We start from the raw sequence: 576716 nt of genomic DNA on the forward strand, positions 1-576716 counted from the left end.
ATGAGGTCTCACATCCTCCAATAGTAAATTTAGACCTAATTTTTGACGAGGATTTATTGCAATATCAACACCACTATGTCAACAAAACAATGAACACTATCGTTGATCTTTTTTCATGGAGCTTACAACACCCAAAATATTTGTCAAAATTTCAATGTTACTATTGTAGATATATCAACAAATTTGTCGTGGGATATCTACCTCAACTGGCAAGCATTATAAGAATCCTCATCGAAATGCTATGCTCTTTGCCATTGAAATTGTGACAAATACAAGTCAAAATTCACATCGCACGTATAGCATCCTCGTCGACTTTGCCCTCAAAATTGCAACCAATATGCGTCGAAACTCACATCGCACATATAGCATCGTTGTCGAAATAAGATGCTCTTTGTCGTCAAAATTGTGACGACTACATGTCGAAACTAACGTTGCACGTATAGCATCCTCGTTGAAATGCTATGCGCTTTTCTATTGAAATGGTGACAAATATGTGTCAAAACTCATGTCACACTGATAACATCGTTGTCAAAATGTTGTGGTCCCTTTCATCGAAATTGCGACGTCCGATTCTTTTTTTTTATATAAATATATAATATTATTGATTAAAATATGTAATGCTATCGCGCATGACTATTGCAGAGTCCTTCAAGCTCTGCAATCGTGGCCTCCGTAGGCAAGTCTAGAGTGTTTGCACAAGAAGGACAAGCTCCTTCTACTATCATGCATGACTACTGCAGAGTCCTTCAAGGTCTCCAATGGCGGCCTCTGTAGGCAAGTGTAGAGTGTTTGCCACTTTTTTCAACACTACCAGCGTTTTTAATAAAAACCCCTCGATAGGGAAGATCTCTCTAGTTTTTTGGTTGCAGGACTTGCAAATTACAGAGATAAGGGAGGCAATGGCGCAAATGATGGGAATCAGTTGTAAGTGCCTACAAGAAGTGGAGTTGAGGGAATTGTTGGGAGAGTAGTTGCCGCGCATCTTCAACAAAGCCAATGAAAGGGAGAAGGTGACCATGATTGCACTTCTAGGGGTAGATTACTAGTTTGGCCATCATGTTCATGATGGAAATCTTATTCATGACCTTTTCCTACCCATAATTCAAGTTTATAGGCCACCAACACTTGTCAACGGTATGGTCAGAAAAATGCTCATGGATGAACTCCTTCACCAAGCGACTGTGGCCTTAGACCTGATGGATGTTAATCTCTAGGGTGGGTTGCTAAAGGCATTGTTTGCTCCAAAAGATAAGGAAAAGAAAAAGATTATGAAAAAAGCCTAGATGATCTTCAAGAATTGTGTTGCTCAAGATAATGATATGGAAAAAAATTTCTCATTTTGTCAAGTTAATGACAAGTCTTTTTCAGAGGATGTTGTAGCTAGGTTGGCCTTAATTGGCGAGGGTATTGGATACCTTTATCATTGAGGATGTATTTTCAGTTTAGTATTGGAGGATCTTCTCCGTAACATAGGTATCTATTTTTTGGTGACCAATATAATGAGTGTTGTCCCCTAGGCAGAGAAAACAAAGAATGGCATGCATTAATGCCCACATATGACTGAGTAGGTCGATACTAGTGAAAATGTACATATATGCTTAGCATGATATTAGATGATCTGAAAGGAAAACAATTTAAGATAATTTGCATGGATTTTTGAATCAATGATAATTTAAAAGAACAAAATGAAAATAATGTAGACTTTAAATCCATCGAATGACATCTTATTTAGCTACAACAATCAACTGTACTAGCTAATTGGTTAGCAAGTAATATACATTTTCTCAGAAGTCTCCTTGAAGCATGTAAGCATTTTCACTAAATCCTCAATAGTCAACTGCCCAACATAGATCTTCTAAACTTGATCAACATAGGGAATTATCAATCTCCTGAAATGGCTCCTGTTCGAAATTCTAGATCTCCCGTTCATGGCGCTCTTGCTGCTTCAGCGCCTAGTAATGAGGAGGTCTCTACTCCTGCCAGTTGTTCGAGCGGAGGAGCTGATTTCTGTGGGTGGTCTGCGGATGCGATTAGGGCTCTGTTTTCCCTTCACTCAGCTTCTTCTACAAGTGGGGATAGGGCTTCTGCCCTTTATTTGGTTCCTGGGTCTCTTGCTCCTCGTTCAGGGTTTCTTTGTTCAGGGGGAAGGACTTTCATAGATGTGGCTACCTTTGAAGCCGGTTTACATGGAGCTATCCCTAATGTTGTTTCATCTTAACCCTCTCATGTGACGCATGTAAGTGCTTTAAAGCCTATTAAGGTTTCTCTTGACCCAAAATCAGTTGAAGATATTTTCCATACGACAGAAGAGCTTTCTTCTTTTGCTGCCATTTTTCGCTTCCGAGATTATTGGCCCTCTCTTGCTGATCTACATGACTGGATCTCCAAGAACTGGGTGCCACTTATAGACAATAACATCCACATCTTCCCATGTGCGAAACACTTCTTTATAGCTAAGTTTGAAAGTACTAATGATAGGAAGATTATTTTGTGTCATAATAGTTTTTCCTAGGAGGGCAGATTTCCACTTATGGCCAAACCGTGGCATATGGATTTCAATCCACTTTCAAAGTCCTTTAACAAGTTCCCTATCTTGGTCTGACTTCTGAATCTCCCGATACATCTTTGGCATGATTCAGTTTTTGAAACTATTGGGAATGCTATTGATGATTTCTTATATGTGGATTCTGACACATCAGATATTTTCCACTCGACCTGTGCACGTTTTCTTGTTGAGTTGGATGTTTCTAAGGGCCTCCTTGAGGCAATTTGCTTGGATTCCCCAAGGTGTTCTTGGACACAAATGCTAGATTTCGAAGGTATCCCCTTTTGTTGCAGGAATTGCCACTTGACTGGTTACATTGCTACTAGGTGTGTTGCTAGGAAGTCTAAATCAAGGTGACCACCTTCTTGGTGGTCAAGGGCCTCTTCTGAGCACTATACGGTGAAACAATCCTTGGATACTTCTATGGATTCTGTGGCTGAGGTCTCTCATGGTGTTCATTTGGAACCGGTGGTAGAGGAGGTGGTCTCTACCCTTGTTTTGGATGCTCTTCCTAAGAGCCAATTGTTGTCTGATTCTCATAGGGAGATTGGTGCGGCTTCGGCGCCCCTCAGGTTCCACTGTTCTATTTCCTCTGAGGCTTGGGTTGTTGAGGTTGCGAAGATTGAGGATGGGTGGATAGCGGTTAAGAGTAAGAGATCTAAGCCTTCTGCTCCCCCTTTAGATATGAACCTTTGGTCGTGTAAGGGAAACTTCAAATCAAAAGGAAAATCTTAAGTTCCCCTATTTTGACTGGTATTTTTGTGGTGGTAAGTGGGTTGTGGCACTGGCTCACTGGTTACTGGTCTGGGAGGTTTTTCTGATTGCTTTGCTTTCCAGTCTATTTACTTTCCAGGTTCCAGTGTATTTTTTGGTTGCTTTTTCTGGACACATCTATTGGTTTCAGGTCCCTATAAAACTTGGTTTAGATGTTCGGCTGGTTTCAGGTCCTTTTAAAACCTGGTAGGGCTTCATGGTATATCTTTCTTTTTGATGTAAAGGGTTTCTGGGCCCCTTCAAAACCTGTTTTTACCTTAATCTAAAAACATAGATCTTCTAAAAATAAGAATTTGACTCTTCATCAATATCAACAGCAAATACTTTAGATGGTGACTGCTCTACAACACCAACTCTTAATAACCGAGGGTTCACACGAACCATTGCAAAATGTAACTGTTTCATTTCTTCCACAAGATCTCAAGACTCCAATTGGCCAACATTAAATTGAAGCACCTAAAAAAAATCACAGTCCTATAGCAAAGCAAGATATGTTCATTCATTCTAAATATATCAAGGAGATAAAAATATGACCAACCTTAAGCAAGCTTGCAGTGGTATCTAAAGAAAGATTGACTATAGGTCCAAAATGTTGGGCTAAATTTCCTAGTGCATCATTTGATGCTTCAAATAACGTCTCTCTCTCAAAAACTTCAGACATGCATGTAGTCAATGACAAGAAAAAGTATGCACTAGTGACCAAAACATTTGTACAATCATTATTTTCACTAGAAAGGTAAAGAGCCCTTAAAAGACATACAAATAGTCAATGTCATGAAATAGTATGCATTAATGATTGTGAAATAGTATGCATTAATGAAAAAAATATTTGTTGGGTCACCTTTTTCTCACTAGAAAGGTAAACCACCTTTAAATAAAAATTTATTTTAAACAAATAAAATCCATGTCACTAAAAAAATCATACAACATTGCTCATTGTAACCAATTTGAAAGGGATAAACATCATTCAAAACCTTTACCTGAAATAAGGTATCTCTATGAGTGCTCAAATTGTCATTTAACCATGTTTCCAAATTCAAATACTCCCTTTTGGATGCAAAAGTTGCAAGTTCAATTGCAAAAGAAAAGGGTGTCATGTCCAACACAAGAGACAATGACTGAAAATTGCAAGTTATGTGTTTAATAATGATGATAATAACCTAAATATTAAACCAAAAGCAACTCTAAGATAATAAAATGTAAATTACAAGGGCCCTCTCCAGTTGTTTCTTTGAAATTTATTGGAGGGTAAGGAAAACATGGGGTTCCCCAACTGTCCCCAGTACATGATCCTTGAGCAACGACATGGCTAATGTTTTGTAATACTGACTTTTACCCAAAATTACCAGCAATTGTAGCACTTGGTTCTTTCTTTATGGAACATTAGTGAGACATGATATGAATAAATAGGTTGTGTTAAAATGTGGGCAAACAATATAGCTTCATTCCTACATACACAACAATAAAAATATGCACACATAATTGTGTTGTAATGAATTCATTGTCTTACCTTTATCTCTTGGCATGCATTTGCAATTTTTGAGATATTACTAGGATCTTTTGAATGGATGCCCATCATACTCCACAGGACAATTTGAGGATTAATATGCCACAGTTGGTTAAGTATAATGTTGCTACTAAGATTTCCCCCAAGACATAAGAAAAAAATAGTAGAAAATATATCATGCTGAAGCATGTTGGAGTTGGTCTGCACAAGTGGTGTTGCATTCTAATTAGTCAACATAAATTAAGTGTCACAAACATAGAAAAGAAATGAAACAAAAGTGCCACAGGAAACTAACTTTGACTTGGGCAACAACGACGAGCAAAGTCTCTAGACAATGATTAATAAGATACTCAAATATCGAGTGCACAATAGCCCCATGCCCCATCTCGGCCAAATGGCATAGTACCTCTACTAGATCAATATACAACCATGCCTGATTCATATTACCAAATGGAAGTTTATTTCCATGTGAACCTTGTAAGGGTGCCTGTCAAAATGAGATTTTTTTAATTAATCAAAAATCAAAAAATAACATAACAGCTAAGAAGGTTGTGTCAAATGTGATGGGATAAAATGTTAAATCATTAAAGCTTTCATAGTGGAGAGTTCTATTCAAATCCCCAAAAAATGCAAATGTGTTTATTTGGAATAAAAGATTAATTTTAAACCAGGTAAACCACTGCATCCAATTCTGAGTATGGTGTGCTCCAATTGGCAATGCTTCGTGCAAGTCATGGAGTAATTAATTGAAGAGATGAATCCACTCTTAACATTGAAAGGTAAAGGGCACTCCACCATTAGAATATCAATCAAAAAAATAGATGAAATTGTAAGCTAAGTCATCACCTATAGCCTTCTTGAATTTGTAAATATTAGAATTTCAGTTGATGCGAATACAAAAAATCTCAAGAAGAAAAATAGCTGACCTTCGTCATTCTTCCATACACTTCCACAAAATGTCTGAAGAGGAAGTGAATCCTATAGGCAATTAAAATCCAAAACCAATTATGTTTAGTTCATCATTTATGGCTAGCAAACCTCTTTTTTTCCTTACTTAGGGAGGATTACAGAAATGCACAAAATATATAAGCATGCAAATAGGATATGGTGATATAGAACTCTGCTATATTTACTTGGCAAAATTTTGCATAGGTTGACATCAGCATTGAGAATGACTATTGATTTGGTATATAAAACCTTCATGATCTAAAGCCTCCATTACTTTAACCCAACTAATGTCTGGGGCCTATAGTAACAACTAGTATCAACTTCGTCCAAAGCTCCTTAAAGCATGACACAAATAAAATATATAGCTTTGCAACAAGTTAAGTAAATCGTAGAAGACTCGCCAATTCCTTAATTCAGCTAATGTAGATACAACAAATCTGAAGAAGAACGATAGCTGATCTTCATCATTCTTCTATACACTTCCACAAAATGTCTAAACAGGAAGTGGATCCTATAGGCAATTAAAATCCAAAGCCAATTATATTCAGTTCTTCATTTATGGTTAGCAAACCCTTTTTTTCCCTACTTAGGGATCATTACAAAAATGCACAAAATATATAAGCATGCAAATAGGATCTACTGATATAGAACTCTGCCATGTTTACCTGGAAAATTTTTGCATAGGTCAACATCAACATTGAGAATGTATGTTGATCTGATATATAAAACCTTTCATGATCTAAAGCCTCCATTACTTTAACCCAACTAATGTCTGGGGCTTGCAGTAACAACCAGTATGAACTTCGTCCAAAGCTCCTTAAAGCATGATACAAATAAAATATATAACTTTGCAACAAGTTAAGTAAATCATAGAAGACTCACCAATTCCTTAATAGAATCTAAAAGAAAGTCTATATTCCAGGAGGTTAACCATGAACAGTCAGTTGTGGGACTACTAAAAAGTGAAGAATAAAATGTTCCATGCATGCAATGAGAATCAACAAGCCCTGTGTGAGTGTGAACAACAGTACTGATTATCTTGGAAACAGTCTGCTATGTAAGTGGGCAAAACAATGACAAAACATCTTTGCAATGTGCAACATTGATTGTACAACCATATCCAGGTTCCTCCATTAATCTTGCAACATCAATAGCCTCTTCCAACTATGTCAAAAAATATCCAATACTTGCAAATTGTATGCACAAGATTGAAAACTCCTGTAGTGACCAAATAGTATAGAATTGAAGTAGTGTGCATCTAAAACTAGCATATAACTCGAATGATTTACAACTTTCAACCTTTATCATTGCACTCTATAAAAAAATATTCATAAGAAGAAGAAAAATATAAGGGTAATGGTGGAACTTTGAACCTTATGCCATAGGACCTTGGGGTACCAAAATAATGTTTTTTGTTGGCACAGTCCCACAACTCAATGAAGCTTGTGCCTATTCTCATGTACTTTCCTTTAGAGCCCTACAGAGTTTCTTCCACCCTGGTGAAGTAGATCTGGTTGTTGAACCAATAAAATGAAGTACAATTAGAATTGGGAAAAATCAAGCAGGATTTCTCTGAAACAATTTAACTAAATACCTTCACAAATATAAGAGGAATCTTGAAGGTAGTTACCACTAAATTGCAGCCTAATGGGATGCCAATTCTTCTAAGAAGAAAAGTCAATTATTTCCTAATAAAAAGAAAAGAGCAAGAATTGTGTGAGAAAGAAATCATTAATCTTATATCCAAAAATCTAAATCAGACAATGCAACAGTCCATTTTCTTGCCATGCCATGTATGTGCCTAAATTTGATGAGAATGGTAATGAACTAGAAGAAAAGAGTTTAATGGTTAATTATAAGCTGCGAAGTGTGTGTGTGTGTAGAAGATAATCAACGTCCTCTGCCTAATAAGGCATAGATGATTATATATAGCTGGCCTTAGAAATTTGATTTCTATTTAGTTTAGTTTGAGCTTCACTTGGTTTCGAGAATAGTTTAGTATTCTCTACTTAACAAGGCCAACAATGTGAAGGTGGAAGCTCATTTGGCCCCTCTCTCCCCCCCCCTCCGCTCTAAATTCCCCATTAACATCTAATAACATTTATTCATTCATTCAACCATTTTTGAAATATAACATTCAATCATTATAATCACATGATAACATTCATTAACACATAAAATTCATTAACATCTAATAACATTCATTCATTTAACCATTTTTAAAATATAACATTTAAGCATTATAATCACATGATAACATTCATTAACACATAAAATTCATTAACATCTAATAACATTCATTCATTCAACCATTTTTGAAAATATGACATTAAATCATTATAATCACATGATAACATTCATTACCACATAAAATTCATTACATCTAATAGCATTCATTCATTCAACCATTTTTGAAATATAACATTCAATCATTATAATCACATGATAACATTCATTAACACACCATTGTGTCTTCCCCTACCTCTGAGAAAAAGAAGGGCTCTGTTAGCAAAACCTATTCTAGGAAGAGTAAGGGTGAGGAAGGGGTTAGTGGGAGAAGGAGTCTGAAGCAAGAAACCCCTCAAAAAAACATGTAGGAGATCATTGAGTCTGAGAACTCAAGTAATAATGATGAAAAAAATATGGAGGAGGAGGAGAATACAGATGTGGGTGTTTTAGTTCTAACTTGGAAAGTTACCTGGGTAGTAAGGGTAAGACTAGCAAGGATGAGGCAGATGAAAGCAAGGATAAAAACACAGGGTCGAATAATGTTGGAGAAGAGGAAATCAATTAGAGCAAGCATCCCCAAGGAGTGAGAGATGAAAAAGAAGTAATGGTGAAGGAAAAGGAGGACCTCACTAGCAAGGATGTTGTGAATGTAGAGGAAGATACAAGGAAAGAGAAGGAGGAGTCTACGGATAAGGAAGAAATGAAGAAGGAGAAGAGTGAATCTACTAGTAAGGACACTATGCTTTCTTTCTTGCATACTGCAAAGCTTAAGGCTAATTCCTCTCTTCAAGCTAACTCCTAGATTTATAATGAGTTAATGAATTTGAAAAGAAAAATGGGAAAGATGTAGCAAGACCAGGAAGTTGACCATGCAAAGATCAGTCAGATGGAAGTTTAGGTTTGTAATATACCGGATAAATTAAAGGAATATGAACACAAACTTTGCCTATTAATCAAATAAAGTGGAAACAAGATGGAGCAGGTTACTTCTAGCATTTGTGCAGCTGCAACAAGCTTAGGGGAGAAAACTAATGAAGAAATCATGTCTCCAAGAGGTCCAAGTAAAAGAACCAAGCAAAGCTCAAGAAACAAGGCAGCTGATGTAACTAGGGGGTCTGTTGTTGGTACCATCCAAAGTACTGTGGAGGCAGGCAAAGAGGTGGTGAAAATGATTAAAGAGTTGCAGTAGCAGCTAGTGGTGTCCCTAGTATCTAGTCTCTGTTTTGGTAGTGGTCTTGGTAACTGGTTGTTGGTCTAGGTTTTTTATCTGGTTTTTATTCTAGTGTTTTAAAAACTAGGTTACAGGTCCTTGTCAAACCTAGTTTCATTTTATGGTCCTATTTTGTGGTTTCAGGTCCCTATAAAACCTGATTTTATAACTTTTGAATTGCAGGATTCAGGTCCTTGTAAAACCTGGTTGTGATTATTGGTTTATCTTTTGCTTTTCTATTAAAGGTTTTGGGTTTATTTTTTACCTTAATCTAAAAAATTCATTAACATCTAATAACATTCATTAACACATAGCATTCAAGAATATTTCATTAACACATAAAATTCATTAGCACCATTTCCTTTTGGGCTTCTTAATGTTCTTTTTTTAAAAGTATCTTGTAAGATGGATATCAATGTCCTTATCATTCCCCTTGTCATTCCCCTCATCTACTGATTCTAATGCCACCGCATGTCTCCTCCTCATCTGTTCAAGAATAGGTGGCCACTACGGCAAAGGGGAGTCTATTGTAAAAACAACTGCATCATGAGTTAAATTCAAACCATTTATAGTAGTGAATTACATGTATTTAATTAAGTAAAATAACTATAAATCAAAAAAATTATTTAAATGAACAAAACATAGATTTTCTTTACCTGAATGTGCCACATGATCTACATGGTGATAAGACTGAACATCCTCTGGCACTCGTTCAGCCTGACATTTTGTATCCTCTAAAATATACACAAAAAAAGTTACATCAAGTTCAATTAAGATGTTAAATTGTATTAATAATTACATAATTATTTTTAAAAAGAAAATGAACACCTCCATCAACACTATGATGCACATCAGGGGCTTCATCATGTGACATATAATAAGAATCTGTGTTCCAATTAGGAGGCTGCATTGCAATGTCATGCACACATTATTATCAAATAGATTGTTTCTCAAGTGTTCAATTTCTAATATAATTTATTTTTTGCACATTTACCTATTCACATGATGTAGGGGGCTCTTGGGTTGGGCCAATGGAAGCTTGGCGTAGGTGTTCAACCACAGCTTGATAGCCTTCCTTGAAAGCAATTTTTTGGTGTTCTCTCGTGGCCTCTAAATTAAATTCAAAGCCCTGCATTTTTTGATTAAAAAAAATTATTTCCATTTTATAAATAAGTTTTTTTTAGGAATTTTTTTATTCCTACTTACAATTCGTGCTTTAATTTTTGAATATCCACCAGAGCCAAGTCTGTGCTACCCAATTTTTTCCAGCTTGGCCTTTGTTTCCTTTGACATATCTTGCAACCTATGAAAAGTTTGAAATATGTTAGATGATATAGATATAAAGATACCTAATTAGTGCATTATTACATTGTACTAGTAGTTAATACTATTGCATACCTTCTTGTCTCATTTGCAGGTGTAACTCCTCTTTTAACATCCATTTTTCTCTTTGCATCCAAAATGAAGTCATTCCAATCCCTCACTGAAATAAAGGGAGGACGCTCATACTTTGGATTGTGGATGAGACTCTTTCTATAGGAGTCCCTCACAGTGCTCAGATGTTATGCATCTTTTTTCAAAATTTTCTTCTCCTTAATTTTTTTTACCAAACTCATGCTTAAATCTGCAATAAACTGATCTTTTAATTTTTTATCTTGCAAGTTCCACCTTTTAAGAAAAAACACAAAAATGTTAGATAGAAAAATTAACTAAAGTTGTGTGCCTTGAATATAATAAAAGAAAACTTGTGTACCTTATATGTATGGTGGGCCCGAATATCTTCAATGCATGGTCATAAAGCATCTTATAAAAGAAATTATTTCCTGCAAAAAATATCATGGGATCATCAATCCAAAACTTGTTATGAATAGGTAAATGCATATTACAATATAAAAAATATTAATTTAAAAGTACCAGGAAGCTTAGGACATTTCAAAGGCATCAATTCATCGTCGTCAATCAACAATGATGTTTGCATAGCTCCCGTGCTAAAAACACGAGTAGATCCAAGAAATGATAGTGAATTATCACCAATTTACATGTACTATGATCTATATTTGGTGTTGCAGACCTCGGAAATGAATGTACTACTAGATGCACCCATGATTAAAGTACAAATTATCAAATCATAATTAACACAAAACCAAATATAGCAAAACAAGGATTTACCAGGCATAGACCATGAAGGCGTCAATGCTTGCATGGCCCTTGTTGTTGACATTGTAGTCGGCAATCTCTGATGGACCTCTATCGACCTCCTAGGAGTCTCCTGCACTTGATGACCTAGTGAGCAATACATTGTTAGCAAAGACATTCTGATATAATAAAAGTAAGAATTAACTTAAGAAGTTTTTGAATGTTCGATGAAAGAAAAAATTCCTTGTAACTTGTCAACTTAAGGATTATTTTACATGAGGCAATTGGAGCTCTACTAGTACCGACCTCACAGTGATGTCCTAGACGAGGCACATGAGTTTGCAAAAAATCTTGTAACAAGAACCCATACATATTTTAGTTCACAACATAAAATTAACCTTTTTTGAACTTTTTTTATAATTAAAGATTCATTACTGCTTACTTCAAAACGACATGCTATGGCCATCAATTCCTATTACCTCTTTAGCACCTCCTCTGTTGGATATGGATCTTCAAAAATGCTCATAATTTCTAAAGTAATTTCTTTTAGTTTTTTCCTCATCATATATGTTAAACTTGGCACCTCTACAATATCATCATCAAAAGGGGTAGGTGCCTTTGTTGTTGCAAGTGCTTTCGTCTATCCTAAACATCAAATTATGATAGAAATATCAGAAAAATTTCATTAAAACTCCAAAACCCTAAATAAAATAACATAATAATATAACATTTTTCAACTATCTAATTTGTACAATTTCAATAAGGCTTACCGTCACTGAGGAATGGGTGGGAGCTGGAGCATCCTTATGGCCTCTATCTTGTGGGGGATCCATATTGTCTTGTGACAAAGATTAAATATAAAAACTTCAGCGATCATAAAAAATGCTCATTATTTCTATATTGATTTTTTTTTTTTTTTTTTTTTCATCTTGTAATTTAAATTAGGGACATTTGTGATATCCACATTAGAAGGGTTAGTAGCTGCCTCTATTCTTGCAGGTGCTCTTCCCCAATCCTAAACATCAAATTGTGACAGAAATATCAGTAACACTTTCATAAAAACTCCAAAATCATAGCTAAGGATGTTGATTAATATTTTTTATTATTTTTTCAATTTTTTGTTTGTGTATCAGCTTATTTTTTATCAAGCTTAATTCAATACCTAATCAATTTGAAACTTTGATACAATATTGATTAACAATAAGCTTTATCACTATTCAAGTCAGAAGTTTATCATTTGCAATATGTCATTTTCATATGATTTATGATCTTCTTGTTCATGTTTAAAGACTGTCATCTCTATTATGCATCTAAATAGTTATCATATATTATTATTACAAACATACAACAATCTGAAACTGAAAACAATACATTACATTAGCAAACTTTATCACTATTCTTGTTTAAAAAAAACTTTTCATGACTCCTAATTTCATATTTTCTATATAGTAGTTAACATTTTGAGGCTGTCAATTGTCCTCTATCAATCAGATGGATAATTGACTAAAATGGCATGTTCTATTTTCTCACACTATGAAAGGTTCAAAGAATGAAATGATTTGTTCGCGTAATAATTTAGTTTTGCAATTCTATGTTATATGGCAAGAAAGTTCTATTTGCATTACTATGGTGTTCATTTGACAAGAGAGTTCTAGGAAAGGGTTGTTATTACAACAAATTATCAACTAAGGGGATGAAATTATTATTTATATAATAAAAGTTTGAAAACATTTATGGATGATTCAAACACTAGTGGTTTCTCATCCTACTGGGCTTTAACATTTCAAGTTTAAACTGGTTCTTTGCCAATTATGATCTTCTTGTTCATGTTTAAAGTCATCCTTCTCTGTTATGCATTTAAATAGTTATCATAAATTATTGTTACAAACATAAATCAATTCGAAACTAAAAATAATACATTACATTAGCAAACTTTATCACTATTCTTATTTTAAAAAACTTTCATGACTCATAATTTCAAATTTTCTATGAATATAAAAGTATAATTAAAAATTAAGTTTGATAACCAAGTACCCCCATACCCTATTTTGAAAAATAGTCATACCGATACTGGTATAGGTACCCTAAGTACCCAAAGTACCCCCATCCCCATGCAACCTTGATAATAATATAACATTCTTCAACTATCTAATTTGTACAATTTCAATAAGGTTTACCATGGTTGAAGAATGGGTAAGAGGAGCATCCTCATGGCCTCTATCCCATGTTTGATCCATATCGTCCTGTGACAAAGATTAAATATAAAAACTTTAGCCCAGTGATCTTAGCAAAAAAAAACTTATTAATAAAATGGTATATAGTACTTACCACCCTCATGATAGTAACTTTGTTTGTATCTATGCAATTTACATGGTAATCTATTAGTAAATCTTCCCCTGCACTTATTGATTTTATCACACATACAAAAACTTGATTCCCCTCATGCGCCTCAAAAATGTAATTGGGTTGCTTATTAGTTGAGGAAGGTCACATACTATTTATAAAACCTGCAATATTACCTGTTGCTTTTGGTCTCCCATAAATGTACATAGAAAATCTTTTACTTTGATCATTTTCTTTCCATTGTATATAATTTGTGGATAGTGCATACCTACACATACTTTTTTTTTATTGAACAATCCACATCCAATCATTGTAATTGTAACAAGGACCGACATACTTCATCAATTCAACAACTTTGTTGTAACATACCTTTATCCCATCCATGGAAAATAGGCCCAAACCATGTAATGAGGATGGAACTATGCGATATATGCACTCATCAACACAAAAATTAGTGTTAATTGAAGGTAGCTCATTAGGTGCCCATCCTTTCTCAATATGTGTGTACGGAAAGGGCACCTTGATGTTGCCTTTTCTCTTATCATCATAATAACATGACCCTCCTTTAGCAAAAAAAAGTTGCATGCATTTATTTTAAAAAAATTCTAATCTTTTGACCTCTAGTTGATCTCCCCATTTTAGCTATAGTACATGTAGAACTTTCATCTACCATTCCCTCATCATTTCCCTCATTCGATGTAGATAGATCTAACAAGTACCTATTTGGTGGTCCCTACAATCCATCAAATGAGATATTGTCACTTCCCTACTTCAACTACTAGAGAATTTTGATAATAATTAAATAATATACATAGAATAATCAAGTCGTGACCCATGCGTATGGTTCTTCTTTGTCTATACATGAGAGATATATTATGTATTAAGTTGAAAGTGATTATATAATTACATGTCTATATGGTTCTTCTTTGTCTATTTAAAAAAGAAGAATAGAAGAAAATTGTGTCTATTTATTGACTTATAGCTACTGATCCATGTCACTATGCACAATCCTTGCCAAAGGGGTTAAATTTCCTGCATATGTTAATCAATTATCTTAAGTTAGCTACAAATAACTTAGAAGACAACATGAACATTTCGCTCAATTTATTTCAAGACATCTGCGTGTGAAGTGATCAAAGCTTACTAGGAGTCATGTATATCTTAAAAAAATTGGATGTGTTATACTTAATGTTTATATCTGCACATATGGCTTTGAAAGAAAAATTTGGTGCATGTTGTACTTAACAATCAGAGCTTATTAGGAGTCATGTATATCTTTAAAAAATTGGACATGTTCTACTTAATGTTTATATTTGCACATATGGTTTTGAAAAAATAAAATTGGTGTATGTTGTACTTAGCAATCAAAGCTTAGTAGGAGTCATTGATCACATACCTTGTACATTTCAATCATTTAATTGATCATCTTCTTCATCTATCTCATCATCATCGCCATCGCCATCATCATCATCATCATCATCATCATCATCACCACCACTATCATCACCATCATCATCACAATCATCATCATCATTGACACCATCATCATCACCACTGTCATCACTGTCATCATCGCAATCATTATCATCATTGACACCATCATCATCATCACCACCACCACCACCACCACCATCATCATCATCATCATCACGAGCATTGTCATCATCACCACCATCATCTTGATCTTAATCATCTTCTTCTTCCATAACATTATACTTTATCAGCCTTCCTCTTCATTCATATCTAATAAAAAATGACCAACCCTGTTTATGTGGAACCTCTGAGTAAAACACTTTATCACATTGGCTTGGAATAACATAGGGCTCATTGCCAACTGGTTCAAACAACCTTGTATTAATCATTGTAAATCCATTATCATGTTGAATAACAGTTCTATCTGGATCATTTTGATTCAGTCGTAGCCTATACGATTTGACGACAAATAGAACTACTTTGAAGGAGTTAAATTTGCACTCAATAATATCATCCAAGGTGCCATAGTATTGATTTTGAGATTTTTGAGGATGTATGCCATTTCTAGATGATATATTAGTGACCTCAAAAATAGTTGTTATCCCAGAATCACAAGTTTTCTTAGTCTCATCCAGGTTTTTTATGCAAAATTTGTGTCTATGATAGTACATAGCTTTGTGGTGCTTGACTTAAAATGTTTGAAGCATGTGACAATTATTTGCATCATGAGTTGATATGAAACATATGAGTGATGATGATTAATAAATTTGTATATACCTGTCCACCTCTTAAACTCTTCACTAGATCAACTACCATCGATGTAACATTGGAATCTCCATTATGATGAGCTTCTGTAACCAATGAATCAACACCTTTCCATGTTAGTGAGAAACCATTTTGTTGACATCGTTCAATCCATATCGTCATCCAATCAAGATTGTTGACAATATACAAATATATTGCATCCCACTCTCGACCAACTATATTAAAAAAATACCAATTATAAATAACTTATATTGAATATTTATAAGAATTAATTAACGACAATAACATCTTATATTCCTCAATCTACCTTTTCCCATCAAGTACTCCCCTTCAAATTTGTTAATGGATTTTGGATCCTAAATGCGATCTACATGGATCTTTGCTACAAACTTAAGAAGACATTCACTAATGTACACCATAGTCTGGTATACCATATATCCCTCCACCATAGAACCCTTAGGATGTTCTCTCTTTCAAACCAAGCCTTTCAAAAATTTCAAGTGCCTCTCAAGTATCCACATTGACCTAGTTGGTGAAGGTCCACACAATTCAATCTCCTCAACTTGATGTATAAGGTAGTGTTCCTGTGCATTGAAAAAAGTTGGTGGTAGACACTTTTGCATTTCACACATAAGATGAAAAAAATTTCTCTTCCAATATTTTATATCTTCTTTATTGATTTCTTTTGATGACAACCACCTCATCTATTTTCCAAGATCATATATAACTTGTTTGACACTGTTCTTGAACTGGTGTGGGAGAGATAGAGGTAGAATATACTGAAATATTTGTAAAATGAGATTATTAATATTTTATAAAAGAATGCAATGAAAACTACATGCAATATACAAATATATAATGAATACAAAATAACATGAATTACCTTAATAAATGTATGCCAATCATGTGTTTTCATCCCTAGCGCAAATTCACTTTTCTTTGATATGAGATTGTTTATGTTTGCACCAAATCTTGTTGGAAATCGTATTTTTAATGACTTATTTTATAGCATTGCTCTATTGCTCCAACAATAACCAACTAAGGGCACTTGTATCAATCTGGTCTCAATTGTTATTTGATCAAATGAAATTTTTCATTGCATGGTTGGATTCTTCAATGTCACTACAAATTTTGACAATTTTGTCTTTGTTACGCTTCCATCCAAGATTTTTCATAATGTTTCTGTTAAATTATTTCTGTAATGTCCCCATTTTAGCAGTTGACCAAGTGTGTGTGCGTTAGCCTTGTTCTACATGGTCCCGAGGGCTAACGAAGGGTTTAATGGGATCTTGGAGTGTTTTGGCCTAGTCATTTCCATTTTGGGCCAAAATGAAGTTGATTTACTCAGTTTCAGGCATACTTACTATTTTTAGTAAGTCGGCAAGACACAGTGCAGGTCAATTTTGGTGATTGGATTCGATACTCCTCGGTGAGAGCTTTCCGATGAGCTATCACTCGCATTATTCGGAGTCCGATTGCTAATACATTTTAATGCCTGAAGTTTTATTAAAGTAACGTCTAATTTAATTGTAAAATATTAAAGTGTTACTTTAATATTTATTTTATGGTGATGTGTACCCAAGGGAGACATAAGGGGTATTTTAATATATGTTTTATATTACACATCTTTTATCCCACATTGCCCATATGAGTTGAGGGGACCCGTGGGAATAGAATAAAAGGAAGCATTTGTGACTTCATTAGACAGGTTGAATATGAGAAGAAATTGGTGTGTGAGTTGCAGCTCCGTTCTTGGCATTTGAGGACGTCTATCCTCTCTTGTAACATTCTAGACGTCATTCCCTTGGGGTTTGGCCTTTGGAATTCTTTCTTATTGGCTTCATTATCAGGCAGTTTAGTTGCATTTCCGGCTACAGGCAGATTTGATATTTTGCTCATATCTTCTTCACTACTTGTCCGACGCTTATGCCGCTTGGAGGGAATGGTATTATGAAGGTAGTGGACTGATTGGAGGACAAAGTATTGTAGCAGCAAGTTCGTAAGCATGGGCTGGAGTATTATGACAATATTGCTGAAGTAATTAGTGAGTTGATAAATCTGCCATGTATTTGGTTTTATGAATTCTGAAAATAACATTTTATTAGCAGCAGTTCATTTCCACTTTGCATATTATTGTAGTTTTTTTCTTGTTTATGTTGTATGATACCAATTCCATGCATGAAACACAACAAACAAATAAACGTTTGATTTTCGGAGTTATAAGGGGTTTTAAGAAGTTGAATGCAAACTGTTTGACATAATTCCTTTCAGCAATTTGGTTTAGTTTTTTGGGACATCCAAGGGTGCCCATTACAGTGGTATCAGAGCTATAAGTCCTGCCATCCTGTGGAGGTCTTATAGGGAATTTGGAACAGCCGGATAGAGGGAAAAAGTAAGTAAAAAAAAACACAGGCTAAGCATTTATGTTTGAGCATGCGACAGGGGTCTTATAATTTCCGCGATACCAGAGCAAGACAAAATAGGATTTCAGACTTGCAAAGCAAACAGTCTAGTACATCCGTGCAAGGGGACATTGAATTCAACCATACAGACACAGAGGAGATATTCTGTGATCAGGACAATAATATGGGTGATCGAGATGACAGGAATACAGGATTAGGCGGAGGCAGAAATGCTGGTCCAGATCAAGGGGAGGTACTGTTCCGACAATTACTGGATACATTAGAGCAGGGGCAGCGTATGCAGCAGGAGTAGAATAGGCGAATGGACATGATGTTGCAGCTCATGGCTAGACAGATGGGTGTCAATATTAATCCAGGTGATGCCAACAACAGAAACAATAACAACGAGGGAAACAATAACAACGGGGGAAACAATAACCATGAAGGCCAAGGCAACAACAATGGTCTTGAGAATAACATTAATGGTAATAATGGACACGGCAACAATGGGAATGAGGCTGATAACTTTAGACACGTTGCACGCCCAGCACGGACTGTGAGCTCGAGACCTCTTCTACCTACTTTTCCACCCAGAGATCCGGTTCATCCAGTAAACGAACCGCAGATTACCGAGTTACAGGATCAGTTCAGGAGGGACTGGGAGGCTAGTGGACCAGATTTTTAGGCGGATATTTCTGTTAGAGATTATATGGACTTGAGGATGAGACACATGCCTAAAGCAGGAGGGAGGAATCAAAACTTTGAGCTGAGGAAGAAAGTTGGAAAACTTTCTTTACCTTATTATGATGCTTCAGGGAAGATGACTACACGAGCTTGGGTGCAGAAGGTAGATACATACTTGAAGCTTAATCCTATGCCTGAGGAGGAGGCTATCAAGTATGCGGCTATGCACTTGGATGGCGTTGCACATGAATGGTGGCATCATGGCATGGTGACTTTGGGGCATAATCAGATTACATCCTATGAGGAATTCACCAAAACATTGATTGGGAGATTTGACACTAAGGATCCCGAGTTACATTTCAAGGAGCTAGCATAGTTAAAACAGTCAAGTTCTGTGGATGCTTACATTGCCGAGTTTCAGCGCTTGTCTGTACTTGTTACTGATATCTCTCCTAGGAGATTGGTGGTGTTATTTTGTGATGGTCTTGCTGATCCATTACGAGGTTGGGTGAAGGGACATGATCCACTCACGTTAGCTGAAGCAACTAAAAAGGCACGAGATTTAGCCCCTTCGGTATACAAAGGAAAAAACCATTCAACAGATTCTTCCTACCGCAAGGACAAAGACAAAAAATCATTTCAGAAAGAGTATAGCAAACCCAAAGAAGGATCAAAAGGACTAGACAATGAAACCTTGAATGAACTTCAAAAGAAGAAGCTGTGCTTCCATTGTAGAGAGCCTTGGGACTTATCTCATAAATGTTCTCTCAAGGCTAAGGAAAATCAAATGGAGTATTTTTCAGCAGAAGAGTCAGAGTCAGAAGGGGAGGATCAGCACTCCGATTCAGATGAGGGTAACACTATAGAGGAGAGCAACATTCCTAAGGATGATAGATCGTTGGCACGCTTGACAGGGGCCCAAAAGGCAATCACATTTAAGGTCAGGGGTACTATCCAGGGGCAGAAAGTGATATCTCTTATTGACACTGGGGCTACACATAACTTCATAGATGCACAGTTGGTAGCCAGGAGAGGGTTACAGACAGAGGAGCATGATGGGTTTAGAGTCATGGTGGCTAACGGTGATAAGTTATTATGCACTCGAAAGATATCTAATCTTCGCATCAGGTTTGGAGATGGCTACGAGTTGGAAGATGAGTTCTATGTTGTGGACATGGGAGATTATGATGTCATCCTCGGCATGACATGGATGGCTTCACTAGTTGAGTTCACACTCAATCTAGCGAAATTGGAGATGAGATTCCAGCATGAGGGGAGAACTGTGGTACTTAGAGGGCTTTCAGATGGAGGTTGCAGAATAGTGTCCTTGAGGAGAATGCAGAGACTTTTTCGTCATGATGACATAGAGTGGGCGGCAGAGTGCCACATTATGCCAACTTCACCAGAGCCACAAGAAAAGAGTCATCCACTAGATGTCCAGAAGATACTTGATAGAAACGCTAAAGTATTTAGCGATATTCCTCATGGGGTTCCTCCTAACAGAGGGATGGAACATGTTATTGAGCTCGAGGAGGGAGCCAAACCAGTTATGATTACTCCCTATCGTCATCCTAAGAAACACAAGGATGAGATAGAGAAGGTGATTAAGGATTTGTTGGAGATGGGGCATATCAGGCCCAGTAAGAGCCCTTTTGCTTCAGCAGTAGTATTGGTAAAGAAGAAGGATGGGACAATGCGCATGTGCATCGATTACAGGGCACTAAATAAGAAAACAATTAAAAACAGGTATCCCATTCCTAGGATTGATGAGCTGATTGATGAGTTGCATGGGGCATGCTTCTTCACCAAATTGATTTGCGATCCGGATACCATCAGATCAGGATGAGAGCAAAGGACATTGAGAAAATAGCCTTCCGATGTCACTATGGCCACTTTGAGTTCATGGTTATGCCATTTGGTCTAACCAATGCACCTGCTACATTTCAAAGTTGTATGAACCAGGTATTCAGGAAGCAGCTGAGGAGATTTGTCTTGATCTTCTTTGATGACATCTTGGTCTTCAGTAAGACCTGGGAGGAGCACTTACATCATCTGGAGGAGGTGTTATCTATTCTGGAGAGAGAGTCATTGTATGCCAAGGAATCTAAATGTGAGTTTGGCATGACTGAGCTCCTTTACCTGGGGCATATCATTAGTGCAGATGGCGTTCGGGTTGATCCCGAAAAGATTAGAGCTATTGTAGAGTGGCCTACTCCCACAAACCTTACACAGCTTAAGGGATTCTTTGGTTTATGTGGTTTTTATAGAAGGTTTGTTAAGGGATTCTCACAGATTGCTACACCCTTGACAGATCTTACCAGGAAAGGAGCCTTCGTGTGGACAGGGGCAGCACAGAGGTGTTTTGAGCATTTCAAGCAGGTAATGTCTTTATGTCCAGTTCTAGCTCTACCGGATTTCACAAAGCCTTTTGAGCTTCATTGTGATGCATCAGGTGATGGGATTGGAGCAGTATTGATGCAGGAGAAGCATCCCATTGCATTCGAGAGTAGGAAGCTTCGAGGAGTTGAGAAAAGTTATTCTGTCTATGACCGGGAGATGTTGGCCATAATGCATGCATTGGCCAAATTTCGATCATATTTGGTAGGTGGACGTTTTTTGATCAAGACTGATCACAACAGTATTAAATACTTCATGAGCCAGCGTGATCTTAATGACCGGCAACAAAAATGGGTGACTAAATTGCAGGCTTATGACTTTGACATAAAGTTTGTCAAAGGTAAGAAAAATGTGGTGGCTGATGCCTTATCTCAGAGACCTCACGTATGTGCTCTGGCAGAGATTTCAGGAGATTGGAGAGATCAGATTATAGCAGAGTATGTCGGAGATGCTTGGGCTTCTGGATTGATTTCAGGTACCATACAGGATGATCGCTATGAGGTGATAGATGGATTGATCAGAGTTCAGGACATGGTTTATTTGATTCCGTCATCACATTTGAGAGAGGCGATATTGAAGGCATTTCATGATGCACCCACAGCAGGACATCCGGGGGTCTTCAAGACCTACAGGCAGATCCGAGAGCGGTTTTCATGGAAAGGGCTCAAGGATGATGTTCAGAGGTATGTCAGGGAGTGTATGGTTTGTCAACAGAATAAGGGAGAACACACATTTCCTGCAGGTTTATTACAGCCCTTGCCCATTCCTGATAGGAAATGGGAAAGTATTTCGATGGACTTCATCACCGGTTTACCACGAGTGTAGGGAAGGGATTGCATCTATGTGGTGGTGGACCGCTTGACGAAGTTTGCTCACTTCTTTGCTATTTCGTCCACTTACACAGCAGCACAGGTGGCAGATCTTTTCTTTAAAGAGATATTCAGGTTACACGGGCTGCCCAGATTCATTGTCAGCGACCAGGATAGTAAGTTTATGAGTGTTTTTTGGCAAGAGTTGTTTAGGTTGTGTGGTACAGATCTTACACCTAGCACTAGTTATCATCCGCAAACAGATGGGCAAACAGAGATTGTGAATAAATGGGCGAAAGGATATTTGAGGAACTATGTAACTACACAACAAAAGGCTTGGATCAGATGGTTGCATATGGGAGAGTATTGTTATAACACCACTTATCATATGTCCATCAAGATGACTCCTTTCATGGCACTCTATGGTTATGAAGCACCTAGCTTCATGGATTTAGTTTTGGGGGACAGTAGAGTGCCCAAAGCCAAAAACTTATTGCAGGATAGTCAGGACATCCTAAAAGTGCTCAAAGAGAATATACAACAGGCCCAAAATCAACAGAAATTGTATGCTGATCAGTACCGGATAGAGCGTAGCTTCGAGGTAGGGGATATGGTTTACTTGAGGCTACAACCATATAGACAGTCATCGCTCAAGAAGAGCGGAGCTGAAAAGTTGAAACCTAGATTTTATGGTCCCTACAGGGTGATTCGCAAAGTGGGCAAAGTCGCCTATGAGCTTGAGCTTCCAGAGGGCAATCGAGTGCACAATGTGTTTCATGTGTCTAGGCTTAAGAAAGCCATTGGTCAGAGTGTAGTGCCTTCTGCAGATTTACCCCCTTTGGATGAGGAGGGGAAGCTTGTGTTAGTACCTGAGGCTATTGTGGATACCAGAGAGAGGAAGCTTAGAAACAGGATAGTGAAGGAGTATTTGGTCAAATGGAAAGACCTGCTGGAGGAAGATTCTACATGGGAGAGTGAGCAGGTTATTCAGCAGGCTGGACTGAGATTGCTTGAGGACAAGCAATTTCAAGGGGGGCGGACTGTAATGTCCCCATTTTAGCAGTTGACCAAGTGTGTGCGCGTTAGCCTTGTTCTACATGGTCCTGAGGGCTAACGAAGGGTTTAATGGGATCTTGGAGTGTTTTGGCCTAGTCATTTCCAGTTTGGGCCAAAACGAAGTTGATTTACTCAGTTTCAGGCATACTTACTATTTTTAGTAAGTCGGCAGGACACAGTGCAGGTCAATTTTGGTGATTGGATTCGATACTCCTCGGTGAGAGCTTTCCGATGAGCTATCACTCGCATTATTCGGAGTCCAATTGCTAATACATTTTAATGCCCGAAGTTTTATTAAAGTAACGTCTAATTTAATTGTAAAATATTAAAGTGTTACTTTAATATTTATTTTATGGTGATGTGTACCCAAGGGAGACATAAGGGGTATTTTAATATATGTTTTATATTACACATCTTTTATCCCACATTGCCCATATGAGTTGAGGGGACCCGTGGGAATAGAATAAAAGGAAGCATTTGTGACTTCATTAGACAGGTTGAATATGAGAAGAAATTGGTGTGTGAGTTGCAGCTCCGTTCTTGGCATTTGAGGACGTCTATCCTCTCTTGTAACATTCTAGACGTCATTCCCTTGGGGTTTGGCATTTGGAATTCTTTCTTATTGGCTTCATTATCAGGCAGTTTAGTTGCATTTCCGGCTACAGGCAGATTTGATATTTTGCTCATATCTTCTTCACTACTTGTCCGACGCTTATGCCGCTTGGAGGGAATGGTATTATGAAGGTAGTGGACTGATTGGAGGACAAAGTATTGTAGCAGCAAGTTCGTAAGCATGGGCTGGAGTATTATGACAATATTGCTGAAGTAATTAGTGAGTTGATAAATCTACCATGTATTTAGTTTTATGAATTCTGAAAATAACATTTTATTAGCAGCAGTTCATTTCCACTTTGCATATTATTGTAGTTTCTTTCTTGTTTATGTTGTATGATACCAATTCCATGCATGAAACACAACAAACAAATAAACGTTTGATTTTTGGAGTTATAAGGGGTTTTAAGAAGTTGAATGCAAACTGTTTGACATAATTCCTTTCAGCAATTTGGTTTAGTTTTTTGGGACATCCAAGGATGCCCATTACAATTTCCAATATGTACCTAATCAAACAAATGCACATTTGGGAGTTGCTCGTAGTATGACAACCTACTAAATTACGTAGGATAACTTTTTACTCCTTTTGGAAGTTGGTCATTAATGCCTTGACAACCTTTAGGAGCATTAATTACATCATTAGTAAAAAAAATCAAAATATGAATTTCAAACAAAAAATCATCAGATGGAATGGCATTACCTCTGCAATTTGTTTAATTGTATTCCAACTTCCATAGGCAAGGTGTCATTCTCCATGTCTTTGATATAGTCTCATCTTGCCCATTGACAAGGGGTTTTTCGATAATTTGGTACTATGATTTCTCTGGAGAAAGTTTCTATTCTCATCAAACACCTACTTTCCTAAACTTTTTGAATGATGAGATTTTATCTTTAGGTCACAAACTAGACATACAAATTTTCCCTTTGTCTCAAGACTGACAAGATCATGTATAATTGGATTAAATATGTTAACTTTGCGTTAGCACTATGACATACCAAAAAAGAGGTGTTAAGAAGAGAACATACCACAAAAATGTGTTAGCCCAAGGGCATCATGTATTGTCCATACAAGCATTGCATGGAATTGAAATTGTCTTTGTCCTATTGATCTAGAGACGTCATACATAGTGATCCCATTCCATAACACCATCAACTCAACGACAAGGGGCTCAATATATACATTGATATCTTTAACTTGGTACTTACCTAGTTGAATGAACAAAAACATTACATAATTATTATGACCATTTTGATGGATTATTTATAATAAAGTAATTTAGATGACTACTAAATGAAAAATACCTGGAATAATTAGTGCCAACATTATGTGCTCCCTTTTTATGGTCATCCAAAGAGGAACGTTATTGTTGATAACAAAAATAGGCTACACTGAGTAAGTATATCTCATCTCTCCAAATGAATTAACATCGTCCACTACCAATGAAAACTTATGATTATGAGGTTGTTCCTTAAAGTGTGGCCATTTTTCCTCTGTTTCCTTAAATGTTGAACCATCTGCAGGCATTTGCATAATGTCATCTCGACTTCTATTGTGTGCATGGTAGTCCATAAAATGTGCCAAGCTATTGCACCTGAATAAGTGTTACAGATGTGGAATAATGGGAATAACTCAAAGAACCTTGCGAGACATATTTTTTATTATTCGATCTAATCGATATCTACTGATATGACAAACAGAGCATTGTGTTGTAAATTCATGTTTTTTATGATATATAATATGATCATTCGGACATGCATGTATTGTTTGATACTCCATTCCAATCTCTTACATAATGGCAATTAATTCTCAATACAAGCAAGGTAGAATGTTTGATGGTGGTAACAAACACTCACCTATCAACCTATGACAAAAAATATAATTTATTAATATAAAGAATATTAATTGTTGCACAATTCACCCAATGTTAATTGTAAAATTACAACTAAAAAAATAAAAAAAGATAACATACCTCAATATACGTGTCATTTTTACATTGGATAAACCATTCATAACCTTCAAGTTAACCAACAACAATACAATGGCAAGAAGAGTTGTTTGGGAGCCTTCGTATAAGGGCTCGTGTGCCTTCTCAAGTATAGGTACATCAAGGTCTACGTCAATATCATCATCATCATCTTGATCATCGTGATCTTCTTCATCACTGTGATCTTCTTCAATTGGATCATTACCTTGTACTTCTATATTTACACCTCCATGTTCCCTCATTTCGAAATCCACATTCTCTAAATTGTCATGGTCCGTAACATGAAACTTAGGGTGGTTGGCCTATATCAAAATGATGACCTTATATTAACCATGACCATGATGTCACCATCAAATCATGTCTTATGGATTTTATAAATTATTAAAATACATGCCAATGGATGAAATTTGTTTCCCCTTCAATGTGACCATGTTACCTACAATGTTCCTTAGTTGTTTTGATTAGATATCTTCGAGTCTTTAAGCCCTTACAATTTTTGCAAGGACAATAACATTTTCCATCACCTTTTCTTTTTAAGTTAGACCACAGTCTAGCAATTGTCTCCCTATTTTTTTGTGCATTGATATCATCAGACATGGTCTTTCTTGAATGGAAAGACTCATCAATGGAAGAAGGATGGTTTGTTTGCAACCTGCAGATTATATATCAAGTGTATTAAAAGAACATCCAACATTAATAATCAAGATGCCTTTTGGTAGGGTGATATTTGGATTGAAAAAAAATATAAATCTATTAACATTTAACACTCATTAATATTCACATTTTAAACTAATCATATATTATCTAACCTTGCATTATTTCTCCTCGATTATTTTACAAGACCAATCAGGAATATCTTTACATCACTAGTAATAATATAATCATTGATTATGGTAGGGACTGGTATCAATCATAAATACATGAAACAAATAGATAAACAAGCCCTTAGATGAACACACCCACCACCTTTAAGAGGAAATAGTTCTTCCAAGGAGCCCCAAATTTTGAAAAATAGTCTGGTCTTTATTAAGTGCCGCCTAAAACTCAAAGCCTTCGCCTTGTAGTTGCAAAGCTTTTACTGAGAATGTAGGTGTACTAATTTTGTGAAAACATATGGCACGTGAAATGCTAATTTAATTTTGTTTATATTTTTAGGCATGTGGGTTTATAATTAATTCTATAGACAAGGGAAGTGCAAAGTGAAGGAATCCTACTTTTGCAAAATGTTGAAGAATAATCTCTTTAGTCTTTCGGCTGTGGCTGCCAAGCTGGTGTAGGAATAATCTCAATTGGAATAGTGTTATAGAAGTATCAAAGAGAAATCAATTTCCCTACCAAACAAAAAATTATGATTGCCAACATTAAAGAAAAAGGCATCCCCTTTCCACCTACATGACTTGTTTATTAAAATCTATAGACAGTTGTAAAGAGTAGCTTCTTAAATCTATTAGACAATAGGATTCATAATTGTATCAAATTTTTTTCCTTCGCCTATGACCATTCCTTGTACATAAGTGGCAGTTGTAATCTATTTATTTTTGTGCATGGGGCTCTCTACCTGCAACTTGGGTTGTATCACTAATAGTTTGAAAGAGCAAGAAATCTGCTCATTTTGTTTGGATACCTTTTGCGAGATAAATTGTACATAGAGAGATATCAAATTAGTTTCTAATTGCATTGTAACTTAAACAAAAGCATAGGCATTTAAGAAGGAAACAATCCAATGCCAAGAAGTATCTAAGTGTTAGGTATCTTGACTAAACTCATCTCAACTAAGTTTGAATTTATGGTGGATTAAGCATATGTAATTTATTTTCACTTTTATTTAGTTTATTTGTTTAACAAGCAATCAGCTTAAATTATTTTGATTCTACCATCCATATATGAGCAAGACTCTACAAAAACATTGAGGTGTGGAAGTGAATTATATATCTAAATAACATGCTATCATATGGACTAAATCTTTTACTATTTCTTCATTTATGCTTCGAGTCAGTAGATTTTCCTCTGGAAGCCACAGTTGAGAAATAAAAAGTACTTCAATCAACCTTTGTTTTTGGTAAATTTATTTAGGAAGTTCTTGATTTAATCAACATTTCCATTCTAAGTTAAAGTTACCAGTTTGTTTTCAAACTGTGTGCGATCGATGTGCCCTATATAATCCACTCTAATGACTTTTGAATATTCAACATTATACCCATTGACAAGCTTTAACTTGTCAAATCTTAAGACTAATAAATTTCTCATAGACAAGAAAACCTAATTCTATCCTTTCAACCTTCCTTGGTTATTTTGGTTTGTAATTTGGTGGAAACATGGTGCAATAATGGATTATGAAGACTATCTAGCAAGGTTTCGATAGCACTTTGTCTGATATTGAACAAGAGGAAAATACATGTCAATTAAAGGTATTCTATTTTAAGGTGTGCTAAAATGAATCATGGATGTAAAGTGTAAAGCAATGATACCGGTTTTCCTTTTGTATTCAATTAGTATTGGCAAAAGAGAATTCCAGACAAGTCCTTCTGAAGTAAACAGAAGAAAAACAGTAGTGTGGAATTCAAATTTTTCTTTGTAAGTGACTATTTCTGCAACTATAATTTTTACTCTCTTATTTCTACTAATGATTTCAATTTGTTTCAGCCTTACACTAAATCTTCAAGACAATCTAATGGTGTCACTTCTTGAAAGCAATGGTGACACCATTTCTCAAACAAGTTTATTTTTAAAGAACTTTGTGAGTTTCGTCTTGATATATAGGATTGAGAATATGTTCAAGATATTTGGCTCATCAAGTTAAAATATGAACTCATCTATAGAGATTGTAACCCCAATTATTGTTGAGAAGGTCTCCTTGGAATAACTATTTCCTCCTAAAGGTGGTGGGTGTGTTCATCTAAGGTTGAGCTCTAGGAAGATGTTCAATAATTTCTCACATTCTTTGTAAGCAAGGGAACTCTTCAACATAACCTTCATCGATAGCTCTAGCTATTCCTTTGACTCAGATGATATTCAGAACATTAGTTCTGAGGAAGGAGGGCTTACCTTCGTGGGTAAAAAAGCTTCGCCAAATGTTAAGAAGTCTCCCTCCCCCATCATCCCTAGAAGAATTAGCCCTAGAGATCATGGTTAGAAGAAGACTGAGAAGGAGGAACGGGACACCTACGATGAAGAGGAGGCGATGGAGTCTGAAGAGGAGGAAAAGGAAAGACAGGAGGAAAAAATGGATTCCTAGAGTGGGAAGAAACGCAAGAGGGTGGGCACGGAGGATGAGAGGTTGCAGCAGGACCTAGACTCTTCCCCGATCCCTCTCTCCCTTGTCCATCCCTAGGCCCATATGGAGGTGCAAACTCAAGATAGTTTTGGAGCTGAGAGTGGGGAGGTGTTCGCCAAAGATAGGAGGAAAGCATGGAGAAATTTTAATGTAAGGACCTTGAAAATGGGTATTTTCACAGAAGTGATGAACCCCCAAATCCTGGTGGACAATCAGGAGGAACCGTGTCTTGAAGAGCTCATTAACCCTGCTATAGTGGCTATCTCTAATAGTGCCAGGGAAACGGGGATGAACCTCTTGAACAATGCCTGCAATAGCATGGTTGATAATTTTAGGTCAATCAAGTGGCTTTTTCACGAGCTAGAGGAGGTTAAGGAGAAGGTGTTTCAAATGGAAGGAGCTAGGAATCTTAAGGGCCTAGAGAAAGGGATAGACTATGACGATAGGCATAACTTGGCAGAAAGGAGGATCCACAATCTAGAAAATTATAATCACAATCTGTCGAGCCAGACACTGCTCAACTCGATCAATAACAAAATTTTATCTTTAACTGAGTGGCTTAAAGATAGAGGCATGCAAGGGGATGTGGAAGGAAAAGACAGGGGTAAAGCCAAATCTGATGAAGACAATACCACTGGCATCACCTTTTCTGCTGTTGGTCTAACATTTTGTGTGATAGAAGTCTTTTGTCCAATTGTAGAAAAGTCAGATTTTTCTTTCTAAGTAAAACATAGGGTTTCTGGATAATCCATCCGTTGGCTAGCCTTTGAAAAAACCTTGTGAAAACCCTACATTCTTTCTATTCATAAATTGTCAGGCGCAAAATTTTGGAATTTTCAAATAAGATGAATATTCTGTCGCCTTTTATCTTCTGTGCCCCCGAGATACCTTTCCTCTCATATTTCCCCATCCATCCAATCTAAGTAGATCTACCGTTGTCATTACCTCGCTATGCAAACATGGGCATTTTTTATGTATGGCGAGGTAGCAAGTGCTAAATAGTTTATAAAATAGGACCGCAAAATGAAGATACGATGGTCAGAGCTTTGTTTTCTGACTGATTTATTATTCAGGTACACATTGAAATTATCATCAAAACAGGAAAGGGGACCCAGCAGAAGTAGTATGAAGTCAGAGCCGGAATGATGATTTTTTCAATGCTTCGCTACCTTGCTATCGAAAAAATTTGACACTTCGCCGTTAGCGAAGTAACGAGGCCCCGTGAAATCAAGAGCCGGTGACATTGCAATTTGTCAGTACCATGACTAAACCAGGTGGCATGACAAGTAATAAATGCCATTGTCAGAAGTAGTTTAATAGCAGAAATAATTATCTCATGGCCCCTTGCATTTCACAGTGCCAAAATTCATTAAAGTGTTGGAGCTCGCTACCTCGTTATCGAAAAAATTTGACATCTCGCCGTTAGCGAAGTAGCGACGCCCCATGAAATTGAAGAGCCGGTGGGACCTTTGGTGACGTGGGATGATAATTAGGACTAAAGTAAAATCTTAAAAGGTGCCAACTGTGCAGAATTCCGTATTTCATCAATGCCCTTCTGATAAAATGTACAAAGAGATCCTGAGCATCAGATTGGAATGGAATCAATAGTCCTCACTACCTCGCTTTGAAAAGTTGCATGCTCTTTAAGCTATGCGACGTAGCGAGTATGAATCAAAAGACTACGTGTAGTTTCCTCACCTTTGATTAAACCTATGATCAATGACTGTTGTCTTCTCGCTATGAAGAGTTGCGAGGGAGATATGTATAGCGACATAGCGAATAGGGCCCACCACCTTCTTTCTAAGCAAGCCCAATAACATATCATCTGTCAATTTTGGATCAGATCGATGGTTGTCGCTGCTTCGCTATGGCAAGGTGCTCGTTTTTTATGCATAACGAAGTAGCGACATGCTGACATGTGTCCTTAGTTGTCAGTGGGTCCAAATATAAGCGCCATCAAGGAAAGAGCTATGTACATGGTAAGTTTTCATTGGGTGAATTGACTAACATGTCAAGTGCAACGCCTAGTTGTTCTCTTTGTATCACATGATCGTAGGATTATTGAAGATCGACGGTGCAGTTTTAAACACAGAATGTGGTGCCACTCTCTATATTAATTAGACATGAAAGCATCGCGTGTGAAAAAATAGAGTATAACACAGAAGATTTCATCAGTTCATCTTACGCGAGCAAATATTTTGAGCCACTCTTGTGCAAAAGCAATTAATGAAGGAAAGCATGCCGAAGTCTGGCAGAATTTGTAAATTTGTCTATTTGTGGAAAGATTGCAGAAATACAGAGGAAAACAAAGACAGAATTCAAGTAAGTAGTACTGCCATAATCTTCGTAGGTTTTTCTAGTTCTAAAAAATAGTCCAAGATGCCTCCAAAGAAGGGATTTTCAGGTCAAATAAACTATTTGGATAGAAATGTGCATGATGACTTGCTTGAGTTGCTCCCTGAGTCTACTGTAGAGACAGTGCAAGTTAAAAGGTTAACCTCTTTGAACCCTAGGCTAAGGATAGCTGATGGATAGTATGATAAGGGTAATTGGGTCCAGGATGCTCAAACTTCTTAATCTGGTTTGAGTTTGTTCAAAAAATGGTTTGCAGAAAGGAGTTTATATGCCCCTCATGCCAATATATGGAATTTTGATCTGGGAAAGCTAGTTGTTCCCAGTGTGTTTATGGATTATGACCTTCTTGAAGCCGTAGCAAAAAGTTATGATCAAGCCACTAAGGTAGTGAGAAGAATGGATGGTGAGGTTTTAATTACCATCAGTCCAGAAGAAATTAGGGAAGTTTTCAGTCTGGGACCTCTCACTAGGTATCATGTGCCCATTGATTTGATAGAATTAGAAAAAGAATATATGTCCAAAAGGGATGTAGTTAGACAAGGTGCACTGAAGGCCCACATAGGCAGAATTGGAAACCTACCAGCAATAACATCATCTTCTAAAGAACCTTTCAAGAAATCATGCTTTAATGCCAGGGCAGTAGAGATATACAGGACCTTGTGCAGAGTCTTCGGAGAGGGTGAAGAAGATTTTATTCCTGTGAGCTTCATGTATATGATCACCCAAATCTCCTCTTTCAGTGTAGAAATAATTTTTGATTTTGCATCTTACCTAGCTAATGAGATTCACAATGGATTGGTGGGGATTTCAAAGGGCAAGGTGGAAAAGGTTTGGGGTCAGTACTTCCTATTGATGCATATATTTATTTTTAAAGGGGTTACATATTTCAGTAAAGAAATGGTTTTAAATAGGGAACAAGAGGGGGAAGCACTACCAGTTCAATTATGGAGTGCAGACATGACTGGGGAAGCAGAAAATGCTAGTTTTGTTAGATTTGATAGGCACTTTGCTTCTAAACTAAGATACCTTATATTGAGTGACAATCCCAGAATTCCTAAGGCACTAATGCACCTTGTTAGGCCTATGGACAGACCCCATAGGCTAAAAGTTTCACATAATTGGGGAGATATCATCCCATATCTGGTCTCAACTGTCATTAGGGTTTATGGATTCAAAGGGACACCCCATGTACTACCCTATCAGGTGCCTTTAAAGGTAGGGGTAGCTGAATTTTTATGGCAATTGGGAGGAGTGGAGGAGACCTTTTTGCACAAAAGGGGAACAGGATCAATTTTTCCTACTTGCACTGTGGCTCACCAGTTTGTAATAACTAAAGAGGGGTGGATCTTCCTCTACAAATTTTTGGATCAGTATAAGATGGCAGTATCTCACTCTCATTTTTGTGACATAGAAGATTTCTTCAATTCTGCTCTTAGACATAGGATCAAGTTGCGTCCATGTTAGCATGAATTCTATTTCCCTGAAGATGTAATAAGAAATGAATATTCTCTCCAGGAGCAAGAAACAAAGAAAGAGAAATGGAGAGTCTATTCAAAAGTTTTGGAGTTTATTAATTGTTTTGACAAGGATTACAGTCCTCTTAGTAATGTTGCAACTAATGCAGATAGAATAAATAAGTTCATGAATACATTCCCCGAAATAATGGAGGTAATGAATGAGAAGAAACAACATTTTATTGATTCTTTCCTAGATAAAGCCAGGGAAGTCATGAGAAAATTGGGTTTCACCCCTAACGTAGGGGCAGGTCCACTGGTTGTGTGAAAGAGGATAGGATATACTGTTATTCGGGATCAGATGCCCACTGTAAACAAAGGAAAGCAGGTAATTGAATCTACTAGTACTATTTTTGAAGAAAGACCCCCTGAACCTTCTCCTAAAAGAATAAAAATAATAAGGGAAGAGGAATCCCATGACGAAGGTTACTCACCTTCCCAAACTCCAATCAGAATTGAGGAGGAGAAGCTCACCAATGAGCAAATTGAACAAATGGGGTCACAAGGAGGAGTTTTTGTTACTCAAGAAGAAATTGATGAAGGGAACCCCCAGGAGCCTCCTGTGCCAAGTTTTGAATTAACTGTAGCAGATTTCAGAGGAAGGGAATTAGACCCTATTTTGGAACAAGCCAGTCAGCAATTTTTGTCTGATAATAGTTTTGTAAAATCTAGGGCTTTCCATCAATTTGCATGGACGGAAAACATGCGCATTTTTGAGAAAAGATGTAGGAATATGAAAACAGAGCATCCAGAAATGGATGAAGCCTCTATTCAAAATCAAATAAAGGAACAAATGATACAAGAGTTCCAGAATATAACCCTTGAAGAGAGTAGACAGATGGTGAAAGATGCAAATATTTTATTATTACCCAATTGGGATATTGCTGATGCCTTAATTTTTAATTTTGTGTCAAATAATTTAGGATTATAGGATCCAGATAAAGAGGAATTCTTGGGAACAACATTCAGTAATGACCAAGCTGCCCTTGTTATGTGGTCATTAAGAAGAGGATCTAGGACTACTCCATTACAGCCTGATGATTCAGGACTAACAGGGAGTATCATTGTGAGGAGGGTCGCTGATACTTCACATGTACAGGCAGCCCACATGAATGTGGACTATTCTAAATTTGCCTTGGCCACTGAAGAAAAAGAAGAAAAGGAAATGACTAATCTGTAGAGTAAGTATGAAATAGTGGTGGATGCCTACAATAAAGAAGTAAAAAAGAGAATTAAGCTGGAAAACAAGATGTCTCAATTGGAGAAGATACTTGGGAAAAGAAAGGTGGGAGAATCCAGTACACTTAGAATTGCATACCCTTCATAGTCATTTTTTGGATCAACCCCTATTATTGAAATACCTGACACCCCTGAAAGGCCCCAATTCTATACTGTAGAGGACTTTGAAGAAGAAAAAACAAAATTACATGAGTTGCAGATAGAATTAAGAAATCAACATGAAGAAAAATTAAAGCAGGGTGTGATATATTTGAGGGATAAAATACAATGGTCAACTTTTTATGATCAGTTGATAAGAATTGCAACCCTCATGGATGAGTTGAACAGAGATAAGGATAAACTGACTCCTCTTGCACAGAAATGGAGGGAGAGAAATAATGATATTACAATCATATGTATATCTGCAATCCAAATGCCTTATCATCAAGTTGAGAAAATCTTTGATTTATTAAATAAGCTAGAGAATTTTGATGATGAAAGAGATTCTTTACAGAAAAGATTAACACTCTGTTTTTCCCAATATATTGCTGAAAAATTCACTTTATTTCCTTGTGCTTTAGAATCTGTTGATACAATAAAGGAAAAGGAAAAGTGGAAAAGGGAGTTGGACGAGTTATTTAATGAAAGAATAATAAACATCATGAGTGAAACTAGCCACTGGTTCTGGGCAAAGACAAATGAAGAGCTAGTAAAAATACAATTATTTTATACTGCTATGAGAAAAGAATTTGATGATTTAGAAGAAAGTGCAAATTTTTTAATAAAGATACAAAGAGAAGCTCTAAGTTTTGATTGTCCAAATGATGATGCTTTTAATAAATGGAAAAATCAGTTTATAGAACAGATGTCAGGAGAAGATGAGGAGGAAGATGCAAAAGTAACAGTTACCCTCATAGTTAGTAATGAAGACATGGAAGATCCCCATGTTAAAGTAAGTTTGCAGGTAACTGGAGATGATACATCACTTTCAGACCTCATGGCTATGTACTCCGAGGATGAAGAATGATTGTAAAATCAAATCATATTTTCTTGTCTCAACAACTGAGAAGCATAACAGAAAGGGACCCACCAAGGAATGTTTGATGTAATAAGCCTTTCTGTTATTTGTTCTTGTCTTTTTGACAGAAGTGTATGTGAGTGCCTTTTTAAAAGGACACCTGTCATTTGTCTTTAGCCTGAAGCTTGTTGCATCTCACACTATTTAAGTGAGATCCCAAGGCTAAAGAATGGTCCGAATTCTATTGTTCTCAGTATTATGCTTAGTCTATTTTTGGTCCAAATTTTGAAAGCAAGTTTAAGATGTATTTTCTCTGTCAATTCTCTAAGAATATATAAATATAGAATGAGTTGTGCTTCTTCCTGAAGGTCATTCTGAGTCTATTGTAAAGGATATACCATTTTCAAAGAAGATGAATACAAATTATGAACTGTCCCCATATTATTCTTTCTGAATCTTGTCTCCTTTCAATTACCTGGTTGTCTTGATATTGTATAAGCAAAGGCTTGTGCAATTGAATGCAATTTAGTTAGGTTGTATATCTATTTATCATTGTTGTAATTCAATGGATTAAATAAAAGCTTTGATGAATGTGATAAGATTTCTTTAGTAGTGGAAAGGATTTTTGAATGATGAATTCTGATAAGAATTACTGATAGAATTTGTCGTAAAGCAACAAACTAGATCTGAGAACTTGCTATAGACTCTGAACCCCAATGGATTAGGCACTGATCAGATTGATTGAGCTGAAGGAGAGATATATCATAAATGGTTATCAAAATGCTGCATTAAATCAAACTTTACTTTTATTTCCTGTAAATCTTCAAAGTTGGCCAGCACTTGTCTGCATGGAATTTTTTAGCTTCATTTAGCCACTATTGTTAAAAACATCTGCAGATCTATAGAAGAATTCTTGGCCATATTTGTTTTATGGGATGTGTTTACCAAGTTAGTAAGAATTATGTATATGTTTGAGGATCTTGAAATGAGAATCAGAATGAAACTAAGAATAATCCTCATACAGTTGTTCCATTTTTGAATCATCCCTGGGTATACCCACCCTAGTTTTGCAGAGTCAAAAGAGTAGAAAACCATCTGTGGTTTTGTTGAAGTTGGGTCCAAATACCTTACATATGCAATTGTTAATAAGAATAGGATAGTCTTTAGATTGCGTATGTACTGTCATTCTGGTATTAAGTATTTTGTCGCTTAGTAGTTTTAGTACATTTTAAAACACCAACAAAATGGTGACTCTGCTGGGGAATTGTCCAACACATCTGTGAAAAGTATTGCAGTTTCGTTGGTCCTGCTATGTACGTGTGTGTCATGTGATCTATGTTTTGCCCGTGGTTATAAGGGAATCTTTTAGTGTCAAACCTTGAGAATTTTAAAGAAGATAGAGCCCAAGTACCATTGCTACACACTGACGTATCCAGCCTATCCAAGTGTCTTATCTAACAAGCAAGAGTTGCAATCTTACGACATCAGTGATTGGTCTGTCTGTGCCATATATTTTTGTCTCTACTTGTGTATTATTTTCCTTCAGTCAGCAAAAGTGTCATTATATATTTTCCCTAAATAGGGTGGCGACTTAGTCAAGGTTTTGAAGCTAGTGCTTATTATAACAAAAGGTGAACATGGCTGACAAGAGAAAAAACACAAGAGCTTACATGAGAGCCAATCCCAATGTATCAATGTATACTGATCTACCCCAAGGTGGTAGGAAGAACCAAAATAAGAAAAAGACAGATCCAAATCCCACTTGGAAACCCAGAGGTAATGCATCCGTCAATTCCCATTATCAACCAGTAATAGGAAGAGAGTCTTCTTCGCTTAGCTTTGAATCTGAAACTACAAGACTCTTAGGAGGCATTTTCAGTACCACATTACCAGATGAGAGATTTTTTCAAGACAAAGATGTGTCTACTATGGGAATTGCTTCATTAAGACCAGATCCTGTAGTAGATATAAATTATAGGCTAGGATTTAGGAGTTTATCTGATAATCCTTTTAATCCCAGAGTAGCCCCATATGTAGAACCAAACCTTATAGATCTGGATGACCCTGCTGATTCTGAGGCAACTTCTACAGATCCTAAAGAAGTGCACTCAGAAATAGAATTTTTGAAGAAATGGATTGCTGAGGAAGAAGCTAAACGCATTCATCTTGAAAAAGAGAAGGAGCAAGCCACCTTGGATGCCATAATAGAAAGAGATGCTCTGCTAAGAAGGATGGCTGCTTTGAAAGAGCAAAATAAAAAGTTAGAAGAGAATACCACAACTCTCCATAAGGATGTTTTTAGAGATGTTGATAATCTGAGAGCTAAAGTTCAAGAACAGGAGAAATGCCTAAATCAAAGGCAAGAACCAGTTATTGCTCAAGTCCAAGCCTATAAACCTATTCAACTGGATCCTGTAGAGCCCACTGCAAAAGCTCCAGATAAAGGGAAAGGCAAGGCTATAGGAATCCAAATAAATGAGACTCAAGCTATACCAAGCAAACCTATACAACCCTCCATGTCGAAATTAGATCTAGATCTTGAGAAGGCTCGAAAAGAGAGGGAAGATCTTGCAAAAGAACTTGAGAAGATTGAGAATGAAGCTCAAGCTGCAGAAACTAGAAGGAAAATCCAATTCATAAAGTCTAATTCTGCATTGGCTTCATGGCCCAATTTGTCTATCCCACCTACAAATCTTGCACCAGTTAGTGGTCCCATAATTTCAACTCAGGGAGTACCCCAATCTGCTCCTAACTCATCTTCCACTATTGGCACCCAAGTCCCATTTGTCCCACCACAACAGTCCTAAGCTGCTCCCCTGAGTCAAGTTAATATAGCTAGTACTTCAAATGTTCCTGGTTTCTAGAAGAAACCTATATACCTGGAAAAGTATAGACAAATATCATTTGCTGGTATTCCTAGTGCCCCACATCCCATATCATTTGATTTAAGAGATAAAGTGGTTAAGTTTTCTAGGAATAATGTTGTTACTGGTGAAGAACATTTGAGGATTTTCATTGATATGTTGAATGATTATGAAGTTGAACATGAAGACATGGTAATGAAATTGTTTGTGCATTCACTAACAGAGGATGCAAGGGATTGGTTTAGGAGGTTGCCTGATGACAGTATTACCTCATGGAGTGATTTGGAGAAATTGTTCAAGGAGCAATATGGGGACAACACTAATGCAGGATTCATGTTGAACGAGTTCAACAATATCAAGAAGAATCCAAATGAGTCCACATTTGATTTCAATGTGAGATTTCAGAAAGGTATGTACAGACTTTTTCAAGTTATGAGGTTAAATGAAGACGTCTGTCTCACAACCTATTTCAATGCTTTTGATAGCAAAATGGCTTATCAATTGAGGGATAAGGATCCTAAAAATTTAAGAGATGCCTATAAAATTGCAGTAAATATAGAGAATAATAGGAAGGCATCTAGAAAACTAGGTAGGAGAGATGATCCTAAGCTTTTTAATCCTAAGAACAATAATAAAAGGGAGGGTGACAAAACTCCTATAGGAAAGAAGCCCGAAGAACCTACTATAGGCCAGGTTTTAGAAATGCTCAAGAAGATGAATCCCACTAATTTCAATAAGCCAAATGTTGCTGAAAGACCCCCTGTGAATAACAACAATTTCAATAGGCAGCCTAGAATGCAAAATTACCCTTACACCACTCAGTGGAAAGATGGTAAACCAGTTCCCAACCAGACCCAAAATGTGAAGGATAAGGGTACTCAAGACCCGCTGCAAAGGAACACTGTAAATATGAATGATGATGTACCATGGTGCATTATATGCCAATCACCTCATTCTGCTGATTATTGTGTTGTTGCTCAATCATTTGCCCAAGCTCAAGGAGTGCAACCTGAAGAAGAAACTGAAGACATAACCCATGATGATATAAGTTGCAATATGGTGAATATGTGTGATGACTTGATAGATTCTGATTTAGAAGAGCCTAAAAATGATATTACTAGTCAGAGAATTTCTTACCAGCTACATCATCAACAAGTGCTTTTAGATGATGAAGGGTATGATACAGATAAGGTATGCAGTACATTTTCTGATGTAGGTCTCACAAGTTTAAGAATGCCCTCCAAGGAGGAAATTGATAGAATTACAGCAGAATGATTTCACAAGTCCATAGTAATTATAATTTGAGAAATAGAGCAATAAATAATGATGCAGGAAGGCCATCTAGTGTATTCATCAAAGACATCACTCATAAGATGAATGATCAAAATAAGAAAGTCAATGTAGATGTGCCTAAGATCAAGGAAAACAAGGGTAAGAAATGGGAACCAAAGAAGAAGGTTCAATTTCAGATAAGTGAAGCAACAAAATTAGTTGTGCAACCAAAGAAATCAGAACCTGATGCTATCAAGCAAAATGTGGTACCTACTGCTCAAAAGATTCTGACTCCAGGTACTATTGTAAAACCTACTATGATTGAACTTGTTGATATGATATCCATGTTATCTCAAATTACTGTAAAAGTGCCCTTGTCTGAACTTTTTAGAATTGAAGAGCATAAGAATAAGGCTTTGTCATAGTTGGGTGGAATAGCAAACAATAATATTATTGTAGATCAAACTATGTCCCAACAGACCCCATTAGTAATAGAGGACAGTGGTATCATATTCCAGATTCGTCAAATGTTTCTAGATGATTCCTCAATGGCATTCATAGAAGATATTGATCCTTTTTTTCTCAGTCTAATCATAAAGGGGAAGACCTTAAAAAATTGCATGATAGATTCAGGAGCTTTCAACACTATAATGCCTTTCAAAGTAATGGAAGCCTTAGGATTGAAGGTGGATACCAAGCAGGGCAGATGCAGAGGGATGAATGCTAGGGAAGTCCCAGCCATAGGCACCATAAATGCCTTACCATTCAAACTGGTTGCATATCCTGAAGTAGAATTAACCATGTTTGTCCTTGTGGTAGATATACCTCCACACTACAGAATGTTACTCTCCAGAAAATGGAGTGCTACCATGGGGGGAAGCTGGCAATGTGATCTTACTTATGCCACTTTTCATATAGGGGACAAAGTTGTTAGGGTAAATAGGGAACCAAGGGTTAACCACATTTTAGGTGAAGAAATTGACAAAAATACCACTTGTTTCCTAGATACTGGGATTAATGCTTTTAGGGCTGAATTAATTATTCAGAAAGTTGAAAACTTACCTGCTATCATTGAAAATGAAGTTGAATGTTGCATGAATTCACCAAAATTATGGACAATGTTCTTTGATGGGGCTAGTTCTAAAAAGGGTGCAGGGGCAAGTGTAGTTTTTGTGTCCCCTAAAAATAACACTTTTAGGTATTCATTCACCTTGAAGTTTACCTGCACTAATAATATTGCAGAATATGAAGCATTGTTGCTAGGGCTCAAAGTTGCCATACATCATAAAATTAAGAAATTATGTGTCATAGGGGATTCTGAACTAATTATCTCTCAGATCAAAGGAACCTACTCATCCAAGAATAGGAGATTGAAACAATATAGAAATGCAGTCTGGGATTAGATAGAATTCTTTGATGCATTTGGGATCTCATGGAGAGATAGGACCCAAAACAAGATGGCTGATTTGTTGGCAAATGTAGCAATCAAGCCAAAAGAGATATCATTTGCAGGAATCTCCCAGATTGAGGTGCAAAACAGACCTTCCATACCTGACAACATTGAAAATTGGCAGGTTTTTGAAGATGAAAAAGATATTACAAATTTTTTGTTAAATGAAGACAAGTACCACAGTCAGGAGATGGATTGTAGTGGACTGATTGAAACCATAAATGGGAAGGAAACCATTTTTGGTCAAGAGATAATGCAATTGAAAACAAATAAGATGTCGAAGGGGTTAGTAGTCTTGGAAAATATTTTTGATAACCAAGACAGAGTAAAATCAGGTGTAAACAACCTCAGACCTCAAGAGTTAGAAGAAATAAACTTGGATACTGATGAAGTTCCTAAAAAGGTTTATATTGGCCAAAATCTCCTTATTAAAATCAGGAAAACATTGATTGACCTACTTAGAAAATACAAACATGTTTTTGCTTGGTCATATGATGACCTTAAGGCTTATAGGGAGGATCTTTTCTAGCATGTCATACCATTAAAGGAAAATGTAAGGCCTTTCAGGCAAAAACAAAGACCAATCAATCCTACCCTTGCCCCAAAAATGCAAGAAGAACTGACAAAACTAAGAGATGGTGGGATAATCAAACCAATCAGGCATTCCACCTGGGTTTCAAACTTGGTTCCTGTTAGGAAGAAGAATGGAGATATTAGGCTTTGTGTTGATTTTAGAAATTTAAACATTGCATCTCTGAAAGACAATTATGACTTACCTAATATGGAAGCCATGTTACAGCAAGTGACTGGCTCTAAATTAATGTCAATGATGGATGGTTTTTCTGGATATAATCAAGTTCTAGTAAAAGAAAGTGAACAATTCAAGACAACCTTTACAACCCCATGGGGAACATATGTTTATGTAAGGATGCCTTTTGGCTTGATTAATGCAGGAGCTACCTTCCAAAGAGTCATGGATGTAGCATTTCATGAGTATATTGACAAATTTATGGTTGTGTACCAGGATGATCTTATAGTGTATTCTAATAAGGCTGAAGATCACTGCAAACATTTGGAAAAAATCTTTATAAAAGCCCTGGAATATGGAGTATCTTTAAACCCAAAGAAATGCACATTCGAGGTCACAGAAGGAAAATTATTAGGACACATAGTGTCTAAGGATGGGGTAAAAATAGATCCTGAAAGGGTAGCAGCTATTGATAAAGTCCCCAAACCAAAAAATGTGATAGGAGTTCAGTCCTTTTTTGGCCAAGTCAATTTTCTGAGGAGATTTGTTACCAATTTTGCTGAAATTAGTAGACCCATCTCAAAGATGCTCAAGAATGGAGCCGTTATAGATTGGAATGGTGAACCTTCACAAGCATTCTAGGATATAAAAATTGCAATAAAGAATGCTCCAGTGCCGAGGACCCCAGATTATGCAAAACCCATGCATATTTTCTCTTTTGCATCATTCCATACTGTAGTTGTAATCTTATTATAGAAAAATCAAGAAGGATATGAGCAGCCTATTGCCTTTTTCAGTAAGTCACTACAGCCTGCTGAACTTAAGTATGAAATAAATGAAAAGAAAGCATATGCTTTGGTAAAGGCTGTAAAAGCTTTCAGATGTTACTTGGTAGGTGCTACTGTTATCGCTTTTGTACCTAGTGTTGCAGTCAAAGATATATTCTCTCAACAAGAAGTATCAGGCAGGAGGCGTAGATGGATCAATAGAATCCAAAAATTTAACATTGATATACAAATAACAAAGTTAGTAAGAGGTCAAGGTTTGGCCAAACCCTTGGCTAAAACTAATCTAGAGGCTAATCAGATAAATCTGGTAAATGATGATCTTAGAGCTGACTTGTGTGACATGGACCAATGTGATTGGTATACCAATGTCATATATTACTTGCAACATATGGAAGCTCCTCCCCATCTACCTGAAAATGAAAAGAGGAATACTAAATTGCAAGCCATCAGGTATGTAATTGTCCAAAGAAACCTATGGTGGAGAAATTTTGAGGAAGTATTATTGAAATGTGTTGATAAGGAAAAGGCAAAAGAGGTTTTGAAAGAAATGCATGCTGGAGTGTGTGGGGGGCACTATATGGCCAAAACTACTGCACATAAGATAATGAGGGTTGGGTTCTGGTGGCCTTCTCTTTTTAAGGATGCTCAAGTTATGGTTACGAAATGTGATCCTTGTTAGAGGTTTGCTGGAAAGCTAAAGTTCTCAGGTAATACTCCATTAAAGCCAGTGGAGATTCAAGCACCTTTTCAACAATGGGGTCTGGACTTCATAGGAGAGATTTTCCCCAAGTCTAGCACTGGCTATTCTTGGATTCTAGTTGCCACTGACTACTTTACAAAATGGGTAGAGGCTATCCCCACAAGAAATGCAACAAGTAAAGTGGTAAATATTTTCCTATTGAATAATATTATTTCTAGATTTGGATGTCCATAGAGAATTGTAACAGATAATGCTATGTGCTTCAGATCTGAGGAGTTCATCAAGTTTTGTGATAAATATGGAATGACAAGGTCATCATCTGCTCCATATCATCCACAAGGGAATGGACAAGCTGAGTCCACAAATAAGAGCCTGTTGAAGGTCATTAAGAGAACCTTGGATGATAATAAAAAGGCATGAGATTCTAAGTTACAGTTGGCAATTTGGGCTGACAAAGTAACTGTAAAGAAAGCAATTGATGTAGCTCCATTTGATTTAGTGTATGGGATTCAAGCCAAAATGCCTCAGAACAACTTGATGGGACTATACAATTACATCCAGTTATATGATGAAGATACTACAGGTGAAATGCAAGAAAGAATGGATGAATTGGTAGGACTAACCGAAACCAGAAGAGAAGCATCTTAAAAGAATTGTAAGCAAAAAATTTGAAAATGGAGATTTAGTCTTAATGTGGAATGCCAGAATTGAAGATAAAGGAAAACATGGCAAATTTGATCCTATTTGGTTAGGCCCATATCTCATTGAAAATACGTGGGGTGAAGATTCTTATATACTCAAAAATGTATTTGGCAATATTCTTAAATTGCTAGTTCATGGACAGTTCTTGAAGAGGTATTTTTCTTGAAAAATACTTGTTTTCTTCCATGAATAGTAGTTTAGGGTTTCCTGTTGTTTTGTACATTTTGTATTTTCTGTAAGTCCTTGTAAATGTCCCTGTGCAGTTTGGTTGTTTGTTTATGTGTTTTGTTTTGTGCTCTCTGAAGAAGTTGTCATTTTTGCACCAAGTATGTGGTCTGCTCTCCCATAGATTCTGAATTCTTGCATAGACTCAAGTAGTCTATCATCCCCAGACAGAGCCACTATTGGTTTGAGTTTTTGTGTGATAGAAGTCTTTTTTCCAATTGTAGAAAAGTCAAATTTTTCTTTCTAAGTGAAACATAGGGTTTCTGGATAATCCATCTGTTGGTTGGCCTTTGAAAAAACCTTGTAAAAACCCTACATTCTTTCTATTCGTAAATTGTCAGGCGCAAAATTTTTGAATTTTCAAATAAGACGAATATTCTGTCACCTTTTATCTTCTGTGCCCCCGAGATACCTTTCCTCTCATATTTCCCCAGTCGTCCGATCTAAGTAGATCTACCGTTGTCGTTACCTCGCTATGCAAACATGGGCATTTTTTATGTATGGTGAGGTAGCGAGTGCTGAATAGTTTATAAAATGGGATCGCAAAATGAAGATACGGCAGTCGGAGCTTTTTTTTCTGACTGATTTATTATTCAGGTACACATTGAAATTACCGTCAAAACAGGAAAGGGGACCCAGCAGAAGCAGTCTAAAGTCAGAGCTGGAATGATGATTTTTCCGATGCTTCGCTACCTCGCTATCGAAAAAATTTGACACTTTGTCGTTAGCGAAGTAGCGAGGCCCCGTGAAATCAAGAGCCGGTGACATTGCAATTTGCCAGTACCATGACTAAACCAGGTGGCATGACAAGTAATAAATGTCGTTGTCAGAAGCAGTTTAATAGCAAAAATAATTATCTGATGGACCCTTGCATTTCACGGTGCCAAAATTCATTAAAGTGCTGGAGCTCGCTACCTCGCTATCGAAAAAATTTGACATCTCACCGTTAGTGAAGTAGCGAGGCCCTGCGAAATTGAAGAGCCAGTAGGACCTTTGGTGACGTGGGATGATAATTAGGACTAAAGTAAAATCTTAAAAGGTGCCAATTGTGAAGAATTTCGTATTTCATCAATGCCCTTCTGATCAAATGTACAAAGAGATCCTGAGCATCAGATTGGAATGGAATCAACAGTCCTCGCTACCTCGCTTTGAAAAGTTGCATGCTCTTTAAGCTATGCGACGTAGCGAGTATGAATCAAAAGACTACGTGCAGTTTCCTCACCTTTGATTAAACCTATGATCAACAGTCATTGTCTTCTCACTATGAAGAGTTGCGAGGGAGATATGTATAGCGACATAGCGAATAGGGCCCACCGCCTTCTTTCTGAGAAAGCCCAGTAACATATCATCTGCCGATTTTGGATCAGATTGATGGTTGTCGCTGCTTCGCTAGGGCAAGGTGCTCATTATTTATGCATAATGAAGTAGCGACATGCTGACACGTATCCTCAGTTGTCAATGGATCTGGATATAAGCACCATCAAGGAAAGATCTATGTACGTGGTAAGTTTTCATTGGGTGAATTGACTAACATGTCAAGTGCAATGCCTAGTTGTTCTCTCTGTATCACATGATCATAGGATTCTTGAAGATTGACGGCACAGTTTTAAACACAGAATGTGGTGCCACTCTCTATATTAATTAGACATGAAAGCATCGCACATGAAAAAATAGAGTATAACACAAAAGATTTCATCAGTTCATCTTACACGAGCAAAGATTTTGAACCACTCTTGTGCAAAAGCAATTACTGAAGGAAAGTGTGCCGAAGTCTGGCATAATTTGTAAAATTGTTTGTTCACCAAAAGATTGTAGAAATACAAAGGAAAACAAAGATAGAATTCAAGTAAGTAGTACTACCATAATCTTCGTAGGTTTTTCCAGTTCTAAAAAATAGTCCAAGATGCCTCCAAAGAAGGGATTTTCAGGTCAAATAAACTATTTGGATAGAAATGTGCATGATGACTTGCTTGAGTTGCTCCCTGAGTCTACTGTAGAGACAGTGGAAGTTAAAAGGTTAACCTCTTTGAACCCTAGGCTAAGGATAGCTGATGGATTGTATGATAAGGGTAATTGGGTCCAAGATGCTCAAACTTCTTAAACTGGTTTGAGTTTGTTCAAAAAATGGTTTGCAGAAAGGAAATTATATGCCCCTCATGCCAATATATGGAATTTTGATCTGGGAAAGCTAGTTGTTCCCAGTGTGTTTATGGATTATGACCTTCTTGAAGCCGTAGCAAAAAGTTATGATCAAGCCACTAAGGTAGTGAGAAGAATGGATGGTGAGGTTTTAATTACCATCAGTCTAGAAGAAATTAGGGAAGTTTTCAGTCTGGGACCTCTCACTAGGTATCATGTGCCCATTGATTTGATAGAGTTAGAAAAAGAATATATGTCCAAAAGGGATGTAGTTAGACAAGGTGCACTAAAGGCCCACATAGGAAGAATTGGAAACCTACCAGCAATAACATCATCTTCTAAAGAACCTTTCAAGAAATCATGCTTTAATGCCAGGGCAGTAGAGATATACAGGACCTTGTGTAGAGTCTTCGGAGAGGGTGAAGAAGATTTTATTCCTATGAGCTTCATGTATATGATCACCCAAATCTCCTCTTTTGGTGTAGAAATAATTTTTGATTTTGCATCTTACCTGGCTAATGAGATTCACAATGGATTGGTGGGGATTGCAAAGGGCAAGGTGGAAAAGGTTTGGGGTCAGTACTTCCTATTGATGCATATGTTTCTTTTTAAAGGGGTTACATATTTCGGTAAAGAAATGGTTTTAAATAGGGAACAAGAGGGGCAAGCACTACCAGTTCAATTATGGAGTGCAGACATGACTAGGGAAGCAGAAAATGCTAGTTTTGTTAGATTTGATAGGCACTTTCCTTCTAAACTAAGATGCCTTATATTGAGTGACAATCCCAGAATTCCTAAGGCCCTAATGCACCTTGTTAGGCCTATGGACAGACCCCATAGTCTAAAAGTTTCACATAATTGGGGAGATATCATCCCATATCTGGTCTCAACTGTCATTAGGGTTTATGGATTCAAAGGGACACCCCATGTACTACCCTATCAGGTGCCTTTAAAGGTAGGGGTAGCTGAATTTTTATGGCAAATGGGAGGAGTGGAGGAGACCTTTTTGCACAAAAGGGGAACAGGATAAATTTTTCCTACTTGCACTGTGGCTCACCAGTTTGTAATAACTAAAGAGGGGTGGATCTTCCTCTACAAATTTTTGGATCAGTATAAGATGGCAGTATCTCACTCTCATTTTTGTGACACAGAAGATTTCTTCAATTCTGCTCTTAGACATAGGATCAAGCTGCGTCCATGTCAGCATGAATTCTATTTCCCTGAAGATGTAATAAGAAATGAATATTCTCTCCAGGAGCAAGAAACAAAGAAAGAGAAATGGAGAGTCTATTCAAAAGTTTTGGATTTTATTAATTGTTTTGACAAGGATTACAGTCCTCTTAGTAATGATTCAACTAATGCAGATAGAATAAATAAGCTCACGAATACATTCCCCAAAATAATGGAGGTAATGAATGAGAAGAAACAACATTTTATTGATTCTTTCCCAGATAAAGCCAGGGAAGTCATGAGAAAATTGAGTTTCACCCCTAACATAGGGGCAGGTCCACTGGTTGTGCGAAAGAGGACAGGATATACTGTTATTCAGGATCAGATGCCCACTGTAAACAAAGGAAAGCAGGTAATTGAATCTACTAGTACTATTTTTGAACAAAGACCCCCGAACCTTCTCCTAAAAGAAGAAAAATAATAAGGGAAGAGGAATCCCATGACGAAGGTTACTCACCTTCCCAAACTCCAATCAGAATTGAGGAGGAGCAGCTCACCAATGGGCAAATTGAACAAATGGGGTCACAAGGAGGAGTTTTTGTTACTCAAGCAGAAATTGATGAAGGGAACCCCCAAGAGCCTCATGTGCTGAGTTTTGAATTAACTGTAGCAGATTTCAGAGGAAGGGAATTAGACCCTGTTTTGGAACAAGCCAGTCAGTAATTTTTGTCTGATAACAGTTTTGTAAAATCTAGGGCTTTCCATCAGTTTGCATGGAGGGCAAACATGCACATTTTTGAGAAAAGATGTAGGAATATGAAAACAGAGCATCTAGAAATGGATGAAGCCTCTATTCAAAATCAAATAAAGGAACAAATGATACAAGAGTTCCAGAATATAACCCTTGAAGAGGGTAGACAGATGGTGAAAGATGCAAATATTTTATTATTGCCCAATTGGGATATTGCTGATGCCTTAATTTTTAATTCTGTGTCAAATAATTTAGGATTACAAGATCCAGATAAAGAGGAATTCTTGGGAACAACATTTAGTAATGACTAAGCTTCCCTTGTTATGTGGTCATTAAGAAGAGGATCCAGGACTACTCCATTACAGCCTAATGATTTAGGACTAACAGGGAGTATCATTATTGTTGGGCGTTCATTTTGCATGAGGTCAACGGCAGGAATCCATAGTGTAATTCCTCTCTTGAAAAGCAAATCTTTTTAAGGATTCACTCCAAGGTTCAATGTTTGTCTTGCGATGTACCAAAATCTGCTCAGTAGAAGATAAATGTGAATGTTCACGAGGAGGCCTTTGATAGTTCCAAAACTCTTTTACCTTGGAATCAAGTAAAATCTGTTCGCTGTCTCAAAACATCACACCAAAAGAACAATGTTTTTGTATTTTCTATTTTTTTCAATGAATGCAACTCTAGCAATGCAGCTAGTAGGAGGTCCTATTCTAATAGGGGCATTAGCAAAGCAAATAATGAAACTAAAAGCAAATAACATGAAATCAAATAACTTGAAATTGAAATTCCTAAACGGACATAAGCTACAGAACACAACACGTTGCGAGTTAAACCTTCGAAGAAATCGGTAGGAAACCAATGAAAATAGGAGCAGCGCTTCCTAGAATCCACTGATGCAATCATCGGTGAGAATCTGTAACAAATTGAATGATGTTTCACTCTTCATCAAATCATAAGGCCATGGAAAGTGCGCTCATGCGAGACAAAAATCTATGTAGACACAATCGGGTGATCTCTTCTCAAGCTCGTTACGTCAACGGAATTCATATATCTGTAGCAAACACCAGAACTAAAAGATCGCACAACCAGAAACAATGCAATAAACCTTTGGCTCAATCACAGTCTCATGAATAAAATCCACAAAACAATGACACATTTAGGCAAGAATAACTACACTCCAAATGCGACCACCAAAAGCATAACTTTATTGCATAATAACGGCGACCCTTTTTTTACATTTTACAATGGGGTATTTATAAGAAATCATCTCCTCAATTTGTGTTGAGAGTGAGAGATATCTTAATGCAATAAAAATGCCTTTAAAACATTAAAACAAACTAAATATATACAAACTGGTAATCTAACTGGTGCTTGGAGGAACTCCATTCATATTTTATTCATTAATTGGATGCATGAGCCCTTTACATGTTAAAAATAATGAAAGCATGAGAGAGAAAATAGGAGGAAGCCATCAGTCGAAGTAGAAGTGCATGAAGACACCAAAAATAGAAGTTGGCCCTTCACTTGATGTGTGTCAGAGTTATCTTGCCATCAAAATGTGTTTCCAATGCATGGAAAGTGCTATTTTTGGAACTGGCAGTTGACTATCGGCCCACTTCTGAATTGCGGAGCCTCATGAAAATGCGGACCTACGGACCTACAGACCTGCGAAGCTGTGGAGCTGCGGACCTGCGAAGCTGCGGACCTGCGGAGCTGCGGACTTGCGGAGCTGCGAACCTCGACTGAGTCAAAAACCTCAAAAACTTTCTAAGTGTCAAAATTGAAATTATGGCATCTGGGTTTTGTTCATCTTCATCCTAAAGATATATTTGGATATTTGCTCTTGAATTTCTCTATAATATCAGTAATTTTAGCGGCATCGGGAAGATCCAAAGCCTCGTACTTATCTTTGACCTTCTGTCTGTAGTTGTCTACCTCAATCCGAGTTTCTGCAAAATCCCCAAGTTTGGTATCCAACTCTAACAATGCTTCTTCTATCCTGAAGGCTTGTCTGATATCTTCATCACTGGATGCTTCCTCTAAAGTTTTTTTGAAGTTTTCCACAACTACCTCAACTGGTAAAAGCTTCTCCCATTCTTCATCTTCAAAAATATCCAAGCATGCATCACTATATAGCTTTTCTGTTTCCAAAATTTGCTCTCGAGCTTGGTCCTTGAGCCTATGTATCTCATCATGCAATGTTTCCATCACTTTATTTCCCTCTGCAATCTTTTCTATCCAATCATCTATCATGTCTAGTTCTTCGCCAGTATATACATCAATCAAAATGCGGTACCTTTGTCCTTTTATGGCCTGTAGAATTTGCAAATCCTTGCCCCAAACTCGTACCTCATCCATAATGCTGAAGTCCTACCTCAAAATTGCCACAATATTATCAACATTGTCTTGTGTAGCATGCAATAATTTCAGACTTCTTGTAATTATAGTGATACCCCTATCCTCAAGGTTGTCTCACCAATTCTGACAAGCTCTCAAAAATGGATTGAGTCGTATACCTTCCCCTTCTTTCAAAATGGTAGTCAAAGTCCCCTCAGGGCATTCAGAGTCAAGAGGACCAATAACTTCAGCTAGATATCCTTTCAAGATCTCAACTTGCCTTTGAAGTGCTCTGATTTCAATCTCATCACGTTCCATGTGGTTAAGAACCTCTTTGACTCCCATAGTCATCATTTGTCGAGAAGTAGGTTTCCCTAATGTGATATCCTTTACCTCATAGTCCTGAAGGCTAACAACTTCTCCATCTGTACCTTTCAGGGGATGAGCCACTTGTGCAAATAGGTCCTAATTTTGAGTAGTGGTAATGAATGCAAATGGTGTTGCATCCTGTAATGGAGAGTCATGCTTGCTCAAAATCTCTGCAATGTCACAGATATCATCCTCTGAAGCAAGGAATTGATGCTTAGCACTTCTCATTATTTCCTTCCGGAACCATCTTGGGATATGTCTTTCTCCAACCTTAGCTCTAGATGATGAAGGGATGTGTTCAGCTACCTCCTTCCCTTTGTTATTTTTGCTTGGAGTTTCTTGTTGTGAGGGTTCTTCTTCTGTAGTCTCAGTTTCTGTAGATCCCGTAGTTTGATCCTTAACTTCTTGAGAAGGCTGTTGTATACATTCCATTACTTGTGCCTCTTTTGATGGCTCACTAGTAACCCTTGGTTCTGGTTCTCCTTGTAATGATGATTCCTTCTGAACATGTTCTTCTAAACTCGGAGGTGGAGGTGTCATTAAAACCCTATCTACCATCATAGACTGAGGTGAAGATGGGGGCGTTGGATGAGGACCTTGTGTCTCAGATGGCATCTGCATCCCATCTTGCTGTTGAGATTCACCTATAGGAGTATCTCTAATCTTATCTCCAACCAATTCTATACCCACTGGCATGAAATCAAAATCTAGAATGGAGAGAATATTATCACCTAGCTCTCCTTGCTCATTCACCCATCGTTGTACTTCATCTTCTGACGAAGAGAGCTCTACTATTTCAGCTTGGGTGGGTGGTGGGATATTTGTGACATTCTTCTTTCTTTCCAATTCTCTACCTTTGGCAAGTCGGGTTCTCCCTTGTAGAGGCACTTGTTCTTCCTCCCCATCTAACTCTGTTTCATCCTCATCTGATTCCTTGGGAATAGTTTCAGGAACAGAGGGATTAGGCACTAATCTTTTATGAACTCTCTGCCTCTTGTTCATTCTAACCTTAACCCTCCTTTGCTTCTGTGGAACCATAGGAGAAGCGAGCTCTTGATGCATCGGAGGAATGGATGTCTCTAGAATCTCTCCCTCCCCTTGCTGGCTTGAAAAAATAGGAGGCAATGGAAAATCAACCTGGAAATGAGAAATCCCAGAGTCATGAGGGTCCTGGGGAGTAGATTCATGTTGCTGCAAAGGGGCCTGTTCTTCAACATGCTTTGTCTAGATCCTCTGAGGAGAGGCTCTCTTCCTCTTTTCTTTCTTCTTCTCTGGTGGATGGTAATATCCCACTGGACGATCAAGCTGGTAAACTATTTCTAGCCTGATAGGAGACTGGAGCGCAAAGATAGGAATTGTGACTTTCCTCCCCTTTGCCTTTTCTGGGCGAGCATGTATATGGAATATCATTGTATCCGAAATTGGATCAAGCAGAAAGGGTTTCTTGATCCAACTCTTTGTCATTCTGATGACATGTCTTGCTTGATGATTAATATCATCCCCTTCCTCTCTATCAATTTCTGCATTCAGAATGGGCCTCTCGCCAACTTTATCTGTATTAAATAAGGGATCTAATAACTCCTACGAATCTTGTATCCTTATCTCATTCGGGATGGTCAAATGGAGAGCCTTCTCTGCTAAATACAAAGTCATTCTACAATAGTCCCTAATATAGACATCATAGTCGTTTGTGGCATTCATCCAATGATCTTCAATAGCGTCCTCGTGGTAGAATTCTTTTCCTGCCAAATTTTCCACTTTACCAACACTATCAAAGAACGGTCGGGGAGAGTTATATTCCTGAAGCAGATAGTTCTCCCATTCCCATTCGAAGGTCGGGATATCTTACTTTCTCTTTACTTGGTATGCCCCTATTACAAAAGGCCAATCCCAACAAGGCCTTCGTTGTTTCTTGATCCTCTCATAGGCTGACTCAATCTGCCGAGAAATTTCCATCAGAACCAACTTATCACTTGGGTACCTTGGGAGCTTCTTTGGATGGATAGATGCACCACCGACTCGAATATATGTGAATGTCCAAAACTGGATAAAATATGCATCGAGAGCTATGATTTGTGCCTTGGCCTCATCAGACAATCTCTTTCCATAGTCGCCTTTGATGAATCGAATGATGGCGAAGATAAAGGCATCATTCACAATCCGGTACTCTTTGCTTTGCGGCGAGAGCTTTTTCTTAACTAGCTGAGGATAAACTATATAAGGCCATGCGTTAGGATCCTGCATACTGCCCTTTTTGTACAACTCGGGATAGTCGGTGGTGCTTGCTGCAAGTAGATAAATCACATAAGAAGTCATATAGAACTTCTTCTTGTCCTTTACTGTCCGCAACTGATTACACAAGTTCTCACTAAGTGTGGTAGCCCAATCTAGTGGCATCTTTGCGTGTTTGATGGTTTCAATGAAGTTAACCATGAATGGAGCGAGATGACCTGCTTCCGACAGTCCCATAACTCTGCTCAAGAGAATTATTGAATATCCAATGTCATCCCTCATATATCCTCGAGGCATATCTACTTTGTTGATTTTCTTTCCTCGAGATGGCTTCTCAATGAAGTATGAGGAATATATAATGTCCATGGCCTCCTAGTGATGATCCTTATGCCATCTCTCAGCTACTTCATATGAAAGCCCGATAAACTGATCAGCTCTGGGTAAGTTAAAGATTCTCTCAATATTATCAGGTCGTAGATCCAAGACTACTTCCCCAGTGACACTCTTTACCACCCTTTCCTCAGGAACCAAATGTCGGGATAAGGTCATGATCAATTCAACTGACTGAATAGCCTCAGGATGTGTTGCTGCATTTACCAATCCAGACCATATTAAGGCAGATCTCAAAGAAGATCTTTTAGTTGGGTTGTTACAAACCCTCAAAAATTCTCCCAAGTCCGTGTGTCCAAGTTCTGTGTCTTTGATCTCAAAGTGTTCATTGTGTAATCGTGACTTCGGGGTTACGCCTTGAAACTTGTATACGACTGGCTTTGCTATTGATCCAGATGTGGATGCCATTTGATTGTATTACCTGCACGTCACAAAAAAAAAAAAATTTAATTACTGGATACATAAAACACATTAAAAAAAATGATACTCAAAAACCAATTTTATTTTACTTGTGATTTTTTTTTTTTTTTTAATTTTTAAATTTTTTTTTGACAAAATAAAAAAATTAAAAATAATTTTTTTTTAAAAAGTGAGGGCGGTGGCCGCGGCCGCGCGTACCACACAAAAGGGATGCTGCAGCGGAGCGCCACGCACGCACAGCTAGGAGGCTTGCGCAGCGCCGCGCGCGCTTGTGGCCTTTAAAGGCATGCGCCCCCATGAGAGCGCCGAGGCAGCGCGGCACGCGCATGGCCTTAAAGGTGCGCGCAGTGCACTGCGCGCATGCGACGTGCCCAAAAGGGCGCCGCGGCGGCGCAGCATGCGCGTGGCCTTAAAGGTGCACGCACGTGGTGCGCCCAAGAGGGCACCGTGGCGATGTGGCGTGCGCGCGGCCTTAAAGGCATGTGCAGTGCAGTGCGCGCACGCGGCGCACCCAAAAGGGCGGTGCAGTGGTGCGACGCGCGCGCGGCCTACCCAAAAGAGCGCCATGGCACGCGGCACGTGCGCGGCCTTAAGGGTGTGCACGAAGCAAAAATGGAGAGAGAGAAGGCGGGGGGAAGAATTTTCCTCACCTTCCTCCCTTAGCCAAACAAGATAGTGGAAAAAATGAAAAGAGTGGTAGGAAGGAGGGGGTTTTATAACCCCTCCCCTTGCTTGCTCTTACAAAGCGTGCGTGCCTTGGTATGCGTGCTCGCGCGAGATTTTTTTTTTTTTTTGGCTTTTTAAAATTTTTTTAATTTTTTTAAATTTTTTAAATTTATTTTTGACTCAAATAATCTAACTAATAAACTAATTTTCTTCTCCTGATTCTCGAAATGAGAGTCAGGAGTCGAAAAAAAGTTAGGGGGTCCCCATTCTAGACTCGGAATGGGGCGTGTGTTGTGAATACCACAACAATTATGAGGAGGGTCGCTGATAGTTTACATGTACAGGCAGCCCACATGAATGTGGACTATTCTAAATTTGCCTTGGCCACTGTAGAAAAAGAAGAAAAGGAAATGACTAATCTACAAAGTAAGTATGAAATAGTGGTGGATGCCTACAATAAATAAGTAAAAAAGAGAATTGAGCTGGAAAACAAGATGTCTCAATTGGAGAAGATACTTGGGAAAAGAAAGGTGGGAGAATCTAGTACACTTAGAATTGCATACCCTTCACAGTCATTTGTTGGATCAACCCCTATTATTGAAATACCTGACACCCCTGAAAGGCCCCAATTCTATATTGCAGAGGACTTTGAAGAAGAAAAAACAAAATTACATGAGTTGCAGATAGAATTAAGAAATCAACATGAAGAAAAATTAAAGCAAGGTGTGATATATTTGAGGGATAAAATACAATGGTCAACTTTTTATGATCAGTTGATAAGAATTGCAACCCTCATGGATGAGTTGAATAGAGATCAGGATAAACTGACTCATCTTGCACAGAAATGGAGGGAGAGAAATAATGATATTACAATCATATGTATATCTGCAATCCAAATGCCTTATCATCAAGTTGAGAAAATCTTTGATTTATTAAATAAGCTAGAGAATTTTGATGATGAAAGAGATTCTTTAAAGAAAAGATTAACACTCTGTTTTTTCCAATATATTGCTGAAAAATTCACTTTATTTCCTTGTGCTTTAGAATCTGTTGATACAATAAAGGAAAAGGAAAAGTGGAAAAGGGAGTTGGACGAGTTATTTAATGAAAGAATAATAAACATCATGAGTGAAACTAGCCACTGGTTCTGGGCAAAGACAAATGAAGAGCTAGTAAAAATACAATTATTTTATACTGCTATGAGAAAAGAATTTGATGATTTAGAAGAAAGTGCAAATTCTTTAATAAAGATACAAAGAGAAGCTCTAAGTTTTGATTGGCCAAATGATGATGCTTTTAATAAATGGAAAAATCAATTTATAGAACAAATGTCAGGAGAAGATGAGGAGGAAGATGCAAAAGTAACAGTTACCCTCGTAGTTAGTAATGAAGACATGGAAGATCCCCATGTTAAAGTAAGTTTGTAGGTAACTGGAGATGATACATCACTTTCAAACCTCATGGCTATGTACTCCGAGGATGAAGAATGATTGTAAAATCAAATCATATTTTCTTGTCTCAACAACTGAGAAGCATAACAGAAAGGGACCCACCAAGGAATGTTTGATGTAATAAGCCTTTCTGTTATTTGTTCTTGTCTTTTTGACAGAAGTGTATGTGAGTGCCTTTTTAAAAGGACACCTATCATTTGTCTTTAGCCTGAAGCTTGTTGCATCTCACACTATTTAAGTGAGATCCCAAGGCTAAAGAATGGTCTGAATTCTATTGTTCTAAGTATTATGCTTAGTCTGTTTTTGGTCCAAATTTTGAAAGCAAGTTTAAGATGTATTTTCTCTGTCAATTCTCTAAGAATATATAAATATAGAATGAGTCGTGCTTCTTCCTGAAGGTCATTCTGAGTCTATTGTAAAGGATATACCATTTTCAAAGAAGATGAATACAAATTATGAATTGTCCCCATATTATTCTTTCTGAATCTTGTCTCCTTTCAATTACCTGGTTGTCTTGATATTGTATAAGCAAAGGCTTGTGCAATTGAATGCAATTTAGTTAGGTTGTATATCTATTTATCATTGTTGTAATTCAATGGATTAAATAAAAGCTTTGATGAATGTGATAAGATTTCTTTAGTAGTGGAAAGGATTTTTGAATGATGATTTCTGATAAGAATTACTGATAGAATTTGTTGTAAAGCAACAAACTAGATCTGAGAACTTGCTATAGACTCTGACCCCCAATGGATTAGGCACTGATCAGATTGATTCAGCTGAAGGAGAGATATATCATAAATGGTTATCAAAATGCTGCATTAAATCAAACTTTACTTTTATTTCCTGTAGATCTTCAAAGTTGGCCAGCACTTGTCTGCATGGAATGTTTTAGCTTCATTTAGCCACTATTGTTAAAAACATCTACAGATCTATAGAAGAATTGTTGGCCATATCTGTTTTATGGGATGTGTTTACCAAGTTAGTAAGAATTATGTATATGTTTGAGGATCTTGAAATGAGAATCAGAATGAAACTAAGAATAATCCTCATACAGTTGTTCCATTTTTGAATCATCCCTAGGTATACCCACCCTGGTTTTGCAAAGCCAAAAGAGTAGAAAACCATCTGTGGTTTTGTTGAAGTTGGGTCCAAATACCTTACATATGCAATTGTTAATAAGAATAGGCTAGTCTTTAGATTGTGTATGTACTATCATTCTAGTATTAAGTATTTTGTCGCTTAGTAGTTTTAGTACATTTTAAAACACCAACATCTACTATGGACCAGGAAGATCTCAGAACTCATCAGTAGGAGGCTGAGGAGAACAAGATGGCTCAGGAGGCTGGACAGGTCATGCAGGAGTTGGAAAGAAAGATCTAGGAGTAGTTCCTGTTATTTTCCTTTTTAGCTAGCTTTTCGTTCAGGCTTTTGGTTGTTCTATTTTGTCTTTTTGGTTTGGCCTTTTCTTTGGCCTTTGTTTATTTGGCTGGGCCTTGTGCTACTTCAAACTTTAGACTTGTTTCTTTTGTGGCTGGGCTTCCAACACTTATTTTCAACCTAATTTATATTAACTCTCGAGTTTCAGGATCTCTGTAAAACCTGTTTATCTAATCAAAAAAATAATCTTACATAGTTGCTCACAACATACTTTTATCCTATTTTGTTGCTATTAATATGTACAGGCAACATTTCAAGGTCTCAACCTACCTTTTCAAATTTCTATTTTCAATAAAAAGAGGTATTGTGGAGCAAGGCTAACTCAATGGAGGAACGTACTTCCTTTGTGAGCTTTTCATGGATCAGTTAGGACTCAAATCTAAGTATAAATTTTTTAGATGATCTTACAAGTTAAATCATGTTTCTTACACGTAGGAGAAACAAAGAGGGTTCATTGATATAACTCTTGATGCCAAGTGGTTTGAACCAATGTTAGATTCAATTGAAGATCAAGATGTTGCTCAAAGAGCACAAGATTTCAACCTTGGATGGTAAATACATTCAAAGAAAGAGGACTAATGATTTATTTTTGTAAGAATTTGCCTTGCAAAATTCACCTAGGAACTAAGAACTCAAACACGAGCACAACTATAGACCAGAAAGAGAGTATGATTAGAATGATGATATATTCATTCAATATGCCTTGAGAGTACACTATGAGTGCCTATATATAAAGGCCTCTAAGATACATTTAGAATGCCTTGGAATCAGCTACATGATAAGTCATACAACCAGGCACATGTCCACCATATATGGGTTATCCTCCATTAAGCACAAAAGTAAGTGCGATGATGAGAGGATAAGCCTACAAGGGTGTAACACGCAAATCAGTGTTGAAGACACCATGTGCTGAAATAGAGTTGCATACTTCTGTGTTGTCAACATGAAAACTCAAAAAGGTGCACAAACTCCTAAGTGTCTCACAAAATAAAATAAAATAAAATAATAATGCAATATAATAAAATAATGCATTAACCTAAGTAAACTTAAGCAAGTGTAAATAGTAAATACGTATTTACACCAACACCCCCCCTTAAGTGCAACTTAGGGGAATGCCCTTAAGCTTACAAAAACTAGGATGAAATGCATAATGGGTCCTAGCTATTAGGCCATGTTAGGTACCCATGTACTACAATCTCTCATAAAGCAAAGAAACAGGGAAAACCTCATGGGAAAAACCCTCCCCCAAAAAGAGAGATGAAAAGGGATGCATGGATGAATGGAGTAATCAAGACCCCCCCCCCCGGTTATGACATACATCTAGTATATACAATAGTGAAGAAGGAGAAGAACTAAACCTAATAAGAGGAAAAGTCCCCCCCCATAAGAAAGAAGAGGTAGAGAGACAAGGTAGTCCCCGCCTCTAATGAAGAATGCTTGTCAGTGAAAGCCACTCCAAGGAAGAAGCTAGTCCAAGAGTGCAGAATGATGTTCCTCCCCTTTGGAAGAAACAAAGGCAAAGGTACAATCCTAAAGATGTATGGTGGCCCTGAAACCTACTCAAGTATCCCTGTACTAATACTAATGTTCACCCCTTCCAACTGTGCTGAAAATAATGAATGCAAATCTGGCAAAGATGTCTGTTGAACCTATTCAAATGAACCATTTGTCTCCTCAATTGACAAAGAGACCTTCGACAAGTGTTGTTCATAAGGATCCACAAACACACCAACCTATAAAGATTGATCATGTAGAGAATGGACATGAGGGTCAGAGTGAGCCCTCACAACAACTGTAGAAGGATCAGCCTCATCAATGAGAAGATGTAAGTCCTCAAGGCTGCCTCCCAAATATTTGGTGCGTGACTCCACAAACAAACCTGCAATGTCTACTAGGAAATCATCAATTGAAGTTGGAGCTAGAAGACAAGATGTACCATGTTGTGCTAGACCTTTCACTCTAGCAATGTATGCATGTGGACTAGATTGATGATGTGACCTCTCACTGCAACTGTTGATAGAACCCCACATGTCTGAATCTATTAAAGCACTATCACTGGTGTCATGATCAGTTTCCACTTTGTATGAAGTGTGGAGAGGAGTAGAGGATAAGTTGGGTGAACTTTCCTCAAAGTGAACATCCTTCTCCATAAAAATCTCGTGTTTCTTTGGATTCATAAGTTTGTAAGCCTTCACACCATCTTCATAACCAATGAAAGTACAAAGCCTAGGTGTTGGTGCCTTGGAACCCCTAGAAGACAAGTTTTCCCATGCTAGACAACCAAAGACTTTGAAGTGACTCACAACTAGTTTTCTGCCACACCATGCTTCAAAAGGAGTCTTCCCATCTAAGGCATTAAGTATGTGAGTGGCACTACTAATAGCTTTGGCTTGTAATGTAGGATCAAGAGACTTGGCCTTTATCATGCAACTTGCCATGGATTTGAGAGTCCTAATCCTCAGTATTGTAACATCTGTCTTATACGGACTAAATGCTGGTGGATTTTGAAGATCGATTCCCTCAAGTTTGCAAAAGTCCCTAAGTCTTTTGTCTACATATTTGTTATCATTGTCCACCCGTAGAACCTTGATGGCTTTCCTAGATTTGTGTTCAACATGAGTCTTAAAGACTTGAAGCTTAGCAACCACTTCATTCTTATGATGAAGGAAGTAGATCAATGTGAATCTTGAAAAGTCATCAACAAAAGTAAGCATGTAGCGGCCTTGGCTGACTGAAGTCACTTCAAAAGGACTTGCTAAAACCATGTGAACCAATTGGAGAACAACTGGTGCTCATGAAGACTTGCCTTTATCATACTTCTCCTCAAGATGTATATCCACTGAACATGAGGAACACTCTCCCTTAGAAAATTTGATGATAGGTAGACCTTTGACCATGTGTTTGAAGCAAAGTTGTTGAAGGTAGCAGAAGGCAAGGTGACCAAACTGCTCATGCCATAATGTAGATTGTGAAGTAGAGTGAGTCAACAAGGCTTGAGAAGGAGACTTAGGCACAAAGTGGGAAAAGGAATAAAGCCTCTTGTCATCATTGACTTTCCCCACTACAACTAATGAATCATCTCTAAGACTGCACACCATCACTGAATCTGGAAGGAACTCAACTTTATGACCATATCCAAGGTGAGTGATTTGGTAAACTGAGAGGAGATTGGAGCTAAGGTTTGGAACATAGAGAACATCTTTGAATTCCCCATTTTTGATTTCCACATGTCCTTTTCCTTCAACTTCCATTTTAGTATCATCTCCCACAATGATGTGTGGTACCTTTGACTGCTTCAATGAAGAAAAGTCTCCCTTTGAAGAACCCATATGATAAGAGGCACCTGAGTCAAGTATCCATTCCAAAGAAGAACTTGTATTTTCCATAAGTGCTTGCCATTTTCCCTTTGAAGAGGTTGGAGTTGAATACTTGGAAGTACCTGGCACTTGAATTTTGTTCTTCCTAAGTAGGTTTTCCAACTCATCAATTTTTTAAGTCTTGCAATGATGCTCATCATAATTTGGCTTTTTGCAGTATGCACAAAATTTTTTGTCCTTCTTTTCATTACTTCCCTTCTTGTTGGAAGAAGAATTGCCTTGCTATGAGGAGGATTGTTGTGTCTTAGATTGTGATTTTTTCTCCTACTACTTCTTGCTGCTGCTAGAACTTTTCCCTCCTTGACTTGATTGGTCCTCATCACTAGTTACCAATGCTTTGGTCTTTGATGTCGTGAGAAGTCCTAAATCTATCAAGTGAGGTTGTTCAACAATCAACATCTCTGCGAATGCATCAAATGTAGGCTTCTGGTAAGCATATCCCATGGTCAACCTATAAGTATTGAAACTCAAAAAAAAGGAAGCATACTTTGAAGGTAGCCTCTTCATGATGTGATGAATCAACTTTTCATCCTTCATGGGATTTCCACAATCTTTAAGCAGTGCCCTATACTCATTGGCTTTGTTGATGTAATCTTGAATTGTGTCAAAGTTGTTTGGATTTTAGAGAAGTAGATCATCCTCAATCTGAATTCCCTTTTCCTCATCCACCTTACCATACAATAATTTGAGTTTACCCCATGTAGGTTTGGATTATGTACAACTAGTAATGTGAAAGAAGAGATCTCTATGTACACAACTCATGATAATTCCTAAAGCATGTTGGTCTTGTTTTTTTCCAATCAATGAGTTCTTTAGCATCAGTAGGTTTGGTAATTATACCATCAACATACATACTATAACCTTTTTCCATTAATCTATTCCAAGTATAGAATAATTGTGTGAAGTTAGAGGTGGACATTTAAATGAACCCATGATGCAAAAAATATAGAAAGCACACAAGAGAGACAAAAAACATAGTACACACCCCCCCCACCCCCCCTTTTCACTCAATCAAAAGATCCCCCCAAAAAAGATGCTTTTGGCACTTTATAAGTAGTGTGTGTACAATGGGCCACTTGTCAAAATGAACAAAATGAACTTTTTGATTTTGCTTTTACAACTACCTTTTGAGGCCCAAATCTATCACTAAGCATTGTAGCTCAGATGTACAACAATTCTAAAAAGTAATCAAAGCTTTACAATGCAGAAAAAGCCCTAGTTCTAAAAGTGAGATTTTTGTCCACACAACCCTAGAATCTAACTATAGATCTAGAAAGTAGATGAAAAATAATGCACTTTCAAAAAAAATGACACCTAAAAAAGTGACCAAATGTGCCCGTACGGAGCATTTGAAGTTGCAAAATATAGGATTAAGCAGGTACAGTCAACAAAAAATAAAAAATCCTTGCATCAAAACCAAAAAAGAACACCACCACTGGAAATTTTAGGAAATTCTACCCAATTTTTAAAAAAAGTGCACCTAAATTGGAGTCTGGATGACCAAGTTATGTGTTCGCAAATTTAGGCTACCAAATCAAAAAGCAATCCAAAGAGGGGTCTGGTAGGAAAATTGCTATCTTAAATTTGATGGTTAAATGGTCGTCACAGCATTTGAAAAATGACTAGGAATGATGATCACACAACCATCAAATTTAACCTATTGAAATGATGACATCAACAAAAATTTGGGCACCTATTGACATGGCAGTACGGACTGCTGACGTCACTCATATAGACATGACACGTGGAAAATTTCATATGATGGCATGGTTGTACAAAAAAGATGAGTTTGAGTGGACAAACTAGGTACGTAGTAGATGATGTGGCTATACGAGAATCCCAGTTAGCTACTGGCATGGTGCCTATGTGTCAGCTGAATAAGCACTGACTATGATGACACAAGCACTATGACATGTTTGAGTACTGCATTAAGGGTGATATGGCTTCTTGTCCATGTGTCAGGATAGTCTATCTACATGTTGGAAGCTGATTGGAGTGCAAGGGTTGTTGTGTTCGAATATGTACTGACAAGGTTGCTTTGTTGGCGAGGATGTGGGCTCTAGCAAGAGATGTCGTGTGGCATTGTTTATCTTCGCTGCATGTCACAAGAGAATTTTGGTTGGATGCCATAGTAGGAAGGGGTGGACGTCAATGTTTTAGGCAGTGCTAGAAATAAAAAACACGATAAGGTGCTTCTAAAAATAGTCCCACATTTGTGGGTATACCACATGCAAAGTGGTGTAAAACCAAAAAGTCGCAGTGTGATAGTAAACAAAGCACGACCGGTGGAAATTAAAGCCAAATTTAGCTGTTGAAAAGTAGTCGCTGCTCAAATTTAATTTTGTGATTGCCAGAATTTGTGAATAGTGCCTGTTGCGTCTAGTGATAATGAAGCCCGCAAATTAAATATTCCTCTGTGCAGGGCCAAGATCTGACAACCTAGTACCTGCAAAAAAAATTCTTTGCTAGCTGCCTAGAGGGCAATTTTTTATACCAAAAATAGAAATTTGAAATAGTTACAAAGATTAAATAAAAATATCAGGTTTGAATAAAAATTGCAAATCTAAAGATCATACCCGTGTTGCAAATCAGGACCTGCAGGTGCTGATTTGCAAAAAAAGTTGCCTAACGATCGACTTTGGGCTAAGGTAGCTAAATTTATAGTCGATCTTCACCGAATCAGCATTCTAGATGTAATGGTGAGGTCAGATCTGGCTCTAGAGGCTCCCAATTTTTGTAGTACTTCGGATTCAGGCTAAGGTGCTGAAGCAACAATAGTCTCAAATGGCTATGTGAAGAGAAAATCTCCTAGCTCTGATACCATGTAAGAATTTTCCTTAGAGAAAAATTCACACAGGAACCAAGAACTCAAACACAAGCACAAATGTAGACCAAAAAGAGAGAGTATGATCAGAATGACAATATATTCATTCAATATGCCTTGAGAGTACACTAGGAGTGCCTGTATATAAAGGCCTCTGAGATACATCTAGAATGCCTCAAAATCAGCTACATGATAAGTCATACAACCAGGCACATGTCCACCAGATATGGGTTATCCTCCATTAAGCATAGAAGTAAGTGTGATGATGAGAGGATAAGCCTACAAGGGTGTAACATGCAAATCAGTGTTGTAGACACCATGTGCTAAAATAGAGTTGCGTACTTTTGTGTTGTCAACATGACAACTCAAAAAGGTACACAAACTCCTAAGTGTCTCACAAAATAAAATAAAATAATAAAATAATGCAATATAATAAAATGATGCATTAACCTAAGTAAAGTTAAGCAATTGTAAATAGTAAATACGTATTTAAACCAACAATTTTTAAATGATTATTCATATTAGTTTTTCACAATCTATAAACTAGAATATTATTTGTTTTTACTTTTAAATGTTTGCATTTTTCAATCAAACACATTTAATGATCCATTATCAAAATGAAAAAAAGAAAAATCCCAATATCAATTGAAAAACTTTGACATAAATTGCAACCTTTGATAAAAATATGGATAATAATTTTACATAAGCAATTTTAAACATTATCTTCTTAAGGTATCATCCATAACTCTTGCAATCAAGACCATAGGATTACAAAACCTTAACATTGTATGCAACAACCAACAACTTGCATGAGAACATTATTCTCACTTGGTTGAAGAATTTTGTGTTCATACATATTCCCTATCACTAGATTAGTTCTCAATCTTCACCTGTATACACATAAAATGTCATTAACGTATCATTTGAAAACTCTTTCATAGTTCATTATCACTCTCCCTATTTAATTATTTGCATTCATCATGATTGTATTTGTCCGACCTACCACAACACTATCCTATTTCAGGCCAATCATCCTTCACAAAAAAACATGAAAAATCTAATTAGGGTTTTCATGACTTAATGAGGATACTGAGCCCTTCCACAAGTTCATTCTGATGAAAAGTTACACCTTTGGAATACTTTACAAGGAATCGTGATGTGATCAACATTTACACTGCCCATAACCCAAACTTGACAAGTTTGCACTTTCCTATTAGCATATAGGTTAACACAACCATCTAATAACCTTAACATATAGTATCTTCCTTACCCCTACCACTAAAGACACTTTTATCATAATGTGATCAGCATTTACATTGCCCATAACCCAAACTTGACAAGTTTGTAGTTTCCTAATAGCATATAGGTTAATGCAAACATCTAGTAACCTTAACATATAGTATCTTCCTTACCCCTACCATTAAAAACACTTTTAAACATCTCTATTGATTTTACAAAACTCCATCCATCTTGACACACTAAATATCTTTAATCAAATGAAATAAAAACAAGTTTTATACCTTGCTATCATGTCATGATAGTCTACTCCAAATCTGTAATTTCTTGTATCCAATCCAAAAATCTTGTTTTCAAACTTAATATAGATCTTTCACACATTAATATACTCTTATTACACTATTTTCACAATATTATATCCATATTTTAACCACCCATCTAACGGACAAAGCCCTGCTGCAACTTCACACACTCAAAAACCTTACCCTATGATAGTTTACTAGTCACATTCTAGTAATCAAATGCAGATTCTTTCCTTGCATGGGTTCCTAAAAATTACTTGGAAATTTTTTATCTACACCTCTCCACGTTCAATTGAAATCATGCAAAATATTACATTGGAATGCTCTCAGGTTACCCTGAATTAAAGGTTTTCGAGTCAATTTTCAAAGGAATGCTCTCGGGCTACCCTTGTTGCGTTTGAGAAGAACAATTTTGTGGATTTTTCTTTGGAAGGGGTAACCCATTCTTTCTTAATATGCATTTGGGTCCATCTTCAAGGAATCCCCTACCAAACAATACATTTGTGGCCTTGTAAAAAAATTAGAGGGCTTTGAGCAAGGAGAAAAGATATTCCATGTGTATAAAATAAGCATAATTTAGAAAATAAATCACCTAAATTAGTCGGTTATGGGGTTTTTGTGTAGGGATTTTAAATAATGTGTGATTCTAAGTATATATAAAATGAGTCTCTCAAAATTTTTTATGCATGCATTACCTCAAAAAAAACTTATCACATTTGTATGTGAACTCGCCTCTATATGCGAACCCGCCTCCTCCTGCGAACAGTGAATCCCATAAACAATGAAAAATGTGTTTCAACTTTCATTTTTTTTTCAAATATAATCCCATGTTCATGGCTATTTTGACAAACATGGGAGCATAAACAAAAAAAAATTATTTCACAAGCCAATTTGGCCTCTCATCAAAAACTTTTGTCAAAAATAGAGGCCAAATGTACTAGTGCTCCCACCTAGGCATGAAAATCCTCTTGAAGTTCATCAAAGAAGTATGGGTACTATGATCTCATATGTGTTGCATCCTCCCATGAAGCCATGACCTCATCATAATAGTCTCACTAGACTCTAAACTAGTCCAACTCTCTACGTCAAAGTGCTAGGGTTTGTCAATCCAAAAAGCAAATGGGCTCCAATGCTAGTTGTCTATCTAACTATACCTGCAAGGTATCCCAATCTATAATGTGAGACTCATCATAAACATACTTTGTCAATAGTGAAACATGAAGGACATTGTGGATGCTTGACATGATAGGTGGAAAGGCTAAATAGTAGGCCACTAGTCCTACCCTCCCCAATATTTCAAATGGTCCATTAGAACCCTTTATAGAATGGACTGGACTCTTGTGTGGATGCACTCTTAGAAAAAACTTTGTTACTAACCATGTACTCTCTATCTACCCTCTTTGCATCTACATACTTCTTATATCTATCCTTAGCCTCTCTAAGATGTCTAATCAAATCTACATGTTGCTCCATATCCCTGACCAACTGTGGTCCAATAGACATTGTTTCCTCAATCTTATCTTAACTCCATAGAGTCCTGCAAGGTCTGCCATATGATGCTTGATAAGGTGGCATACCAATGGATGAGTAATGCCCATGATTATAGGAAAACTCCACAAGATGAAGGTACTCTTCCCATTTGACCTGATGATCTGTAACATACATCTTCAACATATCCTCCAAAACTTGATTGGCCCTCTAGGTCTGTCCATTTGTCTAAAATATGTTGTACTAAAATTAAGAATAGTTCCCAAATATGTCCAAATATCACTCCAAAATGATGATGTAAACAAGGTGTGTCTATCATAAATGATCTTACAAGGATGCCATGGATCTGACAACATTATGCAAGAATACATGTGCAACTATTGGTGTTGTAAAGGTAGTACAACCAAGTGAAAAATGGGTGACTTTGGTCAATGTATCAACTATTACCAAAATAGCATAAGGGCTATGAGAAGACATATGAAGACCAACAATAAAGTCCATAAATATCATATCCCACTTGCATTCAAGTATTTCATGTGACTGCAATAGTCCACCTGGATGACTATTCTCTTCTTTTACTCTCTAGCACCCTAGGCATCTAGCTACTATATTAGCAATTTGCAATCTCATGCTTGGCCAATAATACAAATACCTCAAATTTGCATGTAACTTCTTAACATTGGGATGCACTATATATGGTGCTCTATGAGCCTCTACTACAATGAACTCACACAAATCATTGGTAGGAGGTACGTAAATGTGTCCTCTATGACATAAAATTCCATTGAATTCCAAGAATAATCCACATACTTTCCTACTAGGGATCTCTAAGAATGAACAATCTAACTGTAACGCCACGCTCGGGAACCCAAGAGAATTAAACCTAACATGTTACAATGTTTACTGAACTATTTTTTTATTTTTATTTTAAAAGTTTAAACAACATCAAGATAACATTAATGCGGAAGCAATACGAACATACACAACAAATACACATTTGCAATTACAGATATAGTTTCAATTCCTCAAGAGTTCCTTTACGTTGAGTCACATTCAATATTTTTAAATTAATTAGTTTAAGTTCCAAGTACAATGTCTCAAGATCATAAAGGAATAACAGATACATAATCGCATAAGCAAATGCATAAGTATAAACAATACAATGAAAGTACATCCACTAAATAACATCCACTGCACATGTCGCAGGTTATGTGAAAATAGATACTGTACAACAGAATACATGATAACAATATACATCATCTGAAAAGAAGTCTGTAAGATAAGAAATAAGAATGATAAAGGTACATCTTCTGCAACGAACATCCAACAGCTGGCAATGTGAAGGGGGAACCCAAATGGTAAGAAGACACTACCTCCCGACCGCGTGGTTACCTAGTCAGGCTTCCACTCCCACCGTGCAGGGAAGATAATGAACGATCCACATACGGCTATCAAACATAAAACATTCCTAGGCAAGGTACCCCTAATAGCCAAAACTACCTCAAAGGTAACACATACTACTCAAGAAGATAAAATAATCCAAAAGTAAGAACACTCAATCCAATACTGACACCACATAACCAAACATCATACACGAACCAAGTATAAACCAAATACCAAGATCACAAGATAAAGTCAACAAAAGATAATCCTCCTCAAGTCAAAAGCCACATGTGAAAAGTACAACATCCATGAATCACCAATCATCCTTAATGAAAGTAAATATCCATAATAAACACATCCTACAATAATAAGTACACCAAATCCAACAATAAGTACAACACCAGAGGTACACAAAATCCACAAAGATCTACAGAGGAGACTCAGGCTACATACTAGGGAGTGTCATCACATGGTTGCTTGAGTTACCCTGGATTGATCTCTTAAGAGACCCCGGACCCTCAAGCGTTGAGTTACCCTAGATTGGTTACTCTGAACCCCGGACCCTCAAGCGTTGAGTTACCCTGGACTGGTTACTCTGAACCCCGGACCCTCAACGTCACACATATGGAAAACTAGAAAGCCCTCTCAAGAAGACGAGGCACTCATCTCATCCCCATCCTTAGTCTATACAAGCACTAAAGGCATGGGTAGATCAAAAATCTCTAACTTATCTTTTTAGTGTGTTCCCCCCCCATAAATTTTAATTACTAGATTATCACTTATTACATAACTTGCATTAGGTTACCCTGGTACTAACCACTTTGGGTCCCGGACCCCTATGCAAGCCACTCCCAAGTCACGTACCTAGACAACCTCTCCTAAGCACATAACAACACAGTTGTGTCCCATACCACAACACCCATAAAGATCAAACTCGGTTCCTTAATAGGCAACCCGAAAGCAAATTGGTTCTCCAAACCCAAGTACACATAAATGTTCCATAGAGTAAACCTCATAAATATAATCTCAATTTTGAATCACAAAGCACATCATGACTTCCAACCACAAAATAGTATCAAAGAAATTCCATAAAACCTCTGGTGTACGTCCTAGACTGGTCAACATCTAATCAACTCCAAAATCCCAAAGCATAGACAGTGCATAGAAAACATAATAGTCTAATAGTTTGGATTTGATTCGAAAACATATAGTTGAGTTAAATGTAAGGTTATAGTTTTAGTTCAATGTTTGTTTCAAGTAATAAGTTTACGCAATTGCCCTTTACAATTAACCCATTTCTATATATAAATGGTTGCATAACTACCTTATAAATATTCTAAGGATAATCTTTTATTTTATAAGTTATATAAAAAAAAATGATCCTTAATGATTTTAAATAAAACAATTATGACTTTATCAAAATCATTAATTAAATTTTTTATTTTTTTTAAATTTTTTTAAATCACTAATTAAACTCGCAACAATACTTCCATTAATTCAATAATCTAATTCTACAATTTTATCAAATAACATCCATTATTAATTAACTTTAATTAAACCAATTTTTAATTAAGTTAATTATTAAATACTAAAGTATATCATTAATATTTAATTAATTATTAATATATATTAATAGAATTTATTAACAATATTAATAATTAATAATTTAAATTCATTATAAATTAACTTTAATAACATTAATAATCAATTATTAAAATTAATTACAATTTGAATATTATAACATTTCACAAAAATGTATTAACCATAATCTATTTTTAATAAAATATTAATTCAAAAAAAATCATATTTAAATATTAATTAAATTACATATATATATATATAAAATAAAATTATAAACAATTTTTTTTTTTTTTTTTTAATACAAAACGCATAATTAAAGCGTTTTAGGCTCGCCAACCTGCAGACTGCGGTCTGCCGCAGCAAGGTACTGCTGCGTCAGCAATACCTGTTGTTGCAGCAGTACTTGCTGCGACGCGGCTAGAGAAAAAGGTAAGGTGGGGGTTGGGTTAATCCCTCCCCCATCATAATTTATTTTATTTTATTTTATTTTTAAATTTTCATTTTTAATATAATTCGCCCTCCATTTAAACAAATAAACTCAAACTAGCCCCCTCCAATTAAATTCTAAAATATATATTTATTTATTTAATTTTATAAAAAAAAAGAAATTGTTTTTAGACAATTCTCCTTCTATGATCTCACACACATACACACACACACACACACACACACATATATATATATATATATATTTTTTTTTTTAATTTTTTTTTTTAAAAAATTTATTATTATAATATTATTATTATTATTATTATTATTATTTTTTTTAAATGATTGAAATTTTAGTCTAATAGGAAAAGTATGTTGAACCAATCTGATTTTCATTTCCAAAATTAAACCCTTTCCAATTTTAAATTTCTTAATTCCATTTTAATCCAAAACTCAGATCCTGATTTAATACTAATTTCTCTTAGATGTAGGACGAGGTTTTCTAAATGGTTGATTCTTTTCGAATTCACAGATGAAATCGAATAGGAAAAGATTCAGAAGAAAGGTAACAAGATTCATTCAATAAAATTTGAGAAAGCAAGTTTTCAACAAGCACGAAGAAGATAGAGATCCAAAGTATTTCTACAATGGTTCACAAACCCTACCTTGATCTGATGCTAACAATCTAGTGAAACCCTTGCTAATCCAAACCCTTCCGAGCTTTCAAAGATTTCTTTGTTCCCTTTTCAAAAGTGTGTTCCCTGAAACATGTGTCTGAAAACTTGTCTCCCAAAAATCTCCCTTGAAAAATGAACCCTCAAATTTTGATAAGGAGTTCTCTTCCTATAATCGGGGCACTAATTGTGCGTTTACCCGAGAGGTCTCTTGATCCCCCCTTCGTTAACTCTAAAATCAACCTTTATTTATCTTATCTTTCATATTTTCATGCACGTTAAATGGATTATTAAATCTCTTTATTTAATTTCCACTCAACTTCTATTTTAATCAATTTATAACTTATAAATCTCATGCGCACTTAATGCTATTAAATATCTTTATTAATTTCACATGTTTAATCTTTTCAATTAATTTCTTTTATTTTCAACTCATGCATAAATCATGCGAACTATAATCTTTATGATAATTAAATATCTTTTCACTTTTAATTTCATTTTTAGAAACTTAATTGATAAAATATTTATTAACTTAAATAACAATAATATTTAGCATTTATTTAAAAATGCACTCTAAATGTATTATTATTAAATTAAATAAATATAATCACGTTCTAAATTTAAACTTTAACTTTTATCTCCAATATTTAATTCTCTCTTATTTAATTAATTCATTCATGCACAATTAATTTCCTTTTTAAATTAAAATATTCTTTTATTATTCTTTCATGCACTTTAAGTGAATTATTAAATTACTTTATTTAACTTTCCACTTTACTTTACTTTAAATTAATTTAATAACCTTTTAAAATCTCATGCACAATTTCTTAGAATATCTTTATTAAGTTCACATATTTTTTTTTCTTTTAAATTAATCTCTTATATTTAAAACTCATTCATGCGAACTTAAATCTTTTCCATAAATTAATATCTTTTTCCTTTTTAATATATTTTTGAACGTTTAAATTGATAAATATTTATTAACTTAAATAACAATAATATTTAGCATTTATTTAAAAATGAACTCTAAATATATTATTATTAAATTAAATAAATATTATCATGTTCTAAATTTAATCTTATAGCTTTTATCTTCCAATTCAATTCTTTATATTTAATTAATTTCTCAATTAATTAAATATAATTAAATATTCAAAAAGTCATAATAATTCTCCATTAAATTAAATTATTAATTTAATCTATTAATTAGACTTAATTAATAGAAATTCATCAAAGACTCGCAAAACAACATACGCACAAAATACTCACGGGTTTAAAAAGGGTAGACAGTCTGTTACGAGTCCTCCTTGCAGGACAAGTATTATAGGCTTATGGCTAGGATTGGACCTGATCATTATCTTCCCATTCTCACCATTTGAGTATTTGTAATAGGGCACGCTCATCCTGGCAATTCAGGAAAGTCGATGCCCGGTACCTGCATCCTGCATAAAAGACAAGCATGTACATGTATATAATCGATCTAAACTAAACAGACAATGGCAGGGAGTGGTTCATCGTGTAGATCTCGACTAGCAGGTGACTACGACTCCCTCCCCTAACCACATCAAACACGTCAGACAGAAAGATAAAATAAACACGCACACCATACACATGCAAGTATGGGGTAAGTATCGTAAAAATCACAAGTCTAACATCAAATGCGTACATATAATAATGCATCTCTATCAATACAACATAATCATCATTAAAGACATCATGTTAACCTTTTTATGAAAGAAACCACATTTACTAACTAGGAATCATTAAAATATCATTAACAACACATGAATGAAATCAACTAAGCAACAATAACTGATACATTTGTGATCAAAGTCATGAAATAATATCATAATATTACAAATCTAGTATCTCTAAAACTAATCAATGCATAAAATCAACCTAAAAGAATTTGACAATGATAACAGAAATGCGAACTAGGGGCAGGCACTACACTAACAAACCTCTGCATACAACTTATCTTCAGGAAAATGCCACAAGATATGCTTTCTCAAATTTGTGCTAGTAGTCTTGAATGATATCACATGTTGTATCATACTCAAAGCATCTGCAACCACATTCTCCAACCCATTGATGTAATGAACATCAAAATCATACTCACATAAGAGATTCATCCATCACCTCTATCTAGCATTAAGGTTTGACTAAGAAAAGATATACTATAATCTCTAATGGTATGAATGAAGTTCAAAATGTTGACCTAAGAAGAAATGTTGTCATCTCACCAATTCATGAACCATTGCTTCAAAATCTAGGTTATGAGTAGGATAATTAATCTTGTCAGACTTTAGCTTCCTAGACTCATACTCTATGACTTGACCATTCTGTAGAAGGATCGCTCCCATGCACCTAATGGATCGAGCACTGCAAGAATAGGTGCACTAGTAAGTGCTCTCTTGAGCTCCTGAAAAGACTCTAACATTTCTTCTCTACTCAAACTTCTCCCCCTTCCTTTGAAGAGACCTGATGGGATGAGCCAATCTATAAAATCCTACAATAATGCATTGGTAGTAACCTACTAAAATCCTCACCTCAATGACACTAGTATGTACAAGCCAATCCATAATGGTTGTAATCTTTGATGGGTCAACTGAGATCCACTTGTGATAACATGAGCTAAATAATGAATCTCAGATCTGTAGAAATCACATTTTTTCAAAATGTCATACAACTAATTCTCCCTCAACAACTACAATACCTATCTCAAGTGCCCCTCATGCTCCTTCCCATCATGTAAATAAACCAAATTATCATCAAGGAACAATACCACAAATTTATTCAAAAATTCATATAATACTCCGTTCACAAGACTAATGAATATAGAAGGAGCATTCATGATGCAAAATGATACCACAATAAACTTGTAGTGACCATACCTCATGCGAGAAGCATTCTTGTGGATATCACTCTCCACAATCCTCATTGATGTTAACCCAACTTAAGATCCATCTTTGAGAAAATACATAAACCCTTAAGTTGATAAAAAAGATCATAGATTCTAGTTATTGGGTATTGGTTTTTAATGGTTATTTTATTTAGCTATCGATAATTGATACACAACCTAAGTGATCCATCCTTCTTCACACAAATGACCGGTGTGCCCCAAGGTGATACAGTAGGATGAATATGCCCCTTCTCTAAGAGATCTTCTAATTAAATCTTGAGCTCATTGAGCTCCTGTGCAGTCAACATGTATCGTGCTCTAGATATAGGTTCAACTCCTGACACAAGACCAATGTGACAATCAACTTCTCTGTGTGGAGGCATACTAGGGAGCTTTGAAAGAAACACATCTAAAAACTCTTGTAAGATAGAATAATCATCAAGGGAAGTCTCCTTCTTGGACTCCTAATCTCTATCACTAATAGTTATGGCAAAAACTTGACATTCCTTTTGTTGGAAGTAAGGTAGGCTAGGTGATTGAGGGGGGGGGGGGGGGGGAATCAGGAACCAAAAAAACTTTAGCTTTAATCCTCCAATTAATCCCTTATAAGCTATTCTAATCTAATTGCATGCAAGAAAGATTGAAAGCAATAAAGCATTCATAACACTTGACACAATAATTGGTAACCCAGAAACCTTCCAAATAGAGAGTAAAACTGAGGTGGGAATAATACCCACAAGCCTTATGAGTGCAATATAAAGTTGGCCTATTAAGGCTTACAATTGATCACTTCTAGTGATCTGCCCTATTATGAGCAATAAGGACTATTAGGTCCACCTTGTAAAAGGATTTATGCAATACTATGAAGTATGCACTCAATTAAGAGTTTTTTCATAAGATTGTTAACTCCACCTTGTTAGAGGATTTGACTGATGCACCTATTAAGATGAACTAGTAGTAAATCTCTCATCTGTAACTTGGTTTGTTGAATGAGATTCCTTTGATGTAAATAATCACCTTGCTATGATAGATAAGACTCTTATTTTCCTTATATTGTTTGTAGTTTTTGTCTTCTAATTCACACTCATACTTATTATTCCTTCACATACTCTTGTATTTGGATCACATAAGATGCTTTACATATATACCAATCCAAATAATTACCTTATGGAGTCGGCTACAACACCAAATTCAAACAATCTTTACTAAGTTGGCTCACTGCTAATACTCGAGTTCTCAAGACCACTCAAGTGATATTCTTACACTCAGCAACACTGTCAACTTAGCAAGCTCTGGCACTCAATTATCACTGGTGCTCAGTCCACATTGATCACTTGGAAGTAGGCATGAATTTGGTTAGCACTTGGTAACTTGGCTAACACTGAAGAACTTAGTAGACATTGAAGGGCTTAGTCAACACTACCTTCCTTCAGCTTGGTTAACACGACTAGCTTGGTAGATACTGATAAGATTGGTTAACACTATAAATCTCAATTAACACTACTTCCTACATGGTTTACACTAATGAGTTCCATAGACTCTGTGAAGCTTGAATCACACTATTTTCTACTTGTGAAGCCTGTAGACTCTATGAAGCTTGGCTTACACTATTTTCTACTTGTGAAGCTCGGTAAAATCTATGAAGCTCGATAGTAATGTAGCCAATCAAATGATTAAGTGTTTAGTCACTAATAGAAAAATGATTTGACCATAATGTCAACAATCCCTCCCTTTGGCATTAGTGACAAAAACACTTATCATACCATAATTCTAAATACTTCAAAATATAAGTCAAAACTCCAACTATCAATATGCTTGGGTTTGCAACTCAGTTTTGACTGTTGTGATGACAACTCGATAGGATTTGACTCTATTTTTTATTTTTCAAAATTATTTTTGTAGTTTTGTTGTAGATATATTCCCCCCCTCTATAGATATATTCCTCATTTGTCTTCTTCCTTGAATACACACACACACACACACACACTCACATATCTTCCTTATGATATAATCATTCCCCCTTGATTTTATTCCTTATGATATATATTTCCCCCTTGATTTTGACACAAATGCTAAAAATGCATATTTACAAGGTAACACCAAAATGTGAGAGGAAATCACTATGTACCTTCAAAATTATGGACATTGTTTTGTCCCAATTCTCTTGCAAAACTTTGGAAGTGTACAAAGCAATCTACACTTCAGTTGATAACTCCATCATATGATCAACAATTGAAAAGTTATTGTCATGGATTAATGTTTTAACATGTACAGTATGTTTTTGCATTACATCCATGTTGGGAATTATCATATTTTGAATGTCTACCAGTGTAACCTGGATTTTGGCTTCTTCCCTCAATAATTTTGTCTGTGAGTCTACTAGATACCTGATTTTCACAAAATGTGTAGAGCTAGTACTAGGATCAAGTGACAACTGGTGTGCACTTGCCTTCATATCAGTATCAATTTTAGACAACTTGTCCTTTATTTCCTTGGTCAAATTGGATGTATCACTTAATTTCAAAAATAAAGAAACAAAATTATTTAAAGAATTCTCAAAGAAACAAGAATGGTGGACAATTCCACTTGATCAATGACAGTCTTTTGTGCCACCTTCTCCAAAAATTTGTTGTCAAATTTCCTTTCTACCCTCTACAGTAGTTTCTTATCCACTCAATTCTTTATTAAACTTGTGAACTATGTCAACAAGCTGATCCAAAATAGGTTTCTTTTCATCAACCTCTATACTAAGTGCATCAACAAATATACCTTTAATTTCTTCAAGCACTTGATTCCTCTTTTTCCTTTCTACTCTCAATTTTTGTTGTTTTTCCTTTTTCTTCCAAAGCTCTCCTAGAGTTTCCATATGATCAGGAGTAAGATTGGAAAGATCCCAATCTGGAATAACTATGTCTTCCCCTAGATCAATCTCATCATTGGAGGCTTCTACCTCTTTACCCCTTTCTTTTTGGTAGTAGAAGGAATAATTTATTTTCCTTTACTCAAATCCTTTGTGCTTGGTTGAGGCTTAACCTCAACTGTCATTACACTTATTGTTGAAACATTAGTAGCATAAATAACATCACTAATTGGAACAATAGCAGGAATATTTGTAATACATTGTCGAGACTCGGTCTAGCCTACTATTATGAAAAGTGGAACTTGTTGCTTGGTAGATGAAGTGGTAGTTACAAAACTCATCATTGCACTCAATAAAACAAATCCAATAGTCAATTGAGTGATCGGTGGAACTATTTTTACCTCAATTGTCTGTGACTCAGTTGCAACCTTCTCTGAGCTAGATATAACCAATGCTTTTCTCAGAGAATCAGGGAGGGAGACCATTACCTCTACTGCAATCTTCTTAGGATCTGAATCTTGAATGTTTTGAATCTCTGGAAGATCCTCACTTATTGTTTGATCCTCCTCATCCTCTTCACTGTCTTTCTCATCATCATATTTATCGTCATCCTCTTTCTCATTATCCTTCTCATCATCAATTTTTACAACCTCCTCAGTGGGTTTTGTAACATGAAGTCCATAGATATTCTTCCATGTAGTTGTATTAGCTTGTACAATAGATTCAATATCATTTGACAGAATCAAGAGTACACTTAGATGTTAGATTATGTTCATGCTTGGTTAATGCTTCCTTTACTTGCTTGTCTAAAAGATTTGGCATTGTCTTCCTCAAGGTTTGTTCCCTAATATCTTTTACAACATTTAGAACATTATCCCATTGAGGTGCCACTACCTTGATTGTGATATTTGAAACTTGACTCTTCAATTCACTTGGAGAGTATTTCCATTTAGCCATTTTTGCCACTAAGGCTTATTCAATCTATTTTTGCTCTTCCTTGCTCCTAGTTTAATACTTAAGGGATTTTAAGTATGACACACTTCCTCCTTCTGTAAGTCTTCTTAACCTCTCTTTGAATGTAGGAAAAATTTCTAGAAAGTTACTGTTACCAAAATTTTACACATGCTGAAAATTTTACTCCAAGTAACATTGCAGAAGGAAAACATTCATTTTCTATTCATTTACGTTCCATCATTTTGCAATCATATAAAAATCATGAGCAAAAGAGATATAATGTTCATTGTATAAATCATCATTGATATGTACAATTTTCATAACAATTTTCATATTTATAATGTATGAAATGAATAGAAAGGTACTGGAAATGGCATATCTCACTCAAATCGTGAGTATTACTATCTTTCATATGTATTAAAAACAAGAAAAATAAAACATATGAGAGAAAGATAGAGATAACCAGTCATTGCCTTTCAAACTTTGACTGGTTAGGTATTCTCTATTGTTTCCTTGTTGCCCTGGTCTAGCTTTCGATCCAACAAGCTCTTGGTTCTTTGTTCCCCTGCAAGAGAAAGAGGTGGGGTTAGATTGTTACAATCTAAGCAATGATTGGTTATCATATCCTACATACTCACACATGTCGCATTTCTCTTATTCTGAATACATACAAAAAAAAGAGTATGTGTATTCTAAGTGTTCAGATGCAAATCATAGAAGGGTAATTTATGAGAGTCAAAAGCCCATGCTCGAACCTCATAAAGTATTCTTTCATATATCACATAATGGGATAGTTCAGTACTCAATTAGTTGCTCCAGAAAGTGATGAAGAGTTAACACAACTTGTTGTAGGAAGAATTATTTTAAAATTTTAGGACAGTTGAAGACTTTATTTGTAGCTTTGAATGATAAAATATGAATTACAACAACTTTAAAAAGCAAGTTAAAGGCATCTAAAAAAAATTATTAGAAAAGAGATAGAGAATCTGAAAATGAAAGAGATTCCTGGTTAATACTTTAGAGACCATCAAGGGTAGCAGTTTCTCAGTGCTTTGCCAGGGTCTGAAAGATTTTTGATGGTCTCAGTTTGATTGCCAAATCAGCCAACAAAGAGCATTTTATGCAGGGAACAGGCGTACACTTGGATGCAACAAACCAACTAGTTACATTAATTGTGGCTATAGAAATCCTTTCTTTGGATCATCTAAATACCATTTATTTGCCACATCAAAAAGGGGTTTGCGAACAAAAGTCCAAGTTGTTGTAGATTATTCAGATTCAAAGTTGATTCTCTTAAGCTCCAAGGAGAGCTTGGCTATCATCCCCAGGAAGCACTAATAATTTTGAAAATATTGGAGAAAGAGAATTAAAGTTGAAAGATGTTGAAATTGTTGTTCTCGAGGTTAATCAAAAAGCAACACTTATGTTTTCAAACACAATAGATGATGAGCGTGGAGAGTTAATTGTTAATGAGTACTAGCTACAGCTACAGTATGATGGAAATGCATTCTCAAAAAGAAATTTAAAATTCGCCGCACTTTTCATGTTCTATTTTTATAGCAGAATTTGAGACATGAAGCCAAGATAAATAAATGATAAAATGCAACTTACAAGAAGAAGACAACGCTAGGAGAAAAACAAAATAATGGTGAATGAAACATACAAGATGCGAAGTCCAAGATAGTAATAAAATCGACATGGAAAACTGATAGATGGAGTTTCTTGAAAGAGCCTTGCATCTTGAACAGTAGTGATGAAACCCAGATAAAATTTGTTAGAAAAAACCATTACAATGGTTAGCTACAGAAATCACATGCTCACTAATGGTGCAAGTAACAGCAGCAACAGAGATCATTGCAAGAAATCTAGACTTTGAGGTTGAAACAACAATGATACATATAATAGCCGCCAATAAAGGAAGAAGAAATTTATCAAATTTGTTGTTAGTTTCAGCAGCATTATAAGTTTCATACCAAATTCTTCCTTCAAATAAAAGACTTATAGTAGTATCTTTCATGGTGACATTCAGAATACAAATGGAAATGGAAAGTATTATAAGATTCAGCAAAACAAAGGTTTTACAATAACTTTTTTACCTTCACAGTTGAGAAAAAATCAACAATGGAGGGAGCTAAGCCGTAGATAATAGTGAAAGAATCAACCATCATATTATCAAGGCAAAAAATAGATGGTCACAGAAGTCATCTATTTGGAAGAGAAGAGATCTTTAGACATCGTAGATTCAAAGCTTGCAAAATGACAAGTATTTTCAAAAAGCATACCTTCAAGTAATACGAACGGCTATTACAGAGTGAGCTCCAGCAAATGCATATGGAGGAGGAAAGAACAAGCCATCAAACAATAGTAAACCCAAATGCAAAATGTCGGCCATGAAATTTCTACAAACCCTTATTCCTCCTCTTCACATTCAAAGTCTCCAGAGCATGAGAATGAAATGAGTTTAGGCAACCTTTATTATGCCCTTTTTATTTTCAAATAAAGTTTGAAGTCCGTGGTTTTTAATGGGATTGAATTTCCCTTTAGAAACATTTATATTTGTTATGAGAGGGGGGTGATTGATATTAGGCCGTAGGTGTTTTGTACTTTTTATCTTATTTTTGCATAGGTATACATATAGTAAAGACATAATATTAAATGATTTAATATTATTGTCTTGTTTTAAAAATGTAAAAAATAAGAGGAGTCTTTGTTTTCATTATTTTTCTTTTGCATAAATATTCTTGTAAAGGATAAATATTAATGATGACTTGTAAATCATTAAATATTTTCCTATTTTTGATGCAAAAGAAAGTGAGTCATTTATCCTTATGTAATGATCTTTAATTCAAAAAATTAGTTGGGAACATCTAGAGGGAATATAGGCTTTTTGGGTCGAATTTGACTTTGCCTTGGTAGTTGGAGGAGATTTATTGGTTGTTAGAGCATTTTCAAGGCAGTTGTGAGTGACTCATTGGTTTCTTTAGGAGGAAATGGAGTTTTTCCAGGGGTAGGACTTCATTATATGAGTTATTAAGTCCTTATTTTTATGCTATCATTCTACATTCGAACCAAGGGTTGGGTTTTGTACTTAATGAGTTTTTCAACTCATTTAGAAGGATTTTTGATTTTATGAGGGGTTTTTGAGACTCATTTTCAGAGTCCTAAGCTTTATTGCAGAGTCTATAATTCATCTTTTGGAGACATAATACAAATGATAGCAGTGTGATGATGTTATTTTATGTTAAGTGCTGAAGCCTTCTTTCTTTCTGCAAGTCTTCTGTGCATTTTATGAGTGATTTGAGAGAATAACTTGAGAATTTTCCTTATTCCTTGTTTTTTCTGTCTCATTCCAGCACCTGTTTGTAGAAAAGTAAGTTTATTTGCAGGTTATGATACGTGTTTATAGGTGAAATTGATCAAAGTGAGATGTTAGTTTGTCTTTCTTTTGTCGTTTCAGTACTGGAACCTTATCATAAATCATTTGTGCAAGTCTTTACAGGAAGTTGTGTTTTATTTGCATTTCATATAAGCTATATAATCATCTATGTCATGTGAGTTACATCTTCATAATCAGTTTGGTGTATCACCTCCTTTTCTTAGTTTAAGCTTTAAGTTTTAGGTCTACTTCCAATATTCTCTTCCTTTTCCCTAACAATTTTATTAAGCTTTAGAGGTTATCACTGAAAAATCTAATAGGAGCTAGCCTAGAATCCAGATGTTTCATTTCATTATCTAGTCTCACATAATGAAATGACTCCCATGTTAAGTAAGGGTTACTAAACATTACCAATTTAGTAGGGTGCAAATCATGAAACTTAACAGTTACCTGCTACTCTTCTTCTTCATCATCTTCATCTTGAAGTCTAAGTTCTCCCTTTCCTTCTGTGAGGAGAAGAGGGGAACCAAATTTCTTGCTTTCCTTTTGGATCTTCTTAACTTTCTTCTTCCTCTCTTCAAGATCTGAGGTATCTTGATTTCCAAAAAAATCTTTGTTTTTGCCTCCTTGTATGTGCTAAAATAAGGTGTCTTAGGATCCATAGGCTCATTGACAAGAGCCTTAATGATATCTTTGTTGTCATCAATGTTTACCTTATAACCAAGAGGTTTTACCCATGCTACTCTTGGCCTAACTGCCTAAATGTGTACTTTGTCACAATCCACAAGGAAACATATATCCTATTCATAGTGATCAACTAGCTACATGGGAATTCTGAATCTTCTTTACATTCTTTCCTTGAGTGTTTTAAAATATGCATCCATGATGCCCTCAAAATTATCTCCCATTTTAGCTATATACTCATTTATCTGATATACAACAAGTATATCCTTCTTCAATACTATAGTGTCCTTGGAAGGAAAGAATTTATTAATATAAAAGAATAGACATGTCAAGAGTTAGCCAAAATTACATGATTTGTGTTGGACACTTGGATGCTCTCCATATTCTTACTTAACTGGTTCAGCCGCAACTCTACAAGGTTAAATGACAAATTGTTTTTGACCACCTTGAATTCTAGGTCAACAACTTCACACAAACACTATTAAGTTGGCTAGAGCTGTAGATTTTTTGAGCAATCACATGTATCCCAAACTTAATTTCCATGGCTGTAACTCCATTCAACTTCATTCCTCTTCCATCCCACTTGGCAAGAGTCTTCTTTGCCAGTTCAACCCAACCTAGGGTTTTGGTTTATTTTCCTTGCTAGTCATAGGTAACCCAGTAATTTTATTAATAATCTTCTTTGTTATCTAAATAGGTTGATCAAACTAGAATTGCATGTCATGGACTCAATTCAAGATAAACCTAATCCACTTTCCTTGAAAGTCCCTTGGCATATGTAGAATGTGGGTCAAACCCTTTTTTCCACTCAAGTTTTCAGTTCTCATTCAGACATAATGCCTCATATGGTTAACTCATCACAAAAGTACCCAATTCTTGAATCAAACAATGATAGAATGACCTAATGTCATGAATCAAGAGTAACTTTGGAGGAATTTGTGATTGAGTTCTGATTGGGTCTAGTTTCTCTATGATCACTAGATAAAGTTTGAGTGCTAAGGTTTCACATTCAACACATCTGATCAACATCTCAAAACCTTTCTTTACTTTGCTGCTAGATGAAGACGCCATTTTTCTTGGTGATGTAAAAATAATTCATGATAAAATTGCTCTGAACTGATTGGGGGTTCAAGAATGCTCTGCTCTATTTTCTTTGAAATTTGCGATGAAAATAAAACCTTTGATTTCTTCCTTTTAACCAAACTATGTATTTAAGTCACCATTAATGCATTGTACTTTAGATAGCTCAGTGATAGCTTGTTCAACTCGACAGTTACCTTTGATCTTCAACTCGGTAACCATACACTCGGTTAGGTCTTTGAACTCAATACATGCTATCAACACTCAGTTGGAAATCTAAACTTTCCATCTACATCCAAGCTATATTGGGTCTTGCAACCTAACCTTTCTCGATAAGGTCTTGCAACTCGAGCTTGCTCGGTAAGGTTTAAGACATTACTTCAACTATCATCTTAACTCAGTGATCCCAGTGCATCTAAAATGTTGATTTGGATCTTCTTGCTTACTGATTGGAACTATTATAAGATGTATTCCTTTGAATCATAGTTCCAATAATCTCCATAGATAACTAGTTTGAAATGGTTGAGTCACCCAACTTATTGACTTAGGTGTCAACACTTTCATGACATTCACTTGCATTCTCTAGAGATTTATTTATCCATTGCTGCCTCATTTGACTTCTGATATTATTAGCCTTTGCTTTCTTTTCATCTTCAACTTTACCTTGATTCATACAGTTTCTAGCAAGATATCCAAGTTTTGTGCATACAAAAAATCTCTTTGAAGGGTCTCTCTTCCTCATTTGAGTTCTTATGCAACTTGTTGCAATGTGTCCATACTTTCCACAAAAGTGACATTTGCACCATGTGTTGTAATCCCAACCAAAGAGAGCTTTGATAATTTGTTCTGTTGGTTCCATTTCTTAGTCTTGTATTCTAAATATTTGTGTCCTTGTTTGTTGCAATTGTAACATTTTCCTTCAAACTTCGTTTTCTCTATGCATTCACTAGCTCTATGTCCATGTTTGTTACAACTGTAACATTTTCCACTGAATTTTGATTTACCATTGCTCCAACAATTTTTTGATGTATGCCCTATTTTTCCACAATGATTACATGTAGGCCTTTTGTTCTTTTGAGCTCCTTGATGAGATGATTCACCTTCATCTATATAGTCTAATCCTAGTTTGCCTTTATGTCTAAATTGATTTTTCTCATTCAATTGATTCATTCCTTCTTGATATTTCATCATCCTTTCATTGATTTGCCCTTCCATGCTAATATTATTCTACAATCTTTCATTGTATATCCTTAAGTTGATAAGTTCTTGATTTGTAGAATTGAAAAGACTTATCAAATTTGCTTGATGAAGAGATAGGTTTTGAATTTCATTATCCTTTTCTTCTATCCTTTCCTTTAGCAATCTTTTCTCTTCTATTGCTATGTCATTTTGCTCTATATTTCACACTCTCTGATTGACTGAATTTCTTACCCTCTTTTCAGTTTTCTAACTTCTTTATGTAGACTAAGATTCTTCTCAAGTAGATCTTTGACTACTGCATCAATTTCATCTGAACTTCTATCTTGGCAAATGTTTTCAATTCTTTCTTCTGTGTAGAGATTGTCATTCATTTTTACTGCTAGTTCCTTTCTTCTATGTAAGGATTGAGAGAGTATCTCCTTCATTTTCTTGAATTGATCCATGGATAATTTTAGATACTTTTCGTTTTTAATAGCTTTCTCCAGTCTATACACTTCCATTGCCTCTGATCTTCTCTCAAGCTGCTAAACTTTTGATGTGAGAACCAATGCTCTGATATCAATTGTTGGAAATGTAAGGTAGGCTAGGTGACTGAAGGGGGGTGGGGGGAAGGTGAATCAAGAACCAATAAAACTTTAGCTTTAATCCTCCATTTAATCCTTTATAAACTATTATGATCTAATTGTATGCATGAAAGATTGAAAGCAATAAAACATTCATAGCACTTGACACAATATTTGGTAACCCAGAAACCTTCCAAATAGAAAGTAAAACTGGGGTGGGGATGATACCTACAAGCTTTGTGACTGCAATATAAATTTGGCCTATTAAGGCTTACAATTGATCACTTATGGTGATCTGCCCTATTACGAGCAATAAGGACTATTAGGTCCACCTTGTAAAAGGATTTATTCAATACGATGAAGTATGCACTCGATTAAGAGTTTTTTCATAAGACTGTTAAGTACACCTTGTAAGAGGATTTGAGTGATGCACTTGTTAGGATGAACTAGTAGTAAATCTTTGATTTGCAACTCAGTTTGATGAATGAGACTCCTTTGATATAAATTGATCACCTTGCTATGATAGATAAGACTCTGCTTTTCCTTATACTGCTTATAACCTTTATCTTCTAATTCACACTCATACTTGTTATTCCTTTACATGCTCTTTCATTTAGATCACATACTCTTGCATTTGGATCACATTAGATGTATTACATATATACCAATCCAAATAATTACCTTCTAGAGTTAGCGACAACACCAAATTCAAAAAATCTTCACTAATTCAGCTCACTGTTGATAATTAGGTTCTAAAGACTACTTGGGTGATATTCTTACACTCGACAACACTGTTAAGTCAACAAGCTCTAGCACTTAGTTGACATTGGTTCTTGGTCCACATTGATGATGAAAGGTGCTCCCCTTAATACCATAAACCCATAACAAAAACAAAGAAAGAATAACAAATGTGAGAAGAAAATATGGACTTCTTATTATCGTCACAAATGTGGAAGTATAGAATTCACAAGTATAATATGCTAACCCACATGAGCACCTTCATTATAGTAATTTGCAAGACTAAGCTGTGAACTACCACCCAGAGTTGTTCTAGTTTGGGCCTTTCATAAATAGGCAATTTTATGCTTCATGGGAAGGTTCTAGACATTAAAACTTAATACCTAGGGCCAAAAAACCTTAATAATACATATAGAGTCAACCAAATACATCTTTGATAATTATTTTAGATATTTCAGATAGCCCAACTTTGGAAGGTCGTAACTCCCAAATCGTTGCTTTGATTGGCTATTATAACCACTTTTCAGAAATGCCAACTCTTGATCTACAGGCTTGGACACATGAAAGTGCCCTTTTGTCTAGTTTTCAAACCTCATTCAAGCACTCTAAGGCCTCCAATGATGAGCCTGAAGATTTTTCTACAATTTTTTCACCAAAAATCTGCAATAACTTCTCTGATACGTAAGCTAGAGCAATGAGATTTTTATGATAGGCTTACAATTCTGAAATGAACCTTCTTGCAGAAAATGAGAACATTGTGAGCTCATATGAAAAACTTACTAAAAATAACAAGTTCTCAATGTAATACCCCAAAATTGGCTCATTGCCATTATACCAATTTTGGTCTATTTCTGATAATTTCTAAGTCCTATTCTAATAGGCAATTCTCATTTTGCTATTCGCTACTTGACTTAATTGTCAAATGCAGAAAACCCTAATCTGCATTCATCATATTTCTTATTTAATTCCTATAGTACATACTCATATTAGTCGCATTAAACCTACTTGATTTAATTATAATTTAATTATTAAGTATTTATACTTTAATTAAATTAAATTATATCCTAAGGCTAATGTACTATGGAATTAAATTTATTTAATTTAATAAATACGCCTATCTGGATTAATTAAATGTAATTATTTAATTAAATGGAAAAGGTATTTCTAATTAATTAAACAAAATTATTTAATTAAATGGAGTACTTACTTCTAAATTAATTAAACAAAGTTATTTAATTAAATGGGAAGCCATTCCTAATTAATTAAATGAAGTTATTTAATTAAATAAGAAAAGTGTCTCTAATTAATTAAAGATTATTTAATTAAATAGAAAAAGTAATTATGAGAGCATATCTCATTTTATTAAATTAAATATCTCAACAAAATCTCTCTTCAGTTCAAAAAGGGAAATTTCCAGTTCACTATTGATCAAAAATGAGTTAAATCAGTTAACTCCTTTTTCTACTCAAATTAAATCAGTTAACTCCTTATTTTACTCAAATTAAATCTGTTAACTCCCTTTAATTTGGGAATCTCCTTTTATGACTGAACCTCATCTTCAATCCTGATCGTTGATCCGAATTGATCTCAACCGTTGATGGATTTCAGGAAAGTCTATTTAAGAGACCCTCATCTCTTCATTTTGGAGGATGAATTGATTTGCTATCGAATCGCTGCTGAAATTCATGCTCACATTTACTTACATTTCTTGCATACATTCTCATTCTTAGTTTAGTCTCATTTTAGTTTAATCATGCATATGCTTAATCTAGTTTGCTTTATTTGTTCTTAGATTACATTGCATCTTTCATTCTAGATTAATCTGCATACTCATTCTTAGCTTAATTTCATTGTCAAATCCTTCGTTCTTAGAGGGTCTAGTTGCTTAAACACCTCAAATCTGAGGATATTTGACAAGCAATTCCCTTTAGATAGAAGGCAACAGGTCACTTTGAAGGGCAAATTTTGGATGAACAATCCAATGTTCATTCCGGGATGAATCCGCATACAATGATCGTGTTGAAGTGTGTGTGTTAGCAAAGGCCACATATTCACGCATACACTCAAAAATAGTAAACACCTTGTGTACAAGTCCTTAATAAAATAGAAGAGGATGAAAATAAAAATATTTTTGGGTGATGCAAGATTGCTCTTACACCCAGGATGCTCCTGCATCAATTGATCACTCAAGAGTAGGCACAAACTCAGTTAGCACTTGGTGACTCGACGAACACTGAAGAACTTTGTAGACACTGAAGGGGTCAGTCAAAAATACCTTCCTTTAGGTTGGTTAACACGACTAGCTTGGTATATACTAATAAGCTTGGTTAACACTACAAAGCTCAGTTATCACTACTTCCTATATGGTTCACACTATTGAGCTTGGTAGACTCTATGAAACTCAACTCACACTACTTTTTTCTTGTGAAGCTTGACTTACACTATTTTCTACTTGTGAATCTTGACTTACACTGCAATAGCTTAGTTTACACTATGAAGCTCGGTAGCAATGTAATCAATCAAATGATTAAGTGTTTAGTCACTAATAGATAAATGATTTGACGATAATGTCAACACATTTTGCATGCACTACTTAATTTGTATAGTAGATATCATACAAAGGGATACAGGTCTATGTACTCTAGAAATCACTATGGAAGTGTGATGACTATCTACACATTCTACCCTTTTCTAATGATAATCCACCTTGGTGATGGGGGGATATAGCCAATCCATGCCAAGAACTACATCATAGGTACCTAAAGAGATAATGTGAAGGTCAACCATGGTAGTCATGTCTCCAATCTAAATATCATCACCATGGACCAATGAATTAACTAGCGATCTAGCTTCTGAGGCTAACTCTACCTCCCAATTGACATCCTATCTAACTACCACTAGCCTGTAATGCTACACCACAAAAAAAAAAGATATAAAATAGTTAATAGCTCCTAAATCAAATAGAATAGAAACTCTACTCTCTCATATCAGACCTGTGACCTTAATGACCATGGCCTGGTGCTCTACCTATCGATTATCAACCACTGCAAATAATCTATGAGATCTACCCATGTCACCTGCTATGGGCTCTGAAGTAACCTCTTTCTAAAAACCTAACATTGAACCTTATGGGAAATCTCTTGCAATGTGACACACACCGCCACAAGTGTAGCACAGTCCTTTATCTTGAATATGTACACCCTATGACCTAGTCTTCTAAGTGCCTCCAATCTTACTGGATCCACTAAAACCACCCTTGTTGGACCCCTGAGTCGTACCTAGCAGTGTATGAGGGGTCAATGTCTTTTGATCCTGTCTAGGACCCTAAGACTAACACTGCTTCTTAGGTTTAGAGCCCCTATATCCCTATTATGCTCCCTATATATAATACTTCTAAGGATGTGGAACCTTAAAGGATTCTCCTAGATGGTTCCTATTCCCTTTCCAAGGGGGCCTTTGATGTCCCAAAGACTGACCTAAGGTGTCCTAGTTTTGAAATTGATTCTATCTCTTTTATGGATATCATCTGCAACTAGGGTTGTGATGCAAGCAAGAGGTGTGAATCGTGTTCTTAATACAAAACTCTATCAATCTAGGCTTCTTCCAAGCCTTCCAACATATTTATTTGGTCCCTCAGGACTCTTCCAAGGTTAGAAACCAAGTGGTTGGCCTTTTTTCTTATGCCACACCAACCTCTTCCAAATATCTCTACCCAAACCTTCAGAAACTCAACCAACTATCTCAAACAACACACAACACCTCCACTACCTTACTTCTTCCAAGATATTTCACAACACCATACTCCAAATTACTTCCAAAGACTCAACTTACTACCAACAAAGTGATTTTAAAACATTCATGAGGTTCTATACACCTTGGTGGGCTTCAAACATCCATTCTTACAAACAGACCTAATGAGGGCTCTTCCTTGTAGACCTACCTTGGGATTTAGGTAAAAAATCAAACTCTTCAATACACCATTACCATATGACAACCTTCCAAACTACTAACTTTCAGGCTCCTAGTCATTGAGGAGATACCCAAACCTTCAAACCCTTGCTTCAATGAGCATTTCCTTATTGCATATAGAGATTGGCTTCCAAAATCTAGTAGCTCACTTACTCCATTCTTCCAAAGGAATCTTCACTTCTCATGAATGCAAACAAACCTTCAAACACACTTGCCAACCTTTGTCAAGCCCCTATCACATTTTTCCAAGAATGTTGATTCACTGTTATTACTTGCAACATTAGTTACTTGTCGATTCTTGGTCCATGTTGATATGGGGGAACAGAGTTATGGTGTAGGCTCATAAGAGTGTAGACTCCAAAAACACTAAAAACTTTAATATCTTCCACAATCTCCACAAAATGAGAATATGCAATCACTATGACACCTTCCTCTGAAAATATATAGAACTTACTGTCTAAACAAAAAATAGTGAATTCTTGTCAATAACATAATGATACTAGACCAAATTTAACATCAATAGCAATTTTATACTTCATTGCGATCTATCTAGGAAGCTTGAGGACCACCACATCCAAGGAGTAAGGAAGAAATGTTAAAAGCTGCAATCCAATATTAGTGCAACAAAATATTTCATAAAAAAAGACTAATTTTACTATACAAATCCACACCATACTCTGCACTTTCCTCATCCACATCTCTTCTATCTCATGTATTCTCTATGAGATTACCTTGTTTTATACAAAAACATGACCTTTCACCTCCTCTAAGAGCTTGACCAAGATGAATGACTTTCCATCTTCCAAAACTTGTCATTTTTGCAAAAAAATGTTGACAACTTCTTTTTTGACAATTTTACATTTTTTTGCTCATTTTGCATTTTATGCTCTAATATGCTTTCTTGGTACCCTAAATAGGTCCAAAGGTTCATCATGACATTTTAACACTACATTACACTCCATTTATGGCCTAGTATAACATTTTCCACATCTAGGGACTTTGACTCACTTTGACCCACATTGACATAACCATGGTCAACATGACCTTAATTGAATACCTAATAACATGAATTGAAACAACTAATACACTAACCTATCGAGACACAAAAATATACTAATTGTGAATCAAAATTCCATAGAGATGGTCAGGGTTCTCCTGCACTAGGTTGTCTCAACTTCCTCTCTAAAAGTAGTGGGTAATGCTAATCAGACTAAATCCTGAAGTGGTGCATTAAGACCCTTACAAAAATTATGACTAATCAATTTCTCATCCTTCATATACTCGACATAGGGAAGGAGCTTGAGAAACCTACACTCATATTGTGCTACTATAAGACCCCTCTATTGAAGCTCATGAAAAGTCTCTAACTATCTCTCTCTAAAATGCTTTGAGAGGTACTTGTCCCTAAATATTCTTAGAATTGATTCCCATGTGAGTGTGTCAACATTCACCTCACCTAATGCCTCCTCTTGCTACCACTAGATAGAGGTAGAGTCTCAGAGAATATGGATTACAATTTGCAACTTCAGATTGCTCCTATTAGGACATAATCTAAAGCATCGCTACAAAATCTATAACCATGCCTCTACTCTTACACCATCTGTAACTCCCTTGAATATGGCAGGTTGGAGTCAAATCAACTCCCTAATCTCATTTCTTGTGTCTTTAGGAGCTATCTCCACTATGCATGCTACAGGGTCGAGATGTGGTGATATCTGGTAAACTAACTCTCCATCATGATCCTCCTGACCCTCAACATGACTGGGTGGAGGACATCTAGTCCTCTCCTTGATCACTTTCCTATGGCTACTTGAAATCTACTACTTTGATTGTGGAGGTGCATGTGGTAATCACTGCTGAACCATTCCAATCAAGTTACAAAGTGCATTCAGAATATCTTGATTAGGGTTGAGAGGTGGTTTAGGTGGGGGTACATGGTCCCATTCATAAACCTCAACCTCCTTCTTTGCCTCAATAGTTGTTAAACGAGAAGCTCTAGGAGCCCTACCTCCTCGACCACCTTACATACCCCGTCCGTCCCGACCATTCCAATTAATTGAATATCTTGTTATTATAACTCTTCCTTTTATTTAGATAAATATTTAATAATTCTAATGTTATGTGATTGATCTAAATATCATAATTAAACCTTTTACCAAATAAATAACATAGTCAAATCCACATAAGCAAAGCCATTCAAAACCCAAACTCAAACAACACACACAAAGATAAACTCACGGGTTTAAAAAGGAGCAGAGAGTCAGATACGAGTCCTCTTTGTAGGACAAGTATTTAGGCTATGGGTGGGATTAGAACTGATCATTATCTTCCCATTCTTACCATTGACTTATTGTGCTAAGGCATGCTCACCTTGACAATTCAGGGAAGTTGATGCCTCAGTACCTATAACCTACATAAAAGGACGAGCATGTACATGTGCATATATATAACTAAACTAGATAGACAATGGCATGGAGTGATACATCATGTAGATCCTAACTAGAATGTGACTATGACTCCCTCCCTTAACCACATTAGACACGTTAGATATAAAAGTAAAACAAACACGCACACCATATGCATGCAAGTATGGGGAATTACCATAATGAATCACGAGTCAACTCATCAAATGCTTAGATATAACAATGTATTACTATGAATGTAAAAAAATCATCATTAAAGACATATCATTTGACATTGTTATGAAAGTAATCACATTCACTAACTAAGAATCGTTAAAGCAACATTAACATGTAAGTAATCATAATTATTAGACAACACGTGCAATATAATTAACTATGTAATCATAAATGACATTTTGAAGTCATGAAATAGCATCATACATCTCTGAAACTAACACATGTATGAAATAGGCCTAAAAGAATTCAACATATATAATATAGAGTAAACTAAGGGTGGGCATTACACATACCTAGCCAATGGCATCCCTGTATAGGCAACGTGTCTTATTTAATTAAAATAATAAATCCCTTGGTTAATTGGTAAATTGATAGATTCATTATGCATTTATGACTAGACCAGTGAAGTATCTATGCATTTAGGAATTCGTAGTGGTCACAAAAGTTATTAAGTTACTGTGTCTTCATGTAAATTAAATTTTATATTTGATTTAAATTATTTTATATTACAAACAAATTTATTGTAGTTGAGTTCCATTTAATTGGAATTACTTTATTTATTTGGGGTTGAAAGGTTATTTGGTTTTATTATGTTATTTTATTTTCATTTATATTTCACTTTGTTTAAAAAGTGTGTATATGGCCCAAAAGTGAAAAAAGACTTCACTTCACTTTTGAATTAGGAATTTTGGAGCAAAATAATCCAAATCCTTTGTGAGAATTTTAGGTATTATTTTGCTATGGGAGCTATGCTCGTGGGATTGACGGGAGAGTAGACTCATTGGATTCATAGCAGAAAGCTCCTCCTTTGCCAAGCATTTCAAAGCTATTGGCATCTCTATTATTTTGTGGCGCCTATTACCATTTTAGCCCATTGGGCTGTGAGGTGGGGCCTTACCATTTTAATAGTTTGGGCTCATTTTCATTTCCACTTTTTATTGCTTTATAGTTGGAGGATGAGAACTAGTTTCCCCCTTCATTTTCATAAGTGAATTTGGCCTAATTGGCCAAAAATGAGTAATTAAGGGTTTTTGTATGTTTTAAATAAGAAGTTTTTACTATTATGCTAACTATTTTTGTCTACACAATTGGAATTTTGTTTTTATTAGATTTTTGGAGGCTTTACCCACATTTGGGAAAAATATTTTAATTTCGTCAATTTTTTTAGCAATCTTTACATTGCCTCATTTTGCATGCCACCCAGCTTTCTTAGGTATTTATTGGCATTGACATTGATCATGGATTTGAAATAGATTCTAGGTTTCCAAATTAACCATGGTTTTACTTTGTTTGCATTGGGATTCATGTTGAATTTGTAATCCTGACCATATGCTTGCCTGAGTGTACTTTTGCACTTGGTGTTTCTTGTGTTCTCAGCTAACCCTTGTTTAGCATTGATTTAGTGTGGATGGGTGTGCCCACACATGAGCACATGCACGTTCATATGAAAAGATCTCTTGAGATTTGAACCCCCAAATTTAGGTTGGTTGAGAGATTGTTCATTTGGGGTTGGGTTGGGAATTGCATTTGCTACATGCACTCATCATTGGATGAGCATCAGTATGTAGAGTAGACGTGTGAAGTGGATTCTCTAGCGTACCTCAGCCCAAAAGTAGCCAACAAGGTAGCTTGAAGAGGTTTTAAGCAATTGGAAACCAATTAATAACTTGGGCCATAAAACATGTAAGTAAAATATAAATTAAGTGTCAGGCCTCCTGAGGGAGGGTGTTACCACACCAATTATTGGGCCTCCCAAGGGGAGCATGTTACCATGCCAAATTTATCTTAGGCTTCCAGATGCCAATAAACTACACTCTACTAGAGTCCCTACATAGTTATCTTGTATAGTGTCTGACCAAGACGTATTGTATTTCATTGTCTCATGATCTTGGTTTCAATCCCTTGTTCTGCTTGGTGGGAGTGTTAGCCTTAGATTATTGTACTTTATGTTTGAGGTCAGACCACTATCTCTATCATCATAGTGGAAGTGGGGCTATGGGTTACACATATTTGGGAGGCATAACTACCTATATCATTGTTGGGGACCAACATATAGAGTTGGTCTTCTTCAAGTTAGTTTTGGGGCTTGATGCTTCACATGGATTCTCTATGGTGTTAAGAGTATGTATCTTATCATTTATGATATTTGATATCATGTCTTGAGATAATATCTTATGGTTCCTCATTACTTTCCATTGTGATGTTGCTTATGTTCATGTTTTGCTTATGATACTATGGTTTAGATGGATAGATGCTCTCACTTCTTCATTCTACTATGTTAGGGTTATTTGATCTCTTTATGCTTTTGAGTGATCATTCCTCAACCTTGGTGGTTTTGGTACTCTTTGATGTGGAGGTTCTAAACCTACTTTGCCTCTTAATTGGTCAATTGGCCTTATGTTCTAAACTTGGTTGATATGTGTTCAACATTGTGCGATATTGGTAAAGTATTGCACTATAGTAGTGAAGAGTGTCATAATTTATTGGTAAAGTATTGTATTGCTACTACAAGTTTTATCGTATGATATTGGTAAAGTATCGTATAGGTACTATATGTTTTATCATACAATACTAGTAAAGTATTGTACTGAGTCTTGTGGAAGACCTGCTCGACCAAACAATGAGTACTTTCTAATTTGTCCAGTGTGTTCTAGAAGGTGTTTTGGATACCCTTTTTGGAGTTCTTGCTTCCTTACTTATACTAATATGTGTGTGTGTGTGTGTGTGTGTGTGTGTGTGTGTGTGTGTGTGTGTGTGTGTGTGTGTGTGTGTGTGTGTGTGTGTGTGTGTGTGTGTGTGTGCGTGTGTGTGTGTGTGTGTGTGTGTGTGTGCGTGTGTGTGTGTGTGTGTGTGTGTGTGTGTGTGCGTGTGCGTGTTGTTGACAACTATAGCATTGTTCATGGGGTATGATTTCTAGATCACCCTAAAATCTATGGAATGTGGCTTTATGTCTCTTTTGCACACATAAGTACATATGCTAAATCTCATATATATGGATAACACATGTACATGTTTCTAAATGCTCTATGGGTATAAGTGACATCTCTCCATCTTGAGGAAATCCTCTATAGGTATTAGTGATACTTCTCCATCCCAAGGAAATACACCTTTTTTGTTTGTTGCTAAATCACTCATAGGGTAACACACACATTTACACTCTATAGTGATACCAAGAAATGTATCTACATGTGGACACATACACACATACACATGCATGCACAAGCCATCGATAGGCACACAGGATTGACTACCAGGCACACAAACCCGCTAGACCATTTCATCCTGGTTTTTGTTTTTTATTATTAGGATTGACTATCAGGTACACAAGGTTGTTAGACCATTCAATCCTTTCTCTTTGTGATTCACATTTAAGGCACACAAACCTTACGAGGCTAGATAATCTCTCTCTCTCTCTCTCTCTCTCTCTCTCTCTCTCTCTCTCTCTCTCTCTCTCTCTCTCTCTCTCTCTCTCTCTCTCTCTCTCTCTCTCTCTCTCTCTCTCTCTCTCTCTCTCTCTCTCTCTCTCTCTCTCTCTTTGTGCTTTCAAATTGGTGAGATAAAATCATAAGGGATGTAGTAATTTGTGATGCTATTACATTTCGTGCGTGATCCTTTATGTTTTGTAGTAGCCTTCCAAATATGATATTAGTGGATGAGGCATTTCTTCTACTAAGGTCTCTTTCACTAATTGAATTGGGTTTTAGTATTTCATTTTTATTTTATTTTTGTTTTCTTTTTATTTTCTTTGGCTTTATTTTGCTTTGTTTTCGTGCTCTTATGCATGGGAATGGAGTTCAGACCCTAGGTTTGGGGGCTTGTGTCCTCAAACTTAGTCATTTTTTCTACCTCAACGTGACATTGTTTGTCCTTCCTTTACTGAGAGTATGACTTGCCTCATACTCCCGCTAAAGTGGGGGTTAAATTTATCATCTTAAATGGACACACTTCATTTTGAGACCTTGTAGCCCTCCTTAGCATGGTTTTAGTCTATTTTCCTCCTCTCCCATTCCATTTCATTCTTGTTCGTCATCTCTTTTTCTGACATGGTCTTCTAGGTGTCTCTTTTCTACCCTTTTGACCATATCTCCTAATTAATTTGTTAGCTTCTAGTTTCACTTGCACCTCCTTCTGAACCTTTTTGAGGCCTACTTGTTCCCTCCACTATGACTAGGTCAACTTGGTCAACCTATCCTAGACAAGGTCAACCCTAGGTCAACCTAGTTTGGGACTAGGTCAACTAGGTCGACGTAGTCCCCGATGGTTGTAGAGTTTGGCGCCTGAAAGTTCTCAAGTTTTCAAATTGATTTAATTAACTCTCTAGTCGCCTTGAGTTGTTTTCTCACTCAAAAACTAGTATAAAAGAGTGATTAGGGGCTTCATTTTCATATCTCATGCTCTCAATCATATCTCATATTCTCAAGTTATCTCATCCACGAGCAAGGATTCAAGTCTAGGCATCTCCTTCTTGCATCAAGCTTCTTCCTTCAAGGTGGTAGTGGATTTTGGCTCTGAGGAGAAGATCCAACATTCCAATACATTTAAGTTCTTCTAGTATTCATCCATGGAATGTTACATACATTCCCTTGCATGAAGTTTTGACTTCTTTTGATTTCTTCATGGTTTCTTTGAGTCAAGGCTATTACTCTTACATAGTCGATCACAGATCAAATGCAATTTAATCCCCAAAGTTAATTGTATCTTTCATTTGATATTATTCACATCTAATACATGCAAGCATTTCCTTTATCAAATATATTTCAATTTATATTTAATTCCTTAACCTAGAGCTTGATTAAGGCAAGCCCTCATCAACCCAACAACAAAAACCATTCATTTAGTATGTGTAGGAGTAGGATAACAAGATTTTGCATGTAGATATGGAAATAACTCTTTGAATTTTTTTTTGGAAAAGCCGGTTCAATTTTGTTACAGTGTCATTAAACTATGTCAAATATGTAGAAAGATGTCCTTTATCCAGGTCAACCCAGACCTTTCTGTCTTCTTGTCGAATGATTTCTAGGTTTTGTTCCTTTTGTCATTTCATTCGGTAATCCATAGTTAGATATTAAAAAAAAGCTCATATCCATGACTTTCAAAGCTAAAATACATCTTCCTCTATGCATTTCAAGGTGAGTCTTTTATATTTTATTTCCTTTCATACATTTATCGTAGATTTATATATTAATTGGGCTAATTATATACACATGGCATCTAGATCTACATTATTTAAGAAATTGGTTCAATTTTATGCACACATCATCCTATAAGGGCCAAAGAGTGTATTTCTGTATATTGTGTTCCCCTTTATAATTCAAATTGGGTATTGGTGCCCTTCTTCCTTTGGGTTCTAACTAATCTAATTTGGATCATAAGTGGAATCATATTAGGGATTTCCCATCTTTTCCTCTCACACATATTTGAATGGCTTAGTGGTCTGGATAAGCAAAGACCTACAACCCTATTAAAGTGTGTCCCTTTTCCCCCTGAACACTTAGTAGAAAAAATATGATAGGCTAGTGGCTATATCCTCTACAGTATAAAATCTCTAAAATAGTAGTCCTAGATTTCTCCATCTAAAAGGAAGAGAGTGATAATTTTTATAACCTCTCAAGTATAGCCTCCATTCTACATCTTCTATAATTCAAAGTAAACAATCCATTGGTGGGTTTCACTTTTACTACCTTCACAAATCAATATTATTCATTATAAATTTTATTGGAGGATCAAGTCGAGGAGTATATCTCCTCTTATCTTCCAAACATGAGACTACAATTAAGTATCTTATAAAGATCCATGGAAAAAAAGGTGTAAGAGAGAATAAAAAATATTATATGTGAGCAAACGAAGTATTTGACCATGGAATCAATTAGATGATAACATTAGTAAAAAATAAGTTCTCACAAAATTTATAGTTTGTGGATACGAAAGAGATAAAAGACTTGCTAGAAATCCACCATAGTGGGACAAGCTTGTAGAGGTCACATAAGAAATCCATAACCCCACAACTATCTTGAGCTCTAATGCATTAATAATGTTTTCTAGCCAAAATTTTAGATTCCTTGTTGAGAATACCGTTGATAGAAAACTTAGTAACCTGAATAAAGATCGCATTAACATAGTAAGAACTAATCTACTCTCAAATAGCCTTTTTCCTAGGTATTCCAGTCAACCCTCTTACATTCCATGATAGGAAAACCATTTTTAAGATATGAAGAGTAGTGTGAGTTAATTATCTTTATAGATCCAAACTCCACTAATGTCTCACCAACTAGCCTCACCTATTCTTAATGCTTCTTCTTGTCAACCTTTATAAACTTTCTAGAAGCCCCTTTTTTTCAGATATTTTAGGTGAAATCCCAACATGGGTATGGTAACCTTACTTTTACTACCACTGTGTACGCATTTCTTCTTATTGGACCCAAAGCCAATGAGGTTTGGACCATCATTTATTTTAGTGGATCCACTTGAACCCAATTCTCCTAAGATCTCCATAGGCATATTAGTATCCATTTGAGCACCTAAAACTTCCTCCCATGAACCACCTTGAGTGTTGTTAATTTTTACCCCCACTAGACACTTATATATCCAAAAGTTGTTGACTATTAGGTGTATTTGTAATATCTCAATCAAATTGATCTAGATCATCCAAAGGATCTAGGTGGTTCTCTTTTGACCTCTATTCTTATCATGGTTCTAAATTGAATAGATTTCTTCTTGTATCCTATAATGGGATCCTTCTTTTTTTCCTTCTTGGGAGTTTGTTTTAATAGACCCACTTCTAGAAACCTCCACAAGTATAAATTTAAGGTACATCCATTGTATATATCCATATTTATGACATAATCAACATTGAAATTATAGAGTTTCATAGTCAAGATATTGAATCCATGAGTTTGGACCTAGCTAAATCTTTATAGAACTAGGTAAAGGGTTTTCTCAAATAAGTTTCTACGTAAACATGAGTATAAGTAATTCCCTTTATGTCCATAGTTTGTTCTAAATAGCCCACTATCTTGCCAAGCCAAGCTGCAACAAAACTAAAAATATTATTTCTCCAATATTATCAAGAAAACCATGCAAGCCTCACCCAAAATACAACCCTTGACAAAAGAACTCCAATAGTGTGGAATCCAACATGCATGGGTTGATGAATAAACCATTTTGATTAAAAAATTAAGGACCCCCTTTGAATGTCGTATTTGTGTCTATCATGAAAAAAAACACAAAAAAACTAGTTATTAGAAGCCAAAACCAATTCCATTTCCCCTCCAGATTCTACATGCAATGAGTCCACGACTCTAAGAAAGGTAGTGACACTTGAATCCCAATAAACTTACATATTAGAACATGATTAACTAGACAATACCTATCTTCCTCAAAAAATTAGGCTTAATCACTAAAATAAGAATATTGTCGCTCATTGCAACACGACCATTTACCTTTGAAGGTCTAATATCCCCACTTTTGGAGGGAATTTTTCCCATCCGATAACTACTAGCACCGAAGAACAAAATTTCATGTATGATTGGTGAGGAGCCACTTTTGATCACAACACTTATGTAATGCATGCTCATCCCTCTATACGAACCTGCTTATATAGCCATGCAAAGTTGATCTAAGAAAAATAAAAGAAAAGATGAATAATCCTAATACCCACAACTAAAATCACTCATATGGGCAAATCATAGAAACCTATCTTCCTCAATAGAATCAAGCTTAGTCACCAAATTAAACATGTTGTCACTCTTTGTAAAACAACCATTCCCCTTCCAAGGTCTAATAACCCCAATTTGGGAATGAATTTATCCCATCCCTTAACTATTGGCACCAGAGAATAAAATCTCATGTATGATTGGTGAGGTCCACTTTCAATTGCAATACCATGTAGTGCATGTTCATCTGTCTACAAGAACCTCTTCGTATAGCCATTCAAAGTTGATATTTGAACAAAGTGAGAAACAATGACTAAGCCCAATACCCAAAACTAAAATCACCCATATGGAAAAAAAAACATAAAAATGTAGTTCCTCATAGCATCCAAAGCTCCAAAATATTGTACCAAAACAAATTCTCTACACCTTCAAAAAAATGTAGAACCACAAATACGATGCATAAAAAATTTGGTCCATAAAAACCAAAGGTAAAGAATAAATGAGCCTCCAACCCTCAGACATCCCCTACAAATGCTCCATGCTAAGCTCTTCATACACTTAATAATTAGTAGAAGTAGGAGCCAGGGAACAAGTGCGGTAGCCAAAACAAGCTTCACAAAACATCATCATCCAACTATTTAGTTTAGGAGTATTCATTTGAGTATCCATTTTGAATTAAATTTGTTCTATTTTACTTTAGAACTATTTTTTTCATCCATGGAAAGTTTTGGAATTATATTATCAAACAGAGAACTATAAGAACTCTAAAATAAAAAAGCCCCAAAATATGACCTTAAAATGTCATAATTCATGATTTACCCCTAGTTCCTCCCTTAATCTAAGATCATTAGATCATATCAAATGAATCCCTTTTTTTTTTTTTTTTTTTTTCATTTTTTCCCCCCTACGTAGTGTTAACCATCTTCCACCTTGACAACATCTTTTTGCCATTTTGAAGAATTATCCTAGGAAATCATTACCATACAAGTCAAGATTCTCAAATCTAGCTGATTTTGACCTTCCACTAGCAAAGATTCCTCCTCCTTTTCTCAATACCCCATCAATTCTTTTTCCTCCCTATCTTGTGACATTATGGATCCATTTTTGTGTTTCAACTCCTTATCACAACCAACATCACCAACATTAAGACTATTCACTATTGGTTACTCACTTGATCAAGATCCCTAGTGAACTATTGCAATGCTTCCTTGTTCAAAGCACGAAAGTAGCTCTTCTATCTCTATCCTTTTTCTCCACCGTATAATTGAGGGGAGTAAATTCGTCCCATCAGGACACTATCTTAGCTATTTTTGTCTGGCACATTGAGCAACTATATGCTCTATTTGAAAGCATCTTTTACATCTAAAGGGTACCACCCATAGTCCAAGGGTTGCACCCAACAACCTTTGAAAGTCTTGAATTTTATCTCTTCAAGGAGCCCTTCAAACATATGCATCTTCACCAAAATTTGAGAAAAGCTCAAGTGAAGAAGGTTTGAAGATCATCAAGAAGCTTCCTAAAGAGTTTTTTATATCCTCAAAGAAACTTTCAAACCAAAAATATAAGGGAAGGTTAGGAAGTCTCACCCAGAGAGAAACCCTATCAAAGACTTCAGTAGAAGGATACAAGTTGGATACCATGGTTTCAACATCAATGAATACTTTTCCTTGAATAACTCTAGTGATATTTAAAGTAAAATATTATTCATATCCTAAAATTAAAGAAACATTCAAAACCCTCTAGCCACTGGATAGATTTGCACCTACTCATCCAAAACAGGCTCTTAAATATATGTGATCCACTTATGAAGGTCATTCAAACTTAGCCAAAGACCCCTGAATAGTATAATCAATCCAAGCCCCGAGAAGATTCTAACATTAAGCTCCAATTCATTCTCCACATCATCACATCATTCTTTAAATCCACAATCAGAGCTTTGATTGTGAGTGGTTGAACATCACCCATCATCACTTCTTCCCATCACTAGTACCTTAAGGTTTGCTTGGTAGGAAATAGTGGTACTGGAGAGAAGTTAGGATTGCACCCTATGGCAACAAGCTCAATGTAATTTGTCTTCCGCACTGAACAACCCTTATTAGAGAAATGCTATTTCTAATGCACATTTTCTAGAATTCCACTTGTATGGGGACTAGTGCTGCTGCTGCTAATGCCCTAATCCATTACTCCCATGATCTGCCATCACATTCTTCCTTTCTAGTTGCACACCAAAATATTTCTTTCCCAACACACAATTGATTCAAATTTGTTGAGGTCCCCACTCCTCACAAACAACTTTGTGGCGCCCTTGTAGAAGTCTGTATTATTGAAAAACTCAAGGAGAAACAATTTCATCACTCCTATTCAACATAGAAACAAATATTATAACTATTTTATTTAAGGTAATACATGCAATCATTAGTATTATGTGATAGTCCCCATCTACTAGCACCATAATAAATTATTTCAATATTAATTATTATAATTAAAGAATTATTTTATTTAGATTAATACATATCACATAACTAATTTTAGTTTAAAATATTTTTATTTAAGTTAATATATGTTAATATAAATGTTAGGTAATTATTGTTAAAGAATAAATTAAATATCATTTATTTTGATATAAATCTAAGATTAAAAAATAGATTAAATTTGTATAATAATTTTTTTAATCAGCTACTGTAGAACCTTTTGGTCCAATTACTTGGTTAAATTTAAGATGGACAATATAGACCTCAACTGCAGTGCAGGTGACAAATTTTGAATATGCTTAAAAAAGTTGAAATACAGAAATTGCGGCCGGTATCATAGATTATGCTTACGCTGCTCAACGTTAAAATATTTTTTCTTACGAAGGAAGACGACCGTACACAAAACTGAATAAAATCCACTCTTCCCGTCTACGAGCAAGCAGGTATGTAATCATTGTTTTCATTTATAAATTACCACATCTTGAAAATTTAGGATACAAGTTTAGTTACCGAAATCTTCCCAGGAATTCACTGTGGGGATTCGATGCTTTACTCAGTATCTTCCCATTCTACATTTGGGCATTTCCTCAATATTTTTGGGCACCAGGTAAACATTTTCAGATCCACGAGAAGCATTTTTCCCTTAGCTACATAATTGTTTGGAACTGATTATATGCCATATTTTTCATCCACAGGGCATTAAGAAAAAGATACCGCACCCCGCACTGGCGAACAATGTTTCTGTTCACAGGACAATTTCAGTGAGCGCTTCAACATCGTCTGCAAACAGAGCAAGAGGGGGTCTTCCTCGTTTCTACTCCGAACAGCTTCCCGCTTCCAAGGTAACAACATTGCAATCTGTCAGTACGTTTGTTTCTTTAAGAGTATATGTCAGAAACATTATCTCCATTCTTATCTTGCAAGTACTTCAGCGCATTGCACCATGTGAGACATCGATTTTTCTTTTGTTTGGTGGAGTAGGATTGCTCTTAATGATGCCTATCTGAAATCGCGATGTAAGCATTTTTAATAATTGTTTTGATCAATTTTAGGTGAGATTGCGGGACCTTTAATGAACCATCTGTAAACATGTGAGTCTCCTAAACATAAGGTTATGCTCAAATGCAACTCCTAACCCTTACACCACTACCTTGCCCCATGCAGGTTCACCTTGTTACAATGAGGATATCTTAACCTGGGTCATGCTGTTAAGAGTGTTCCATGATCATCACAGCTCAGCCCCTTGGATATCTTGTTTCGCTAACTTAAAAAAATTTGCTGTAGTGGAGCATTAAAAAGATGCCTTGCGCTTGGTGCTGGTTGATTATGAACATTCGAATTTGCTTTGGGTGTTTTACAAATTCTTAGTCTCTTGGCATCTCGTGATGAAGTTCAGAGTACCGTGCGAATGATTTGCTGTAATCAAACTGAACTTTGAAGAAATTTCTAGTTTCTATTTGGTGGCCGGCCACTCTTTAGGGTTGTTGTCAAACTTCAAAGCCTCAACGTGCTCTGTTAGTTAGCCTTGGATTAGGAGAGAGATTTTTATTAAGCTTTATGTTGTTGTTTAAGACTGTTACCCTGCTAGGTTTTGTAACATTTGAATGGAAACAACTGTGATATCCTGATAGTAAGTTGCATCCTCTCTATGGATGTCGACATTGTTGATATTTAAAGATAGTTCTCTTTCTTTAGTCCATCAACAAGCGTAGTTCCTTTTTTTGAGATACCCGTTGGAAGCTTCACTTAACTCTTGCTCATGAAGGTAAAATTGTATAGTGGTCAAAGAGGACGTATACTGGTAGCATGCTTGGGTCATTTGGATCACCCTCACATTCTTGCAGAACTAAGTTGGCTATTTATGGTGAACATTATTTTTAATATGTTGAAGGATTATGTTAGACTTCTTCCCTTTTATCTCACATACACACGGTTCTAAGCGTGCTGAGGTTCAAACCCGCATTGTGTGCATGGTGATGCCTTGTGTCAATCATTCAACTATCAGCTGAAGAATTTTTGAGCATTTATTTCAAATTGTTGGTGTCACCGTTGCCTACCTTGACTTATTTGGCAACTTAATTTCATGAGGAAGGAAATTTTTTGTTTACTTGAGAATATGTTCCACCCATATTTGCATGAAATGCAATGTTCCATATCTGTTTCATGTTTTAGAGTTGGAACAAAGCCTCAACGTGCTTTGTTAGTTAGCCTTGGATTAGGAGAGATATTTTTATTAAGCTTTATGTTGTTGTTTAAGACTGTTACCCTGCTAGGTTTTGTAGCATTTGAATGGAAACAACAGTGATATCCTGATAGTAAGTTGCATCCTCTCTATGGATGTCAACATTGTTGATATTTAAAGATAGTTCTCTTTCTTTAGTCCATCAACAAGCCTAGTTTCTTTTTCTGAGATACCCGTTGGGAGCTTCACTTAACTCTTGCTCATGAAGGTAAAATTGTATAGTGGTCAAAGAGGACGTATACTGGTAGCATGCTTGGGTCATTTGCATCACCCTCGCATTCTTGCAGAACTAAGTTGGCTATTTATGGTGAACATTATTTTTAATATGTTGAAGGGTTATGGTAGACTTCTTCCCTTTTATCTCACATACACAGGGTTCTAAGCGTGCTGAGGTTCAAACCTGCATTGTGTGCATGGTGATGCCTTGTGTCAATCATTCAACTATCAGCTGAAGAATTTTTGAGCATTTATTTCAAATTGTTGGTGTCACCGTTGCCTACCTTGACTTATTTGGCAACTTAATTTCATGAGGAAGGAAATTCCTTGTTTACTTGAGAATATGTTCCACCCATAGTTGCATGAAATGCAATGTTCCATATCTGTTTCATGTTTCATTTTTGAATGTCAATGGACCAAAACACATATACAATGCGTACAGCAGTCATTCACAGATATTGGCATGTTTTGGGTAGGAACAGCACTGAGGTTCAATGGGCCCCTAGAAACAGGTATGTTGCAAACCCATTTCCCTCCAAACTCTATGTGTCCATGCCAAGAGTATCCTCAAGTTTTTTGAAACCTTTAAAAAGCATTTTGGAGTCAGGGCTAGGCACAACTTTGTTTTTATTTTTTCTATCATCTGGCATTCAGGATGGCAGCAGAGTACAACAGATCAATCGTTCTTTTTAAATCATCCTATTCACAAATTCTTTAGGAAGTGTTGTTTCTGTTTTTATTGATCGATTATTTTATTGAAAATAAAGTAGTCAAACTGAAACCTGAGTTACACAATCATCATAACATCCACAAATTCTCTGACTACAGATACCTCTGACTCAAGAATATAAAGTTTCTCTGAAGACCCCTTCTACAAAGCCGAACCCACCATTCCTATATTTATATCTAGTCACAGAGCTCCCTTACCCGTTTCTGCCAGACGGTAGTATACCATTTTAACTGCATCAGCATATACCATCCCGTGCCAGATCCACAGTTTGCATCCTCTATATTGGCCTATGTAGGATCGCCATATTGGCTCAACTCCAGAAGAAAATTCAGCATCATAAGAGGCCCTTCGTTACCTTCTCTCTTACAGGGATGCCCGCTAGCTGAAAGACATTCTGGGCATGTTTCCCATGGCTGACAGTCCCTCCCTCCTCAAACACTGCAGAGGCTGCAATCTGTTATTACTGCTACACTAATATAGAATAATCCGCTGCTGCCTGATACTAGATCTGACTGGGCTTGTGTTCATCATCCAACTCTACAGATCAGCTAATTTTACTGTGGCAGAGTCCTCCCCCTTATGCTACATCCTGCTTCTGTACTGCACACATAACCCTTAGCAGGCCTTTCTGTGTTTCAATCATATATACCTCATTTGTAAAAAACTAACACCAGAGAAACCTATGCCAAATTCCGTGATTTCAACATCTCGCAGGCTGTCACTCATTGCCTTGAGCCATAATACTGCTTCACTACTTACTCTGTTTCATGCAATCTGCACCCTAAGTATTAACCTCACCCGCTTAACCTAAGTACAGTCGGTTGATGATTGATTTAAATCCAATTTCCTGAAGTCCTCCAAGTGCCATTCATTCTCACTGTTGAATGTTAACGCCCACTTGGATAAGGTGTCTGCTTGTCTATTGGCCTCTCTATAGACATGGTTAATCTTGAAATCTGTCATTGTTTCTAACTCTATCTTGATCTGTTCCACAATGGATTGAAGATGCCATGATTCAGAATAGCCTCTTGTGACTGCTTGAAGCACAATCATTGAGTCCCCTTCATAATGGATGTGATCATAGCCCATTTCCTTTCCAATTTTCAGTGCAAATAGTGCCGCTCTCAATGCTGTTACATTGTTTGATCCATGCACAGTTATTTTAGCACCATATGCTAGTGTTTACCCATCATCATTTCTAACAATCATCCCTACACCTGATAACTGCAATGCCGAGCTTTAAGCTTCATCAAAGTTACATTTCACCCACTCCTTCCCTGGTTTTTGCCATTTTGCCTCCACTTTGAGTTCTGAGCTACAAGGGCCTTGGTACTGTCCTGCATTCTTGATTCTATTCCTGGCCACCCCTTCTGAACTTGTTGATCCTATTTGGTGTAAGGAGCACCGTTCTGTGGTCTATCTATTGCTGATCCAACAAACTCCTCGATTGCCCTATTAATTCAAACTTGTCTATCAATAGGTTCCTTCTGGTCTAAAGATAATAAATATACACCTATTGCGCTCCTTCATATTTCCCATATTATAAGTGATAGGCATAAGATCCACAGACCTGAGAGCACAAATTTCTTGTTTTTTGGGCCACCCAATGAATAGTGCTTGTAGAGTTTGAGGCATTGGGCCATGCCAATTTAGTTTGCCCAACACCATCTCCCAACATTCCCATGCATATCTGCAGTTTAAAAGAAGATGGTCGACATCGTCCTCAGCATCTTCAAATAACACACATCTGGTTGGTCCTTGGTATCCAAATATTTTCCTTCATTCACTTGTCAGTATTCTCCCTCAAGCTTGATGCAAGAGCATCTTGGGTTGCACTGCTATCTTGCATGTTTTCCGTTTTTACCTTGCTGCTGAAACTGTGTTTTCTGGTTTCTGGGTGCCTGTTGCAGACCGTGTAACTAATTTTGCATAATGAATGAAAGGATGCGCTTTTCAGGGATTGAAGAGGGCCTAGACTACTTCCTTGTGTCAAAGGTGCAAGTTCTAATTCCTCATAAGTTGGGAGTATGACAATTCTCTCAGAGTATTGATTTCTAGCAATTCTGTGCGACAATTTTCTATGCTTGGCTTTCAGGATGGATGCACACTTATCCTTGATGAATCAGCCTTTGCGCATTTAAGGGGTTGTAGAGAACCTAAAATACTACCCACAGTTCAAAGCGCGAGTTCTAATTCAATCGGAGCTAGGAGATATCGCAATTTTGCTTGGGTATCGATTTCTGGACATTTAATTGCTGATGTAGGCTGACTTGTGGCTCTTCAAGTATTTAGTTTTAGTTTTTAGCATTTTGGGCCGACTTGTGGCTTAGATTAGTATAAGTAGGGAGGGGTTTTGGGTAGAGTCTCAATGAAAATGGATGACAGATAATTTATGGAAATCCGAATTTGAAGCTGGATCTTGAATTTGAATGTATTTTTTATCTGGCCATAACCCAGAAGGCCTAACAGTTGGGCATGTATGATGTTATTTTCATGAATCAATGAAAAATATTTTCCTCTCTATCTATTGTGCTGTTCTCTTTTGGTGTTTTCTTTCATTGTGTTAACTCTTGCATGGTGGTTTGGGTAGCTGAGTGTGCCTATTGGCCTTAGTTACTCCCGACCTTCCCTGCGTTAGGTGGTATCAGAGCTTGAGGTTCGTCCTTGTGGAAATTGGATTGTGTAGAACCCTGATTTGGATTTGGTTGTAGGATTGTAGATTTGACCTATAACTTGCAGAGGGTTACGATCTTGCAGGAACCTGATTTGTAAAGATGGTTTGTGGTAGAGGAAATGTTGTTAATGCTATATTGGATCAATTGAGACAAATTGCAGCTAGATTAGATGCTGTGGAGACAACCCAAAGGAGAGGAGCACATCTTGATGATGTAAGTGATGATGAGGCAGTAGCACCAAACCATAATCTATAACCTAAAGAAGTTCAAGATGAGGAAAGATTGTTGAGAGTGTTGTCTAGGGAAAATTCAAAGCCCACGGTAGAAGTTGTTCCTTATGATGGAAAATTGGATACAAATGCTGTGTTAGATTCGATCTCAGATATGGAGAAGTTTTTTGAGTATGAAAGCACTCCCGATAATAAGAAAGTGAAGATTGCAGTTACTAGGTTGAAAGGTCATGCTTCACTATGGTGGGAGCATTTGCAAACTGATAGACAAAGGAGAGGAAAGGAGAAGATCAGAACTTGGCCGAAGATGGTGAACAAGGTAAAGAACAAATTCCTTCCTACTGATTATCAAGTTAGCTTGTTGAGAAAGATGCAAAATTTGAGACAAAAGGACATGACTGTGAAAGAGTATAGTGAGGAATTCTATAGATTGGACATCAGATCTGGACATGTGGATGATGATGTTGAGAAAATTGCAAGGTACATAAATGGATTGAGATCTGGAATTCAAGATGAAATAAGTTTTGTGAAGTTGGAAAGTGTGGAAGAAGCATATCAATATGCCTTGAAAGCTGAGGAGATCTTGACAAAGAAGCATGAACAAAGACAAAGAGGTAGAGGTGGTAGATTCCAGAGAGGCAGAGGAAGATCTTATGGAGAAGGTGGCAGATCTGACAATTTTGTGCAAGATAAAGGCAAATCTGAATGGAAGAATGATGACAAAGACAAGACCGATTGGAAAGGTGGTAGTTCATATCGAGGAGGTACATGATCTTATAGAGGAAGAAATAATTCTTATTCTAGAGGTAGTTTTCGTGGTAATTGTTTCAGATTTGGCAAATATGGACAGATCTTTTGAATGTAGATTTTCTGAAAGTGGGCAAAATAATAGAAATGTTGTGATTCAAGGAGACATTGAGAGTTCACTAAGTGTGCCTGAGGCTGGAGAAAATCTGATGGTGAGAAGAACCTTATGTAATAAGGGAGATGATGAGGAACCTGTCCTTAGAAGAAGTCTTTTCAAGACCAGATGTAAGAGGGATGGAAAATGTTGCAAGGTAATCATTGACAGTGGAAGTTTTACAAATTTGGCATTAAAAGAGCGGGTTACAAAGTTACAGTTGTAGAGGCTGAAACATCCCAAACCTTGTCATGTTTCATGGATCACAGATGAGCATAAGATATTGGTAAGTGAACAATTTATTGTGAAGTTCAAAATTGGATATTACTTTGATGAAGTTTTGTGTGATATTATGCCCATGGATTGTTGTCATATTTTGTTGGGTAGACCTTGACAATATGATAGATATGCTATGCATGATGGAAGATTGAATCAATATACTCTTTAGGTAAATGGGAAGAAACAAATATTGTTGCCTTTGATTGAAAGTCCAGATGAGGTTAATTGTATTGCAATAAAAGTTTGCATGGTTAATGAGAAACAATCTGAAAAAGAAGTAAAGAAGAATCAAACCTGTTTTACTGTAGTTCCTAGAGGACCGAGTGTTGGTAGTAATGACCGAGCAACAAAAGTTGGTAATGACAGAGTGACAACAAAAATTGCAGAATTGCTGAATAAGTATAAAGATATTGTAGTCGAGGATATTCCTGATGGTTTACCTCCAGTAAGAAGTATAAGTCATTGTATGGATTTGATTCCTAGAGCTAGTTTTCCAATCAAAGCACCATATAGATTGACACCTATAGAGAATGAAGAGCTTAACAGACAAGTGCATGAGTTGTTGTAGAAAGGTTTGATCAGAGAAAGTTTGAGTCCATGTGCTGTACCTGCTATATTAGCACCTAAAAAGAATGAAGAATGGAGAATGTGTACTAATTCCAAAGCTATTAACAAGATCACAGTGAAATATAGGTTTCCTATGCCGAGGATGGATGATATAATGGATTGTTTGAGTGGAGCAAAGTATTTTACCAAGATTGATTTGAATAAAGGCTATCATCAGATCAGAATTAGAGAAGGTGATGAATGGAAGACTGCTTTCAAGACAAAAGATGGTTTGTATTAATAGTTGGTTATGCCTTTTGGTTTGACCAATGCACCTAGTATTTTCATAAGGTTGATGAATGAAGTTTTGAAAAGATTCTTGGGTAAGTTTGTGATTGTTTATTTGGATGATATTCAGATATTCAGTAAGACTAAGGAAGAACATCTTGAGCATATTAGACAAATATTACAAAGGTTGAAAGAGGAAAAGTTGTTGATTAATCTGAAAAAGTCTTCTTTTATGCAAGAGGAGATTGTGTATTTGGGATTTGTGGTTTCAGTTGATGGATTGAAGATGGATCCTGAGAAGGTTAAAGCAATTTTGGAATGGCCTACACTTGAGAATGTGGGTGAGGTAAGATCATTGCATGGTTTCGCTAGTTTTTACAGAAAGTTTATAAAGAATTTCAATGCTGTTTGTAATGCTATGATTGAGACAATGAGAGGAGATAGAAAGGAATTCAAGTGGACACATGGAGCTGATAAGAGTTTTGAGACTTTGAAACAAAAGGTTGCTGAATTACCTGTATTGGCTTTACCTGATTTCAACAAAGTATTTCAAGTTGAATGTGATGCAAGTGGTAATGCAATAGGAGCTATATTAAGTCAAGAAGGTAAACCTATTGCTTTCTTTAGTGAGAATTTGAATGATGCTAAAAGGAAGTATCCTGTGTATGATCAAGAATTTTATGCTATTGTCCAAGCATTGAAAAAGTGGAGACATTATTTGATTCCTAAGGAGTGTGTCCTGTATACTGATCATAAAGCTTTACAATACTTGGGAAGTCAACATAAATTGAATCAGAGACATATGAAGTGGGTTGAGTATTTGCAGAGTTTTACATTTGTCATTAAGCACAAGATTGGAGTTACTAATAGAGTTGCTGATGCATTGAGTAGAAGATGTTCTTTGTTGATTGAAATGAAGGTTCAAGTTCTTGGTTTTGATGAAATGAAAGAGTTGTATGATGCTAATCCTGATTTTTCTGAAGCGTGGAGAGAGTGCAGAACACCAAACTTGACAGATCACATAAGTAAGTATAATGAGTATTTCATTCAAGAAGGTATGTTGTTCAAAGGTATTCAATTGTGTATTCTTAAAAGTTCTATGAGGTTGAATTTGATTAAGGAAAAGCATAGTGGTGGATTGGCTGGACATTTTGGAATTGATAAGACATTGAGTTTGTTGAAAGAGAAGTATTACTGGCCACAAGTGTATAACGATGTTCAAAAATTTGTAAAGAGTTGTGGAGTTTGTCAAGTTGCAAAAGGAGTGAGTCAAAATACTAGTTTGTATACACCTATTACTATTCTTGAGAAACCTTTGAGTGACATCAATATGGATTTGGTTCTTAGATTACCTAAGACAATGAAGGGGTATGATTCCATATTTGTTGTAGTGGACAAATTTTCTAAGATGACTCATTTCATACCATGTAAGAAGACATCAGATGCTGAGCATGTTGCTGAACTTTTTTTTAAAGAGATTGTGAGATTGCATGGATTACCAAGAAGCATTATTTCTAGCAGAGACAGTGAGTTTGTTGGTTATTTTTGGAAGACTTTGTGGAAGAAAATGGGTACAGAATTGAAGTTTAGTTCTACATTCCATCCGTAGACAGATGGACAAACAGAGGTTGTGAATAGAAGCTTGGTAATTTGCTGAGATGTTTAGTTGTGAATAAGCCAAGTAATTGGGAAATGGTATTGGCACAAGCTGAATTTGCATATAATAATTCTGTGAATAGGAGTACAGGGAAGACTCCTTTTGAGATTGTTACTAGAATGCAGCCTAGAGGTATATCAGATTTGAGAGATATTGCTGGTGAAGAAAAGAGAAGTGTTGCAGGAGAAGAATTTGTTGATTTTATGGAGTCTTTACATAAGGAAGTGAAGTTGAGGATAGAACAAAGTAATCAAAAGTATAAGGAGAATGCTGATCAGTCTAGGAGACATCATGATTTTCAAGTTGGTGATGAGGTGATGGTTCATCTGAAAAAAAGAAGATTTCCTGTTGGAACATACAGTAAGCTGAATATGAAAAAGTTTGGACCTTGTAAGATCTTGAAGACGTTTGACAGTGGAAACGCTTATGAAATTGAGTTACCTGATGACATGGATATATTTCCTATATTCAATATTGTTGATTTATACAAGTATCATGAGTGAGATGATGAAGTTATTGTATCAGAGGACTATCCTAAGAAGAAGATTGAAGGAGTTGAATAGATATTGGATCAGAGAGTTGGTAAGAGCACAAGGGGAAAAAATTATTATGAATATCTGGTAAAGTGGAAGAACAAACCTATAGAAGATGCTTCATGGATTTCTCAATCTGAGTTGGATTCAGCTCAGGTTGTGACATCCCAATGATTTAGGAGAATCATTTCTTTCAACCTTGGTTGTTTGATGTAGGAGCATCCTAGGTTGCACTGCTATCCTGCATGTTTTCAGTTTTTACCTTGCTGTTGAAACTGTGTTTTCTAGTTTCTGGGTGCTTGTTGCAGACCGTGTAACTAATTTTGCATAATGAATGAAAGGATGTGCTTTTCAGGGATTGAAGAGGGCCTAGAGTACTTCCTTATATCAAAGGCGTAAGTTCTAATTCCTCATAAGTTGGGAGATATGGCAATTCTCCCAAAGTATCGATTTCTTGCAGTTTTGTGCGACAATTTTCTGTGTTTGATTTTCGGGATGGATGTGCACTTATCCTTGGTGAATCAGCCTTTGTGCATTTAAGGGGTTGTAGAGAACCTAAAATACTACCCATAGTTCGAAGCGCTAGTTCTAATTCAATTGGGGCTAGGACATATCGTGATTTTGCTCAGATATCGATTTTTGGACATGTAATTGCTGATGCAGACTGACTTGTGGCTCTTCAAGTATTTAATTTTAGTTTTTAACATTTTGGGCGGACTTGTAGCTTAAATTAGTATAAGTAGGGGTCTTGGGTAGAGTCTTAATCAGAATGGATGGGAGATAATTGATGGAAATCCGAATTTGAAGCTGGATCTTGGATTTGAATGTATTTTGTATTTGACCGTAACCCAGAAGGCCTTATAGTTGGGCATGTATGATGTTATTTTCATGAATCAATAAAGAATATTTTCCTCTCTATTTATGGTGCTGTTCTCTTTTGGTGTTTGCTTCCGTTGTGTTAACTCTTGCATGGTGGTTTGGGTAGTTGAGTGTGCCTATTGGCCTTAGTTACGTCCTGACCTACCCTGCATCAAAGTTGCTAACCATGCAAAGGCTCCCTTGCCTTTGAAGAGCTGAACTAGCCAATCTCGCATCATCTCACCTTCCGTAGGAATCTGGTACCCAATTTTTACTGAGTATCTCCCACTGTTTTGTGCACACCAAATCAGTTTGTCCTCTTTAGTACAAGTGTTGACTGGTCTTTTATCCAAAACAACCTTTAGAAGATCACACTGCTGTCTATTTAGCCCAACACCATCCATTGATTTCCAACACCATTCCATCCCTCGTAGGCCATTTTTCTGCTCCACATAATTTGTGACACTTCTCCTGTGTAATTGCTGCCAGCTGTGTCTCTACTAGATACTTCTCTTGTGTAATGAGTGCCAGCTGTGTCTCCACCAAACTCTTATCCTGTGTGGCTGCCTCTAACTACTTTACGAGTGTTGCGCACTCTTGAGCCCAAGTTGCTTGTTGAGTGGCTAGTTGGGTAGCCATCTCCTCTCGAGATCTCTTTGCAACTACCCTAGCTCTCTCCCTAGCCTCCTCATGTTGTGTCGCAAACACACCTTGTGCAATGCATTTGCCTCCATCCACCACAACAATAAGAGTGTCAATATATATCTCGAGATCTTCATTCAATGTATTATGTGCTGGCTCTTCCTCTTCCTATGCCATTTGTACCCCAACTTCAACCAGTGCCTTAGCTTGAAGGCATCCCTCCTTAGCAACATCAACTACCACTGTAGGGGTCATTTGCTCGTAACCTTTGTTGCCCTCCAACTCCGCTATTAGAACGCCTGGTGCTGCACTATTCAACATCATCTTATTAGAATGGAGGTCCTTGTGTATGGGAGACTGGATAGAAGCGCCTCGAGTTAGTGGTGTATTTTGAAATTGTCACAACAAATAATCGCTGGCACACCCCATCGTAGGGGGATTACGTTCCTTTCTCAGTGTGAAAGGTTGTTCGACCTGCTCAGCCATACTCACCAAGTCAACAAGTAATGCCGCATCAATTGTTACCACAACATTCGACCCCAACACATCAAGTCTGACCTGGAACTTTTGTGACATGCTATTGCCTATCTCCCGAGTATCCATCACCTCAACCACTTCAATCATTGCTCTGGATGGTGACTGGTGTGACTCTGTAACTCATCCTGAAGCTATCATAGGGGCTACTATTGGAGCTTTCGTAACTTGGCCAAATGCTGGAACGAGAGTAGTGCTAGCAACAGGTGTCAAGGGTCTCGTGGAAGACAACTTCGCTTGTTCAAATAATGACTAGGGTTTAGACACTACGTCCACCTCATCCTCCTTGTCTTCTCGAGTGTTATCTATAACACTCTCATTGTCAGAAGTACCTTGTCAGCTGCTATCAGTGTCCCCATGTTCCAAGCTTGGACCCAACTCCTATTCAGCTCATTGCTGTCCCGTTCTTACCTTCTACCCACCAGGCATGTCTAAGTGCCGCCATCTCATAATTGAAGGCTCACTAGGTGCCAATTGGCCTATCTGGATCTCCTTCGATTGATGGTTGTGCGGTATTTGTTCCACCATTGCATCCAACATCAATCCTATGGTGTAATGTGGCATATAGAAAGTCCTATGCTGGAGAGTCATAAACTCATACATCCGCTCCGCCAATATGAAAAACAATCATACTTCCTATCACCCAGTAGGTGGCTCATCAAATAGACTTGTGGAAAGGAGATATTGGAGGCGTTGCTAGAACCTGTCAATCGACTTTTCACAACATCCATGAGACACCTCCAATGGCCTTCATGGACGAATGTCTTTTTGATTCCTTTGTTGTGGGATGACTTTTGAAGGGACTCCTTTGCAGCAATGAGGTCCTCTTTGCAAACCAACCTAATATAAGAATCTTTCTTCTTCTTGGTCATTTTCTGTGGCTTCAAATCAACCTTGACCCTTTTTGCTGGCAACCTGAACACCCTTCGAAATTCTAGCATTGTAAAGGAAATTGTTACCAACTGTAAAGGAAATTGTTACCAATTCTAGCACTGTAAAGGAAACTGTTACTGCATTTGAATAACCCATTAAACCTGTGCTCTCCATAAGTTATCTTTGACGAGTAGATTACTTGGAGTATTGACACTCTCGAACCACCATCTTTTGCCGTCCAAACTATTCAGGAGATCAAATGTGACGGTTTGGGCCGTGATAGACACTCTTTGAGAACTCGCCGATGCCATTTGCTGCCCCTGTACTCGGCCTTGTTTTCTTTTTCCTTCCTCTTGCAACTTTCATGCCCAAGGGTAGAGTTTGTGCGTGCTTATTTGGACTCATACTTTTACTACTTGAATCTCTTGCTTGCAACTTTCCTTTCTAACTCTTTCCAACAGACTGCATAAGGGTTTTCTCTTTTGTCTTTTATGCAAGAAACGGTTAGGGATGTGTGCGGCTTTAAAATCTATAGGGTTGTTCGCATTATGGTTGTATGACTTCTAGGTTGTGAAGGCTTCCCACGCCTTTTTGTATGACACCTTTTGTTCTCTTTGCAGATGTTTGTGTGGTCTGCTCGGTCCCCTCTTGTAGATGTCGATGTATTGGTAGTTGTTGGCGAAATGTGTTGTGACAATCCTCTTGGACTAATGCTTTTACATGAGGGTTTGGTGTTCATCTGCAATGGTTGGGCGTTCTACGTTTAGTGGTTTCTCACTCCCTACGACTGCCTCTCATCAACGCGTCACTATTGAAAGTTAACTCCACCCTTATATCCCTTTGTAGTTTTTGTATGGTAAGGCAATTCCCCTCTCTGTAGGTTGTCTCCTTTCTCCACATACGTTGTGAGCCCAGTTGTATGGTGTTTGGGTTGTCTTATTGCGTGACTTTGTTGTTTCCTACATCACGTGTAGTTTTTGAGTTGTCCTATTGTGTGGCTTCGATTTCGTGCGACATTATCTTTTGCCAATGCTTGTAATTTTATCGTACGACGATTCCTTCTTAATTTCCAAATAACCCCACTGATTACCTAATCGTACGATGATATACTCCCAATTGCTGTACAGTGATTTCTTCCTTGTGTTTGGGGTGTTGTATAGTGTCACTCTACTGCACTTTGGCATTCTGTTCAACACTTGCCTCGATACCATACAGTGGATGCCGTATAACATAACTCCGCTTGATTGGACGCCGTATGGTGCCTTTTGTTCCTTATCCCCTTCAAATATTGCCATACGATTGTCTTTTCTTCCTTTCATGCTCCATATGGTTTAAATGTGGCCTTACGCCGCCTTTGGAAGCTGTACGACCTTTGGCTTCTCTATTTATTTACTTTTTTTATCATTCATTTTTTTTTGCAACTTCTACCTAAGTCTAAATTTTTCTATCTTCTGTGGTTGTCGTGTCTGTGATGGTAAATCTTCATATTTGAACCATTAATCGGGTCCACTATCTCACGTCCATCGATAGTCCATAACTTGATTGACCCATTATCGCCAACTTCCTGTATTTTGTATGGTCCCAACAATTTCACTTTGAACATATCGGGTTTAATCTCATTGCGGCCATTGTACTTGAGTACTAGCTGCTCGTCTTGAAACCTCATCCTCTTCAAATGTTTGTCATGCCATTCTTTATTGCACATTTGTGCCACTTATATTGCCCATTGTGTCATTAGTCTTCGCTCATCCAACTTGTTCAATCTACATAACCTTTCTCAAAGGCTTTCCACATCACCAAGTCTATTCTCAATTGCCATTCGCAAGTTCAAAACCATAAACTCTGTCAGTACTACTACTTCTTGTCCGAACGCTAATTGGAATGGTGTCTGTCTGGTTGTCACCTTATATATTGTACGGTAAGCCAATAATGTTGACGACAACTTCTCCTAGTCATCTTGTTCTACCCCGCACGACTTGTAAATTGCAGATATAAGGATCTTATTTGTTGCCTCTGCACGAGTAGTATGGACTCGAGAGGGAGTGAAAGATTATAAACTTGATTGTAAGTAGCCGGATGACATGATTGACAAAGTAACCTCCGCTATCACTAGTCAACTCGATAGGGATGCCATAACATGTGATGATCTACTTGTAAATAGATTTTTCCGTACTTATGGCCGAGTTGTTTGGTAATGCTTGTGCTTCTACCCATTTACTGAGATACTCCATTACTACCATCACATACTGACATCTCTGAGAACTGCTCACCTATAGTGGTCCAACGAAATCCAAGCCCCATCGTGTAAACAATTTCTGGGCTTGTAAGGGGTTAAGCGGCATAAAATTTCGTTTTAATGGTTTTCCCGCTTGCTAGCTAGTGTCACAACTGATCACCCATTCCCTAGCATCATTGTATAGTGTAGGCCATCGTAGTTTTGCTAGGAGGACTTTCTGTGCCGTCATGTCTAGTCCCTTATGTCTCCTTGTTGGACCTTCATGTGCTTCCTGCAAGACACTGTGCACTTCCTCTTTCGACAAGCACCTTCGCAGTAGCAACCATTTGCTTACCCTGCCTTGTATAATAGGTTTGCTCACTATGTACATCAATGCTTGGTAATCCACATAAAATGTGAACGACGTGGCCAACAAATAGTGTCTGAACTTTTGTACCTCGTATACCATTCCCAGGGCTTTTCGCTCTGTCGTGTTGTAGTTCTTCTTAGCCCTCGACAATAGCCTACTTGTGAGATAGACAGGATAATCAAGGCTTTGATCGCCTGTCTGTGCAAGAGTTGTACCTATTGCAAAATTGGATGCATCCACATGCACATGAAATTCTTTATCCTAGCTCGGATATGCCAAGATCAATGCTCCTAGCAATTGGGTCTTCAACTCCCCAAAAGAAGTCTCCTGCTCCGTACCCCAAACATAGGGTTCCCCTTTTCTTGTCAGTTTGTCAAGAGGAAAGGAAACCTGGGCAAAATTCTTTATGAATCGTTTGTAATAACTGATATGCCCAAGGAAGGATTTAACTCCTCTCACATCAGTTGGAGCCTCCATTTTATATCACAGGTACCTTATCCGGATTGGTCTTTAGTCTCGTCTTATTGTAATGTCCCCGTTTTTGGCAAGTCTGTGCAGTTGCTGGAGTTAGCTCATAATAGCAACCCTAGTGAGCTGACAGAGTGTTTTGGGGGTCTTAGTTGTGGACTTACTATTTTTAGTAAGTCTATTTTTGGCAGTGCAATGGGTGGCTTTTGCAGTTGGTCATCACTCGCAATAAATAAGGTTAATAATTGCATGAGCTTTTATTTATTCAATAATTATTAAGTTGCATTATTATAATGATATTTATATTATTATAATAATGACATTAAGAGATATTTCTAAAAAGTATGTTTGAAAGTTTCAAGTGTTGAGTTCTTTTGGGAAACTTCCACAATTTCTGAAGTGGAGTTTTTTAGGAATCTTTGGCCAACGAAAGATTATAAATGAGTGCTCATTTCATTGGGAAAAACACGCTTGAATATTTATTTGCTTTTGTTGCCTTTGTGGTTTTTCCTGAGGTTGTTCTTGTACCCTTGCTGAAGTAAAAGGGTTTGAAGTTGATCATTCTTCCACAAGTGAGGTATTGTGGATTTCTGAGAATTTGCTTTGTCTTCCTACTGTTCTTATTGTTGCTGGAAGACTATTTATTTATTATTATTTCAAATTTGGCTGAGGGTTGAAGTCTGAAAATTACTTGGACATTGATCTGCAAATTAGTGCTGAAGCATATTAATTTGTTCACTTCTCTATTGTTCTACACTGTACCTTGGAGGTGATTATTGGTAAAAGAAAAAATAATTGCATTGAGAGGAAATTGCTGTTACTGTGATCAATTGACACCAGCGATTTGAGCTGAGATGTAATTGTGCATTTGGAGGACTGTGGAATCATTGGTGGCTGCATTTTGAGCCTATAAGCGATCACCATCTGTGGGTTTGCACTCGTTGCCTTTAGCCTGCGATCAAGCGTAGCAAGCCTGCAATCAGAGTTTATGAGCTTGCGATTAGGATTTGGGGTTCCAGCATTGCAGCAAATTGAATCTACATTTAATCTAGAGGCCTGCGATTTGTCTTTAAAGACCTATGGCTACATTTTGGGGACTTGCGTTTGCATTCAGGATGGTGATAGAGTTTGTGGGATGCATTTGGACTTTGGAGTTTGATGTGAGCCATTACAGCTGCTACAGGTTCTTGCATTTAGTTGTGCTTATTAAAATAAATTAGAATATTCAAAGGATATATTACAATAGAGATTGAAATTTGTATGTGTGATAGTGACAAATAAATTAAGTTTCAATGTCTAGATTTATTGAGAATTTGGTTGCTTGAATTGCTACTATTCCTCTAATGATTTCACTATTGGAAAAATTTGACATATATGCAAAAACAATAAACTCAAAATACAAGGAACGTTATCATCTTAGTGATCTTAGAGGTTGTTTTCCAAATGTTTAACATAATGTTGAACATGTGTAACTAAGGAATTGGAAGTGGTTTAAGTTATAATCGGGTGAGGGTTATTACACTTACACACGATATGCCCCAACAACTTGTTCTGAGGGACCATGAATCTGCACTTCTTTTGATTAAGTGCTAACTTGGCTCGCTGATTCCTTTCAATATACTCCCCCTGTGCTGCTAAATGTGTATCTTGTCTGCTGAAAATTGACCAATTGTCCATAACTACTTGAGACTTGCCTACAGACATTTGGTCAAAGATATAGAGAATTATTCTCTGGAAGGTTGCCGACACGTTGCACAATGGGAAGGGTATCCAGTTATATGCGTCTCCGTCTTCTACCACGAATGTAGTTTTCAATTTGTCTTCATCTGCAATCGATATTTGGTTATAACCAAAAAACCCTGTCCATAAATGAATACATTTCCTGCCTGACAACCTCTTTCAATATTGTATCTGTGAATGGGATTGGGAAGGGATCCTTTATAGTGACTGCATTCAAGCACCAAAAATCGACACAGATTCGGATTTGGTTTGCTTCCTTTTGTAATGATATTACAATGGGCGACTGGTATAAGAAGTTGTGCTCAGTTGTGTGGTTCAGGTATTTAACAGTGCCATCTTTAGTTGAGACACACTCTGGAGAAGGTCTTGGATTTTGACTGGCACCTCTGTTTGTAACATCTACTGCTATATGTGGTTTTCAGCCTTTGTCTACTTGGAGACACTCATAGTCACATGTGTATCCTTCCTTTCTTTCACGGCCTTCTCAATTTCTTCTTTTGCTTCGCGTACCCTTTGGTTCTGTGTAGGGGGATCTGGGTACATGACTTGTTTTGCCTGGTTCTGAGTGATGACACAGACCTTCTCTTTCTCAATATTGAGAAAATTTATGCCTGGCTTCAGACACTTTCCATCTTCATGGTTTCAGGACGACACCATCGACACAACTTTTGAGGTTTGTCGCTTGTTGTACAGTCTCTAGCAAAGTGGCCCCATTGGCTACATGCCCGACACTGACTCATCGGCTGATTCGTTGATTCATACTGTATTTGGCTTCTATTCTCATTCCATCCTCAACCTCCCTGACGGTTGTTACGATATCCGCTGGATGATGCATTGTTGGTTTGGCGGTTTTGGTTGGTCGTGTCGGAGGTAGACGGTTGTTCCTGAGTAAAGAGCATTTGTTGACTATGGGTCTTCATGTTGTATGGGCATTCCTTGGTGGAATGGCCCATCACCTGGCAAATGTCGCATATTAAATTTTTCGGGCATGACCACTTCGTGTGCCTGTTCTCTCTGCACTTTGTGTACCACATCTCACCTTCTTCAGTGTAGCCTACACTCCCCTTCATAGTTTTGAACTCCTTCAACATTCTTTCCATGTCCTTTTGGAGTTCTTGGACCTTTTTATTTGGTTCGTCCTCACTTTCACTATTGCTTCCCTCTTGGGACGATTCATCACTTCTTGACGAAGACTTGCTTTGTTTCTTCTTTTTCTTCAATGTTTTCCCTTCACTCTCTAGGTTTATGGGTTAGCCATAGGCATCGGAGTACGATGTTGGTGGTACTATCTTCATTTTCCTCCTTAAGGAGGTGTTCAATCCTTCAACAAACCATCTCTTCTTTAGTTTGTCTGCCCATTGAGTGGCCAGTCTCTCGAGTGATTCTTTGAGCCTTTAGTTATAGACTTGTACGGTCTCCTTCCCCTGCTTTGAACTATAGATCTTCGCTAGTACTTCGTTGTTGTCTCGAAGCAGTCCGAACTCCCCTTGGAACTCTTGTCTGAGGTCATTCCATGAACTTATTTTTCTTTTATCCATATCAAAGTACCAATCCACAGTAACTCCTTGTAGAGTAGCCAAAAATCACTGTACCCATTCATCCTTGTCCGTGACTACATTGGCCGTCCATATTGTTTCACACACACGACAATGTCTAATGGGATCTTCCTTCCCATCTCCAAATATTGGTAATTTCTGTTTCTAGGACATGTTTCATTTGGTCATCTGATGTGGACTAGTTGATTGTGTATTAATTGATTGGGTTCCCAGACTGATAGAATTATATCTCGACGCATTGATTTGATCACCATTTTGTTGTGTCCCTTCGACACTTGTTCTTGCATCTCTTCGATTGAGTTCAACCTTTGGCGTGACTCTTAAAGCAATTCGTTGCTACTTCTCACTCACCGGTGTTCCAATGAATTGTGGCCTTCGCCTTCGGTGGCTCATGCGTCTCATGTGGCACACCTGTGGTCACCCTTTGTGACACCTCTGAGGTACCCTTTGGACAATCCTTCAACTGATTGTCTCTCAGCGAGTTGCCTTAACCTTCGTCTTTGTTTGGCTTGCTATGCGAGAATTAAAGCTTCGTGTGTGGCTTACAGATCATCCGTTTTCTCCTTTCCATTTCTATTTTATATAATAAATTCGACATTAATTTAAACAACCGTCATAAGTAATAAACATAACACTTTTTATTTATTTATATCTCTGTACACATGGGTCTACTGTGCCACCATTATAGATTTACACGTGTTCTTTTCATTTGCAACTTAGAAAGCTTAAAGCTCAGGGTTGGTCCTTTGTCGGGCCTCATCACGCTCCTCCCAATAGTTGTTTCCAGCAAAGTTCCTCAAGATCTGTTGGCGACGTTCCCTCTTACTTTCTTCCCTTTGCCTCGTCTATGTGAGAAATGCTTGCGTGAATGAACGGGGAAACTGATGCAAGAGCTTGTTTGCCGCGTGGCTCATGTTTAAGGCGTGCTAGACAGTGTTTGTTGGAAATCTAATAAAGTGTGATACTCAGGGGGGGGGGAGGGGGTTTGAATCAGGATCTACAAAACTTCTTTCACTTCAATATAAAACATATTTGATATCACCACATAAAACTCTCATTAAACATTCATCTCATATCAATGAAACCATTCACATCAACATAATATCTGATCTACCTTCTAACTACATAAATGTAAACTTATAAACACATAACACATTAACAGAGAGATTTGGTAACGTAGAAACCCTCCAAGGTGAACGTAAAATTGCGGTGGGGATGACACCCACAAAATCTTCACTACTGCAGCAATAAAGTTGTGGTTGTTAAGGCTATAATGATTTGATCACTTCTGATGATCTACCCTGTGAAGGGTTTGCCTTGTTAAAGGCGAAAAGAACTGCTAGGTTCTACCTTGGTTAAAGGATTTTTACATCACAATGAAGTGAGTACTTTGTTAGGAGATTTACATAAGCCTGTTAAAGCTAGTCCGTTAAGAGATTTAAACCCTGAAACACATGTTAAAATGTTCAGTACTTGATCCTTCGGTTAGCACTTCAATGCTTGATAACATAATCTCTTATATGCAATATAATATCACCTTATTGTGATTGATCTCCTTTGTCTTTGCTCAGAACTCTTTACTGCACTGCTCGATCTCCACACTCTGATTTACCTCCAAAACTTCGCTGTTCACTTATTCATGTGCATACATCTCATTTGTTACGATTTAGGTCATAGACCCTCCTTGAATTGATGATTGCGTGAACCTTCATCCAAATCAACGATTTAGAATCAATCCTTTTGCCTTTTAGTCCTTGCATTTTTCTGATTGGTTGATTCCCTTGCCTAGGGATTAATGATCTCTTTTTGAACACGTAATCACCTACTTGATTACCTCCTCGATCTTTAAAACACGCTTCCAACTCGACAAAAACAGTTAACATAAGATTTTGTGGCATTCCAAACAAATATATGAAAATGAGTTATTTGACACTTACATCACACTGACACTCGGCATAAACTAATTCTTCATGCTGTCCCTTGGCCTTAACTGTGCTTGGCATGAATTGAATAATTCGGCCTCAATATCACTCAACATCCATTGATATCTCTGACTAACTCGACATTCACTATAGTATTTGGCGACTATTAGCTTGCTTGGCAGTAACTACTACTTGACACATGACTTGGAATATGTACAAGTATTCAATCCTTAGCTCCGCCTATATAGGATGATTCGGTTGCAGTTATGACCGAATAATCCTGCCTTCTGAATGACTAAGTGTTTGACACTAATAGACAACATGGATTAGCTATCAACAGTCTCCCCCTTTGACGTTAGTGGCAAAAACACTTCGTCATGAACTTTCAAAACTGTTCAATACAAAATTGAAATACAAGTACCCCCCCTTAGAATATAATCCATACCTTTGCTCGGTATTCATTGTACATCTTCTGACTCCGCACTTGGTATATACATGCAAAACTTCATTGTTCATTTCTCATTTCCTCCTTTGTTCGCTTCACATAACTTTTCCCCTTTATTACTCTAATCATTTCCCCCTTGTTTTTGTCTCTCATGGTTTCGGGGGTGTAGGGGTTAAACCATACTTGTCCAAAAATGGTTTGTGAAGTTGTAAGATCATGGCTAGAACATGATCCTAGCTTGTCCTTATAGACTCCAAAATTTGAATCTTTATTTCTAGTGTAGCAACTAGATCTACCAAACGATCAACAATAGAGAGACTTGGATCTCTTTTTACTACCACCTTTGCTGATTGAAGCTCTCTCTGCATAACCTCCAAGTGAGGTATCAACATTGTCTGAGTAGAAATAAGCTTAGCCCTTATTCTCTCCCATCTTCAGCCATCAGCTCAACTTGATTGGGCAAATGTTAACTTATTGAAATGAAATGAGCTTGTACTTGCATCCATGCTCGGTGTGCTTCCTGAATATTGTAAATCAGCTTGAAGCTTATCTATAACCTCTTGATGTGCCTTAGTAAGGTAAGTAACATCACACAACTTTTTGTACAAAGAATGAATATTCTTAACAACTTCTACATTATTTACAAGGTTTGTAAGATGAACTTGCCTTAATGAACTTCATCTTATGTCACTGGATTCCGAGGTGACTAAGCCTTCTTCTTCTTAATCCTCTTTCCTTTAGATTCTGGAGTAGTAGAGCTCAGTAATGATAATTGTACACTTTGAGTTTGGAGCTCTAGATTCGGTCTGTGAATAATTGCTTGTGTGCCCTCGGCACCTTTTGGCTCCTTTGCTGCTCTTTGTTCCTCGGTTGATGCAAGTTCACCAATGGAACTCGGCTGCACTGTCTCCTTTTTGTTTACTGTACAGGGTAAAAAATACTTATCGCATGTAGTTCAGTAAGATATAACACAGAACAAATACTTTATTCATATACGCAATATGTACTTCAATGCTTACAATATGATTATGATGATTATGATGTCTCAATAGTCCCTTCAGATGGTGTACATATACTTTTCCGAAGGGGTGACTCAACTGTCATGTGCCCTTTTGGATACAATTCTACCCATCGGCTACAATATAGATTTTATTGACAACATCATCCCCCCAAAAAGTAAAGTTGTCTTCGGACGACAATATAGAGACAACCTTTACAACAAAACTCAAATTACAAAAACAATTAATTACATCAATATTTAAACACTAAGAAGAGGGATGCGTCCTTGGTGTAGTAGCCGCTCGTGCTCTAAGCTTGGTCAGCTCTGCTCCTAACTTATACACTTGCTCCTTCTGCACTTTCAATTCCGCTTCAGCCTCCATTTGAAGCCCCAGAGCTGACTGCATCATCCCAGCAATCTCTCTTAGCTCTCTCTCTTTCTCATTTGCCACCCGCTCCTTCTTTGCTGCTAACTGTTCCTTCTTCGCTACCACTTTCTGTAGCTAACTCTGTCGGGCTAACAATGCTGCCCTCTCGGATTCCTAGGCTGCCCTCTCTGTGGCTAGCTTGGTAGTTGACTTCTCTGTAGCCCTCTCTGCTGCTACTTGATCTGCTTGGCTCCTGTGAAGGGTGTAATATGCATCCTTGTGTATCTCAACTATCTCCTGAGTCAAAGCCTCTGCTCGACTCTCCATACTTGGACCTCTCATCGTGGCCCAATCTTGACGCATCTCTGCGGTTTCTACGCTTGGCCATCCCCATTCCTCAAAACAAACTGTAAAGGCCGTCGGGCATCCTAATTTCATGAAAGATACCACTCTCTCCAGCTTCTTTACTACTGAGTCCAAAGCCTCTATCTCTACAGAGGCCACTACTTAGCGAGTTCGAGTCGCTAGATTCGCTATATCAGCGAAGAATGCCTCTCTTATCACTGTTTTTGGCGCTATTGGAGGCTGCTGCTGCACACCCATAGCCCTCTCTATTGATTCCGTCATCCGTTCAACAATGCTATGTGGTAGTCCATCATTATGTGTTGGTTCCTCCACCTGTGCTTGTAAAGGGTCTTCCTCTGGAACTACTTATCGCATAGGTGTATGCAGGTATGTCACTCGAGCCGCTGGGGTACGGTGAAACCTCGTACTCAGGTACGTGCTTAACTTCTAGGTTCTACTCTCTTTGTCTGGCTCCTCAGGCGATGCTAACAATGCCATATCTACTGTAATCACTACATCTGAACCCACTACGTCCAAGTGAACACCTGGCATCCTCAAATCCTAACCTGTCGGTATTTCCATTACTCCTTCCCGAGTGTCCATCTCTGCATCAGGTACAAGTACCTCAGCCCCAGCCTTCTTAAAATCTCGCAAGCAGGCTCCATCGTTACCTCTGGAACAACTGTCTTCGTTGGTGGTGGATGTGCCTTTGCTAATGCCTCTGGAATAGCTTGTGTCTCTGCGGTAGGCTGAATCGCAACTGAAGCTAGAGTCATCACTATGGGCTACCTGAATTGACGAAACCCTAGAATGCCATGTATATCTACGGAAGCCAAGTGTGCTGTCATTGAAATTGCAGGCCATGGGAATCTCAACGGTGTGGCTGTAATTACTTCTACCTCCTCGTTCTCTTCCTCCTCCCCGTCAGTCCCACTTTCCTTAGAAGAAGTCTCCTCTTGCGACCACTGTCACTATTTTTGCCATTCGATCTTGGTCGTTTCTGTCCGACCGTGGTCTTGGTGCCAAGTGTATCAAGATGTCTCCACTGCATGATCGGGGGTTCGCTTGGTGCGAGTGGTCCTGCTTTGGCCTCCAGTGCTTCGTTGGTCATCCGCGTTGTTGCCTCCAAGAATGGCCCGATGGCATAATGCGGCATGTAGAATGTCTTGTGCTGTAATGTCATAAATTCATACATTCGATTTGCCAACAATGTAGCCCAGTTGTCGCTGAATCTTTGTTCAATTTCTTTTTCCAGGCTCTCCTACCAGCTGAATGCATAACTGTTACCTTTCTTGTCTTTTTGTTTGTAGAAGACAAAAAACCGTTAGGTCAGTTACCTCTGTACACACTTATTTCTGAAAATTTCTTTTACTACCTTACTACCTTTGATGTCCGTACAAAGCCGTACTCCTTCCAGTGCTTTATTCGGGTGTACGGATGCAACACTTCTCCTTCTCAATTGTTGGTCGTATGAATTCTTTTGTTTGTGCCAACAACTTCTTGGCCGTATGACACTTTTCCTTCTGTATACTCGCCTTCCTGCTCAAACAGCCGTACGGTGGTTCAATATATCTCCTATGGACCGTACAATTATCTTTCATTCCCTCCCGAAGCTTTGTACCTCCTTTGAATTTTGCTGTACAATCACTCACCTCTTTCTTCTTGCACTCTATATTCCTTTGACTGTAATACTGTATGGTGTGCCCCTTTGGCAACCTTCTTGGCCGCATGGTGCTATTTTCTCTACCGTACAGTGATCTCACCTTCTATTTGTCGAGCTTCTCTGCAACCTTCTTGGTGTTGTCCGTACGGTCGTACGGTGGTGTCTGTAGGGTCTCTTCTTCCTTCAGTTCGTATGACTTTGTCCTTTGCATACTACTGTACAGTGTCCTTTCACAATGTAAGTTTCCTCGTTATAGAAGGCTATACAGTATCACCTATCATGTTCTTAGCCATATGTCGTACGGTGTTCCCTTATGTTCATACGAAATGCCCATATGCATTCATAGCCGTATGGCTGTACGACACTCACCTTCTTACTACGATACTAGTGGTTGCTTTCCCTCTAACCATATAGTGTTGCTTCCTCTGTTGTTTTCCACCCTACTTTATGTTGAAGACTGTACGACACTCGCCTTCTCACTACGATACTAGTGGTTGCTTTCCCTCTAACCGTACAGGGTTGCTTCCTTTGTTGTCTTCTACCCTACTTTATGCCGTACGGTCTTCCACTTTGTATATGTCGTCCGTATAGTCTTCCACGGTTCATTAACTAATGAACAAAATCCTTCTTTTGTCTTCTGGGTGGCGTACTCTTGAATTGTGCTTTAGTCCTTTTATTTACAGCCGTACGGTGCTATGTCACTATAATTTTGTCATTGCTCTATTTATAATTCTCCTTTTATACTTATATTTATTTATCTTACATATATACATATATACATTACTATTTTTTATTCGATCTCTAGTTGTTCGTCTGTGGAGGCATGTTATATCTTTCATTAGATTTTTAACTTCAACCCTTTCACTGCATCAGGCACTTCCTTCTCATTCAACGTCCATAATTTGATTGCTCCATTATCGCCAATTTTGCGTATCTTGTATGGTCCTACCCACTTCACTTTGAACTTTCTTGGTTTGATCTCATTTCGCCCATTATACTTCAAAACTAACTGGCTTGGTTGAAATTCATTCAATTTCAAATGCTTGTCATGCCATACTTTTCACCTATTCTGTGTAACCTCTGTGGCCCATTGTGCCTGCAATCATCGGTCATCAAGTTTATTTAAGTTATACAATCTCTCCCTCAGGCTTTCCATATCTCCTAGTTTGTTCTTGATCACGATCCTTAAACTTGGTGCTATGAATTTTGTCGGCTGCCACTCCTTGCCGTCAATAACTGTATTCTTGATTCTAGAACCTTCACTCCGTATTGCTGAAGTTATTATTAAGCCCTTCCTTATTGTTTCCTATGCAGACTGTATGATGTGTTTTCCTTGTTGTTGGTACCTTTCTACTAGATTTGTGGTGCGGTGTAACCTTTTCTTTCCATGCGGTCCATTCAATGTGTATCGTACGGTGGAATCTTCCCTTTTACTGGGTTAGTACGATATGTTCTTCCTCTTATACTGGCCATATGGTATGTTCTTTCCTTTGGCTTCAGCCATAACTACCTTTCCTTCTTTCACTTCTTTGTATTCTTTCAGACATTCATTTTCCTCTCCTTTATTACCTTCATTGACCCTTAACATATTACAGCTCAAAAAAACATCGTAGTCCTCCATCTGCCAATGGAGTAGGCCATTCATCGAGTCCAGGTCGTCATTGTTAGACTGTTAGACTATCTTAGTCTCAATACTCCTTTGTCGAGTTCCATTCTCTTCTTCCCCTCGTCATCCCCTCCAACTTTGCCTTCGGAATCCGACGACGTTGTCTCCTTACCTATCATTTGTGTGTAATTCGATTACAAATTTTTGGCCTCTGCATTCCATGGATAGGGTATTCCGCTTCCAATCATGCTTCACCTTTGCCTGTACCAGCTAGCCCCATCCCAGGATGGCATCATACCCTTTTCCTTTTAGCGGAATGACCACGAAATCTAATAAAAATGGTTGAGTTTCTATAGTTATTGACTACGCCATTAGGGTTCCCAATGCCTTGATTTTGTGCTAATCTGCAGTGAGTAACTGAAATGTAGGTGGCCACAATTAGGTTGTCCCAATTTTTTCATATATCCTCTGGTAACACGTTTACGCCTGACCCTTTGTCCACGATTGTGTCCGTAGGTATGGTTCCCAGGATACCCATCTCTACTACTGTCGGATGTCTTCTCGTCATGAGTGCTAGTAGCATTGGGTCTGCTGCAGTCGTTCCACTACCATCCTTTCCTGTTTCCTCCATTGCTTTGGAAGTGGTGTCATGTTCAGTATTGCTGTACGCAACTGAGGCATTGTAAAGTCATTTAATTTTATAGGAACTTCTATTTGCATTATTTGCCTTATCATGTTTTGTTCTGCCAGGTTCCTCTTCGAGGTGCCAATAGTGTCTTTTGTTTGTAACTTTTCCGTTTCCATTTGTTTTTCCAACTCCGTTCATGCTTGCTGCAACCTCTTCTTTTCTTTCTCTGCATCAGGGTACTTTGCCTTCTTTGCTTGCTCACACGTAATGGCTAGTGTTCCCTCATCATATGTTTCGATGCTTAACAAGTTCACCATCTGCTTCAGGCATTTCAAATCCTCATGGTCTCCTAGACCACACCATCTGCATAATAGCTGCGGCATTTCCTTCGTGGTACAATCACTGGCGAAGTGCCCCCAGAGGTTGCACGCACGACATTGTATCATCGGTTGTCCACTCGAGTCACACTGTATCTGACTTCGGCCTCCATTGTTATCACTTCCATGCCGGTTATTGTTGTGATATCCTCCTGAGGTTGTGTCGTTATTGTTTGTGCTTGTTCCTGCTCCGGCGGATACTTCTTGCGTTAGTAGCATTTGCTGATGTCCCTTTGTCTTCATATTGAACGGGCATTTCTTGGTGGAATGTCTCTCAATCTGATAGATATCGCAAAATTGTTTTTTCAGGCAGGAGCCCTTTGTGTGGCCCTCCTTACAGTTCATACACCACAATTACCCCTTCATCGAGGATTCTTTTTCAGATTTTTAAATTCCTTCATCATCCGTAGCATATCCTTTTGCAACGCTCAAACTTTCTTACTTGATTCTTCATCCTTGCTTTTACTTTCGAAAGATGAATCGTTTGAGTCCAACGATTTGTGCTTCTTCTTCTTGCTTCTTTTTTGCTCACTCTCCAAATCCATCGCCCAATTATACGCATCTGTGTATGGTGCCAGAGGTAGAGTCTTCATTTTCTTCTTTAGTGCTGGCCGTAGCCCTTAAACAAACCATCGCTTCTTTAATCCGTCAGCCGGTGGGCTCTCCAATTCTTTTAGCTTTCTTGCATATACACGAATCGTTTCATTCTTTCCCTGCTTCGTACTGTATATTTCTGCTACAATTTCGTTATCGTCCCTTAGCAATTGGAACTTTGCTATGAACTCCTTCCTAATGTCTGCCCATGTAGTTAATTTCTGTGGATTGACATCTGAAAACAAATCAATTGCTACACCCTGTAGGGTTGCTGGAAACCGTTGGACCTAATCATCCTCGTCTGTTACATTGTTTGTCGTCCATATTGTTTCACGTCTTCTAGTGTTTGATCGGATCTGCCGTCCCATTACCATTGAACTTCGACAATTTTTCCTTTGGTCTTGCCATTACTACTTTCTACTTTCTTCTAAAGTGGTGGTGCTTGTTGCACACCCGCATTGTTCTGAGTACCCACGCTGTTCTGGGTACCCACATTGTTCTGTGCACCCGCGTTGTTCTACACAACTGTGCTGCTTCAAACAACCGCCGTACTTCCAGCAAACGCGTTACTTGGTGAGAAAATATCTTCCTCAAGTGAAGTTTGATTCTTTGCCTGTATCCGCTCCATGCTTGTGCTCCTTCGACACTTCAAGCCATGCAAGTTACTTCCCTTCCGTTCGGATTCTCTACTCTCAGCATATACAAGTTAAGAAACTCCTCCCTTGTCTCTTCCACCAAATTCAATCGTTGTCGAGTTTCTTCTAGCAATTCCTCAACACTCCTTGGTCTGCTAGGTGAATGCACTCCCTCTGTCTATGCTCCTTCACCCCCTCGGTGCTCGTCGGTAAGCTACTGAAGCTTCTGTTTGCGCTCTGCCTGTTGTGCTAAAATTAAAACTTCCTGTGTTGTGCGTATTTCATCCTTATCTTTTATCTTGTTCCTATCCTTGTTAAGTAGATTCGGTATTAATCTTCATAACATTTCCTTCGTTCCAGGTTCGACTGGCAATGACGCCAAATGTTTATCGTATAGGGTAAAAGGATAGTTATCGCATGTAGTACAGTAAGATATAACATAGAATAGATACTTTGTTCATATACACAATATGCACTCCAATGCTTACAAGATGATTTTGATGATTATTATGTCTCAATAGTCCCTTCGGACAGTGTACATATACTTTCCCGAAGGGGTGATTCATTCGTCACGCGCCCTTTCGGATACAATTTTACTCGTTGGCTACAATATAGATTTTACCGACAACACTTTCCTCCTTCAGTTTGAGGTCTTGAAACATTAGGCCTTTCGCTGCCAGTAGTAGATTGCTCTATTTGTTCTTTTTGACTCTCTACTTGATCTCTCTCTTCATGTGCCGACCCACTCAGCTGCTTGGTAACATCGCTTTTTTCTTTATCTGACATTTGAACATTAGTTTCAATAGTAACTTTAGATGTATCAATTATACTTTCTATTACCTATTGAGATTGTTGCTGATCACCAATCTTTGGATACTCCTTGATCTGTATAATCATTGGATTGGTGTCCTTAAATGTATCTTTAATCTATTTAGAAGCTTGCTCCTTTTTTGGCTTGATAGATAGTCTTCTCTGGCTCTTGATCGACTGTAGTCGTCTCAAGCAATGTAGTATCTGAAGTCTCATCTTCAATGGTGACTATCTCAGACTGCTTCACACTCTCTTGTTCCATCTTATGAATAGTCTCAGTGAGTTGCTCGACATCGTCATAAATATCTTCTTTATTATCCAACTCAACTCCCCTTGTATCCTTTTCTTCCTTTTCTTCTTGCTCTTCATTTGCACGCATCAGTCCAAAGACTTTCTTCCATACTATTTTGCTTTCTTAGACAAGCTCTTCAATTTTATTTCTTAAAATTTTATATGCCCTTCTCTTTGGCACACACTTCTTTGCATAGTCCTTCATGGCTATTGACATATGATGTTTGCCTAAATTAGGCATCACTTAGACTAATGTAGCCTCTCTCATTTGTCTTTCAGTAGTCAAAGCCCATTTCCATTTTGCATCTATCTTGTTATACAACTCTTCTGGTAATTCCTTACCTAACTCAATTGGTTTATATTTAAAATTCACCATCATGTCTATAGCTGTTTGTTCCACTTTTTCCTTATCAATCTTTTCTAAGTGTCATACTTAATATATTAAAAACCAATCCTGCTGAACTCCTCAAATTCATACATACCGTTTTAATTGTTTGAGGCTCCTTCCTTGACACAATTTGAAATTGACTCAAGTCATCTGACTCGGTCTGTTCAGCCTCATCTTCCTTATCATCATTTGGTTCAACAACCAACTTTCACCTCGACTTCTTCTTCTATTGTCCTTGCTCGACCTCTTTTGCATCTGATGTACTCTTTCTAGGACTTTTGCCCTTAATAGGCCTTGTGATCTTAACAATCCCTTTCTTCAATGGCTCGGTAGCTGGAGGACTTGCTGCCTTGGATCTTTGCTTGGTGACCCATTGTGATGTGGTAGTGGGTTGGGTTGCCACTTTCTTCAATGTCTTCTTCACCTTAGGCTCAACCACAACAATTTCTTTGCCTTTGGTTGCCTTAGGCTCAACAACAACTAGCTCTTTGTCTTTGCCTTCATGTTCTTCATCATCAGCACTGCTGAGATCTTCTCCTTTACCTTCAGTAATTTGCAGTGGTGTTTCTCCAAGCTTACCTTCGAAGTCTTGGACCATCTTCTTTGTTTTCCTGCCCAACTTGGGGACCTTGGTTTGCATCATCATCTTGATTATAGCAGTTTCATATGTGCCGAAGGGTTTGACATTCTTGTCAATCTCCTCAGCTAACAAAGTTGTGATGGCGGCTGACACTTCATCAACATTTACTTCATAATGCATAGGTCTTAACCATGCCACCCTAGGTATAACAGCCTGTACATATGTATAATCCGTATCAACAAGAAAACATATGTGATCATTGTACTGTTAAACGATCGACTTAGGTATTTTGAATCTGTTCTTCATCTTCCTCTCGAAGTCCTCGAGGTATCCATTAATTATGGTTTCAAAATTATCACCTATCTGATTGATGTACTCATTTATTTGCTTGGTCATTGGTTTGGTCTTATCCCAAACAACATCTTCAAAGGTAGGAAATGAATTCTGTACATAGAAAAATATGCATATGATAAGAGAACCGAACTTACAAGATGTATTCTTGGCCTTCCTTATCGCTCCAAGGTTCTCTACAAGTTGGATGAGCTGCAACTCGGCCAAATCATAACTATGGTCCTTCTTCACAAGTTTATAGCCCATATCAACCGCTACACATTGTACACTGTTCAGTTGGCTCGATTGATAAAACTTATGAGCGATCACTTGAATTGCAAACGTGATCACAGAATCCTCAATGGTGTTGATTGACATACCTAGGCCATTCCACTTTGCCTTTGTGTTGCTTTCAATCACATCCTTTGCTTAGCATCGAATGGTCTTCACTCTGTCCAAAACAAGGCATCCAGTATTACGAAGTAATTAGTAAAATACTCGCTTGTTATTAATAGAGACCAAAAGGTCATTATATACAAAAGAATAAAACAATGTTTCCTTAGGAAATGATCGTAAAGAATAGAAACATTCTATTCTAACAGAGAAAGAAAACTAAAGCTAACTAGATATTTACAATAGATTACCATTAACTAATAATAGACGATTATCTATTACTATAATACCCTCCCTTAATGGTTAATCTATCTAGAGCACCAAGCTGTCCTCTGAATTTGACAAACTTAACAGGACCAAGAGGCTTCGTTAGAATGTCTGCAGTTTGATCTATGGTAGGGACATACTGCAAATCTATAGTCCCGTCTTCAACCAAATTTTGTATGTAATGACAGTGAACATCCATAGGATTGGTTCGTTCATGGAAGACTGGATTTCGTGCTAACTTGATAATGCCTTTGTTATCAACAAACAGGGTAGTCGGTCTTGTTGGCGACATCTACATATCCCCAAGCATCCGACGAAGCCAAACAACTTCACACCTTGCCTTAACTGTTCCTTTGTACTCGGCCTCTGTAGAGGAGAGAGAAACTGTTTGCTACTTCTTACTAGTCCATGTGATTGCACCAAATCCCGAACTGAATACATATCCAGAAGTTGACTTTTTATCATCAATAGAGCTTGCCCAATCTAAATCTGTGAACCCGCTGAGTTTAGGATTAGAACTTCAAGAGTACAGAAGTCCATAATTTGAAGTGCCCTTCACATAATGAAGCACATGCTTTGCTGCCATCCAATGATCAGCCTTAGGAGCTGTCATAAAGCATTAAATATAGCTGACTGCAAAGCTGATATCAGGCATAGTAGCAGAGAGGTAGATGAGGCTGCCTATTAGTTGCTTGTATGTAGTATCATCAACGGAAGGAGAATTAGACTTTGCGGATAACTTGAGACCTTTCTCCATAGGTGTAGAGGCAGGCTTGCAATCCTGCATACGAAATTTGTCTAACAGGGCCCTAACATATTTGGACTGAGAGATGAATATACTCGACATCGAGACTGTTGCCAAACTTAAACACCGAGACAATAATGCATGAGCCTAGGGTCAGTCATATCAAAAGACTGGCATAAATTCTGTTTGATTCCTTGAATCAAAGATGCCGAACTGCCAGTGGTGATCAAATCATCCACATAAATAACCAAAAGGATGATGTCATTGTCAATAGTCTTGATGTACAGATTTGAGTTTGAAGAACTCCTCTTGAGGCCTTGATCACTGAGGTACTTATCAATTTTTATGTACCATGCCCGAGGGGCTTGCTTCAAGCGATAGAGAGCTTTTACCAATCTGAGAACCTAATGGTCTTTATCAGCAGCCTTGAAACTAGGAGGTTGTGTCATGTAGAGATCTTCATGGAGATCACCATTCAAGAAAGCACTCTTGATGTCCATCTGATGGACCTTCCAGTCAAATTGAGCTAGCATGGCTAGGACTAATCTGATTTTTCTCATCTTTGCAGTAGGAGCAAAGGTCTCCTCATAATCAATGCGCTAACGCTGAGAAAAGCCCTTCTTCACTAAACGAGCTTTGTACTTATTCAAAGTACCATCCGATTTGTATTTGATTTTGTAAACCCATTTGCAACCAATGGGTTTCTTCCCTGGTGGAAGATTAGGAAGGACCAAAGTGTTTTTCTTCAACAGGCTCTGGTTTTTAGACGTCATGGTCTATTCCCACTTTGGAATTCCTTTAGCCTCGAAATATATTTGAGGTTCAAACACATTGTGAGTGTTGGCCATGAGAGCAAAGTTAACATACTCTGTAGTTTTTCTCTTTTTTCGAGCAATTCTCCCATCTATGAGCTCATCATCATGAAGATCAGCAAGTGTCTTAGCCACCACTGAGGCCGGATAGGAGAACGACCAACATTAGTGTTAGGAGATGCTTGGTGATCAGCGTCCTCATCAGAAGAATTAGGATCAAATTTAGGTGAAGCATCTACAAATCAAGGTGATCCTACGGGAGAAGCTGGAGGTGTCTGTACAGGTATCACTGGTATAACTGGAGCTGCAGGAGCTACTGGAGTCCTTCCATCAGGTGTACGTAATGGAAGTTGAAATCCCAAATCATGAGCCTTCATAGGCTTGTCTGCTGGATCAGGAACATGAGAAACAAGCATGAAAGGTCCTCATTGCTCATCAAAGACTACATCACGAGTAGATGAGACAAGATGTCTCAACATCGATTAGGCAGTAGGCTTTGTGAAGACTGATGTATCCAACAAGCATGAGATTTTGACTCTTGGCATTCAACTTGGTGCGTGATGCATCAGGGATCCAAACAAAAGCAAGAGAGCCTAAAACCTTCAGGTGATTGATTTTGGGCTTGCAACCTGACCAGGCCTCTTCCGGAGTTTTACCTTTGACCACCACTGTGGATGACCAGTTCAACAGATAAATTGCAGTGTTAACTGCTTCTACCCAAAACTTCTTCGGAACATGTCTGTGTTCGAGCATGGATCGAGCCATCTTGGTGATTGTCCTTTTTCGACGTTCAACTACAGTATTCTGGTGTGGCGTGTGGGGTGTGGTTAACTGGCGTTTGATGTCATGTGTATCCAAGAAGTTGGAAAAAACATTAGAACAAAATTCCCCCCCCTTGTCTGATCTAAGAGTAATAATAGATTTTCCAGACTTGTTTTCAACTAAAGGTTTAAACTTCTGAAATACAATAAATGCATCTGATTTTTTTTTAAGGAAATGCACCCACATTTTTCTACTGAAATCATCAACAAACAACAGAACATACCTCGACCCAAGAAGAAGAGTGGCCATAGGGTTGCAGACATCGACATGTACAAGCTAAAGTACCTGAGAAGCTTGCCATGAATCGCCATTGGTGAAAGGTGTGTGATGTTGCTTCCCAGCCTGGGATGCATCACAAACTCCAAGTTGTTGAGTCTGAATCTCTAGCAATCCAAGAACACGCTTATCGTGGGCAAGTTGTGAGAGATAATGCACATTTAAGTGCCCACATCGCTGATGCCAAAGTGTGCTGACAGAAGACCGCCGAACAGCCATCGCTAAGTCCCGAGAATCACAAGAATCAATAAGTTTGAAATGACCATAATCCTCAAGACCCACTGCAAGAGTAGATTGAGTCTACCGATCAGTGATGGTGCACTGATGTGAACTAAAGGTTACATCCGAGTGTGGAAAATTTTGCAACAGTTGACTGATTGAGAGTAGATTTAGTTCCATCCCTGGAACGTAGTACATATCAAGGAATATGAAATTCCTCCCAGCAGATTGAATCTGAATATTGCCATTGCCAACAAGCGTGTACTCTTCTCTGCCACCAAAAATAACAGTCTGAATAAGGCTGGTAGTCAGTAAACCAGTCTCTGCGGTGAGTGAAATGACGAGAGGCACCTGAATCAATGTACCAGGCAGACGACTTCACATGATTTGCAGGTCTTTTAGCCATGAAGGCGTAAAAGGAAGATTTTGTTTGCTCAATGTGCTTTGCACTGTTCGCTTTGGGTTGCGAACCTAATTGCTTAGATTGTGCAGCTAAGTGTTTCCAACATTCATGTGTCCATACTTGTGGCAGTAGTTGAATTATATGTTTTTCTTTCGAGAACCATTTGATGCTGGAGTAGAAGACTTCTGCTGAGATGGCTGCTGAAACTTGCCTTTATCCATTTGAAAGGATTTCGTAGAAAAGGCTTGTGCTGTGGAGGTGGAATTGGAGCTGCTACCGAATTGTTGTTTCCGCTGATCTTGTTGAAGCAGCAGTGTGCAGAGATTAGTGAATTTCAAATCAACACCAGAAGACGTGATGTTGAGAGTCTTGAGAAAATGCTCATAGGACTTTGGTAAACTCTGAAGAGTGATTACGACAACATCCTCTTCCTCCATCTCGCGACCGATGACAAGTAACTGATCACGGATTCCTCAATCCAATTCAGGTGTGCCTAGAGTGAGGTGTGCTCATCCATGACAATAGAAAATAGAGTGTTCTTCGGAAAGAAAGCTCTGCTTTTGTCAGAAGTCTCACGAAGACTTTTGAGATGTGGCTAGATCTCGGTAGCTGTCTTGCTGGATGGAATTTGAGAAAGCTGATCATCAACCACAGATAATTTGAGAAGCATTACTGCCTCCCGATTATTCAGATCCCATGTATCCTGATCAAAACCAGGAGCAGTTGGATGCTTCGTAACACCTAGTACAAGTTGATCGGTGTTCCGATACTCAACAATGGCGATGATACGCTGCTTCCAAGTGCCATAATTCTGACCATTGAATTTGGAGTTGTGCTCGAGCAGAATGTTTGTCAAAGATGCCATGACATGTTTTTCAATGAAATACCGTGAAAATCTTTGAAGGCATGTTCTTCGAGGCAAAAAAAAAGAAGACCCAAAAAATTCAGAGAGTGACCCAGAAGAGAGCTCGAAAAACCCATTATTTTTCTAGATCCGCTGGCTTAGAAATTGAGGCACAAAAAATGAGGCACTCTAAAAAAACAGACGACAACCCAGTTGAGCTCTCGAAAAACCCATCAAGAATTTGTGAGCAAAAAAGTTTTTGAGCCTGAAAATTAGGGTTTCGAAGAAAACCTTAGCTGGCGGCCATTAATGGTTGAAATTGCAGAAAAAGTTGTTTTGTAGGTAGAAAGATGGTCGATTTTAATCAGAATAGAGGTGTTTTGGCTGAGACAACAGAGAGGATGAGGAAATAATACCAAAAACGCTCAAGAAAATCACTGATTTGTAGATTGCGATTTTTAGAAAAAACGCCCAAGAAAATACGCCTTTTTTTTGACGAAGTCGCAGATCTTTCTCTCTGAAACCCTAGTCGTGACTAGGTATTAGGAAGCAGGTAAATCCAGGTAAGGATTAATTTCAAAAATAAGAATAATTTTTGAAAAAAATCCAACTATGCTCTGATACCATATTATGAAGTAATTGGTAAAATACTTGCTTGTTATTAATAGAGACTGAAAGGTCATTATATACAAAAGAATAAAACGATGTTTCCTTAGGAACCGATCGTAAAGAGTAGAAACATTCTATTCTAACAGAGAACTAAAAAAGCGAAAGCAAACTAAAGCTAACTAGATATTTTCAATAGATTACCATTAACTAATAATAGACGATTATCTATTATTGTAATATCCAGTCACGTGATGTATGATAGACTGTGTGATCTTTATTGGCCCTTTCTCCAACCATAAATTCATGTCATGTATCCTGCGCAGTACGATCTTTATCCATTCAACTTTGAACACTTTTGGAAATGCTACGGCATGAGTTAACCCTTCCTCGGCCATGACCTTGGTCTTATCTTTCAACATCCTATTTTCACACAACTTGTCATAGGCATTTCTCAGTTCAAAATCGCCTATCCCTTCGATCTTGCACATATAACACAATCTGACATCGTGAACCATAATCACTCTGGGTAAATTGGCAGGTAATGCTCCTAATGAATTTCCTGTTAACGCATTGTCAGGGTATGCTTTGAACTTAGGTGAAGGGAATGCATCATTTCAGACAATTTTTGCATTGTTATCCCTCAATACTTCCTCCTTCTCACTCACAGATGCAAATGATGCCATTGTCGTAATCTATGGTTTCAAACTCAAACAACTTCATAACTTTACAACTCGGCTCAAACAACTTTGCACAACTTACTTGTTAAGCCGATGAGACAAACTTGAATCTCCTTGCAACTTCGCACAAATCGTTTGAATTCTTTACTCTGTAAACTCGAAAACTTGGTGAGTCAAAATGAACTTCAAAATCCACTATATAGCTTCAAACGGTCGAATAGAGCTCCCATTAAATGCTCTGTACTAATGTTAGGTATACACTAGGTGCATTACAGTTGTCTTGACTTACTCAATAAAACTTGGCACATACACATCCTTATTGCTTGGTCAGTATCGAAACTCAGTTCATACTGACATTCAAAACTAGCACTCAGTCTCTACCAAATTTTCAACTCAGTACCATAATTCATCTTCAACTCAAACATTAACATTTGTCCTTATGCATCGTCAATCAGGTTGATTTGGACTTTCATGCATGTAGTATAAGGAACTAATGTATGATATTACAATTTGAAACATAGTTCCATACGTACCTTGCCATTTTGTTTGTGGTGGGGGCCTCACCTATTCCATTGGATTCGGTAATCACAATTTTCCATTTACACTATTACCTTCATTTGACTTCTTTCTCCATATTTGATTCATTTCACTCCTTCAACATTGATCTTTGCCTTGCCATTGTTTACCTCAACACTTGGTGCTGGTGTTTGGTTCATACAGTCCTTGCTTAGATGACCAATCTTCTGACAATTGAAACATATGGGTTCAAAATTCCTTTATTTACTGGATCTTCCTCTGACATGTATCCTAGCACAATTTGCTGCACTTTCCACAATATTGACAATTTACCCAGGTATTGTAATCCCAGTTTATGGCATTACTGTGCTTAGGTGCTTTGCCTTGACCTTTAGGCGTCCAATTGTTCTTTGCCTTAGATCTGCAATCTTGTGACTTATGACCATACTTCTGACATGTATAATGGTAGCCTTTAAATCTAGAAGTAGTTGGCACTTTATTGACCTTTGATCTACACTCATGTGCTTGATGACCTTGTTTATTGCAAGTAAAGCAATAACTATTGAATTTAGGTTTAGGATTTGACTTACCAATCTTGCTCCTACAAATGTTTGTTGTATGACCTGGTTTTCCACAGTGATAGCATGTAGCTTCTTGTTCTTTGGCTTCATATTCACATTCCTTTGTTGTCCTTGCTTGACACCTGATAGGAACTCGGCATAGCCTAGTCCAAAGGTGTCATGGGGTCTCCTTGGTGCATTCATTTGTTTCATTCAAAAATCTCATAGTCTCTTTAGGTTTATTCAACCTCTCAAAAAATTCCTTTCCAGCTTTCCTCATTTGATCTCAGATTCTTCTAATCTCCAACTCCTTTTTGGCAATCTCATGATTTGCACTTAGCAACTGATTGAGCATATCAAACTCATAATGGGTAAGCTTCTGTACTTTTTTTATTCTCTCATCAAGTCTTGTAACCAATTGTCTTTTGTCTTCATCAGCCAATGCCTTGTCATCTTCAACTTTTTCTTTATCTTCCTTAGCTTTTTTCTTTTGTTCAGTCACTTCACATAGCCTTACTGCTTGAATTTCATGTTCTCTTTTCAATGCTTTGACTTCCTCATTTAGTGTATTGTTCCTCTCTTAAGATCTACTATTGCTACATCAGATTCACTGGATCTTCCTTCATCAAATAGTTCTTCAACAATCTCTTCTTTGTATTGGGTGTCATTTTGTTCAATAGCCATCTCCTTCCTTCTCTTCAAGGATTGCCTTAATGTTTCCTTAGCAACTTTCACTTGTTCATATGCAAGCTGAACATCTATCTTCTGGTTCTCAATTATCTTTCCTAGTTTGTAGGTTTCCATCTTCAAGATCTTTAACTGCCAAGTGGTTAGACTTTTGTCAAGAGTACATTGCTTTGATACCAATTGTTGGAAATCTAATAGGGAAAGTGTGATACTGGGGGAGGGGGGGGGGGGGGTTGAATCAGGGTTTACAAAACTTATTTTGCTTCAATGTGAAACATATTTGATATCACCACATAAAACCCTCCTTAAAAACATTCATTTGATATCAACGAAATCATTCACATCAACATAATATCTGATCTACCTTCTAACTACATTAATGTAAACTCATAAACACAACACATTAAAGAGATTTGGTAATGTAGAAACTCTCCAAGGTAAAGGTAAAACTGCGGTGGGGATGACACCCACAAAATCTTCACTACTGCAGCAATAAAGTTGTGCCTGTTAAGGCTACAATGATTTGATCACTTCTGATGATCTACCCTGTGAAGGGTCTACCTTGTTACAGGTGAAATGAACTATTAGGTTCTACCTTGGTTAAAGGATTTTTACATCACAATGAAGTGAGTACTCTATTAGGGGATTTACATAAGCCTGTTAAAACTACCCTATTAAGAGATTTAAACCCTGAAACACCTCTTAAAATGTTCAGTACTTGATATTTCAGTTAGCACTTCAATGCTTGATAACATATCTCCTCTATGCAATATAATATCACCTTATTGTGATAAATCTCCTTTGTCTCTGCTCAAAACTCTTCATTGCACTGCTCGGTCTCTACACTTTGATTCGTCTCGAAAACTTCGCTCTTCGCCTATTCACACACATACATCTCATTTGTTACGATTTAGGTCATAGATCCTCCTTAAATAGATAATTGGGTGAGCCTTCTAGATCTAAATCAATGATCTAGAATTAAATCTTTTGCCATTTAGTCCTTGCATTTTTCTGATTGACGGATTCCCTTGCCTAGGGATTAATGATCTCCCTTTGAATGCGCAATCATCTCCTTGATCTTCAAAACACGATTCCAGCTCGACAAAAACGGTTAACATAACAGTTTGTGCCATTCCAAACAAATATGTGAAACTCTGTTACTCGACACTTACATCACACTAACACACTCGACATAAACTGTTTCTTCATGTTGTCCCTTGGCCTTAATTGAGCTCGGCATGAACTGAATAACTCTGCTTCTATATCACTCGGCATCCATTGGTATCTCTGACTAACTCGGCATTCACTGGAGTACTCGGCGACCATTAGCTCACTCTGCAGTAACTACTGCTTGACACATGACTAGGAATATGTACAAGTCTTCATTCCTTAGCTCGGCCTATATAGGATGACTCGGTCACAATGATGACCAAATAATCCAACCTTGTGAATGACTAAGTGTTTGACACTAGTAAACAACATGGCTTAGGGATCAGCAATGTCCTCAGGAACTTCCGTGCGTGTCACCTCTCTTCCTATAAATGTTTCGATAGTCGCTCAAAATAGAATGCATAAGTTCTCCGTTAGAGCATGTTCGTCTTCAAAAAGCTCCGTCTCTCCATCCTCATTGGTTGTGATTGTCACTAAAATTTTGGATGTGTGTAAAATTTCAGTATGGAGGCAGAAGATTGCATTTTTGAGGTATACATCTTGAAGGTGAAAAGTTCAGTATTGGATTAATGTCATTCATTTTTATCAAAGAATATCTTTGTATTAATCATCACAAGTTTATTCTTCTGATACTCAATTGTTCAAACTATTAATGAAATGGAAATGAGGAAGTCAAATGCTGAATTACATATGTACCTTCACACATGGTTGTGAGGGTAGATGAAGCATTTTATATTCTATGCAAGTAAAGCTACATAAGAAGAATGAAATAAATCCATAAGGGTCAAAGGTACCAGTCATTGCCTGGTAATGACTGGCTGGGTTGTCCTCTCTGTTTATCCTCGTCAGCTTACTTTGAGTCCAGATCTCCTAGGGTGTCTTGAGCTTTATGTCTTTATGGTTAAAGTCCTGCATTGAAAGAAGAAAAGGGGTTAGATCAGTATGATCTAAGCAATGATGGTTTTCCTCATCTCGCACATTCAGAACATTCCATTTCATGTGGTACTTGCATAAAACATGAAAACGTAGCAGTAATGCAGTATGAAGAGAAAATACAGAAACAGAGCATCACGGAGTAATCAAAGTGTATAAACAACAATGAGCCTTTAATAACAGAAATGATGAAATCACATGGTATGCAGCCCAGCTACAAAGAATGCAGGAAAATGAAAATGACATAATGTGAATGTTGGTAAAAGTGATCATCTCAGCAGCGAGGTGCAGAAGTGAACAATTATGGGCATGGCTATGAAGTTTCATGCAAGAAATCAAGAGATATCATTTACGTAGCCTAACAATATCAGGAAAGTATAGAAGAGTTTTAAGACAAATGCATGTCATCACAAAATAATGGAGATTCAAAGGAACAATAAAAGCTCTTAACCTTCAAGTGCAATGATCATGAAAAAGGCAGAGATGCTGCAGGAAGTGTTATATATCTGCAAATCAAATAAATACATTGAAGATATTGACCAGTGTAAGCGTTGAAAATGCAAATGTGATATTCAGAATAATGGCAAACTGTAGGGGTCTTGCTTTATGAGAAAATTTGAAACAATCCTGTGATATCAAAAATCCAAGCAAGGTATGCATTAAATACAGATATGTGAAAGCTACAAATGTAATGTTCCAAATTTATTTCAACTGCTGCAGCTATAATACAAGAAGGTCCTATTAAACTCAAAGTCTTTCAGCATAAACCCTGTTGGTAATGTCATGGCTAAGCAAAGGAAAAAACCCCATTAGAGCCGTAGTGAGATGATGGTAGTGAAGCAACAAATGGTTTCTTTCCAAGAATTCGTGTGTATCAACAACAACAAACAATATAAAGATAGATAAGCCTACAACTTGGAACACAGTACAGAAGGATAATGACCATAATGGGTAGACAGGGGTTGTCATATATTGCAAATATCCGACCAAGAAAGCTACAAAAAGCTCTTCAATAGCAGCTTCAGGAAGTCGAAATGACAGAATAAAGCACATATATGAGGAATCGAGTCACTGTTTTTTTTTTCTATCCAAGAAAACCCTCAGTTCTTATCAGCATTTCCAGCAAAAGGTCCAATATTTTGCAAAAACAAAGGATATATACGGCAGGTTATCAAAGAAAATGCTGAATTATTTGAGAAATCATGACTGAAACAATGTCTGCAATGTACCTTCAAAGCGAAAATGATGAAAGAGCTTCAAATACATAGCAGAAGATCTCATCTATGGCGGTCATCAAATGATAAAATCATAGGCGGCTGGAGCTTTCCAGTTAGGGAAAAATGCACAAGGAAAAGGCCATCAAAAGTTTCAACTCCTCTATCTTATTCCTATGGCGCTACTTTGAGCGGTTGCAGCCCAAAACGAACATGAAATGCAGCTTCAGCAAATAAAACATAGGAAGAATGGCCAGAAAATGTGCTGCAAACTGTCATGTCCTCTCTTTAGCTCTGTCTAGCAGTGACATGAGAGTTAACCTATTATGGAGTCTCGTAGGCTGACATTGGTGATCAGGGACTCAGTCAAGGTTTTCAGCGTCGGGATTTGGTATTATAGGCAGTAGTAGATCAGTTGAGAGCAGTTCCTTGATTTTAGGAGGCCGTTCCTTGATTGTAGGAGGAGATTCCTACCTTTTACGACATTGTGATGTTTTCCGGGGTTGAGGTTCTATGAGATCACCCCTTGGTCTTGATTTCAGGAGATTTGGGTGTATTCCCTATTTTTTAGGAGTATCCCTAGATTTGAGGGTGAGACTGCCAGTTGGCCCAAGTTGTTCGGCATCAGTCACAGGTAGGTGACAAATTCAGTTTCATGTTTTGGATGTGTTTAGGTTGTTCTTTGGCTACTTGGGAAATATTTTAATATATTTAAATATTCTCCTAAGTTAGCATTTTAATAATTTAAATAAGGCTAGGTGTTTACCATTTTGAGGTAATAAGGAGTTTTCTAGATCCATTTGGATCGATTTGCCTATGTGTGATAGCTTGTTGGAAAGAGCTCAGTCTCTACTATTAGATTATCACTTACCGGGACGTATTTGATGCTTGGAGCTATTTGTCATTAATAAAGTAATGATTTCTTTCTATTTGGATGCCTTTATTGGGTAAAATAATGTTATATTATAAAGTTCAAATGCATTCCACTTTAGGGTTCTTTTAGGGTTCAAATTGCCTTGGAGAGGGGATATAAGGAGAAGGCAACCTAAAGGTGAGCATCTTTATCATTTTGTCAACCTATTTTTGGATGCCATTGCTCTGGAAGAGCATTCCTCACCTAGGACGCAAACCCTATTGTTGAGAGCAGATTTGTTGGGACGAAGCCCTCAACAAGATCAGATTCGAAGGTTCTTATGCATACAGTTTGATCAAGGCAGAGGATCGATTTCTAGTATTACAGACACACTTTGCAGGCAGTGGATTTTTAGGGAAGGCGGCCACTTTGGTTCAGCTTGGCGTTTCCTTGTAGCGGCTCAGAGGAATTTTGGGGTGTTTAATTGTAGGAGTCTGGAGTTGTTTTATTGTAGTAGCCTGGGCTTTATCATTCGAACTTGTTTGGCTGTAGTTGGTTCCCATCTTCAGCGGGCATCAACCTTGTTTGAAGTACATCTATATTGGGATTATTCTGATATAAATCAGACATTGTTGGTACAGTTTTAGAATCATTTCGAGATTAGTATGTACTGGTGCATATGATTTCTATCACTTCTCTTTTATCAGTTACTGTCATTTATTCATTGTAATACCTATATTTTGAAAAATACAAAAAGAAACAACATTCTTCAACTTCTATCTAGCTCTATAAGATCGAAACAAATCTTCAGGAAAATATAATTCATATAATTAAACATTATAGCAGCAACAGAGTAAATATCCGTTTGGGATGTTTCAATGGTATCAGAGCCAGATCTTGCCAGCTTGTGGATTTGATTACAAATCTATGCATCCAAGAGTTGAGATACACAATTTGCACAGGTAGGAGAGCTCAACTCGAGCACGGTTTTGGAATTGAATAGGGAAATAATATGGCAGATGAATAGGGAGGAAATGGACAAAACACCACTGATGAGGGTGAAAGAGAATTGATGAGTACTTTCATCAATACTCAGCCTATAAAAGTCCAGATGCTTGAGAGGTTAAAGGGAAATTTGTAGCCGATGGAGTTGGATAGGCGAAGAGGCCAACAGGGACGCGACAGATCTGTACCAGTTGCTGGAAGTCATAGATCCCATGCATCGGTTGGGAGCTCGCTTCATTCCCAAAGACAAGAACGACCTTGTATACTTGCTACGAATAGACCCTTGCTTCCACAATTTTTACCTGGTGAGCGGCCGACATAGGTTGATCCACCTGAGATGGGATTCCAGGAATCTGTCATGGCAACAACAGTTGAGTGGAGAGCTCTACCCCCAGAGGTTAGGGATGTTTTCCCTCTTGCCCAATATTGTTCATAGCACAGGGATACTGCCAGGTTTAGAGGAGACAAAGGCTATAGGCCACAACAAAACAATGATCTTAGTAGAGCTATTGGGAAGATTTCATTGGCTACTTATGATGGCACTAGTGATTTGAGTGCATGAGCTGGGGTACACAAGCTGGACATTTATTTATCCTTACGACCCATGCCAGAGAGAGAGGTTATACAGTTTTCCATATTGCATTTAGATGGGGTTGCCTATGATTGGTGGTTCCATGGTTTGGTTACCCAGGTTCACGCCTTGATTCATTCCTATGTTGAGTTCACTGAGCGGCTAATTACCCGATTTGACCGAAAGGACACTGAACTCTACTATATAGAGTTTGCACATCTTAGACAGACTGGACATGCAGAGGCATATGTTATTGAGTTCTAGTGCATTGCAGTTATGGTACCTGATATGCCTTAGAAGCGTAGTGTGATGCTATTCATTGAGGGATTGTAGGACAGGCTTAATGGATTGGTTCGTGCTTTCCAACCGACCACTCTTAAGGATGCTATTGATGTGACATTGAGATTGGACAATACTCCTACTTATCCATCGAATAAGAGGCCGTTCAGAGATTTACGACCTCCACAAAAGGTCAACACCTCACAGCTTAGGGATGGTCAGTCAGCTAGACCTCCTAGGATGGACCCAGAGACATGGAATGATTTGAGGAGGAAGAAACTATGCTTTTCATGCAAAGAACCTTGGGAGCCTGGGCACCGTTGTATGGGGAAGGGCAAGGTTCATTTGATTGAGGTGACATCTGAGTATGGAGATGAGGAGATACTAGACACTGACACTGAGGACAGTCTCGAGGAGACTCATCAAGAGCAACCACAATTGGAGTTGGATATACTTGAGTCATTGGTGGCAACCAAAGTGACTATGGCTACCTTATCTGGTTATCCTAGATTACACGCCTTTCGGTTGAAAGGTACATTATAGGGCCAACGAGTCATGAGCTTGGTCGATACAGGAGCCACACAACTTTATTGATCAGAAATTGGTTGAGAAATGTGGGCTGCAATCTGAGATATTTGAGGGTTTTGGAGTAAAGGTTGCAGATGGTGCAGTTTTGGGTTGCACTAGGAGGATCTCACAGCTTAGTATTCAGATGGGGGATTTTACTTTGACAGACAACTTCTTAATTCTATCCTTGGAGGATTATGATGTTATTTTGGGTATGCAGTGGCTACAGGGTATTGGAAGGTATATTATTGATCACCACCACATGCAGTTAGAGTTTCTGTCTGGTGGGAAGAAGGTGATCTTGAGAGCATCTTTAGACGGTGGACCTAGGGACGTGAATTCTCACAGGATGGAGTCTATTATTAGACATGATGTTATGTTTTGGGCTACAGGTTGTTTTGTGAAGTCCAAAATACCTACTCCTCAGGATGGCAAAACATTTCATGTGGATATTCAGTCAGTAATGGACCGACATGGCAGAGTTTTTGGTTACATACCTCTAGGCGTACCTTTGAATAGAGGGTTTGAGCATGGAATAGAAATGGAAGATGAAGATAAATTAGTGATCACTACCCCATATTGTCATCCTAGGGCATACACGGATGAGATTGAGAAGACCATTCATGAGTTGTTGGACATGGGCTTCATATGCTCGAGCTCTAGCCCCTTTCCTTCTTCTGTGGTACTTGTCAAGAAGAAGGATGGGACCTTGCGGATGTGTATAGATTACAGAGCATTGAACAAAAAGACAATCAAGAACAGATATCCGATCCCATGCATTGATGAGTTGTTAGATGAGCTTCATGGGGCTATCTACTTCTCTAAGATTGATCTTCGTTTGGGTTATCATCAGATTCATGTACAATCAGAGGATGTACACAAGATTGCTTTCCGCTGCCAATACGGACATTATGAGTTCTTGGTGATGCCTTTTGGCCTTACCGATGCACCAGCCACCTTCCAATCATGCATGAATCACATCTTCAACAAGTAGTTGAGGAAATTGCTGTCGGTATTCTTTGATGATATTTTTATTTGTAGCCGTACTTGGGAGGACCATCTCAGACATGTGGAGGAGGTACTTAGCATCATGGAGAGTCAGTCTCTATTTGCTAAGTTATCCAAATGTGAGTTTGGACTTAGAGAGGTTTTATATTTGGAACATGTGATCAGTGCTAATAGAGTGAAGGTGCATGAGGAGAAGATTTAGGCGATTCGTGACTGGCCTTGCCCTCAGAACATTACTGAGTTGCATGGATTCCTTGGTTTGTGTGCTTATTATAGGAGATTTGTGAGGGTTTTCTCTCAGTTGGCAGCACCATTGACAGACCTCACAAAGAAAGAAGCTTTCAGATGGATAGAACAGGCACAGGGGGTCTTTGACAAACTCAAGGAGGTTATGAGTACTTGTCCAGTTTCGGGACTACTTGATTTCTCGCAGCCATTTGTGCTGGAGTGTGATGCTTCAAGCGTGGGCATAGGAACGGTTTTGATCTAGAACAAGCACCCCATTGCCTATGAGAGTAGGAAGTTGCGGCATAATGAGAGGTTGTATTCCACATATGACAAGGAAATGTTGGCTATCATGCATGCATTAGCCAAGTTCTTAGAGTATATTGTTGGCAATAAATTCGTGGTAAGAACGCATCACAACAGTTTGAAATACTTCCTTGATCAAACAAAACTCAATGGTAGATAACAAAAATGGGTGAGCAAGATCCAGGCTTATGACTTTGACATCGAGTTCATTAAGGGTAAGAACGATACCGTTGCTGATGCGCTTTCCAGGAAACCCTTAGTTGCCACCCTATGTTCATTGAGTGAGATTTCTATAGATTGGAAGGCTCAACTTATAGTTGAGTACTCCAAAGATCAGCATGCATGTGAGGTCATGGATGGATTGGTTTCAGATGATAGGTACAGTGTAGTAGATGATGTCATCTATTACAAAGGCAAAGTCTTTTTTGTTCCTGGTTCTCAGTTGAAGGAACAAATTCTGCAGGCCTACCATGATACTCCTTCAACAAGGCACCCAAGGTATAGTAAGACTTACTGGGCAGTTTGGGAGAGATTCTCTTGGAAGTGTTTCAAGGATGACGTTCTACGTCATGTTCGGGAGTGTATGACTTGCCAGCAGAATATGTCTGAGCATACTGACCCTGTTGGTTTATTGTAGCCCTTACCCATACCGGAACAGAAGTGGACAGGAATCTCCATGGATTTCATTACAGGTCTCCCTTGAGTACAAGGGAAAGACTTCATATACATGGTAGTTAATAGGTTGACTAAATACGTCCACTTCTTTCCTATTGCAGTTGACTTCATAGCATTTTGGGTACTAGAATTATTTTTCAGATAGGTGTTTAGGCTACATGGTCTTCCCATGACCATAGTGAGTGACAGGGATAGCTGGTTCATGAGTTCTTTTTGGCAAGCACTTTTCAGGCTCACAGGTACAAAATTGGCACCTAGTACTAGCTAGCACCCATAGACAGATGGACAGATTGAGATTGTTAATAAATGGGTTGAAGGGTATTTACACAATTATGTGTCAGGGCAGTAGAGGACATATGTCGATTGCTATGACTCCATTTAGAGCCCTCTATGATTATGATGGTCTATCTTTTGTTGATCTGGCAAATAGTGACAGTAGAGTTCCTTTGACACAGGATTGGGTATAGGAGAACCAGGACATCATGAGATCTCTTAGAGAGAATCTTCAACAAGCACAAACTCAGTAGGTCTACGCTGATCGCCACAGGATTGAGAGGATATTTGAGGTAGGGGATATTGTTTACTTACGAATGCAGCCTTACCGGCGGAGCACGCTTAAAAGCGGTGGAGCTGAGAAGCTCAAGCCTCGTTTTTATGGACCATACAAGATTATCAGGAGTGTTGGAGACGTGTATGAGATTGAGTTACCATCTGGCAGTAGGATTCATAATGTGTTCCACGTGTCATATTTGAAAAAGGCACTGGGACAACATATTATACCATCTCCAGATCTACCTCCCTTGGATGAGGAAGGTAAGTTGACATTGGTTCCTGAGGAAATCTTGGAAGAGAGGGAATGCTAGCTGAGAAGTAGGGTGATTCGAGAGTATCTGATTTGTTGGAGAGGTCTCCCTATAGAGGACACCACTTGGGAGGGCGAGACTATTTTATAGCATCCAGCTTTGTAGTTGCTTGTGGGCAAGCATCTTCGAGAGGGGAGGACTGTCATGTCCCCTCTTTAGCTCTGTCTACAGTGACATGAGAGTTAGCCTATTATGGAGTCTCATAGGTTGGCAGTGGTGATCAAGGACTCAGTCAGGGTTTTTAGTGTAGATAGTAGTAGATCTATTGAGAGCAATTCCTTGATTTTAGGAGGCTGTTTCTTGATTGTAGGAGGAGATTCCTACCTTTTAGGAGGTTGTGACATTTTTCGGAGTTGAGGTTCTATGAGATCACCCCCTGGTCTCAATTTTAGGAGATTTGGGTGTATTCCCTATTTTTTAGGAGTATCCCTAGATTTGAGGGTGAGACTGCCAGTTGGCCCAGGTTGTCCGACATCAGTCACAGGCAGGTGACAAACTCAGTTTCATGTTTTGGAGGTGTTTGGGTTGTTCCTTGGCTACTTAGGAAATATTTTAATATATTTAAATATTCTCTTAAGTTAGCATTTTAATAATTTAAATAAGGCTAAGTGTTTAGCCATTTTGGAGTAATAAGGAGTTTTCTGGCTCCATTTGGATCAATTTGCTTATGTGTGATAGCTCATTGGAAAGAGCTCAGTCTCTACTATTTGATTATCACTTACCAGGACATATTTGATGTTTGTAGCTATTTGTCATTAATAAAGTAACGATTTCTTTCTATTTGGACCCCTTTATTGGGGAAAATAATGTTATATTATAAAGTTCAAATGTATTCCACTTTAGGATTCTTTTAGGGTTCAAATTGCCTTGGAGAGGAGATATAAGGAGAAGGCAACCTAAAGGTGAGCATCTTTATCATTTTGTCAAGCTATTTTGAACGTCATTGCTTTGGAAGAGCATTCCTCACCTAGGACGCAAACCCTAGTGCTGAGAGTAGATTTGTTGGGACATAGCCCTCAATAAGATCAGATTCGAAGGTTCTTATGCATACAGTTTGAGCAAGGCAGATGATAGATTTCTAGTATTGCAGACATACTATGCAAGCAGTGGATTTTTAAGGAAGGCGACCACTGTGGTTCAGTGTGGCGTTTCCTTGCAGCAGCTCACGTGAGGAATTCTAGGGTGTTTAATTGCAAAACAATGGAGTTGTTTTATTGCAGTAGCTTGGGCTTTATCATTCGAATTTGTTTGTCTGTAGTTAGTTCCCATTTTTAGCGGGCGTCAACCTTGTTTGAAGTACATCTGTATTGGGACTATTTTGATATAAATCAGACTTTGTTGGTACGGTTTTAGAATATTTCCAGATTAATATGTACTGCTGCATATGATTTCTATCACATCTATTTTATCAATTATTGTTATTTATTCATTGTAATACCTATATTTTGAAAAATACAAAAAGAAACAACATTCTTCTGCAACTTCTTTCTAGCTCTATAAGATCAAAACAAATCTACAGGAAAATATAATTCATATAATTAAACATTATAGCAGCAACAGAGTAAATATCCGTTTGGGATATTTCACAAACCCTCTTCCTCTTACTTCAATGGTGGCGGCTGAGTAAGCAAGAGCTGAAACAAATGAAAAGAAAGAAGATATTTTAGGGTTTCAACCCTATATCTCTTCATATGCATCTTGAAAGATAGGAAGGCATTTGTTTGCCTTTGTTATTTTATTTTTTCAGCTTCTCATATCCACGTAGGTGCCTTGTAAAATTCCAAATGCTTAAAGTGATGTATGCCTCTTCTTTGCCTTTTAATACCGTAAATCAATACTAATTTAAATGATACAATAATAAACCATTTTATATTAATGTTGATAAAATACAAAATCTCATATAGATTAAATATTTATTATGCATATTATTTAATGTTATTAACTTACAATTAATAATATTAAAGACTTATTAAATTAATGTTATAAGTGGCTTATGTTGCTCAATAACATTAATGTAATTAGTATTTAATATTATTAATTACAAATTATTTAAGTAATTATAAATATATTTCAAAATAAATGTTTATTTTTATGTTTTTTTTGAAGCCATTAGATATTATTGCATGACCGTGGCAAAAGGCTTGAAGCTTGAAGTTGAGATATTGTAAATTTGGGAAAAGTCATCATTATACGGTTGAACGAAGGAGATGGAGTCAAATCTGTTTGAGAACAAGTGGAGGGAATCTAGGAGATAGTTGAGTTCATTCAGGAGTGTTGCTGACTCAGTTTGGAGGCTTTAAGTGTGATTTTAAAGAGCTTTCATAGTGGGTATGAGGTGACTTGACCTTGTCATCAAGCACATGCCATTTGGAGGCATTTTAGGTGCTATTTTTGGGCCTTTTTTTCTTGAATTTGACCCAATTGGTTGAACTAGCATTGTACTTAATGAGTTGGTAGCTCATTTGTAAAGGAGTTCTCTCTTAGGAAGTTTTGGCTTTTTGTGATTTTTCTTGATCCTTTGGGCATATTTTCTGCATTATTTTGTAACTTAGTTGATGATATTTAGAAGCTACTTTGGAGAATATCTTGGCATATTTTTATCATCTTCTTGTCATTTGCAAAGTTTAGTTAGTGTGATTTGATCAAACTGTTAGTGAAAGCTTCATTTTGCTTTCAACTTTGTTTTATTTTTGTACCTATTCTGTAAAAAATGTAATGCAAAAGTTGCAGGTTGTGTAGAGAAGGATGTAATGCGATATTTATTGTGAAAGATTCATTTTCCTTTGTGGAACAAATAGGCATTTAAACCTTTCTACAAAATACGTATGTGAATGCATGTGAAAGGCAAGTTGTATGAGTTTAAACATTGTTTTGTGGTTTTTGAGTGTTAAGGTTTCTCAGAATATCATAGATTCGAACTTTAGGTGCAACTAGGTTTAGTCGCACTTTCCATTATCTTTCTAACCCTTTCCCTCAGTATTTTTTCCAAGTTTTAAATGAAGCATCTTATAGGAACCGGCCTAGAAACGGAGGTCTCACTTCAGTTGCATGTCCTATATTGAAGTGATTCCTTTGTTATACCAGAATTACTAAACTCATTTAGTTCAGTACCAGGTGCAAACTCTGGTACTTAATAGTGATATTTTCAGGAATAGGTATTCCCATTTATCCGTCGAGTTCCATTTGCTGTGTTGCTCCCAGATTCAATCGCCAACAACACCAAATGTTTACCCTTGTGGGTAATAGGAACTAGTGAATAGATACAAAGCAAGGTATTCAATACAAGAAACATAGAGAACTGAGAAGCAATTCATATATTCATTGATTATTGAACACAAGGTTACATTCACAATACACAACTTCCCTTTGCTTATAGAAGGTACATACATATAGTCTTCGAGGGGGTGCGAGGAGAACTGTCGCACCTGTGTAACTTCCTTGGTTTTGCCTAACTGTCTAGCTACCAAGTTTTTCGACAACAATGTCCACTTCAGGGTAAATGGTTTCTCAGAATATCACAGATTCGAACTTTAGGTGCAACGCCATAGGTTTAGTCTCACTTTCCGTTATCTTTCTATCCCTTTCCCTCAATAATTTTTTTCAAGTTTTAAGTGAAGCATCTTATAGGAACCGACCTAGAAACTAGAGGTCTCACTTCAGTTGCATGTTCCATATTGAAGTGATTCCTTTGTTATACCAGAATTACTAAACTCATTTAGTTCAGTACCAGGTGCAAACTCTAGTACTTAATAGTGATATTTTCAGGAACAGGTATTCCCATTTATCCGTCAAGAGTGCCATTTGCTGCATTGCTCCCAGATTCAATCGACAACGACACCAAATGTTTACTCTCGTGGGTAACAGGAACTAGTGCATAGATACAAAGCAAGGTATTCAATACAAGAAATGTAGAGAACTGAGAAGCAATTCATATATTCATTGATTATTGTACACAAGGTTACATTCACAATACACAACTTGCCTTCACTTATGAAAAAGGTACATACATATAGTCTCCGAGGGGGTGCGAGGCGAACTGTCGCACCTGTGTAACTTCCTTGGTTTTGCCTAATTGTCTAACAACCAAGTTTGCCGACAACAATGTCCACTTCAGGGTAAATGCAAAAAGATCCTCAACGTGTTATGTTTTTTCTCTAGAATGACATCTCTATCCACCTTTTGATCGAAATCTAATATGAAGTGTTTTGATAGAAAATAGATAGTTGCTTTCTCCCAATTTCCTTTAATCCATCATCTAATCTCGGCTCTACTCTAAAATAGGTTCCCATTCTTGCTAATTAAAGTAGATTGTCCTTGCTTTTTCAGTCCAGTCCTTTCTTTTGTGCACCCACATCATTATGAGGTTGGCACATTATTTCAAAGTATTTACTGCTTTGTAAGTTGTATTTGTTAAATACTTTGGAGACCTCTGTTTTGATCAGGTGAGAGTAATATTACCTTTTTTGTGATCATGAACTGTCAAATACTTAGAATTTATGCATCCTTTTTCCTATGTTGTTGTGGTAGCTCTCTTGTTTGATCCAACGTTCCAATAATTTTTCCTTCTCAACATTAATCTTGAATCAAAATTAGGTTTTATTTTCTACGCATTTCAATTTTATTAAAAAACTAGAGCCAATAGAAAATTTGTTGTATACGGAAAATCATTTGATAAATAGTGAAAGTAATTATTGTGCTTGCAATTTTTGAGGAACACAACATTGAAGAGAAAATTAGGAGATGAATGGCTGGTACGATTGATGTTTCTAAGTGCTATGGTTGTAATGCAATTTGAAATTGACACTGATGTTTTTACGGGTTTCTTTCAATATCTTTGATAGGACAAAATTGTGCGGATGGAGGGTGAGGAGTCTTGGCACATGACCAGAGTGTTGCGTTTATGTGTCACTGATAGGTAAAATGTTTGTTACATTAAATGCCATACTTCTACTGTTATTTCGACATAAAGAATTTCATTCAGCCACTTTTCTATAGATTTACATCTTGTCACTTTTTCCTAGTTGCTGTTTGCATAATTCCATGTACCCAATAATTTTTTTTTTATAAAGGAGGCTTATTTATTGGAAGGTTCTGAGATTGACTCTTTGTGATGCAAAAAAACATGAGGTCTTGGACTGGGGAAGAGATTATGAAAATTGAATTGAGTGTGTCCAATATTAGGTTCTTTTTGTCATTGGATTTTAATTTTATAATCCACATGTCCTCAATGTAGTTTTTCCACTTTCCCAAATAATTTCAATAACGGTTAGACACACCGTAAGGGATCAATTGCAAGGACTTGCTTCCAGGCATCTTTAGGGTATTGATGTTATCTGCTGTTGTCATTTTGGAGTCATCAAATTTGCAGGGACTCTATGGTTTGACTAGGAAATGACCACACTTATTCTATTTCTTGATATGACAGATCCACCAATGAATTCTCTAGAAGTAAGGTTGCATAAGGAAGACCTAATATTTTTACCTTTAAACCACACATGCAATACATTTTCTGTAACAAATGGTTTATTCATAACAAAATAAAGACAATTGATAAAGGGTTTTCCCCAACTGAATTCCTTTTCATAGGACATTAACTGTTTTTAACTACCAACGATTAACTGAAATAATTATAAAAATGATTAGCTGAAATAACTGTATCAATATCAACTGTAATAACTATAATAACGATTAACTGAAAATAACTGTAATAATGATCAACTGTAATAACTATAATAACAATTAACTGAAAATAACTGTAACAATGATCAACTGTAATAACTATAATAACAATTTACTATCTTTCTCTACATACAAGTAAAGTAAATGCTTAACATGAAAAGAAGAAGAACATACAAGTAATATCCAGTGAGTCTTTAATTGGTTGTGCAAGCCTCGGCTTTTGGTAAGAGGAGAAGCATTGACTTAGGCTTAACCTTCCAACCTCGGACCATACTTATCCCCACACAATCTATTTAATTAGAAAGGCCCTCCCTATCTTGGGATCAGGCTTGGGATACTTTTAGTGCAGCCACCTGAGCATTCTGGTGTTTAGAATTGTAATGTCCCCATTTCTAAGATTGATTTTAATAAAAATAGAGTTAACATACAATTAAACAAATGAATAAATAGATATTTAGAGATAATTATTTATTCTATGTTTAGTAAAAGAAAACCTAATAATAAAAAATAATTATTTAGTAAATTAAATAAAACAATAAACTATAATATAGTTTATTAATTTATAATGAAGAAGTATATTTCATTAATATATATAAAAAGGATAAATTTTAAATTATTATATAATAATAATAATATTAAATATAAAGACAAAAAGATTGTATTTCATATATTATTATTAAATAGAATAGATAATATTTGTATATGAAATATTAAAATTATGTTAATTATTTTATCACATAATATTATATTATCATTAAATATATGAAAAGTACATGTTGAATATTAAATAATTATAATAATATGACTATAGAGAATGGTCAGAACCGTTGAGAAATCATTATCCATCTGGATATTTATATGGTAGATAAAGTAGGAGAATAGGGGGAAGAGGGGCATTAAATTTTTTTAACTCATGTTGAATAAGAATGACAGATTGGAAGTATAGAAATCACTACAATGAAAATACAGAGCAGAGAGTTATCGTGTTCTTGGAGATGACAAATTGAGTATTATAGATCATATTACAATAAGATAGAGAAATTAAAATACTCTTAAAATATTATCATGGCCCACATAAGAATGTCAGACATGCATATGAGCAATGATTGTTACCCAGAAATAATATGCAGCATCTCATCATCTTTTGATATACATTGATATTAATAGAGGACGCTTGGATGAGATATGACATATTAGAATCTCAGATGGGAAGTGATATTTAGAACCGATAAAACCATTCCCAATCGGCACATAGGGATTTCTTGTCATATATTCATTGCAAAAGGGAAATACGTCTGACCACCGCAGTTGGAAGGTATCGCAGGAGCTGAGATATAATCATAGGCTAAGGAAACCACAGCCAATCAATAAACTATATCACATAGGCAGGTGAATACATAAATCAAGGAAAGTATTTGGATAGGCAGAGGAATCACAATCAACCATATAAGTGAAGGAAAAATAAAACGCCAAAAAGGATTTAATTGGATTGTCGACCTTGCCATGCAGATATAGATTGAGTCGAGACCAATATATTTAAGAAATTGAGCATCATCGTTGGAACATTATCGACAGCAAGAAATTAGTGTTTTGGATAAGACAGCGAACGATCGAAGAAGGGGAATGACATGTAGGAAGAAGACAAGTCAGATTAAAATAAATATAATAATCATTGGTATCTAGATAGAAGGATTCAATATGGATGCGACTGGAATGAGTGAGTAATGCCAGCAGTGAGCAGATAAGATGGGTTGATTGCATTCATGGTCACTCGATAGGAAGGAGTTTATTCTTACTATATACAAGAAAAGGAGAATCTATAATAAAATTGACCATTTGGATTATCAATAGAGAAAATTCATAGGCATACCAGTCAGTAATAAAAATTCTGAAGGAAGCAACACATAGTTATAACAGATATATAAAGTCAGATGTACATTTGTGGATAGAAAGATGACATAAGAGAACTGATATTTATAGACCGTTAGATTTTCCATTGCACAGACATCAAGTACAGTTACAGAATCTACTCGGGAGAACTAAACTAGTGCAATACACAATATCAAGGACAAAGAAGTGTGTATCCAATTCAGAAGTCATTTACTATCAATGTGAGATAGAGGTTGGGTCATCACCATTTACTTCAAAAATCCTTTTGTATCCAAGTCCAATTCAGAATTGTGCTCTTTAAAACAATTACTTTCATAGTGACAAGTTGATGATACACAACTTCACATAATAGTAAGGGACAAGATACAATTAAGCCCAAACAAGGCTCACAAGTATTATTATAAGTGACATTGGAAGTACATGACCTATTCACAAGATATACCATAGTTATAATCAGGTGCAATTCTTAGAAACTTTGCAATCCAACAAAAAAATCCAGATTAAACAATTCAGGGATCTTCAGAAGTCCTAAAATATACAAGTGACTAAAGTCATAATCAATAACAATAATTAAAGACTTTTGTATATTTCCCTTATAATCTAAAGCAATTAGACAACTATCCCTTTTTCCCAGCACAACTAGGAAAGGGAGCATTATAAGAATGTTCGCACAGTTATGGACGAACATGTTTGAATAAATGGCACCACTGACATCAAGTGATCATAGATGGCAATCATGCCTTTAAACGACCTTGGCCAAGGTTTTCTAATGGGTTCATTGACTCGATCACCATTGCTTGACTTGACAACAGGAAAACAATAATAGGGACGAGTATGAGCTATTAATAAAATGATTTTAGTTTTATTTCATCATATTTGACTTTTATTTCTAAGCCATTGCAGATTCCATCTCACCTCTTCACCTTTTCCATGGCTATACAGTCCGTGAGTCCTAGGTGCCCGTATCTAAGAGCAATCGGCTCTGTCCATTGATTCTCAATTAATTCATGAATTATATATATATATATATATATATATATATTCAAGCTTATCACAATCTTTGATTTGAAGAATGTGTTCTTTAAGACTTGCAGAAAATATCATTTGAATTCTAATTCTCCATGGCATAATAAATCATGATTTCATAACATGGTTACTTGGCTCTTATTTGCCATAAACAACTCTAACTTAGAGAAGGTCTAACCTATGATATTAAGCAAGATATTTTGCATCATGATATAAGTTGTAGCTTACTACTATGTAAATTGGATTTGCTGTAACAACTGAATAAGAAAATCATATTGCAATTTTTGGATTTTGGATATCCACATAACCTGGAATAATCTGAAAAGGAATGGAGTCTTGTTGGATGGTCAGCGACTTGCCTCACTTTTGACTGTAAAGATCTTGAACGCTAATCCCAGTATGAAGATTGCTCACGATTTTGGCAAAATAATAGTATAATAAAGAAATCATGGAAAGGAACAATGCAATGGTTACAAATTGATAATAGCAGAGATATTGGTGCTATGAAAAATGTAGTCAGTAATATGGAAGAAGACGGGTGATGAACATAGAAGTCAGATGTTTTAACAAGGAAGTTGGGTGGTGGAAAAGATGATGTCTTCCGTCTCCCTCAACTTCAAAATATAAAGAGATAATATGTCTCTTTGGCTTCCAAGAAGCCGTAACATAAAAGAACTGTCTTGGCTCTTGGACACCAAATACATATGCCAAGTGTTTCAATCAGTTTCAAATAAGAAACAAATAAAAAGATGGAAAAAGATTTGAAGGGTATAAATTGAAAGTAATTATGGTTTATATCTATTTACGTGTACGTAAATATACTAATGAGGTGGCATCATATTATTATTAAAAAAATAATATTATGGTGTCACTTTATTCGTATATTTATGTGTATGTACATAGGTATTTATTATAATGATGTGGTGGAAAGATTAATCAAAACCTTTGAGGTACGTATTATATTTTAATTAAGTTATTTTATGTTTAAAATGTTTACTTAATAGCTCATGTGGGTCCTTCAATTGTATCTTGAAGTTCAAGTCACTAGGTCCTTACCAAGGCAATTAAAGGTCATACCTGCCAACTTGATGATTGGACTAAGTTAGTATCCCATTCCGTTGATCCCATTTAGCAATGCTTCCCCCCTTCATCTTCTCTTGCAATCACTTGTGCAATATTTCCATAATAATAACAAGTTCCATAATAATTTTTATATTAACATTTGAAGAATTTAATTAACCATAATTCCAAAATCAAGTAACTGCTAAACATCACATAATAAATAGTGGATAATGACAATCTTCATTAAATAGTTAATACAACGGATATAAATAACTACCTACTTCACATGATTATGAAAGAAAAATCCATTCAGTCTAACAGCTATGATTAAAGTTAAAATTAGGTCAAAATTTGGGATGTAACATTTTCACCTTGTGAATCTTTCGATAAGCAATATATACATAGATAAAATTTGCCTTATGCTATTATCACGGGGTACCACGGATTTACAAATTAGAAAAGTGCAGACAAAGTTGCTGATTCTGGTATAGGAATAGGTTTACATGTACTGGAATGGCAATTTTATTTTGCTTGGGTACAAGTATACACACACACACACAAACAAAAATACATATGATACTCAATTCTAAAGGTATACACTTTACAGATCTGGAAATGCATTTGATATTTGAAACTGTGATAAAGATGGTTGATAATACACTGTTAAATTTGTACATCATAAATCATAACAAAATTTGAAAATAGCAAATATTAAATTAGTAAGCTCCATAAAAAAACTTTATTTTGGATTTCATTGTTCAACATAAGCATCTAGATCGAAGTCATCATCTGTTTCAACTTCATTTGAACCACAAGTAATCGCAATGCCATTCTGACTAGCTACATCATCTATAGGAGCCAGTCATCATAAAGTGACTTTAGGAAGTTCTACAACAGATGCATCCAAATAGGCATACTGAAGGGTTATTTCAATTCTTCATTGCCTCTTGCTTGTAGTCAGCTTCTTTATGTAATAAGATATACAAATTGTAAAGGAGCTAGACCAAATCTTTTGCTTTTTTTGCAGCCAATCAGTTTTGCTTATCGTGTGAGTAAAGGAGAATGCACTCCAATTCCACTCAACCAAAGATAATTGAAGCTTGTTGAAAATAGAGAGAAAGTCAATACAACTTAAAATTTCAAAAGAATGCTAGGAATGTGAAAAAATAAAAAATGGTAGAATGTTAAGAAATAAAAAAAATGTTTACTTGTGATAGAATTTTGATTGCAAGAGGCTGTAGGAATATATAACTTTTCCAATGGAGATACCACTACGTATGGGTGTTTGCCTTTTAGTTATTATAAAGATCCTAAATTGTATGATCTTTAGACAAGACAAACTTGCCAAACTTAGTCTTAACACTGACCACCACCTCTAGATTTGAGAAGATTCTTCAAAATGGTTTTTTGTACTCTTTAGATACTTCATCTCTGGATGGTGTTATTTTTTGGGGAAAGAAAGCATCTCTCTGTTGTAATATTTTGGAGATAATGCAACGAGATGTAAGGGTGCGGTGGCCTTGTTCTAGCAATCAAGAATGGGTTTTTCCACACTTAGGAACTAAGTTGCTGGTTTGGATTCGGGTTCAAAGTCGCGTTCGAGATTTGGGTTCAAAATTCATTCAAATATTTTTGGTATGGGTTTGGGTTCATTTGTACAAAAACATATGTTTATTTTGAGTATATATATGTGTGTGTATATATGCAACAACAAATTAGTCCATACACTAGTATGCTAATAGTAAAGCAACATAGCAAAATGCACCACTATATTTATGTTTCACTTGAATAGGATATTAATTGTATCAGTTAGCCATACATACAACAAAATACACTTGCTTGGTCACATGCATCGAACATCTTTCCATATCAAGGGGATGTTGGTGTGAGTTTTGTTCCACTACAACATGCTGAATCAAATACTTAATGTTTCTAGGAGAAACACTGAACCTCAATCCTCTCTTGATATAAGGTCATCTCTCATGTTAAGCTTACAAAGCAAGATCATGAAATGACTTAAAGGTTCCTTCTTATTTGTGGACTTCACTCCATTTTACGATGTCATATGCTGGTTATCACAAAGTGACTTATGCTATTCATTCAATGGATATCAACTCTTGCACTCCTAAAGATTTAGCTTTACGTGTAGTGGAAATATAGTTTTGATCTTCGAACCTTTCCACTTCAACCCAAACTTACATTGGCTAACTTCTACTCCTAATTGCGAATACAAGGAATCATGGATGACTTGGACTTTACTAGATTTCATCTCACCAGCGGCTCCACGCACCAAGTGCAAGCTTCTAAGGAACACTAAAATGGTTTTCAAATCAGTATCTCCTCTCCAATCCCTTTAAATGGATGTAAACTAAAGATTCAACATCAATTGAAGTTAAGTGCATTCAACCATTGGCTTACCACACAAAGCACTCTTACCATCAGCAAGAGGCTAGTAGCTTGGATTCGTTCGAGTCAAGCAAATAAACATCCACAACAACTTCCATTCTACTAAACTGATTCAACATGAAAATAAATCTATTCCAAGTGAAAGATTGAGGAAACCATGCAATACTATAGAGAAATATTAAGTAATCCACCATGAACAACGAATAATGAATTATCACTAGCATTATAGCAACAACTTCATCAAGTCTCTTCCTTAGCTAGCCTACTTTGATCTTCCGGCTCTCTTCTACCTCCAATCTCTAAGCTAATGCCTTACAAATGAGAAGGCCTTGGCCATTTATAATAGCTCCATTAAAATGAAGGGCCATGATCGATTCAAGATCTAGGGTCAAGATTTCTTCCTACAAACCCTATTTAGGGTTGCCAAATTTACTATCAATTACATGAAGGCACCAATTCATGGGCCAATAAGAAAATTACAATGATTTTTCCAACCAATGAGAAAATAGGACACTTGGCATGTTTTGATTAAATTTGCTTGAAAATGAGATTTTCTAATTGGAGGAGACAAATAGTTGCCACCTCATCATCCTTATCCTATGCTTGGAGTCTTGGCTTATAGAAGGTGTTTGTTAAAATTGCAAATATTCCTTGCTCGATTTTTAGCATCCCTCAACGTTTGAGATTTTCTCTATCCTTTGAAGTTTCCTCATGGAATTAATTTAAATCACTTGTATTTTTGTGAACCTGTGAACTTGATCTTTCTTGATTCTCCTTGAATATGTCCTAATGTAGTTGGATCTTCTTTGCTTAACTGAATTTCCACTTGACTTCAATCTAAATTTGTAGGTTGATAGCGTGAACATGAATCCTTCCTTCTCACTTGAGTCCTTGGGCTTGAGCCATCTTGCATCCACTTGGTTCTTCTCTTGAAGTCTCAAGCTCAACCTTGACATCATCTCCATCTTTTGCCTTGCAAAACAAAAAGAAAGCTTCATTAAGATCGCGAAAGAAATCTGAAAATGAATTCACATTAATAATGAACAAAATGGATTTCTCTTATTCAAGATTAAGCCTTTCTATCTTCTTGAAATAATCAATGTCTTGGCTATTTCTAGAGGTTTGGAAAAAAGGTACTTGGGTGGAAATCCTAAGGCAAGAGGATTTCCACGGCGGGAGCCCTCTGGTCAGAGGATTTGTACCAATTATGATAAAAATTCATTCCAATTTTAGTTATCGTTAAAATTCATTTCCCTCACAACTCTCCAATCTAACCATTTGATTTGCCTTTCATTTTACATGACGAAAATAAGGCTAAAGTGAAAGGGGGAGATTCCAAGTCGGGAGGATTATTGTGGTGGGAATCATATGGAGAGAGAAATTCCACGATGGGAATCCTTTGGTCAGAGGATTTTCACCAAATATGATTTTGCCTTTTTTCCATAATTATTTAAAACTTTTCTCTCGTTATCATTAAATCTCTCCCTAAGTAGCATCCCTCATCTTAAAATCTTGTTTAGAATTATAAAATGGAGTGGTGGAATTCTTGACGTTGGAGGATTCCATTGGTGGAAATCTTGAGCTCAAAAGATTTCCACGGTGGGAATCCTCTAGTTAGAGGATTTCCACCAAATTTACTTAACACTTCATTTCCTTCCATCCCACCAAAACTTCATCTTTTCTCATCAATTCCGCTTTAGCACAACATCCTTTACCTCAAACACTTTCTTGGAGTCTATTTCAGCTCAAAGTAAGAAGGGGGAAATTCTAGTTTGAGAGGATTAAGGTGGTGGGAATCCTTTGGAGAGAGGATTTCCACAGTGAGAATCCTCTGGTCAGAGGATTTTCACCAAACATGATTTAGCCCTTCTTTGCCTTCAAACTTTCCAAATTTTCATTCTTTGTCAATCTCTTTCATCTCAACTCAACAACTTGTACCTCTAATACTTACTTGAAATTCATTTTGGTGCAAAGTGAAAAGGGGGAAATTTTGGTTTGAGGGGATTAAGGTGGCGAAAATCTTCTAGCCAAAGGATTTCCACCAAGCATGGTTTCCTCAAAACTTATCCTATTTCAACCTTCCTTGACAATTTCTTGTTCTATTTTAGCTCATGGTGTTGAGTACATGCCTTAGACTAGATTTTGAATGCCTTAGAGGGTGGTGGAATTTTGGGCTTGGGAGGATTAATGTGGTGAGGATCCCCTTACATGTCATCTCACACCCTTAGGCTGATTGCTTCACTTATTTTCGAGTTGCTATGCCTTAGCATGATTTTGCATCAATTTTAAGTTAATGAGGAGAATGGTGGAATGTTTTCCCTCTCGGGGCTAACAAGAACTAATGCATAAAGATCGAGTATTCATTCATTATCAAATGCAAGATTTCATTTCCAATGCATAACATATCTTTACTTGTGACATAGACTAGTACATATAGTAGCTGAGGGTTAGGAGGTGAACTGTCGCTTCGATAATTGTCCTCGGTTAGACAAAATTGTCTAACTACCTGATTACTCGACAACATCATTCCCCCCAAAAAATAGTCATCTCTGGATGACAATATGCATAAAGACAGAGTAAGATGTTGAATACAGGAGTTATAAAGAACTCAAAAGCAACTTATGTATTCATTCATTATCAAATGCAAGATTACATTTCTAATGCATAACATATCTTTACTTGTGACGGAGACTGGTACATATAATAGCAGAGGGATGCGACGTGAACCGTCGCATCAGTAATTGTCCTCGGTTACACAAAATTGTCTAACTACCCGATTACTCGACAAATTGGAAATCCTCTGGTCAGAGGATTTCCACAAAACATGACTACAACAATTATCCTTAGGAAAACTACCATTTTTCCTTCTCTTCATCTACATTGCATCAATCAGTTTGCTACCTCACTAAGGATCCCTCACAACAAAGTTTGCACCACATCCCTGTGCCCTAAAGTGAAATCTTGAGGATTTTGGGGAGAGATGATAGCTGTTGGAAATTTTGGAGTTAGAGGATTTCCACTTAGACTAAAAATCTACCCTTCCACTAGGACTTAGGCTATGAGCATACCTCAAAAGGATATCAAATACCTCACACAAACCATAAACAAATATTACTTCCTAACGAGCCAAAATTGCTCAAACTCCCTCTCGGACTTGGAGGCTTTAAAATGTTGCCAACTGAAACCATCTTAGACAACAACTCTTACTGCTAAGCAAAAAGAAGGGGTCCCCATTTGCAATGGCACAATGGTGTAAAAATCCCACAACTAGGGACAATTTGAGAATGAAAGGATGTTACAAATGTAAATGGCAGAATACTTGACTGATTAATCAGAGATCAAATGATCTATATATACAAAGAGGAGAGTCGAATAGAATAGAAACATTCTATTCTAGACTACACCTAAATATTAGAAACATTCTAATATTTAGTTTCTAATATTTATAGAGATACAATAAGATACAATAGTGAGCATTAAAAAGAAACATAAAGATTCTTCCAATACCCCCCCTTAATGCTCAATCTATTTACTACACGAATAGATCCCCTGAATTTAACAGACTTGTTAGGACCAAGGAGTTTTGTGAAAATATTTGCTAGTTGCTCTGAGGTGGGGACATAGAGTAACTGAATAGATCCATCTTCTACTAACTGTCGGATGTAATGGAAATGAAGCTCTATGTGCTTGGTTCGTTCATGAAACACTGGGTTCTTGGCAAGTTTGAGGACTCCTTGATTGTTTGAAAACAAAGAAGTCGGACCTGCTTGAGGAATATGCATATCTGCAAGCATCTGACAAAGCCAAACTGCTTCACAAGCTGCCTTGACAGCTCCTCGATATTCTGCTTCTATAGAGGAGAGTGCTCGTTCCTGTTGCTTCTTACTAGTCCAGGTAACTGTTGCAGATCCGATACTGAACACATAGCTAGAGATAGATTTCCTGTCATCAACCGAGCTGGCCCAATCGGAATCGGTGAATCCACTAAGCTGAGGAGTAGCACTCCTTGTGTAAAGAAGACCATAATCTGAAGTACCATGTACATAGTGCAACACATGTTTTGCTGCAATCCAATGATTAGTCTTGGGGTTCGTCATGAACCGTGAGTTGTAGCTAACTGCTAAACTGAGATCAGGTCTAGTAGTAGTAAGATAGATGAGACTACCTACTAGTTGCCTAAATAGTGTTTCATCTACAGGAGGAGAATTAGATTGTGCAGACAATTTTAGACCAGTCTCCATAGGAGTGGAGGTAAGTTTGCAATCCTGCATTCGAAACCAGTCAAGCAAATTTCTGGCATACTTGGACTGAGACAAAAAAATACTGTTGTCAGTCTACCAAACCTCAATACCTAAACAATAATGAAGCAATCCGAGATCTGTCATATCAAAAGTTCTGCATAGATCCTGTTTGATTTCTAAAATCAAATGTTCTGAACTCCCAGTAATGATCAAATCATCCACATAGAAAACAAAAAAAAAAAATCATTACCAGAGTGTTTAATATACAGATTATTGTCTGACGGGCTACGCTGAAATCCCTGAGCAATCAAGTACTGATCAATCTTTATGTACCAAGCTTGAGGGGCCTGTTTAAGACCATAGAAGGCCTTTTGGAGTCTACATACTTTTGGTTCTAAACCGACAACCTTGAAACCTGGGGGTTGCGTCATGTAGACTTCTTCCTGTAATTCACCATTGAGAAAAGCACTCTTCACATCCATCTGATGAACTTTCCAACCATACTGAGTTGTAATGGCAAGAAGCAGGTGAATAGTGCTCATCTTGGCTGTCGGGGCAAATGTCTCCTCATAGTCAATGCCTTCATGCTAGGTGAATCCTCGAGTAACAAGTTTGGCTATGTATTTGTCCAAGGTACCATTTGCATGGTACTTGACTTTATAGACCCATTTACAACTAATGGGTTTCTTCCCAAGAGGGAGATCTGAAAGAATCCAGGTGTGATTCTTTTGAAGATTTTGAAGCTTAGCTTCCATTTCCTATTCCCATTCTGGAATTCCTTTGGCCTCTGCATATGTTTGGGGCTCAGGGATACTGTAGATGTTGGCCATAAGAGCAACATTAATTGTGTTGTGCTGAATGCTCTTATTTTTGGAGGTTCTTCCCTCAATGAGTTCATCAGGACGAAGATCACTAATTGTTTGAGCCCACCATTTTGGCCAAAGAGTCGAGGAGTCAATATCAGATGTCGGAATAGCTGGATGAGGAGCAGGAGCAGGAGCTGTATTATCTGGAGGTGGTTGAGGTGGTGTATCAGTAGCATCAGATGACTCATATAAAATAGAAGGACCCAAGTCAGAGAATGTTGAAGACTGAATCTCATAATGCAGTGGGGATGCAGAGAGCTGAAATGGTCCGAGTTCCTCATCAAACACAACATCGCGATTGAAGATTAAACGATCAATATTTACATCAATCAGTCTGTAGGACTTATGTGTGTGATTGTATCCTGTAAACATGAGTTTCTGGCTTTTGGAATCCAACTTAGTGCGTTTGGCATTAGGAATCCATACATATGCTAGAGAGCCAAAATTTTTCAAATGGTTGAACTTAGGTTTGCAACCCGACCAGGCTTCCTCAGGAGTTTTATGGTTAACTGCAAGGGTGGGTGACCAGTTAAGAAGATAGACCGTTGTGGATATTGCTTCTGCCAAATATTTTCTGGGAACATTTCTATGTTCTAGCATAGCCCTAGCCATTTTTGTGATGGTACGGTTTCAACGCTTTACAACACCATTTTGCTAGGGGGTGTGAGGTGTGGTGAACTGATGTCTAATGCCCCGAGTAGTACAAAAGGAAGAGAAAGCAGAAGAATAGAATTCCCTCCATTATTGGTCCTAAGAGTACGGATGGGGAACCAAACTCTTTCTACTAGGGCTTTAAACTGCTGAAATACAAGAAAAACATCTGATTTTTGCTTAAGAAAATATACTCACATTTTGCGACTGAAATCATCCACAAAGACTAAGAAGTGCTTGTTCCTAGTAACAGAAGGAGTATTCAGAGGACCACATACATCAATGTGGACCAATTGGAGTACTTTAGATGCACACCATGATTCACCATCCTTAAATGGTGGCCTATGTTGCTTCCCTACTTGGCAAGCTCCGCAAATGCGATGGTTTTGTCTTTGGATATTAGGTAGGCCATGGACTAAATTATCCTAAGCAAGTTGTGCTAGATATTGAATGTTTAGGTTACTGTATCGTTGATGCCAAAGGCTGTTGAGAGCGGATGATTTGGCGAAGAAGGCACACTTGAGGGAATCGCTTGAATCTACAAGCCTATAAATACCATGATCCTCAAGATTGACAACAAGTGTAGTGCGAGAAGTATGATCAATAATCGAACACTTGTTTCCACTGAAAACGACATCCAACTGAGGGGAGTGCTTTATAATCTGACTAACAGACAAAAGATTATGTTTCATGCCAGGAACATAACATACATCGAGGAACATGAGTCTTCTTCCTTGGGACTGAATCGGAACATTGCCCTTGCCGACAATGTTGTATTCTTTGCCGCCTCCAAAGATTAATGAGTTAGAATAGGGAGTGAATTCAACAAACCAATCACGCCTGTGAGTGAAATGTCGGGAGGCACTGGAATCTATGTACCAGGCAAAAGATTTCACATAATCTGCAGGTATACTGGCCATAAAGGCATGGTAGATAGATTCTTTCTGCTCTGAGTGTTGGGCATCATTGGCTTGCTTTTTAATTGAGTCTTGACTTTTGATGTTGCTGATACATATGCTCATAATATGTGAATATCTCAAATGGCACAAACCTCGAAGTGAGAAAATGAAAGACCCAGAAAAATCAGAGAAGTACCTAGACAAGAGCTCAAGAAACCTAGAAATATTACGCTATCGAAAATCCAGGCACAAAAAACGAGGCACCCACAAAGATCTGATGAAGACCCATTTGAGATCTCGAAAAACCCACCAAGAATATAGACTAAAACAAAACTTCTTAGCTCAAAAATTAGGGTTTCAAAGAAAACCCTAGTCGACAGCCATTGAAGGTCGAATTTGCAAAAAAATGGCGGTTGGAGGTAGAAAACAGTTGATTTTTCCATAGAGAATATCCTTGCTAGCAGTGACGTCACTGGATCTGCACACATTCAAATAGAATGTTGTTCAGGCACACTTTTTTATAATTGATTGCAAAAAGAGATTTGCAAAAAATGACACGATTTGCAGAGACAATCGCGAGCATTGCCATGGATTTGATGCAACGATTTGCAAAGAAATCATCAATGGAAGATGTGAGTTGCAGATAATATTAGATAGGAGCAACCATTGGATGCATGTGTTCTCAGTTACATGGAAATCGCAGGCTACCAGAGACCAAGTCGCAATTTTTAGATGTTTGTTCTTGAAACCCTAGTCAAGACCAACGTATATGCGATTTATTTTTGTTACTAATCTCCAAGATTCAAACAGATGAAAATCTTATAAAAATGGAAACCCTAGACAGGTTTTTGTGAAAAAATCTCAAAAATAATTTCGAAATTTTTTAACAAATAATTTCGAAATTTTTTAACAAATAATTTCAAAAGAAATTATATATCTTTTTTTTGAAAAAATTTGAAGTATTGGCTCTGATACCATGTTACAAACGTAAATGGCAGAATACTTGATGGATTAATCAGAGATCAAATGATCTATATATACAAAGAGGAGAGTCGAATAGAATAGAAACATTCTATTCTAGACTACACCTAAATATTAGAAACATTCTAATATTTACAGAGATACAATAAGATACAATAGTGAGCATTAAAAAGAAACATAAAGGTTATTCTAATAAAGGAATCATCAAATGATAAATGCAGTTACTGAGTTTTTATTTTGTATTGGTTAGAGGATTTCTACCCAAGCTAGGCATATAAACATCTTATAGGACTACTATTGACATGCCTGTACGCTTGGCACTTGTAGGTTTTATGGTCACTGTATGCTATATATTGAATTCGTCCTCGTTAAAATTTTCTCACGTGAAACATGATGTCTAGTTATGCAGCAGTTATACATGGTGTATACATAATATGTTCTTTTGTTTCCCCTATCTAGTGTCTGAAATCTTTTTTGACATTATGACCTTCATAGACAATGCTAGAAAGAATGAAATAAAGAAATTGTATTAATGTCTTTGGATGACCCATAGTAGGTAAATTGGACACAAGAGTACATCAATTTACAATCGAAAGTTCTAGGCAAAGAAATGTAGAAAATGTTGCACAAAGGGGAAGAACAAAAAAAAAAATACAGAACAACATGGGACCCCCTACATTAGTGGCCAAGAAACTTCTACAAATATCCAAGATCGGGCAACAAGAATTGAAATGTAATGCCCCCATATTTAGCATTGTGCTGTAGTTGGCTTGGCTAGTTCATCATCGCGACCCTCATGAGCTGACAATGGGATTTGAGGGTGTAAATTGTAGGGTTATTAGGCTTTTCAGCGGCCTATGGTGAGTTTTGGCTTAGTTTTGAGGGACTTACTATTTACATTAAGTCAATAGTTGCTTCTGATGAGCTTAATTGTGTTAGAGGAGCTGAGTGATGCTCTTATTTCTTATTTTGGGCTTTTGGTTTGGGCTACAAGAATCTTGGAGGGAGTGTCATTTATAGTAAGTCACCCTGCCATTTTCATTCATCGTCTTTTTTCATTAGGATCACTCTAGTGTTGTCAGATTTCGATTTTGATGCTTCTTTAGTCATTTTCACAAGACGTGAATTATTGGTATTCATCTAAATATGTTGAGGTTGCTATTTTTGCTATTATTATATGTTGGCCACCTTAGTGTCACAACTCGTTGGGACTAAGTTTAAAAGTTTTAAAACTTGGACACAAGAAACAATGACCTTGTACGCCAAAATATCATGATATGAATAAAAGGTTGATTTTTGAGAGGTAATTTTTTTAAAATGAATTATATTAAGTGCATAATTATAAATAAAAAGACTTTCAAGTGAAAGATGTGTAAGGGAAGCTAAGTTACACAATCAAAATTATAAATAAGGCTTTCATTATGAGAAAATAATTTTGTATTGGTGACATTTATGAGGTTCTGAATTTAATGCTGCTCCTGAGGTAAGAGGTAAAAGGGTTTGGACTGAGAAGCGTATTTGAATCCAGAGATGAGGTATTGTGGATTTGGGTGCTATTATTTCCTATGTTCCACGGAGTTTCCGGGACGGGGACGTTTTAGGGGACGGGGACGTGTTTCCGGTACGGGTACGGGTCGAAGCCAAAATTTAGGGGACGGGACATCAGGGGACGGCGATTAAAAACATAGGGGATTTTTTTTAATATAGAGACAAAATTCAAATATGTATATCATAACATTGATAAACCATTCACCATAGACATTTTAGAAGATAAATACATGGAATATTATCAAATGGCAAATACTAAGTGCTTCCATTATAACAATATCACATACATATATAGCAAAAATTAAAATGCCTGAAGGCTTCAAGTATCATGCTGAAATCAGAATGAAATAAAGAGAAGTCCAACTAAAACAGTTAGTAAATAGTAAATACCGAACGCAGTCTTGCCTCACTAAACACAATCTTTGCTCATTGCTGCTACTGCTCTTATGTTTTCTTCCTTCCTCTTAGCAAGTATGTTAAATCGAAAAATGAGTAGAAGAGTTAGTGTTTTAATGGACCAAATATGGGTTGCATATTGTTATTATGTCTTTAAGATGACTAGGGGCCACACGAACAACAAAAATTAGGAAAAAATATTTTTTTGGGGATGGTTTGCCTTTACCAGATTGACTGGAAAAAAGGGGACGGCCAGCAGTTTCGGGGACGGATAGGGGACGGCAAAACTGTCCCCGATACTGCTGGCCGTCCCCAAGTTTCCTGCCCAAAAAAATTGGCCGTTTCGGGGACGTTTCTGAATTTTTCAAAAAAGGGACGTCGTAGGGTACGGCCAAAATCCGTACCCGCGTCCCCGTTTCGTACCCGGTACGGGTACTAGGGTACAGAGGCAGGGGACGCGTCCCCGTGGAGCATAGATTATTTCTGACAATTTTTGTAGTTTTTCAGTGGCCATATTTACTGTGGTTGGAAGACATTGTGGCTGGTTATTTGTTCGTCTGCGAATTGCGAGAGTTTACAATTGGATAAATATATTGGTGGGCATCTGAAATTTATTGTCCAATGTTGAGGCTCATTGCTCACAAACTGTCTGTATTCGTTGTTTCTTACTTGGCGGTTCTTTCCTCTATATATTCGAGCCAACTTGGCTGAGTTTCGGGCATCACTATTGGCTGTTTAGCGCGGGATTATAGCCCAGGAACTTGCTGTTGTCGGCCCTGTGAATTGGGCGTTTCTTTTCTATTCATATTGAGCTCTGTGTCTGGTCTTTAAATGGACGCCATTAGCAGCGTCGACGGGCATCCTAGTCCTAGTGTGAGCATTATCTAATACAAGTCTAAGGAACCGTAGGTATTGACAATGAATTTCTATAGGAATGATAATATATAATACGTAGTCAATGTTCAAGCAATGAAAGTCATACCCTTCAACAGTAATAAAAAGCTTGTGTCTTTATATGTGACGGGAATTCACATCAAAGAAATTTAATACGTCTGAAGGTGTCAAAGGTTTGCAAGAATAAGATAAAAGTCAGATGCCTGATGAAAAGATTATTAATATTAAAATTAAGTATGCAAATAATTCTAAAGGCATAGGCAACAGTAATATTGATAATGGTTAAAGAGGGGTTTGATTATTTCTGAAAACAAGTGACCTTTGGAACTGAAAAGTCATATTCCTTTGTTATTAAGATATAAATAAGGAGATAAATTGGTGATAAAAAAATGTGGACAGAGTAAGTAATAGAGAGGTAGTGTGTGGAAAGAAGGGAATGGAAAATATATATTTAGAATAAAAATCTGATTTATATATCAGAGTATGTGGTGTCAATGAAGAAAAATATACTTACATATTTTTATTGAAATAAAAAGTATATAGTTATTAAAGGTTGACTTCAGGAAGAAAGAAAGGTGTATGTGGTACAATTAAATCCATCCAGATAGGAGAAAAGAAATTGTGCTATTCAAATATCCATCATCAGTTCAACTAAGCAACATTGCCAGGGTGAAACAACTTGTATGTAGTTGGTTGGTGCTCACAAAGACAAGTTGTGGGGGTTGGTGCTTCCAGTAGCTCGGAGCCTGCGAAGTGTGGGAGTCGAAGCTTCCAGTGAGTCAATGCTCATAAACATAGAGGTTGTAGCCTCTAGTAGGTTCTAGCCTACAAACCAATTTGTAAAAGATTAATTTATATAAGAAAGCATTTATTTGCTATGGTTTTCTCCCGCATCAGGTTTCCACGTAAATCCTTGTGTTCTTATGTTCATGTTCATAATTGTTCATTTCAGCATTTGAAGTAAATTGTTTGGATAAAAGTTTTAAATTGGAAAATTTGTTATTATACGGATTCACCCCCCCTCTCAATATAATCGTGTGCTCTTCAAGTATCGGGAGATTCTCTATGATCAGGTTCCTCGTTAGAAGAATTTGGATCAAACTTAGGTGAAGCATCTACAAATCTTGGTGATCCAGCAGGAGAAGTTGGAGGTGTCTATACAGGGAGCACTGGTACAATGAGAGCTTCAAGAGGTACTAGAGCTTGCCCATCAGGTGGACCTAATGGAAGCCTAACTCCCAAATCATGAGCCTTCATAGGCTGTTTTGGTGGATCAAGAACAAGAGAAACATGCATGAATGGTCCTTGTTGCTCATCAAAGACTACATCACGATTGGACAAGAGACGAGATGTCTTAGTGTCAATCACGCAGTAGGCTTTGTGAAGACTATTGTATCTAGCAAGCATGAGTTTTTGACTCTTGCATCCAACTTGGTGTGTGACGCATCAGGGATCCAAATAAAAGCGAGAGAACCAAAAACCTTTAGGTTATTGATTCTGGGCTTGCGACCTGACCAAACTTCTTTCGGAGACTCACCTTTGACCGCCATTGTGGGTGACCTGTTCAAAATATAAATTGTAGTGTTAACCGCTTTTGTGCAAAACTTCTTTGGAACATGTCCGTGTTTGAGCATGGATTGAGCCATCTCGGTGATTGTTGTGTTCCGATGTTCAACTACATTGTTCTGTTGTGGTATGGTTAATTGGTGTTTGATGCTATGAGTATTCAAGAAGCTAGAGAATTCATTAGAACAAAATTCCCCCCATTGTCTAACCTAAGAGTAATAAGAGATTTCCCTGACTCTTTTTCAACTAAAGGTTTAAACTTATGAAATACGATAAATGCATCTGATTTCTTTTCAAGATAATATACCCATATTTTCTACTAAAATCATTAACAAACACCATAAAATACCTGGATCCAAGAACACAAGGAGTGGCCATAGGGCCACAAATATCGACATGAACAAGTTGAAGTACCCGAGAAGCTCACCATGAATCGCAACTGGTGAATGGTGTGCAATGTTGCTTACTAGCCTAGCATGCATCACAAACTCCAAGATGCTGAGTTTGAATCTCTAGCAAACCGAAGACAAACTCTTCCTGAGCAAGATGAGAGAGATAATGCACATTTAAATTCCCATACTGCTGATACCAAAGTGTGTTGACAAAAGACCACCGAGCAGCCATAGCTAAGTCTTGAGAATCACCAAAACCAGTAAGTCGGAAAAGACCATGATCCTCAAGACCCATTGCAGCAATAGACCTGAGTTGTCCTATTAGTGATGGTAGACTGATGGAGGTGACATCCAACTGTGGAGTGTGTCGTAGCAACTGATTGATTGCGAGTAGATTTAGTTCCATCCTTGGAACATAGTACACATCGAGGAAATGAGATTCCTACCAACAGACCGAATCTGAATGTTGCTTTTGTCGACAACAGTGTACTCTTCTCTGCCACAAAAAATAACAAAATCTGAATAAGGATGGTGGTCAGTCAACTAGTCGCTGCAGTGGGTGAAATGACGAGAGGCACCTGGATCAATGTACCAAGCAGGCGACTTCACATGATTTGCAGGTCTATTAGCCATGAAGGTGTAAAAGGCAGATTCTATTTGCTCAGTGTGCTTTGCACTGTTCACTTTGGGCTGCCAACCTGATTGCTTAGATTGAGCAGCTAAGCGTTTCTGACATTCAACCTTCATGTGACCATACTTGTGGCAATAGTTACATTGAACATTCTTTTTCTTGGAGTCTTCTGAAGCTGGAGCAGAGGATTTTTGTTGAGAAGACAACTGAGACTTGCCTTTATCCTTTTGAAAAGATTTAGCAACAAAGGCTCTCTAGGGAGGTGGAGCTAGAATTGCTACAGAATAGTTGTTTCCACAAATCCTGTTGAAGCAGAAGTGTGCAGAGATCTGTGAACTTCAGATCAACACCAATAGAAATGATGTTGAGTGTCTCAATAAATGCTCGTAGGACTTGGGCACACTTTTGAGGGTTATGACCACAATGCCCTCTTCCTCCATCTTGTGTCCAATGGCAAGCAATTGATCATGGATTTCTTGAATCCTATTGAGGTGTTCCAAGAGCGATTTCCGCTCATTCATGATAATAGAAAACAGAGTGTTCTTGAGATAGAAGGCTTTGCTTTTGTCTGAAGTCTCATGAAGTTTCTTGAGATGCTCCCATATCTTGGCAGCTGTTTTGCTGGATGGAATCTAAGGGAGTTGATCATCAACTACAGATAATTTGAGGAGCATCACCGTCTCCCAATTATTTAGATCCCATGTATTCTGATCAGTACCAGCTGTAGTCGGATGCTTTGTAACACCCAAAACAATCTGATCAGTATTCCGATATTCAAAGGTTGCTAGTCTCTGCTGCTTGCATGTGCCATAATTCTGACCATTGAATTTCAAATTGCTCTCAAGTAGAATATTAGTCAGAGATACATATGCCATAGCACGTTTTTCAGTGAAAAATATGAAAATCTGTGAAGACATGTACTTCGAGGCAAAAAATAAGACCTTGAGAAATTGAAGGGGTACTTAGAAGAGAGCTCGAGAAACCTAGAAAGAATACGTTGTCGATTTCTAGATCTATTGGCTCAAAAATTGAGGCCTAAAAATCAACACACCCAGAAAAATCTAACGACAACCCTATTGAGCTCTTGAAAAACCCACCAAGAATATGTAAAAATATTTTAGATATGGTACAGAAAATTAGGGCTTCGAGCAAAACACTAGTCGGCTGCAAAACGAGCTCTAAACAATGGCAGATTTGGGCAAAAAAGTTGTAGAACTGGACCAGAAATGGCAGATACCAGAGCGACGCATTTTGTCTAAGGTCACTATAAATCTTATAAAGGAAAAAACCTAAGTTGTCGGTTCGGATTCTGGTTCGGATGCGGGTTTGACATTTGGGTTCAAAATTCGCCCAAATTTTTTTGGGCTGGGTTCGGATTTGTTTTGGGTTCGTCTATACAAGATTTAAAAAATAATTATAATTCCGACCATTGAATTTCAAATTGCTCTCGAGTAGAATATTAGTCAGAGATACATATGCCATAGCATGTTTTTCAATAAAAAAATATGAAAATCTGTGAAGACACGTACTTCGAGGCAAAAAACAAGACCTTGAAAAATTGAAGGGGTACTTAGAAGAGAGCTCGAGAAACCTAGAAAGAATACGTTGTCGATTTGTGGATCTACTGGCTCAAAAATTAAGGCCTAAAAATCGAGGCACCCAGAAAAATCTAACGACAACCCTGTTGAGCTCTTGAAAAACCCACCAAGAATATGTAAACATATTTTATATATGGTACAAAAATTTAGGGTTTCGAGCAAAACCCTTGTTGGCTGCAAAACGAGCTCTAAACAATGGCAAATTTGGGCAAAAAAGTTGCAGAATTGGACTAGAAATGGTGGATACCAGAGCGATGCGTTTTGTCTAAGGTCACGATAAATCTTATGTGGAAAAAACCTAGGTTGCCGGTTCAGATTCTGGTTCGGATGTGGGTTTGACATTTGGGTTTGAAATTCACCCAATTTTTTTTGGGTTGGGTTCGGATTTTTTTAGGTTTGTCTATACAAGATTTAAAAAATAATTATATATACATAAAACTATGCTGCTGCAAATAAGTTCATACACAGGCTACATCAAATCAAAATGCATATGCAATCATATAAAATTTTTCACTGTATTTGTTACATCCATGCCTGCCAATTGTGCATATAGGGGCTATAATTGTCTTTTTACTTAACGCAAGCTATAGGTATAGGCAAGCTAATGCCGCACTTGAATTCTACTCAGAATTACAAAACTATTGCAAACAATTTGAAAAATAGTTATAGGCTACAGGTATAGAAAAACTATTGTGAACAATTAAACACATCTATGCCTGTGCATGTGTATGCCTACATTTTTCCTTTTTCCTTTTGGTTAAGCAAATCTTTTAACTGCAGATGTTGTTTGCCTTGCTGAGCCCGTGTATTAAAAACAAATGTCAAATACAAAACAACAAAAAACGACATCATTGCAGATAATACAAACTTTGTTTTTGCTGTTGAACCTACATTTTTTATGTCGGCTCTCGGGTATTAAAAATGAAAAAATAAAGTATAAAGACAATAGAAAATAGAAAATACGTGGTAGACTTTAGTCTTTAGGTTTATCGTCGCCTCAAATTCGGGTCAAACTTGAAATCCATGGCAATTTTGGGTCAAACACGAAATCCACGTCACCAAAAATTCGAGTTAAACAATAAAACTTGCTCAAAAGTAGACAAATTCGTCTCAAAGTCACCTAAAAAATTTAAAAGTCAACTAAATTCGTTGGTCATTCGATCGAGGTCTTGCCCGACACTTTTTCCAGCAAATTTGTCAAGAAAAAAACGAATTTGACTCGAATTTGAACCAAATTTGAATGAGGACTGAATCGACTAGTGAATTTGGAGGTTGATCAATGAATACGGTAACTTAGGTCAAAAAGCCTTAGTTGCAGGATTCGTCCAAGACAGATTGGATCCTTGAGGATCTAGGGAGGATTCTTGATTTTGCCTGTGGATCTGTCAGTATGCGTAGGTCGCGAATATTGACGCATCCACAGGCATAATCAAGGATCCTGCCTGGATCCTCAAGGATCCAAGCCACAGTTCGAGGTTCCAGCATGAATTTGCGATAATACAAGGCACAAAAACATAAAATTGTGAATGTGATTGTGTTGATTTTCTTTATAATTGTAAAATTAGATCAATTGTCAAGTATACTAGATTCATAGATCCTTCATAGAATCATAGATTCATACTATGAAATGATTTAGTTTTACCATTATATATATTTCTCTTATTTTTAGTATATATATATGCACACACGAATCTTCTACAAATCATAATTGAAAAAAAAAACAGACGAATTGGCAACTAAGAAAAAAATTGGACGAATGCAGACGTTTTTTTGTTTTAGATTAGAGAAAAAATGATGCCCTAGTTTCAACCAAAAACCAGGCGACTGGTGTTGCTTAGGTCGCATGAAGGGTTGTAAATATTAGACGTGAGTAGGAAAAAACGACCCTTTGTTGTGTGGGTGCGATTTTTACCAACAAAAAAAGGGAATACTGACAAGTGTTGCAGAAAATGGCTGTAATTTGTAATGTTCGCATCATAAAATAAATATTTTATCAAAGCTTTTTTAATGGGCCGATTGATTTAGTATATCTCGGACCCATTTTTATTTAATTGTTTTCGTCGGTAGGTGTAGCTGTTAGCTATCTGTGCAAACCCTCAGAAAGCTTCTCCGACGAGTATTTAAGCATGGCATGTAGGTAGTAGTATGTTTGCAATTTGGATTATTTCTTTGTACTGTTCCATACAGTCATTTGAACACCCTATCGTACGACCCCCAACTAGTCGTATGACCATCTACACTCCATACTGTACGACCTCTAAGTCATACGACCATCATTTCCTTTACTCTACGACCAACTTGCCTACTTGTGCCAACCGTACGGTCAGCTAAATATCAGCATGCAACCAGTTTGTGCTCCGAGTTTGGGTGTTTAGCAAGCACCGATAGGAATGAAACATTACAGTGGTATAAGAGCCAATGATTCTGCAAGCCTGTGGAAGTGAATGCAAGTTTATACTCGAAGGAGAGGGTGAAATAACCTTGTTGGTAGAATGACAGATCGTCAGGATCCTATGACAGAACTCATGAATCTTTTAAGTGAGCTTAGCAGAAATCAAATACAAATCAACGAAACCCAAAGGCTTATGTAGGAAACACTACAAAAATTGGCCAAGGGAAAGACAATAGGAGAACAAAATGGGCATAGCGACGACTCTATTACGGGAAGGACAAATTCTCAACCCTCTTGTTTTCGACCCTTGATACCAATCTTCCTTCCAAGGATGGAAGCACTAGACCAAGAAAGAGAGCCCACTTTTTAGGAAATGCAAAAAAAGCTTCAAGAAGATTGGAGAAATGCGAATATGGAAGGTTATATATCTTACAGAGACTATGTTGATCTAAGAATGAGATATTCAGGTGGGGGAAATTGTGTTTATTTTAATGATGATCTCAAGAGAAAGATCGCGAAAGTAAACTTATCACCATTTGATGGATCTGGAGCCATCATTGCACAGGCATGGGTTCTGAAGGTAGATACCTAGTTCCAACTCAACTCGATGCTTGAAGAGGAAGCAATCAAGTTCATAGCACTCCATTTGGAAGGAGTGGCGCAAGAATGGTGGTATCATGGATTGGTCACTCTCAGCCACAACCAAGTAACCTCTTATATCGAGTTCACTGAGAGACTCATTGACCGTTTTGATGGGAAGGATCCTGAACTAAACTTCAAAGATCTAGCTCAGCTAAAGCAAACAGGTACGGTAGACAATTACATAACTGAGGTCCAAAGGCTATCAGTACTAGTCACAAACATCTCTGAAAGACATTGAATTGTGTTATTCATGGATAGGTTGAGAGAGCCTTTGAGAGGTTGGATCAAAGGGTTCAACCTATGTGCACTCAATGAAGCTATTAAGGTGTGTGATATGGACGCATCTTCCTCCAAAACTCACGTAGTTACACCAACACCATCCCCACAAGAAGACAAAGACAAGGAGCCACTTCAGATAAAACCTCTGTTGGATGAAGACTCTTGGCAAGAGCTCCATAGGAAGAAGCTCTGTTTTACGTGCAAGGAAGCATGGGGACCAGGTCATCATTGCCTTGGGAAGGGAAAGATTCATTACATTGAGGTGTTTCTTGATGACGACGAAGGACAAGTACCTACAGTAACTGGTGAAGAAATTAACCTACAGGAGAATAAATGCCCTGATACAAAAAGGGGGTTCCATTGCTACCCTCACTACAATGGCTGGAAGTAGTATCTTCAGGGTTCGTGGCACACTTCACGGGAAACGAGTCACAGTCATGATTGATAGTTAAGGTTGTTGGGGGAACCTTGTTACCCTGCACTCATGTAATCCCACGGCTAAAAATTTCAATGGGAAACTATACCTTGATAGATGATTTCTTTGTCATAAATTTGGTTGATACTGATATCATATTGGGCATCCTGTAATGCCCCGCCCGGAGATTCTTGGAACAAGGATAAATAAAAGCCAAGATAATTTTTTATTATAAAACAAGTATGGATGCACACGACAGTCAACATACAAGGATCACAAAGATTGCAACGAAAGACTTAATCAAACAATCTAGTCAACCAATGAATCTCCAAGCATCACTACCAACTGACACGCTCAAACTGAAAGATGAGAAAAGAGACAACAACAGAACCTAAAATCTCTGATCTGTCGAAGCCTAGGAAAATGAGCAAATCAAAAGGGTACTCAGAACACTGATATGCGTTCCCTGAAAAATAGCGGAGATACCCCTTGTTTTCTGCGCGAGAAAACGCAACCTATAGTCTCGCACGGGGAAGTGCGCCGCGCCACGCAAGGAACTACCTTGTTGCACAAGGAAACACAAGACCAAAGTACAAAAAAACAGGTAAACAATTCTTCCACATCGGGGAGTACCAGATCCACAAATCGAGGCTTGGACACTCTAACATAAGAGTAGCAAGACGGAAAGACAACTAACCATCTAAACCATAGCAGTAAATGAAAACATGCGGAAAAAAACATCACAATGTACAAAAACAACTAAACTCTTGTGCGGTTCCTCCCAACCGTAATAGCATCATGAGACCTCAAAGGCCCTAGCCATCCCCCGCGCGTAACATCCCAAAGTGCCAACTGGATAGTCGGAGCTATCTTATGAGGGCGTTACTACTATTACATAATAACATCATAAGAACAAAAACATCTAACATGCTAAACCAATAACGCAATAGATCCTCCAACTAATAGTGAAACACATCATCTAACCATATGCTACATCATAATAAAGGAATGCGTCAAATAACCTAACATCATCTAAACATGATATCCAAGCATTCCAATTAAAGCATAAATCACAAGGAAACATACTCCGGAAACCCAAAATACCAAGTGAAACAGCAAGCATTGGTCGTACTGGAAAAAGACTGTCTCTGTACATCGGTCCCCAATAGTGGTATAGGTAGCTATGCCTCCCAACCACGGGGAACCCGTAGGCCCACTCTTGCTGTGTTGATGGAGATAGTGATCCAACCACAAACACACACAAAGCAAATGTCCATGGCTAACATTCACACCAAACAATATAGCGGACTACAACCAAGATCATGAGAAAATGCAAGTACAACAGGTCCTGGTCAGACACTTTATGGGTCAACTATATAAGGACTCGATGGAGGGTAAGTCGCCTGGCATCAAGTAGCCCAAGCTGAATATCGTGTGGACTAAACTCCCCGGGGAGGCTCTCACACCGTGTCCTCGGATAACTTCGGGTGCTCACAAATTCAGTGTCCTTGAATCAAATCGGGTGGTCACCTTTTTATTATCTTACATTTATTACCCAGTAATTTATTTAATTATCACTTATTTAAAACTTCTTCATGCGAACCCAAGAAATAGTCACCGAGGTTGCGAGAGAAGCCCCTCCAAGTTACTACCCTACATACCTATGCTCATCACATGATGAGTGCACGTAGGCAATGCATATTCCCAACCCAACCCCAATGAACATAACTCCACCGAATACAACCAGGAGATCGGGCCTTGCAAGCACCTGACAAATGCACATGTACGTGCACGTGCACGTGCTCATGTGTGGGCATACCAAAGCCAACAAGATCATAAAACCAAGGGTTGGATGAGAACACAAGCAAAATAACACTCAATCGAAAAACAAGCTCGAGAGTATGGATGCGGCATGCATCCCAATGCAACATAAAAGTGCAACAGTGATCGAACTGACATCCTACGGATAATCCAAGTCCACGACCAACATCATGCTAAGAAAATTGGGCGGCACACAAATCTAAGCGAAAACTTAAAAAAACCAACGATGAAAATCAACGAAAATAAAACCTATTCACCCCAAGGATAAATAAGCCACAAAAATCCAATATAAATCGGGTTCAAACACTGTATGCATAACGGTGCAAAACCCCAAACCCTCATCCTAAAAATCAGGGAAATGTTCATACCCGACCAATTGGGCAGAACTAACAATTAGAAACAGAGGGGAACACTATTTCTCAACCTCCTAGCATACAACTACAAGAAACAGAAGGAGAAGCGAAGTAGAAACATAAAAACGGGAGAGCCCTACCTGATAGCTAAAAGGGCAAAAATGGGAATTGGCACAATAAAATAAATATCTTGCGGAAGCTGCCAAAAATCATAGCAATCCAAGATCTCCTGAAATTGGATCCAACGAGACCGATCTCACGAAGATCCCATACCTATAGCTCCTACAGCGAACAAAAATGCAATCCTCCTGAAGAGGATTTGGAAGTTTGCTCTCAAATTCTATTTTCAAAAAGTGAGAAGTGAGGAACAAAATTCCTTTTTTGGATACTTTTTCACTTTTCAAGTGAATAATCGATTAGGGTAAATAAGCAGTGAATCTAGTTAAACTCAGAATCAACCCAAACAAAAATAGGCTATTCCAAGTAATTGAAATTCATCTACGACAAAGCTGCTAGGAATTAAAATTAAATAAAACAAGCCCGAAAATCCCTTAAACCAAAATCACAGAATGTCTTAATAACTTATGCGACAAATGCAAACCTCTAAATGCACAAACATGCTCACGGGTCTAATCACATAATGTAAATGAGTCCGATTTAATCAAATGACCAGAAGGTTTAATTTAAGCAATTAAATAGGATACATTGACCGCATAGGGACGACATTGGCTAGATATGAACAACTGAATCACTAACTCCATGTGCCACTGCTAGGGATATAAATCCTGCACACTAAAACCCATGATCAAGTGCAATTGCATATAATAACATAGCCGAAGCAATAAATGCATTAAATAACCTAATTTAACCATTTATTTAATTATACTAAATTAATCGATTTACATCACTCATGTTCGCATAAAGCATCGCAAAAGAAAAATGGAGTAAATAATCATAGCATTAAATCCAAAATATAAACATAATCTGATGATTAATCAAAATACCTGATAACCAAATATCATCATAAAACATACTGTCGTCTCAAAAAGGCATCTTCATGCAGATATGATCAACTGAACAACATAGTAATCTAACATCTATGATACTGGAAATCAAAGTATAACATCTGTTCATCAAGTCATCTCAAATGTAAAAATAACATGAGTAACAAGCGTCTCTTGGATCAAAATATAACAAGATAGAGACTGCAAACACGAGAGGCACTACATCCTCCCCCACTAGGCATAGGCTTACTCCTGGAAGCTTGCAAAAAGATAGGGGAGAGGCACTACATCTTCCCCCACTAGGCATAGGCTTACTCCTAGAAGCTTGCAAAAAGATAGGGGTACAATCCTCTCAACCATGTAGCATCCTCCCAAGTAGCAAAAGTCTCATCGCTCGGGTCCCACTGGACCCTTACCTGCTCTATGTCCCGACCACTCAAAGTCAGTCTTTGATGTTGAAAGATACGAATGGGCTCCAAAGAAATTTGCCCGTCCTCCACCTGTAAAGCATCCCAATCAAGAACATGGGTCACATCGGGAATATACTGCCTCAAAACAGAAACATGGAAAACATCATGGATGCGCGATAGGCTAGGTGGCAACGCTAGTCGATAAGAAACAGGACCAATCCTCTCGAGGATTGCAAACGGTCCGACAAAACGTGGCGCCAACTTAGAGCCTTTCCCGTAAAGGATGAGGCTCTTCCTCGGGCGTACCCTCAAAAACACCCTGTCACCAACAGGAAAGTGGCGATCCTACTTATTTGCATCTGCATACTTCTTGTGCTTGTCCTGAGCAATAACTGAATGCTCTCTAATACGAACAACCTGCTGCTCCATATCCTAAAACATCTTTGGACCTAAAAGTACTTGGTCCTCCAAATGGTCCCAACTCAAAGGGGTACGACACGGTCTACCGTACAAGGCCTAAAAAGGTAACATGCCAAGAGAACTATGATACCCATTGTTATATGCAAACTCAACAAGGTATAAATAATCCTCCCACTTCACCTGCCTGTCCATCACAGACATGCAAAGCATGTCTCCCAGAATCTGGTTCAGTATCTTTGTCTGACCATCGGTCTTTGGGTGGTAAGCCGAACTAAAGTTGAGTTGTGCACCCAAAGCATGCTGGAGAGAAGTCCACAATGCGGAAGTAAGCATTGGATCTCTATCTGAAATAATCCGATGAGGGATCCCATGTAGTCGAACAAAATCTTCCAAGAAAACATACGCTACAAAAGTTGTGTAGGATGTTCTCATGGGTGAAAAATGTGCTACTTTGGGTTAGCATGATACAATCATGTCGTCGTGATGACATAGGTAACCCTATGATGAAATCAATAGATATGGTATCCCACTTCCATTATGGAATGGTATGCAGTTGCAAAAGACCCGTTGGATGCTGATGCTTTGCCTTCACTCTTTAGCACTCGAGACATCGAGCAACAAAATCAGCAACATCGTGCCTCATGCCCAAAAGAACAATTGTTTAAGATCGACATGCATCTTCTCAACGCCGAGATGTGCGGAATACGGTGCATGTGCTTCTGACAAAATCAAGGTACGAAGATCACTAGACATTAGTATGTAGATATGCCCCAAGTGTCGCAGTAGTCCATCGGACTCGAGCAAATAACTTGAAAACCTTCCCTCAAGGGTATGCCCAGATTCGATCTCCGCCCTCACCTCATGATACCATGTGTTACTAGGCAAAGCCTCCAAGATATAGCCTCGCAAATACACTCCCAATGACAAAACTGATATCTCATGTTGCCTCCTACTCAAGGCATCCGCGATGACATTTTCTTCCCCTTTAATGTAGTGAACATCAAAGTCATACCTTCATAGGAACTCCATCTAGTGATGCTATCGTGCATTTAGGTTTGACTGAGTAAAGATATATTGCAAGCTACGATGATCACTATGTAGCTCAAACTTGTCCCAAAAGGAAATGCCTCCAACTAACAAGAGCATGTATTACGGCCGCAAGTTCCAAATCACGAGGGGGTAGTTAAGCTCATGGTCCTTGAGTTTTCGAGACTCATATGCAATCACATGACCATTTTGCATCAACACCGCACCCACAACTTCCAACAAAGTATCTGTGCAAACCATAAAATCGCCCACAGGATTAGGTATTGCAAGGACTGGTGTACTGGTCAAACACTCCTTAAGAGCCATAATCGTTGCCTCACACTAGTTTGACGAAACATACTTCTTTCCTTTCCGCTCAATAGAAGTGATGGTATGAGCCACATGTGAAAAGTCCTTTACGAAGCGACGGTAGTAACCCGCCAATCCCATGAAACTCCGAACCTCAGAAACATTAGTGAGTACCAACCAATCCATGATAGCTCGGATTTTCTTTGGATCCACCGCAATACCATCACCAGTGATGATATGCCCCAAATACTTCACCTCGGACTGGAAGAACCCACATTTACCCAAGTTGCCATACAACTGATGATCTCGCAAACACTGCAACACCTGGCGTAAATGGACCTCATGTTCCTCTACAGTCTTAGAATAAATCAATATGTCATCCAAGAATAAAATGACACATTGATCGAGGTACATGCGAAATACTCCATTCATCAGATTCATGAACACTGATGGCACATTGGTTAACCCAAAGGGTACAACCATGATAATTGGTGGGCCCATCTATTGGTCGAGTACTCCAAGAACACTTTTGCATGTCAGATTATGGATGGCTATATACATGATGAAAGATACCAAGTTATTAATGTTATCATTTACTACGGTGATAAGATCTACTTTGTACCTGACTCGAAATTGAAGAAGCTGATTACAAAAGGTTTCCAAGAATCGGATTTGCATTTTCTTGAGGACAAGCAAATTTTGGGATGGAGGGACTATAATGTTCCCGTCATACAATATTTAATCAAACCTTTGTTAATGGGCTGATTGATTTAGTATATCTCAGACTCATTTTTATTTAGTTATTTCAGTAGGTAGTTGTGGCCGTCGGCTATCTTTGTAAACCCTCGAAAAGTTTCTCTGACGGACATTTAAGCACGACATGTAGGTCGTAGTAGATATGCAATTTGGATTATTTCTTTGTATTGCGAATTCCTGTTGGAGTTATGTATTGTCCGCCATTTTGGAAGTGAAAGATCTTCCTTACTTGGCTATTACAGTTTCGGTGGGAGTCAACCCTCACCCTATTCCGTCTTTGTGTTACTTGCTTAGATCTGGCAAATTTGTGCACCATCTTTGTTTGCAAATACATATATTTGTATCTATCTTCGATTGGTTTTCAATACTTGTATTGACATTATTTGATGTTTGCGACGAATATAAGCAACTTGTATTGGTAGCTCAGAGTACAACTCAATCTATGGCAAAGCAACCCTCAACATCCTCCTCCCTCACCATGACGACACTTGCTTCTGTACCCATCCGTACCTCTCCAAACTCCATCGTGCAAAATACACTCTCATACCGTATGGTATCCACTTTGTTAGTACAGTTCCCATTCATACCGTACGGACACCTCCATTAGCTTAGACTATACGGCCATGCACATTCTGTGCGACCCTTTGAACACCCTATTGTACGGCCCCTAGCTAGTCGTACGATCATCTACACTCCATATTGTATGACCTCCAACTAGGCCGTACGACCATCATTCCCTTCTCTCCTAGGCCGTACGACCAACTTGCCTACTTGTTCCAACTGTATAGTCACCTGTACGGCCAGTTTGTTGTCCGAGTTTGGGCATTTAGCAAGCAACGCCGGGAACGAAACATTACATAATTTTCAGACAAACCCTAGTTTGTAGCAAATGGAAGCAGGTGAAAGTAATTTTGAAAATACTAGGCAGATAATTTCGAGCAAGAAATTATAAATATTTCTTAAAAAGAAAATTAGAGTGCTGGCTCTGATACCATAGTACGAAGTAATTGGTAAATATTTGCTTGATATTAGCAAAGACTAAGAGGTTAATATATACAAAAGAATGAACGATGTTTCCTTAGGAATCGATCATAAAGAGTAGAAACATTTTATTCTAGCTAATAGGAACAGATAACTACAGGCTAACTAAATATTAGAAACATTCTAATATTTACAATAGATCACAATAGATAACCGACCCTTAAATAATAATAGAAGCTATCTATTATTGTAATAATTGCTGCTTCTCATTTGTTCTCTGATGACCCCTTCCTTGGTGTTAATCCCCTCTTAAATACACACTCTTTGGTTTTATTCAAAAGGAGGTTGGCCTTAGGGAAAAACAATTTTAATTCAATTCTAATAGTTGGCTTGTATAATTTGACCGAGTTGACTCCCTAAATATAAATTGCTTTGAATTAATCTTTTTATTCTTGATCAGATCCCTTACAATGGAATGTTATTGCAATTAATTTCATAGCACAGGTTTTATATATTTAGACTGTGATATGTTTTGGTAAAGGCTGTGATTTGTATTTACAGAGCCCTAAGTTTATTTTCATATAAATCTGAAGCAACTTCTACTATAGTACTATGCCTCATGAGTAATTGAGTACTGCAGGGGTTTTAATGTCAGTCATATTGCATCCCCTAAGAAAGTAATACCATGGCTGTCATGCAATGATCCTTTCTCGACCAATAGTTAAACTTTCTATAAAATTTGCTTAACAATCCTTGATTCTAAACATTACCAGTCACTTGTACTAATATTGAACATGTAATGTACTGACAAGTCTTTATGAATTGGAAAGTTGGTAATCTAGGAATTGATTTCAGTAAATAAAGTACAGGTATTTATTACAATTTTGACATATATTGTCACTGATTTTTCTCATGGCTATGCTGAATATCAGACTATGGAAGCCAACAATGTTTTCTTCCGTATGTGCCGAACTCCTGCTGAATATGAAATCACTGCCCTCTGAGATATTTAGACAGACCAATGACTGCTGAAATAAACCCTGAAAATCCTGTGTACAACCAGATCAGTAACTGTCATCAGATTGCAAATTACATTGTTTTCCTGTGAATGGGTGAGTGGAGACTTTATGAAAGCTGAGGATTGCGTCCAAACTCTATAGCTTTCCAGGAGTTTCGTCCTGAAAATACGGAGATGTTTCTTGCAGAGAAGAAAATATAAAATATCAAGATGCATATAATACCCTTCCAATTGCCACTGGTCCGTCCCATTTAAAAAGACGCTTCATCCATAAAGCAACAAACTCCTCCTTAAATGCTGGCTTTTAGGCAACTTGTCTTAAGCACTAAGATTACTACTAATAGATTCCCTTCTAAATAATTCTCCCAATAAAAACATTTATAACTTGAGGTAGCCCCAAGTCTATGACTGAAAATTAGGAATTTAAGGTGTGGCCTCATAATGAATAATTAAAATAATATTTTCTGGGACGTTAGCTTTTTGGCCTTTTATTTAATCATTTTATACCCTTATTAATCCCTAGACTCCATATCGGGGACATTACATGTCAGTTCTCTAAGTAGTGGAAACTTCCGATTTTATTTTGAAAGTGATTTAAAGAGTGAGAAAGACATGGCTACCAATTTAGTTAAAAGCCCAATTGAGAAATGTGCCCTGAATTATAGAACATAATTTTTATTGCGAGTTTGAAGTTTTGGTATTTTGTCATTTTGTTGTATCTGCAGTGTGCACATTGGCAACAAAAACCATATTTTTCCTATTATTTATTCCAAGAAACCAGTTCTGATGTTAGGTAGTTACCTTACTATACTTTATTTTAGCCAAGTTTTTAACGGAATACTGAAGGCAGTCCATATGTGTCTTAATTTGGAAGGGTAGAGCTCTTCAATGGGCGGGGGGAAATTGTTGGAGGACAAATTATGAAAGTTGATCGATCTGGTGTTTATATTGTTGCTTTAGAGGATCCAGTTGCACTTACTCCCTCAGGGGCCCAATGGCATGTAGTTGCTGCTTTTGGTAGGTTTATTTTCTGCATCCTTTCACAATGTCTGGGTTTCATCATGCTAGAGAATAGCTGTGTTGTTTGCATTTAAACTTGCACAATTATTACATGTTTAAATATAGAAAGAACTCTGATTGGACTCTGCTTGTCAGTAAATTTTTCAGAAAATTAACTTGAGTTACATATGCATAGGAACACTGAAAGGTGGTCGAGCTGAGTGGCTTGTAGAAAAGAGCACGGTCTGCATTTTCCTCTCATCAGTTTTTAAAACTGCTTTCCTATTCATTATAATTCTAAATATAAGACTGATCTTCATTTGGAGTATTTTGCAGGAGCTGGGAGCAAGTAGCATCACTCCTGTGCTGACAGAGAGGTCGACTTTAGTAAGTGAAAACCGGGTTGATCGGTGGCAACGTGTAATGTTAGCTGCACTCAAGCAATGTATATTACTCTATTCTATTGTTGCTATAGTTAATTTTAGGGAATAAATGATAGTATTGCCTTTTCTTGTAGTTTTTGAGTTAAGAGTAGAAATGGATCATATCTTCACAAAATGTGAGGAATCGAAAAATTAAAAATGCTCTAAAATTTAGTGTTCCATGCAAGTAACGTATAAATAATTTATTTGTAGAAATGAATTATTTTTAATTGATCAGATATTTTCTAGAGGCTGATTTCTTGTATCAATTTAGTTCGTTCCAGCTAAAATATAATAGTTCATTCCGTTTCCCAGCTACTCACATTGCTCCATTATAAATTTTTGATAAAATACCTCCTCTAGCATATAAAAACAAATAACTTTTGTGAGGCTTGCTAAAATGTATCACCAATTTGTCCTTGGGATTCACCAAGTTCGGCTTGCTAGCACCAAACCAAAGCAACTGTTATATGTAGAGCAATATGCATAGCTTGTGTCAACTTAATTGGATACCTATCTACAATAATATCACCACATGATCTATTAGAGTAATATTATTTTTTATTTAATGGTCTCTTTATCTGCTTTAGCTAGATTAGCTAGTTTCTATTTCCTGTTGTAGTTCACAATTTTCATTTCAAAACATTGTTCTTGTAATTCCTTTAAAGGGAGCTTTCATCTCCATTATGAATACAATAATCAACTACCATTTCATGGTATAAGGACCATTAATTTTTTGGCGAATTATTTGATCAACTTTGTGGTTAATCCTGAAAAGTTTTTTCATAAATTTTTCTTTGATTTTTTGCAACAAAATCTATAGTTTTATTTTGCATATAGTTTTTGGAGAATATTTTTGCAGAGTTTGTGAGTTTTCTTTTGTGGTATTTTTCTTTGCAAAATCATTTCAAATAATGTTGTTTCTTTGCAAGGCCCTATTTTTGATATTCTCAGTCATTTTTTGGCATTAGATACAAGGGTTTTTCCTCAAATCTCTTGAATCATATCGTTTTCTTTGCCCATTAATTAGGCTCTCATTCTTTTCAGAATCCATGCATTGTGTTTTCTTCTATGCACGATTTTCTTTGTTTGGGTCTCCATAAACACATTTATAACTTTTTTCACAGCTAGGTGACTGCCAGTTTCATGCTCATCCAGCCTCAAGAGTTGCAGAACAACCATTTAGTTTGTTGTGCGTTTGTAGATCCACAACCTCACAATTGCGTTTACTATTTCACTTGCAAACTTGCTATGACGCATGTTTTAGACCTGTGCGATGGGATTTAAAGGCTTACAATTTGTTTCAAGAACAAGGCTTTAGATCTGCATTTTCTTTGCAGAAAGGGTTTTTCTTAAACTTGCACCTAAGTTTTTCTTCCCAATTTTCAATTTTTTTTTTGAAAAAATTCATATTAGATTTTCTGGCTAGTGTTTCTACAATTTTAGCTCTGAAGACTGATTTTTTCATAAAAAATTGAGGTATTTTTTGTAAAGTCACAATGCCTTGGGATCTGTACACATACAAATTCTACTTTTATACCTCGTTTTGATGCATTAGAAAATAGGATAGATAGTGTCGACCAACGTCATGTTGGAAAGCAGTCAATGCGTCTCAAACCTCCCTTTGAATCAAGCATGGATTGCAATGTGAGAAAATTGGTTGCAAATCTAGTGACCCCTGGACGAGACAACTCCTTTTGTTTTGTGTATTCCGTCATGAGCTTGAGGACCCATGTATGATTATATATGAATTTGCATACACTCCTTCCTTGCTCTATAATTGTTTTTATTCAAGGGAGTTTACCAAGATCCTCTAACATGAGGTCAATGTAGTGAGCAGCACAAGGGATCCAAAATAAGTGAGGGTGTCTCTCCATAAGAAGCTTTCTTGCAGCAACATAATTTTCTGCCATATTTGTAACTATTTGCACCACATTCTTCTCACCCACATCCTTTATTACTTCATCCATTACCTCACAAAGATATTCAACATTCTTTGTTTTTCTTAAGGCATCAATTGATTTCAAAAAAATCGTGGCACCTAAAGAAAAATAAACAAATTAGTATAATGATCAATGATCAATCATAAATTCATAATTTATAAGCTTAATCATTTAATCAAGATTCTAGAATTTCAAGTACAAGTTCTACGTCTTAATTTTTAATGTCTACAATTACTCGATGAGGAGACAAGAAAGTTGAGGAGTGTTCTACTCCTATTAGTCCAACCATCAGTCATGATGGTGCAACCCTTCATATTCCACACCTGACGCTGCTCCTTGATTGCACCTTCTACATCAGCTACCCTTTGGGTCAAAATAGGGCCTTCTAGCTCATCAACACTAGGGGCTTTAAACCCTAGACGAAATATAGTAACAACATCGATTGCAATTTGCCAATAAGGGGATTTAAATCAAATTAAATAAAATTTAAACAAATTAGTATATTGTATTATTACTATTAAATTTGAAAACAAATTAAAATAAACAAGAAGAAGCATATTATTGTCTATTGAAACTTGAAAGTAACAGAAGTAAGACATAAATTAAATAAATAAGTACCTTGCTACATTGAATGAAATATTGTATACGAAAAAGTCTCCAAGTGCCAAATTTGTATTATCATACTTCTCCTTGTTTCAACCCATGCTCTCAAGCGATGGTTGTGCACCTGGAGCTGTGCGTGGAACAAAGATGGAATCAAGTGTCGATCTTTGCTTATGAATGCAAGGCCCAATGGTCACACTCGTAAGCAGTAACAGTAGTAGGTGGAGTAGGGGATAATGGAGAACAAAAACTAGAAGATCCTTGTTGAGCTAGTTGTGCCATTTTTTCTTGTTGCTTCTTTTTCAATTCCTTTTTTACCATTTTTTCCTCGAGAAGAGCTTGTATGTCTCGCATAACATCCTGGGGTACCTCTTTGCATTTTTTAGCATCATGCCTAGGTATATGTGCTAGGTGATACTTCAATTTATTTATGCCTCCCCCATTATATATTACATTACAATGCTAACATGTAACGACTCCCTTTCTGTGGCCCGAGATGGCATGTTTCCAAGCCCTATCCCTTGCTATTGTAGCTGGGTTTGCATCAGGGTTACATGCAGCCCTATTTCCACTTCCACAAGGCTCACCTGAAGCATGATGTCAATGTGGGTGCTGCTGCAATATGAATATATTATAAATAGAAAAAAGTTAGCATCAAATCAGATTTTAAAACTTTAGCACCTTCTCTTATCAAGTTTGTCATCAAGATAAATTAGAACAAATCTAAATAGTAGATACTAGATGTAGAGACTAAAACAAATGTAAACAAAATGGAAAGTAAAAAATATGAACGTAAAAGAATTTACAAAACAACACAATGAAATGTAATTTGTTGCTTAACTCTTCAAATTTGCACAAACAATGGAAATGCAAGTAAGTTTGTAGAAGCCTCTTCCAAATGCTTCTTTAAGCTCCTCTCAATGCTTAAGTGCAAGCTACAAAGTTGCACAAACCATCAACAATCGATATGTGAGAGCAAACCGGTTCGCTAATTTCTCTCTCAAAACTCCAATACTCTTCTCTAACTCTTGCCTCTCTATCAGAAGCATTAGCAAAGGGTGGAATGACCTTTTTAGGTCAAATGGATGTTATAGATAACAAAAAAAAGTAAGTCAACTTTTTAATTATTTTTTTGCTCTTTTTTGTTGCACCCGTTGGCGAGAGTCTTGAGCTTGGGACTTGGTGAGTCTCTAGAGTCGGCAAGTCCACGTGGACTTTGAGTCCGACTCCAGAGGCCATTTGCCTCGGAAAGGTTGACTCTGCCGCTCAGACTCATAGAGTCCCGTAACTATGATAATAAGCAATTGGATGGTCAATAGCAAGAAGCATCTCAACAAGGTGATACTCTAGCCGTCTCTGTTACTAAAGCAAGTGCCTTTCCATTTGCCAACCAAAGCAAGACGCTACCCCCAGTTGCAAGGAAGCTTTTAGACCCAAGAGCCTTGCAATCAACGCTCAATGTCCTTTTAACCTAAGTCACAAGGTTCGAATTCAAATTCGAGTTCGGCAACTATAAAATTCGAATGAAGTTCGGGAAAGAGTAAAAATTCGAGAAAAAATTCGAATTAAATTCGCCTTATACAATTTTAATTATTTTCTAGATGTATGTAATATATCTTATCAATTATCAAAATAGTAAAAATTGCTAAATAGATCTCACAACTTCATAAGCCTGATGAGGCATTTATTAAGTACAAAACATAAGAAACATGTGAAATCACAATAGCAAAGATATTTTTTTGTTGCGAAGGTACAATCAAAAGTCAAGACTTAATAGCTTCAAGAAAGCTCGAAGTCATCAAGAGCACTTGGCTCAGATGGTGTAGCATCATCATCAGTATCACTACCCAATTCTTCTTCAAAAAAGTCAGGCTCATCTACGTCTGGTACTGCTATGTCTTCCAAAGTCTGTTGTTGTGAAGATGACTCATTTGTTGATTTGTTCATAAGCAATTTTAAATTGCTGCGAACATAGATAAGATCTCCCAACTTTCCAGACAACAACTTGTTCCTCTTTTTGGAATGGATGTGGTCAAAGCAACTCCAATTTCTCTCACAAGCTGATGAACTTGCTCCTTGACTCAAAATTCGAATGGCAAATCTTTGAAGTTTAGGAGTTTCTGCCCCATAGCTCATCCACCATCTATAACTAGGTACCTCATCTCGTGTCATATCATATTTGGCTGCTGCTATTCCAAACGTCCCTTCCGCTTTTCTGTATTTCCAACATTGTTCTCTAATTAGAGATGCAATTGTTGGATCTAATTCAAATTTACTAATGGCTTCATAAAACCCTGCCATAATTTCAGCATCACCTTGTCTATCAATGTGAAACAGTTTAGGCTCCAAATAGCAAGCTGCTGCGTGTAAAGGAGTGTGCATCATTTTCCATCTTGAATCAACAGTCTCTCATATCTCTATGTACTCTGCTTCCACATTATTTAGTGCTCTCTGAATAGCTTCCTTGCAACGGTCCATGCTTTCATAAAGCATTCCAAGACAAGGAGTGTCACCATCAACCATGCGAAGCACATCAACAATTGGACCGCATATATTTAAAACCTTTGCCCCACTTTCCCAAAAGCTACTATTTAAAACAATTTGCTCTATCATCTTCCCCTTACCACTTTTTGAGAGAGTTGAATTTTCTCACTCATTGGAACAAATTACAGATCGTAAAGTCGCTTTCTCTTCAACCACTCTTCTCAAAGTGATATAAAATGAAGCAAATCTTGTATCACAAGGCCTCAACAACTCTCTAGATGCATGTTGCCTGTAAAGGCTCAATGTGAGACGATGATTTCGTATGAAATTCGCAACTTCTCTTCCTCTATGAATTACTTCATGTATCCAAGGGAATTTTGCCAAATCATGAAGCAACAAATCCAAACAATGAGTTGCACATGGACTCCAATAAATTTTTGGGTACTTCTCTACAATCAGCTTGCCAGCTCCCACACAATTTGCTGCACTATCAGTAACCACTTGAACCACATTTGCAATCCCTACTTCAAGAATTGCTTCCTCTAATATCTGAAATATATATTCAGAAGTTTTTTTATGATTCATGGTGTCAATAACCTTCAAGAATACAACACCTTCGGGACAAGACACTAAAACATTAATCAATGGTCTTTGACAGATATCCGACCATCCATCACTCAATATAGTGCACCCTGTTGCCTTCCAAGAGGCTTTGACCACCGCTAATTTATCAGTCACTCTATCTTTTGACCTCTCTAAGAGATTTGTTCTCAAAGCCTCAGAAGAAGGAGGTATGTACCCTTTGCCAAACTCTCCAGCCTTTTGAAATACAACACGATAAAGTGGATTTCTAGCTACATTGAAAGGAATTGCACTAGTATAGAATAAATCAGCTAGTAAATCATCAACTACTTGTTTCTCACATGGTTTCCAAAAGCTATTCAAAGTTCCGCTCTCTTTTGTTGCCTTTACAACCTGAGGTAGACATGAAGATGACGGTATAGTTGATGTGAATCTAGAGACGTCTTCGATTCTTTGTTTCTTTTGTGCCTTCTTCATCTTTTGAGCAATAGAAGACGAATGCTCTTTCTCTAAAATCACCCTAAGCTCTTGGGTCACACCTGGACATGCAGTAACACCCCCACCTTTACCTGCTGTAATACCAAGCAAGTGATCCATGACCCTTGTTAAACTTCCAGTAATAACTTTCGGACACAAGTTACACTGAGCTTTATTAGGACCGTTTTGAGTCACATGTTTCCACGCCTCCGAAGTTGATTTGTGGGGAGTCATATTACAATCTATAGAATTAAAAACAAAACAATATATTATTATTTCAAACTTTAAAACAAAATAATTCAATAAATAATTTAAAAATGTTAATTTAAAATTAAACATGTTAAAGTTCAACTTTTTACACTAATAATTATATTATTTAAAAATTGAAATATACATTTATTAAACATAATATAATTATTAATATATCTATTTATTTATTAAATTATAATAAAAATTATAAACTTACAAAGCAAAATAAAGTAAACATATTAATAGCAATCTAATCGACTCTAAACTCTAATATTTAAAAAGTTTTCCAAATTATGTTAATTAAAAATTAATATATCACTACTTTAAGTCAATTTTAAAGAATAATCAAATATTGAATTAACTATTACAAAATAGATTACAAAGAATTATAAAAGAATTAAATTGATTACAAAAACTATATAAAATGAAATAAATTTTTTATACAAATTATATTAATAAAAAACTATATACAAATTTTATATCTAAAAATTATATTAAAAAAACAAAACAAAATATAAAATTAATACTTGTTGAAAAGTAAAAACTTATGCATATTATTACAAAGTTACAAATCTACAAAAATAAAATTGTATCATTGAATTAGCAAGACATAAGTAAGTTTAAAATTGTTTTGATATTTATAAAGGGCAAAAGTTATTTAAATATAAAGTTTAGAACTTTAAAAAGTAATCTATCATTCAAAAGAGAAATAAATCTTAATATAACAACATTTTAGAATATTTCCCTCGTCCGACCTTAGAAAAATCAAATAATATAATACAAATCAATAAATGAAAAATGCAGTGTGAAAGGAACCGACTGCTCAGAAATAACTCTTAACTTTATTGGGAATGTAATCTATTGAAATCACGAAAAATAAATGCATCGCAGGCTTGCGTAGGGTTTAGACGGGTTGCCTTGCGTTCACCCAGGCGGGCACGACAAAGCCGAGAGAGGGAAAACAACAATGAAGGCCGCTTCAACGAAAAACGCCGCTTCAACAAACTCTGCGCGGGACAAACGCTTCAGGCCTCAACAAACTCTGCTCATTCGCATTGGATTTTCTTCTTATTCGCGTCGGATTTTATAGACATTTTTGCTCAACGACACCCTACAAACTCTGCCGGCAATTTCTAAATCTATTTGATGAAGTCCGTTTTTGGTAGCCGAATGAACAGCGGATTTTAACGAATTTTTTAGGCAAGTTTCAAATTCGGCAATATCCGAATATCAAGCTTGATATTCGCCGAATCTTGTGACTTAGCTTTCAACTAAGTCTTGGTTGGAAGAGACTATTGATAGAAAGAAGAGATGTGACGAAGGTGCTCCATCTAAAGACCTTGTTGTGTAGGCAACTCAATCTTAGCTAGTATCAAAGAAGGCAAAGAAGCAGAAGACCCTAGCAGCGTTGGCTACAGATTCTTCTATTGGTCACATGCTAGTGGAGATTACAGAACCTCAGGAGGGAAAATTTCATGAGTTAACTCCTAATGATTTTCAGATTAGAACAGTTGACATAGGTATTCAATGGATGATTCTATGGTCAATATCTGGAAATCAACAAATGTAAAGATTGAAGAGAAATTGGAGGAGTTAAGGTCGAAGAAAGAGGTACTGAAAGCCTCAAATATATAATTAATGGATTACATTAGAGCCGTACTTGGAAGCACATCTACTAGTACAATTGATCGAAGTGCAGAGGAGAACAATAATTTATTGCTCAAGCTACAACAAGAGAGGCAGTTTGGTCAAGTTGGCCGTGGTTGGATAGATGAATTGAAGGCTCAAGGTCCCCCTCTTATCTAGAACCTTGGAAATCTGCTGCTAGACATTGATAGATTGAGAGAAGCAGTGTCAAGTCACCAGACCTCAATGAACAAAGTATTAGAAAGTCTAATAGAGCATTTGGCCTTGTTACGAGGGGTGACTGACATGAAGACAAATGTTACTGTGACCCATGGAATACTTAGGCCAAGAACCTTTGCTTCATTGGAAGCAATTGTTGGAATTCAAAATTGAGAGTTGAGTGAAGTTTGAGCATGAGCTAAAAGGTGTCTATGGTTTAGTGAAGAAAGTATTGGATATGATATTCAAACATTTAAAGGTTTTGCACATTAAATCATGTCACCAATAATGGCCATCGGTAGATATCGAACAAATGAAGCCTAAGTTTCTGGTATTCATTGAAGAAGCTACTGACTCGGCAAATTTCCAAGTGGCACAGATTCCAGAACTAACGATAGTGGATTATGTTCTGAAGCGTGCAATGGAGAAGCTCCAATCAAGGATCTCCAGAGTTGAAGAATTGACAAAAATGCATGACTATTGGATGATCAGAGTTGACAATATCCTTATTCCAAGTGTCCTGGAGTTGAAGAATGTAACTTATGCAATGAAGGCCTACAGAGCTAAATCCGTAACTCCAAAGAAAAACTGATGCTCTATCAAAGTATTGCATTCTCCTCGCAAGATGTGACAAGTGTCACTCCTCTCTCTCTCACTTTCTGATATTGTAGCCATATTTGGCATTCACCTCATAGGCTAAATCTTTGTAATAGATGACTGACCAGTCAATCCTATTTTTAGAATATATCTATTTGAAGATGCTCTGTTGGGTAATCATGAAATGTAATTGGCCAATTCTAAAGTGCCTATAAATGTAACTTTTTGAGAAGTGAATAAGATCGGCAAAATTTTGATGTGGGCAAACCCCTCTAGCTAGGACTATTGGTGAGACTCTGCATCCATACTTTGATTTTGTCGTTCATGTTAGTTTAGTTTTAGCTCTTGTATGATTTTGAAATGAAGTGTGCTATTAATGAAAGCTGTGGGATTGGAAATAAATTGGGATTTCTAACCTTCCTTTAGTGGTTCTATGATATATTACCATCATTTACAATATTTCCTCATTTCCTCTATTTTATGCAAGATAGTTTCATATGCATCTTCATTCCTGTGTGAGAGGCTTGGGATTTGGTTAGTGTAAAAATTGAGAAAGAAGCAATCGGTTGTTGTGAAATCTCTCTAACTTAGGCAATTTGGGTATTGTTTAGTTAATCACGCTCTCTTCCTATGCAGTGTGCATCAGTAGATAGTCTTGCATTTTCCCATCTTGCATTCAATAGATTGAGTACACTGCATATAGGTCTTAGAAGAACTTAAAAGCGACTCATGCATTCATAACTGTGGAGTTTGTGAGTCATCATTTGAAACCCACCTGGATTGTTTGAAGTTTTGGGCAATTTGGTCATACCTCTTTTGCTCTTTGGTTAAGAGCATACCCCTAAATCTTGCTGATCTACTAAAAACAATATTCATTGCAAATCTTTGCATGCAAAGGAGCTGTACCTTTCAATTCAGAGGTCCTTGATAGAACACCTATATTGACCCATTCTTTTGTTAACTACCTTGTTTTACCACATTGAGCACATTGAGAGTCAGGGTATAAACCAAACCAAGGAAGACAAACTGTTAACAAACACATCAATTATCAAAATTTGCATGCAAAATGTTGTCTATGGGAGTTTTGCCTAATTGGTTTACTAAAGAAATCAAATTCAATTAGACTAGGATTTGTGTTGTCAGTTGAAGTTTTAGCCGATAAAGTAGCGGATGGTATAATATTGTCTTTTAGGCTTGTACATAAGGATCTGAAGACGTTTGACTCTATTTGCCCAAGGTGGAATAAGGGACTGGTCTGCATTTTATGTTAAGAAAATGGGTTAACGTTTGAAGTTTTGAAGTTCAATATTCCCTCATATACATAATTCATAAACATTATTCCTTCAGTTCATTCCACAAGCAAACATTAAAAGCATTCATGCAATTTTAAAAGATTTTACCAACCTAAAATATTCACCAAATTTGCTATAGAAAAGCTTTAAACTAGGTGATCAGGATTGAAGTGAAGGTCTACCTTCCTAGGTGTAGCAAAGCCTGAAGTGTAGGGGAATCAAGGTTATTACCATTTGTTGGCCAAAACTGATTGGGTTATCCTATTGGAGAACTGGTAAATATCTTGGATTTCCAATTTGTGATTTTGGGAACGAACACCCTTGACGATGTGGCGTTAATGTTTGCATTCCCGGTTCTCGCAGTTCTTGAGGCAGATACTTTTTGTGTCATTAAAACTTTTTGGTGGCCTCTAGTTTTCATGTTCAACAGACATTGTTTAGTGGAATGCTTGGCTATCTGGCAAATATTGCAGAACTGATTTTTGGAACAAGAGCCCTTTGTGTCGCTTTCTTCTTTACAATCTGTACACCATAACTCCCCTTTGGTGCTTCAGCCTCGGTTAGTCTTCATGTTCTTAAATTCCTTCATCATGCACAACATGTCCTTTTGTAGTGCGTGGATCTTTGGTTTGATTTTTCATCGCTGCTCTCTTCGGAAGAATCATCTTCCACATCGGATAACCTATTTTTCTTCTTCTTCCCCGTCTTGCTTACGGTTTTGAGGTCCATCGCTTTGTTATGTGCATCGACGTATGACATCAGTGGTACTATTTTAATTTTTTTTGAAGTATGGGTTTTAATCCTTCGATGAACCATCATTTCTTCAAGCCACCAGCTGGTGGACTTTCCATCTTCCCCACCAACTCCTTCAGTCTCGACCCATATCCTTGGATGGTCTCATTTGTTGCCTATTTGGTGTTGTAGGTTCCTGCCGCGATTTCATTATCATCTCTTAATAGCCAGAACTGTATCCCAAAGTACTTCAAGTTCGGTCATGTGGGTACCTTCGCCCGTTCAATATCAGAGAACCAATCGATTGCTACTCCCCTTAGAGGTTGGGAATTGTCGCATCCAATCATCCTGGTCTATTATGCCGTTGGCCATCCATATAGTCTCATATGTTTTACAATATCGTACAGGGTCTTCTATACCATCACCCTTGAATTTAGGTAGTTTTTTCTTCTGTCCTACCATTGTTGGTGTCTTTTGTGTTGATTGTAGTGGTTGTTTTTGTTGTACCCCGTGTAGGGTATGTGTCTACGCTTAAGCCTATGCGCCCGCATTGCACCGTGGTGTGGTAGGTTCTGAGAACAGGTTTGGGTTACCCAACTATACCAGCTCATTTGGTGGGTGGGGAACAAATTGAGTGTCTTGGTTACCTTGCGCTCGTGTTGCTTTGACACCTCTAGCTGCGTTGGTTCCCTCTTCACTTCTGCACCGATTTTCCACCCGTGGTGTGCGAGACAAATTAATGAACTTGTCCCTCGTTTCCTCGATCCAACCTAATCTTTGTTGCATCTCTTCTATTTAATCCTCAGTACTCACCCGCCAATAGTTGGGCGAACGGTGTTCTCCGTCAGTCAATACACCTCCCATGGCACCAAGGTCACCCTCAGTGACACCACCGTGGTCCCCTTTGGTGAGTTGCCTGAACCTTTGCCTTCGTTTGACTTGTTGCGTGAGGATTAAAGCTTGATGTGCGGTGTATACAACACCATTTAGCTCTTTTCTATTTCTATCCTTCGTTAATTGGTTTGACATCAATTCAAAACATCATAAATAAAAAAGAACAATTTTTATTTATTTATGATATCCATACATTGTGGGTCGTCTATGTGACCATTACAAAGTTACCAATGCTATGTTCCTTCAACATTCCCAAGGCCTAGGGCTCATGGGTTGGACCCCTATCGAGTCTCATCTCGTTCCTCGTCTTCTCGGTAGTTATGTTTAGCAAAGTTTCGTAGGGTTTGTTGTCAACGTTGCTCCCTCTAAGTTTTCTCCCTTTGCCTTGCCTATGCAAGGAATAATTGTGCGAACAGTCAGGGAAACTGGTGCAAAAGCCGGTTTGCCACAGGACTTATGTTCAAGGTATCCCAAATTTTGTCCCAAGGAACTTCTGGGTGTACGGATTCTCTTTGTACAAATGTTTCAACCATTTCTCAAAACAATATTTGGAAGTTTTGCGTGAGTGCGTGCTTGCCTTAGAACAACTTGGTCACTCCATCTTCATTAGTTCCGATATTCTACGGTACATGTTTTCCCATTTATTCTGTGTATGCCATTCACTGTGTTGCTCTTTCTGGATTCAAGCGGGCAGCATCGCCAAATGTTCACCGTGTATGGTAAACTGGATTAGTGCATACTATAGTAACAAGATATAACACATAACTCGGAAACACATGTAATGCTTCAAGAACCTGATATATATTCCATTAATGCTTCAATGCCTCAGGTACATCATTCGACAATACACAAGATAGTTAGCAATGACTAACATTGAATGAATCCTATCTCCTAACGGAGAGTTTACATAAAGATCTCAAAGGGGTGTGACCCAACTGTCACGTCATAATAGAACATCCTTCGGCTATTAACTAACACCATTGACACATGTTTTACTAATCCCGATGGCATAACACACTTTTGCTGATAACAGAAACAACTGACTAGTGAGACTCCTTCTTAGCAGGGGCTGCATTCTCACAGCTAAATTAACACAATAAATTACAAAAGACTTGAATGCTTGATCAAACAGGGATCTTTCGTAGTCATACTGGTTCTTGAGCTTGCTTATCCTCTGTAAAGGACTAAGCATTCTCCATATACCACTCATGCTTTTGTTGAATCTTATTTCATCGTCTTTGAGGAAAAAATCAAAATGACAAACTGAATAGGATCTTCCTTTGTAGTGAAGTTATGTGACAAATTCTGTCCTATGGCTGCAAGTAGTGTCTTCATGTACATTTTTAACAGCCAGCATGACTTTGCATGAAATCTTTCATCATCCCATTGCTTCTTAATCTGTCTTGGAAGCATTTTGCGAGAGATTAGTAGTAGTTCAAAGAATCAAACTAATTTGAAGAGAAATATGCAGATCAATGCCATCTACGACAAAGAGATGTTGGCCATCGTACATGTACTAACCAAGTTCTGGCAGTATCTTGTGGGTGCCAAGTTTGTCGTTCGTACAGATCACAATAATTTGAGATATTTTTTGGAGCAATGGGATTTGAACGAGAGGCAACAAAAATGGGTAAGCAAGGTTCATGCTTTTGATTTTGACATTGAATATGTGAAAGGAAAGAACAATGCGGTTACAGATGCTTTGTCTAGGAAACCCACCATCCGCTTATTAACACAGATTTCAGCTGACTGGAAAGCACATTTGTTGGTAGAATATTCCAAAAACACATTTGCTTGCGAGCTAATGGATGGCAACACTCAGGATGATTAGTACAAAGTGGTGGATGACATCATTTACTATAAGAATCGGATAATTTTAGTGCTGAAATCCAAATTGAAGTAGAAAATCTTGAAGGAGGTACACGACTCACCCTTGGTAGGACACTCGGGCTTCCTCAAAACCTACAGACGTCTCAATAAGAGGTTTTCATGGAAAGGACTTAAAGGAGACGTATTGCAATATGTAAGAGAGTGTGCGCTGTGCCAGCAGAACAAATCCGAACATACTCTACCTGCCGTAAAGATATACATGATCTGCTGTAATGTTCTAGATTCCCCTACATCTTCTTTTCCCTATCAATAGAAAAAATGTCAATGGAGGGAGCAAGTGGAGAAGGCCGTACGACTTGATGGGGAAGCTGCATGCTTAGTGTAGGATACCGTACGGTCAATGCAAGTCAATGTATTGTAGAAGCTAGAGGCCATATAGTGCATCTACAGTGTGTACAGTTGAGCAATGTGGATGATGTATAGTTAGGACTTGAGACTATACGATGTGGTATTCGGGGGAACTTAATAATGTCTGTACGACAGATGTAGGGGGTTGTACGATAACAATGAGATGACTAGGCCATATACGATGGTTGGCAGGGGTCGTACGATTTGGGAATGCAATCCATACGGTGGAGTTGGAGCTGTTCGAAGGGGTTATTAAGTGCTGTTGGGGTGAGGGAGGAGGATGTTTGTAGGTTGCTTCACTACAGGTCGAGCTGCACTTTGAGATGCCGAACAAGGTGAATGTGTTCGCTAGAAAACACAAAATAATGCTAGTGCAATTATTGAAATCCAATCAAAGATATATCGAGATATATTTATTTGCAAACAAGATGGTGTGCAGAATTGCTAGATCCAAGCAAGTATTACAGAAGTGGAATAGGGTGAGGATTGAATCCCACTGAAACTGGAATAGCCAAGTAGGGAAGATCTTTCACTTCCAAAATGGGGAACAATAGAGAATTCCAACTGAAATTCGCAGTATAAGAAAATACAATCCAAAATGCATACCAACTACTACTTACATGTCGTGCTTAAATACCATTTAGAGGAACTTTTCTGAGAGTTTACAAAGATATACACATACGAAAACAATTAAATAAAATGGGTCTGAGATATACTAAATCAATCAGCCCATAAACAAAGGTTTGATTAAATACTTATTTTATGACAAGAACATTACAGTCCTCCCAACCCAAAATTTGCTTGTCCTCAAGAAAATGCAATGTGGGATGCTACAAAATGTGTTCACCTTGCCAAGTCGCGTTGTTCAACAGCAAGTTTTTCTAGCATACCAAGTATTCCCTTAGGGTATGGTTCCATAGAGTCTTCTCACGTACATTGATGATCTCGACTGGTTCTAATATGAGCTTCCCTTCTCCATTGAGTGGCGAAAGATCTCTAGTTATTGGGATGTTTTTTCCCACAACTTTCTTCATGCAAGAGATATGAAAGATGTTATGGATGCGACTTCCTTATGGAAGTTCTAGTTTGTAGGCAACATCACCGAGGCAGCAAGCTACATGATAAGGACCATAAAAAGGTGGCTTCAATTTTTCTTTCCTTTTTGCCTTCAATGAGGATTGCCTGTATGACTGGAATCTAAGATAGACCAAGTCTCCCACTTCAAAACTTCTTTCGATCCGGTGTTTGTCGACATATATTTTTGTTAATTTTGAGCCCTTTGTAAGTTCTCCTTCAAGAATCTTAGAATGTTTTGCCCTTCCTGAAGCCAGTCCCTCACCCTTGGTGCGCGACTATCACCCAATACCATGTCGATGAATGAAAAAGGTTCATACCCGTATAGTGCTTTGAAGGATGTCATCCCAATGGACATGTGATAAGTGGTATTGTAACAATATTCCCCCGAATGCATCCAATTGACCCATGCCCGTTGCTGTGTTGATACATAGTTCTAGAGGTAGCCTTCTAGTCATTTGTTCACAATCTCTGCCTGTCCGTTTGTCTGAGGGTGGTAGCTAGTATTTGGTGTAATTTTGTTCTTGCTAACTGAAACAATTTTGTCCGAAAAATATTGATAAACCGACCATCCCTGTTACTAACAATGTTTCGGGGTAACCCATGTAGACGAAAAACTTCTCTGAAAAATATGTCGGTTACTTGCACGACTTGGAAATCTGAGGAGATAATGGGAAAAATGTGTGCATACTTCATCAGTTTGTCAACCACCATAAGGATAAAATCCTTGACTGAGGCTTCATGATCCCTAGAACTTTATCCAGATGCCTCGTGTTCTTCCCAAGTTTTGCTGTTTGTTGAAGATGCGATTCATGCAAGACTGGAAAGTAGTTGGTGCATTCGTTAGTCCGAACGTCATGACCAGGAACTCGTAATGCCCGTAGTGACAACAAAAAGCCGTCTTCTCTACATCTTCTTCCCTCATGTGGATCTGATGGTATTCGGAACGGAGAGCTATTTTAAGAAAATAAACTGCACCATGCAATTCATCCAACAGTTCATTGATCCTAGGAATAGGGTATCTGTTTTTTATTGGTTTTTAATTCAATGCACGACAGTTCACACACATGCGCATCGTTTTGTCCTTTTTAACCAATACTACTGATGATGCAAAAAGGTTAGAGTTGGGATGGATCCATCCTTTCTCGAGCAATTCCTGAATCCTCTTCTTGATCTCATCTTTGAATTTCTTTGGATGTTGGTATGGAGTGGTGATAACAGGCTTCGCTTCTATTTCTAGTTCAATGGTATGCTCAAAACCTCGACGGGGAGATATACTTGATGAAATATCAGCAAAAACTCGCTCATACTTATCCAAGATGGTTTGAAGCTTATTATCTGGATAGTACACCTATTGACCCTTGATTGGCTCTGTAGACACGAAACACTATGCAACCCATACAATGTCATCATGTCGAAAAATAGCTTCCATTTTTTGTGCGGATACTTTGTTCGGACCTTCATTCGTCATTCCTCACAGGACCACCTTTTTTCCATCAACCACAAAAGTGAAATCCATCTGCTTGAAAATTTGCATACTCATCCGCTTGAAAATTTGCATACTCATCCAGAGATTCTATCGATTGTATGCCTTAAATGACTTCCATATCTACCAGGTCTACTACAAAGAAGTCTTCTATTATTGTGTGGTTATCCATGGTGATGCTTAATTGGGAAACAAGATTTGTGCATGGTAACATTGACCCTCCGGCAGCTTTGACTTGGAACCCTGTGTGAGCTTCTATGGGCAATCCCCTTCGCTTCACGAGTGATGAGCTTATGAAACTCAAGGTACCTCCGTTGTCCAACATTACAATCACCCTTTGACCTTGGAGAGTTCCTCGTACGTTAAAAACTATTTATCTCGGGCTGCCGGCAAGGGCGATGGCTCCTCCGCGTTTCACTAATGTTGCTACTCTCTCCATACGGTTGAGGCCGATGTCTTCAGAGACCTCCTGTTGGTGTCCATCTTTGATAGACGAGTCCTCTTGCTCGTCATCCGACATGACCTCAATGTAATGTACCTTCCCTTTTCCAAGGCATCTATGTCCAGGCTCCCATGGTTCTTTGCAACTAAAACATAATTTCTTCCTTCATAGATCCTGCCTGGTGGCTTCATCCATCAGTAACTTCCTTGGCAAAGGTCAGCTTTCTTTTGGTGCTAATGGAGGCTTGGAGTGAAAGTTGCTTCGGATGGAAGAAGATGACGAAAGTACCATGCTTCAAGCCCTTTTGATTGCTTCCAAAAGGGTTGCTAGATTCAACTCTTTAACCCATCCCTTCAATGGTTCCATCAATCCGTCCATGTAGAGTACTACTCGACGCCATTTCGAAATATCAGTGACTACAACAAAAAGTTTCTAGAATTCAGCGATGTATTGATCCACCAATCCTGTTTGCCTCAATTGTGGCAACTCCTTGAATTTGAGTTCCGGATCCTTGGTTATCTAACCTCTATTAATCTTTTAGTAAATTATGCTTATGTGCTGATTTGGTCATGATCGAGTGTGATTCGATCGTGTTGCCACCATTTGTGCGCTATTCCTTCTAAATGGAGAGCGACAAACTTAATTGCTTCTTCTTTTGGCATCGGATTGAGTTGGAAGTGTTTGCTTTCATTACCCATGCCTGTGCACTCATATATGCCAACCCATCAAATGACAATAGGTTTACTTTACTCAACTTCCTTTTGAGATCATCATTAAAGTATCCTCTATTTCTAGTTCCAGAATAACACATTTAATTCCGGTAATCTTTATATGAAATGTCTCCTTCCAAATTGGCATTCCTTCAGTCTTGTCTCAGTTGTTCTTGTATTTTGACAAAAGTTGGTTCCCTTTCTCTTTGCGGCACCTTCGTCCATGGAGGGAAAGTTGGTATGTAAGGTCGAGGGTATGTTGAATGAGGTTTGCCTTACCCGACGCTAAGTTCGTAATGTGACCATTTTGTTCAATAGACATCTTAGTGTCTGCCAATTTCTTGAGAGTTTCTTCCATAAGTTGATGAGTATCATTGATCTGAGCCTGATTCCTTGAAACATCCCTTAGTAGCGCCATGAGTTCTTTAGGAGTGGGTTCTTGATTTGCCATTCTATGAACTGAATTGGATCTGCTTGTTTTTTGGCTATAAACTTTCATTCAGTGTCCACAAGCTGGCAAGATCTGTAGTTTTGATAACATTGTAATGTTCTAGTTTCTCCTACATCTTCTTTTCCCTGTCAATAGCAAAATTGTCAATTGAGGGAGCAAGTGGAGAAGGCTGTACGACCTAATTGGGAAGCCACACGCTTAGTGTAGGATACTGTACAGTCAGTGCAAGCCAATGTACGATAGAACCCAGAGGCCGTACGGTGCATCTAGAGTTCGTATGGTTGAGCAATGTGGATGATGTACGCTCAGGACTTGAGGCCGTACGATGTGGTATTGGAGGGAACATAATAATGTCTGTACGACAGACACAGGGGGTCATATGGTAACAATGAGATGACTAGGCCGTATAGGATGGTTGATAGGGATCATATGGTGTGGGAATGCAATCTGTACACTGGAGTTGGAGCTGTTCGGAGGGGTTACTAAGTGTCGTCGGGATGAGAGAGGAGGATTTTTGTGGGTTGCTTCGCTACAAGTTGAGTTGCACTCTGAAATGTCGAACAAGGTGAATGTATTCGCTAGAAAACACCAAATAATGCCAGTGCAAGTATTGAAATCTAATCAAAGATATATCTAGATATATGTATTTGCAAACAAGATGGTGCGTGAAATTGCCAGATTCAAACAAGTAATACAGAAGCAAAATAGGGTGAGGGTTGAATCCCACCGAAACCGGAATAGCCAAGTAGGGAAGATCTTTCACTTTTGAAATGGCGAACAAAAGGGAATTCCAACTGGAATTCGTAGTATAAGAAAATATAATCCAACCACAATAAGAACACCTAGTACTCACACAACAATGTCCAAAAAAAAAAAACAATCTTTTTACCTAAACAATATATCTCCGGACAACTGTGGAAGTGCCCTCTTACAGGATAATTTCTCCAGCCAATAAAAAATGGCTTCTTATATATTTCATCCAAGCTTTACAAATTCCCAAAGGTTCAAATCACAATATTTTGGTTTGCCATTTACATGTATATTTCGGATGGACTATGCGATAGAGGTCTCATGTCGAAGGTATTAATAATGTTTACGAAAAATATTTAATCCCTTTATGACAACCATGAGTATATTACGATAATAGATAGTGTCTATTATTTTTGATTAGTATCTAATGGTTATCTATTGTAATCTTCTATAAATATTAGAATACATCTAATATTTAGTTTTTTGTTTTTAGAATAGAATGTTTCTATTCTTTACGATTGTTTCTCAAGTAAACATCGTTCAGTGTCTATAATCCGACTAGGGTTTCCGTTCTGAGAGATCTAAATTTGCTGACTTTTGGTTTGGTTTTGCAAACGATTTCTATCTAGATCCGTTTGTTTTTTCTGCTATTTTTTGTATTTTTTTTGAAACAGGGCCGTTTTTGTTCAAAACCCTAATCCTCTGTATTGGAGCAAAAAATAATTTATAGATTCTTGGTGGGTTTTTTTGAGATCTCAATTGGATTGTTGTCTATTTTTTTGGGTATCTCGATTTTCGTGCCTCAAATTTTGAGCCAGCCAATCCAAAAACCAGCGACATATTCTTTCTAGGTTTTTTGGGCTCTCTTCTGAGTCACCCTTCAAATTTTCTGGGTCTTCCATTTTTTGCCTCGAAGAACATGCCTTCATAGACACCCAAAATTTTTGATTGGAAAACATGCTATGGCATCTCAAACTAATATTTTGCTCGAGGAAAATCAGAAGTTCAATGGTTGCAATTATGGCACGTGGAAGCAACAAATGCTAACCATCTTCTAATAGGTTCTAGATCATAGTAGTCTTCTCAGCAGAGGTAATCTACTCCATCCAACTTTAGAAGGCTTCGGGAAAAAGAACATTTAATGCAACTATTGCCACAAGATTGGGCATAGGAAGGTTTAGTGTCAGAAGTGCTTAGCTGCCCTATCTAAGCAATTTGGTTCGCAGCCCATAGTGAACAATACAGAGCACTCTGAGCAGATAGAATTTGCGTGTTACACTTTTTGACAGCTTTGTGCTTTGGATAGATTAACCATAGTTCAAAATCTCGTTCTTGGCCTCTTCTTGACGAGGCCAAAATTTTGTTTTTTGGCAAATATCAAATTGAAATCGACAACTTCTTGGAAAAATATCAATAATTTTAAAAATGACTTAAATTTAAATTTAAAATGCATTTTTTTCACAATATTCTATAAGTAGATGCATGTAATGAGTCAGTAAATGAGTAAACACACTAAACAAGCTGATCTACATATATATAAATGCAGTAAGTAGCAAAATTGCATCCTCATGTGGAATGCTGATATAGTCAAGATACTCTGAACTTTGAAGCAAACTACAAATACCGAATTGTCTTTGAAAAAATATAAGCAAATACAAATGTCAAGTGCAATATGCAACTAGTCTACATCTTCCTCTTACCCTTCCAAGTAGTTCTAGTAAAAACTATGGGAGAGAGAGGGGGTCTAGCAGCTCTAGCCGTACCAGTCGTCTGTGGTGATGTTGGTGCTGGCTCTGGCAATGACTCATCATCCTCACTATCACTCTACTCATTGTCAGTGTCCTCACTCTCATTGCCCTCCTTCTGAATGTCATCCAGTCCCAATGCAAAACCACCCTCCTCCATAGCCTGCCTCTCCAACTCATATATGTCATGCTCGGTGAACAATGAAGGCTGCTCCTGTGCTGTCCAATTGCCAAAAGGATCTATGTCATGCAAATCAAGTGGCTCAGCTGCTAATGCCATTAGCTTTCTTATGCGCAACTTGAGGTTATAATTGACAAAGACAAGGTCATTTAGGCATTTTTGTGCTAACTTGTTCCTCTTCTTTGTGTGACTGGATTCAAAAAAGCTCCAATTACGCTCACAACTGGATGAGCTACATGGCTGACATAAGATGCGAAGAGCAAGTTTTTGCAGATTTGGGACATTTCCACCCCAATTTTGCCACCAAGATAAATATTAAAGAGTTAGAAAACAAGGTGAGACATATTTTTGCAGCTTAGTATAATTTTACTTATCATGCAAGTTAAAGACTCCAAATTCCAAATATTGTACCAGGGGTTTGAGTTTGTTTGCCTTTCTTTGCTAAGGCTGAGGAGAATAGTTTGCCCGTTGCATTTTGATACACTTCCATCTCAGCCACAATGAGGTCTCTCACCGCAATGTCAAGTACCATCCTTTGCATGCACTCATTGAAGCCCTCCATGACCTCTCCATTGGGATTTGCGTATGATGGAGAGAAGCGATAACAAGGGTTGAGGAAATACCCTGCTTCATGAATGGGTTGGTGGAGCTGATTGCTCCACCTTCTATCAAAAATATCCCATATGGGCTGAAATTTTAAGCTGTCCTCCCTGTACTTATTTCTTACAGCCTCTTTGGCCCTATCCATGGCCTCATAAAGGGACCCCATTGGGGTTTGTTCCCCATCTACCAAGCGAAGAACTCTAACCAAGGGCTTCACCACCTACAATTGAAACATATAAAACAATTATTAATCAAAGAGTAGGGTTATAAATAAATAATGAAATACTTGATTAATAAGTATTAAAAAAAAAATTCAACTTTTGAAGTTTCCAATTTACCTTCACAATTTCTAAAGCTCGATTAAAAAATTTGACGTCATAGACAGTGTGTGCAACACTCTGTCCATCAACCTTCTTTGAATAACTTGACTGTAGCCATTTTGGACACACAAACATTTATCTCAAAGGATTCATATGAGAATGAACACTTTGCAACATTAAAAAATTTGTTGCAAATCTTGTGACTACGGGTCTAACCAATTCATTGTTTTTGGTGAAATCTCTGATCAAGCGAAGGACCCAAGGGTGATTGTAGATATATTTTGTTATCTTCCTTGCTTCCTCTACTACCGGTTTCACCCAATCCAATTTCCCTATATCCTCCAAAAGAAGATCAATAACATGTGCTGCACAAGGAGGCCAAAAGAGTGTGTTATGCCTTTCGCGTAAGATCCTACCCACTGCCACATACGCCACAACATTTTCGGTTATGATTTGCACCACATTTTCAGCCCCAACCTCCATCACAAGATTCTCTAGCATTAGAGCCAAAGTCTCAGCCATCTTTATGTTGTCCGAGGCATCCGAGGATTTAATAAAGACTACTTGATCCTTGCAAGAAACCAAAAAGTTGATGATGGTATGGGTTCTTCCATCCGTCCATCCATCTGAAAGGATGGTGCAGCCATAATGTTTCCATTGTAACATTTGCTCTTCAACCACATCTTTACCCCTAGAAACATCATCTTTCAGCAATCTACAAACACAAAATAAAAAATGAGATTAAGTACACAACTTTCATTAAAAAAAAACTACTTTCAACAAAAATAAGTAAATTGTAAAACTTTAAAAGAATGAAATTTAGAAACAAGTAAACTAACCTCCCACTCAAGTCTGCAGGAGTAGGTGGGTTGTAGTCCTTTCCCCCTATTGTACAACCAGTCACAAAATTCCGAAAATATGGACTTGCTGCCACATTGAAAGGGGAGGTTGTTAAAAACCCAAAAATCTACACATTGAATGTCAAGGTGCTCATGCACATCACAGTTCCATCCAATACCCTCCAGTGATGGTTGTTCTCCAAGTGTGTTTCTATGCACAAAATAACCATCAATAGAAGAGTTTTGTGGTCTACCAGAACCAGCAGATGTGGAGCTCGAGAATCTGCCACAGGTAGTTGTGTTCCGTGCGCGGACTCGTGGGCCATGAAAAGAGCCAACTATCCCCTCAAGTACATCTTCTTCTTCATCAAGGGTGACTAGGATACCTTGTTAGAACCCACATCATTTAATTATGAATCATGATAGTTGTTTTAGCACAATCATTAGTCATGATTAGAAAATAATAAATGATTCTTTAAAAGGAAACATACCTTGCGATTTGTAAGTGGATGCCCTCATGGCCAATTTTGCCCTTTCCCTTTTCAACTTCTCTTCTTGGGTACTGAGCAAAGCAATCATCTCCCTTTTTATTTCCTTTGTAGTCGCATCAGAAATCCTTGTGCCACATTTTTGTATACTAGCAAAGTGGTACTTCAAACGAGATATGCCTCGACGAACTTGTTTTTCTCATTTTATACATGACACTATTACACTCCATTCCCAAAACCCATATTTCCATGCAAAGTCTCTAGCCCCTTTAGGTGTAATTTTCCAATGCCCCACTATCTTTGAGAAAATGGATTCGTTTAGTTGAATGCCCGAAATCCACTTTTCCAAAACTTGCACATGGGTAACCTAGATAGGCTGTACGATAGTCTGAATGTTACTAAGGATTGGGAGGCAGTACGGTGTTCTGAAGGCTGTACAGGCCGTACGGAGGTAAAATGTCCAAGCCGTATGGTAGGTTGGTGGCCGTGTAGTAACAATAGGATGACTGTACGGTATTCAAGATGATGCCCGTACAATGTTGGGAGGGGTGTATGGTTTGAGGGTTGCAATTACGGTGGGACAGTGTGTAGAAGATAGGAGGCTGTACGGTAACAGTAGGATGACCATATGTTATTCAAGATGATGCCCATACGGTGCTGGGAGGGGTGTATGGTTTGAGGGTTGCAGCGTATGGTGGGACAGTGTGCAGAAGACAGGAGGCCGTATGGTGAGGTAGCTAGGTAGGCCGTACAGTATGAGTACTGGAGGCCAAAGGGGTGTGGGGAAGATGATGGTGTGCAGAGGCTGTCCGTATAGTGGTACAGTTAGGATGATCTATGGTGAAGAAAGGAAATGCAGTACGGCAAGTGAAATTTGACAACGCAGTTTGCAAATGCAATATATTAAACACGAATAACTTGCAAGAAAAATCAAAGACCAAATAGATACATGCGAACAATCTTTCAAATTAATATTTGCCAAAAGATGGTGCTCCGATTTGCTAGATCTAAGCGAAGTAATACAAACGACGGAATAGGGTGAGGGTTAGATCCCACCGAAATCAGATAAATCAAATAGGGAACATTTTTCACTTCCGAAATGGCAAACAACAGAGAACTCCAACAGGAATTCACAGTATACAGAAAATAATCCAAATTGCATACCTAAAGACTACCTAGAAGCCGTGCTTAAATACCCATCGGGGAAAGCTTTCCGAGGGTGTACAAAGATAGCCTACGACAACACAAACTACAGAAACAAAACAAAAATGGGTCCGAGATATATTAACTCAATCGACCATTAAGAATTAATTTTATAACGGTAATATTATAGTCCTCCCATCCCAAATTTTGCTTGTCTTCAAGCAAATACAATGTTGGGTGTTGAAGAATGTGCTCGCCCTCCCATGTTGCGTCATCCAACGACAAGTTTTTCCAACGCACCAAAAATTTCTTCACTGTGCAGTTCTGCAGGGTCTTCTCACGTACTTCAATGATCTTGGTTGGTTCCAATATGAGCTTTGGTTCTTCACTGAGCGGCAAAAGGTCTGTGGCTACCGTAACGTTTTGCCCCACGACCTTCTTCAGTCATGAAACATGAAAGATGTTATGAATACGGCTTCCCTCCGGAAGTTCCAGCTCGTAGGTGACTTCACCAATGCGACAAACTACACGATAGGGGCCATAAAATCGAGACTTCAGTTTTTCTTTTCCCTTTTCCTTCAATGAGGATTGTTGATATGGCTGGAGCCTGAGATAGACCAAGTCCCCTACTTCCAAATTCCTGTCCATTCAGTGTCTGTCAGCGTACATCTTTTGCTGATTTTGTGCCCGTCGTAAGTTTTCCTTAAAGTATTTGAGGATGTCCTGTCCCTCGACCACGGTGCGTGACTGTTACCCAGAACTGTGTCAATGAAGGAAAGGGGTTCGTACTCGTATAGAGCTTTGAATGGTGCCATTTCGATAGACATGTGGTACCTGGTATTGTAACAATATTCCCCTAGGTGTATCCATTTAACCCATGCCCGTTGTGCCGAGACGTAGTTCCGAAGGTAACTTTCGAGCCACTTGTTCACAATCTCTATTTGTCCGTCTATCTGAGGGTGGTAACTAGTACTTGGTGACAATTCTGCCCCTGCGAACTGAAACAGTTTTGTCCAGAAGATACTGATGAATTGCCCATTCCGATCACTGACAATGTTTCGGGGTAACCCATGCAGATGAAAGACTTCTCTAAAAAATAGATTGGCAACTTGTGCGGCTTGAAAATTTGAGGGGTTGACAAAGCAATGTGCGTACTTTTTCAATCTATCAACCACCACGAAGATACAATCTTTTTTGTTCATCTCAGGAAGTCCAGTTATGAAATCCATTGAGATACTTTCTCACTTATGTTCAGGAATTGGCAGTGGTTGCAGTAACCCGACAAGTAGAGTATGTTTGGATTTGTTTTGCTGGCAGGCCACACACTCTCTTACATACTGCAATACATCTTTAAGTGCTTTCCATGAAAATCTCTCCCTAAGACATCTATACGTTTTGAGGAAGCTCGGGTATCCTACCAAGGGTGAGTTGTGTACCTCATTCAAGATTTTCTACTTCAATTGGATTTCGGCAGTAAAAATATCTGATTCTTATAGTAAATGATGTCATCCACGACTTTGTACTGATCATCTTGAGTGTTGCCATTCATTAGCTCACAGGCAAATGTGTTTTTGGAATATTCTACCAACAAATGTGCTTTCTAGTCGGTTGATATCTGTGTTAGTAAGTAGATGGCGGGTTTCCTGGACAAAGCATCTGCAACAACATTGTTCTTTCCTTTCACATATTCATTGTCAAAATCAAGAGCCTGAACCTTGCTTACCCATTTTTGTTGCCTCTCGTTCAAGTCCCGTTGCTCTAGAAAATATCTCAAATTATTGTGATTCGTATGATCGACAAACTTGGGGTCCACCAGATACTGCTAGAACTTGGTTAGTGCATGTACGATGGCCAACATCTTTTTGTCGTAGATGGAATATAAGCATTCTGTTTGCGTAAGCTTCATTCATAGGCTATGGGTTGTCTTTCTTGCAATAACACTGCGCCAATGCCTTCTGCAGATGCTTCGCACTCCATAATGAACAATCGAGTGAAGTCAGGTAAAGCAAGCACGGGACAAGTGCTCATTACTTTCTGCAACTTATCAAAAGTGAGTTGTGCCTTTTCATTCCACTGGAAGGACCCCTTTCTTGTCAGATCTGTCAGTGGTGCACTGAGTTGAGAGAATCCCTTTACAAACCTTCGGTAATAACTGCATAGTCCAAAAAATCCTTGCAACTCCGTGAGTGATTTTGGGGGAGGCCAATCAAGGATAGCCTAAATCTTCTCCTGATCAACTTGAATGCCATATTTACTAACAACATGTCCTAGATACAATATTTCTATCATACTGAATTCACACTTGGATTGCTTGGCGAACAAAGACTGATCCTTCATGATCCGTAGGACTTCATCTAGATGCTTTAGGTGTTCTTCCCATGTCTTGCTATAAATAAGAATATCATCAAAAAATTCTAGTAAGTACTTATGCAATTGTTTGTTGAAGATGCGATTCATGCATGTTTGGAATGTAGCAGGTGCATTTGTTAATCTGAATGGCATGACCAGGAACTTATAATGCTCGTAGTGACAATGAAAAGTCATCTTTTCCACGTCTTCCTCCCTCATACAGATCTGATGGTATCCGGAATGGAGATATATTTTTGAAAAATAGATTGCGCCATGTAATTCATGCAACAACTCATCTATCCTTGGAATGGGATATCTATTCTTTATTGTTTTTTTCTTCAACTCACGGTAGTCCACACATGCGCATTGTCCCATCCTTCTTGACCAATACCACTGATGACGCGAAAGGGCTAGAACTGGGATGGATCCATCCTTTCTCTAGCAGTTCTTGAATCGTCTTTTCGATCTCATCTTTGAATTTCTTGGGATGGCGGTAGGGTGCGGTTATGACCGGCTTGGCTCCTGCTTGTAACTCAATAGTATGTTCAAACCCTCGATGAGGCAGTATGCCAGGAGGAATGTCTATAAAAACTTTATCGTGATCATTCAAGATATTCTGGAGATCATCATCCTAGGGAAGTGTCTGTTGTCTTTTTATAGGGTCTACTGAGACAAAACAGTGTGTAGCCCAAGCAACGTCATCACACTGAAAAATTGCCTCCATCTCATCGGACACAACCTCAATGTAATGGATCTTTGCTTTTCCGAGGCATCTGTGGCCGAGTTCCCAAGGTCCCTTGTAGTTGAAACATAGTTTCTTCCTTCGGAGCTCTTGTTTGGTAACTTCGTCCAACGATGACTTCTTGGGCGGAGGTTTATTATCTTTGTCCCTCGGAAACATCGGCGGTTTGGAATGTGAGTAACTTCGCGAGGATGATACCGATGATGATGCCATACTCTGTACCTTCTTAATGGCCTCCGACAGGGTGGCAAGATTGAACCCCTTTACCCAACCTTTTAGTGGTCCTGTTAGTTTGTCCATGAATAGCACTATTTGTTTTCTTTCAGATATGTCCGTGACCAAAAGAGAGTTTCTGAAATTCTGCAATGTACTGGTCGATTGATCCAATTTGCCTCAGCTGTGCCAAATCTTTGAAATTGAGTTCCATATCTTTACCATCAAATCAGTCTATCAATCTCTCAATGAATTTGGCATAAGTATTTATTTGATCATGCCTCAGTGTGGTGGTGTCATGATGCCACCATTCATGCGCTACTCCCTTCAAGTGCAATGCTGCAAATTTAATTGCTTCTTCTTCTGGCATGGGATTAAGTTGGAAGTATGTATCGACTTTCATTACCCACGCTTGTGCAAATATGGATCCGGATCCGTCAAATGGAGACAAATTTACTTTACTCAACTTCCTCCTGAGATCATCATTAAAATATCTTCTATTTCCGCCTCTCGAATATCTCATTTTGAGATCTGCATAATCTTTGTAAGATATATCTTCCTCAAAATTCGCATTCTTCGAGTCTTCTCTCAATTGTTTTTGAATTTCTTCAAAGGTCGGTTGCTTCACTTCGGGTGGTGTCTCCGTCCGTGGGGGAAAAGACAACATGGAAGGTCAAGAGCATGCTGGATGAGGGTTTGCTTTATTCGACACCGAGTCTGCGTTGTGACCATTTGGTTCTCTGGATATTTTATTATCTACCAACTTCTTGAGTCTCCTCCATGAGTCATTGAGTATCATTGATTTGTGCTTGATTCTTCGCAAGTTCTCTCAGTAGTGCCACGAGTTCAACAGTTGTGGGTTTCGGTTCGGCGACCATTATATCAATGGAATGGGTTCTTCTCTTCTGGCTATAACCTCTCATTCACTGTCCACAAGTTGGCAGGATCGAAGCTCTGATACCACTGTAATGTTCCAATGTCCCACTATCTTTGAGAAAACGTATTCGTTCAGTTGAATGCCTGAAATCCACTTTTCCAAAACTTGCACATGGGTAACCTAGATAGGCCATACAATAGTTTGAATGTTGCTGAGGACTGGGAGGCCGTACGGTGTTTTGAAGGTTGTACAAGCTGTACGAAGGTAAAATGTCAAGGCTGTACAGTAACAATAGGATGACTGTACGTTATTCAAGATGATGCCCATATGGTGTTGGGAGGAGTGTACGGTTTGAGGGTTGCAGCGTATGGTGGGACAGTGTGCAAAAGACTAGAGGCCGTACGATGAGGCAGCTAGGTAGAGTACTGAAGGCCGAAGGGGTGTGAGGAAGATGGTGTGTAGAGGCCGTCCGTATGGTGGTACGGTTCGGATGATGTATGGTGAAGAAAGGAAATGCAGTACGACAAGTGAAATTTGACTACCTAGTTTGCAAATGCAATATATTAAACATGAATAACTCGCAAGAAAAACCAGAGACCAAATAGATACATGCGAACAATCCTTCAAATTAATATTTGCCAAAAGATGGTACTTCGATTTGCCACATCCGAGTGAAGTAATGCAGGCGACAGAATAGGGTGAGGGTTAAATCCCACTAAAACCGGATAAACCAAATAGGGAAGGTCTTTCACTTCCGAAATGGCGAACAACAGAGAACTCCAATAGGAATTCGTAGTACAGAGAAAATAATTCAAATTGCATACCTAAAGACTACTTACAAGCCGTGCTTAAATATCCGTTGGGGAAAACTTTCTGAGGGTGTACAAAGATAGCCGACGGCAACAGAAACTACGAAAACAAAACAAAAACGGGTTTTGTTGTGACCAAGAGTCACCATCGCCCATGCTTGGGACCCCCGCTTTTCGAACTAAACCTCCACCATGGATTTCTTTATTTGGCAGAGCGGAAGTCAACCATCCGCAGGGAATGGCCAAATTCAAAATCCCTGGCTGCCTTAAAAATGCGCTTTCCACATACCATGGAGTGGAAGTTCATAATGGTGTGGAAATTTTTTTGTGAAGGACAAAATCCTTCGTCCGGCAAAAACCCCGCTTCCCGTAAATTCTGGAGCCGACATTTGGGTTGGCCGTGGAATGTCTCCCATGAACAAATAATCCATAGCTGTATATAAACTGTGACGTACACCTTTCATTGAGGGCACTTTTCACATAATGAACGATTTTTATTTATTTTAACATGGATAAAACCCATATGAGTTTGGAAAATCTTGCTCTCTGCACATTATGAAGAAAAAATTGTGATTCATTTTTTTTTTATATGGAGTGGAATCCTTGCCGAACTCAAATCCCAAAGGGCGAGAAAAGTTTCGGAGAAATCGTTAAAATTTGGAAAACTTGAAATAATTCTAAAATTCAAAAAAAAAAATCACACAAGTTTTCAAAAATTTGGAAAATTAAAAAATGTGAAAAATCGTTAAAACATGGAAAGTGTGAAAATCCAAGACGTCCCAAAAAATTCCAAAGGGAAGAAAAATGAAGTTTGGAATTCAAAATCTCGCGAAAATTCAAAATTCTTGAGGATGAAAATCCAAAATCTTGCGAAAAATCCCAAAAGTATAAAAAATCATGAGAAGTTGAAATATTGGGAAATTTGAGAAAAATCCAAAATTTGAAAAGAAAATCAATTGAAATAAAAAAGCAAAAGACTGGAAAATTCTTCAGGAATGGAAAAGTTGGATTCAAAAAAGAAGCAAAAAACGATTCTCTTTCAAGGAGATGTTTTGGATTTACATGGAAAATTAAATATTAGTTTTATTGATATTTAATTTGGTTTTTTAAATAGTAATCCAAAAAATAAATATTGGAGAAAAGTTGGAAAGAAATTTGATTTTTTTCATTAAAACATGAAAATTAATTAAATATTGATTTAATTGATATTTAATTAAAAAAATTAAAAAAAAATCAAAATAGGATAAAGGAATACTTAATTTCATCTTGAAGCTAAAAGCATCAATAATGGCAACTTTTTGAAACAAACAGTGAAAATCGACAAGTGGCACAAAAGATGGAAACCTTGATGGCTAAGTAAAGCAACTACCTAATTTTAGCCTACAACTTTAAAGGCATCTTTTTTGAGGGATGATTTATATAAGAAACCCTCTCATTCATTCCTTCTCACACATAAATTTGAAGAGCAAATTGAGAATAGGAGTGAAATTCAAAGATTTCGGAAAGAAGATTTTTTGAGAAATTTCTTAAATCGTTGAGGAGTTTTCTAGAAATTAGCGACAGAGGATTTTGAATCTTATTAGAAAGGAACCTTTTGAGTGAGTTAGGGAAAATAGCACGTTTCTTGTGGAAATATTGAAAAGTAAATCCCGAGAAGAATATGGAAATCCAAAATCTTTGTCTTTTGGACAGGTATCTTCTTTTTATACTTTCTCTGCATAGTCTTATGTGTGGACATTTGCTATTTTGCAGGAAAGAAGAATGGCAGAACCCAGGGGAATAGGAGAAATGCACGAACAATTGATAAAGAATGAAAGGAGAGGATTCTATCTTGAACCCAAAATTATGTCAAAGTGGGCAGAAATCGGAGATACAAGCCTCAGTGGCCTTGATTTGAAAGATTTTAACTGGAGAATGCTTGGATACAATGATCATCACCCAACACACCTAGCCACAAGAATTGTGAGAAGTGGAATTTTTGTTGCGGCTGGTTTCCCTCCTTTTTAGCATCCATAATTAATTGTGAAATGTACCAAACACTATAGTCCTAGGGACAGAACCATCAGGGATTTTGAACGAAATATTCTGGCAGATTTTTCTCTGGCATCCTTTTCTGAAACGTTTGGAATTCCTTCTCACCCAAGGATGGTCACAAAAACACAAGAGCAAGCACTAAGAATCTACACCTCTGGAGTCCATTTCTGTGAAGAAATAATCAACAAAAGATGGTTGAAAAAGAATAGATTGCATCATTCCAAGATTCCTAAGGAAATAGTATGGCTCGACTTGTAGATGGAATATAGTGACATGATCATGATGTTGAGTCGCATATTTGGCATGCCTCATTCTTATAGATTTAAATCTTGGATGTGCTATTTTGTTGAGCAGGTGATGGAGGAAGGCAACAAAATAGATTGGGCTGGGCTCATAAATGATAATCTAAATGAAAAGTTGATGAATCTAGAGCATACAAGGAAATTTTACATGAGCTCGTATGTCGTCTACATGCTAGCACGAAGAATGAATTATGATGGACTACGATGCAAAAGACCGATTGGAAGTGGAACCCAACACCTCAAAGTCCATGAATGCTACCTGCAATTGCATTTATATTCAAAGGATGATTACATGAGGGTTAATGATATATTTTCCATGAGCATATTAAGAACACTACAAAAGAGGCTACATATGAGATTGTCAGTGGGTGCGATGAAGTTGGTTGATGAATATGGCACCTGGTTCATTCAGTTTCCCACCTTTTCATACATTCAAGTTCAGGGATTCTCCATGGAGCCATACAAACTTCCTAGGTACCTAACAGACAAGATGGTCTTGTTAGAGCTTACTCAACAACTTACAGCCTATGACAAGATTCATAAAGGGAAGAAGAAGCTAGGATTATAGTTCCCAATTTCCATAGGAGAAGGGAAAACTGAGATATGCCCATGTCTAAAGGCTGCAGAGAGATCATCAGATGAGCTCCACTTCTTTCGTCTTCCGATTTATCCGGAAAGGAGTGATTTTGATCCTTACAACAAGATCTCATTAGTAGGAGGATCAAAGTACCGACACAAAGTTCACCTTTGAAGACTTTTGGGCAAATGCGGCAGATGAGAATGAGATTAGAAAGAAGATGCATTCAAGATTACCATTGAACATTATCAAAACATGCAACATATTCAAGGTTCCTGATCAAATGGAGGAGGACCCAAACATGATACGAAAGGGATTCAATCCAGAAATGATAGCTTAACCATATGATTGGAAGAGGAAAGAAGTTACAGATCTAGAAGCTCTTTCAAAGCCAGTCTTGGATTTTACAAAGTGGTCAATTGAGCATAAGCTTGAAAAATTAGTTGCACTAGCTAATGGATTCACATATAGGTTGCTTGGTCATAGACCACTTAGGGATGAAAGATCAGGACAAATATCTGAAGGGACTGTTGAGGAAAGAGGAACTCCATTCGAGGATGTAGGAACCAAGAAAGGGAAAGAGGTACCTTGAGAAAAGCATCCTAGGATTGAGGAAGTCATCCAGGAACCTCAAAATAAGAAGCAAAAGCATGGAAATGCTCCCTCTTCTCCGAGTCGCACTCCAAGTGCTCAAGAGATAGAAACATTTGAAAGGCAGGATGCAGGGACAAGTATAAGGAGATTTGAGCGAGAAGAAAATTTAGATAGGCCAATTCATGATAGACTAAGTATAAATGCCTATGAAAAATCCATGCAAGAAAGAGGGAGAGATCAAGATATCGCTATAGAGGAATGTCTCGCTACAATCTTAGAACGAGAAATGATTAACGATGGAGATGGTCCATTAGAGGAAGAAACTCTAGTACTAGCAATACATCTTCCAAATGTTGAAGCCATAGTTCCTGAGGTTACAGTGGATAGTCCAAGAGGTGAAGACGAGATCGACATTCAAGCAGTCCAAAGGAAAGAGCAATTGGTGATTCCGGGAGACCAAAGTATACCCATTCCAGAATGGTTGAGGCAACGAATTCAATTGCGTCAACAAAGGGAGGTTAATCCGGCAATTGAATTATAGGAAATTTTGGACCGAGCAAACCGATTGGAAGAGCAAGGGAAATCAAGAAGATATACTAAATTCATGAGAGGAGAATCAGGATCCAGAATCTTGCAGATTGTGACTCCCACGGTTGACAAAGGAAAAAATCAGATTGCCCCAAATGAATACCCCGCTATAGAAATAAATCTTGGTCGGGTCTCCTGAGAGCAGATATTAGTAAAATTTGATGAGTCTACATAGGCTTTGAAGGATAGGCTAAAGAAAGTGGAAGAAGGGTACGAAAAACAGAAAAGAGAAATTAGGGCCTTATGTCAATACATCAATAACTTGCCTCATCCAGTAAGAGAAGAGGGTCCATCATTTGTCCTTCCAACAGGTGTTTCCATTGAAGTGGTAGGTGATGTTGACAGAATCAAGCTTACTGCTCAAGGTGCAAAGGTTTGGGTCGAAGGAATTCAGGAGGAAGCCTTCAAACATGGAGACAAATTAGTGCAAGTACACAATAGGGCATTAGTTGCACTCTCCAGGATCCAGTGCATGGAGGAATCATGGGTGGATGAGCATATTTAACAAGAAGAGGTGATTGCTGACATTCAGAGTTTGATGGAGACCCCAAAGCAAGAATTGATCGACGATCAAGTTATCAGCAAGGGGGATGTCTATGATTTTATTTGATGGTACAGTGCAGTGATCATAGCTAAGGAAATGTTTGAGAGCTTCACCAAGGAATCCACTCGATGGAAGAAGATTTTTGACAACATCAAGCAAGGAATATCCAACGCAGTTGCATCCTTGTTATCGTAGAGATTGGTGGAAGAAGAAATGCCAACTGATAATCTGAAAGTCAAGTTAGAGGAATTCTTTCAACTAAATGTCTATGAAAGAGATGATTTTGAGAACTTCTCCATCTTCTCGAATACGATGCACACTACTAAGGCTTATTACCAAATTGGGATGAAAGCTTGGGAAAAGCAAAAAGAGCAATTGCAGTTTTAGAATTCAAGCAAGAATTTGCACCATGCATCAGTACAGAGGAGTTGGAAACAATGTTAGATCGATTTTGCTCCTTTAGGCGGGGGAATCAAGGATATATGCATTTAATGCATAGTGGGTGTTCTTAGGGGTCATTTTATTACACCCCACTCCTTCCTAAACGAGCATGCATAGTGGGCATTTATTACCCACTACAGTAGTGGATTCCTTGTTGCATTAATGTAGATTCCTTTCCTTTGCCCTAACCCTAATTAGGGCTGATGTGGCACGATCTTGGCCATCGATTATTGTGATCATCTTGGCCACCTGTTGTAATCGAGGACCTATATAAAAGCCTCATTTCTCATTTGTAAGGGGAGATTTTTATGAGATTGTTGCTATGAGCTACTGAGATAATAAAGTTTTCATTGGACCTTGGTGAATACTTGATGTGTCTTAGTGCTTGCTTGTTCTCTTAAATTTCTTGAATTAGATTAAGTTTGGCCTAGTTAATGTGTGGTGATTACAATGAAGAATATGATAGTGTATTGATGAGTTCTTTTGGTTCATACTTTTTACGATTTAGTGATTCTAACTCATTGTGCAAAGTTAGCCTGAACCCCTTTCATGCATACGCTTAACTTCTATCATTCATAGACATTGTTCTTTATGATGGCGTATGCAGTGGTATGAAAATCTTTGGCATAACCCTTGAAGATTGCACTAGTTCACGCGTAGTTGTAGTATTACTTGGCGAAGTAGAACTCAGTAAATTGATGAATTTTTCCACTAGAATACTATTTGTTGTCATCACTACCCTTAGGATTACAATAGAATTCCTGAATCCTATCTTACTGAATTTCTGCATATTTTGTGAAAATTCTAAAAAAGTACTTCATTGCAAAACCTTAAGATAGCTCCCACATCCAGTATGGCTTGAAATGAGTCTGAATAAACACGTAAGGCCCCTTGTGATCATCAACAACTCACATCAACTACCGATCTTATCCGTAGTCAAGACCTGACATTAAAGGAACCTTGAAGTTATCGTATGATCTTCTAGCAATCTTAGCATACACGAGACTTTATTCAAGAGAGGATAAGACATTTCGGTATTTTGTTCTACTGTTTGGTGGGTTATAAAACACACATCAACAGGTCCGAGATATATTAACTCAATTGGCCCATTAATAGTAGTTTGATTAACAAATTATTTTATAACGGGAACATTACATAGGGTGCTTGCCTATGAATCCAAATGGACATGCTACGGAGCCACTGGAAGATGTTGCATTTGACCCACTTGCAAAGAAAGCCATGTTGGCCATTTAATGTAACATCAACTTACACATACAAAATAAGCCACAAATTTAGAGATTTAATAAACATATTAGATTATGAAATTATCGAGGAAAAAATGTTTTTTTTGGAGAAAATTGCAAAAACATACCGTTAGATATTTGTCATTACACTTTAAAACATGTTAGTGAACATTAGAAATGGTATTCGTAGAGTCTTAACTAAGTTAGATGCAAGATATTAAGTATGGCAAAGCAAAACAAATTTTAACTCAAAAGAACAAAAACTAGCTTACTTGTAAATTTGGATTTTGCTTGAAAAGAGTTTCAAATCCACTCCGAATCCACTGGCAATTGCTCTAAATCACTAGCAAACACCTATTTTATCCTCCCAAACCTTTCTCCCACACCCAACAAACTCAATGCTGCAAAAAGGCACAAATGATGCCGTTTCTAGGCGTGACTGTCACTTAACTGGCAACTTCATGTGCTGCCCGTGAGAACTTAACAACTTCTAGCGAGAAGTTGCCAAGATCTCACCATTTTCTCACGGCGAGAAGTTGAACTTCTTGGCTTAGAGACATGGCGAAAAAATGACGACTTTTTCCGCTATCTGCAATTTCTCGCAAGAAGTATGCTTCTCGCCACTATCTCGACGATATTTTGAACTATGAGATCAATCATTAAGAGAGGGTATTCCGATAATAGATAGTTTCTGTTATCTTTATTTAGTATCTAATGGTTATCTATTGTTATCTTCTGTAAATATTAGAATGTTTCTAATATTTAATTTTCTGTTTCTACAATAGAATGTGATGCAGAGATAAATGCAACGGAAGCAAACACAACCGCAATCGAAACCAGCACCAGCAAGAGATTGATAATAAAATTCTTCTATTTAATTTATCAAATGAACAGTATATTCATTAGCTCTCCTGTAGATTTCTTCTATCTGTATCTTCGTATTCAAAAACTTTGTTCTCCAAAAACTTGACCTAAACCTAAACCTAAAATTCTATTTAAACTTGCTAAGATGGTCTATGGAACATTCTAGATTATTACAGAAGAAAAACTAAACCAGAAAAATCTAAATCCTTATCTCTTGCCAAAACAGCTTATAGATTGTTCCAAAACAATATAGCATAGGTTAAATTGACCCCACAAGGACCTATACAAATCCCAAGATAAAATCTTCTAGTCGGCATTTTTTATTTGGGTGCTTCTACACCATACTCCCAGGGACAATAAATCCAAGTCCCTTGGATTGGCCTTCCTCTTTCGTGCCTTCCAATTCTTTGGCATTTGCTGTTTGTACTCTTGACTAGTATCCAAATCAGTTGTCATATGTGTGTACACATTCAGATAGGACTCCCGCAAACCTACAATGAATCGATTAGATGGAACCTCATTAAATATGACTTCACCAATTTAGGTTATTGTAGGAACTGTTGCAGCCTTTGCTATTATGTCTTTATGCTGCAATATCTCCATGCTTGGAGACAAATTCATCACTATTGGAGCCTCCTCTATCCTCTTAGCTTCATCACAAGTCTTCTTCCTTGCTACTAGTATCCTTTTGATAGGCCATACCACTTTCTTTCTTAACTTCAAATGCCATTTCCTGGTTCCATCAAGAACCAACACATCCACCTCTTTTCCATCTTTATGAACCTTTTCATCACAAGGCTCATCAACAATTACCACTTCAACCTCTTTCCTATCTTCAAGAACCTTTTTATCATCAGGTTCATCAACAACTATTTGTTGCAAACTTTTCATATCAGCATCTATTTGTTCATTTTGTCCTTCCAATGGACAAATCTTCTCTTCAATGGCAACCGAGTTCTCTATTCCATCTTCACAAGCTTTTGTAATCTCAAAGGATTGTTTCTCCAGATCACTATTTTCTTTTTCCATATTTTTCTTCAACTCCTCTTTTAGTCTCGCTAAATTTTCTTCCCCTTTTTTAAGTTCCCTTATTAGGAATCTCATTTTCTCTTCTATCTCTTGATTCATTCTAGCTTCCTCCTCTTTTCTTTTTTTCCTCTTCCTCCCTTTTCTTTTTCTGAAAATTACAATATGAAACCCATGCATCTAAAAGTATCTTTTGATCATGAGATAAATCTTCTCTTGTGACCATTGTCTCCTATCTAGGTTCTCTCCACTCAACCTAGTCTTGTGGCCACACTTTAGGTTCTTTCCTCAACTTGTCACAAAATCCAAAAGCTTTCCCCAAGCTTTTCCCAAGCACTTTAGGAGCTTTCCCCAAGCTTTGATACCAAAAATGATGCAGAGGTAAAACACAATGGAAGCAAACAAAATAGAAATAGGAACCAACACCAGCAAGAGATAGATTATAAAATTTTTCTATTTAATTTATCAAATGAACAGTACATACATTAGCTCTTCCTGTAGATTTCTTCTCTTCGTAACTTTGTATCCAGAAACTCTGCTCTCAAGCTAGACCTAAACCTAAACCTAAAATTCTATTTAAACTTGCTAAGACGGTCTATGGAACATTCTAGATTATTACAGAAGAAAAACTAAACCAGAAAAATCTAAATCCTTGTCTCTTGCCAAAACAGCTTATAGATTGTTCCAAAACAATATAGCATAGGTTAAACTGACCCCACAAGGACCTATACAAATCCCAAGGTAAAATCTTCTAGTTGGCATTTTTTATTTGGGTGCTTCTGCACCAGAATGTTTCTATTCTTTACGATTTTTCCTGAAGGAAACATTGTTCAGTCTCTTGTATAAATTGATCTCTTGATCACTGTTAATAACAGGCGATTATTTTTGAATTACTTTGTAATTGGGAAAAATTAAACAAGCCCATATTGAACCATGTTATGAAAATATAGTTCTTTACCATATTCCATCAAGCCTGCAAGAAAGGGCTAAACTTTATATTATTTCAAAATTAAATCAAAAGGTTTAGAATTTGAAGTAGTCTCGCAATAATTGCATCCACAAAAAATATGACCAAACAATTGTTTTATTTATTTGAAACCTGCAAAACTAAAAAATCTTGCACAAATGTTAATTCCGACCCATCTCTATAAATTATTTGTCTCACACCCATATCCAGTGGCCCACACACAAATAGTTTCTGGTCTCCATTGTATAAAAGTTCAAGCTTATATAAAACTGCCGTGTGAATTACAAACTTCACAATACAATATATATTTTATCAATTAAGAACCTTAATTGAAATAACCTTGGCCAATACTAATCACAGGTTGGAATAATAATATCTATCACAAATATTGAAGAATGAAAACTTAGACGACTGGATATTGAATCTCTTTTCATACATTCCTACCGCTAGACTTAATAAATTCAGAACTTGGGAATTTAATTTTCAAACAAGAAATATATCTCTTGACTTTTCAGAACTGACTTTGAATTCTTACAGATTTAGCACTATTGTAGAGTCTGTCACAAAACTACCACTTGAAGAAGAATCCATCCAACTCTCCTGTCAAATACCTGAAAGTTTTCGTCTCAAGAAATATCCAGCCAATGCGAATGCGCTAGGCAAATTATCAAATAAAAAATAACATCTGAACATAATGAACAAGAGAAATTCCCTTATTTACCTTTATCTAAACTGGTTTTGATACCATGTTAGTGTTTTACCCAGAAATAAAGATTATCAACAATAAACAAAATAAAGAGCCCTAGGACACAACAATTTATCTTGGGAAAACCGTCCAACTTGAGGGGAAAAACCCATTATTGAATATATCTTTTATTGAATAATAGAGGTCTGAATACAATTCTTCTAACTCAATACAACACTAATTACACAAAACAATCATATATATCTTGAATTGAGACTCTTCATATCATAACTAGAAGTCTCTTCATCTCCAAATGTGAGTCTCTTCATATTTCCAAACGCATCGTCGCATGTTGCATTTCTTTTCATATTTCCAAGCACTATGCAAGTAATCAGGATATCTCCTGCAGCTACAATACCAACAATCTGAACTTGATCATTGGGGACCAGAGATGCAACAATGGGGATAAAATGAGTTAGTTGTTGTCCCTAAAGTTGAGGGAAATAAGTTGGTGAGACTTGATGGTCCTATAGCTAGGGTCAGTTGGCAAGGGATGTTGCCTACGAACTTAGTGTTGAGACTGGAATTTTGTCTTTACTAGCTTAGCCAACATTTTGGATCAGATTGAGACATGATGAAAATCATCATCCTCGACTAGGCAATTTTAAGGAAAAACTTGGCAATTCAAGGAAAAAATATTTAAAGAATTGTCAATTTCTATTTTTGATTTTTAGGCGAATAGTCTTGATGGGTATTTGCTGCGACCGGCTCATTTTAATGACGGAAACACTTTGCTAATGCTCAACAAGTTTCAACAATTCAACTGAAAACCATCAATGAGGCAAACAAAAAAGAAGACGGGAGACAATAAGATAAGATGAGATAATAATATTAATGTCCAACAAAAAAACCACAAGGGTTTATGGGACTGAGCATACAAGAAAAAGAGCCGGCCAAAGCAAGAGCACCAAATGGTGACTGAGAAGAATCAAAACAAGAAATCACACAAGGAAAACCACGGTAAGGACTAAAGATCCGTCCTTGGTACAAAGAAATCAGTCACAAAAGGATATAAACGTGGGCGATTTAGAGTCTTAGATCGTCACCGAGAGCCGCCGGAGGAGTGGCGCTGCCTGGAAAGATTGGTAAGAGCATAATTTAAACAAATAGTTAGGGTGAGAAGCCCTTGTTTTCTTGATCCAAAATTATAGAACAACCTAAACTACCAAGTGATGCATTGGTGCATGCAATGATAAGAATGGAACATTACTCAAAAGCCCTACGAATGAACTTATGAGCAGAAGTTTATATTGAGAGGTGTGGCAGGCAGCCTCTTTCGGTTTGTCTGGATTTGATATAATTCATCCTTGACTTTGTCTCTACTTTTTTCTCATGTTGCGAATGAGTTGTGTTGGATGAGTCTTTGACTTCTTTTTGGAGGGGGTGAATCAAATTGCTATTATATATGCTCTTTTAATGGATCACATGTTTTGTATCCAACTTTGTTTGTAAATAAGTAGTTGTTGCTCAGGAAATGTACTTCAAATTTCAAACTATACTCATGAGGGTAGGGTCAATGGTTGTGTCTTCCAAAAACTTCAAGTCCTACAAATAGCTTGTAGAATATCAAGTAGGGGCATTGTTGTTATAATCTTTTCCTGCATGTACTAGTATGCATAATAATGTTCGTACGGTGTTGAATGCTACTTATTCACAAACTCTCAAAATAAACAAAGTCCGTATGGTGTACGGTGACAACAGAGAGGAAAGGGACAACCATACGGCCATACGGCGTATGGGGAAGAGTCAAGCAAAAAAAACCATGCAGCATTATAAAGGAGGGGACCATATGGTTTGAGTTTGTGTAGAAGACAACAATCGTACGGCTAAAAGCAAGGTGAGCCAACAGACGTACGGCCAAGGGGTGAAGTGAAGACTTAAAACCGTACTGTATGGCATTTCTATGTGCATATCAAAAGCAATCGTGCAAGCAAGAGACAGGAAACAAATTAGTCCGTACGGACGAAGGGGGCCTAGAAGGGCTGTACCAGAATCCAGGAGAAGTAGCTGCAACAACCATACCTTTGATAGCCAGCAAAAAGAGAAGCCATTCACAAGGCATTAAGGGAAGATTGTATGGATCCGTATGGCTAAAAAAAGGAGAGGAACAAGATTGGATGGAGAAAACAACTGACCTAACAGTTTGTGAGCTATCCAGTAAAACGACAAAAGAAGTGACAGTTATGTAGTCAACTAGAAAAAGGACTCGGAAAAAGAAATTGGACGAAGACTCAGCCATGAACAAGAATGTGAAGACATTGTCATCCGGAGTCCGTGTAGTAGGAGGGACCAGTACAGGTGCAAGTAAGAAGAAAGTAAAGCAACCAAAATAGACAGCTGCGACAGATATTCCTAAAGTGCAGAGTGTTACATTCAAAGGGTTAAATGGTGCAGAATGCCGGAAGTGGTGGCAGGAGACTCCAAACAACCACCAGGTGAAGGCTAGTATCCGAAAAGCACAGGTAGAATGGGTGGTGCAAATCCTAGTATTTTGTATCAGAGACTACGAGGGTTTCTACGCATAATAATAGAAACATATGATAGGTTCTCTTGAACTAGTACGTTTGAGTATCTTGGTTGTAACTTAGTAGTGTCATTCAAACCGATCGATTTTACACGAGTATTTGGGATACCTGGCCATGCTCAAGGAGGGAGGAAAATAGAAAGTAAGCCTAAAAAGATGAGCCAGGAAGTAAAGATGCAGTTGATACAGGTCGTGTGTGGAGACCTGTCGCAGGTAGAGCAGGAGGCCCTTTCAGACACATCAAAGGGCAGAGGGTTGAAGAAATCTAATATTCAGGAAGGCTACTGGTGTTGTTTGATGGACATCGTGAAGAGTTGCCTCATAGGTTCGAGCCGTGCCTCGGATATTTCATTTCCACATGTAGCGATGATGAACGGAATTTTGCATGGCAGGGTATATGACTGGGCAACATTGTTGGCCGAATGGATGTCGGAATTCATAACATTGCAACACAAGACCTTCTACATACCGCATTATGCCATGGGCCTGTTCCCAGAGGCAACGATGCGGATGATCCCCAGTGATGCATTGGAGGCCAAATCGGCACGACTTGCGCCTGGCGAATCACCGATTATGCAGTCGAGGCATTTGGATACACTTGGCACCAAAACCATCGGACAGAAATGACTGAGGCCAGATGATGGAAACACAGATAGTGGTCAAGAGGAGATTTCTTCAGAGGAGAGTGGGACTGATGGGGAAGAGGAAGAGGACGAGGAGGTAGAGGTGATTACAGCTACGCCATTGAGATTCCCATGGCTTGCACTTTCAGCTACAACTCATTTGAATCTTGTTGGCATATATGGCATTCCAGGGTTTGGTCAGCTTAGGAAGCCAGTGGTGATGACACTAGTTTTAGTTGTAACATAGCCTGTCGTAGAGACATGAGCTATTCCAGAGGCAGTAGTGGAGGCACATCCGTCACCAACAGAGATAGCCACTCTGAAGGTAATGATGGAGCCGGCTCGAGAGACTTTACCAAAGGTGGGAGGTGAGACATTAGTACCTGGATGTAGTGGGTTTTGATGCACTTGTTACGGTAGACACGACACTGTTAGCATCACCTGAGCGAGAAAGAGATAGCTAAAACTAAAAGCTGAGTGCTTACTTGAGTATGCGATTCCACCGTACTCCGGCACCTCGGGTGACGTACTTGCCGACACCCACGTGGGAAGCAGTTCCAGAGGAGAACCCATTGTAGACACAAGAGGTTGGGCAGACATAGGCTGAGGGATTACTGCATAGCGCTATTGAGCGTATGGTAGAAGTAGTGGAGAAGGCTATTCGTGTGCAGCAGGAACATCCAATAGCACAGGAGGTAGGGATGAGAGGCATTTCTTACCGATGTAGCAGCTCTAGTGACTCGGGCTTGCCAGGGGTTAGCTTCTGCAGAGACTTGGGCGTTGGAATTCGTAGTGAAGGAGCTAGAGGGAGTGATATCCTTTATGAGATTAGGATGCTCGACTACCTTTACAGTTTGTTTTGAGGAGTGGGGTTGGCCGGATGTGGAGACTACAGAGATGCGATAGGATTGGGCCATGATGAGAGACCTCGGTATGGAGAGCCAAGTAGAGGCTTTGACTCATGAGATAGTGAAGTTATATAGGGAGGCGTATTACACCATTCGCAGGAGCCAGGCAGATCAGGTAGCAACTTAGAGGGCTTGGGAGGAGTTAGTTGCCAGGTTAGCCTCAAAGAGGGCAGCCTGGGAATTCGAGAGGGTGGCCTGGGAATCCGAGAGGACAGTGCTGTTAGACAGACAAAGTTAGCTACAGAAGTTGGCAGCGGAAAAGGAACAAGTGGCAGCATAAAAGGAGAAAGAGTTGGGAGAAATTGCAGAGATGATGCAGTCAGCTCTAGAGCTTCAGATGGAAGCAGAAGCAGAACTGAAGGTTAGAAAAGAGCAAGTCTACAAGCTACGGGTAGAGCTGAACGAGTTGAGGGTGCGAACGGCCATTACGTCAGAGATGCATCCCTCTGTCTAGTATTTATGCATTTATGTACTTAGTTTATCTTGAGTTTTGTTGTATTGTCGTCCGGAGACGACTTTTCTTTTGGGGGGATAATGTTGTCAGTAAAATCTATAGTGTAGCTGATGGGCAAAATAGTATCCGAACGGGCGCGTGATGCTTGAGTCACGCCTTCGGAAAGGTATATGTACACCATCCGAGATGGACTTTGGATCATCGTTGTAATCATTGTATTCTGATTGTAAGCATTGAGTGCATATTGCATATATGAATAAAGTATTTGTTCTGTGTTGTATTGTGCTATACTACATGTGTTAATTATCCTTTTACCCTGTACCGTAAACACCCATATTCCATGTTGATCTTCTTTGGTTTCGATTAGAAATCTATATTTTAACCAGTTATTTGGTAGTGTAGTAACTTAGAGAAAACAGCTGCCTCTCAGTATCATTATACCAAAACCCTTTAGAGTTGGATATTAATCCACTCAGTTTGTATGGGTAAATATGTTTTTTCATTTAAATTATTAAGAATCCTTATTGGGCTAACCTTGAACCATAGCCATGTTTGTAAAAAGTTAAAATTGCATGTCAGAATCTTACAGTCATTTAGTTGCCTTTTAATATTTTAATGGCATGCAGACTGTGTACATGTATCCTGTTTTATTCAATCAGCTCCCATAATCTTTGTTTTGTATGTTCTGTAACCAAATACCACATTTCTTTGTTTTGTAAGCATTCTGGATATGTCCTGTCCTAAAGCTTCTTTTCTCTTTGTATAGCTCTTTCTAGAGGCTACAAATAAATTTTCATTTATTATGTATCGTTTCAAGTGCTGGCGATGTTGTGTTTTTGAGTTTGGTAATCCCATTAGTATTGAGGGCTTTTTCATCAGTTCTGGTTTGGTTTGGTTGACTAAGCTTTGTTTGTGAGGAATGTCTAAAGCTCCATGTCCTTTTTGAGTGAATCTGTTTACTTCTTTTTCAGTGGAAAGAATGTTCCTATATGTTAATGATGCTGGACTGTCGAATTAATGAATTTTTTTTTGTCTAAAAGAAGTGTTCTCGTTGATCTTATTGTTGTGGATATTTTATTGTTAAAGGTATTATGAACATTATAAGTCTCAAATTATGTGAAAAGTAACATAACCAAGGTAGCAATCGTGATTTGAATTGTATAATTGCACCACTTACCAATTCCCAATTATTTTTATAATCTTAATTGTTGTCCTTGAAGTTGGGCGAGAAGGGTTACCATTTCTTCATTAGCTCATGTAAACACTCAACAATAAATTACTTAATAAATTAGTGATCAGTTAAGAGGAATAGAAGCTCATCATTCTGTTACATCAATTGCAATTAAAAGTTATTTATGCAGATAGACATGTTATCCAAGCAAGCTGTTGTATATTTTAAGTAATATTATCAGTCTGTGAATATGGGTTTTCATCATTTGCACAGATTTTTTTTGAGTGGAATTCAAATTGCTCACGAAGACTTATGACATGTATTCTGATCATATGGATACTTTTTCTATGCCAGGTCAAAGATTACATCAAATGGTAGTGAAGCCTCCAGTTGGGATTGACCGCATTTTACCACAAGTAAATGATTATGATGTCCTAATATTTTGAAGCTTCTTAGGATACATACTTTTTGTGTGATTTTGGCACGTGGTTATTAAATATTCTCATTCCACAAATAATTATTAGAGTTGTTTTTCTTTCCCTGTACTTTGTTATTGGCACCAGTGCCCAACAAACCAAACTTCATCAATTGCTCATTTTGACTATTTCTTCGGTCAACAATTTTGCAAGGATCCATTTATTTTTTGGTTTGATTTTATTGGACATGGGTTTTGTGATTGGAATAGTGCTTTTGGTCGGGCATTTGGTTTAGCCATGTTTCTTGAGTGGCATTACTTGAGGTAGAGTTTGTTAATTGGTTTGGTTATGTTTTGCCTCGACACAAGATCCACAAGTTCACCACGGATTGGAATATATTCCACAGTGAGTGTCAAAGAGCTTTTTTGCTCCTTATTTACATTAGCACATCCTCTTTTGGTTGTGAGCGCATTGCAGTATTGGGGGGTGATGCACAAAGCCACCATCCTATCGCCTCTTACGCTCACAAGTTAGACCACCATTGCTTGGGCAGCACCACCATCCTTGATGGCTATTGTTTCTTGCTTGTTGAGTGTTAGGTCACATGGGTGACTAAACCCTAGCCCCTAGGTGCTAAAGACGTGGACATTTTTTGATCAGTTTTGGGTTCCACATAGGTGATTTTTTTGATTGGCCATAGCTTAAGCATATGTGTTAGTTTTTGGCAAATGAGATATTGTCGAAAAGTTGATTTTGTGCACTATCCAGTGGTGCGGGTATTTTCTTCAAGTTTTATTGTTTGTGCATTTTGTAGTCCTTTGAGCTCATAACTTATACCTAGTTTCTTCGTTTCTCATGATTCTTGTGGCATTGGAAAGGTCTTTCAGAGCACTTTCAATCTATCAATGCGCATTTTCCAATTTTTATCTTGGATGTAATTGCTACAAGATTTTGTGTTTGGACACTTTGGTTATTTGCTTGTTTGTTTTGGTACTTGGAAATATTTTGTTTGCATTGGTTGGCTTCTTTGGGGTGGGTGAGTGGAGAATTAGCATAACAATTTTTTTTGTCAGTTTAAACTTTATCCATCACGATAGCACCAATTACTGAATTTAACAACCATGTACGAAAGAAAACAATGACACAATGCTTTTTCCGAAAACCCAAATGAGAGAAATGACAAAAGATTAATGCCTTTATATAATTCTTCTTTTACAGTGTTTGTAGGCACCAACCTACTAGAGGGGCCAACCCTTGATTGTATGAGCACCATTGTTGGTATTGGACTAGGGTCCCTTGTTGGATTCACCACATGGATTAATAGCCTCTTGTGTCTTCTACAAGTTTAGTTGTTGTATCGGGCATTGATAGGTTGAGCACCCATCGCTGGATTGGCAACATGGTTTAATAGCTTCTTGTGTCTTCTATAAGTCTAGTGGTTGTACTAGGCATTGAAAGGTCGAGCTTTTGGTGTAACGCCAACCTTAGCGGTTAAAAACAACACACTGGAACCACGACCTCCCACAATTCGTATGCACTAACCTACTAGAAGCATGGATCCTCATTGCTAAACACCAATTTATAATTGTTAATGATTTCTAGTGTCAGTTGGGTAAATCAAATTGATGAATTCAGCCTTGAAACATTGATTATTTATATCATACTAAAAATTGTTTTAAGTGTTGTTAATATGATAAATGATTAATAATTATTTAGATAACTCAAATAATTATACTCACATATATACATACATACATACATACATACATACATACATACATATATATATATATGAATCTTGTTATCAAATAATTATTAATCATTTCATATCTAATTGACATTTTGTATCAAACTTATTTTTGAGTAAGACTGATTATCGATTATATGTAATCGATAAACCTACACATTTACATTATGTTTGTTTCTCTTAATATTGACTATACATTAGTTGATCAACTTTTGATCATTGACTGCGATTACCACAACAGTATTATGAAACTTGTTCATGGATATTAAGCATTGCTCAAATTGTAATTATACTATGAAACAACATTGTGGTTATTAAGCATCGCTCTAATTGCAAATATATTATGAAACGGTTCATCAATCTATAAATATTAACAAATATGAAATTTTGGAAAGGACAAAAAACTAATAAGTGAAAGTACAAGATACAAGAATAGTATTACTTACCTTCTCAAGTGTCAAAACATTATCATACTTACTGTAATTAGTTATGATTTGTCATTCTTGTTCGGCAATATTATATTGAAGGCAACATTAGAGACATTGTAAAATCAAAGATAATAGTTGAAATAAATTGTTAAAATTGTCTACCATCTAAATCTGACATAAATGAACTTGGTATTAGAGCTTCGTTAAGCAAGATTCTTATCAGATTTATAGAAGAGATCATCTAATATTGCCTTTAGAATTTATCAAATATCCTAAGTATACAAAATGGTGAAAGATGTTATATTTGAAGATTGACTTGAAGGAGCATCAAACTTTGTATCTTGGAAATTTAGAATAATGATTGCTAAAAAATGACACGAGTTAGAAATCATTTGTGGAAAAAAAGCCTTCCATTCCTAGGGAAGAAAGTGAAAAGTATCAATGGATGAAAAACAATAACAAAGCCATGAAAATTCTAGTAGATGCTGTAAAAGATCATATAGCTCCAATTATATTGAAACTAAGTACTGCATATGACATGATTACATTTTTAGAGAACATGTATGAGATAAATAATACGAGTAGAGCTCTTGCCCTGAAATGACAATTTTCATACCCTTTTGTGTCTTTTACAAGTCTAGTGGTTGTATTGGGCATTGATGGATCAATCTTTTGGTGCAATGACAACCCTAGCAGTTAACAAGTGGTATTAGAGCTTGGTCATAGGCTTGAATCCTTGCAGGCCACAACAAGTAATGCTAGGAGGGGTATTGTTGGCAGTGGACGAGTGTCCCTTGTTAGATTCGTGATGCAAGAGCATCCTAGTTGTAAGGGCACTCTTGCATCACTAAAAAATATTTCTGTTTTTTTTCTTTCAATAAGGCTATCTCAGTGCAAAGTTACTATTTTTGGAGGGTTACTATTTTTAGTATTGTTCGAGCTTAGAATGTTCTAATTTCATCCTTGAAGGTTCATTTTAGATATATCAGCCTGGCAGTAAAGTTTCATTGCAATATCAAGTCTATTTGAGAAGTTGTTGAAAATTTTCAGTATTGCCAACAGGGTATAAAAACTTCGAACTCAGTTTTGTAGACTTTAGAGGCTCCGAAAAGAGGTCAAACCTCAACTGACTAAAGCTTGTCCCTGACTGATTAGAGCTTGTGCAATTAGCCACCGTAGATTAGTTCATGGCATTTCCCAAATGGGGTCATAATAGTCAATTGAAACAACAACTGACAATGAGTTATGTTCTTTGGAAGTTATGCCACCTGAAATAGGAAAAAAATAAATTTCTTCAAAAACATTTTGAGTTCCAAAAGTTTTTGGTATTACACAAGTAATTAGTAAATTATTTGATGTATTAACAATGAACAAAGACACTCAATAAATAAGCTTACAATATTTACAAAATAAGCAAGTTTTTAAGAAGAAACTGTAGATAATATTAGATATGATTTTATCACCTAAATTGCAATAAAGTACATTATTGAGCATTAAATAAATAATAAAACATTATTTTGATACCCTTCCTTAATGCCCAATCTATCAGAAACACCAATAGAGCCCTTGAATTTTACAAACTTGTCTAGACTTAGGGATTGGCTAAGGATACCTGTTGTTTGATCCGCTGTTGGAACATACAACAATTGAATGGATCCATCTTCAAGGAGCTGCCGAATGAAGTGACAATGAGTTTCCACATGCTTGGTTCTATCATGGAAGGCTGGATTCTTGGCAAGTTTGAGAACTCCCTGATTGTCACAAAGTAAAGGAGTTGGACTTGCTTGAGATAGCTGCATATCCTCAAGCATCCTTCGAAGCCAACTTGCTTCATAAGCTGTTTTAACAGCTCTACGGTACTCTTCTTTTGTCAAAGAGAGAGCCACAACCCACTGCTTTTTACTAGTCCATGTGATTGCACCATATCCCAAATTGAACACATACCTAAATGTTGATTTTTTGTCATCAACTAATCCTGCCCAATCTGAATCTATGTAACCAAGAAGTCTAAGATCTTGACTCCAAGTGCACAAGAGTCCAAAATCTGAAGTGCCCTTCACATAACGTAGCACATACTTCGCTGCTGCCTAATGATTAGCCTTGGGGGCTGTCATGAAGCTTGAAATGTAGCTCACTGCAAGATTGAGGTTAGGTCTAGTGATAGTGAGATAGATGAGACTACCCAATAGTTGTATGAACATTGATTCATCTATTCAATGTGCACGGTGATCACTCCCAAGTCTTCAATCCAATGATCCTGAAATGACTATTAAATTTTGAGATTAGAACTGCAATTTATGATTTTGTTTGGACTCTCTTGATCGTATTTTTCTTTTTGTGGAGTTTCTTCTTCGTCTATTTTGGGTGTTGCTTCTATTTAATGGAGCTGACTTTTGTCACACTTATGTCCTAGTTTCCAAGGGCCTCTCCATCTGAAATATGTACCTTTCATGTGTCCTCTTTTTGTTGGGGCTTCCTTGCTTGGGTGTTGGTCTCCTCTGCTCCATCTTCCTTTGCATAAATAACATTCTTTTTCTATGTGATATTTTCTTGAGTCTTCATGCCTATATTTTGTCTTGGTTGTAAAATTCTTAGATCTTTCTTTTGAAGGGTTTGATTCTACCATTTTTGCTTTTCTAATGGCTTCTTCTAAGTTTTCAGGTTCAAGCGGTTTTACAGAGTTTCTCGTGGAGTCTTTCAATCCTTCTATAGACATATGAGTGAGTCTCTTTTGGGAAATGTCGGGAGCCATAATGGATAATCCTTAGATTTTGCAAGAAAATTCTTCCACTGTTCCAATTTGTTTGAGTTGTGTTAGTTCTTGGAAATACCATTTGGGATCCTTATCATCAAATCTTTTCATGAGTTTTTGAGAGATTTCTTTATAGGAATTTATGTTTTGATATCCTAATGAAATGCATCCATGGGTCCACCAATCATGTGCTTCTCCTTCTAAACGGAGTATTGCAAATTGGAGAGCATCCTCTTCCATCGTGGAACTAAGTAAAAACTATTGTAATTTTTCTGACAATGTGTTGGCTGTAGTCTTCCCTGAACCATCAAAATTTGGAATTTGTTGACTTTATGGTTGAGTTCTTTGTTTACATGCATTATGGGCATCTCTTTTCGCTTATCTTTGCAAAATTCCCTAAATGTTACCACTTCTCTAATGTGAGGTTCTAGAGCTGCATAAGCTTGTGCAATGCCTTCAATTCTAGTCATTGGTTGTTCTATTCCTTCTTTTCTTGTTATCTCTCCTTTGGGTAAGGATGGGTGTTGGGGCATCCTAGATGTAGAAGATACATTATTATTTTCTGAGTGATTGGAGCTAATGTTTCTTTCCTAGTACCTTTCAAATTGTTGATTGAGTTTCCCATATATTATATTACTTGGGAAAGCGCTTGGTTTGATTTTTCCATTTGACTCATCAAAGTTTGATTCGTTTGTTCCATATAGGTTCACATTTCGTTGGCTGGTTTGTTCATGGTGGTTCTCTTTGTTCTTCTCTCGTAAGTTTGCATAAGCTTCTACTCATAAGATGGCAAGATTATGCTCTGATACTACTCTAATGTCCCTTGATAGAACAACTTAGGAAATTAGAACACTTATTATGAATTTGATATTCTTACTAAGGATTGGTACTTAAAACTTAATGTAATTAGCGGGATGTGAGAAATGGTAGTATTACCTTAAGGACAATATGCATAAATTTTAAATTCTTTATAAGTGTAATTCTCCTCTATCTTCACTTATAATTCAATAGTGAGAAACTCCTTTCTAATTTAATTATAAGATAAACATGAAATCATGATGCTTTTCAAGATTTTTGTTGATGATATTACTGGTATAATATTTCAACTCAATTGTTTGTTCTTTTTTTTTTTTTTCCTTCAAACCAAAGGCACAACAACGAATATCTATGTATCTAACTTATTGGGTATTGCGCCATGCAATGGCTGTATATGTTGAAGCTTTTCCATCTTTGAATCTCCTATAAATTACTACACATTCTCCACTTGGTTTTGCCGCCAATTAATCTCTTATTTTTCTCTCCATCTCCCACCCACAAATGAGGTAAATATCTTATATATCTTAATTTGTGAGGAGTTGGCAACCTTTGGGTATCTAAGAGACACAACTGTTCCCCATAATTCCTATTGAATTGCACCCTTTCATGGTCAATGATTATATTGAGTTTAATGAATCAAACCTGATAACGGTTAATGGTTATCATGATTAATTTGTGAATCAAGTAATTGTATTCTATTGTGCTGGCTTCTTATATTTATTCTTCTTAAGGAGAGACTTGGCTACGTATAACTCGATCCTGGCATGTAGGTGTTATTCTTCTTTCTTGGTAATTGGTCCCTATAATAATAGAGATCTGATATTACTACAACACCTTTGTACTTTTGAGTGCTTGTGATTCAACGATCTTAATGATGCTCAAACTTCCCCTCAATCAATTGGTTCATCGGAGATTATCGCATATCTCTGTCTATGCTAATCTCTCACCATCGAGTCGATGCTTTTATTTTGTTTCAATAATGTGCTCCTATATAATCATTTTATAATGATTTATATAATGTATTTGATTGGTCATGAGAGACCCAAGGTTGAATATATGCCAAAACTACTTATATGAGACTCATCACCAACAATTGATGTTCAATGGCTTATAGCATAAATCAGATATTTGAATTTTCAAGAATGCCATGGGTAATTAGGAAGTCATGCTTCATCAACCTATATATTTGAAATATTAGATAATAATTTTCATTCATAAAAACTGGTTTATCAAGTTATATCTAATAATTGATTATTGTAAAATATTACTCTATTCAATAGATAATCTTAAATGAATTTATGTTTATATTTTATTTATATAGGTAATATGGTTTATTATCATTCATATGCAAAGATCCATTAGTATGTGATATTAATGTATTATATTATTTATGTTATATATTTTTTAATTATAGTTAATTTATATTCATTTAAATAATATTATATTTATTAGTTAATTATTAAATTCTATTGTAGAAAATGAGTCATTACAATCATTCCTCCCATCAAGTAGACCTATTGGAAGATGTACACCCAAATTAGAAGCCTTCGAAGGCTGACCCTTAGAATTCTATAGAGATGAGGATGGGTGAAAAGGTCCACATGTTTCATCAAAGACAACATCCTTGTTGAATACAAGATGATCTGTGTCTACATCTATCAATCAGTAAGCCTTATGATTGCCACTATACCCTTTGAACATAAGCTTTGGACACTTCGAATCCAACTTGGAGGTCTTGGCATCTGGAATCCATACATAAGCTAAAGAACCAAATATTTTGAGATGACTGATCTTAGGTTTATGACTAGTCTAAACTTCTTCAGGAGTCTTTCCCTTAATGGCTTGTGTAGGGGACCTACTAAGGAGATAGGCCGTAGTGAAAATTGCTTCTGCCCAAACCTTATTAGGAATACTCCTGTGTTGTAACATGGAATAAGCCATCTCAACAATAGTACGATTAGGTTGTAGAATGGAAATACTACTCAAGTTCACATAATAATATAAATGATATGTACATAGAGAAAAACATAGAATGTACCTTAATACCACAATACCAACTGGCAAGGAAATGGTTTATTTATTCATACCAAAACATTGTAAGGACAATGATAATATTCCAAGTACTTATAGAAGTGTTGGTTGGTTGGCAAAACCAACCGACGCATTCACTCACCTCCTAACTACCCAGCCCGCTTAAACTTTAACAAGTGCTTAATACAATAGTTACTTTATTCTCTACTACATCTATCACCCCTAAAAAAAGATGTTGTCTTTCAGACAACTGCTGAACACACTGAAATGAAAGAACTTAGATTTTAAGAAGAGGGATGGGAAGACATCCCTGTACTCGAAGCTCCTCGTAGCCGTTGCAAGTCATGTTTTATTGTCTTTTGTTTTGTTTGAACACCTTGTAGTACCCTTAGGGCATCCATCTTCTTTGCTTCTGTTGTGGTGATCTTGCTTCAAAAGTTAGTTTTATCTATCCTCTAGGCCTCCTCCATGGCAAATTTTTCTTCTTTCCATTGATCTTGAAGAGTTTTCCTTTCAAACTCTCATTCCTTAGCCAAGCTTTTTCCTTGCTGGAGTTCCAAGAAGGTCCCCCAAAAGGAAACTTCCATAGTTGCAATGGTCTCCATAAGAGGCGGTGAGTGCTCCTGTCCATAGGGAATAATAGATCTTTTTGTCCATGTAGCAGCCATGTCCTCCAACGAATATCCACTCTGCTTTAACAATCCCCAGTCTATATGGCACCTCGTTTGCATAAATGCGGCCAATGCTTCTGCTACTGTTATGACAGCTTCTAGATTTTGAGACCTAGCCTGTTGCATGAGCTCCCTGGTAGAATGCTCCATGGTGTGCAACTCGGTGAGAAATAACTTTGCCTTGGCTATGAAAGAGACAATTTCGGGGGGCTCCTTGCGCTCTCTTTCTATGTCTACCGGGTCCTCATTAAGTACCGGTAGAGGGGAAGATACCATCCCTTCTTCCTCAAGTAATCTGTTGGCCTCCCCCAGGACAATATCCGCCATATTTTCCATACTCTACATAGTGTGAATCTCTCTCTGCTAGTTTTGCACTGCCCTTGTCAATTGAACTATGAGAGCAATTGGGTGGACTACTTCTGGGCTTAAAGGTGTTTGCAACCTCACCTTATGTGCACTTTGTTTGGCATCTCAAATCTATTACTTTAGTACAGGTGTGCTTTTCTGGGGGGATAAGTTGTGCCACCCTCTGGAGTAATAATCTGGAAGCCCCCCATCTCGGAAGTTGTTTCCTGTCGCCAACTCCTTTGGCTCTCTCCTAGGTTTGGTCGGGAACATTCATAGGCGTTACTAAGCCATGCTTTACTTCCCCTACTCCTATAGCAATTCCTTCGAGACCACCAGTCAGGCTTTGGTCATGGTAAATCTTTGGAGATTCTCATATTCCTGTTGGAAGTGGCCCCTCTGCGGGTGGTAAGAAAGGAACTTCCCATGGGGTTCCCTATAGGTGACTTGGGTGGATTTCTGCCTCTTGGGAATCTAAGGAAGATGAATTTGTATCACTCACATCCTCTTCGAAACTCTCTTCCTCCTCATCCTCTTCCTGATTGCCAACCAGTGCCTCCACCACAATTCCCTGTTTTGGTTTCTTTTTCCATGGTTTGCCGTTGTGAGATCCTACACTCATGGTGTCCATATGGAGCTAGTATGTCATAGCTGTCTTGTAGGGTTCCATCTAATTGGCTGGGATCAATGTCCCTCGATGCTCACTGCTCACTTGAGTCCATATTGCTTCTAGAAATAAAGCCACAGCATGGTGGGCCATGTAAAAGGCTTTGTATTTTAACTCCATGAACTCTTGAAGTCTATCTGAAAGAAATTTTGCCTAGTTATACACTTGTCCTTTATACAATCCATCAACCACGAGTAACATCCAAAGGGCAATGTCTGAAGTGCAGCTGCCTGCTGTGAGTTTACTTTTCACCAAGTCTACAATGCATCACCATTCATCATTGGCAATGAAAATTTTCTTGAGACCCTACCGTTCTTTAGAATTCCTTCCCATTCCTGACTTGTAAAGTCTTTTCTACACATCAGTCTTAACCACTTCTTCTTTTCCTCTACGGGCATTAGGGTTTTTTCCAGTTCCTGCCCTTTGTTGGGAATTCCAAAAACTTGATTTATTTCTTGAGTTGAATAAGAAACTGTCACCGGCTGTTGGAAATATTGGACTATAGATTTATGTCATGGTCTATCATAACCTGTGACCAAATTTCGTAATATAGGTTCAAACTCCTTTAAATCAAAGATTGGCATGAAGATTATTTTATCTATCCCAGCTGTGCACAACGCCTGTTTCAGAGGATGATCATCTTCCGTTTTCTCCCACCAGGTCCTGCATTCGCTTCTCATCATTCTTTCAAATGTGATATTTTCAACAATGATCTTTTGTGCCATTTTACCCTTTCCCTTCGTCATCTTCCTTACCTCCTTTACTTTCAGTGCCGTTGGTGTCCTCTTTTTGGAATCAATGATGTTCCCTTTGCTCGTGTTTCCTATGCTTAATTTCACCATTTTGTGGTGATGCCTCAATTTCTGGTTTTTTTGAATTGGTTGTATATGCCAATTGCACCAAACATTTTTGCGTTGTGCCCTACGTCTTCCTATTCTCTTCTGACACACTCCTACCGATGCTCGTGTTGAATTTGTCTTAGTCGGCTGCGTACAAAATATTGGTATGTGCACAAGTTCTCGAGGCTTCCTGTAACCCCTCGTACCGACCTCCTCTATGTATGGCAATGTGTGGTTTGTACGGATGGAATATTGGCTCCATATGGATGTAGTATCTCCCTGTATGAGAATGGTAATTGCAACTTGTATGACCTGTAGGCAGCTTCCCTCATACGGACGTGGTATGCAGGGTTGGCTTCGTATTGACTGAGTATGTCCCTGTATGACAAAGATGGTGAGTGTAGCTTCTGTACACTATACAAACCGTACGTATCTTCCTTTACTTGGTGTCTTCCTTCATATGGTCGCTCGTATTGTTGCTGATCCCTTATGTACAACAACCTCTTCCTGTGGTATCCTCTCTCGTAGGGCTTCTCGTACGGTTGTTGTTCCCCTTCATACGACAAGCTTCGTACACCATACAACCCTTGAATGCCTTTCCACGGTCGCTATGTTCTGCTTGTTTCGTTCTGGTATGGCTTCTCTTCCCAAGCCTTCAGGTACGGCTATTTCTGGAGGTATTCCTGTAATGGTGGTGGTTTGGATACTCTTCGTGGTATTCTATACAGCAACCCCTTTATATGAGTTAGTGTGAAAATTTTCTTTTAAGCCGCTTTTTGCTTTTCTTATTTGTTTATTTCCTCCTTCCGTGCTTATAAAATAGTTGGGCACCCATTTATTCCTTTCTTCATACACTTTTAACGTAGACCCGTTTACTAGGTCTTTGATCAGTTTATTATCTAGATTAGATAACTTTATTGCCCCATTTTCTTTTATTTCTGATATTCTAAATGGTCTTGAATCATAACCACCTGACTTTAAATTTTCTTGGGTTTATTTCACTTTTTCCATTACACTTGAGTACCAGTTGTCCTTGTTTGAAATCCATCTTTTTCAAGTGTTTGTCATGCCAATTTTTCGCCTTTGCTGGGCCACCTCTATAGTCTATTGAGCAAGCATCCTCCTTTCGTCCAGTTTTAGTAAAGTGTATAGTCTTTCCTTGGGACTCTCCTTATCACCCAATCTATTTTGAATTGCTACCCGTAGACTTGGTACTTAATGTTCCATTGGCATCACTGCTTCCTGTCCGTACATGAGATGAAACGAAGTGTGTCCAGTAGTGGCCTTATAAGTAGTTCTGTATGCCCATACCACAGGCAAAATCCGTTCTTCCCAATCTTGCCCTTCCACTCCACAAGTTTTATATAGAATTGCCACTATTACTTTATTCATGGCCTCTGCTTGGCCATTTTCCCTTTGATAGTAGGGACTAGAAAAAGAATAAAAAATTTTATACTCACTTATCATCCTGATGGTGTGATTCGCAAAATGTACTCCTTTGTCACTTGTTTATTGAAGTGGAATCCCAAATCTCGTGACTATTTGCTCATACAGAAATTTGGCTGTACTAAGAGCAGTATTGTCTTGAAGGGCCCGAACTTTTGCCCATTTTGTCAAGTACTCTGTTTCCACCACTATGTACTTACACCGATGGGTTTTGCTTACAAGTAGGGGACCCACAAAGTCTAGTCCCCATTGTTCAAACAATATCTGTGGTTGGGATAGAAATAATGGCTTGAAATCCCTTTTGAGTGGTTTGCCTTCTCTCTAACAAGTGTCATAGCTCAACACCCATTCCCTCACATCTGCATACAACGTCAGCCACTAGAGTCCCACCAAAAACACCTTTCTTGCTGTGGTATCAGGTCCCATGCGATCTCCTGCCAATCCTTCATGGGATTCTTTTAGAACTCCTGGGATTTCTTCCTTCATAACGCATCTCCTCAGTATTCGATCCAGTTGCAGTTTGCACAATAACCCTTCAATTAGCTGAAATGTGCTGCTTTTTAGGGCGATTTTTCTCCTCTCGACTGTCGGCATTTCTCTTGAGAAGGTCGTAGTTGATAAGTATTGTCTAATTTTTTTGTACCATTGAGGTAACACCGCAATTTGGAATAGGTGTGCATCTGGAAAATCCTCATGAACCCCACTGCCTGAGGCTTTTCCTAACTTGATTCTTGACAATTGGTTAGCAATTACATGGGTTTTTCCTGATGGGACTATGATTTTGTATGTAAACTCTTGTAGCAAAATTAGCCACCTACTTACTCTCCCTTGAATTGCGGACTTGTTTACTATGTGAATTAGTGCTTGGTGGTCAACAAACAATGTAAAGGGTGTAGCTAATAAGTAATGTCTAAACTTCTGCACTGCATACACCATACCTAATGCTTCCCTCTCGATGTTATTGTAGTTATGCTATGCTTTCGATGGAAGCCTGCTTGCAAAATACACAGGGTGATCAAGTCCTACCTTCCCAACATGTGCCAGAGTGGCACCTATTGCATCATTGGATACGTCCACATTGACACAAAACTCTTTGTTCCAATCAAGATATATGAGGATAGGGGCCTTGACTAATCTATTCTTCAAATCTTCGAAGGCGTCTTGTTCTTCCTTCCACCCAAACCGCTCTTCTTTCCTAGTTAATTTCTCCAAGGGCAGTGAGACTTTCACAAATCCTTTTATAAACCTTCTATAGTATCCTACATGACCTAGGGAAGATTTGACACCTGTTACATCCGATGGAGCTTCCATTTCCAAAATAACCTTGATTTTGTCAGGATTTGTCTTCTATCCTTCTTTGTAATCGATATGTCTAAGAAGTCTACCGTGTGGAACCATAAACCTGCATTTTTTCGGATTGAGAGCCAGCCTTGCTCTTCGACATTTCTCCATGCATTCCCCAATAATTTTGAGGTGTTGCTCCTTCCCACTATAAACCGAGCAGTCATCCAAGAAGGCTTTGAAATTCCCCACTGACATACCATTGAAGATATGTAGTATGATTCTCTGGAATGGGGCTAGTGCATTGCACAACCCAAAGGGCATCCTGTTATAGGCATATACCCCATCTTCAACCACAAATGTAGTCTTTAGCTTATCTTCCTCCGCAATTCTAATTTGATTATACCCTGAGAGTCCGTCCATGAAGGAATACATCTCATGGCCGACTACCTCCTCCAAAATGCTATCAGTAAACGGAATGGGGAATGGGTCCTTTATAGTCACTGAATTCAAACATCTAGAGTCCACACATATCCGAATTTGGGTGGCATCATTCTTTATTGATATGACTATAGAAGATACCCATTCACTTGTCTGTACTTTGAATATTATCCCTGCTTCCAACATCTTTGTGATTGTTCCTCGACCCTCGCTGCATAGTTCTTATTCATTTTGTAAGGTCGTTTTTGCACTAGTCTTGCTCTAGGTACCAATGGAATCCGATGGACACACAGCTCTGGGAATACTCCTTTCAAGTGCCTGTACGTCTAGGCAAAGATGTCCTAGTAATCCAAAAAGATTCTAAAAGCTGCCGCCTTTAACATTGGATCCCAATCATCCCCTATTAGAATCTCTTTGGGTTGGTCCTCTGGCCCGAGGTTTACACTTTGGAGTTTGGCCAACTTGTATTCCACCTCTTTTTCAAAGATGTGTGCAGGTGTCTTGTTGAGGGTTGCCACACCTTCCTTATACTTTGTGTACCCCTTTGGATATCTTTCTTCCGACTCAGAATCTTGTATTTGTAGCATATTACATTTTGCGCGGAAAACTTCATAGTCTGCCATCTGCCTGTGTAATAATCCATTAAGGGAACTTGTTTCATTGTCTAAGCATTCCCCTAATCTCAACACTCCTTCCTCGTCTGGTTCCATCCCTTCATAGTCTTCCCCCTCCGAGTCTGATGCTAGGTCTTGACTTACTGACTGGTTCTTGAGTTCTATGATGTACTTTCTTCCTTCGGACTCAACATATATAGTTTTTCGTTTCCAATTATGGGTGGCTTTTGCTGTAACCAACCCTCCTCTTCCTAATAAAGCATCATACCTTTTCTTCTCTAAAGTGATAACCACAAAATCAAGGAAAAAATTTTGAGTACCAACTATGACTTTTTGTCCCATCAAGGTTCCTATACTATTGATTTCGTGTTGGTCTGCTCCCACTAGTTGAAATGTAGGTGGCCAGAGTGTGGGTTTTCCTATTGCCTTCCATGTTTCTTTAGATAAAACATTTACACTGGAACCTCCATCAACAATAGTATTTGAAAGTTTGCACTCTAATATCTCCATTTCTACTATAGTTGGTGTTCTCCCCATTCGTATAGTGAATAGGGTATTGTTTTTTGTTCGTACGTTTCCTTCCTCTTTTTTAGAAGTTGCCCCTCTTAGGCTTGTCCCCTGTGTTAATGCTACTTGCAACTTGGGTAATGTTTCCAATAAATCAACGATTTTCACTGGAATGGTGGTTTCAAGTACTTGCATCACAATATTTGGTACATCCCTATTCGAAGTAGGTTTATCTAGCCTTGTCTTCCCTTCTTGTTCCATGCTATCTTGAATGTCATTCTTTGCTTCTTGAAATCTTTTTGTCTCCATAGCAGCATCTGGATAGGCTAGTTTTCTGGCTTGCATCCTCGTGACCGCGAGGATTTCACTTTTTGGTTCTTCAATGTCTAACATATTTACCCCCTTTTTTCTAGGGCAATTCGCATCTTCATGATTGCCTGGCCCACACCATTTACACAACATTCCTCCATTCCGTCCTCTGTTTTGGCAATCTCGTGCAAAATGTCCCATTCATTGCACCTCCTACATTGTATCATAGGCCTCCCCTTAGAATCATACTGGATTGTGTGCCAGGGTGTCTCGTTATTGCTGCTGTTGTTGCTATTATTATTACTTCCTCTTTAGTTATTTCTGTATTTTCTTGATGTGGCTTCCATATTTGCATTCTCATTAGGGGTGGAGGGTGGTGTAGATTGCTCTCCTTGGGTGAGGAATACTTGAGCGCTCTGTGTTTTTAAATTGTAGGGACAATCTTTAATTGTGTGCCCCAATACCTAACAAATCTCACAAAATGCTTTCTTTGTACATGCTCCTTTTGTATGGCCTTCTTTTTCATAGTCGGTGCACCAGAGCTCCCTCCCTTATTTTTTATCTTCCTTACTCCATGCCACTTCCTTCATTAATCGCCTTAGGTCTTTTCTCAGGGACTGGATGGTTTTCAATTCATCTTCACTTTCTTCTGAACTTTCACTCGCACTTCCATGCCTTCTTGCCTCGAAAGTTTTGCTCTCGCTTTCTATGTCCATTGTGCGAGTACATGCATCCCCAAAGGTTGATGGGGGAACTATTTTCATCTTTTTCTTAAGTGATGATGTTAATCCTTCAACGAACCATCTTTTCTTTAGTCCATCCGCAGGCTTGTTGTCAAGTTTTTCTATTAGCTCTTTTAGCCTTCTACTGTAGGCTTTAACGGATTCACTCTTCCCTTGCCTTGTGTTATAAATCTCTGTTACTATTTCATCATTGTCCCTCAGGAGTCTAAATTCTTCCTCAAAGGCTGTGCAGATATTATTGCATGTGTTTTTCTTTCGTGCCTCCAAATCGGTATACCAATCAATGACTATACCCCTTAGTGTGGCAGGGAAGGCTTTTAGCCACTCAGCTACGTGATTTTCCCTGTTGGCTTGCCATATGGTTATGCAAGTTTTATAGTAGTGCGCGGGGTCCTCCGAACCATCCCTCGTGAACCAGGGAAATTTTTGTTAGTCTATTATCATTATGTTGGCCTTTTCCCCTCCTAGTAGAATACTTCCTCTTGAAATTCTCGGTGGAACTCTTCCTCCAAATGGAACACTTCCTCCCAATGGAACACTCCTCTTGGTGGAACGTTACCTCCTGGCTGGAAATTCCCTCTCGACGAACTTGATTCTTGATTACTGGAGGTATCCTCTTCTCCACAACTTTGCTCCTATCACAGTTCTCTTCGTGTAGGTGTCTCTAGGTTTCTGCATCCTAACTTCCTTCTTGGTGTCTCTAAGATGGCCAAATTGGCTATTCCTTCGATTGTGTGCTCAAATTACCCCTCTTGGAATCTGGTGGGATCCCCTTGTCTTCCCTTAAGTTACGACGTCTCTCCTCCTATTGCTAGAGACATAGTGTCCTCAAGACGACGTTCTCCTCAGTTTCTTCCCTTGTTACCCGCCTCAGGTATTTGTTTGGAATCAAGGGTATGAATCAGTTTAGTGTTTGTTTCCCTTTTTGGAATTTTCATGTTCCTCCAAGTCGCGTTCCTTGGTCCTCCTTTCAGTAAACTATTGGAGTACTTGTTGTCTCCTTTCCCTTTTTGTCTCGGCTCTTTCCTCCACCTGTAACAAGTTGTGTGCCAATAGGCGAGGAATCTTCCCTAGGAGATAGTACACCACTGGTGGCACCGAAAGTTCGGCGCGTACCGTACCTCTAGGAGCTGTTTTGTCACAGGATTCCTTTGTACGTACAGAGCGACCACAACTTCCCAAGCCGTCACTAGATCGCGTGTCAACAAATCTTCCTTGGTTATTTCCTCCTCTTCTCTGTCACTATTTGTTACTTGTATAAGTGGTAGAAAGGGCGTTCCCATTACTCCATCTTGTTGACCTCCAGGTTCGGACTTAGGCAACGACGCCAAAAATGTAGAATGGAAATACTACTCAAGTTCACATAATAAAATAAATGATATGTACATAGAACAAAACATAGAATGTACTTTAATGCCACAATACCAACTGGCGAGGAAATATTTATTTATTTATACCAAAACATTGTGAGTACAATGATAATATTCCAAGTACTTATAGAAGGGTCGGTTGGTTGGGAAAACCAACCGACGCATTCCCTCACCTCCTAACTATGCAGCCCACTTAAACTTTAACAAGTGCTTAGTACAATAGTTACTTTATTCTCTACTACATAAGCCGCTCTACAACACTGTTTTGCCAAAGAGTGTGGGGTGTTGTTAATTGATGTTTAATACCACGTGTCTCATAGAATTTGGAGAATGTAGTAGAACAAAATTCCCCTTGTTATCTAACCGAAGAGTGATTATACAAAAACCAATCTCTTTTTCTAGTAAGGCTTTAAACTTCTGAAATATGATAAACACATCTGATTTCCTGTTTAAGAAAGTACACCCACATTTCACAACTGAAATCATCAACAAAAAGAAAGAAATAGCTGTAACGAGTAAAGAAAGGTGTATTCATTGGTCCACAAATATCATCATGCAGCAATCGAAGTATCTTAAAGGCTCCCCATAAGTCACCATCCGTGAACGATGTCCAATGTTGCTTCCTTGCCTAACAAGATCCGTAAACACCATGATGCTAAGTGTGGATCTCAGGTAAACCAGCTACAAGTCCCTCTCGAGCCAACCGAGAGAGATAATGCACATTTAAGTGCTCGTATCGCTTTTGCCAAAGACTGGTGATGGAAGAACTTTTGGTTGCCATGGCTAACTCCGGAGAATCACTAGTATCCACATGTCAGAAAATACCATGATCCTCGATGCCAACAACTACTGTAGTACGAGTCTCCCGATCATCAATCAAACATTGTGTGAGCTGAATACAACATCGAGCTAAATAATTCCGCATGATTTGACTGAATGAGAGAAGATTTAGTTCCATAGCGAAAACATAGTACACATTGAGGAATATGAGATCCCTCCTACCAAAATGTACTTGAACAGTTCCCTTATCGACAACTGTATATTCTTCTCCTGCAACAAAAACTAAGTCAGTGAACGGAGAGAAGTTTGTGAACTAGTCACATCGATGAGTAAAGTGTCCTGAATTGCCTGAGCCAATGTACTAGGCAAAAGACTTCACATGATCTGCAAATCTTTTAGCCATGAAAGCGCACAAAGGCATTTTCTTTCTCCTCAGTGTGCTTGGTGACATGTGCTTTCTGTTGAGACCCTCCTCGCTTCTTCTGTTGACGACAATCCTTTTTCATGAGACCTTATTTGTGATAATTTTTACACTATATGTTCTTTTTCTTAGAACTGTCTTGAGGTTGACTTTAGCCTTTTTGCTATGAAGGATGACCTTTCCTTTTGTTTTTTGGCTAAGAGTGTGCTGCAAAAGCTTGTTCTGTAGAAGTTGAAGGACCAATACCAAACTGTTGTTTCCAACGGTTATGATGTAGAAGCTTAGTGCAAAGGTCTGAAATTTTCATATCAACATTCGTAGAAGTAATGTTGAGAGTTTCAACAAAATGCTCATAGGATCTCGAAAGGCTCTTCAAGGTAATAACTACCATGTTTTCTCCTCCACTTTCAACCAATCGCCTCCAATTGATCCCGAATGTCCTTAATCTTCATCAGATGCTCCTGTAAGGACATTCTCTCATCTATCATGATGGAGAAAGCTGATTCTTAATAAAGAATGCACAACTTTTATTAGAGGTTTCACACAAGGCTTTTAGATGCTCCCAAATCAAAGCAACTGATGTTCCAGTGGGAACTTGTGGAAGTTGATCATCTGAAACAGAAAGTTTAATGAGCATAACAACTTCATGATTGCGCTCATCAAACTTTGCCTGCTCTGGATCCACTGTAGCTGGACGCAGAGTGCTGCACAAGATGATCTTATCAAGGCAATGATATTAAAAAATGCTCATAATTTTCTACTTCCAAGTGTTGCAGTTTTTGCCATTGAAACATCGATTACCTTCCAATATGATGTTGGTCAATGAAACCATCTTTACGTTTTTTGAGACAAAAAACAAGGTACTATGAGGTTGTTGATTGCATGAAAGTGTATGCATTGAGAGGCACAAATTTCAAATCTGCTGGCACAAAGAGAAAGGCACGGATTTTGAGACAAAATTGTTTGAAGACCCAAAAAAATCCATTAAGGAGCTAGAAGAGATCTCAAAAAACCCAAAAAGAATTTGAAATTAGATTAAAAAATTTGACGACGTGAAAATAAATGAACAAAAATTGAGGTACCCAAAATATTTTGCCAACCACCTAGATGAGAGCTGAAAAAAACCACAAAGAATTTGCAATTAGTTTTTCAAAACGACAAAGCACCTGAGAGTTTCGAAAGAAACCCTAGCTGTTTTTGAAAAAGCCAAAAAGTTGTAGATAGAACTATAAATAATTGCAGAAATGAAAATGTTGGCCACAGATAAAAGACAAAGGGTTGTATGGAAACCCTAGACGATGCCCCAAGCAACAGATAAGCCAAAAAGTCATGTTTTAAAATGTGGATCTTGCAAGAAAAAATCGCAGGGGAAGAAAAGGAATGTCGTGCACGTGTCTTTGCAAGAATAATGCCAATGCCTTTGCAGACCTCAATTTTTGCAGGAACAGGTCTGAAAATCACGCATGCGAGTTGCAAAAAAGAGTTCACCCAACATCCAACACAAGCTGCAGACCAAAAACGACCAGTAATGGTTGGGATTTGGAGAGAGATAATGGCTTAAATGACAAAATCCATGATTTTCCTGCCCATGGTTTTGCAGAGATATCACAACAAAAACCCTAGTTGGGTTTGAAAGAGATTTGCGAGCCAAAATACTAACGAGTTGAGGCTGAAGACAATTAATTTAGTAAAATTTAATGGAAATATAAGAGAAATTATAACTTTTTCAAAAAAAATTTAAGCTCGCTTTGATACCATATTACACAAGTAATTGGTAAATTATTTGACGTATTATCAATTAGCAAATGTAAGTTTTATTAGATCGTGATTGGTGTAGACTTATCAAAGTGTTTTGATATGTATTCTAAATTGTAGTAGACTAGTGTCTTCTTTAATGTCAGACTTTCTGTGTTCTTGCTGTCTCCTCATCTGAGATCAGTATGCGAAGTTTATTGATATGATCTGCAAACTCAGATTGAAACTAATATATATACATGTTGAAACATAACTTAATAGGGGCATGACCCTATGTGGTCATGCCTCAACATGTACAGACCGATTCACAATCATTTTAGTTAACATTAACAGTATTAATATAAGCCATAGGTATGAGTTAGACCTGATAACCATGACAAACTTAATGCAATGTAAATGGAGCCACCCTGTTATATAATCGGAGATAGCGTTTCAATAACGACTTTAATAGTGTCGGATTATAGCCTATCGCTTATAATGATTATTGGCAGAGAATTACTTGTTAGATATAACTCATATTAAACATTTGAGTGTATAAGTTTATACAGATAAAACATTATTGAAAACACTGCACTATTAAATTGATAGCAATTATATATATATAAAACTAGTTAAGGCAGATGTTTCAATACTCTTAACTGCTAACCTTCTTAACACTCCCTCTTTAGCAATGAGGGATTGAAACTTCTTTATACAATTAAGTATGACTTGATTATATCTAATGAAATATGGTATCCGGCAAAATCCGGCCTATAACCATGATGGATATCAATGTGTCCGGTAAGATCCGGCCTATAATCATTATGGATATCAATGTGTCCGGCAGAATCCAGCCTATAACAATGACACCAATAACCTTCAATATTTTGGGTATTTAAAGGTTGGTCATCTATTGATAAGATCGTCACCTTATAATAGAGACCTTTAACAAAATATGAAAGATCGTCACCTTCCATTTAACAAGTTTACAAACAATAATTTAATATAATATTCATGAATAAATTTACAAAAATGTAATTACATATTTGTCATACCAAGTTTAGATCTAAAATACTCTATTTTCACTCTTGCAAGAGGTTTAGTGAAAATGTCAGCATTTTGTTCATTTGTGTTAACATAGATCAACTTGATCACATTCTTGTCAACCATGTCTCTAATATAGTGGTAAGGAGTCTCAATGTGCTTTGACCGATTGTGGAACACTAGATTTGCTGAAAGTTTGATGCAACTCTGATTGTCACAATGGATCACAGTGGAATCTAACTTCTTTCGAAATAATCTTAATAATAGATTCCTTAACCAAACTGTTTCATGTGCTCCCATGGAGGCTGCCATAAATTCTGCTTCAGTAGAACTCAAAGCAATTGCGGGTTGTTTTCTACTGAACCATGATAACATTGCTGATCCAAGACTGAAGTAACATCCGGTGGTACTCTTTTGATTTATGGAATAACTAGCCCAATCAGAATCAGTATAGCCTTCGAGTTTGATTTCAACATTTCCGTACTTTAATCCAAGACCAATAGTGCCACGTAGATATCTCAAAACATGTTTAGCCGCCATCAGGTGTATTTTCTTAGGTTCACACATAAAGCGACTTAGTACATTTGTAGAATAACAGTTGTCAGGTCTAGTGTTTACCAAAAACATGAGAGATCCAATAATTTCTCTGTAGAGGGTAGGATCAATAGATTTTGAATGTTGCTTCCTCTTTTAGCTTGTGCAGATTAGTTTCCATTGGAATTGCAGGTGGCTTGCTTTAAGAATATCCAGAGTATATTTTCCTTGATTTAAGAATATCTAATCTTCCTTTTGACATACTTCTAGGTCCAAAAAATAATGTAGCAAACCTAGGTCTTTCATGTCAAATTCAGCAGCAAGGTCTTGTTTGCATTTAGCAATCAGATTGTCTTCACTTGTTATCAAGAGATCATCAACATAAAGAACCAATATGATCATATCTCCATTATATATTTTGAAATAGATATTAGGATCAGCTTCATTTTTAGAGTACCCTAATTTGATGAGATCGTTGTCAATTCTTTCATACCAAGCTCGACGAGCTTGTTTTAGGCCCTACATCGGTTTCTTTAGTTTACATACATAAATTTTTTTATGTTTTATCACAAAACCTTTGGGTTGTTCAATATAAACTTCATTTATGACTCCATTTAAGAATGCAGTTTTGACATCCATTTGATGCACTTTCCATCCTTTTGCTACTGCTAATGCAAGAATTGTGCTGATTGAAGTTAAACAAAAAAATAGGGGCAAAAGTTTCTTCATAATCAATATCTGCCTTATGTGAAAAACCTCGAGCAACAAACCTTGCTTTATGTTTCTCAATGCTCCCATCTGCTGCATATTTGATTTTATATAGCCATTTAGAAGAGACAATAGATTTGACTTTAGGTCTAGGTACAATGTCCCAGACATCATTTTGTTGTATTGATTGATATTCTTAAACCATAGCATCTTTCCACGCTTGGCAAGTTAGAGCTTCTTCAACAGATGTAGGTTCAGATTTAGTGAGCTTAGTTACTAGTGCAGTATAACATGATTTGTTTTTGGTTTTCTTGACTTAATAATTTCATCTGGTTCAATATCATTTTCTTCAATCATTTTTCTTGCCCACAATGGTCTCTTTTTGATATTTGAGATGTTTCTATTTTCTGCATCTAGTACTGAACTCATTTCTTCTGATATATTCTTCCTCTGAATTTCAAGTTGTGGACTTTCATCGAAGTTTGTTGAAGGCTCATCATTTGTGCTTATAGATAGTTTAAGGTAGTGTTTTCCTCAAATATGACATTTTTGCTTACTTCAACTGATCTTTGTCCAGGAACATAAACTCTATATCCTTTTGAGTTTTCATTATACCCAACAAATATTCCTTTCTTTCTTGATGGTTCTAACTTAGTTCTTCTTTCTTTAGGTATATGTATATACATAGCACAACCAAAGATCTTGCGATGACTTAAGTCAGGTTTATTTTTGTTACATTCCAATTTTTGACCTAATTTAAAATATAGCCGTTGAGGTTCACATGAAGTCAGTTGGTAGTTTAATTTGTTATAATCTTGTGAAATGATAAGATGGTTAGTCGTTATAATTTCAAGTGAAGATAACATGCTAGTGGATCATTTATCACGAATTCATAGAATTGAAAAGATGGTTAACCGTTATGATTATTTATGATTAAATAATTTATTAAGATAATATAATTTAACTGTGAAGAATTTCCTTGTAGAAAGCACATTGAAGGGGTGGAAGCATTGTTAAAAAAGAATTAAGCAGGAGCATCACCATCACTGGGCAAATGGGTTGAGGACCTAGCGACTTGAAAACAAGATACATCTGTGTGACCCACATGAGCTATTTAAATAAATACTTTTGAGACATAAAATAATTAAGTTAAAATATAAAACGTACCTCAAAGGATTTTAAATGATCTTTCACCTTATTATTGTAATAGATATATCTATATACGTACATAAGATATAAAAATGAAATGACACCATTATATTATAAAAATTTAATAAGTGATGTCACCTCATTAATATATTCACATTTACATTTATATATATAAAAATTATAATAATATTTAAGGTATAATAATATATATATTCAAATTATAATCTTCTAACTCTATTTCTTTCCATTTTAATATTCTTTGCTTTTAACCAATTAACACTTAGCATGAAAATCAATTTAATATTTGGCAATTCTAATTGTCTTATAATCTTTAACCGGCAAAAGCCAAGAAGTCACAGCTTGTTCCTTTATATGGAAGCTGTGAGAGGAGTCGGACACATGAGTATTCCATATGTTTTCCACATTTCCGAATTCCTTCCGCTGTTTCCAATCTCTTAACACCCGACTTCATCTCAGTATTCAGTAATTTACTCTTACTGATACGCTACACTTATCGATTAATAACTTTGATCAAACAGAACGATATCTACCCTTTCCCGTGCAAGTAATCCGGCCAAGAATCAGAGACCGTATGCAATGAAGGGGACGTCTCAAGCAACTGGAGGGAACCAATCAGATTCCAAGATCATCAAAGCATTACCGAACTCTTACCAGGTCATGAGTTTCCATTCCAATATGTTTAATTTCTATAGCAGCCGGCTAGGCACAGGAACCTCTTATCTTTTGTTTATGATCACGTTTTTAACTTACTGTATAATCAAAGCATTGCTAACTCCTTAATAGGTCATGAGGTTACCATTACAATATGTCCATTTCTGTAGCAGCCAGCTAGACATGGAAATCTCTTATCTTTTGTTTGTGATTATGGTATTCCTTTACTAGTTGAGTAATCCCTGTAAATTATGATGAACTTTCTTCTTAACTCTCATGGTTTCCAGAATCATAATAAAGAGTGTTGAATAGTAGCTCTTAAAGAAGGTTTCCTAAGTGTAAAAAAATCTGAAATAAAAAGTACAATAACATTGAATTTCATAGCAGCTAGTTTCAGCATTTATCATGATGATATGTTCTTTGATATCTTGTTTGAATTTACATATTGAACATCTTTTAATTTAGCCTTGTTCATGACAAGTGATAACCAAGTATCCATAGTATGGATCCATAAATCATTATGCCAATAGATACTAGAATTAAACAATCAACTCTGCAACCTTTAAATAATATAATCTCTCAAATCACAGATTGTGATAAGTTGGAATACATGTTAATTATGAAATAGTTGAGAATTAACAGAAAGAATCGGTTGTTCTGAGAATTCTGAACACTTGGGATTCACCCGACTGTGTAGGCAAGGAAAATGGTGAAGAGGTGAGAGAAAGGAATCTGTAATAACATGAAACAAAATCAGATATAACATAACAATGTTTATCATTATTTTTAAAATGAATTATTTAATAGCTCATGCATGATCCTGTTATTGTAATCTCCTGTTGTCAAGTCGAGTGGTGTGGTTAGATACCAGGATGCTCAGTAGATGACAAGATGATTTCTGTCTATCCGGGGTAGGGAGGACCTTTCTCGTTAGAGATTGTGTGGGGATAAGTTATGGTCCAAGCTTGGGTGGTTAAGCCCCTGACAATGTTTCACCTCTTCCCAAGTTGTTGGACGTACAACAGACAAAGATAAGCTATACATTCAATTGTTTGTCGGGAACAAGTATTTTTACTTTTATGATGTATATGCAAGACTAAGGTAAGATAAATTGAGTTTTATTATCGTTACAGTTATTTTACATTTAGTTGCGAGAGATAGATTTATCTAATCAATTTTTATGTCAACCTTTCATTTATATGAATAATAAATAGGAGCATATCTTCTAATCTTATGTTACTGCCACAGTTAAGCAATCGAAAGGAAAGGAATGATACAGTGGTATCTTGAGCCCTAATTGATTCAGTGGTATCTGAAGCTCGAAATGATACTGTGGTATTTGAAGCCCTAATTGATTCAGTGGTATCTGAAGCCCGAATTGATACAGTGGTATCTGATGCCCTAAATGATCCAGTGGTAACTGAAGCCCTAAGTGATACCGTGGTATCTGAAGCCCTAAATGATCCAATGGTAATCAATGCCCTAATTGATACAGTGATATGTGATGCCCTAATTTTATATAGTGTTATTTAATGGAAATCGTCATTTAGTTTCGATATAGCGGTATTGGATGGTAGTTGTCATTTGATATTGTTATAATGGTATTTGTGGACTAACCTAGGTGGTTGTAGAAGCATCCCTACAATAATTTCTTGGTTCAAATTCTATAGTATGTGGATTTTAATTTTTATAATAAATTCATTGATGGCGTTTTAAGTTCTTAGTTAAGAAATTTTGTCTAATTGATTTTAACAGTAAATCTCATTCACATAAACATGACTGGTATAATTGTCTTCCTATGAAAATGAAGTAATAATTGTATTTCTTTGAGTATGTTAGTTGTTAATTAAGACCCCAAGAAAACTGGTTGTTACAATTTCTTGTAAAGACTTCTTCAGGTGTTAATTTTCTAGAATGGAGTGTGGACATCTGTTTTGTATGTATACAATAGTATTAGTGGCTTCTGCCTAGAATGAAAAGTGTAGGTTTTAATCATGAAGCATAGCTTTTGCTACCTCGACAATAGTTCTATTTTTTCTTTCTACTACCCCATTTTGTTGAGGATTATGAGATACTGTATACTCCCTCTTAATCCCAATAGATGTACAAAAGGCTTTGAAATTCTCAGAGGTATACTCTCCCCCATTGTCAGATCTTAGAGTTTTAATTTTCTTTGACACTTGATTTTCTACCAATTCTTTGAATTTTGATAAAACTTCATTTGATTCTTTAGCTTTTAGAAAGAAAATCCAAGTCTTCTTAGAGTAATCATTAATGAAGGTTATGTAATAGGAGTAACCTCCTAGGGAGAGAGTTGGCATGGGCCCACATAGATCAGAGTGAATTAATTCCAGGATTGATTTAGACTTGTGTTCACTAAGAGGGAAAGGTTTTTTAATGTTCTTTCCTAGAGCACAACCTTTACATATATTTGAATGTTTAGAATTTAGTTTTGGAATACCAGAGGTGATTTTACCTATCTTTGGTAGTGAATTGAAACCAATATGCCCAAGTCTTCTATGCCAGATTTCATTAGAATTTGTTATTTCATGATTTAAGAGCTTGGTTTTGAATGTTACATAGTTTATATAAGGTCCCATCTCTAGTCCCTATAGTGATAGCATTTTTTAGACTTGTGTTTTTAGGCCAGTACAAGACTTTGTCATTGTTGAATGTAACTTGAAATCCTACATCCGTTAATCCATAGATTGAGATTATATTTCTTCTTATTCTAGATACAAATAGAACATTTTTCAACTTTAATGTAACTCCAGTCCTTAATTGAATAGAGCAGGTCTCAATGCCTTTGATTGGATAAGTGGGAGTTGTCTCCAATAGTAACTCCTTCAGATCTGTAATTTTCAAGTGTTTCAAATTTGTCCCTGAATCCTGTTATATGTCGGGAAGCGCCACTATCTATTATCCACACACTTTTATTAGAGTTTATCTCACTTGATAAAGTAGAGTAGAAAACTAGATTTTCATCTTTCTTACTTTCGGCAAATGAGTCTAAGATTCTTTCCCTTTCAGGACATTTACTAAAGACATGTCCGAATTTCTCACACTTCTAGCATTTAACTTTGGAGAGATTAGTACTATTGAACTTATTATTCTTTTTCTTATAATCATGTTTCTTTCCTTTAAATTTCTTCTTTTTTCCTTGATGAATTGGAGGTGAGAAAAGAGCTTGATTTTCTCCCTCTTGATTTGATACACTACCTTTGGAAATTAATCTTGACTCTTCTGATGTACAATCAGTTTTTAGTTGATCAAATGAAGGAATCAAAGGTCTACTGACAACTTGAATGAATGCTTCCCATGATAGTGGTAATCCTCTAAGTGCTAATATAGAGAGTTCTTGATCTTCTACTTTGTTTCCAATGGAATTTAGGTGATTCTTAATTTCAGAGATCCTTCCAAAATAAGATGAGATTGTTTCTCCCTTATTCATTTTAGTATTCATCAGTTGATTCTTCAGAGTAATCAATCTGCTTGAGTTGTTTATTTCAAATGCATTTTTTATTGTTGTGAATACGTCAAAGGCTTTCTTTAGATTTGAAATGAAAGGAAGTATGTGATCCTTTACAGTGTCTATTATGATTTTCTTGACTTTATTGTTTCGCCTTCTCCAAGTGATTTTTTTTGTTTCATCTTCAGGAATTGGATTATCAGTTTCAATGAAGGCTTCTAGTTCTAGTTCTTCAAGGATTGTGGTACTCCAAAATTTTCATGAAAACAAATTTACAGAACCTTTGAGTCTGTCTTTTACCCTTGCATTATTTGACATGTTTGCAGCACTTTTGATAGTCTCTCTACCAAGTAGGCTCTGATACCATGTAAGTTTTATTAGATCGTGATTGGTGTAGACTTATCAAAGTGTTTTGATATGTATTCTAGATTGTAGCAGACTAGTGTCTTCTTTAATGCCAGACTTTCTATGTTCTTGCTATGATAATATATTATCCTTATCTGAGATCAGTATGCCAAGTTTATTGATATGATCTGCAGACTCAGATTGAAACTAATATATATACATGTTGAAACATAACTTAATAGGGACATGACCCTATGTGGTCATGCCTCAACATGTACATATTGATTCACAATTATTTTAGTTAACCTTAATAGTATTAATACAAACCACGGGTATGAGTTAGACCTGATAACTATGACAAACTTAATACAATGTAAATGGAGACACCCAATAATATAATCGGAGATAGTGTTTCAATAACGACTTTAATAGTATCGGATTATAGCCCATTATTTATAATGATTACCGGCAGAGAATTACTTGTTAGATATAATTCATATTAAACATCCGAGTGTATAAGGTTATACAGATAAAACATTAGTGAAAACACTGCACTATTAAATTGATAGCAATTACTAGTTAAGGCAGATGTTTCAATACTCTTAACTGCTAACCTTCTTAACAACAAAGATGCTCAAAAAATAAGTTTACATTATTTACAAAATAAGCAAGTTTCTAAAATGAAACTGTAGATAAGATCAAATACAGTCTTATCACCTAAATTTACACTAAAGTACATTATTGAACATTAAATAAATAATAAAACATTATTTTAATAGTTGGGGCCTAATCTAATGTGTTAAGAAAGTAACTTGTATAATACTAAAGATCTATTAGTACAGGCCGTACCTTCTTGTATGCATAATATATGTCCAAAGATTGGCAAATAATACTTTTATATATTCCCAATAGGTGCCGGCGATTCTCATATTGGTGTTATTGTTTTGAGTTTAACTAAACTAATGCTTAGTTGTGTTTATTCTTAACATAATACTAGAAATCGCCGATTTAGGGTTAATGCTGTTTTATTGCCTAAACTAAGCGTCATGTCCCTTGAGGGACATGCCCTCTAGATTGGATATATATAGGGTTGAGAATGTAGTTTGGAGAACACACAATACAAGCAATCTGATCTACAAGCATTCTTCTTCCCACGGATACATAGCAAAGTTGTTCAATCACACAAGTTCGAACTTAAAGGCTTGGACATGTAGTAAGCACATAAGAATATCTGCCTCTCAAATCTGAATATACATATTGCTGGAAAGATCATTCTCAGCAACTTTGAGTCTGTTTTAAGGCTTACGAATTTGCAGATCTGTACATGGTATTAGAGCCAAGTTACCAGATCTAGGGCTCTGCAAATTTTTCAATAATCAAAACTTTTATATATTCAGTAGCTGTCTTCGATTTCCAATGACATATACAATCAGGCCTGAGGACAGATTTGATGGGAAGGAACATTTTGAAGCATGGAAATTTAGAATCTTGATGATTCTTGAAGAAAACAATGTTAAACAATTTGTTGATGGAGCATCCAAACAACCACCAGTTGAACCTCACAAATCCATATGGACCAATGGAAATAGAAAAGCCAGTCAAATCATCTTGGATGGAGTTAAGAATGATATCGTACCTATGCTTACGAAACACCAAACTACTTACAGTATGATGAACGCATTACGGAATGCATTTGAAATAAACAATGCAACCAGGGTCCTTACATTAAAAAGACAACTGAATCACATCCAAATAAAGAAAGAAGAATCAATAAACTCTTATTTCCTAAGAGTTGCTGGCATTAGAGATGAATTGTTAAGCATAGGAACCATCATTAATAACACCGAACTAACACTCATGGCCATAGATGGATTGCCAGAATCATGAGAAACTTTTGCCCAAGGAATAAGTGCTAGAGATCAACTTCCGGACTTTAACAGGCTCAAGAATGATTGTCTTCAAGAAGAGTCAAGAAAGGTAAAGAAAGGAGGAAAACCAAAAGTAGAAGATGAAGAACTTCACGTTCTTAATGCAAACTCCTATAAAGGAAAGAAAAGACACTTCAAGAAGAAAGGGGGAAATCAGAAGAATGGAAAGCCCAAGAAAGATCTATCTAAGATAAAGTGTTTCAAATGTGAAAAATTTGGAAACTATAGATGTAATTGTCCGGAAAACTCCAAACAATAGGCAAATTGTACAAATGTCATTAGAGAAGAAGAGACTTATGATCCAGAGAATCGTGTTTTGTATTCCTCTCTATCAAATGAAATCTCAAATAAGGCATGGGTAATAGATAGTGGATCTTCCAGACATATAACTAGATACAAAGAAACTCTAAATTCCTTATTGGAGAAAGTAAATGGTGAAGTTACTATTGGTGATAACTCTGCACACTCAGTTGAAGGAATTGGAAGCTGTACTTTGAAACTAAAATCAGGAAATACTCTTCTTCTTAAAGGTGTACTCTATGTACCAGGGATTAAAATAAACCTAATCTCAATAACAACACTTGAAGATGATGGACACAATGTTGCGTTCGTGGATGCCAAAGTATTAACTTGGGCTGAAAACTCTTCCATCAAGAAAGCTAAATTAATTGGTCAAAGAAAGGGATATTTGTATGAATTGAATACATAATCAAGTCGATCCATCCAAGCCTTACTTCACGAAGCTAAAGATTCAAATGAAATATGGCACAGAAGATTAGGGCAGCTTAACTTTAAAACTTTATCAACTATGAAAAAGATGGTTACCGGATTACCAAAATTAAATAAAGATCACCCTAGTATTTGCAAAGGGTGTGCCCTGGGTAAAAGTACTAGAAGTCCTTTTCATGAGAGTACTAGAAAATCAAATAATGTACTAGAATTAGTTCATTCAGATTTATGTGAACCTATGTCTGTTCCCTCCCTTGGAGGATTCTAGTATTATGTCTTGTTCATAGATGACTTCTCTAGGAAAACATGGATTTATTTCTTAAAATGCAAAGAATTAGAAGAAATCCTACAAAGATTTAAAGAATTCAAAGCATTAACTGAAAACTTTTCAGGACATAAAATTAAAACCCTTAGAACAGATAATGGAGGAGAATATACCTCAGACTTGTTTAAAAAGTTTTGTAAAGAATCAGAGATCAAGAGGGGGTACATTGTTCCTTACAACCCAGAACAAAATGAGGTAGCTGAAAGAAAGAACATGACAATTGTAGAAGCTGCTAGGGCCATGATTTTTGACCAAAATCTAGAATACTATCTTTGGGCAGAAGCCTCTTGTACTGCTGTATACATTCAAAACAGAAGCCCTCACTCCTATCTTAAAGATAAGACCCCCGAAGAAGTATTTACTAAAATAAAACCCAATATAAGTCACCTCAGAATTTTTGGATGTCCTATATACATTCATGTTCCAAAAGAAAGGAGAACCAAATTAGAACCTTTTGGGAAGAAAGGTATCCTTGTAGGGTATAGCGAAACTTTTAAGGCATATAGAATTTTCATACCTGGACAGAAAACTAATGAACTTAGCAGAGATGTAATCTTTGAGGAAGATCTTGCATTCAAAAGAGCCTTAAGTTCCAATGAACCTTCTCCTTTATCAAATTCTGAAAGAATTAGTGAATTTGAATCCCAGAGGGAGAACCTAGAAGAGGTTGAAAATGAAAATATGAACCTTGAGGAAAATTCAAACAAAAAACCACTTTGGGCCATAAAAATAGTTGAAGCAGCTCAAGATTTTGCTGCACCTTCAGGATCAGTCAGAGAAAGTAAAAGACCTAAAGATTTTTTGGTAATACAACAAATATAATTGATTTTTCCAAAACAGAGCCAACCAATCCTTCTGATGCTATTAAACATCTAGCCTAGAAAGAAGCTATGAGAGAAGAATATCAATCAATTATGAAAAATGATGTTTGGGAAATAGTTCCAAGACCAAAAGGAAAATCCGTTGTTTCTTCCAAATGGATATTCAAGATAAAGCATGCTGTTGATGGGAGTATTGAGAAATATAAAGCTAGATTTGTAGCCAGAGGTTTTTCTCAAAAAGAAGGGATTGATTATGAAGAAACCTTTGCTCCTGTTACCAGATATACTACCGTTCGAGCTGTCTTAGCAATTTCCGCATCTAAGGGATGGAAGGTACATTAGATGGATGTAAAGACAACATTTCTCAATGGAAAGATTTCAGAAGAAGTCTATCTGGAACAACGAGAAGGATTTGAAACCCATGATCCTAATGCCTTTCTTTGCAAACTCAAAGAAAGCTCTTTATGGGCTTAAATAGGCTCCCAGGGCCTAGTATGAAAGGATTGATAAATATCTCACCGGCTTAGGATTCTCTAAGAATGAAGCCGATCCAAACTTATATTATAAAAGAGATAAAGATGTTATGGTAATATTAATATTGTATGTTGATGATTTATTAATCACAGGTGATGATCATCTTATAGATCAGTGCAAGAAAGATCTAACCAGAGAATTCGAGATGAAAAACTTGGGTCTTCTCCATTACTTCCTAGGATTGGAAGTACGACAAAATGTTGATAGTATCATATTGAATCAAGGAAAGTACACTTCAGATATCTTGAAGAAATTTGGAATGTGGAATTGCAAGTCTATGTCTTCTCCAATGGAGACCAATTTGCATAAACTTAAAGAGGCAGTTGCAGAATCACCTTCAATAGATTCTACTCTCTACAGGCAAATGATTGGGTCCCTGATGTACCTAGTAAATACAAGACCTGATATTTGCTATGCTGTTCATGCTTTAAGTCAGTTTATGTTTGAACCTAAGGAGATTCACCTAGTTGCTGTTAAACACATTATGAGATACCTACAAGGCACTCTTAATTATGGACTCAAATATGAGAAAGTTGCTTTAGACTTGCATGGATTTACCGATTCAGATTGGGGTGGAAGTGTTAAAGACAGGAAAAGCACTTCAGGATATTGTTTCAATTTAGGATCAGCTATGATTTCATGGATATGTAGAAAGCAGTCTTCAGTAGCTCAGAACTCCACAGAAGCAGAATACATTGTAGCAGCAATGGCCTCTCGAGAAGCAGTATGGCTGAGGAAGTTACTTGTGGGATTATTTGGGCAAGCCATGAATCCTATGATCATTCATGATGATAACTAGAGTTCCATCAAGCTCTCGATGAATCCAGTTTTCCATGACAGATCCAAGCATATTGAAATTCCTTACTATTATGTAAGAGATATGGTAGATAAAAATTCTGATAAATTGGAATACATTTGTACTGCAGATTAGACAACAGATATACTCACCAAACCTCTATCTAGAGTAAAGATAGAACATTTCAGAAAGAGACGTGGTATGGTTGACTTGTAATTCATTTGTACTATTTTGATTATTAATAAAATAATAAATTTTATTTTGTCAGGTTATTGATTGTTATGGGCTCCACCATGTGTAATCATTATTTAAGAGGTGACGATCTTTGAAATAATGAATACTTGTGCAAAAGGCATTATGAGAGGTGACAATCTCTTAGATAATGTACTAAACAGTAGATTTTACTGTAAGATCCAGATGAATTTTAGATCGTCTTGTGACATTGACATTGCTATGTTCATGGGTCACAAATTGGATAAAAGAAGAATTTTAGAAATTCTCCGGGTTTATCCTGTATTCTAGTAGATCTTAAATTCAGGATCTCGTTGTGATTTAGAAATACCAGTTTCTATGAGTCACAAAATGTGTCTTATCACTAGTAGCAATGATTTGTCATATCACAGGTTTAGTAATATGACTTTGTATCATGTGTTCTATGATACTACGTACTAAGAAGAGACAGACAGATATAGAGTATTAATTCTTGCTTAATATTTGTATTGATGTTGCTAGATATGATATCTCTCTGTAGGATTATCAGGTTAAGAGGGAGCGTTAAGAAAGGAACCTGTATAATACTATAGGTCTGTTGGTACAGGCCGTACTTTCTTGTATGCATAATATATGTCCAAAGATTGGCAAATAATACTTTTATAAATTCCCTATAGGTGCCGGCAATTCTCATATTGGTGTTATTGTTTTGAGTTTAACTAAACTAATGCTTAGTTGTATTTATTCTTAACATAATATTGGAAATCGCCGATTTAGGGTTAATGTTGTTTTAGTGCCTAAACTAAGGGTCATGTCCCTTGAGGGACATACCCTCTAGATTGGATATATCTAGGGTTGAGAATGTAGTTTGGAGAACACACAATACAAGCAGTCTGATCTACAAGCATTCTTCTTCCCACGGATACATAGCAAAGTTGTTCCATCACACACGTTCGAATTTAGAGGCCTGGACCTGCAGTAAGCATATAAGAATATCTGCCTCTCAAATCTGAATATACATATTGTTGGAAAGATCATTCTCAGCAACTCTGAGTCTGTTTTAAGGCTCACGAATTTGCAGATCTGTACATAATGTAATGAAATATGAAAAATAATAATAATTTAGGGTTGGTTGACCTCAAGGTCTAGGTTTAACTTTGTAGAACCTTCTTGGGAAATGAAAGTTGCATATATAAAGAAGACCCATAGGGTTGTCTAGGATAGTTTTGGGATGTTGGTGGCGGCTTTGGCCTACAAAATATTGTAAGGAAAATGCCCGTGAGGCTTGGCATGTTTTATTTCCGAAATTTTTAATTCCATACTTTTGACGATAATAAGAAGCCAACTTATTGTTCTTGCAACTTGCTATTATTTCTTTATTTTTGTTATGTGTTTGTGTTAGTAAGGGGAGTACTCTTCACTAATTTGCGACATGGTTTAATAGCCTCTTGTGCCTTCTATAAGTCTAGTGGTTATATCGGGCATTGATAGGTTGATCTTTTGGTGCAACACCAACCCTAGTTGTTAACAAGCAATTCACTGGAACCACCAACTCCCACAATTCATAGGCACCAACCTACTGGAAGCACCAATCCTCATTGCTATGCATCAACTTACTTATAACGATTCCACCTTCAATATGTTGCTTATTCAATGGATGGTGGACAACTCAATCTTCTTCTCTATTCTTCTGTTGTCTCCATAAGGTGATCTTCTTCATATCAGCATATCCTTCTGTTTTATATCTGCTTAGCCCTTTCTTTATATTTTGCCTCTTAAACTCCCTTTCGTATCTTTTTGTCGATATATCTGCTGGTGTATATGATTTATCTTCACAAACAAGTCGCTTAAATATATTCTCCATGATCATCATACATTTCCCTTTTTTTTTAATATTTCATACTTCATCATTAATGTCTCTGTACTTCTTTTATCAATGTGTTTTCATATGTTTATTCCACATCTGCATATGTCTCCTACAATGATATTCTTATTTTTCTCATATACTTTACTATCAATCACTCTTCCAATATGATCTTATATCTCCTTTGTGCCTTTTGACTCTTTTCATTCTAAAAGGACATGCATTTTCAAAACAAATAATTGTATGCCAACTGGTTACACTATTTCAAACAAATTAATTCTTTACTAAAAACACCTCTTCCTTGACACAAATAAACCTTCCCTCAAACAAATAGCACTTGACTAAGAATTGATCACCATAGTAACCAAATCAGGCCTTTGAAACTTTATAAAGATTGGCTTCTTTAAATTGTGCCCTTTTTGATATCAACATTTTTTTATATTAAAGAAATTTATCAATAGAGAATAATCAACAGACTATAATCAGAGACACCAATACAACAGGTTCAGCCAGAATTTAAAATTGCTGACCACTACCAAAAAGTGCATAAGTTCTAACTCAGAGCCTAGGAAATATCACTACAGCAAAATCTCAACATCTTGATACAGCAATAGAGCTATACTTACAGAAACTGCAATACTATCTTAGTGGCCTAGGCTATTGCCTAAGCAGTCAACTATAGGCCGCACAACATCAAAGTTGTCTTCAATTGGGCTGTTGGCTTCTCTAACTTCAGGTGCCATGTGTGAATCCTGGGTCACTCTGTAATTGTCATCATAATGAAGATCAGTGACAAAGTTTTCATGTGACGTGTCTTCCAAATCATTAAGAAACAACTACTGGTTCATCCTCAGGATCTTTGGAATGGAGTGACTTGCTTCAATAAGCCCTAAGGAATCCTGACGAATGTCCTCCAAGCCATCCTAAGTTTGAATGTCTTAACTGAAAATAACCAAGGCTCCACCTTTCAAAAGAAAATTGTATCTGTCCCTTGAAATTTCCAAAGTAATAAGGACCTGTGACACAATATAGAAATAAGTGAGTTTGATGCTAAACTCAGTAAGGTCCCACTTCTTCTTTAGGAAAATCTCCTCATTCCTCCGTTTCCACATGTACCATAAAATGTGAGCAGTGAGCACAAACCAAAATCTGTTCAAATTTTCATCAAACTCAGCCATAAAGCCAGCAAGAATATCATGCCAAGAGATATTGTTCCTAGTATTCCAGGTGATGGATTGACCAAAAAGCAGCGACCAAATCTTTCTAGCAAAATGACAATAAAAAAACACGTGTTCAAAAGACTCTTGGCAATTGCAGATAGAGCAAACAATAGGTTGTTGACCACTATTAGAAAAGAAAGACCCCACAATAAGTTTCTTTAGTAGGAGGAACCATCTAAAGCAAACTATTTTTGAATCCACAGGTGAATGCCAAAATAAATCAAATATAAAGAGCCATCTAGAGTTTGACCAGTTAAAATGTCATGTCCCCTTTCTAGTGACATAATTTTTATTGGGGATTTGCTTATCATTGACTCTTGTAGGCAAGTGATTTGGAAAGAGAGTCATTCTGTTGACAGATGATTACATTCTTGTACTTTAACTTTATAAAGTTATTTATCTAATTTTATAAAGTTAATTAATAATAAAATACATTATAATAAGTTATTATAATAAGTTGTTCTGAAAATTTCCAGCGGTTTCTCAAAAAGTAAATAAATAGAGGGCAGGGGGCACCCATTGAAGACAAGTAGTTTTGTGGATTCGACTTCTATTACAGTTGGAGCAATTTGTAGTCATTTGGTCTGCAAATTCTCGAGTTATCTTTGGGAACGAAAACTCCCATCGATAAGCAATTTTGAGCGTGTGAGATATCACCCGAATTATTGCAAATTTGGAGGTGACATTACAGTCATTTCATCAGGGCAAAATTTGGGCCTAAAGCCAGTTACAAAAAAAAGACGCTATAAGGAGATTGCCGCAGTATAGGATTTGCTTGCGTTCTTTATTAGCCAGGACTGAGAACGGAAAACCCCATTTCAACCCGAAAACAGCAGTTCAAAGTATATATGGTCAACGATTTGCATTAAAGATTGGACGCATTATTTCGAGAGGCAGACCGAAGGAGCTAACGAAATCAGTAATGGCACAAGGGTTAGATTAATCGCGAATTTGTCTGGGTTACCCGATTTCGGGATCAGGATTACAGAGGGCAGAGGTGCATTTGTTTTCTCATATCGGCTTCAATTTCCCTTGCAACCAGCAGACTTGACTTCCAACAGTTCGGGCACCTTTGCAAGTCGCGATTTTTTTTAAAAATAATCACAGTCGGAGACCAGTCCGGAAATCCATCACGGGTTCCCATCATACAAATTGTAGGTCAAAGTATTAATTCGCCGGGTGAAATATAGCTCATTGCAAAACGATTTTGATCAGACTTGGTGGAAAGCAAACATGTCGTTCGATTTACATTAAGCAAGAACGACTACAGAACCCGGCTCAATACAGAACCGGCCAGAATCGGCACCGAAATTGAAGAAATCGTGCTTAGGATCGAACAGAGGGTGGTGATGAATTAGCGGCATCAGTTTTTTCCTTCACCAACCGGGTAATGATATTGTTCCTGTCCAGTCCAGGTCTGTGATTAGACATTGAAAATTTTTAATTGTAATAAAAAATTCTTCCTTGAATATCGATGAAATTTGTTGAATCTATATTACTTGGTGAATCCGTTTGGAAATAATACAAACTGAAGGTTACATGACAAGTGTTTAACGAATTGTCCTAGTGTTTAACGAATTGTCCTAGTTCATTATTATTATTTTTTTAATCCATATAGTAGGGGTTATTTTAGTGGTATCAGAGCAGTGTTCCTGCCATCCTGTTGGGTAGAATATTTTTATGCAACCATATTCCAGATATTATAATTGCAGGAAAACAATACTTAGGGGCAGAGATATGGGTTAAAGACAATCACAGAGTCCACCTAGATTTCCCAGAGTTGATGACGATGAAACCAGAGAGTTTTACAGAATCATGACTACTGGACAGCAGGAAATAGCTCAGTCACTACAAGCTTTGACTACCATAATGGAGAGAGTTGTTCAACCCAGGCTTCAGGAACAAGGAAGAGGTACACCTGATCATGATAATAGAAGTGTGGCAGGCTCACAGGGTGCTCCTACGCACAGATCATGGACAGCAAATAGGCCTACTCGGTCCACTTTCCTAAGGGAGGAGGCTCAGGAGATAGGGGAAGACGAATTGCCAGATGATTTTCAGGATGATCTCAGAGCTGCTACTACTGAATGGCAAGCATTACCCCCGCATGTGCGTGAACTATTGAACTTTGATCGCTATTTGAACCAAAGGAGAGAGCATATGAGGAACAACCGACAGAATAGGAGGTCAAAAGGAGGACATGATAGTGAATTGCAGCGAGCTGTTAGCAAACTTACTTTACCATCTTTCGATGGTAGTGGTCAGATGACAGCACAGGCTTGGGTTCATAAGTTGGATACATTCCTAGCATTGAGGCCAATGTCAGAGTTAGATGCCATCAGATATGCCACTTTGCATTTGGAGGGAGCAGCTCATGACTGGTGGTCACACGGGATGGTTACGTTACAACACAACCAGGTGACATCTTACCAGGACTTTGTGGATAGATTGGTTGAGCGTTTTGATAAGAAGGATCCAGAGATTTATTTCCGTGACCTCGCTCAGATGAGACAGTCAGGCAATTTGGAGGTTTATATTAGTGAATTTTAGAGGTTGTCAGTTATGGTACAAGATGTGTCTGAGAGACGGTTGGTTATCCTATTCACAGAAGGATTATCTGAACCCCTTAAGGGGTGGATTAAGGCATTTGATCCACCAACACTTCAGGAGGCCATGAGGAAAGCGCAGAGTATGGAGCTAACAACATTTTCTAGTAAGTTCACTCCCAAGAGTACTTCTTCTTTCAGAGACAATAAGAAGTTTGATAAGAATAAAGGGAAGAATATTGAAACCAAAGGAAAATCACCTTTGGATGTAGAAGCATTAAACGATTTGTGCAGAAAGAAACTATGCTTCTATTGCAAAGGCCCATATGACAGGGACCATGATTGCCCTCTAAGACCTAAAGGAAAGGCCAACAGAGTTATGTGGGCATATTACGAAGGGTCAGATTCCGACAGTGCAGCAAATGAGGATGACCACAGTAGTTCAGAACCTGAAGGAGAAACAGGAAATTCAGAACAAAAGGAAGAAATTGAGTTACATCTACAGCAGGGGCGTTTGACTAGTATTCAGCAGGAGGGATCTTTTAGGTTACGTGGTGTTCTAGCAGGACAAAAAGTGATCACATTGGTTGATACAGGTGCCACACACAATTTCATTGATGCACGATTGGTTGAGTGCCGTAGAATCAAGACAGAGGAGTTTGAGGGTCTCCGAGTACAGGTTGCCGATGGATACACTCTTAAGTGCAATAGAATGGTCAGAGACATGCCTTTACGTCTGAATAATTATGAGTTTAAAACAGATTACCATGTGGTCAATATGGGCGACTTGGATATAGTTTTGGGTATGACATGGTTACGTTTATTGGGCGAAGTCACATTCCGTCTCAAAGACATGGAGATCAAGTTTGAGGTAGATGGGAAGCAACATGTGTTGAGAGCTATCAGGAATAGGGATATCCGAACTATTTCTCTCAGAAGATTGGAAAGGTTGGTGAGGCTTAACGATATTGAATGGGCAACCGTGTGTACTCTCATGCCTACAAAGGAGGAACAACAAAAGACGGAATATCATCGAGACATCCAGATATTGAGGGAAAAGTATAGTAAGGTATTCAACGATAATCCACCTGGAACACCACCTGATAGAGGGATTGAGCACATCATCGAATTAGAAGAAGGAGCTAAACCAGTTATGATCACTCCATACAGGCATCCAAAGAGGCTCAAAGACGAAATAGAAAAAACCATCAAGGAGCTTCTTGCAATGGGACACATTAGACCTAGTAAGTCTCCTTTTGCTTCTTCAGTAGTTTTGGTAAAAAAGAAAGATGGTTCTCTACGGATGTGCATTGATTACAGAATGTTGAATAAGAAGACCATTAAGAATAGATATCCTATTCCACGGATTGATGAGCTGATAGATGAACTACATGGGGCATGCTACTTCAGTAAGATAGACTTGAGATCCGGTTACCACCAGATTAGAGTCAGAGAACAAGACATAGAGAAGACTGCCTTCAGATGTCATTGTGGACACTTTGAGTTTGTAGTGATGCCATTCGGGTTGACCAATGCACCAGCTACTTTCCAGTCCACCATGAATAAGGTCTTCCATCATCAGCTGAGGAAATTTGTGTTGGTTTTCTTTGATGATATCTTGGTTTACAGTCGGACATGGCATGAGCATATGGAGCAATTAGAGACAATATTGAATACCTTGTAGGCAGAATCCTTGTACGCCAAAGAGTCTAAATGTGATTTGGGCATGACTGAGTTGTTATACTTGGGTCATATTATCAGTAGAGAAGGAGTACAGATGGATCTTGATAAGATTCGTGCTATTGTGGAGTGGCCTATTCCTGAGAACCTAACTCAGCTAAGAGGATTCCTTGGTTTATGTGGCTTCTATCGCAGATTTGTTTGCGGATATTCGCGACATGCAGCTCCTATGACAGACTTGCTTAAGAAGGGAGCTTTTGTTTGGACAGCAAAGGCACAGGCTTGTTTTGACAGATTTAAGGAGATCATGACTTCATGCCCGGTACTAGCATTGCCCGATTTCTCGAAGCCATTTGAACTTCAGTGTGATGCCTCAGGAGATGGTATTGGGGCTGTTTTGATGCAGGACAAACACCCTATTGCATATAAAAGCAGGAAACTCCGTGGGCCAGAGAGAACATTCAGCATTTACGACAAGGAGATGTTAGCTATCATGCATGCATTAGCTAAGTTAAGGCAGTATTTAGTAGGTGGTAAGTTTTGTATAAAAACTTACCACAACAGTTTGAGATATTTCCTTGGGCAAAGAGATCTCAATGATAGACAACAGAAATGGGTGAGTAAGCTATAGGCATACGACTTTGATATATCATATGTTAAGGGCACTCAGAATGTGGTAGCAGACGCCTTGTCACGTAGGCCGCATCTTAGTACGATGATTGAGATCTCTGAAGATTGGAAGCACTTGATTATTGCAGAATATGTTAGGGACTCTTGGGCATCTGGGATAGTTGATGGGACAATTGTTGACACTAGGTATTCACTTGTAGATGACTTGATCATTTACAAGAGCAGGATCTTTTTAGTCCCAGGATCGAAGGTGAAACGGTCTATTATGAGGGCTCTTCATGATTCACCCACAGCTGGTCATTCCGGGTACTTTAAAACATATAGACAGGTGCGGGAACGGTTTACATGGGAAGGACTCAAGAAGGATGTACTGCAGTATGTTCGTGAGTGTTCTGTTTGTCAACAGAATAAACAGGAGCACACCTTCCCAGCAGGACTCTTACAGCCACTTCCCATTCCGAGACAGAAGTGGGAATGCATATCCATGGATTTCATTACTAGACTGCCCAAGGCTCAGGGACGCGATTGCATTTATGTGGTGGTGGATAGACTAACGAAATATGCCCACTTTTTTCCCATCACCACGACTTATACAACAGTACAGGTAGCTGAGGTATTCTTCAGAGAAGTTCTCAGGTTACATGGGATACCCCGTAGTATTGTCAGTGACAGGGATAGCAGATTCTTGAGTCATTTCTGGAATGAGGTGTTTCGATTATGTGGCACTGAGCTCACACCCAGTACTAGTTATCACCCGCAGACTGATGGACAGACGGAGATAGTAAACAAGTGGGTGGAAGGCTACTTGAGGAACTACGTGGCTGATCAGCAGAAGGCATGGGTAAGATGGATTTATCTGTGTGAATATTGTTACAATACCACATTTCACATGTCAATTCAGATGACACCTTTCCGAGCATTATATGGGTATGATGCACTGAGCTTTGTTGACTTGCTAATGGGGGATGTCCGGGTTCCACGTGCCGGGGATTTGATTCAAGAAAGTAAAGACATTATTAGCACTCTTCGGGATAATATCGCTCGAGCACAAAATCAATATAAGCAATATGCAGATCAAAAGAGAACTGAGAGAAGCTTTGAGGTAGGTGACATGGTTTACCTCATGCTTCAGCCCTTTCGGCAATCTACTCTTAAACGGAGTGGGTCAGAAAAGCTTAAGCCTAGATATTATGGGCCTTTCAGGATCACCAGACGAATAGGGGAATTAGCTTATGAGCTTGAGCTTCCAGTAGATAGTAAAGTGTATAATGTGTTCCATGTGTCGCGCCTCAAAAAGGCGCTGGGACAAAATGTGGTACCTTCTACAGTATTACCTCCTTTGGATGATGAAGGGAAATTGATCTTAGTGTCGGAATTCATTTTGGAAAGTAGGGAAAAACAGCTCCGCAAAAGGGTAATCAGAGAATATTTGGTTAAATGGAAAGATCTACCAGTTGAAGATGCCACTTGGGAAAATGAAACAGTTTTGCAGCATCCAGCTTTGAGATTGCTTGAGGACAAGCAATTTCAGGAAGGGCGGACTGTCATGTCCCCTTTCTAGTGACAATTTTTACCAGGGATTTGCCTATCATTGACTCTCGTAGGCAAGTGATTTGGCAAGAGAGCCATTCTGTTGACAGATGATTACATTCTTGTACTTTAACTTTATAAAGTTATTTATCTAATTTTATAAAGTTAATTAATAATAAAATACATTATAATAAGTTGTTCTGAAAATTTCCAGTGGTTTCTCAAAAAGTAAATAAATAGAGGGCAGGGGGCACCCATTGAAGACAAGCAGTTTTGTGGATTCGACTTCTATTACAGTTGGAGCAATTTGTAGTCATTTGGTCTGCAAATTCTCGAGTTATCTTTGGGAACGAAAACTCCCATCGATAAGCAATTTTGAGCGTGTGAGATATCACCCGAATTATTGCAAATCTGGAGGTGACATTATAGTCATTTCATCAGGGCAAAATTCGAGCCTAAGGCCAGTTACAAAAAAAAGACGCTATAAGGAGATTGCCGCAGTATAGGATTTGCTTGCGTTCTTCATTAGCCAGGACTGAGAACGGAAAACCCCATTTCAACCTGAAAACAACAATTCAGAGTATATATGGTCAACGATTTGCATTAAAGATTGGACGCATTATTTCGAGAGGTAGACCAAAGGAGCTAACGAAATCAGTAATCGCACAAGGGTTAGATTAATCACGAATTTGTCTGGGTTACCCGATTTCAGGATCAGGATTACAGAGGGTGGAGGCGCATTTGTTTTCTCATATCGGCTTCAATTTCCCTTGCAACCAGCAGACTTGACTTCCAACAGTTCGGGCACCTTTGCAAGTCGCGATTTGTTTTAAAAATAATCACAGTCGGAGACCAATTCGGAAATCCATCACAGGTTCCCATCATACAAATCGCAGGTCAAAGTATTAATTCGCCGGGTGAAATATAGCTCATTGCAAAACGATTTTGATCAGACTTGGTGGAAAGCAAACATGTAGTTCGATTTACATTAAGCAAGAATGACTACAGAACCCGGCTCAATACAGAACCGGCCAGAATCGACACCGAAATTGAAGAAATCGTGCTCAGGACCGAACAGAGGGTGGTGATGAATTAGCGGCATCGGTTTTTTCCTTCACCAACCAGGTAATGATATTGTTCCTGCCCAGTCTAGGTTTGTGATTAGACATTGAAAAATTTTAATTGTAATAAAAAATTCTTCCTTGAATATCGATGAAATTTGTTGAATCTATATTACTTGGTGAATCCTTTTGGAAATAATACAAACTGAAGGTTACATGACAAGTGTTTAACGAATTGTCCTAGTTCATTATTATTATTTTTTTAATCCATATAGTAGGGGTTATTTCATAAAACCCCATTTTTTATTAATGAAATCAATGATTCCCACAACCTTTTTAGCATATTATAAATGTGTTTACTTTTGCACTCACTCAACTTTCTACCATCTTTACATTTGATATGATCAAGCATTTGCTGAGAGTTCAACTTTTTACTTGTGAAGAACTTTCCAACAGCTTTAGAAATCAGTGTATAAGTTTTCTTATGAGCCACAGGGTTGTTGTATTTGTTACTAATAACCTCCCAGGACCCCATTTGTTTGTTAGGCAGTAAATCCTGAATGAGTGAATGCATTTATTATGCCATTTTCTTTCTGAGCAACATTGAGTAAGAGCAAGAGGTTTATTGTTAAGGTAAATGCCCCACTAGATAGATCTATCTTCAACATAATAATAGGGGGTTTTCCCCACAGCATATCTAGAACAAACCATAGGCTTAACTTGACACATGCCTTCCATATAGTTGAAAATGCAATACAGCCATACACTTCGATGTCAAAATCCCTAAAAACAATATCAATTAGAGGGATATTCTTCCAATGTTTCCCCTTTTTTGGAATAGAGTTTGAAATATTGTTCCTAATCAAAATTTTCCGAAGTTCATTACCATTCAGGGCCTTGATAATCCATTTTTAGGCAAGAGCAATACCTTGTGGTTGGAGATCTCTCATCCCTAGGTCCCCTAGTTTCTTAGGAGAGTAACACCATTCCCACTTCACATAATGTCTTTTCCTGTTACCAATGCCATCTGACCACAAGAACTCCCTTAAAATCTTTTCCAGTTTATTAGTATGAGTTTTAGCAAGAAGGCAGGTTAAAGCATAGTAGATGGCATGATAGGATAGCATTTTTTGCACCACTTGAGCTCTATGAGCGATGGAGAGAAAATGTGTTTGCCACTTGAGGTGTTTGTTCTCAATTTTCTTAAAGGTCCAAGACCACATTTCCTTGGTTGATGGTTTCACAACAAACAAAATCCCCAAATATCTTACCACTGTATCTGGCCCAACCCATTTCCATTCGTTCCTTCCAAGCCATTGAGGGGGCTCTTCAGTCCATCCCAACACTCTAGATTTGCTAGGAGTAATTTTTGCCTCGGAAGCATTGCAGTACAATTGGAGCTTGTTGAGAGTGTTATTGAAGTTATCTTCTTCCAACTCCACAAATAGAGACATATCATCTATATAGTGTTCAATAACTAGCTCATCATTATTAGGGCCTTGATAATCCATTTTTAGGCAAGAGCAATACCTTGTGCTTGGAGATCTCATCCCTAGGCCCCCTAGTTTCTTAGGAGAGTAACACCATTCCCACTTCAGATAATGTCTTTTCCTATTACCAATGCCATCTGACCACAAGAACTCCCTTAAAATCTTTTCCAGTTTATTAGTATGGGTTTTAGCAAGAAGGCAGGTTAAAGCATAGTAGATGGCATGATAGGATAGCATTTTTTGCACCACTTGAGGTCTACAAGCAATGGAGAGAAAATGTGTTTGCCACTTGAGGTGTTTGTTCTCAATTTTCTTAAAGGTCCAAGACCACATTTCCTTGGTAGATGGTTTCACAACAAACAAAATCCCCAAATATCTTACCACTGTATCTGGCCCAACCCATTTCCATTCGTTCCTTCCAAGCCATTGAGGGGGCTCTTCAGTCCATCCCAACACTCTAGATTTGCTAGGAGTAATTTTTGCCCCGGAAGCATTGCAGTACAATTGGAGCTTGTTGAGAGTGTTATTGAAGTTATCTTCTTCCAACTCCACAAATAGAGACATATCATCTGTATAGTGTTCAATAACTAACTCATCATTATCAGGGCCTTGATAATCCATTTTTAGGCAAGAGCAATACCTCGTGCTTGGAGATCTCTCATCCCTAGGCCCCCTAGTTTCTTAGGAGAGTAACACCATTCCCACTTCACATAATGTCTTTTCCTGTTACCAATGCCATCTGACCACAAGAGCTCCCTTAAAATCTTTTCCAGTTTATTAGTATAAGTTTTAGCAGGAAGGCAGGTTGAAGCATAGTAGATGGCATGATAGGATAGCATTTTTTGCACCACTTGAGCTCTACGAGCAATGGAGAGAAAATGTGTTTGCCACTTGAGGTGTTTGTTCTCAATTTTCTTAAAGGTCCAAGACCACATTTCCTTGGTAGATGGTTTCACAACAAACAAAATCCCCAAATATCTTACCACTGTATCTGGCCCAACCCATTTCCATTCGTTCCTTCCAAGCCATTGAGGGGGCTCTTCAGTCCATCCCAACACTCTAGATTTGCTAGGAGTAATTTTTGCCCCGGAAGCATTGCAGTACAATTGGAGCTTGTTGAGAGTGTTATTGAAGTTATCTTCTTCCAACTCCACAAATAGAGACATATCATCTGTATAGTGTTCAATAACTAACTCATCATTATCAGGGCCTTGATAATCCATTTTTAGGCAAGAGCAATACCTCGTGCTTGGAGATCTCTCATCCCTAGGCCCCCTAGTTTCTTAGGAGAGTAACACCATTCCCACTTCACATAATGTCTTTTCGTGTTACCAATGCCATCTGACCACAAGAACTCCCTTAAAATCTTTTCCAGTTTATTAGTATAAGTTTTAGCAGGAAGGCAGGTTGAAGCATAGTAGATGGCATGATAGGATAGCATTTTTTGCACCACTTGAGCTCTACGAGCAATGGAGAGAAAATGTGTTTGCCACTTGAGGTGTTTGTTCTCAATTTTCTTAAAGGTCCAAGACCACATTTCCTTGGTAGATGGTTTCACAACAAACAAAATCCCCAAATATCTAACCACTGTATCTGGCCCAACCCATTTCTATTCAATCCTTCCAAGCCATTGAGGGGGCTCTTCAGTCCATCTCAACACTCTAGATTTGCTAAGAGTAATTTTTGCCCCAGAAGCATTGCAGTACAATTGGAGCTTGTTGAGAGTGTTATTGAAGTTATCTTCTTCCAACTCCACAAATAGAGACGTATCATCTGTATAGTGTTCAATAACTAACTCATCATTATTAGGGAGGGTAATCCCTTTAACAGGAGGACCCACATCTGCACTCTTGAGGATATAAGATAAGGCATCTGCTGCTAAGACAAAAAGAGTTGGTGCCAAGTTGCACCCTTGTCTTATAGATCTACCCAAAGGGATTGGCTTAGAGAGTTCTCCATTTACCTCAATAACAATAGAAGAATCCTTGACCAAAATGTTAACCCAATTGCAAAATTTAGGTGGGAAACCTAATGCATAAAGCATTTTAGTAAAAAACAACCATTCAATTCTATCATAAGCTGTTTCAAAGTCTAACAAGATCATTGCCACATTTTGCCCACTCATCTTAGCCCAATGCATGCCTTCCCAGCTTGTAATGAGATTGTCAAGAATATACCTTCCTTTAATAAAACCAGTATGAGTAGGTGTGACTATGTGTTTGAGATAATCTGATAGCCTTCTAGCTAATATTTTGGCAATGATATTGTAAGAAATATTCAATAATGTAATGGGCCTCCAGTTCTGAACTAGAGACTTGTCACCACTTTTGGGTAGCAATTTAATAATCCCCTTGTTGACATTGTTCCCAGGAGTTCTAGTTTCATATGCATAATCATACAACTCCATAAGTTCTCCTGCTATCCATTCTTTATTATGCTCGTAAAATTCTGCTGGAAGTCCATCCATTCGGGGGGGTTTACCATTTGCAAGTGATTCAATAGCTTCATCGATCTCACTGATATCAATGTTCTTTTGAAGTTCCTTGAATTGATCTTTAGACACTTATTTGAAATTAAATTGAAGCATTCATTCATGGCATAGATGTTTTCAGCCTTAATTTCAGAGGTAAAAAGATTACTATAGAATTGAACAAAAGTCTTCATGATCTCAGAATTATCTAAGGTATACCCATCTAGTCCCTGGATGCCACTGATTTCCTCCCTAGACTGTTTGGCTTTGATTAAATTAAAGAAGTATTTTATACCTTGGTCTCCCTCATTAATCCATTTAGCTTTGGACCTTACTTTTTGACGTTGGATCTTGATGTTTTGGGATTTGCTCAGTTGATTTTTGACTTGTATCAACTCAGCTTGAAGCTTATTATCATATCTTCTATCTTACAGATCCTTCTCAATTTCATAAAGCTTTCTCTGATAAATTTTTTCCTCCATCCTATTGTAGGCTTCATTTGTACCAATAATTTGGAACATGTTTTTCCACACATCCACTAATTGATCCCAATTTTGTTCTTGGGGTTCCCCAATCATAGAAAACTTGGAAATACTGGTAGCTATTTTAATTGCCTCTTCAGAATCTTCAACATGAAGTAGGGAGGTATTTAGTTTGAAGAGCCTATTGCCTCTCCTTTTTGCCGATTGATTCGAGGAGTTTTTCAAGTTAATGCAAGCATGGATGGGGAAATGATCATAAATACTTACTGGGGTAACTAACACTGGATTGCAACCATGGTTTTGGGGAAGCTCGAACATGGATGCATTAATATAAATTATATCCAATCTACACTAAATTTTGTTTTTATTAGATTGGTTATTGCACCAAGTGAACCATATATTGTCATAATCTTTCGTCAAACCCTCTAGGGGGTCACTAATATTAAGTTTTCTTTTTAAATTTATTCCAGAAATAAAACTCACTCCCCTTCCATTCACGTTTGTTCTGACCAGACTTGTCTTGCTTGTTTTCAGTCATGTTGAAATGCCCTATAAAAGTCCAGTATGCTTTAGGAAGATTATTAGAGATCAATTCCCACAGAGGGACTCTCTCTATATTCATTTGGTGCATAAACATTGCAAATTTCGATATTAATATCTCTGGAATTGATAATCACCCAAATAATCCTATGGCAAGGAGACATTTCATTATTAATGATATGGTCTATTCACTGTGGGCCAATCAGAGTAGCAACTCTGCCTTTTCCCCCGTTGTGATTGGAATACAAACATCTGGCTTTATCCCACAAAAGTTTTAGGGAGCTATAAGCTTGGTATCCTGAAACTTTAATTTCTTGAAGACAAATAATATCTTTCTTATTGATCTTATTACACCACTTCTTTACTATGTACTTCCTATCTGGCATTTCTAGCCCTCTAATATTCCAGCTGTAAATGTTCATCACAGACATTATGTTGAAGTGGTATTCTGAGTGCTGCATAATCTACTAAAGCACTGTTGGAGATCTGCATTCTGTGTCTTGTTTTGTTTTTCTTTGATTTTAACACTGTTGCTTCTTTCATAAGTTTTTTTTTCCTTTATACCGACAACTTCAATAAAACCATCATCTACTCCTTTATTGTCCGATTGAGGTTTTCGGGTATTGATAGCCCCTAATTGTTTCTCAACTATATTTGTCATTGTTAACTTCAGTCCGAGTCTTGGTATGCTGTTCCTTGGCTTTTTTCATTAAGACTACGCGTAGCTATCTGTTGGGCATTTAACTTAATGGCATTATCCTCATTCATCTTTTCTCTTTCTATATATATATATATATAGGCTAACTAGCAGATGGGTTATTATTATTCATGATTCCATCCTAGTTGACATGTCTAACTTCAAATTCATCTTCAAACAAAGGGTTAGTAAGAGAAACAGAATTATGCAAAGTTTTATCCACCGAGACCATATGTGGTTCTTTATTATTATTTATCAATTCAGAGTTGCTTTTAATAGTATCAACAGATTGGCTTGATCCCAAATTAGGATTTGAATTGTTAAAAAATTTGGGAATATTTTTTAGGGCTTGACATTCTTTTCTATTATGGCCATTAACTTTACAATGGAAACATGTTCCCAAATTTCCAAGTTTCTCAATACTCCATCTGTAAGATTCTCTCTCAAAATTGACAGAATTGTCTTTTGGAAGTGCAATATAAGGATTCAAAGAGACGAGGATATGGGCATTCAAATTAGGCAAATTAATTTTGGGTTCTTCAACTGGAAGGACTGTCCAAAGAGGGCTTAACGCTTGGGAGATAAATGGCCAAAATTCAGGCTGTAATCCTTTGAGCTCTATCCAAAATGGAGAGGCACGGGTTAAATACTTATCAGAATCGCTTTTTGGAGACCGGGGAATGGCTTAAAACAACGGTTGGCCTACATTCCAGAGACCCTATTTTAAGACTATTTCTTGCATTTCATGAGTTTTAAAATAAATAACAAACCCTTTTGAATCATGCGACTGAATTTAACAAAAAAACCAATTTTTTTTCCTGATGTATTAAATATTTCCAGTCATGAAAGAATTTTCTTGCAGGCAAAAACTTCAAATCCATGCAAATGAAGAAAACAACAATACTTTTTACCCTAGCCTGCACATTTTTTATGGCATTTACCATTTCATCACTCGGAGAGAGGGAGAGGGCCATAGTTCCCAACGGAACCTTACCATCCTCTCTTCTCTCACCATCAATATTCCCTGTGGTGGCTTTGTTGCTGGAATTTAGTCAATTTCTATCGGAGTCAGTCCCACCACGTCTCTCCTCCAGTGTTAACATGGTTGCAAAGAAAGTTTCCATTGAAAACCACCGAATCTGGTATAGCAGCCACTGCACTTTTATTACTAACCACCGCCTTATACAAAGGTTTGGGTATCTCGCCATGATTTGCAGTACCACCTTCATCTCGAGCAGAATTGATGATTTTTTCCTGCCTCTTCTTACCATCATCACTACCCTTAGAGGCCATTCAATAGAAGAAGTGGTCTGGGATTTAACCGGCAAAACTCAAGATTGCTCTTATCAAAGAATGATTACTGCACACACGAGGGTTCTCAAAAAAAAGAATGTAGAAGTTGGAAAAATGAAAAACCTGCAACAAGATTTCACACAACAAACGACTAATGACAACCAAGCACAGATGACCCAAGAAAAAAATCTGGAAAGGACAGGTATCAAATCCTAGCCAGGTGTCTCTGACACATCTGCAGACGGAGTACGGAGGAAGCCACATGGGTGAAGCATGGTACTCTGCTTGCAGACCGATCTATCTACTATATTTGATGAACTTGCAACCTGGAATCTTCTGATATCAACATTTGTTAACCTCTACTTCATATTAATTGCTGTTTTATGTTAAATGCCAATTTAACAGATGTAATCATTGCTTTATCAAATGTGGTCATTGCTTTATACATGTAATTAGTGCCTTTATTTATTCTTTGTAATGACAATGCCACATCCATGTGAGCCAATCTTTCACTTTGAACTAGAATGAAGACACAATTTCATGTTCAAAATCATCATTATTCATGGTCTTCACATTGCTGCTATATTATATTCTCATTACTGCTGCTTTGTCTTTATGTGGTCACAGAGAGTTAATCACATTCTTCTTAAAGTCGATATCTTGATGAGATTAGACCACCACCTTAAGTAATTTGTCATTCTTTCTTGTGACGTGGCAACATACTTAGTTCCTCCTAAACCTTTTTTATAAACATTATCTCTAATCTATAAGACATGTTCATCACTTTTCAAGTACAACCTGAAGATTCAATAAGTTCAAGGTTGCTTATCCTACACAACATTGTCTATGTTACATGGATATCATGTGCAGCTCATTATGTTCCAACTTGACACATCCATAGTTTTGTTCTCCTCAATCAGAATGTAAACTTTACTCCTCATATGCATTCCTTATGTGGCCACACTATATCAGAGAATCATAAGGTAATACTTAGAATATTGAGCACCTGAATCTTCATTTTTTACCACCCAGTTCATAAATGTCATTTGCACATGATGAATTGATGGTTTCCATTGATTGCATTCTAGTTTTCTCTCTTTATCTCTCATTGAGAGTTAACCTCCATATTCTTGTCGCTGTTAACTAAAACAACTTTAATAAAATTGCCACCTCATGGATAAAGATCGACACCTTTATAAACTCCATTACTGTCTTTTATTTCTTTAATATAATCACTTTTTGACTAAGTTGCTGATTTAGGATCGGGGATGGATTCAGGTTTGAGTTCGGGTTCTTGGGTTTGGGGTGAAAAAAAAAAAATCTCATTTGGGTTCGTGGGTGGGTTCGTGAGTGTGTGTATATGTATATAGATATATATGGGTGTGTGTGTATATATATAGATGTATACATACATTTTATATAAATAAGTCATTGAACAGTGTGAATATATGTTGCTTGATCAATGCTAATGTCAGCAATAAACATTAAATACTCGCTCATTAATCTATCTTCATGATTGTAAAGAAAATCATTCATTAAATTTCTAAATTGCAAAACATAGACTAATTCATCAAATAATAAAGTTTCAAACATAATGATAAATGACAAGTGTTTAGTAGTTTATCAGTGATCATAGTATCAAATGCCCTTCAAGGATCAAATAGGTCATCAAAAATTGAGGGATCAATGGCTTCATCCCTGGCTACAACTATATCTAGATCCTCATCATTGGAATCCAAATTGGTTTCACTAGTCCCAGATGCTGCTATATCATCCTCCTCCTCAAGACGAGAGATTAGATGAGTGAAATGCTTTTTATTAGGCCCCTCTTAGGGTTACATAAAAAATATAAAAAGAAACACTCTTTAAAGTTGTTTTATTTCACATTTTGGACACTACTGCCCCGAGTCCTGTCGGTTTCGCTGAAGGTTCGCTCCAGCATGGAGCTGGGCGAACCCACAGTCTGAAATAAGGACCCTGCCCAGACCTGCAGCATACCCAAACGTGAATCCAGACCCCTGTGGACCCGAAGCTGAATCCGGGCAGCAGGGGACGAATCTGGTAACACAGCTTTTTTAATAAATTGATATTTAATTCCATTGCTCTCTGTCTCAATTGAATCTGCTAGCATATATAACACTTGACTTTCATTTCAATTCTCTGTTATTGTATGAAACTGTAGTTTCTGTCTTAAACGGAAATGTGATGAGAAATTCACTGGTTTATTACATGGCTTGGATTAGACAAAGAAATCATTGTCCAACTAAACATTTAGTTTAATCGGTGCATTGCTGTTTAGAAACTTGATGCAATCGGCCGTCATCGATCTTGCTACTTTCACTTGCTAAAGATGTATTATAGCTGTATCGATCTCGCTGCTTTCACTTGCTAAAGATGTATTATAGCTGCATCGATCTCGCTGCTTTCACTTGCTTTAGATGTATTATACTGCATGTCCTTTTTGTTTCAAACTTAGTCATTGTGTTTAAGAATAAATCCTCGTCTTTGATCACTGATGCATATTGCATGACTTTCATCTACTTTTACCATGTTGCTCTTCATTAGTCATTGGATGCTATTTAACTTATATCCATATATTGGAATCCTTCAGGCAGTCTCTTTATTACTATTTTGACATCAATAACAACTTCCAATCATCTGTGTATACTTGATATCAATGACAACTATAATTTGTTTGTTTAATTTTTCCATCAATGACAAAACTTCCAACAATCCTTGTTCTACAGTAACTTCCTCAAATCTGGATTGTAACAGACTCAATATGTTGTTGATCAATTCTTAATAAATAAATTTTTCTTTTCAATTTAGAGCCTTAGGAGAGAAATTGGTGCAATTTCAATTTTCACAATAAATCCTTACAATCTACTCCAAATGAGTCAGATTTGGATTGTAGTGGTTCTAATATGACCTTAGGAAACAATCAACTATGAGGAAGGTTTTCCAAACCTTTTTGGGAGCTGCTGGTTTCAAAATTTGGTAGTTCTTCGAAAAGTCTCTTTGAGACAAGGCAAAACGTTAAAATAGTGCAGGTCTTTATTCAAAAAGCAGCAAAAACATTTTTTTAAAAAAAGCCAAGGAGGTGACAAGGTTTCAACAACCTTATCAGGCTTCTCCATGAAACTGAAAACTCAATAAGCTCTTGATGAAGAAAATGAAGAAAAGAATGTGAATAGAAACAAAGAGAAGTGCTAAAAGTGAATGTTTTTTAATTTGTGACAACTCTATCAGAAGTCAACATGGTTTCCACAACCTTCTTGGCGATCAACACATAACTCAAAACTTTTGTAAGCTTTTAAGACTCATTGAAAGTAAAGAAAGAAAAAGGTAATGGAGCAAAAGAAGAAGACAAAAACATAGCTGAGGAAGATAAAGCTTTCAAAACCTTCATCGATCTCTGATGGGGTTTTGAGAACCTAGTCAAATCTCGATGCCAGTTCCCAAAAAGAGAATTAACTTGCATTAATGACTATCAGAGCCAAAGTAGCTGGAGTAAATGCAAAAGTATAAGAAAGGAAAGGGCTCAATTTTTTTAATTTCAAAAGCAATTGAAAACAAATTTCGAGGGTTCAGAGAGCATGATAAATAGATCCAAAACAAATTCCTCCTATAGGTAAAAGCAGGATTTCATCTTGGAAGATCTCATACATCAATTTAAGTAAGTTCTCACTTGTAGTACTTAAGTAGTCGCTTTTGTTGCTCCTATCAAGTGATTCTTTCAAATTTTTAAAACTTGAAATCATTGTAACCTAGACACTATGGTACTCAATTTTTTCCTCAAACCAAAAGAGAATAGTTTCAAATTTTCAATAATAAGGGTAGTGAAATTGAAATACAAATATTTAGGCTACGAGCATTGTTTTAGGACTGGAGAATGTATTGCTTGAAATAGGGTATATGAGACCAGAAAATATAAGCTGACGGGAGTTCTGGGAGAGGGTAAACAACCTGATAATGCATCCCATCACACCAAGACTAGAAGAGAACGGCCTCCTTCAAGAGGCTTCCTTCCTAGTTCCAACACAATGCATCCACTTAGTACTAGAATGCATTAACCAGTATGACTTTGACACTAGAAAAATGAGGACAAACGATGGCAAATTATTGATAATTCTAGAGAGGGCTACCATTAGCGGATTTTTCAGGCTGCTAGAAAGAGAAGTGTATGCTTTGACTTTGCGACATCACAAAGTCATTTCAGTGTGAAGAAAGGGTACTATAGAAATATAATTGACTTTGCCGCATTACAAAGTCATTGCAGTCTGAAAGTAATAGTGTTGAAGCCCTGATCAGGAGCCTGTCAGAATCCTGCTACTTGTTCCAAAACAAGGCACCCAAGTTGTTTTGAGAAGCAGCGTCATCTCTGAGAATATTGTCATCCGGAGGACTAATCATTCAAATCAACCGTCTTACTTGCCCTGTGTCCAACAAACTTGTTCAGATGATAGAGTTTAGCTGCCGGTTAAGTGGAGAAGACCCAACATGCAGAGGAGATTGTTCTTACTCATGCAGACATTTATGATATGAGGTGCCACAAATAGAAAAGATTAAAAAAAAAAAAATTCTGAGAAAAGCATCGAAATCAGACTCCTACGCATCCACATAGCTCCCCCCCGCATCAGACTCCGATTCCGCATCTGCACACCTTTGCATCCAGATCCAGCCAGTCAGCAAGCAAATCAGTAACTTAGCTCTTAGTTAATCAAATCTAACCAAACATTGAAGAGAAGTCTCAATTAAATATATAAAGAATTGGTTGTATGATCTGAAGAAAAATTCAAATTCCAACGGCTTTCTGTCGAGTTTCATCTTTGAATTTGCATGAAAGAGTGTGGTGGGAGTTACAAACTAAGTTTGTACCTGTCTTCTTTGCTGCGCTGGGGTCTTGCAAAAGAAGTAGTTTCATAAAGCTTCGATGGAAATATTAAGAAGGAACCATCATGGTTGAAGAACTCTTCTTTTGCATTAGATTCAGTCGAACCAATAACATCTTTTGATCTGCATAATTTTCATTCGAATCGAGAACATTTTTCCCATATGCATAATATACGCAGATCTGATATAGATCATTTGGTCATTGATATTTATCACAGTAACCAGTATTGAATTGGAGGACTGCATGGAGGGAACTTCATTGCTGTTTTTGGCCATCGACAGTACAGGCATGTTGATCCTCTATCAATTGTATTTCTTGTTTTGGAATATTGTTATAATATTCCATTTGATTACAGTCAATCAAGGATCAATTTCATTTCTGCAATGGAGTCATCTTCCAGTAATCAATTGCATTTCTGAAAATAAATCAAGGAAGTAATTCATCATCCAGCGAACATGTGCTTTTCTAAATTGAATCAAAGATGTAGTTGATCATCATGTAATCAACTGCATGTCTGAACCAAAACATAAAGTGTCATAAAGAATTGGATTCATTTTTTTAAGAATAAAAGAGTCAATTATATTCAATTCCAAATTACTTTGATGTTTGTTAATGAATCAAAGGAATATATATTATCAAGAATCAAAATTGGAACGTCTCTGTTATAAAGAATCATATTAAACATGTTTTTGGAAATGAACAGTTATCTCTGTAATAAAACACAGTCTTCCTCATTGGCTTCTTTATCTTGATCTGATAATAATATAGGAACTTAGACCCAGAGATACAATCAAGTTGTAATAGATCATAATAGAGAAGGATCCCTTGCATGTAATTTGCGCTGTATGCATCATTATGAACCTATACAAGTTGAGTAAGACTTCGGATTAACAACTAAACTCATTGGCAGACTAAGTCTCTTATGGTGGTTTTGTGAATCAAAACAGATGGTCGTCATACCACACAATTAGCAAAAAAGGCTTAAATAGCCTAGATTGCATGTTTAATACAGATACACTGAATGTGTAAAGTCCCCATTTTTGTCAGCATTGGAGTTTGAGAGATTAGCCTATTATTGTGATCCTCGCAGGCTAATTATTGTAGATAGAGGATCTTCTGTGGCAGTGGCTTGGCTTTGAGGGTCTTGTCTTCTCCACAATTCAGTAAGCTACAGGTTGGTCTTCGTTTGGCTCAGATTGGACTTCATTGGGGCTTAGATTTGTGTACTTACTAATTGTGGTAAGTTGGATTTTGATTGAGATGGACCCTATTTTTTTTGGAAAATGCATTTGGTCACATGGAAAAATAATAGGTGTGACTCCTATATCAGACAACATATTTAAATGATGAGTATTTTGGGAGTTAGTATATTATTAATTATTAAATGACTTATTATAAAGTTATAATTTCACTTGAGAGTCGAGTCATCATTGGAAGGGGCCATTTATTATATGCCCAAGCCAAGTATTAGATATTTAAAGTGATGTTGTGTTGGAAAGTTTCAAGAGCTGAGTTCTTTTGGGAAACCTTTTCAGAATCTGAAATTGAGTTCTTTTGGAAACTTTTATCAACCAAGCATTATAAATATGAGCTCATTTCATTGGAAAAAACACTTTTGGATATTTATATGCTTTTGTTGCCTTTGTGGCTTTTTCTGAGATTCTAATTTTCAATCTCTTGCTGAGGTATAAGGGTTTGATCTGAGGTTTTTGCTCCATTGCTGAAGTTTAGTGGAGATTTTTTCTTGTGAATTCTAAGATTTTCATGGTGGCTTCTCGTACTATATTTCCTTTGGCTGAGGAGCGATTGTTGGTTGGAATAATTCAGTGTCTTCTCTTACTGTATTGACTGTGGCTGAGAGGGCAAATCTATCCTCGAGGGTTTGGAAATTCTTATATCTGATTATTGCAATTTCATATCATTCTAGGAGCCTGTGATTTAATACTAGAGGTCTGGGATTCAATTCTTGAAGCCTGCAAATTACTTCTTGGAGCTTGTGATCTGCCTATTGGTGTCTATGTTTAACAATGGAAGGCCTGCCTGTAATTACAGTGGCCTGCAACTTGCTTCTAGGGGCCTGCAATCAACCTTTGGAGGACGGATATCCTTGCTAGGAGTGACATGGAGGCCCAGGACTGGAACTGGGTTATCCTTTGCATCATTCAAATTACGCACGTTGCATTTCATACAGGTTCTTGTTATTAAATAATAGAATTTAATGTGATTTTCCACCTGAGTTGCGATTAATTGTGTGAACCAGTAAATTGGAAAGAAGATTATTGTGTATGCACAATTTACAAGGAATAAAAGTTGCAGAAATAAATTGTGAATCAATTATTAGTCTTGCATAGATATTTGTATGTCATTTCGACACGATCTTGGCATTTCAGAGCTGATGTTTGTTCGTAGATGTGGGTTCGTGCTCTAGCATTGTTGATTCACAGCATGCCATAGAGACATGCGTGTAGAGTTAGGTGATGACAATTGAGCATCTGTTAGGAGACGTGGATACAAAGAGTATGGGCACCTTTGATGATTTCTTGGATGATGCTATGAGCTGCATTGAGTATGATATCCTGATGTGGAGTGCTCACACCAAAAGCTTGGTAGAACCACAACTACAATAGTTAAGCTAACTTTACCTTCCTCAACCTTCTAGAGCCCTTAAAGACTCCTTTCAACAAGTTTTAGCACAATGCCAACCTTCCACACAACTCTCCAAGTTTTCAAGACATCTTTCCCTATTCTCAACTCTAGGGATCAACAATGGTAAAATGGGCTAAAAATGAGAAATAGACTCCAACCTATTCCTTGGGTAAAACTCACACCTAAGACCTTTCAAGGAACACTCAAGGATTGGACTTCTGCAATTGTCTGACTTTCCCAACTTCTACCTTGCAAATTTGCTCTCAATAGGCCAAATTCCCCTTGTAGCCCTTTTTAAGGTTTTAGGATAGTAACTTGATTTTTCCTCACTAGACTTGGCAAACAAACTATGGTTTTAGATACCCTCTTGGAAGTTACAAAAATCCCCAAAGCACCAACTCTCCAACCTACTCCAACACCCTTGAACCAATGCAAGCCTCACAGACCTAATTGGCCAAATCAAGTTTGGATCACTTGGAATGAGCAAGGATGGGTACTTAGGACTGGTTTGTTGTTGCAGGAGGTCTTACCTAACCTTTTCCACCAAGAAATGACCACTTGCCACGTTTCATAGCTTCTTTCCAAGTTCTGTCCACAAAATGAGCATTTTTATGACTAAAAACATAGCAATTTTAGTCTAGGGCACGTTCATTTACCCCTTGGATCACCTGAGCAAAATCTATAACTTGGATATCTTAAAATACAACCCTAACCTTGCAAATCCCAGAAGGCCATAAGAAACCAACGGTAGAATTGCTGGCTAGGGCCACATCATGCTTGAAACCCTTAATTTAAGGATTTTTAAACCTACTAGTAAAGAAAATGCTCTAACTTTCTTTATACTGAACTAATCAAAATGAAATCAAATGCAATGTAATCTAGATTCAAAACACTTTCAAATCATGCAACTGGATTTGGTCTCCCAATTCGTACTGTTCTGTACAACAGCAAAATGCTTACAAAATCCGTATATTTTGTATGAAAAACTTGCTGAACGTACACCTCCTTACACCTCTGATTTCATAGAGGGTATTAACCTCCAAATACATTATCCCCAACTGATACATGGATGGTTTGAGCAATTACACGACCAGTTATGACATTTTTGCAAAAGTTGTCAAAATTGACAAAAAGTTGTCAGCAACTTTTCTTGCAAAATGCATTTTTTCCACCATGGCTTCCTAGACCTTAATGACCTAGTCATTTGCAACACTTGGACCTAAATAAGGTGTAATGACTCACAAAAACACACCTAGAGTCAATTTATTGACTAAAACAACCAAAAACAAGATCCTTAGGACTAAGGTAACTTAGGCTTATATGGTACTTAAGTTCCTTGACCTCACAAACAAGGATCAACCTTATTACAATAAGCGAAAATCAACATTTTACTGAAGTGGATCATCACTCCTTGTCTTTCATCACGAATCTCCTTCAATTTGATGAGATGACCTATCATGTCACCTAGGTGCCCTGCACCATATCCATTGCCAAGTATCAGGTGATGACTTCGAGGAGGTTTTGGATGGGTTCCTAGATCAGGATTTATAGTGACTTTTTATTTAGGGGGAAGTAGAGTCATGCAAAGAGTTCAATACAGCGAGGGCTTCCACTTCTTTAGAGGAACTGTTGGTTGAGGTACCAACTGGTTGTATCTCAGTTGTAGATGTGTACGAGGACAGTAGCACACATGTGGTGAGCAGTTCTGATTCAGTTTCCTATCATAGTGCAGATAGTGAGGTACTGAGCTTACATAGGAGGTAGGGGTTACATATGCATCATGTGACTAGTCAATTGAAGGTGACTGATAGTGACATTTCTTCAGCTCTTGAGCATTATGATGCTATCTGTGAGATGCTAGCTACATCTAGTTGGGGTGCTCCTATGTCTGGTGAGTACGATGATAGTATTCTTTCTCTAGCAGAAATTAATGTGCTTCGAGAGGCTGTCAAGATCTTGAAGCACATCCATTTGCAGCTAGTTACTGACAGGGATTACCTTTCGGAGTGGGGTAGCACCTGTTATGAGACATTGCTAGAGAAAGAGGAGGTGGTTGAGCTCACTGAGGAGCTTGAGGTGATTTTGGACTCTCTTCAGTTTACTCAATTGGCTTTTTGGGAGTCACAGCCACAGTGGGATGAAGTTACCATGGAGTTGGAGTGGGTATAACCGACACCAGTCCCAAACCTTGTTCAGTTGCATATTGTGGTTAGTGGTGAGTTTTCTTCCACGGTTGGGGATGAGGGACGTGATGATGTGGCCGACACATTTGTCCAGGATATGTGTGTGGTAGGAACGAAAGAGGTAAGAGTATCAATGAAGATGAGCTCTCATGATGATTTGCTTCCTTCTGCTAGAAGCTAACCTATTTCTTCATCTCATATAGCTAGTAGCATTGGACAACTAGCAGTGCCACATTTTTAGAGGGATCAACTATGGGTCATAGGGGAGCAGGTTGATGCTTCCACATATAATTTCTACTGCACAAAGTCTTTCTTGGAGTATCTTTTGGAGAGTTCGGATGTACAAAAGGGTTCATACAGAGTGTCTACTCTCATCCGATGCTCTCGTGTCATTTAGAGGTTGGTGGGAAGGATTGTATAGATTCTGTCTACTATGCTTCCCCTGAGGGATTTTGAGGTTGGGTTTGCTGAGAGGATTGCCTAGGATCTTTGCTCGATCGGTAGTTCAGAGTCAAAGATTGGAGCCATCTTCTGCTTCCCAGTTTGATACTGATGAGACCTTGATAGAGATTGGGAGTTTTTATCGCCATTGCATTGTGAGGAGTGCTCATCATGTTTCGTTTGACCCACAGGTAGAGCATTTGGTTTCCCGTCGTTGTGGGTTGGCTCTAGTTTCATTCCATCCATTATGGGATGGGTTAGCTCCATCTTTTGTAGATGGGATTGACGGCTACAAGTTAGACCACTTGCAGTATCCACGCACCCATGACAGTTTATCAGAGGTTGGAGTTGGTGATATTGATGGTTGTTGTCACCTCCACAGTGTAGTTGGGTGTGAGTGTTAGTTTGATGGGGACTCAGTTGTGGATAGTGTTGGTATTTCAGTTGGATTGAGTTCCAATGGGTTGTTATCTCCATCAACGCTCACTGTTAGTTTCCAGATGATTTTATCATTGATATCAGTTATTTGGGTACTGATGCTATAGGAGTTGCTTGTACACTACAAGGATAGTACGCAATTCTACCCTTGGGATCCAAGTGGACCGTGATGTTCATCCTGTTTTGGGATTGCTTGGGGATAAGCAATCTTAGGGAGGGAGGACTATAATGTGCTCATTTTCGCTAGCATCAAGTTTGAGAGATTAGCCTGTTATTGTCATCCACGTAGGCTAATTATTTTGGATAGAGGGTCTTCTGAGGCAGTGGCTTGGTTTGGGAGGGTCTTTTCTTCTCCACAATTAAGTAAGCTATAGGTTAGTCTTCGTTTGGCTCAGAGAAGACTTTGTTTGGCTCAAAGCGGACTTCGTTTGGGCATAGTTTTGTGTACTTACTATTTGGGGTAAGTCTAGTGTTGATTGAGATGGTCACTTTCTGTTTTGGAAAATGCATTTGGTCATATGGAGAAATAATAGGCGTGACTCCTATATTAGACGACATATTTAAATGATGAGTATTTTGGGAGTTATTATACTTTTAGTGGCCAAAATATTATTAATTATTAAATGGCTTGTTATAAAGTTATAATTTAATTTTATAATTTCACTTAATTTGAGGGTTGAGTAATTATTGGAAGGGGCCATTTATTATATGCCTAAGCCAAATATTAAATATTTAAAGAGATGTTGTGTTGGAAGGTTCAAGAGGTGAGTTCTTTTGGGAAACTTTTTCAAAATCTGAAGTTGAGTTCTTTTGGAAACTTTTATCAACCAAGCATTATAAATATGAGCTCATTTCATTGGAAAAAGCATGCTTGGATATTTATTTGCTTTTGTTGCCTTTGTGATTTTTTCTGAGGTTCAAATTTTCAAATCTCTTGCTTGAGGTATAAGGGTTTGATCTGAGGTTTTTGCTCCATTGCTGAAGTATACTGGAGATTGGTTTCTTGTGAATTCTGAGATTTTCCTGGTGGCTTCTCGTACTATATTTCCTGTGGCTCAGGAGCGATTGTTGGTTGGAATAATTTAGTGTCTTCTCTTACTGTATTGACTGTGGCTGAGAGGGCAAATCTATTCTCGAGGGTTTGGAAATTCTTATCTCTGATTACTGTGATTTGATATCATTCTGGGAGCTCGTGATTTCATCCTGGAGGCTTGCGATTTAATTCTTGAAGCCTGCAAATTACTTATGGGAGCCTGCGATCTGCTTATTGGTGTCTGTGTTTGACATTGGAGGGCCTGCATGTAGTTACAGTGGCCTGCAACCTGCTTCTAGTGGCCTGCAATCAATCTTTGGAGGATGTGCATCCTTGCTAGGAGTCACGTGGAGACCCAGGACTGCAACTGGGTAATCCTTTGCATCATTCAAGTTACAGACGTTGCATTTCATACAGGTTCCTGTTATTAAATAATAGAATTTAATGTAATTTTCAACTTGAGTTGTGATTAATTGTGTGAACTATTAAATTGGAAAGAAGATAATTGTGTATGCACAATTTTAAAGGAATAAAAGTTGCAGAAAGAAATTGTGAATCAATTATCAGTCTTACATAGATATTTGTATGTCATTTCAACATGATCTTGGCATTTCAGATCTGATGGGAATTGCTAGTCAACAATATATATTTTACAACAAAGTTGATGAATGAATAAACTCAGAAATTGATTATCATTCCAGACATAACTGTGTGAATTCAGAGGCAGATTTATATATCAATATTTTCATTTTTTGCAAAATGTATAAGGTCAAAGTTAACCAAAATTAGTGAGCAGTTGTTGCATCTCTAGGTTTTGTGTTTGAACTTTAGAGCATCATATATTCAGTGGCGACTAGTTTGTTTATCAAGTGTTTGACAAAATGTCGAGCAACTGATTTTTTGGAAAAGTTGGAGTTGTAGAAGTTATAACCTGGTCGGGGTTATTACAGAGTTATGCATATTATATTACTCATATTCAAAATAAGAAATTAGTTTATAGCTCTCTTGAGATTTCAAGGAGATGGGAAGCTTAATTCAGTTGGAAAAGTTATATGTGCCTGATATGCATTAATGTCTATGTGAACAATCCCTTGAAGGTCGTCATGGCAGTTAGAGTCAAGAGGCAGTTGAGGAGTTGCTTGTTAGTGGCTCGCAATCCCTTGGACCTCATTGACCGTTTGTGTCAGTAGACAATTGAGAAGTTGGCTTGTTAGTGGGTTTCTTTCCTTGAAGTGTAATGACCATTAATGTCAGTACATATGTAAGCAGTTGGTTTATTAGAAGGTTTCTTTCCCTTGTAGGTTGGTGATGACTGTTAATGTCAGTAGACGTGTAAGAAGTTGGCTTGTTAGTGGGAATCTTTTGCTTGAAGGTCAGTAATGATAGTTAATGTCAGTAGACATGCAAGTAGTTGGCTTGTTAGAGGGTTTGTTTCCCTTGAAGGTCAGTAGCGACCACTGATGTCAGTAGACATGTAAGAAGTTGTCTTGATCAGATGGTTTGTAAACCAGTTAGTCAATTGAACTCCAGAATGGAGGTACAAGTCAAGCAAGGGTGGTGAACAATAATAATATGTAAATTGTGCTTGCAACTCTAAACCCTTGGCCTAGTCAGATAGTCGTATGGGTTAGGAGGTACCCATAGTATGTTACCAAGTGTTGTGTAAGTTCTAACTCAGATGGAAATCAGACCTAGTCCTGTGTCTGCATCCTTGTGAAGGGTTGGGCCACTTCCAATAGTGAGGTGTGTGAGGGATTGCCATGTTGAAATCATTTGCCGTTGCACCAAAAGCTCAAACTGTTAATGCCCGATACAAACTTCAGATTTACCCGGATCCACGTGAGGTGCTGACCACCAAGTCAACAATATTCAAGGAGCTGCTGACTACCATGTCAACAATCTTCCCCTCCGTACCGGATGAGCCTTCGGCACCAATTGAAGGGAGACTCGAACTTGTGACGCAAGGCTCTGATACCACTTGTTGGAATCATTTGCCGTTGCACCAAAAGCTTGAACTATTAATGCCTGATACAAAAGCCAGATTTACCTGGATCCACGGGAGGTGCTGACCACCAAGTCAACATGCCAGGTCTATTGTTGGGAGGTAAAGCACTTAATGATGCTCTCCTTCTCCTAGAAATGCCAAGGCTTGTAAGAGATTCCAGGATGGAAGGAAGAAACAATAATCCCCACCTCTCTCTTTTGTTATTGCATTTCCTTATGAAAGAAAACATCTGCTGAATCTATCATTTGGTAATCTTCATGCACATGTGAAAAGAATTTCTTTCTATTTCAATTTCTAGAAGTTACGATAAGTACACTGTTTATTTAAGAGTTCAGAATTATGTAAATGGTGAGAATTGGCTGTTATTTTATTTTGAGATAGTTAGCATGTGACAAGCAGTCAGCTTGTCAGATGTGACTTCTGCTCCAAATTCTGAGGCTGGGAATGAAATGACAAGCAATTTACAAAAGGTTGACCAGTTTGTTATACTACTCAATAATGGATTAAAGACTTGAAAGCTATTGGACCTCCCTTTAATTGAGAAATCATGAAAAGTATATGTAATGTCCCCATTTTGCTAGGTTTGAGACGGTATGGAATTTCCACATTCTAACTTTAACAATTGATTTATCAATCCAAATTGCAGACTTACAATGAAATAAATAATGCAATTGACTTAATTTTTATGATTATACAAAGTGCATACACAAGTTTTAATTCAATTACTGGTAATTCTAAATGCAAACGTGACAGTGAGGGAAATTATGTATAGTTCCAAATGTGTACGCTTCCAAGATTGAACAGGAAGGTTGCATACTAGAATATAAATGCTGTATCTAATGAGGCAATATGAAGTATGCTTTACAACCTGACTGTCTGTCACTGATGTACAATAAGTTATCCACGATGCATATGCAGGCTGAAGAAATATCTCAACTGCAGAGATATAGGCTGTATCTGACATTCGTTTCCTTTATATGCTCTGACTGATAAGGGAGCTTGGGAGAATACGCTTCTAATGATGCCATCTCAAATTTAGAATGGGAATGCTTGTACCGTCTGATTGCTGGAGCAATCGGTTTCTGCTCTATTGAGCACTTAACAAGGGACATATACTTTTTTACTCTATCATATAACCTGCCTTCTTGCCATGATGCAGTATCCAAATTTATATTCATCATCAGCAGCCAAGTGAAGAGGCATGATGGAATGGTTGCCTCCCATCTTAACTAACAAATGAAGAGTCATCATCTAATTAGTTTCCTTAACTAATTGCTGACTGTATGTCTAGTCAATCATTAAATCAATGCATGACTTAAATAGCTCTCTCCCCCATCCCTGCCAGATCTATTGGAGGCGTGAATAATTTTCAGCAAGGTGTCGCATGGTAGATTAGCTACTCTCTATAAAATCCTATATAGTTATCACGCCTGTTTATTATCCATAACTTGGTCTTCTTATGCTGTTGTGGGAAATTGTTATGGGTTTTTGAAGTCGATTACTCCCCATCGCTGATTGCTTCATATCAATATTCATTTCTTCTTGCTGTGTCCTCATGTTATCAATGTTTATTTGTATTGGTCATCCGTGTAACCATGAGTGATGCATCACATTGTTGTCATTTACGTATATGTTAATCTTTGTTTATTCACTGCTCATTACATTGATGAATTCGATCTTTAGCAGTGCTGACCATTCCGTGACAACTTAAGCTGATAATACAATGTTTGCTCCTTGGTAATGTTTGAAATTGGCATTTATATTGTTGCTGCTCTTGTCCATCATATCTCTCCTTAATCTCTGACCAAGAGATGCTTCCTTTACCACTTACTTGAGACGAAGAGGTGCTTCCACTCACTTACACCTTAGACGAAGAGGTGCTTCCTCTCACATCTACTTGAGACAAAGAAGTGCTTCCTTCCACATCATACTTAGGCACATCCTCGGCTCAAGAATATTATTTTTAATTCCCCACTTCAAAACTTGGTAAGTTTTTTTCCAGATTTTCAAGTTTTTCATACTTGGCCAAATCTTCCCAATTTGCACAATTTTCACAAGAAGGCTTTCTAAAGTTTATATTGTTGCCAAATTTGATCTACCACCTAAACCTTTCAGCAAAAGATTGGGGTGATGGTGTGAAACCTCAGAATAGGGCCCATCACTTTGTGAAAGGTAATCTAATGAGGAATGGCCTCTTATCTAGTTTGTTTAGAATTTTCAAATAGTAAAGCTTTTTAAATGATCAATCAGATAGAATAGGGTTATAGGAAGATCTTGCATACATTATTCTTATATAGTCAAACAGGTGAGTTCCAGGAATGGTCGATTGGATGTTTTGGATATATTTACTTGTTTTTACCCGCTTCATGCATTTAATTGTCATTGTAAAGTATTTTCTGTTGTGAATCATCCACAAATAATGCTAGGTTCTGAGAGATATATTGAATGACACAGGGCTGAAAGCCAAATTAGTTGGTCAATAGAAGTGCATCCAAGCGGGAAGAGAACCTAGAATTTTTCTGAATAAACAAAGTCAAAAGAAAATTGCCTCATATTAAATTAGACCTTGTGCCTGTTATGGAAGGCAATGGTTCTCATCAATTGTCAGCAATACTATAGTCAAAGACATGTAAATTTATTTTGATATTGTAATGATTTTGTGTAAATTAGATGCATTCTTGGATCTTGCATATGCAGTTACAGTGGATAAGCGATAAACATCTGACCAATTGCAGCTTTTCTTGCATTCTAGATAACAGCATCAAGCTTAACTTTTCTGGCAATGGCAGACGCAACTCCACTTGTTGATGCATTATCTGTGGTGGACAAAAAGGCTGGTGGGTTGCTATTAGTTGGACCTGAAGGAGGTAAGATTCTTTGTCATGCTTCTCCATGATTCCAACCATGGATGTTTTCAAGAATCAATATTTGGGATGAAGTCTGTATGTATTGCCTTGTTCTAAGATGGTCAAAATATGTGGTGACACAGCTCTGTGAAATTATGTTCTTCATTTGATAGACAAAATTGATTCACAGAAAACTTGTCTTTGCAAATAATGCTGTTATACTTACTTGAAAAGAGAGAGATGCATAAAAGAAATTGGTTTTTCTTGCTTTGAAAGTTTGTGTGCACTCACTTGAAATATGTATTTGAGGTCTAGAGAACTAACTGTTGTTCATATGGGTAGATTTAATGACTCCAAACATTTGAATTACTTCCCTATGAATGATAATACATATATTAGTTTTTATAAGACAAAATTAGAGTATTGAACCATCAGGATGGTTGATGCACTTATTAAAAAAGGATATAGTTGCAAATACAATAGAATGTTAGATTGTCATTTGATCCTATTGTATTGCAATGGGATAAATTTCCGCATTATTGTGAACAAAACTGTTCACTTGGATCATCACTTAAATGAGGTGTTCTTAATATCGGATTTTTTGAGCAATATGTAATTTCCTTATCATGTAGATGTTGTAACACATGCATGGTACTGATGGATCATTATAACTTTGGCACTATCTCTTGGAGGAAACTTAGTACTTGGTGGGCAAAATGCTTCTTTTTCTCCAAACAAACAATAACATCCCTTGATTTGTGTTTTGCAACTTTGGAATATCAAAAGCTTTCTTGGCACAAGAGTTGTACTTTATTGTGGAAAAAATAGTTTCCCATGTTAAAGGAACTTGTGGCTTTCTAACTCTTCTTTATCGTGGCTTCTTGTATTTGTTTGAATTTTATATTTTAATGTCATATCTGGATTAAATTACACTTTTGGAAATGAAACAGAACTATAATATATTAATGTTTGTTAATGACCAATATAGGCCAATGGAACTCAAAAATGAATTCAACAATAATAAAATCAATAGAGGGAGTCTCCAACATATTTAATGCAGATCAGGCTCTGAGGCTGTTGGAAATATTGCCATTGATATAAAAGGATTTGTGTGAAGCAGGATTTCTGATATATGGACAAGTTTGTTGGAAATTGTCATTAATTTCAATTGGGTGTTGCTATTAAAGATGTGTCTACAGATCCTAAAGCTAAAGAACATGAATACATTATTCAGGACTTGTACATTGATGTGATGGAGGCCTTTCAAGATTACCTGAAGTTTTGATTACTTGAAGTATGATAATTGTTATGATGGAAAGCAATGTGTCATGACATGGAAAGTATCATAGATGGAGACATTTATAGCACTGGCCATTATCATGTGAAGAGCACAGATATATATTGAGGGGGTGAGGAGTGTGAGTCAATATATTAACAGATCTTATCCTTTTAAAACATGATTAAATAATAGAACTGCCTTTTTAAAAGCTTATCCAACACGTAGACAAGCTTTAGCAAATAAGGGCACCGAAGACCGCAAAATTTATTTGGAAACTTCTTGTGTTTTAAACACACATGCTCCATTGCAAATGGGGACCCCCTATTTTTTGTTCAAAAGCCTAGTGTTTGGATTAGTTTCCTTAGCATGTCAACTTTTATTGAGTTTCTTAGTCTCCTAGCTCTTAATAATGGGTGAGCAAAGTCTGGAATTCCTAGTTTAATGTTTGGAATGAAGAAATTTTCTAGGGATTAGATCTCAATGATAAAATCAAGGTTTCTAGAGGATATCTTTTAGGAAATCCGCCTCTCGCTTAAGGTTCTCCTTCAATCCATACATAAGTTTAAATGATGAGTATTTTGGAAATACATGTTTGATGTATGAAATCTGGAATTGGAATGTTAATGTCCTTGTCCAAATTGTAAGATCTAAGACAACCCTTGAGGATAAGAGATAGAGTAGGATCATGAAATTTGCTTGCTAAATATGGAGTTGAATAGTCGTGAAAGGAAAATTTACCAAAGTTGGGAATGGAAGGAAAACTTTTGAAAGATTTTCTTTTATCTCCTTAAAAAATGAGAGAAATCACAATCTCTTGTAGCAATAGGTGGCAAAGATAATGCCTATGCAATTAATTGATTCCCAATGAAGATTTAGCAAAGATTACTTGCTCATTTGACTTGGGGATGTTATCCATTTTTAACCCAAAACTTTTTAGACATTAATTTCAAGGGAAAGGTAAAATCTATTTAAAAACCTTCCATCCACTTCAAGAACGAGACAACACATTAATCTCTCTTGTTACAAATGACCATGTTACAAAGTATCTCTTAAATGTAAATATGAGTCAATGCTAAAATAAAAAACTAATAGAGTTGAGTATAGATAATGAAAGGTTTTTTGATGAACTTTCATTTCTCAAAAGGTAGACAAGAACTTTGAGAACTATTGTGGTGTCCCCATTTTGATAGAAAATGATTTGCGAGCATTCAGCCTAGTTACCAAGTTTTCCTCAGCTTCTTGGTGAGTTGGGGGGAAGTCCAAACTTCTTGGAGTGCTCTAGGATGGTTAGTACTGTTTGTGGTCCTTGGAAATGAGCTCATTAGGTAGTGTGAATCACTATGCCACTTTTAGAAATGATTTATGACTTTTGACGGCTTCTCCAAACTTTTTGGAGAGCAATCTATTTTTAGTACGTCATTGTGTTGCCTTTGATCATCATCCTAAATCTTAGTATCATGTTGGTGTGAATAGAGTTTGATTTTGATGCCATTTAATGCTTTCCATATCTCAGGTAAAACAATTCAAATGTTCACTTATGTTTATAGTATTTTTATAAGTGTTTGCTCAAGTGAAATGTCCTTTAAAAAGGTCATAGAGTGTTCCAAAAGTGGATGCCTAGGAGATATAGGGGCATTTGCACATGAAATGTTATTATCATTTCAAAAGGGTGAGTAGAATATGAATTATTACAAATTTAAATTTATTTTTCCCTCCAAAAAGCTATATAAGGAGGTATTGGGGATCACTTTGAAGATATATTAATGGATATGATATTGTCATGTTATTGGATTGAACTTGAGTTTTCCAAAGTTTCTCGAGGATAAATACTCTCTTAAGGCTATGAGGTTTGGGGATGAATTCCCTTTTAGGTAGTTAGAGTGGTTTCATATAGGAATTACCAAAGAGCTGCAACCAAAGCTCTAGTTTTTTGGTTGCATTCATGGGGATTATTTGATGTTTTTAAGTTATTACTTTGGTTCCTATTATTTGTGTTTGATCTTTCAAATTATTGAATTTTTGGAATAGGGAGGCCATCTCTTGCTTGCAAGTAATTGCACCTATTGGGATTCTTTTTTAGGGTTTCATGCATGATGTTGTTAATAACCTATATTGCGGGTCATATAGTTTTGGAACATCAGATTTAATGAGTTTTTGTGTAATTAAATATTCTTAATTACATTTTACTTAAGCTTACTTCGGATAATGCATTGCATAGTAGTTTGCATAGTAGAGACATAGGAGTTTGCATCTTATTTTAGCACATGGGGTGAAATCCCACTTCAGGTGGTGATAATTGTTATCTCTTTACACTTTATGTATGAGATTCATCTTTAATGTTCGTATCACATTATCATCCTCTCATTGTTGCACATGCTTGCACATACTTCATTCTACTATGGAGGATGATCCACCTTTGGTGGACATACGATTCCACCTTGTGTGGTTGATAGGTTATCTCTTGGATATCTCCTAGATATCTTGCATTGTATATGTATCCAGGCATATCTACAATGTAATCAATGTGCTTTATTCGTGTATTATTAATCATTATTGAATCCAACCAATTAAGTGTAATGCTCCTCGTAGGAATCCGTGGAAATAAGGATCCAACATAGACTAACATATTTTTGTGTTTGTTTTAAAGATAGAATTATCCAGACTTTAAAACATATTGCAAGCGGAATACTAACACACTAACCAAAGATTCCCAAGCCCTTTACTATGTTGAAGGATCAATTACCACAATGTGATTAATATGCAAGGTTCATCCAATATATTAAGTTCACATTTCATTTGATGTTCATTTTAAACCCAAAATATAATCCCTACGTGACTAATCATACAAGCTCATTTCCAAATTGAGCCGCATAGTTAAACATGAAATTGCATCTATCTACCCCAACAATGATCGATATCTCCCAAAAGGGTATCAAAGTATCAAATTCGCATTTTCCCATCATGCACAAAAATGTCCCCTGTCCAAGATATGAAGGTTGCCTACAAAATATCGTGCAATAAAAGTCTAAAAGAGATATGATGAGATGCAAAATTGAACGATAAAACTCTTAAGAGTTGTGTGATGAAATGCATTTCGTATTATGGAATGCTCTATCGTATGATGAAACACTAAGAGGGGTACAAGGAAATGCAAGATCATACGATAAAATATTTCATTGTACGATCGAAGAAATTGGTCAAGCAAGAAACACAAGAGAAAACATAAATCTCCACACCAAGGAGTACTGGAAACTATTGAATCAAGGAGGTAAACTCTTGAATGCTTCATGAACATAAAATACAACAAGTACTAACATCTGGACTACATCATCTAATCAATTCTAGAAGAGAAGTTGCATCAAAGAGTGCAAGTACAATAATCAAAAGGACAAGAGAAGAGAGAAGGTCAAAGCGTGGTCTTGCGACTGAAAGAGGACCATCCCTATTCTTTGATCCCCAATAGTGGTATAGGTAGCAACATCTCCCAACCATGTGTAACCAGTAGGCCCACCATATTGTGCACATGGAGATAATGATTTGACTGCAGTCACAAAAGATCAAAACACCCAAAAGGCTTACACCCATGCTGAACAGTGCAAGACACAAGAAGATATATGGTCATGAATGCAATGTTGTTCTTTAGGTCACTACTTAGAACACTACAGGATAACTATGTAGAGACTCTTGACAAGTGTTGGGAGGCTTCATATCATGTTCTCGTACTAGCTTGCTCAAGAGACTGGCGGTTGTAATGACACACCACCCTCGCACCGGTCCCCTCAGATGCTTGACTACTGATAAGGTGATTCTCTTATCTTGCATTAACTTTTATTGTCCCTTGTCTTTAATTTGGTTCTCAGTTGTTAGAACCTTCTCACACTACCCGGATGACCATTTTTAGGCCGGGCCGGGATAATCGTGAGAGGCTACCCTGTTAGCCTACATACCCTTCTCGTCATACGATGAGTGCCATAAGGCAAGGCAAGTTCTCGACCCAACCCCTAGATGAGCAAATGCTCCACTGACCTATATCTAGGAGTTGGGGTCTTGCAAGATCTCGCTATAGGTACACACACGTGCACGTGTGTAGGCACCACCAATTCCATGTAAATCAATGATATACAATATGCAAAGGGCTAGATTTGGGAAAACAATCAAAATTATACAAGTGTAAAATACATTCAGTATGAATTCGCCTACGAACCTGAAAGCCATGAAATGAAAATTAAAACATGAGATGAATGGAAATATGAAGGATAATCGAATTCCACCATCGAAACTTACACCACAAATTCCCAACTCAAATCCGGTTAGCAAGCAAAATGAGGCACGAGATAAATGCCAAAAAATCAAACATCTTAGAATTTGATGAAATTGAAAACCCACTTCCAAAATGATTCAAACTCCCAAAAATCAAATCAAAATCCTATTAGAGGCACACATGCAAAATTCAACAGCATAACTAGGTCAAAATTAACATTTTAAATACAAAAACTAACACAAATATTCATACCCGTCCAACCGGGTTAAGGAATTTCTTAAAAATAGAGGGGAATACTAGTTCCCAACCTCCAAACATTAGCAAAAGAACTCACAAAAACAAAGTAAAACAATTAAAAATGAAAGAGCCCTACCTTGCTATAAAAGCTTGAAATCAAGAATGAAAAGAAAGATTTGAAGGAAGCTCCAAATGAGATGAAAACCATGGGGAAGATTGAGATTCCCATTATAAATCCAATGAGCTTATCCTCGTGACAATTCAATGAGCCAATCTTCCACTACGAGCAAAACTCTAAAATCTTCAAAGAGGGTTTTGAAGCAAAAAGCTTGATTTCTTAATTCAAGTAAAGAGGAGTGAGTGTAAAAGCTCACTTTTGCCTAAAATAAGCACTCTAATTAAAAGTGACTTATAAATTAGAATATTAATGACTTAATAAACTAATTGGCCCCTTTCCCAAATTAGTTAAAACAATCAGACATTTGGAATTCAACTACAATAAATTAGTCGGTAAATAATTTTTTTAAAATTAAGTCATTAAAATTTCTTAACAACAATTAAATCAACGTTTTCATTTAGTATTTTTTGCGACAACTGCGAAACCCTAAATGCACAAACATGGTCACTAGTCTAGTCACATAATGAATAATGAATCCAGATTTACCAACATAATTGGATGGAATAATAATAAAACAATAATTTGGATACGTCCTCCATAGAGGGATGACATTGGCTTAGTATGAACGATGAAGGTCGCTATCTCCTAGTGCCACTACTGGGGATATAAGTACACTTAATTCCTATAGTTGGGGTGAAGGTAGCTAGTACATGTTTAGTAAAGCAACAAACATCAAGTGCATATGCTCAATATATAAATAGCCAAAGCACATACAAACACATAGTCATGTTGAAGGAGAACAAGACATCGTGTAGATCACGCATGCGACTATGACTTTGTTCCCACTTTGTACTAACACCAACGAGCAACAATGCCAGATAGTGGTGCAGTACAATATAACAACATATAATCACATGATAAAGCCTTTAAATTTAAACATATTAAATAATCATTTATAACCATATGATCATATATCTACTAAAAGTAAAAATAAATATCCACAACTTAAGGGTACAATATCAATGAGTCCAATGACATCCATCAGATATAAATATAATCCAGAATCCAAGTCTGGATACAAAATAAACCAAACATCATCATAAAGCATCATGTCACATCACTAGCATCATAATGCAAAGAAGTCAAAACAACACTTATATACAACATTACGTACCCCATCTTTAATCTACATATATTGGTGTGGGGTTTTCACACCATCGCCCCATTGCAAATGAGGGCCCTCTTTTTTTTCTCTTGGTCTTGTCCTTTTGGCTTTAGTTCTTGGTAGTCTCAGGCTCGGTCTTCTAAGGTTCCCTCTTTCAAATGAGAATTGGTAAAATGGGTCAAGTCTGGAAAAGGTTGTCCATGTGGCTCCCAAAATGGAAATTGTTTGTTTGTTTGAGAATTGAATGTCTTGACATACTATTTTTAGCTTGTCTAGTTTTAGTAAGTCTATTTATAGTAAATCTCACTGCCTTCCACATTGACCTTATTTTGACTTTGGAACAACTTACTATATTTAGAAAGTCTATTTTAGTAAATTTCACGGCCTCTTGGATTGACCTTATTTTGACTTTGGGACAACATACTATATTTAGAAAATCTGTTTTTGGCAGTTCTATTTTGGCAACGATTGAGCTTTGGTTGATAAAGAGCCAAAAGGGTATGTATTTCTATATCCAAAAGAATGAGAAAGCAAGAAAGTCAATCAGAAAATGGTTAAATTTGGAATCACCCTTGAAATATCCAAAAGTGGAATGGCATAAAAACATTAGGAAAAATGGTTGTTGTGCAGTTCTTCCATCATGGACAAAATCCATGATCACTCAAAAAATTTTGCCTTGGAGAAAAATGGTTGTTGCAGAATTATTCCATCATGGACAAAATCCATGATCACTCATATTAAACTCCCTTGGAGAAAAATGGTTGTCGTGGAATTCTTCCATTATGGACAAAATCCATGATCACTCAAAAATCCCACCTTTGGAGAAAAATGGTTGTCGTGCAATTATCCCATCATGGACAAAATCCACGATCACTCAAAAAATCCCACCTTGGAGAAAAATGGTTGTTGCGGAATTCTTCCATCATGGACAAGATCCATGACCACTCAAAATTTTCGTCGACAAGAGAACTAAAAATCTTGGAAAGAATTGTTAAAGTGTTGGAAAATTTCTCCTCCATATCTCAAACTTCACCCTCTAAGTGTTGGAAATTTCGCCTTTAGGAAAGAGAAAAATGGCTCCTTAATGGAAGAAAAATGGCTCTTGGAAAAATAAAATATGATTAAGTGTAGGAAAATTTCTTCTCCATCAAACAAATTTCACGAAATATATAATATTTGGTTAAGTATAAAATTTGGCGAAGTGTTGGGAATTTCACGTTCATGGAAGAAAAGATGGCTTAGTGTTGGAAATTTCCCCCTCATGGATGAAAAGATGGCTAAGTGTTGAAAAATTTATCCTCCAGATCTCAACTTTCACCCTTTTCTAGTGTTCACCCATGATTGTAAAAATGATTGATGATGATAAACAAAAAAAGGGGAATTCTTCAAAAACATAAGAAAAGGTGTAACAGTGAATTCAAAGCATTTGTAGAGAAAGGAGGAGGAAGCTCTAGTTCTAGAAATTCAAGAAAGATGCTCAAATCCAAAATTCTAGTACCAACATCAAAGACATCCAAGTACCAAGTGATCCGGTCCTAGCCATTCAAGGTTAAAAGATCAAAGTTCAATTCCAAAAATCCAAGAATATGGCAAAGGAAGTTCAATATGAGGAAATTCTAAAATGACAAAATCATCAACAATGGAGTCCAATCCATTACAGGGAGATAAATTTTTGAGCAGGCACATAAAAGATTGGATTTTTGAGGAGAACTTTTGAGAAAAGTCAGTCAAAATTGGATCTTAGTTATAAAATTATGCAGTTGGAAAGGACTCAAGCTTACACGGCCTCCATCATCATTTCATGCCATCTAATTATCTTTGATGAAGAATTAAGGTCTCCAAGTCAAACTTCTATGCATTCACAGAATGGAATCAAGAATAATTTATTCAAGGAAGATTGACGATTTATCGAGTAATGGACATGCATAGTGGATATTTATTGCACTCCACTTTCTTTTTGTGCAAGCATGCATAATAGGAATCTATTACCCACTATGGTAGTGGATTTCTTATTATTATATTAATATAAATTCCTTTTCTTTGCCCTAACCCTAATTAGGGCTGATGTGGGATGATCTGGGCCATCTGTTATAGTGATCATCCGGGCCATCTATTGTAATCGAGGACCTATATAAAGGCCTCACTCATTTATAAAGGGAGGATTTTCTGAGATTGTTGCTATAAGCTATTGAGATAATAAAGTTTTCATTGAAGCTTGGTGAATACTTGATGTGTCTTGGTGCTTGCTTGTTCTCTTAAATTCCCTCATTTAGATTAAGTCTAGTTTAGTTAAAGTGTTGTGATTGTGATAGAAAGTATGATGGTGTATTGATAAATTTCTTTGGTTCATGCTTTTGACGTTTTAGTGATTCTAAACCACTGTGCAAAGTTGGCTTGAACCTATTTCATGCATATATTTAACTTCGATATACATTGTTCTTTATGATGGTGTATGTGGTGGTATAAAAATCTTTGGCGTAACCCCTGAAGATTGCACTAGTTCACGTGTGGTTGTAGTATAACTTGGTGAAGCAAAGCTTGGTAAATTGAGGAATTTGTCCACCAGAGTACCATTTATTGTCATTACTACCCTTAAGATTAGAATAGAATTCTTGAACCCTATCCCATTTCATTTTCGCATATTTCGTGAAAACCCAAAAAGTACTTCATTGCAAAACCTTTAGATAGCTCCCACATCCAATATGAGTTGAAATCATAGTTCCAAGAATCACGGCGATTCATGCGATTCACGCGATTCGGCGATTCGATTCAAGCCAACCGATTTTCTGTGAATCGGTGAATCGAATCAGCGATAAAGGGTTTATGAAATAAGTTACTCACTAAATTTCAAGGGTTTTTTAAATTTTCCGATTCATGGCCGATTCGATTCCGATTCATGGCCGATTCACGATTTGATTCGGCCTTGCCGATTTCGATCCGATTCCGATTCTTGTTACTTTGGTTGAAATGAATTTGAGTAAACATGTAAGGCCCCTTGTGATCATCAAAAAATACATCAACCACGGAGCTTATTCACAGTCAAGACCTGGCATTGAAGGAACCTTGGAGTCATCGTATGATCTTCTAGCAATCTTTGCATACACAAGACTTTGTTCAAAAGAGGATAAGATAATTTGATATTTTGTTGTATTGTTTGGTGGGTCATAAAACATGCATCAACATGTTTAGTACATGTTTAGTAAAGCAGAAAACACCAAGTGCATATGCTCAATATATAAATAGTCAAAGCACATACAAACACAGTCATGTTGAAGGAGAACAAGACATCGTGTAGATCTCGCAAGCGACTACGACTTTGTTCCCACTTTGTAATAGAACCAATGGGCAACAACGCCAGATAGTGGTGTAGTGCAGTATAACAACATATAATCACATGATAAAGCCTTTAAATTTAAACATTTTAAATAATTGTTTATAACCATATGAACAATATCTTCTGAAAGTAAAAGACAAATATGCACAACTTAAAGGCACAATAGTAATGAGTCCAATGACATCCATCAAATATAAATAGAATCCATAATCCAAGTCTGGATACAAAATAAACCAAACATCATCATAAAGCATCATGTCACATCACTGGCATCATAATGGAGATAAGTCAAAACAACACTTATAGACAACATTACCTACCCCATCTTTAGTCTACATAAACTAACCATAACACTAGTTAAATATTACTAGCTTATTTTACTACCATACAAATCTAACACAAAAATAGCCTACTAATTAAATAAAAGCATAAAGAAAGTAACTAAACATAATATAATAGTTTCTACAATACTACTATCCTAAAGACTAATCTGCCCACATTAACACATACACACTAATAACCATAATATTAACTCCGAACTAAAAGCCATTATTAAACACCTACTAATCATGTGTGTTTATTGTATAGTCATTGGAGAGCTTTTTGCTTCATGTGTTAGAAGGCTACAATTTAGATCTAGGGTAGTTATAACTTGTGGGAGTGTCTAGAGCAAGATTTGACCTCACCATTACGTTTGAGTGGTTGTTCCTATGAATTCATAATATAAATTTGCCTATCTTGGGCAAAAGTCAAATTTGAGGCAATTTTTTATTTTGCAAATTGGGCTTGCAAGGCCCGATCTGCAAGAGGTACGAAATTTTTCAGAATTTTTATATCTGCAATTTATTTGCTTTGTCATTGGAAGTTATTTTTCCAAAAAGAATGGGGTTATACCCTTGTGTATTTGTTAGATTGCATTTGCTTCTATAGTTGTCAGAGTCGTACACAATCATCAAAGGTTAAAACAAGCAATAGAGACGAAACGACCAAACCTTGGGCCCTCATTGACCATCTTACTTTTTGGCATTGGCCAAACAAACTGGCGAAGAGACTAAGCAAGCGGCAGTGCATTGTTTATAAAACCCAAAACAGTCTCCCTATTCCCCCTTTCTGTGGGAATGTAGAACTAAACTAGTCCGTAAACCCTACTGCCACTATGACATATTAGCCATCGGTCATTGCTGTAACCCCAAGGAGAAAACGATCGGCCTTGATGCTCTACAATCCCTGTCTGCAACAACCTTGCCTTAGTGACAGTGCAATGTATGAATAGTACCAAGATGATGTACAATGATAAAACTGGCCACGTAGCATTTGCCTTCCTTGCCACCCAAGCTTCTAGCGTCATCTGCCACACAACCTTCTCACAGGCACTTGAGACTGCTATGCAAATTGTTGATAGGGAGTCCTCATGACTTCACAACAGACTTCACACACAAGATTGTACCTATCACATCCACCAAACATGTGGCACGTTGTGATTCACCAAGAAATCCATGTCATCTCAAATGCAACCAACTTGGAAATTTTTTTCTAGCATCAATTTTCACTACACTAAATTTGATGGCTGTTTTGCCATTAGATCTTTTTTTAAAAATTTGTTTTGATGACTGTAGCCGCTAATTTTAACCCTATTTTTGCTTCATATTTTTGCAAACTTAAATTTGACAGTCATTTGACTATCATTCTTGGTCAATTTTGTTCTCCTGAAACGACAATTTGGACGATGAAACTTAAACAAGTGGTTTTGCAAACGTCAACAAGGCTTGAAAATTTGGACCCCTCATCATTTACAGTTTTGAATTTGTAGTCCAACTTTGGAGGGCGATAACTTGGTCATGCAAACTCCTTTTTTAGTGCAATTTTCTTGATTTTGAGTAAAATCTCCTAAAGTTTTCAGTGGCGTGTTAACTTCTAGTTTTAGAGGATAGATTTTCCAAAAATACCAGTTTTTGCTGATTGTACTTGTCCAATCCTTATTTTGCAACTTTAGAGGCTTCAGTTAGGCTAATATAGACACATTTTTATGTGCCATTTTAAAAAAAAGTGCATTATTTTTTCATCTACTTTCTAGAATCGCTATCAATTTGTAGCTATTGCAAGTGGACATTTCACCTTTGGCATTTGATCTATTTTGGCACTTGTAACTGATTGGATCCTTGAAAGATCCTTGAAAGATATTGTGTCTTGATGATCTACCTTTGGAGGACATGTGATTCCACCTTGTGTGGTTGATAGGTTATTTCTTAGATATCTCCTAGATATCATGGGTTACCTATATATTTAGGCATATCTATGTTTAAGCAATGAGGCTTTATTCATGTATTATTGATCATTTTTTAATCTAGTCATTTAAGGATCACATGATTTGCCTATGTCTTTTGTGCTATTCATTGAGCTTCGAGATCTTGACATTTTCATTTATTGCCTTAGGCAAATTCTTATAATGAGTACATGAACTGTATCATTGGTTTGGTGTGCCTGAGAGTGAGGCATGGTATATAAGGAGCCAATTGCCTAATGGCGTCTTCGCTAGCACCTATACCTCCTTCTCTGTTGCTTTAGTTAGAGTTACAAAAATAGTGCCCGTTATTGTAACCAACCTTTTTGTTTGTCATGCAGTTCTTCAAGATCAAATTGTGTTTATAAACTGTATCATTCGTTGTGGTGTGCTTGGGAGTGAGGTGTGGGATATGAGTCAATTGCCATAATTTATGGTTGACTAATGTTGTCTTTGACATAGCCTAAACTTCTTGCTTCTCTGCTTCTTGAGTTGGAGTTGGAGAAATAGTGACTTGTGTTGTTATCCTCAACACTTCTACAAGAATTTCTACTTTTTCTTCACTTAATAGTTGGTGAACAATACTTTGACTAAGTAAACCAAGTAATTCATAGATAGAGATCGAGCTACAACAGTATATTCTTCATATCAACTATTTATTATAGAAGCTATTTTTCTTTATGAAGGTTATAATGTATATGAACTGACTATGTATTGCTTTGGATGGTTATATCAATATTATTGAGAGCTTTTCTTTTATACATTTACATTGTAACACCGGATAAAAGTGCCACTTGTAAGATTTAATTGTAATCGCTCATCACAGGTTAAGTAGAAGATGTGCTTTATTTTTGGTATTGTATAAGCTTTCCCACTAAGTAATGGAAGTTCCATTGTAACTCTCAATATGTGGAAGTACCCTTGTAATTCCCACTCAACTAGTGGATACTTCTTTAAGAATAAAATATGCTTCCCCATTGAATTAGTATTTTTTTTTGGCTTGCCACTTGATGCTTTTCATTCACGTGGCTACTGTCAATCTAGTTGTAATAAAGAAAATTGAATTACTGGGATCTAGATGATGAAAAAGTGGGAAGGAATTGCTTGCATTTGAATTTTTGTTGATGATATGTTAAAAAACTTTAGGGGTATATATTACAGCTAACACCTTGAGATTTGTAAGATCATTGTTCATAACTTAGATTAAACAATAACCTAGTACCCTAACCTTTGTCACGAATGTGATAGTCAAGAAAAAGAGAAAAAATTCTAAACATTGATAAACATGAAAACCTGTAAAATAACCATATAAATATGTATAAAACTGAAACTATAAGGGGTACAAGTATTTTCTCTATCATTCATAGATCAAAAACCTCCATCATAGTGTTGTGTGATTATAATTTATCTATCCATATTATGTTAGGATTAACCACGGATAGAAATAACAATTACATGCAAATATAACCAATATCATAAAATAATAAATCGCATAGAAGAGAATACAAGACACAAAGATTTAACGTGCTTCACCCAATCACCGGGCTACATCCACCAACGACAAGTCCAATATTATTATTATCCAGTGATTACAATCCACAGTCTCTTACAACTCAATACTGTTGCAAGAAGCTACAATCTCATCATACATTATGAAATCTCTAACCCTAAGCCATTTTATACAAGTTGTTGCCGCTTATAAAATTAGGGCTAGAATAAGTCGTCCAATAGAAATAATAACAGTTGACGCCTTTACAATAGTCAATTTGGTTTTGGCTTCAGGGGTGCTGCCCCCAAAAACTCTAGAGAGGCGTTGGCCCTCGACCCCACCCTGTACTACGACAGGGAGCACACTTGGGGCTTTGCCCCAGGAGCTCGCAAGGGGCGCTGCCCCCAAACCCTCGTAGTAATAATCTGGGGGAAACTGCGTCGAATAAATGGGGAAAAATTAATCTCTGAGTCTGATTTAGGCTCCACAACACAACACATTAATACTTAAAAAAATTATTTGCAAAAAATATGGACCCAAAACAATTTTTATAGTTTATTGTTTAAAAATAGAGTGCAGGTTTGTGGGTTGTAGCACCTCTCATGGAGGACATGAGTAGAGTCCTTGGTGGGGTAAAAGGGTGACAACCTTGTAGAGCTTAGTGATAGAGTCTCTAGTGAGGTGGGACAAGGGGTAAAGTCCTTGTTGTCGAGATTATTAGTAGTTGTTAGTTTTTTTCAAGGTGTTGGCGATTGGCCCTTGCACAACAAGTCGATACCCTTATATATAACATTGTACTTATCTTTTGAGATATTTTGTTACGTTGGTATATCATTAAAAAATTCATTTGCAAAAATTATGGCCCCAAATTTTTTAAAATATTTTATTGTTTAAAAATAGAGTAGAGATTTGTGGGTTGTAGCACCTCTCATGGGGGGTGTGAGTAGAGCCCTTGGTAGGGTAAAAGGGTGACACCCTTGTAGAGCTTAGCGATAGAGCCTTTATTGAGGTGGGACAAGGGGTAAAGTCCCTGCTGTCGAGATAATTAGTAGTTGTTGGTTGTTTTCAGGGGGTTAGCGGTTGGCTGACGGTTGGCCCTCGTGCAACAAGTCGATACCCTTATATATAGCATTATACTTATCTTTGAGATTTTTTTTTACGTTGGTATATCATTATTCTTGTGGCTGTTCTGGAGATACATTGTAATTTGTGATCAATAAATATATGTGTGAGTTCTCTTTACATTGTGCATATGTGTACTATTACATTTTACTTGCATTTTGTTATGCTCTGAATACTCACCCTTAATGGGCAAACATTTGGTGCCATTACCTAAACAAATATGGGAGAATGAACTACTCATGGAGATGGTAGATGTATGAAATGGCAAGAACCATATAATGGGCCAGCCAACAAATGAACAGGTAACTATTGATACACAACCCTTCATTCTGAATTTTGTAGTAATTCCCCTAAAGAAGAAAGGCTACAATGCGATCCTTAGGAGAGGGTGGCTCATCATTGAGAAATTAAACCACAATTGGAAGCGAAATACGCTATCCATAGAGTGAAGGGTTGAAGTTGGTTATTAACCTGAGAACACAAGAGAGGAGTTAGCATCTTCCTCGAGATCAAAGTTGGAGGGAGAGCTTGTGGGACTAGATGAAGACAATCGACGGATGAAGCCAAATGAGGAATACGCAGAAGATTAGGCGGGTTCGTTGAGTGGGCTCTTCCTCTTGCAAATTGAGGTCTATGAGCTCTTCCATTTGGAATGTTATATGTTGCAGGTGAAGAAAATCTAGGGGAGAAGGACATGTTTTTTCTTGAGTATAGAGAGCATAAAGAAGGGGTGGCTTGAGTTAATGACACTCCAAGGCACAAATTTGACAAGGCCAAAACCCATACAGTACAAAGACCCTAAATTTAAGGTGACAAATTTGGGTGGCGAAGTGAGTCTGAAGAAGATACTAGTCAGTGATTACTAGAATCCAATGTTGTAGGCAACAACCTTCAAGATTTTTATGAAGTATAAGTATGTATTTTCTTAGACATATAAGGACTTAAAGGGGGTAACCCTAGAGCTATGTGTTCACAAGATTCCTCTTGGACCAAGAGCCCAACCGATGCAGAAGAAGTTGTACTATATGAACAAGAATTATGCGACGAAAGTGAATGAAGGGATAGAATGGATGCTTGAAGTGGACATCATATTTCAGGTATAGACCAATGAGTGGCTCTCACCTATTGTGATATTATTAAAAAAGGAGTTGAGTCAAATTCACATTTGTGTAGACCTCTAATATCGAAATCTATGTTGCCGGATTCGCACCCTGGAGCTTGAGTCCGGGTCCGGATTTGAGCCCGGGTCTGCGATGGGTCCAGACAGGGTCCGCATTTTGGCCAAACCCTAAAGTAAGGCATTATGTTTTTTTCATTTTTTTTTTTGCCAAAGCCTAAAGTAATTCCTATTAGATGCATTTCATTCATCTAATCTCTCATTTGCTTTGTCATTTTGCTCTCTCATTTTGGTGTGGCCATTTTGCAAGTTTGAAGAGAAGGTTGTAGAGATTGTTTGTGGAGTCTCAAATCCTTCAAATAATCAGTGCTGAGTGTTCCAGGTATGCATTTGATCCTTCCTTTTGCTTCTTTCATAGTTTGTTTTTAATTTTTTTAATTTTTTATATTTATTGTTCTAAATTTTTATCAAGTTTTGTATAAATTTTGAAATATTTTTTAAAATTTGTTTTTATAGATTGCAAGAATCCAAGAATGAGTAGTCAGGGTTCAGTGGATGGGGTGGGATCCCAAAGATTTAAAATTGATAAATGCTCTCCTTTGTGGAAGTATACAACAAGAATTGAGCAATGTGTTGGTGGGGGAGGTATGTATGGAAATGCAATTTTTGCCAAAAACAATATAGAAGCTCCTATTTCCGGGTTAAACATCATTTGATAGGTCTACCAGGTCAAGGGATTTCCATGTGTGGGGGGCCTCCAGAGGGAGGTAAAAAAGGGTTGCCGGCTCCTCAAATAGCAGACATGTTAAAAGAACAAGAAGAGGCTGATAGGTTAGTGTCAAAGGCAAAAAAAGATAAGTCAAAGCAAATACCACCAACACCACCCTCTCAAACAATTAGTAAACCACATCTCTTCCTACCTACCCCATCTATGGATGAAGATGAAATAGAAACACCCGCATCCCGCAAGAGAGGCCCATTAGATATGGCATTTGAAAATGACAAGAGAGAAATTGCTGACATAAAGGTTGGGCGTTGCCTCATTACAAATGGTGTTTCATTCAATCTAGTGAGATCTCCTTATTGAAGAGAGATGGTGAAAGCAATAAATGATGCACCTCATGGTTACCAATCCCCTGGATATGAAAAGTTGAGAACCACCATATTGCATAAGGAGAGAAAGAGTGTAGAAAACCTCCTCAAACCAATAAGAGATTCTTGGATCCAAACGGGGGTGAGCATTGTCTCTGATGGATGGAAAGATTGCAAAAACCGTCCATTAATAAATGTGATTGCTGTTTGCCCCAAGGGGGCAATGTTTTTGAAGGCGGTTGATTGTGAAGGGCAAGTAAAGGATGCAAATTTTATTGCCCAACTTCTCATTGAATCCATAGAATTCGTGGGAGTTGACAATGTTGTCCAAGTAATAACGGACAATGCTAAAGTTTGTAAGGCTGCAGGTGCTTTGGTAGAAGCGCGATATGAGCATATCTTTTGGACACCATGCACTGCCCACACCTTGAACTTGGTGATGAAAACAATGGGCAGCCAAATTGAATGGATGAAAAATGTGTATGAGGAGGGTGAGCAGATCCAAATGTTTGTGACAAACCACCATATGTCACAAGCAATTTTCAGAACTTTCTCCCGCTTGGAATTATTGAAGGTAAATTTTAAACTTGATTTAGCTTCATTTATCATTTAAATTTTTGTGTCACACTTTAAAAAATTTAATACATATTCTTAAATTTTTGTGTTATCAACTTATCATATTAACTTACAATTTGAATTAACATGGTAATAGGTTGCTGAAACAAGGTTTGCTTCACACACAATCGTCCTTAGATGACTTGTGGGGGTGAAAGAGGCATTGGGTCAAATGGTTATTAGCAACAAATGGGGTGGATGGAAGCAAGTTGATACAGAAAAGACCAAAACTGTAAAGGATTTGATCTTGAGTGATAATTTTTGGAATAGGGTGGAATATGCATTAGAACTCACCGAGCCCATCATGTCTATGCTTCGGTATGCCGACACAGATGAGCCTTGTTTGGGGAACATATATGATGCCATGGACTCCATGCTAGAAAGAATGAAATCAGTAAGTTTAAATTTTTATACAATACTTTATCCTTGTTTATTGAGAGATTTTGATTTTTGATTTTAATTAAGTTATTAACACTACATCAAGATAACTTACATGTACATCATTTGACATCCCAGGTCATTCAGAGGAGAGAGTAGGATCCTGATACCTTGTACACTAAGGTGGAGAAAATTGTTCTACATCGTTGGAACAAGATGACTACACCTTTACACCTCCTGGCATATGCACTTTCTCCTAGATATTATAGCAGTGAGATACTTGCTATTCCTGGTAGAGTGGCACCATATAGAGATCCTGAAGTTGCTGCTGGGTATAAGAGGGCACTTAACAGGCTCTTCAGTGATCCTGATGTGGCATCAAATGTTAGGAGAGAGTTTGTTGATTTTGTCTCAAGCAAAAATGCAGAGCCTGATGCAATCAATTACCAAAGTAGATTGGATGCCATTGGATGGTGGTACTTACATGGGGAAAGTTACATGTACCTCCAACCTCTTGCCATTAAGATCTTGTCACAAGTATGTATTTAAGTTTTTTTTCCTTTTCTTATGGCCACTTAGTTTGTCGAATTAGCACTCTTAAATTCCTATTGTATTGTAAAATTACTTAGCTAATTTTTAAAAATTTGTTGGTTGCCTCTCTAGGTTGCGAGCTCTTCTACTGCTGAGCGGAATTGGAGTACATACTCCTTTATCCACTCAGTGAAGCATAACCGGTTGGGTTCGAAGAAAGCAGAGGACTTGGTATTTATTCACAACAGCTGGTGCCTCCTATCACGCAAGGATCCAGGATATAAGAAGGGACTAGAGAAGTTGTGGGATGTACTACCTGAGACTTCTGACTTGGATATGACTATCGAAGATATATCTAGAATTGCCTTGCTAGATGTTGAGGAGGACGAGGAGGAGGATGTGGCTGCATTTGGGGCCAGTGGAACCGGTTTGGATTCCAATGATGTGGAAAATGTCAATGATATAGATGAGGATGAAGCCATTGATCCCTCATATTTTGATGACCCATTTGACGCTTGAAGGGCATTTGCATCTTTGATAAACTATGTTTAAACATTTGTCATTGACTCATTGAGTTATTTCTGATTTATCACTATGTTTCACAGTTTCAAACTTTATTAAGTCACAATTTATTATCTATCAATCTGATGAAGTAGTCTATGTTTTGAAATTCCATTTTGCATTTTAGTAATTCAATGTATGATTTTATTTACAAAATTAACATAGATTAATGAGTGAGTATTTAATGTTTACCTTTGACATTTGGCATTGATCAATAATCAAGTAACATTGATATATTCATACTATGGAATGACTTAGTTTTACTTTTACAACTATGTGAGTTTTTTTTTTTTTTTTTGCATATATATATATATATATATACATACTCATGAACCCACCCATGAACCCAAATGGTGAAAAAAAAATTTGCCCGAACCCACGAACCGAACCCCGAACCCGAACCTGTCCCCGAACCCGAATTGGCAACTTAGGTCAAAATGTAGTCACCATCAAGGACCTATTCCTAATACCCTTCATAGATAGTATCTTACAAGTGGTTGGACACAAAATGTTCTCCTTCATGGTAAGATTTTTTGGGGTACACCATATTTCTATTACAAAAAAAGATAAGTTGAAGACCACATTTGTGGTCAAAGATGACATATATGCTTACAACTGAATGCCATTGGGGTTGTGCACTGCTCTCGCCACCTTCCCAAGGATAGTTCTACATATCTTTGACAAGATGTCAATGGGGAACTTCAAGGTACTTTTAGACACTTGGTCCATCTATTGTGGACAAGACACCCACTTAGTCGCCTTTAGGGAATGCATGTAACGATGTCGAAAATGTATCAAAAGACATGTTGGTTCCCGATGCCTCGGGAGAAACTGCTGAACCATATTGTGTGCAAGGATGGATTGAAGACAAACATGGGAAAGATGAGAGTAATCATTGAGATGGAATTTTTGAAGGGTGTAATGGGAGCAGAGTCCTTCTCAATCACAAGATATTATCAAAAGTTCATTAAAAACTTGGCTTAGATTTAATGCCCTTTTGACAAGATGACTTAATAGGGAGAACTTTATGCATGGGAGATGACACAATGAGAGGCCTTTTAGGAACTCAAGACAAGGTTAGTCGCTACACCTATCTTGGTGTACTTGAATTGGGACAAAGAGTTACATGTTCATTTGAACACATCCAATTATGCTATTGGTGCCACATTGGCACTGGTGGAAGAGCATGCGTGAGATTACCCTATCTAGTTAGTGAGTGGATTGCTATCAAAATTGATAAGAAACTATAGTACAATAAAGATGGAACCTCTTAGTATGGTCTATGTTGTATAGAAGTTTTGACACTATCTATTGGGAACTCCGCTGACATTGTATGTGTATCACGAGGCTTTAATTTACTTTGTGAATAAACTCATCATTCAAGGGAGAGTCAACAGGTCCCTACTACTCTAGGAGCTTACCTTCACAATCATTGTACGACAAGGAAGAAGCCATGTAATTTTCGATCATCTATAACAGATCAAGTTTAGATAGCCACTTGAGGGTGTGAATGATGACTCTCCCAATGCTCACCTTTTTTGGATAGTTGCATTATCATCATGGTACACCAACATGAGGGAGTATCTGTCAAATTCGTAATTCTCAACGGACATGCCCCCAAGAGAGAGAAGGAAGTTGGTCCTTAGAATTTGGACATTTCAATTGATTAATGGGTTGCTTTATGAAATGGCATTTGATCAAGTTTTGGGGAGATGTGTAATGGAGAAAGAGGTTCAAGGGGTGTTGAGAGAGCTACACGAAGCATTATTAAGGGATCACGTCGGACCATACACCACGTCTTGAAAGGCGTTCGCAAGATTATGGTGCTCAACACTAAACAATGATGCTCGCAAATGGATTGTAGGGTGTGATACTCACTTGAGGGTAGACAAGCCACATAAGAGAATCTAAATGCCCCTAAATCTTTTGCATGCATGAGGGTTGTTTGAGTGGTGGGTATCATACTTTATAGAGCCACTCAATGCGAGCCATGTGGAGGTGTTAGTACATAGTGGTTGTGATAGAGTATTTAACTAAGTGGGTTTAGTACGAGCACTATCAAATAATTCAATCTTGAGCATGGCTCAATTTATATGAGGAAATTATCATTAGGTATGGCATTCCAATCTAGCTAACCAACGATCAAGGAGGGCACTGTGTGAACCATATGGTTCAATTCATGAGAATCGAGTTCAAAATTCTTCATTCCTTGTCGAGCCCCTACTACCCAAGAGCGAATAGGCAAGTAGAAGCTTTCATCGGTACTATAGGCGTACTGAATCACATATAATGTTACAACAGGCCAGTCACCCTTCCCACTAATGTATGGCCAAGATGGTGGCCTTGGTATAGGAATTGGCCCATGGGAGGGCAGATCAGGTAGTAGGATGCTTGTTGGCATTTTCTACAAGGAGTTGTGCTAAGGAGTTTGTCCATGTTTTGAATCTTAGGGATGGCCTGCTGCGAGATGCCTATCATGTTCGAGGATTGGTGGCTTCAAAAGCCAATAAGGGAGAGTAGGACCCACTCCTTGCTCAGGAGGGTTGAGAAGGCATTTAAGGATGGGTGTAATGAACTCAGGAGGGATGAACATTGAAAAGTAGGGGCTGCAGCTGAGTGGGTGGCAGCTATTGTAGATTAGGAGGAGTTAGCTACTTAGCTTTGGATGGTAGAGGATGTGCTAGTTCAACATAAGCCTCAAGTGGCAGCCTTGTCAGAGCTATTGGTCCATGATAAGCCTGAGTGGACAACAACAAAGACTTACCTTATTGTAGCACTAGAGGAGACAAATAAGAATCACAAAAAGGTTATGGAGGTAATGTTTATGGTGAAGACCACTTGGGAGAGACAATTATTAGCTGAGAGGGTTCCACAGTGACAAAATGAGCAGGTCCAATAGTTGAGAGACAACTAGCGACATTTTACCTATGTTACATGGTAACGCGTTTTTGTACCTAGGGGACTCATTTTAGTCTCTAAAATGTTTCGGGGACAGTAGGACAAAAAGGAAACGCTCCCTAGCTGTCCTCAATTTCAATAATCAACAGGAAACCATAGGAATCATCCCCTAACATTTGGGGATGACAATCCTACCCTGAAACATCTAGGGACACCGAAACGTCCCAGATCTACTCCTAAAACCAAAAAGCATCCCCAAAACATTTTGACACTTTTTGGCTTTAAATATTTAATAAGAACACTTTTTTTTTTGGGAAAAAAAAAACTTTTTGCCAAATCAATAATCTGGGGGACCCACAAGGTTCGAATTTGTTCCCGTGGACGATAAAGTTTGTTATTAAATATGTTTAAACTTTTACATATTAAATCATAAATATTAAAACATATTAAAATTATAAATCTAATATTTAATTTAAGTTTAATATTCGTCATAACAAATATATGTTAAAATTTTATATTGAATAAACATAAATTGTAATTGTAAATGTAATTTTATAGCTTTTAAATCTTTAATTATTAGAGTAAAGACTAATCTTTAAGGCCATTGAATTTAAAATTTAAACTTTCATTGGATGACCAATTTCTCCTAGAGGGAGATAATCATTTAGATGATTTTGAGCCTTTGGATATTTGATAGCTAGAATGAGGCCTAGTTTCATAGGTTGTGCATGTAGCTTGTTATATTTTGATGATTGAGACTTTTGGATACATGTTTGAGACATTTTGATTTGGATATTTATATTAATAGACCATGGTTTCAATGTTTGGGACTATTGTTATAATGTTGTTATACTGATTTGTACTTAATCTATTATCATTTATGTTGTTATAGTACAGTTGTAACTTGTGCATTGGTGATTTATTTGCATATTGACATCTCTCTCTCTCTCTCTCTCTCTCTCTCTCTCTCTCTCTCTCTCTCTCTCTCTCTCCTTGTCTCTATCTATAATATCTTAATATATTTTGCAAAATTCACACACAACTATATATTTATTAGTCACTGCTTATAGGCAGGGAACTAATGTTTCCAGTTGTGGTCACAATTAATTTTTACAACCAAAATTAGTGAATTTCTAAAGTTAAAAATCAGTTTAATTTTTTAATTAATTTTGAATTTGTAATTTCTATTTTCTGATTGCCTGGTGGCAATTTTGCTAGGGGTAAAAATGATTTTTTGACACCAAAAATTGATTTTTTTTTGGAAACTTCTTCCAGAGTCTTAGGGAACTCTAGGATTTTCATTCTTCTAGTCCAACTTTGTAGGTTCAAGCATCCTCGAGTCTTGTTCAAACTCTGCAATTCCCAAACAACGATGGTGATCTTGATCAGGCTCTTCTACACACAAATCATAGATCAATAGGAAGCAGGGAATCAACAAGAAGCACGAGATCAACGAATGACTAAAGGGATCATTCTGATCTAGAAAAATCTAGATTAGTTGCAAGTTAACAACTGAGGACAACACAATCTGAGATCAACAACCCTACTTGCCTTGCCAATCTCTAGTACTGCTTACAAACCCCCAAAAGTAATCAGCCATCTAAAAAATGATAGTAATAACCATAGTTCTAAATCTCCTTCTCTACTACTTATTGCCAAGGTAAAAACAAAAGTTCTCAACAAATTTCGGAGATAAATTGGTAACTTCTCGCAAAAATATCAGGAATTTTAAAACTGAAAAATTAATTAGACATGGATTTTTTTTGCAAAATTGAACAAGGAGATGCTTCTAATGAGTGGTCAGTAAATGAATAAACAAACCAAACAAGCTAATCTAGATATATATAAATGCAATATGTAACAAAGTCACGTCAAACTTAATTGTGTGGAGTTTCAATTTCTGGAAGCCATAGTCAGAGACTCTGAACTTTGAAGCAAACTTAAAATAGCAAATTGTCTTTGTAAAAAGATAAGCAAATACAAATGACAAGTACAATATGAAACTAGTCTACGTCTTTCCTCTTCCTCTTCCCCTTCCCAATAGCTCTAGTAAAAACTAGTCGACTTCAAATCCACTTGCAATCGATCTACAAGGTTGCCAAAGACTTTCTCTTGACCAAAAACCCTTCTCTCCTCCAAATGCTCAAAATTGCAAAATAAACAATGACTGGGCAAGTCGTTGGGCATCAAGTTTTACTGGTGGCACCCGCGAGAAGTAGTTAACTTATCGTAAGAAGTTTACGATTTATCACAGAGAAGTGGCCAACTTCTTGCCGAGAATTTAAGGTCTTCTTGGCATCAATTTTTCGAGAGAAAACCTTAAGTTTTCTTGTTTTGCATAACTTCTTGCGAGAAGAAGAGATATCTGCCACTTCTCGAAGAGATTTTAATCTAAGGTAATAACATCAAACATTGTGCTTTCTCAGAAGAAGATTTTGATCTTGTTGCACCGCTTGAAACCACAAAAAATTTGGGTAAAAACACCATTAATTACACCCTAAGAATACTGTAACCCTTGTTGCATTTGAGCAACACAATTTGTGGCACCAAACCTATATGTGTGTGTGTGTGTGCCCTAGCCTATAGCCCTCTGCTTGTTCTTTTCACTCTCTTCAATTCCACCTGTTGTTTGTGATCCATTCTCTCAGCATTTTCTACCTTTGCTAATATATATACATGCCCTAGCCTATAGCCTTCTGCCTGTTCTTTTCACTCTCTTCAATTCCACCTATTTTTTGTGATCCATTTTCTCAACATCTTCTAACTTTGCTAATCTGGGATCTTGGGAACAGGGTATGGACATCAAGCAAAGCATTGTGGTTAATGGTGGAAGTCACCCTCTCCAACCAGCATAATCCTAACAAAGATGGAGTTGTGCGTCTAGATGGTCTACAATGGGAAGACCCCTATAGAAATTTGGTGCATAAAAACCTATAGAATGCCCCCACACTGGACGAAGCAGTTCTCTACATCTGATCAAATTCACACAATGACTTTTAGATATCTACTTTTAATTAAAAAACAAATAATGCAAAGGTCAAGATCGGGAATCAAGCATTCAGATTGACTTACAAATCATTCTAATTCTTTTTTACCACAATATCTACTAAAGTTTTTCAACTTTCACTTTTTAACAGTGTAAAAGTTTTGCTTCAACACCCAAAATAAGTTTGTCTTTTTAAATCCCTTCAAAATGTGTAAAAAAAACATAATTGTTTTATCAAATTTCATCTATTTTCTCTATGTATAATGAATTTTGGAACTCTGTCTCTAACTAGAAAGCAAATAATAGAAAGGTTGGAACCCTAAATTGTAATGGCTATTGGGTTGTATATTTGTTGCTCGAATTGCAGAGAGGGAAGTGAACATTTGAAACGTATACCCAACAGTCAATAAGCAATTTGACAAATTTATTATACTACAGTGAAAAAGATGCAATCTCATTTCAATGACATTGAGATCCAAAACTCAAGTCTATGATTTGGATCAAAAAATTCCATACACTAATTTTTTTTGGCTGAATGGCTAAATTTTCACATGAAAAGAAAAAAAGAATTCATGTACCAACCAATGATTTTTACTAAACTCACACTCTCTATGGCCACAATAACCCATAGTATTAAACATATTACATATGTATTCGATGATTTGCATACTCCTAAAAAAAGAATTGAAGCTCTATCTGTGGGAATCCTAACAAAATAATGTCATTGCTAACATGAGCAGCCATAAGAATGTTGATACCATGTCATAGAGCTCCCATTTGACACTATGAGGATGCTGCTAATTGTAAATTGGGTCAAGTATACGTGTATTTGTGTGGTGGAACACGTTTTCTAGATGCCATATAGAGGATGTATTAACAAAACGTGGAAGCCATGCACTCTATATGCGGATGTGCATATTGACTTTAGATTATCTTCACATTATTTAAACTTTTTATTATTATAATATTTGATATAAATATTTCTAAAGAAATATATTCTTATACATAATATTTAATGTAATAAAATTATTCTATTATGCTATATTATATTTTGTATAAATCAAATGAGCATGGATCAATGTCTTGGCATCTTCAAACTTTGTGGACTAATAGGTCAGGCTGCTACAAGATAAAACCTTAAATGGAAAACCAACACTCCTAGAATTTGGCGATTTGCCTTTTATGATTTATCTATCTCTCAAACTCTTATGTTTTGCCATGTCTTTTGAGGCCAAGCTAGAAGTTTCTAGAATTAAAATAGAAGTTTTGAGTACGGGTGACGCAAGGAGATGGAAGAAAGTAGGGCCAAAGGCTCGCTTAACAATTGATCAACCCTCACTGAGTTACACAACGGAAGCAAATCACACAGAACAAAACCAAAAGGAGAGAGAACCAAGAATCATTCATTTATTCATTAATTTTCATCATACATGACTGATTGTGAGGCCTTCTAGGTTACGATCAATACAATGATTCAAATACATAAAGTATCCTTTAGCATGCGAGATCTATGATCTCCCTTTTTAGATTCTAAAACCCACAAAACTACTACTCCTAAACCTAGACCAAGACCCTCTTTTTATACTTGCCACAACGGCTTACAAAAGTTTCTAGATCATCACATTGAAGAAGGTCAACCAAATAATGGTCTACATGTATCCCAATGATCGATCCAATACATTAAATCACGACCTAGAATTAAATATAAAAGTCAGCTCTCAAATAAGAACCAAACAGAAAACTCGGTGAAAGAAGACAAGACTTCACCGAACAACAGCCACAAAAGGTCACCGAGGCACTCGGTGAACACAAAACAAAAATCACTCGGCAAACAAAGAACCCGAGCCACTGGGTGAATGAAGACAAGAACACATCTACCTAGCCAGCAACAAAGAAGTCACTGAACAACTCGCAAGATAACCGAGCACATATCTACCGAGTAGGATAACAATGCAACCCAAGATGCTCTTGCATCACGGGAATTGACGCCCATGGTAGCAACGGTGGCGAAGATTCAAGTTCTCTCTTTCACATTCAATCGCTATGCTATAACAAGAGAAAAAAAATCAATCTTCTCTTTTTTGCAAAAGGAAGGGACTCTAGCTCTTATAGAGCTCTTGTTTTAAAAATCTGTACACTATTGTTCCCTGTCCTCCCTTGCACCCATCCCCAAAATGCCATGGAACATAGCATTTTACTTGCATTCTTTTATGTTTCAAATACTCACCCTACGAGGTGATGGAACATTAAATTTTCCAAAATTTAAGGTCCCAAATACCATGGCAAAGGAGGAATCTTTAGATCCTACCCACTACTTATATTCAAATAATAGGCTTCAAAGTATTAAAATTCATGAGCAGGACAGTTGTAGGTGGTTCACAAAGATTTGAAGAAAGAATGAATAGACAGTGATCCATTAATCAGGAGAGTAGTACAAAAGTTAAAAAAAAAAAAAGCTTTTGTGGAGTATTTAAAAAACATGGTTGCAGATTTGAAATTTACTGTTCAAGTCACAGATGAAGAAGTGAGGTTCGAAGCAGGCATGAAGCATTTTGAAATATTTGAATACCTTCCTGAAGATGGTGAGAAAATGCTGAATTGCAGCTTCTCAAGTTGTGAAGAGCACATCAAAACCAGTATGTTATCCATCAGTAGCTTACAATCTAAAGCTGAAGATGTGCTGCCCTCCTTCCCTCTATCTCCTCAGACTTCTAATGCAGCAAAGAACATGGCTAACATGGTTAAGGTTCAATTGTTAACTTCTGAGTCTGAGTCTGATAATCAGATTTCTTTGATTTATCAATTTGCTGATTCCAACCATAGCAACTCCAAAATTAGTTGCACAAAATTTGATGTACAGCTTGAACTGTTTGTTTTATGGGTTGATTTTTACATGGTGAATTGACTGTGGCATTTGATTCAAGCAATTGAGAATGTATATGGCAAATTTAACAAAGTTTCAGATGAACCAACAAATGACCATTCCTCTACAGGAGGAGATGATGCCTCAAAAGTGAGCATACAGGGTTCTGTTCTTGTATCATCTTCCAGGCTTATTCTGTGTTTTCCAGAAGAAAGTAGCAAGAGCATTAATCCACACCACCTGACACATAGTTTCCTTTGTATTGATATGTCTGATTCTGTACGTTTAGGTAAAAGCCAGCCCAAAAGGGTTCTCAAACAAGAGGAAAGTTCCTTAAAAGATTTTTACATATCTTCATCAAGTTCTATCAGTCTTAATGTGGGAGACTGTAATTTTTTTTTGATTACACCTGGTAATGAAGGAGAAGTGAATAGAACACACAAAATGAACCAGCAACGTGCTTCTTATAAATGATAAGGAAACGTCTTTGAAGCAATACATTTGATCTGTATAATGAAAGTAAGTAATTGAATTAAGAGGTGTTTGTATCAAACCAAAGAGGTAGTAAGCATCTTTCTTATTAGAAAGTGCTGATAAATAGTCAATGTTAGTCTGCATTCACTTAAGGAGCGTATTCTGAAGATTTAATGTTACATACATGAGGAAATTATATGTGGTGCATCTTATGGTTCATGAAGCTACTGCCAGATGGAAGATTATAATCACAGCCCTTAAGCACAAATACAGGCCTGTAGGACAAGCAACGACTTATTTGGGAAATACTACGCAGGATATATTAGATTCAACAGCAGTACACCATAAGGATGTTAGCCATATTTGAAGCCCAGCGTACCTGCAACTACGGCAATCACACACTATGTGAAACTCATTTTCCATCATGTGGCATAATTAAATGACTACTGTGCTCATCCTTTGCAGCGGTATAGAAGTATGGAGGATTTGTCTCCCAGTCTTCATAGGGCCTCTTGAGGAGGAGAGATGTATTGTCTATTATTAATTATTTCTCTTAAATTTTTATTCCTAATGTGAGTTCATGTTTTGTTGCAGATCTCTGAGCATATACGGAAGAGTCACTGGTAACATCTGCAGATTCGAGACAAGGAGATAAAATTTTTAACACCAATCAAAGAGTCATAGGCATGAAGAAGGAGTTACTTCAGATTGGAGGATGAAGAATCATCGTGGAGGGAGACTGTAGAGTGCATGGATTTTTTGATGATCCCGTCCGAGCATCACAAGATGCCTCACGACATGAGTCGGAACCCGTTTATCATTAAGAATCTGCCAGCGTCCATGCTTGAGCCCATTACGTGAGACTTTCTCAGGTCCTAGTTTGGAAGGATGCACATGAGCTTGGAGTTTCTACAGGGAATGGTATCTGATTTTACCATAAAAGGGTTTCAAACACATGGAATGCATATCCAAAACTGTGGATGCCAGGATAAGTATTAGCCGATAAAGATATGCAACGCAAGGATATTTTAATCGGCAGTTGTATTTGGTCTTGTTTAAAATTATATTAGAGTCATAGCATTAGTTAGTTTTTTTTTTATGAAAAGTTGTAATGTTTTGCAAGGCAACCGACACCTTTTGGTGTTTTATAAATAGGAGATGTAAGAACCGGAGACAAAATTCATGTTCATATTTTTAATTTTTACCTATTGTATACTTTATGATATATGTAATTCTTTCAATGGTAAAGAGATGAATTTTTTAACTAAGCTTGTGGACGGTGGATTAGTGAGCAATTTTTTATGCGGTCTGGCAGTAGATGGATCATCTGTTAGGAGTGTCTCTACGTATAATTTTTATTTCCGGCACAATTTGTAAGCGTATTTATTTTATATGCATTGGAGTTCAAATTATTATTAAGTTGTGTTCTTTGTTTTTTAATTTATTTTCTATAAATATTTTAATATTCAGATAAGTGGATTGGATCATTATTGCATTTTAAATTTGATAAACATAGATATTTCTGAAATATTTTATTGTTTCTGTATGTATGTCTAATTTGTCTCCGGAGGAGTTAAAATGCATTTTAGACTAGTTTAAATTGCATTTATATAATTGATCCGTTGCGTTTGAATTATTAAAATTGTTTATAGTTAAAATATATTAAACTTTATAAAGTTGTACGTTTTAACTTATAATGTTGACTCTGATTGCCCATTTAATTAAGCATTGGTCTTTTACTCCTGATTCATAATCCATATGCTGGCAATTGTTTCACTTCTTTCCTTTGAAGATTTAATATATTTATTCATTGCAATCATCTGTAGTAATCACTTTTATTTAAAAAAAATTCATACAATTATTTACTTTTATTCTTAATTTGTAATTTGCAATCTTAAAAGCCTTCTATAATTCTTGCCGTTTTGAAAGCTTTCATCGCATTCGCGTTCTAATTGATTTGTTTTAAGTGTCTTGGATCTAAGTATTTCGTGCAGGACTAGGTACGCCTGCCTCAGTCTTGTAGAGCCGGAAGCACAGGGGATTTAGATCGCATCAATCAATCCTGTCAAGTTGGCCTTAACTAGTTGGTATCCCAGCATCGAGCAAGCAAGGCTCGTAGGATTCCAATTTGCAGTTTTGGGAACCAACATGAGGCAAACAACCCCTACTAGATTTCGAGGATAGTATCACTAGCTTGTACTTGGTACAATGCAATAGAGGCTTGAGGGTTGGAGCATCCATTGTGAAGTGTAAATAAAGGCCTTTGAGACCCCATGGGCTATGATGGTACACTTCATGTCATAATTTTATTACTTTTAAGTATTAATCAACTATCCATCATTAGATTGTTATTTTTTTGTGTAAGGTGAGTAATTACTATGTACTCACTTTTTTTTGTTAAGTTATGCATATGTTTTTTGATAATGAGTTATGGTCAAGTAAACTGCTTGAGGCCTGTTTGCATGTAGGTACTTATCAAGGCTTTACTTCAGACGAGATAAAATAGAAATCAATAAATTATTCAACTGACTCATTCTTTATATACATATGAGACATATTGTCAAAAACGCCTTGAACATAGCCTTTAATCTATATAAATGATCTTATAGTATATACCTATTGATTGATCTAGATTAATGAATACAAGTTCACTACTTAAAGCTATGATATTGATTTTGGTGTAGACCTTGGTTTGGGTTTGTTGCCGTAGTCCATTAATTTGGAAAAAAACATGTTAAATTCATGTATCTATGTCACATCACATAATAGGTGATAGAAACAAGTTTTTGGAATTAAAGAGCTATGATGGAGGTGTTGTTTGAGTTGGTAATCATGCACCTTGTTTGATAAAAGGTTCTATAGCTCTTGATGGTAAGACTAACACTGATGATGTATTATATGTCAATGGATTGAAACATAACTTGTTGAGTGTTGGACAACTTGTTGACAAGGGTTATCATTTGCAATTCACTGATAAGAAACATTCAATTAAAGATAAGCATGGAAAAGATATTGCCATAGGTACGAGTATCGTAGGTAATGTATTTTAGTTGAATGCCACAGAGATAAGTTGTTCTGTTCAAAAAGTTGATGAGAATTTGCTATGGCATAGGAGATTGTCATATAAACTTTTTTGATAATATAGTGAAGGTAGTAATTCTAATGTTTTTAGAGATCTATCTAAGATTGTGAAACCTTCTAACATGATTTGTGTTTGTGTGTGTATTTGCAGACTAATAGCAAGAATTAAGTTTAGAATACCACATAGCATAATTGTTTGTCCTAAAAAGTTAGCACCCATATTAGATGCTCTATTAGGCCTCATTCTGGTGATGTTGAGATCTTATGTTCTTTATGCTTGATCCTAGCAACTTAATTCTTCTTTTCTCGCAATTTTTCCACTCAACACCCAGTTAAAATTTGGGTTAATTCTCCTAGGAACAAAATGTTTGAAACGTTTTGTACCCAAGAATAGATTGTTTCAACGTTTTGTTCCCACACTTTTTGGTTCAAATTTGATCTTGAGCTCTATGTGGGGGTGCTAGTGGGAAATCAGATCTCGAGGTCTGCTTGGCTTCTTTTTGAATCCCAAAATGATGGATGAAGTATAGAAACACCATATCTCTCCTCATTTTGTATATCATAATTACATTTAAGCTATCAAGTGCAGTCAAGAGATCAAAAGCAATCAAGCATTCAATCAATTAGAATTTGTCATGTTCTCGTTATAAAATAAATCATTTATCAAACTATTGTAACGGGCCGATTGATTTTATGTTTCTCGGACCCATTCTTATTTTTGCTTTCGTAGTTTGTGTCACCGTCGGCTATCTTTGTAAAACCTTGGAAAGTTTTGCCCGACGAGTATTTAAGCATGGCTTAGAGGTAGGTTTTAGGTATGCAATTTGGATTATTTTCTCTGTACTATGAATTCCTGTTGGGATTCCTGTTGTTCGCTATTTCGGAAGTGAAAGATCTTCCCTATTTGGTCATCTCAGTTTCGATGGGATTCAACCCTCACCCTATTCCGTCACCTGTAATACTTCGCTTGGATTTGGCAAATCGGAGCACCATCTTTCAGCACATATATTTTCTTGAAGGAATTATTTGTATTCGAGTCTCTATTATCGCATCTGGCTTCTATAAAAATATGTGTTTGTGTTCGAACAAGAGTGTTGTCACCGTGGGCTCAAATATCTATCTGTACCACTTCCTCTCTCTCCCGAATTGCTTCTTCCTTGGCCGTATGGCCTTCTCCCTCCACCCACATTCCCGCACATCCATCTTGTCTTCCATCCTCATTTTGTACGGCCTATTGCACGGCCCTCATAACCTCCAACCGTACACCCTTCTTTCCACCACACCATACTCCTCCAGCTACCGTACAACAAGTTGCTTCACCGTACGGCCACCATATGGCTTGAAAACTAAGTCACCGTACTACCACATAACATTCCCATCGTACGGCCTTTTTGGAGACACCGTACGACCCTCCTTGTGCATTGTCCTAGCACCATACTAACATCTTGGACGCCTAAATCTATACTTCCTCTCCACTGTATGGATCCCTCCATTTGCACTATAAAAGTTTACCTTCGCTGTACTTTCAGCCCTTTCGTACATGGGAACATCATAGTGGTATTAGAGCGCTTCGATCCTGCCATCCTGTGGACAGTGAATGAGAGTTTATAGCCGGAAGAGGAGGACACATTCTGTTGATCGAATAGTTGCCGAACCGGAACCGACAGATGCCAAATCCGTGACACTATTGAGGGAACTTTCTAGGAATCAAGCATAGATCACTGATACTCAGTGACACATGGAAGAGACTCTCAAGAAGTTGGTGGACAATAAAATATCCGGAGAACAAAATGGTCACAGTGCGGACTCAGTGTCGGGTAAATCAAACCCTCATCCAGCACGCTCTCAGCCCTCCATGTCGTCTTTTCCCCCATGGACAGAGGCACAACATGGAGGGAAGCAACCAACCTTTGAAGAGATGCAAGAACAATTGAGAGAAGATTGGAAGAATGCAAATCTTGAGGAAGATATATCCTACAAAGATTAGGCGGATCTGAGAATGAGATATTCGGGACGTGGAAACAAAGGATATTTTAACAATGATCTTAGAAGAAAGTTGAGTAAAGTAAATCTGTCTCCATTTGATAGATCCGGTTCCATATCTGCGCAAGTGTGGGTAATGAAGGCCAATACTTCTAGCTGAATCCTATGCCAAAAGAAGAAGCAATCAAATTTGTGGCGCCGCACTTGGAGGGAGTTGCACATGAATGGTGGCATCACGACACCATCACATTAGGACATGATCAAATAAATACTTATGCGGAATTCACGGCGAGATTGATAGAGCGATTTGATGGTAAAGATCTGGAACTCTATTTCGAAGATTTGGCACAACTGAGACAAACTGGATCGGTCAATCAATTCATTGCAGAATTTCGAAAACTCTCTATTTTGGTCACGAACATTTTTGAAAGAAGGCGGGTAGTGCTCTTCATGGATGGACTGACAGAACCTCTGAAAGGTTGGGTAAAGGGGTTCGATCCTGCTACCCTATCGGAGGCAATCAGTAAAGCACGGAGTATGGCATTGTCATCGGTGTCATCCTCTCGAAGTTACATTCCAAACCGCTGGCATTTTCGAGGGACAAACCTTCGCCTAGGAAGCCGTCATTGGACGAAGCTACCAAACAGGAACTTTGGAGGAAGAAACCGTGTTTCAATTGCAAGGGACCTTGGGAGCCTGGCCACAGATGCCTCGGAAAAGGGAAGATCCATTGCATTGAGGTCGTGTTCGATGATGAGGACGAACAGGAAGAAATGTCGGCCGAAGACAACCAACCTCACAATGACACCAACATGGTTAGTTTAAACCATACGTAGAGAATTGCAACTTTGGTACAACGCGGAGGAACTATTACCTTAGCTGGTATCCCGAGGTGCATAGTTTTTCATGTATGGGGAACCTTTCAAGGACAAAGGGTTATTGTGATGCTGTACAACGGAGCCACTCTAAACTTCATTAACTCATCTCTGGTGAAGCGAAGAGGTCTACCTACAAAGACGCATGTAGGCATTCTAGTTAAGGTTGCCAGAGGGACTCTTCTACCTTGCATGCACCTTGTTCCTTAGGTAAGTATCACAATGACAAATCACACGGTGACTGAGGATTTTTTCATAGTGGACCTTGATGACATGGAGGTTATTCTAGGCATACAGTAGATGGAGACACTTGATGAATACACTAACGGATGGACTCCACATTTGTTGTCAATGGAAAGAAGGTTGTCCTTCACAGAATGGCAAATGAAGGTCCGAAGGAAGTTTCTGTGCATCGGATGGAGGCAAGTTTTCGGCGTGATGACGTTGCATGGGTGGCACACTGTTTTATCTCGGTGGAACCTATAAAAGGACAACGGACACCTCCACAAGATGATGAACTCCAGGACATTTTGAGTAAACATGATAAAGTTTTCATGGACATTCCTCCTAGCATGCCGCCTCATCGAGGGTTTGAACATACTATTGAGTTGGAAGCAAAAGCCAAGCCAGTCATAACCACACTGTACCGCCATCCCAAGAAATTCAAAGATGAGATCGAAAAGACGATTCAGGAATTGCTAGAGAAAGGATGGATCCCTTCCAATTCTAGCCCTTTCATGTCATTTGTGGTATTGGTCAAAAAAGACGGGACGATGCACATGTGTGTGGACTACCATGCGTTGAACAAAAATAAATAAAGAATAGATATCCCATTCCAAGGATAGATGAGTTGTTGGATGAATTGCATGGCACAGTCTATTTTTCAAAAATAGATCTCTGTTTTGGATACCATCAGATTCGCATGAGGGAGGAAGATGTAGAGAAGATGGCCTTCTGTTGTCACTATGGACATTATGAGTTTCAGGTCATGCCGTTCGGATTGATGAATGCCTCTACTACATTCCAATCATGCATGAATCGCATCTTCAACAAACAATTGTGTAAGTACTTATTGGTATTTTTTGATGATCTTATTTATAGCAAGACATGGGAGGAGCACCTGAAGCATCTGAATGAAGTCCTAAGTATCATGGAGGAACAGTCTTTGTTCACCAAGCAATCCAAGTGTGAATTTGATATAACAAAAATATTGTACCTAGGGCATGTTGTCAATAAATACAGAGTTCAAGTGCATCAGGAGAAGATTCAGGCTATCCTTGATTGGCCTCCCCCAAAATCACTCACGGATTTGCGAGGATTTTTCAGACTGTGCAATTATTACCAGAGGTTTGTTAAAGGATTCTCTTAGCTCAATGCACCCTTAACGGATCTCACAAAGAAATGGTCTTTACAGTGGAATGAATTGGCACAACTCACTTTTGATAAGCTGAAAGAGGCAATGAGCACTTGTCCCATACTTGCATTACCTGATTTCACTCAACCATTCATTTTGGAGTGTGAGGTGTCTGGAGAAGGCATTGGCGCAGTACTGATGCAAGATAGACACCTCATAGCTTATGAGAGCAGCAAGCTTATGTAGACAGAACGCCTACATTCCATCTACGACAAAGAGATGTTGGCCATCGTACTTGCACTAACCAAGTTTCGGCAGTATTTGGTAGGTGCCAAGTTTGTCGTCCATACGGATCACAACAGTTTGAAATATTTTCTGGAACAATGGGACTTGAACGAGAGGCAACAAAAATGGGTAAGCAAGGTTCAAGCTTTTGATTTCGACATTGAATATATGAAAGGGAAGAACAATGTGGTGGCAGATGCCCTATCCCGGAAACCAACCATCTACTCACTAAACCAGATTTTAGCCGACTAGAAGGCACATCTGTTAGTTGAATACTCCAAAAACACATTTGCCTGTGAGCTAATGGATGGCCACACCTAGGATGATCGGTACAGAGTGGTGGATGACATCATCTACTATAAAAATCGGATATTTTGGGTGGTAGAATCCAAATTGAAGTAGAAAATCTTGAAGGAAGTGCACAACTCACCCTTGGCAGGACACCCAGGTTTCCTCAAAACTTACAGAAGTCTTCGGGAGAGGTTTTCATGGAAAGGACTTAAAGGGGACGTGTTGCAGTATGTAAGAGAGTGTACGGTTTGCCAGCAGAACAAGTCCAAACATACTCTACCTATCGGGCTGCTACAACCTCTGCCAATTCCAGAACATAAGTGGGAAAGTATATCGATGGATTTCATAACAGGGCTTCCCAAGGTGAATGGAAAGGATTGTATTTTCGTGGTGGTTGACAGATTGACAAAGTATGCACATTTCTTCGCCATCCTCTTTGACCTTCAGGCCACACAAGTTGCTGATCTGTTTTTTAGAGAAGTCTTTTGTCTACACGGGTTACTTTGAAACATCGTTAGTGATTGGAATAGGTGATTCATCAGTATCTTCTGGATAGAATTGTTTCGGATGGCAAGAACAAAATTATTACCAAGTACTAGTTACCACCTGCAGACAGACAGACAAATGGAGATTGTGAACAAATGGCTTGAAGGTTACCTTTGGAACTATGTCTCGGCCCAACAACGAGCATGGGCCAAATGGTTACATCTAGGGGAATATTGCTACGATACCACGTACCACATGTTCATCGGAATGACACCATTTAAAGCTTTGTACGGGTACAAACCCCTCTCCTTCATCGACACAGTTCTAGGTGACAGTCGCGCACCAAGGGCGAGGGACTGGCTTCAGGAGGGACAGGACATACTGAGATGCTTGAAGAAAAACCTTCAGCAGGCACAAAATCAACAAAAGATGTACGTTGACAGACATAGAATGGAGAGGATTTTCGAAGTAGGGGATTTGGTCTATCTCCGGCTCCAGCCATACCAACAGTCTTCATTGAAGGAAAAGGGAAGGGAAAATTGAAGCCATGATTTTATGGCCCCTATCCTATAGTTTCTCGTGTTGGTGAAGTCGTTTACAAATTGGAACTTCTGGAGGGAAGTCGTATTTATAACGTTTTCCATGTTTCATGCCTAAAGAAGGTTGTAGGGCAGAATGTCACTATTGCCACAGACCTTCCACCGCTCAATGAAGAAGGAAAGCTCATATTGGAACTAGTCGAGATCAATGAAGTATGTGAGAAGACTCTGCAAAATTGCACGGTTAAGGAATATCTAGTGCGTTGGAAGCACTTGCCATTGGACGGTGCGACGTGGGAAGGCGAGCACATTCTCCAGCACCCAACATTACATTTGCTTAAGGACAAGCAAAATTTGGAACGGGAGGACTATAATGTTCCTGTAATAAAATAAATCATTTATCAAACTATTGTAACAGGCTGATTGATTTTATGTATCTCGGACCCATTCTTATTCTTGTTTTCGTAGTTTGTGTCGCCGTCGGCTATCTTTGTACACCCTCGAAAAGTTTTCCCCGACGGGTATTTAAGCACCACTTAGAGGTAGTCTTTAGGTATGCAATTTGGATTATTTTCTCTATACTGCGAATTCCTGTTGGGATTCCCTATTGTTTGCCATTTCGGAAGTGAAAGATCTTCCCTATTTGGTCATCTCGGTTTCGGTGGGATTCAACCCTCACCCTATTCCGTTGCTTGTAATACTTCGCTCGGTTTGGCAAATCGGAGCACCATCTTTCAGCACATATATATTTTCTTGAAGGAATTATCTGTATTTGAGTCTCTATTATCGCATCTGGCTTCCATAAAAATCTTTGTGTTTGTGTTCGAACAAGAGTGTTGTCATCATGGGCTCAAGTATCTGTCCGTACCACTTCCTTTCTCTCTCGAATTGTTTCTTCCTTGGCCGTATGGCCTCTCCCTCCACCCACATTACTGCACATCCATCTTCTCTTCCATCCTCATTTTGTACGGCCTACTGTATGAACCTCATAACCTCATGCCGTACACCCTCCTTTCCACCACACCGTACTCCTCCACCCACCGTACAAGCTGCTGCACCATACGGCCTGAAAGCTAAGTCACCGTACTGCCACATAACATTCCCACTGTACGGCCTTTCTGGAGACACCGTACGACCCTCCCTGTGCATTGTCCTAGCACCGTACGAACATCTTGGATGCCTAAATCTATACTTCCCTTCCACCATACGGATCCCTCCATTTGCACTGTTAAAGTTTACCTTCGCCATACTTTCAGCCCTTCCGTACTTGGGAACAACACAGAATTGAAGGCGAACATCCAAGATCTAGTTTCTCGAAATCATTAAAGACAATTCCAAGATAATTTTCTCCATTGAAACAAGTTTCCCTCCCATAATGGTCAAACAGAGGAATTTATAATCAAGAAGATCCTTACATCTGCATTCATCTGTCCTTCATTGCAAGTGATTATCAAGCATTTCTACATTGAATATCTAGGAGTGACATTCATAGATCCATGCATTTGTGAGGGCATCCTTGATTCCTATTCTACATTCCAAGGTCAACTCCTTCATTTCAAGCACATTCGAACATCTTCAAGGCATGAGCGATTCCTACATCCCTCTATGAGGCTTTAGGCATGGTAATCAAACATTTACCTTTTTGCATACTTTCCTATATGCAATTTCATTACATTTTAAAGTTTGATTCTTAATTAGGGGTTTGACCAAGGCAAACCACTTTTACCCATCCTTATCCCCATTTTCTTGTGTGCACAAACCGGTTACAGAGTTGTTGGAACTTTTCCAGGCAGATCGAAAATAGTTGGAGGATCCCTAACAATTCCAGGCAAAAGTATCCAGTACAAAATATTTGAAACATTTTGTTTGTAGTTTAAGAATATGTGAAAGGTTCTCTATAGTGCAACTTAAGCTAAGATTGGAATCACAGACCAATACAATAGTCTAGACCCTGATTAAGCCCGTTTCCAGTTTTTGGGAGTTAGTTGTCTGTCTGTTATTTGCGATTTTATCCCTGTTCATTTTTTTGTCCTCTAAATTGCATCTTTCTTCTTTTCCATTTTAAAATTACATATTTAAAGAATGATCACTTCCCCATTCAGCGCTTAGGTAGTCACTTGAGCCTATTGTGACATCATCCTTCCAAGTGCAATTTGAAAAGGAGTAATCATCTCCTTTGTCTTTGCTCCCCTTTTCATCTTTTACAATAATATAGTCAACAAAACTGCCATAAACTTTAATATTATTTAAAACATAAATGATTAAATATTATAGAATATTCATTATTCAACTTTCAAGTTCAACATTAAAATAATTATATAAAGTTCAACAATCAATTTTTAGTGTTGTAAGGATTTTCTAAATTGTCAACACCAACATTATCATTGGCATTATATAATGTTAGGAACATTCGAAGAACCACAGGCAGTGTCAATGCCACTTGCACTAAAAATGTGCTTACTTTCTCAAGTGTAACACATGGAAAGAAGAAGCATCTAAATCAATTTTCTTTGGCTCCATATCTCACAACTTTGTTAGGGGCAAGGGGTACTGTCTCAAGTGGGAATGATGGGATCTAGGGGCATTGCCTCTGGGGTGTTCCCTATCATGCCTCTGGGGTGTTCCCTATCATGATACAATATGGGGTTGAGGGGCAAAGCCCCTGCCAGCTAGCCCAAATGAAGACCTTCAAATTTACACAGACCTTCATAATGCACACCATTTTAATAATTTAATAAGTCTTTTAAAGGTAAAGTCAAAAGTGGAATGTTTTATGGAAAAAAACAAAAACAAAAAAGTTCACAAAATGACTGGATTTGCCCTAGTTTGACTTGGGTTCCCCCTTATCTTGCCCGAGTTTCTCCTGGACAAAGCAACCTCATTTTCTTGCATCCTGTCTATATCGGCAAGCAGATAGGACCCGATCATAGATCTGGTGTGAACTGAACCAGGATTCAACCAGTCTGCAGGCAGATCGGGCAACTAGATTGAAAACAGTAAGGATACATACATTTCTAGACAAATAGTCTAATACCAAGTGGCGACATCATTTTTGTACCATATGATACAATTATGGCAATGCTAGTGATATTATACCAAAATCTGATCGTTCATTATATGAATATATGGGGCAGACCTAGATTTTGTATTTGCATTAGCTGCCTTGGGAATCCTAAGTTCTAACCATCCACTATTTGATTTTATCACAAGCTTATTCTGGGAGAATAAAATATCATTCATTGCCTGGGGTTATGAAGATGGTTAATCTACTGTCAAGGTCAAAGATTATTCTTGCACAGAATAAAAGAGACTGTTGGTTTAGTAAACTAATGTGAAAAAAAAACATATGAAACATCTTGGTGTTGTCAATTATGCTCTGCCTATTGTAAACAGCTTGCTTTTCTCCTCATTCTTTTGCCTAAAAAATATGTTTTATCTTCATGTTTTTAGAATACATCCTTGTTTATGTCTTAGATTTGTAAATATGATGGTTATTGGAGCTTCAATATATTTATATGGTACCTTTATTATCTTTGCCCAAGTTTTGCAGCAGGTACACTCAAGTTTATGTCATAATTTGATTCTATGCGTTGGAGTAGTTTTTTTTTTCTCTTTATCTAGTTAAGCCTTGGAGATGGTACTTTCTGAATTTTTCAAATTCTATTAACTGCATTGTTGCTTGATTTGTATGCATGTTGTATTTGAACCCATGTCATCATGGCAATATATGCTCAAACTCAATGCTAGACCACAAGCTAACAGGCAATTCAAGTCCACAACTATTGGCTATTGTTGGGCAGTCGATTTCATATGAAAATTCTTCTTTTGTCCTGTTTTGTCTGATAAATGTTTTGAGAGCTACATTGGAGACTAATAATATAAGTGGTATCCATTCCAAGGACCATAAGTGGATTGCACTTTTTTTTGGTGTTATTAAGGGACACGTATCGCTATTTTTTTCATAATTATATGAAAATCTTCTCAACTTGCGTTTAAGCTAAGAATGGTTTGTCTTGTCAATAATTTCCATGAAAGATGGAGTGAACTAATATTGGGATGTGATTTCAGATTTCACTGATAAAGAGGTAGAAGCATTGACTAAGGCAGGTGCTATACCTGTTGGTCTTGGGCCTCGTCGACTAAGAGTTGAAACAGCAACAATCACATTATTGGCAGGTGCAATGCTTTGGACTGATGTTCAACATGTAGGATCATGATGTTTTATGACTAATCAAGCTAACTTATTAGTCATCACAGACATTTTCTCCGTTGGAAGCACAAAAGAAACTTCATAATTCTTTTGTATTGATAATGATGTTTCTCGCAAATTGCATATGAAATGGTTAACTATTTTGCTTCCCATAATTTTTTTTTTTTTCAAAACAAAGCTTTCTAATATGGGTTGTCCAATTTTAAGACATTCATTTTTTAGTAATGGTAAAATTTTTAAAGGACCAACGTCTATTTTGAGTATTTTCCTATTTTATAAATTCTTGTGGTTAGTTGCCATTTGACATTTATTGTTTTTGAAAAGACTATAAATTTGGAGATTGATTTCAGTTAATCCATCAAATCAGCATTATTATAAATGATCTAATCATTAGATTACTTGTTAATAAAATCTGTACTCAAAAAGTAGTACGGGGTGAATGTTTCTCCATAAGGTGCACACACAAAGGTAGAATTAAATTTATGCGAAATTATTGGCTTTTTAACAAGTCTAATTAGAAAAAAATTCCCCTTTCAGTTGGAGTGGGGCTTCCTATTTTCAAAGAAGTGGAGGCTTGGACCACTTTAGCAAGAAGTGTAAAGATAGACTGCCTGACTTGCTAGTGAATAGTTAGCTGTGATGGCACAATAGAATGATTTTAGGTAGCCCTTGCTTACGGTTCTGCTGTAAATCACATATGACATGTTAAAAATAGCTATATTTTTCACATAATAAAATATAAATCAACGATCGACTGAATAGTGAATTTCCTACTCTTTGTTGGGCACGTATGGGTATTGCCCATATGTTTGCACATAAGCTGTCCTAATTATATTACAAATTTGCTTTAGGATGCAGATTTGGGTATGCCTAGTTTACAAGTTTACTCGACAAATAGTTTATTTTCTTTTCGTCACTTAAAATGTTTGCATGAAGTCTTACAAATTGGGAACCTGCTTTTAAATGCTAATAATTTAAAAAGAGAGGTTACAATAAAGGAATAAGTTCTAATGATATTTATGTATTCTATATTGTCAATTATTCAGACTCTTAGATTGTTTTTTGGTCTGACATGCTGGTACCCAAAATCGTTACCGACAAAAACTTCAAAATCTATTATTTGTGTTGATTGTCGACTATGTTTTCTTTGTTGTTGTTAAAATTAAGTCCTTAGGTGTAGGATGTTTATCATGAACATTGCCAAGCTTTGAATTTTAAAAGTCTCCAAAATCAACAGAGAAAGGAAAGAGTGAATTTTTTTTTTAAAGGATTAATGTGGTAGATGCCACAAAGGATTAATGGTAAGGCAAATCTGCTCTAGCACGCTTAGGCAGAAATGTATATGGGAATCATCTTTTAAGAATATTTTATTACTGTAGAAGATCCAAAAAATCAGCAGTTTGTCTACTAAAAATCGAACTTTCCTTTTTTTAAGAAAAACTTGTTTTCTACTCTTTTTGATCCTTCTCAGATTGAAGAGAGAAGCTTAAAATCAATTTTTGCAAATTTTTAGAAAGGTACGTTTTTTCCTTGTGAAACCTGTGATTATCACTTCACCAAGTGGGTGGAAGTTGTATACTCTAAAACATCTTAGTGGTTGTACCTTTTTAAAGGAGAGCATCTTTCTTATTTTGGACTGCCAATGTTTCTAATTTTCCATTCAAAGAAACTCTATATTTTTGCTGGGAATATGGTATACTTTGTACTTATTAGTTGGATTACCATCCATTGAAAAGTGGACCCAGTAAGAATATCATAAATGTCCTTTGTAAATGGGTTGAAGATAATTATAAAGATATTGACATAGAGTTGCTTCACACACTTTTGGCCACAAGGATTACACAAAAAATAGAAATTGGCACATCACCCTTTTCTATCATATAATGGACAAAGGTAGTCTTACCTATCAATCAAGGCATGTGATTATTGTAATTGACCTAACCATTGAAGACGCTAGATTTAAGGATGTTATTAAGAAGCACGTTCTTTCCCTTCACATCATTACAGAGTAGGAAGTAATGGATAAAATTGTTGAATGTCAAAACATCAACAAAAATGTACTTGATAGGATTGGATGGCATTTTTCTTTTTGTAGTAAATGATTAGGTTCAATTATAGGACAAAAATATATGAAGCAAAGGATTCACTCAAAGCTGATTCATTAAGGCCCTTCCTTCCAATGTATATATGAAAAATGACAGAATTGCCTTTGCCTCATGTTACCCAAACTTTCACCTCATGTTTAAATTTTGGCTAAGTTTGGGCATTTGTTGCTTCTTCGATAAATCTAAAATTTGTTAAGTTTCATTTGAGTTCCATCTTAGATATCACCCCTCAACATGCTTCTTAGAATCGTGTAGAAGAAAAAAAGGTTAACCGTAAGATTCAAGAGTTCATGTCCAACTTATTTGAGTTCCATCTTAGTTGGCAAACTTTGATGAAGCAGGTGGAAAATGTTGAAGATAAAGTATTATGTCTCTACAATTTGAGTGTCGGCCTTCAACATTCTTCTTAAACTCATTTTGTTCAACTTTTCTTGAGTTATCTTGTTCTATTCTATGTGTCACCCTTTAACTAGCTAAATTGAACCACATAAGGAAAATGTTGAGGCATTCTATGTTAATTTCCAGCCACCTTCTTGAACTAATGTCGGGCACCACGTAGCAAGGATGAACTCTTTAAAAGTAAGCGATTGTGATTATATTTCTTCATGGAATTGGTGGCTAATGTAAAGGAGGACTTGTCAATGATTTGTGAAGGATAAATGGAAACAATGGTGCCTCCAATGGTTGAGATTAAAGTGCCAATCCATATGACAAATAGGGGATAGGCCTATTACTGCATTGCAACCACTTCAAGGAGTGCCAAATTTATACTATTTCAAGCTCAAGGGTTTGTAGACATGAGTTTGAGCTTTTCACTTTGAAATCATGATGCTCAATGTATATGGCTATGATTTATGGATCTTAGGATGAATGCTAGTATCAATTCCATTAGCAACTAAATGAGGGTATGTGTAATTACAAATATGGATGCAAATGTTGATGATGAGTGTTGTTTTTGGACACCACTCCAAGGGACACACTCACATACTTTTATCATCTTTTTAGTATGCCATGATGAGAGCAATGATCGGGTGCCTCCTAGATTTGAAGGTTGCGATGATCCAAAATTGACTATGTTGAGTTTGTTCTCATTGCATGGTGTTGTGCCCTTGAAAATGATTGAAACTTCACAAAATGTAGTATATGATTTTAACATAGGTGACATTGGTGAGTGGTAACAAGACAATAGTGAAAATCATTTATAGAAAGAACAATATTTTTATACTATCACATGGTGAGTATGTTAGTGTAGAAAATTTAGAGAATGCATACAATTGTTTCTCTTCTATTGCTTTGATTCAAGTTTGAGCCCTTTGTTCAAGCCATTGTTGTCCCTAATCTATAATCACTTAAAGAGTAGGCCAACTGTGAATGAGGAAAATGGAAATTTTAAATCTTTATTTTGAGACCCAAAGGCAAAGAAATGCATTTTTGATAAGTTCAGTGTAACATGGGAATGCCAATAGAACCAATGGAGCTTTATGAGGTTCTAAAAAATATCAAGGGCAAAAATATCAAATTTATGTATTATCGTTGATGGTTCCAATAGATCTCTGACTACTCTAGTAACAAATTTGAAACAATCCTTAGGAAGGTTCGTCATTTAAGGCGGCTATGAGTTACACTAGAGAGTGGATTTAAATACTATAAGTATATGGAATCGTGCTTCGGCCAAACATGACTATATTGCTCAATAGGACTCCTTTATTCACAACAAGATATCCACAAAAGGATCAAAATCATAAGGTGAAGAGTCCCCAAGAAACCTATATGGCCAAAACATGATATATAGAGGCATGAGCCATCAAAGTCATGTTCTTCAATGTCTAGAAAGAAGAGGCATTCAACCACTGGAAACACAAAGATAGTAGATCATACAATCTACCAAAAATTGAAATATCATATGCAATGCTTGAATCCAAAGAAACTAAAATTTGTTGACCTATTGTCACTTTCTATCAAGGCTACTCTTATTCTACAGATGGAGATTATTAGTAAATTCAAGTTGAAAGAAGATGAAAGCTGGAGCATTGTAATTCCCTAACAAGATTGTACCATATCATGGGCATTGTAAAGTGGCAGATAACTTGTTAACAATACCAAGCTTTTCTTTTTAAGACTGTAGTATGATCTTTGAACGTAAGGATCTTTTTCTTATTAAAATTAATGAAGCATTAGATTATCTTTATGCTTATGCTATTGGAATGTGGATCTATATGCGTGGTTTTATACTAGGATTTACAAGCCACTTGTATGTTTTAATGCTACATCAAAATGGCAAGGAAACTAACGCACTTTTCTTACCTCGTGATGGAATAAATAGAACACTAGAAATTTTTAATAATTTTAGAGATCCAATTTATCAAAAAGAGTTTGACTTATCATATGACCAACAACAATCTAGGCAATGACAACCTTGGGACTTACTACTTTTGCCTATATTTTGGTTGACTTGGACATATCTTAGCCACTCCCTGGTGATGTAGTGCTCATGGTTGGGGACCGACCATGGACAAAAATGTTGTACTATGAGCGCTTCCACTTCCATTGTTGATGTTGATAGTCTACTAGTCACTTGGCTTCATATTGTGCTCTTTTGCATCGCAAAGGTGCTACTACTTGGTGAAAGGTTGCTTGTTTCGACCATTTGACTATTTGTGTGGATGAATACCTCTCCAAGTCCTCCTCTAATGGCTCCTAGAATGTTGACAATGATATTACTCCTATAGAAATTATTGCTAAGGCATATGCTGCTATTCATGATCTAGCTACAATTGTCGCTCATGGATTGGATTCGACTACTCTTCCAAGTCTTCTTACTATTTCCACCTTTGTTACTCGTTCTCGACCCTCTAACCAGGTAGACACTTTTGCTCCCTTTTCTTCTGTGGCCTTGCACCATGGTTTAGTTGACATGGCTCATCTTCTTCAACATGCTAGTGGTTGTGTTATCTACTGCCCTATCGGGGTCTCCTTTGTTGGGGAACCTAAGGATTTTATCTCTTGGATAGATGACCAAAGGCGAAGAAGGAACTCACACCCTCTTTCTTTTATGGTGAGTTTGGCCCTCTTTGTGGGCTTTTCTTTTGTGTTTTGTCTGTAGGCTTTGGTTGTTTCTCTCCCACATTCCCTTGCAGTGTGAGATTTGACTTGCTTTGTTTGGGCAATGGCCTCTTTGACTTGTTCTTTTAATTATTTTCTATCAGCACCCCTCGTGCTAACTTTGTGTGGCCATTGTGATGTCGTTGGCCTGTTTGTTGGGCCTTGTATTTGAATGTGCTTTATACCTCGGGCCAACACCCTCTTGCTACTTATTTTTTCAAAAAACAATCTAGCGGATGACAAGATTTTTGGCAAAGGACACCAAATGAATATTCCTTAGTAGAAGGTATTTCACAAATTTTATCTTGAGTGATGGGAGTTTGTAAATGAAGGCTATAGGAGTCCTAATTCCCATATGATAATATTTTGTTTCTTTAATGAGTTAAGATATTATCATTGTCTTTACATAAAGGGAGGGTTGGAAATTTTATTTTGGTATTTGATTCTTTTGAAAGAGAGGGTAGTTATGAAAATGAAAGGTATAGTTGAAAAATAATAATCTCAAATTATGTATGGTAGATGTGTTACAAGGCCCAGATTTTTCTAATCCCCTTGTCCTTTGAGGCATGAGTGAGACACAATTAGAGACTTTTCATTTTTACGTTTGTGATTGAGTTAAGGTAGTATATTTTTTGTTCAAGCTTTATCAATGCACAAGGGCAAGGTAGTTTTATGAGCTATTAGACTCCATCAATGAAAGAAAGGAATTAATTTTAAATCTTTGAGTTTATATGTGTTCTATCTACTTGTAGTTAATCTTTGAGTTATCATAATTGCTTTTTGATGACTTCTTATTTGTTGGATTCTGTGTATGTATGCTAAAGAATTTGTGTTTTAATTTTTGCATTACATTTTGAGGAGACTTGTTAATCATTTGTTTAGTCATCATCTATGGGTATGAGTTTGAATGATTTGCAAGTCAGTAGTTTCCATTTCTTTATTCCTAATTCTCTATCCACATTCATGCCATGGTGATGGGTGGTTGTTAGTTTGCCTCTCTTTCTAGTTAAAAGCATACCCCCCATAACCCAAATCATATAATAAGAGGGAGTTATACATCTAGAATTCAAAGGAGTATTACTAACTCAAATCAATTATTTTTTAACTATTAGTCACTTGTTTGTCTTTCATTTTTGGCACCAAAAGGTCATCTTGCCATTATTTCAAAAGACAAATTTGCTCATTTGTACCCCTATAAAACTAGAAGGTCAATTATATGTGTGGCCAAATGTTAGGTTATTCTTGTCACTTCAATGTCAATATGTTGTTTTTCTTGTCAAGCAATGAAATCCTTAGGTGTCAATATTTCTTGGTCAACCAATAATCTATGTATGATGTTAGCCATGAAGATTATCGAGCTCCCAATTTTAAATGTGATTCTTATTTAATTAGATGAAGGAAATAGTGAAGTCACAAGAAAGTCTGATAATAGATGCTATGTAGAGCTAGGAAGAATTAAGGTTAAGGTAAATCTACTCTAGCTTTCTAAGACAATCATTTGTGTGGGTTATATTTTGAGCATAAATTTGGTACTATAGAGGATCCAAAATTAAAACCAATAATTATAGTATTTAAAGATATCAAATTACAAGTTTTTGAAATATATATATATATATATATATATATATATATATATATATATATATATATATATATATATATATATATATATATATATATATATATATATATATATATATATATATATATATATATGGTTTAGAGAAGCTAAAAAATCATTATATTTAAATGAAGTCACTATTTTTTTTTATAGATAAGCTAAAAAATCATTCTATATTTCAAAGTCTACTTTTTGGCCCATTTTTGAAGAATGAAGAGTAGATGGAAGTGGCAGGGAAGTTATCAAAATAATGTCAAGCTTCATCATGGGAAAATGGAATTCAAAGGAAAAATATGTTAGATTGTAGAGGTAAGAGGTTAGCACAAATTAAAGCTTCATCAAGAGAAAATGGAACTCAAAAGAATAATGGTGGTGAAAGAATATGAAAACTATATAGATGTTTCTATTGACGAAGTTTTCAAAATGAAAAATTAAAGGAAATTTAGAAATTCAAGTCTTTTGGTAAACTCATTGAAAATCTTTCTCTTTGTTGAATTCTGATTTCTCTACTACTTGTTTCTAGTTTATGAACCTTCAATTTTATTTTTGAACCAATCATAACGGTGATTTTTCCTTTTATGCCAAATATTTTTTGTTTCTCCAAAAGATTTGGACAAGCCTATTGTTGAACAAGCTAAATAACTTCGAGGGGGGTGAATCAATTACTCCCACATAAACTCAAAAACTTTTCCAAATGTCGGGCACCACTAAAAATACACGCATTACTACTTAAGTTCTTTTGGTTCAAGCATAACAAGTTATCATCAGAAAGATAAACATGAAAGCACAGATACACTAACACAAGGAATACTAGATTTTACATGGAAACCCCAACTAGGAAAGAACATAGAGAAGTTGTTTCTCGTGAAATGATAACAACACTAATCAATATGACACCAGGTGATTTTGTACAACAAGGCCAACTATTTGAAATGGGGTATTGTTGATATGATGTTTGCCTAAGTAATTATGCCCTAAAATAAAACAAGGTTCACTATCGATACAATCAGGCTCACTACCAACAAAGTGATAATGGATTTGAAACAAAATATAGCGCCAAGCCTCTACAATTTCAATTTAGAACTATCCACACCTCCTTGATCAACTATTTGAGTAAGTTTGCATTTCTATTTCAATGCTTTCACACAACCAACACGAGCTTGCACAATACTAGTACACCACATGAATACGTACTTCTTCCATTATTCACCATTTCACACCTTGAATGCAAAAGGTCTTCTTTATTTATATTGGTATTCAAGATTACATCTATCAACTGGAGTAAGAAGACATTTGATACCACCAATGTATTCTTTTAATTGTTATATTTAATTACAAGCATCAAACCTAAGCTTCGAAAATACATCATGACATCACATTATTACAAAAAAGGGTCACGCGTAAAATATAACAATTTTTGGCACAACCATCAACACCATATGAATGCCACAATTAAGTCCAAAAGATTGAAATCTATGATCATTGGATGAAATGATGACCCTATGTAGCATGTCACTGAATTCATGAACTAGGAACAATTGTGGAAAGGACTAAGACAAAAGTTGTTGATCAACATCGGTCTCAAACATGAAAGAATATCTAATCAACCATCACAAACCATCCAAGAAACCAACTGGTATACTAGTAAGAAGAACCATGGAGAACTAGGTGTTGGTTACCAAAATCGTAGATTGGAATCCTACGAGTCTTGCCAACTCAGTGCAGGGATATCCAACTGGTTATGACCAACTTGACGGGATTGATCGATGCAATCCAAATCCCTTGCACTTCTGGCTCTGTGAAACCAAGGTAGGTGTACCTAATCCTAGACAACAACTTTAAATCCAATATGCTTAAAGCAGATTGGTTAGAACACGAATACAATGAAAGTTTTCCAAATGGCAAGAATTACAGAAAACCTCAAACTTGCAGATTGTGAATTGAGAATAATAAATGAATATATGAATGTTTTCAAAATAAGAATAAGTATAGATTAATGCAACAAATGAATATATTAACTCTACAAAGGAAAGATATGAAATAATTGCTAGCATATGGATTACAAACTATAGAAAATATAAAGACCGGTGCCGAAGGGCGATAGAGTCAGTATTATAAGTTTAAAACGTACAACTTTATAAAATTCTACGCACATTCATTATAAATGATTTAGTAATCAAGATGCAATAGATCAAATATATGGACACAATTTTGAAATAGTCTAGAATGTATTTTACCTCCTGTGGTTCAGAGACAAACTAGACATAGATTCAAAAAAAATTAAATATTTCACAATATCTATGATTTTCAATTTTAAAATGCTATAACTGATCCTGTCCACTTATCTATCATATTAATTATTTATAAAATTAAAATAATAATTATAAAGGATTAAACTATATGATACTTTAATTTTAAAGCTTCATGCAAAAACAAAAAAAAGAGCTTACAAATTGTACCAAAAATAAAATTTGCACATAGAGACACTCTTTACAAATGATCCAATATAGAATGTATTTTAACTCCTATGGTTTGGAGACAAACCAAACATAGATTTAGAAACAATTAAATATTTCACAATGTTAGAATTAGTAATCTTTCCTTGGTTGTATTTCCTCTAGTCCACATGTGGAGGACATATCATTTTCTTGTCCTATTGTCCATGTGTAAGGACAACTCATTTTTTTGTAATTCCTTTATTAAGGAAAATAGTTATTCCTCCTTAAGAGGATATTGACACTTTGCACACACTTATTATGAATGGTGGCATTCATAGAAATGGGAGTTGCACATGCAACTCCTTTCTAATCTATATAAAAGAGATGCCTCTCTCATTCTTCTACACTTCTTCTACACATCATCTTGATGTTATTGTAATGAGCTATTTGCTCCACCTTCTTTCTCTCTCCTTTCTTAGGGCTTTTGTCTTCCATTCATAAATATTACACAAGGGGTTTTCTTTGCTTTCCCCTTTCAAAATCTCTTGACTCCATTCTTGTTGATCCATTGTGAAGCTCATTTGGTTATTGGTAATATTCTTCACATTAAGCTCTCTTGGATTGTTTTATTAGTTTTCATTTTGCTTGATTTCTTATACACAATATCTATGATTTTCAATTTTAAAATGCTACAACTGATCCTGTCCACTTATCTATCATATTAATTATTTATAAAATTAAAATAATAATTATAAAGGATGAAACTATATAATACTTTAGTTTTAAAGCTTCATGCAAATAAAATAAAATAAATATGCTTATAGATTGTGTCGAAAATAAAATTTGAACATAGAGACACTCTTTACAGATGATCCATCCAATGCATTTCAATTCTAGAATTAGATAAAATTCACCCAATAATTCAAATCCACAAGCTTTGTTCAATCACTCATTCCTTTACCAATGAAAGAATAGAATATATCATAATGTGCATAGGATATGTAATTTAAAAAAAAAAATGAATATGAATATGAATTGTGTATCAACATATCTTCATATCAATTGTGAGTCCTATTTATACTATACTTGGTTGATTTCCAACCGTTGTGACTCTTCACAACACCAACTAATTATGTTGCTAACACCAAGGTGAGATTTACTTGGGCCATCAATTCCAAAATTGCCACCTCGATTATTGACTATTTGTGAAATATTAATGAACCTTCAAGGGTACAATACTGAAAAAATCATGCACTCTTCTAATTAACGGGAAGCTTTATCCTATTCGACTCCATGCTTGGTCACCCGACTTTCTTTATACTATAGATCTCATTTTTCAATGTGATAACAATACTTGACACATCCATTTGGATACTATTGAGTAATGTAAAATCACGGGCATGTCATTGAACAATACAAATTGTGTCGAAAGCATGGATTCATCCCTCTCAGAAGCACTCATCATGTTAAGCGGCATCCATCATCCAAATTTGCATATAGTCCTTCCTTATTTTCAAATTGCAGTCTTCTTGTACTGCTGATAGTGCCTATACAAGACTTCATTTTGATTTATCACAAGGATCCATGCCGTGAATGAACACATCCCTTGCACACGTTTGATTAATGTCTTCCACAGAACTCTATAACTGAGTCATTGGGCATGGATTTGTATGCCATACAATGTCTTTTGGCCCTCCCTGATGGATGTTGACTAGATGAAGTCCTTTACAAACAAGATGCCACCAATTGAACCTTGAGATGAATTCCATCGTTGCTAGATGACCTTGACATGTCGTAATGGATAATCAGTACTTTTCCATCAGCGATAAACATATGTATAATTTTGGTGAAGATTTCCTTCCTCTGCATGAACACCTGCATCAAACAAATGAGAATATGTGTCAGTTAATCAAACAAATGTTGACTTCTCGTACATGTATATCGGTATCCAATTTTCTACTTCCACGATGATTTCCATATTCCATCTTATAAATCACTGACTGTTTCTTTTTATTTCAACATTTTCCCGACTCAAAATAACTTGAAATTTTCTTTTGCCGGTAAAATAGATGAATATCTTGAATATTTTAAATATTTTTGCTATGCATACATTTATCTAGAACTACTACTTGTTCATTGTATTTGAAAGACCAATAATAGATTGTATTTTGTTTACCACATAGGACATTCATTTAACTCCCTTCAATATTATTGTTGCCTATCTATAATGCCCATTGTTTTTCTATCATAGTGCTGCATAAAAGAAACAAATGCTTGACCCTAAAATCTGCATATATTGCATAGCCTTTCCTTCACATATCTGAATGTAAACTTCAAGTCCGTTGTTATCGCTCATTGCTCTTAAAACATTTTTGTTGCTACAGTTCAATAGCTTTATCTGCACCCTCTGACCTTGGTGGGAGCAAATGAATAGCTCTAAGTCCCTAAATATGTATTAGACTAGCATCAATCCAATTTGGGATATTTCTAAGACTCATTTGCACACCCCAACCTTGCTAATATCAATGTCTTATATTGAATCCTACCACGAATTTCATCTAAACATTTCTTGGAATTTGGACTACACAATATTGACAGCTATAACTCTCTTCTCATGTGTTAGGCATGACCAGAATGAAGGTTCATTGGATAACACATAGTTAAGTATGGTACTACCAACATTATTGAACAAACTTTCAAACTCATCATTAAGAATGTAATTGCTTACACCCGGCTAATCACTAAATTATTTCCATCTGCACATTATTACTTTCCAAGATGAACAATCCTTAAGCGCTTGGTGTACTTCATCATCTTTATGAAATGTCCCCTGAGAGAGAGTAAAAAATCTAATGATAGTGCACAAATGGAGACCTAAGATTTAGGGATCCATCAGTGGCTCTCATTGGGGACATATGCCCCTTATGGGCATAATGAGATTCCAACTATCTCTGGAAAAGAAAACCAAGCATCCATGCTGACCACAATGCATGGTGAAATTTGGGTGGACCTTGGCCTCCCAAAAAATGAACATTGACTCTTTCCTCTATCAAATACCCGATTTTGATTGTGTAACACTTTGAATTTCATGAATATGATATCATATCTTTCATTAGTAAAATCTGATCCATTAGTACATATGAAATTATTGTTACATGGCATGTGCTTTTCTTGTTCAAGATTAGAATTTGCATTTGCCTTACCAATAGGATCATTTGAGAAGAAATAAAATTTATCATTATTTAATCAAAAAATTTGATCTCTTGTTTTATTGGTTTGATTAGTATATAGAGAAGAAAAATTCTCAGAAGAATTGTGATGAGAACTTAAAAGCATCTCCTTAAGCATATTATTAACAAATATTATCATAGAGTCTTCAGGGATACTTACCTTAGTATGATGCTCATACTTAATACCTATATCAAATGCATCATCCTTATAGGCAATACTTACTATCTCAGTTTCATGAATGCAATCCTTAGCGTTTGACTCGTACTTAGTCTTTGACAAATCATCACGTGCAATGTGTTCCTCACTATATAGAAAATCCCTTGCGTCATGCTCTCGATCAGTCATACAAGCATCCAGATTAGTTTTTTCTACTTGGATATCTTCTAGTATGCAATTTGCTTTATTCCCATACTCCAAATGTTGATTTTTCTCCTCTTTGTACTTGTTTGATTTCATATCATCTTCATATATCTCATAGGATGAACTAAAAAAATATCTTGCCTTGTGAATGCATGCCATGAATTTTGTCAATTTCAACATTATCATTAGGCATAATATCTTTATCATGGTGCTGATATATTTGATCTTCCAACAATGGACTAAAAAATATAGAATGCTTAGGTATATTTCCCTGAGATCCTTCATCCGACATTTTTTCATGTTGTTCTATTTCACTTTCACAAAATATTATGTTTGGATTCTTTATTGTTTCACTGCATAGGATGTCTGAAATGATTTGGAAGTCCTTCTTAGATGCATTTTCTTCCTTTTGATGTATGTTAACATTGTCTTTGAAATCTCCTTCTACTATTCCATCATATATAGGATCTGAAAACTCTTTGAAATTGTATCTAAATAGATCTCTTTCTATACTTCGACCACAATGCACATCTTCAACAAATATATCCTCCTTCTAAGAAGTGTATGACCCTTCTAGTTCATTGTTTTCCTCCTCATGAAAGTAATATGGATTTAAAAGGATGAATTAATTTTCTTGTTCACTAAATCTTTCATAGGATACATTTATTGTCTCATTAATTTGATTTTTTTTGTGCATGGGAAGAAAAAATTGACCACCCTTTTCAACATACTTTTGATATTCTACTAACAAGATTGAAATCTCATCCACACTGAGAGAATCCTCTTCGTCATTTCCATTTTTTTCACAATCTAATTCCTTATTGGTCTCATCATTATCAAATTCTTCTTTGATTTCTTCTACATTTGAATTTGAAACATCATTATGTTCTTGCTTTACTTTGGCATCCTTTTCTTCATCTTTAATAGCTTCATCTCATATCTGAAGAATAAGCTTTACATCGAGGTCCTTTGGTGAGATTCTCAACTTGACAATTTTGTTTAGCAATTCCATGTAAGGAGGTTTGAGGTTCGACAAAATCTCATGATAAGTGTTTATCATCCTCAAAAACAAATGTGTTGAAGTCTCATCCTCATATCTTTCCAAATTGAAAAAGGAATCAAGTGGAGACATGTCAGGATCCTCTTCCATGATGCAATTCTGATCTTCATATTGTTCATAACACATTTCTTCTTCGTGGCCTACATCACGAAATACAACAAGGAACCACTCCTTCAATTCCCTCCATGGTGAAATACTCTTTGTCAACAATAGGTCAAATGCTTCCTTCGCAAAACAAAAATCCTCATTGCATGACTTTCCAAATCCACCTTGTATGCATGTAAGAATCCGTAGAAAGCATTCAAATGATTGAGAGCACATTCATTTCCATCTCCATAGAATTTGGGGGCAATAAGTGAGTCTTAAATATAAATCATTAGGATCATATTTGAATCTTCCTAGGTCTAGTAGTTTATCTTCACTTGGAAGATATTGTTTCCATTTATTTGGTTGGAACATTTTGCAATAACAATGTTTGCTCTTTCAAGAATAAGAAAAGTACATCTCTCTGAGTCACTTCCCTTAGTAGAGTCACTAATGATCTAGACACTCCTTTTGTTAAAGTACCAATCAGAATACAATAGAGTTGCCACCTCCAAATGGAGGAAATGAATAATCTTCAAGAATTTGAGTTCTTCCTTCTAACAGAGTATACCTTAGCAAAGTTCTTCCTTCCAGCCAACTAAGTGACACACACCAATGTATGTTACATAATAGTTGATACCAATAGAGTGTTAGTATGAATGTTTTGACATCGACAACAATCAGTGTCATGATGAATATGCCAAGTCTAATAATCTCCCCCTTTGGCATTGATGGAAATACTTTAGAAATAAAAAGAAACAATCTAAAAAATGATATAGTCAGTAAATTCTTTTTGTTTCTAGAAAAATACCCTCCCTTTCCCTTTCTACCATAATGAAAAAAGGCGAAAAACATATAAATGAATCAATTTTACATAAAGATAAAAAACTTGATTGTAAAGACTTTCTTATACCTCTTCTTCAACACTGGAAAACTTCCACTTTGTAACAACTAGCCCCATTTGAGCATTCAAACTATTATAGTTTGTCAAGAGATCCTAACAAGTTAGAGATGGGGAGATTCTGCACAAAGCTCTCATCCTTGGTCAATAGATCAACAACATGCTTCATCCTCATTTGGACCATATCTTTCACAAGCCAAAATGTCCATTCTCCTTGGTAATTGTCCATTTGTAATATACCATTATAGACAATATATGTAGGTGATATTAATTTCCGCTAGGTAGTTTCTGATATGATCAATTACAAGGGACAATGCATGTAATGCAATGTTACACGTCTACATTTCTTCTCAACATAGTGATAATCAATACCTTCTTGCAATGACTATTTCTCAATATCCAAAACCATATCACTAGGAAACACTCAAAAAATACTAGATACCACCATGTTGTCTTCAATTAGATTATCAACTAGTATTGATAGATGAGCTTTGTCGGCTAGAACACTTTCAACCCACAATTTGCTAATTATGTCAAACTCACTATTGTTCAACAAACTTCTGACAACATCAAGATCAACTACATCTAATCTCACCAATAAAGTTTCAAAAATATTATTCTCTTTATATTCTTCACCTTCAACAATATCAGCTTCACTGCCAACACCAACATCACTCTCTTAAACTAAAATCACTTCTTCCTTTCCTTTCTCACTCATCCTCAACCTCTTGGGTTCATAAGGTGATATATCAATATCCACTTCCAAAGCACATGTTCCAATGTGGAACCGATAGTAATTTATGTTATTGGCAAAGCACAAATAGACACAAACCCAAAGCAGAGAATATCTCGAATTGATAGAAAGTATGCCTTGCATGCATCATCTTTATTATCCAACTACTCTAGATAACATTTCCCTTTCAAAAAGAATGTTAGTTTGAAAAACTATATTTTCTTTGCTAGGAAAAGGAATCATGAAGTAAAAAACACAAGTACATAACCAATGAACTAAAATGAAATTTTAACCTTGTTCTTTCGACATTGTCACATTTAATAACAAAATGTTCAACAATATTTGTACACATCCATTCCGACATCTTCATTTATCATCTTGCATATCATGAATACAACTATAGTCAAGGTTGAGCCTTCACAATTTTAAATTACACTTTATAAGACATGTCATAAGTAACATACCTAATAATGGGATCCTCAATGGAGTAGATGTTGAATGTACACAAATCCCTTATGATTTCTATTAGGATCTATTCCTCTCCATAGCTTATAGATTTCTTTCCAAGAGTCTCCTTCATCACACAAACTAGTAATAGCTTTGATCACATCTTTCGTTACAATATAGTTTGTCCAACAATAATATCTCCTTATTGAATCCCTTCAATGTAAATGAGATGAATTCTACATTATCACACCACATGAATTTTCCCCAAACATATAATCCTGATCCTCTCACTTTTTTCATCATGTCTTCTGGTAAACCAAATTCAGGTCCTTAATGTTTGCATGATTGAATTCTTTTAGCTCAACCCTCTTCTTATTTCCCTTCTTCGATCTATCAACACAAATGACACATTTGGGCATCCTAAAAAAGTCCATAAATTTCTATCAATCAAATCACTTGGATAAGAAATGCCAAATGATTTAAAGGTCCCCTTTTCAAATTTGTCAAAATGTCAAAATTTCAATCTAGCTCAAATCAATTATAGCTGATGTAATCAATGTGCCTTGCATAAAATTATGTGTTTCCATCTAACCACAATAAATGCACCACCTTTTTTCACCAATAATTACTAATTTTCAACTGGTAAAACCTTTGGCATGGGATATGTTAATTTTGAATTTTCCTTAAGCTCCCCTTGAGCTAAAGCACCAATCCAAGTTGTTGGTAGAGCTAGTACATGAGTTTGATACTACTAGACTATCTTCTTTATGTATCTTCTTCCTCCATTCTTTCTTTTATGTCTCAACAACTTTTGCATTTTGCGTATCCTTCACATTCTCGACTGACACAACCTTTGAGATACATTCTTTAAAATAGAGTCCAACTTGTCCACATTTGTAACATTTCCCATTTTTCTTTCCAGATCTCATCCTTCACTGACTAGCCTTATGTCCAATATTATGACATATAAAACATGTTCCATAAAATATATTTGATCATATCATTACCTTATAATTCAACCTTCTGATTTTGACATATTGTCTTCTCTATGACTGATATTTTAACGACTGAAGCATTGAACCTTCTTATTAACTTCTCTTATCTTATGATAAAAATTGTTATGATCAAGATTTTACAAATGTAACATCAACCATTAAAAATAAACCAAGTTTGAGTACTTGGTTGCCTTACCAAGAGCTTTCTAACTAGTGTAGCTTCTTTTTGCATCTCCCTCAAAAAAAATCTATCAACATTATTGTTGACCACTTTCTCATTCCACTTTTTACTGTGATATGAATATTCACTAGTATAATCTAGAAAATTCTTTTGCTAAATAAGTATCTAATCTATAATTACACTATTTTCACTTACTCTTGACTTTACTGTCTAAAGGTCTTTTTCAAAATACTCTTTCTCTTCCAAGACCTTTCAAATCATCTCATTGAATTTGTCTTTAGTTTTCTTCCATTATTCGATGTCTCTCTTAAGTTCACAACATGCTAGTCAACCATCAACAAGATTATCCTTCATAGAAACTTTGTCATCAACAACAATCTCGAGATCTTCGTTTGCATCTATGATCTCCTTTGATTCTTTAGATTGTGGATTAGTTTTTTATCACTTTCTCCAGGGTCCTTTAATCATCACATTTCTTCTTCAAGTTCAAAAACCCTTTCTTTGGATGTCTTCAACTCTTGATTAACTTCCTTATATGTTTTTTTGAACTTTCATATCTAGTTTTTGAGCTTAGAAATGCATTTAATAGCTTCCCTTAGGCTCTCCTTGAATTCCTGCTTTTTTGATTTAGCACTTTCAATGTTTCTCATCATAAGCTTCCAACTATCATTAGATAAATATGCCTTTTCCATGTGTACAAACATCCAAGATCTCCCTCAAGTGGTTACTATCTATAACCAAGGGACCAAACACTGATAGGAATTGTTGAACATTTCAAACAATAGATAGGGGGGGTAAGTTATTCTTGCACAAATTAAAAAATGCTTCCAACTGTTGGTTAACACTTAACATACATCTATTGCTACTTAAAATCTTTTTGTTAAATTGCAACCATTTATCATCAAAAAGACAATGATGAAAGCATAGATACACTAAAGACAATGATGAAAGCATAGATACACTAACACAATGAGTACTGGATTTTACATGGAAAATCCAATTGGATAAAACCACAGAGAAGCTAATTCTCATGAAATGATACAACATCAATTAAGATGACACTTATTAGGTGATTTTTACATGGCTAACTGACTAAACAAGGGATATTGCAAGTAGGATAAATCCATGAGTAGCTACCACCCTAAATACAACGAGGCTCATTATTGATATAATAAGGCTCACTATTACAATAATGGAAATGAATCCAAAACATAATATAGTGTATGCACCCCATCAATCTACTATCTTATAAGTAAGTATGCATTTCCATTGTAGTGCTTTTTCACAACCAACAAATGCATTGTACTATTACAATCACGTGTATATAATCTCTTCACCATTTCATGCATTGAATGAAAAAATTATTTGTCTATATCAGTATTAAGGATTACATCTATTGGCTCAGATAATAAGACATGTGATACCGCTAATGCATAGTTTTAATTTTTACATTTAATCGGAAGTATCAAACCTAAATATGGAAAATACATCACTTGTAGTGCCTCTCTCATTTTCATTATGCATTTTATCTTAATGGATGTGGCCTTGATGTCCATGCCTATTGTGTGGTCATGTTGGACCCATGACTAGTCTACACCATTGAGGTCATTCTACTTATGTTGTTGCATCAACAAATAGATTATGCTTTAAGTAAGGTTTATGAGATCTATGATATATTCTGATGGTTTCATTGAGCTATATGCTAGTAATTGCATAGATTTTGAGGGTATCATAATATTATTTTGTGAGAACTCTAGGGATGTCATCAATGGTTGCACTATGTGATGCATTTGACTACTATATATGATTCTAGTTCCTATAGCAGTGCTAACTTAGATCCTATTGTTATTAGCATTTGATTGTATTTATTTGACGATGCCTCATGATTTATCCAGTGTACTTTGTATTTGAGATTATGCAAGTTGTTGAGGATGACATTATGGGATTTTAGGATATACTACATGTTATATATTTTTGGATATTTCTATTAGTTATTTTCATTAATATATGCCTAGAATAATTAAGAAGAGGTTAGTTAGCATTTGGATTTGAATTATGGATTATGTATCTAGAGGTTGTTAATTTGGATTTATGATTGTTGTCCTTTTATGCTATGGACATCTACTATTACTTTCAAGTGACATGTGTTCAAATATCCATTAAATAATTATTTTAATTTATTGCAATATTACACGATTGTATGTTGTGTATAATGTACTGCACCATTGTTATGTATTTTTCCCGTTGGTGCTAGTATGAAGTGGAAACAAAGCCACAATCTCTTGCAAGATATATACAATGTTGAGTTCTCCTTCAATCATGATTATATATATTTTGTGCTTTCACTATTTATATATTGAGCATCTGAACTTTATGTTTTCTTTTTTATTAAACAGGTACTAGGTGTATTGATCTTGAGTTGCATGAAATGAGCGTATACCTATATCTCAACAATGGCACTAGGAGATAGTGAGGCAAAGTCATCCCTGTATGGACGATGTATTTGTAATTATTGTTATATTATTTTTCTTTTGGCATATGCAGGTAAATCTGAACCTTATAATGCATTATGTGATTAGACTAGTGAGTGTGTCAAAGCACCGTAGTTGTCACCAAAGATTTTAATTTAAAATAATGATTTAACTATATTTTGGGGGTTTTAAATATTTATTTTATTTTACAGACTCATTTTTTGTAGTTAGAATCCATATACTCAAGATCAATTTATATAATTGAAACAAAGGCCAATAGATTAGTAAATGGGTTAACAATTTCTTTTATAAGGCACTTTTTGTAAAAGTGCTTTTATTATGCTAAAAGTGAGTTTTATTCCCACTTCTGACTTTTCATGTTATGAGAATCCAAATTTTTTCTCTAAAATGCTCTTGGAAATTTATTCATTATGTTTGATCTAATTGTTAGATTCATGCGTGGAGAAACTTTGTTGGTTTTGTGTTGGGATTTCTCCCTTTTATCAAAGATTTTAAGTAATTCAATGGAGTCTTCATTTTTCTTTTTCTTTTCTTGGTTTTCATCATATGTGGGAGGTAGGGAATTTCACTGTATGAAATAAATTGGAATAGGATTGTGTGATGAGAATTAACATTACCCCCCACCGCCATTTGTATTTGATTTCTCCACCTAGTTAGGCAAGTGTGAGCATTTTATATTTTTGTGATGTAGATTTTGAAGTTTTAGTGTAGTTATGCTATCAAATTTTGTATGTGTTACTAGAAATTAAAATTAATTTAATTTTTTGGATCTTGGGAATGTTTAGCAAGTGAGATTTTAATTCTATCAAATTTTGAGGTGGTTGAATTTTAGGAGTTTTTGTTTGCCTCATTTTATGTACAGCCTAAAACTTATTTGTCACCATGTTTGGCTCGTTTTGAGTTATGTAATTAGTTGAATCTTCTACAAAGAGGAGGATCATGGAGTCAAAATGGCTAGAGGACATTCCAAGTATTTTATATCACTATACAAAAGTGCTCTAGTAAGTTCAAAATGTTGATTTTTGCTCTTTGTAGGATTTTGTTGTTCTTTTGGTGTTTGGTTATTTTTGGACATTTTGTGTCATTGTCATGTGCTGACAAGTTAATTTATGGATTCCATGAGAATCTATGGTCTTGGTAAAGTAGTCAATTGAGTTATGTGTTGTTGTACCTCTTTATTGATTCCACTCAGTTACTTTCCTCGAGTGTGATCTTTCTTTTTAATATGATGTTGCATTGTTGGATAGTCTAGCCCCCTTGGATGGTTTTGTGTTTCACTAAGAAGCATGGAGATGGTTGTTAGCATCCAGGAGCACGGCAATGTTCTTTAATAGGATCTTGCAAGAATTTATTTCTTGGATTGAGTCCAATTGAGTATCTAGAGCATTGAGGTTGGGTTAAGACTTTGCTTTATTTAATGTACTTGGCTATTGATAGGGAGAACCTTCACCTCGAGTTCACTTGACTCACCAATAGGTCACTCCTTAGACCTCTAATGGTTTCACTCCTTGAACCCTTTTTCTTGGGAGAACACTCTCATGAATTCTCCTTCTACTAACAAGGGTCTCTCTATTAATATGAAACTTGGAAAACACCTAAAACTCACAAAAGCAAGCTCTCTCCAAACTTCATCATGGCCATGTCAAACATTGTGCAAGGATGTAGGGATTCTATACTTTCTATTTCACACACTCTTGGTGTTAATTCATACATTATTTCCTTCCTTTCCTTACTAATTCCATGAAACGCTATATTTAAGGGTTAGTAGCCTTTTAGGCCTAGTTAGGCCTCCTAACTTGGTTTTATGCCAATAATTCAAAAACTTCACAAAGAGGCCCCAAACTAATCTTTTATCTAGATACCCTTTTGGATACCCTAAAGTATTTTTAGGTTTCAAGGTTCCCAAAGTGTCCATACACCTCCTTTCTGAATTTGAGCCTTATATATATATATATATATATATATATATATATATATATATATATATGGGTTTGAACTAGTTGTTGATTTCATTCAAAAATATTGCATCAATGGATTCACCACTTCTTGTCATTAATTCCAAGGCTTTCTTGGGCTCCATTCCACACTATTATCACAACTAGACACTTGTGCCAATCTATCCATGCATGCAAACATTGATTGTCACTGTCTTGCACATTGTCAGGCTACAACAAGGTTTCCTAGGGAAAGATGCTAAAAATAGAAAATCATATTTCCAAGCCTCCAAATATATATGGTAAATTTTACATTGATTTAACTTTGATGTACCAAAAGGCCATAAAGAACTTATGGTGGAAATTCAAGAAAATACCATTTTTAGTGCATAAACCCTGGAATTGATAGTGAAGAAGCTAGTGGGTTCGGATTTTGATTTAGACATACAAAACTTAACTAGAATTCAAATCAAATAACATAGAAATAGTAATTAAAGTATTCTAACTATCTAAAACAAGAAGATGAAAAATATAATCCATAAAATGGTAGTTTCTTGTGATGCAAATCATATTGTGATAATTTTTTAAGGACTTGCAATATGTTTGCTATTAACTTTCAAGAGAAACTCCAATAAACTTGTACGCCATACTTTGGATGATATTAAATACCCTCACATGACTTGTTCCAACTATTGGAACCAACCCATATCTATTAGGTGTTTTGCAAAATCTTGCATAAATGTTGTCATGACAACATTGACAACTTTGCAAGTTTAGTATTTTTTTCTGTATCAATGCACTATCACCCCAAACTGGTGCATAATACCTTCCTAGTCAACTTGAAATGTGTATACACTCCCTTCTACACTTTGCAAGAATTATGAGGTCAGTTGTCATGTTTTTCCCAATTTGGCCAACCTTGACAATATTTCACCAACATTTGGCAACATTTGGTAACTTGTGGCCGAACTTACACATTAACACCCAAATCTATCCAAACACATCCTTGGACCCTCTTGGAGCCCTCATTACATCACTAACCAGGCTAGGGTCATTACAAGCCAAAAATGAATTAGGGTTTTATCTCAAACCCTAGGTTCTCCTACACAAGCCATATCTAAGGTACTTTGCTATATGTTTAATCCTTGTGTCCAAGGATTCACAACTAAGGCATTACATTTGATATTAGAGCCCATGTTCAAATAGTGAGATATCTATGTATATGTTTTCCACATAGTAGATTTGTGAGCACACACAATTAGTGTTGTGAGGTTGAGGTGACTTGTTTCTTGCATGCCTCAATGTGGCATTTTTAAGTCTTCCTATGGAATTGATCTGAGTAATGTAAGGAGAATGAGGTGAACCTTTTAAATCTATTTACCTCTTAGGGATGGATTATCATACCCTTTTATGACAACCTCTTTTGAGAATTTTAGTATGGTTGGTTCTTTTCTCTTGGATTTTGAGTGTTTTGCAACCCTGTGCATGGAATGTGTATATGGGTGTCTCGATAACTAGAGTTTTTTTTTTTTTTTTTTGGTTATAAGATGGTAGTTGATGTGTATATGTTGACCCTAGATTACTACTAGAATTGATATGCTCTAACGTGACATGATTTAATAGAACACCCCTTAGTTGGAGTCGTTAATTGGTGTTGGCAAGTGAGCATTGGATGTGAGTTTAGGTATTGTCATTGATGAAAACATATATCATTTGCATGGTTTCTTGGATTGAAAATAAATAATGTTAAGGATGGTACATGAAAAATGCCCAAGTCTAGAGTAGGGATTCAAGATATAGTACGATAATTTTGATCAATGACAATAACAGAGCTACAAGATTTGGTTAAAACTTTGGAAATATGGTATATATAGTATATATATGCTACTGGTATGGACACTTATTTATACATGATGATTAGCATAAGTTTTGATAGTGTGAAGTGAAACTGGTGTAGTATAACTGTGGATAGTTTGTATGATTTAGAAATTTTACCTAGAAAATTGCATTGTTTAAACAACTCAATTGCTTGGGAATGTAGTGATGACATCCAAGATATTTACCCTTGGATAGCATGATTCTATTTTTCTTATTGGATTTTGTGCTACATGTTTTGTGAAGATTTTTTACAAGTTGACATAATAAATTATTTGCAAGGATATAAAGGAAATATTTGTTTTGTATGCATAGTAATGTGTTGATATTACAATGGTTATGTGATATATGATGTATATTGTGTGATCCTTGATGTTGGAATAGATCAAATGTGATCATTTAGGACTAATAAAACATTGTGATGCTATGTGTAGTTCTCTATTTTGCAACACTTCTATTTTAATTGGATAGTTAGTTCAAGAGGTGGTTTTTAACCTTCATTCTCAAGAAAGTGTGATATCTATTTGTTCTCAATCCTAACAGGGTTATAAGACTCCAACAAGGTCTACTTCTCTAATAGGGACATATGTATGAAATTCTATGTAACAACCCCTAATAGGATTAGACCTCTTAACATATATTTTCAAATTAGTGCATCATCTTGTGGGTACCATCCCCATCAAATTTTTTGCCTTGGTTAGGGTTTCCTTGAGAACAAAATCATAGTGTTATGAGGATGATCTAAATGGATAAAAGTAGATTGAGAGTAATTTTTAATTTAGCACATTAAGATCTAGATAAAGAAAATGAAGATAAGGAAAGGTTGAAGTTGAAGTTTAGAGATGTACAAGATAGCATAAGAAGACTTGAGGATCAAATTGATACCTAATGAGTAAAGAGGAAGGTTCTTGTTAAGAACCTTACAGAGCCTAAATCAAATGAAGATGATGCAGGATCATCTTGCATCACAAAATAAAATGCGACATCATTTATTTTTATTTTTAAAATTGTGGGGGAGAGAGAAAGTGATGAAAATTAGAGATTTAAAAAAAAAAATTAAGATGGAGAAAAAGGGGAAAAAGATATTTCATTTACCAAGGTGCATATGTGGCATTTTAGAAGTTAGTGGAAAGTTCCTTATTTCATGTATTTAATGTTTGTTTCCAAGATGACTTATGGCTTAAATAAGTATTTAATATAAGGGTTTATTTAATTTGTAACTTGCTAGGCTGACTTGTGGCTTAGTTGGGTATAAGTAGAGGGTCTTGTGGAGTCTTGAGTCATTTTCATTCAACATAGAGAAGAAGGGGTAGCTATGAGGATCAAAGTGCAATAGAGCTAGTAGCTAAGTGCCAGCTTGGGAAACAAGAAGGTTGCTTGGTGGCTTGCGAGCACAAGTTTAGATTCTTCTTGAGTTCTTCTATTAAATTTTAGATCAGGGCCAGATAGGTGTTTGGATCTTGAGAGATCTTGCATAATTACTATTTTAATTGCTTTGTATTTGAACATAACTTGGAAGGCCTTACATCTGGGCATGTTGGATGAAAATCTCATGATTATGTTATGAGAATTGGCATTGTTGTGGATCTTTATCTTTGTGTTATTGTTTATATTTTTCTATGTGCTTATTTTTGGGGGGCTAGAACATCTCCTTTGTGGATTCTCTAGCCTTGCACTACATCAAGTGGTATTAGAGTGAGGATTTGGTTGATCTTGTGGGTTTGTTGCAGAGGGTTTGTGAAGATCTTGGAAGATGCCTCGAAGAAGATTGGACCTTGGGATGATTGAAGATCTCTATGATATGGTAGAGACAAAATATTTCATAAGTTTTTTTTTGGATGGATATTTCCTTTTTTGATTGAGTTAAGGGTAGTTGAGTTTCACAGAGATTTATGGAGTTGGAGCCTACCAATCTGTAAGTGAATTGTCTGGTTGGTTAGAAGACTTGTTTGAGAGAGAAGAGGATAGGGCAAGGTTGAGGTGGAAGTTGGTTTTGTTGATCATTTTGTGAAGTCTGATATGAAACTTGCAGAGCAACTTGTGACTATTGCTAAGATACCTGAGATTACCAAAGAGGTTCCTACCCTTGTTGATATTTGATAGGAGACTTGTTTTCATGACCAGTTGGTTGGATTTGACATGGAAATTCCAGAGTATCTTATTGTGGATGATGAGAATGTTGATTATGAGGATTTTCATATGGTTTCTAGAATGGATCTACATTCATATGTTGTTGTTTAGAAGATTGAGGATGTACCAGTTACTGTTGATATGTTGATATGGATTTCCACATTGTTGCCAATGTGGATATGGTTTTGGGTTCACATGTTGTTTGACATTATTTTGTTGAGGATATGGATGTTGGTACTGATGTGGACTTGTATTTTGTTGGTATGGATTCACTAGTTGTTGAGTGGTTGATAATCTAGGAGGAGAGAGAAAGTGATAAAAATTAGAGAAAGTTTTTTAAAAATGGAGAAAAATGGGAAAAAGTCATTTCATTTACCAAGGTGAATAGGTGAAATTTTAGTAGTTAGTAGAAATTTCCTTATTTCATGTATTTAATGTTTTCTACCAAGCCAACTTGTGGCTTAAATAGGTATTTAATATAAGGGTTTATTTAATTTGTAACTTGCTAGGCTGACTTGTGGTTTATTTGGGTATAAGTAGAGGGTCTTGTGGAGTCTTAAGTCATTTTCATTCAACATGGAGAAGGAGTAGATCATGAGAGGAATAGAGTACAGTAGAGCTAGTAGCTAAGTGTGGGCTTGGGAAACAAGAATGTTTCTTGGTGGCTTGTGAGCAAGTTCTTCTATCATATTATGAATCCAAGCTAGCTAGGTGTTTAGATCTTATGAGATCTTGTAGAATTACTATTGTAATTTCTTTTTATTTGACTGTAACCTAGAAGGCCTTACACTCTGGCATGTTGGATGCAAATCTTATGATGTTGTTATGAGAATCGACATTGTTGTGAATTGTTATCTCTGTTTTATTGTTTATATTCCATTGTACAGTTATTTTTTGGGGACTACGACATCTCCTTTGAGGATTCTCTTACCTTACAGTACATTAGAAGATGAATCAAATCTAGTTTGGAAACTTGAGAAAGAAAAAGAAACAGTTAGACACAAATTCAAGATTACTACTCTTTATATGGATAAAGAGTTTGAAGATGGGAAAGAACATAAATAAAATTTTGAAGTAGATCTAAAGAAGAAAATATAAGAATATCATGTTTTGAGTACTTAGTTTGAAGAGGTGAAATTGAAAATTGAAGATTCAAGATCTAATTATTAATAACTTGACAAACATACAGACATTTCCAAGGGTGAACTTGTAGAAGAAAAGTTATATTTTGAAAAGACTTACTCAAGTAATGATATACTTGATGAGCAATTGCAACAACAAAAACCTAAGGGTGACATGAATGGAATTGGTTACTATGATGCTAAAATTTATAAAGTATTAAAGAATAGACAAATGCAAGATCCTATTCAAACATCTATTCATATTGAAAAAACCTAAAGAGAAGACAACGAAGATCAAGGGAAACTATTATGCACACAAAAAGTATGGACACATCAAGAAAGAGTTGAAGGGTAATACAAATACTAAGCATTTTAGTGATTATTAGTTCAATTGTTGGCTTTATGGGCATGAGTCACATGAATGCAAATATAAATCTAATCATAGACAAATGAGAGACTTGACGCTACACCTAATACTAGTAGACATATCAAAAGTAGAAATGTTATATCTATTGGAGTTACATGTTACACATATAACAATTTTGGATATATTTCTATAGATTGCAGATTGAGTAAATCATAATGGACCAAGGCATCAAAATTATGTTTTGTGTATTCTTCTAATGTAATAATCTAGTACATATAGATAAATATTGCAGATTTAATATATTTTTGGTTAATGAAAGAATGCCTAATATTAATAGGAACAATTAAAAGAGAAGAAATAATAAAATATCAAACCAAGTAAAGTATGAGAACATTAATAAGACATTTGTGAAGGAACAAAATATTGGAAATGAGAAAGTATGGAAAGAAAAAATTAGAATGTTACATTTGGAAATGGAGAGTCGGTGTCGAGAATTGAACCATCTTCATCATTTTAATCAAGCTTCTATATCCTTAGGGGAAGTAGTTGTGCACATAATGTCTTTCCCCCATATCCATTGAATTAAAAAATGTGAGCTTGGATTAAGATGATTCAAGGTAGAGAGACTCAGTATATCTGATTGTAGACCTTGATGTGTTGAGTTGAGATGTCACTATGGTTTTTCATGCCTACTATCTTTGTAGCATTATTTTTCCAACATGTGACATAACACATTAATTATAGATCATTTTTACAAGGATTTACTAGATAAATTGGACTCATTCTTCATCTTCCACATTGCTAGAGCTTGATAAGAGTGAGTTGAAGGAGATTTGAGAAGCTGTGTGAAGGATTTCAAAGGTTTTCATGTAAACCTTACTTTGACAACTCAAAAGGTATTTAATTCATCTTGTGATTTTTTTTTGGAGTTACTTGTAGTTGAGTAGATGATGGATGCACCTAAAATTTATGATATTAAGGAAATGCCTTTTTAAGTTCAATGAAATTGATCTTGAGGGTGCATTCTTACAAATCCTCAATAGAGTATTACACATAGATTATATAAGGGGTTATACCCATTTCAAGTATGAAACCATAGGTAATGTTGACATTTGGAATGATTTTGAGGATACATACAATGATAGGAGTGAATTCAAATGCTTATAAATACTAAATATTTTGCAAGTCATGGATTTCAAGGAATTCAAGGAGTTGAAGTGGATTAAAATTGTGTTGAGCTAGATCCATGATTGTTTCTTTTGGTTAGGATATGACCTAGTTAAAATTACCAAGGAACTTATTCATCTTGTCATTGGATTTGACAATGTTGGGATTATACCTAGTGCAATGAAGTTAGTGAAGAAATAACTAGAAAGAACACTTTTTGTAAGTGGGACAAATAAGCAATGTCCATCACAAACATTAGGAAAAAAATATTTAAGGTTAATTTATAATATTATTGGTTGTAAGATGCACTACACCAAAAAACATAACTCTTTATTAGTCGATATTATTCGTACAATATATACAATTTTAATTGAACATGAACACTTTGACATTTGTGAGATTTTAAGGCAACAATGATTGGAAAACATAAAAAGAATTAGGCATGATAGACCACAAGTATTTAGATTTGGATGATTTATACTTCAGATGTTTTTACACATTGTTCATAAGTTTCCTAACATGCATCCTCGTGCATGGAGAGCCAACATCTCTACTACACTATTGATCACATAGAATTATAGAATTTAGGACAAAAAGATGTTTGGTAGTGACCTATTTGGTTTGCTCCACAGTTTCCAAAGGGAGATGAAGTAGATGGTTAGGACTCCTAGAGGGATTGTTGAGAAATATGAAAATCCTTTGTGTTTCAAGGTGGATACTAACAATACATGTATAGAGGTGGTTGAATGAAGGGTTCAATGGATTCATCCCATGGGATATGGGGTAGACCCATTCATTGTGGTGCAACATATACATGTAATAACTAAATCTTATAATGATCCTAATGTTGATAGATAGGGTACTTATGAAAAGAAATACAATAAATTAAGAGAAGAGCTTATTAGAGGCTCTAAGAAGAGAAAGTTTAAGAAGATAGTGGATAATATTAGAAGACATACATCAGTAAGGAGAAAAGAACCACTCATAGGAAGGAGAGAAAGATGGTTAAGAAGGCTAAGATTAATGTCTCTACTTCTTAGAGATAAGTTGAAGAAGAAAATGATGTGCAACTACTAGAGGTTCCAGATATACCATTAGAGGAGATCATGAAAACTGAGGTTACTCCTATGCCTCAAAGAGAAACAAGCAAATCTACAAGGATTACGCTACCTGCAAAGGTAGAAATTTTTTTTGTAGAACCTTAAATGGAAAATTATAAGAATCCAAGACCCAAGGATAAAGTTAAAGAAAAAAGTCTAAAGAAGACCAAATCTTATGAGATCAGAGAAACAATAAAAGAGGAGCCATCAGAATTAGAAGTAAAAAGGGATAAAGAAAAGAGTAGATGGAAGCCATAAATGAAAATGATAACTAAAAGGATTGAGAAAGAAGGTATGATCAATTATTTGGCAAAGTACTACCACATATATGAGCTTGAAAATTATAAACTATTAGAAGATTCAAGTATTAGTTATTTTTTTGAAGTTTAAGAGAAACTTAATAGAAACTCAATGGAGTATCCCTGATGAATTATTTGAGATATTAGATATCAGAAGGTAAAGGGCATTAGAAGCGAATCAAAGGATAAAGGTGTACCAAAAAACCTCCACCTGAGCCAAAGGGGATCACTATTAGGGAAAAAATAGTAAGGAGAGAATGTCACTAAGGAGAGAGAGAACAAAACACTTTTATTGATTCATCAAGTTATCAGCATACATGCCCAACTTTAAGGCCTTCTGGGTTACAACCAGATACAAAATACAACTTCAAGAACTATGATCCAACTTCAAATTCACAATTCCAACAAACATCTGCTCTAAACTCTCTAAGTCCTTCCCTAAATTGAACCAAATATCTCTACTTCTACTTTCCAAATGGCTTACATAAGATTCTAGAACATTACATAATAGAAAGGATGACCTCAAAATGGTTTGTACTCATCCCAAGACAAGATCATATCATTAAATATTTCACAATCCAAATTAAATACATAAGTCAACTCAAACTAAGAACCAATCATAGATAAACACCGTCAAAGAAGGACCCAAGCATTAGAAAATAATAGGTTCACTTAGTGCATGAAAGAACATTTGGTCAACACTCAACTTCTCGGTTAACATTGGAACTCAGTTAACACTAACATTGATGGTGTTAACATTAACACTATGGTTACTCAGATAACACTATGGGTACTTGGTTAACACTATTGGAGCTTGATTAACACTACTGAAACTCGGTTGAAACTACCAGAATGAACAAAAGAGAAGGATTACAAGGCAACCCATGATGCTCCTACATTAGGCAACTAGGGTTGATAGAAATGATTCTCTCAAATCATGCAAGTGTCACAACCTAAGCTAAATCCAACTTAGATTGAGAAATCCTTGTAGCATCTTTAACTGGTCTATTCTTTACCAAATACTCATAGTAATTTTTTCTTCATGTGCTTATACCAACTCTTTGATCCAATACTTGTTCAACGTCTTCAATTTTATTCTTGGGATAGTCATCTGATACAACAACTTCATCATATGACTCGTGATACTTATGGAAATCAGCCACATTGAACATAGGAGATATATCCATGTCATTAGGTAACTCAAATTCATAAGCATTACCACTATCAAACTTCCTTAAAACTCTACAAGGTTCAAACTTCTTCATCTTCAACTTACTATATGTTCCAATAGGAAATCTTCCTTTCTTCAAATGAAATATCACCTCATCATCAACTTCAAAAACATGATGTCTTCAAGACTTATCAGTATTCTCCTTATAATTTTGATTACTTTTTTCCAACTTCAACTTCACTTCCTCATGAAAAGACTTCATAAAATCAGCAATTTCATCCCCTTCTACACTTCTCTTCTCTTCACCAACAACATCCCTCAAATTTGATATCTTTTTAGGCTACATTCTAGTAACAATCTCAAAAGGTGTTTTGCATATACTCCTATTCACAGAATTATTAAATGCAAACTCAACTTTTGCCAACACCATATCATAATTGCTCGGTTTAAATCTCAACAATTTACCCAAGCTTCTATTTACAACCTCTATCTATCCATCTGTTTAGGGATAGAATGTAGAACCAAATCTCAACTTAGTACTCATCTTCTTCCACAAAGTCCTCCAAAAAATAACCAACAAACTTATTGCCTCTATTAGAAATAATACTTTTTGGTAATTCATGCAATCTAAAAATCTCTTTGAAGAAAATCTCAACAACATGCACAATATCTGATGTGTTCTTACATGGTATGAAATGTTTCATTTTAGAAAATCTATCCACAACAACAAATATGGAATCATACCCTCTTGATGTCTTAGGTAATCCAAGAATAAAATCCACACTGATGTCACTCCAAGGTTTCTTAGGAACAGAAATAGGTGTATACAAACCAATATGTTGACTTACTCCCTTTGCAACTTGACAAATTCCACAACTCCTTACAAATTTCTAAACATTCTTATACATCTGTGGCCAATAATACTTATCCTTCAACAAACTCAATGTCTTATCAATTCAAAAATATTCAACTAAACCACCAAAATGTTTTTCATTAATCAAATTAACTCTCATACCGCTTCTTGGTATATATAATTGAATTCCATTTAAAAACATACCTTTATGAATGAAATACTCATCATACTTACTCATTTGATCTCATAGATTTGGTGCTCTACACTCTCTCCATGCCTTGGAAAAATCAGGTTTAGTATCATACAACTCCATTTCATCAAAACCAAGAACTTTAACCTTCATCTCGGTCAACAAAAAAAGCCTTCTACTCAATGCATCAACAACTTGGTTAGTAACTCCACACTTATGCTTGATCACAAATGTGAAACTCTATAAGTACTCAACCCACTTCATATGTCTCTGATTCAATTTATGTTGACTTCCCAAATATTGTAAAGCTTTATGATTAGTATACAACACAAACTCCTTAAGAATCAAATGATGACTCCACTTCTTCAAGGTTTGAACAATAGCATAAAACTCTTGATCATAAATAGAATACTTCCTTTAAGAATTATTAAACTTCTCACTAAAGAAAGCAACAAGTTTAGTCTCTTGACTTAACATAGCTCTTATTGCACTACCACTTGCATCACTTTCAACTTGAAATACCTTATTGAAATTAGGCAAAGCCAATATAGGTAACTCATCAACCTTTTGTTTCAATGTCTCAAAGCTCTTATCAGCTCAATGTGTCCACTTAAAATCTTTTTTATCTTCTCTCACTATCTCAATCATAGCATTACAAACATAAATGAAATTCTTTATAAACTTCTTGTAGAAACTAGCCAAACCATGAAATGATCTTACCTCATCCACATTCTTAGGTGTAGGCCATTCCAAAATTGCTTTAACCTTCTTAGGATCCATTCTCAATCCATCAGCTAAAATCCCAAATCCCAAATACACAATCTCCTCTTGCATAAAGGAACACTTTCTCAAGTCAATAATCAACTTCTCCTCTAGCAATCTCTGTAATACTTGTCTAACATGCTCAAGATGTTCTTCCTTAGTCTGACTAAATATCAGAATACCATCCAAATGAAAAATCAAAAACTTACCCAAAAAATCTCTTGAGAACTTCACTCATCAACCTAATGAAAGTGCAAGGTACATTAGTCAAACCAAAAGGCATAACAACCATTCATACAAACCATATTTTTTCTTGAGAGTAGTCTTCCATTCATCACCTTCTCTGATTCTAATATGCCTTCAAACTCAAATAACTTCTCCATATCAGAGATCCAATCCAACACAACATTGGTGCCCAATTTTCCATCATAAGGAATACATTCTATAACAAGCTTTGAATGTGCCCTAGACAAAAATCCCAACAATCTTTCCTCATCTTTATCTTCTTTAGGTTTTGGATTAGGGTTTAGTGTCATTGCTTTATCATCACTCACATCATCAAGATGTTCTCCTCTCTTTTGGTCTATCTCCACAACATCTAATCTAATTGTAGTTTGTCTCAACATGTCCATATTAGCAATGTCAACATTTCCTCTGCCTCAAACCATCTTTACAAATAGGTTCCTACAAGATCATAACCATCTGCAAGTTATAGGTCAAATACATAGATCTTCCACTCTACAACCAAATTGACCAAGGTTTCTAAACCATCCAATATCCACAAGGAAGAACCTCAAGATCTAATACCACCTAATGCAAGAAGGGATGAACAACTAGGGCCAAAGGCACAACTAACTATCCAAAAACCTTGTTGAGTAAACACAATAGAAAAAACACACACAGTAAACAACAATAAGGAGAGATAGAACGAAACACTTTTATTGATTCATCAGGTTATCAACATGCATCCCCAACTATAAGGCCATTTGGGCTATGACCAAATACATAATACAACTTCAAGAACTACAGTCCACCTTCAAATTCACAATTCCAGAAAACATCTCTGAACTCTTTTAAGTCCTTCCCTAAACTAAACCAAATACCTCTACTTATACTTACCAAAATGACTTACAAAAGATTCTAGAACATTATATAATAGAAAAGCCAACCTCAAAAATTATTTGCACTCATCCCAAGACAAGATTGTATCATTAAATCCATGATCCAAATTAAATACATAAGTCAGATCGAACTAAGAACCAATCATAGACAAACTCAATCAAAAAGGACTTGATCATCAACAAATAACAGGTTCAATCAACACATGAAGGAACACTCGGTCAACACTTGACAACTTGGTTAATTGTAAAACTTGATTAACACTAACTCTGTGGTTACTTGGTTAACAATGTGTTTACTTGGTTAATGCTATAGTTACTCAGTTAACACTACTGGAGCTCGATTAACACTACTAGAACTTGGTTAAAATTGCCAGAATGAACAAAAGAGAAAGATTACAAGACAATCCAGGATGCTCTTACATAAACTATAAAGGTCAATGATTGGAAAATTGCAATATGTTGTACATATCAAACCTTATATTGCATTAGCTTTTAATATTATTGCTACATTTTCTACTAATCCTAGAGAGAATCATATGATAAAAGTGAAAAGGATACTGCATTATTTGAAAGGAATAGAAGACTATGGATTATGGTACAAGAAAAATGATAAGTTTGAGTTGAAAGTTTTCACTAATGTGGATTGGGCTAGAAATGTTGGTGATAGAAAGAGTACAAGTGGAGGTGTTTTCTTTTAGTGCAAGAGACTGATTCCATGGACAAGTAAGAAGTAGAACAGTATTTCAAAATCTATAATAGAAGGTGGGTTAGTTGTTTCAATAGTCAATTGTTCTAAAATTGTATGGATCAAGCAATTGTTGAAAGGTGTGAAGGAAGAAATCACTAAACTTGTTATGATATATTGTGATAACACAAGTTCTATAAACATATCAAAGAACATTGTGATGCACCCAAAGACTAAAAATATTGAGATCAAGTATCATTACATAAAAGAGTTGGTGCAAGATAAAGAAGTGAGATTGGAATATGTGAACACAGAAGAATAGATAGCTGACATATGCACAAAGACATTACCTAAGTATTCTTTTAAGTATCTAAAATGTAAGTCAGGGGGCATTCCCCTACCAGAACAAAATTGAGAAGATATGCACTATTGTATCACTTGTTATTATTAGAATATCTTATGGATTGATGTAGGAGGTCACACTTTAGAAGTTTCCTAAAGATTGTGAAAAGATGGACTGAAGCATGAAAATATGAGATTGTAAGGAGTCAAGGTAAACAAGTGGAATCGATATTTCTACTTTAGTCAAAGAAGTTACATATAGATGATGTGTATAGAGTACAAAAAATGAATGATTGATATCTTTAGCATTGTCTTCAAAGAGGGAGAAGTTATGTAGTTACCATGAGTTGATATCATTAGATGAGGGAAAATATGTTAACAAAAGAATAAGTTATTAGCAAAGAGGGAGTAGTACACCATTGCAGAAGTTTAAAATAGGTAGCGATATTACTGCAGCTGACAATAGAGAGAGCATCCAAAGATTTCGTAGATGAGAATAAGAATGAAATTAAGAAAGAGAGAGTACAAACATAGAGGGTTGTGATAGTAAAAGCTTTGAAGAAGACATAATGAATATTTTGGATTGCATGGTAACTTGAGGTGTTGTTATCAATGCGAAAGAGTGAAATTGTTGGAAACTACAATTGAAACAATTGTTATGTTGTCATTGATGTAAAACCTATTAGAGAGACATTTACTAACAATGTAGAGTGCCATATCATTTGATTGATGAAGTTGATTTGAAAAGGTGAGAAAGTCAAGTTCTGGAGAAGAAAGAAGTTAAGTGTCATGGAATTATAGTGGGCACTTGATAAGTTATTCATTGATAAGATAATGTGTTGTTTAATTGTTACATAATTTTAAGAAGACAAGTGAATGATGCCTGAGAGAGATGACAATAAGTTGAGTAAAACTCTAAGCTTGGTCGAGTACCATTGTTGTTCGATCAATGAAGGAACTAAAGCATAAGATTATGTTGAGCTACATAGTGATGAGGGGGTAGAAGAACTTGGTGATTGCCGAGTGACAACAAAAGTTATAGTTTATGAAAGAATCAAGTTTCAGGCTAACATAGTTGAAAATTTGGATTAGTCAAAATGCATTAATGATAAGGATTGATGATCTAATGTATTTAATTCATGATGAGAGATTGTTATGTTGTCTATGACAAGGATGTAATGAGATATTTCTAGAAGTGTCAAGAAAGGAGAAGGAGAAAACAATGATGGAAGGATTCAATGAATCTGACAAAACCCTTATATCTATAGTGATGTTTAAGTGGAAAAAGATCAAAATTACCTATTTAAGGAGGCATAAGAGATGTTTTTTAGTTTTTTATTGGTGTTCTTAAGGACAATATATGAAGAGTAGAGTAGAAAAACAAAAGTGAGGAGATTAGTGAAGTGTGATTGCTTGAAGAGTTTCCAAGAAGATTAGTGATGAAGATGTTAATGAAGTCTAGTAAATGAGCTAATAGATGAGTGAATCGAGATCTAAATTTCCAAAGAGTTATTTTTTACAAATCAAATCTAGATATTACATTCTAACCATTGTGGTTGTAAAATGCTTTAATTAAAGTTGACCTAATAGTCATTTTGTAAATCCTTTAATCAAGGTGATATTCTAAGGGAATGTTAAAATTCCTCTAACAAGGCCACTCCTAATAGGGTCACACCTAATAGTGTGTTTTATAACCTTTACCATGGTTGGCTCTTAACTGATCTCACTTAGAGATAAAATAGTAATACCTACTTAGGAAACAAAAGAAGTAAATCAATTTTTTAGTACATCAACAACTTGATTTCTTTATATCAGGTGTGCCTATTACTTTGGAACCTTATAAGGAGGAAAAGGAGAAGGATGAATTCATGGGAAAATTTATTTCCAATGAAGAATTATTGAGGTAATGCTTGAAGCTTAAGATATGGTAGAGGAAGCACAAGAAAAGTATGAACAAGAGAAGGAAAAAATAAAGAAAGAGAAAGAGGACATTATGATTGAAGTTAAGATCAAAGAGGCGATCATTGAAGGTAAACCTTTAATGATCACAAATAATGAAGGTGATGAGGATAGAATTCAGGAGGGCCATTCTTCACCACAAAAAGTTAAGAGTAGTTTTGTCCCTACTAATAAGGGTGATGTTGCTAAGAGGACAAAGATGATAGTTGGCAAAGTAGAAAGTATCATGGAGACTCCCTCTACTTTATAAAAACCCCATTATTAGCAAGTGATTTTAAAGGAAATTGAAAGTGTGGATAAGGAAGTTTATCTTGAAACAACTGATAAAGATCAATTAAAAAATATTTCTGCAATGACTTTTTCTAAGGAAGAAGAAAGACCAAAAAGAAAGACAAAGAAGAAAGAAATGGTATTGAGTAGTGCACATTAGATGGTTTCAACAAAAAAATTCCTATTCCTATGAATTTTCAGGGTGGTGATGTTGTAGATAATATGGGAAGAATACTTTTTGAGTTCAACAATCATTTTTAGTCATTGGAGCAAGCGACCAAGGAAAAAGAAATAAAAAAGTACAAGGCTGAAAGATTTAACAAGGTATGTGCCTCCATTAGTAGTGACACAAAGTTAGTTGATGTGTATATTAACGAGGTTAAGGATTGTATTTCAGAAGGAGAAAAGGTTTACATTTTTTGCATTAGATGTGTAGGTATGTAGTTGATGTTGATAAGTTGATTAAGGAAGAAGATGATAGCTTAAAGAAGTTAGCTACTTTTTATGAGAAGCCCAATCAAGTAGTAGGTTGTGATGAGATTTTTTTTGAAATAATGGATGATATGAATATTCTTCAATAAGAGAAGGATAAAATATTGTATTTATTTTCACTTTGGAGGAGCTTAATTACTCCTAAGATATAAGTATTACATAAGGATCTAGAGTTTTTGAGACTACCCAAAAGTCTTATGAACTTTTTAGACCTACTAATCTAGAGGCAACAAAGATTGCAACATATTCTCTATTTGGAGATATTCAAGTGTGTTAGTACCCATATGGACCCAAAATTTAAAAAAATAGTGTGAGGTTTCAAACTACTTTGAACTAAGGTTTGAAGTGGTTCAATCTAATTGAAATAGGTTCAATGTTTCTTTTGGCTTGAGATGGTTCATCTTGCTTGTTCAATATAGAAGCCTAGAAGTTCAAAGTTCAAAGATTGAAACGTACAAGCAAGGTTCAGAGTTTAAATCTTGCATTGCAGATTCAAAGCATCAGGTCTTAGATCAAAGTTCAACTCTTGACATACAAACTTAAGCATCATATCAAGGTTCGACACAAGGTTGTGGTTCTAATTCAGTGACTCAAAATGCAAATTGAATGGTCTAGATTTCAAGTTTGGGACAACACATGCCCATACTCATGATCACATTATTAATATCAATTAAGCTATAAGAAACATGAATGTCAATCTTTTTATGATGTATAGTTGGATTAGTCAAGAACATAACTATATAAATAGATCGTATGATTAGCATTGGCACTAAGATTACACTTAGTATTTTATACAACAGAGCAGACTCAGAGTATCAGGTGAAACTTCACTTGTTCCAATTTATCTTCGCATTAAGACACATTGGGTTCATATTTGATGATTTAAAAGGAAAGTGCAAGGCTATTTGAGGTTCTAATCAGTCCCCAAAGATCAATCAAAAACTAATATTTAGAAGATTTAATACTTCAATAATGGTCAACATAATGAATAAAGATGGCATCCTGAAGTAATATTAGTAAGGCTTCACTTTCCTATTCCCATATATCCACATGGAAGATATATGTCATATTTTTGAAAAAATATGAGCACCATCATTGAGGGGATGCATGATATTCTCAAAAAAATAACAATGATTTCCATTCATTGAGATTGAAATAAGTTCATTAGAAATAATAATTTTGGGCATCAAAATTATTTGCATTTTGTCCCAAATAGATGACCATTATGAATCAAAATGATTCACATATTGTGAGCATTCTAAACATCTTCTAAAACCTGTGAGTAAAGCTATAGGGTTCTAATAAATTTGGAGTCGCTCCTCATAGAGTCTAAGTTTGAGATCACTCACTGGGAAATACATGGAACCTGAGCTTGGGATAGATGTTGATGGGAAGTTAAACACTAGAGCATGTACCAATCAAGATCTTTACGTGACATTAAAGGACCCAAAGTTCCCCCCCTACTGTGTACAAAGAAATAGTATGTGAAGGTGCTCGTGGATCATGATGGCAATCTCACAAGGTTTGAATTCCTTGATATAGCAGCCAATGATTTCTTTTTGTAGCTCATATGTAGCAGGCACATCTAATATGTTGGGCCAAATGCCCAAGTTTGATGAGCATGTAGCCGAGGGTCTAAGAGAAATTAATAAGGGATCCTTAGCATAAGATGCCAATGGTGAAGAAACTTGACTGCCCTCGCATCATATACACTTTGTGACTTAGAGTGAAGTACCAAACTGAAGACTTCGAAGCCATTCATAGTCATAATCTGAGTCAATAATAAATCTCAAACATGAAGAAAGTTGCGGTTATACTTAGAAACACATGATGATTCACTCGTGCAAAGTGGTTGTCTTTTTACATCAGATTCCTACCAACTCAATGCCTCATGAGCTATGTAGTTGGTGTCATAAAGAGGTGAAACCGTCCCTTTTGGTTAGAGTCATCAATCTAGGATTTATGGCCCAAGGTCATGAAATACTATTATTGATATGTGTAAGTTTCTCAGATAACATAGGTATATAACACCTTGGTTTTTCTTTTATATTCCATATGTTGAGAAATACATTATTGATAAAGACATTGCATTGTTTATGATCTGTGATGCCAAGTATAACTCCACTAGTGTCATTCATATAAAGAGAGCCCATGGTTATGCCTAAGAACACTGGGAACTCACAAATGTATGAGTATCATTTGACAGAGTACCCTTGTGCTCATGTTGAACATGAAATCAAAGACTGCTTGCAAATTGGTTGCCAAAATGCTTGAATACACTGCGACAACTCAAGAAGGAGGGTGGTCAACTAAAAAAGATGAAATCTACAAGTTAACACCATGGAATAGAAATTCTAGCAGAATGCAATATCAATCTCTGTGATGATGATGATGTGAATAGAATATGAAGGAGTCTAATACGTGGAGAAAAGGAGAATTAAAAGATGAGTCAAACTATAGGGATATCTAAACTAAAAAGGTATTATTACATGGTTCTTATATAATTCACCCTTTATCCATCCTTCAATAATAATTAGACCATTCTTAAACCAAAGATAGTAAACAAATACTAATGATATTCATTGATTCATTAAGAATAGAGTACATTCCCTAGGTGCTACCAAGTTGCGGATAATTATAACTGATGTCTTGCTTTGTTATAAAGTTGTATCTAAATATTCTAATCTAAGGGAGATGTTATAATAAAGTAAAAGTCACAAGGAAGAGAGATGTCATGAAAATCAAAGGGTAGATAAGCACAAGATAAATGGCCTTAAGATTCAGTTATAAAACTGAATGGGTAGCTTCCCACAATATTTAAGATGGAAGAGTGAATAGGAGGGGGTTCCAGTGGTTCCAATTTTTTTTTAGTCCTTCTGAGGGAGAGAGAGAAAGAGAGCAGATTTTGGAGCTGTAGAAGAGTAGAGCTTTTATTTTTCTGGACTTTGTGTTAGGAAAAGGGTGGAAATTTTTGATTTTAAGTGCAATGTGAGGGAGGGAATTTTGGTTTCTTCTAGATAGTGATTCTGATGTAAACATGTAATGAGATCTATGTTATCTTGTACATTTTAGAGAAGGGAGACTTGGGAGATAATTGTACACCAAAACTTTGAGTTTGGATAGTTTTCTTTCCACTAATTTTTATCTTTGTGTAACTTTTAGTTTTCTCTAAACACATTTAGTGTCGCTTTTTTCTAAATACATTTAATTTCAAGATGTCTTTGAAGCTTTGATTGTTCACTTTCTCAAGTTTTCATTCTCTTTGTAATGTAGCATTCAGGTAGATGAACTGTGTGTCATTTACTCTTTATTTCCTTTCAATTAGATTAGTTTTTTGTATCTATTTCGTGTTTTATAGATAGATGTTTGTAAACTTTTTTTTCTTTTTGGTTAAAGGATCCATATTTGTCTCTTTGTGAACTCATTGTAAATCATACATGAGAATCTATACCCAGATAAATTCAAAGGGTGCTTACACTTTTCAATAGTGAAGTGACCTAACTATTAGTGCATATTTAGTCTTCCAACTTGGGCTTTGGGGTTAATTCATATTTATTTCTTTAGAGGATAATCTAGTCACTAACATATTTTTGGTGACTCTACTGGGGATTCGAAAATGAAGATATAGTGCCAAATATTTATTTCTTCAGTTTTATGATTATCTCTTTGTGTAGGAGATTGGTGACTCAATGAAGACCATGCCAGATATAAAAGCCATGAGAAGATCAAGTCCAAGCCCTTCTCTCCCAGAACTTTGTCAAATTGATGATAAATTTTTACATGAATTTGTTGATAGCTTTAAAGAAAGCATTTCTTGGGCTGTCCAAAATAATGTAAGTTTGGCAGATTATGCCACATCTTGGTTGTTTTGGAGAAGCCTCTATGCAAGATTCCACAAGTTGAAAGAGTTAGAGAAAAAGAGCAAAATGTTGCAAGTATATCAAGAAAGAATATCATAGTTAAGTGAAGAGTTGAAGTTTGATGAAGAAGAAGTTCTGGTTGTCTCAGTTTCACCCATTCACTTCAATCACCTTGTCATGAATGACCAAGAAGTCCAGCCAGATTTCTGCCATTCTCATGCTGATCTAGTTTTAAAAGATGAGAATATCTTTGACAACACTGGAGTAAATGTAAGCAATAATGATGAAACCTTGCCTAGAGTTCCTTTTTCACCTCATGTAGAAAGTTTTACAGTTGAGGATCATGATGATCATATTTTTTTAAAAAATTATGTTGGAATTCTTTCTAGTAATGCTCTATTAGAAGATAAATCTTTAAAAGTCACGAAAAATTGTGAGAATAGTGACTCTTTGTATACTGGATGCTAAAAAAGGCCGCATTCTGGAATCCTTTCACTTTGCAAATAATGTAGTAGTAGATTTTATTGTTAATGAGCTGATTTTTAAAATGGTGTTGAAATTTTTCTTGAAAGGGATTATGTTGTGATTGCATATTTGGCCACAGGGCTAAATCTGGAATCAAAATCAGAGCAAGATGTCTTCTTACCTCAAGAAATGTTGCAACCTCAAGAAGACTAGACATGGGTGGATAATGAGATTCAAGCTGAAAATGAAAACCATGGTAGCAATGACAATAAAAATAATGAATGGTTGATAGTGAAAGAAGAAGATTCCCTGGTAACATCATCTTATTTCACCTCTCAAAATTATGTGGCCCTTACTAAGCATGATGGGACTTAGAGAAGCATTGATGAAGGTGATTTTGAATTCTTTCCCTCTCTGGTTTTAGAAAGCTTTGTATTTGAAATCAATGATGATCATCTTGCTATGAAAGCTCCTATTTGTGCAAAAACTACTAACGACATGTTACCAAAATTTGAATCTTTTGTTTTAAATGAGAAGGCTGAAAGTGATAGGTCCTACTGTGATAATGGTGGTCAACCTATTGAAGAGCCTTGTCAACCTAAAAATGAAAGTGATGCTTTTGATGAAATAAAGATACCTTTGGCTGAAGCTTCTCATCATGAAATTCTTTTTGAAATACTTGATGACTCGGTTGGGAGGCTGAAAGATACTCTTCTTAAAGAAGAAGAAGAAGAAATCATACATGAATTTCTATCATCACTCAAGCCAAATTATCTCTTCCATGATGACTCAAGTATTCATTCAAATCAAGTTGAAAATGAAACACTAATAAGTGAATCTTCTTTTCTTTCCTTTGTATATGGTTTTTCTGATTTGGATTGTGGAAGTAGTGCTAAAAAATATGATGACACTTTGGGAAAGGAAAAAGATGGAATGTATTGCATGCTCGATGAAAACTTGTTTCTTGGAAGAAATGAAGAAATCACATACTTGAGGATTGATCCTATGTTGGATGAGGACAACATTTTCAGATATTGTACACCATTTCTTGATGAAGTTTCTACTTTTCATTTTTTCATTTTGAAATGAAATTTGATCTGATGAATGTGGAAGATCATTTCTTGGTTGAAAAAGAGTGTTATGATGAGTTGTGGATGTTTGGGAACAAGTGTTGGATCAACATGTTCACATGTGATTTAAGCTTGAGGTTTGGTATTGAAAAAGTCATCAGTAAGAAATTGTTTGGAGTTGCTCTATTGAGGCATGGTTTTCTGATGCAGAAAGGCTCCTACTTCTCCCAGCCAGTAAATGGATTCACGTGATTCTTTTTCTTTCTTCTGGTTCTCATGGTAGGCTCTCTTCCTACCTTTGTATGTATTGTAAATATGCTTTTGGTGTGTGTAGTGTTAGTTTGAATAATGTGCAAGCTTTGTGCTTGTTGGTAGTTTTAGATGTTTTGGTTGGTTGGCTTTGCCATGCTCCCCTCTGCCCTCTTTTGCAAGAAACTCTTAGTTTCCTCTTCCTAGTGACTCTATCACCCAATGGATAAGGCAATTTTCTTTTGCCATAGATTATTGGAGTTCTTTGATTCTATATCAAAATGAGCCCCAAAGTTAGAGCCCCTGTTAGTACCCATATGGACCCAGAATTAAAAAATTTAGTGCAGGGTTTTGAACTACTTTGAACTGAGGTTCAAAGTAGTTTGAAGTGGTTTGATTTGATTGAAATAGGTTCAGTGTTTCTTTTGGCTCGAGATGGTTCATCTTGTAGGTTCAATACCGAAGCTTAGTGGTTCAAAGTTCAAAGATTGAAACATAGAAGCAAGGTTCAAAGTTTAAATCTTGCATTGCAGATCCAAAGTGCCAGGTCTTAGATCATAGTTCAACTCCTAACATACAAACTTAAGCATCATATCAAGGTTTGACACAAGGTTGTGGTTCTAATTCAATGATTCAAAATGAAAATTCAATGGTCCATATTTCAAGTTTGGGACAACACGTGCCAATGCTCATGATCACATTATTAATATCAATTACGCTACAAGAAACATGAATGTCAATATTTCTATGTTGTATAGCTGGATTAGTCGAGCAGATAACTATATAAATAGACCGTATGATTGGCATCGATATTAAGATTACACTTAGTATTTTCTACAATAGAGCAGACTCAGAGTGTCAGGTGAAAGTTCACTTGTTTCAATTCATCTTTGTATTAAGACACATTGGGTTCATATTTGATGATTTAAAAGGCAAGCGCAAGGCTATTTGAGGTTCTAATCAGTAACCTAAAGATCAGTCAAATACTGATATTTAGAAGATTTAATACTTCAATAATGGTCAACATAATAAATAAAGATGGCATCCTGAAGTAATATCAATAAGGATTCACTTCCCTATTCCCATATATCTGCATGGAAGATATATGTAATATTTTTGACAAAATTTGAGCACCATCATTGAGGGGATGCATGATATTCTCAACAAAATAATAATGATTTCCATTCACTGAGGTCAAAATAAGTTCATTAGAAATAATAATTTTGGGCATCAAAATTATTTGCATTTGGTCCCGAATAGATGACCATTCTGAAAACCATCCTCAACAAAAGATGATCTTCATAATATGAGACAACTGATAACAAATTAATAGCTCTCTGCTCATTTTGTTTATTATTGAATTATGTGAAGGAAGCATTGTGAAAGCTTGGGACTCCCAAATCAAGAGAAATGAATCAAAATGATTCACATATTGCAAGCATTCTAAACATCTTCTAAAACCCACAATTAAAGCTATCGGATCTTAATAAATTTGGAGCTGCTCCTCACAGAGTCTAAGTCTGAGATCACTCAATGGGAAATACACAAAACTCGAGCTTGGGATAGAAGTTGATAGGAAGTTAAACACCTAGGCATGTACCAATCAGGATCTTTACATTGCACCAAAGGACCCAAAGTTTCCCCCCTGCTATGTTCAAAGAAATAGTATGCAAAGGTGCTTGCAAGTCATGGTGGCAATCTCACAAGGTTTGAATTCCTTGATATAGTAGTCGATGGTTTCTTTTTTTAGCACATATGTAGCATGCACATGTAATATGTTGGGCTAAACGCCCAAGTTTGATGAGCACGTAGCTGAGGGTCTAAAAGAAATTAATGAGAAATCCTCAGCATAAGATGTCAATGGTGAAGAAACCCGACTCCTCTCGCATCATATACACTTTGTGACTTAGAGTGAAGTACCAAACTGAAGACTCCGCAGCCATTCATAGTCACAATTTGAGTTGATAATGAATCTTGAACATGAGGAAAGTTGTTTTTATAGTTAGGAATACATGATGATTCACTCGTGCAAAGTTTTTGTCTTTTTACATCAGATTCCTACCAAATCGATGCCTCACTAGCTATGTAGCTAGAATCATAAAGAGGTGAAACCCTCACTTTTGGTTAGAGTGATCAATTCAAGATTTATAGCATGAGGTAATGAAAGACTATTATTGATATGTGTAAGTTTCTTGGATAATATAGGTATATGACACCTTGTTTTTTTTTTAATATTCCATATGTCAAGAAATAAATTATTGATAAAGACACTGCACTGTCTATGATCTGTGATGCCAAGTATAACTCCACTAGTGTCATTCATATAACAAGATCCTGTGGTTATGCTTAAGAACACTGGGAACTCATAGATGTATGAGTATTGTTTGACAAAGTGCCTCTGTGCTCATGTTGAACACGAAATCGAAGACTACTCACAAATTGGTTGTCAGAATGCTTGAATACACTGTGATAGCTTATGAAGGAGGGCGGTCATCTAAAAAAGATGAAATCTGCAAGCCGACACCATGTAATAGAAATTCTAGTGGAATATAATATCAATCTCTACAATGATGATGATGTGAATAGAGTATGAAGGAGTATAATACCATGGAGCAAAGGAGAATTAAAAGATGTGTGGAATTGTAGGGATATCTAAACTGAAAAGGTATTATTACATGGTTCTTATATAATTCACCCTTTCTCTGTCCTTCAAGAATAATGAGACCATTCTTAAACCAAAGATAGTAAAAAAAGACTAATGATATTCATTGATTCATTAAGAACAAAGTACATTCCTTGGGTGCTACCAAGTTGCAGATAATATTAACTGATGTCTTGCTTTGTTATAAAGTTGTATCTAAATATTCTATTCTGAGGGCAATGATATAATAAAGTAAAAGTCACAAGGAAGAGAGATGTCACAAAAATCAAAGGGCAGATAAGCATGAGATAAATGGCCTTAAGATTTAGTTATAAAACTGAATCGGTAGTTGCTTGCAATATTTATGGTGGAAGAGTGAATGGGAGGGGGTTCTAATGGTTCCAATTTTTTTTAGTCTTTCCAAGGGAGAGAGAGCAAACTTTGGAGCTGCAGAAGACCAGAGCTTTTATTTTTTTGGACTTTGTGTTAGGAAAAGGGGGGGAATTTTTTGTTTTAAGCGCAATGCAAGGGAGGGAATTTTTGTTTCCTCTAGATAGTGATTATGATGTAAACACATAATGAGGTTTGTGTTATCTTGTACATTTTAGAGAAGGGAGACTTGGGATATAATTGTACACCAAAACTTTGAGTTTGGGTAGTTTTCTTTCCACTGATTGTTATCTTTGTGTAACTTTTAGTTTTCTCTAAACACATTTAGTGTCATTGTTTTCTAAATACGTTTAATTTCAAGATGTCTTTGAAGCTTTGATTGTTCACTTTCTCAAGTTTTCATTCTCTTTGTAATGCAACATTTGGGTAGATGAACTGTGTGACATTTATTGTTTTGATTATGTAAAAATAGGTTTTAAAGGACCTAAAACCTTACATCAACAGAGTATTAAGAAAGTATCATGAAAAGACAACAAATAAACAACATGAAACAGACCTTAGAACACAAAAAGAGGTCACATACAACATTGCTCGAAAAGACAACAAAAGACCAGCAAAGCAACAACAACCGACCAGCTAAGGAGTATTAATCAGATGCACAACCTGGTCCACCAGAGAATGCATAGTCTTAGCAGCAGCATTCACCTTGTCCTTCTTAGTGGTTTCCTCCATCTTCTTTGAATTGGCCGAAGCACGCTTGTTAGGACCTTGAGAATCTGCCCCCAGGGGAGAAACCTGACTTTTATTTGCCTCATTCTTTTTTAGGAAGCTGGTCATGTTATCCCCCAATTGTTTGAGTTGTTTATCCATGTTACCCAGCTTGGTTTCAAATTTAGACACCTTCCCCAGGATACTGCTAATGTCTTTGTCCATCACCTTCTGCTTGGCTTCCAACATAGGGATCTTATGCATCAAATTTTTCACTTCTTCCACATTACCTATGACCTATGAGAGCTTGTCAATATGTTGAACTAATGTTCTTTCCCCTCTGGTTGTCTTGCTAAGATGCTCCATTTCTTTGTTCAACAACACCATTTTATGTTTAAGAATGTCAATGTCCTTCATTATAGAACCAAGGTTACCAAATAAGCATTTTGAGGGCCCGATTCCACCACCATCAGAATCACCTCCATCAAATTTGGACCCCTATTCACCATCATCAAAAAAGTTGGAAGCCTCAATCCTTGTTTTCACATTTTTGTTTTCCTATTGCCGTAAAGACTTTCTTTTTCTTTCAAAACAATTAGCAAGGGGCTCATCATCCAACATAGGAGAAACCCTCTCATCAATACAACATTTTCCCTTCCCTTTGCTACATCCCCTATTTTTAGCATGTTCTCTAACAATTTCATCAAGAAAATCACTTTCCCTTTCCCGATCAGAATCATCCTTCTTAACACTCTATTTTTTCTTTTTAGTACTACCACCCGAACCTCTTTTAGGACTAACCAAACCCCCTTCCGCCTCATCCTGTGTCTTAGAGTTGTAGCCCTTTTCCTGAATACTTCCTTTAGTATCTTGATCTTCCCCTTTAAAATTTCTAGGTTTTGGGATATTTTTAGATTTCAGCACATTCATTATCAAAACCATTAATCCTTCATGACAAACATGTTCACCAGTCAGGTCACGCTGAATAGCTAGGGTAGAATTGGAGAGAGATTGCAATAGGTATGAAGGAAAATTTACCCTAATGTCATGACAAAAATGATTCGCTAACACAAAATGGTAACCATACAGTTTAGTATATCTTCCATCCAAAGTCAGATATTCCATAATAACAAATAACACAAACTGCCATGGACGAGACACAGAAGCCAGGTTAAAATAAAAAGTACCTATTTTAACCAGTCAATTTCTTTCCTATTTGGTCTCGACAAAGTCATCAATTGCCTTATCTAAGATCTTCCTTTCCCTGTAGAAATTCATCCCATCCAACTCCAAACCCATAGCTTCCGCAATGATTTCTTTCGTAACCTCTAGCCTCTTGTTCCCAACCATGATAGAACCATCCTTCCAAGATTTCACAAACTGGTGCGTAATAGCTGGGTTGTTAGCTGGTGTGACATTTACTGTTTATTTCCTTTAAATTAGATTTTTTTTCGAATCTATTTCATGTTTTACAGATAGATTTTTGTAAACCTTTTTTTCTTTTTGGTTAAAAGCATCCATATTTGTATCTTTGTGAATTCATTGTAAATCATACATGGGGAGCTATACCTAGATAAATTCAGAGGGTGCTTATGCTTTTCAATAGCGAAGTGACCCAATTATTAGTGCATATTCAGTCTTCCAACTTGGACTTTGGGGTTAATTTGTATTTATTTCTTCGAAGGAAAATATGTTCACTAACAAAGTGGCATATAGTTTTAAAAAAATATGGGATACAAACTTTTAGATTTTGAAAGTCAAATTTGTAGGCATCTTGAGGTTTGTATGGATAAAGTTTGCATAAATGTCAAGTTTTTGTTCATTGTATTTAAGTTTTGTATCTCTCCTTTTCTATTCATGTCAAAGAGGGAGTTTTGGAGTGAAAAAAATAATTTATATAAAATATATTATAAGGGGTAGTTTAGGATAAGGATGAAATGGCACATTAGGCTATTAAGGGTTTTTGTTTTGGAAATTAACACACAATCATTTTTTACTAAGTGTTGTCATTAGTGGAAAAGGGGGAGATTGTTTGAAAGTGAATTTTTGATGAGAATTTAGGTGTTGTTATTGATAACAACATATATCATTAGAATGGATCAAAAATTATTTTTGCTAAGGATGGTATATAAATAATGTCTCCTAGTCTACAACAAGGATTCAAGATATAATTAGATAGTTTTTATCAATGATATCAGATGTGGCTAAAACTTTGGGAATACAGTATGTAAAGTGTATATATACTTTTATTATCATTTTTTTTTATTTGATGATTAGCATTAGTTATGGTAATATAAAGTATAATTGGTGTATTGTAATAGTAGTACAAGACTATTTGTATGATTGGACAACTTTTTCTTAAGAGCTTGAATTGTTTGAGAAATTCAATTATTTGGCAACGTAGGGATGACATCTAAGATATTATCCCTTGGATAAAAGGATTCCATTTTCTTATGCTACATGTTTCATGAATTTTTTTGTAAGCTGACAGAATAAATTATTTGCAAGGATATAAATAAAAGATCTATTTTGTATGCATAGTAGTATGACAGTATTACAATGGTTATGTGATGTATGATGTATGATGTATGATGTATGATGTATGATGTATGATGTATGATGTATGACATATGACGTATGAGGTATGATGTATGATGTTTGATGCATGATGCATGATGCATGATGCATGATGCATGATGCATGATGGATGATGTATGATGTGTGATGTGTGATGTATGTGTTAGCATGAATTATGATGGGATTCCTATGGGGTAGTATCCTAGTAGTGTTGGAGACATGATTTAGAGGTTGTGTTTTGCATTCATGATAGAGTTTGTTATTGATGTCAACATACTAGTTATTCTGTGATGATTGGTAGACTAGCAAATAGAGCTTAGATTTGTGTAGTTTGAGGATTGAATATCAGATTATGCGTACATCAGATTATATTCTAGAGTATTTCTAGATGCTATAGTTAAGAGCACATACATAAATATGAAGACTAGATAGAGTTATGATGGATTTAGTGAACGTGGCTTTTAGACAATGTATCTGGAAAGTGAGTACTGATGTTTGGATTGTATCTCCTAACTTATATGGAATTTGGTTGAGTAAGCTTAGATATAGTTTGAAGAAATTTTGAAGATATTGTGGTTAATTGTGCACATTTATATGATCAATGGTTGTGAAAGTTATGAAGATTGTGAGCCGACATATTGCTTGTAATTGTGAAAAAGTGTAATATTGCAATGTAACATGTATTGTAATATCTTAAGTTGGTCTCATATTATTATTTTAATTTGGGAAAGCCTTAAGAATACCTAAATAATTTATTGTAAGAATTGGTATAAAGGAAAGGTCATTTCCTTATGGATAGGTATCTAGTGCGGATAATATGATATTTTCTATTGTGTGAGCTTACATGTGAATATCCTTTTGATCATAGAAGATATTGGTGCAGTTGAGGCATGGTGAAATTATGAGGAATTGTATTTGGATAGATAAGTTATTTTTGGATAGTGGTTGATATACACTTCTATTATTTAGTGAAGATAGTACTAAAGTTGTTCGGATAGTGGGTCCATTTATCTTCCTTTCAACTACCAACAGGGTTGGTACAACTTTACCAAGGTTGGAATCTCCTATCAGGGATTCAAAGTCTCCTAACAAGGACTCATATGTACTAAATGTATTTCATTGACTCCTAACAGGGTCCACCCTTTCAAAAGGAACTTTTATATTAGTGCATCATCTTGTGGGTACCATCCACATCAGGGTTTTCCCTCTGATCAAGGGTTTCCCTAGTTAATAGATTTGGTATTATTGTGTATGATTATCTTTCTATGGTTGTTGCATTTACTTTTCATATGTTTCAATATTAATATAGATATTGAGAGTTTTTTAATTATAATGGATCCCCCCCCCCAAACTCTCAATTATCTTGGTGGACTTTACTTTCTAACAATTCGTATCAAAGCATCAGGTCCTTGAAGAAAAATCTTAACAACTAAAGGAGATCTATGGCACATTTTAGGAAAGAAATTCCAAATTTTGATGGAGTTAACTATGATAGTTGGAAGGAAAAGATGAAGATACATTTTCTATGCATGGGTTTGGGTTATTGGATGATTATTTTAGGCAAAAAGGATGTGATTGAAGAAGACAATCTTGAGGGTTATAATGAAACAAAGAAAAATGCATTCATGCTTAATATCCTTGCTAGAGTAGAACTATTATTAGCTCTTTCTAAAAATGAATTTTCTCAAGTAAAATCTTTAAGACTTTCTCATGAAATTTGGAAAAATTTGCAAAGTACATTTGAAGTTGATAAACATGCTCAAAAGGTTAGATTATAGAATTGGATATACTTATTTCAAGATGCTAAAATGATGGAAGATGATTCTGTAAGAAGTTACTTTGGTAGAATAGCAGAGATTGATACGGGTATTAAGACTTGTGATGGAGAGAAGTCTGAAGAGGAAATTGTATGGAAAATATTGATGACTTTGACACCTACATATAGATAGACAACACAAATTATAGAACAAGATATTCCATGCACATCTAATTTTAAAAGAGAGACTCTTCTTGGAAGACTATAGTTAGAAGAAATGTGGATGAGATGGAGTGGAGAATTTCCTAGAGTTGAAACTGCTTTCGTTGCATTAAATTTTTAACTTGTGTTAACAAGGAGTTAACAAGGAGTGCTAGTACAAGTGGAGATTATGTCAATAGTAGCCGAACAAGAGTTGAAGAAAAAAAGAAGATTGAGGAAGGAATTGCCCAGCTTATGAAGAGAGAACCTAAAGGTAAAAAAATATTTAAGTGTTGTACTTTTAAAGAATATGATCATTATTCTTCTAAATATCCTGAGATAGTAAGAAAGAATAGAAAGCCCTATAAATCAAGAATGCCTAAGGATTGTCTTTTTTCTTATGAGGATGAATTAAATGCTAAAGTTGAAGAAATATTGAGTGAAATTGGTGAAGTAGGATTTATTGTTATTAAGGAAGAAAGTCATGAAAAATAAGTTAGATAATATAAAGAATGAGTGTCACAAGTTGAAAAGAAGAGATATGATTGGATTATTGCATCTGGTTGTTCCCATCACATGATGGGAGATATGAATAATTTTTTAAAACTCAATAGCTATGACGAAGGAGTAGTTAGAGTTGGAAATAATGTAGCCTATCATATAAAAGGAAAAGTATCCATGCTAAAGATGCTACAATTCAAGAATCAACATGTATCAAAGAAATATATGATTTGAATAAGAAACTAGAACAAAGTGTACATGTTGATCTAACTAGAGAGGAAATACCTACAAGTGTTGAAAGTATTTATGACAAATCATCTAGAGATATAGGTGTTGAGTTAGAAGAAGAAGCTAAAGAGGATGAGAAATCAGAAGAGAAGACAGAAGAATAGGTAGAAGAGTAGTTAAATCAAAGTGATGATAGAGAAACTCAAGAAGATATATTGATAAGGCCCCTATCAGTGAGATGGCTAGCATAGTTACTATAGGAGAATAGACACAAGAAAATAAAAAAGTTGTGGAATGAAAAGAAGAATCGTTAGAATTCAGGTTGCCAAAATGTTGTAGAATATGGCATTAATGGAAGCAACATAGTAGAAAAGGAAAAGAGAAATAGATGATGTGGAAGATGAAGTGAAAAACATACAACTATAAAGCAGTTGCAAATTTATTTAGAAGAGATTAATAATGAACATCATATCAAAAATGAACTATAGACAAAACTACAGAAGGGACCAATTCTATGAAAGTTAGTAGAAGCTATAGACACACTATCAATAAAATAGAAAGAATTGAAGGAATTAATAGTTGAAGGAGCATAAGAGATGAAGTTCAATTTTTATGGCAAATGAAATCGCAATTGAAGAATTATGTCAAATATAGTTATATATGAATTATAAGAATTATGTGCATGGAATAGTGATTAGGTATAGGAAGGAAGAACAATAGGTAGTTGTCAAAAGATGGTAAAACAAGTTTTCAGAGAGAAATAGAACAATATAGAACAAAAAGAACCCATCAAGCAGTAAAGGAAGGCTAGTACAAGTCAAACTTCTTATTGTTTATACTTAACAAGTTTTTCAACAATATTTTTAAATCCTTTAACAAGGTGATCTTTAATAGGACTTAGAAGTTCTTATTTTAAACTTATTGTAAATCTTTTAATGAGGTGAGCACTATATTAGTGGGATTAAATCTCTTAGCAAATTAGTCTTTGGTAGGAATGTTGATACTCTTAACATGGTATTACAAACTTTTAAGAGGGTATATTCATTTCAAAGATGAAACTATTTAATCTCTTAATAGGGCACCTTATTACTCCGGTGAAGAGTTGTGGGTATCATCCCTACCATAGTTTTTCCCTCTGACCACGGGTTTTCTATGATACCAAAATATTGTTTTTATGAGTTTGATGTTTTTTTAACCTACATTGATTTGCATTGCAATAGATAACATCTATAAAAAAAATTATTTGTCATATTATCAATTATGTTCAGAGATATCAGTGAAAGTGATCAAACCAACATAAGGCTCATGGACTCTTACAAGTGTCAAACCTATTGTTAAGACAAAGTGTCAAACCTACTAGAGAGACATTTTACTAACACTGTAGAGTGCCATATCATTTGATTGATGAAGAGGATTTGATAAGAAGAGGTCTTGAGATGACCTAGTGAAAGGTTGAGTTGAGATGTGTTACATATCATGGAATTACAATGGGCACTTGAATAGTTAGTCCTTGAGAAGATAATGTGTTGTTCAATCAATACATGAAATAAAGAAGACATTAGATGAAGCTAAGAGTTGAAACAAGTAGAAGGGATAAGCTTGACTGAGTATCACTATTCCATGATCAGTGAAGGAGCTAAACTAGAAGATTAAGGAACTTAAGTAGAAGTTGAGAAAAATAGTTCAAGTCGAGTGTTAGTTATTGCCTAAAAAATATATAAAGGAATATAGTAATGACTGAGCATAATATTGGTCAAGAAAGAATATTGATTCCAAGTGAGATAGTATATTGTATGTCAAGCTTCACAGTGATGACCAAGCAAAATAACACAATGATTGACAAGTGATGGCAAAATTTACAGTTTGAAAAAGATTTGATTTTGAGGCCAATATAATTGAAATTTTGAATTAGTCAAAGCATGTAGAAGTTAAGGATTGATGAGTTGGCATATTTAATGCACAAGGAGAGTTTTTTATACAATTAAAGGCAAGGATTTGATTAGAATTTTCTACAAGAGGAGGGAGAACAAAAATATGGAAGGTTTGATGAATCTAACCTAATTAACCCTAAGATCAACAGTGAGGTTTAAGAAAAAAAAGATCAAAAACACCTATTTAAGGAGGCATAAGGAACAAGTTTTAAGGTTTTTTTGTTGTTGATTGGTGATCTTAAGGAGAAGATATGAAGAGGATAACAATAGAGGTGAATTTTGAAGACTTTCTGAAGTGTGATTGCTTGAGGAGATGCCAAGAAGATTAGTGATGGAGATGTTAATGAAGGTTAATCAATGAACTAGCAGATGAGTGAATGGAGATGTAAGTTTTCAAAAGTGAGTTGTACTTATAGATCAAACCTACTATCACATTTTAACCATTGTATTAGTCCAAAATCCTTTAATCAAGGTTGACCTAATAGTCATTTTGTAAATCTTTTAATCAATTGTGACATTCTAATGGAATGTTCTAAAGTCCTCTAAAAAGGCCACTCCTAATAGGGTGATTAAATCCTTTAATAGGGTCACATTTTAAAATGTGTTTTATAACCTTTAATAGGTTTGGCTCTTAATCGAGCTCACTACAAAAGAGTGAACAATTGGTAGCATGTTACTTGGTGGTTTTTCCCAAATTGGGTTTCCACATTAAATCTTGGTGTCAAAGTGTTATTATCATCTGTGGATGTTATTATTTGTCATGCTATATTTTATAGTAGTTTTTTTATTGGCAGTCAACACATATAGAGACAGAGAGTTAAGAAATTGCATGAAATGTTAAATTGTTGATGATATGCTATAGAGATCGAGTGGGTATTTGTGATGTATTAATATGTTTGAAGTATTTAAAAGTTGAATTGGTACATCTAAACCTAAGGATAACTGATTCACCCCCTCTCCCCTCTCAGTTATTCTAAATCATTATAATAGGTCATGGCTAAAAAAGAGGATACAAGAGGTTCCAAATTGAAGGAGATTCACTTATCATCATTAATGCACGTTTAACTATATCCTCCTATAATTGGAAAATTGCATGTTTTATTGATCAAATTTAGTAGCCACTAGACTCATTCTAGGAATACTACATCTCTCATGCTCTCAAACAAGGGAATCAATTAGTATATCTACTAAAAAACATGGGATGTGATGACCAACAACTTAGAGTTAATTTTAGGTGGGTTAGGAATTCTCAAACATCGACCACTTAGGATTCAAATAACAACAACATATTGGTTTAGGTGAAAACATGTTTTAACATATAGCTCTATTTTCTTGAGTTCATATTGAAATGTGAGTTATGTGACAATATTTAGATGTTGATAACAATAAGATGGTTGTTAACACTGAGAAAAAAATACCATATATTTCTTAGGATGTGTACTAAAATATTTCCAGGAGGCCCAAGGAGATAAGTACTAGTGCCCACAATCACATGTTTGACTATGCTTATGATAAAAAAACATGAGATCGTGCCTTACACTCATGTATTAGCTTCCAAGCTAGGTGCTTGGATTACTAAGGTTTGAAAAAATGGTCCTTATTCTTGGTTGAGACCGACGATAAGATCCATATCACTATATTGAGTACATAAATGATGGAGGTGTCATGGCTTATGAATGTGAGTTGATTGTTCTTATCTCCATTCATCATGATGAATTCATGACTAATGATTAGTTAGAGACAAATCATAAGAAGCATGTTATTAAAGCTATGATCCAAGGGAAGTACCTAGATGAGAATATTGTCCACTTGAATCTATTAGGTAGTTTTTGACTAGAGGTCAAGCCTCATTAGAATGAAAAATTCTATCAACACATTTAGAGTTTGAAGAGCTCGTGGAGGATGAGAATTTTTTAGTAACAATCCAATCAAGGTGGGTTGCAATAGAGTACACATTTTTTGATAAGTTGTTAGGAGTATTATGGAAGTTGGGCTTGTAAGACAATGCATTGCGAAGGTCTTCTTATACCATTGGGATGCTAGAGTCAATCCTTTTATTTTGGACACGTACAATCTAAGTAGGTTCATGGATAAAGAAATCCTCAAAACAATTAAGGACGCATTTGATTATAGATATAACATGAATGAAATCAATTTGGGTTTGAAGTGGGCGGTAATCAAAGGTTCCAGAAGACTATTGCCTTTGGCCACTTAAAAAGTGATGACCCTGATTTCACTTGGTAAATTGGTAATAAACAAGCCTAAAGCTTGAAGTGTTATGTATGGTAGTAAGGAAATGCTACTATGGATGTTTATTAGTGGGCGCTAAATATGTTGTGCTAGAGTTTTTTCCATCATTATGAATGTTGGACTTTTATGTATCAAGCAGGCATGCATGTTTTTGATCTTCTGCATACCTCATTGGTCTTTGTGGCTATCATCGATTAGTTTTTATTAATCGGGTTCCTTGTCATGATTTGAATTATTGTAATGATGGGCATTATTGTATGAATTGTGGTCGTAGGCTCTATTTGATGCTCTTTTAATTATTATTTATGTAAGGATTGGGAATGAGAACATTTGTATTTCGATCATATCTAGTGGGCTAAACAATTTAGGATCTATTGTATACTGGTAACTAGGTGATTTATTTTGGTTATCATGTTTAAATTAAGGATATGGTATCTTTCTATATTATATGAGTAACAAATAAGGGTTTTCTTTTTGGTTCTTTCCCTTATTAACTCTTTGAACTAGTTTATTTACTATAATATATATAATAATAAAAGATTGCACACAAAATATTTTTTCAAAATTGATAGACGTAATGGAAATAATAACCCAAAACTTTTCATATAGAAAAAACCCACCAAGTTTTCTAAAATCAGAACTCAACCTTCAAAAAGAAAAATTAATATTTCAATAATCTAATTCTTAAGTTAAGTCACTTAACACAATTTCTCAATTTGTAATTAATTATTAATTCTTATTTATTTGGTGTACATTCAAAAAGCATAATTATAATTCAATTATAATTAAGATTTCTAGTACAATATCATGGAAGAATTATAATTAAATTATAATTAATAAATTTAGCCAAATATAAAATGCAACTTGACTTTTAAAATCAATTTATATGGGCACCCTAATCTAGATAGTGTAAATCTACCTATCAACATCAAAAACATTCATTCATCTCTATGTGGTAAGAATGTAAATGATTATAAAATTCAAATTAACAATAATCAGTATGGAGGATGGCAATGGAAAACCTTAGATATAACTCCACTTTCATCACATGAAAAGTACATTTTAAATTAATTTTTAAAAAGTAGATAACAAAATCATAAAGATAGGAAAGATAAACTAATTTGGGGAGCCTTAAAGGGCAGAAATTATAAAGTATAACTATGTATGAAAAGATAATAAATTCTCAACAATGGGATAAGAATAACTTTGTGGAAAAAGAATCAGAAACTTCTGAACACTTTCTCTATGAATTTCCCTTGGCTAAGAATTGTTGATATTGGTTATGTAAGAAATTAAATTGGCAAACCATGTTCCTTGATAATATATAAATAAATTTTAAAAAGTTGGCCAAAACATGGTTGTTCTAAGGTCTATAGTAATTTATGGAAAATATCTCCTTACATACTCCTATGGGAATTATGGAAAGAAAGGAATAGAATAAAAAAATTTAATGAAAAGATGGATCTAACATCCTCTTTAAATAAATTGGAGGCTTGTATTATTGAAGTAGCTAACAGTAATCTTAGAAATTGATACAAGGAGGAAGGTTCCTTTTCAGACTAGGATGCATATATGTGTAAAAATTGGTTCAAACTAATTAATCCACCAAATATATACACAAAATCCAATAATGATGCTAGGAAAGAATGTAAATGGAACCTTCCATCTGCAGGATGGTCAAAATTAAATTTTGATGGGGCCTTTGGTGGTAATCTAGGACCAATAGGCTTAGGATGTACTATTTATGTAGATAATGAATCATACCTAACTAAAAGTTCCAAACCTTTAGGATTAATGTCTAATAACTTAACCAAATTAGAGGCCTTGATAGAAGGCTTAACTCTAAGTAGAGAGATAGGCATTAACAAATTAGTTATTTAAGGAGACTCACAAATTATCCTAAACACATTAAGAAAAAGAGAAACCCCAAATTGGATCCTTAATTCTAAACTTGAGTATGCCCTAGCCATCATTAATCAATTCAAAAAAAAATCATAAAACATATTTATAGGAAAGGTAATAGAGAAGTAGTTAATTTCACTAACAAAGGAGTAGATGGAGAAGTACGTGATTCTAATAAGACAAGCTAATATGATAAGTATAAGTTAGACACTTGTTCTTGGGGAGAAACTATTTTAGAATTTTTACTATCAAACTAAACATGTTAATTATTTTGATAGGTTTTATATGTCCATGTGCAAGTTTTATTCATAGGGTGGACCAGCAATAATGGGTTACACTTTTTTGCATAAACTGACACTGAACTGTGAATTTTCAAAAAAAATTTCAATTTTGGGTGCAAATTGTCATTTAATGGTTAGGAATTTGAAGCTGAAGTAAATTGGGATCTTTTAGGATTATATATATATATATATATATATATATATATATATATATATATATATATATATATATATATATATATATATATATATATTGATTTGATTGAATTGTTTTTCCTCCAACAAAAATTTGAATGTTATCAAAAAACTAATTTTTTAAAAAGTGACATTGTTTTTGACACACAACATTTTTTCTACAATAGATATTAGTGTGATTCTTTCGAATTTTGTTTCTTAACATCCATACCAGAATTGTGGAGGTAGTTTGACATCTTCATCCTTTGTATTTCATATTTTATCAGAGTTTAAAGTTGGCCTAACACTAATTTAGACATACATAGAGTTTGACACATGTAACTTATTATATATTTACCTAATTTTAAAATTTATATTTTTGATTGAAAGAAGACTTGAATGTGAAGTATTAAAAATATAAGAGGAGTAACTGAGAGGTGGGGTGAATTAGCTACCACTAGAATAAATCCCAGATCCCTTAGATGTCAGCCCAAAACATAAACACTACTGAAAATACTGATACTCGGTAAACAAACAGACACTTAGTTTATGTTGTAGCTCGATAAGCACTTAAATAACAACTATAACTCAAAAAATATTTAACATAAAAATCTTAAGATGTTTTCTGAGATTAATCTTAATAAACTTAGTTTCATACACATGAAAGAAATAGCATGAACACAAGTGACACCAAGATTTAATGTGGAAACCCAATTTGGGAAAAACCACCAATTGCAATTAGTTATTATTTTTCACTCTTCTGAAGTGAGCCTTGTTAGGAGCCAACCCTGTTAAAGATTACAAAACACATTGTTAGGTGTGACCCTATTAGAGGATTTAATCACCCTGTTAGGAGTGGCCTTGTTAGAAGATTTATAAATAGCTATTAAGCCAACTTTGTTAAAAGATTTAGATCATTGCTACAGTGGTTAGAGAGTAACAATAAGATGGTTTGATTTCTAATGCAATTGTATTGCTAATTATAGATCTCAATTATGGCTTGTATACTTGATTCTTTCTTATCAAATGTATCTTTGTAGCTCCACAAGGATATTATGCTTATCCTTCTAATTCATTTACTCTATGCATCTTCTATTCTTCCATTCACTTGCACACATTCAATCCTTATCTTGACCTTATATTTATACCTTATGCATTGTCAAGTTGACTTGAATACAACTTAAAATAATTCATATTCATCTCCTTAGTTAGCTAGAACCAACAAACAAATCTATTGAACTCAATATGCCAAAACAAGAAAATCATTCATTGGCCAAACTTGCTCGATAAACACTAACTCAAAAATGATTTTCCTATGTTAACCAAGTGAACTCTATTAATGCTACATCTTCACAAAGTTTTCTTGGTAATTGAGTGAGATTGGTTAACACTGGTTTCATCCAAATTTTCCTTCATTAACCAAGTGAGCTTAGTTAACATTCAATTTTAGCAAACTTCTCTCTGTCACCCAAGTGAACTCAGTAGACATTGCCTTTTGAACTTAGCAAACTCTAGAATGCTTGGTAGACATAGGAAACTGTCTTAATTTCCAGAGTGAGCTCGACATACACTAGCTAGTAAAGATATGACATTTTATGTAACATCAAAGACAATAAACAATTAACCAATTGTATTCAACAATCTCCCTCTTTGGCATTAATGGAAACACAACATGTCATAATAAAATGAAATTTTAGAGAAAAATAAAGTAAGGAAGATATCCTTAGTTTCATTTTGATTCTCATCCTTGAGAACTCCATCTATCAGTGTGAACTCCCTCTACCTTCAGTTTCTCCCTCTATTGGAAAACTTTTTCTTCAACATCTTCTTCTGATAGAAAACTCTCCTTCTTTGATATTAGACCAAGTTCTTCATCTTTGACATCTTCAAATAAAATTTCTATGACTATGACAACAAACTCTCCCTCTTTGACATGTCATGCCAAGGACAATATTCAGTGAATAGAAATGTACCTCATGTACTAATTCACATGCATTCTACCCTTTACAATACTACAACAACTGATTGATCTTCAACATGCTCTAGTTGATGCATGACTAACTTCATTTTAGTGAGCTTCAGATAGGGGAATAACCCCTAACTTACCTCTTATATTAAGAAAAGAATCCTTAGGTAAAGGCTTAGTGAATATGTCTGCAATTTATTCTTTAGTATTCATGTATTCCAATCTTACCTCTTTATCTTGCACCACTTCTCTCAACAAATGATATTTTATAGCAATGTGCTTGGTCTTGGTATGCATCATAGGATTCTTTGATATATTAATTACACTAGAGTTATCATAGAAGATAACCATTGGATCCTTGATTTCTATCTTCATACCTGCGCACAGTTGTTTGAACCAAACAACATTGGAACAATTAACTACTACAACAACATACTTTGTCTCTGTTGGAGACTGAGAAATACAATTCTACTTCTTGCTTGTCCAAGACACTAGTCTTTTACCAAGAAAGAATGCCCCTCCACTGGTGCTCTTCATGTCATCAACACTACATGCCCAATCAGCATCTGTGAAGGCCTTTAACTCAAAATTGCCTCCTTTCTTGTAACATTATCCATAGTCTGTAGTACCTTTCAAATACTTCATGATTCTCTTGATTTCCATCATGTGATTTTGTTTAGAATTTGCTAAGAATATTGCCACCATACCAACTGCTAATGCAATATTAGGCCTTGTATGCACTACATACTGCAGTTTTCCAAACATTGATATGTATGTGGTCTTATCTACCTCTTTGGAATCATAATTCTTGGAAAGCTTATGTCTAGTAGACATAGGTGTTCTAACTGGTCTTGAATCTTCCATTCCAAATTTCTTTAGTATCTCCTTGATATATTTGGATTGAGTAATATAGATACCATCTTTCTTTTGTTGAATCTATAATCCAACAAGGAATTTTATCTCCCCAAACATGGACATCTCAAATTCTTTACTCATCTCTTCTGAAAAAGCTTTGCATAGATCATCATTTTCAGTAAAAAATGTGTCATCCATAAATATTTTTTCCAATACAATCTTCTTGTCTAGTCCTTCTTTGATATATAGGCTGATGTTATCATTTGTTCTTTGAAAACCAATCTTTATCAAATACTTATGAATTATTTCATACCAAGCTTTAGGAGCTTGTTTGAATCCATCCAATGCCTTGTACAGTTTACAAACCATATCCTTTTTGCTAGGATCTACAAAACCTTTTGGTTGTTCTATGTAAACATCCTCTTCAAGAATTCCATTCAACAATGCAGATTTCACATTCATTTGATAGACTTTAAATCCTTTATGTGCAACATAAGCAAGTAAAGATCTAACTATTGAGAGTTAACAAGTGGAAAATATACTTTTGAGAAGGGGGGGGGGGGGGGGGTGTGTGAATTAGAAGTACTAAACTTTAACCAATAAAACTTTTAACTTTAAAATATTGCATGCATAAACATATAAAAATAATATGTAAAGTAAATGCATCCACATAAACACTTGACACTAGATATGATTACCTAGAAACTCTCCAATGAGAAGGTAAAACTAGGGTGGGGATGACACCCACAACTCTTCACTACTGTAGCAATGAAGTTCACCTGTTAAGGTTACATATTTTGACCATTCTCATGATTTACCCTACAAAATGTCTGCCTTGTTAAAAGCTTACAAGGATTGTTAGATCCTACCCTGTTAAAGAATTTTAATACTCTATCAAAAGTGTACCTAGCTAAAGAATTTTCAAAGCATTCACTTGGAATGCCACCCTATTAAAGGCTTTATACAATGGATGTTAGACCAACCTATCTCCATAGGATTTCATTCTGCTAATATAGTTGTTAGAAAGCATAGTAGAATGTTTGGCTTGATTACTTGTAATCTACTATTGCTGATTTTAGATCCGTTCTCTGTCCAGTATGATCCTCACTGATCTAGTATGAAACTATTGTGACCTTGATTCTATGTTCTGCTAACTGATTCTGCAATGCTATCCCTCTTCTAAGTCAATTCACCCCTTTCACTTCCTTCAAACTCTTCTAGTATTATCTCCTTGCATGTATTCTCTTTTTGCACACTCTATCTCATACATACTGAATTATGGGGCTTCGACCTCATTAAAAGGATTTCATGACTTAGGGTTAGGTATGAATCTACGATTGAGATTCATCCATCTTTCTTGCTCAAATCTTTCCAATTTTTCTGATTGGTTGCATGTTGATTGCATGGGGAATCCAAATAGATTCATTCTTATCTTTTAATCCTTCAATATTTCTCCATATGTCAGCTCAAAAATGGTTTACATCTTAGTTTGTGAAGGCACAAACTCTTATGTTGATTCTGTGTTACTCGACACTTACTAATTACTGATGCTTAACACATACTAAATTTGTCTTGCTTGGTACTTGAAATTTTCTTGACATTTATTAGTCACTCAGCATCTGAAACTTGCTTGGCACTAGTTGTTTGCCTCAGCATCTGAATGAATCAACACTTGATGAATTTTTGGCTCAACACATATTGTAACTTGACATCTATATTATACTCGACATCAACTTAGAAAATTTCTTAAGTGTGTTGACACTTAATTATCAAAACCAATCCAAGATAAAAAATCTCCCCCTTTGACATGAGTGTCAAAAACACTTAACTATACATGATGAAACTATTCTCCTCGAGTATAATATACATTTTGTTCGGCATATCTACAAAACTCCAAAATTGTTCAAAATTTTGTGAAGGACTATATACCTCAAAATTTTGTATCTCTCCCTGAGTTGATGTGCCATATCCTTGTAACCAAAATATCTCTGAATAGATTAATGTGCCTCAGCTGATACTCTGTGTCTTCAATTCTAATAATCTTTATCTGATATGTTCTTGTTATGCTCTATTTTTCTCCTTCTCTGTTTATTTTATTACTCCCCCTTTTATTTTAGCTCCCCCTCTCACATGTTTCCCCTTGCAGTTTAAGTGTCTTTCTGGTTTTACAATTTCTCCTAATGTGCCTTTAATTTCTCCCCTTTTTTTGACACTAATGTCAAAGGGTCTTAGACACTGATTGAATATTTGGCCAAGAAGTTCTTGTTCACTTCCATTACAATTCTCGAAGCAACATCCTAGTTTTGTATTGCAACTTCTAGGGATTTATTTTGAATGATTGTCTCTACTACAAGGTGAACTAAGCCATCTAATGTAGAAAGATTGGGATCTTTCTTTATCACATTCTCTACATAGGCTAGTTCCTTTTGCAAAATTTCCATGTGAGGGGTTAGGGAGGCTTGTATTTGTACCAATTTGGCTCTTGTGTTAGGCTCTTCTACTATTAATATAGCTAGTTCCTTTTGAGTGTGAAGTGTTGTGTTAAAGTACTTCTCACTTTAAGCTGGATCTTTAGGTAATTACATGCTTGATATCTTTAAGTTCCTCTCCAAGCTCATGATTCTCTGGCTAGTTTCTTGCATGAAGATAGAAGGATCACACAATTTTGAGTACAATGAGAATATATTCTCATTGACTATCTTCACCTTTTAAATTTTCTTGACCAGTTCTACCTATGATAGTGACATCTCACTAGATATTCTTTCATTCACCTTTGTTTGAAACTTCCTTTCTGACCATTCCATCAATTTTGCATTAGTATCATGGTCTTCACTTTGCGCTTGGTCCACTATGTTTGATAGTTGCTCCATAATGGGCTTTGTTTCATCAGGTGTCTGCAAGCTAAATGCATCTAGAAAAATATCCTTTATTTTAATTAATGCTTGCCTCTATTTATACTCATTCTTGAGTATCTCCTACTTCTTCTTCCTCTCTAGTGCCTCTTGCACGTCATTAATCTGATCAATGTTCATGGTTTCATAGTCATACATAGGAATGACTATTTCTTCATCTAGTGTAGGGTATCCATAGTGAAGTACCCTTGCAACCTTTATAGAGCTCAAGTTTGGTGCTAAAATTTGAAGTGGTATTGCTTCAGTGCTTCGCTTTTATGGCATTTTTTTTGGAGTCCCAAAGGTTGGCAGATTAACCAAAGTTTGAATTGTTTATTGTTCCTTCTCCTTTGGGGTCTCCTTCTCCTCTTCTAATCTTCCTTGATCAAAGACTATTATCTAAGGCAGTGCACCTTGTACTTGTGTAGTAGGAACAGAAGTATCCATCTGTCCTATTTGGTCTTTTGTTGGCTACTCGGTAGTTGTAGTGACTTTACCTGTGGAGTCAACCTTAGATGATATATCTTGTGCAGCTTGCTCTTTAGGTTGTCCACTTGTAGCTGTAGGGATGATAGAGGATGTTTCTTGTGTTGCCATCTTATCCCTAGTCAATTGAACTTCTTCTTTTTGAAAATAATCTACACTAACCAACACTAGATAGCTGCATAATTGGGCTTGTAGAGTTCTTTGGTCAAGGATCTTCTTGAGATCCTCTACGGTCAATGGTTTTATGTTTTGACCAAAATTTTTAGGAACATCCTTTACTTTTATTATTTCTACAGGTGTAGAAGTGTCATGTGGAGGACTTAGAGGTGGCAATTGTGTGTCTTGCATACTTTATTCTATTTGCTGCTCTTCGGCAGTTACCATATCATCAACTGCAATGCATGGTACACTGTTTAGTTGACTTGACTGGTATAATTTATTGGATATAACCCTAAAAACAAATTCTACACGTGGATCTTTGATTGTGTCTATTGTCATGCCCCTATTGTTCCACTTTGCCCCAATGTTCTTCTCTACGGTTTCTTTTGAATCACTCCTCAGGGTCTTTGGTCATTCTAGGGTTGGATACCCTGTTACCCTATGTATGATTCTCTTTGAAAACTTTATGGCTCCATCCTCTAACCATAGGCATCCATTATGAATTCTACTCAACACTATTCTTATCCATTCAGTTTTTAAAAATGCAGGTAATTCTGCATGGGTTAAGCCCTTCCTTTCAGTAATCTAGAATTCATCCCTTGATACCCCATTCTCACAAAGTTTATCATAGGCTTGTCAAATCTCCATGTCACCTATTGCTCCAACTTTACAATTATAACATTTTCTGACATCTTGCACCATAACAACCTGAGGTGGAATAATAGATAAAGCACCAGTAGGGTCATTGTTGTAAGTGACTTCAGGAATTGGCTTGAAATCTAGTTGTTTAACTTCATTGCTGACCAATTGAACCTCAAATGGTTCCTTTTCCTTGGGATTCCTAGAGCTAGATGCCATTCTTGAAAACTAGGGTTTCAAGATATAGAAATTTTGTAATTGCGTAGCTCGACACTTGAGTAAATACCTTAGATCGATGAAACAATGCTAAATCTTTGCTAGAATCTTTGCAAAAGCATCAATCTCTTCTTGGAAATCATTTTTGTGCTCTTATCACTCTTGCACTATGTTTGTAATGACGAGAAATGATCAAAAACTAGACCTTATACCCTTTATTACATAGCATTTAATGCTTAGTGCATATACAACTGTCCACTCAACTCGTTATGCAATTTTGTTTCATTCGACTTCTATTGATTTTCCAATACTTGGCATCCACTGGAGTTTCCCTTACTCGGCTTCAATAAGAATTTCCTTTTACTTGGCAACCACTACACACTTGGCTTCTACTGACTTTGGCAGACAACTTGACATGCACTAGGATTTCACTTGGCATCTGAAGGCAACTTTCCTTACTTGACAATAGTGTGAAAAATTGAAGATTTAACCTTGCATCTTTACTCATGTTGATCTATCTTTTTCAGTGCTAACTCATTCTAGGAACTGACATATGATAAAGCATTTAAATATCAATCCCACATACCTTTTTACTTAGTTTGATGAAGTATGACCACTTGACCCTTTAGGTGAAATGATCCCTTCATTCAACGTGTTGCTTCCATCTTTCTTTTTCCATGTCTTATTCATCTCTCCTTTAATGTGCTCAACATCTACCTTGCCTTTTCCCTTGTTTGAGTCTGAGTTAGGTGCCTTTGATCTTGTTGGATAGTACTTGCTAATATGACCAGTCTTCAAACAACTAAAGCATGTAGTTTGGCTCAACCATTTGTTGTAGCTTCCACTAAAATGTGTTCTTATGCAATTTTGAAGGATGTGTCCATGCTCTTGAAAGTAGTTACAGCTATGTCTTGTGTTGTAATCCCAATTGTAGGAATTTTCATGGCTTCTTCCCTTGTTTGATGACCATGTGGACTTGGATCTACACTCAAAGGCTTTGTATCCATACTTCTGACAATTGTAGCAATGTCCTTCAAATCTTGGTGCATGCATGGTCCTCAACCTACATTCATGTGCCTGATGACCTTGTTTTTTGCACTTGTAACAATGTGTCATATTCTTTGACTTAGCATTCTGACTACCATTCTTGTTCTTACAAACATTAGTTGTATGTCCTTTCTTACCACAATTATGACAAGTGGGTTTGGAGTTCTTACCTTTGTCATTCTTTTTTTCAACAATCTTGGATGACTCTCCTTCTTCAATGTTTATGTAGCCCAAGCCTGATGTGTCTTTACTGGATCTAGGAGATTTTAGTAGTTGCTCAAAGTACTTGATAGCTTCATTTGGTTTGTTGAAGCTTCCAGAAAATTCCTTCTCTCTTTTTAGGTCATTCTATAGTTGCTCATTTTGCAACTCCAATGTAGTTATTTCAATGTCCTTGACATTAACTTATGATGGCATTCATCATTTGGCTCAAGGTATCCAACTGCATGTTAGAGATCTTAGACAACTTTGTTGATTTTTCTTCTAATCTATTTGACAAAATTCTTTTGTCTTCTTCAATCATGGCCTTATCCTCAATGGCTTTCTTCTTTTGTTTAGTTACTTCACATAGCAGTATTGCCTGCGATTCTTGCTCCAATTTGAGATTTCTGATCTCTTCAGCTTGTGCTATGTTCTTGTCCATGAGATCTACAACTGTTGCATCAAATTCACACGAGTTTCCATTTACAAATAAATTTGTGGTGTCAATCTCCTTGTATTGAGTGTCATTCTTAGCTATGGAAATCTCTTTCCTTCTCTTTAGTGAATTCCTCAAGGCATTTCTAGCTTCATCCAATTGTTGCAGTAAGAGGTGTATCTCAATCTCCTGATTCTCAATGGTTTTTCCCAACTTGTAGACTTTCATCTCAAGATCTTTTCTCCAAGTTGTAAGGCTTTTCCTGATGAGAACTCAGCTCTCATACCAATTTTTGAGAATTAAAAAGTAGGAAATATACTTCTGAGAGGGGGGAGGGGGGGTGGGGTGAATCAAAAGTACTAAACTTTAACCAATAAAAATTTTAACTTTAAAACATTGCATGCATAAACATATGAAAATAATATGTAAAGTAAATGCATCCACATAAACACTTGACACCATATACGATTAGCCAAAAACCCTCCAATGAGAAGGTAAAATTGAGGTGGGGATGACACTCATGACTCTTCACTACTACAGCAATAAAGTTCATCTACTAAGGTTACATATTTTGACCATTCTCATGATCTACCCTATGAAAGGCCTGCCCTGTTAAAAGCTTACAAGGATTTTTAGATCCTACCTTGTTAAAGGATTTTAACACTCTATCAAAAGTGTACCTGGCTAAAGGATTTACAAAACATTCACTTGGAATGTCACCCTGTTAAAGGCTTTATATAATGGTTGTTAAACCAACCTATCTCCATAGGATTTCATTATGCTAATACAATTGTTAGAAAGCATAGTACAATGTTTGACATGATTACTTGCAATCTGCTATAGCTGATTTTGGATCCTTGTTCTATCCAATCTGATCCTCATTGATCTAGTATGAAACTATTATGACCTTGATTCTCTATTTTACTAACTAATTCTACAATATTGTCCTTATTCTAAGTCAATTCACCCCTTTTACTTCCTTCAAACTCCACTAGTATTATCTCCTTGCATGCATTCTCTTTTTACACACTTTATCTCATACATACTGAATTATGAGGCTTCGGCCTCCTTAAAAGGATTTCATGACTTAGGGTTAGTTATGAATCTACGATTGAGATTCATCCATCTTTCCTGCACAAATCTTTCCATTTTTTTGATTTGCTGCATGTTGATTGCATGGGGAATCCAAATAGATTCATTATTATCTTTTAATCCTGCGAGATTTATCCATATGTCTGCTCAAAAATAGTTTACATCTTAGTTTGTGAAGGCACAAACTCTTATGTTGATTTAGTGTCACTTGGCACTTACTAATTACTGATGCTCATCACATACTAAATTCTATCTTTCTTAGAACTTGAACTTTTCTTGGCATCTAATAGTCACTCGACATCTGAAACTTTCTCGACACTATCTATTTGCTTGGCATCTAAATGAATCGACACTTGATGAATTTCTAGCTCGGAACATATTGTGACTTAGCCTCTATATTATACTCAACATCAACTTAGAAAATTTCTTAAGTGTGTTAACACTCAATTGTCAAAATCAATCCGAGATCAACACTAACACCTTCTAATCTTGCAATAGTAGAAATTTTTTCACCATAATCAATACCTTCTTCTTTATAATAGTCTTTACATATTAACCTTGCTTTGTTTCTAGAAACTTCTCCATCTTCATTCAACTTATTTCTGAAAACCCACTTTGTGCCAATTACATTCTTATCCTTGGGTCTAGGGACAAGAGTCTAGGTCTTATTCCTTTCTATCTATTCTATCTCTTCATTTATATCTTCAATCTAGTTTTCATTATCCAAAGCATCTTTAACTAATCTAGGTTTAAATTTAGTAAGCTAACATTTATCTTTCAATTTGTTTCTTGTGATTGTTCCATCTAACATGTCTCCAATGATCTGATTAGGTGCATGGTGTCTTTTGACATATCTTGCTAACATGGGTACTTTGAATTTAGAAATTGTTCCACTAGCCTCCCCATGATCTTCTATAACAAGCTCGGGTCCTTCAGACTCAGTTTGCTCTAGCAACATCTTAGTAGCTTCTGATTGCAACTCATATCCTTTAGACTGTGACTTGGGTTGCATTGGTTGCAACTCAATAGCTTCTGGAGTTTTTTGGACTTAGGAGGTGAAGTCTATTGATTTCTAATTAGATTTTGCAATGTATCAAGTTCATAGTAGATGAATTTTCTTTAATCCTCAAGTTCTTTGATGCTCTCTTCTTCAGTCTTTTCTGCAAACTCATCAATTCTCACATGTGCACTTTTTGTGATCTTATAAGTTGACAAATTCAAACATTTATATGCTTTACTATTGTAGGAATATCCTAGGAATATGCCTTCATCACCTTTGACATCAAATTTACCTTTCCTAGATTCCTTCAATATATAACATTTCCTACCAAATATTTTCATGTAACTTACATTAGGTTTGGAGCCATACCATAGTTCATAAGGAGTTTGATTTGAGTCTTTCTTCAGCTATACTATGTTAAAAGTATGCACTATAGTACTGATTTCTTCCTTCCAATATTTGATTGCAACATTCTTTTCTATCATCAAAGTTCTTGCACAATCCATGATGGATCTATTCCTTCTTTCAGCTATACCATTTTGTTGTGGTGTACCAAGGGCTGATACTTGTCTTTTAATTCCTCTTTCAATGTAGAATTATTGGAAATGAATTCATCACCTCTATTTGATCTCAAACACTTGAGCTTCTTTCCAGTTTCCTTCTTTACTCTTGCTAGATACCATTTAAACTTTTGAAAAGCTTATAACTTCTCTTTTAGATACATTGTAGTCATCATTCTAGAATAATCAACAATAAAAAGAATAAAATATTTATCTCCACTATAGCTCTTAATTCCAATAGGTCCACATAAGTCAATATGAACCAACTCCAAGACTTCTTTAGAATGATATTTTTTTCTTTTGAAACTTGTCTTGCCCATCTTACCAATTTGACAATTTTTACATAGGCCCATATTAGGTTTCCTCAGACTAGGAATACCTCTCACTCTTTTATTCTTGCTTATCTTGATTAGGTTATCAAAGTTCACATGACATAACCTTTTGTGCCATAACTAGCTTTCTTCTACTTGAGTAATGAAACATGAACTTTCACTAAGATCTAGGTAGGATAAGTTCCATTTTGTTTGGTTACTAGACCCAACTAGATTTTTGTTTCCATCCAACAGTTTGGCCTTCCCATTCATGAATTCTACCTTGAATCAAATGTTATTCAATTATGCCACACTCAGTAGATTATACTTTATTCCTTCAACCCAATAAGCATTATCACATCTAAGTTCATTGGTTAGTGAGATACAACCTTTTCCCTTTACGCAACATGGTTCATTGTTTACAAATCTCACACTTCCACCATCATAATGTTCCATATGTTCAAACTTTTCTTTGTCGCCAGTAATATGATGTGAGTAGTCACTATTAATAATCCATGTATCTTTTTTTCTAATATGAGATATAAGTACCATTTTATTCCCTTCATCATCATATTCATCTTTTACAACAATATAGACCATTTCTTCATCATCATTACTCTTTGAATATTTAGCCATAAAACAAGTTTTCTTACTTTTATCCTTGTGGTCCTTGAAGTTCTTGAAATCCTTCTTGCATTTTTACTTGTTGTGCTTCTTTTCATCTCTTTCTTCTTTGTTTGGTCATCTTGCAGCAATGTGTCCAACTTCTTCACAAGAGAAATAGATCAAAGAAACTTTACCTTTGTACTTTCCTTTGCCTTTGGGATACCTTCTTGCAAGTAATGCCTCAATAGTTTCAAGATCACTATTAGAACTATCTTCCTCTTCACTTTTATATTGTTTGGCTTTTGACATTTTAGCTTTCTTCTTGAGTGACAACTTGGATTCAAATGCAAACTCAAGATTGCTAGAACTAGGAACATAATTATCATAGTTATCTAGCTCAAATGTTGTCAATCTTCCAAATATTGCATCCAATGTTATATAATTCTTTGGATTTCTTCTCATTCATTGAATTTTTGATACTTTGATTGTATATATAGGAAGAAGTGTTCTAAGAAACTTAATTACCATTGTCTCATCTTCAATCTTTCCTCCTGAAGCTTTGATTGCATAGACACTAGCTTTGATTTTTTCACTGTACTTTGCAACGTTCTCATCTTCTCTCATCTTTATTTGATCAAATTGTCCTCTCAGAATTTCAACTTTAGCTCTTCTTACATTATCATCTCCTCCATAGATGACTCTTAGTTTGATCCACATCTCATGAGTAGTTCCATAGTCTTTGACTTCATCAAATTTGGCATAGTTGAGAGATGAAGCAATATCAATTATCATAATGTTAAGACTCTTCTTTTCTGCAATTTCTTGAACAATCATAGTTCCAGTAGGTGTTGTATATTTGGTTTCTAGGTACTTTAGCCTTGAATCTCCAATGGTTGCCAAGCGCAGCCTCATGATTTCCTGTCATGCCTTAAAGTTATCTTTGTTCAGCTTGGGGATCTCCCTTCTATATGACATCCTGATCTTTAGCTTAGGTCTTTGAAACTTTCTCTACAAGCACCAAGAAGCTCTGATACCAATTTTTGGAAATATAAGATTAACTAAGAGGGGAGCAGTGAATCATTTACCACTAAAATAAATACTAGGTCCCTTAGATGTCATCCCAAAACATAAACACTATTGAAAATACTGATACTCGATAAACACACAAGCACTCAGTTTATGATGTATCTCAGTAAGCACTAAAATAACAACTGTAACTCGACAAATTCTTAACATGCAAATCTTAAGATTTTTTTGTGATTAACCTTAATAAAATTAGTTGCATACAGATAAAAGAAATGGCATGAACACAAGTGACACCAAGATTTAATGTCGAAACCCAATTTGGAAAAAACCACTAATTGCAACTAGTTACTATTTTTAACTCTTATGAAGTGAGCCCTGTTAAGAGCCAACCTTGTTAAAAGTTACAAAACACATTGTTAGTTGTGACCCTATTAGGAGTGGCCTTGTTACAAGTCTTTAGACACTTCAATCTAGAAATTTCACCTTGTTAGAGGATTTACAAATAGCTATTAAAGCCAACTCTATTAAGAGAATCAGATCATTGCTACAATGGTTAGAGAGTAACAATGAGATAACCTAATTTTTGATGCAACTAGATTGCTGATTGTAGATCTCAATTCTAGCTTATATACTTGATCCTTTCTAATCGAATGTATCTTTGCATCTCCACAAGGATATCCTTCTTGTCCTTCTAATTTGCTTCCTCTAAGAATCTTCTATTCTTCCATTCACTTGCACATTCAATCCTCAACTTGACCTTATATTTATACCTTATGCATTTTCAAGTCAACTTGAATACAACTTAGAATAATTAATATTCATCTCTTTAGTGAGCTAGAATTGACAAAAAAATCTATTGAGCTCAATATGCCAAAACAGGAAAATCCTTCATTAGCCGACCTTGCTCTATAGACACTAACTTAGGAATGATTTTCCTATGTTAACCAAGTGAACTCAATTAACACTGCATTTTCACAAAGTTCCTTTGATAACCAAGTGAGCTCAGTTAACACTAGTTCCGTCCAACTTTTCCTTTATTAACCGAGTAAGCTCGGTTAACACTCAACTTCTACGAACTTCTCTTTGTTTCCTGAGTGAACTCAGTAGACACTGCCTTTTGAACTTGGCAAAATTTTATATGCTTGGTAGAAACAAGAAATTGTCTTCATTACCTGAGTGAACTCGACATACACTAACTGGCAAAGATATGACATTTTGTGTAACATCAAAGACAATACACAGTTAACCAATTGTATTCAACATGAAGACCGTAGTTATTTTTCAAAAAAAAAAATCTCTTCATTACTATTTTTCCATGAGTGTCCATTATAGAGTATAATGAGTCTTTCCTCAATTAACATAAAAAATTCAAAATATATCAAATCCATTGTCATTAGAAATCTTGTTCCAAGTAGTTGTGTCATGCAAAATGACATGTCTTCAGTGCTCCATCTAAACCTAGCAATTGAGCTTGGAAGCCATGAAAACAACTGAAAATATTATAGACTTTGTAAAAGCCATCTTCTTTGCTAATTTCGATAGAAATTAACTTTCTACTGAAAGTTATTAAATAGTTTTGATAGAAAATATTTGTATTTAGTTTTGATAGAAACTATTTGTATTTAGTTTCTTTATAGAAACTATTTAGTTTCTGTCAAAACTATTTAGGCCAATTTTTTGTGCTTAGTTAGTTTTGATTGATGCTAAATAGTTTCGATAGAAACTAAATAATTTCTATCAAAACTATTTAGGCCGCTCTTTTTTTGTTAAATTAGTTTCGATCAAATTTTTTAAAGTTTCTATCAAAACTATGTGATTACTTTCTATTGAAAGTTATGGGGGCCAAAAATCTATCTTCCACAATTTTGGAGGAATTTCTTTCTCCAAAAATGTGTAACCCACTACTGTGTGTTCACCCATTATTGATCAATTTAGTTGATATCATGGAAGTTTAATATTAATAAGAGACATATCTTAGGTTATTCAAACTTTTCCATATATACTATTAGATTTAAAATTAAAGTTAAAAGGAGATAAGTTTCATTTTAATTATGTAGCATACTTCACTTCATTCTAAAAACTTGATCACAACCAAGTTAATTTTTAGGTTATATTCATAAGGAATTATCAAGAGTGAAGATATAAATTCAGAAATTTTTAATAAAAAAGTTGCTAAAATAGGTTAAATTACTCTAAGATATTTATGTGAAGGCTACACCAAGGATGTATATCCATATTTGATCTTTGGTGCCCAATTGAGATGGTTTTTTAAATCTAAACACAATTTTGCACCTCATAGCCTCTTGCCTATTAAAAATAATAATTCATATTATTTGTACAAAAAAAAAAAATTATAATTAATTAATTTTTTAAATTCCACAACTACGATTTTAATTAAGTTTTTTCAATTAAATAAAAGTTATTTAATTAATTTATAGAACTTAATTGTTCTAATATTTAACACTCAAATATTCATAAGTTTAAATTATTCCTATATCATAATTATTCTTAATTAAATTATTTCACCAAGTAAACATACAACAAAACTCACATGATTGAACCACATGAAAAAAACTCAAAATGACTATCATGTTCAAAGTTAGGTTCATGAATTCATGTCATCTTGATGAATTCAAATAGGTAGTCAGCCAAATTCTTGTCAACTATTTTAGGACAATGATGACTTAGGATGAGATTGATTTTGTATATCATCTCCCCTTCTACCATTTTGATACTGCATTAGGGCATAGTCATCCTAACAATTCAAGGAAGTTGATGCATGTTACCTACAATTTTCATAAAAGACAATGCATGTACATACATTTGTGTGTGTATGTATAAACATGCAACGATGGGGTTCAATACGTTGTGTAGATCTTAGAAGCAAATGACTATGAATTTGTCCCTGAACCATATCAAACACATAATATAGATATAAAACAACACATCAACCATACACATGCAAGTATGGGTAAGTAATCCATAACTATAAAGATAAAACATCATCATCATATACAAATAAAAAATGTATAAATAACCATGAACACATGATATCTCACACTATCCAATAGGTCCTAATATAAATCAAATAACAATATAATGCCATATGTCAATAACCTCCAACATCACTAAAATAATTGACACATGCATAAAAGTGGCCTAAAAGAGTTTGGCAATATGATTTGAAAAGAAAACTATGAGTAGGTGCTATATAAGGTAGTGTTAATAAACATGATATGAAGGTTGAAATTTAGCATAATAAGGGAGGGTTTGAGCATGAAATTCCAACAAAAAGACAACTTAGTTTTCATATTTGCATGTCATTTTCAACTTACGATGTAGATTTACAAGCCTTGTATCTCATCCTTTGGTTAATTCTTTGGATAGAGATCTAATTTTCCAACATTTAATATTATAACATGTATATTTCTCAATAAAATTTTTCCTCTTTTTGACAAAAGTAAACGTTTGGGTTTATTGTTGCTAAGGAAATTCCTAATTGGGATCCAATTTTAGTGATTCTCAAAAATCCCTTTGGAATATTGGGATGAAGATATTTTAAGTAGTATCACTAACATGGGCTTGATTGTGTTCCTTCTATTAACTGTGTTATAAAAAATGAATTTTGTATTCATGTGAATACAGGTAAATAGATGTCTAATTCTATTAAGGTCAACTCCAAGTTGACGGTATAGGAGCATACAATCTACTACAAGGCCACCTTCATAGAATTCTCTCATTGTCATAAAGTTGGGTAATTTTGTGTCTTAATATCATAGCTTGTTAGTCCACAATTGAGAACTCAAGGTTGAGAGAAGTTGGAAATAATTTGGGCTTCTTGACTGTAAGATCTAATATTAAATTTATGGGATTTCTTGACTATCTAGAAGCTATTTATTGAGTGCTCCTATATCTTCTTTGATGTCCAATATTGCTTTAGACTTTGTTGGTAAGGAAACTTTTATGATCAATTCTTCAAAGAAACATAAATTGTATCATTTGAGACAAACTTTAGTTGGGAGATCCTTGCTTAGGTTTGGCTCCAAACCACATTGGCTTCTTTTGTGGGATTTTTTAAGTGTTGGATTTATTGACTCATTGTTTTTTTGTTCCTTAATGATGGTTTTCTTTTATTTTCTTTTTTGAGAAATGTTTTATTTTTTATTTTTCTTAATCTCACTTTTGGTGAGACTTGTTCTATTAGCCTGTTTGGTTGTTTTTTTAATGAGTTTGAGCCCTTTCTTATGTTTATCTTAATCAAAATGGGATATTTATTGCATTAATAGGCAATGCAAAATAATTTCATTTTAAAATTGAACTATTCATACTAATACATCAATTACAAATAGGCACTAGACTAACTTATCATAAATATTTTCAAAACATCTATATTACCTTTTTATTATAAACTTATTGCATCAATTGTTTATATTTTTATCATTCTGAGATTTAAAATGGAAAAATTAATCTTATATAATTCATGCAATGGATTTGCTTTAGTCATTTTTCTTTACATGATACAATTGCATATCTAAAGGGTTAAGCTTAGTTTTTTGTGGTGTAGATAGACATAAGGGTCTACATCTTTCCATGATAATAAGATGTTTTTAGACAAGAATATGTTTGGTGCAAATTTGAAAACAAAAATCCTATTAGAGATTAAATTTATCATATACATTTATACCATAAAAAATTTCTTTCATTTTTCCATCATTTTAGATAGATTTAATCATAAATTTCTATAGGAATTTTTTTACTAATTCAGCTTTGCAAGTCTGTTAATATTTAATAATTTTGAGAAATATTTATATGCGTCTTCTAATATTTTATGAATATTTGAAAGGAGTGAAGATTTCAATGCAAGCAATAATATACTAGAAATGTGTAAAGTAAAGCCTTGATTGATCCAATCAAATAAATTCATTTAAACATTCTCTTATTTGAAGGACCAAAAAATTTAACATTTAGATTTTTATGTGTGTGTGTGTGTAGGGAGAGAGAGAGAGAGAGAGAGAGAGAGAGAGAGAGAGAGAGAGATTTTATGTAAATTGACTGACTCGCAATTAAATGTATAATGTAGATGTGCATTTTAATATAGGCAAGACATGATAATTGGGATATACCCACACTAGGTCGAATCACATGTTTAAATTCATTTAAACATTTAAACATTCTCTTATTTGAAGGACCAAAAAATTTAACCAATAAATCCAATCAAATAAATTCATTTAAACATTCTCTTATTTGAAGGACCAAAAAATTTAACATTTAGATTTTTATGTGTGTGTGTAGAGAGAGAGAGAGAGAGAGAGAGAGAGAGAGAGAGAGAGAGAGAGAGAGAGAGAGAGAGAGAGAGAGAGAGAGAGAGAGATTTTATGTAAATTGACTGACTCGCAATTAGGCAAGACATGATAATTGGGATATACCCACACTAGGTCGAATCACATGTCCACCAAAGGTGGACCATCCTTCATTATGCAAAATTGTATGTGCAACATATGGAGTACGATAATGTGATATGAGCACTAAATGTGGAGCTCACACATAAGGTGGAATGTGATAACAACTATATCAACACCCAATGTGGAATTTCTCCTACATCATGTTCAAGAATAAGAAGCAAACTCCTAAGTGTCTAATATACAAACTCATATTCATACATTATCCTAGGTAAGCTTAATTAAAGTGTAACTAGTTCATATTTAATCATACCAATAAATTTTAATATATTATCCTACATAAGCTTAAGTAATGAGTAACTAGAATATTTGATTATACAGACACATATAAATACATGTAAAAATAAAGATACCTCATAGAAACAATGAAACTACTAAATAATAAATTAAATGTTAAATTGAAACATCAATAGATATTTTAAGCATCATTTACTTAATACAAGAGTATTTTAAAAAAAAAATTAATTATGTTGACTATAATTTTAAAAGATATATATATATATATATATATATATATATATATATATATATATATATATATATATATATATATATATATATATATATATATATATATATATATATATATATATATATATATCTTGACATCTCAAAGTGCCTTCATTAAATTTATTATTTACAATGGATAAACATCTTATATCTTTCCATATTTTTAATGTATATATGGATTTTCACTTAAATGTTTATTTTAATTTAAAATTATATATTTTATCGTGTATTTACAGAACTATAATATTTAGTGATCATGTTGTGGTATAATAGTTAAGTGGTTTTAACAATGCAACTATGATTCAAATATCAACTTACCCAAATAGATGTATGTCAATTGAGACCACCTTCATTTAACGAAAAAAATATAATATCTTTATTTTTTTTTGGTTATAAAAATGTTTTTTATTTTATATATGAAACCATTTTATAACTTTAAAAGTAAAATTCTTTAAAGGTAGACATCAGCCTTCAAATAACAATTACTACTATTCTCTTCCAATTATGATATGAGATACTTGCCGTGTACATAAAAGTTACACGTATGGCATAAATTTTAAGACCCATTATTTCAAACTTTAACTTTAAAAAAAAATACTATATTCCTTTTCCGTCATAGCTAGCTAATCTTGTCGCCATAATGCACACTATTTTGGACAGAATAATACATTAGACTTTAATAAATATTTGTTTAACATTTAAACTTCAAAAATCTTCCCCCCATCACTTTAGTCTCATTTGTTTTACGATGTCGGGAGCACTTTTTTTAAAAGTCAAGAAATAGAGTAGACAAATGAATGCTGCCCAATAAAGACATTTTCTTGCCCTTTATTTTTCTAGGATAAATCGTGGAAAATATATTTTATAAAATATTAAAACAATAAATCTAAAAAATCTATGATTTTTATTCTTCTTGTCACATGCCATTTCATAGGGGAAGTGTACCAATGTTTATACATTCTAATTTCACATATATGTAGTATCTAAACTATACATTGTATTTCGACCATTTTCTTTGTTGTCTTTAGGTGTGAATAGACTTCTTAAAAAATATTTCTTGTCTTTAGGTATTTTTTCGATTAAATATAAAGAAAAGCTTAATAGGCTAAATATAGTGCAAATACATATAGTAATTGGTTACATAACATGTCCATAGTTGTGATCGGACTTATAGACATTATCAACATCAATTACATTGGGTTGTATCAATAACTACAAGTATATGACCAAAAGTATACAAAATATATCAAAAAGAAAATGTAAACTAAGAGTTGATCAGTTAGCAATCCAAGTGGTCCAACCCATCGGACTATAACTTCATTTAAGAGCATTTTTATTGACCTCAATTACAATCTTAGGACCATCTAGTTCATCATAGGTGGGTAGAACTCCATTAGGGGGGGGTACCACTATTGCAAAAAGCTCCCTGAAGAGGTCCATCTTCTTGTGAGAATAGAGTCGTCAAAATCAATAGATTTATCCCTTTGTTGCCTCTTCCTAATTTTTTTAATCATTAGTCTTAGAGTGATGTCAAAGTCTTTTGAGTCCTCCACCTTGATAACACTAGTATATTCATAGGCAATATCATTCTTTATCATCAATGCAGATCCATCATTAAGAAGCCCTATGAACTTGTCTTCATTAATCTTCGACATGATAGTAGCCTACATAATGGTGCTATGCAATATGAGCCTTCGAAGAGACTTAGTAAGGTGTCTCTTCTTACCATTAAAGATATCATTGTTTCTAGCTTTCCAAATAAACGATAAAACTTGAATAGATCGAATATACCAAATTTGACAGTTGATTTTTCTTATGCCTAAGAAATTCCAAAAAAAATACATTAGAAGTTGTGAAGTTTATATTCAAGAGAAGGTCAAATAGGTTCTAGACTTTCTCAACAAAAAATCATTCAAAGAATATATGAAAGATAGTTTCATCACATATACATAGAAAACATTATACTCTTTATTATATTTCTTAACAAGTAACCAATGCAACAAAATGCACCACATGAAAGAAAAGACCTTAGGTTCAATAGGTATGTGCCAGATAGAGTAAAGATGTTTAGACTAGGAAGGGGGGTTAGAGGAGAGTCTTCTTGCATAATTAATTTGGTAAAAAATATCATGGTTGTTAGTGAGAAACTTGTAGATAAGTTTGGATTTCGTCAAAGGAAATAGGGTACCATCATCCCATATAAGAAGGGTTAAACCATTGGAGTTCCTTTTTCATTGCTTGGGGAGGTTCAAATAGTGGTAGACCTTTGTCATCATGGTGTAGGTCCTCTATTGGATAAAACATATGTCATACTTATCAATCAAATGATGAGGGCCATATCCCTCATAATATCAACAAAGCATTTAATGCCATTATCAACCCAATTTTGAAGAGATCACCCTTGAGTAAGAGCCAACAACATCTCCCCATGGTTAAGATTCCACTAGATAGATTTTTCCCCTCAGTAATGATTGAGATCATTGAATAAAGAATTCTTATTAACCATTTATCTCACCTTATTCCAACTCTTTCAATATGATTTGGAAACATTGGAGCCTACCACTTTGGAATCAAACTTTCTATAAAGAAGGTCACTAATATGAAGTCCTTTCCAAACAGGAGCACCCATTAGGGAGACCCTCATGATGTTATTTCTCACTAGTACTTTTCAAGGCTCCTCACCCTATGTATCTTTTTCTAACCACTACACAACTAGAGTATTGCCCTGATTGTTCAAATCCTTCAAACCCAAACCACCCATCTCCTTACTCATAACACACCATGACCACTTCTAAACATGTCTCTTATAAACACCCTTCCCATCCAGCCATAGAAAGTTTCTAATTCTCTTTTGTACATAATTATAATGTGCTTGAATGAAGAGTGGTGTAGAAGAATAATAGATTGTCTATGAGGAAAATACTTTCTTACAAATTTTGAACCTCTCAACCAACCAAAGATACTTCTTATCCCATTTAGCCAACTTCCTATCAATCTTATGCTTGATCTATTCCCACATCTCCTTCAAGCTAGATCCACCACGAAAGGGATGCCAAGGTAAACCAAATGAATAGGATCTCCCCAAGAAAGAGAAAACTTACAACACCGAGTAGAATGTGTATCCTCCCAACCCAATATAATAGATTTGGAGAGGGAAACCTCACTTCCAGAGGCCTAAAAAAAAAACATGCTTCCTCATGAGAAAACTATTATTCTCTTCACTCATTTCAATAGTGATGGTAGTATCATCATAAAACTATACATTTGAGAGTTCATCACCATTAGGGATGAAAATACCTTGAGCTTTAGGAGACAATGAGTCACCCCTAATTATGTAAAATAGGGCATCAACTGCAATAAAAAAGAGGTTTGAGGCTAGGGGAAAATCTTTTCTTATAGATTTGGTTTGTTCAAAAGAAGATGACTTGATCCCATTAAAATCAACTGCAGAAACAACTCTATTCATGAGGGTAAAGACCATCTAACATAAAAACTCATAAAAAAACAAACCCTATAACATCATCGTGATGAATTTCTATTATATTCTAGCATTATCATTTTCATAATCCAAAAAAATCATACAAGCTTGCTTATTTGAAGACTTGGCCCATTCCAAACCCTCCCAACATGTATTCGGGATTTATAGTATATATATCCCCTTCACAAAACCAGACTATGTAAGATTGATAGTTTGGGTAAAATGTTTTCTACTATAAAGGCCAAAATCTTAGCAAATATTTAATAGGATATGTTTGGTAAGATGATGGGCATCCAATTCTCAATAACAAATCTATCCCAATCTTTGGAATGATCTTAATGAGTCCACAGTTGATACTATCCCCCAAATGTTAGTTCTTAATAGCTTTTGTGTACATTTGGATATGGTCATCAACCACCCACTCAATTTTATCTTTAAAAAATTTAATTGAGATGTCATCATGCACTAATGCCTTCTCATTCTACATATTCTAAATGGCTCTTACAATTTCTTCATTATAGATAGGTCTATTTAGTCGTTCAACACCAATATCTACAACCCTTTTGGGAATAGTTCACCCTTGATTGTATTTCTAGCATCTTTCATATGTCGTCCTTGGTCTTGAAAGGTGAATAACTTAGAGTAGTAAGAGGGAAAGGCATGTATCATGCCTTATTGAGAATTAATGATATGACCATCCTCACAAATACAATCACTTTTGACCTAATCTCCTTTTGTTTTAGTAGCTCAAAGAAATATATTGGCCCCTCAGCCCCTTGATTGATCCATTAAATCCTAGATTTGGACTTAGCAATTTGGATTTTAATACTCTGCAGTTTCCTCAAATCATCGCTAAAATGGCTAGGTAATTTGATGTAGCCAACTTAGAGGGGTCCTCTTATAGGTCCTTTTGATTAAGAAAAGTTTTTCATGAAGTTCAAATTTTAACTCTTTCTATCCTTGGCTTTTTTTCTTCCCACAACTTAAAAAAGGTTCTTCCAACCATTGATGCATTAAACCATCTGTCAATAGACATACAATGTCTAGCCACTCCCATATTGAAGATTTTGATAATTTTAATATCTACTTTGACATAAGAATCTTGTAAGAGAGTAGTGTTAAGTGAAAATTCCTATAGTCTATTGAATTTCTTACTTGCATTATTCAAAGAAAAAATGGAGGTGGTAATAGGATGATGATTGGAAAGTGTGATGGGGTAACTTTAACATTATCCCCATTGTTATATTATGAAACCAAAAAAAATGCTTTGTTAACATAAAACATGTCAAGTCTATTGTAAATCCTTAGAGTGGTCTTCTATAAGTTGGACCAAGTGAAGCAAGTTCCTTTAAATGTGTATCCTTATTACCTCCCAAAGGATCTAACAATTTATATTTACATAGCATCTTATTCTAGTAGAATTGCTCTCTCCCCTTCCAATCAAACTTCAACCCACCAACCTTATCTTGTGGCCTCCCCTCCCAAAATCTAAGGAATATATTTGAGTTGAAAATTCCATAGTTTGATCCTCTTTGTGTTCATTCAAGGCATAAATATTGTGAATGCCAATATCTACATCATTGAATCTCAAGGTAATCCAAATTGGTCTAGCACATTGGGAGCACCTCAATCCAATCACAAGGTTATCCCATTTAGGCCCCACTAGAATGAAAGCACCTCCCTTTCCATTATTGTGATTGGTGTAGAAAATCCTAACCTCCCTCCAAATACATCTCAAATTGATGTCAAAGGTGAATCTCATAACCTTGACATCTTGAAACAATAGAAGATCAATGCTCCTAGACACCATAAACCTTTTGATGAAATATTTCATGTATGGGAAGTATAATCCAAATAAATTCAAGATGATAGTGTCAAATCCATGAGAAACCTTATGAATTAGTGTCCTTGGGAGCTTTAAAACTCTTCTAGAAACTTAAAGTTGCCTAGACTATTTAGAGGTCCTTTTGTCATCATTCTTACCTATAGACCTACATCTTTTTTTAATAGGGGGATCTACATCTTCATTGGCATAGGGTTCAACTTCTCTTATTTATTCTAAATTCTTATTTTTGAATCTTATCTTTCTCTTTTGTGCATTAAATTTTAAAAAAAAATTGGTATCTTTGGGATCTACCCTTCTTTATCTGGTGTTCTCTATATCTAACTCTCCTTCTTCTACAACCTTCATATTCTATTTGATATCCAAAGCAATTTTTGGTTCACTCTCTTGTGAAAGAGCATATGTATGGAGGTCAATGACCATATTGCTAGAGAGAGGACTACAATTATCATAGGCGAAAGGTTACAGGGCATGCAGTAATAACTACTAAAGTAAATTTTAGTTTCTCATCATCTCCATAGGCTTTTTTATGTGTTGCAAGTCTATTCATAGATGTAGGTGCATCAACAATTTCAAACAACATCTCAGCCCAAACACAAGAGATCTTTTTTGTCTCCACATCAAGGTGGTCATCATTCTCAATATTGTTACCTTTTTCTAAGGAAGTGAATGAGAGGGTGGAGTCATTCTAACTACTTTGTATAGAGGATGAAATCTTGGTATTTGCACCCCATTTACCTTTTGGGTCAAGCAAACTTATAATTATTTCAATGGAAAGTTTTTCAAAATAATGTGTCTTATGCTTCATCTTAGGAGTCTTTTATTTGAAAGAAAATTTGAGGGAACCTTGAGACCAAAGTCGAGGGAACCAATGGTTGGGATATCTCTCAAGGTTTGATCAACATCAACCATACAAGAGGATGGGAGCACCAAATTTGTTAAAAGATTTCTTGAGAGTGTCTACAGTTTTATCCAACTCCTCAAAAGATTGAGGTGGGGAAGGAAAGAGTGGGATGAGAATTTTCATAATAATTCTGAGGAAAGGTTGGATTAATCTAGGGTTTAGGGTTAGTAAGGGACCATTTATAGAGAGGAGGGATCACATTTTCTAATAGTGAAGGAATCTATCATTTATTTCCTCTCTACAACATAGGAAAAGGGCATTAATACTGCCAACAAAATTAATAAGATGTGATATCATCTTCTCATCCAATTCAAAAACTATCTCTTTAGGAAGGTCAAGAACTGTTTTACTGAAACCATAACCCTAACATAAATGTGAGGAAGAAATGTATCATTTCTATCTAGTTTCCTAACTAACCCAATAGGTTTGAGATCTTGAGGAATTACATTTTAAAGCTATGGAGGGAGGTTTCCATTAGTTAACCATATCAGGCATGAGAGGGAAAAAATATCCTCTTGAATAGAGTCAAGTGACCAAGAAAAATATCTAAAACTACAAGAGCCTACATCCCAAAATTGTCTTTTAATAAAAAAAAAAATTACTGGAAGAAGTAGACATAAAAATCAAGAAAATACCTTTTATAATCATATAAAAGTAAGTAAAATGATACCCTAGTTCCTTGTCCCATATATTGTGTAACCATTCGTTCAGGAGCGAATGAGAGAGAAAATTAGATATTTCTTGAACAACAAAAAATAATGCACTCTCTTTAAGCCTAATTTTCTCTAATTAGATATAAATATTCATTTATAGATTAGGTTTCCTAATGATAGCCTTAGAATAAGTGGTCTTGCCTTTATCACCTCCTTTGTTCAAGCCAACAATGCCTATTTGTTTCTACTAGATGAAGTGTGCTCTATCTCATACCTTCATCTCCTTTTGAACCAATTTCTTGAAGGAATTATGTATTGTAGTTACAAAGTTGTTACCAATTTCTTGAGGGTTAGATTGTCAATTTCCTTGCATATTCAAGCCCATAAAAGGAGTGACAATAGAAAGAAAGGCTTAATAAATAAAAATAAATACACTAGAGAACTTGTCAAAGGAAACCCTTCTACTTAGAGGTGGCCTCCTCAAACATCTTGGGATCTAGTTGCAAAGCCCAAGCACAACATACTTTTTCCTTAGATTTAGGAATTAACAGAACTCCCTCTAGAGATTTTTGAGTGTCAGAGGGTCAAAAAGTGGCTTTTTTAAAGTTCTACCTAAAACATGCCACTTCTTGCATGATTAACCATTCACCAAATAACCAAACAAACAAAAATTCTCTAATAATAAAATATTAAAACGTTTAATTATAAAATGAATCAAATGTGAGCCTAATGTCATGAATGCTTATTTGTGTTTATTTGGCTTCTTATGTCATGAATGTTTTGGGATTTCACATGGTAATCATTTTTAAATTTATTTTTTTTATAAGAAAGAGACCAAGGCCATATATTAAATATAAAAAGAGTACAACCCAACTCATGAGACATTGAAAGGATAGAATTGGGTATTGTCCCTCAATTTAGCCCAATTTTTAAAAAAGCATCCTTTATTCCACCTCTAGTGGTTATAATTTTCCATCTTCTCCTTAGAGATCCACTCTTGTGTCTTAAAGTACCTGAAATGTCACAGAAACACTAAACAAAACTGATAGCTCCATATTTATTTTTTAGGGCTAGAAAACTTAAATAGAGATACTATTAAAAATATAAAAACAAGAAACTACAGAAGGTCATCAACCAGAGATTGAGGAGTAGAAACCCGTAAAGTCTTAAAGGAGTATTTAAATAGAAAAGAAAGACAAAATCAAATAAAAAACAACATACTTAGAGATGATTAATAACATCTCAAACTACCTTTTTAAAATACTTCTACATACCAATCAAACTGATACATCTCAAAATTTGATCAGATAGAGAGTAAGAAAGGCAAAAAGATTGAAAGATAGGAGGCTTATACCAATTACTTAAAAGGGGTAATAAAAGCCTACCTTACAACCTTAGATTTCCAACTTCACAAATATTTAGAGTCAACTTTTTCAAGCCTCATAACTAAAAATTAATAAGGAAGATGAGACAATAATTAAACATTCAATGCTAGAAAAACATTAATCCCCATATTATCTAACTCATCCTCTTGCTTATTACCTTCCTGATAGATATGGTTGAAGATAATTTTGTCAAAATATTTGCAAAGTTCTAACGCTATAGCTAATTTTGCATCTATTCCCCAATTAGGAAGGGAACCTTTTCTAAGGGCATTAATTATGATGGTAGAATCTCTCTCGACTTCTAAAAAATTAATATTTAAGGATTTACACAACCGAAGGCCCTCCACTAGAGAAAAAATCTATGCCCAATAGCTAGTAGCTTCACCTATGTATTTAGACAAGTTAGCTACTTCAATCCCTTGATCATTGTGAATGAAACACCTTATACCAACTTAACTTGGATTTCCTCTAGAGGCTCCATCAAAATTGAGCTTGAACTAACCATCATGCAGAGCCTTCCAAACACATTCTAATCTCTACAATTTACCTAGAGTCCCTTCATTACCCAAAAAGGGAGGAATTTTCAAACAAATTTGTCTATCTCTCATTCTTTCATCCCAATGAGTCATCGTAGTATGTTTGGGGAAAGAATAAAGAAATTTTTTGTTAGTTAATTTAATGATAGAGACTTCAATATTTTTCTTTAATTGACCAACAAACATTTGTTTATCTTAGAAGATTCTATGATTCCTTTCCTTCCATAGTTCCCATAGAATTATGGAACGAGAGAAAATCCAAAGGCTATGGAATATACTATCTGAACTCAAAAAAGGCCAAGAAGTCAACGTACTCTTGATTAATGAATTTGGAAAAGCCAACAAAACTTCTAGTTGCTAACATATAGCCAATGCCAACATGAGCTTGAGTAGGGGCAATTAAGAAAGAGGTGGTCAACAGATTCCTTATCAGATTCACATAGTGGGAATCTACTAAGCCCATCAATCCCTAACTTTTTAAGCCTTGCTAATATAAGGGCCCTTTGATGAATGAAAATCCATGAGCGTAATCTTTCCTTGGGAAGGAAAAACTTATCCCAACATAGACAAAGAGGGAAAGGAGATGGAGAGAATCCTTGAAGAGATTCAAGATACAAATAAACCATTTTTGAGTTTTACTCTCCATTATTTCTTCCATCCCATATGAGTTTATCATCCCCTCCCTTAAAGGAGATCACCCTAGATCTTAGAATTGATAGAAGAAGAAATTTATCTTCTTATGGAATGCCTTCATCATCAAGATTTATCCACTTCTAATGTAATCCATCTTCGCCAAAAATCACATAGTCCTTCACCTTTGTTCCTCATCTCTCTACTAGATAAGATTTGGCTTTCAAAAGGGAAGGATAATGGCTTATATCCACCCAAGAGTCTTCTCAAAATAAAGCCTACTCTCCATCCCCTACATTCCATGAGAGCTTATTCTAAATAATATTTTTGCATTTCAAGAGAAAATTCCAAATCTTGAGCCTTTGGGAGGGTTGATCTCCTTGAAGATATTGACTAGATTAGGGGATGAAAGGTATTTATGGGAAATAATTATAACCCATTTGAGGTTAAGGAACCTAACCATCCTTCATAATAGTCGTGCTCCTAAGACCATTCCTTAATGTCTAATATTTTATATACCAGCTCCACCTAGACTTTTAGACCTACAAATTTGGTCCTAGGAAAGAAGGGAAAAATTGTGACGATTTACATTACCCTACTAGAAAAAGGTTATAATTAGACCTTCAATTTCAACCACTTTTTTGTTTGGGAGATCCAAAAAATGAAAGCTAATAAATAGGCTATGCTGACCAAATCACAAAAATCATAGTCTTACTACCTACTGAGGAAAGCCACTTACATTTCCTTCCAACCATGTTAACTTTTAATTTCTCTACTAAGGGGTCTCATAGTTTTGCAACATTGTGACCTGAATGAGAGGGAGACCCAAGTATCTACAAGGAAATATACATTTTTAAAAGTTTAAGATGGCACAAACTTGAGCTTCCAAATTGGTGAAAGTGTTGAAAAAAAAGATCTCTAATTTATCTTTATTAATCTCTTGATCTATTGCCTTGGTATAGTTACCCAAAATATTCTTCTAGGAATAGGCCTCTCTAGCGAATCCTTCTCCAAATAAGAGTCTATCATCTACAAAATGTTGATGTATAGATGCTTCCTACCTATTGGTTATCGAGATACCTTTGATGGATCCTTCCATTCTTTCTCCCGTAATTGACCTTCCTAATGTATCAACTATTAGAATAAATAGAAAGGGGGAAATAGGGTCTCTCTGTGTTAGTCCATGAGAAATACTAAAAATTCCTATCGGGGTGCTATTTATTAAAATAGACATTTTCTAAGTAGATATATATTCAAAGATTAGCTCTATCCATTGTTTAGAGAAACCATAAGCTTCAAGATATTTTCATAAGAAGTGTCAGTCTACCCAGTCATATGTCTTCATAATATCCAATTTGATGAGCATACTTGGTAACTTATAATTTTGAACTAAATGAATAGCTCTTGGACTAGAATTAAGTTGTCATATATTGATCTTCCTGGGAAAAAACCTAGTTGTTCATCACTAATAAGACTAGACAACATCTTTTGAAGCTTTTTGGCCAAAATTTTAGTAAAGAGCTTGTAGAGAATATTACATAAAGCTATGGGTCTTAAATAATTGAAAGATTCTACCTTATCCAAAAAGGATTATGAAAGTATTATTGAATTCTCTCAGTAGTTTGTCAGAGTTCCTAACTCCTTCTAAGGCTTTTGTTACATCTTCTCCTATGAAGTCCTAGTATTTCTAAAAGAAAAAGGTTGGAAAACCATCAAGACTTGGAGACTTATCTAGATTCTTTTTTTTGAGGACTTCTTCAACCTTTGGTTTGGTGATCTTCTATAACAAGATTTTGTTTTGTTCCACAAAGACTAAGCTTGGGATGTTAGAGAGAACACTCCTCTAAGCTATCAAACTAGAAATTACACCATTATTATAAATACCTTTAAATTAAGAAATGGATTCTAATTTGATATCCCCAACTGAGTTCTTTGGACTTGCATCCATTCCCTTAATGGAAGCTAATAGCTCTTCTTTTCTTAGAGCTATTATGAAAATATTTGATGTTATTATCCCCGAATTCTAACCATGTTTCTCTCACATTTTGTCTCCAAAAAAGTTCTTCTTTAGCAAGAAATTCTTCATATTGTTGCATTAATTTTATTTCTCTGAGGAATTCAGCCTCTATCATTCCATTTTCCATAACTTTTTTGTTTAACGATTCTAGTTTGTCTTCTAGAGTTATCTTATCCTCAAAGATATTCCAAAGAATTATGAGTTAAACTCTTTTAACTTGTGTTTGATTACTTTCAATTTACTAACTACCTAGAACATCTTGGATCCTAAGAATTTTGCTTCCTGCCTCCATCTCCTAATAATATTAATGCAATTATCATTTTTTAGCCATATTTTCTCGAATATGAAAGGACACTTGCTAGGCCATCTATTTTCTATAATTTTAAGCTCCACAGGATAGTGATTCAATCCTGATATTGGTTTAACTTTAGATTGAAATGAGATTGATATTGTTGACATACCTCCATAATAGAAAAACTTGTCTAATCTTTCAAAAATATTACTAAACCCTTCCTTTTATCATTCCAAGTGAAAGTGTTGTCTGATCTTGCCAACTCTAGAAGACCTAACCTATTTACCCAATTAAAAAAATGTTTTGATGCTGATGAGAGGGTGTTGGTGTCTCCTCTCTTTTCTAAAAATCAAAGAATAGAATTGAAATATTCTCCTAGTATAGATATACCTTCCTATTCTAATGTTAGTCTATCTTCGAACTCTTTCCATAACCTAACTTTATCTCCATTATGAATTGGACTGTAGATATTAAATAATATTTAGTGAAATTTAGATACAATTTCTTTCACCATACCACTCATACAATTTTTATAAATTTATATAGATGAAATCAATACATTTCTAGGATCCCATATAAAGGAAAGACCTGTAAAAGTCCCTTCAATAGGGGAATCTTTTATCTCCTTCCAACCTAATGATCTTCTGAACTTAATCAATTCTTCACTATTGAGTTTCATTTCATGAAGAATAATAATGTCAACTTTAGTGTTAGTAATGCAACATTTTAAGAGTCACTTCTTGTCAGGGGCATTGAGGCCCCTAACATTTCAAGATAATACATTCATGGCACTTGGGAAAGGACCTTCCCCTTCCCAACATTAAGAATATCGGTTAATTTAATCTAGCCCTTAGCTCCTCCATCTTTTAGATGTAGTTCTTGCAAGGATTTCCACCCTCACTTTCTTAAGAATTTCACATAATCAAGACCTCCTTTACTTGGAGGATGACTTGCAATCCTAAAGGACCTATCAAATCCTCATCCAACTATGTAAGCCCTTCTTTGACGGAAATGGAGCTTGTCTCCCTTTCCATGTCCTCTACTTCCTATATTTTAGAGATCAAAACAAATTTTATAACTTGAGTTCCTCTTCATCACAAATCTAATCAATGAACTAATTCATAAGATCTTTAACTACCATATTATTTAGGGCTTATTTCAAGATGTTAACTTTTTCTTCCTTTCTATCTAGGGTTTTCACTTCGATCTCCCTGAGACTGAGTCACCTGACTTAATAAATTTTTTCTTTCTACATTAGTTTGGTTATTTTGGCTTATTGGTAATTGGGGTGGAACCTCTAGAGGGACAACTACCTCATTTAGATTTGAAACAACTATGACCGAGTTGAGGCAGGGATGAAAGTCTCTAAATTTCCCCTTTTTCTTGCTTGTCCTCTTGGTGGATCGATAATTTCTCCTCTTAATCACTTCTTCTAGTTTGAGTGGTTTCTACCTTCCTTAGATTACCCCCAAGATCGGGTTGAGATGAAGCTAAATCCTAGTAACTACTGAAGAGGCCTTCAGCTAATCATGGTTTAAGAAAAATAATTCTACCATCAACATTAATATTTAGAGTTTTAAAATTGATAGTTTGAACATCTATTTTTACTATAATAATTGGACTAGATGTTAGAAATGCTTTAGAATAACTGAGAGGGGGGTGGGGTGAATAAGTTATTCAGGGTCCAAATGTCCAATTCAAACTTTTCATCAAATAAAATGTGCCCATCAAACTATTCATTCATCCAAGCTTTAAATTTTCCTACTTAGCAAGTTACTGTAAATCAACATGCAATCATAACACATGAAGAATCAACACATAACACAATGATTTAAATGGAAACCCAATTTGGGAAAAACCACCAGTAACCTGCTACTCAGTTCTCACTCTTCTGAAGTGATGCCCTATGAAAGGTCTGCCCTGTTAAAGGCTACAACACACTGTTAAATGTGACCTTGTTACAAGATTTATCTACCTTGTTAGAAGTGAGCTTGGTTAGAGGACTTTAGAACATTCACTTGGAATGCCACCTTGTTAAAGGATTTACAAATGGCTATTAAACCAACCTAAGTCCATAGGATTTTTTCCCTAACTAATACAATTTCTAGAGAGTAACAATAAGGGGTTTTGACCTGATTACAATTCACAACTTATCTTGCAGATTTCAGATCACTCTTCAGCTCTTCATATTGCTTGGCTTTTAGTCTCTTTAGCTTTGACAACTTGTCCTCCTCTCAAGATTTGTCTCCTTGAGTCTTCATGCTCAATGTACCAGTGCAATCATCTCTCTCTAACCACTTATTGAAGTAGAGTCTTTGCACTCTATTCTTCCTTCTCCTAGATGTCTTCTTCTTGAAACCCTTCAACCACTTCACAATTTGGCACACTAGAAGCTCTTGCTTCTTGGTCTGTGACTCCTTAAATAGAATTTTGGAATTTTTTTTCTCACTCAATTCTTTCCTCCTTTGATTTTGGTTTGAATGGGTTAGGTAGGATTCATTGAATCTAACCCACATTTTATTTCCTCTAGAAACATCTTGAAGAATCCTCTTGAATTCACTCAAAAATGGTTTACATAGAATTCTGTGCCACCATATCATCATCCTTATGTTCTAACTAGTTCACAAAATTCTAGGTAACAACTCTATCAGCTCAGATCTAGCGAATCTTTGACTTTTAAAATAATGCAGCAGCTCAACATTATTGAAATTCTGGTGCTTGGCACATACTATGTTACTTGACATCAACTATGTTTTACTGATGCTCAACACCTACTATGGATTCACTTGGCATCCACTAAGTTTTCTATTTACTCAAATCCTTCTATATCACTCAACACTTGAACTTCACTTGGCACTTGAAGTTCACTCGGCACATACTAGATTTTGCATTTGCTTAGCTCCAACTGAAAAATTTGCTTGGCTTGAACTAGCTTGCTTGGCACTCAGTAATGAACATAGTTAAGCTTTGCATTCAAACTTGTTACAATTTATTTCTCCAATGTTTCTAAGTGTGGCCACCATTTTTATCTTCCAGTATACTATCAATACATCATCTTACCATTGTCTTAACTAATACTTATACTTCATTGCAAAACCATAACTCAACCTTTCCCTTGGGTGCTCTTGTTACATCTTGTTGATTAAATCTTCTTCATCAATCAACTAAGTGATAGTACTTGGATCTTGTAAACAATTATCATTCCAGAAAATAGCAGGTTTGACATCAATGACAAAACAATGATTGAAAATATTCTTTATCAATCAACTTCCTTCTTTGCAACAATCTCCCTCTTTGATCTTCAACAATGATCCTTTCAATCAGATTTCCAACACTGGACGTAGAAAATATTATTCTACCAAACCTACATAAGTTTCAAAACTAGATTTGATTGTTCAAAGAATGTCTTCATATAAAAATTTAATTAGAAAATTTGGTAATAAGATAGCATTTTCTACCTCAAATTTAGCCAACTTTGTTGGGTCAAAAAAGGGACTCCAATTTAGAAATTCAATAGGATAACCTTTAAAACTAAGGTATTACCACACAAAAAATCATCCTTAATATCTACTTTATCATAGGCTAAATAAATAAATTCATTTTTCATTATTGTTAAGCTAACATGCTTACCCAGAATGCTTTTAAGCTAATTTCCCACATGATTTGCCTCCATCCCTGGACTTTTCCAATGAGTGAAAATGCCTTGGTCTTGAATTCTCCTTTGAACATATCACACCAATTGGCTTGATAAATGGTTTCGTTCTTGTCATGTTGTGATGCTTCCTTTTGGTGTTTGAGATTATTTGTAGGTTTAGGAGGTAGGGCATCCTCCCTATTTTTAGATTATTGTGGCTTTGTGGAACCATTTTTCTTACTTCCTTCATTTTCTCTCAAAGAGAGCCAAAGGGGTTTGAAGACTGTTGTTTCCTCTATTGATACTTAGATTTTGTGCGAACATAATGTTTATGAATGCCATAGTTATGCTCTATCTCTTTCTTGATCTATGGGATTGGACCACATCACATCCATCATTTACATCTTCTTCCACTTGGATCTAAAACAAGGATTTTTAAAAAGGGAGAGTGCATTTTGTTCTCCAAAAATGTTCACTTTGCCTTCAAAACTATTGTGCATTTGGGCGAGAGTTCCCCTAATTCACTAAAACAAGAGCAAAGTCCATTTTGCCAAAATTCTTCAAATTGAAATTGTATCAATTTGGTAATTGTTTCCTTAACTTATCAATAATAAGATCCTTGTAATATTTATAGAACCTAGATACTGAAAATTTTGACTGCATTGATTAATCTTAGCAAGCATATAATGAAATTTCTATTTGATCCTTGTCACTTTTGATAATTTAAAATTTGTGTCATTTTGCTTCTCTGAATTTGTGTTTAGGCAATTAGATTCATTCCTCCCAATATCAACTTCTTATTAAATTGTTGGTGGTCCAATTCTTATCTTATTTGACATAGTCACTAATTCTTTCCTTGGAGCTACTTCCCTTATTTTCCTTCTCTTGTATTTAAGTTTTCTCTATCTGCAAACTTGCTACTTAGATATTCAACGAAAATGTTTTGGTATGAGCAACTAATGTTTCTTGGTTGAAATTTCTCGATGCCCTAGTTTTCTCTATCTTATGTAATTTGATCTTTAGAAATGATTATTCTGCCTTTCAAATCCCTTTTTAAGATCCTCTTAATTGTATTTGTGTGCTTCTACTATCTTATTCACTATTTTCTATTTTCCTAGGTATAGGGAATTAAGTTCTATGATCAAATTGTCTTTTTAGATCACTGTTCTTATTTCGCTAGACTCCACTATACCAAAAAATGATTTGTTCATCTTTCAGCTGGCTCATTGGCTAGAAGTCAATTTCACTGCAAATTTTTAATCTCCCTAATCCTCTTTTATTGTTTGATGCTCTTTATTATCTTTCTACACATTTTATCAATTGTATTCTATTCTTCTACCATATGAATTATTGTTGGAAATATTCAAGACTGTGCTAAGTTACTGAGAGGGGAGGGGAAAATTAGTAACTTATAGAATTTCAACAATTTCAACTCTTAATCCAACAATCCAATTAGCATATAATCCATAATATATAATCTGATGTAATTGCATGCATAAGAAACTGAAAACATGAAAGCATTCATAACACTGTGACACAAAGATTTGGTGACCCAAAAACCTTCCAAATAGAAAGTAAAACTGGGGTGGGGATGATACCCAAAAACTTTAGTACTATAGTATAAAGTTATCTTGTCAAAGCTTACATTTATCACTTCTGATGATCTACCCTGTTAGGAGCAATAAGGACTACTAGGTCCACCTTGTGAAAGGATTTAAAAACATACAATTAAGTATGCACTCGATAAAGAGATTTACAAAATACTATTAGTTCTACCTTGTTAAAGGGTTTGACTGATTCACCTGTTAGGATGAAATAGTAGAGGATCTCTTATCTACAACTTGGTTTGTCGAATGAGATTTTTTTAGGTACAAATCACCTTGCTATGATAGATATGACTTTGTTGCTCCTTATACTATTGTAGCCTTTTTAATTTTCTCTTTCTACTCTTCTCTAATTATATTCACTTACATTGGATTCATATTCAGACTCCTTACTCATTTGGATATATGATACAATTCATTACATATATACCAATCCAATTATACAAATTACAAAGTCATCCATAATACAAGTTAACACAAATATTACAAAGTCGGCCCAAATGAAGACACTCAGGTTCTGAAGACTGACTCGATGAGGTTCTGATACTCGACATCCACTATCAATGCTCAGTATCACCATGCACTTGGTAGACATAGAAGCTTAGTCCATACTGATCAGTTACAAGTAGTCTTGAACTCAGTCTACTCTAGTGGCTTGGTAGATACTATGAAACTCATCATATAAATTGAATCTCTTGGTTTACATTTTATGACTCGGTAACACTATCACTTTGAGCTCAGTATAAACTGAGTCTCTTGGTTAACACTAAGTGGCTTGGTTAACATTGGACTTGCATCACATACACTACGAACTCGATGAACATTGCATAGCTTGGTTTGCACTGGTAAACTTGGCATACACTGAGATGCACGGTTACACTGTTGATCTTCACTATAACTGTGACCGCTCGGTAACCACTGGGATTTGTCTAAAGGACTCAGCAGCAACTGTAGAACTCAAAAACAACTGAAATGCTTGGCAAACACTAATAGTTGTACAATAAGCTTGGTAGCTATATACAATCTGAATAAGTGTGTGTCACTAATAGCAAACTTGACTGATATGTCAACAATTGCATGGTAATCATATTTTGTAAGAGATCAAATTTCAAGCTAATACAATTAGCACATAAATTTTTTGAAGTTCAAACCCTATTGACATCATTCTAGGATGTGTCTAGATGAAGTCTTTGAAAGTTATAGATCATCTCTTTTCTTAGCATCCTCCTTCTATATCTCTACACAAAGAAGATATCAATACCAATATAGCACAAAATAGCACAAACTATTTTGGAATATCAATATAATCAACAATGGGGAGTTAAATATGATTCTTGCCATTTATTATTATCTTTTCACTTAATAGTGAGAAATATTTGATAGAGGTAAAAATTATGGGTGAAATCAAAATAGGGTGTACTATAAATAAAATTAATTTTAGAGTCAAATTTCAATGATCTTTTTACCAAAGGGCAAAATTATTTTATTGAAAGAAAGTCTCACAAAGAGGGTTTCATTTAGGAGGATTATAATTTTTACAAGAAAAATTTTCCTTAGATAATCTAATAAGTTAAAAATTTAATTGTAATATGTAATGTGATAATCACTTATCTAAGAAATATTTATTCATGGGAATACAAAATTTAAAAACTAAAATTTTAGTGATAGTACTTGTTTTAACTATATGCATAACTCTTGTAAATCAAAAAAAATTGATGATATCAAGTACTCCCTAAATCATATAAAAGGAAATTTGAGATAGAACAAAGAGAACAAAAATAATTGATTGTGTTTCTCACCTGTCATACTGGCATAAGTAGTTGATTTATTTTTGTTAGGTAAAAGACCATAAGGCCCAAGATTGTGTTTAGATTAAAAAACCATCTCAAATTGGCACCAAAGATCAAATATGGATAGGTATCCTTGATGTAGCTCTTACATAAATATCTCGGAGTAAGTTAGTCAATTTTAGCACCTATTTTTTATTTCTGAATTTATAACTTTACTCTTGATAATTCCTTGTGAATATAACCTAAAAATTAAACTTTCTTATGATCAAGTTGTTAGAACGAAAATAAATATGCTTCATAATAAAAAAATGAAACTTATCTCCTATTAACTTTATTTTAAAATCAAATAGTATATAAAGAAAAGTTTTAAATGACCAAAAATATGTCTCTTGTTAACATCAAACTTCCATAATATCAGCTCAATTTAATATGTTTATTTTGACATTAAAGTTCTAAACCAATTTCACCTCAAGAACAAGGATCTAACTTATATTTATCATATTAGCTTGTCTTATTAGAATCTTTTCTCCATATGCTCCTTTGTTAACATGATTATCTGCTTCTCTATCACCTTCCCAATAAATATGTGGTATGCTTATTTCTTTGAATTAATCAACAAAGGCTAGGGCATATTTAACTTTAGAATGAATGATCCAGTTTGGTGTCTCTCTGTTTCTTAACGTATTTAGGATAATTTGCAAGTCTCCTTCAATAATTGATTTGTTAACACCTATCTCTCTACTTAGAGTTAAGTCTTCTACCAGGGCCTCTAATTTGACTAAGGTATTATACATTACTTTTAAAGGTTTGGTGCATTCAGTTAGGCATGATTTGTTATCTGAACAAATCATACATCCTAAGCTTGTTGGTCCTAGATTACCTCTAGAGGTCCCATCAAAATTTAACTTAAGTAGTTGATTTTATTTGATTTATACATCATGATTTTATTGTTTATACTATTTTTGGTATCACGTATACTCCATGTTGATTGTAGAAACTTCCACTAACTTTGTATGATTTGCCTACTTGGTTCTCTCAAGAAGAGATTAAAATATTATAAACATATCATAATGATTAATTGGTAGATTTGAATATAATCTATGAATTTAAAAGTTTCTAGAATAAGGATATTGAACTATTAAAGAAATAGAGGATTGACTTTGTTGCCCAATATAGGAAAGGCATTAATCAAATCTTATGAGTTAAACTATATATAATTTTAGTTTCATTTTTTTGCAAATAAGATATAGGAGTAGGGTTAGAAGTTATATTTTCTATTTTAGACAATTAATATCATTTCAAGATAGAAGATAAAGATCATTAGTTAGAGGATTCAATCCTCTTAATCATAAGGTGCACTCACCTTGCCCTAGAAGATCTTGAAGTGCAAGGGAACTTGATCATTTTGAATAATCCAATTCAAAATTGATCGAAGTTAATTTTTGAGATTAGTAATATAACTTGACATATTCTTAGGGTTTGGAGAACCAATGATTTAAGAATTCAATAGTTGGTTCTAACAATTATTACATTTTTCTTGAAGGCATGAGAGACTATTTAAGAGATGAATGAACTATGGGGATGACCTCTATGTCAATGTAAATGTGTTTGCTAACACAATAAATTCTTATGATAGTTCTTTCTCTCAGTGAATTATAACATTTATATTTCATTCTTTATTGTTGTATTTGGTGCAAATAAAAATTTATTGAATTGTATTATGATTTGCATCTGACCTTTTTTTGTAGAATAATGAAGACCACCACAAGATTGAATACATCAATTGTGTATTATAGGTAAAGTCATCTTTCTTTACTAAGGAAATGAACACAACTTGTGTTTTTTTGTTCAAAGTTTTTAATTTTTTATTAGATATGTTTTATATTTTCCTCAATTCATTAAGATTGTGAATTCTGTAATGCATTTCATTGATTTCATACAACCATTCAAAACCTCACTTTAATCATTTGGCATTTACTAAAATTTGTATTTGTCAATTGTATTTTATGGTCAACTTTACCATGATATTTAATTATGGTTTTCATAATCATAGAATTGTATATATATTTACATGTATTAAGTGCATGCATTAGTTACATGTAGGGAGATCTATAAATGAAACATAAACATACAAAAATATTTTTAGTTGTCAACATAAACATTTACTAATTTATTGATTTAGATTTAGGAAAGGAACTTACTAAAATCATTTGAATCTATAGTAAATTCATTCAGCATCTTACATAAATATACCGACCCATTGCTACAATATTGGAATACAAAATGAAATATTGCAATCTCATATTGACTTTCATGAAAAACATTACATGTGTAGGGTTTAATTCACCATAGAAGTGAACGTATCACTATTTTTTGTCATATCAACGTTAAACATTGATATGATCAGCAAAGTAGATCTAAAAATTATGTTGCCACGTTGATCAAAATTTTACATTTATGACTACTCTAGTCAACTCTCAATTAATCATAAACACGGACAAGGTTTCTCATATCTAGAGGCAAAACTCTCTTCTCCACTTGTAGGAGTTGAAACTTTATTTGGAGATTTTTCTATCAAACAAGTTAAAGGATCTATCAATATGTTTCTTTGATCATCATTTATTTCCATTTGTGTGGATAACCTACGGGGACTCCTTTACTACACATTATTGATTCCTCCTAAGTTCGGTATGAAGAGGTTGTGCATATGATGTAAAACTAAGTTATCATAGGTAAATTTGTAGTTGGTATACTCTTATAATTTTATTTCTTAGAGGGTGGAGGTGTACTTGTGAGTCATTGTACTTGTGTACTTTCCTTTACTAGATTTTTATCTTTTTGCTAACCTCTATTTTCTCTTATTTATCATAATTTACTACAATTATAAAGTACCACACTACCTATATTAGATCAATGTGTAGTAGGGATGCCATGGGAACGATGACTTCTACATGAATAAATTTTTTGATAACTCCAACTAAAATGTAAGTGGTTGCATCATTGAGCTAATCAAATATGATAACTTGAGTTAGAAAACTCAAGCTTCTTTCACTATCTATTCCCACATTATGCACTACTTGAACATATGCAAATTCTATTTCAAATGGTTGTGGTGGGAAATTTAGACCTTCTTATGCAATGTCTATCTGTAATACTCCAAAATTGGCTCATTTCCATGATACCAATTTTGGTCTATTTCTGATCAATTCTAAGTCCTATTCTAATAGGCAATTCTCATTCTGCTATTCGCTACTTGACTTAATTATCAGATGCAGAAGACCCTAATCTGCATTCATCATATTTCTTATTTAATTCCTATAGTATGTACTCATATTAGTCGCATTAAACCTACTTGATTTAATTATAATTTAATTTAAAGTATTTATACTTTATTAAATTAAATTATCTCCTAAGGCTAATGTACTATGGAATTAAATTTATTTAATTTAATAAATATGCCTATCTTGATTAATTAAATGTAATTATTTAATTAAATGGGAAAGATATTTCTAATTAATTAAATGAGATTATTTAATTAAATGGAGAACTTCTAAATAATTAAATAAAGTTATTTAATTAAATGGGAAGCCATTCCTAATTAATTAAATAAAGTTATTTAATTAAATAAGAAAAAGTGTCTCTAATTAATTAAATATAATTATTTAATTAAATAGAAAAGGTAATTATGAGAGCATATCTCATTTTATTAAATTAAATATCTCACCAAAATCTCTCTTCAGTTCAAAAAAGGAAATTCTCAGTTCACTATTGATAAAAAAAGAATTAAATCAGTTAACTCCTTATTCTACTCAAATTAAATCAGTTAACTTCCTTTAATTTGGGAATCTTCCTTTATGACTGAACTTCACCTTTAATCCTGACCGTTGATTGAAATCGATCTTAACCGTTGATGGATTCCAGGAAAGTCTATTTAAGAGACCCTCATCTCTTCATTTTGGGAGAGGATGAATTAGAATTTGCATTGAATTGCTGTTGAAATTCATACTCACATTTGCTCACATTTGCTCACATTCTTGCATACATATTGCATTCTTAGTTTAAATTCATTTAGCTTAATATGCATAGTTTAATCTAGTTTTGTTTCAATTGTTCCTATATTAGACTGCATTTCTCATTCTGGATTAATCTGCATAATCATATAGATTAATTTCATTTCTTAAATCCTTCGTTCTTAGAGGGTCTGGTTGCCTGCACCTTGATTCTGAGGATATTAACAAGCAAAATTCTTTTAGATAGAAGGCAACAGGTCACTTTGTAGGGAAAATCTTGGATGAACAATCTCATGTTCATTCCAGGATGAATTCACATATAAAGACCGTGTTGAAGTGTGTGTGTGTTAGCATAGGCCGCATATTCACGCATACATTTCTGGCACCCACCGTGGGGCAGGAAAATCAATTTTTATGGCCTGTTTGTGTTTTTATTTTTATTTTTTTAATCATTTTTTTTGTTCTCTGTCCGTATTGTTCCGTACAGATTCAGGAATCTTCGCGTGAGACTGTTCATTTTCGTGCGAGGATCTAGAATCTTCACATGAAGATTCTTTCTACATCGCGCGAAAAAGTTCTTGGGCGCATGAAGCTTCGTGCGAAACTTGTTTCTTCGCGCGAGTCGTAATATAATTTTGTGCGGGTCACAAAACTTCTTCGCACAGACTGTCAAGAATTTTGCACGAGACTCTGTTGACAAAGACTATTTTTACATTGATTTTCGTGTTTTCTAGTTTTTCTGATAATTGCTCACGATTTCTAGTTTTTCTGTGTTTTTTGATTTTTTGGAACATCATAACAACAGTTTGTGGGACAATTAGAAAAGCGTGATAAAGTTGCTAAAAATAGGTAAAACATCTACTAAGCGCGTTGCAAGGATTACCAAGTAATTCTCTTTGACTGATAACACTTCATTTGGACATAAAATGAACATCTCTTGTGTCAAGCTTGTGTGTATTTCCTTCCATGTTCTCATTTTACAACACATGCATAATTTGATACTAGGTTGTGATCTCCATTAGTTTTCATCTAGCAAGCTTAGTTACTAGTGATAGATCTAATTAGCTATCTTGGGTTATTGGACTCGTTAATCCGTCGGCCCCTCGTTCCACCCTGTGGTTGCAAGATTAGCACCATGTTAAAGGGGAGGGGTCTACAGGAAAGAAGCGTTAAATGCTCTACAAGGTAACCCTTTTGTGCTTTCTAGAACTCACTAGTTTCTGAGTTGTGGACTCATTTTGGCTTGTGTGAGGGGTTAAATGTTCCACATCTTTGGACTCACCTCACATTAGTTAAAGTGTTAAGTGTACCACCTTGTGCTCTTTGACTACTTTTGGATAGATTTTCTTTTGGGAATTAACATCTGTACACACATAGTAATTAAGCCCCCATGAACACTATTCGTGGATCTTGAGGGAGTGGGTTCCTAGTGAAACTCCTCTCTAAGACAGATTCCTTGTAGGTGGGGAGGATACTTTGAGCATCTTGCAGATAGATGAATCTTCAACTTGTTGATTGAGGCATCCTTTCTCTTGAGAGGTTGATAGATCACTGGGAGTTGATATCATAGATCTTTAAGAGATAATCTTAGTTTAGCGTGTTGGATTAATCTATCTGCTTTGATTGGGCTAAAGGTGAAAAGGTATCAAAACCTTGAATCTGGAAACAAAGTCTCCTTGTGGTACACTATTGTGATTCGGTCACCTTTAGAGAGGGTTAACTGTAGCAGACAATCCCTCTATAGGGAAAATTGTGTTGACAGAAGCTCGAGCGGTAATAGTCATTTTTGACATGGTAGTGACAACCGCTATATAAATGTCCTTGTGGAAGAAATATCCACGGGTGTGGTTCATTGTGGGTTGTCAAATCTCCCCAATAGCTCTTGAAGATTAAGTTCTCGGACTGTGTTAAAACCTCGGTGCGTCAGGATTGGAGGTCACCCTTGTGAGTCATAAAAGTTGCAGAGTCAAACCATTACTAAAAACCTTAGAGAAGCCAATTTTTCATTTTCTAGGAATGTGTGCAATGATTGCAAAACTCTTTGAAAACATACACAAATAGCTCTCTTAGGGATTAGCACAAACTAAGTCACTTGATTGTTCATACGCAAGGTTCCTTTTTTCCCTTGCTCATTGTTTTCAGACGTGCTTGAAATCACTTTCTTGCTATTCTACGTGCCTATTTATCTGCTTGGTTATTGGAACTGTCAAAATTTGTCAAAATTAGTTGCTATTGTAAAACTGGTCTGCCTTCTCATGTGAAATCATTTTGATCTCATGCGAAATCATATTCTCCTCGTGCGAAATAATTTTCTTCTCGCACGAAATTAAATTACTGTTATGAGTCTTCACGCAGCACTTTGAACTTCTTCATGCAAAATTAAACTATTGTCACTGACCTTCACACGAGATAGAAACTTCTTCGCACGGCCTATAAAACTTCTTCACGCGACCCGTAAAGGTTTTTTGCATGAGACTTTGTATCAGCATTACCAATTTGGGTCTGTTTTAACTATCTACGGCCTGCACACTATCCTTTTCTGCATCTATTTATCACTCTCTGCTTGCAAATAGTCTTGAAACAACGACACTTCACCTAGCTGAAGACTTGTGTCTTGTACTTTGACTAGTCTCGTCTCATAAGTAATTTTGGTCTTTGTCTTAATGCTTGTCATTCTTTGTGTCACATTGGTCATAATATTTGGCTGTTCTAGCCTTTAAATCAGACCATTTGTGCCTTAGTGAACAAAATTCTTGCTATTATCTTATCATTTTTGAGACTCAGTCTTAGTGTAGTCCTTGTCCAGGTTCTAGCTTCTTGTCCTTGTCTATGACTATCACAACCATAAGTGGCAACGTGTTTTATCCTGATAACCTTAAACATGGTCGTGCTAGGGGTCATAATCACGGCAGAGGTGGATTACCTTTCATTACACAATCTGTATCCAATTTGGCTAGTGAGGCATCTTCACGATCTCCATCACCTGCCAGGTCATCTCGAGTTCAACAAACATTTTTCAATTTGCAACAAATTAGGAATCCTTTTTACCAAGAGGATACTGAGACAGGTAGAGGTCCTGCATTCCCAAACACGATGTATGATCCTTTCTCCAGAGACCCTTTTGAAACACAAAACACTGAAACTGAACACGTTCCTATAATGACTAATTGTGAACCTGAACAGGGTAGTCATAGTCGATATCAAGAACCACCTAGGGATGACAAAGAGAAAGAAAAATGACTATGACACTGATGAGGAACAAGAAGAGGTGGAAATCCTCCTTGAACACATAGCAAAATGTCGAAGAGACAAAAAATTTTAGAAGTTCATGGGAATCCTAATCAACGAAGAGAAAGAAAAATACTTTCTCAAACTTGCCCAAGAGGGAGCAAAGTTACCTTCTCATTTCAATGTAGAAACTATTGTCAAAACTGAAGAAGAAACTAAGACCTCCAAACTCCAAAAATAATTGAAAATTATGCAAGACCAATTGGCTCAGATGATGCATGAGAAAGAGAAACCCACAAAGACATACACATTGGATGCTCTTTGTTCATTTCCATTTGACAAAAGTATAAACATGCTACCTTTCCCATGAGGCATAGAACTACCCAGATATGACAAGTACTTTGGTACTACTGATCCCCAAGATCACTTGCAAGAATTTGGTGCTTTGTCTATGGAGATTATACACAAGCAAATGTACCTCATGCATTTATTCCCTAGAAGCCTAGGTGGTTAGGCTTTGGAGTGGTTCTCACATTTACCTCCTGGTATCAAGACGTTTGACGAAATTGCCAATTCATTTGTTTAGCAATATTCTCATAACATTCAACACCCTGTCAATATTCAAGATCTATGCAACCTTAAATAGAAGGTTGGTGAACCTTTTCTCACTTTCCTCCAACGGTGGAGACAACTATACACTAATTATTCTCGTAAAATCCCAAAAACGGAGAAGCTTGACATTTTCACTGATAAGCTCTTACCTAATTTGGGGTATAGAGTCAAACTACAAGGTCCACATACCTTTGAAGACATGATTACATAGGCTATTCGTATCAAAGAGTTTATGGTCAAGAAAGGTGAGCTCACTTTTCAGAGAGACACCAAACAAGGTTCCACTTCCAATAGGGATAAAACCAAACATGTCAACAAGAACCGAGAAATTGTACATGATGAGGTTGTTGACAATGTCACACCCAAACCTACTAAAATGGCATTTAATCTCACAGACTGCCTCAAAGCGACCAAAAATGTTGAGAATCCTCCCCCTGATAGCAAGGCATCTGGGAACAAATTGAGAAACTCATGGACAACATGACCCAAGTGAAAGTATACACCTTTGGGAGAACCTTTGGATGTGGTTTACAAAACATTGCCACAACACAAACTTATCTCACCAATGGATAACCCTCGTCCCTATGATCCACAACCATGCCCACCATGATGGAATGAGACCTCATTTTGTGAGTATCACCAAAATAAGGGACACAAAACCAGCAACTGTATAAACTTGCATCATAAAGTCTAGGACATGATTGATACTGGTGATCTTGTGGTAGATGGACATAACAAAAACTCGAACCTGTAGATTCTGAATACTACAACGTTATTACCATAAAGGGAAAGCAAGATAATGACAAAACCAAGACACCATTTTTCTTGAGAGGCCCTACTTCCAATAATATGGATAATGCATCTTCGCAACACTGTGCTAACACTGTTACTCGCTTTCATGCGAAGTTGGTGCTCAAAGGCCTTGCACCTCCTACTTCAAATCTTGAACAACACAAAGACAAAGCCCTTGCTGGTCCATCTGATAAAGGTACAAAACACACAACAAACTTGACTACAACCAGTTATAGTGTTCTCGATCAGTTGAAATGAACTAATGCTCACATTTCCATATTTGAGCTACTTAAAATCTCACCTACTCACAGGAAAATTCTGGACAAAGCCCTCACTGAGGAAAATGTTCCCCAAGATCTTGATCTTGAGCGATTTCAATCCATGGTAGGTCATCTGACCTCACCTTATCTTATGACTTTCTCTAAGGAGGATGATAACTCGCTGAATCATCCACACAATCAACCTCTACACATTGAGGCTATGATTCACCAGACACATGTTTGTCGAGTACTCATTGATAATGGCGCTGGCCTAAATATTGTCTCTACTTCTCTGCTTAGACAATTTGATTATTCTGAGGACTTTGTTGATCCTCGACAAAAGATCACTATTAAAGCATACAATGAAGTGGAATGAAAGTCCCTAGGTCTTGTGATTTTACCAATTTGCGTCAGTCCTATCGAAAGGGATGTAACCTGTCAAGTGCTTGACATTCCCTTAGCCTACAACATTCTGTTGGGATGGCCATGGATACATGAGATGCGCACTATGCCATCCACATATCACCAATGCATTAAATTCCCATTTCATGGTTTAGAAGTTACTATTCTTGCCACTACTAGCTACACCTGCAATATGCTCAAAGCTGCTAAAACTTTCATCCCTGCTAACCGTGAGTCTATTGATTGTCACGATAATAAGCTGAAACAAATTGAGCAGTCATTTAAACTAAAAGAAATTGGTATGGAAGAGTACCACATGGAACTAGTGATGTCATTAACATCTCTTCCAAATTCCCCTCGACATTATGGGAGGCCCTCAGAAGCAAAGAAGCCATTCGTACTGACACCTCAAACCAAGTTTAATGGCTCTTTTGTCAAGGCTACAGTTCCTTGAGAAGATGAAAGTGAAAATAGAGCCATTACTCCATGGCTTTACAAAGAAGAGGCTCCAATGGACCTAACAGAACAAGCTCGATAAATCACTCCTAAGAAATATGGACCTGGTCTTAAGCTTATGAAGCATTTTGGTTACAAGGGAACCGGCCCTATTGGGTGCAATAACAATGGTCTAATAGATCCTATCAAAGCAATAGCTTGAAGTAACAATGACACAACTGACCTAGAGTTTAAGAAGGTCCCTTTCCATTTGGGATCCAATAAATTCATACCCGTACCTGAGAGTTCATTTGAAAATGAGTCACAATCTGAGTCAGGTACTTGCAAGGAAGAATCTGATGATGAGGATTCCTACCCTCATCCTATTCCTTATGATCTCGCTAAATTCTTTGATGAGCCAAATGACTTTGTGCCACGTGTTAGCACTGTGGATGATACTAGTGATTCTTCTAAGGACAATACTGAGCAACTCAAATATCATTCATAAAAGGGAGAATCTAGTCAGTCATGCCATATTGAGTATTTGTGTAAGAATCCAGAGGCTGAAGGAGAGTATGTCCCTATCACTATTGGGGAGTTCTATAGTCTCTCACCATGTAGCACCGATTCTCATGAATATGAGTTTGACAATCTTTCAAAAGCAACTACTGATAAAGACATTGACCAAGTGCATGTCTATGAAAATCAAATCGAAGTGGGTGAAACGTCTAAGGTTAGGTCACGGGGGTCTAATTCAACTAGTGTCCTAGAGTCGTCAATTACTAACATTCATACTCTGAGGCATTTGAATACACCTGTGGATGAGGTTGCCATAGGTCTCAAATTTTTGGTCCACGCACTTAATGACTATACTGTGAATGCAATTGAACCAGCCACTACTCTCTCACTCGCACATCCTGAGCTTATAGATTGGAACCCCAATGCATCTAACAAAGTCCTCATGTTCCAAAATGACTATGCTGTTGCCTGTTACCTAAACACTATCGAACCTGTAACGTCTTCCACCAATGAGTAGAGTATCAACATGACTGAAGCTGACATCAAATATCTCAGTCACATAATTAAAAATAAAAAATGCAAGAGGTCCGATGGTGAAAACCACATTGTGGCAGTGTCGGATCCCAAAAAAGTAAAAAAAAAAGACATATCTAAGGGTGAAAACCTCTCTAAGGCACCCGCGGATGAGATATTTGATGTCCTTCCCAGTCACTTTCAAGAGAGATCATCAGTGTTAATAGAGATGACACAGTCAATTAACTTGGGCACAAAAGAACATCCTCATGTGATACATCTAGCACAGTCACTGTCACTTGAAGAGAAGGAACAATTCATTTTCTTTTTCAAGGAAAAGAAAATAAATTTTTCCTGGACATATTTTGACATGCTAGGATTGGATCCTGATCTTATCATGCATCACTTGTCCATAGCACTAGGCATCAAACTAGTTAAACATAAGCTTTGAAAAATGCACCCTCATGTTGCATTGCTCGTCAAAGCAAAATTGGAGAAACTTCTAAAGGCTGGTTTCATCTGTGCAATTGATTATGTTGAGTGGATATCCAATATTGTTCCTGTATCCAAGCACGATAAATCTATCAGAGTTTGTATAGACTTTCGTGATCTTAACTTGGCATGTCCTAAAGATGACTTTCCACTCCCTAATATTGATATGATCATAGACATGACGGTTGTCTATGAAAAGTACTCACTTATGGATGATTTTTCTGGATACAATCAAATAAAAATTGCGCTACAAGACCAGGAGAAAAAGCCTTTCACATGTGCATGGGAAACCTTTTGTTGGAATGTGATGCCATTTGGTTTAAACAATGCTGGTGCTACATATCAACGAGTTGTTACTACAATTTTTTATGACATGATGCATAGAACCATGGAGGACTACGTTGATGATACCTTGGTCAAAAGCGCTAAACGCAATACTCATCTACAAGATTTGGGTCCCATCCTAGATCATATGAAAAAATTCAATCTTCAGCTCAATCCTAAGAAATGCGCATTTGGTGTCATATCAGGGAAATTGTTAGGATATATTGTTTCTGCAAAAAGAATTGAAGTAGATCTAGAGAAAGTACAAGCAATAAAGGACATGCCACCACCTCAAAACATCAGTCAAATGAGAGGACTACAAGGAAGGCTTCAATCTATTCGCAGGCTTATTTCACAATTGGCGGATAGATCACAACCCTTTACAAAGACCTTACATAAGGGTGTGAAATTCAATTGGAGCAAGGATTGTGAGCAAAGCTTAACACAGATCAAATAATATCTTGTCAATCCACCAATCCTGATGCCTCCTATGCATGGGAAGCCTTTGTTTTTATACATTTCAGCCACTGAAACATCCGTGGGAATCCTGTTGGCTCAGGAAGACAATGACAACAAAGAAAGTGCTATTTATTACTTGAGCCAAACATTGGTCTCTTATGAGAAAAACTATAGCATTATTGAGAAAGCTTGCTTGGCAATTGTCTTTTCTTCCCAAAAGTTGAGACACTACATGCTTGCCCACACTACATGGCTTGTGGCTAAAATAGATCCATTAAAGTACTTGCTTAGTAAGGAAGCTCTCACAGGAAGATTGGCTAAATGGGTCATGATACTAAGTGAGTTTGACATCCAATATGTTGAATGCAAAGCTATAAAGGGATAGGCAATTGCAAACTAGCTAGCCGAGGCACCCATAAAAAGTCTTCTACCAATAAACATTGATTTTCCAGCTAAGTCAGTTCTAACACTCACTCACCATACATGGGTTATGTTCTTCGATGGGTCCTTCACACAACAAGGATCAGGTGTTGGATTACTCTTCATTACACAACAGAGATACTCATTGCCCAAAGCATACAAGATTATGTTTCCTTGTACAAATAACATTGCTGAATATGAAGCTTTGATCAATGGTATGAAAATTGCAGCTAAATGGAGAGTAGATCAGTTGGACATCTTCAGTGACTCGTCTTATTATCAACCAAGTAAATAATGTGTATCAAACAAAGGATGAGAAACTAATTCCTTACAAATGCATGGTTGATGACTTGACGAAGTATTTTGCACACATCACCTTCCAACAAGTTTCATGCACAGATAATAAAGTGGCTAATGCCATGGCCACTCTGGCCTCCCTGCTACAAATGCCAGAAAATGATCTCTGACACGAGTTCTTGGTGGAAGCGTTACACTACCCAGCCTATGACACACCTGGTTCCAGGATGATCTATTCTATTATAAGACAAGAATCATCTTGCTACCATCACATCTATTCCTACCTTCGTAATCAAACCATTCTGAAAGGTCTGACCCGGAATGAGAAATGTTACCTAATTCGTACTGCTTCACATTATGTCATTATTGCTGACGATCTATATAAGAGAGGCTTCAATGGAACACTCCTTAGGTGTTTAGAACCCGACGAGTCCAAACGCGCACTAATTGATGTTCACAAAGGCATTTGCGAATCTCATTCCAATGACCTGACACTAGCTCACAAAATCCTTCGTGCTGGTTACTACTGGCCCAAAATAGAGCAAGAAGCTATTAAGTATGCTAGGTCCTGCAAGCAGTGTCAGCTACATAGGAATCTCATTCACGCTCTAGCCAGAGAGATGATTCCATCTACTACAACATGGCCATTTCAACAATGGGCCTTCGACTTGGTGGGGCAGATTCACCCAACCTCTTCCAATGGACATAAGTTCATTATCACTGTAGACACCTAAAAATCCTTTTAAAAAAAAGTATTTTTATTTTTTGAAAAAATCCCTGATGACATCATCATTTATTAATTAATTATTTAATTAATTAATTAATTAATTTTTATGCCGTTAAATCCCTTTATCTTAATTAAAAATATTTAATTAAGGAATCCCTCCCAAAAATGTTTAAATCTTATTTAAACATTATTTCCTTATTTATTAATTATTTAATTAATAAATTGACCAAAAATCCTAAAATAAATAAAAAAATTATTTTTTTCCCAAAACTTGGCCAATTTCCTTATGACCAATAACCTCTTCCAAAATCTTCTAATCCTTCTTTAATTTCGATTAAAGGCTAATCTCATCATTTCCTACCCCTAATCCCAACTCAAAATATTTAATTAAGATTAAATATTAATCCTCATGTTTATTAAAAAAGTTTTAATAAATATCTCCTCAACCCAAACCCTTGAAATAAATAAAATTTTATTTATTTCCTAAAAATCTAATTTATCCTCATCCTAAGAAGTTCTAGACTCTTCTAGAAAGTCTTCATCCTCATCCTAAGAAATTCTAGACTATTCTAGAAAGTCTTTATCCTCATCCAAAGTCTAGACTCTTCTAGAAGATGTCTTTAAACCTAATCCTAATCCCCTCCTAACCTTGTCACATTCTCTAAACATGGGTTAAAACTTACTAACCCAAGCCAAAGTTAACAAATATCTCCTCCTTCACCCACCCTCATTAAATGCCATCCACTTGCCTATCCCTAAGCTAATCCTCAACCATCCTAATCCATCCTCTAATCATTTGCACAAGTCTAAACAAGCTTAAAACCTTCCTAATCAAGTCCAAGTCGAAATTGCTCTCATCACCCTCAAAATATCTCAACCATAAAACTTTATGAAGTCCACTAGGTCATAAATGACTCTTACAAGCCCTTTTATTGCTCTTACAAGTCATTATGAGGGTCTTTATGAAGATTTTATCCCTTGAGCCTCCTTTGTTGACTCATCCTTCCCCTTTCTTCCATCCTCTCACCATGTGACATGTGTCACTCCTTGATTGGCTATAAGGAAGCACAATCCATGTGCTCTCTTCTCATGCAATCTGAGCCCTCCATGAGCTTTTTCCCATCCTTGCATCTTAGCCCTCAATCCCTCAAGCCTCTTGCCTATAAATTGGATCCTTCCCCTTTGCAAAATAACACAATCCATGAAGTAAAATTATAATGCTATTTTGAGAGCCAAATCCATACTAAAGCCATCTATCCACACCAAAAATCCACAATCATCCATTGAAGCCTTTGGAAGCATATTGAGCATACATCCTATCCATTTAGATAAAGCCACTCAACAAGAGAGCTTCTCATTGAGAGAGCCCATTAATGGCTCATATTTTCAATTGAGAGCTCATCTTAGTCTATCTTGAAGTTTATGAATTTTGTTTAGTTTGTAGAAGCTTTATTTAAATTTGGTTTCTATTAGCATACTAACATTGCTCATATACATTTTGGCACGCCCGGTGGGACCCTGCATGGGTCATCTTCATTAGCTTTTTTAGTCAAGTTTTGTATGTCATTTGCTGATTTTGGCTAATTTTTCTTGTTTTTGTGATTGGTAGGATTATATAAATTGGTTTTGTAGGTTCACATGAGCATGAAGAAGACAAAGGAACTCATAATCTATCTCATAGTGTTTGCAGATTTTTCAAGCTTATATGTGGACAAAGAACTTGAAATTATTCTTCCTCTTCTTGTCTATATTCTTCTTATTCCATCTACTTCTTCTTCTTCTTCTTGTGGAAGATCTTGGCCATTTTTTTTTAAGGAAGCAAAATCATACACACTTCTTTTTAGTGCTTAAAATGAACCCCCAAATCATACTTAAATCCATTGAAAAATTAAAAATTTGTAAAAAAGAAAAAATCTTTTAACAAGTGAAACTAAACCAATCTAATCATTTGCATCCTTGCAACATCAAGGTTTTAGATGCATTCATGCAAAATTAGGAACACTTCATTTTTGGGAATTTAAAAAGAACTTCAAGTTTCCATTTCAAAAGGTTCAAAATCAACACTAAGTGCACACTAAAGTTCTTTTAAAAAATCTCATGAAAACTAAGAGTCCAAAATGGTTGCCAAAAATTTTCCTAAAAGCTTTGTTATTTTTTCCAAAAAAATTTCTTATTGCAAAATCTTGAATGTTTCTTAGGTTTTTCATGCATCAAAACAATCTAGGAATATCATTTTTGAGCTTAAAATATGCAAACTAGAACACAAAATCTTGAATGAAAACCAAAGTCCAAAGAGTCATTTTCACTTTTGAGTCCAAAACAATCTTGAATGATCTAAGGTTAAAAAAAATCACTTCAAAGTTCTTAAAACAACACACAAAATCACAATCTTGAATGCTCAAAAGAAAACACTTGAATGTTTAACCACTTGTCTTTGAATGCATGTTGCTAAAATCACTCTTGAATGCCATGGATTAAAATAAAATTTTCTTTGAATGCATGATTAAAACAAAAAATCCAATCTTGAATTCTAAGGATCAATTAACCATTGCAATATCAAACACTTAATTTGGAGCTTCTAAAAATTGAACAAAACAAATCTCTTTTCCACATGCAATCTAGGTAAAGTTTGATTTTTGGACATTTAAAAAACCTTGTTAAGTTAAAATACAAATTTGCAAAAATTAATTTGAGTAGTTCCTTGGACTCACCTCTTTTCTAATCACCCATCAAATATTAACCATTGGTTGCAATCTCAACGCCATTTATGGGGATGGGTCTACTTGAAAAAGGTGTTAAATGTTCCACAATCTAACTCACTCACTTGGTCTTTGAATGTTTGCTTTAACTTTATCAAAAATTTTAAATGATCAAAACTCTAGATTAAATCGATCACACTTCAAGTTTGGGTACTAAAATTGAACAACAACTAACGTGGAGAGCCTCCGGGCACGTGCTTGAAATCGAATCTCACACACTTTTGTTTTGGACTTAAAACAAACTCACACTCAATCTTGAATGCCTTAAAGAAAATTAATCGATACTTGACATGGAGGGCCTCTGGGCGCGTGAGTTTTCTTTTGTTGACCCTAACTCTTCTTATTGTTTGCATTCTTCGATCGATTTACTTTTGTTGGTGCTTCAAGTTGGAATTGAACATTGTCTCTTAAACATGAGTGCTTGCAAAGTCTAGATTAGCACACATAAGAGTCAGTTGGTAAAAGAACAAGCGTGTTTTTTAGCCCAAGGTCATCCAAGTCTTCTCTCCCCTTGTCGTCTTTCGAGGCCATCTTGAGTGAATAAGATTAGGATCCAAAACCTTGTTTCTTTTTAGGAGGCCTGCTTGGGGATTTCATCACCCCTTGGACGACCTCAACTCTAGCGTTCTGGCAGAGTATAAGAATTGAGAGGTGAATTGAAAGACACCTCTCTTGGGATCAAGATTTTGTCACTCGAGCTAAGCCTCAAGGAACTTTATACCCTTGAGAAGTGAAAGAGGAGAAGTGGGTTACCGCTCCTCTCGGCTGTGTGACATCTTTTTGGTCTCATCTACGGATTTGGGCCTCACGTATCTTGGGTATATCGAGGACTCCTTAGCTAAACCAACTGTCAGCCTTGTAGACGACCATCTAGGATGTTAATGTGTTTGAGGTGACTGATCAAAACATTTGTAGAACATACACACTCCTTGGCACAAGTATCACTTTTTGAGAATCAAAAACTTCTATCTGGTTGTTTCTATCTATTGCTTGGTCTTTTATTTGTTGAATGAATGTTTGCCAAACTTGGTCAATCCTAGCTTAAGGCATACTTAGCGTAGTCACTGCCTATTCCAGAAGTTGAATGAGTTGAAGCAAAACAACCAAGATCTCTCAAAGCCAAGAAGATTCAAGAATTGATGTCAGAGCAACCCAAACCCAAATAGAAGTTCCACAAAGTTAAACTCAAACCATCTCTAGCATACCAAGAACTTTCAGCCAAGAGAAAAGAAATAACACCAAGCCCACAAATTGCCAAACTCCACAAAGCAGAGGACAAAGCTACCGACGAAGCACTTCAAGAGGCCTGGTTAGAGCGCAACATCAAATTTAGCCAACATCCAGGAGTTAATCCTGCTTATGCCTTACCAACTAGGCATGATTTCTATGATTAGACACCCTTGTTTCTCCACATCTTCTTGGATAAGCTTCACTTTAGAGTCATCTTTGTAAAAAATCCAGCCATCTTAGGTTATCCCCTTAAGCATTATTAGCTCATCCATCGCATTTAGAATCAAACCATCTAGCCAGCAATCAAAACCTCACATCCAAGCCTTCAAAATTGTTGTCACTTTTGCCAAAATTTTGCCACTCCTAAAATCTTCCAAATCCATCAATCTCACCAAGGTTATCCCTTTCATAGAGCTTTGTCTAGGGTAATCCAGCTTTGTCACTTGTTATCCCTCATCACCTTGAGCTAAAGGTTGGGATCCACAAGTGGTCAATCTCGTGTTCTTCCTAAAGGATCATCAGTCTATCCTTAAGTTGACACAATCACCACCAAGCTTGCACATAGGAAAGTAGACCTTTCGTGCTTTGGCAACATATCTTTGAAGTTAGAATCTCCAACCCAATCCTCCTTAGGTTTTTTCATATAGCTTTGCCTTAACCTAGGAAATCATTTGCATAGAGAAGCCTTCCCCCTTTTGCATCCATCATCATTATTGCATCTCATCCCTAGGAGCATTTTTCATGCCACTCGTCACTCGCTTAGCCAAGAAGAAAGAAACAATGGAGCCCTATCATTTGGATTGAACAGCCTCACCCCCCTTGAGCACTCAGCCATCCTTCAGCCCAGAGAAAGCTATGTCATCATGTACTAACATTGAAGCTTTCATGAACCAACCAAGAAATGCAGTATTGGTAAATGCCATTATAGACAAGAACAAAGAGACAATCATGGCTGATTTTCGAAGGGAAAATGTAGGAACCTTTGACTTTGGAAGACCCCCTCCATTATCAGATCCATCTCACCCATTGTTTGGGCAGCTACCACCACCCATAGGCTCTTATGATCCAAATTATCCTCAATATATGCCAAAAGAAGAGCCTCTAGCCAATCCATATGATCCAACAGACCCAAACATACCATCATCCACCAAAGTTGAAATCTCCATGCTGCAAGCCAACGCAGCCACCACCACTCCATCCTTGGTTCATACCTCTCCGCTCCAAACCCCCTTTACCCAAAATAGCTCACCGTTCACCCCCTTCACTATTGTTACTGCTGCTCCCCAACCCAGCCTTCCAAATCCACCCATCTCCCAAATCAGTGCTAGCATCTTTGGCCAACCTCAGCAATATACAATAGGGATGCCACCCATGGGGCCAAGTAATCAACCTTTCATCACCCCCAGCTTGTTCACTACAACCCAAAGCACAATCCCATCATTTCCATTAGGTCTTGGGAGCTCAATACCATTAGCCACAAATCTACAAGCTACTACCCTCACTCCACAAAGCTATCAAATCCCACAAGCTACTACCAATTTTCTACCAAGCTCCCAAGTGACCCCAGCCCTTGCCACCACTCTACCAAGCTTCCAAATCCAACCACAAAGCTATCAAACCCCATCAGTTCCATTCCCAAGCTTTCAATTCCCACCACCTCCACCACAAACTAATCTATTACCTCCAATTACCAACTACTTTTCAATGCCACTTCTAGGAGGTAATCCACCACCCCAGCCAACCACCAATTATTTGTAGATACCATCCCAAATGGGGGCACAACCCGCATATATTGGTCAAACCCCACAAGCCCCCCGATCCTTTCCCCAAGCCTCTCAACCATCTTATACCTTACCTCCACAAAGCAATCCATTTATCCCATAGCCAGCTTATGTTCCTCAATCCCAACCTCAAATCCCATATCAACAGCAAGCCTCGTAGCACATGCAGCAATATGCACCACCTCCCCCTCAGCAACCTGTCATCCACCATGTAGTTGCCCAAATAATGTACAATCCCTATCAGCAAATCCCTCATAGCCATCCATATTCAGTGGCCCCATCCAGCACATACCTACCTCAAGGCACTCCTACATTGGGGGCACCCCAACCATCACCTATCCATTCAGAATGGGAGCAAATGAAGATAGCTTTGAAAGCCATCCAAGAAGGGAATGATCCGAAGACATTCAAGTTTGAGAATGTGTGTCCTTACCCATTTGACAGAGCCATTACCATGAAACCATTTCCCAAACACTTTGAGGTACCCAAATTTGACAAATTCAGAGGAAAAGGAGACCCTGTCACACATATCAAAGAATTTTACATGCACTGCCAGGACGTAGCATACAATGATGTCTTCCTCTTGCACCTTTTTCCCAAAAGCTTGGCTGGACCAGCTCTTGAATGATTTTATAGAATCCCCTATGGCACAATTAAAAACTTTCCTAAATTATCTGAGGCATTTGTAGCCCAATATGCCCATCTTGTTGAAACAGAGCTATCAATAGTTGATCTTGTCCACACCAAGCAAAGAGGTGCAGAAAGCCTTGCCGAATACCTGCAAAGATGGCAAACCCTTACCACCCGCATATCCTGCACCTTGCCAGAACGCCATGTGGTGAAAATGTTTATTGATAATGCCCATCCTAGCTTGGCTCACCACATGACCATGAACTGTTTGCAGACCTACAAAGATATCAAAGAGAAAGGAATGATCCTTGAGCAAGGACTCATTAAAGATGGTGTGGTCAAGATTTACAAGGAAGCCAACCAAAATCAATCACATTCCAATGACAAGTCTAGGTATTGGAACAAAAACAAGCACGTTGCAACAGATAGCATCACTGACACCAGACATGTGAATATTGTTGGTCCTTCTCACAACCAGTCCAACCCACCATATCAACCAAACAATCAACAAGCTATCAACTACCAACAACAGAATAACCAAAGCTATCAAAACCAAAATCCAAGACCCAACTTCCAAGGGTCTAGCAATCAAGCTAATGCCATCAATGTAGCTGCAGGACAAAAGCCTAGATTCCAACCTACACCTAGAAACTATACACCCCTTGGTGAGCCATTGGATGTCATTTTTGAGAAATTAGTCAAGGAAAACCTCATCAAATTTTCTCCTACCCAGCAAATTGACCCAAGCCAATGCAAAGCTGCATGGTACAAAGATAATGAGTACTGAAAATTTCATAAGGTAAAAGGTCACACTACCCTCAGATGCACGAAACTGAAAGACTATGTGCAGGACCTCATTGATCAGAAGGAAATCACTGTTGGTGCCCAAACCTCTCCCAATGCAGGCTTACAGATCTATCAAAATGCTTTTCCTCCACAACACAAGCAAAATCTTGGAAAAGCACCTATCCAAACCAACAACAACAACACCGACAACCGTCAGCCAAACCAACAGCATGGGAAGAACAATGACCACACTTCATCCTATATAGACTATGGTAGCCTTATAGGTTGTATATCTGAGGAGGAGCCTTTCGTCAATGTTATCAATATCCAAGGACCAAATAATGAGTGTGCAGTCACCACTCGAAGAGCACAATTTAACATCGCAGGCCCACCTGTTACACCAACACCATCAGCTCCATCAAAAAGCCAGTACAATATCTTGGAACACCTTGGGAACATGCCAGCCCAAATCTCCATTTTAGACCTTCTTCGCACTAGTCCTGTGTACAAGAACATCCTTGACAGTGCTCTCATAGAATCTCGTGTCCCTTCTGATATCAATGCTACTAATTTTCGTAATCTTGTTGGACACCTCTCATCCTCATGTGCCCTATCGTTCAAACCCACCGACATACCCGTGGTCGAGCCAGATCACACCCTTCCACTTCGCATAGCCATCATGGTATCAAACTTTGCTATGAAAAGAGTAATGATAGATAATGGATCAGCCTTGAATATTTGCACCCTAAAATTCATAAAACAAGCTGGGTATACTGAGGCAGGTATCATCAGTGAGGTTATCACCGTCAAAGCTTATGACAACTTGGAAAGAGCCATAGAAGGAACTATTTTGCTGCCAATCAAGGTTGGGCCAGTCATCCAAGAGACACTCTGCCATGTTATTAATCTAAACCTACCATTTAACATCCTCCTCGGTCGCCCATGGATTCATGCCATGAAATCCGTTCCATCCACTTACCATCAGTGCGTCAAATTTCCACATCAAGGCACTGAGGTAACCATCCATGCCGATCCAGAACCCTTTGCTTACTGCAATGCGATTGAAGCTTCATATATAAACCATTGCCCTGGAATTGATATCGGCACATCCATCGCCAGCTCATCCCACACTTATAATGACCCAGAAACCATCCTCGCCTCTACCCTATCTACCGTGAAGATAATTAACAAAGGTTGTGGAGAGCATAGTCTATCAGATGCATTTGCTATCGGGGCACTCCCACTTGATCCACATGCCCATGGACGATTGACATATCACAAAGCTAAGGAGATTCCACCTCCTCGATACAAATAGTTTGGCCCAACAACCTTTGTATCCTCGAAAATCCCTCTTCATGAGGAGCTCACTCCAGATATCAACAAATGGTTACATAAGGATGCACCTCAAAGAAATCAAGCACACCTTGATCACTTCAGCCAAAAGTATCCCCAAGAACATAAGCTCATCACTGACAAATGGAACTATCAAGGTGGTGGTCTAGGACCAGAAGAAAGAGGCATGCAGTGCCCCATCGACACACACAAGTGGGAATCAAAGTCAGGTCTTGGCTTTGGCATACCCACAACTGGGAGCACCAATGAGAATGGTCACACTTTTTCGAACATTCACCACAACCTTGTCGAAATCGAAGACATTCCTGAGGAAGTTGAAAAGAGATCCTACGACGATATCCTAGACCAAATCTTCCTCGGAGACTCTGTTCTCCAAGAACTATCCATCCACCTCATTGACCTACCACTCGCCCATCCACAACTCATAGATTGGGACCAACCAAGTGTCATACACATCGATGAGTTCACATCAGAGGAGGCACTTCTAAGATTCATGGGAGCTGAAACTCCTCACAAGAAAACAAAGCCAAATTCTGCCTATATCTACAAGCTAGATCCCACGGGGTATTTTGGAGAAAATCCCCAACCTAGTTCTGATACACCCAAAACTTGAACTAAGGTGAATCTAAGACTAGCTAAGGCAACGAAGAGAACCCCTCAGCAAGAAAATCCAGAGCCACAAGAAGAACATAAGGATTTAGCATTGCCTCCTCAAGATAATCGACTAGAGGTGTCTTTTATTCTAATTGAGGATACTCGAGAAGTCAACATTGGTTCTTTAGAGATCCCCAGACTTGTTCACATTGCTGCATCCCTATCAAAAGACCAAGCTGACCTCCTCTTTGAGGTCTTAAGAGAGAACATTGGCCAATTTGCATGGTCATATCAGGACATGCCAGGACCTGATCCAAAGCTTGTAGTTCATCATCTTGCAGTTGATCCAAAGATCAAGCCCGTCAGATAAAAGCTTAGAAAAATGCACCCCAAGGTGGCATTATTGGTCAAAGCTGAATTAGAAAGAATGTTAGCTGCTAAGGTTATCCGACCTATTGACTAATCAGAGTGGATCTCCAACATGGTCCCTATCACTAAACCTTTCGGTGACATCAAAATCTGCACTGATTTTAGAGATCTTAACAAAGCTTGTCCAAAAGATGATTTTCCCTTGCCCAACATAGATATGATTGTAGATCTTACAGCTGGACATGAAATTTTGTCCCTCATGGATGGATTTTCTGGGTATAATCAAATCAAGATTGCAGAAGAGGATCAGCATAAGACAACATTCACTACCCCTTGGGGAACCTTTTGCTACAACATGATGCCTTTTGGCCTAAAGAATGCTGGGGCTACCTATTAAAGAGCTATGACAGCCATTTTTCATGATCTCATCCATAACATTTTGGAGGATTATGTGGATGATATCTTGCTCAAGTCTCATACCTTCATGGATCATCTTGCTGACCTGGAGAAAGTCTTTGATAGGTTAGCCAAATATCATCTCATGTTGAATCCCAAGAAATGTGTCTTTGGGGTCACATCTGGCAAGCTTCTAGGCTTCATAGTTTCTAAACGAGGTATAGAGATCGACCCCAAGAAGGTCAAGGCTATCTTAGACATGCCTCCTCCCCAGACACTGCGACAGCTTCGCTCTCTTCAAGGAAAGCTCCAATCTGTTCGACGCTTCATCTCCCAGCTTGTAGATAAGTGTACACCATTTTCACATTTACTGAAGAAGGATGAGAACTTTAAGTGGGATCCTTTATGTCAGTGCAGCTTCGACCATCTCAAGCAGTATCTCATCAATCCCCCTATCTTGGTTCCACCAGTTCCTGGTCATCCCCTAATTTTGTACATATCAGCAACACCTACTGCTCTAGGGGCACTTCTAGCACAGCTTGATGACTACAACAGAGAAAGAGCCATCTACTACATTAGTAGAACCCTAGTTGGTTATGAACTCAATTACACTCTTATGGAAAAAGCTTGTTTGGCAGTTGTTTTCTCAATTCAAAAGCTTCGCCATTACATGCTAAGTCATACCATCCAACTAGTCTCCAAGATTGACCCTCTCAAGTATATGCTCTCTAGAACAACACTTACAGGCCGTTTGGCTAAATGGGTTATGCTCCTTAGTGAATTTGACATCCAGTATGTGGATAGAAAGGCAATCAAAGGGCAAGCTATAGCAGATCACCTAGTTGATGCACCTCTAATAGATGCTTATCCATTGATCATAGAATTTCCAGATGAGCATATCTGTCTAATTGAAGAACAACCCCCATGGAAACTTTATTTTGATGGCTCATACACATCTCATGGATCAGGGGCAGGAATATTGTTGGTCACACCTCAAGGAGATTACATTCCAAAAGTCTTCAAGCTACAATTCCCTAGCACCAACAATATAGTTGAATATGAGGCCCTCATAGCAGGATTAAGGATAGCTGCAGAATGGAACATTTTTGAGCTACAAATCTTTGGTGATTCTCAGCTCATCATCAAGCAAGCCCTAAATGAATATCAAACCAAAGATGAAAAGCTATTACCCTACAAAGAGCTAGTTGATCAGCTAACCCAACATTTTACAAAGCTTCAGTTTACACAAGTGCCTTGAATACAGAACAAAGTAGTAGATGCTATGGATACTATAGGCTCACTCTTGGAAATTCCCCAAGCAGCTACACAGTATAAGTTTTTAGTGGAGCAGCTCCTCACACCCGCCTATGTGAATGAGGATTCAAACCGTGTTTGTATCTTGGTTGGTCCCAAATCCCCTTGGTACCATGAGATTCATGCTCACCTTAATGATGGTATCATATCCCCTCACCTCACACATACCCAACACAACCTCATCCAAAAATCATCCCGCTATGTTATCATAGCCAATACCCTATATCGTCGGGGTTATCACGATACTCTCTCTCGATGTTTAGACCAAAATGAGGCCGCGATGGTGTTAAAGGAAGTACACTCTGGACTTTGCGGTGCCCACAAAAGTGGTATTGTCCTAGCGTGACAAATCCTTAGAGCAGGCTACTATTGGCCTACCATTGAAGAAGACTCCTGTGACTTTGTCAGAAAGTGTCTCCCATGTTAGCAACATGCAAATCTTGTGCACGCTCCAGCACAGGATCTACAGCCTATTGCACCACCTTGGCCTTTCGCTTGTTGGGGCCTTGATCTAGTTGGAATTATCACACCCCTCTCATCTGATGGACATAAATGGATAATAACAGCTACAGACTATTTCACTAAATGGGTGGAAGCAGTCCCCCTAGTCTCAGCTACAGGAGTTCAAGTCTCCAAGTTCATCTTGTACCACATTGTTTGCCGCTTCGGCATCCCATCCACCATCTTCACCGACCACGGAGGTAACTTTGAAAATCTCAACATGGAAGAATTATGCACTTCCCTCTGCATCCATCACCACTTTTCTAGCCCATATTTCCCACAAGGTAACGGCTAGGCAGAGGCAACTAACAAAACCCTCCTCAAAATTCTAAAGAAAGTTGTCAATGATTCCGGCCGTGATTGGCACCTACAAATAAATCCAGCCCTATGGGCCTATCGAACTTCCTTCCGTACATCCACAGGAACAACTCCATACTCCCTAGTCTATGGTACCAAAGCGGTACTACCTATAGAGGTTGAACTTCCCTCCTTGCGCATATCTTTGCAAGGGAAAATATCAGATGAAGAATATAGAGTAGCTCGACTCACCAGCTAGATCTCTTAGACGAGAAGTGACAACAAGCCTATGATCATCTCACAGTCTATCAAACTCATCTCAAAAGGAATTTCAACAAGAAGGTGCTTCCATGAAACTTTCAGCCAGGTGACATGGTCCTCAAAGAAAACATGAAAGTCCAAGTAGATCAAGAAAAGAAAGGCAAGTTTGAACCTACATGGCTTGGTCCTTATGTTGTCACTGCTTCCTTTGGCTCTAGAGCTTATCAGCTATCTACACCAGAAGGAGAACTCTTGAATGATCCTACTAACATCATTCATCTCAAGAAGTTCTATGCTTGAAGATCCTTGGTATATCCAGCTTTTGAAAAATACAAAAGAAAAAAATAGTAAAGAGAAATAAGCATCCAATGGTGAAAACTTGGCAATTCAAGCACCTTGGATAGGTAGCTTGGTGAAAACCTGGTAATTTAGGCGCCTTGTGTACTAAAGACTAATCCATTATCTATCACTATCCTATCCCTCATCCATTCACCCACCATCCCATAAGACACACTTGCTTGTTCCCTTGGTGTTCCAACCAAATATCCAAAATCTGATGGAGCTTGTAAATACCTCCTATATAGCTTGTAAATCTTGTACCAAAGCTTGTATTATACCTTGTAAATCTTGTACCATACCTTGTCTATCCGAATCTTGTCCAAGGTTTGTACCATATTCTAGCCTATAAATAATCCTGTATCCTAGCTTGTATACTATCACGTGCACACACAAAACCCCATTTTCACTTAAGCTTTTCGCAAACCATCTACCTATCCACCTATCACCTATTATAGACATCCCATCCTTCACAAACATTTCCATCTCACAAAAACAAAAACATGAACAAACTTTTACATTTGTAACATATCTTGGTCCATCAGCTTGTACATCCTCTTTAGCTTAGTACCATTGTATCTATCCAGCGTTCGTGTCAATTCGTCCTTGATCAGCATCTTGCACCCATCACACATCTTGGTTAGCTATTCCAACATATCCTTTAGATAGATTTCTTGTCACCAAAGTGTTATCTTTCTTAGTTCAACTTGCTAGACGCATCACTCATCCAAATCCACCAGCTTTGGTGCTCTCTGATAGGTCCTTGCAGGATATAGCTTTCCTCATGTCTGATCTTGGTCCGTTAGTACCTTGTCCTACCCATCTCGTTGGCAAATGGCTCTCTTTTAGATTTTCACTTTCTTTTGATTTGGGATCTTCCCTTTTGGGTCTTGAAGTATCTTTTCCAAGCAATCTCCTTGTTCCCTCCTCAAGGTTGCCACGATCTTCCATATCATGGTATGCTGCGAATGGGGCAATTAGAGCGTAAGGTCTTGATCAGGTCTTTCGTTTGTTTTTCTTTTCTGCTTGTGGGTTCTCCAGTGTTGTTTCCACACTGCTTCCTCTAGGATTCATGTGTGATGCTGGGGCAATCCTTGTGTGTTTGTTTTGAGTTAGTTTGTCAGTCCTTTGGACGGTTGGTGAAAAGGCCTTGATGTTCTTGGTAACCTTGGCAATTAACCAATAGTCCTATAGAAAATCTAGTGCTCAACTACATGGTGATACTTCTCTTTGAAGTATCCCCCCGCTCAAAAAGCTTCAATGGTTTTCCTTCATCTCCATTATCCCCCATCCATATCCAGCATCCGTCTCTCCTACCCCAGCTGATGCATCAGTATCTCTTTGAATCACTCATCACTCTTAGCTTTAGGGATCCACAATCCTAGTCTTAGGGATCCACCAATCCAAATCAACCCACCAAGCCTCATCTTTCGAGATCCACAATCCTAGTCCTAGGGATCTCCGAAACCCATCTTCCGCCAATCTAACTCTTTGAAATCCTATTGCATCAGCTTTATAATCCCCTCATCCATCTCCCTATCCTGGATTCTTTTTTATAGCGCTCCGCTCCTTCATCCTCTACAATCCCGGAGATCTTAAGCTTGCTTCCTCTTGTGCCTCTAATTCTCCCTTTATCATTCTCCCATAGTAAGAGTTTGAGCTAACTAAACCTCTTCTCTTAATCCAATCTGAGTCTCCTTGCTCATCCCAGATTCTTGTATTTTTCAAGAAGCCACCAACCCTCACTTTCTCTCCCCGCTGCCTTCTTGAGGGGGCATCTCACAGTCCATTCTCTCCTCTTCTACTCTAGCCTTGGGCATCTTATTTTCTTATCTTTGATGCCATGCCACTTGCGGCATCACATCAAAGAGGGGCAAAATGTAGACACCTAAAAATCCTTTACAAAATAAAGTATTTTTATTTTTTGAAAAAATCCCTGATGACATCATCATTTATTAATTAATTATTTAATTAATTAATTAATTAATTTTTATGCCATTAAATCCCTTTATCTTAATTAAAAATATTTAATTAAGGAATCCCTCCCAAAAATGTTTAAATTTTATTTAAACATTATTTCCTTATTTATTAATTATTTAATTAATAAATTGACCAAAAATCCTAAAATAAATAAAAAATTTATTTTTTGCCCAAAACTTGGCCAATTTCCTTATGACCAATAACCTCTTCCAAAATCTTCTAATCCTTCTTTAATTTCGATTAAAGGCTAATCCCATCATTTCCTACCCCTAATCCCAACTCAAAATATTTAATTAAGATTAAATATTAATCCTCATGTTTATTAAAAAAGTTTTAATACATATCTCCTCAACCCAAACCCTTGAAATAAATAAAACTTTATTTATTTCCTAAAAATCTAATTTATCCTCATTCTAAGAAGTTATAGACTCTTCTAGAAAGTCTTCATCCTCATCCTAGGAAATTCTAGACTATTCTAGAAAGTCTTTATCCTCATCCAAAGTCTAGACTCTTCTAGAAGATGTCTTTAAACCTAATCCTAATCCCCTCCTAACCTTGTCACATTCTCTAAACATGGGTTAAAACTTACTAACCCAAGCCAAAGTTAACAAATATCTCCTCCTTCACCCACCCTCATTAAATGCCATCCACTTGCCTATCCCTAAGCTAATCCTCAACCATCCTAATCCATCCTCTAATCATTTGCACAAGCCTAAACAAGCTTAAAACCTTCCTAATCAAGTCCAAGTCGAAATTGCTCTCATCACCCTCAAAATATCTCAACCATAAAACTTTATGAAGTCCACTAGGTCATAAATGACTCTTACAAGCCCTTTTATTGCTCTTACAAGTCATTATGAGGGTCTTTATGAAAATTTTATCCCTTGAGCCTCCTTTGTTGACTCATCCTTCCCCTTTCCTCCATCCTCTCACCATGTGACATGTGTCATTCCTTGATTGGCTATAAGAAAGCACAACCCATGTGCTCTCTTCTCATGCAATCTGAGCCCTCCATGAGCTTTTTCCCATCCTTGCATCTTAGCCCTCAATCCCTCAAGCCTCTTGCCTATAAATTGGATCCTTCCCCTTTGCAAAATAACACAATCCATGAAGTAAAGTTATAATGCTATTTTGAGAGCCAAATCCATACTAAAGCCATCTATCCACACCAAAAATCCACAATCATCCATTGAAGCCTTTGGAAGCATATTGAGCATACATCCTATCCATTTAGATAAAGCCACTCAACAAGAGAGCTTCTCATTGAGAGAGCCCATTAATGGCTCATATTTTCAATTGAGAGCTCATCTTAGTCTATCTTGAAGTTTATGAATTTTTTTTAGTTTGTAGAAGCTTTATTTAAATTTGGTTTCTATTAGCATACTAACATTGCTCATATACAATCACGGCTACAGATTATTTCATGAAATGGGTAGAGGCAGTCCCTCTAATAGTTGCTGATGGCAAAATTGTAGCCCTTTTCATTACAAACTACATCATCTGTAGATATGGTGTACCATCCTCAATCATTACTAACAATGGAGGACAGTTCAAGAATAAAGACCTCAAGGAACTCTACAAGAAATTCAAGATTACACAACATTGGTCTTCCATTTATTACCCTCAAGGTAATGGCCAAGATGAGGCATCCAATAAGGCGATCCTCAAAATTCTTTATCGCACAGTCAGTAAGTCAAGGAGAGGCTGGCATATCCAGATCAATCCAGCTCTGTGGGCATATAGGACAAGCATTAGAACTCCAACGGGCACAACTCCCTTTGCGTTGGTGTATGGGGCAGATGCTGTGCTTCCAATAGAGGTTGAGATTCCTACCTTGAGAATCTCTATGAAAGGCCTTATCACTAATGATGACTATAGGATAGCTCAGCTTCAAGAGCTTGTGTTACTGGATGAACGACGACAAGTGGCATGTGATCATCTATGAGCATATCAACAAAGAATGGCACGAAGCTACAATCGGAGGATCAGACCATGTGACTTCTAGCTGGGTGACCTCGTTCTGAGAGAGAACCCTAAGAATCAACAACAATGAATGCAAAAGGGAAAGTTTGAACCAAATTGGCTAGGTCTGTACATCATTACTGTAGTATATGGATCTAGTGCCTATCAACTTTCCAAAATCGAAGGAGAAGTGCTTAAAGAGCCTATCAATAGTCTCCACATGAAGCAGTTTTACAGTTGATTTAATCTCAGCAAGATCTCTGTACATATCTAAATGTCCTATAAAAAAATCTAAAAATTGAAAATCTCAAAAAAATCAAAAAAAGATCCAAAAGAGAAAAATACAAAAAAATTGAAAAAACAAGAAAAGTGTCATTGGTGAAAACTTGGAAACAGGCATCATGGTAGCAAGAAAAGGAAAATCCTACCAAGAAGGTGAAAACCTGGTAAACAGGTGCCTCTTGTTCCCAATGCTCCATCTTGTAGTGCATCTTTTGGCTATTCTGTACAGTCGCTTTCATGCTTTTGCTTTCCTTCTTTTCTTGCTCATGTATCCATGGATTGAGTCTTGTCACAGCTCAGGGCATTCCCCCTTAGTGTCACTATTTTTGAGATTCTCCTCATAGAATCTCCTTTGCGACAATCACAAGTGGTCCTCACTACGTCTGCCTACTGTCGCTAGTACCACTATTTTTGAGATTCTCCTCATAGAATCTCCTTCACGATAGTCACTAGTGGTCCTCACTGCATCAACCTACTGTCGCTAGTGTCACTCTTTTTTGAGATTCTCCTTATAGAATATCCTTCATGACAGTCACCAGTGGCCCTCACTATGTCTGCCTATTGTCATTAGTGTCACTAATTTTGAGATCCTTCTCATAGGATCTCTTTTGCAATAGTCATCAGTTGTTTTAGCTGTGTCTTCCTACTGTTGGTAAGGTCATGTCTCCAGATTCCTTTTGGAAAATCTCTCTTGTGTCGGTCACCAGTTGTCCTGGCTATGTTTGTCTACTATCGCTTAGTCCTCTTTAGTTTCTTCATCATGAAGTTTCCTCTTTGACATCAGTCACTAGTTGTTCTGACTGCGTCTGCCTACTGTCGTCACCCTACTGAAGAGATTTCTTTCAAACATGTTTTGGACATTGACACTTGACATCAATCCCGAAAACATTGAACTCAAAAATGATATACTTGTTTGGATATGTTGAGCTTTTTCTTTGTTTGCTTTGTTTTTTCTTTATCATATCTCCTCGAGCAACTTGATGATGTCATCTTCGACTAGAGAAGTAATGTCTGCGAGCATGATCTTTTCTTTGCTTTTTGTTTGCGGTTTAGTTCCAATAAGTTGATCTATTCCTATAAGAGGCGTGTCCACTATAAGAGCCTCCATCTCATATTGGATGGTCGTGTGTACCTCGACTCCTTTTATACAGATACGTCAATGACATTGATTCTTCTCCTTGTTTGTTGGAGTGAAATCTTCATGCTATAGTACATATTGATACTCGTCCTATTAAGTGAACATATGGGTCACTGCGAGTATATCTAGCGCACTTCTGTCTTAGGTTATGAATGCAAGGGTCATTGGAGATAGAATGAATACTGAATACTTAGCATAAGAGGGATCTCTCATGTGTTTGGTGTGCCTATCATGCAAGCAACATTCAGGTCATCCTAGCATTTATGCTCTGATGCTTATGTTAACTTGCTACATTAAAAGGGACAAATGTTCTGGTCATTCTGACTTCTTGTGCCTCGAATGCTTACATTTAATCCCGACAACCCAATAACGTATGTTATATTCATATTTTCATGATTGCAATGTCAGTGGGAATTATATAACATACGAGATTTATTTTATATCCAGTGATGATTAAATATCGAGGCTTGGTAACCAGACCTAGGGTTGCATTTAACATAGTCTTGCATTACATACTTCATTTGCATTAGCATGCAATTTGATGGTCATTCTATTCATACTCCACATACATTAGATTCCTCCACGGCTGCACAAGCATTTTGTTTGTCGATTCACACTCCTCAATGGAATACCTATGACTGTCAAGCAAAAACATGCAACACTACGTGAGATGTCAGTTCATACATATGCATTCTATCTAAGTACAACATACATCTCGTGTACATCAAAGTAAAACAAAATAGACAATGACATGTACATAGAAAATCAGCTCAAAATCTCGTATATATATATCAAAAGAATGGGTCAGTACAAAAATAGACGCTACTCGAGCGTAATCGATCAAAAATGATACATGTGGTGCTGACACACCAATCGATACATAGCCAGGGATCAAAATCAAAGATCAGGCATAGAGCCTCTAACTCTGTCCCAAACTCTCACCTCTAGGAGGAGTAGGGTTAGTAGGTGGCGGAGGCATATCTGGCCTGATAGGAGGTCGTGCACCCCCAGACTCTCACACATACTAAGAATATCGCTGCACCTGAAGTGTCTCATCAGGCACAGCGCTGGTGTATGCAACATAGTAATACATTGCCCGAGCTTACTGGAAGCAGATCTCATCCTGTGCTAGCTCTAATCTCCACTCTGCAGCCTCGATGTGCTCTCTCCAAAGATCAGTGTCTCGCTATCGCTCTACCAGCTGCGTATCCCTAACTGCCACTGCAATTTGTAACTCTCCCAACTGTTGGGAGGCCTAACGAACCCTCTCGCGATACTGTCGCACCATGTCCTGCACCCCACTTGCTGACTGATTTGGCATATCCTCATCTACCATCTCTGGTGCCTGCTGCTATGGAGGTGCCTATGGCTGTGGTGGCACCTACTACTGTGGAGCCTCCTACTGAGGGGCCTGCTCCTCTATCCTCTACCTCCTCTGTCGACTGTGTTCTGCCCCACTGCCCCCAGCACTTGGGTCTGATCCCATCTGATGTGGGGGAATAGGAATTTTTTGTACCTGGTGTTGGACCTGTGGCGGCATCTGTGGCTGACGTGGTAGCTGTGGCTGTGCCTCCTACTGCTGGGGCACCTGTCTTTGTACCTACCCTGCCATCCCTAGTGGATCTGTGAAGTGTAGGAACGTATGGCTGATCAAAAATGCCTGATATGTAGGCGTCATCCCCACATCTACTACCTCTGGCAGGTAGTCCCACTGAACTACAGCTAAACTGCAGATATCTATCATGGATCACCCTGGATCGATCCGTGGTGGCCAGCCCCACTCAATATCCTTCTGCACCCTGGCATAGGCACAATACTCATGTGAAATGTCTTGGGGACAGCCATACTGCTGCCACAATCATGAGATAAAAAAATCTCTCGATCACTGATGTTGTCCTACCCGCTAGAGGTCGAGAACTAAACATCCATGGCAGCTCTCTAGGGGCATCATCCCAGTCCTCTGTCTCTCTCCAGGGTCGCCATACAATGGACACCAGGTCATCAAGATGTGTCTACCAGTGCTTAGTCTTACCCGGGTGGGCCTGGGTAATATGCCCTTGATATTTGCATATGTATGGCTCCATGGGCTCTTTGGCATCCTCAAATATCGACCTACATATAGGGAGATGCTCCCAGGCCCAGATCTGTAACACATATACTCCCGCTGCCATGGTCTTCTTCTCATGGAAGACGACCTCATGCATCTCATGGAAAAGATGGGCCAACATGCACTGACCCCACCCAAAGATCTCAGGCGCCTCAACCATCCTGTAGAGCATGACTCCCCACCCGCACTCCAAACCATTTTGTCCTCTGTCAGGACATAGGAAACAGCTCAAAAATATAGCCTACACAGCTGCCAGCCTGTGTGTCAGTCTTTAAGTATGCATGAGCTCATCCCAACTGATGGCCCTACCCCTTGGTAGCTCTCTCCTGAACACAGCTAATAATTCCTCTGTCCTTGCTCGAGGCACTATATCATAGATGACCCGAGTGCTATGGAAAGGAATTTGCAAAATCCTCCATATATCCTCTAGTTTGATGGTCATCTCACCCATCGGCAAGTGGAAGGTGTTCATCTCCGAATGGAAATGCTTTACCAAGGTAGTGGGAAGGTCGTGATTCACCATCACGGTTGGAATTTGGCACAAAGAAGACAAACCCAATCAGGCAATGTGTGCCCGATCAGCGTCATCAAGACTCTGCAATAGCTCCTCGTATGGTGGGAAATGAGATCTAAATGCAACATCTCCAAAGACCTCCTGCATGCACAACAAGAAATGAAAAACAAACGATCAGTATCAAGTCAAAAAAAAGCATCAAAATGAACTAAAATGCAAATTTTAAATGAAAAAATCAAATATTTAAGCATAACTGTCACAGAATTTTGCACAAAATTTGAGAAATCTTGCGTGAAATTCTATCAGTTTCACGCGAAACCATTCTTTCTTCGTGCGAAGAATCCCTCTGTGCGAAAAAGGATTTGATCGCACGAAGAAAGAATTGTTCTCATGAAGAAATATGTTTTTGCGTGAGAAATGAATCACCTCATGCGAAGAATCTCCTTCGTGCGAAACCAAATGCCTCCCACGCGAAGATCCTCACTGCCGCGCGCGAAGAAACAATGCACCCTATTTCTTCGCATGAAGAAAGAAGATCTTCATGCGAAATCTGATCGATCTCACATGAAGAAAGATTAAAAAATCCTAAAAGCATTCTAAAAATGCAATAAATGACCTCAAAATGTGTAAACATGAACATACGAAGATGAGAAATCGATGACTCACCGATGGTCCGCAGTCTGCTGGCCGGATGTGTCATCTAGAGTGCTCAAAATGATGATATCTCACATTCACTACCATGTCTCTATCAGAGCACAAAATCACTACAAGAAAAAAGCACAAATGAATTGAAAATGACCCTTCAAGCCCTTATATAGCTGTTGACCCAAATTTTTCAAAGTGCTCGGATTTGCGCAAAAATCACACCCTTGGCTAATTGGACCATTCTGGATCCATTTTTGGGATCAAATTCAAAATCTGACACACCTAAGAGCCTCAAAAATGCATTTTAAAATTTTAGGGACCAACGTAATCGAACGCTTGTGCAACCCAAATTTTTTTGATCCTTTGTGATTCTTGGAATCTTTTCAACTCAAACTTGGTCTTTTGGACCTTGAAATCACTTCAGATCAACTTCCAAATTTCTTCAGATCGTTCTGATCTCTTCATATTTCTTCGGATCATTTTGATCTCTCTTTATATTTCTTTTGATCATTCTGATCTCTTCATATTTCTTCAAAGTGTTCTGATCTCTTCTTTAGTCTTCAGATCGTTCTGATCTCTTCTACATTCTATTGAATCTCAAATTTCTTCTATATCTCATGATATACTGCTTCACATCATATTTTTGGTGTGTCATCTTTCAATTTCGCTCCCGAGGGGGCAGGATGATTACATCATTGAATACTTATTGCTCGGGGCATCTAGTTCCCATCTTATGTCCTTCTCACTTGGGGCATCTCATTACTCGGGGCATCTTGTCCTCCTCTTTCTGGCATCCTTGTCATCTACTTCATCTTTTCATCATTTGATCACATCTTATAACAACTCTTCTCAGAGTTCGATGGACAAGTATTGGCTCATTGCCATGATACCAATTCTGGTCTATTTCTGATCAATTCTAAGTCCTATTCTAATAGGAAATTCTCATTCTGCTATTCGCTACTTGACTTAATTGTCAGATGTAGAAGACCCTAATCTGCATTCATCATATTTCTTATTTAATTCCTATAGTATGTACTCATATTAGTCGCATTAAACCTACTTGATTTAATTATAATTTAATTAAAAATATTTATACTTTATTAAATTAAATTATCTCCTAAGGCTAATGTATTATGGAATTAAATTTATTTAATTTAATAAATACGCCTATCTTGATTAATTAAATGTAATTATTTAATTAAATGGGAAAGATATTTCTAATTAATTAAATGAAATTATTTAATGAAATGGAGAACTTACTTCTAATTAATTAAACAAAGTTATTTAATTAAATGGGAAGCCATTCCTAATTAATTAAATGAAGTTATTTAATTAAATAAGAAAAGTGTCTCTAATTAATTAAATATAATTATTTAATTAAATAGAAAAGGTAATTATGAGAGCATATCTCATTTTATTAAATTAAATATCTCACCAAAATCTCTCTTCAGTTCAAAAAAGGAAATTCCCAGTTCACTATTGATCAAAAAGGAATTAAATCAGTTAACTCCTTATTCTACTCAAATTAAATCAGTTAACTCCCTTTAATTTGAGAATCTTCCTTTATGACCGAACTTCACCTTTAATCCTGACCGTTGATTGAAATCGATCTCAACCGTTGATGGATTCTAGGAAAGTCTATTTAAGAGACCCTCATCTCTTCATTTTGGGAGAGGATGAATTAGAATTTGCATTGAATTTTTGTTGAGATTCATACTCACATTTGCTCACATTTGCTCACATTCTTGCATACAGATTGCAGTCTTAGTTTAAATTCATTTAGCTTAATATGCATAGTTTAATCTAGTTTTGTTTCAATTGTTCCTAGATTAGAATGCATTTCTCATTCTAGATTAATCTGCATAATCATATAGATTAATTTCATTTCCTAAATCCTTCGTTATTAGAGGGTCTAGTTGCCTGCACCTTGATTCTGAGGATATTAACAGGCAAAATCCCTTTAGATAGAAGGCAACAGGTCGCTTTGCAAGGAAAATCTTAGATGAACAATCTCATGTTCATTCCGAGATGAATCCGCATACGAAGATCGTTTTGAAGTGTGTGTGTTAGCATAGGCCACATATTCACACATACACTATCCTCTCCACATTTTTCATGTTAAAATGTTTTACAAAAGCATCAATTTTAGTCTCTTTGTAACTAACCGACTATAGCTGATTGACTTGTAGATTGTATCCAAAATCAACCATTTCCTTGCACCACTTCACTAATTCATCCTTCTCTTCATCACTTAAAACTATTTGTAACCCCTTCCTCTTCATTATAATTGTTCCCATTAAACACACACTCACAATGCCTTGTATTTATATCCCACTTAATTGTTGCACCCCCTAATGACATATTATTGTCTTTGATGCTAGAAAATACAACCTTCGTGTAATCATTTGTACACTATATCATGGGAACAATAGGTGAGGGGAAATTCTTTACATTGTATGATTGATCAAATTTGTTAGTGATTTAGATAGTAGGATTGATCTTTTCCTATTTTGTACAATGATATAAAATAAGTTCTAATGCAACAACATCTTTATTGGGTTATGTATCTATCAAGTGTTCTCCACAAGTGAATATAATTTGTGACTTACAGTTGGTATTGTTTCATTGTCATATCATGGTAATGAGCTAATCTATACCTATTATGAACACATGTATTAAAAACATAATCCTAGTTTTTCTTGTTTAAATTAAAAAGTGCATGGTAACTTATTGACAAATTATATATATATATATATATATATATATATATATATATATATATATATATATATATATATATATATATATATATATATATATATGAAAATATTTGTATGTGTGTGTGTGTTCACATATGTCCACATGTATATTTGTGTGTGTGTGTGTGTGTGTGTGTGTGTGTGTGTGAGAGAGAGAGAGAGAGAGAGAGAGAGAGAGAGAGAGAGAGAGAGAGAGAGAGAGAGAGAGAGAGAAACACATATGAAACCTTGTTTGAGAAGCCTTTGTGGAAAATAGAATAGATGTAATGGGAAAAAGAAGGCCCAAAATAATTAATGATTGATCATTTTAGAGCTCAGTACAAGTAGATAATAATAGATGAACCCATATCATTGACTAGGTTTAGCTTTCATGAGGTGAAAAAAAATGTACAATGTCTAATCTTAAAACCAATCAATAAATTAGCACATTATTCTATACTAATTTCATTGTACAAATAAAAAAAGAGAGATTATAAATAATAATGTATACCAATTATATTCAATTATTATAGTTATACCCTTTAAATTTAATGAATAAATGACTAGCTATACTACATAATAAATCAAAACCATCACATTTCATGAGGTAAAAACCATAAAATCATAATAGATCAAGAGAATGTTTTCTTTATTTCATGTTGCATGTAATAATTCAATTGTATATAGAAATAGAAAGAAAAATATTTAGACCCTTGATGACATATAGAGAAATGATGAAAAGGTACATCAAACTATAACTATGAATTAGTTAAGAAATGTTTACAACAAAATGAAATGGTCAACTTCGAGTAGAGGAACTACTTGTAAATGTTGCATTATGTTCCTAATATGCAATTGTGTGTATTTGTGCACACAAGTGTAGGTACATGTGTTTATTAGAGGAGATAAAGTTATAATTGTGATGTGATTAAAGAAATGGTAATAATGTTTCTAAAATTAGGTTGTCATGATGTTTATTAACATTTGAGTGAAACCACCATAATGTTATGCCTATTACTAATGCATAAAATGAATATCAATGTATGAATAGTAGTATTTAATTTTTGAAATCTTGGAATAAACAGTATGTAAATGTTTCATTAAGAAATAACAATATTTTTGTTTCTAAATTTGGAATTCTATAACTAATAATAGCTCACTTAAAACTATATAAATCAAGTATGCCTCTAAATAATGCACACATTTTATAGAAAAGTATGAATAGTAATTTGATTTATGAAAAGAACAAATCATTTTGTGGGCTAATGGAAAAACATTAAAAAATAAATAATTATAATTGAATAAAATATGGGTTGGTTATCATTTACCACTTTAGAGCTACGTACAAAGGGGCTTGAATTGTAAACTCATTCAACATCTTTTAAAAAATATTCATTATCCTATAAAATTATTTGACACCCCATCAATAGGCACTTGAACACTTTTCTCTAGGTGGGGAATGAGAGATTGTCTATGTTTCATAGGAATAGTAGTTTGATCTTTGAAAACATAAAATAAATAGTATGTATTTATGTTCCATTATTGAAATAAAAATGTTGTTGTTTCTAAATTTGTACCACAATTACTATTGACAATTGATTAAGAATACTATCATTTGTATGTCTCTAAATAATGCACACAGTGAAGACATATTTATTTCAATTGTTTGATTTATGAAAACATGAATTATATAGTATATGAAGGCATCAACTTGAAAAAGCGCTTTCATATCAAGAAACTATAGAAGTCATTTCATATTTTAATATATGCAAAGAATATTGAGTTTAAATAGAGAAAAATTGCAATGAAGAAATCGTGAATAAAAGATTGTGTACACTCATATAGGTACCAAAGAGAAGTAATAGGTATGCTATTAAGGATGGTAACTCAGTTCTTCTGTGTAGAGTCTACTAGAAACTAGTTTGCAAAGCACTTTCCCTCTACTAGAATAATGTAGTATTATCGAAAGCATGTTGTTTTTCTTGGCTAGCTTTAAGAAATCAAATTCTAAAAAGTGAAAGATTGACTAAGCTTCGTATCACACAACCTTTTAAATGTTTGCTATGCCATGGTGAATTTGAGACAATTTATCATCTACTCATGAGGTGTCCTTTTGCCCTAGACTATTGGCATTTTTTTCTCTTTAAACTAAATTACCCTATGCCTCTTCCTAATAATATATGGGATCCATTTCAGTCATGGCCACTTCTATTTTTTGAATCTTTATTTCATTGTCTTTCAAAATGTATCCCTGCAACTGTGATTTGGGCAATTTGGTGGGAGAGAAATAAATGATTTTTTAGACAAGAAACTCCATCTCTTACTCACATGTTGGAGCATCTTGAGGTCAATATTGTGGAGTTGGTAAATGCATATCTAGTTGATAGCACATGTAATCACTACTTCTCAATCTGGGATGGCAAAGTGATGAGAGAATGGAAAGGCATCATTGTCCCAATGAGAACACATCCTAAGCCTAAGAGAAGACAACTTATAAATAAAAATTTAGTGTGCGCCCCCCCCCCCCCCCCCCCCCCCCTTCTCATGGATTCTATAAAATTAATTTTGATGGATCCTTGCATGGGGATCCATTAAAATCTAGGTTTGGTGTATGCATTAAAGATCATGAAGGAAAATTGAAAGCCATAAAGGCTAGTCCCATTCCTCCTCGAACTAACAATGTAGTAGAGGCCCATGCATTGTTGGCTAGGTTAGTCCTAGTTAAGAAGGGTGGGTATATGAATGTGCACATTGAGGGTGATTCAATGATCATAATCAATGCTTGCCTCATTGAGACTTTGCTAAATTGTGGATATCATACATTATAGATCATATCTAGTAGCTCATGCATTCATTTGATAATTGTATAGCCTCTCATACCCTAGGGGAAGTAAATAAATGTGTTGATCTACTTGCAAATTTAGAGTGTGATGGAGAACAATTATGCTCCCTCAATTTGGTTGAGTTGTGTCAACAATACCCAATGGTCATGGAATTAGCATCTCTAGAGAAGTAAGGGCTTGTGAACAAATAATACAAATTTTCTTGCATGTATATGGATGGTAGCACTCCATCCCATTTCATAATATGTAGACTTCAGGCATTACTCATTCAATTCTAGGCATGAAATCTCCAACTGAACACATAAAGTGCATTTGGAAATATTTATGTATCTAATATTTCAGAATTGTATTTGAGCAAGGATTTAGGGTTTTCTTACTAGCTTGTTCCCTAAGGAGCTCTTGAACTATATTTTTATTAATAAATAGATATGTATTCCTATCCACTTTTCCAAGAGAGAGGGAGAGAGGGAGAGAGAGAGAGCGAGAGAGAGAGAGAGAGAGAGAGAGAGAGAGAGAGAGAGAGAGAGAGAGAGATATTGTGTACACTTGGTCTACATCAAGGACATAATACATTATAGCTTGTGCATTTAGTTTACCTTGAGGACATGAAAATACATTTTTCCTTCGTGGTATACACTAAGGATGTGGATAGAAATTACCAAAAAGCATCCAAAGAAATATTAGGTACCCAATTCAACCCCAAACACATAAAGCAAGAAAATTGAGTAAACACAAAACCAATCCACATTATTAATTTATTGATTGGCCACTTTTCCAAGAGAACATATTTCAATAGAATCCATCAATCATCTCATAAACATGAGGAAGCATTAAAATTTCCCAAAAGAATTAAGGTGGGCCAAGTTCTAACAAAATTTGGCAAAGTACAAAAATCACCATTTTAGCAACAAATATATGATTTTCAATCACAATAGGTATTTCTTGAATGACCTTAATCCATTATCCTATAATGTTCCTACAATGATCATGAATCACTACAACATTCAACAATTTAATCATGCCAAACACGATGAAATCCAAATTTGGATGATAGCCAAAATGATGCACCCATGAAAGGTCCCAAAAATTAAAATTCAAATCTAGCTACTATATAAAAATAATTTTCGTGTAAGGCTTGAAACTAACCCATAATTACGTTAAATTCACATTCTAAGCACACATTACAAGACATGAAAATAACACTTTGAAATCCACAAATTCCAAACTCCAAAATATGAAATACTCATGGAAATCCAAAAAGAAATGAAATGCAATGAATGGATTGGAGACTATTAATTATCAACCCCACAAAACTATAGAATTTTACTTCGGTTTGAAAGATGAAGCAAATCAAAATATAAAACCCTAGCTTTCATATGGAGGAAAACATAATAATGTGTGGAGGAAAATGGAATGTGTGAAAACCAAAATGGCTCCACACAAATGATAGAAATGGAAGTAAAAGTCCAACTAACCTTTGTCCACAATTTTTTGATGAATAAATCAAACCCAACAAGAAAAAGAACAATTTTCCAATGAAAATTAGAGCACAATTCTAATTTTTAAAACATGAAGTGTGGAAATGAAATCATTTTTCAGAATATAAAGTCACTTTGTCAAAAAAGACTTAAAACTTTGAATCACTTAAATAAATTTTAAAAACTAAAGACTTCCTAAAAATCCTGGGGAATAAATAGATCACTTCCAATTGAATGAAATTCAACCAAGGCAAATTAGTGTGGAAATAAAAATAAATTTCCCAAATAATTAAGTCAACATTTAAGTTCTATCTCACTCATGAAAAGTTCATAAACTCTAAATACACTGACACATATACGTATTTAATACAAAATTCCTATGAAGTCTATATTTACCCACACATACCAAAAGTATAATAGTTAGTTACAAATACATAGTCATATAGGAATGATATTGGTTAAATCAAGAAAATTTAGTGAAACTATCTCCCATGACAATGTTGGGGATAAGACACACTCAAACCTATAGCTCAACCAAAATAGTGTCTAGTACCTTTTCACTAAAACATGCAAACATCACATGTAGTTTCACATAGTATAAATAGTTGAAGCATATACATGAATAATAAAATACACCTAATAGAAAACTAACACTCTGGTCAAGGGATCATTCATATAAATTAGATTGTAATGAAAATTGTTGTTCCATATTCTAATTCTTAATGTAAATGTACATAATCATTTAAATAATATTAAAATATTAACTAATCATTTACACATGAGAATATCAAGAAAATTCCTTATAAATCACCCAATAGTAATAACGATACAATATAATAGGAAAATAGGTAGAATCATCATGATAACCATTTTTTTCTTTTGAATAAAAAATACACTAGATATCATCAGAAAGCATCGTGTCACATCAAAATAGCATCATCATGAATATATGATCAAAATGATAAACAATTGTAAAATCCAACATCTAATCAACAATGATATTGGTAAAGACAAAATAAATTTGGCATGAGAGGCTTATGAGAAGTAGAATTCTTCTTGTGTCTCTTCAATGAAGCACATTAAGGTTGGCAGAAAAATGTGTGTGTTTTCTTCATGTGATCACATCTCACTTATTTATTTTTAACAACTTATGTTTTGATATGCTAGTGTATTTGTAACTAATGAGGGCCATGTTACCTCAGTACTTAGGTTTTATGCATTGCTTATATTTATTTTCCATATAAATTTTTTACCTCACTATACCACGTTGTCTAATATATGAGCAACTATTTAACTTGTAATTTCGCCATCATATTTTTTCATATTGCACTCACATGACCTAACTATGTTTTTAGAGTTGTACTAAGAACATATAGACCTTTCCCACACTATGAACTACATGTTAAAACCATGTATTGTGATCTTTCATTACCATTTGGATCCTATTACCAAACTTTCACCATTTTGCACTCATGCTACCACATTAAGGGTATATGGCTGTGCTAGTACTTTGATGAGCTTATACCTATATTTTCAGCCACTAAGGAAAAAAATCATCCTCTTTCTACCCACATTGGCAAAAATTCAATTCTTTAATGATATGTTCTTATCATGTCCATATTACAAGACATTCTAATAATTTATTAGCCAATGTCTTTATTGTGGTTATTTCTTTACATGATTGCCATAATTGCATGCTTGCCTTATATTTAAATTTTTATTTATTATTTTTCATTTTCTTCAATTCTTTCTTGTAAGGAAACTTGCAACCACAAATATTACATTTCCACATAACCCATAATAGATCTGAAATAAATATGTAATTAAAATCCACATACGAGAGAATAAACAACATACCCACAAAAATGTGACACAAGATATACTCAGAAAAACCCTCATTGAGGGAAAAACCCAGCCTCCAAAAGCATCTATCATCATTTATTATTTATCAAAAACACCATTGCAATACAAATATGGAAGCCTTCAAAGTCATTTTCACAACCAAGCAATCCATGTCAACAAGCATGAATCCACACATCACATGTCATGCTCCCAAACTTCACAAATTATCCCTTGGCTAACTTGTCAAGCCTTGTCTTGCTCTACTTTCTTTTTTCCTTTTTCATCAAGATTGCCTCTATAACTAATCTTTTGGTTTCTTATATAGTAGCAAGTCCCACAACACCACCAAGTGGTATTACATAAACCATGTGCTAAAACCATGTGCTATCTAACCCATTGACCCCACCTTTAATGTTTAACATTTAAATTTTTTCTCAATATTAAATAAAAAAATCAAATATTATCACAATATTTTTTATTAAGGAATACATATTTAAAAGGGGGCTTGAAACCCAACACCACATAAGAAAAACATAAAAAGTATGCTTAAAGTATCAGTTTAACTAAAAGAAAACTACTGAAATAGCCCCCCCACATATAAGAGAAAGAAACCCAAAAAAACTAGGGCAATAAGACAAAAAACCAGGAAGACGGCTTAGGTGATTTCTTTGAGTATTTCCACAACATAAATTTCTAGCTCTGACATTCTACCATCCACCTCCTTCATGTCAGACAGATCTTTGTCAGGTTCTTGGGTATCCTTCTTATTTGTGTTGGATCTAGTTCTCTTCCTCAAACTATCCTTAGGAGACTTGTCCTTGGCACTATTGGGAGGAAGATCCTCCTCCTTGCTGGCCCTGTGTTCTTCTACTTTATTAATGAGCACCTTTATGTTCTCATTAGCCTCTTTGAGAATGTTGTGGCTTTGCTCAGCAATATTATGCATTGAGCTCTCCATGGTTTTGACCCTACTCTTCACTTCCTCCACTCTATTCTCCATGTACTTTTCTTCCTCTATTTTCTTGTTCTACAAGTTGTAATTCTTCCTCTCCAAACTACTCGCTCTACATTTGAGCTCCTAGATTTCATGGAAAATCTATTTGGTAGTGTGATAGCTATCCACTACACTATTTTTAGCATTGTTGAGAACATCCATTTGAGGATTTTCCTTAGTGGTGTCACTAAAAATCACAAGGATTAGGTCAATCGACTCTTCCATTTGGATTTTTCCCTCTTATTCTTCTTGACCAAAGTTCTAATCATTTCTCTATTAATCCCCATCTAGCAAAAATGGTATCAAAATTCCTCCATATCGCATTCCTATCTTTGCCTATGATCCTACATTTGTATTGGCTGGATCTATTCCTCATAGTCCTACTCCTGCTCATCCCCTTCATTCTGATTAATATCCCCCTCAATGCTTTCCTTCCCCACCCCTTATTTATCCCCCTTGGATTCAGTGACTTTCCCTCTTTTCCCACCCCTGAAGGTATGGACCTCATAATCCTCCTCTTTGTTGGCCAGCATTTTGATGGTAATGTTTCTCTTACCACCCTTCCTCCTAGAGCCCTCCCCTTCACTAAGATAGTTATCTTCTTCCCCTTTAGCACTATCACCCTCCATTTCCATGCCCTCTACCATTCTAGGTTACAATATATCCCATGGGATAGATATAATCAATTTTATCACAATGTTATAATACAACTCATCAAGTATATCCCATGGGAATACCTACATGTTGCATGCCCATCTAGGTGCTCCTAAGTGCAACATTACATAATAAAATAAAATAATACAATATAAAAATATTTTTCAATGTGTGCAATGCCCATAATCTCTACAATCTCTCAGTTTTTGTATACATTGCATAGGGTCAATCCATAGCCACATAAATGAACAAGGAAACAACCCCTCCTAGCACATCCACCATAATGGATCAAAGTACATCAAGTTCTCCATCCTCATACCCACAAAAAAATCAAAGCATCCACCTTCTCAAACATGAATGGTCCCACCTCCTATTATGCCACTATCACCTGATATACATAGAATTCATCCAAAGAGAAAGCCACCCAACCTATCACATTAGAAGATCATAAAATCTTGTACCAACTGAAATGTCAAGTACAAAAAAACTTGATCTAAAGGTAATCACATGTATCTGTAGTTGCCAAAATTCTATAAGTAAAACCACACCCACAACAAGTGCCAACCCATCTAGCTATCCATACCTCCAAAGATATACCAAGTGAATCTTACATCATCAACATATGCAATCTATAATTTGTAATCACAAGCCTCTAGATCAATACTTGCCACATATATACCAAGAAGCTCCTATTGTAAATGATAATCTCAAATCTATAACCAATCCACTCATAGCATCTCAAAGAAGTAAATCCATGTCATATCAAGAACATCCACAACACATAAACTAACAACTCTCATAACAAGTCTCCAACACTCTCCCATGTTCTCCACAACCAAGAGAGGAAGGGAGATAAAGGAATAACCATGTCATCTCTCACATGACATACATGAATACAAACTAGTGATCACAATTTCTAACCAATCTCAAATCTAATGTAAGTGAAATTTAACATCTAGGAAAATAACCAAGACCAAAGGGAAACCATGCAAATCATGACATGTATCATGTCCTTCTACACACACCTCTAGATGTAAATTGTGCCAAGTAAGATCTTCTTTGTAAAACCTCAATCAAGAAGCCACAACAACACCCAAACAATACCATATAACTAATCATGGATGTAAGCCTCTCACAAGAAGATCAAACTCATAAACCATTCCTAAACCAAGGAATATGCCCAGTATAAAACCATCTCCCAAACTCAACCAACATAACAACAACATATGCCCAAGGAGATAACCAATTAAAAACCATCTATCAAATGAACCTTGCAAACTAACTCGTGTACCATGGCTCAAGATACATATCCATGAAAGAAAAGCATAAATATAAGCACCTAAGAGAAATAATAGGGTATAACTCTCAAGTAGTAAACCACCGAGTAGACCAAGAGTGCGGAATGAGAATTCTCATCAATATATCCAAGTCTCCAACCAAGATGCATCCAAGAACAATATCCTCTCAAATCATATCAAGTGAATGCACTTTAGACTTTCTGTTGAAACCAAAAAATTGTCTCAACAAATACATCTCTAATCCAAGAGAAATTAGCATCACCACTGTCACTGAGTATTCATGAGCACATGTAATGAATCAATCCGTGCCAACTCCAAATGAAAGATAATATCATGAAGTATCCAACAAATGATCAATGTACTCAATACACAGAAACTAAACCAAGATTAATGTCAAAGTTCCAACCATGGCCTCAGTAACATAAACATAACATGTTCTAAACCATCTCAACCAAAGAGATAACATGCTCCATATGAACATACTATAACATTTCAAAACTCTAAATGGGTATCAAGAGTATACATAATAATGAAACCATCCCAACACCAATGATAACATGTCAAATGAAAGTATAAACAACATCTTTACCAAGAACCCCATTTGTCCTCAAGATGTAACCATCTCCACACACCATGAAGAAAACCATCTCCACATACCATTAAGAACCATGTCCACACACCATAAAGATAAGAAGTATACCATTCAAATGTTAAAGATGCTTTTGCAGCAATAGGATCTAAGACAAACCTCCAACATCTACAAACACTCAATAAATATATCAATGCCAAGAACTCCCACTCAACCATAGTACCGAGTCACCCATGGCATCATAAAATCTATCTCCTAAATGAAGATCGTCTAGGTCTACACTCACATAACCAAAGTGTTAGTACCAAGTGAAACAAAGATCTCCAAACCAAGAAGATACAAACCAAACTAGGAACTAATCATGTACTGCCACCTCATCACTATCACAAGCTCCCACTAAACTGTGTATCCAAGCTATGCATGACATCATGATGAAAAACCATCCTCAAACTATGAGAATCAACCAAGGCATTATACTATCAAAGAACTCAAAGTGCACATCATGAGATCCTCAAAAGAAACCAAATAATCAGGATCCTCGACCAACAAGATGTATCATCATAACCAAATTGGGAATCCAAATCAAGGAGCATCAAGGGTTTACCTCTATATCCAATCATGTCATGCCAAAATCCATGGTACCATGATCACACTAGTACATTATAGGTTAATTTTTGACCGACATATGAAGAGACTTGTTCAATACTTTTTTGTTTATTTTTATGCCTAAGTTGGACAAATTTTTTACTAACTTAGTGTTTCCCAATTTGGTCCAAAGTTAGACCAATTTAGGTTGTATTAAAAAAATAGCCCAAAGTTTGAATTTGCTAATTTTTTATTCTATATTCATGCGATATTAGAGGTATTGGAGCTTGGGATTATAGGAGCCAAACAATCATATCTTGTGGGAGCTGAGGATTATAAGAGTTGAGGATTTTAGGATTGCAGGAGTTTAGGATTTTAGGATTGTGGAAGCTATTACTATAGGTAATGATTTTGTGCATATCTCGTAGGAGGTATGTGGGCTTCCAGTTGTGAATATGTGTATACTTTGATGCCCTATTTCTAGCCTATCCGAAATCGACCACCTTGTTAGCTTTCATAGTTAGTAGGGGTTATTTTTATAAGTTGTGTGCATTGACACTCAGAATTGTTTTGCCTAGCAAGATCATCATATCTTTTGGTGATTAGGACTTGACATTGTAAGACTATGTGTATGAAGTTTTAAGCTGGGAGTAGAGGCAGGTTAGGCAGCATTAGGATAGTAAGAGTCAAGTTTTCAATGTACAACTTTTCTACCACAAGATGCACCAGAAATACCACATATAATTTTAGGGAACCCCCAATACCCTGCTTTAGTATTGTAGTATCCCTTTGATGATGGTGTTGTTGTTTGAGAAGGAGGTATTCGAAGAAATTTATCTTGTAATTTACAAGAAGCTCAAAGTTTAGAAAGATTTCATTTATGTTTAATGGCAGAAGAATTTCAGGTAATATAACTTTCTTGTGCTCTTTAAATATGCCTATATGTTTGTGGCATTATGATTTGTGTTCAATAATCAATGAGATTGCTCTCTTCTTGTTGTAGATTGTTACTTGTGGAGTAGTAGTCAGGACATATAATTTTGGTGTAGTAGACTTTAAAGATACACCTATGTACAAAAAAGCTATTGAGTCTCAAGGATTGTTTGAAGAAGCAACCAAAACACCTAAAAATTTGTAAGAGGTATGCAACCCAAAATTGAAAGAATAGAAAGTGATTTTACTGTTTGCATTTGTGATTATAGATTGTTAGGGAGTGGGTATTGAGATTATTTTGAGTTTACTTATCAATGATAAGATCTTGGAAAAAATGAAGTCACTTGAGTGTGATGAACAAGGATAGGAACTTCATTCATGTGTGGATTATACTATAATCATCTACCATAGATTCAATCAACATTATCAATATCATAATTATATGAAAGATTCTTTAAATAAATTAGTTAATGAAATGAAAAATAAAATTCTATTTATTGAAAACAAATAATTAACATTTGAATAAATAAGAAAATATGATTTAACTAAATGAATAACTATATAAATAATAAATTAATGATATAAATATGATTAAACAATAACTCATTCCTTTGTAGATAAATGCATAAAACAATGATAAAACGACAAAATCAAACTTTGGTGACTTGAAGAATAACACTAGCATCTGCTAAAATAACCCCTAAATAGCTAATATTATTGTGAAGCAATCTCAATTGTTTAAATAAATATACTAGAGATATCCATGTTGTTAATATCTCTCATAGAAGAATCTAGTAGTTGCTACCAACAAACTAGTAACACTCGAATCGTATTTGATTTTGTCAATGCATATCTTTTACAACCAATTACATGAGCAAACTACATCATGGGCCAATAAAAAAATTACAATGATTTTTTAGTTAATGATAAAATGACACTTGGTATAATGTAATTAAGGCTACTTAAATTGGAATTTTCTAATTGGAGAAGAGAACTTGGTGCCACCTTATCATCCTTATCCTATAGCTCCATTTGAGAAGATGTGTTTTGAATGCTGGTTTGTACAATGTGGCTATTAAAACTACAAATATTTCTTTTTCAATTATTAGAAAGTAAATCTCAACATTTCTAACTTTGATTAGCTCTTTTCAAACTATCAATTTCTTGAGGGTAATGTGTTGGCCCATGTTCTCAAATGTCTCATCTTGCGAGTCTTCTCTATTTGTTGAGATCTTTCTCATGCCTTAACTTGAATTTGCATCTTGAACTTGTATCTCGATCTAATTTGAACTTGATTATATTTGAAGATGTCTTCATATGATTGTACATGGCTTGCTTTTGAACCTAAATTGTACTTTGATGATGTATCTTCCTCTCATTTGGACATCTTGAAACTTGAATCACTCCTCATATAGCTTGATCCTGTTTGAAGTCCCAAACTTGAGCTTGTAACATCATCTCCATCTTCCACCTCCCAAACCCTACATATTTGTCCTTACAAAACAAGGAGGGAAAATAATTGAGTTTCTTAAATGATAAACTTTGGATGTTTTCATAAGACTACATTGCATTAGTATCAAAATAGGCCTTGGATCATGGATTCATTCATGTTTCAAAGCAATGATCATTCCTCTTGCAAATCTTGAAACGATCTACATATTGAGCTAGAATAGATTAATCATAGATTGCTTCTGAGTGGAGGTTGGTTTCCTTCATTTCTTGCAAGTCTTGAGAAGTTAAAATATGGGAATAAGAAAGTCTTTTAATTTAATCAAGTTATAGATTTAACTCTATTTATCCTTCCCATCAAACATTGGAATGAAATTATTTATATTCAATTAGATTTTAGTTTCCCTAAGATTTAGACCTCCCTCCAATGATCATCCATGGATTCAAGTTGCAATATGTTGTAAATTAATTGTGAATATGATGTACTAGAGAGTACATCACTGCTAGTAATATGTTGTACCTCAAGAAATGTCACAACCTTTGGTCCTAATAATTCAATCACAAATAACTTTTCCTTCAAAAACATTTCAAGATTATCAAGGTCACATATAATGAAATTTTATGTTTTAAAATTACCAATAATTGGTGAGCTTTCAACACTATGTCATCCTAAAAGTAAATATAACTAAAAAATACTACAGAACCAACTTTCTCATAAAATCTAGGGGCACTCTAGGGTTTGCTTTAGTTATATCTTAAACTTGTATAATCAATTCATCTAAAATTCTTAATTAGTTCAAGGTATAGGGTTGCCTTTATTACCAGATTTTTTTTTTCTTAATTTTCACCAAAAAGGAAAGCTTAGAGTGATATGAATGAAGGATTTAGTGAGAAGCAACATTGGTGAATCTTTGAAATTTGATTTCAACATGGAGAGGTATAGTTTCAATAACTATCCATGAGAATTTATCATAGATGTGAACAAGAATAAGAATCAAAAAATTTAGATTGTGCAGTAGTACTTGAGGAGATAAGAGATAGAACACTTTGATTATAAAGTTGGGCTAACATGTTCTCCTCAAGTGAGCTTAAGTACTCATCATGGGCATAATGATTCATAGAAGACCACTATGTTGTAACAAGATCTCCTGTGTTCCATACTAACTTTAAACTTACTGTAGATGAATAATTAAATACCAAGGTTATGAGCTTGTTGATTAAATATTGTATACTGAGAATTGTATATTGCACAATTAACAAAGAGCATGGCAAGTAGACAACTTTTCATTGATTATAATATGGGTGAATTTGAGTGAGGTGAACAAACTTTTCTCTCAAAACCATATCTGTAGATATAAACATTAAGTACAATATGTCCAATATTTTTCTAGATATACACATTAATTAGAACAAAATTTTCTTTTAGAACCATATGTGCACATATAAACATTAAGTAAAATATGTCCAATATTTTTGTAGATATACACATTAATTACACCAAAAAAAATTCAAAACCATATGTGCAGATATAAGCATTAAGTACAACATGTCCAATAATTTTGTAGATATATTTTTCTTGTGAAGAAAGACCATGCCTGGCAATATGAACCGAAAACAAAATAATGAGAAAATTTCTAGATTATGGTCTTAGTTCCAAAGAAAAGTTGATAAATATAATTGTCCTTGCAAAAAGTGTAAGGTATTAAAGAATCTAAGAATTATAATCACAACATCCTAGAGTCATTGTAGGAAACATGGTCATGTTGAAGGGTCCACAATTTTCATTGGTTGGTGAATGTGGATTTCCAACTAGAGGAACATGGAGATGTGAATATACAAGCTGAGGATAATACTCTCATGGAAGAAGATGATAATATGTCAAAGGACATGATTGAAGAAGATGGTATTGGTGTAGTTGATGAAGATGCTCATGATGATGGTACTAGTGCATCTAATAATGATGATGAATATGGTCTTGATATATCTATACTTGAGAAGGCATACGAGCCCCTATACCAAGGCTCCCAAATAACCCTTCTCTCTATTATAGTGTTGTTGGTGAACTTGAAGGTTATGAATGGTTTATCCAATGTAGCAATGTCACATTGTTGAAAACAATTGATCAATTGTATATTGTCTTCAATGTTACACAAAATGTCATATCTTTAATAGTCTGTGTATGTCGAGCTCACTCAACTGATGAAGATGGTTTCCTATGTTTACCAATCATTCCACTATTTTTCAAGTTCAGAAGGCGACTTCTACCAAGTTCACTCAAGTGTTGAAGACAAGTTCAAGAAGTTGAGTGTTAACCAAGCTCAATTGGGTAACAAAGGAAAGTTGGATGGAACTAGTGTTAATAGAGCTCACTCTGTTACCAAAGAAAGTTTGTGAAGATGCATTGTTAACTGAGTTCACCTAGTTAACACAAGAAAATCATTCATGAGTTAGTGTCTTCTGAGCAAGGTTAGCTAACAAAGGGTTTTCATGTTTTGGAATATTGAGTTTAATAGATTTATTTGTTGGTTCTAGCCAATTAAGGAGATGAATATTAATAATTCTAAGTTGTATTCAATTTGACTTGACAATGTTTATGATATAATTATAAGGTTAAGTTGAGGATTGAATGTGTGTGAGTACATGGAAGAATATAAGATGCTAAGAGGAAGATAATTAGAAGGATAAGAAAAATATCCTTGAGGAGCTACAAAGATACATTCAATCAGGAAGGATCAAGTATTCAAGCAAGAATTGAGTTTTAAAATCAACAATATAGTTACATTAGAAATCAGGTCATCTCATTGTTACTCTCTAACCATTTTAGTAGTGGTCTAAATCTCTTAATAGAGTTGGCTTAACAGTTATTTGTAAATCCTCTAACAAGGTAGCATTTGTAGATTGAAGTGTCTAACGACCTCTAACAAGGCCACTCCCAACAACATGATTAATTCCTCTAACAGGATCACACCTAACAGTGTGTTTTGTAACCTTTAACAAGGTCAACTCCTAATAGGGCTTACTTTAGAAGAGTAAAAATCAATAACTAGTTGCAATTGGTGGTTTTTCCCAAATTGGGTTTCCACGTTAAATCTTGGTGTCACTTGTATTCATGTTATTTCTTCCATGTGTATGTAAATAAGTTAATTAAGGTTAATCACATATAATATCTTAAGATTTTCATGTTAAACATTTGTTGAGTTACAATCATTATTTTAGTGGTTATCAAGTTACAACATATTATCGATATTAACTGAGTGCTTGTGTGTTTACCAAGCTATAGTATTTTAGAGTTTATGTTTTGTGCTAACATCTAAGAGATCTAGGATTTATGATTCAACCCTCCCCTCTCAATTAATCCTCTTATATTTCCAACACACATATGCTAAGATATGTCATTTTTTTCATCTTTAATGTTAGCATACCATTACTATTCATTATATTAATAATTAATATTTGTTGTTGTAGGTTGACAAGTGGGTTTTTGTTATCACCATCAAACATTCTGTCTCATTTGTTCCAAGAATTATCTACCATTATGAATCAAATTAGAATGAAGTATCAGACAATACATGCATATCCCAATGATCACATTCTATATCATAACCAACATGGATTTGCAATAGAATGCCTAGATTGTCATATTCGTAGATATCAATCATATGAAATAACAAAAAAGGTGCCTCACAAGGTTCTTCGGTACATTCTCATTATTCCACGTCTTGAAAAATTATCCAAGTGCACTAGCTTGGCACAATTTATGGATTACCATGCATGCAATAGAAGTCAAGATGACATTATGTGAATGCATGTGGATGGTTTTTCATTTAAAGAGATAGAAAAAATATGGCCACACTTTAAAGAAGAACCTCATAATCTTAAGCTTACACTGATAGCAAATGGTGTCAATCTATTTGGAGATATGAGACCTGTTTACTTAGTGTGGTCTATTTTTGTTATTAGCACTAACATTCCTTCTTGGATGTCCATAAAAAGGTAGCACATAATATTTGCAATAATTGTACCAAGTACTTTTTTATTTAACAGTTATCTAAATTAATTTATATACAGTGCATCAAAATGGTCATAATAATTATGTAATGTTTCTATTCATTCAATTACTAGGTAAGTACCAAGTTAAAGATATGAATGTGTATATTTATCCCCTTTTTGATGAGTTATTGAAGTTATGGAATGGGGTCACTATGTATGACATCTCTAGATCAATTGGACAAAGACAATTTCAATTTCATGTAATGTTTGTGATGTTGGTGACAATGGTGATGATGATGATGATAATGTTGATGAAGATGATGATGATCAAGGTGATGATGGTCATGATAATGGTGATGAAGATGGTGGTAGTGATGACGATGACCAAAGTGACAAGTATGATGATGGTGATGATGATGATGACATGGATGAAGATGATGATCAATGACATGATCAATGAAATGTATGTCAACATATGATCAATGTCAAGTATGATGAGATTGTGATTTATTTATAGAAATTTGTTTGACTTCTAAGTTTTTATAATTAAGTTATTATGTGTTGAACTCTACTATCATGGAGTATATACAATGATATTGATTAGCTACAACACATAAAAAATAGGTAAGAAATTAAAAAACATACAATGATTTTGATGAATGCATCATTTAGTTTTTTTCTTTGATGTAATTTAGCATATATATCATGTATTTTTTGGCTAACTTAAGATAAATGATTTACATATGCAGGCTATTGAATGCCTTTGACTAGGATCTTGCACAGTCACATGGATCAATAGGTATAAGTCAATAGACCCTACATATACAATTTTTTATTCGCATATCTTCTCTATACTGTCAACATCAACTTTAGTCCTAATATGTCTCTCATTTTATGGATTCTAGGTATCACCAAATAGGTATTTGTCTAATATATCTTCCTTGAGTAAGGAAAATTTTGGAATAGAAGACAAAAGTGAGACATCAAGTAGGTCTAAAATAAGGAGATCAACTAGAGGTCAAAAGATTAGAAGAAAATTTAATAGACGAATGCATTTTTTTCTTGTTGGGGCGGGGGGGGGGGGGGGGGGGGGTTCATGTTCTTATGATAATGAGAGAGAAGGCAATAGGAAGGTTCCCTTAAGGTACACACATCTTTAGAAAGAATGGGTACCTGAGGAACTACCTCTAGTTAACACTGATTTTTGTGTTAATGAAAAGATATATTGCATAGCTCCATCTTCATTACATGGTTTGGGCCTATTTTCTATGGATGGCATAAAGGTAAGTTACAATAAAGTTGTCGAATTGATGGAGTATGTAGGACCTTTTTACAATTACAACAATTGGATGTGGATTGTGCAATATAAAAAAGTATGCATAGGTATGCATTGTCACAAAATTAAATAAAATGCAAAGAAAATGATCAAAGTAAAAGGCTCATTATGGATATTGATGGAAGGCCAAAAGCAACAGGGAATATTGGAGGATTTATAAATAGTTCTCGACCTATGTCAACTAATAAGTGGTTAAATTGTATATTCAAGGCATGCAAGGGAAATCATGTTTTTGTATGTGTGATAAAATAAATAAGTGCAGGGGAAGAACTTTTGATAGATTATGATTTGAATCATGTAGATACAAAAAAAATTCCTATCATCAGACTGGTAAGTATAACATTTAAACCAATTGCCTCTAATTAATATTGGCTCCAATATACAATCTATTGTTTTATTAATATTTTTTTTGGTAAGTCTATTACTTTAATTTTGCTTCCAATTGCTAAGAATTACTAATCTTTTTCATAGGGTGACATGGATACACCACAAGGCACAGGTGAGGATGTACCAGCTCACACACCTTCTTTAGTGAAGGTGGTGTAGGAGTACCTAGGTAGACTAGTGGTAGACCTGGGGCTTCTTAGATGTTTTGGCTTGTAGTGATGATAGCCACGTCACTAGATCAAAAAGAGGACTAAATTTCTCCTAAGGTGTGGATAGATAGGTTGGAAGAGCCCAAAATGGTAATGTTACTCCTAGTTGTTCAAAAATTGCTCATTTGGCTTAATAGGGAATTTTTTGATTTTGAAGGCTAAATAGGGAAAGTAAGTGTTTGAAGGTACTTATTAAGTGTTTAGTATCCATCTATATCCTTTTCATAGTTTGGTATAAAATTGAGGAAGTTTGAGAAGCAGATGCTAAAAATGGCAAAAATTGCCAAATGTTGCAAAAGTTGTCATTGATAATTTTTTTTAAATTTCTTGCAAAAAAAAGAAAATTATTAGTTATAAATCTTCAACTATCTAAATGAGTTTTTAAAATTCATGTTAATCCTTTATAAGGTGATTTTCAATCTTTTCAATCGATTGGAGAAAGTAAACTTTGCATTATATGGTTTGGAAAGCAAGTTATCAACAACATTTTTATGTTTTTATGAGTTTTTGGCATGTGTACAAATTAGTTCTAGTTCTATAAGTGTTGGAAGTGTTAGTAGATATCATTTAGAGATTCTATACTTAGTTCATTTTTCATTTAGCCAAGTTTTGTGTGGTTAGATTAATTATTTTGTATTTCAGTAGTCTATTATCCTAAGACAAATTGTTTGTACAAATGGGATTCTAGGGCCACTTCCCACTATATACATTACACAATTTCTTGGGATTTGGAACTAGACTCCATGTGCTACATGTACAATGATGAAAGGCCCATGGAAAGAATACCTTTTTTTTAAGATGATGCCCTAGGAAAGTCATTCCAACTTGGTTAGGGATCACAGAGTAGAGATAGAGCTATGGATGGGATTTAAAGTGTTGATACTTCAATCCAAACACATGGAGAGCTAGGGGGTGTTGTTTACTAAACCTAACCTAGAGGATAAGTTCTAGTGAGATTCCTAAGGGGTGCAAAATAAAAAATTTTATCAGACAACAAGCAAACCCTTGAAACCCTTAACTCAAGGCTAAATTTGTGTACATACTATATGGATAGTGTGGAAACACTAGACCCTTAGATTCTCTAAGAACTCTAAAAATGGTATCTAGATTGGTTTTTTTTTTGGCTATTGTAAGGATTTTTTCAAGATATTTTTCTTTTTGTGCATTTGTAGGGCTAATCCTTGTAGCCTTTTTCCAAGCATTTGAGTCTAATTTTACTTGTGGATTGCAACTTGAGTAGGGTTGTAACATTATTTTATGTTTGGAATATTGGAAAGTGACCTAAGACACTCCTATTAGTCTAATCATGTCATTTAAAGGTTTGGGGTTACCTATGTTGTTGGAGAGTAGTGAACAAGTGTATGTCCTACCTAATTGATGTGCACCAACTAAATGGTTAGGGTCTATTGGTTAGAATCCTAAGAGGCATAGGGTGTCTAGAAACCTTAGTTGGTCAAGTGTATGACCTAAGAAGACCCTAAGATGGAACTTGGGGAAAGAGCAAGGTTGGTTGTCACATAAGAGTGGTATCAGAGTAGGTTAACGATTTGAGAAAAAGTGGTGTATGTCTGTAGGTACTAGAGAGTCAATAGGTGAAGCTAGCATGGTGACTATTATAGAACTAGTGAAAGAAATTGATGAGTAGAGGGAGAAGAATAGGCTCCTTGAAGTAGCCTTGGAAGAGGTGAAAACAAAATTAGAGGAAATTGTTGATGCTGCAAAGAGGAAGGAAGAAGAAGACAATGAAAAGGGTACGGAGGTAGAAGAGGAGGACATGGTACTTGAACCTGGCCCTATCTTCAATGAAGAGCCCATCTTGAAGGCTGTCAAAGCCCTAGTTGAAAAATATTTGGAAGGTGTACCACTTTTCAGTGGAAAGATAGACATAGATGTAGTTATGGATTGGATAGATGGCATGTAGAACCATTTTGAGTGAGAGGATGTATTAGTGGCACAAAAGGTTAAAGTGGCTATGTCAACACTCAGAGGTTCAGTTCTAACATTTTGGAAATATGTAGAAGAGGAGAGAGTTAGCATGGGTTAGACACCTATAGTTAATTGGAATGTTATGGTCACTAAAGTGAAGGAGAAATTCCTACCTAAAGACTTTGATATCCAACTCCACAAAAGAAGACAAGTATTGAAGCAAAAGGACTTAGATGTAACCTCTTATACTAAGGAATTCTATATGAGATCTAAAAAGAAAGAAGAGGATCCAATCAAAGTGGCTATATATTTAAGTGGTTTGAAGTGGAATATATAGGAGGAACATAATTTGTGGGAACCTACCACTATACAAAGGTTTCATCAACTAGATCTAAAGGTGGAGGAAATGAACAAAGGAAAAGGGGATTCCAAATTCAAGGATAGAGGCAAGGACAAAATTAGAGAGGATGAAGAGGAGGCTACCAAGGTAGAGGTAGTAAGCACAAGAATCAAAGTGAGAGCAAGCACACAGAGAAAACTAGTGAGAACTCCCCGAGAGGAAGTTATAATAGAGGAAGAGGTAATCAAGGGGGATCCAATAGGGGAAGAGGGTTAGAAAGATCCAACTCATATTGTGCAAGTTTGAAATGTTAAAACTGTGGTTAGTTAGGCCATCTAGCCTATGGATGCTCGAAAAAACCTTCTTCCTCAAACCAAGACAAAAGGATGGCCTATGTGGAAGAGGAAAACTACAACAAGGAATCTAATGTGTACCACATTGAATCTAAAAAAGGTGAGAATCTCATGTTTAGGAGAGTGTTGATCAAACAACCAGCTCCTACATAGAAGGGCCTATTTTAGGATAAAATACAAAATCCTAGGAAATTGTGCAAAGTGGTGGTGGATTCAGGGTCCACTAATAATGTGATATCAGAGGAGGCTATTACTAAATTAAAATTATAGAAGATTCCTCATGAAAACCCTTACAAGGTCACTTAGCTGAATAAAGGACAAAGAATCTTGGTTAATGAGCACGCTTGGGTGGATTTTTCCACAACAAGATACAAGGATAGATTGTTGTGTGATGTTTTGACCATGGATGCTTGCCATATTTTTCTAGGTATTCATTGTAAATTTGATAGGGATGTTGCATATGATGGTAGGGATAATTCCATAACCTTGAAAAATGGAGGTAAGACCTTTAAAATTTAGTCTTTATTGGAAGGGAAGGAAACACAGTCTAAAGTACCTAGTGTACTATTTTGTAGTTGAAAAGAATTTGTTAAAGATCTTAGAGATGAGGAATGTTAGAATTATGTAGTAGTACTCAAGTCTAAAGCAAAGGAAAATGTAGTCAAGGAACCCTTACCAATTGAAGTCCAAACTTTTCGTGAAAAGTACAAGGACATAGTGAGTGATGGTACTCTAGCTACCATATCTCCTAGGAGAGTTATAAGTCATCAAATTGGCTTTGTTCCAAGTGCATCCTTTCCAAATAAAGTAGCATAGAAGATCACCCCAGATCAAAACTTGGAAGTGGCAAGACAAGTCTAAGAATTGATGGATCATGGTCTAATACAAAATAGCATAAGCCCATGTGCAGTCCATGTTTTGTTGGTATCTAAGAAAGGCGAGAAATGGAGATTATGTACAAACTCAAGAGACATTAATAGGATCACAATCAGGTATAGGTTTCCTATACCTAGGATTGAAGACCTTATCTATTGTCTTGGAGGAGCTAAATAATTCACTAAGTGGATTTGAAGAGTGGTTATAACCAAATCAAGATTAAGGAGGGAGATGAATGGAAAACAACATTTAAGACTATTGATGGTCTTTATGAATGGCTTGTAATGCCATTTGGTCTTTCCAATTCTCCTAGCACATTCATGAGGCTCAAAAATGAAGTGATTAAGGACTACATAGGAAGATTTTTGGTGGTGAACTTAGATGATATACTCATCTATAGAAAGACTATGGAGGACCATATCAAGCATGTTGAGGTAGTTTTGAAAAGACTTCATGAAGAGAAGCTAGCCATCAACCTTGAGAAATGTAATTTCTTCAAACAAGAACTTGTGTACCTAGGCTTTGTGATGTCCCAAGGAACATTGAATATGGAAAAGGAGAAGGTGTAACTGTTGTACTAGATTAGCCAACACCTACCACATCTATTGAGGTAAGAATTTTTCATGGATTATCCCAATTCTATATGAAATTTATTAGGAATTTCAGTGGTATTTGTGCACCTTTTCTTGATACTATAAAGAGTGGAGTCAAGTCTAAGTTTAAGTGGACTTTAGAAGCTAAGAAGCCATTTGACATGTTGAAGAAACAAGTAGCTACTCAACCTATCCTACAATTGCCTAGTTTTGAAAAACTACACCCTATAATGTGATGCAAGTGGCTTAGCAGTAGGTGGTGTTTTGAGTCAACAAGATAGACTAGTAGCCTTCTATAGTGAGAAACTTAATGAGGCTAAGAAGATCTTTTCATTCTATGACTTAAAGCTCTATGCCTTGGTTCATTGTCTTAGGAAATAGAGACACTATTTTTTTCCCAAAGAGTTTGTTGTGTTTACATATAATCAAGATCTTAGCTATAAGAACACTCAAGAGAAGTTGAGGAATAAACACTTAAAGTGGATGGAATACTTGCAAGCCTTCACCTTTACAATCAAGTACAAGGAGGGACAATTAAAAAAAGTGGTGGAAGCACTAAGTAGAAGGGTCATGATAGTCCAATAGATTCAGCTCCAAATAATTAAGATAGAGAGTTTTAAGAACTTCTACAAGGAAGATGAGGTTTTTGTTGAAGCTTGCAAGGTATGCATTGATTTTGACGATCATTTTCATAGTAAATTTTCATAATATACTTTGAAAAATGGGTTGCTATTCAAGGGTAACAAGTTGTGTGTGCCAAGGGGTTCAATAAGAGAAAACCTAATATAAGAGAAGCATAATGACAGCCAAAGTGGACATTTTGGTGTTAGCAAAACCTTAGAATTGGTGCAAAGGTTCTATTACTGGCCCAAGCTAGTGAAGGATGTGACAAAATATGAGGGAGTAGTGTATGGTATGCATGAAAGCCAAAGGAGGAAATCAGAAATGTAGGTCTTTATCAGCCTTTACCAATTCCAAATAGGCCTTGGGATTGTGTATGGATTTTATCATAGGCTTACCCAAGACCAAGCAAGGGTATGATATCATTTACGTTGTTGTTGATAGATTCAATAAGATGGGGCATTTCATCCCATGTAAAACAACTAATGATGCAAGTCATGTTGCCCATCTATTTTTCAAGGAGGTTTTAAGGATTCATGGACTTCCATTAAGCATAGTGTTAGATAGGGATGTCAAACTTATGAGCCATTTTTGGAAAATTTTGTGGAGAAAATTTGGCATAAACATGTCTTTTGGTTCAGCTTACCATCCCAAAACTAATGGTCAAACTAAAGTGGTTAATAGGACCTTAGGTAACCTTCTAAGGTTCCTAACTAAGGAATATGGTCAAACTTGGGATGTTATTATCTTACAAGCAGAATATGCCTATAACAATAACAGGAATAGGACTACTGACAAGAGTCCTTTTGAGATTGTTTATGGAATGCATCCAAGGGGTGTATGTGGATTGAGGTATCTTGGAGACATGGATAAAATAAGTGGCCAAGTTGAAGACTTTGTTCAAACTATGAAGGAGATTCAAGAGCAAGTCAAGAAGACCATCGAAGATAACACTCAAAAACTAAAGGCCAAAGTGGATAAAAAGAGGGAATATGTTTATTTTGTTGTTGGTGAATATGGTATGGTCCATTTCAATAAAGAAAGGTTTCATAAAGGTGTGCCTACCAAGCTACAGATGAAGAGGGTAGGGCCTTGCAAAATCTTGGCAAAGAATGGAGCTAATGCCTATAAGGTAGATTTACTATCAGATTTTGACATATCCTCTATTTTCAATGTACGAGACTTGGTGGAACTCAAAGGTACATTACATCAAACTAGTCTAGATGTTCAAGATGACATTGACTCTAATACAACAGCTATTGTCAACAAGTTGGAGGCAGAGAATGTGTTAGATTCAAGAGTGAAAAAGTCTACAAGGCACAAGGTATATATGGAGCACCTCATCCAATGGAAGGGAAAGCCAACTTTAGAGGGTACTTGGGTTGCTAAAACAAATTTCAAAAAGGATAGCATTCCCCTAGACATGTTGCCATCAGGTTTAACTTAGTTTTTTTGATGAGGGGAGTATGGTGCAGGAGCACCTAGGTAGGCTAGTGGTAGACCTAGGGCTTCTTAGATGTTTTGGCTTGTAATGATCCTAGCCACATCACTATATCAGTAAGAGGACAAAATTGGTCCTAAGGTGTGGATAGATAGGTTGGAAGAGCCCAAAATCGTAATGTTGATCCCAATTGTTCAAAAATTGCTCATTTGGCTTAATAGGAAATTTTTTGTTTTTGAAGGCTAAATAGGGAAAGTAAATGTTTTAAGGTCCTTATTAAGTGATTAGTATCCATCTAAGGCCTTTTTCATAGTTTTTTATCAAATGGAGCAAGTTTGAGAAATAGGTGTTGAAAATTGCAAAAATTGCCAAATCTTGCAAAAGTTGTCATTTACAATGGATGAATTCCAAACTTATATATTGTGTAGGTAATATGCCCCTAGATAAGAGACAAACTATGTAGAAAGGCCAAAGATAGAGTATGTACAGACTGGTGATGCTTGAGTAGGATAATAATGGATATTAACCAATTTGTGGGCCATGATCAAGGACTAAAGATGTCTTGAAATATGAAGGATGTGATCAAGGAATGACAAGGGGGAAAAAAAAAGATGGAATCCTAATAGATGGAGGAGAAACAATTGATTACATGTGGCACCTGTTTGCTAGGTTTTCACCAAGGTACTTGCCCAAAGTGCCTAATTTCCAAGTTTTCACTTATGGACAAAATTTTTATCTTGACTCAAATTTTCATGACAAGATGCCTATTTGTCAAGTTTTCATCAAGGCATCCATTTTTTTGTGACTTTTTCTCATTTTTTTAAAGATTATTTGCCAATTTTTTGAATTTTTTTAAGGAACTTTAGACACAATCATGGATGTTGCTGAAAAATGCTAACAATGAATCTATTATCGATGTTGCTAGCTAATAACCTATGAATCCATAAGTGACTATAACTACCCAGGATTCATTCCTAGTTTGTAGCTAAAATAAAACCACTGGAATGGCCTCAAGATATACCATCATGTACCTTATGTAAGATAATGTCTACTTCTCATGAATCAAGGCATCAGAGAATAATTTGGTCAAAGGATCTTTGGTATAAGATGTCACTGATGATGACATGCTCAAAGGCTAGTTGGATAGAGGTTTGATTTTGGTTATCAAACAAGTTAGGTAGTAGGATTTGGGTATAAGTGGTTGGATATAAGGAAGAGCTAGGAGGATTGAGACCAATGACTTCCCATCTGAAGGCTGATCAATAGAGCTCAGTGAAAGAAAAAGACTTTGTCACATGTTATGATCTATAACACTTCTATTTATTGCATTAGCTTGCTCATTTTGTATCCTTGGGAGATGTTTAGCTTTTTCTTACAAAAAGAGAAACTTATCAGTTAGAGATCTTCAACTACCTGAATGAGCTTAGAATGTTCATGTTAAGCCTTTATAAGGTGATTTCTAATCTTTTTAATTAGTTAGAGAAAGTACACTTTGCATTGTATGGTCTAGAAAGCAAGTTATGAACAATAGTTTTATGTTTTTCTAATTTTTTGGCATATGTACAGATTAGTTCCAATTTTGTTAGTGTTGGAAGTGTTAGTAGATATCATTCAAAGAATTTGTACTTAATTCATTTTTCATTTAGCCAAGTTTTGTGTGTTTAGATTAATTATTTTGTATTTCAGTAGTATGTTGTCCTGAGACATGCTGTTTGCACAAATGGGGTTCTAGGGCCACTTCCCATCATAGACATTGTACAGTTTCTTAGGGTTTGGAACTAGACTCCATTTACTCCATGTATAGTAATGGAGGGCCCATGGAAAGCAAAACTATGGTTTTTGAGGTGATTCCCTAGGCAAGTCATTCCAACTTAGTTAGTGATCACACAAAAGAGATAGAGCTATGGATAGGATTGAAAGTGTTGATATCTTAATCTAAGCATGTGAAGTGCTAGGGGGTATTGTGAAATAACCCCAATTTGGAGGAGAAGTTCTGGTGAGAGTCCTTAGTACAAAACAAGGTTTTGCATTAGACAACAAGTGAACCCTTGAAACCCTTAATTCAAGGCCAAATTTGTGCCCATACTATATCAATATTGTGGAAATCCTAGACCCTTAAAATCTATAAGAACTTTGAAAAGGGTATCTAGATTGGGTTTTTTTCCCATTGTTAAGGATTTTTTTAAGATATTTTGGTATTGTGCATTTGGAGGGTTAATCCTTGTAGCCTTTTTCCAAGTACTTGAGTGCAATTTTACTTGTGGATTGCAACTCAATTAGGGTTGTGACATTTTTTTGAGTTTGGAATCTTGGAAAGAGACCTAAGGCACTTTGAGGACTCCAATCATGTCCTTTATAGTCTTGGGGGTTACCTATGTTGCTAGAGAGTAGTGAACAAGTGTATGTCCTACCTAATTGATGTGCACCAGCTGAATGGTTAGGGTGTATTAGTTATAATCCTAAGATGCATAGGGTGTCTAGAACCCCTAGTTGGTCAAGTATATGACCTAAGAAGACCCTAAGAGAGAACTTGGGCAAAGAAAAAGGTTGGTTGTCACATCAAAAGCTAAACCTTAATTAGTGTTATTGTAAAAATTATATAGAAATAAATGTCATATTATTATGTTCTTTTCTTTATGGATTTAGACTTATTTTGATGGAATTTTACTGATATTGATGTCACAACTTGATACTTATTGATAGGGAAAAGTGAAAATGACAGCAGATCAAATGCGATCTAAAACTCATGCATCATTTGTAGATGACAATGTGTCTAGCATTGACCTTGTATTCATGGCCCATAAACTTTTTTAAAAATATAGTAATAAAATTCTTAACCTTGTTCTTGATCAAAACATATCCAAGGAGACAGAGGCACTAAAAGAAGAATTGGTACTTAGAGTCACTTCTTTAAAGGTAAGCAGCAATTAATCTTAAGAAATAATAAAAGTTCAATAGATGTTTATATTTTATAATATCTTATGGATCATGATCTAAAATATTATGTGTTCTTCTTACAAGATTTTGTGACATCTATGAGACCGTGTGGTCAATATGGTGAGGGTTTTAGCACACAACCTTCATGTAACTAAAACTTTCTCTTTACAACATTATAACACTTAACTTTTATCTTTATCCATTCCAAATGAAAAAAAAAATGTTGCAAATTTTTTTGCTAACAATGTGGCTTTCTCCTTTGGATATCCTAGAAAATTACAGTTTAATTTATGGTACAAAGTCCATAAAATAACTCCTATGAGAAGAAAGAATGCAATAGTTGTACACCACATTCCTACATAAAATTTGTGCACTACTATGGTTATACAAAGATAACCCTAGTATGCATATGAAAATTAACTCTAATGAACCAAAAAATGCAATGTGAGAATTATATCTTTCCATCCATAGAAACCAATCACAATTGTAACTGGCATCATTCCATACATATCATCTGTATATGCAACCACAATAAGAAGCTACCCATTTCTCCCATAGAAATCTATTATTCCATACTAATATGATGAGAGAGTTGGATCTGTTGCTCCAAATGAAAGAATTAGTACATGAAGTTCATTGGCTACATGTGAAACAATATGAGCAATAATAGACGATTGTGGTAATACTACTGCAACATTGTTTTTTTTCATCAACATTATAGCACTTAATTTTGATTTTTGGATGTTTCTAGCTAGTACCCATTTGATCTTTATCCATTGTAAATTTCTTTTCTAACAATGTATTTTTTAGCTCATGATGAAGTGTGGATGCCTCCTTTGAACATCTTTCTAATATTACCAACTGCTTTTTTAGTAACAAGGAGCTTGCATACATCTTCGACTATGCCAAGTACAACTAGTAAAATATTGGTTTTTTATATTTTGTAATATGCTATTCATGCATTTTTTTTTTTTCTTGGGTGGATTTTATACTCATGGACTTAATTTTTGCACAACACCAACCATTACTACTAAAATTGAATCATTTCCTAGAGTAGCCTATGTGACTAGTACTAGTTCATTTGCGGGGACATTGTTTGTTGGACAAGAAAAATATGTTTCTGTTAAAATTACCAAAGCTTCCAAGTGCTTTCAAATTGTCATTATTTACAGTGTAATTATAGTTTACTTATACATAACTTGTTTTGGGCTAGTAACCGCATGATGTTTTTGTAGGAAATGATGTTTTCTATGATCATCTATTTGAAATGACATTGAAGTTGCTTAGACCCACCATATGTAAAAGGTATGTAGTTTCATATCATTACTACAATAATTTCCTTTTCTTCCATTTATTGTACTATATTAATGTTATTTATCTAATGATTTTTATTTGTATTTAAAGGTGGAATGAACAGGGTCCTGTAAAAAAAATCAGCTCATTACATCTTTTGAGGACCTTTTTGGAAAAAACATTTTTGACGGTGCCCTATTTCTCAAAAGAGCATCCAAACATATAAAGATTGTGAGGGACCAATAGAGAAAGGGTCCAAAGGATAACCCAAAGTATGAGCATCCTCCTATGATTCCACTGATGGAGTGGAATGAAATAATAGAAGATGCAAAAGAGAAAAGGCTATGTGGTAAAGGAAATGAACCAAAAAAGGGAAAAAGAAGGTATGTCATGATAGTATTAAGTAGAATGTAATCATGCATTAATTAATGATATTTGTAAATATATAATCTAACATGTTTCAAAATTTTCATAGATTGCAGGACACATCAAAAGCTACAAAAGTGAGACTACAAAAGGTTGGCCAACACAAACATGGCTCTGGTGGCTATATGAATCTTCACTCTCAACTTGTAAGTAGCAGCAATAAAATTTCATATTAAAAAAAATTATATAATGTTGCAAACAATTTTGTTTAATCAAATAATATATGTAAAACTAGCAATATTAAGCAAAAAATATAGGGCGCAGAATTCAATGTAGAGCCCACAGATGAAGATTAAAAAAATTGCATTGATGAAAGGCTATAAAGTTGTGGTTGCACACCTACACCAAGAATTTGAAAGCCATACGCAAGAATCTAGTGCACCAAATGAGACACAAGTAAATTGGTCATATGAAAAGTAAATCAAATTGAATAGTTGAGAAATTTCTTTTTTGGTGTTAGTTTTCAACATAAATTAACTACATAACAATGCACATAACATTTCAATGTAGTCTTTAAATCCTATCATAGAGCCTGTGTGTGATGAAGGCCATGATGTACATCATAGTGGTGGAGGTATTAATTTTCTATTAGAAATTAATTACACAATTATGAATATAATTTAACATCTTTAATTGCAATTTGATGTGTAACCTCTCTTTGAATATTTTAGAGCATGTTGAACATCATGGTGAAAGAGTGGAGCATGCTAAATTCCTTTTTATCTCCTCTCATTGTCTTAGTCATAGCATTACAAATAGAACTGAAATTTCTTATGCAATTTCTATAGAAACTAGCCAAAGCATGAAATGATCTTACCTCACCCACATTCTTAGGTGTAGGCCATTCCAAAATAGCTTTTACCTTCTCAGGATCCATCTTCAAACCATCAAATGAAATCTAAAATCCCAAATACACAATCTCCTCTTTCATAAAAGAACACTTCTTCAAATTAATCATCAACTTCTCCTCCTTCAATCTCTATAATACTTGTCTAACATACTCAAGATGTTCTTCCTTAGTCTTACTAAATATCAGAATGTCATCCAAATAAACAATCACAAACTTACCTAATAATATTTTCAGAACTTCATTCATTAACCTCATGAAAGTACTAGGTGCATTAGTCAAACCAAAAGGCATAACCAATCATTTATACAAACCATATTTTTTCTTAAAAGTAGTCTTCCATTCATCACCTTCTCTAATTCTGATCTGATGATAACCACTCTTCAAATCAATCTTTGTAAAATACTTTTCTCCACTCAAACAATCCATTATATCATCCATCCTCAACATAAGAAACCTATATTTCACTTTGATCTTATTAATAGCTCTGGAATCAGTACACATTCTCCATTCTCCATTCTTTTTAGGTGCTACTATAGTAGGTACATCACATGGACTCAAGCTTTCTTTGATCAAACCTTTCTACAACAATTCAGGCACTTGTCTATTAAGTTCTTCATTGTTTGTAGCTGTCAATCTATATGGTGCTTTGTTCGAAAAGCTAGCTCCAGGAATCAGATCCATACAATGATTTATACTTCTCATTGGAGGTAAACCATTAGGTATATCCTAAACAACAATCTCTTTATACTCATTCAGTAATTCTACAATTTCTTCTGGTACTTGGTTAATACTACCAGTTGTCCCTCAGTCACCACTAACTAGCACTCAGTTAACACTATTTTCTAGTACTCAATTACTATTGACACAACTTGGTCTCCTTAGAATTATAGTAAAAAAAACTTGATTCTTTTTTATTTCCTTTTCAAATTGTTTTCCATTAACCATGCAAATTTTTATAGCCATACAGTTAACCTCATCTAGACTTTCAATCAAAGGCAGAAATATTTGTTTCTTCCCATTCACCCAAAGAGTATATTGATTCAATCTTCCATCATGTATAGCATATCTATCATATTTCCAAGGTCTGTCCACTATAGTATGACAACAATCCATAGGCATAATATCACACAAAAATTCATCAAAGTAATGTCCAATCTTGAACTTCACAAGGAATTGCTTACTTATCAATACCTTATGCTCATCTTTGACCCATGAAACATGATAGGGTTTAGGATGCTTCAGCCTCTACAATTGCACCTTCATAACCAACTCTTATGATACCAAATTTGTGAAACTTCCACTATCAATGATCACTTTGCAACATTTTCTAGTCATCTTACATCTTGTCTTGAAAAGACTTCTACTTAAAATAGGTTCCTCATCACTTCCTTTATTACATAAGGTTCTTCTCACCATTAGATCCTCTCTAGCCTCAAGTCCACTTGGTGGACCCTCATCATCTCCTTGAATCACAACATTTTTGTTACCTTGCCCACTTTTAGAGGATCCACATTCAAAAGATCTATGTCCCTCTTTACCACATCTAAAACAATTACCATGAAAACGACCTCTAGAATAAGAATTACCTCTTCCTCAATAAGAATTAGTACCTCCTTTGTAAGAATTACCAACTTTCCATTCGTTCTTTCCTTTGTCATCATTCCTCCATTCAAATTTTCCCTTATCTTGCATAGAATTGTCAGATCTGCCACCTTCTCCATAGGATCTACCTCTACCTCTTTGGAATCTACCACCTCTACCTGTTTGTCTTTTTTCATGCTTATTTGTCAAGATCTCCTTAGTTTTCAAGAAATATTGGTATGCTTCTTCCACACTTTCCAATTTCATAAAACTTATTTCATCTTGAATTCTAGATCTCAATCCATTTATGTACCTTGCAATTTTCTCAACATCATCATCCACATGTCCAATCTATAAAATTCCTCTATATACTCCTTTACAGTCACATCTCTTTGTCTCAAATTTTGCATCTTTCTCAATAAGCTAAATTGGTAATTAGTAGGAAGGAATTTGTTCTTCACTTTTTTCACCATCTTCATACAAGTTTTAATCTTCTTCTTTCCTCTCCTTTGTCTATCAGTTTGCAAATGCCCCCACCATAGTGAGGCATGTCCTTTAAACCTAGTAACTACAATTTTCACCTTCCTATTATCAGGAGTGTTTTCATACTCAAAGAACTTCTCCATTTTAGAGATACTATCCAACATAGCATTGGTATCCAATCTTCTATCATAAGGAACAACTTCTATAGTAGGCTTTGAATTTGCCCAAGATAACACTCTCAACAACCTTGCCTCATCTTGGTCCTCTTTAGGTTTTGGATTAGGGTTTGGTGCTACTATTTCAACATCACTGACATCATCAAGATGTACTCATCTCCTCTGGGTTGTCTCCACGGCATCTAATATGGCTATAATTTGTCTCAATGTATCTGATATTGCAGTATCAGCATTTTCTCTACCTCGAACCATCTTTACAAATCATGTTCCTTCAAGATTGTAACCCTCTGCAAGCTATAGGTTGAATTCATAGATTTACAACCCTACAACCAAATTTACTCAAGGTTCTACATGATCCAAACACCACAAGGGTGAACCTCAAGCTCTAATACCACCTAATGTAAGGAGGGATGAATAACTAGGGCCAAAGACACACTCAGCTATCCAAGCCACCAAGCAAGAGTTAACACAACAAAAAAATAACAAAAGAACAACCACCAAAGGAGGAAGAAGAGAAAACACTTATTGATTCATCAAATAATCAGTATACATGACTAGCTGTAAGGCCTTTTGGGTTATGGAAAAATACAAAATACATTCAAATCCATGATCCAGCTTCAAATTTAGATCTCCAAACACATATGCCTCCAAATTTTACATCCTCTAAGTTCTACCTCTAAAACTCAATCCTAGACCTCCTTAAATATGTGTGTGGCCATAGGTCAACCTATCACAATATTAAACCTTACATTAAATTCATGCATAGACACAAGTCCACTCACATCAAATATTAACTACCAATATCAAAATTAAAAACATGCAAGGTCGGCCCAAACTAGAACTAGACATAGATAACTCGGTCAAAGAAGGACCAAGATAAATACTAGCACTTAGCACCAACAGGAACACTTGGCACCAATAGTAACACTTGGCACCAATAGTCTCACTTGGCACATGAAGGAACACTTAGTCAACACTAGATTGCTATAGTAACTCAGTATCCACTAGAGCTACAATAACTTGACATCCACTAGTTTTTGTGATATGGAACCTAATCAAACTAAGAGGTTTACCTGGTGTGGTTTTCTCCCAATATTATTTCTACAAGGGTTTGGGGGTAGTGCCCCCAAGATGGGGTCAAGGGGCAACGCATCTACAGGGTTCTAATTTTGCAAGGTCGACTATTATTTTTTCTATTGGACAACTTATTCTAGCCCTAATTTTGTAAGTGGCAAACGCTTGTATAAAAAGGCTTAGGGTTAGGGATTTCATAATGTAATGGTGATATTGTAGCTTCTTGTAGTGGTATTGAGTTGTAAGGGATTATGAATTGTAATAAGGTTGTAATCACTGGATAATAATAATATTAGACTTGTTGTTGGTGGATGTAGCCCAGGGATTGGGTGAACCATGTTAAATATTCGTGTCTTGTGTTCTCTTTTATGTGATCTACCTTTTTCTAGTATTAGTTATATTTGCATGTAACTGTTATTTATGTCTGAGGTTAATCATAACAAGTGGCATCAGATCCATATGGTCATCCTTTTTTAGTGAGACCATCGTCATTCTTTTTAATGATCCTCTACAGGAAGGTCTCATGGTTGAGTGGCAGTCTTACAATTGAGTGGGAGTGATGGAAAATGAGGGTAATCTAAGGATTGACAAGTTTAATGGGAAAAAATTTTAGTTCTAGAAGATGCAAATGGAAGACTATCTTTATCAGAAGGATTTATAGAAGCCGTTGGAAGGAAAAACCAAGAATCAGGGATCTACAAAAAATGACAATTGGGATCTTTTAGATAGAAAGGAAATGGCATTTTATATTACAAAAGTGAAGAGGATAGAAGAGTTGATGCAAACCCTAACAAAACTATATGAAAAGCCCTCCACTTCAAATAAGGTATTTCTCAAGAAGCATTTATTTAATATGAAAAATGGCACAAGGTGGATCTATTGTGGATCATTTAAATGAGTTTAATACTATTACTAGTTAGTTATTTTATGTGGATATCAATTTTGATAAAGAAATTAGGGCTCTCTTGATTTTGTGTTCTTTGCCTGAAAGCTAGAATGGCTTGGTAATAGTTGTGAATAATTCTATTTCTAGATCTAATAGCCTAAAATATAATGATTTGATCAGTGTTATTTTGAGTGAGGAAACTCATAGGAAAACCTCAAGTGGATCTATGTCAGGAATTTATTTGAATGCACAAAGAAGAGGCAGAATGATTGAGAGAGGAAATAATTCTAAAAATTGTGGGAAATCAAAAGGAAAGTCAAAGGGGAAGAGGTCTTAATACAAAGGAGTGAGAGATTACTGGTACTATGAGAAATCAAGGCATAAGAATAAAGATTTCTGGACTCAAAAGAACAATGAAGGAGATAAATTGAAAGAGAACAAGGAGGTAAATGTTGTAAATAACAAATCCAAAGAGGATGTTTTGCTTCTATCTTTAGAAAGTGTTGATGATTCATGGGTTTTAGATTCTGGTGCTTCATTTCATGCTACACCTCATAGAGGTTATGTCATTGATTATGTCCAAGGGGATTTTGGGCTTGTTTATTTGAGGGATAATGAACCCTACCAGATTATTGGAAAGGGAAAATTTAAGATTAAGTTATGAAATGGGAATCATTGGATACTACATGAGGTAAGACATGTTCCAAGGCTATGTAGGAATTTAATTTCAATAGGGCAACTCAGTGATGATGGTTGTGTAGTTACTTTTAATGATAAAAATTGGAAGGTTTTAAAACATTCCCTTGCAGTAGCAAAAGGTGTCAAAGTAGGCACCTTATATCTTTGTACAGGTCATATTGTTCCTTCTACTTTGATTGTTTTTGAAAAAAATGAATATTCAAGAACAGTTGTTGTAGTTGAGCAGGGAGAACAAATGGCTAAGATTATGATATAGCGCTATGACACAACAGACTTGGGCACATGAGTGAGAAAGGTATGAAAGTACTTCATTCAAAACAAGTTTTACTAGGTTTGAAATATAACAATATGGATTTTTGTGAAATTTGTTTGTATGGAAAACAAAATAGAGTGAGTTTTATGAAGACTAGGAAGGAAAATAAAAGTGAAAAATTAGAGCTTGTGCATACAAATGTATGGGGAATAGCTCAGGTATCTTCCCTTGGTGGCTCTCATTATTATGTTACATTTATTGATGATGCATCTAGAAATTTATGGGTTTATTTCTTTAGACAAAAATCTAATGTATTTCAAACTTTTAAGAAATGGAAATGCTTGGTTGAAAATGAGACTGGTAAGAAATTCAAAAGTCTTAGATATGATAATGGTGGTTAGTATTATAGTCATGAATTTGAAGATTATTTCTCCACTAATATTATTCATAGACAAAAAAAAATTTTAAGGACTCCATAGGAAAATGGAGTGGTTGAATGCATGAATAGGACTATAATGCAATGTGCACAAAGCATGAGGTTATATGTAGGGTTGTCCTTAAACATGTGGGTAGAGGCTATCAATACTACTATATATTTGATTATTAGAGGTCCCTCTACTCCTTTGTGTTGTGGTATTCTAGAGGAAGCATGGACTGGTAAGAAGATGAGTTATTTTTTTCTCAAAACCTTCAGTTGTGAAGCATTTTCTCATATAGATTCTAAAAATAGAACCAAGGTAGAAGCTAAGTCAAAGAAATGTGTATTTATTGGATATGGCATCAATGAATTTGGTTATAGGCTTTGGGATTTTGAAGATTGTAAAATTGTAAGAGGCAAGGATGTCATATTCAATGAGAAAGTGTTGTACAAAGATTTTTTTTAGCAACATGAGAAGAAAGAAGATGATTATGTAGTGCTAAATGATACTCTACAAACTTATGTTCTAGCAATTCCTCATGATCTAGAACAATCGCAACAAAAAATACCACACACCCCAGTGAATATTAGATGGTCAAAAAGGATAAGTAGACTTCCAGAAAGATTTTCTTTTTTCTTGCATTCTATTTTACTTACTCATGCTGGTGAACCTGAATGTTATGATGAAGTTGTGCAAGTTGATACAAAGATTCAATAGGAGTTTGTAGTGAAATAAGAAATGGACTCTTTGTTGAAAAATAAGACATGGGATTTAGGCAAGTTGCTTGCAAGTAAAAGGGCTTTACAGAATAAATGGGTTTATAGGTTAAAACAAGAGGATAGAGGTAAGAAAAGATTTAAAGCTAGGTTAGTTGTAAAAGAATTTGCACAGAAAAGGGCATTGACTTGATGAGATATTTTCTCCTATTGTTAAGATGACTTCTATTCGCATTGTTTTAAGTATTATTGCTACTAAAGATTTGTATTTGGAGTAGCTTGATGTTAAAATAGCATTCCTTCATGGTGATTTGAATGAAGAGATATATATGGCTCAGCCACAGGGATTTGAGGTTGAAGGTAAGGAGAACTTAGTGTGCAGATTGAAGAAAAGTTTATATGGCTTGAAGCAAGAACCTCGAAAATGGTATCTAAAATTTGACAATTTTGTGCATCAACATGGATATAATAGGTGCTATTTAGATCATTGTGTTTATTTTAAGAGGTTGGATGCTAACAGCTACATTATTTTATGTTTATATGTTGATGATATGCTTGTAGTTGGGTCTAACATGGATCACATTAAGGGGTTAAAGGAATAATTAGTACATGCATTTGCTATGAAGGATTTGGGGGCAACAAAATAAATCCTTGGTATGAAGATTTGTAGAGATAGAAAGAAAAGGAAATTGACACTATCTCGAGTTGATTATATTATGAAGGCGTTGCAATGTTTCTCTATGGAGAATGTTAAAGCTGTCAGCACATATTTACCTAGTCATTTGAAGTTGACTAAGGAGATGTGTCCCAAGACACAAGAAGAGGAGGATAAGATGTCTAAGGTACCTTATGCTTCAGTTGTAGGAAGCTTGATGTATGATATGGTATGTACAAGGCCAGATATTGCACATGTTGTGGGAGTTGTTAATAGGTATATGAGTCATCTAGGAATTGAGGATTAGAATGCAGTTAAGTGGATTCTTAGATATTTGAGAGGAACATCCAGTAAGTGTTTACACTTTGGAGGCCCTACTACTACTTTACATGGATATGTTAACTCATATTTGGTAGGGGATATTGATACCAAGTGGAGCACTATAGGTTATGTATTTACTATTGGTGGGCATCAATGAACTGGGTTTCTCGGTTATAGAAGGTTAATGCTTTATCCACTATAGAGGCAGAGTATGTTGATACTACAGAGGTAGCTAAGGAGATGATATGGCTTTAGTTCTTCTTATAAGAATTGGGACACCCTCAGAAGGATAAGTATTTGTTCATAGATAGTCAGAGTGTCATTCATCTTGCAAAGAATTCAGCTCTACATTCAAAGACAAAACACATCTAGTTTTGGTACCATTTCATTTGACTAGTTTTGGACGATGGATAGTTAAATCTAGAGAAGATACATACAAATGACAATCCATCAGATATGTTTACAAAGGTAGTAACAAGGGAGAAGTTGAATTCTTCTTCAACTTTGGTTGGTTTTCTCGACTAAACAATATAAAAGAACAGTAGAGTCTAGGGTGGTTTGATATTCCAGTGGGAGCTACAGGTTTTGTAGTGCTATGATCAGCCTCCAAGTGGGAGATTATTTTTGTGGAGTCTGGTCAATCTCCAAGTGGGATATTGTTGTAATGTGGAGCCTAATCAGACTCGAAGGTTTATTCAGTGTGGTTTTCTCCCCATATTATTTCTATGGGGGTTTGGGGGCAGGGCCCCCAAGATGGGGTCAAGGGTTAGTGTCCCAAGTGTTCTCCCTGATGTAGCATAGGGTGGGGTCAAGGGACAATGCCCCCACAAGGGTTTTTAGAGGCAATGCCCTTGAAGCCAAAAATGCCCTTATATTGTAAAAGGCATCGACTGTTATTTTTTCTATTCTATGACTTATTCTAGCTCTAATTTTGTAAGAAGGAAAAACTTGTATAAAAAGGCGTAGGGTTATGGATTTCATAATGTAATGGTGATATTATAGCTTCTTGAGGTGGTATTGAGCTATAAGAGATTACGGATTGTAATCACTGGATAATAATATTGGACTTTCTATTGGTGGACGTAGCCCAAGGATTGGGTGAACCACATTAAATCTTGATGTCTTGTATTCTCTTTTATGTGATCTACTTTTTTTTGGTATTGGTTATATTTGCATGTAACTATATTTTATGTCTGAGGTTAATCATAACACTAGAGCTATAGTATCTTAGCATCCACTAGAGGTACAGTAACTCAACATCCACTAGAGCTATAGTAACTTAGCATCCATTAGAGCTATAGTAACTTGGCATTCACTAGAGCTACAGTAACTTAGCATCCACTGAACATCACAGTAGCAAAAAAAGATTGAAAAACCATTGGCACTCCACTCCAATATGCAGAATGAATAAAGGTGAGCAAGATAACAAGGAAACCTAGGATTCTCCTACATCATTAATTAATCAATTTCATTCATTAGAGGTCTAGAATGATGGGATGATACTCTATGGTATAGGCATTAATCTCTAGAGGAAGATTAGGTACCTGATCTTCCAACTTCAACAGCTTTACCACTTGCCTCATTTTGGGTCTTGCAACTAGATCTGAAAGGGAGCACCACAACCCTATCCCTACCAATTATTTGAAATTCCCAAGAAAACTTCAATAGTTAATCTTATTAATTTTAACTCCCCTTAAGAGCTCAACAAGACAACAATGTAGATTATTCACTTCATACAACACTACTATTTTTAAATAATGAAATCCCTTACTAAATTCACCCAATTGGACTATCAATTAAAGAAAACTTTGAATATTCAATCAAAGGAAATAAAATGAAAGAGATAGGAATGATATCACCAAAAGATCAATCAAACACACAAGCCTTTATATTGAACTTGAAGATACTTTCACCACAATTTTACATGTGTTGCTAGTGCATACAATTGACAAAATCTAGAGTAGATAATAGAATCAATTTCTCTCTATATAAATATAAGAATAATGTCTTGACTATAATTCTATATAATATGATATCCTATTCTAAATATGGCCCTTATAATTATAGGCATTGGATTGGTTACATAGTGAAAGGGTATGTCCCTTTGTTTACAAAATTTATAACTGACTCATTAACAATTAATTGTATGCACGTAAAACAAGTTTATCCAACAAAGACTTATGTTTCTGATTCTAATGATGATGATTCAATAAAATCATTGCATTGCCTAATGTGTTCTTCATATTTGATATCTCCTAGTAAATGTGCATCACTAATTACTTTTCTTACCTTGATCTTGATTTCGAACATCTGCTCCATCTGCATGTTGGCCTTAGACATGTCTAGGTTGTTATTATGTACATATGCTAGGGCTCATTCCTACATCAAATAACACATATCCATCGATCTCTCTCAGTCAATGGTGTCCCCATTTTCATCGTGCCAAGATATAACTCTATGTTTTATAAACAATTCCTACATTGACCTGAAAGAAAACTTAAATTCCTATGAATATGTAGTATGATCCTAAATCAACCTTTCTACTTCTTGAATATCTTCATCCTTCAACGGTATTTTTCCTTTGACCAAGATCTTATATCTCATTATGTCTCAAAGCTGGGGGTTTATAACTACTATCAGTATCCCAAACTTTACCTGATTTTTCAAACAACCTCTTAAACCATTTTCTGATCAAAGTGCTAGAGAATTCACTTCTAATCATTGAAACATCTTTCAAATTTGTATTCTCTTCTTGCAATTTCTTTAGTTAAATTTTAAGAGCATTAGTTGATGATTGCATCATTAGTTACACTTGAGTCTGCCCTGACTTTAACATATTTTCATATGATGTCTTCCAGTTATCCCGCTCAGATGTCACTTGCTTCACACTTGCTTGATTAAACAATGCCATGTCCACTTGCATACCTACAACCTTGTTAGGGTATGTCACCCCTACTTTGAGTGTCATCAAATGACCAAAAGCATGATCAACTTCAATAATTTATGGCCTTTTGTGTGGGGGTTATAAGGCCCACAACAACATTGACTTTTCATCTTCCACAAATCTTGAACAAATTATGGCATCTTTGACTCCCTGTACATCAAGTTTTATATCCTATTTACCAAATTTAATTAAATTGTAAAAAATGTATGATGCACTCAAATCCCAATCAGGCAGAAGGGTATGTGCAAGATCATGGTCAACCAAACTATGTCCTTAAGTGGTAGTGAAAAACCAACAAATCAAGGTTATGTCAACTTGATACATAATTTTAAAGTAGTTCTAGACTTTATATCAAAAAAGTTGTAAGAAAATAATTTGTACGAAATTGAATGCAGTTTCTAAACTAATTGGCCTTATCTAGACAAAAAAATATTTGATTGGTCAAGAGTTTGGATTTTAATGCAGTACTACAAAAATTTCAAGGTGAAAATAAAAAGTAGGTGTATGTCTGACCACCTTAATCAAAATCAAATGATAATATTTTTTAATATAATTATAGATATAAAAAGTAGACTCATGCCCAGATGTGATGCATATTTTTGGGTATTTTTATTTCAAATAAATAATTAAATATGAATTTTCTACTAAAACTTTTTCAAAATAAAAAACTCTCATGTCTAACCACCTTAACTAATTGAAAAATTTACCAAATTAATACATTTTATTTTTTCTTTATACTAGACAAAGCATAGAATGTGACACAACTTTTGGATTTCAAAAATGTTATACCATTTGAAAGTGACATATGAAAAAGTGGATAACAAGGGCCAAAGGCTCACCCAGCTATCCAAACCACCCTGCAAGAGTTAACACAACAGAAGCAAACACAGGGAATAGAAACCAAAGGAGGAGGAAGAGAGAAATACATTTATTGATTCATCAAAACATCTTCATACATGCCCAACTATAAGGCCTTCTGGGTTACAGCCATTTACAAATACATTCACATTCAAAGATCCAACTACAAATTTGCACTTTTAGTTTTGCTCTGCAATTTTCTCCCTAAAACTTCTCCCAAAACTTACCTAACTCTAAGCCTAAGCACTCAATATATACTTGCCAAAATGGCTTATAGATTATTCTAGAATATTACATAAGATGAAGGCCGACATAATAATGGTCAAGACACATCCCAGAAAAATATCTTAACATAAATGTCACGATCAAAATAAATCTCACAAGTCAGCTCATAGAAATCACATCCAAATGCTAGCACTCAGCATACACTAGGTAACTCAGCACATGAAGAGTCACTTGGCATACAATGGGTAACTCAACACATGAAGGGTCACTTGGCATACACTGGGTAACTTAGCACATGAAGGGTAAGTTGGCATACACTTGATAACTCGAAACACATTGGAAAACTTACCACATAATGGAACTCGACACACACTGGAAATTGGCACTTGGTAATAACTAGAAACTAGCACTTGGCAACAACTGGAAACTGGCACTTGGCAACAACTGGAAATTGGCACTTGATAGTAACTGGTAGAATGAACTAAAGTGTAGGATTACAAGGAAACCTAGGATACTCCTACATCAAATAACCAGGGTTGGAGAAATGATTCTCCTGAATCATGCAAGTGCCATAACCCGAGTTGAATCCAACTTAGATTGAGAAATCCATGTAGCACCTTCAACTGGTCTATTCTTCCACTTCACCAAATATTCATAGTAATCTTTTCCTCTTGTGCTCCTACCAACTCTCTAATCCAATATCTGTTCAACCTCTTCCATTTTATTTTTAGGATAATCTTTTGATACAACAACTTCATCATCTAACTCATGATTCTTATACAAATTTAAAATGTTGAATATAGGAGATATATCCATGTCATCAGGTAACTCAACTTCATAAGCATTACCACTATCAAACTTCTTCAAGATCTTACAAGGTCCAAATTTCTTCATCTTCAACTTGTTGTATGTTCCAATTGGAAATCTTCCTTTCTTCAGATGAACCATCACCCCATCACCAACTTGAAAATCATGGTGTCTTCTAGACTGATCAACATTCTCCTTATACTTCTGATTACTTTGTTCCAACCTCAACTTCACTTCCTTATGCAAAGACTCCATAAAATTAGCAAATTCTTCTCCTATAGTGCTTCTCTTTTCTTTAGCAACAACATCTCTCAAATCTTATATACCTCTAGGATGCATTCCAGTAACAATCTCAAATGTTGTTTTCCCTGTACTCCTATTCACATAATTATTATATGCAAATTCAGCTTGTGCCAATACTATCTCCCAATTACTTGGCTTATTCCCAACTAAAAATCTTAGCAAATTACCCAAGCTTCTATTCACAACCTCTGTCTATCCATATGTCTATGGATGGAATGTAGAACTAAACTTCAACTCAGTACCCATTTTCTTCCACAAAGTCTTCCAAAAATAACCAAAAAACTTATTATCTCTATTTGAAATAATGCTTCTTGGTAATCCATGCAATCTCACAATCTCTTTAAAGAAAAGTTCAGCAACATGCTCAGCATTTATTATCCATCCTCACCATAGGAAACCTATATTTCACTATTATCTTATTAATAGCTCTAGAACATTCTCCATTCTTCATTCTTTTTAGGTGCTAATATAGAAGGTAGAGCACATGGACTCAAGCTTTCTCTAATCAAACCTTTCTACAACAACTCATGCACTTGTCTGTTAAGTTCTTCATTCTCTATAAGCATTAATCTATATGGTGCTTTGTTTGGCAAATTAGCTCTAGGAATTAGATCTGTACAATGACTTATGTTTCTTACTGGAGGTAAACCATCAGGAATATCATCAACAACAATATCTTTATATTTATTTAGCAATTCAACAATTTCTACTGGTACTTGACTATCACTATCTGCTATCACTTTGCCATTACTAGCTTCTGCTACTTGGTAATTACTACCAACACTCAGTGCTCTAGGAGCTATGAAAAAATAGACTTGATATTTTTTCATTTCATTTTCAAATTGTTTCCCATTAACCATGTAATTTTTTATAACAATACAATTAACCTCATCTGGACTTTCAATTAAAAGCAGCAATGATTGTATCTTTCCATTTACCCAAAATGTATATTGATTCAATCTACCATCATGTACAACATATCTATCACATTCCCAAGGTCTACCCAACAAAATATGACAACAATCCATGGGCATAATATCACACAAAACTTCATCAAAGTAATGTCCAATCTTGAACTTCACAAGGCATTGTTCACTTACCAAGATCTTATGCTCATCTTTGATCCATGAAACATGGTAGTGTTTAGGATGGTTTAGCCTCTGCAAATTGCAACTTTGTAACCAGCTTTTCCGATGCCAAATTTGTAGAACTTCCACCATTAATGATCACTTTGTAGCATTTTCCATCCATCTTACATCTTGTCTTGAAAAGAATTCTCCTTAAAATAAGTTTCTCATCACTTCCCTTATTACATAATGTTCTTCTCACCATCAAATTTTCTCCAGCCTCAAGTTCACTTGGTGAACCCTCATCATCTCCTTAAATCATATCATTTATGTTACCTTACCCACTTTCAAAGGTTCTACATTCAAAAGATTTATGTCCCTCTTTACCACATCTGAAACAATTACCATGAAATCCACCTCTAGAATAAGAATTACCTCTTCCTTCGTAAGAATTAGTGCCTCCTCAATAAGAATTACCACTTTTCCATTCATTCTTTCCTTTATCATCATTCTTCCATTCATATTTTCCTTTATCCTACATAGAACTATTAGATCTACCACTTTCTCCATAAGATCTACCTCTGCCTCTTTGGAATCTACCACCTATACCTCTTCGTCTTTGTTCATGCTTCTTTGTCAAGATCTCCTCATCTTTCAAGGCATATTGATATGCTTCTTCTACACTTTCAAACTTCATAAAACTTATTTCATCTTATATTCTAGATCCCAATCCATTAATGTACCTTGCAATTTCTCAACATCATCATCCACATGTCCAGATCTGATGTCCAATCTATAGAATTCCTTGGTATATTCTTTCACAGTCATGTCTTTTTGTTTCAAATTTTGCATCTTTCTCAACAATCTAACTTGGTAATCAGCATAAAGGAATTCATTCTTGACCTGGTTCACCATCTTTGGCCAAGTTCTGATCTTCTCCTTTCCTCTCCTTTGTCTATCAGTTTGCAAGTGCTCCCACAATAGTGATGCATGACCTTTCAACCTAGTGACTAAAATCTTCACCTTTCTATTATCACAATTATTTTCATACTCAAAGAACTTCTCCATATTAGAGATCCAATCCAACATAGCATTGGTATCCAATTTTTCATCATAAGGAACAACTTCTACAACAGGCTTTGAATTTTTCCTAGACAATATTGACAACAATCTTTCCTCATCTTGATCTTTTTTAGGTTCTAGATTATGGTTTGGTGTTGTTGCTTCATCATCACTTACATTATCAAGATGTACTCCTCTCTAGGCTATCTCCACAGCATCTAATCTAGCTGCAATTTGTCTCAACTTATACAATATAGCATCATTGACATTTCTTCTACCATGAACCATCTTTACAAATCTGGTTCCCACAAGATTGTAACCCTCTACAAGTTATAAGTCAAATCTGTAGATCTACCACCCTACAACCATATCCAAATCAGGGTTCTACATGATCCAATCTCCACAAGGAAAAACCTCAAGCTCTAATACCAACTAATGTAGGGAAAGGTGAATAACTAGGGCCAAAGGCTCACCCAGCTATCCAAACCACCCTGTAAGAGTTAACACAATGGAAGAAAGCACAAGGAACAGTAAGAAAAGGAGGAAGAAGAGAGAAATATGTTTATTAATTCATCAAAACATCTTCATACATGCCCAGTTGTAAGTCCTTCTTGGTTATAGCCAATTACAAATGCATTAACATTCAAAGATCCAACTGCAAACTCGCACTTTCAGTTCTGTTCTGCAATCTACTCCCAAAAAATTCTCTCAAAACTTACCTAACTCTAAGCCTAAACACTCAATATATACTTGCCAAAATGGCTCACAGATTATTCTAGAACATTACATAAGAGGAAGGTCGACCTAATAATGGTCTAGACACATCCCAAGAAAAGATCTTAACATAAATGTCATGATCAAAATAAATCTTGCAAGTCGTCTCACAGAAATCACATCTAAATGTTGGCACTCGGCATACACTAGGTAATTGGCACCTAAAGAGTCACTAGGCATACACTAGGTAACTCAGCACATGAAGGGTCACTTAGCATACACTGGGTAACTCGGCACATGAAGGGTAATTGACACATATTGGATAACTCAGCACACACTGGACAACTCGACACATAATGGAACTCGGCACACACTGGAAACTAGCACTCGGTAATAACTAGAAAATGGCACTCAGTAACAATTGGAAACTAGCACTTGGCAACAACTGGAAATTGGCACTCAACAATAATCGACAGAATGAATTAATGTGTAGGATTACAAGGAAACCCAGGATGCTCCTGCATCAGAAAGTTATAGCTATTTTCCAATTAGTATGTCAATCAGCACTTTACAATCATGTTCATTGAAAATTAACTAATAAAAACTTATGGAACTCAGAATTTGATAGCAATTATATCGATGGAATCTTGAGAGTGTTATAAAAAAAAAAAATTCATTTCATTCAATTTTGATGAAAATAATATTGTCAAATGGCTACTCGAAGTCCGAATAAGTGAAACCCTTCTCAAACACATTTTTTGGGTTGACCAAATAGGTTTGGTAAAGACCAAGCCTAATCAGATACCTGATTTCAAATCAAGTATATGATTATAGATCGAATACCTAATATGAAATCGGGTATCCAAAAATTTTGAATTTTCCAATTGGGAGGAAAACAACCCACATTAGCAATTTTGGAGGGAAATTTTAGCGAGAAATTTTAAAGGGAAACAAAAATTAGGAAAGTGTGGGCATTATTATTTTTTGATTAAGTAAAAGCAAGTTTTAAAGGACTTGAAACATTTTTACAAAAAGTCCAGCTAGAATCAGAGATAGCAATTAAGAGAAAACATGAAACAGACCTCCAAGAAGAACATAGAAGAGGTCACCAAGAGATTTTCTGAAAAAGGCTGCAAAAAGACTGCAAAAAGATAGCAAACAAGACAGCAAAGAGCCAGCTAGGTAGCCTTGATTAGGTCCAACATGAGGTCTACCAGAATCTACATGTTTTCAGCCACTACTTTGACCTCATCCTTTTTGCCCATGTCCTCAATCTTCTTTGAGTGAGCCCTAGTGCGCTTGCTGGGACATTGGTAGTCAATAGCTTGAGGGGAGTCCTGACCTTTCTCCATCTCCAATTTCTTTAGCAGAGTACTCACATTCTCAGTCATCTGTTTAATCAATTTTTCTAGGTTTCTCATCTTGGTTTCCATCTCTGTGATCTTTCCCTAGTTGGCAGTAAAATCTTTTCCATTGCCCTATTCTTTTCCTCTAGCTATGAGATCTTCTACATTAGGTTTTTAACATCTTCAACACTCTCGACCACTTCCATTAATCTTTCAATGTGTTTCCCAAGAGTGCGTTCTCTGCGAGTAATTTTGTTGGCATGCCTAACTTCCTTCCTCAAAGCTTGCATATCCTAACCAAGTGTCTGCATTTGATTTTTCATAACCCCAATTTCTTTCAAAATAGCACTAGGGTTACCATACATCCCTTTAAAATTCCTTGGTGAACCTACATTCTTCTCACCAAACTTAGGGTGGATCCCCTATTGCTAAGAATCCTCATCTTTTGACTCTCCATTATAGCCAAAATGATTTTCCAGACATCTTGAAGGAAATCTTTTCCTTTCCAACTTGTAAGCTAAAGTCTCATCATCTGAGGGGGAAGAAGCCCTCCCAATTGAACTGCCCTTAATCCTCCTATCCTTATTTTCACTTTTTGATTTATAATCCCTCACCAATTCTTCCACAAAATCACTCTCCTTCTCTGAATTAGAGTGACCAACCATTCTTTCCTTCTTCTTTGAACTGCCCCTAGTGCCCTTATTCAAATTCTCCTCACCCCCTTCTACTTCATCCTAGGTTTTATAGTCATAAACCTTCTCTGGGATTCTCCCTTCCATTTCATAATCAGCATCCTTCATGCAACCTCTACTCCTCACTGTCTTCTTAGATTTTAAAACATCCATGGTGAGAACCATGAGACCCTCATGGAAAATGTGTTTGTCATTCGAGTCTTTTTGAATGGCTTGAACAGAAATACTAAGAGACTACTTCAGATAGTAAGGAAAATTAATCTTAACACTATGCCTAAAGTGGTTGGCCAGCATAAAATGATACCTATCAAATATCGTAAATCTCTCATCTAGGGTTAAGTACTCCATAATCACAAACAAACCAAAGCACCATGGGCCCAAGACAGAGGCCGGATTGAAATAGGGCTTACCAATTTTAACCAGGTGACTCTTCTCATGCTCAAATTCCATGAATTCTTCAATAGCTCTATCTGAAAGTTTCTACTTCCTGTATAAATTGATACCCTCAAGCTCCAAGCCTATGGCCTTCACAATCACCTCCTCTAAAATCTCCATAAGCTGATTGCCTACCATAACAGAGCCCTCCTTCCAAGTTTTGATAAATTGCTGCATAATGGCTGGGTTATTGTCGTTAAGCCTCTCCATATACTTAGTAAAGTTAGCCCACCTCGAAATAGCCCACACCTCCTCCTTCTTCATCCACTCCATACAACTCACTAGTTCCACCCTTTTCCTCTTTCCTCCCATTTTCTTGTCACTACAAATCCAAAAATTCTTCGACTGCAACCCCCAAAAGAAAAGAGTCTCACAAAAAACAAAGAGAAGAATGGCACAAAAGACCTAGAATCTATGTGAAACAAAGCACAAATCATTGGAAATAAAAGCCCAAAGCCTATGGCCACTTAACTCTACATAATAACCCTATAATGGAACTATCATAATTAAAAAACCTTTTGTAGAGACCTCCATTTATTATAATGAAAAATTTGGAAACCATCTAGAGGTAAGGGATCATGAAATCCAAAAATGATAGTGTGATCATTTTACATGCCACATTCGCTACCCAGTCAGTAGCACCATTAGCTTCTCTAAAATTGTGAGTAATAATACAAGTATCAAAGGAATTTATAATATGCATAGCCTCATTAATAATATTACTAATTGTCCATGAAGGTATAGTTACTTTCTTAAGACAATTAATAATATTGAGAGAATCCCCCTCCACCCAGATATTATTCAATTTCATTTTCTTAGCATAAATAGGACCATGAAGAGCAGTCGAGGCTTCAACCACATGATTTGTTTGATTTCCAATTGGTATAGCCATACTTCCCATATTATCTCCATTGGAATTTCTAATCACAATACCACACCCTACTTTGCCTAAGTTTCCTTTCAAGGCCCCATCAAATTTTATCTTAAACCAATTGTCAGGAGGATAACCCCATCTTGCATGTTCTCTAGGATTAGGTCTATGAACACCCATACTCATACTTTTCAAATTCCAATTATTAAGAACAGTATCTTCCCAGTCATTACAAGGTTGTTGTTTAGAGCCCAAATTTTTAATATTCTATATCATAAGAATCTTTATCTTATGGAAGACCTGAGTCAGACTGGATTCCACATCTTTAAAGATCCTATCATTACACTCCTTCCGAATACCCCAACGCATGTACGGAAGAATGAAGTCCCATAGTTTAACAATCAAAGTATTCTTTGAAGGAGCCTTCCAACTGGTAAAGAATAGTTGAATAATGGAAGGGAACACCCATTCAACATTCAATAAGTAGCATATTTTATCCCAAATCTTCTTTGTGAAAGGGCAATGCAAAGTGATGTGATCAACCGATTCCCCATTATTCTTGCAGAGAAAACATATATTAATAATAATAATCCCTCTCTTTTTAAGATTATCCAAAGTGAGAATTTTATTTTGCAATAGGATCTTAAAGAAAATATTGACTTTAGTTGTCATACCCTTCATCCAAGCCTTAGCCCAACACGGTTCTTCAACATCTTCAAATGAATTAGCATAGGCTCATGCAATTGAAAAAACACCACTGGGATCATTTTTTTCCAAATTAGCTCATCCTCATTTTGGTTTAGGAAGAATGCATTTAGGCACTCTTTGAGTTCGACCAAATTGGAGTCCACTCTATTGGTGTCCATCCATTCACCCTCTTTCCAATAATCTGCCACAAAAGATCTAATATGAGTCTTACAAAGCTCCATATACATTTTCCATCTTGGGTCATCACACAAGGGGTGGTACAAAATCCAAATCTCTTCCCAAAAAAGAACTCTCCTGCCATTACCAACCTTCCATTTAACCCCTTTTCTAATAATATATTTAAGTTTCTGAACATTCTTCCAAATCATAGATCCCCATTGATCCATATTACTATTAAGGAAGTGCTAAAAATCATAGTGATCTATGTTATATTTATCAATCCAAACATTCTTCCATTCCCCAAGCTCTTTATGCCATCTCCATAAAAAAATTTCCATTAATAAATCATTCATAAAAGTAACCCTTTGTAATCCAAGCCCTCCCTTCTTTTGAGGCATACAAACATTTTCCCAAGCAATGAGAGGGAGTCTTTTTTTATTCTCCATATCCATCCATAAGAAAGTTTTCTGGATCTTTTCAATAGCATGAGCATATTTTCTAGGAATTTTGAATAGACTCAAAGCATAAAGCGGGACACTTTGCAAAATAGATTTCAAAACAACAAGCTTACCTACCTAACTAAGAAGGGATCCTTTCCAACCCATAAGTTTCGAATGAATTTTATCAATCAATGAGTTTCAGAAACTATTAGGAGGGGATAACCCCAAAGGTAACCCCAGATAAGAACCAGGCAAAGAACCAATCTCACATCAAATAATCTTTTTTATCTTTAAATGTCTTTCAAAACTGGCATTCATAAAATAAATCATGCATTTATTCCAATTAATAATTTGACCAATAGCATTACCATAGTCCACTAGAGCCTTCTTAATATTCCTAGCATTCTTCACTGAAGCTTCTCCCATAACAATAAAGTCATCAACAAATTGTTGGTGAGAACACACTAGAGCTGACGAGGAAGGATTAAGGCCCACAAAGTCCCCTTTAAGAACCATATTATCTACAAATCTCACCAAACATTCTGGGTATGTGCAGGATCATGGTGTACCAAACTATGGCCTTAAGTGGCAGTGAAAAATCAACAAATTAGGGTTATCTCAACTTGACACATAATTTTAAAGTGGTTATGGACTTTATATCAAAAAGTTGTAACAAAATAATTTATAGTAAATTGAATGTATTTTCTAAACTACTAGGTCTTATCAGGAGAAAAAAATAATTGATTGGTCAAAAGTTTGAATTTTAATGCAGTACTACGAAAATTTTAGGGCGAAAATAAAAAGTAGGTGTATGTCTGACCACCTTAATCAAATTCAAATGATAATATTTTTTAAATATAATTATAGATATAAAAATTAGACTCATTCCCAGATGTGACGCATATTTTTTGGTATTTTTATTCCAATAAATAATTAAATTTGAATTTTCTACCAAAACTTTTTCGAAAAAAAAACTCTCGTGTCTGACCACTTTAACTAATAGAAAATTTTACCAAATTTTATTTATTTATTTTGTCTTATACTAGGCAAGGCATAGAATGTGACACAACTTTTAGATTTAAAAAATGTTATACCATTCGAAAGTTATAGCTATTTTTCAATCAGTATGTCAATCAGTACTTTACAATAATCTTCATTGAAAATTAACTACTAAATACTTATCGAACTCAAAATTTGACAACAATTATCTCGATGGAATCTCGAGAGTGATATTAAAAAACTCTTTTCATTTCTATCAATTTTGATCAAAATAACATTGTCAGATGGCTACCCGAAGTCTGAGTATCACTGAAACCTTCCTCAAACACATTTTTTGGGTTGACTAGGCAGGCTTGGTAAATACTAGGCCTAATCGGATATCCAATTTCAAATCGGATATCTGATTAGCCATGGTAATTTCAAACTCATTTTTTATGGAAAATTTCAAAAGGAAAGTATTTTTAAATTTTAAATTTGGAGGGAGACAAATTTAAGAGAATAACTTTAGACAATTTTAAAGGAAAATATATTTCGTGAATGTGTGAATATTAATATTATTATAATTATTATTACATTATAGTAATATGTATGATTATTATTAAATATAATATAGTTATAAATATAATATAGTGATATATAGTGATATATATTATTATTATTAAATCTATAATCTAGTAACATATATGATTATTATTGTTATATAATCTAATAATATATTATTATTATTATATTAAAATATATAATATAATATAATTATTAAATATAATATTGTCCCTTCGACCCAGATGAAGCATTCTAATATGTCCCCAGGGGTCCTAGGACCCCTAGGGACATATGTCATCATGTAATAGGTCAAAGGGGGTCATAAGTCAACCTATGACCCCCTTTGACCCATACGAAACATTCTAATATGTCCCTAGGGGTCTTAGGACCCCTAGGGACATATGTCATCATGTAATGGGTCGAAGGGGGTCATAGGTAACCCTATGACCCCCTTCAACACATATGAATGATTCTAATATGTCCCTAGGGGTCCTAATAACCCTAGGGACATATGTCATCATGTAATGGGTCGAAGGGGGTCATAGGTCAACCTATGACCCCCTTCGACCCATATGAAGCATTATAATATGTCATCATTTAATTGGTAGAAGGGGGTCATAGGTCAACCTATGACCCCCTTTGACCCATACAAAGGATTCTAATATGTCCTTAGGGGTCCTAGGACCCCTATGGACATATGTTATCATGTAATGGGTCGAAGGGGGTCATAGGTCAACCTATGACCCCTTTCGACCCATATAAACGATTATAAAATGTCCCTAGGGGTCCTAGGACCCCTAGGGACATATGTCGTCATGTAATGGGTCAAAGGGGGTCATACAGTCCCTAGGGGTCTTAACACGCCTAGGGACATATGTCGTCATGTAATGGATCGAAGGGGGTCATAGGTCAACCTATGACCCCCTTCGACCCATATGAAGCATTCTAATATGTCCCTAGGGGTCCTAAAACCCCTAGGGACATATGTCATCATTTAATGAGTCGAAGGGGGTCATAGGTCAACCTATGACCCCCTTCAATCCATATGAAGCATTCTAATATGTCCCTAGGGGTCTTAGGACCCCTAGGGACATATGTCATCATGTAATGGGTCGAAGGAGGTCATAGGTCACCGTATGACACCCTTTGACCCATACGAAGCATTATAATATGTCCCTAGGGGTCTTAGGATCCCTAGGGACATGTCATCATGCAATGGGTCGAAAGGGGTCATAGGTCACCCTATGACCCCCTTCGACCCATACGAAGGATTCTAATATGTCCCTAGGGGTCCTAGGACCCCTAGGGACATATGTCATCATGTAATGGGTCGAAGGTGACCTATGACCCCCTTCAACCCAAATGAAGCATTCTAATATGTCCCTAGGGGTCCTAGGAACCGTAGGGACATATGTCATCATTTAATGGGTTGAAGGAGGCCATAGGTCACCCTATGACCCTCTTCGACCCATACGAAAGATTCTAATATGTCCCTAGGGTTCTTAGGACCCTTAGGGACATATGTCATCATGTAATCAGTTGAAGGGGGTCATAGGTCACCTTATGACCCCTTTCGACTCATATGAAGCATTCTAATATGTCCCTAGCAAGGACATATGTTGTCATGTAATGGGTCGAAGGCAATCATAGGTCACCCTATGACCCCTTTCGAGCCATACGAAGGATTCTAATATGTCCCTATGGGTCCTAAGACCCCTAGGGACATATGTCGTCATGTAATGGGTTGAAGGGGGTCATAGGTCAACTTGTGACACCCTTTGACCCATATGAAGCATTCTAATATGTCCCTAGGGGTCCTAGGACCCCTATGGACATATGTCGTCATTTAATGGGTCAAACCTATGACCCCCTTCAACACATACAAAGGATTCTAATATGTCCCTAGGGGTCCTAGGACCCCTAGGGACATATGTCATTATGTAATGGGTCGAAGGGACCTATGAACCCCTTTGACCCATATGAACAATTATAATATGTCCCTAGGGGTCCGAGGACCCCTAGGGACATATGTTGTCATTTAATGGGTCAAAGGGGGTCATAGGTCAACCTATGACCCCCTTCGACCCATACGAAGGATTCTAATATGTCCCTAGGGGTCCTAGGACTCCTAGGGACATATGTCATCATGTAATGGGTTGAAGGAGATCATAGGTCACCCTATGACCCCCTTCGACCCATATGAACGATTCTAATATGTCCCTAGGGGTCCTAGGACCACTAGGGACATATGTCATCATTTAATGGGTCGAAGGGGGTCATAGGTCAACCTATGACCCCCTTCGACCCATATGAAGAATTCTAATATGTTCTTAGGGGTCCTAGGACCCCTAGGGACATATGTCATCATGTAATGGGTCGAAGTGGGTCATAGGTCAACTTATGACCCCCTTCGACCCATACGAAAGATTTTTATGTCCCTAGCGGTCCTAGGACCCCTAGGGACATATGTCATCATGTAATGGATCGAAGGGGGTCATAAGTCATCCCATGACCCCCTTCGACCTATAGGAAGGATTCTAATATGTCCCTAGGGGTCCTAGGACCCCTAGGGACATATGTCGTCATGACCTATGACTCCCTTCAACCCATACGAAGCATTCTAATATGTCCCTAGGAGTCTTAGGACCCCTAGGGACATGTGTCATCATTTAATAGATCGAAGGGGGTCATAAGTCACCCTATGACCCCCTTCGACCCATATGAAGCATTCTAATATGTCCCTAGGGGTCCTAGGACCCCTAGGGACATATATATTTATATATATTATATTTATAGATTATAATACTAATAAGATAATATATTATTATATATTAATAACATAACTCATAATAATAATAATATATTATATTTTATAATAATAATATATATTAATTTTATATATATATTACATTATTATATTTAATAAAAATATAGGAAAAATAATAATAATATAATATTATAATATATATTATATTTATAGATTATAATAAGAATAACATAATATATTATTATATATTAATAGATTACATGTTATATCTTTATGTTATGTTATTATATATATAATATATTATAATATATCTTTACATAGTAATATAACTCAAATAATTGATAAGTCATAAACTATAACTCACATATTCGATTTTCCCTCCAAAATCTTTTTGGGGGCATATCGGATATCCAATTTGAAATTGAATATCTAATATTACTGGCATCATTTTCCAACATATTCCCTGTCCCTATAGACCCGACAACGACACTTTTTGAGGGTTTTTTTCATAGATTTTACAAAAAGTTACATTTTGGGGCCCAACCAATTGAAACAATTTCAAAAATATAACCCTAAGTGTCTGATATTATCATCTAAATGGAGAGCAGCAGTCATCGAAAGGCTAAATGCAAAAAGAAGGTATCCAATGAAGACATTGTAGCATATAGGGAAAGGAAAAAAATGGAACACCAAAGAAAAAGACAAGGTATATTAAATATCAGTCAAGTCGATGATGAATTAGTTGAAGGTGAAATCATAGAGTTAGATAATGAATATATACAATTGGAGAATGAAAATGTACCTATTGAAAATGATAATGTCGGAATTGAAAATTTAGAGAATGAAAATGTTGAGGACGAAATGCTACCAAGTCATAATCCAAATTGCATAATTGACCATGTCAAACATGACAATGCACAAGAACCTTACATATCTCCTAATTATAATTGACATGAAGGTTCCAAAACACCAAACTAGATAATTGAAATTGATGAAATGATTAGTACTAGTTTGTAAGGGAACAAATCAGAAAGAACCATTTGTTTATGCGCTTCAAGATTATATAAGATTTTTTTCGGCAACAAGACAATGGTAGAGCAATGTCAACTTTTCATGCGCTTATTAAAGATGCAAAAGATGACACCTATGCTTTCCAAATTGAAGATTCGTGTCAATAAAAAGTTGGAAAGAAATGTCATTATTGTGAAGAATATTTTCACTGCTCTCAATAGCATTAGGAAAAATAGCAGGGAGAAGGATAACAGAGCTTCTCGAAGGGTTATTACAACATCTTTGGTAAGTCATCATTTGAGAAAGGGTAGATATATGAGACAAACTTGTATTGATTTGAATCTAAATCATTCTACTTTGTGAAGAGCACTTAGTTGACGAAAGAAAATTGATGATCCTCTTCAAAATGAAACATGGGCATTTGGTGGGAGACTTCCATGTTTTGATAAGAAGCTATCCAATGATGTGAAGGAAGAAATTACACAATTTTGGCACTCTAGCTCACGAGTATCACCCAATGCTAAAGACATGTTAAAGTTGAGAATTGGCATCAAATACTGCACACCACATCCTAAACACTATTTGGAGGTAAGTCAAACTATGTTGTTCAAACAATTTAGAGAGAGTCATCCAAGTCTTCATATATCACAAAGGGCTTTTGAATCTTTGAATCCATTTTATTGTGTGCCACTCAAAATTTGAAATACATGTTGCGGAAAATATCATATTGAATTTTCTATGTACCATGAACTATTACACTCCATCTATTCTACTTTGCATAGTGACACCCTTGTTCTGGCCACGAAGACCATCCATCGTCCACGACCACCCCGTACTGCGGAGTCTCCAAGGTGCTCTAAGTGTGTTTCAAGGTCAATCTTCTGAGGCTCATAACTTAGAGCTCATGAGGGCTATGGATGAACTATTGACTGCTACAAGATGGTGACGTTGAGGCCTAAAATAACCTATCTCATTTTTGAAAGATCACATTCTGTTTGGATTCAGCACAGTGACCTTGCTCGATGCCAAAACTCTAGTGTGCCTAAGTTCATAGGTGCACCATAGTGTAACTTTGAAACTACTGATCTTGGCATCAAATTGTCAGTGTCATTAGCTCCAAGTGGGTGGGTGAATCCTAGTGAGACCCTTGTTCCAGCCACGGAGACCATCCATCATCTGCGGCCACCCCGTACTTAAGAGTCTCCAAGGTGCTCTTAGTGCATTTCGAGGTCGATCTTTCGAGGGTCACAACTTAGAGCTCGTGAGGACTATCGATGAACTATTGAATGCTACATGACAGTAATGCTGAGACCTAAAATAACCTATCTCAATTTGGAGAGATCACATTTCATTTGGATTTGCCATAGCAATCTTGCTCGATGCCAAAACTCACAATGCACCTCAGTTCATAGGTGCACCACAGCGCAACTTTGAAACCACTGATCTTGGCATTGAATCATCAGTGCCATTAGCTTTGGGTGGGTAGGTGAACCCTAGTGACACCCTTGTTCCAGCCATAGAGACCATCCATCATCTGCGGCCACCCCATACCCAGGAGCCTCCAAGGTGCTCTAAGTGTGTTTCAAAGTCGATCTTCCAAGGGTCATAACTCAGAGCTCATGAGGGTTATCGATGAACTATTGAATGCTACATGATGGTGATGTTGATTCCTAAAATAACCTATCTCATTTTCAAGAGATCACATTCTATTTGGATTCGGCACAGCGATCTCGCTCGATGTCAAAACTCGTAGTGTGCCTCGATTCATAGGTGCACCACAGCATAACTTTGAAACCATTGATCTTGGCATTGAATTGTTAGTGCCATTAGCTCTGAGTGGGTGGGTTAACCCTAGTGACACCCTTGTTCTAGCCACGAAGACCATCCATCATCCGCGGCCACCCCGTACCGAGGAGTCTCCAAGGTGCTCTAAGTGCATTTTGAGGTTGATCTTTCGAGGGTCATAACTTGGAGCTCGTGAGGACTATTGATGAACTGCTAAATGCTATAGGACGATGATGCTTACACCTAAAATAACCTATCTCATTTTGGATAGACCACATTCCATTTGGATTCAGCACAGGGATCTCGCTCGATGCCAAAACTTGCAGTGTGCCTCAGTTCATAGGTGCACCACAACGTAACTTTGAAACCACTGATCTTGGCATCAAATCATCAATTCCATTAGCTTTGGGTGGGTGGTTGAACCCTAGTCACACCCTTATTCCAGCCATGGAGACTATCCATCATCTGCGGCCACCCCGTATCGAGGAGTCTCCAAGGTGCTCTAAGTGTGTTTCGAGGTTAATCTTTCGAGGGTCATAACTCGGAGCTTGTGAGGGCTATCGATGAACTATTGAATGCTACAGGATGGTGATGTTGAGGCCTAAAATAACCTATCTCATTTTTGAGATATCACATTTTGTTTGGATTCAGCATAGCGATCTTGCTTAATGCCAAAAAGTGTGCCTCAGTTCATAGGTGCACCACAATGTAACTTTGAAACCATTGATCTTGGCATTGAAACATCAGTGCCATTAGCTCTAGGTGGGCAAGTGAACCCTAGTGACACCCTTGTTCTGACCGTGAAGACCATCCATCCTATGTGGCCACCCCGTATCGAGGAGTCTCCAAGGTGCTCTAAGTGTGTTTTGAGGTCGATCTTCCAAAGGTCATAACTCGAAGCTCATGAGGGCTATCGATGAACTATCAAATGCTATGGGAGGGTGATGCTAAGGGATAAAATAGCTTATCTCATTTTTGAGAGATCACATTCTGTTTGGATTCAACACAACAATCTTGCTCGATGCCAAAACTTGTAGTGTGCCTCAGTTCATAGGTGCACCACAGTGTAACTTTGAAACAGTTGATCTTGGCATCGAATCATCAATGCCCTTAGCTCTAGGTGGGTAGGTGAACCCTAGTGACACCTTTGTTTTGACCATAGAGACCATCCATCATCCGCAGCCACCCCGTACTGAGGAGTCTCCAAGGTGCTCTAAGTGTGTTTCGAGGTCGATCTTCCAAGGGTAATAACTCAAAGCTCGTTAGGGCTATCAATGAATTGTCAAATGCTAAAAGACAATGATGTTGAGGCCTACAATAACCTATCTCATTTTTGAGAGATCATTTTTCGTTTGGATTCAGCACAGTGATCTCACTTGATGCCAAAACTTATAGTGTGCCTCAGTTTATAGGTGCACCACAGTGTAACTTTGAAACCATTGATCTTGGCATCAAATCATCAGTGTCATTAGCTCTAGGTAGGTGGGTGAACCCTAGTCTCACCCTTGTTCCAGCCACAGAGACCATCCATCGTCTGCGGCCACCCCGTACCAAGGAGTCTCCAAGGTGCTCTAAGTTTGTTTCAAGGTTGATCTTTTGAGGGTTATAACTTGGAGCTTGTGAGGACTATCGATGAACTATTAAATACTACAAGATGGTGATGCTAAGGCCTAAAATAACCTATCTCATTTTTGAGAGATCACATTCTATTTGGATTTGGCATAGCGATCTCGCTCGATGCCAAAACTTGCAGTGTGCCTCAGTTCATAGGTACACCACAGCGTAACTTTGAAATTGTTGATCTTGGCATCGAATCATTAGTGCCATTAGCTTCAAGTGGGTGGGTTAACCCTAGTCACACCTTTGTTCTGACCACAGAGACCATCCATCATTTGCGGCCACCCCATACTGAGGAGTCTCTAAGGTGCTCTAAGTGTGTTTCAAGGTCAATCTTTCGAGGGTCATAACTCAAAGCTCGTGAGGGCTATCAATGAACTATCAAATGCTACAAGATGCTGATGTTGAGGCTTAAAATAACCTATCTCATTTTTGAGATATCACATTTCTTTTGGATTCAACACAATGATCTCGCTCGACACCAAAACTCACAATGTGCTTTAGTTTATAGGTGCACCATAGCGTAACTTTGAAACCATTGATATTGGCATCAAATCATCAATGCCATTAGCTTTAGGTGGGCAGGTGAACCCTAGTTACACCCTTGTTCTAGCCACAGAGACCATCCATCATTCGCGGCCACCCCGTACCAAGGAGTCTCCAAGGTGCTCTAAGTGTGTTTCGAGGTCAATCTTTCGAGGGTAATAACTTGGAGCTTATGAGGGCTATCGATGAAATATTGAATGCTAAAGGATGATGATGCTGAGGCCTAAAATAACCTATCTCATTTTTGAGAGATCACATTCCATTTGGATTCGGCACAGCAATCTTGCTCGATGCCAAAACTCACAGTGTGCTTCAGTTCATAGGTGCACCATAGCGTAACTTTGAAACTGCTAATCTTGGCATCAAATTGTTAGCTCCATTAGCTCTAGGTGGGTAGGTGAACCCTAATCACACCCTTATTCTAGCCATGAAGACCATCCGTTGTTCGCGGCCACCCCGTATCAAGGAGTCTCCAAGGTGCTCTAAGTGTGCTTTGGGATCAATCTTCTGAGGGTCATAAATCAGAGCTTATGAGGGCTATCGATGAACTGTTAAATGCTACAGGACGGTGATTTTGAGGCCTAAAATAACCTATTTCACTTTTGAGAGATCACATTTTGTTTGAATTTGGCATAGCGATCTCGCTCGATGCCAAAACTCGCAATGTGCCTCAGTTCATAGGTGCACCATAGCATAACTTTAAAACCACTTATCTTGGCATTGAATCGTCAGTGCCATTAGCTTTGGGTGGGCGATTGAACCCTATTCACACCCTTGTTCTGGCCATAGAGACCATCCATCATCTATGTCCACCCCGTACTGAGGAGTCCCCAAGGTGCTCTAAGTGCATTTCAAGGTCAATCTTTCGAGGGTCGTAACTCGAAGCTCGTGAGGACTATCGATGAACTATTGAATGCTACAGGATAGTGATGCTAAGACCTAAAATAAACTATCTCATTTTTGAGAGATCACATTCTGTTTGGATTTGGCACAACGATCTTGCTCAATGCTAAAACTCGCAGTGTGCCTCAGTTCATAGGTGCACCACAGTGTAACTTTGAAACCGCTAATCTTGGCATTGAATTGTCAGTGCCATTAGCTCCTGGTGAGTGGGTGAACCTTAGTGACACCCTTTTTTTGGCCATGAAGACCATCCATCATTCACGGCCATCCCATACCGAGGAGTCTCCAAGGTGCTCTAAGTGCATTTTGAGGTCGATATTCCAAGGGTCATAACTCGGAGCTCGTGAGGGCTATCAATAAACTATTGAATGCTATAGGACGGTGATGCTGAGGCCTAAAATAAGTCAAAGTTCATGAGGGCTATCGATGAACTATCCAATCAAGTCTCTGAAGTTGAGATATTTTGAGGTTATGTTGAAATTGAGAAGTTGTAGTATGAGGATAGTAACAAAGTGAAGTGCTAGTTATCAAAGACTATGAATCTATGAATGACTTGGTGGTTGGGAATAAAATCCATGGTTGAGGAGTGGAGTCATTAACTATGTTGAGATTAGATTTGAAGCCAAGAGTTAGTTTCAAGGTTGAAGGTGGAGTTTAAAATCAAATTTGAGGTTATTTGAACCTTATGTAGGAGGTTAACAAGTGTGTTTATGTCATCATAGCACTTCAAATTATACATTGCATCCAAATTTGATAATAAAGGTTGTTAAAATGTTATTAAAAAATTTTTGCATTTGAATTGAATATAACAAACATAATCAAAATTAGTGATATTCCATAAACATGAACAATACACATGATCCACGATAAATTGAACAATACTAGATACTAAATTAATATGTATATCATTGTGCACATAAATGACAAAAATATATATCAAAATACATCTATCCATAGACAAAAATTTACACAAATATATATCAAAGATCATGTATCCATAGACAAAGTACTCAAATATATATCAAAATACATAGATCCATATACAAAACGTGGCTGATCATGCCATCAGAATGTGTATAATATCAATTTTTTTGTATACAACATGGCATATGCCATCTCAAAATGTCTCATGATGCATCCTATGACAACTATCCTATCCTAGGGTGTTGGTGGATGATCAAAATGCAACCTCTTCACTGCACTAGGTGGATCGGATGCCTCCTACATAAGCAAAAAAGGAAAACCCAAAGATAGACTACTAAATTTATATGATTCTTTATATCTAACATTGAATTACTCAAATGCATAATGATATTTTTTGTAATGAAGATTTATACTATCAAAATTTCATAATAAATACCTCTCTTGTCAACCTCCTGCACCGGTCAGGAATCCTCTCATATGCCCTCGGCAATGCTTGTACCTCTCTGATTATGGGTTGTATATGTTCAAATACGTTTGTCAGATGAATCTACAATTTAAACTATAATATTATAATTCATAGCATGCTAAATTTATAACATATTCAATCATGAATTCAAACTACAACTTACTATTGTAGGCTCCTCCTCAGGAGAGAGTGGCCACGTCATCAAATCTACATAACTCTCCCATCGGACCTCATGTGCACTAGGAGTCTCCTATGAGATACAAAATAGTATTTGTTAATATCATGAAAATCAGTTTTGAATTTATTTATGAAGATAAGGATACTAAAAAATAAATGATACTTATACATACAATGGGGCTCTCAGTGCAAATGGAAATCCCTGATGGTTTCGCCAGTAGCCACGCCCTATATAGAATAAAGAATGTAATTAAATGGGATTACCACAAATATTTTACAAGAATACATCAATATTTAATCAAATAGAAAGCACCTAATTACCTTTCCTTTTTCAATGCGTGCTGGCTCACCCCTCACACTTTGTCCCCACAGGACAAGTGGTACCTACTAGATAGAAGAACGATTAGTAACCATATATGCTACAATATCAAATTAAAAAAAAATGCGAACACAACACAATGTACCATAGATGTCTCAAGGCCAAATGAAATGGCCGAGAGTGTGGCATCATCAATCTGTCTGAGCTCCTCCTCGGTCATCAACTAAACATGAATGAAGATCACATACATGTAAAAGTCAGTATGGCTTAAAAATTAAAATTACTCTATTTTAAAAATTAACTTTAAATCGCATATGTCATAACAAAAAAATGTATAAATGTACCGACACCGAAGGAATCCATGCTTCTACATTCCCCTCCTCTCTCGCATCAGGGTCTATAGCCTATGCACGTGTGTCTAGTGTATCCTCATCTAATACAAAATGATGCTCAGGAAGATCACCTATGGGACCTAGGCAAATATTCTTGCACATAATGCAAGTGTGAGGCACACAAAAGTGTGATGAGCTAGTCGATGATGAACTGGCACCAACATCATCAACACAAGGAGGCAGGACTGACCTAGCCTGAGATATCATTAGGCTACTCAGCCTATAAATGGCTTTGATGGTCTGAGAGCTAGCCTCATCCATAATATCTGGATGCTGCACTCGAGGAGAGGGGGAGATATCAGTGGGGGGGACAAAAGTGATAGCTTTCTTTCGCTAGGAAAAGGGTCTATCTTGAGGAGCTCCTAGTCCTATGTCCATGTTAGGCTTCATGCTCCAATAGTTCACTTTAAGTTTCAACACAAATTCCGCATATAATTTTCTAAGGAAGTAAAATGGTATGTCTAAATTTCCATGTGGAGGGATATCAAAGACCATCCACCAACAATCCAAAAAGTTTGCACGTATGGCATCATTTGTGTACCATTTAATCGATAGTTTGGATTTTTTTGGGTCGACTGGTAAATGCATTTTTGGGTTCACAAAAAGGCTAGCCAAATCATCTTTGGTTATATTGAGGGTTGCAACCTCATCATAATCCAAAACATCATCAAACATCTCGTGCATTTCATCATGCCAACAAAGAGCAACATTTTTTTGGTTCATAAGGGTTTCAATGTTATCCACTATGGTGTTTAACATGGATAATATAAGATCTAATGCGAGTACATTATTATATGTTCTATGCAAACCTCTCAACTCAGTAGATTTTCATTTATCAAATCCTCAATTCGAGGAGAGTTTTGAGGGGGTAGAGGATCATTTGTTGGATGATTTTGTGGGGGTACTAGATCATTTGGTGGGGGGTTACGAGGAATATTATTCCCTGCCTCAGTCTCATCATTTTGATCAGCCATTCCTATTGAATTGAAAAATGTAATATATATAGTTTTTTTAAACCTTAATTTTAACCATTTTTTTCAAAAAAACCCTTGATTCAACTAAAACAAACAAAATCATGCTAAAATCTATTGAATTTAGTTTTAAATGAGTTTTAAAAAAAAAAAACATACTTAATATCTGATATCTGATTCTATATCGTATATCCAATCGCTGCGCTAAAAATTGGCCCCAACAAATGTGAAATAAGGGTCCCGTGGGTCTGTGTTTTTTTATGTAATAGCACAAATATCGGATATCCGATATTCCATGCATATATTATATATTAATTATAGCATACATTATATATTAATTATAATATACTACTTTTTTATTATATATTATATTATAATATATTACATATTTATTATTATATTATATTATTATATTATATAATAATTTATTATCATATTATATAATAATTTATTATTATATTATATAATAATATTATTATTATATTATATTATATTATTATAATAATATTATTATTATATTATATTATATTATTATAATTTATAATATATTATATTATAATATGTTACTTTTATTTTATTAGATTACATTATATTATATTTTATATTTTATTTTATTTTATTTTATATATATTATATTATATTATAATATTATAATGTAATATTTTAACATTATTATAATATAATAATATTATTATTATATTATAGTATAATAATTCTAATAATTATATTATTATAATATTATTGTGTGGGTTATAAGATATCCAATATGAGATTAGATATCTGATAATATTGGATATCTGATATCAAATCAGATATCCGATAAGGTTCGGCTTACTTTCCAGGTTTGGTGCCTGGATAGGTGAAAAAAAGTCAAAGCAAATTTTGAAGCGCTTTTAGACGTTTTCAAACTCTATTTTTTTCACATTGCCACTTTTTGGCACACCATGATCCTGCACATACCCTTCTGCCAAAATGATAAAAAGAATTGGAGAAATAGGGTCACCTTGTCTGAGGTCCCTAGAAGCCTTGAAAAAAGAGGTAGGGGAGCCATTCACAAGCACCAAGAAAGATGTCGATGACACCAGCATAAAGATAAGATCCTAAAATCTCTTATTAAAGCCAAAAGCTTCAAGGACATAGAGAAGAAAGTGGCAATCCACTCTACCATATTCTTTAGAGAGGTCAAGCTTGAGCAAAAAACCTTCATTTTTAGACACTGAAAGGGAATGGATATTTTCATGCATTGTAATAATGGACTCCACAATTTGTCTACTATGAACAAAGCCAATTTTCTATCTAGAAATAATGAGAGGAAGAAAAGTCAAAATCCTAAGGTTAAGAACCTTAGAAAAAATCTTATAAAATGAATTACACAGACTAATAGGCCCGAACAAATCCATTCTATCTACACCTGGCTTTTTAGGAATAAAAGCAAGGAAGGTACCATTCAGCTCTTTAAGGATGTTCCTAGATCCAAAAAATTCTTTTGCACCATTACAAATATCCTCTCCAATAATATGTCAGTACTTATGAAAGAATAGGAACGGGAATCCATCAAGACCAGGGGCTTTTTCTCCTTCAAAGGAAAAAATAGCCTTAGAAATCTCATCTAACAATGGGATAGAGGAAAGAAAACTATTCTAAACCTCAGAGATACAAGAAGGGATACACTCAAGGAACACTTCCTACTTCTCCAAGTCCAGATTGGAGCCTTGTAGCAAAATTTTTAAAGAAATCCACTAACTCACTTTTGATAATCTCTTCATTATCTGTAGGTCCCTCATTTGTATTGAGTTTGTAAATTCTATTTGCCATCCTTTGCTTGAGAGTGGTCACATGAAAATAATTAGTATTAAGATCACCATCCTTCAAAAAGACCTTTCTAGATCACTATCTCCAAAATGTTTCCTCTTTAGAGATAATGTCATGAAGTTCAACCAATTTTCTACTTTCCTCTTCCCTAGAAAAAGTCTCATAACCCTCAATCTGAATCCTATCTTGGATGTCCTTAAATTTCTCCAAAATATTTTTTTTGTTCTCAAAATGTTACAAAATGTATTTTTGTTCCATATCTTAATATTTTTCAGTTTTGCAGCAACTCTGAACATTGTTGTGCCTTCAACTTGAATACCCCACCACTCCTTAATGAGAAACTCTAGGCCAGGATTTAGAGTCCACATTTTTTCAAACTTGAATGGGAAATTCTTATGAAAATTAATCTTTTCAGCAACCAAAAAAATTGGGTAATGATCCTATCCCATCCTCACTTGGGCACTAAGATTACATTTATATTTTAGGAGCCAGTCACTGCTAATGAGAGCATGATCCAACCTGACCTATATTAGATCCTTACCAGACCTTCTATTAGTCCAAGTATACTCTAACCCATGCAAATCAATATCATGTAGAAGATGTTGATCAATAAACTCTATTAAATCAATTCTATTGTCCAGATTAGTCTAGCTCCCCTACCCCCCCCCCCCCCCCCCCCCCATTTTTCATTTTATTTTAGCAGAGTATTGAAGTCCCCCATAACAACCCAATTCTAATCAGCAAAAATATTCCTCTAATTAGAGATTTCAGCCCATAATGCCATCCTACCCCATTTAGATTTGGGAGCATAGACATTAGTGAGGACCCAACTAAAGTCATCTTTAGAATTTTTGAATCTAGTATTCATCATATTTGTGTTTTGGGAGATAATCTCCCCTTGAATCCATCTATTAATCCAAAAAATAGCCATACCACCTGAAGCTCCCTCTGAATCATTTCCAATAATCCTTCCATCCTTGAAAATTGGAAGACATTCCACCTTATCCTTAAGCATCTTTATTTCTTGAATAACCAAAATATATGACCTATTATCTCTTATCATATTCTTCAATATATCTTGTTTATGAGGTTTATTTAACCCTCAAATATTCCATGAAATTAGCTTCATAATTTATGGAAATTTTTTGTTTCAAGCATGGATCTCTAACTACCATTAGCAATGCTCCTGTTGGTCTCAATTGTTCTCTTCTGCCGATTCGAAGGTCTGCCCATTGGGGAGGGGGAAGACCCAACATCCCCATTCTTAAGAGTAGCCCCAAGAGACTTAGATGAGAGGCCATCTGATCTACTTTGTAGGATCTCCCCTTTAGCCTTGGGACCTGTCTTCATGTTCTTAGAAGGCTCAAACTCCCCCTCATTTTTCCTACCCTTGACACAAAGCCCTCCTCTTCCCACTAAGCTTCCTCATCTTGAGAAATAGAAAGAAAGTCCTCAATTACTCCTCTAACAAAGTTTCCTTTCTTTAAAGAGGCCTTGACCATAGGACCCAAAGGCAGAACATACTCCATTTGGGTCCCATCCTCTACAAGACCCATCCCATCCTTAGGAGTAAGATCCTTATCAGTTGGGATCATTTTCAAACTATCTCTATTAGAGATCTCCATCTTATTTTGAGCGGTAATCTCCAAGCCTCTCTCCATTACCTTTGATGAATCTAGCCTAGATTGACCATCCTCCACATCAAAAACTATACCATTTTGTTGCTTCTAAAGAGGAGGCCTAACCTTCTCAACCCCATCATTACCTACATCATTATTTAATCCAGAACTCTGTTCCTTCAAAGTAGGGCTCTCACCTATAGCCACCTCATCTATCTTAACCATCTCTACATCCTTTTGTTGTTCCTTTAAAGAGGTAGTCCCACCTGAAATCACCCTTCATAGATCCACTAGCCTTGATCATATCCTTCTGCATCCACACTTTCTTATTATTTTTGGGCTTATCTCTTAAAGAGGGACATTTTTTTGCCCAATGCCTATCTTTCTTGTAGTGAAAGAAGACAAAGGGGAAAGATTCATATTCAATACATTGGTCCCAAATGCCTAGTTTGGACTTTAGTGAGATAGATTCAGGCATATCCACCCCTTGTGTAACTCTGACACAAAAACTTGCATAGTTCATCCTTTTCTGAGACACAGTCATTGGATCTAAAGAAAGGAGCTCTCCAAAGCTATTAGCTATGCCCTAAAAAACATCTTCCACCCAAAACTTGAGGGGGAGGAAAGGTAATCGAACCCATATTGGGGCTTGAATATTAGAAACATCCATAGCATAAAGATTGGGAGACCATTTCTAGAGGATCAAGGTATGTCTCCCCATCACCTGAGGACTACTGCAAAGGATATCTCATTTATCCTCATCACAAGAAAAACAAAATGAGAGAGACCCTTTAGCCATCGCTGAAACATCAACTTCACCTTTCAAGCTCCATTTCTTATGCACAAAACTCCTCACATCATCAATGTTGGGTCTAGCCCCAATAAACCTCCCAACCAGAGTTGAATCCATACTCGAAGTGTTTTTATCAATAATTTGGTCAGGGATTTCAATGGAAAACTTACCTTTATCCTTTGTTGACGTATCTTTAACCGGTGGAAAGCTAGATTTGAAAGTGGGGCATACTCCAAACAAGCTCAACCATTTTTTAATCGGCTTGGGCCCTCCTCCCGAGTCCTCCAAAATCCTACCTCCTCCCGGGTCCTCCAACATACCTCCATCCTCAACATCTCCAGAAATAGAGGAATCACCAACTAACAGTGATCATAGACCTGGCGCAGATTGCATAGAATTCAAAATCACATTCCCGCCCAAACCCTTCACACCACTCCCACTCCTACTCGCCATCCTTCATTCATGTGGGCATTATTATTACATATGATTATTATTATTATTAACTATTATTATTAAATATAGTAATATGTATGATTATTATAATTATTATTATTAAATATATATATATAGTAATATTATATGGTTATTATTATATATAATAATCTATGGTTATTATTATTATTAAATATAATATCTAGTAATATATATGATTATTATTGTTATATAATCTAATAATATATTATTAGTATATTAAAATATATAGTATTATATTATTATTATATTAAAATATACAGTATTATATTATTATTAAATATAATATTGTCATGAAATGCATCAAAAAGAGTCATAGGTTAACCTATGACCCCTTTCGACACATTTCATGAAAATATATGTCCCTAGGGCCCCTAGGAACCCCTTTCAATGCATTCCCAATGGGTCCCTAGGGCCCCTAGGGACATATGTTGTCATAAAATGCATTGAGAGGGGTCATAGGTTAACTTATGACCCCTCTCAACATATTTGAACCAACCAAATGGGTCATTTGTTATCATGAAACGCATCAAGAGGGGTCATAAGTTAACCTATGACCCCTCTTGATGCATTAGAACCAACCAAATGCATCCCTATGGGTCCTAGGGACCCTAGGGGCATATGTTGTCATCAAATGCATCAAGAGGGGTCATATTAGTTGGTTCAAATGCATCGAGAGGGGTCATTGGTTAACCTATGACCCCTCTCGATGCATTTGAACCAACCAAATGTGTCCCTAGGAGTCTCAAGACCCCTAGGGACATATGTTGTCATGAAATGCATCGAAAGGGGTCATAGGTTGATCCTTATCGATGCATTCGAACCAACCAAATGCATCCCTAGGGGTCCTAGGGCCCCTATGATCCCTATTGATGCATTTGAACCAACCAAATGTGTCCCTAGGGGTCGTAGGGCCCCTAGTGACATACATTGTTGTGAAATGCATTGAGAGGGGTCATAGATTTACCTATGATCCCTCTCGGTGTATCTGAACTAACCAAATGTGTCCTTAGGGGTCCTAGGGCCCCTAGAGACATTCATTGTCATGAAATGCATTAAGAGGACCTATGACCCTTCTCGACACATTCAAACCAACCAAATGTGTCCCTAGGGGTCCTAGGTCCCCTAGGGACATTCATTGTCATGAAATGCATCGAGAGGGTCATAGGTTAACCTATGACCCCTCTCGATGCATTTGAACTAGCCAAATGTGTTCCTAGGGGTCCTAGGGCCCCTAGGCACATAATTTGTCATGAAATGCATCAATAGGGGTCATAGGTTAACCTATGACCCCTCTCAGCACATAAGAACCAACCAAATGTGTCTCTGGGGGTCCTAGGGCCCCTAGGGACATATGTTGTCATGAAATGTGTTGAGAGGGGTCATGGGTTAACTTATGACCCCTCTTGATGCATTTGAACCAACCAAATGTGTCCCTAGGGGTCCTAGGGCCCCTACGGACATACATTATCATGAAATGCATCGAGAAGGGTCCTAGGGAAACCTATGACCCCTCTTGACACGTTGGAACCAACCAAATGCGTCCCTAAGGGCCCTAGGGCCCCTAGGGACATTTGTTGTTATGAAATGAGTGGAGAGGGGTCATAGGTTAACCTATGACCCCTCTCAATGCATTCAAACCAACCAAATGCATCCCTAGGAGTCCTAGGGCCCCTAGGGACATACATTGTCATGAAATGCATCGAGAGGGGTCATAGGTCAATGCATTGGAACCAATTAAATGCATTCCTAGGGGTCCCAGGTCCCCTAGGGACATACGTTGTCATGAAATGTGTTGAGAGGGGTCATAGGTGTGCACTAGGTGTTTCCTGTGACATACAAAATACTATTTCTTAATATCACATAAATTAGTTTTGAATTTGTTTATGAAAATAAGGAAAATAAAAAATAAATGAAACTTATACATACAATGGAGCTCTTAGTGTGAATGGAAATATCAGAGCATCTACGACGTGGAATCTGCATGGGCTCATTGCCAATAGCCATGCCCTATATAATAATGAATGTAATTAACTTTCATTACCACAAAAATTTTACAAGAATCGATCGATATTTAATCAAATAGAAAGCACTTAATTACTTTTTCCTTCTCAATTGGTCCTACCTCATCCCCCGCACTTTTTCCCCCAAGGACGGGTGATACCTACAAGAAAAAAGAAAGATTAGAAACCATTTATGCTATAATATCAACTAGATAAAATAATGAGAACACAACATAATATACTATAGATGTCTCAAGGCCAAATGAAATAGCCAAGAGTGTGGCATCATCAACCTATCTGAGCTCCTCCTCAGTCATCAACTAAACATGAATGAAGATCACATACATGTATAAGTCAGTATGGCTTAAAAATTAAAATTACTCTATTATAAAAATTAACTTTAAATCGTATATCTTGTAACAAAAAAATGTATACACGTACTGATACAGAAGGAATCCTTGCCTCTGCATGCCACTCCTCTCTCACATCAGGGTCTGTAGCCTCTATATGCACATCTAGTGTATCCTTGTCAAATACAAATTGATACTCAAAAACATCACCTGTGGGACTCAAACAAATATTCTCGCACATTATGCAAGTATGGGGAACACAAACATGCGATGAGCTCATCGATGATGAACTTGTGCCAGCATCATCAACATAGTTAGGCAACACTGACCTATCCTAGGATATCAATAGGCTACTCAACCTATGGATGTCTCTAAAATTCTAAGAGCTAACCTCTACAATGATATCAAGATGTTGCACTCGAGGAGGGGGGAGACATCAATGGGAGGACAAAAGTTCCAACTTTCTTCCAATAGGAAGAGGGTCTATCCTGAGAAGCTCCTCCTCCTACACCCATGTTGGCCTTCATGCTCCAATAGTTCACCTTGAGGCCCAACACAAATTCTACATACAATTTTCTAAGGATATAAAATGACACCTCTAAATTGCTATGTGGAGGGATGTCAAAAACCATCCACCAACAATCCCAAAATTTCACGTGCATAATTTCATTTGTGCACCATTTAATTGATAGTTTGGGGTTTTTGTGGTTGACTTGTAAACCAGTTTTTGGGTTCGCAAAAAGGGAAACCAAATCATCTTTACTTATATTGAGGGCCGCAACCTCATCATAGTCCAACCCATCATCAACCATGACATGTATTTCATTACGCCAACAAAGAGTGGCATTTTGTTCATTGTTAAGTGTTTCAATATTATCCACTATGGTGTTTAACATGGATAATATAGTAGCCAATGCGGGTACAATATTATATGTGGTTCGTAAAGGCCTCAATTCAGCAAGATTTTCAAATATCTAATCTTCAATTCGAGGAAGGTTTTGAGGGGGTAGGGGATCATTTGGTGGACAATTTTGAGGGGGCACTAGATCATTTTGTGGGGGATTATGAGGAATAGTATTTCATGCCTCAGTATCATCATTTCAGCCAGCTTGTTGGAATTCACAAGTGGGAATATTTACTTCTGAGAGGGGGGTTGAATCAGAACTACCAAACTTTTAACCTCTAAGACTTTTTAATTAAAATCAATCACATGCATCTAACACATCTAATTAACATGAAGGTAAAGACATGCATGAAAATGGATAACACAAGATTTGATCACCCAAAAACCCTCCAAAATGAGAAGGTAAAACTGGGGTGGGGAATGAAACCCACAACTTATCATTGCAGCAATATGTAACTGGTTAAGGTTACAAAGTTTGACCATCAACAATGGTCTACCCTATGAAAGGTTTGCCCTGTTAAAGGCTTTACACCCTATTAAAAGTGACCTGTCTAAAGGATTTACAAACAGTCGCTTAGAATGTCACCCTATTAAAGGATTTACAACATGGCTATTAAACCAACCTATCTTCATAGGATTTTCATTCTACTAATACAATGGCTAGAAAGTATAGTAGAATGTGTCGACCTGATAACTTACAATCTTTAATTGCTGATTTTAGATCCTTGTTCTGTCCAATATGATCTAATCCTTCTTGATCTATTAAAACTTTGTTCATAGTGATGATGCTCTGTTTTGATCAACTTGATTCTACAATGTTGTTCTTATTCTAAGTCTTTACACCTCTTTCACTTCCTTCAAAACTTTGCTATCTTTCTCTCATGCATTCAATACAATCCACTCAACACTAAATTATGGGGTTTTGTCCTCCTTAAAAAGGTTTAGAGACTTAGGGTTAGGTATGAATCTACAATTGAGATTCATCCATCTTTCCCACTCAATTCTTTCTAGTTTTCTAATTAGTTGCATGTTCTTTCCATTTTTCTAATTGGTTGCATGTTGATTGCATAGGGAATGTAATAGATTCAATCTTATCTTTTAGATCCTTCAAGATTTATCTTGTGTAGGCTCAAAAATGGTTTATATCTGAGTTTGTGAGGGCACAAAAACTTATGTTGATTCTGTGTTACTTGGCACTTACTGATTGTTGATGCTTGGCACATATAAGAATTTTGTCTTGCTCAGCACCTGTACTTTGTTCAGCACGTATACTTGCTTAGCATCATTTGTCACTTGACACTTGAAACTTGCTTGATACTTGAATAACTCGGCACCTATTGAATTTCTAGCTTGGCACATATTGTAGCTCGGCATCTATATTACACTTGGTATCAACTTAGAAATTTCTTAAGTGTGTTGACAGTCAATTGTCAAAACCAATTTGAGACCAAAAATCTCCTCCTTTGACATGAGTGTCAAAAACACTTAACTAAACATTATGAATCTGATCTCTTATGAGTATAATATACATCTTGTTTGGCATATGTACAAAATTTCAAAAATTTGTTCAAATTTTTTGTAGAAGACTATATACCTCAAAACTTGTAACTCCCCCTGAGCTAATGTGTCATTTTTGTATCCAAAACTCCTTGTGTTGGATTTTTATCATGTTTATTATTCTCATACTCTTTATTTTTGCATTGCCAATCCTTCCCTTGTCTACCATGTTTCTGTCTACTCTATTTTTACTCCTCTTTTTTATATCTTCCCTTATAATTTTTGCAACCTTTTGGCTCTATCTCCATATCTTCTCCCTTAGTTTTATCTTCTCAAAAATTTATTATCTCCCCAATTTATTATATATCCCCCTTTGGATCTCCTAATTTATTGTCTCCCCCTTTTTGACATTTATGTCAAAGGGTTATATGCATTAATTGAATACTTAGCCAAAAAGGATTTTTTTACTTCCATATTGATCTTCAAAGCAGCATCCCAATTGTCTAATGCAATTTCCAGTGCTTTAAGTGTGATGGTTGTCTCTACTACAAGGTGTACTAGGCCTTCCAATGTAGAAAGATTGGGAACTTTTTTCAAGACATTCTCTACATAGGCCAGTTCTTTGTGCAAAACTTCCATGTAAGGGGTTATAGCAGACTAAATTTGTATTAGCTTGGCCTTGGTGTTTTCCTCATCTACTATAAGTATAGCTAGTTCCTTTTGAGTGTGAAGCATTGTAGCAAAATGCTTCTCACTCTAAGCTGAATCTTTTGGTGATTGCATACTTGATAATTTAAGGTTCCTTTCCAAGCTCAATATACATTGGCTAGTTTCTTATGTGAAAATTAATGGATCACATAGCTTTGAGTACAATGAGAATATGTTCTCAAGTACTGCTTTTACCTTTCCAACCTTCTTTTCCAGCTCCACCTATAATAGTGCTATCTCACTTGATATGTGTTTATTCACTTTCATTTGGAACTTCTTTTCAGACCATTCTAGCAATTTTGTATTTGTGTCTAGGTCTTCATTTTGTACCTAGTCCACTATAATGGCTAGTTGCTTCATTATGGGCTTAGTTTCATCAGGTACTTGCAAGCTAAATGCATCTAAAAAGATGTCTTTAATTTCAATCAATGCTTGCCTCTATTTGTACTCATTCCTAAGTATCTCTTGTTTCTTATTCTTCTTTAGTGCCTCTTGCACTTCATTAATTTGATCTATGTTCATAGTTTTATAGTCATACCTTGGAATGACTATCTCCTCATCAAGAGCAGGGTCTCCATAGTGAATTACCCTTGCAACCTTGGAAGAGCTTGAGCCTAGTGTTGATATCTAAAGTGGTACTGCATCAATGCTTGGCTACTATGTTGTTCCTATGGGAGTCCCTATTGTAGGCAAATTGATCAGTGTTTGAATTGCCTCTTATTCCTTCTCCTTAGGGCTCTCCTTGTCCCCTTCAATTTTTCCTTGATCAATGATTGTAATCTAAGGTGGTGCACCTTTTCCTTGTGTTGTTGGAATAGAGATATCCTTCTGTCTTGTTTGCTCCTCTACTGGCTCCTTGGCAATTGAAGTCATTGTGACTGTGGAATCAACCTTAGCTAATGCATCTTGTGTTGCCTACTCTTTTGGTTGACCATTTGTAGTTGTTGGAGTATGTGAAGGTAGTTCTTTTTTATTCACCTTCTCCTTTGTAATTTCAGCTATGGCTTTCTGAAGTTCCTCCACACTCACTAAGATTGGATTGGTACATAGTTGTGATTGTAAAGTAGTCTAGTGAAGGATCTTTCTAAGGTCCTCTGTAGTCAGTGGGTTTATGTTCTAACCAATAGTGTCAGGAACATCCTTTACAATTACTATTTTTGTAGGTGTGGGAGTTACATGTAGAGGACTAGGTGGTGGCAATTGTGTGTCTTGCACACTCTGTTCCTATTGCTGCTCCTAAGCACTTGCCATATCAACTTTTTGTGTGTCTTTCTCCATTTTAACATCTTCCTTATCTCCTTCTTCCTCCTTATCATTTTCCTCTTCCTCATCATTATTTATTCCCTCAAAGGAATCTTCTTGTCCTTCCTTTATAGCTGTGAGCTCATAAATTACTTTCCACATTAGAGTGAACTTTTTCACAACATCCTCAATTTTATTCTAGAATATGTTGAAGGCTCTATACTTGGGTGCAAATTTTCTCCCATGCTTCTTGTTAGCCTTTCTTATTTGGCCTTTTGTGAGTTCAGGCATCACACAAGCCAATGTTGAATCTCTTTTTTTTTCTCCATATTGAGGCAATAATGCCTTTTATTCTCTACAATGGAATATAATTCCTTAGGCATAGTATTATCTAGTTCTAGTGGAGTACTCTTAAAATTTTCCATCATGATGTATATTGATTCTTCCACCATGTTTTGCTCATATCTTGTCAACTTTTTGAAATCAATGCCTTTAATCCCTAACAAGTTTGCATTGTCCCTAATGTTGTCACAAATGTTTTCCAAATCAGATTTAGTGGTGTGACTTACCACTCTGAATTGTCCATTGTCATCAAACTCTGTCCTCTCCTCATCTGACTCAGGAGGTGCCACATATTTTCTCCTCTATTTCTTCTCTATTGTTCCTTCCTACTCTATGGCTTTCTTCTTTTCTTGTTCCTTTTCCACCTTGTTTGTAACCCTTGTATCTACCCTTGTGGTGGGTTTTGTTGGGCTAGGTTTAGTTTTTATCTTGCCTTTATGTTGAGTAGCAGGCTATTTCTATGCTTTCTTCTTCTTAGGCTTTGCCTTAGGTGCTTCCTTTTTTTCCTCGGCACCTTCTTGTTCTTCAACATATTCACCCATGCCTTGGGTTAGTGGTAGTGGCTTCTGGCTCTATTTCTCCTCATCATCATCTGCCTCTTCATCATCTTCTTCCTCCTCTGCATCCCCTTCACCAAATTTAGCCTTAAGCTTCTTCACTAATTTATCCTTTTTCTTTAGTGTTGAGGTAGTTTTTAATTCCATATCCACCTTGGATCTTACTACATCATATGTGTCAAAGTGTTGGGAACTCTTATCTACTTCTTCTACAAGTAGTGTTGTTATTTCTATAGGTGTCTCATCAATATTTATCACATAACCAAGTGGCCTAAGCCATCTTACCCTTGGTATGGCTGCTTGGATGTAGGTATAATCAATATCAACAAGAAAACAAATATCATTTATGTGTTGCTCCACAAGTGAGACTGGAATCCTAAGTCTCTATTTTATTGATTTCTTGAAATCTTCAAAATAACTAGTCATGATAGTCTCAAAATTGGCTCCCATTTGTTCTATGTATTCATTTACCTAGACTACTATAGACCTATTTGTCTTCCAGCTTACTTTTCCAAAAGAGAGGAATTCATTTTCTACATAGAAAAATAAACATATCAAAATTGCTCCAAATTTACACTGAGCTCCCTTTGATCTTCTCATAGCTCCTAAGTTCTCCATTAGCTATTGTAGTTGCAATTTATCTAGATCATAAGTATGATCCTTTTTTACAAGTTTGTAGCCAATGTCTACTAGAATATAGGGAACACTGTTGAGTCTGCTTGATTGGTAAAAACTTTTGGGAAATAACTTTAATGGCAAAATCAACAAGAGGATCCTTAATAGTATCAATGGTCATGGCTCTCTTGTTCCACTTAGCTCTAGTATTCTTTTGAATAGCTTCTTTGGAGTCACTTCTTAGGGTTTTAGGCCATTCTAGGGTTGGATACCCTGTTACCCTATGAATAATCCTTTTTGAGATTTTGACCAGTCCATCTTCCAACCACAAACATCCATCATGTATCCTACTAAGTATAATTCTAATCCATTCAATTTTTAAAATAGTAGGGAAATCTAGGGCACAGGTTAAGCCTTTCTTTTTAATGATTTGGAACTCTTCTTTCAAGACTTCATTCTCGCACAATTTGTCATATACCTCCCTGATTTCCATGTCTCCAATAGCACCTATTTTACAGTTATAGCATCTCCTAACATCTTGAACCATTACAACCTTAGGAGGAATTATAGATATGCCTCTGGTAGGGTCATTTTTGTAGGCAACTTTAGGGATAGGTCTGAAATTAGGTTGCTTGACTTCATTACTCACTAATTAGACTTCAAATGACTCTTTATCCTGAGGTTTTATAGAGCTAGAGGCCATTTCTTTAAACTCGAGTTTAAACATGAAGAAATTTTGAAATTGTGTAGCTCAGCACAAGTGCAATACCTTAAATTCAAAGAAACTGTGCTAAATCTATGTTGAAATATGCTCAAATACTTGATTCTTTGCTTTGAAATCCTTCTGAGCTCTTTTCATCTTTGCTCTTTGCTCACGATGGTGAAAAATGATTCAAAATGCAATCATATAACCTAGTTTCATAGCATTTAATTCTTAATGCATTTATAGCTATCCACTTAGCTTCTTAAGCAATTTTTCTTTACTTAGCTTCCACTCATTTCCAATTACTCGGCACCTGAGGGCAACTTTTCTTACTCGACAACACTTGTGATAACTTGAAATATTAACTTTGCATCTTTATTCGTGTTGATCTATCCTTTTTAGTACTTACTTATCTTGGAACTAATGTATGATAAAACTTTGTATATCAATTCCACATACCTTCTTTTGCTTGGTTGGATGAAGTGTGACCACTTGACCTTTTGGGTGAAGTGATCTCTCCATTGGATGTGCTACCTCCATCTTTCTTCTTCCAAGTTTTATTCATTTCTCCTCTGATCTGTTCAACATCAACTTTTTCTTTTCCTTTGTTGAACTTTGAGCTAGGTTTCTTTGACCTTGTTGGGCAATTCTTGCTGATATGACCAGTCTTCAAACAACTAAAGCATGTAGTTTGGCTCAACCATCTATTGTAGCTTCCACTAAAATGTGTTCTTATGTAGTTTTCAGGGATGTGTCCATACTCTTGACAATAGTGCCAGCTATGACTAGTGTTGTAGTCCCAGTTGTAACTACGTCCATGATTATTTGACCTTGTTGGTTGGATAGGTGTCCACATAGGCTTTGATCTGCACTCAAAAGCTCTATGTCCATACTTCTTGCAATTGTAGCAGTGACCTTCAAATATTGGTGTTCTGATGGTTGTAGTTCTGCAGTCATCTGCTTGATGGCCTTACTTATTGCACTTGTGACAATGACCCATATTCTTAGATTTGTCATGCTTATTGGAATTTTTGCTCCTGCACACATTAGAGATATGTCCCTTTTTACCACAAAAATGATAAGTGGGTTTAGTATTCTTACATTTGTCACTTCTTTCTTCTATAGTCTTAGATGACTCTCCTTTTTCAGTGCTGGTGTATCCTAATCTTGAAGTGTCATTATTGGATCTTGGTGATTTTAGTAGCTATTCAAAATACTTGATAGCTTCATTAGGTTTGTTGAATCTTTCTACAATTTCCTTCTCTCTTCTCATTTTTTAATTGTTCATTCTACATCTTCAATGTGGTGATCTCAATGTCCTTAACATTCAGCTCATGATGGGCATTCATCATCTGGCTTAGGGTGTCTAGCTGCATGTTGGAAATTCTTGCAAGCTTAATTAAATTTTCCTCTAATCTATTGGTAAGGTTTCTCTTGTCTTCTTCTATCATAGCTTTATCTTCAATGGCTCTTTTCTTCTATTTAATCACTTCACAAAGCATTATGCATTGAGATTCTTGCTCAATCTTGAGAGTTCTAATTTCTTCTTCTTAAGCTATATTCTTCTCCATCGGGTCTACTATTGTTGAATCAAACTCCTTGGAATCTCCATTTGCAAACACTTTTCAGGTGTCAATCTCCTTGTATTGTGTATCATTCTCACCTACGGCAATCTCTCTTCTTCTCATTAGGGATTTCCTCAATTCTTTCCTAGCTTCTTACAAAGAATGTAGAATGAGATGTATCTCAATCTCCTAGTTTTCTATGATCTTCCCAAGTTTGTAGACTTCCATTTCTAGATATTTTCTCCAAGTTGTAAGTCTTCTCCTTGTGAGAACTTAGGCTCTAATACCAATTGTTGGAATTTACAAGTGGGAAGATTTACTTCTTGGGGGTGAATTAGAAGTACCAAACTTTAAACCTCTAAAACTTTTTAACTGAAATCAATCACATGCATATAACACATCTAATTAAGATGAAGGTAAAGAAATGCATGAAAATGGATAACACAAGATTTGATCACCTAGAAACCCTCCAAAATGAGAAGGTAAAATTGGGGTGGGGATGACACCCACAACTTATCATGGTAGCAATATGTAACTAGTTAAGGTTACAAAGTTTGACCATCAACAATGGTCTGCCCTATGAAAGGTCTATTATGTTAAAGGCTTTACACCCTATTAAAAGTTATTTGTCTAATGGATTTACAAACATTCACTTGGAATGTCACCCTGTTAAAGGATTTACAACGTGGCTGTTAAACAAACCTATCTTCGTAGGATTTTCATTCTCCTAATACAATGGCTAGAAAGTATAGTAGAATGTGTTGACCTAATAACTTAAAATCTTCAATTGCTGATTTTAGATCCTTGTTCTATCCAATCTGATCTAATCCTTCTTGATCTATTAAAACTCTGTTCATAGTGGTGATGCTCTATTTTGATCAACTTGATTTTGCAATGTTGTTCTTCTTCTAAGTCTTTACACCCCTTTCACTTCCTTCAAAACTTCACTATCTTTCTCTCATGCATTTAGTACAATTCACCTGACACTAAATTATGGGGTTTTTTCATCCTTAAAAATTTTTTAAGACTTAGGGTTAGGTATGAGTCTATGATTGAGATTCATCGATCTTTCCCGCTCAATTCTTTCTACTTTTATGATTGGTTGCATGTTCTTTCCATTTTTCTAATTGGTTGCATGTTGATTGCATAGGGAATGTAATAAATTTGATCTTATCTTTTAGATCCTTCAAGATTCATCTTGTGTTAGCTCAAAAATAGTTTACATACGAGTTTGTGAGGGCACAAACACTTATGTTGATTCTGTGTTACTCAGCACTTACTGATTGTTGATGCTCGGCACATAGAGGAATTTTGTCTTGCTTGGCATCTATACTTTTCTTAGCACATATACTAGCTCGGCATCAATTGTCACTCAACACTTGAAACTTGCTTGGCACTTGAATAACTTGGCACTTGTTAAATTTCTAGCTCGCACATAGTGTAGCTCAGCATCTATATTATACTCAGCATCAAATTAGAAATTTTTTAAGTTTGTTGACACTCAATTGTCAAAACCAATTTGAGACCAACACAACCATACCTATTAATTTGCAAAACACAATTTCTATTAAAAACAGCCTAAATTTCAACAATTTCTATTAAAATAAACCTAACTTTTAACAAATTCAATTAAAACTACCAAAATTATAATAAAACTCATTGAAAACATTAAAAAAAAATACAAAAAACCACTTACCTATATCGTGTATCCATTCGTTGATCAGATACCAGAGCTTAAGCCAAAAAATGCAGTGTGAAACAAATAGCGCTTAGGTTTTTTTTTTAAATCACAGTACAGGTGTCAAGTATTCGATATGAAATCAGATACCCAATAAGGCTTGGTCCTAACTTTTTACCTTTGGTATCAGGATGGGTGGAAAAAAAGTCAAAGTAGATTTTGAAATGCTTTTAGATGTTTGCAAACTCTATTTTTTTCACATCGCCACTTTTTGGCACACCATGATCCTACACATACCCAGAACCATCAGCCCTACTTCATTCAACAATTACCTTTGTCTTGCTAGAGTCATATTCGCAACTTCCCTTTTGATATCTTCCTTCAAATTTGTCATTAGTTCTTGTTCATTCTTAGGAGAGATATTTGGATATTATGTCTCAATAATTTGCCTCTGTGTTTATACAAAATAGCCATAACTCCTTGGATTTGATAAAAGCATCATCATTTACAAATTTTCTTGACTCCAAAAGTCTTTCATCCTTCTTGGTTTTACCCCGGCAAGGATCTGCACATTATGCTCCATGGGTTGAAGTAATGACTTGTCTATAGTTCTTGAAATTGGAATAGGGGAATCTAGAATCTTCTAAATGTCTTCTTTAAATTGTTCTTTGGATTTTTCCCTTTGGTCTTCCAGTTCCTTATTTTGTTCCTGAATCTTTTCTAGTACTTCTTCCCACTCCAAATTCTTGAAACCTTCCTCATATTCAATGCCTTGGTGAATATAATCACCTAATTTTTGTGATTTCTTATAGGCATTAATGTACCTTCTAGATCATAATTGACTCCAAGAATCCATGGTGGACATGTGATATTTAATATAAAACTTCTCTCCAATCTTGTCATATGACTTAGTTGCACAAATAATAAAGTCTCCAAAAGATAAAGTTACTAGAGGGTTCAAGTCTGCTTTCTTTGTTTACCTCTGAAATGTTCTTTGCTAGATTCAAACATTTGCCTTATCCAATTCTATCAAGCACTGATGCTGGTAATATGCATGGCCTTCCTTCAAACCCAAATACTCTGATACAAGTGAAGTAATCATATGCATACCAGTCTCCCCTATTGTGTTTGATTTTCTCTCCCAACCCATTGTCCCTAGGTCTTAAAGATCTCTTAATATCAGGCCTAATTAAGGGAAAATATTGGTGTCCAAACAAAGTGTAAAAAGGTTGAACAGAATGATTTTTCAAATGTAAGGTAACAAGAAGCACTGAAACTATAATCCCATACTAGTGTCCGCATTTGAGCATGCTTCATTTCCCTATTAGACTCCTTCAAATTCAATTCCAAACCCTCACCCCACAATCCTCTCATTTGCCCAAAATATAAAACCATATGCATAAGAAAGGAATAATGCTTAAAAGTAGGTTACTCAACATCTTTGAAATTAACAAAAGAAGTATGAATGTTATCAACAACATACTCTGTGTAATCATAGGGTTTGGGATCCAACATTTGAATGTATGATGCTAACACCATGGGCCCAATTTCCATCAAATTAGGTGCTTCCATCTCTCCTACTTGTCCACATGATTGGTGTGTCATGTCTCAATATGTCTTAAACAACTTGATGTTACATAGAGGTCGATCTACTGCAGTTAGAGGCTCCTTTTTCTATTTTTTCCAATATCAATTTCCATTGCATATATGAAATATCTAACCTCTCATACTCATTTTTCAATTTAGTGAATGATAGATATTTTGTTAGATCGTCAGTGAGTCTAAAAGCTTCATTTAGAGATTCAATAGATATCTCCATGAATTCTTCCCTATCCTTGTCGTATATGCATTTGTGTTCATCATTATATTTCTTTATAACGAACTTGAGTAACTCCACATTCACAAACACATTTCCCACTATCAATTTTCCTAAGTTCATCTCTAAGGATAAGAGATAGGTGCCATGTGATTTCTCCTCACATAATGATATAAAAAGACAATAGAACCCCTAGTCCTAATCCATACATCTCCAATGTCACTATACTTGTCTTCAATTTTGTTTGGGGATGCGAATTTGCTTCTTCTTGACTTAGGACCTAAAAAATCCATATGTTCAATGAGGTCTTCATTCAATTTCCTTGGTGGAACTTTATCATTTTCTTTCTGCTTCTTATCATCTTTACCTTTTTTACGTGCTTGACTTTCCTCTTCTGTGTACAACCAAAACTCTCCACATTACCCTCTAAAACTTTTTGAATACAACTCTCTATAAAAATTGAATACAAAAAATAATCTCACAATTTTTCCTTTAAGAATTCATGAGCTCAAACTAGTAATGATTGTATTTTATTACCAAATAGACTACATTCATGTATTTACTTTCCACATGAATTGAAACATAAAGTCATTTTTATCATTGTAGCAAATGAACTAGTTGTCATAAGTCATTTTGTGCACTTATTTCCATTATTGATGAAACATATTCAAACATTTGATTGCTACAACTTTCAGAAATATAAATATATGAAATTATGATCACTATAACCTATTCTCACAAATAGTTAATTGCTTTTAACTTCATGTCTATCACTATAACAATGGTGATATCAACATTGCTTATCGCTATACTAGAAGCCCTTCATCTACAATCTTTGATACACATTCTCGCTACTAAGTATGGTGATATCAAAACTTTAGCCTTTGATATTAGTACTTGAAATGTCACTATAACATATAGCAATATCTCGTAGCTCATCGATGATCACTATATCTCTATTTTTCAACTTATCACTACAACTCACAACAATGCCCTTTTAATAATACAACCATCCATCACTATAAGTCATAGTGATCACCAAGTTTCATTACTAATCACTATATTCTTTTTGTGCCCTCATGGCTTAGTGATAGATCATGATCACTATAACATACAATGATAGATGAAGTCTTCTCACTCATCACTATACTAAAATTCCATAACCTTCACTCATTGATGAGATATACCACTATAAGTTATATTGATAATTCAATTCCATCTCTCATTGTCATATCAATAATGAGTCTTCTTCGTGCAATGATGAATCCTATCACTATATGCTATACTGATATCATACCCTACTTCAAACTGCCCAAACTGCAATCACTAAAAGATACGTCGATATCTAATGCCTCATTGCTATAGCTATAGAGGTAATCTCAAAAATGAGAATATCTTCATGAATTCAAGAAAGACCAAGGCCTAGATCAATCAATGGATATTTCCATGTGATGTGTAAGCCCTAGGAGTCCAATTCTACAATAGGATTCTTTGACTTGAGTGATAAATGTAATACCCCAAAATTGGCTCATTGCCATGATACCAATTCTGGTCTATTTGGATCAATTCTAAAGTCCTATTTCACTAGGTAAATTCTCATTCTGCTACTCGCTACTTGACTTAATTGTTAGATACAAAAAATCTTAATCTGCATTCATCATACTCATTATTTAATCCCTATAGTACGCACTCATAGTAGCCACGTTAAACCTATTTGATTTCAATTTAATTTAATCTAAAGTATTCATACTTTATTAAATTAAATTATCTCCTAAGGCTAATGTACTATGGAATTAAATTTATTTAATTTAATAAATATGCCTATTTTAATTAATTAAATGAAATTATTTAATTAAATAGAAAAGCTATTTCTAATTAATTAAGCAAAGTTATTTAATTAAATAGGAAGCCATTCCTAATTAATTAAATGAAGTTATTTCATTAAATAAGAAAAGTGTCTCTAATTAATTAAATAAAATTATTTGATAAAATAGAAAAGGTATTTATGAGAGCATATCTCATTTTATTAAATTAAATATTCTTTTTAATTCTTCTCTTCAGTTCAAAAATGGAAATTCCCAGTTCACTGTTGATCAAATTAGAACTGGCCCAATTCACTTGCTTTCACACTAAAGTCTATCTGATCTGACTGACTCTTACACTCAGATCTAAGTTAGTTAACTCCCTTTAATTTGGGAATCTTCCACCTTAACTGAACCTCATCTTCAATCTTGATCGTTGATTGAAATCAATCTCAACCGTTGATGGATTCCAAGAAAATCTATTTAAGAGACCCTCATTTCTTCATTTTGGGAGGATGAATTGAATTGCTATCAAAGTGTTGTTGAAATTCATACACACATTTGCTCATATTTTTCATACATTTGCATCCTTAGTTTAATTTCATTTAGTATAATATGCATATGATTAATCTAGTTTCCTTTACTTGTTCTTAGATTAAATGCATATCTCATCATAAATTACTTTGCATTCTCACATAGATTAGTTGCATATCAAATCCTTCATTCTTAGAGGGTTTGGTTGCTTGCACCTTGATTTTGAGGATATTAACAGGAAAAATCTCTTTAGATAGAAGGCAACAGGTTGCCAGACTATTCTTGGGTGAACAATCTCGTGTTCATTCCAGGATGAATCCACATACAATGACCCTGTTGAAGTGTGTGTATTAACAGAGGCCACATATTCACGCATACATTGTTGGCGCCCACCATGGGACCAAGAAAATTAATTTCTTAGGCCTCTTCTACATTTTTTATATTAAATTTAAGCTCTCTATCCATACAGTCCGTACAAATTCTAGAATCTTCACACAAGATAACTCATTTTCACGTGAGGATTCTGAATCTTCGTGCGAAGTTTGTTTTTGGTTCATGGGAGAAAGTGCCCGAGCATGTGAATCTTTGTGTGGCACCTTGTTTCTTTGCACGGGCCATAAAAAGATGTTGCACAGCTCTGCTAGAGATTTTGCACAAGATCTTGTAACAACAGCCTCTTTTTTAAGCATTTTCACTTTGCAATTTCTTTAATGTACTCTTTTTGGAATCTATATTTTTGATCTTTTGTAGCTTAACTGTTGTCTGCAGGATGATTTGTCGAAGACTCCTTTATACAAACTCTCAAATATGGACTAACTATTTGCTTGCAGAATGATTGCCGAAGACATGTTTGTTGAAGACTATACTTAAAACCCACAAAACAATATGTCTTCTTTTCTTGCTTTCCAAACTAGATTAATTAGGGGCTTGTGAACTTCCTAGGGTGCAAAATGGAAGAATAGGAGATTATGCTCTTCACCACTTGGAGTTCATGACCAAGGGTGAATCAAAAACCTAGATGCTTCTGAAAGACAGCATTCTGAAGAAGGCAAGTAGCTTAGTGGTTCTCTAGTATGGGTCCTTTTCTATGAAGAGATGATGATTTCCTTTTAGGGAATCAGAATCTTGAGAAAGGGCAAGTTTCGATTGATTAAGCTAAGTCAGTAAATTAACTTGTTTTACATGTTTGAGAAAGAAAGTAAGGTACAGGAATATGCTCTTTCCCCTTGGGGGAAATCAGAAACTTTGACCAGTCCGAGTCAATCCTTTAGAGAGCCTGCTAGAGTGATCCAAGCTCTGGGAATGACCCAAGTGAGCACACTCCTTTTGCTGGATATTCCAACTCACTATAATCAAGATGCTTTGTAAAGCAAAAGACTCCAAAGTCGAATTAATTTCTTCCCCTTGATTCTTGATATTGCATATCAAGGGGAAGCTCTGTTTGTGGTACGTGCATTGGTCGGCACTGGCCCCTAGCTTGCTAAGCAAGTAGTGTGCACTTTCAGATGCTGGTGTGGGCTATTGGTCTCAACTCTTCTTGTAGAGCCATTGGGAATTAATATGAACGAAAGCCAAGTAAAAGCCTTGTAGTTAGAAGTCACCCAGTTCACCTCCGAAAGGAGGCATAATCTTTGTGCAAGGAGGGGGGAGAATCTCTCTTGTAGAACTCACCATAGGCATGCTACTAGACTTTTGAAGGTGGTATACATGCTCATCCCCTACCATTAGGGTGATCGTTCAGTGTATACTATTGAGTCCTTTGAATATACCAAAAACACAGGCACCCTCTAGGGGGTGACACGGCTGTGTGAGGTACATGCATGCGCATAAGTTGTGGGACAAAGGTTTTTCCTTCTCTACTAATTTTTATTTTTAGGGATAAAAGCATGTTTGTTCTCAACTCATAAACAGGTCCAAAACTGTCTACAACAAACTAAGGTCAAGACTCCCCTATCCTGTCAAGTTGCTTTGCCCTCGGCAGGACTATTTTTGACTACTGCTTGCTTCCCGTGTCTTGTGAAAAACACTTTGTCTTACTTGAATCCCAATGTTATTTTATAAACTTGAAAATCAACCTTGCAATCTACCTGTTATCTGTCAAAACTTACCAACAATCTATCTAGAATAGTCTGAAATTGTCAAAATCTCTTCGAAATCCAACGCTATTGTTAATCTGGTCCTAATTTTTTAGCACAAACTTGTACTTTCTCGCGTGAGAATATTTTTTTTCACGCGAGCCAGTTTAGATCTTCACATGAGATCTTGCATATACTTGTGTGAGATCTTGCCTCTATCTTGAGTTTCCCTATCATTTCTTTGCGCGAGACAGAAAAGTCCTCGCATAAAATTAAACCACTATCATGAATCTTCACACGGCCAGTTGAAATTCTTTGTGCAGCTCACAGAGAATATTCACGAAAGATCCTACTCTAAAATTGTCAAATTAGTTTGTTTGACCAATCTACGTCCTCCGTCCAGTCAGCTTCCTGTACTAAGTTGTCCTTTTATGTCTATGCACAGTCTTGAATAGTGACATTTAGCTGAACCAAAGATTTGTGATCTGCATTTTGACTAGTCTTATCTTTTACTTCTTTGGATTCTTGTTCCTTAATGCTTGTCATACTCCATGTTGCAATAGTCATAACCTTTGGCTATTCTAGCCTTCAAGTCAGACTACTTGTGCCTTAGTATATAGCATTCTTGTCTTACCCTATTGAGACTCAATCTTAGTGCAGTCCTTATCTGGGTTCTTGCTTCTTGTCCTTGTCTATGACTGTCGCAACCAAAAGCGGCAACGTGTTTTATCCTCTTAGACTCAAGCGAGGTTGTTCTAGGGGTCATAATCATGGTAGAGGTTGCTTACCTTTCATTACGTAATCTATATCTAGTTTAGCTAATGAGGCATCTTCACGATCTCCCTCACCTGCCAAGTCACCTTGAATTCAGTGAACATTTTCCATAAACTTGCAACAACTTACGAATCCTTTGTACCAAGAGGATACTGAGACAAGTAGGGGTCCTATATTACCAAACACGATGTCTAACTCCTTTTTCAAAGGACCTTTTGAAATGTAACACACTGAAATTGAACACGTTCCTACAATGACTAATCATGAACCTGAACATGGTAGTCATAGTAGACATCAAGAACCACCAAGGAATGACAAAGAGAAAGAGAAAGACCATGAAACTGATGAGGAACAGAAAGAAGTAGAAATACTCCTTGAACACATAGAAAAATGTCAAAGAGACAAAAACTTTCAAAAGGTCATGGGAATCTTACTCAACGAAGAGAAAGAAAAGTACTTTCTCAAACTTGTCCAAGAGGGAGCAAAGTTACCCTCTCATTTTAATGTGGAAACCATTATCATGCCTGAAGAAGAAACTGAGACTTCTAAACTCCAAAAACAATTGAAAATTATGCAAGAGCAATTGGCTCAGATGATGCATGAGAATGAGAAACCCAAAAAGACATACACATTGGATGCTCTTTGTCCATTCCATTTGACAAAAGCATAAACATGCTGCCTTTCCCATGAGGCATAGAGCTACCCAAATATGACAAGTACTTTAGTACTATTGATCCCCAATATCACTTGCAAGAATTTGGTGCTTTGTCCATGGAGTTTATACACAATCAAACATACCTCATTCATTTATTCCCTAGAAGCCTAGGTGTCAAGCTTTGGAGTGGTTCTCACATTTACCTCCTGGTATCAAGACGTTTGACAAAATTGCCAATCTATTTGTTCAGCAATATTCTCATAACATACAACACCCTGTCAATATTTGAGATCTATGCAACCTTAAACAGAAAGCTGGAGAACTTTTTCTCACATTCCTCCAACGATGGAGACAATAAGGATTCCCATAAAATTCCAGAAATGAAGAAGCTTGACATTTTCATTGATAACCTCCTACCTAATTTGGGATATAGAGTCCAACTTCAAGGTCCACGTACCTTTGAAGACATGATCACATAGGCTATCCACATCAAGGAATTTATGGTCAAGAAAGGTGAACTCACTCTTTAGAGGGACATAAAACAAGGTTCCACTTCCAACAGGGACAAAACCAAACATGTCAACAAGAATCGAGAAATTGTACATGATGGAATCGTTGACAATGTCACACCCAAACCTGCTAAAGCGGCATTTAATCTCACAGACGGCCTCAAAGCGACCAAAAATACTGAGAAACCTCCCCATAACAACAAAACATCTAGGAACAAACCAAGAAACTCATGGACCACATGCCCCAAGCGAGAGTATACACCCTTGGGAGAACCTTTGGATGTGGTTTACAAAACATTGCTACAACATAAGCTTATTTCACCAATGGATAACCCTCATCCCTATGATCCACAACCATGTCCACCATGGTGGAATGAGACCTCGTTCTATGAGTATCACCAAAACAAGGGACACAAAACTAGCAATTGTATAAACTTGCACCATAAAATCCAAGACATGATTGTTGCTAGTGATCTTGTGGTAGATGGACATCACAAAAACTTGGATCACAAGGCATTCAAAGAACCTTTCCTAGCTTATGAAAAAGGAGAAACTTCGAATCCACAACCCTACAACAAGGTCAACTATACATATTCCAATGATGACAATGTCATTCACATGGTTGAACCTGTAGATTCTGAATACTGCAACGTTATTACTATTAAGGGAAAACAAGATAACGACAAATCCAAGAAACCTTTTTGTGTTGAGGGGCCCTACTCTCAAAGTAATGGATAATACACCCCTGCAACACTATGCTAATGATGTCACTCCATCTTGTGCCAAGTTGGTGCTCAAAGGCCCTGCGCCTCCTACTTTAGATCTTGAACAACACAAAGACAAAGCCCTTGCTGGACCATCTGGCAAATGTGAAAAACCCACAAAAAACTTGACAACAACTAGTTATAGTGTTCTCGATCAATTGAAACAAACTAATGCTCAGATTTCCATCTTTGAGTTGCTTAAAATCTCACCTGCTCACAGGAAAATTCTAGACAAAGCCCTCACTAAGGCAAATGTTCCTCAAGATCTTGATCTTGAGTGATTCCAATCCATGGTAGGTCACCTAACCTTACCTTATCTTATGACCTTCTCCAAGGAGGATGATAACTCACTAAGTTGCCCACACAATCAACCTCTGCACATCGAGGTTATGATCCATTAGACACGTGTTCGTCAGGTCCTCATTGATAATGGTGTTGATCTAAATATTGTCTCTACCACTCTTCTTAGACAATTGAATTATTCTAAGGACTCTATTTATCCTTGATGTAAGATCACTATCAAAGCGTATGATGAAGTGGAAGAAAAGTCTCTAGGTCTTGTGGTTTTACCCATTCACGTCAGTCCTGTAGAAAGGGATATCACCTGTCAAGTGCTTGACATTCCCTTGGCTTACAACATTCTGTTAGGATGGCAATGGATACATGAGATGCATGTTGTACCATCCACATACCACCAATGCATAAGTTCCCATTTCATGGCTCCAAAGTTATTATTCTTGCCACTACTAGCTATACCTACAATATGCTCAAGGCTATTGAAACTTTCATCCCTGCTAACCAGGAGTCCACTAATTATCACGACAATAAGCTGAAACAAATTGAGTAGTCATTAAAATTGAAAGAAACTGGCATGGGAGATTATCACATTGAACCAGTGCTATCATTAACATCTCTCCTAGAGTCTCCTCGACATTATGGGAGACCCTCCCTCAAAGGCAAGGAAGTCGTTCATGCTAACACCTTAGACCAAGTATAATGGCACTTTTGTCAAGGCTACAGTTCCCTTAGAAGATGAAAGTGAAAATAGAGCCATTGATGCATGGATTTACAAAGAAAAGGCTCCAGTGGACCTAACAGAGAAAGCTCAAGAAATTAGTCCTAAGAAATATGGGCTTGGTCTTAGGCTTATGAAGCATTTTGGTTACAAGGGAACTAGCCCTATTGGGTGCAATAACAATGGCCTAATTGATTCTATCAAAGCAAGAGCTCGAAGAAACTGTGATACAACTGGCCTAGGATTTAAAAAGGTTCATTTTCATTTGGGACCAAATAAATTCATACCAACACCTGAGAGTTCATCTCAAAATGAGTCACAAGCTAAGTCAGATACTCAAGAGGAAGAATCTGATGATGAGGATTCCTATCCTCATCATATCCCTTATGATCTCACTAAAATCTTTGCTGAGCCAGATGACTTTGTGCCACATGTTAGCACTGTGGATGGTACTAGTGACTCTTAATGTCATTTGATTTCCACAATCCATTAGTAATATCATGAGAAGATTTTTTGGAGCTTGATTGTGTCACAATTTTTTAAGCATCAATGTTTCGGATCACACACAGTGATCCATCATCAGGATGAGGAGTGCAAGAGAATAGAGAAAAAATATAAAGTGATCACTATTCTCTTGCATTCCTCATCTTGATGATGGATCACTATGTATGATCTGAAACATTGATGCTTAAAAAATTGTGACACAATCAAGCTCCAGAAAATCTTCTCATGATATTACTAGTGACTCTTCTGAGGACAATACTGAGTAACTCAAATATCATTTAGAAAAGGGAGAATCTATTCAGTCATGCCATGTTGAGTATTTGTGTAAGAACCCAGAGGATGAAGGTGACTATGTCCCTATCACTATTGGGGAGTTCTATAATCTCTCGCCATGTAGCACTGATTCTAAGGAATATGAGTTTGACTCTCTTTCAGAAGCGACTACTGATAAAGACATTGACTAAGTGCATGTCTATGAAAACCAAATCAAAGTGGGTGAAACATCTAGGGTTAGGTCACTTGGGCCGGACTCAACTAGTGTCCTAGAGTCATCAATTACTGACATTTATACTCCAAGGCATTTGAAGACACCTATGGATGAGGTTGTTGTAGGTCTTGAATTGCTGGTCCAAGAACTTAATGACTATACTATGAATGCAATTGAACCAGCCACTACTCTCTCACTCACACATCTCGAGCTTATAGACTAGAACCCCAATGCATCTAGCGAAGTCCCCACATTCCAAAATGACTATGCTCTCACCTATTACCTAAATTTTGTCGAACCTGTAACATCTTCCACCAATGAGAAGAGTGTCAACATGACTAAAGCTAACATCAAATATCTTAGTCATACAATTAAAAAGAAAAAATACAAAAGGTTCGATGGTGAAAACCACATTGTGGCAGTATCGGGACCGAAAAAAGTTTTAAAAAAAGACGTATCCAAGGGTGAAAACCTCTCTAAGGCACCTGTGCATGAGATATTTGATGTACTTCCCAGTCACTTTCAGGAGAGATCATCAATGTTGATAGAGCTGACGTAGCCAATTAACTTGGGCACAGAAGAACATCCTCATATGATACATCTAGCACAGTCACTGTCACTTGAAGAGAAGGAAGAATTAATTGCCTTTTTCAAAGAAAAGAAAATAATTTTCACTTGGACATACTCTGACATGCCATTACTGGATCCTGATCTTATCATGCATCACTTGTCCATAGTGCCAGGCATCAAACTTGTTAAACAGAAGCTTCAAAAAATGCATCCTCACATTGCATTGCTCGTCAAAGCAGAATTGAAGAAACTCCTAAAAGCTAGTTTCATCCATGCAATTGATTATGTTGAATGGATATCCAATATTGTTCCAGTTTCCAAGCATGATAAATCTATCAGGGTTTGTACCGACTTTCATGATCTTAACTTGGCATGTCCTAAAGACGACTTTCTGCTCCTTAATATTGATATGATCATAGACATGACAGCTAGCTATGAGATGTACACACTTATGGATGGTTTTTCTAGATACAATCAAATTAAAATTGTGCCAGAAGACCAGGAGAAAATGGCTTTCACATGTGCATGGGGAACATTTTGTTGGAATGTGATGCCATTTGGTTTGAAGAACACTAGTGCTACGTATCAGCAGGTTGTTACTACAATTTTCCATGACATGATGCATAGAACCATGGAGGACTACGTTGATGATACCTTGGTCAAAAGTGCTAAACACAATACTCATCTACAAGATTTGGGTCCCATCCTAGATTGTATGGAAAAATTTAGTCTTTGACTCAATCCTAAGAAATGCGCATTTGGTCTCACATCAGGGAAGTTGTTGGGATACATTGTTTTTGCAAAAGGAATTGAGGTAGATCCAAAGAAAGTACAAGCAATCATGGACATGCCACCACCTCGAAACATCAGTCAGATGAGAGGACTACAAGTAAGGCTCCAATCTATTTGTAGGTTTATTTCACAATTAGCAGATAGATCACAACCCTTCACAAAGACCTTACATAAGGGTGTAAAATTTAATTGGAGCCAGGATTGTGAGAAAAGCTTAACACAGATCAAGCAATATCTTGTCAATCCACCAATCTTGATGCCTCCCATTCATGGGAAGCCTTTTCTTTTATACATCTCAAAAACTAAAACGTCTCTGGGAATCCTTCTGGATCAGGAAGACAATGACAACAAAGAAAGGGATATTTACTACTTGAGCCAAATACTAGTCTCTTATGAGAAAAACTATAGCATTATTGAGAAAGCTTGCTTGGTAGTTGTCTTTGCTTCCCAGAAGTTGAGACACCACATGCTTGTCCACACTATGAGGCTTGTGGCTAAAATAGACCCACTAAAGTACTTGCTCAGTAAGGCAGCTCTCACAGGAAGATTGGCTAAATGGGTTATGATACTCAATGAGTTTGACATTCAATATGTTGAACGCAAGGCTACCAAGGGACAGGCAATTACAGATCAATTGGTTGATGCACCCATACAAAGTCTTCTACCAATGAACATTGATTTTCCAGATGAGTCAATTTTGACACTCACACACCACACACAGGTTATGTTCTTTGATGGGTCCTTCACACAACAAGGATTAGGTGCTGGATTACTCTTTATTACACCACAAAGATACTCATTGCCCAAAGTGTACAAGATTTTGTTTCCTTGTACAAACAACATTGTTGAATACGAGGCTTTGATCAATGGACTGAAAATTGCAACTAAATGGAGAGTGGATCAATTAGATATCCTTGGTGACTCTTAGCTTGTCATCAACCAAGTTAATGATGTGTACCAAAAAAAGGATGACAAACTAATTCCTTACAAGCACATGGTTGATGGCTTAAAGAAGTATTTTGCACACATCACCTTCTAGCAAGTTCCACTGGCAGATAATAAAGTGGCTAATGCCATGGCTACTCTAGCCTCCTTGCTACAAATGCTTGAAAATGATCTTTGACATGAGTTCTTGGTGGAAGCGTTACACTACCCAGCCTATGACACCCCTGATTCTAAGATGATATGTTCTGTTATAGGACAAGAATCATCTTGCTACCATCACATTTATTCCTACCTTCGTAATCAAACCATTCTAGAAGGTCTGACCCAGAATGAGAAATGTTACCTAATCTGTAATGCTTCACATTATGTCATTATTGCTGATGATCTATATAGGTGAGGTCTTGACGAAACACTCCTTAGGTGTTTAGAACCTAAAGAGTCCAAACACGCACTAATTGACATTCATAAGGGCATTTGCGGAGCTCATTCCAATGGCCTGACACTAGCTTGCAAACTCCTTAGAGCTGATTACTACTGGCCCAAAATGGAGCAAGAAGCTATCAAGTATGCTAGGTCCTACAAGTAGTGTCAGCTAGATGGAAATCTCATCCATGCTCCATCCAGAGAGTTGATTCCCTCTACTACAACATGGCCATTCCAACAATGGGCCTTTGACTTGGTGGGACAGATCCACCCAACCTCCTCTAATAGACATAAGCTCATTATCATGGCTATAGATTATTTCACAAATTGGGTAGAGGCAGTACCTCTCACAGTTGCTGATGGAAAAACTATAGCACTTTTCATCACAAACTACATCATCTATAGATATGGTGTGCCATCCTCAATCATCACTGACAATAGAGGAAAATTCAAGAATAAAGACCTCAAGGAACTGTGCAAGAAATTCAAAATCACACAACATTGGTCTTCCATTTATTACCCCCAAGGTAATGGCTAGGCTGAAGCATCCAATAAGGTGATCCTCAAAATTCTTCATCGCACAGTTAGCAAATCAGGGAGAGACTAGCATCTCCAAATCAATCCAGCCCTATGGGTGTATAGGACAAGCATCAAATTTCCAACGGGCATGACTCCCTTTGCATTGGTGTATGGTGCAGATGTTGTGCTTCCAATAGAGGTCAAGATTCCTACCTTGAGAATCTCTATGAAGGGCCTTATCACTGATGATGACTACATGATAGCTCAGCTTCGAGAGCTTGTGTTATTGGATGAACGATGACAAGTGGCATCTAATCATCTATGAGCATATCAACAGTGAATGGCAAGAAGCTACAATCGAAGGGTCAAGCCATGTGACTTCTAGCTAGGTGATCTCATCCTGAGAGAGAACCCTATGAATCAACAACAGTGAGTACAAAAAGGAAAGTTTGAACCAGACTGGCTCAATCCATACATTTTTACTACAGTATATGGGTCCATCACTTATCAGCTTTCCACAATCGAGGGAGAAGTGCTAAAAGAACCTATCAACACTCTCCACCTAAAGCAGTTCTACAATTGATCTAATATCAAGTAAGCTCTTTGTACATATCTATATGTCATGAAAAAAATCTTAAAAATCAGAAAAAGTCCTGAAAAAAATTGTTACCCTGGTGAAAACCTAGCAATAGGCACCTTGGTAACACCAAAAAAATTCAAAAAGAGAAAAATACAAAAAAAATCAAAAAGAGAAAAATACAAAAAAATTCAAAAAGAGAAAAATACAAAAAAATTGAAAAACAAAAAAAAAGTGCCATTGATGAAAATCTGGAAACAGGTATCATGGTAGCAAAAAAAAGGAAAATCCTACCAAGAAGGTGACCTCTTGTTCCCAATGCTCCATCTTGCAATGCATCTTTTGGCTATTCTGTATAGTCACTTTCATGTTTTAACTTTCCTACTTTTCCTACTTTTCACTCATGTATCCATGGATTGAGTCTTGTTATAGCTCGAGGGCACTCCCCTTCAATGTCACTCTTTTTGAGATTCCCCTCATAGAATCTCCTTCGCTATAGTCACTAGTGGTCCTCACTGTGTCTGTCTACTATTGCTAGTGTCACTATTTTTGAGATTCTCCTCATAGAATCTCCCTCACGACAATCACCAATGATCCTCACTGCGTCTGCCTACTGTCGCCAGTGTCCCTCATTTTTAAAGATTCTCCTCATAGAATCTCTTTCACAACAGTCACCAATTGTTTCAACTGTGTCTGCCTACTATTACTTCTACATATTCCTTTATGGAAGATCTCTCTTGTGTCAGTCACCAGTCCTCCTGGCTATGTCTGTCTACTATTGCTCAGTCCACTTTAGGTTCTTCATCTTGAAGTTTCCTCTTTGACCTCAGTCACTTATCATTCTGACTACATCTTCCAACTATTGTCACCCTACTAAAGAGATTTCTTTCAAACATGTTATGGACACTGACACCTGACATCAATCCCAAAAACATTGAATTCAAAAATGACATACTTGTTTGGATATGCTAAACTTTTTCTTTGTTTTCTTTGTTTTTGCTTTATCATGTCCCTTCGAGCAACTCAATGTTGTCATTTCTAATTAGAGAAGTAATGACTGGGGGCATGATCTTTTCTTTTCTTTCTATTTGCGGTTTAGTTCCAATTAGTTGACATATTCCTATGAGAGGGGTGTCCACTATAAGAGCCTCCATCTCGCATTGGATGGTTGGGTGTACCTCGACTCCTTTTATAGAAATAAATCAATAACATTGGTACTTCTCCTTGTCTGTTGGAGTGAACTCTTCATGCTACAGTATATATATTGATACTCGTCCTCTTAAGTGAATGTAAGGGTCACTGCGAGTATACCTAGCACATTTTTGTCTCAGGTTATGAATGCAAGGGTCATTGCAGACAGAATACTTACTAAATACTTAGCATAAGATGGATCTCTTGTGTGTTTGGTGTGCCTTTCATGCAAGCAACATTATGGTCATCCTAGCATTTATGCTTTGATGCTTATGTTAACTTGCTATATTAAAAGGGACAAATGTTTTGGTCATTTTGGCTTCTTGTGCCTCAAATGCTTACATTTAATCCCGACAAACCTATAACATATGTTCTATTCATATTTGCATGATTGCAATGTCAGTGGGAATTGTATAACATACAAGCTTTGTTCTATATCTAGTGATGATAAATTTTTGAGGCTTGGTAACCAAACCTAGGGTTGCATTTAATATAGTCTTGGATTACATAATCCACATGCATAAGCACGCAATTCAGTTGTGATTCTATTTCTCCCCTGTGTGAGGAAAGATTGGGGGCATCTTCAAACATATCATGTTCTTCACGACTACACAAATGATTGATTAATCACCCCCTGGCTAATTTGATCATTTTGAATCCATTTTCAGGATAAAATTAAAAATTTGACACACCTAAGTGCCTTAAAAATGTGTTTTAAAATTTTGGGGACTAACGTGATCGAATGCTTGTGCAGCTCAAATCTTTTTGATACTTTGCAATTCTTGGAATTCTTTCAACTCTACATTCTTCATGTTTTCAAAACTCATTTTGGAAATAGTCAAGTATGCTCA

At 36.3% G+C, this 576716-nt stretch overlaps 1 protein-coding gene across 4 annotated transcripts; it reads left to right on the forward strand.

Moving 5' to 3' along the window:
- The first annotated feature begins 102033 nt into the window (after nucleotides 1–102033).
- LOC149537905 (methyltransferase) lies at nucleotides 102034–345284 on the forward strand. 4 transcript variants are annotated; one of them, XM_089799320.1, is made up of 10 exons: nucleotides 102034–102193; nucleotides 102275–102357; nucleotides 102446–102592; nucleotides 155625–155698; nucleotides 190210–190352; nucleotides 190531–190577; nucleotides 190671–190779; nucleotides 235875–235936; nucleotides 303038–303152; nucleotides 332527–333200. In XM_089799320.1, the coding sequence occupies exons 2-10, from the start codon at nucleotides 102295–102297 to the stop codon at nucleotides 332532–332534; spliced, it is 768 nt and encodes a 255-aa protein (XP_089655446.1). In that variant the 5' UTR covers nucleotides 102034–102193; nucleotides 102275–102294; the 3' UTR covers nucleotides 332535–333200. The 4 variants fall into 4 exon arrangements, with proteins under 4 accessions (XP_089655446.1, XP_089655444.1, XP_089655445.1 ...); XM_089799317.1 differs by lacking the exon at nucleotides 332527–333200 and adding an exon at nucleotides 344895–345284 and having other exon boundaries at nucleotides 102035–102193; XM_089799318.1 differs by lacking the exons at nucleotides 235875–235936; nucleotides 332527–333200 and adding an exon at nucleotides 344895–345284 and having other exon boundaries at nucleotides 303075–303152.
- The last annotated feature ends 231432 nt before the right edge of the window (nucleotides 345285–576716 follow it).

Source organism: Cupressus sempervirens, chromosome 9 (assembly GCF_028749045.1).
Source record: "Cupressus sempervirens isolate cs-2001-9-10 chromosome 9, ASM2874904v1, whole genome shotgun sequence".
Classification (NCBI taxonomy): domain Eukaryota; kingdom Viridiplantae; phylum Streptophyta; class Pinopsida; order Cupressales; family Cupressaceae; genus Cupressus; species Cupressus sempervirens.

What these genes read in the sequence shown, in the direction of transcription:
- LOC149537905 (XM_089799317.1), top strand. Translation starts at nt 102,295, where the DNA reads ATGCTTTACTCAGTATCTTCCCATTCTACATTTGGGCATTTCCTCAAT. An exon ending in GGCTTGTAGAAAAGAGCACG is followed by an intron (nt 190,578 to 190,670) that starts GTCTGCATTTTC and finishes AGTATTTTGCAG; the next exon opens with GAGCTGGGAGCAAGTAGCAT. An exon ending in GTTAGCTGCACTCAAGCAAT is followed by an intron (nt 190,780 to 235,874) that starts GTATATTACTCT and finishes TTTCTATGCCAG; the next exon opens with GTCAAAGATTACATCAAATG.